Raw genomic sequence first — 487,587 nt, 5'->3', positions numbered from 1 at the left:
CTAATACACCACAGCAGCTGAAACTTCAATTGTGTGACTAGGGGCACTAGTGTTATTTCAGTAAACCATGGTAACTGGAATTTGTGCACAACTGAACCATGCAAAGCAAGGGCTGCCTGTTCTAAGTCCAGCTGAGAAGTCAAAAGGATGAGAAGATGCATGGGCCTGTGAATCCAGAGCCACCGCTGCGTAAAGGAAGGTAGAAATGTCTACACTCGTGTTTAGAGAAAACTCACAAGTGAACAGAATGAGCCCTCTCCTGTGTTGGGTCTCCAGGCCACCTGAATGTTGCCAGCATTAGAGCTCTTCTCCCTGAGAAACATGGTACAAGTGAACATGGAAAACACTCGAGAAGTAACGACATAGTCTCCCTCTTACCTATGCCATCTTCTACCTACACCCTCTCACCCCCCAGAAAACATGTCTGAGTAGATTATGCACTAACATGCAACTACTAGGAGTGTATTAGGTTTTGTTTATAAAGCAACTGTCTTTTTAAAAAATTCTGGTTAACGAACATAAAAGAGCTCTTCTGGTAACTAAGAATATAAGAACCATTTCCTACATGCGTAGACATTGTTGAACAAACTCAACAATGCAAACCCTACAATAAATAACTACGAACACAGATTTCTAATACTTTTAGATGAAACATAACTTAAAAAAACTGACCTGCTGACAAAGTTTCTTATAAATTCATTTTATTTCAACAGCAAAAAACATTATATACTTTTGACTGGAATCATAAATATCATCTCTCCAGTATGAGTATTCTCACCATGTCACAAACAGAAAGGGGCACTCAGAGACGGATATGGGGGTGTCTTCCTTCTCTGGCAGGATTAAATTAAACTGCAGTGTAAACATCTGATCTTGCAGGACAGGATACCTCTTGAAGAGGTGTAGCTTATTTTATAAAACCTCAGTATTGAAAATACATTCACTGTATGAATTGAGGAGGGAAAAGGAGAAGAAACACCATTTCATGAACGCCCATTCCTAGACTATATCCGTACCACGTCTACCACTTTACAGGATCCAGAATTTATTAGCCAATGCCGCTTACAGAGACTACTCTCGTAGTCTTACACTGATAGTGAAGAAAAATCACACACAAAGCCTAAGCCAAGGTGGCACAGGAGACACCAAAGCTCTATTTGCCTTGTGGCTCCTGCTGTGGTCTGCATCCCAAGTGTCTGTCCTTGGACAGAATGGAAATGCCCCTGGGGCAAGCATTCCATTCTCTTCAAGCTCGACCCAGACCAAAAGTGGGTCCAAAAGTGCTAAGTGCTAAGTGCATATTTCAATCATGCGTTCTGAACCTGTTTAGAGCCCCAAAGAACTGTAAAAGGCAATTTCATCCATACTCTTTGAGAGGAATATAATCATTGAGCTCATTATTTTGCCTCAAAACAGTTTCTTCACACTACAGAGATTAAAGTCTGATGTACATTTTGAAACTCTCACTAACGTTACTATTCCACATCCATCAAGACGTGAGAATTGGTTCCCCGGAAAGAGGTGAAAGGGTAATCTCTCTTCCTTGTGGTTGTACCTCCTCCAGGCTTCCCCGTGAGAACTTAGCCAGCCGTGCAACTACACATCCAAGTCCTTCAGGTCTCCCCAGCTCGCACCTATTTTCACCCTCACTTTTAGTTTCACAGAAAGTTCTATGGCCCTTTCCATTTCATTCTTGACAATATGAGCTACCTGAAGAAAAAAAAAAAAAAAGAGGTCAGCAAACTCTCCTCCCAAAGAATGTCTCCCAACCCACCCACAGGGGTGATAAGCCAGACTGGAGCTCCTCATCTCATGGTGCTTAAAACTTAAAAAAAAAGAGCCAGGCCTCTCAAACCGGACCACACTGATGAGCAGGAGCTCTGTTGGTTGCAGGGAGACTACTCGTCTTTTAAACCCTCAGGGCTAGGGATCCCTGGGTGGCGCAGGGGTTTAGCGCCTGCCTTTGGCCCAGGGCGCGATCCTAGAGACCTGGGATCGAATCCCACGTCGGGCTCCTGGTGCATGGAGCCTGCTTCTCCCTCTGCCTGTGTCTCTGCCTCTCTCTCTCTCACTGTGTGCCTATCATAAATAAATAAAAATTAAAAATAAAATAAATAAACCCTCAGGGCCAGACTCCAAACTCTCATCTAACTTCCCCCAAACAAAAACAGCCCTGCACCAAAGTTGCTTTAAAAAGAAGTACGGAACCGAGCATTCTTAGCTCTTTCTCTACCCTTAAGGACTCAACATGTCCCTAGCCATCCTGGGAATGAGGAAGGGTTCCAGAATCTCATGCATCTTAACCTGACCTACGGCGTCTTGGCGTTCTGTGGAACGGACCCAAACAGTGCAAGGATACCTGGACGACATCCTCTTGGGCCACTTCATAGAAGAGCTCATCGTGGAGTTGAAGGATGAGAAAGCCTCCTCTGACTGGATACAACACCCCTTGCTGTTTTCTCTTTGGTAACAATCCTACGCCATGAAAGAAGTAGCAAAACTGATCAGCGTGTCACTGTGCCACAGAAGAATAGGGTTTTTAGGGATTTTGAGAAACTCTGGAGAATTTTAATTAGATTAAAACACAGAAGATTTAGAATATTAGGAAATATTAGGAAAATAATATCTAATAACTGACTTCCCAACTCTTAGGTAAACTCAAAACTCTACCGACTTCCCCCCAGAAAGGAGGAGTCTAACAAACAAGTCAGTGAACGGAGTTTGAAGAACTCTGCTCCAAATGACGTCAAATTTAATTCTTATAAACAACCAGCATCTTCACTTTCCATGGCAGCCCCACCACCAACTTCTCTGAATAGCAGCACCAGCACAGGAGAGGGCCTCGCCCTACTCAGGGAAACTGAGCTGCTATTGTTACGCAGTGTTTCATGAGAAGGACACTCCAGGATATATTTTCACGGCCAGACGTGTCCCTGCGGTAGAACCGGTGCTTCCCATAGACAAGTTAATTTTAAACCCGGGCTCCAAATGAGGGCCTCAGAGACTATATGACTCCCCTGAAGCTCTATGTTAAGAGTCGGGATCTGTACATTTTTCCGTGAAGATGATCTCTCTGTAGATCCTCAAGGAGGCTGTAACTCCACCGTCCTAGACTCAGCTACGGTTTCAAGGCTGAGCTTAGCCGTACAGATTGTGCCCCGCTGATCAGGAAGATCAGCTTCAACTTTAACACCTTTGGAGTAACTGCCCTCAGTTATTTGCCCGGATCCACAGCAGCCCTTTCTTTCTGCCTCCAGGTTTCCGGCTGGTCCTTTGGGGCAGCACAGACACGGTCCTCCTCAGCCTGTGGTGCTTCCCTCAGCGAGGGCTCTCCGCTGTCACAACCCGCAGCCCGTTTCCTCGCAGGCGGCTCTGACAGGGTGCAGAGCAAAGGCAGGGGAGGCCGCGGCACGGGGCTTCCTTCCCAGGGCGGCAAAGGCTGTGCACCTATCCGTTGGCCAGCTGACCCAAGTCCGCTCTGGCCCACCGGGCCCCACTCATCTCCCATCACTGGAGATGCTCTTCTGCTTTCCACTCACTGTACCGTCATCCTCTTGATTTCCTGTTGGCTTTTTGGCTTCTGACTATGAATGCTATGGTCCTCCTGTTCCCTGTGTGGGCAGCTTCCTCAGGCTCAGACGACCTACCACCACCTTTAACCCGGCCCGAGCCCAGGAAGCGATCCACAGTGACATACCCACATTGCCTTCCTGCCGCTCTCAACTGCTATAGTCTATATGCTCATTCAGGCGCTGCACCACTCTGCTGTGAGCAGTTATGGAAATATTTCAGTCAAGAATCACATCTTTCCTTCCTTCCCTTTGATTTTATATTTAAAAGAGGTTGATAACTTTTACTTTCAAATCCTCTACAGCACAGTACAGAGCTATCCCCCAAATAAGTTTGATCATTTATTCTCTGTAAATAGAAAGAGAGAATGTGTGTGGGGTATGATACACAATACTGACCAAGAGATGGATGTGACAAGGAAGTCAACTCAGTGTATATTCCCAGACTTCCAAGAACATGGAAGGTGGTGAATAGGAAAATCAACATGTTGTTGTTATCTAAGGACCAGATGACCCCTAAGATTCCTTCAAAGTATCTGCAAAGTCAAAATTATTTTAATAATAACACTCAGAGTTTATTTTCCCTTTTTAGTCTCATTCTCTCCTAAGCACACAGCAAAGTAACCAACTATCCTCATTTAGCACTGAAAGTCCGATATCCTGGGAAGCACATCAACCTCCCACAGACTGGGACATCTATCAACATAGACTGTGGGGACGGCTTTCCAGAGGTTACAGGACAGAGATCGTAACAAAATGAATATAGAAATATATAAGAGAATCAAAATGTCTCCTCTTAAGCCAGACATTAAAGAGACTTGCAGTTCATTAAAACCACTCATCATCAACTTTCTCTTGTTCTAAAACATGTAGTTGGTTTTAAGAAAATGTTTATTTATGCTGACATATGTGAGTTTGTTATTATAAAGCATTAATACATGTTTTTGAATTTCCTGTTTAAACTTCTAATATGGTAAATATTAGTACACATAACCCACACAAACAAAAGTTCTTTGGGACCTTTAGTAATTCTAAGAGGGTAATGACATCATGAGAACAAAACATTTGAAAACTGCTGAGAAATAATATATAAAATGCTTCCTGTTTTCTTTTCTGATACAATTAATGTCACTACATGACATGGCAGGGGCCTTATTTATGAACAAACCTGTTCTTTCACTTTGGAGCATACCCTCCCGATGACCATGGGATTTGAAGGTTGAGTGGAGGGTCTCTAATTGCTTCTGAATGTTAACTGTGGCTATTTTGACAATATCAGCCGCCGAGCCTTGGACTGTTGTGTTGATGGCCTGACGCTCAGCCTATGAAAAAGAATAACAATTAACAGGCGCTCCATCAGATACACCAACATGGTTTCAGACCTGCTTTTAGTGTCCACACATCAGTGCTCACATCTGTAACCAAACTGAAAATCTGGACCGAGATGGGACCCAGTACATCAACTATTAAGCTCCACCCTAAGAATAACAACTAGAATAATCCAGGGCTCTAGATTCTGGGCTATCATTCACATGAGAAGAGTCTAAATAGAAAAAGGCCAGATTGCTTCAATTTAGAAATTTTCAACATTCAGGAATCAAAAACTACATTACACTTAAAATATATTTAGCAGCTCGAAATTGTTTCATAAACATATATCAATGTTCTAGTTGTTCTAAACTTGACTCTAAAAAAACCTATTGCTTAAAATACAACTCCTCTTAATCCTAAACAGGTATAAATAGATCATCATTCTTTGTGATGTGAGATAGAATATTCCAAGCACATCCCCCATATCAGTGGATTCTTGGTCCTATGTAGAGGTTGGCCCCAGTGGGTCTGGAGCCCTCTGGTATGAATCAGATATTTTGTGTGTGTGCTGCTGGGACTAATCATTGGCTACTAGTGAAAATGCAGACCCTAGATTCCTAAATATTAAGTTAGAACTTTGCCGAAGCTATTGCTGCCATGAACTTCTTAGCAGGCAACCATAGCTGTTAAAAGTGATCATCTTAAGGCAGCAGGGATGGGCAACTGGGTTAACATTCAAGGTAACCTACCCATGAATACCATGCCTACTGTCCCAAAAGGACTCAGAACATGGGATCTACAAACTGGAGTGATCTATGTATCATGAGACAAGTTCCATGTCACCTGGGCTACAATCAAATCCTAGTGTAGTAAGTACTTGTTAAAAAGATAGGCTTTTGAAAATGAAGATACAACTGTTCAAAATCTTTGGGATACAGCAAAAGCAGTCCTAAGAGGGGAAATACATCGCAATACAAGCATTCCTCAAAAAATTGGAAAAAAATCAAATACACAAGCTAACCTCGCACCTAAAGGAACTGGAGAAAGAACAGCAAATAAAACGTACACCTGGCAAAAGAAGAGAGATAATAAAGATTTGAGCAGAACTCAATGAAATAGAGACAAGAACTGTAGAACAGATCAACAAAACCAGGAGTTGGTTCCTTTTTTAAAATTATTTTGTCAGATGCAGGTGAATCCTCTCTAAACTCATTCAGTTGTCACTGTTTAAAGACTGATTGAATTTCAGTCTACCGACTCCTCTCCTTGAAACCGTGTGCCTCTGTGTAGTGAACTGTGTTACTGTTGCTCTTACTTGCTGCCCTCCCCTCCCCCCTGCCATGTAATTTCAAGTGTTGTTCACTCTAAAAAGTTGGCCTTGACTTGTTTTGGTGAATGGAATGTAAAACTGACACACAGGCTCATAAAATATTTTAAGAACTATCCAACACTGTCATAAAAAAAAAAAAAAAAGGCTTATCCCAGAGACTTTTCCTTCATTCTGAATTCCAGAATGAAGAAAATATGTCAACAGTCATACCAGAGCCACAGTCAACCCAGAGCCAAACTCTAACATGAATTAAAAATAAAGTTTCTTATTATAAGACACCGAAATTTTAGGGTAGTTTTTTTACTGTGACATAAGCAAGCATAAAAATAAAACTAAGATATGTACTTCACTCTCATGATATGGTACTTCCCTGATTCTTTTCCAAAATAAAATTTAAAAAAACTTGGCAGTCTTTGGGCTTTGTGTCTAACAATCTCTGTCCCTTTACAACCAGGGCTTTTTCATGTATATAAAAAAACATAGGTTTCTAGTAATGGGGGATTAGGCCATTAGGACCAACCATCCCACTGATAACAATGGGAAAAGCTGGACAGAGAATGCCTCCTTGAATCAGAAGGTTAAAAAGGAAATGAGAAATTATAGAACCTAGAGAGCTATGAGAGAATGAAAACCAAGGAGGTGACCTCGGCATTGGAGGCTACCATTTCTCCCAGAGACATCAACAGATTCCAGAAGAGGCAGCTGAGAGAAACTCTGAGCACAGCTGGATGGTTTTGAAGGGACTGGGGAACAAATGGAGCAAGAAGTAGAGGAGGGGTGGGAAACTATCAAGCTGCCATCCCAAAACTAACACCCTAGAAATAGACTGGACTTAACATCTTTGCTTCAAATCATTTCTACTCCTGAAATTGGATCAAAGTAATCCTAGATTGTTGGTCATTCTAGTCTCCTGCCAAAAGCACATGTAAATCTTCTGAACAAAGGTAGCATTACCATATAAGCTTCAGATTATGCCCATAATCTTTCATAAACAACATTTGACACCTGATAAAAAATTGCCAGGACAGCAAGGAGTTGAAACAATAGTTTTTGTAGAAAACTAAGAAAAAAACAAGGGCAATAGGAACAGACTACAGGGATACAAGTTTGAGATTTATTAATCTATAGACTATTATCCAATTTATTGACTAAAACAAAAGACAAAATTGAATATTTCAACAGAGAACCAAATACCCATAAAATAAGAGCAAAATGGAAACTCATGAATTGAAAAATAAAAAGAACTTACTACAGCTTTGAAGTGTATCTGGAAACCTGGGATTGTATCTCCAGCTTGGTTCTTCTTTTTATCAAGATTGTTTTAGCTATTCAGGATCTTTTGTTCCAAACAAAAGATCAAACAAAATTTGTTCCAAATAAATTTTAGGATTACTTATTCTAGTTCTGTGAAAAACACTGTTGGTATTTTGATAGGGATTGCATTAATCGGAAGATTGCTTTGAGTAGTATAGACATTGTAACAATAATTGTTCTTCTAATCCATAAGCATGTAATATCTCCAGTTTTTTGTGTCATCTTCAATTTCTTTCATCAACATTTTATAGTTTTGAGAGTAAAGGTCTTTGACTTCCTTGATTTAGTTTATTTTTAGGTATTTTATTATTTTTGGTGTAGTTATAAATGGGATTGTTTTCTTAATTTCTCTTTGTGCTACTTCATTATTAGTGTATAGAAATGCAACAGATTTCTGTATTTAAGTTTTGTATTTTGTCACTTCACTGAATTCACTTACCAGGTCTCATAGTTCTTTGGTAGAGTCTTTATAGCTTTCTATATATAATATCATGTCATCTGCAAATAATGAAAGTTTTACTTCTTTCTTACCAATTTGGATACCTTTTATTTATTTTTCTTGTCTGATTGCTGTGGCTAGAACTTCCAGTACTATGTTGAATAAAAGTAGTGAGAATGGACATACTTGTCTTGTTTCTGATCTTTAAGATAAGTTCTCAGTTTTTCACCATTTAGTGTGACACTAGAGGTGGGTTTTTCCACATATGGCCTTTATTATGTTCAGGTATATTCTCTCTAAGCCCACTTTGTTGAGAGTTTTTATTATGAATGGATGTTGTATTTTGTCAAAAAGACAAGAAATAATAAGTGTTGCTGCAGATGTGGATAAAAAGGAAAACTTGCGCACTGTTGGTGGGACTACAGATTGGTGCAGCCACTTTGGAACACAGTATGGCGATTCCTCAAAAAAAAAAAAAAAAAAAGAATTACCATATTCAGTAATTTCACTACTGGGTATTTACCCAATGAAAGCAAAAACACAAATTTGAAAAGATATATGTATCCCTATGTTTATGCAACATTATGATCGATAGCCAATATATGGAAGCAATCCAAGTGTCCATCCATAGACGAATGCATAAAAAACATGTGATATATTTATACAACGGAGTATTATTCAACCATAAAAAAAGAATGAAATCTTGCCATTTGCAACAACATGGATGGGCCTAGAGGGCATAATGCAAAGTGAAATAAGTCCATCAGAGAGAGACAAATGCCATATGATTTCATTCATATGTGGAATTTAAGAAACAAAACAAATGAACAAAGAAAAAAAGAGAACTGGTGGTTGCCAGCCAGAAGGGAGGGTGGGTAGGGGAATGAGATAAAACAGATAAGAGTACACTTATCTTGACCACTGAAGAATATATAGAATTGTTGAATTATATTGTACACCTAAAACTAATATAACATTGTATTTTAATTACACTCCAATAAAAAAAAAAAAAAGCAGAACTTAAAGCACCTAAATAGTACTTTCTCTGTAATTTGATGTGTGTGCACAAGGGGGATAGTATTGATACGGGGGGAGCATAAAGAAACCTTCTGGAGTTCTAGAAAAGTTCTGTATCATTTAGAACGTAAAAGCTCAACTGTTGGGCTCAGTAGGAAATTGAGCAAAATCAGTAAATTGAAAGATAAGTTAGAAGAAAATATCCAGAATTAAGCAGGATGAAATAAAAACATCGAAAATACCAAATAGAGGATATTAAACATAAAACATTTTTTTAAGTTTAAAAATTTTATAATAGGAGTCCCAGAAAGAGAGGAGAGAATGCAGTGAAGCAATAATTAAAGAAGAAATGACTAAGAATTTTCCAAAACCAACGAGCCACAGATTGGAAAAGTCCTAATACCATTAAAGCATCAATTAAACACACATAGTCACAGAGAGGCACACAAATTAAAAACATACACTGAGGTATATCATGAAAATCTGTTGGAAACAAGACAAAAAGAATAATACTATATGGAAAGCAACCTAAAGAAGAAAGGCAGATTACATTCAAAGAAGGGACAGTTGGACCAGAGGTGGGCAAACCTTCAGGCCAAATCTGGCTTAGCTCCTGTTTTTGTAAATAAGGTCTTATTGGAATACAGTCACAGTCATTTATGTATTGTCCATGACTGTGCTTGCCCTATAAGAACAGAATTAAGCAGGTATGACGGAAACTCTATACCCTACGTGCAAATATATACGCGAGCTTACTTTATCTGCCACAGGCACTATTAAAAACCTAAAGGGAAGTCCTACTTAGTAGTAAATGTTGAAAATTTCCCTCTGAGATCAGAAAAGAGGCACAGAGGGGATCCCTGGGTGGCTCAGCGGTTTAGCGCCTGCCTTTGGCCCAGGGCGCGATCCTGGAGTCCCGGGATCGAGTCCCACATCGGGCTCCCGGCATGGAGCCTGCTTCTCCCTCCTCCTGTGTCTCTGCCTCTCTCTCTCTCTATCATAAATAAATAAATAAATCTTTTAAAAAGAAAAAAAAAAAAAAAGAAAAGAGACATAGATGCACACTATCACTACTTATATGCAATACTGTCCTAGCTGGCAAGTCAAGCAAAAGTAATAAAAGGAATAAAGTTTGGAAAAGCAGTTATAAAACTACTTTGCAGGTAATTATTATGAAGTTAGAATATCTAAAAGTATCTACAGATCAAATTTTAGAATTAGTAATATTTGCAAGATTTTTAAACCAAAGAACAATAAAACCAATTATATTTCTATGTGCCAGCAGCTAAGAGTTAGAAAATGTAAAAAAAAAAAAAAAAGGAAAAGAGTTAAAAAAAAAAAAAGATACCACTGCAACAGCATCAAAACTTTTCAAACATCTAGCTATAAATGTAACAAAAAACATACAAGATTTCCTTCCCAAAATTATACATTGAGAGAATAATAACTACAGACCTAAATGAATGGATAGATACATCATGTTCATGGATTAGAAAACTCAAGCATATAAATATGTCCACTAATACCATCTTGATCTACAAATTCAAGGCAATCTCAAAAAAATCCCAACATGATTTTGTGTTTGTGCAGAAATTCACAAGCCGCTTCTACAACTTATATGGAAATGCAAAGAGCCAAGAATAGACAAATATTATTGAAAAACAAACAAAAGAAGGTAAAGAAGACTTACTTTACCATATATCAAGACATCTTACAAAGCTGCATCACTAAGGCAGTGTGGCACTGTCTTAAAGGATGAACTAATACAATGATGAAAATAATGTGTCCAGGGATCCCTGGGTGGCACAGTGGTTTAGCGCCTGCCTTTGGCCCAGGGCGCGATCCTGGAGACCCGGGATCGAATCCCACGTCGGGCTCCCAGTGCATGGAGCCTGCTTCTCCCTCTGCCTATGTCTCTGCCTCTCTCTCTCTCTCTGTGTGTGTGTGTGTGTGTGTGTGTGTGTGTGTGTGTGTGACTATCATAAATAAAAACTAAAAAAAAAAAAAAAAAAGGTTTATTTAAAAAAAAAGAAAGAAAGAAAATAATGTGTCCAAAAACAGATACATCTGAATTTGGAAATTTAATTTATGGCAAAGGTGGAACTGAAGAGTAATAGGGAGGAAAGCTCAAGCTTTTCAATAAATAGTTAGGAACAACTGTATGCCCTTGTATAGGGAGATGGAAGACCTTGACCCTCGGTCTCTCATAATATATAAAAACCAATTCCTGGTTGATTGTAGATAAAAATGTATATGGCAAAACCAAAAACTCCTAGAGAATATTTTCTTGATACTGGGGTACAGAAAACTTTGTTAAACAGATCAAGGAAAATACCACAATAACACAAAAGACTGATAAATCCATGTAAGCAAAGGGCTCATATCTAGAATATATAAAGGACTCTCATAAATCAGTTCAAAGACAGACAACTCAAAAAAAAAAAAAAAAAAAGATTTAAGTTGACCCTCTACAAAAGAAGATATCCAAATGGTCAATAAACAAAAAAAGAAGCTCAACATCACCAGTCATCAGGAAAAGGCAAACTAAAAGTAGAGTGAGGTACTTATCATTGCAAAGTTACCAAGAATGGCTATATTAAAAAGACCAATGATATCAAACAATGGCAAGAATGTAGATAAACAGAGTTGATGGCAATATTAACTGGGATAACCACTCTGTAAAGCTTTTAGGCAAAAGGTATAAATGTGCTTATTCTATGACTCACCAATTCCACTCTAAAGGTTATGAAATTGGATGCATATGTTCACCAAATGACACATATAAGAAAGTTCACAGAGCTTTATTAATGATAGCCAAAACCTGGAAATAGTCAAAATGTCTGCCAACATTAGAATGGATAAATAAATTGTTGGTAAGTTCCTACAAAGTCAGCTAAATAAAGACATGAACTACAGTTGCACATGACGCTAATGAATCTCACAGACCTAAATTTGAATGAAAAAAGTCAGATCCAAGAGCACAGATGGTATGACTGCACTTAAAATTCAAGTTCATACAAAACTAACCTATAGTTTTATGTATGTGAAGTGGGAAGTAGATAACATTGCTTTTGAGGGAACATGAAGAAGCCTTCTGGGGTGCTGGAAAAGTTCTATATCATGAATGGGATGGTGTTATATGTATATACACACGTAAAACTTCCAGCTTTATGCTTAAGATTTGTACTCTTTACTGCACATGTTATTTCTCAATAAAAATTTTAAGAATAAATCTAATTCATTCCCTCTCCTCATCTAAAGTTACTAATAAGAATGAAAAGGCCCAAACACAGTGAGGGAGAGAATGCTTTCCAAACATGCAATCAATAATGAGTTACTATATATAAGAAAAAGACAGAGGGGCCTGGGTGGCTCAGTTGGTTAAGTGTCTGCCTTAAGCTCAGGTCTTGATCCTACGGTCCTGGGATCATGCCCCACATCCAGCTCCCTGCTCAATGGGGAGTCTGCTTTTCCCTCTCCTTCTGCCCTATGCCCCTCCTCCTGCTTGTGCTCTCTCTCTCTCACACACATTCTCTTTCACGCTCTCTAATAAATAAAATCTTATTTAAAAAAAAAAAAAGATAACCCAACAACAAAAAAATGAACAAGAAAACTTGAAAAAGCACTTCCCCAAGAAAAAAATGATTACCGGCTAATAAATATTTGTTAAGTTGCTTTACCTCATTACTATTCAAAGAAAAGCAAAGTAAAACTAACAAGATACTACTTTTTTTTCCTTAAAGATTTGATTTGTTTATTTATTTGGGGGGGGGAGAGAGAGAGAGAGAGAGAACGAACAAGCAGGGGGAGAGGGAAAAGCAGACTCTCTATGGAGCAGGGAGCCCAATTCGGGCTCAATCCCAGGACTCTGAGATCATGACCTGAGGCAAAGGCAGATACTTAATAAACTGAGCCACATAGGCACCCAAACAAGCTACTACTTTAACCCCACCAGAATAGCTAAAATTATATGATCTTAATGGCAAGTGTTGGCAAGGATGCAGAGAATGAGATCTTGCACTCTCTTCTGATAGGAGGACAGACTGCTTCAATCACCATAAAAAATCGTTTGGCTTTATCTACTAGAAATGAAGAAGCAGCAATTTTATGACTAGGTCTTTACCAAACATAAAATGGAAATATGTGCACCAAGAACCTTGAACAAAAATTTTCAAACTTGCAAGATACACAATAACTCCAAACTGGATACCTAAATGCCCATCAATGGAAAAATGGATAAACTGTGATATAGTCATAGAATATCTACAATAGAGTAAAACAGCTACCTCAAATGAAACAACATGAATGACTTGCCTATGCAATTTTGAGTGAAAGAAGCTAGGCACAAGAATACATACACATGATATATAAAGAAGTGAAAAATAAAAAAAAAACAAAAACAAAGAGTTAGAAATGACGATAGCAATTATTTCTGAGAAGGCTGTGGGTAGTGATTAGGAATCATCAAGGGACTTTCTGATGTGCTGACTATATTCTATTTAACTTGAGTGATTGTTACACAGGTGTAGCTCTGTAATAATTTACTAAAATTTACATTTGTTTCCTGTAGTTTTCCTATGTATATTTTTTAATACAATAAAAGTTTAAACAAAAAGTAAAACCAAACCAAACGAAAAAATATTAAACCTGGCACTATATACTAAAGATATAAATGTGCTTATTCTATGACTCTCCAATTTCACTCTAAAGGTTTGGTGCATCTAAAAAACACACACAAGAATGTTCATAGCAGCTTTATTAATGATAGCCAAAACCCGGAAATAGTCAAAATATCTGCCAGCATTAGAATGGATAAATAAACTGTTGGTATGTTCCTACAATGTCAGCTAAATAAATGCATGAACTATATAGCTGCACATGACATTAATGAATCTCACAGATCCATATGTGAAATCTGGCTATGTTTATTCATAATTCAGAGATTTTTTTAATAATTCAGGGAATTTTTTTTTAATAATTCAGGGAATTTTTTTTTTTTAATAATTCAGGGAATTTTTTTTTTCTCAGCAACAACATAATGAATCAGTTAGAACTTTAACTCCTAAGGATTTGGCATGAAAAGTCTTATGCTCACATTTTTAGGTGCAAAAATTAATTTTCAAAAACTTATATGGTTTATTTACATTAATAACTCTATCTGCCACTTTTCATCACGTAAAGCCCAAGAAAAATAACTTCTTTTAGATCAAGTCTAAGTTTTTCAGCCTGCCATTAAAAGCCTTCCACTAGCTGGCTCCGTCTGACCAGTAGAAAATTATCCACAGTTAAGTGACAACTCATTTAGAGATATGATAAAAGCTTGATACATATTTGATGTCTGTATATTTGGGAGGCTACAGAGTGGAGAAATAACAAAAAGCCAACTATTCCTCCATGGTCCCTAAGAGCATTAGTACTCCAGACAGAAGTTCAGCAGTATTGGGCCGGGTATTTTTATGACATACAATGTTTATGGGTACTGACATGCAAAAGTATGGAAGAAGATAAGACACAACCAGTTAAAATAGGAAGATGTGGACTATAACAGAAATTTAACTGTTCAGATACATAGAATACTTCTGTGGATCCCAATGATTTTGGAGATTTTAATCATAATTTGAGCATATGCCATCAATAAAAACTTAAAGTGGTATTAAAATAGCCTTTTTTCAATTTTTTGGATATCCTTTAAAAAATCTTATTTTTATTTATTATATTTATTATATTTATTATATTTATTATATTTATATTATATAATTTATATATTATATATAAAATATATTTATAAAATATATTTTTATATATTTATAATACTTATTATTTTAAAATAATCTTATTTATTTATTCATGAGAGAAACAAAGAGAGAGAGAGGCAGAGACACAGGCAGAGGGAGAAACAGGCTCCATGGAAGGAGCCTGACGTGGGACTTGATCCCAGGTCTCCAGGATCATGTCCTGGATCATGCCCTGGGCTGAAGGCGGCGCTAAACCGCTGAGCCACCCGGGCTGCCCTAGATATCCTAATAACCTCTGTCAAGTCAGTGCTTTTAAAATAAATAAACTAGGGATCCCTGGGTGGCGCAGCGGTTCAGCGCCTGCCTTTGGCCCAGGGTGCGATCCTGGAGACCCGGGATCGAATCCCATGTTGGGCTCCTGGTGCATGGAGCCTGCTTCTCCCTCTGCCTGTGTCTCTGCCTCCCTCTCTGTGTGACTATCATAAATAAATAAAAATTTTAAAAATAAATAAATAATAAATAAATAAATAAATAAACAAACAAACAAACAAACAAACTAGTAGAATGAACCAAAAATGAACAAACCACAATTTAATGACTGGCTAATATCTGAAAACACCAGCAATTTGGTGTGATATGACAAACTGGTACATGATATCTGAAACAAAGAACAATTAGCAAATATAAAAATTAAATTTATAGCTTATTAGCAAAACTAATAAGTAACTGGCTTACTGAAACAGAACATCTTTAAAGTATTTAAAGTATTCTTAAGTGAACACATATTTACATCAGTCTCCTAAGGACTGTGTTCAGCAAATATAGGTAGATACCATCACTTCAAAGTCCTTAGTGAAACAGAAGATCCAATTAATGGGCTACTGATCCCTTAAAGGAAAGTTAGCAGTGTCTAGTCATTGTTGAAAAAGTATATGTCATTAAAATATTAAGTGAAAAATGCAGAGACATTTTAACATACGTGAGCTTTATGATAAGGGTTGTTGTCATTGATTCCTGGTAAATATCTACGCCTTCCCAAAATGGTCTGAACAAATCCATTTCTTTTACAATTCTTCACTGTCTCTCTCATGAAATGATTGATCCCTACAAAGAAAAAACAAAAATAATTACAACCAATGTCCATTCTTAATCTCATTCACTAGCTTCAATATAGTGAAATATACCAAAACCCTACCATGATTCTTAACACTTTATCACATCATCAAAACTTTGCATACAAACTTTCATTTACTTTTTGTCAACTCAGAAAGTTAAAAACAAAAGGGACTTCAGAAATGATATAATCTAACTATCACCAACAAAAATTATGAAACTAAACTCCAGAACAACAGAGCAGGTACTAAAACCTAGGATCTTAAGACTATTCCATGTTACTTTTCACAGGCTTCTTCTGCTCTTTATGTTAATCTTTTTACTCTTTGGTCTCATCACTTTCAGGCTTAAAAGATTCTAATAGCTCCTTATTAGCATCTAAACTACAATCTAAATAAAACCTAGTTGAAATTGATACATGAATAATAAATACTTCATTAGGAATCTATACAACTCATTTCTTAAAATTTAAAAAGACTATAGTATAGTATGCAAACACATTCATATTCCATATACTAGCATTCATCCTTTGCAATTATTGAATTATTTTATTATAATTATTGAATTATTGTTCATTATTATGCCTTACAGATCTTCAGGATGAATTTGTTACTCTAGGTGGGCCAATCAATGTCTTACTGCTCATTCCTGTCTGAGTTAGAAAGGTCTTCTCTCCTCAACACCCTTTTCCTATGCTATTTAAAACACAATCAGGTATAGAGACTGTCCTGACCTATCTTTATTCATATGTGCAATCTCTGCTTTCTCAGGGCTCTGTTCGTCCTAAATAATAAACACTAATGTCTCCTAACTAAAACCCCTCATTTGAGGATTTCTGTTATGTGGCTGGCACAGGAGCGACATTTGAGACTGTGGGTGAAAAGAAAGGGAGAAAACCCTCCCAACTGAAGCTGTTGATGATACTCAACCACCAGCATAAGAAGTTTAGAAAACAGTAAGACTCTCATTTTTTTTCTGTTTAAGAATTACTGCAATATTGTTGGGTAAAGAGCAAAGAAAACGATGAGATTGAAGAGACTGCACCTCTACAAATTCTCTTACCTGACTCCTGCTAGGGGCCCTCAAATATTCAGAGGTTAAAAGAACTACTTTAAAAAACCAAACAAGCAAAAGGAAAAAAAGAGGGAGAGAGAGAAGCAAGAGGCAACTATAGAAAACAAACTGATGGTTACCAGAGGAGCGGTGGGTGGGAGCTGGCTGAGATAGGTGATGGGGATTAAGGAGGCCATTTAAGATGAACACCAGATGATGTATGGAAGTGTTGAGTCACTGTATTGTACACCTGAAACTAATAACTAATATTATTAGTTATTACTAATATTACACTGTATGTTAACTAACTGGAATTTAAATAAAAACTTTAAAAAATCAATCCTTACGTATAGTTTTTACATACAGTACTTGAAGGAACTCACTTTAGGTGAACAGTTACATGCATTTTAATAAATGTACATTACAAGATATGAAACATTTTTATCACCTTTACAGTCAGCTCCCCATTTTCAGCAGATCATGCTTCATGACACTTTATACTGAATCTTTGTATTCTTAAAATTGATAACAATTTAATTATACTCTATGGTCTCATTTGAGTTTGCTTTCTTTTGCTAAGTAGTATTCCATTGCAGAGATCTACCAAAATTTGTTTGTCCATGATCCTTTTCTTTTCTTTTTTTATTTTTTTTATTTTTTTATTTTTTTTTATTTTTTTTTTCCCATGATCCTTTTCGTAGACATTTGGTTGTTAGGAATAACACCACATATAACATTCACATATAAGTCTTTCTTTGAATATGTTTTCATTTTTCTTGGATCAATACCGAATAATAAAATTGCAGGAACACATAATTAACTGTGTGTTTCATTCTATACGCAAGAGTCACAGTATTTTCCAAAGTGATTGTACTATTTAACAACCCTACCAGCAATGGAAAAGAAATATAATGTTCTTAATTTTAGCCATTCTACTGCTTTTGTAATGGTATCGTTTTGTGGTTTTAATTTGCTTTTCCCTGATGACTAATGATGATAATGGCTGATGTGGTCATTCATTTTTCTCTTTTTGTAGAGTGTTCAAATCTTTTGACCTTTATTTTATTTGATTGTTTGCCTTCTCAGCATTGGGTTGTAAGTTTTTTAGAGATTCCGGATGCAAGTTCATTAGATAATAGGAACTACAAATATTTTCTCTTTTGAGGCTTGCTTTAGATTTTCTTAATGGTCTCTTTTATCAATGTTTATCAATGTTTATCTTTTAGGTTTAATTCAGTGTAATTATCACCTAAGAAATCTTGCCTAACTCAATGTCCCAAAGCACTTTGCCCCAACTTTCTTCTGGAAAACTCACAGTTTTAGCTTTTACTTTTAAGTGTATGCTCTATATCAAGCTAATTTTTAATACAGTATTAGATAATAGTTGAAGTTAATTTTTTTCCCATATTGGTAGCCAGCTGTTCTAGAACCAATTATTGACAAGACCATCTTTCCTCCATTGAATTACCATGGCAACTCTGCTGAAAATCAATCTACCATATATGTTTAGGTCTATTTCTGAACGCTTTATGTGACCCATTGTTTTCCATATCTACGTTTATGCCTATCTTGATTATTGTAGTTTTACACTAAGTTTGGAACCCAGGGAGTGTTACTACTCAGCCCTGTACTTTCCCCCCTGCTAATTTTCCAGTTATTCCAGGCTCTTTGAATTTCCATATAAATTTAGAATCAGCTTGTCAAATTCTACACAAAAGTCTAATGGAATTTTGATTGATATTAAACTATTAAACTGAATCTATAGAACAGTTTATTGAGAAATGCTGTCACAATAATACTATGACTTCAAGTAAATCGACATAGTAAAACTCACATTTATCTAAGTATTCTTCAATTTCTCTCAAGATTGAGAGTTTTCAATAAAAGTCTTACACATACTGTTGAATTTATCCCATGTATTTCATGTATTTTGATGTTACTGTAATGGTTTTATTTTTAATCCATTCACTAATTACTATATACAACAATCCAACTGATGTTTACAAATTAACCTTGTACATGGTAGCGGGGCACCTCGGTAGCTCAGTGAGCTAAGCAGCTGACTTCGGCTCAGGTCATGATCTCAGGGTCCTGGGATCTAGCCCTGCATCAGGTTCCACATTTAGCAGGAAGTCTGCTTCTTCTTCTCCCTTTGCCCCTCCCCCCTGGCTCATGTGCTAATAAATAAATAAAATCTTTAAAAAAAATCATACAGTGGGGTATTTCTAAATTTAGTTATTTGTTCTAGTAGTTGTTTCTGAAGAATTCATCTGATTTTAGAATTCATATGATCTATGTACAAGATCATGTCATGTGTGAATAAAGTTTTCTTTCTGGGACTGAGGACAGGGCTGATTACAAAGGGATGGAAGAACTTTCTGGGGTAATACGATGATGATTCCGTATCTTGGTTGTGGTGCAGGCTAACTGACACTGTGCGTTTGCCAAAACTTATACAAGTATACATCTTAAAACGGTAAATTTTACTGTATGTAAACTGTACCTCAATAAATTGCCAAAAGAAAATATAATTTAAAACAATAATAAACTGCTCTATAACAACAATCCTTCTTTCATAGTTTCTGGTACATTTAATCAACGGTATAGTATTTTGAGTTAAAGCTATCTAAACCTACAGCATAGCACAATTTGAAGATTTTATGAGATATTCACAATGACACAGTAGCATATATATCACCTGGATTTTGTTATTCCATTTCTGTTCCTATTTTTATGAAAAAAAAAACTATCTTAGTAAACAATCATAAGGCTAATGTTATTTAACAATACCTGATGAAAACTTCTGAGTAATAGAAATGTTAACAGAAAATTTTGTAACACTAGTTTTTTCAATTAAGATGGCAAGATAGTTGAAAAGAATAGAATCTAAAAGATAATTGATATTCAAAGTTTGTTTACCTGTATATCTGGATTTGAAAGACTCAATATAGCAAGCAGCGTCATTTTCTTTAATGCCCATCTGCTCTCCCAAAGATTTAGCACCCATTCCATAAATGATTCCATAGCAAATCTGAAAAGAAATCATCACATTAAGTAAAGTTTGTAACTATATAAAATGCAAATAAATATACAAAGTCAGGTCAGGATTGAAATTTGGTAAACTTTTTTATTTTATAGTGAGGCAAAGAAATGATTAGATCTACTTTTGGTAGGTTAGATTCACAGAACCTGATACCCAGTGAACATCTTTTCTCTTTTCTGCTTTTTAGCAATACTTTGGGGCTGGGGAAAGAAGGAGAAGAACATGAATAAATGTGTGTTTTAAGAAACAAATCCTAGTGATTTAAAAAGGAAGATTCATTTCTGACTCTTTGTCATCTATCCATTAGTCTTCAGAGCAGCTTTCTGCTTCTGTAATACCACATTAACTTCTACGCTTAAAGAAATGCCCAGGAGTCAAGGAAGAGAAGAATTACATTCTTTTCCTGGCCCTTGAATATGACAGATCAGGAAGAGGAGGCTTCATGGTTGGATAATAAGGAATATTTCACTGGAAATAAATATGCTTTCCACCTCACCACCACCTACAAATTCTCACAACTGCAGAATTCAATTGGGTTAAACAAATTCCTGGGGAGATTTTGGGAGTAGTGGGGGGAAATGGTCTAACAAGATCTGTAAGAAACTGTAATTTAACTATTGCTTGTTTTAAATCCTAGTTGCAGCTTACAAGATTATCTTGCACAAGCTACCTAAAGTCTTGTACCTCGATTTATTCATCCATAAAATGAGGATAGTAATACCTGTATCATGGAATTGTGAAGAGTACGGAGTTATTACTTATAAGTATTCAGGAAACTGCCTGACATAAAGCAAGCTCCTATAAATGTCATTAAATATAAGTTTAATTTTAAGATTTTATTTATTTATTTGAGAGAGAAAGAGAGAGAGAGAGCACAAGCAGGAGGTGGGAAGGAGAAGCAGGTTCCCTGCTGAGCAGAGAACCCGATGTGGGGCTTGATCCCAGGACCCTCAGATCATGATCTGAGCTAAAGGCAAACGCTTAACTGACTGAGCCACCCAGGTACTCCAATTAAATATAATTTTAAAAGATAACTTGCAACAAATGATTATGAGAGTTTCAAATTACTTTTTAATGTGATAAAACAGCTAGAAGTTTTTGGCTTTTTTTTAATACATTAAGAAAGATTTCTTTCCTCCTTTTTGAGATCTCCGTCAGACCCAGGGAGTAGATCGTTCAGTGCATGGTGATTTAGTATAACATGAATACTATTAAATCATGTAAGAACTTATTAAATAAAGGCAGATATCATCAGTGGATGAGTGTTTAGGTTATAAAGTCAGAATGTCTAAATTCTGGCATTCTGAGCTTATCCTGGCTCCACCACTTATAGGTGTATGACCTTAAGCAAATTACTAACTTTTGGTGCCTCAGTTTTCTCCTATATAAAATAAGGATAATAATTACACCTATTTCATGGGTTTATTATGAAGATTAAATATTGGAACATTACCTATTTTACCTAAAGTTTAATTCTCGCTGAATGCAGGACCCCAGAGATTAATATTAGAGAGGGTAAAACTGGCTTTCTAAAGAGTAGAAAAAACAAGGGCTGGTGGTAAATGGGCAATGGTGAGAAGAAGGGTTTTATGCCTAATGAGCCAGTCAAGAATCACAGCCATGAGTAACTAGAAGTATAAATGTAAAACTAACACAGCAGGATCTTAAAGGTGGGAGTTATATTCCTTTGCCTCAGCCAGCAATCCTACTCTCTCAAAAATGGCATCAGATTTCCTATAGGCCACGAGGCAAAAAAAGTATGAGTATTAATCCAGGCAGGAAATGGTGTAATGTAAATGTGACCTTTGACATTCCCTGTGCCTGACAGTCATCCAGGAATAGGAACTAATATGGACCCACTTGAAGAGTCCAAGGCAGTATAAACTTTCAAATGTGGGTTAGCTAACCAATGGCCTCAAAAAACTAAAAGGCTATCAGTTACTATTTATAATCCACAGCTCAGTAATATTTATTTTTCAGTAAACATTTAGAGAGCACCCATAAAAATAAAAAGGTGAAAATATGTTTACAGACTAGAAAGACATTTTTAAAATACTCACACACACACAAATAACAACTACCACCACCACAATATCTACCACTAATGCAGGTGGCTTTCTTCACACTAAGTAGCCTCAGACTAAGTCTATCTGATTCCTTCTACTGACTATGAAGGAAAGTATAATGAATACCATGAGACAGACTCAGGTGAATGTGGTTTGAAAGATCCAAAGATGGAGAAGTCATTCCTCAACTGCAAATGATCAAGGCTATTTTTAAAATTTTTTAATCATGAAAATTCTCTTTTTATGCTAAGCATGTTCACTAAGATCACCTGCTTTGCTTGTTGCCTCAGATCATCCCCAACAGACTCTGGTTCAATCATCTTCCACTCAGCTGCAATACTCCTGAAAACATCAGCTCCAGTGTTTAATACTTGAATGAGACGACGATCGTGAGATAAATGAGCCAAGATCCTCAGTTCAAGTTGAGAGTAATCAGCAGCTAATATTAAACCACCTGAAATAGGAATGATTTTAGAAAAGCCAGTACAAAGACCAGTCTAGGTTTTATATAATTGAGCAGGATGATAGAAGTTTAGTTCTAACGTAGAACCATAAGACTATGTGTCCAAAAGTTAAAATCTTGCTCTTAACGTGATGCAATTCAGTTCTGTAACTTAGATCATTTTTTGTCTGTTTATATTTCAAGTATATGTAATACGTGTAAAGCCACCCCTAACGTCCACTCCTTAAACCACTGTGGGAGTGCTTTCCTTAGTGTTTCTATAGCACCTGACATATAATCTAAAATGGTTTTTTCATGCCTCTCCTACATAGCACAGAGCCATTAGGGATGGGTACTTAATTTTCCTTTGCATTCTGTGAAAAGCTTGCATAATTCTGGCACTTCATAGCCCCTTAAATTGTTGATGAATGAATGAATGAATGAGTCAAGAAACTGGTTTGCAATGTGTGCATATTTTAAGTGCGCTGGAGAGAAACGTGCTCTGCTCTAACAACAGAAACATTCAATGGAAACAATCAAGGGATTGATATGTGAAGAGTTACTTAGAGGATTTGGATAATTTACCTATGTAATAAAAATGACTAGATTCAATATACATGGCAAAAACAAAATTTAAATGATCCTGGCTAGAAAAAAGAAGGAAAAATATTTGCAACTGATATCACCAAGGATTCATTCCCATATTATAAAAAAGACATGCTACAAATCAAGAATAAGACAAAATATAAACAAGCGGTTCACAGAAATAATCAAAAGAACCTTAAACATACTAAAGAATGCTCAACTTCATTCACAATAAAGAAATACAAATTAAAACTACAGCAAGAAACAATTTTTCTCTACTTAAACTGCAAAAATTCAGAAGTTGGGCAGCACATTCTGTGGCAAGGCTGAGAAAGAAACATACTGTTATTGGGAACTAAATGGTTACTGCCCCCCATTACACTGTAATTTAACAACATCTATCAAAATTGAACAGGTTTACTGTTTACTGTGACTCAGCAAACCCACAGTTTGCTACAAAGATTACCTGCACAGAGATTAAACTGGTTTATGTTCAAATTTATTTAATGATAATCACAATTCTCCAGCATGAAAACATTAAATGAAAAATGGCACACAACAGTATATATGGAATCTTTATTTTTGTGTAAGAATAAGGGAAGAAAATATCAGATATTCATATTTGCTTATATTTGCATAAAAATGCTACAAGAATCTATAAGAAACTCATACATGAGTCATCTAGAAGAGCTGTATAAAATAGGATAGCTATGATAGGGAAGGAAGCAAAACTTCTCAATACATACCTTTTATATATTTTGATTTCTGAACTATGTGAATGAATAAACATTTCAAAAATATATAAGTAATAGTTTTAAACAAATGACCACAATTTTTATGGCCTTCCTGCCATAAGTAAGAAAAAACTGACAAAATATTAAGTTTTCATATGTTGGAACAGATAATGCAGGACTACAATCTTTAAGAATTGATGAGGAGAGAGGAGATGAGGTGAGCCATGTAACTGTTTCTGAAAGGAGGAACTGACCAGAATGCATTGCAGGGAAGGAGAGAGGAAACAAAGTACTAGGATCTGAACAAAGGAAGCAGAGACTAGAGTCTGTGCCTACTAAGGCAGGCTAGAATTTATGGAAATTTAGAGAAAGGAGCTGCACATAAAAGAGCACCACAAATATGCACAGTGATCCCTTTGGATTTTTGACCAAATACTAAAGGAGCAAGAAAATTCAGAGAACCAGGTAAAGAACTAATACTAAAGAAATAACTGTTACCAAAGAAACAGACAAAATGGCCAAGTTGTCAGCTGAACAACTACTTGAAAAACAATCTCTTGAATGTGAGAGATGTTCAAGCTGTGACAGGACTGGGTGTCTGGATCCTTTTATCACATCCTGGTCACTTAGTACAGATCCCCAGCAAGGCCACATCTTATAATTGGGGCTAATCTAGCCCTAGAGTAAAGGCTACTCTAAACATTTGCTAACAAAGCTTTTAAAATTATAAAATGATTGAGCTGAATGTGAAAGTAAATCAACTGTCTGCCAGAAGAGAATGTTATTAATTAATGAAGACTACAAAGTCCCAAGAGTCAATAATGTAGCAACTATAATGTCCAACACACAAAAGAAAAAATACTAGACATATGAAGAATCAGGAAAATATAACTGACCAGGAGAATATTTAATCAATAGAAAAATGACCCAAAAATTACAGATATGATGGAATTTTAAATACTACCATAGATAATGTTCAGGAATTTAAAGACACATGGGTATAATGATGTAATAAATAACAAATTGCAATAAGGTAATAAAAATTAGACAAATCAAGTGAAAATTCTAAATGTAAAATTCACTAGAAGAATGTGACAGTATTTAGACACTGTAGAAGAGAAATCCATGAACAGTAAACAGTCAATAGAAAGCACACATTGTAGCACAGAATAAGAATAAAACAAAAAACAGGGAGCAGAGAATAAAAAAGAAAAAAAAGTTTAGTGACCTGTGGGGCAATACCATGTAATACTGTATATGTATATTTGGGATAATAGGAAGAAAGGAGAGCGAGATGAACAAAAAATATTACAGGTGGGGTGCCTGGGTGGCTCAGTGGGTTAAATGTCTGACACTTGGTTTCGGCTCAGGTCATGGTCTCATCAGTCATAAGACCAAGTCCCACATGGGGCTCTGTCTCAGTAGGGGAGTCTACTTAAAGATTCGCTCCCTCAGCCCCTCCATCCAACTAACACTTGCACTCTCTTTCTCTCTCTCTCAAATAAATAAATCTTAAAAAAATTATAAGAAATAATGGTTGGAAATGTTCCAAATTTACTGAAAAATATAAGCACATAGATTAAAAACAACAACTAAGCCAACTCAGGATATTCAGCTAATTCAAAAGTCTCAGAAGCAAAGTATGAAAAACTACCCAAAGACTCTTGCCCAAATCAAATTGCTAAAACTGAGTAACAAAATTTAAAAAACACCCAGGGAAAATGTAGTTATATTATGTTTAGACAAGGAACAAGAAAAATGGTGTTGTACTTCTCATCAGAAATAAAGCAAACCAGAAGCTAATAGAAATATATATTTAAGGTGCTGAAAGAGAAGGACTGTATACCTAGAAAAAATCTATGTCTAATAAAATTATCAAAAAATAAAAAATAAAAATAAAAAAAAATAAAAAATAAATAAAATTATCTTTCAACTGTGAGGATAAAATAAAGAAATCTAGAGACAGGGGAATGATGGGATAAATCACTGTCAATAGAACAGCATTACAAGAAACCTTAAAGGAAGTACTCTGGAGGAAGTACTTTAAGATTCCTTAAATTACTCCAAGAAACAAAGTATCAGAAATGGTAAAAGGTAGACAGATAGAAAAGACACTTTTTTATTTTTTGATTTCTTTGAAAGATAATAGACTGTTTAAAGCAAAAATAATAATATACAGTAGCACTTATAAGTCATAGAAATGAAATCTATTATAAAAGAGGGTAAATGGAAAAAATTTTTACATTCCAGATGAAGTAGTATAAGATTGTATGAAGATACTCTGTGATAGGATACATATTGTAAACTCTAAAATATCTAAAATAGTTAAGAAAACAATAGAAGAAATAAAAATAAAAAATAGTAGAAGACTTTAAAAAAGAATAAAGAACAGATAGAATAAATAAAACACAAGATAGTAGACCTAAACCAACGGCCTGCCAATAATTACTTTAGATGTAAATGTACTAAACACTACATTTAAGTGACAGAAATTTTCAGATTTAATCCTTTACATTTAATTTCAATGAAGTTAAAAAATTTAAACAAAAGCAGTATAAAATATTGCCGTGTTAAACACAAATTTATTGTTTAGGTAAGAATAAATCGAGGGATGAACAGATAAACAAAATATATACATACAGACGATATTAGCCTTAAAAGGAAAGGAAATTCTGACACAGCCTAACATGGATGAATCTTGAAGACAGGACACTAAGTAAAATAAGCCAGACATAAAAAGACAAATACTGTATAATTCCACTTATATGAGATGCTTTGAGTATCAAAGTCACAGAGACAGGAAGTAGAATGGTGGCTGCCAGGGGCTGGGGAGTGAGGTGGCGGGAGAGTTACTGTTTAATATTATAGAGTTTCAGTTACGGAAGATGAAAAGCTTCTGGGGCTGGATGGTGGTGATGGCTGCACAACAATGCAAATGTACTTAATGCCACAGAACTGAATACTTAAAAATGGTTACAATGATAAAGTGCTGACAGTTCACACTTAAAAAGCAAAACTGAAAATTACCAACCTGGTGACACTGTCATAGACCTAAATTCCCCCTGAGAATATTAAGTTTCTGACAATTAAAAATCAAATCAGATGATGAGCTGCACTCTCACACAGACCTGCCAGCTGGCAGAGGAACAAATGCATATACAAATAGTAAGAATGATTTGGGAGAAGATCCTGATTTCCAAATGTCTCATGATTAGAGTTTATAGAGTTCAACCATTCATGTAAGGTGTGTGACTAGAGTACTGAGGAGAGGTCAGGCAGGAGGACGGCAGCCTTGGGAGGTTCTCCCTGCAATAGGAAACAGCAGAGCAGAGACAAGAGAAGAAGCAGAAGAGCAAAGTAAGTCAGAGAGACAAAAAAACTGTGCCCTTAGAGATCAAGGGAGAACAGAAACCGAGGAAAGTGAGGGTTAATTAACAGTACACATGCTACACAGAAGTCAGAGGACAAGGAAGTCCACTGGACTCTGCAAAAAGGTTTACAATCACCATGGAAAATATGGTTTCAGCAGACTGCTGCTGCCCACAGTGCAAATCATGAAGACAATGATGACAGACAACCTGGTAACACAAAAGGAAAAAACAGGCTATGCTGTAGAGCGCAAAGATGGAGGGACCAATGCATACTTCTGAGTCTTACTCATAATGCAGGCTTTTTCATTGCTTTGAAAACCACTCCCACGTCAAGGAAAAGTTCAAAAAACCACCAGCCACCTTACCTGAGAAAGGCACAAAGGCATGTCGCATACTGACTGAAAATGGCATTCCTTGGTCTGAGGCTCTCTCCTCCACCTGTGCCTGGTGTCCAGAGTTCGGGCCACAACTCCTCTTACCTCTTCCTCTGTCATGCAAACAATATCAGCAGCTGGACATGAAGCAGTCTCAAATATATGAAAAAGATCTCATTTTTTCAGTAAAGTCAATAGTTCCATCTAAGAAACTTAAAAACCTTATCATTTGAAACTCACTCTAAAGCTTAACAAAGACACTAGATTTTCTTTTTTAGCAAGCATTCAATTAAACAAGTAAGGCATTCCTCTAACAGCTCTGACCACAAACTGCTTCTGAAATAATTATTGACATCTAGCTCAAATCAACAAATTCTTTTGACCATATCGAATATAAATTCTCTATGCTTTTTCTTTCCATCATGTCTGTTTGTGGAGGACAGAATGGGGTGGGGAGGGGAGATGCTCCTAACATAGTTATAAACTCTTCCCTTTAGCATCTGAGTTAGAAAAGCCTATTGTGCTGATTGATTTATTTTTTAAAAATATTTTATTTATTTATTCATGAGAGACAGAGAGAGAGAGAGAGAGAGAGAGAGATGGAGGGGGCGGGGGGCAGAGACACAGGCAGAGGGAGAAGCAGGCTCCATGCAGGGAGCCTGATGTGGGACTCGATCAAAGGACTCCAGGATCATGCCCTGGGCCGAAAGTAGACACTAAACTGCTGAGCCACCCAGGGATCCCCATGCTGATTGATTTAATTAGTGTCCTAGGTTTTTAGTCTTTGACCATCAACTACCTTTCTTTATAGACAGACTCAGGATTTTAAACGGATAGTACCTAGAATAGAAATGTGTATGTCCAGAACGGAAAATGAAACTAACTTCATTATTTTGTCCAATAGGCTGTTTTTGAGCCATTCATACTCACAAAACTGTATTAATGCAAATATAGAGAAACAGCATCTACCTGCCGTAGACGGGAAGTAGGCCTTTGGCTAGGGCTTGGGAAGGTGGGCTTTCTCCTACTAGTATTGGCATTTTGATCTCAAAATCTCTTGGCACATTCTGAATATTTGGTTCCATAAAGGTTATTCGTCCTAAAATCAAACAGAATGAAGACATAAAATTGTGGGGGTTGGGGGATCTGCATTTCTGAATTATGCATGTTCTACCTTATTGCTAAACTGAATTTATATTTAAATATTTTTCATTATGTTCATGCATTTAACAATGATAAAATAAGTACAAGACTAATCCCACTGTAAGTGAACATATGAGTCAACTACAATAGAATATTTTACATTAACATTAACATTAAAATTAACATTAATATTAAAATTAACATTAATTAGAGAAATTAATTAGAGAAATTAACATTTCTCTAGAAAACAATCCAATGATCAGAAGCAATCTGATAAGTTGAACGAGTCCTATGCTACAATGAATACCAGCTATCAGTACTATACAACGTTAGCAGTGGTATTAATAAGATGAATCAAATGGATCCTAGGAGAAAATGACTATCAAAACCTTCAAAACCCAGGACTGCACAAGACACAGACAGCAGATATGAAGCAGAAGAGCAGCTGACTGCTGAAAAGAGACAACCTGGGCCCAAGGTGTTAGCTAATGTAGGAGATGAAGCAGTGAGAAGTGGCTACTGGAACATCAATTTCTCAACATCACCATTCTCACTCATCAAGAAAACTTTTGGTAGCACTGACAAAGCTGGACACTAGAATCAAGTGGTTAATGAACTTTCTAGAAAAGAGATAGCTATTTGTTTTAATGCTAATAGCCTTTGTTTCCCTGCAAATATTTTACATTTGTTTACTTATTGAGTTTTTCCAAAATACGGAAGCATTACTAAAAAAAGACTGCGTAATTGATCTTGTTATTGCAGCTTTTATAACACATATATAGTGACATAAACCCTTCTCTTTTATAATATAGTTTTTATTGTTACAGGTTCTCCATCAGCTAAGTATATAGGATTTCATCTTCTTTAGATAAGTCAGACATTTTAAGTACGTAAGATATTCTTTTTCTGAATAAATCTCTGATATGTCCTTGTTATTTAGCTTTTAAGAAAAATTAGTGCTCAATAAATGGCAGATATTAATGTACTTATTACCATGAAATAACCTGCTCAATGTTACAAAACTAGTCAATAGCAGAAGAAGGAATCCAAGTCTCTTGCTGCCTCAGCACACTATCTTCTTTTCCATAATAATACTTAATATTCAGGTCTATTGTTTGAATTAATGAGGCTGACACTGACAGACAAACAAGATGGCAAAAATAAATTATGAAGCAAAAATGTATCTTTATGGAGATGAATTCTAATAATGAAATGGCTTTGCTATGCTCAGGTAAGCTTGTACTCCTAAAATACTCTTTAAATGTAGGCATGGTATGGTGAAAACCCATTGGAAAAAAAAGGAATTGATTACTTTCTTTCTACTTTATAAGCAGAAAGTTCTGTATGTTCTATTTATAGTTCTAAATGTTAACACTTTTAGAAACTCTGGGCTGATTTTCGTTTTTCACCAAGGATTTATTTTACATTACAAGTTTACATTATTGGCTTATTGAAAATGAAATTTAAACACCAACACAGCCAAAAAATGGCCAGGGTGAACTAAAGTTAGCTAAATAGGAAAGAAAGAAAAGAATTTGTTTAGAACAGGGAGTAAAGGAGCACGGAAAAAAGCAGCTCCTTCTGGCACCTCCACCTGTAATAAAAGCAGCAGCTGGTGAGCAGCCATGCATGAAGTGTCCTGCACTATTCTAAACACTTGACAGGTATCAGTCTATTTAGTTATCAGCATGACCTGGTGAAGTAAGACTATAATACCCCTGTTTTACAAATAAGGACACTGAGGCATGAAGCAACCTTGAATAAAGATTCAAACCTTATAAAAGTCAGATATCAAAGCCCACATTCTATATCACCAATCTAATCTGTCTCCCCAATGAGAGTTAATGCTCCCCTTTCTTCCAATGTACATTGCATTTGGCAAATATTTAGTTTTGTGCTGCCTGAAGCAAGAATGCTTTTTTCCTTACTAGATTACTCATACCTATCATGAGAGTGCTATGAGACACCCAAAAGACTCTACAGCTCTTTTCTGATTAAGTATAATACGACACTCATCTATTATATAGATGCCCCCCAGCACTACTTAGATTCAACTTGGAGAGAATCTTAAGAGGTTCAGGAGAGGGCTAGAACTGAAACTAGATAAGATCACTGACTCATAAATACTAATCCAAAGCACAGACATTCCCGTTACTCTATATAGCACTTGAAAGTCGGAACAATACCAAGTCTCATCTGTCTATCCATCTATGCTTTGGATGTAGGTAGTATGTGTTTCTTAAATGTTTATGGAACTTCACAGAATCCAATGATCAACACTTGAATTCTTTGGTCATCATTAGAAAACATTATATATAAGAAGTTTTTCTTTCAAAATTGGATATTATCCATATTTAAGATTTCTCATTACCTGTAGCAGTGTGTGATTGTGATACAGGATAGATTCTTTCCATTCCAAGAAAAGGATTCAGACGCTTTTCCCGCTGCAGAGGAAAGACTACTTTGGTAATAGCATTAGTGATTCTTCTCCACTCTAATATCAAGCCTGGTAAAGGATGTAATGCCTTTAGTTTATTTAAAACATCCTGCCAAAGAAATATAATGAAGTAAGATCAGATACTTGTACAAATTCCATAGCTAACTAGACTCTCTAATAGGTAAATAATATAATCTCAAAATTAAATTTGTAAACTCCTGTATCTCAACTCAAAATAACTGTTTGGATTTCTTTTGCAATCACCATAATGATAAAACTATAGTAACTATAGATGGTAAAATGCAATCATGTTAATGCTGAGTAGTATCAATTTAAATCTACCTTAAAAAAAATTGTCATCTTAGCAAGGTACTATAACTGCCTTCGCTCACGCCACCCAAGAATCTATATCATGTCTTTCCTTTGTTTAGGTTTTCTTCCTCGATTCTCACGATTGGAAGTTTTGCATGTCTTTTCTTTTTGCCCTAATACTTTCAACATTTCCATATCAAGGAAGTCAGAAGACATCAATCTTCAAAACTGAATTTTCCATGCTACAGAGTTTTGGTGAACTGCTAAGAAATAGGAACTTGTGAGACTAGAAGGCCCGTGAGATAAAACAAAAAGTTTTGTGTCAGAATGAAACTGTGGAAACTTCCCTAGGGTAGGCAAGTCATAGTTAACAGTATTAGGGTCAAAATTCTACAGAATAGTAATTTGGACTGCTGTCTCTACGGTGGTTATGGTTGTACCTTCTACCCTTATTATTCCATTGAAAATTCATTCAGTAAAAATGCAACAATGAGCACTTTCTTCTCTCCTAAGCATACATTTTCCATGGATTGTGATTTGCGATTTTACTTTGAAGTTAGTAGATTAGATTCTTAAAACAAACTCATGGAAAACTTACTATTTTGCCCTAGAATTGAAAAAAGAAAAAATGTTTCATTTGTAATGGCTGGTATTTTTTCTTTTTTAATTCTTCCAAATCTTTATTCACGTTCCTATACTATACAAATTATATTATCTTGGAAGTCCAAGAGTAGAGGATGCCAATAATGAAATAATGTTTATAAGTCTGAGGTTATAAACCATTATACTATTTTAACGATAGGAAGGACACAACTGCTAAATCAGATTATGGTCCAGATATTCCATGATGGAGTATCTCTGCAGTTTTTGCTGGCAGCCAAAACACAAACCAATTTGTTTTTATCTGGATACGTTTCAAATGGCAAGCTATGTTGGATCTTGACTTCATCAGCATTCTTTCAAGACACCAAATTGATAAAGTAATTCAAATTCTGCCCTCTGACTGTCCCCAAAGAGCACCTTACTAGTGCTGAATTGTTTTCCCAGCCTTAGCTTGCGTCTACTGTCATTCCCTCTTCTGGTAGAACCCAAAGTTTTCTTGCTGGCTTGGTTTTTTATTTCTCCATTTGGTGGCAACTTCAATTCCAAAAATAAAACCTGCAAAAAATTAATGCTTTTTTAGCCAAGAATCAAATCATAAGCATTGACATTCACAAAACATTTTTAAAAGTTATTTGAGAAAATCCATCTAAGTCAACATGGGTTGGGAGAATTTTTTAATTGCACATTATTAAATTATCACATTTAATAAATAATGGCAATGAAAATTTGTATGTCAGGCAGGCTATCTATACCCTAATCTAGGCACTATTAGATTAATGCCAATAACAGGCATTTAAACAGTCAAGAATAAAGGAATGTATCCTCTGTGCCGAATGAGAGTGAACAATAAGCTATTGACATTAAGACTAGGTTGCTCTGAGAACTGTGAACTCTCCTAAACGAACATGGCTGCTCAATCATTTAAGCCTCATAGAGGGTCAACATGGCAGCCTTATGGCTATTATATGATCACAAAAATTGGAGAACACTGAGGCAGAAAGAGATCCAAAAAGCCATCTACTTCCACTAACATAAGGCTAGACCCTGAGAGTCCCTGGACACAAAAAGTCAGGAGAAAGTGGCCAACCCAATGTAGCAATAGTGACAGCTAGAGTGGCTAATAAGTTCCTACTGAAGAAACTAAGCCTACACAGGCCAGGGATCCAGGTTCTGGGGCAGAAGGAATATCCTAAGTATACCTAAAATCACTAACTCAATTTACAAAGTTTAAGATTCAGGCAATTCAGAATACTATCTACTATCTCCATTCATTCATGTACCTTGAGCGGGCTTTAGTGAATCTTGGATTATTTTCCCACAATAATCCTAAAAATTGAAATCATTTGTATTATCTAAGAATCTTTATTGGCCCCAAGTTGGGCAAGAGGTAGAAGGAAAGATAAGCCTGTGCTTCCGCAGAATAGCAGACCTGGTTCTAATTTTAAGTAGTGGGAATAATTGAAGCCATAGGTATAAAAGATACTGAGGCTTGCTATGGATGTTAGTAACTGCAACTAACAGTTGCAATTAAGTTATATAGATTTGCATGTATAGGGATCAGGGTTGTCATACATAACAAATAAAATTATAAAATGCCCAGTTAAATTTGAATTGCATGGGGTATACGTATATCAAAATATTCTCCACTGTTTATCTGAAATTCAAATTTAGCTAAATGTCCTGTATTTTATCAGGCAACTCTAGCACAGATATCAAAGAGTATATGAATGGCAGGAAAGAGAATCAAATAACTGAATAGGAAAATGAAATATTATTTTAAAATAACAGTAAGTCAATAATCCCAGAGACACCTACCATAATTAGGATATCTCAAAGACCTCAATTTATGTACTTAAAAGCTCTTTACCTTAAATTTCTGTTTTTCATGAAACCTTCAGAATTAATTGTGAAAACTTCATATCAATTACTCCTCCAGTTCTCAATTAATACATCTGTGAAATAAGGGGGTTGAACTGGATGAAGGGAAGAGGCACTAATATTTATTGAGCACCCACTGTGTCAGCCATCATACTAGATGCTTTAAGATGTGTCATCTCATGTAATACATATAACAATTCTGTGACACATCTGAAAAGGTTACATAAGTTGGAGAAACTTGGTTACAGTTACATGGCCAGAAAGTAGAAAAATTAAGAATTATAACTCATAGTCCTCTAACTCAAAAGTCCTTTTTCTTTCCTCTAACCCATGCTTCCCTCTAGACCAGGGATCAGCAAACTTTTCCCAAAAGGTGCCAGGTAACAGTTATTTTCAGCTTTGCAGGTTTTACTGTCACTTCTCAGCTGTGCCATTATAGACCAAAAGCAACCATAGACAATAACTAAATGAATAGGTATGGCTGTTCTCCACTACAATTTTATTTACAAAAACAGGTGGCAGGCCAGATCCGGCTCACAAGCTGTGGTTTGCTGATCCCCACACTCTAGGCTAGTGCCATCCAAAAGCAGTTCCTGCAATAATGAAAGTGTTCTTTTTTTTTTTTTTTAAAGATTTTATTTTTTTATTTGAGAGACAGAGTGAGTGAGAGAGCACATGAACAAGGGTAAAGGGGAGAGAGGAGCAGACTCCCTCCCAAGCAGGAAGTCTTATGTAGGGCTCAATTCTGGGATTCTGGGATCATGAATTGAGCCAAAGGCTCAACCAACTGAGCCACCACAGTGCTCCTAATGAAAGTATTCTATATTTGCACACCCCCCCACCCCATTATGGTAGCCACTTGCATAGGTGGCTATTGAACATCTGAAATGTGGCTAATATAACTAAGGAAGTGAAATATTTTATTTAATTTTAATTAATTTAAATTTCAATAGCCACAAGTGACTAATAGCTCCTGGATTGGACAACACAGCTCTAGATGATTAGTAATATCCTGCCCAGTTCAAAGATTCAACTTAAAATCACCAAGGTTTAAATAGTCAATGTGTGAAACTTAGATTACCTTAAATTCCCATCTTAAAATGAAGACCTAAGAACAAGCGGTTAAAATCAAAGTGATGCCTTTCATTCTGGCTTAGAGTTTGGTCTAGGCCTATGGGCTTAGTATCTGAATAACAAGGGCACAGATTCCTGCCTTTCCCCCACACTTACTTATACTGAAATCCAGAGATCCTATGTTTTTCATAAGGTCCCTAAGTAATTTTATGTACAGTCAGTTGGGTACTAGTTGGGGAGTTCTGAGCTAAAGAACTAAAAGAAATATATTAAACAAACAGCACCCTCTGATTAAGAGAAACAAAACTCATTTTTAAAAAACATATAACCCTGTGGCTTAAAAGGGGGGCGGGCATTATTATGAGTATATATAAAATGTATTGAGCATTTACTATGAGATGGGCCCTATTCCAAGTGTTTTACATCCAACATGTATTACTCACAACAAATCTATGAGGTATTTCTATCATAACCCTTTTTACTGATGTAGAAATTGAGATACAAAGACCTGATGTACTGGCTCAAGGTTACAGGGTTAATAAGTGGAGGAGATACGGTTTAAACCCAGGAAGTCTGACTTGAAAGCCTACGATCTTCACAACATACTATATTACTGAATTGCATCTATGAGACACCTGAACTTCAAAGCTCTCAAGTATAAACATCCACTCTGTATTTGTAAGCCTTCTAAAACAACCCAACCACCCTTTGTGAAGTGTGGGGAGAGGAAAGAATAGAATGTCAACTTTTGAAAATAAGAGTAAAGAGTGTGTCCAAATTTATGTTAAGTTTATAAAAATCTTTTTAGGTTTAAAAAAAACAATCCCCAAAATTCCTTTTTTCATTAACAACTGAGGAAAAAATATCTAATTTTATTTTCCAAAGAAGGATTTTGGGTAAGGAAGGAGTGAAAGTTCATGAAATTACTAACTTCATGGAGAAACAACTGCACTGTTATATAACAACCACTGTGGATCTTTTGTTCAACAAATATTTAACTTGATTGAGTACCTCCTTTGTTCTAGGCAAATCTCATGGAGTATACATTCTGGGAGGCTTCTTCACTACCTATTTCATAAACACAGATATAATTTATAAATTAGATGCTAGAATACTCTATCTCCAAAGTACTCTGATAACTAAATTTTTTTTTTAGCTGATCTTTGGTGTTTGGGCAAACACATTTAAGAAATACACACACACACACACACACACACACACAAATAATTTTTAACTCTAAAATTCCCCATTCCCATGATACAACCTCAGCGATGTCATCTGAACTGGTGAAGGAAAAACTGTGTCCAGCTAGTTGATAGGCCTGAATCTCAATTGCATCCAGCTTGGCTTGCATTATGTGTTTCTGACTTTCACATTCTGTAGTACTAAAGCCAATCCCATTTAGTTCTAGCAAGGCCAAGCAGTACTGAGAGGGCATTTCCACTTTGCAGAAAACATCTGGAAGAAAAAAGAAAACTAAAACATTAATCCATCAATCAAGTGACTAGATTAGCATCATCACCTAAACACTTTCTGGACTACTACCCTTGTCTACACAGAGAGAAGAAAAACTGGCAATCTGGTGAATGGTCTAGATTATAAGAGGCTGCATTTCTCCCAAGATAATGTTTCTGCTTCTACTCTTGGCAAGAGCCAGGGAGCCAATTTTATTTGCTAAACTGACTATAATGAGTTAATCTCTTGAAATTATTTCCAATATTCCTGGGGTCCATGATATGCATGCTTGCACAAAGAACTCAAAATGGAGGTTTCTTATTTTCCAACCAGAGAGTAAAGACTCCTGAAGTAAAAATTAGAGTATTTTTCTTTTCTTTCTTTTTTTTTTTTTAAAGATTTTTTATTTATTTAGGAGAGACAGAGAGGCAGAGACACAGGCAGAGGGAGAAGCAGGCTCCATGCAGGGAGCCCAACGTGGGACTCGATTCCGGATCTCCAGGATCATGCCCTGGGCTGCAGGCGGCGCTAAACCGCTAAGCCACCCAGGGATCCCCTTCTTTTCTTTTCTTAAAGATTTATTTATTTGAGAGAGAGAGAGAGAACGAGAGAGCACGAGAGAGCAAGCACAAGAAGGGGAAAGGGGCAAAGGCAGAGGGAGAAACAGGTTCCCAGCTGAGCAGGGCTCAATCTGAGGACCCTGAGATCATGACCTGAGCCAAAGGTAGACACTTAACCACCCAGGTGCCCCTCAGAGTATTTTTCTATCTGCTGACACTTCTTTTTTTTTTTTTTTTTAATTTTTTATTTATTTATGATAGTCACAGAGAGAGGGAGAGAAAGAGAGACAGGCAGAGGGAGAAGCAGGCTCCATGCACCGGGAGCCCAACGTGGGATTCGATCCCGGGTCTCCAGGATCGCGCCCTGGGCCAAAGGCAGGCGCCAAACTGCTGCGCCACCCAGGGATCCCTGCTGACACTTCTCAATAGAGTAGTCATGTTATATCAGTTTATCCAGGATGTTCATTGGAATATTAGTCTCAAAGATACTCTATGGAAAGGGTAGGGTTGAGAGACACTGTGTACTGCGATTTCTAGCACTTTATACTGCTTTTGGATAGTCATGATGCCTGTTAATTTAGTAAATGCTCTGAGAAGACCAAAAGCAAAGAGGACTATTTAATTTTGTATTAACTGGAAGTCTGAATTATTTGACCACAAACCCTCTGTTTTATATAAACACTTATTAACATCCTGAATAGTATATGTCCATAGAATGCACTATAGGAAATACTGTACTAAATCATTAAGAAAAAATCCATACCAAAGACCTCGGCTTCCAGTACTATGGATCACTAGGACTCTGAACAATCCTGGCCTGTCCTTCCTAGCTCCACACACACACATTTTTTGAGGCACTGCTGGTCTCAATCAGCAGGAGAAATGTCCAGGGACACCCATAACCCCTACCAAAAGCAAACAAACAAGTGATGGCCTCTAATTGTTAGGAGGAGTTTACAGGCAGTCAGAATCTGTTTTTAAGGACCTGGACCTAGAGCAGAAATTCTAGGATATGGGACCAGAGAAATCAGAAACTAGGGTCAGAACAAGAATAGTAAAAGCACCACAAAATCAGAGTGACAGGCAAAGTCAGAGGGACAGCCTAGATTCTTGGGCAGTAGGAAGGAGCAGTACTGTCATAGGAAATTCTATAGCCAAAAGATTTAGGGGATATATACCTTCGGAGAAGCTAATTCTCAGACTTCTGTTCTAAACCAAAACTCTCAAGGGAGGCTGGTGTGGTCCTTGGATGAGGTGTATGTGGTATGTGGCAGAGGCAAGAGCAAAACCTTTTTTAAGGAAAGAATTCCCCAAGCTAGGCCTACAGGGCTCCATTGATCAAACCTTGTATGAACTCACAAAGGATATGAAAAATACAAGATAGCAAAGAAATACAAATAATATTCAGCAGAAACAACAAAAGGCAGATTTAGACCTGTATGAATCACAGATATAGGATCTTAGAACAGAATACAGAAGACAGTTATGAGTGAATTATTTATAAAATAAAAAAGAGATGAATAGAAACAAAGTAAAACAGTAGGAAAGTATAGTATAAATATACCAATAATCACAATAAATTGGCAAAATTGCAAAAAAAATGGTTAAGTTTCAAAAATAAATTAATAAGCTATGCTTTGTTTATAACATACACCTAAAGCATAAGGACCTAGAAAGGTTAAAAGGGATAGAAAAAAATATGAAGCAAATATTAAGAGAAAGTTGATGTTGCTATATCCATTCCAGAGAATAAACTAAGATTAAAAATCATATTAGTGGTAGAGCTGCTCATACTGATAGGTTTAATTCATCAGGAAAATAAATCAATTTAAAACATGTATGCAGGAGGAGGGGCAAGATGGCAGAAGAGTAGGGTCCCCAAATCACCTGTCCCCACCAAATTACCTAGATAACCTTCAAATCATCCTGAAAATCTATGAATTCGGCCTGAGATTTAAAGAGAGAACAGCTGGAATGCTACAGTGAGAAGAGTTGGCGCTTCTATCAAGGTAGGAAGATGGGGAAAAAGAAATAAAGAAACAAAAGGCCTCCAAGGGGGAGGGGCCCCGCGAGGAGCCGGGCTGAGGCCGGGGCGAGTGTCCCCAGGACAGGAGAGCTCCGTCCCGGAGGAGCAGGAGCTGCACCAACCTTCCCCGGGCGGAAAGGGGCTCCAGGGAGGTGGAGCAGGACCCCAGGAGGGCGGGGGAGCCCTCGGGCTCCCTGGGACACTAATAGACACCTGCGCCCCGGGAGAGTGCGCCGAGCTCCCTAAGGGCTGCAGCGCGCACTGCGGGACCCGGAGCAGCTCGGAGGGGTCGGGCGGCGGCTCCGCGGAGGGGGCTGCGCGGCGGGAGCGCGAATCCAACAGCGCAGGCCCCGGAGCACAGGGCGCCGGGACACAGCCCGGATCCGGCCTCCCCCCGGGACAGGCAGAGGTCGGGAGGGCCCAGGACAGCAAGGACACTCCAGCTCCGCCCTGGAGCCTCCAGGCCCTGCATACGGAGTTATGCGGGGAGTTACCGCGGAGCTGACTCCAGGGCTCCAGAGCTGGCCTCACCACTGCAGTTGTTCCTCCTGGGGCCTCACGGGGTAAACAACCCCCACTGAGCCCTGCACCAGGCAGGGGGCAGAGCAGCTCCCCCAAGTGCTAACACCTGAAAATCAGCACAACAGGCCCCTCACCCAGAAGACCAACTAGACGGACAAGTTCCAGGGGAAGTCAAGGGACATAAAGTATACACAATCAGAAGATACTCCCCTGTGGATTCTTTTTTTTTTTTTTTGCTTTTTGATTTGTTCACTTCCCCCACCCCTTTTTCCTTTCTTTCTTTTTCTTTCTCTTTTTCTTTTTTCTTTTTCTCTTTTCTTTCCTTCTTTCTCTCCTCTCCTTTTCCCAATACAACTTGTTTTTGGCCACTGTGCACTGAGTAAAATGACTAGAAGGAAAACCTCACCTCAAAAGAAAGAATCAGAAACAGCCCTCTCTCCCACAGAGTTACAAAATCTGGATTAAAATTCAATGTCAGAAAGGCAATTCAGAAGCACTATTATACAGCTACTGGTGGCTCTAGAAAAAAGCATAAAGGACTCAAGAGACTTCATGACTGCAGAATTTAGAGCTAATCAGGCAGAAATTAAAAATCAATTGAATGAGATGCAATCCAAACTACAAGTACTAACGACAAGGGTTAACGAGGTGGAAGAACGAGTGAGTGACATAGAAGACAAGTTGATGGCAAGGAGGGAAACTGAGGAAAAAAGAGACAAACAATGAAAATACCATGAAGATAGATTAAGGGAAATAAACGACAGCCTGAGGAAGAAAAACCTACGTTTAATTGGGGTTCCCAAGGGCGCCAAAAGGGACAGAGGTCCAGAATATGTATATGAACAAATCATAGCTGAAAACTTTCCTAATCTGGGAAGGGAAACAGGCATTCAGATCCAGGAAATAGAGAGATCCCCCCCAAAAATCAATAAAAACCGTTCAACACCTCGACATTTAATAGTTAAGCTAGCAAATTCCAAAGACAAAGAGAAGATCCTTAAAGCAGCAAGAGACAAGAAGTCCCTGACTTTTATGGGGAGGAGTATTAGGGTAACAGCAGACCTCTCCACAGAGACCTGGCAGGCCAGAAAGGGCTGGCAGGATATATTCAGGGTCCTAAATGAGAAGAACATGCAACCAAGAATACTTTATCCAGCAAGGCTCTCATTCAGAATGGAAGGAGAGATAAAGAGCTTCCAAGACAGGCAGGAACTGAAGAATATGTGACCTCCAAACCAGTTGTGCAAAAAATTTTAAGGGGGACTCTTAAAATTCTCCTTTAAGAAGAAGTTCAGTGGAACAATCCACAAAAACAAGGACTGAATAGATATCATGGTGACACTAAACTCATATCTCTCAATAGTAACTCTGAACGTGAACGGGCTTAATGACCCCATCAAAAGGCACAGGGTTTCAGATTGGATAAAAAAGCAGGACCCATCTATTTGCTGTCCACAAGAGACTCATTTTAGACAGAAGGACACCTACAGCCTGAAAATAAAAGGTTGGAGAACCATTTACCATTCGAATGGTCCTCAAAAGAAAGCAGGGGTAGCCATCCTTATATCAGATAAACTAAAATTTACCCCGAAGACTGTAGTGAGAGATAAAGAGGGACACTATATCATACTTAAAGGATCTATCCAACAAGAGGACTTAACAATCCTCAATATATATGCCCCGAATGTGGGAGCTGCCAAATATATAAATCAATTAATAACCAAAGTGAAGAAATACTTAGATAATAATACACTTCTACTTGGTGACTTCAATCTAGCTCTTTCTATACTCGATAGGTCTTCTAAGCACAACATCTCCTAAGAAATGAGAGCTTTAAATGATACACTGGACCAGATGGATTTTACAGATATCTACAGAACTTTATATCCAAACTCAACTGAATACACATTCTTCTCAAGTGCACATGGAACTTTCTCCAGAATAGACCACATACTGGATCACAAATCGGGTCTGAACCGATACCAAAAGATTGGGATCGTCCCCTGCATATTCTCAGACCATAATGCCTTGAAATTAGAACTAAATCACAAGAAGTTTGGAAGGACCTCAAACACGTGGAGGTTAAGGACCATCCTGCTAAAAGATGAAAGGGTCAACCAGGAAATTAAGGAAGAATTAAAAAGATTCATGGAAACTAATGAGAATGAAGATACAACCCTTCAAAATCTTTGGGATGCAGCAAAGCAGTCCTAAGGGGGAAATACATCGCAATACAAGCATACATTCAAAAACTGGAAAAAACTCAAATACAAAAGCTAACCTTACACATAAAGGAGCTAGAGAAAAAACAGCAAATAGATCCTACACCCAGCAGAAGAAGAGAGTTAATAAAGATTCGAGCAGAACTCAACGAAATCGAGACCAGAAGAACTGTGGAACAGATCAACAGAACCAGGAGTTGGTTCTTTGAAAGAATTAATAAGATAGATAAACCATTACCCAGCCTTATTAAAAAGAAGAGAGAGAAGACTCATATTAATAAAATCATGAATGAGAAAGGAGAGATCACTACCAACACCAAGGAAATACAAACGATTTTAAAAACATATTATGAACAGCTATACGCCAATAAATTAGGCAATCTAGAAGAAATAGACGCATTCCTGGAAAGCCACAAACTACCAAAACTGGAACAGGAAGAAATAGAAAACCTGAACAGGCCAATAACCAGGGAGGAAATTGAAGCAGTCATCAAAAACCTCCCAAGACACAAAAGTCCAGGGCCAGATGGCTTCCCAGGGGAATTCTATCAAACGTTTAAAGAAGAAACCATACCTATTCTCCTAAAGCTGTTTGGAAAGATAGAAAGAGATGGAGTACTCCCAAATTCATTCTATGAGGCCAGCATCACCTTAATTCTAAAACCAGACAAAGACTCCACCGAAAAGGAGAATTACAGACCAATATCCCTGATGAACATGGATGCAAAAATTCTCAACAAGATACTAGCCAATAGGATCCAACAATACATTAAGAAAATTATTCACCATGACCAAGTAGGATTTATCCCCGGAACACAAGGCTGGTTCAACACCCGTAAAACAATCAGTGTGATTCATCATATCAGCAAGAGAAAAACCAAGAACCGTATGATCCTCTCATTAGATGCAGAGAAAGCATTTGACAAAATACAGCATCCATTCCTGATCAAAACTCTTCAGAGTGTAGGGATAGAGGGAACATTCCTCAACATCTTAAAAGCCATCTACGAAAAGCCCACAGCAAATATCATTCTCAATGGGGAAGCACTGGGAGCCTTTCCCCTAAGATCAGGAACAAGACAGGGATGTCCACTCTCACCACTGCTATTCAACATAGTACTGGAAGTCCTAGCCTCAGCAATCAGACAACAAAAAGACATTAAAGGCATTCAAATTGGCAAAGAAGAAGTCAAACTCTCCCTCTTCGCCGATGACATGATACTCTACATAGAAAACCCAAAAGCCTCCACCCCAAGATTGCTAGAACTCATACAGCAATTTGGTAGCGTGGCAGGATACAAAATCAATGCCCAGAAATCAGTGGCATTTCTATACACCAACAATGAGACTGAAAAAAGAGAAATTAAGGAGTCAATCCCATTTACAATTACACCCAAAAGCATAAGATACCTAGGAATAAACCTAACCAAAGATGTAAAGGATCTATACCCTAAAAACTATAGAACACTTCTGAAAGAAATTGAGGAAGACACAAAGAGATGGAAAAATATTCCATGCTCATGGATTGGCAGAATTAATATTGTGAAAATGTCAATGTTACCCATGGCAATTTACACGTTTAATGCAATCCCTATCAAAATACCATGGACTTTCTTCAGAGAGTTAGAACAAATTATTTTAAGATTTGTGTGGAATCAGAAAAGACCCCGAATAGCCAGGGGAATTTTATTTTATTTTTTTTAAACTTTTATTTATTTATGATAGGCACACAGTGAGAGAGAGAGAGAGAGGCAGAGACACAGGGAGAGGGAGAAGCAGGCTCCATGCACCTGGAGCCTGACGTGGGATTCGATCCCGGATATCCAGGACCACGCCCTGGGCCAAAGGCAGGTGCCAAACTGCTGCGCCACCCAGGGGAATTTTAAAAAAGAAAACCATAGCTGGGGGCATCACAATACCAGATTTCAGGTTGTACTACAAAGCTGTGGTCGTCAAGACAGTGTGGTACTGGCACAAAAACAGACACATAGATCAATGGAACAGAATAGAGAACCCAGAAGGGGACCCTCAACTTTATGGCCAACTAATATTCAACAAAGGAGGAAAGACTATCCACTGGAAGAAAGACAGTCTCTTCAATAAATGGTGCTGGGAAAATTGGACATCCACATGCAGAAGAATGAAACTAGACCACTTTCTTTCACCATACACAAAGATAAACTCAAAATGGATGAAAGATCTAAATGTGAGACAAGATTCCATCAAAATCCTAGAGGAGAACACAGGCAACACCCTTTTTGAACTCGGCCACAGTAACTTCTTGCAAGATACATCCACGAAGGCAAAAGAAACAAAAGCAAAAATGAACTATTGGGACTTCATCAAGATAAGCAGCTTTTGCACAGCAAAGGATACAGTCAACAAAACTAAAAGACAACCTACAGAATGGGAGAAGATATTTGCAAATGACGTATCAGATAAAGGGCTAGTTTCCAAGATCTATAAAGAACTTATTAAACTCAACACCAAAGAAACAAACAATCCAATCATGAAATGGGCAAAAGACATGAAGAGAAATCTCACAGAGGAAGACATAGACATGGCCAACATGCACATGAGAAAAATGCTCTGCATCACCTGTCATCAGGGAAATACAAATCAAAACCACAATGAGATACCACCTCACACCAGTGAGAATGGGGAAAATTTATAGCAGCAATGGCCACAATAGCCAAACTGTGGAAGGAGCCTCGGTGTCCATCGAAAGATGAATGGATAAAGAAGATGTGGTCTATGTATACAATGGAATATTACTCAGCTATTAGAAATGACAAATACCCACCATTTACTTCAACTTGGATGGAACTGGAGGGTATGATGCTGAGTGAAGTAACTCAATCGGAGAAGGACAAACATTATATGTTCTCATTCATTTGGGGAATATAAATAGTAGTGAAAGGGAATATAAGGGAAGGGAGAAGAAATGTGTGGGAAACATCAGAAAGGGAGACAGAACATAAAGACTCGTAACTCTGGGAAACGAACTAGGGGTGGTGGAAGGGGAGGAGGGCGGGGGGTGGGGGTAAATGGGTGACGGGCACTGAGGGGGGCACTTGATGGGATGAGCACTGGGTGTTATTCTGTATGTTGGTAAATTGAACACAAATAAAAAATAAATTTATTAAAAAAAACATGTATGCATCTAATAAAATGGTCTCAAAATATATACAGTTAAGCTATAGTTAAAACTGAACTACAGTGAAAATTAGATACAAGTTGGATTTTTTTTTTTAATTTTTTTTTTTTATTTATGATAGTCACACAGAGAGAGTGAGAGAGGCAGAGACACAGGCAGAGGGAGACGCAGGCTCCATTCCCCGGGAGCCCGACATGGGATTCGATCCTGGGTCTCCAGGATCGCGCCCTGGGCCAAAGGCAGGCACCAAACCACTGCGCCACCCAGGGTTCCCTTAGATACAAGTATTAAACAAAACTTGTTTAATAGATTTTTTTTAAAGATTTATTTATTTATTTATTTATTTATTTATTTATTTATTTATGAGAGTGAGAGAGAGAGAGAGAGAGAGAGAGAGAGAGGCAGAAGCACAGGAGGAGGGAGAAGCAGGCTCCATGCCAGGAGCCTGATGTGGGACTCAATCCCGGGACTCCAGGATTGCACCCTGGGCCAAAGGAAGGCGCTAAACCACTTAGGGATCCCCAACTTAATAGATTTTTATAAAATCTACATCCAGAAGCAAACAGGTGACTCAGTCGGCTAAGATTTGACTCTTGATTTCAGCTCAGGTCATGATTTCAGGGTCCTGGGACCAAGCCCCACATCAGACTCCCTGCTCAGTGGAGAGCTTATCTCTCTCTCTCTCTCTGCCCCTCCCCTTGCATTCTCTGTCTCTCTCTCAAATAAATCAATAAATATTTTTAAAATAATAATAAAATAAGGGCGCCTGGGTGGCTCAGTCAGTTAAGTATCTGCCTTCAGCTCAGGGCATGATCCCAGGTCCTGGAATGGAGTCCCCAATCACAATCCTTGCTCAGCTGGGAGCCTGCTTCTCCCTCTGTCTGCCACTTCCCGTTTGTGCTTGCTCTCTGTCAATTAAATGAATAAAATCTTAAAATAAAATAAAATATTCTGCATCTAGAACTAGAATATACATTCTCTTATGTACACATAGGACATTTACACATAGTTCAGGATTTAGGTCACAAAGCAACACCAAAAATTTTAAAGAATGAGTATTACATAGTTATGTTACTTAACCACAATACAATTAAGTTAGAATATTAAAAAATACAAATTAAAACATTTCCAAATATTTGGAAATTGAAAACCAACCTTCTAAGTAACATGAATCAAAGTGTCATAACAGAAAATGTTAATAAATATTTAAGATAAAATGAAAACATTACATTTCAAATTTGTGAGATATAATGAAAGTAGAGTCTTGAGGGAAGTTTATAGCTTTTAATACCTAAATTAGAAAAGGAAAAAATGATTTGAAAACCAAAGAGTTTAGTGTCATACTTATGAATTTAGAAAAAGGGCTGCAAAATAAAGTCAGGAGAACTAGAAGAAAAATAATGTTGGCAAAAATTCAAAAAATAGAAAATAATAATAGGAAAGATTAAAGGCAAAAGTTGGGTCTTTAAAAGACTGAAAAATTGAATCCTCAGTCAAACAGTGAGGCTTTAAGGAGCTTAGGGGTATTGCTCCTCAGCAGAAGCCCAGGGCAGAGAAGGGCTTATCTCAAAGAACTTTAGGAGTGTAGACTTCTCTATTAAAGAGAATCATAAGAAGATTCACAGAGGACCTACACAGTTTTAAAAGAAATCTATTGGGATCCCTGGGTGGCGCAGCAGTTTGGCGCCTGCCTTTGGCCCAGGGCGTGATCCTGGAGACCCGGGATCGAATCCCACGTCGGGCTCCCGGTGCATGGAGCCTGCTTCTCCCTCTGCCTGTGTCTCTGCCTCTCTCTCTCTCTCTCTGGGTGACTATCATAAATAAATAAAAAAAATTTAAAAAAATAAAAAAAAAAAATAAAAGAAATCTATTGATAGAAACACTGGATGTGAAAGAGAGGCTGAAAAGTAATACAAAATGTAAAGAGACCGTCAGTTCCGGGGACCCTGCATGTGGGAGCAGTCACTCCCCACTCCTTCCCCCTAACCCCTGGAAACTATGAAACTACCTTGTGTCTATGGAATTGCCTATTCTCAACATTTCATATAATCATACAATATGTGGCCTTTTATGTCTGGCTTTTTTCACTTAGCATAAAGTTTTCAAGGTTCATGTAGCATGTATCAATACTTCAATTCCTTTATATGGCTGAATAATATTCAGTAGTGAAGATGTACCACTTTTTGTTTATCCTTTCTTCAACTGATGAACACAGGTCATTTTTTTTTTTACTATTATGAATAATCCTGCCAAAATCATTTGTGTAAAAGTTTTTGTGTGGATATACGTTTTCTGGTTTGTTTTGTGGAAATTTCTAGGAGTGGAATAGCTGGGTCATGTGATATCACATGGGTTATCACATGACCCAGCTATTTTGTGGAACTGTTGGACTTACACAAAGCGGCTGCTGTACCATTTTACATTCCTACCAGCAATGAATGGTGATTTCAGTTTCTCCACATTCTTGTCAATACTTGGCCATCTTTTTGATTCTAGCCATCCTAATGGGTGTGAAGTGGCATCTTATGGTTTTGATTTGCAATTCCCTCATGACTAATGATATTGATCATTTTATGTGTTTACAGGTTTTTGCTTAAATTTTGATTACATCAATAAAAGTACTCATTATATGAATATCTCATTTAATTTATACGCTCCAAATACTTTGCTAGATTAAAAAAAAAGACTGAAAAATTGGATAAACTTCTAAGTAAGATTAAACAATATGATGAAAGAAAAAGATAACGGATAAACCGCAGATACATAAAAAAATTTTAAAAATGAGCAATAGTTTAATGATAATAAATTTAAAAATCTACATGGAAGGGGTAATTCCTAAAAATATAGTTTATTATAATAAAAATATAGTTCACCAAAACAAAATTAAAGATATAATGGAATAATCTTACAGTTATTAAAGAAATCAAAGTAATAGTTAAAAATATTTCCACAGGGATGCCTGAGTGGCACAGTGGTTGAGCATCTGCCTTTGGCTCGGGGTGTGATCCTGGGGTTCTGGGATTGAGTCATGCATCAGGCTCCCTGGAGGGAGCCTGATTCTCCCTCTGCCTATGTCTCTGCTTCTCTCTGTCTTTCATGAATAAATGAATAAAATCTTAAAAATATATATTTCCTATATATTTTATATATATATATATATATATATATATATATATTTATTTATTTCCACAAAGAAACAGTTTGTAGGCAAAACCTACCAAAATTTCAAGGAATACATCATTTCTATGATACAAAAACTCCTCCTCCAAAAAAAAAGAGGTTATATTTATCAACTCATTCCATGAAACTAGAGCAACTTTCTTATCAAAAACAAAACACAAGAAAGAAAAATTACATTTTATAACTGATGAATTGGCAAAGTTGAGAAATATGAATCAGCAAGATTTCTTTCACATTGCTATTTGAAGAGTAAACTTATACACTATTTTGGAAAACAATTTAGCATAATCTTATAAAGTTGAGTATTTCAATTCTCATGACAGAGTAATTTTACACTCAAAAGAAATTCTTGCTCACATGTACTAGGATATATGTATAAGAATGTGTATACAGAACTACTTGCTATCGCAAAACAAAATAAAAGTAGATACAACCCAAACATTCATCAACAGTAAAATAGATTAATTTTGGCACATTCACACAGTGATATATTACACAACAACGAAAATGAATAAATTATAGATTCTTGCAATAACATGCATGAATCTTATAAACATGATGCTGAGAAAGAAAAGCAAGTCCCAATGTGACAGGTGTTTTACAAAGTTCAAAAACAAGCAAAACCAAATAATATATTGTTTGGACCTATATATGTGCTAAAACTTTTTCTAATTAAAAAACAAAATTTAAAATAAAATAAAAAATAAGAGAATGATAAACATAAAAATTGGGATGTGCAAGAAAGGAGCATACAGGTAGAAAAATGTCTGTTACTAATAATGTGAGTTAACAGTTATTATATATTAAAATAATAATAAATAATAAAAAGACTATACATGGACCAATGATATTGTACATGAAAGAAAAATTATGACAAATACAAATCTGTACAGCTGGGATCCTTCAAAAAAGAGAGAAACCAACTCACTCTCGTCCCTAGAAAATCATCTATATTCAAACCACTCCAGAAAGGACTTAAATGATCCATGTGAAGAGAACAGGATATTTGGTCCTGAGTCACATCAAGCTAAGACACACTGTGATTAAAATTTAGTCAAACCCAAACAAAAATCAGCTTTCTAGTGGGAGAAGTCAGCTGTCAGAACATACCCATCTAAGAGGCAAGAGAATGAGAAAAGAAAAAGGATGAAGATTCTGGAGATCCTCAAGTACATCCTGAAATAATTATTTCCAAACAAAATTTGACAGCTGTTTACATTCTCTCCAAAAATTTTATCTCAATGTACTTCCTTCAATTCTACGGACTCTGAATAAGAAAGACTCTGCACTGTACAAGAATGCATTTAATATCTATTAGGCACCCACTTTTGAAAATATCGCCTACAGAAGGAACTTTCAAGGCATACTGAAATTGTAAAAGTTAAAAATAACAAGTCTATAGGGCTTCTTTTACTTTTCTGGAAAGGAAAACCAGTTTCCTTTTTCTATAAGTGAAAAATTGTCTTTAAGTAGTGGAAAGTTCCCTCCCAAAGATATTGAAAGCTTTTAGTTCTGATAATGGGCAACAAATGTTCATAAAAAGTTACAGACTAATCCACATCACCATCACCAAATTGTTAGTGTCTGGGAACTACACAGATTATCCAGGACACCTATCCTAAGGGCAGACCAGACTGACTGAGTAGGAAAGAGAGCTTCGTTCATTCAGCATTATCATCCATTAATGTAGAAGCAGTCCTGTGGCATATGTTGGCATACTCCAACTCCCTGGCCTGCCTATACTGGCTGAGAGAAATGGAGTTTGAAATATTTCAGCACAGGTTCAAGATCTGCTAATTAACATCGCTTAAGCAAGTCTCCTATGAACAAACAAGTCAGTCTGACCTTTATATTATTCTAACCCAGTGATGCAGGAGAGAACATTACTATTATAACACAGTAATGAGAACCTACTCTGGCAAACACTGTGTTACGTTTGCTCTCATTTAATATTTATAATATTATAAGCAACAGATTTAAAGAGTGTCAGTATGGACGCCTGAGTGGCTCAGCAGTTAAGTCTCTGCCTTCAGCCCAGGGCACGATCCTGGAGTCTAGGGATCAAGTCCCATATCAGGCTCCCCGTGTGCAGCCTGCTTCTCCCTCTGCCTGTGTCTCTGCCCCTCTCTCTCTCTGTGCCTCTCATGAATAAATAAAATCTTTTTAAAAAAATTAAAAACTTTAAAAAATAATAATAAATTAAAATTTAAAAAAATTTAAAAAGAGAGTATCAGTAACTTGCCCAAGGCTTCTCATTAATAAGTGATACAGCCTAGTTTCAAACCTGATCTATGTGAATTCATCAGTCTGCTGTTTCTAGTATTTATTAATCAGGCAATAAGTTCATGGTTTAAATCTTCTCCCAATGAAGTCAACTTTGTTCCACTTTATCATATGGTATGTTCTCTGAAGTCCAGGTACTCACTCTGGGCCAGCAGACTGCACAATAAATCCACGGTATTTATCATTACATAAAAAAAGATTAACATGAGTATCCTTTGCCAGAGAATTAACTATTTATAGTTCTAAAAAGAAAAAGTTCACTTTTTAAATTCCATGACAGATTAGATTTTAAGAGTGAATAAAAATCATTGAATAAATTTCAAATACAAAATTAGCAACAAATAATAAAATGTCACTAATTCTCTTCATTACAATAGAGTCTAAGGTCTCCAAACTATAGTCAAATCAGGGCCAGGTGCCTGTTTCCATAAATAAAGTTTTACTGGAATACTCATTTTCATAGTGTCTATGGTACTTGTGCTTTGATGGCAGAGTTGAATATTTATGATTGAGACAATATTTATGATTCTGCAAAGTCAAAAATGTTTAATGTCTGTCCTTTTACAGAAAGTGTGTTGACTTCTGTAGTAGACAATCCAAAAACAAGAGTTTACTTTAGAAGTGTGATAAAGAATAATAAAGACCGTGATAAAAAGAAACTAAATATAAAACCATGACCAGTCTGTAACAGCATAAAAATGTCAACAACACTGTTTTTACCTTGAAGGTTTTCCTTCTTCAACAAAGAATTGAGTTGATTCATGGCATTGAAGGCAAGAATCGACTCTACAGATGCTCTGTATCGCCCAGAATGCTCAGTGTTGACATTCAGCCCCAGGCTCTGAATTCCTTGTCCAGTCTCTATCCCTTCCAAGAGGAGAAGCTCATGAGGAAGAAAACTGGAAACAATGCTGTGAAGAGTTGGCTCCTTAGAATCTGGATCTAGCAACCAGCATGCCACCTGAATGGATTCAAAGACATTTGTGCACATTTAAATTAGAAGGGGAAATCTCACTCATTTTCACTTAATACTATTTCAGTGGTCTTCCTAAAAGAGGAGAAGGAAACAATAATCGTAAGTTGTATCAGGACTCATTTTTGGCACTAATAAGAGCAGTTTTCAAAGAAGGAAAACTTAAAACTTTTCCATTCCTACAACATTCCTGCTGATCTGGTTCTGAAATTGGCTTGAAAGTCAAGTGCCTCTCAGATAATTAAAACCGTATTTCTGAAAATGTAGATGGAATCTTTTCCACTAAGGCTGATTTTGGCTAAGCTACTATAATAACAATGGGCCTATATAAGTTTTAGGTTTTTAAAAATTTTTCAACATCATGAGAAGTGAAACATAAATGTTTTACCATTAAAAGTTTATACTCAAAGTTTCAGAAAGCCTCTAGGCTTTCCCCCCAGGATGAGGGCCTGCCAACAGGACCATGCAACAAATCATTTGATTGCTTTTTTTTAGCTCCCCTGCGAGACTAGAAGACTTGTACTGTCTAATACTAGGTGTATAGTGTCTAATACTAGGTGATCTAGCAGGTCAAAGCTAAATTAGAATAGGGAAATCTAAGCCCTCTTCATAATTCTGACAATTAAATGACTCATTACTTCTTCTGTAGGTTAAGAATGTAGTTTGATAGGGGAATGTGATATTGTAATTACAGTAAGAAATATGAACTTGGTCTTTGTCCCCATTTCTAGCACGGAACTTCTAAAACCCTGGAAACTTTCTAAACTGTGAGAGATAAAGGTATCTTTTGTTATGTTAATGAAGTTACTTAAGGCTGGGAGTTGGCTGCCAGAGGAACTAACCTTGTGATTGGAGGGCTAGAACTTCCAGTCTTGCCCCCTGACCTGTTGGGAGGAACCTGGAGGTTGAACTGATCAGGGATGGCCAATGATTGAATCAATTGTGCCAGGACAGGGTTTGGAGAGCTTCAAGGTTTGTGAACACGGAGGTGCTGGCAAGAGTGGTAATCCACTGAGTGCATCAGTATTATTAGATTCTTGAGGAACTTTTACTAAAATGGATTCCGAGAGGAATTTTGGAGGAGTGTTTGGTTTTGGATGCTGCAGAATGGAAGAGCACAGGGTTGATGTAGGACCCACATCTCACTACGGTACAATTGAAGTTGAGTGTATGTGATCCAGACACAAGGGAGTTTATTCCTATGGGAACAGCTAGCCTGGTGCCCTGGATAAAAGCCATTGTAGTCCGTTTATCTTGAGAAGATAACTATCCCTCTTTTATTCTTCATATGCAAGCCATATGGGACTGCTTTATGATAACTAGGGTATTTATCTGCTGAAATCTACCCATTACCCAGATCATAGTAAATGCTGTGGTTTAAAGTGGCTCCTTTCACACAGGTACCCCATATAATCCTAATGTTGCAAAACTGAGGGATAGTTTGGAAAGCCTCATTATATTGGTCTTCTAAACTTCCTCTCATTGGCCTTAGAGATGGTAATAAAAACATTAGGTGTATTAACAAGAGAATGGGAAGAGGCAGGGAGAGGTCAAGAGACTTCCCAACAAGGTAGAAATTTTTAAAAGGTTAAGAAATAAGGTGAATATGAAGAAAATATTGACAGGAGCAAGAAAAAGAGGAAATAGAAAGGGAAGAGTCTCAGGACTTACCCTAGCAGGGTGGACATCTTTAGATGGTTATTATGAAATGTGATGAATAAAATGGGTACTGATAGATTAAAAAAAGATTTTAATAAAGCACCACCAAAGGCTGGGTGGGTCAAAGCAACTCCCTTCTAGTCCCCCAACATTAAAGCGCCCCAAACAACACTGGTCAATTTACCATAATTCGGAGAAATTTCAAAATCTTGAAGACAGATCTCTTTACAATCTCTTTACAATGAGAAACCTGACCAGCAATCAGTGTTAGGCAGATTAATCAAGTTAAAGACTGATAAAAGGGATTGGGGGGGGGGGGGGTCCCTTGGCTCAACACTTACCTGGTGACTCCAAGCCTTTCAGACAAGAGTAGGTAAAACTTTCAGGAAGTGGAAAAGAAAAGTTTCCAGGACTCCTTGATGGGAGATACAGGAACTGAGATACCAAAACCCACTGAAGCCCTGACTTGGGCTACAAGGGTAAAAATGTAACAGTTGACAGGATTATATAAATTGGAATGTTTAAGCAGATATTATGTAAAGAAATTGTATCCACTTGGGGTACCTAGTTACCTCAGTTAAAGGGTCTGCCTTCGGCTCAAGTCATGACCTTGAGGTTCTGGGATTGAGCCCTGGCTCCCTGCTTAGCAGGGAGTCTGCTTCTCCCCCTGCCCTTCTTCCTGCTCATTCTCTCTCTCTCAAATAAATAAAATCTTTTTAAAAAGAAAGGAAGTTGTACCTCCTTTATCTGAATATTTTATGGTTATAAGTGTTATATCTGTCTGGGGAACACCTTCCTTACCTAGTTTCATAAAACCAAAACATGTTGATGAAATCCTAATGGAGGTTATAATTAGAAATATAAGGGTTGATAGAATTAAGGAAAAAGTCTGAGGAGAATCTCTGTTTGAACAGGCTTTAGATGAGGTGGTTGGGTCCCCACCTGACTGCATTATGTCTGACAGAGGAATATGCCCCGTAATTAGTATTATAAAACACAAAGCATATAAATCCTACCCCTTAAGCAATGTTAAATGGACATGCTCAGTATGAACCAATAAGACTGCCTGAGCCTGTACAGTGTAGAATGAAGCTCAAGCGCTGGTAGGCACAAATTCTTTGTGCAGTAGCCCTATGTGAGACTGGGGCTAATGACAAGAGTCTGTGAGCATCTCCCAACAGTGACTACTGGGGCTTTAAATAAGAGAATTTCCATTTGAGGGTATTTGTGGCCTTGTTATCTGACATGATTAATTGAAGCTATTCTATGACTAAAGGATGTAACATAGCCTTGAAACCTGAAATACCCACCCAACATGGGTGATATCTGAGAAATGCTCTAATGGAGATGGCAGTGCCCAGTAGAGTTCCATAATAAAATGGAAACACATTATACAGGATCATGCTGACTGGGGAATGCAAAGAAGAGATACTCAAGAGCAGGGAGCCTCTTTTCTCTTAGGCTTGACTCTGGAATTGTGTGAGGAGAAGCTGGTGGATTCTACTGTCACTTGGACAGTGCTCTATAAACAGCTCTTGACTGACTGAAAAGAGCTGCTAGGTTTGCAGATAGTAGTTCCAAAGTGAATGAACAATACCTTCTTTTGGAAGGTCATCCTTCTATTCAAAGAAGATAGAAACAGATCATCCTGGTGTGCTGAATTGCATGCTATTTTCCTAGCAGTGATGAAAGAATTGAATAGCTGGGAAAAGGCCCTATATATATGGATTTTCACTGGCTCATGAATAATGCCCAACAGCCTGCCCAAAATGTCAGTCAAGATGGCAACAGAGATCTGGCCTGCTAAAGGGATGCTCTTTTGGGACACAGTCCTATGGAAATTTGAAGGGGTGCATTAAAGTAGGGCACATTAATGCCTTTCACAAGAACTCCCTTCTAGATTTATAAGGTGACTAGAATCATCAAGCAGATGTCTCAGTATGCCCGTTTGAGATGGTTGCTTGGGTCCATGAAATGAGTGGACATGGTTTGCTGCATCAAAGCAGAGATGGGTAGAATCTAGGCATATACCTCTTGTACCCACTGAGGCACAGAATGCCAAAACAAACTTACTTTATAGGTCAACAAGAGAGAGACTACAGATTGTTATTTGGCAAATTCCCCAGTAGGAAGGCCAGGAATATAGCTGGCAGATGAGACTAATGCTAGCAGCCTTGGGGAGGTACAAATGCGTCCAGATAGGAACAGACATGGACACTGGACCATGCTTTGCTTATCTAATTGTAGGTGCAAATGCTCTGAGTCCTATAAAAGAACCAGAACAGAAAACACTGCACCAGTTTGGATGGTGGACCATCATTTCTTCAGACCAAAGCCCATAATGTTCAACAATGGGTAAAGAGATATCCTTCTCAAGTACTACTAGTTTGACAGAAAACTGGAATGGGCAATTAAAACACAGGCTGTCTAAAATGGGGGGGGATAAAGGCAGGAAGAGCTGGCTTATATACCTTCATGAGTATGTGCTCCCACTCAACATGAACATGAGTGGGGCTAAAGGAGTGTCCCACTGGATATAGTTCTCTGTCGGGTCTGGGTTCCTAAGGGTGGGGAAGGTGTTGATATACTTTCTTCCTCACATCACCTCAACTTTTTTCCTCTTAGCTGATGCAGGGGTCACAGGACCAGGACTACAAGTATTGGGCTGGAAATGGTTGTTTCCTAAGCAAGAAACTATAATCATGCCAGATGGGGTGAAGGCACACCCGGCCCCATCAGGCCCTTAGGAACTGTAACATAAAAGTTAAAAGTATAGAAGGAAAAATAGTAGCTATGAGTAAGAAATTAATAAATGGGTTATATAATGAAGAAAATCCAATAGTAACACCTCAAGAGAGGCTCTAAGCAAGAGATGATATTGTCTCTTAGCTCAGTTATGCCAGATACCTGAAAGAGTGAAGCTCTATATTGTGGACACTCCTCTTGCTTTTGGAACCTGGTAAAAATCAAATGGAAGCTTGCAAACCTGGGAGACATTTTCCATATGATAATGATGATAAACTGAATAGTTAATAACTGAATGGGATGTTAGTAATGTGCCAACTTCCTTTGATTTTTACTATTGTTTTGCTATAACAATCATGTTATAATAATCGTGTTTAAATACCAGGGGTGGACTGTGATACTGTGATTCATGATAAGAAATGTGTATTTGGTCTTCATCTTCATTTCTAAAATCCTTGAAATTTGCTAAAATGAGAGGGAGATGAAAGATGTCTGTTGTTATGTTAATGAGGTAGCTTTTTTTTTTTTTTTTTTTTTTTTATTCATGATAGGCACACAGTGAGAGAGAGAGAGGCAGAGACACAGGCAGAGGGAGAAGCAGGCTCCATGCACCGGGAGCCTGACGTGGGATTCGATCCCGGATCTCCAGGATCGCGCCCTGGGCCAAAGGCAGGCGCCAAACCGCTGCGCCACCCAGGGATCCCATGAGGTAGCTTTTGAATGACCCTAGGTCACATCACCTGAGAATGAAGAATGGCTGCCAGGAGAACCAATCCTGTGACTGGAGGGTTGGAACTTCTAGTCCTACCTCTCCTGGGATGAGGGAGGGGATGGAGACTGCACCACTGGCCAATGATTTAATCAATCATTCTAGTATATGAAGGCTCCATAAAAACCCAAAACACAAGATTTGGAGAGCTTCCAGGTTGGTGAACACATGGACATGCAGGGAGAATGATGTGTTTGAAGAAGGTATAGAAGCTGTGCTCCTTCTTACACTCCTGACCCTATGTATCTCTTCATCTGGCTGTTGATTCATATCCTTTAATATCTTTTTGTAAAAAAAACCTCAGTAATCTAGAGAATAAACTGGTTTTATGAGCTCTGTAAGCCCTTCTAGCAAATTAATTGAACTCAAGGAGGAGGGTGGTGGGAACCTTTGATTTATAGCTAATGGGTCAGAAGCACAGGTAATGACCTGGGCAGATAGTGTCAGAATGAGTTCAATTTTAGAATAATCAGCTGATACACAGAGAATTGTTGGAGCTACAGGGACCCACATTAGAAATTGGTCATCAGGAACCTTTTAGAGAAGATAGAATAAGGTAGTTTGATGTAAAAGTTGGTAAATGTTTCTTAGAAGAGATTTTTAAAATAAATAGTTTATCTTCTTATATCAAAAGTGTTGTGATTGGGCAGCCCCAGTGGCTCAGCGGTTTGGCAGCGCCTTCAGCCCAGGGCATGGTCCTGGAGGTGACCCAGCATCGGGTCCCACGTCAGGATCCCTGAATGGAGCCTGCTTTTCTCTCTGCCTGTGTCTCTGCCTCTCTCTCTGTGCCCCTCATGAATAAATAAATAAAAATCTTAAAAAAAAAAAAAAGTGTTGTGACTGATAAAACCAATTATGGGATATTTCAAGTAGTTTATGCAAAAAGTGCTATAGTTAATCTGAGATGGTATAGTGGTTTTAATAAGAAGCTCATATTACACATATTCTCATTTTGGACTCTGGAACATCAAAATTAAGTGATAACTTTTTTTTTATATTCAGTAAACGTCAGTTTAAAAACTACATAGAACTTAACCCTAGCTTGAAAAGGACAGTAGCTTCAGCTTTCTGAAAATGTCTTTGAAAATCTTCCCCAAAAAGCTCAAGAAACTAAGAAACCAAAATTTATCCCATTATTGATTATATTGCTAATAACAAACAAGTAGTATTATATCTCAATTCAAAATTAATATTTCATCCACAATAGCCAAACTGTGGAAGGAGCCTTGATGTCCATCGACAGATGAATAAATATGTGGTATACACACACACACACACACACACACACACACAATGGAATATTACTCAGTCATTAGAAAGGACAAATACCCACCATTTGCTTCGACATGGATGGAACTGGAGGATATTATGCTGAGTGATGTAAGTCAATCGAAGAAGGACAATCATTATATGGTTTCACTCATACAGAGAGTATAAGAAATAGTGAAAGGGATTATAGGGGAAAGGAGGGAAAATGAGTGGGAAAAATTAGAGGGTGACAAAACATAAGAGACTCCTAACTCTGGGAAATGAACAAGGGGTAGTGGAAGGGGAAGTGGGCAGGGGGATGGGGTGACTGGGTGACAGGCACTGAGGAGGGTACTTGATGGGATGAGTACTGGGTGTTATACTATATGCTGGCAAATCGAACTTTAATTAAAAAAAATATATATATAAAAAACAATAAAATTAATGTTTCATATGCCTCACGTATCCAGTATCCACAGGGGGAAAAATGATATCTCTTTGAGAACTATGATATTGTAAATAAATGTCTTGTGAAAATGTATTATACTACAAAATGTATGTTACAATAACATAAGTTACCCTTTGATTAATAACTCAGTCATCATCATGAGAAGTGTATAATGCTTTGCTATTATAATAGCGAAGATCTCATGGGCTAGTAATCTGTCCCTATGCTTAACGACCCTAACTACTATTTTTTTGGATGTCTTATATCTACACATTTTTCTTATTTTCTGCTTCTGTCTTCACGGATATTTGAAATATCTTGCTATCATATATTTAAATCTGACAGTTCTCATTTCATTTCTAATTTATTATGAGACAGAAAATTTAAAACACAACCAAAACAGAAAAATTTTAAATCTCTGAGGAAAGATATGAACTTTAGTGCTTGGAATTTTTGGAATCTATTTTTATCTACACAGACGTATTTGGTGCATAACATTCTGTTCTGAGTGAATGAGATTAACTGGATAGAGAAGTGACTACTCTAAATATCAAGTCATTTAAGAATTAACACTACATGTTAAAAAAATTTTTTTAAGTAAGGTAAAAGTTAAATAAGACATGAAACCTTAGGATCTTCATAACTTTGTTCCAGGGAGATACCACAAGACAGAAGAAGAATTTTATAGCTCTGGATGAAGTCATAGATGATAATAGAACGTTTTTTATCAGATTCCTCTTGAAAGCAGGATAGAAGGTACGACATTCTGTCTTTCACAGTCAGGCTTGGATCCAGAGACGGTGGGACCAAACTGGAACTAATTTCTTTAAAGAAACAAACAAAAAGTCTTTTAAGGCAAAAATTACATCTATTCATTTGAAGCAGCGTTTTTTTAATGAAAAGATTGAAAAAGACTCAGAAGCCTAAGGGTCTAGTTCCACGGAACCAATAATTGAGCATGACCTTATTCAAGTCATGTTGGCTATATAGATGAAGTACTTCGTATTGTAAAAATTAAGGCATGTGCCATGTAATTTATAATGCTCTACTTAATTAGGTGAAATTTTTAAATATCAAGATTTCTAAAATTAAATTTACATTTCTCAGAATAAGGAATTAAAAGCATAAAAGTTATTTTGAAAGGAATTTTTTTTTTGTTTTTTTTTGTTTTTTTTTGAAAGGAATTTTAAATGAACTCCTTTTTAAAAAGATTTAGAAAAAAATAAAAAATAAATAAAAAATAAAAAGATTTAGTATGAACAATAATGTTACATCTAAAAAAAATAAAACTTCAAGTATCTACTCAACACAACACATTCTCCCTCAAAACCACCGAAAATATTTCATGCTTATTCAGGAATAGACATTATATGGCATTCTTTAAAGTGTTTACTTATTTATTTTGCTCCTGTCTACAACCAATCTATCAGCTAGGTAATGCAACAACTGTAATCAGATCACAAGGCTTTTCCAGATCATATCCTCTAATTCCACAGACATCTGCAAAGGCTGTAGATGTTCAGCTCATTAATATTTCTAGGTAAGTTCCAGACCCAGTCAATAACACGAAAAAAGTCTGAGAAGAAACTCCTACGTTCCAGTCTTCAAAAGCAAACCCTCAAAGTGGCCGGGGAGTCCCTAAGTCTCCATTACCCCTAAGAAGAAAAAATAGTATTAGTAGCCCATGTAATAAGTAGAGAGGAGTAAAGGTGATCCTTTAGACATTCATTCTAGTTAATATATGAGATAATGTACACATATCCACTATCCACCCCCCCAATTTTTTAAGAGTAAAAATAAATTCTAGTTAAGTATCAGGAAATTAGGTCAACAAATTCTCAACAAATAGGTCACTATCCTAATAGAGATTATATTAAAATTATGTGATGATTAAGCCAAATAGTGATTACTTACCAGGATGCTTTTGTTCCTTCTGCAATGAAAAATAATAGGCATCTCTTCCACCCCAGCATACTGCCAGACCAACCAGCAGAATATCATCACAACCTTTAACAGGAATGCCATCATCTCTATTAGGGGTTTCCTGAGGTGAGCTAACTAAGTAAATCAAAAGTGAAATAGTTAAAAATCTCAAAACAAAGTCATTAAACTGAATGTTAAAAAAGCAATGATTATAATAAAAAACTATTTGGCAAAATTTCCAGATCCCTAAAATATGCATTATTTGGATGGTCATTTTTAGTTATATGTAAAATCTTTCTAGATTTTAAATGTAGTATTACATTTTTTTAAAGCTGCATTCTGAATTGCTATAACTCAAACAGGAATAAAGACCAAAGTATAAAAATTGTGCAGTGACCTCACAGCAATTCTTTTAAGACTATTTATTTATTTATTTAACAGAAAGAGAGAGAGAACAAGTAATGGGAACAGCAGAAGAAGAGGGAGAAGCAGGTTCCCTTCTGGGCAGGGAGCCTGATATGGGGTTTGATTCCAGGACCCTGGGAACATGACCTGGGCCAAAGGCAGGTGCTTAACCAACTGAGCCACCCAGGCACCCCAAAATCAGCCATTCTAAATACAAAGAAACTCCAAAAAATCAAACATCTTACTTCTTGGTGAAGAATCTGATATGAATTTGAATTTGGAGCCAACATATATTCTAAAATAAGGCATCTCCAACTTTAGAGATACAGGTCCAAAATCAATCTATCTTATTTACAATTATATCCCCAATACCTTGAAAATAAATGGCACATATTTGTTAAATTTAAGTGAACAATTTTATCCCTCTAACCCCACCACAATGTGCTCAATTTTATATATGTTGAATGAAAAATGGAAAGTACTAATCAATATAAAAGTATATAAAACTTGTCATTAATACATGTGCTCCATAACTTAAGTGTGCATTGACAGACAAATGAATAAGGAAGATGTGGTATACATATACAATGAAATATTACACTGCTAAAAAAAGGGATGAGAACTTGGCATGTGAGGTAACATGGACCTAAAGGGTATTATGCTAAGTGAAATAAATCAGACTGAGAAGACAACTAACAGATGATTTTACTTCAGATGTAGAATCTAAAACAAAAACACACAAATGAATAAACAAAAAGTAGAATCAGGCCCATAAATACAGAGAACAAACGGATGATGGTTGCAAGAGGGAATGTGAGGTGAGAGTTTGGGCAAAATGGGTGAAAGGGAGTGGGAGAGACAGGCCTCTGGTTACGGAATGAATAAGTCATGGGAATAAAAGACACAGCATAAAGAATATAGTCAATAATACTGTAATAGCAGTGTATGAGGACAGATGGTAGCTATATTCGTGGTAAACATAGTGCTATGTATAAACTTGTTGAATCACTATGTTGTACACATGAAGTTAATATAACATTGCATGTCAACTACACTCAAAAAAAAATTAAAAACAAAACACATGATCCATGAATTGAAGATCAAATACTCAAACTTTTTTTTTTGCTTTGACAGTTTGAAGAGTTTTCTTTTTTTAATTTTTTTATATGTGTATTTTTTATTGGAATTCGATTTGCCAACATAGAGTATAACACTCAAATTTTATGAAAAAGTTCATTCATAAATGCAGAGATTTAAGAAATCTGATCAAATCTTCAATTTCCACAGCATGTTGTCAAGCTGACTACAGCAATTCCCCATGAAACAGAATCCTTATTGTCATGAAACAAGATAGGAATATACATACATGGCATTATTTGACAAAAGGTTCAATTCTTTAAAACTTGGAGGGGCTCAGTAAGGCTTTGGGATCAACATTTTGGCATAGAATTCATGAACATTAGTGGAGATACAAGCCTACTTGAGAGAAGTACTGAAAAATGTAGCTAATGTACGTTGTTAAAAATATAGTGCCTATTTTCTATGTCCTTTTGTGATTATACAAGTGAATGTGGATATTATAATTTAATATAAAATAATTCATGAGCACTGATTATTAATAAAAACCATGATGCTATACTATTAAGATACCAAAAAGGTGATACTGGTTCAAAACATATATATTAGTTTTTACAAACTTATATTCTAACATTAACATATATATATATATGTATATATAATCATATATTTATATATGATTTTTCTTAAAAAGAAACATCATGTTTAGTGGTAAATCTTTAGTAAATCTTAGCATACTCTAGCACCAGATATGGCCTGGACTTGAGGAAGCAGGGACAGGTAAGTGACCTCTGTAGAGTCTCATAAAGTGAGAAGATAAGGAAGGCAACAATCAAAGAGCTCCATGGTCTGACACAGGGCAAAGTCCAGAATAGCACTGAACAAAGAGCTGCTGTTTGAGAGACAGACTGCTGATATACCCAAAGATTAAGTTGCCAAATGTTATTCCAGTGCTGGCCCCTAAACCAGCCACAACTGTGGTAGCCACAATAGCAATAAGGTTGGCTGCTAGGTCCTTGTCCTAAGATAAAAGAGTAGTCTGGAACTCCTTTTGGACCACCTAGTATGGACATCTACCATAGGAAGGCTATTCAGGTAGGATTCGTGGCTTATGAAGAAAGAGGCAGACACAGGCTTGATTAGACAACAGCTGTTAAAAGTAAATCAGAACCAGAGGAATGAGTAGTGCCTTGGTGGTCTGCATTAGTTCAGTATCCCAGCTTGAGCTTTTTTCTCAATGTTCAGCTCTCATATCCACACGTCCTAGAGTCACCCCTCCCTTATCAGATAGCAACTACTATTAATCTAGTTGTGCTCAATGAAAAGGCTGTTTTACAGGTAAACCCACATAGAAGAAACTTTAAATTCTGAGTAAATTTACACTTAATATCCAATACCAAAAAGGCTCACACCCATCCTAACCCACTATATTACATATAGATATGAAAATATGAAAAACTAAAAAAAAATCTTACCTTGCTTAAATCTACCACCGATAGCAGCACTTTTAGAAGACGTAAAATTACTGATCTTTTCACAAGCCAGTGAGATGGAAAATCGATTTTTGCACTGCCACTCCTTAATGAATGTTTGAAAGAGAGTTTGGTCACTTGCTACATCAATTATGGCCAAACTTTCTGGGCTGAATGAGGCTGGAGTTAATTGCAATCCATCCTGTGATAACTGCAGTGAAAAACTTGTATCTCTAATAGGACCATCGTCTTCTAAACCATTTCTACTCTCTGAACTTAAATCTTGGTTTTTAATATTTGAAGATGAGCCAAATGAGTAACTTTTACCAAGCTGTAAAACACTATGCGTATTCCGAAGTTTTACAGAGGTTTCAAGAGTACTTGGAAATACCAGCTTAGAAGCAGATCCTGGAATGGGTGTAGGAGGAATGAGTCCAATATCATCGACTATACAGTTTTCTTTACAAGGCAAAAGGGATGAGGTTTCACCATGAAGGGCATTATTCTCCAGTGTCCCAATCTTGCTTTTTACTTCAGTATTAGGGGAAAATGAGATTCCTTCCACTTGATTTGGCTCCAAATCTGAAATAACTTTTTGTTTGTCATTTAACTGAGTATTTTTTTCTAGTTTGAAAAAACTAGACAAGTTGGTAGTGGTTAATTTTTGCTTTTCATTTTCCAGAGGACTGGACACTTTGTCTAAAATTCTTTGCAGTCCTGGACTTAAATCAAATGATGCCCCTGACCACGTGAATGAATTATTTTCCCCTGTTTCAATTAACATGGGTTTTTGAAACCTTTCATCTTTATCTTCTCCAATTACTTCTCTTTGTGGATAACCATTGCCTATAGTTGCTGGATCACTTAGTTCCAATGCTCTAAGAGATACTGCAGTATTCAGTTTCTCTTGGACAGGACATATTTCTACATTGTCCAAAGCTTCAACCATCTGAGCAGAATCTATTTCTGAAAATAAAACAGACTCATCACTGAAACAAGTGAACTGATGCTGATTATCTTGATTCTCATTCGTATTTGATTTTCTAATTGGGCCTTCTGGTTGCAGACACATAGAATGACTAAAATGGTTTGATGTTAGTTCAGAAGAAAAGGGTTCTTTCACTTGTATGTTGGGTGGTTGTTCTTTTACTAGGTAGTCTTCACTAAAACTGTCAAACAGTAAATTATCACTCAAATTCAAACTTGTTTCAGGAACTGGCGAACATTCTACTTCTATACCAGTGGTAGCTCTCTTTTGAGGAACCAGAGGCATAACTGGTTTCACAGTTTCTTGTGTTTGATAACCTTGAAGAAAACTATTTAATTGAGAGTCAGTGACAGAAAGTTCACTCCCTTTAGAACAAGGGCCATTTTCCCTCAAGAGTATTGGAGAATGAAAAATTGAGCTTTCTGGAGTCAGGATACCAACTCCATGGGAATCAGTGTCTTGTTTCACAGTCTCTACAGTCTTAAGTTCCAAATGATCTGTATTTGTCACTCCTGGAGAATGTTGTTCACCAGGAAAAGTAATATGAATCTCATTCTGAAAAGAGCTTACCGAGCTCTGTTTGTCTAAGTTCTTTTGCATCGTCCCTATTGCCAGGTTGGCATCCTTTGCTCCTTGTTTGGCATTTTCAGTTGCCATCTGATGTATTATTTTCTCTGACTGAGTATCTAGGTAGAAACTATCTTCAAATTCACAAGGAGCTAAACCTAAGTCAGAAACACAATTATTCTTAGTTTTGTTTGCTGTATAAGCCTCTGTTTTTTCTTGTGTTCTACAGGTATTTAGAAAATTCTCATGCTGGCCTGATTTTCCAGTTGGGAGATGTATTCTGAGTATCTCATCACTGCTTATATTATCTCCTGATACCTGAAGATTATTTGTTTTATTTTCCTCACCATTAAACTTTGTACTTCCACACTTGATAATAACATTTGAGTCTCTATTCATATAACTACTACCTGTCTCACAGGGCATTTGTCCCTCTATTACTTTTTTCTGTTTGATATAAGTGTTTGTCTGTTTATCAGAATGTTTTTCTGGGCACTGGTTAATTGAATGGGTGTCATGTTTTATATAAACATTCTGGTTTTTTGAATCATTTTGTACCATTGGTTCTTTGTTTATTTTTTCTGACTCAACAACTAATCCTCTCCCATTTTCACTAACCATGCTAGTGGGTTGATAAGTTACTTTTTTACTTTGGGATCGTGTGATAAAATGTTCCACACGAATATCACTAGTTTTTGTTTTTTTCTTTGAACTTTGTTTTCTTCGTGATGAGAAGGATGCTTTGCTATATTTTCCGTCAGCAAAGAAAGTTACATTTTTAGCAAAAGGCTCTGGACTTCTAAATTCCATATTCTCTCCATCTAAGGTAAATGAGTCTTCACAATAAACAGAATTAGACATAGTCTGTTCCTGTAAATCAATTCTATCCATCCCAGTGTCTTTCACAGGGCTACTGTGTCTGGATCGTTTTACATGTTTACTATGTTTCCAAGATCCAGAGGCAGTACTGATCTTTTCTGAACTGAAATTCAGAGCTTCTTTTTTTGTTTTCTCAAATAAGAGAGTCTGAACTACTTTCTTAGTGTGTCTTCTTCCCTCGTTCAGAGAGGTTTTTAGCTTCTCTCTATTTATATTCAAAGAAACCTGTTTTCTTGCCCTGGAAATGGCATGTGCCTGGTGTTCTTGATTCCCATTCTGTAACTTACAATAAAAGGAATCTGTATGCTCTCCACTTTTCTCTAGATCTTGCACTGTATTTGGTGAATGCTTAGCAGAAGAATCACTAAACATTAAGTTACTTTTTTTCTTTAACGTTAGTCTTTTACAAGATCCGTTAGTTTGGGGTACAAATTTCTGTTCCTTTACTTCTGACTCACTGCTGGGTGATGACTGTGTATCAGAATTTAAAAGGGAATGTAGATTCCACTGCACTCCCATTTCAACTAAGTCCTGCTGCAGAATCATTTTGGCTTCTTCCACAATAAGGGCTGCTGCTTCTCTATCAGTTAAACATTTTCTGCCAGTCACCCAAATAGTTCGCATATGCCTACGTTCTTCAGCCGCTTCCTCTTCCTCATCCACTGCCTTTCGGGCACTATATAAGGAGGCAGGAAAAGAAAGAAATTAATGCACTGGATTCATTCATGCATGCCAAAATATTTAAGCATTAATCTAATCTATTCTAGGAATTAAAGAAATAGCACTGAACAGGAGGGAAATATTTTGTTTTAGAGCTTACATTCTAGTTGGGGAAATCAGAAAACAAACACACATTAAAATGCCTTCTATGTCAACAGATCACAAGAGTGTACAAAAAATAAAGCACAGGAAGGGATGGATAGTTCTGTAATTTTTAAACAGCATAATTAGAAAAGGCCTCACTAAGATCCATTAAGCAGAAACCTTTTATAATTGTGTCATAAAACTTTCATTGAAAACAAATCCTCCGATGTAATATGAACTCTGGACAAAATAGTTAAAGGAACTGGAGACCGACTAAAAAAAAAAAGGAAAGAGGGGTAACTAAAATCTCGGATAAAAACCTAGAGTTTAGGGCAGCCCTGGTGGCGCAGCGGTTTAGCGCCACCTGCAGCCCGGGGTTTGATCCTGGGGACCCTGGATCGAGTCCCACATCAGGCTACCTGCATGGAGCCTGCTTCTCCCTCTGCCTGTGCCTCTGCCTCTCTCTCTCTCTCTCTCTCTCTCTCTGTCTCTATGAATAAATAAAATCATTTTTTAAAAAAAACTAGAGTTTACTGATTAACAGAATTTGAAAAAAAGAGCAAGAGATAGAAAATAATCAGAGAAAGTCCAGAAATGAGAGATCCAGAGAACCCTAAATTCTTCATATAAATTCTGCCCAAATATCTGGCTGACCTCTAATCTATGCAAGTGTGGGCAGACTCCAAGCAGCCAGTTAAAAGTTTAAACAACTGAACAAAGATTTGAATTACTGTCCACTACAGGAAGACAAAGTTTAGAGTTTGAGTTCAGCGAAGCTGACTGATAAAATATCAATGTTCTTCGGGGTAAAGTAATAGATTCTACACCCTAAAAGCCCAAATATATAAAAAATTGAAGTACCATGAAGAGAAAAAAAAACCAGGATGAGACATAAAAATTATGAAAGAAATAACAGCCAAGAAACTTCTGTTTCCAACAAGGATGGTGTAATAGGACCAAGTTAGCCTCTCAGTCAAAACAACTAAAACTGAGGCTAGCTCTTAAAAAAAACACTGCAGCTTCCATTTTGCTCTCTTTTTGATTACTTATTCGAGGGGAAGTCAACTACCACAGTATGACAACAAGCAGCTCTATGGAGAAGCTCACATGGAGAACTGAGTGCCAGTTTGCCAGGATGTGTGCAAGTCATCTTAAAAGCAATCCTTCAGATAACTATAGTCCCAGCCAATAGCTTTACTAAACCTTAAACTAGACCACCAACAAGGATGCTCCCAAGTTTATGACTCACAGAAACTTTGAGTTAATATATATAAATATATATTTATATATATTATAAAATATATATTTATATATAAATATATATAAAATATAATATATATATATTAAATATATATTTACTGCTGCTTTTAGGCCATTAAGTTCTTTTAAGTTTTTTTTTTTAAGTTTATTTATTTCTTTTAAGTAATCTCTACACCCAAAGTGGGGCTCAAACTCATGACACTGAGAACAAGAGTAGCATGCTCTCCCGACTGAGTCAGCCAGGAACCCCTGAGCCACTAAGTTGTTTCATAGCATTAGCTAGCTAATTAGCCTAGTAAAACTATCAAATTTCAAAAATATAAAAAAGAAATTGCAAGGTCCACATATTTAGAAGGACAAAATAATTAAATTTCTATTAGAATTCTCAAAAACAGCATGCAAAACAGAGCATTTTCCTAAAACTCAGTAAAAGAAAGTGTGGACCAAAAGTTTATATCCAGCCAGGATGTGCCTCAATATTAAGGTTACAGGAAAAAAAAAAAAAAAAGTTTTAAACTTACAAGATATGGGGAATTCTATACCATATTAGCCTTCAAGAAGTCTATCAGTTAACAAGTTTCATTCAATCAACAGATGACTAGGAGTATTCCAGCAGTAAGACCAATGGTAACATTTTGAATAAATAAAAATGTAGATTATATTAGCCTTCCATCTCTACACCTTACAAGGATGGGGATAGGGTGGACAATTAATGTACAAATGTTATGTGTTGAGACAAAGTGGAAATAATGCACTTTTTAAATGGAAGGAAAAGGGCAGGGAAAAAGAAAAAGAAAAAGAAAAAGAAAAAGAAAAAGGAAAGTGAGCTCAATGGTTTTTTGTTGTTTTTTTTTTAAGATTTTATTTATTTATTCATGAGAGACAGAGAGAGAAAAAGGGAGAGACACAGGCAGAGGGAGAAGCAGGCTCCATTCAGGGTGGCCGACATGGGACTCAATTGTGGATCTCCAGGATCATGCCCTGGGCTGAAGGCAGGCACTAAACAGCTGAGCCACCCGGGCGTCCCTGAGCTTAATGTTAATGACTGTTGTTCAGGCAATACACAGGTATTACAGGATACTATTAAAATCTTGACAGATTTTCATACTCAATCTGGATTTTTAAAGAACTTAAAAAACAGATAAACCACTAGCTAACATGATCAAGAAAAAAACAGAAAGTAGAAATTTATAAAATAGAAAATGACAAGGAAGGAATAACTATTGAAATAAAAGAAATACTTAGAATTCCTAAGAAACTAATTTACAGGTCTCTATAAAAATATATTTGAAAATCCAGATGAAATGGATAATTTCCTAGGAAATACAAATTACTAAAATTGACCTCATTCTAGATAGAAAACTTACAGAGACTAATTTCTGAAAAAAATAAAATAGACAAAATGATGAGGAACTAACCAATAGAAAGGCACTATCCAAGATGCTTTCATATAGTAGTTCTATCAAACCTTTCTACCAGTCCCAAGATGCTACAAATTATTGCAAAGCATTGAAAACCAAAAACAGGGCAGCCCGGGTGGCTCAGCGGTCTAGTGCTGCCTTCAGCCCAGGGCCTGATCCTGGAGATCCGGGATCAAGTCCCACGTCAGGCTCCCTGCATGGAGCCTGCTTCTCCCTCTGCCTGTTTCTCTACCTCTCAGTCTCTCTGTTTCTCATGAATAAATAAATAAAATCTTAAAAAAAAGAAAGAAAGAAAACAAAAAACACCTCATAATTCTTTTTCATGAAACAAATCCATACCAAAACTTGAATATAGAGAATGCAAAAAATACAAAATGCAAGAAAACTATAACAATGCAAAAGTATACTATATTAGAAACTAGCAAATAGAATCTAAAATCTAACATCATGTGATAAAATAATATAAGATGACCAAATTTAATTTATTTTGGAACATACAATTGATTCGGTATTAGGAAATCTATTAAAATAATGCACTATGCAAATAGATGAAACAGGAGAGGAAAAACCCTATCAATATCTCCATAAATACTGAAAAATCCTTTGACAAAATTCAATACCCCATGATAAAAATATTCAAGGAAATTGCAATTAATGGACATTTTCTTAAAATGATAAAAAATACATACAAACCTATACACACACACACACACACACACACACACACATCATAGTCCCAAAGACAATATCCTACTAAAATAACACCAGAAGCATTTCCACTAAGATTACAAACAAAGCAAAAATGCCTACTGTCTATTACTACTATCCCTAATACTAAGACATATTAGAGATATCAGTTAATATAATTAAATAAGAGAAATCAATTAAAAGCATATGAATTCTTAAGGAAGAAATAAAATAGCTATTTGTGGATGATATGACAATATCCCTGGAAGATTCTAGAGAATCAATGATGAAAGTAATTCAAACAACAAAAGAATTCCAAAAACAGGATAAAAAATATACAAAAACAGCCTTCACATACTTAAATAATAACTACGTAGTAAAAGAAAGCCACCAATTAAAATAACAATAAAGATTATGTAGGAATAAGTTTTACTAGAAATGTATAAAACCTGTGTGAGCAAAACTTAAAACTTCTGAAAACCTGTATGAGGAAATCTTTTGAAAACTCTTGAAAATCATAAAGACTAGATCAAATTCAAGGTGCTACCTATCCTTCGATAGGTTGACAAAACAATATAAAGATGTCGATTCTAAGTTAAAGTTCAACCCAGGGCAGCGTAGGTGGCTCAGCTGGTTTAGCACCGCCTTCAGCAGGGCATGATCCTGGAAACCCAGAATCGAGTCCCATGTCAGGCTCTCTGCATGTAGCCTGCTTCTCCCTCTGCCTGTGTCTGTGCTTCTCTCTCTGTGTCTCTCATGAATAAATAAATCTTTAAAAAAAAAAAAAAAAGTTCAATCCAATCCCATTAAAATATCAAGAAGTACTTTAACTTTCGTATGGGCAAATACACAAGAATAGCCAGAAAAATACTGAAAAACTGGGCAAGAAAGTGCCCTACTAGAGATTAAAACATATGTAAAGTCTTTATAATTAAAAGTAGGATACTTGCTTGTGAATTGACAAAAGAATAAATAGAATAGAAAGTCTAGAAAATAGACCTAATTATTCAGGGATATTTAGTATATGATAAAAATGGCATCTCAGATCACTAAGCCAAAGATAGACATTTTTATAAGTGGGAGACATTGGATAAAAGATAAAATTAGATGCAGACTTCACAGCATTCACAAAATTAAACTCTAAATGCATCAGGAATCCAAATGCAAATCTACAAATACTGGAACAAAACATGAATGAATTCCTTTTTAACCTCAGTACAGAGAAAGTTTTCTAACTATGATAATTCAAAAGCAAAAAACAAAAAACAAAAAGATTGATAAAAGAAATAGTAAAATTAAATTCTGCGTGGCAAAAACAATGCAATAAAAGTCAAAAGACAATTTATAAATTTTGAGAAAATATTTACAATATACATATAAAATAAACAGCTAAGTACTCTAACCAATTTTGAAAAGAAAAGATTCTTTAAAAGGAGAGGGAAAAGACCATGCCCACAGAAACGTAAGGAAAAGACATAACCAGATAATTCACAAAGATAAAAAAAAAAAAAAAAAATCCTAAAACACATGAAAAGATATCTACCATCACTCAACAATTGGAGAATTGCACATTAAAACCAAATTGAGATACAATTTCTCATCCATCAGACTGGTAAAATGAAAACCTCTAACAAGAGATTGTGCTGGCAAGGCTGTGGGGTAATAGGTTAGTGAGAATGTAACCTGCAGAGCAATTTGTAATCTAATAAAGTGACATAAGCACTTAACTTTTGAAATCTCTTGTCCAGGAATTTACTCTGAAGAAGCATTACCAATAATATTAAAACACATATGCATAGGTAATTCATTGTGAATTGCTGTCAATGGCAAACTGAGACAATCAAAATGCTAACTAGGTTTTCTGGCTCTTAAGTACCAAGTACTAAAAGGAAACAGTAGCCAGGTACCAGATATCAGTTTCCGGTTCAGAAATTAACATTAATACAATGCTATACCCTTTTTTAACACATTTTTAAATTTAAATTCAATTTGCCAACATATAGTATAATACCCAGTGCTCATCCCATTAAGTGCTATATCTAAGCTACACACCTTATTCAAATTTCACCACTTGTTACACTTACATCCTTTTTCTAATCCAATCTAGAATAAGGTGGTGCATCTACTTGTCATGTCTCTTTATCTTCCTTTAATTAGAAACAGATCCTCAGTATTTGTTTTTCATGACTTTGATATTTTTGAAGAGTACTAGCCAACTGTTTTGTACAATGTCTCCCAATTTAAGTTTGTCTGATGTTTCCTTATAATTAAATTTATGTCAGACATTTTTAAAATGAATACTCGAGGAGTAATGCTGTACCTTTCTTACTGTGTCCCATGAGGAGGCATGTGATGTTGATTTGTCCTAATACTGAAATTAGTAATTTTGATCAATAAAGCTCTGGGCATTCAGAAGAGGCATAATCACAACAATAGTAGCTTTAGCAAAATACGTAAGTACAAACAGCAACTAAAACATAGAGACTCTAGACTTAGAACTTTGCCAAATGTTGGGGGAGCTGCTGGAACCCTTTTGTGGTGAGAGGGCCTGCAAGTGCCACAGTTTATGCTCCCCCCTCCACCTTGATAGCACAGACAGAAGCAGAGTCCAGCACTAGCTGTCTACCACCTTAATGAGCCCCAGACCCCTAGCCCACACCAGTGGACTAGCCCAGCCATTCTACCCAGATAGCACAAATGTGGGGCCCACCTGGACATCCCTGGTTATACTCACTATAGCTATAGCTGTTGCAGCAAAGTGGCACAGGAGCCAAGCATCCCAGACCCAGGCCCATACTACTTTGGCTCCAGACAGTTTGCTAATATTCCCTCAGCACAGAGTACTCCAAGAACTCCTGACCCACAGTCACCTTAGTTTCAGCCACCCTGTCTGGGGATTCCTTGTGTAGAGGTCCCCAGGACACCCAGCTTGCATCCACTTCAGCTTTAGCTGTCTCCTCAGAGAACCCTGCGGATGGAGAGCCCCTGCAAAGTCTTGGCTCATGCTCACTTCAGCTTCAGCTATCCTGCCAGGGTGCTTTCTGCATGGAGAGCCCAAGGACCGCCCTAGCCTGCAACAACTTCAGCTGGAGCTGTCCTGGCATACCTCCCTTTCCAGAGAGAACCTTGGGACCACCTGGCCCAAGCCCACTTCAACTCCAGTCATGCTACCAGGGCAGCCCCAACAAGGAGTGCCTGGGACTCCATGCCCATGGCAGCCACAGTTCCAGCCAGCCAGCCAAAGTTATCAGGCATACACAGGCTACACAGGAGATGACCATACATAATACCTTTCCTTCCCTCAAGTTTAGAAGTAGCTGTTCTACTCAATTCAAAGGAACAAACTCAGATAATCAAGCAAAATGGAAAGACAGGAATATGCTCCAAACACAAGAAAAAGACAAAATCTTAGAAAAAGAACTAAATGAGACAGAGAAAAGCAATATGCCTGACAAAGAGTTTAAAGTAATAATCTTAAAGATGCTCACTGGACTGCAAACAAGCATGGAAGAACTCATGAAAACTTCAACAAAGAGATGTGAAATTGAAGAAAGAACCAATTAAAGTTACAGATACAGTAAGAGATATGAAAAATACACTAGAGGGAATCAACAACAGATTAGGGGATGAGAAGAGATGATCAGCAATCTAGAAGACAAGGCAATGGAAAGCACCTAAGCTGAACAGCAAATTGAAAAAAAAAAATTTAATGAGGATAGATAAATAATCTCTAGGATGACATCAAATGAACAAACTTTCGCCTTATGGGGGTCCTGGAAAAGAAGAGAGAAAGAAAAGGGAAGAAAATTTATTTTAAGAAATCAGAGCTAAAAACTTCCTTAACCTGGGGGAAGAAAACAGATATCTAGGTTCAGGAAGGATACAGAATTCCAAACAAGATGAACCCAAGGAGTTCCACATAATGACATATATAATTAAAACATCAAAGGTTAAAGATAAAAAATTTTAAAAAGAGCAAGGAGCAGCAAAAGGTTACATACCAAGGAAACCACTTAAGGCTATCAGCAGATTTTTCAGCAGAAATGTTGCAGGCCAGAATAAAATGGTATGATACATTCAAAGAGCTGAAAGGGAAAAAAAAACTACAACCAAGAACACTCTCTGTGGCAAGGTTGCCATTCACAACCAAAGGAGAGATAGTTTCCCAGAAAAATAAAAGTTAAAAGAGTTCATCATTCCTAAGTTAGTCTTACTGACATGTTAAAGGGACCTCTTTAAGTGAAAAAAAAAAAAGGCCACAAACAGAAGTAAGAAATTATGAATAAAAAGATATAAAATATAACATACATAAAATGTGGGGGGAAAGGAGTGAAAAAAATTTTCTTTTAGAATGTGTTCAAACTTAAGTGACCATTGACTTAATACAGACTGCTATATATTTAAAATATTATATATAAAACTCATTATAAAAACAAACCCAAAATCTGTAATAGGTACACAAAAAATAAAGACAATCAACTTAATACAACAGAAAGTCATCAAAGGAAAGAGAACAAAAGAAGAAAGAAACAAAGAACTACAACAACAAATAGAAAACAATTAACAAAAGGCCAAGAAGTACATATCTATCAATAATTACTTGAAATGTACAAGTAGGTCTAATGCTCCCATCAAAAGACATAGAGTGGTAGTATAGATTTAAAAAAGTAAGATCCAGGGGAAGCCTGGGTAACTTAGTTAAGCATCTGCCTTCAGCTCAGGTAATGATTCTGAGGTCCTGGGATTGAGCCCCATGTCAGGCTCCTTGCTTGATGAGGAGTCGGCTTGTCCCTCGCCCTCTTCCCCCTCCAACCATTCAGGTTCTCTCTCTCTCTCAAATAAATAAAATCTTTAAAACAAAAATAAAACAAGACCCAGGGGCACTTAGGTGGCTCAGTCAGTTAGGCACCCGACTCTTGATCTCAGCTCAGGTCTTGATCTCAGGGTCCTGAGTTCAAGTCCTAAACTGGACTCCACGCTGGGTATGAAGCCTACTTAAAACAAAACAAGTCCCATTTGTATGCTGCCTACAAAAGGCTCACTTCAGACCTAAAAACAGAAACTGAAAGGATGGAAAAGGATATTCCATGCAAATAAAAGTGAAGAAAAAAAAGAAAAAGCCAGGGTAGTAATACTTATATCAAACAAAATACTTTAAACAAAGACTATAATAAGAAACAAAGAAGGGCATTATATGATGATAACATGATTAATCCAATAAGAGGATGTAACATTTGTAAATATCTATGCACCCAATATTAGAACATCTGAATTACACAAAGCAAATATTAACAAACATATATAGAGAAATTAATAGTAATACAATAATAGTAGATGGGTATAACACTCTACTTACATCAATGGATAGATCAGCCTGACAGAAAAAAAAAACAAAAAACAAGGAAACAGTGGCTTTGAATGACAAATTAGACCCGATGTACTTAACGGATACATGCAGAACATTCCATCCACAAACAACAGAATACACATTCAGTTCAAGTGCCCATGGAACATTCTTCAGGATAGATCACACATTAGACCATAAAACAAATCCCAGTAAATTTAAGATTAAAATCATATCAAGCATTTCTTCTAACCACAACAGTTTATCAATCGCAAGAAAAAAACTGAAACAAAACAAAAACACGTGGAGGCTAAACAACATGCTACTAAACATCCAATGGGCCAGTGAAGAAATCAGAGGAAATCAAAAGATACATGAAGACAAATGAAAACGAAGAGATAACAAACCAAAAATCTTTGGAATTCAATGAAAACAATTCTGAGAGAGAAATTCATAGTGATATAGGCCAACCTCAAGAAACAATAAAAATCTCAAATAAACAATCTAACCTTATACCAAAGGACATAGAAAAAGGAGAACAAAGGCCAAGGTTTGTAGAAGGAAGGAAATTAACATCAGAGAGGAAATAAATGAAATAGATTTAAAAAGCAATAGAAAAGATCAAGGAAACCAAGAGCTGGTTGTTTGAAAAAAATAAAATTGATAAAACTTTAGACAAACTCATCAAGAAAAAAAAAGAAGACACAAAATCAGAAATGAAAGAGAAATGAGTAACACCAAACAAATACAAAGAATTAGACATAAAATTATATGTTAACAAATTGGGCAACTTAGATGAAATAGATAATTCCTAGAAACATACAATCTTCCCAAACTGAATCAGAAAGAAACAGAGCAGCTGAAGATACAAATTACTAATAATGAAATTGAATTGGTAATCAAAGAAACTCCCAACAAACAAAAGTCCCAACCAAATGGCTTCACAGAGGAGTTCTACCAAACATTTAAAAAAGTTCATACCTATTCTCAAACTATTCCAAAAAATAGAAGAGAAAGGAAAACTTTGAAATATAGTGTACAAAGCCAGCATTACCCTGATACCAAAACCAAAGGTACTACAAAAAAAAAGAGAATTATAAGCCAATGCTCCTGATAAATACATGTAAAAACCCTCAACAAAGTATCAGCAAACAACATTCAACAATACATTAAAAGAATCATCCACCATGACTGAATGGGATTTACTATAGGGATGCAAGATTAATTCAATATTCACAAATCAATCAACACAATACACCAAATAATAAAACAAAGGACAAATATTATATGATCATCTCAACAGACACAGAAGAAGCATTTGACAAGATTCAATATACATGATAAAAACTCTCAATAAAGTGAGTTTAGAGAGAATATATCTCAACATAATAAAGGCCATATGTGAAAAATCCACAGCTAACATCATACTCAATGGTAAAAAACAGAGCTTTTCCCCTAACATGAGGAACAAGACAAAAATGTCTACTCTCCCTACTTTTATTCAACATAGTACAGGAAGCCTAGCCACAGCAATCAGACCTAAAAAGAAATAAAGACATCTAAACTGTTAAGAAAGAAGTAAACTAGTATTATTTGTAGATGATATGATACTATACATAGAAAGCCCTAAAGATCCACCAAAAAGCTATTCGAATAAATAAATTCAGTAAAGTTGCAGATTACAAAATTAATACAGAAATATGTTGTGTTTCTATACTAATAACAACGTAATAGAAACAGAAATTAAGAAAACAATACCATTTATAATTGTACCAAAAAAACTTGTACTCTGAAAACTACAAAACACTGATAAAAGAAATTGAAGATGGCAAAAACAAATGGAAAGATATTACCATGCTCATTGATTGGAATAATTAATATTGATTAAAATGTCCATACTACCCAAGCAATCTACAGATTCAATGCAATCTCTATCAAAATATCAATAGCAGTTTTCACAAAACTATAACAAATACTACTAAAACTTGAACAGAACCACAAAACACCCGAAATAGCCAAAGCAATCTTGAGAAAGAAAAACAAAGCTGAAGGTACCACAATCCTGGATTTCAAGATAAACTACAAAGCTGTAGTAATCAAAATAGTATGATACTGGCACAAAAACAAGAAATATAGACCAATGAAACAAAATACAGAGCCCAGAAATAAACCCATGCTAATATGGTCAATTACTCTATGACAAAGGAGACAAGAATATGCAATGGGAAAAAGCCTCTTCAATAAATGATGTGAGGGAAACTGGACATCTATGTGCAAAAGTATTAAAATGAATCACTTCTTACACCATACAAAAATAAACTCAAAATGGATTACAGACCTAAGTGCGAGACCCAAAACCATAAAACTCCTAGAAGAAAATTTAGGCAATAATTTCTTTGACACTGGCCTTGGTTTTCCAGATATGTCTCCTCTCACAAGAGAAATGAAAGCAAAAATAAACTTTTGGGACTACATCAAAATAACCAGCTTTTACACAGTGGGTGATACACTCAACAAAACAAAATGGTAACCTATTTTGAATGGAGGAAGATATTCACGAATTATATACCCAATAACAGGCTAACAGTGAAAATACATAAAGAATTCATATGACTCAACACCCAAAAAACCCAAATAATCCGATTAAAAATGGACAGAGTACCTAAATAGATTATTTTTCTAAAAAAGACATATAGATGGCAAATAGACCATGAAAAGTTACCCAACATCATCAATCATCAAGGAAACCAAATCAAACCCACAATGAGATATCACCTTACACCTGTTAGAACACCTAGAATAAAAAAAGACAAGAAATAAAAAGTGTTGGTGAGAATATGGAGAAAAAGGAACTCTTGTGCACTGGTGGTGGGAATGTAATTTGGGACCAGCCACTGTGGAAAACAGCATGGGTGTTTTTTAAAAAATTAAAATAAAAATACCATACAATCCAGTAATTCTGCTACTGGGTATTGACCTAAAGAAAACAAAAACACTAATTTGGAAAGATATATGCACCTCTATGTTTATTGCAGCATTATGTACATCAGCCAAGATATGGGAGCAACCCAAGTGTTTATGGATAGATGAAGGGATATAGATGTGATATATATATATATATATATATATATATATAACAAATATATATATGACAGAGGATAAATATGTATAGATCTATCTATCTATGATGGGATATTACTCAGCCATAAGAAAATATGATACCCTGCCATTTTTGACATGGAGAGACCAAGGGGGTATTATGCGAAGTAAAATAAGTCAGAATGAGGACAAATACCATACGATTTCACTTAAATGTGGAATCTAAAAAATAAAACAAATAAAAAGCAGAAATAGACCTTTAAATACAGAGAACACATTGATGGTTGTCAGAGGGGAAGGGTTGGAGGACAGGATAGAGAAGTGAGACAGAAGCTTTCAGTTATTGAATGATGAAGTCATGAGGATAAAATGTAGAATACAGGGAATACAGTCAATGGTATTTAATAGCATTTTAAAGATAGTAGCTATAGTAGTGGTAAGTGGAGCATAACATATGGACTCTTCAAATTACAATACTGAAAAAAATTAAAAAATAAAAAAAATAAAAAAAAACAAATTACCATACTGTAGAGCTGAAACTAATATATCATTGTGTACCACCTATAGTTCAATTTTTAAAATATCTATACATACATGCACAGGCACACATAAAATGACAATAATTTGAGGGGGCAGAAAGCAGCCTCATTTTCTTCTACTGACACCATGTATGTCATGATATTATCTAAGAAAATATATTTTAGTACATTTTCTATTATTTACAAATGGACATGATTTTTCATTTAATATCTACTAGTCAGGAGGACTTTCTTACCTTTTAAAGGGCACAGCATTTTTCAGAACAGCCTCCACCTCTGCAATATTTGCTCTGGCAAGATCTGCCACAGTAAGAAAGCCAGAAGCATAGAGGAACCTGGCTCGCTGTGCATTAAGTAAGGATACCCGGACCAGGTCACACAGCTCCCTCTGGATGCCAAATGTAAGACGCTTCTGAAATTGAGAAAGTAGTAGTTCCATGTTGTGCCAGCCCAGACGGTTGGAAAATACGGTAATCATCCCTAGAATAATCATAGAATATTTACTGAATTAAAAATTCTTTATAGATAATTCTCTATCTCTTTAGGCTTACTTTTGTTTTGCTATGTGTTTTTGTTTATTTTACCTGAAGAACTGTAAAGTTTAAGAGGCACAAAGTATAAGTTAACAGAATAGTAGACACCTTATAAGGACCTAGCTAATTGGTCAGTAAATGGGCTAAATATATTAAACATCATCTCATTTATTCTTAATCATGAACTTGATATTTGAAAAAACTGAGGCAGAGTATGTTAGCACAAAACATACAAAAAGCCCTCACTCTCCTTCATTCCTCTCTCTCATTCTCTCCTCCTTTCTTTCTTTTTTTTTTAAGGAAGAGAGAACTCAAAAGAAACAGATGAGGGACTCTTCAACTACAGAAAAATAAGAGAGCTAACTCACATATTCAAGTGCTGAGAGAAGTACAAAAAGTGAAGCTCCCGTTGATATTTTAAGGAAAGGTTGCCCAGCTCAATAGTTCTTCCCTCATGAAATAAGTCAGAAGAGCCAATGCCAAGGTATTAAGAAAAATCACTTCTCATTATATTAACCATACAGGCAATTTGAGATCTCTCATGCCAATGAGTTGAAGAGTTTGTCCCTTCTTACAACCCTCTCCTCCCACCTGTCACTCAATATGCTCACATATGCATATACCTTCACAGTGAAATCTCTTACAAATATAAATATATACACTCTCCATCCAGCAGCCCAGGGTTTCCTTCCTAAAGGTTTATAAGGATTTCTTGGTAAAATCAGACCCAGAACTTCTCTGTTTTCCTAGCTTAGAGATAGGAGTTTAATTTTATTAAGCGACCAGTGCTTCCCTAGAGAAGAGAATTTTAAAGAACCCAATAGAAATAGTGCCCCTTTTGCCATCCTCCTACTAAATAACAAATATTAATCAGTAACTTGATGAAAAAAGGGAAACCGTTGACAACTTTGTGTCTATTTCTTCTTCTAAGAGGGAAAACGAGGGGAAAAAAAAAAACAGAAAGGAGGATGATCAGCAGCTGCTAAGCCATAGAGGAGGACTAAGGTCCAGACACTCAGTTAGCTGCCAATCCTCTGGAGCAGAGTAACTGAAATCAGAGAAGCAATAGCTTTAGGTGTTCTGATAATGACAAAGACTACACACAACGATGGCTTCCCAAGATTCTCTCACTTTTAAGGAAGCCTAAAATAAAATGGAATTTGAAAAAAATGTAATCTTAATTTTTTTTTTTTTTTTAATTTATGATAGTCACACAGAGAGAGAGAGTGAGAGGCAGAGACACAGGCAGAGGGAGAAGCAGGCTCCATGCACCAGGAGCCCCACGTGGGATTCGATCCTGGGTCTCCAGGATCGCGCCTTGGGCCAAAGGCAGGCGCCAAACCGCTGCGCCACCCAGGGATCCCTGTAATCTTAATTTGACCTCAAACCAGAGTTTCAAATAAATGTGGAAACCCTTGTTTAACTGACCTGCATAAACAGCAGCTGACTGTTGTAAAGATTGAATCTGTCCACGACTGCATCCATATTTCTGATTAATCTCCTTTAAGGGAACTTCACTGATTAAATCTAATAGCACAAGACTGGTAAAAAACCTGGAAAGTAAATCACCATAAGTATAGTAAGAGATATCTACAATAAAGATATAACATATTCTGAAAAACAAGAAAGAAGAAAAATGTAAAAGAGGATTTATACACTCTTGAGAAGATTCCTAATAGGATATAAGATTAGTGGACAAAGACTGAGCTCAATATTTATCAAATAAATTCTGACATACATTAGTACCACAGCATAGCAAGAAACTAATATCTATATAACAAAAAGATCTCCATATTTCAATACTGCTAACTAACCTCAAGAAATAAGACTTGGTTCAAGAAATAGAATGGCACAAAAATTTAAAAGAACATTTGATACACAGTTATATGATCACCTATTCATGTATCAAAACAAAGAATTTGAAAATAAAAATCAATTTTGACTTGCTAGCATCACAAATAATCCAAGTATATAAATACTTACAAAGTTACACTTATGTTGTAAATAATTTATTAGAGATTAGCATTAAGAAAAATAATTTTATTATATTTTAAAGAAGAAAAATGATTCAATTTCCCCATCTAAACCTTTTAATTGGCTCTTCCCTGGTCATAATCAATCATTTTAATAATGATACAAAGCATACCCTCAAATGAAGCTACACTAAGTTGGCAGCTAGAATTCACATCTTTCAGTAAAGGAAATAAATTTCTACTTTATAATGGCTCCTAAACAAGTAGCAAGGGAGAAATGGAAATATTAGTAAATTCAGTAAATACAAGAAAGTGACAAGTTACCATACTCAGTCAAAACTTTGATTTTATTTATTTATTTTTTAAAATAAAATCTTATTTATTTGAGTACAAGCTTAGGAGAGAGGCACAGGGAAAGGGAGAAGCAGACTCCTTTTGAGCGGGCAGCCCAATATACGGGACTCAATTCCAGGGCTCTGGGATCATGACCTCAGCCAAAAACAGATGCTTAACCAACTGAGCCACCAAGGAGCCCCTAAAACTTTGATTTTAATGATAACAAAAATGACTATAATAAACTGAACTACTATATATTCAAAACTGTGTTAAATACCATATAGTTCAGGCTCCTTGATATTTACCTCTTATGGATGGCCATCTGGCGATGCTGTCTCTCAGTTCTCGCTACTACTTTTCCTTTCACACAGCGAGCCAAGAACCCTTCTTCAACTCCCACTAGCTCTGCCACTCGTTTCATAGAAGTTGGCAGTTTCTCCCATAAACAGAAAAATCGATACCAATCAATAGTAGCCCAATCCTCAAACATAGGTGTAACCTAAAGGGAAAAAGTATTATTCATTAGCTAAACTATTACATTACAAAAGGAACAAAACTACAAATGTAAACTTTATATTGAAAACAAAGGCATTTGGAAAAATTTCTAAATGTGATAACACTTCATTTATATGGAAATTTCATTTATTCACAAACAACTCATAACCAAAAGAAAAGAGATAATTGAGGATACAAACTGGATATTACAGATTCCAAGAATTTTGATCACATACACTTTTATTTTTTCAAAGATTTTATTTATTTGGCAGAGAGAGAAAGAAAGCACAAGCAGGGGGGAACAGCAGAGGGAGAGGGAGAAGGAAGATTCCCCACTGAGTCCAACCTGGGGCTTGATCCCAGGATGCTGGGATTATGACCTAAGCCAAAGATAGACACTTAACGACTGAGTCACCCAAGCGCCCCTACAGACACTTTCAATCTCAACATTCTGATGCTAAGTACAATCCTAAGTATATTCTATGATTTCCAAGAAAGAATCAGGAGAAAAGAAAGAGAAGGGAAGGGAAGGGAAGGGAAGGGAAGGGAAGGGAAGGGAAGGGAAGGGAAGGGAAGGGAAGGGAAGGGAAGGGAAGGGAAGGAAAGGAAAGGAAAGGAAAGGAAAGGAAAGGAAAGGAAAGGAAAGGAAAGGAAAGGAAAGGAAAGGAGGAATCAATATTCACAACTGCTATATTATCTAAAATATCCCAGGCTCAACAACAACAATAAAAACTATGAGACATGCAAACAGGAAAGTATGTCCCAAACAAAAGGGAAAAAGAATGTAAAAGAAATACCTTCAGCAGTTTCCAGATGTTGGGAATGTCAAAGACTTCAAAGTAGACAAACATGGTCAAAGCACAAAAGAAAATCATGCTAAATGAAGTAAAGTATGATGACAATGTCTCATCAAGTAGAGACTAAGAATAAAGAGAAAGAAATGAAAAAAAAAAAAAAAAGAGTGGAAACCCTGAAGGTAAAGAGTACAATAAAATAATTCACTATATAGAGCTCAACACTAGATGAAAGCTGACAGAAGAATTAGCAAACATGAAGATATATCAATAGAGGCTATGCAATCAGAGGGCAGAAAAAAAGGGAGAAGGAAAAATTAACAGAGCCTCAGAAAAACGTGGAAACTATTATGTGCAACAAAACATATCAAGAATACCAGAAGAAGATAGAAAATAACTGAAAATAACATTTGAAGAATGCTAAAACCTTGTCAAATTTGATGAAAAACATTAACTTGCACATGTGAGAGAGTAGGTGAACCCCAAATAGGATACACACAAAAAGATCAATACTCAGAGGCATCATACTCTAATTGTATAAAAACAAAAAAGAAATCTTGAAAGCCACAGCAGAAAAAAACATCATATACAAGGAAAACCCAATAAGATTAAGAGCTGACTTCTTATCAAAAACAATTAAGTCTAGAAGGCAGTAAAATGACATATTCTAACTGCTTAAAGAAAAAAAACTCTGGCAACCAATATTACCTAAAGGAAACTATCTTTTTAAAATAAAGGCACAATGAAACATTCTCAGATAAACAAAAACTAAAAAAATTCTTTTCTAGCAGATTAGCTTTTTAAGAAATACTAAAGAAAATTTTTCAGTTGAAAAAAAGTGACTCTAAACAGTATTTTAATTCCAAACACACACACAAAAAAACCAGTGCCAATAAAAGTAATTATGTAGATACTTATAAAGACAGTATTATTGCATATTTCTCCCTCTTTCTTCTCTTGACTGATTTAAAAAGCAACTGTATAAAACATGTATATAACATATAAAAGTGCAACACATTTGACAATAATGGACGAAAGGTGACAGGTGGGAGTTGTGAACATAAATAAAAAAGGAAACTTCCCTTTCACAGAGAAGGGAAGCCCTGAGGGAGAAGAGCTCATGCACACACCACTCTTTAGAGCCTACATAACCAGCAGGAAGAAGGAAGAATTATTTCAACACAGGAGAGCACGTTTCACATAGGAATTTTATCTCCTTCCTTTAAAAAAAGGAAAACCCTTCCCTGCTCTAGCAACAACACACTAAAAACTATTGGCAGCCAATAAGAATCCACCACAACCTTAAACTCTTATTCTTCACCAATAAACTTTTGTTCAAACAATGCTCCCGAATTTCTTCCTAAAATCTAATAAAAGCTGACTTTCCCTCTTTAGACTTGCTTATGGTTCACCACAGCTTCCTTGTCCCAAATTGTAATTCCTCTGCTATTCCTGAATAAATTCATTTTTTACTTAAAGTTCTCTCTCCTCTCTTTAGAGTTAATGGAGTAAAGCTGTGTTAGAGAAGGAAATGACAAGAGATAGTAACTAAAATCCAAGGAACAAATAAAGAAAAACACAAATCTTAAGAATTTTAATGTAACAAACTCTATAAATAAACATTTCTCTCTCCTCATCTTCTTTAAAGACATAAAATTACATAAATAATAACAATATACTATTAGGTTTTGTAACAAATATATGTACATGTATAACAATAATAGCACAAAAAAAGAATAGGACTATACAAAACTAATGTTTCTATATCTCACTGGAATTAAGTTAGTATAAATTTTAAGCTGTATTGTATCTCCTTGAGTAGCCACTGGGAATACTTCCAAAAAAATAGAGAAAAATTAAATAAAGAAATTAAAATGTTATAGTAGGGCATATTCACTTAACTTAAATCAGTAAAGGAAGTACAAGAGAAAAAGGACATAAGATATATAGAAAATAAAAAGACAAAACATAGATGTTACTCCAACTGTATTACTAACATTAAATGTGAATGGATTAAATAACCAAAGGTAGATTAACAGACTGCATAAAAAACCAGAATCCAATTATATGTTCTCTGTAGGAAATACAATATAGATACCCAAACCCAAAAAGGTCAAAAGGAAAAGGAAAATATGCAAAACACAACCATAATAAAGCTGGAGTGGCCATACTACTATCACATAAAATAGACTGTTAAAAAATGTTAATAAAAATAAAAGTAATACAATTCAAAAACAATAGTTGAAGATTTAAATACCCTAACTATCAAAAATGGATAGAACTAAGCAGAGCAACTTAGTCTTCTAAGACAACATTCTAAGTCAACTAGACCTAACAGACATCCATCCAACAGAAGAGTGCACATTCTTCTTAAATACACACAGAACATTCTCCAGCATAGACCCACCATATACCAGCCATAAAACAAGTCTCAGTATATAAAAGTATAAAGGTGTCTGGCTGGCTGAGTCAGCCTGGCTCGCTCAATCAGGAAATGTGCAACTCTTGATTTCAGGGTTGCAGGTTTAAGCCTCATATTTGGTATAGAGATTGCTTAATAAACACTTGTGTATACTTATATATACATGTACGTGTGTGTGTCTATAAGTATTGAAATTAAACAATGCATGTTTCCTGACAATGGAATGAAATTAGAAACAAATGACAAAAAATTTTGAAAATTCACAATGTGAGAATCAAACAAGAAACTGCTAAATAACAATGGGCCAAGGAAAAATCATAGTAGAAATTGCAAAATAGGGGATCCCTAGGTGGCTCAATGGTTTGGCACCTGCCTTCGGCCCAGGGCGTGATCCTGGAGACCCGGGATCGAGTCCTGCATCAGGCTTCTGGCATGGAGCCTGCTTCTCCCTCTGCCTGTGTCTCTGCCTGTGTGTGTGTGTGTGTGTGTGTGTGTGTGTGTGTGTGTGTCTTTCAGGAATAAATAAATAAAATCTTAAAAAGAAATTGCAAAATACCTTGAAATGAGTGACTGTAACAAATGAAAACATTATATACCAAATTTACAGGGTGCAGTGAAAGTATTTTGAGGAAAATGTACAAATGTCTATATTAAAAAAAAACATAAGGTCTCAAATCAATACCCTAATTTTCCATATTAAGACACTTGCAAGTAGAAGGACAAAGCAAAACCAAAGGAAGAAGGAAGTAAACAATAAAGCAGAAATTAATCTAGTAGAAAGTCAAAAATAATACAGAAAAATCAACTAAACAAAAATTGGTTCTACTAAAAGGCAAACTGAAGCACATAAAATTTTTAAGAGTTTGAGCATACAATGATTTGAATTGGGCAGTGCCAAACCAAGGGTGATTAGAAATCCTCCACTAACAGGAGATAGGAGCAAAATTTTTATAGAAAAGATACTGAACAAAGCAAAGCAATTTGATTGGTTACAGCATAAGCACTTGCCTCATCTGGCATGGATTCCAGTGCACTGCCTCTGGCTTAAGTATTGGTTTGCTTATGTAAACTATCAAGGCAGTAGAGCCACCTCAACCTAATGGCCTCCTTGTTTTAAAAGTGCTTTGAAAAGATCAACAAAACTGAAAAACCTTTAGCTAGATTGATCCAGAAATGAAGAGAAGACTTAAATTACTAAAGTCAGAAATGGAAGAAGGGACACCTCTACTTAAGGCGCAGAGGAAAAAAAGGGAGGACTACAAGGAAGTGATGTTAATTGAATACCAACAAATTAGCTAATCTAGATGAAATGAACACATTGCTGGAAATACACAAACTACCAAAATTGATTCAGGAAAAAACAGGAGATATGAATAGACCTATTATAAGTAAGGACGTTGAATTGGTAATAAATTTACTCCAAAAAGAAGTCCAGGCTCTAGTGGTTTGACTGGTGAAATCTAACAAATGTTTAAATAAGAAATAACAGCAATCTTTCATAAATTCTTTCTCAGAACCACACAAAGTCATCATGAGAAAAGAGAAATACAGACCAATATATTTAATAAACATATACAATAATCATCAGTAAAATACTAGCAAACCAAATCTAACAGATAAATAGTATTATACAAATGGTCAAGTGGGATTTACCCAGAAAATCCAAGATTCATATTTAAAAATCAATTAATGTAATAAACTGTACCAATAAAATGGACAAAACCACATGATCTCAACAGATGCAAAAAAAGCACTTGAAGAAATCTTGACAACCACTCATTATAAAAATATTCAATAAACTAGTAATAGAAAGGAACTTCCTCAACCTGATAAAGCCCGTCTGCAAAAAACTCACAACTAACATCAAGATTGACGGTGAAAGACTCAATACTTTTGAATAATGAAGTAAGGAACAAGACAAAGATGTCTGCTGTTGCTACCTCTATTCCATATTCTTTTTAAAGATTTTATTTATTTATTTATGAGAGACACAAAGAGAGTGGCAGAGACACAGAGGGAGAAGCAAGCTCCTCACAGGGAGCCTGATATGGCACTCGATCCTGGAATCGGGATCATGCCCTGACCCAAAGGCAGACACTCAACCACTGAGCCACCCAGGTGTCCCATCTACTCCATATTTTATTGGAGATTCTAACCAGGTCAATTAGGAAAAAGAAATTAATTATTAGGTCAATTAGGTCAATTAGGAAAAAGAAAAAAAATCAATAAAAGACATCCAGACTGGAAAGGAAGAAGCAAAACTGCATCTAGCATGATCCTGTATGCAGAAAATCCTGAGAACTCACAAAAATACTATTAAAATTGGTGAACAAGTTTAATAGGTTACAGGATACAAGATCAATATAAAAAATAAGTTTTTTCTATATACTTTAATAAACCCCTAAATGTGATTAAGAAAAAATTCCATTTATGATAGCATCAAAAAGAATAAAATGCTTAATAATAAGGTTAACAAAAAAACATAAAACTTGTACTCTGAAAACTAAAAATTGTTGAGATATTAAAGATCTAAATAAATGAAAAAGAAAGCCTATGTGCATCCACTAGAAGACTTAATATTGTTAGGATGACAATATTTCCCAAATTGACCTACCAATTGTGTACAATCCCTATCAAAATTCAGCTGGCTTCTTTGAAGAAATTGGGAAGATGATCCTAAAATTTATAAGCAGATGCAAGTGACCCAGAACAGCCAAAAATTTTTTCAAAGAAATCAAAGTGGGAGGGTTCACATTTCCTGATTTCAAAGCTTACTACCAAGCTATAGTTATCAAAACAGTACAGTATCAGAATAAGCATAAATACACTGAAAGCCCAGAAATAAACCCTCACATTTATGGTCAATTGATTTTCAACAAGGATGACAAGAAAATTGATGGATTTTCAACAACAACCTGGATATGTACATGCAAAGGAATGAAGTTAGATTTCCATCTTAAATCAGTCATAAAAGTCCAAGTGGATCATATGCATCAATGTAAGATAAAACTATAAAATTCTTAGAAGAAAACATGAGTGCATCCTTGTGACACTGAGTTACATAGCAGATTCAGAAAACCCACAACTAACATCAAAGGACATGAAAAGACAACCTACAGAAAATATTTCCAAATCCTATACAAGATTTGTATCCAAAATATATAAAGAACACTTAATTACTTTAATTAAAAAAAAAACTTGGGATCCCTGGGTGGCGCAGCGGTTTGGCGCCTGTCTTTGGCCCAGGGCGCGATCCTGGAGACCCGGGATCGAGTCCCACATCGGGCTCCCGGTGCATGGAGCCTGCTTCTCCCTCTGCCTGTGCCTCTGCCTCTCTCTCTCTGTGACTATCATAAATAAATAAATAAATAAATAAATAAATAAATAAATAAATAAATAAATAAATAAATAAAAAACTTAAATGGCAGAGGATCTGAATATTTTTCTAAGATAATCATATAACCAATAAACACATGAAAAGATGCTCAACATAATTAGCTATTAAGAAAATGCAAGTCCAGACTATAATGAGAAAGAGCTACATACTCATAAGGATATTTTCAAAAAGATAAATAAAAACAAGCATTGGAGATGTGAAGGATAGGAACCCATGTACATTGCTGGTGGGAATGTAAATATTATCCAGATGCTTTTGAGGAATTTGGAAACTCTCAAAATGTTAAAAATAAAGTTACCATATAATCCATCAATTCTACTCCTAGGGATATACCCAAGAGAATTTGAAACATATCTCCATGCAAAAACTTGGACATGAATGTTCACAGAAGCATTATTTAATTTTTTTTTTAATTTATTTATTCATGATAGTCACACGGAGAGAAAGAGAGAGGCAGAGACACAGGCAGAGGGAGAAGCAGGCTCCAAGCACCGGGAGCCTGATGTGGGATTCGATCCCAGGTCTCCAGGATCGCGCCCTGGGCCAAAGGCAGGCGCCAAACCGCTGCGCCACCCAGGGATCCCAGAAGCATTATTTATAATAGCCAAAAATAAAAAAACATACCAAATGTCCTTAATTGATGAATGGATGAATAGAGATGAAGTATATCCATACAATGGAGTATTATTCTGCAATATAAAGGACTTAAGAACTGATTCATGCTTTACTGCAGCACTTTTTTACAACAGTCAAGATACAGAAGTACCCCAAGTGTCTAGTAACAGATGAATGGATAAAGAAGATATGCTATAGATATACAATGAAATATTATGAAGAAAAAAAGTATGAGATCTTGCCATTTGTCACAACATGGACAGACCTAGACTGCATTACACTAAGTGAAATAAGTCAGAGAAAGATGAATACCCTACAATTTCATTTACATGAAGTGACAGATGGTGGCTACATGGTGACAGATGGTAGCTACATTTATGATGAGCATAGCAAAATATAGAGTTGTTAAATCACTATGTTGTATACCTGAAACTAATGTAACATCAACTATACTCAATTTTTTAAAGTTTTCCAAAATAGAAAAAAAAATACATGTTATGCCATAGACAAACCTGGAAAACATTATGCAAAGTGAAAGAAACTGGTCATAAAAGACCACAAATTATATGATACCATTTATATGAAATTTCCAGAATAGGAAAGTCTATAGAAACAGAAGGTACACTATGGCATTAGTGGTTGCTTAGAACTAAGGGATGATGAGGGGATTGGAGAAAATTTGAGAGTGACTGCTAATGCATACAGGGTTTCTTTCTGGGATGATGAAAATGTTCTGAAATTAGATATTGGTATTAATTGCACAGTTCTGTGGATATACTAAAAATCACTGACTTGCACTTTAAATGGGATGCTATATAAACCATATTGCAACAAAGATATTTTTAAAATATATATTCAAATTATGTATGGGAAAATTTTCAGAACACTCTTGGAGGCCCAAAAATAGACTTAAAGAAATAGAAAAATATCCCTTTTCATGAATAAGACCAATCAACTTAAAAAGGAGTGCCCTGGGTGGCTCAGTGGGTTGAGCTTCCAACTCTTGATTTCAGCTCCGGTTGTGATCTCAGGGTCATGGGATCGTGCTGGAATCAGGCTCTGTGCTCAGTGGAGTCGGCTTCCCTCTCTCCTCTGTCCCTCCCCTTTGCTTTCTCTCTAAAATAAATAAATCTTTTTTTCTTAATGGATAAAAAAGTAAAGATAAAAGCTGAAGAAAATTTTTCATTTGTTGTAAAAAAAAAAAAACCCTTGTAATAAATGAAACTGTGACTATAGACTGCTACTATGAAAAAAAGATAAAACTGAAAAATCATATAGAGTAGGTCCCCCTTGCCTCCAGCTTTTTTTTTTAATTTTTTTTATTTATTTATGATAGTCACACAGAGAGAGAGAGAGGCAGAGACACAGGCAGAGGGAGAAGCAGGCTCCATGCACCGGGAGCCCGACGTGGGATTCGATCCCGGGTCTCCAGGATCGCACCCTGGGCCAAAGGCAGGCGCCAAACCGCTGCGCCACCCAGGGATCCCTTGCCTCCAGCTTATCTGTGGTTTCACTTCCCACAGTTAACCATGGTCCAGAAGTAGATGATATATCATCAGAAGGTCAATAGTAGCTTCACACTACATCACAATGTCTATAGCATTCACCTCACTTCATCTCATTACATAGGCAATTTATCATCTTACATCATAGGAAGGGTGAGTAGAGTAAATAGCATATTTTGAGAGAAAGACAGCATTCACAAAACTTTTATTACATCATATTATAATTGTCTATTATTGTTAATCTCTTACTGTGCCTAATTTGTAAATTAAACTTTATCATAGGTATGTAGGTAATAGGAAAAAACAAAATATACACAGGGTTTGGTACTATCTGGGTGTCAAGCAACCACTGGTGGTCTTGGAATATATCCCCGTGGATAAGGAGTGACTACTGTACTAGAATAAACTCCAAAAGAAACACAGCTCAAAAGAAAGGAACCATACTCAGACAATTACTGAAGAGAATATGAGAGAATTCCTTTATCATCTTAGAGCAAGAAAAGCATTTCTCACCAATACAAAAGTTCACAAATTCAACTGCATTTTTAAAAATATGAGGTAAAATACACAATAAATACAGTCAAAGTCACATAAAAACTAGGAGAAAAACATTCAACTTATACCACCAAGCACTACTCTCTCTAACATATAAACAACCTTTAAGACTTAAGAAAAAGACCAAAACACAAAAATAAACAAAAGACATGGACAGCTCATGGGAAGAAAAAGCATACTGTCCTTTAACAAATGGAAAAAAAATGTTCAATTTTATGCATAATTTAAAAACATAAATTAAAACTACACTAAAAAGTATAAAAGCTTGACAATATACTCTATTCATCAGGTTGTGGAAAAATAAACAGTATCATATAGTGCTGTTAAAATTGGAAAATGATACAAATCTTATGGAAGATAATGTTGCAAAACCAAAATTATATATGCCTTTATAATTAACCCAGCAATTGTACTTTACGGAGTCTTTCCTAAAGATACACCTCCATCAAAACTAAACAATATATGCACCAAAGTTACTCACAGTAGCATCACTTGCCATAACAAAATATTGTAAATAACACAAATGTCCATCGATAAAGAATTGATTGAATAAATAATGGCATACACAAACAATGGAGCTATACAGATATTCTCAAAAGGAATTGAAAATTTCTGTGAACTGATACAGAGTGATTTCCAAGATATATTGTTAAGAAAAAAAGATGGTACAAAAAAAACGTACACAGCCTACTGCCTTCTGTATAAGAAAGAAGGTCGAATAAGAATGTATGTATTATGTGCTTACTGGTATTTATAAAACAAAACAGGAGATACAGGAATATCTTGTTTTAAATGTTTCACTTTACTGCACTTCACAGATATTGTCTCTAGGACAAATTAAAGGTTTGTGACAGCCCTACTTTGAGCAAGTCTATTGGTGCCATTTTCCAACAGCATTGGTTCACTTCATGTCTCTGGGTCACATTTGGTAATTCTCATGGCATTTCAAATTTTTTCATTATTATATTTGTTATGGTGATCTATGATCAGTGATCTTGATGTTAGTACTGTAACTGTTTTAAGGTATCAAACACACACATATAAAATAGTAAACTCGATAAACATTGTGTGACTGCTCTACTGACCAGCTGTTACTCTCTCTCTCTCTCTCTCTCTCTCATCTCCTAGGGTTTCCCTATTTCTCCGAGTCACAATGATATTTAAATTAGGCCAGTTACTAACCCTACAATAGCCTTGACATGTTCAAATGAAAGGAAGAGTTCCATATCTTTTACATCAAAGCTACAAATGATTAAGCTTAGTGAGGAAGGCATGTGTAAAGCTGAGACAGGCCAAAAACTAGGCTCTTCTGCCAGACAGCCCAGCTGTGACTGCAAAAGAAAAGTTCTTGAACCTTTAAATTAGAAGTACTACTCCACTGAACACACAAATGATAAGAAAGTGAAACAGCCTTTATTGCCGACGGGGAGTAAGTTTCAGTTCTGTGGACAGAAGATCAAACAGCCACAACACTCCCTTAAGCCAAAGCCTAATCTAGGGCAAGTCTCTAACTCTTCTATTCTATGAAGGCTGAGAGAGGTGAGGAAGCTATACAAGAAAAGTTGGAAGGTAGCTGAGGTTGGTTCATGAGGTTTAAGGGAAGAAGTTTAAACATAACATAAAAGTGTAAGATGAAGCAGCAACTGCTGATGTAGAGCTGCCCCAAGTTACCCAGAAGATCTAGCTAAAATCATTAATAAACATGGATATGCTAAACAACAGATTCTCAAGGTAGTCAAAATAGCCTTCTAGTAGAAGAAGATGCCAGTTAGGACTTTCATAGCTAGAAAGAAATCAATGCCTGGCTTCAAAGTTTCAAAAGACATGATGACTCTTGTTAAGAGATTATACAACTGGTGACTTGAAGTTGAAGCCGCCAATGGTCATTTACCATTCTAAAAATCCTAAAGTCCTTAAGAATTATGCTAAATCTACCCTGTCTGTGCTCTATAAATGGAACAGGAAAGCCTGGATGACGGCACATCTGTTTGCAGCATGATTTACTGAGTATTTTAAACCCACTGTTGAAACCTACTCAGAAAAAAGACCTACTTCTTTCCAATTACTGCAGACAATGCATCTGGTCACCTATAAGCTCTGACAGAGATGTACAAGATAAATGCTGTCTTCCTGCCTGCTATCAGAGTATCCATTCTGTAGTCCATGGATCATGGAGTACAGATGACACTTAAACAATGTGGGCTTAGGGCACTAACTGTTCATGTAGCTAAAAATCTATGCATTAGCTTCTGACTCCCCCAAAACTTAACGGCTCATAGCCTACTGCTGACAGAAAGCCTTACCAGTAACAGATACAGTTGATTAACACATATTTTCCACTATACATGTTATATATTGTATTCTTACAATACAGTTAGAGAAAATGTTAACAGAATCATAAGGAAGAGAAAATACACAGTACTGTGCTACATTTATTGAAAAAAAAAATCCATGTATAAGTGGGCCTGCAAAGTTCAAACCCATGTTGTTCAAGGGTCAACTGTAATTTTGACTTTTGAGTCTTACTATTTAAGAACTATATATTTCATAAGGCTATCACTGTCAAAGACAGTAATTCCTTGGATAGATCTGGGCTAAGTATATAGAGAACTTTCTAGGATGGATTCACCATTCTAGATGCCATAAGAACATTTATGATTCATGGGAAGAGATTAAAAATATCAACATTAACAGGAGTTTAGAGGAAGTCGTATCCAACCCTCATAGATGACTTTGAGGGCCCAAGACTCCAGGGGAGGAAGTAAGTGCAGATGTGAGGGGAATAGCAAGAGAATTAGAATTACAAGTAGAGTCTGAAGATGTAACTGGATTGCTGCAATCTCATGATAAAACTTGAATGGATAAGGAGTATCCATCCAATCTCTCTATTCTTATGGATGAGTAAAGAGTGGTTCTTAAGAAAGAAACTACTCCATTAAACAAACAAACAAACAAAAACAAAGAAACAAACATTCCTGGTGTAGATGTTGTGAAGACTGTTGAAATGACAACAATGGATTTAGACTATGAAATAAACTTAGTTGATAAAGCAGTGGCAGGGTTTGAGAGGATGACTACAATTTTGAAAGAATTTCTACTATGGGTAAAATGCTATCTAACAGCATCACATGCTACAGAGAAATCATCCATGAGTCAACTGACATGGCAACTTTCATCATTGTCTTAAGAAATTGCCACCATTATCTTAAAAACAAAAACAAAATGGGACCCTGGACAGCCCAGTCAGTTAAGCATCTGACTCTTCGTTTTGGCTCAGGTCATGATTTCAGGGTGGTAGGATCAAGCCCCCCATCAGGCTGAGCTCAGCAAGGAGCCCACTAAAGTTTCTCTCTCCTCTGCCCCTCTTCATGCTCACTCAAGTTTGCTCTCTCTAAAGTAAATAAATCTTTAAAAAAGAGAATCTTTATTTGTTCTTTTTTTTTTTTTTTTTTTGGTAGTTCCTTTTTAGGCATAAGGTTAGATTGTTTACTTGAGGTATTCTGTGTGTTTTTGTTTTTTGGGTTTGTTTGTTTTTTTTCTTTTTCTTCTTCTTGAGGTAGACCTGTATTGCTGTATACTTTCCTCTTAGAACTGCTATCAATGTCCCAGAGATTTGGGGCCATTGTGTTTTCATTTCCATTTGTCTCTATGTATTTTTTGGTTTCTTCTTTGATTGCTTCATTGACCCACTGGCTGTTTAGTATCATGTTGTTTAGTTTCCATGTGTTTGTGTTTTTTCCTTTTTTTCTCTTGTGATTTCTAGTTTCATACTGTTGTAGCCAGAAAAGATGCATGCTATGATTTCAATCTCCTTAAATTTATTGAGGCTTGTTTTATGGCCTAATAGGTGATCTATTCTGGAGAATGTTCCACATGCACTTGATAAAAACGTGTGTTCTTTTGTTTTAGGATGGAATGTTCTGTATATATGTTACGAACATCTGGTCCAATGTCTCATTCAAAGACACTTATTCATTTTCTGTCTGAAGTGGAAGTGGAGTATTAAAGTCCATTGATGCAAGTGGAGTATTAAGCCCCCTACTATTATTGTATTATTGTAATGTCTCTCTTCATGTCCACCAATATTTGCTTTATGTATTTAGGTGCTCCAGTATTTGGAGTATAGATATTTATAACTGTTATACTCTTTTGTTGGATTGATCCTTTTATCATTATGTAATGCCTTTCTTTGTCTCATTACAGTCTTTGTTTTAAAGTCTATTTTGTCTAAATATTGGTTTGCTGGGCTTTTTTTTCCTTCCATTTGCATGGTGAAAGTTTTGCCATCCCCTCACTTTCCCTTTATATGCATCTTTAAGTCTGAGGTAAGTCTTTTTTAGGAAGCACATAAATTGGTCTTGTTTTTTTAATCCATTCTACTGCTCTGTGTCTTTTTTTTTTTTTTTTTTTTTTTTTTTTTTGCTCTGTGTCTTTTGATTAGAGCAGTTAGGCCACTTACAAGTATTTTTTAGGCCATTTAAATTTAACGTAATTATTGATATGTATGTACTTGTTGTCATTGAAAAAGTTGGTTTTCTGGTTGTTTTTGTAATTCTTTGTTCTTCTCTTGCTCTCTTTTTTTTTCCTTTTCTCCTTCTCTTCCCTTCTCCACATTTCATGTATATGTCATATTTTACATCTCTTTTCCATATTTTTCTTATGTCTAAATATGGCATTTCTTTTTCACCTAAAGAAGTCCCTTTATTATTTCTTATAAGCCTTCTTTAAGTTTTGACAAACTCCTTTACCTCTTGTTTGTCTGGGAAACTACCTCTCCTTCAAATCTGAATGATAATCTTACCAGGTGGAGTACTCTTGTAGGATTTTCTTTTCAGTACTCTGAATATATCGTGACACTCCCTTCTGGTTTGTAGCTTCTGCTGAAAAATCAACTTATAGCTTTTCCCATGGAGGGAACTTTGTTTCTTCTTGCTGCGTTTAGGATTCTCTCTTTAACCTTTGACATCTTAATTATTATGTACTGTAATGTAGACCTCCTTGAGTTCATCTTGTTTGGACCTCTCTATGCATCTTGGACTAAGTATTCTAAATCTTTCTCTCTTCTTCTGGGACCCCTATAAGGTGAATGTTTGTTCTCTTGCTGTTGCTCAAAAAAATCTCTTAACATATCCTCATTTTTAAAAAATCTTTTCTCTTTTTGCTGTTCAACTTGTGTGCTTTCTATTACCCTGTCTTCTGGATCACTGATATGTTCTTCTGCATCCTCTAATCTACTATTGATTAACTCTAATATGTTTTTTATTTGTTATTGTCTTAATTCTGGTTCATTCTTTTTGATATTTTTCTATCACTTTATTGAAGGTCTCATTAAATTCTTTCATTCTTTTCTCCAGCCTAGTGAGCATCTTTACAATCATTACTTTAAATTCTTTATCAAACAAATTGCCTATCTCTGTTTCATTTAATTCTTTTACTGAGGTTTTTTTCTTGTTATTTCTTTTGGAGCATATACTCTTGTCTTCCCATTTTGCTTGACTTTCTATGTCTGTTTCTATGGATTAGATGAAATGGCTTGCTACTTTTCCTAAAGTTGAATGAATTGTCTCATGTATGGTGACCCCTATACAGACTGTGTGTGCTTGATGCCTTTGTTGGCTGGCTGAAACTGTGGATGTATATGCTAACTACTCCTTTAAATTCTGACTTTTTACAGAGAGAATAAAGAAACAAATGAAGTAAAAAAGAAAAAAAAATTTTTTTAAAGCAAAAAAACCCACAAAACTGCAACTTTTTTTCTGTGCCCAAGTACTACAGAACAGCTGGTATGGGCTTGTGGAGCCTGGATTCACTGAGGTTGCAAGCTCACCATAAGCCAGACCCTGCTCCAGTATGGACTTTTAAATTGGGAGGGGAAGAGTGTGCTTCCCCAGTTCCTCGGCCCTTTTAAACTGTAGCTTATCTTCTGTGCCCCAGTGCAACTGGGGCTGGTGTGGGCTTTAGGACCCTGGGCTTACTGAGGTCATAAAGTCCCTCTGATGATCTGACCCACAAGTTATGAAGTCAGAACCTTCCAAATATGGCACCTGAACCTGATCCTTATGATGGCCAGACCCTGCACTGGTCTGGACCATCAAGGCAGAAGAGGAGGGAGCATTCCCTCAATTCCCCCGCCCCTCTAAACGTGGCTTTTCTTCTGCATGCCATCTAAGGCTGGTGTAGGCCTGTGAATCCAGGACTCACTGAGGTCACAGCTCCACCAAGACCAACCAGACATGCCCACCACGGTGTCTGGATATTGTTCCAGTCCAGACTTCCAAGGAGAAGGTAAACGATGTGTTCTCTAGTCTCTCTGACCTGGAGAGCTTTCCCACAGCTCCTTCAACACTTGACAGAGTTTTAGCCATTATTTTTTAAAAAGACTTTCTGCCATCTTCTATCATCTCCATCTTGGACTTCAATATGTATACATTATTTTGCTTGATAGTGTTCCAATAAGTCTTAGAGGCTTTTTTCACTCTTTTTTTCATTGTTTTTTTGTTCCTCTGAATTCATAATTACAAATGACTTACCTTTGAGTTCACAAATCCTTCTCCTTGATTGAGTCTATTTTTGAAGGTATTGAATTTTTCAGATCACCCACTGTACTCTTCAGCTTTGGGATTTTATTTTATTTTTTTAATGGTTTCTCTCTTTGTTCAATTTCTCATTCTGCTCATATACAGTTTTCCTAATTTAGTTTGGCTGACTATCTGTGTTTTCTTGTGGTTCACTGAACTTCTTTAAGAGGATTATTCTGAATTCTTGGTCAGTCAGTTCACAGAATGTCCATTTCTTTAGGTTTGGTTATTAGAAGAGTTTTATTAGTTTCTTTGGTGATGCCATGTTTCCCTGACTTTTCGTTATTCTTGTATCGGTATCTGCGGATTTGAAGCAGCAGTCACCTCTTCTAGTCCTTATAGGTTTGCTTCAGCAGGTAAAGACCTTCACTAGTCAGCCCTGGCTATCTCACAGAGCCCACAGGAGGGTGGGTAGGGCTTAATGCCAGAGTCTCTGGTTGTGTGGGTCCACTGGTTCAGCTCTGCATTCAGGCAAGACCACTCTCTGAGCCATCTGGTCAGGTGGGACTGCTAGCTGGGCTCTGCAGACAGGCATGGCCAATGGCTGGACTCTCTGGTCAGAAAGGACCAGGGACTGGACTCCTTGGAAGGGTGGTGCCATTAGCTGGACTCTGTGTTCAAGTGTGGCCAGTAGTTGTACTCCACAGTTGGATGGGGCTGCAGGATGGACCCTGTGATCATGTAGGACTCTAGGCTGTGTTCTACAGTAAAAATCCCTGGTTAGGCAGGGCTACAGGCTGAGCTCTGACTTAGGAGTGGAGGGGACTGCTGGATTGGCTTCCTGCAAGAGCAGAGCGGTAGGCTGGGCTCTGCAGCCAGGTCGTTGCCTAAGGATCCCAGCTTGGCAGAACCACTCACTCTACTTTCTGGCCAAATGGGCAGCAATCTGTCATAACAGCCAGATGGTACCCTACTTGCTGGGCTCTCTGGGCAAGACGGCTAGGAGGGTTGCAGTGCTATCACTAATCCACACACAGATACCTGTGAGCCCTCCTCTGAGGTGGTCTAGCTTTGCATATTTCCCTAATGTTCCCTACAAGGTGAGATGGAAACGGGCTTCCCAGAGAACACTCCAGAATGCTGGGGAAATTGGATGTAGCCTCAAACTCTCTTTTTCTCACTGGAGAAACTGTAGGCCCAAGGGATTCCTCTCAGTGTGGCACTGTGCTGGCTTGGGGAAAAGGCAACACTGCCAAAGTGCTGCCACTCCTCTTAGCCTTCTAACATGGCTTTTCTCAATTTTAGCGCTCTAAGAATGTGATTTAGCCTAACCACTAGGTTCTGGGATTTTTAGAAATGCATTTTTGTCTGCAATTAGCTGCTCATCCACATTTTTGTGATGGAGACTAGAGCTAGGGACCTCTATCCTGACATTTTCCTTATGTTACTCCCCACATCTGCTTTTAATTGACAAAATGAAGTATTTTTTGCCAGGTTCTTGTCAGAGAATATAATCTCAAACTCTACATTATCCAATTGTTATCAAACTCTTTGTTATAAGAAATAATACTTATAAGACACTATCTAATGTATACAAACTACTAAAATTCCTTATTGCATCTGTTATGGAGACTTTATAAAAAATAAAGTTTCTGAGTATCTTTTTAGGATGGAATTTCTGTTAGGCAATAAAATGAAACACTTTCTCTAATTGTTTTTTAAAAGATTTTATTTTTTTAAGTAATCTCTACACTGAACATGGGGCTTGAACTTACAACCCTAAGATCAAGAGTCACATGCTTTATCGACTAAGCCAGCCAAGTGCCACTTTTCCTAATTTGTTTTGTTTTCTTTTTTATCCTATCAATATTAAGACTAATCAAGCTTTCTTTTTCACTCTAGTTTCTAGAAAACTCAAAACGAAAGTTGGCTACAGGAACTGTACATGACTTAAAGGAATTCATATTTATGTACCAACTTTTGCTTGAGTTGAACATTTTGATCTTATCTTCAATTTACTTATATTTCAATTGTCCTTTACTATTCTCTTGTACATTATAAAATATGTTTTTCATGAAGTTCCACAAATCCTTTTTAAAAGGAGGTTAGAGAAAAGTGATAAGTAGACAAATAAATTAAAAGGCCACTGCAAAATTTAGCTTATTACTTTAAAACAACTTTCTTCTTACCTATTTTCTATTCCCACCACTACTACCCTAGTCAAAGAAAACAAGTAAGATGTTCCCTTAGGGTATCTTTGATATTTAGGATTCGATATATTTTCTCTCCATTTTCACAAACATAATACTGAAGATAAAAGAACTTACCAGATAAACAATATGTAGATCATTCTCTAAAACAAAGCCCTTCATTGCTCTTTGAAGGTCAGCAAAAATATCTAAAGTATCAGTTGGAGAAAGTGAAGAAGAAAGAGTTGCTGAACCGAGATGTGTTGGATGATACACTTTTCCTGGTTGGGGGTAGGAACAGGGAAATAAAGAACCAAATGTTAAAAATAAAACATTGTCTTTCTGTATTCTGCAATTAACCTTTCGACCTCTGATAAATTTTACCCAATGCATGGATATTTACAAGCAGATTCTATGCTAATTCTCTGGTGTCGCTAAATAGAACACTGACTTACTAAAAATGAGTTCATATACCACTTGAAAAACCAGTTTCCTTTTATAGTGTTTGAAAAGTCAATTTCCTTTTACTAAGCAGTCTTAAGTCACTAAAGATGAAAAAGTAAGTAAACTGCAACTAAGAAGTCACATTTACCTTCTGTTCCATCACCAGTTTCAGTAATCTGGATGAATTCATTTTCTAGCAGCCACATCACACAGGCCTCAATTGCTCCAAGTTGAACAGAATCTTGATTCTTCTGACTTCCCAGCTTCCCTTCTTTCATACTTGCAGCCAAAAATGTGCAAGAGGCATAAGTCTGCATATCTTGTGATGTACTTGCCACTCCACCAACTATGATCTGATAAAAGAGGTTTGAAATTTTTTATAACTTCTTAATAAGACATGCAGGCCCTCAATGATATAAAAGAAGTGAGTTTGTCCTAAAATATTCTCAGCATCTTAATGCAGAGACTCTTTACTCAATTTGCCCATCATCACTCATTATACACGTAGATAACATCTACTGACAACATCATCAAAAGTTTCCATAAAAGTAGATACAACATTTTCTCATAAATGAATCACTATCTGACACGTAGGAACCAAAAACATTTCCCTCTGAAACATGTGGGCATATAAGAATGCTAGTATTGAATATTTCCCACCCAGAAAGGGGATGAGAATGCATGTAGAAAAAGTGAAGTCAGTCATGTCTTGTGGAAATCATATCCCTGTATTTTGTATATTAAATATACAAATTAATTAAATGCACTTATTTCTCCCTTGCCTTCTTCCATTTCATACATATTGAAACCTACCAAATCATCCTAAACAGAGCTATCTTACACTTTTTAATGGCCATAAAACAAAGTTTTACCAAGATTTACTTAGTTTTAACGGTATTTTGGTTGTTTCCAGTTTTTTCTTATTACCAATAGTGCTATAATAAACATTCTTGTACATTTAATTTGATGTAATTTCACAAATACATCCCTAGTAAAACTCTTAATTGTGAATCTACTGGTTAAATGGCTATGTGTTTTGTTTGGGGGCCTGTTTCTTTTTTAATCTTAGTAGGTATGTCCAAATTGCCTTCCCAAAAGAGTTTCAGCAGTATATGAGAATGCCTACTTTCTATATCCTTACAGTCCTATGCTATCAACTACTTTCCTTTTCTTTCAAATGGAGTGTAAAAGGTTGGAAAAAGAAGTATGAGCACAGGTACCAGTACCTCCAGTGCCAGTACTGAAACCAAGAGCAAGGCATACTAGTATATGAACAGACTTTTCTGGATGACACAAAAACACTTAAAAGGAGGTTGGTTACCTTTGAAAACGCAGAGGAGATTTTATTTTTTACTTTAGATCTTTGCATGTTGTTTGAAACTTCTAATCAGGTTTATTTGTAATTTGATTTTATTTTAATGCCAATAGGTAGTATCTGGATGGAAGAACTATGGTCCATTTTTGTCATCTTTTTTAAAAATTCAGAAAATAGGGGTGCCTGCGTGGCTCAGTTGGTTAACTGTTCAACTCTTGATTTCAGCTCAGGTCATGATGTTGGGGTCCTGAGATCAAGCCCCACGTTGGGCTCCCTGAGTATGGAGCCTGTTTGAGATTCTCTCTCTCCCTGTGCCTCTGCCTCTCTCTCTCTCTCCCTGCATGTGCACACATCCTCTCTCTCAAAAGAAAAGAAAATTAAAAATTAAAAAATAAAAATTCAGAAAATAATGAAGTATCTAAAAAGTAAAAAGAATCATCTGGCATTTGGGTTTTTTTTTTTAAGATTTTATTTATTTATTTGAGAGAGTGAGAGAGAGCACAAACAGGGAGCAGCAGGCAGAGGAAGAGGGAGAAGCAGGCTCCCAACTGAGCAGGGAGCCCGACACGGGGCTGGATCCCAGGACCCTGGGATCATGACCTGAGCCAAAAGTAGATGCTTAACCGACTAAGCTATCTGGGCACCCCTGGCATTTGGGTTTTATTCCACTGTTTTGAAATGTACTGATATAGCACTAGCTGTATTAAACTCCAGGAAGTAACTATAAAAAAATAGAAGAGATTCAGACTCAGCAAGACTATAAACAATCTCATAAAGAAACACAAAGCTAAGATTTTTCTTCACATACTTAAGTTCTACCATCATATTATAGGCGCAGGAGAGCAAACAGTAATTTAGTGACCTCTTTCTTACCTCCAGAATAGCTCTTATCATGCTCGCAGTTACTTCTTCTCCTTTCTGTCTTTGCAAACAGCTACGCACAGGTTTTAGAGATCCCTGAAGTAGGGCTATGCCTTTTGATTTCTCAGAGTTCTTACAAACTAAGATACTCTCACCTATAATCAAAAAACCATACATTGGCAAAATCCCAACATATTTCCTTAAGATATCTGCCAACAAGAATTTCAATTGTCTCATTTGAAAAGAAGATAATAGATGATAGCAGTTATTTTGGTCATAGAATTATTGCTGATGCTTTCATTTTCTGAACTTTGGATTGAAGGGGATCAGAATATGCCACACCAAAATATGCCACTTTCACATAGGATTATTTTGATCTGAAGACACTTAGGAAGCAATAAACATAGAAAGAGCTCTTTGGGGCAGCCCGGGTGGCTCAGCGGTTCAGCGCCGCCTTCAGCCCAAGCCCAGGGCCTGATCCTGGAGACCCGGGATCAAGTCCCACGTCGGGATCCCTGCATGAAGCCTGCTTCTCCCTTTGCCTGTGTCTCTGCCTCTTTCTCTCTCTAGGTGTGTGTCTCTCATGAATAAATAAATAAAATCTTAAAAAAAAAAAAAAAAAACAGAAAGAGCTCTTTGTCCTCACCCTGCGTGCCTAGAAGACATAAATTTCTCTTTGTGAAGATGTTCTCTTTATCACTTACCACTGTACACAGAAAGTGAGCACCAAGATGGATTTACATAAACCTTACTAAATAATCTTTAACCTCCATTAGATTCTGGTCTATTTACCTTCGCACAATTTACCACCCCTAGAAGCCCAAATCCCTTTTCCTTTGACTTGTCACTTCTCAATTCTGTCTCCTTTTATTAAAAGGGTGTAATATCCCTAACATCTAACTGCTTCTTTGGGTCTTCACTATTCTTCTATAAAGGCCTCTGTGTATGCAAAAAAATGAAAATATTAATAGTTAATAAAATATGTAGGCCTTGGGCAGCTCGGGTGGCTCAGCAGTTTAGTGCTGCCTTCAGCCCAGAGTGTGACCCTCAAGACCAGGGATCGAGTCCCACATTAGGCTCCCTGCGTGGAGCCTGCTTCTCCCTCTGCCTGTGTCTGTTCCTCTCTCTCTGTTCCTCTCTCTCTCTCTCTCTCTGTCTCTCATGAATAAATAAAATCTTAAAAAAAAAAATATGTAGGCCTTCTCTCCTATTAACCTGTTGTCAGTTTAATTTGTAGGTACTAGCCATAGAACCTAAGCAGGCACAGAAAATTTTTTTTCCTTCCATACAGAACTATTCTTACTTAATAATAATAATAATAATAATAATAGAGGTATTAATAATAATATAGGTATTTTGAAAGCTATAAAGGAAAATACAAATTACTATTAGCTGCACATGATAATATGAATTCAAAAATATTACAGAAACCTAGAAATTACATTATAACATTTACTAATCTAAACACTTCAGGTTATTGTCACAATCAAATGAATAAAAATATGTGATAGCACTTATACATTATAAACATATACAAATATACAATTTATACAAATATAAACTACTATTACAGCCACCACAATTAGAGAAAACCATATTTTTTCACAAGTGAATCTAATAGTAGGGGAAAGGAAGTAAGATGTTCCAGGGGCAAAAGGAAGGCCACTTGCATTAAATAAACTAAAAGTGGCCTTGTGGTGGAGTATACTAACCATTCTGGGCAGAGAGAAAATGCTGCTTTCCTAATACTGACTGCCAAATTGAGGACCAAGACAGGATAAAGATAAGGGACTATGATTTTGATGACTATTGATTATTTATCCCAGATATTATTACAAAAAGATAAGTGTCATCAAACAAAACAACAAAAAACAGGTGAATAAAATTTATCACCTGGCTCTTGGAAGCACTATAAATTATCCCAGCATAAGACAAAAAGTTATCTACAAAAATGTATCAACTAGCAAAGTAAACACCAGTTTGGGCTGTTCAAACCACTTTCAGGTTTTGATTCTTCAACAAAATGGACAACCCTTTTTCAGGATGAGCAAGGTTTATGAAAATCCCCAAATTAATGCCAATATATATATAGTCCAGGTTCCTGCTGCCACACGTCTGAGGTAATTGTATCCATACCACAATAGAGAAGTCAATTAAAATCAAATCAATTATTACTATTTAACTTGCAAATCACTATTTTTGCACAAAGCACCAACCTCTTATACTGGAAGGATCCAGGAATTCGATAGAAATATTAAAGTATCACCTAAATAAAACACCATTAACTGTCTAGAAAATATTAAGATCTTTTAAAAAATGCAGAAAGTTTACAAAGATGCTACACAATTCAAAAAGCATGACCAAGTACGCATATCTTTGTAATTGACATGAAACACTATATTCACATATTCCCTATTGTTGGAAGTTCTGAGCAAGCCATTTGCCATCCCGAAATGGAGCATTACCCAAAGTCAAAATCTCAGAAGTTTCTAAGACCTCAAAAACAAAGTTATTGTGGTATATTTTAGTTTTGTTTAAATGTTACCTGATTTGAAGCTCAATAATTTGGCTAGGGCACCAACCTTCCAATTATTCTTCCCCATGAGAAAGAGAAGTACAAGCTAAGAATGCAATGAGGCAAATAAAATGTCCCTATCTTCTACCTTAGAGACCCTCTGACCCTAAAAGAAAGGGAGCTGTGTGAAATGAACTTAGACGTCACTCTCCGAAGTTGCAAGTCTACTAGGAGATCAGAGTTGGGGGAAGGCCAGAGGGAAGTCAGAGGAAAGCAAGTAGGAATAGGGAGTGTTTTAGTCTCTTTCCCCAACCTTCCTTAAACGCATGTAACATGCATATTTTATAAGTAAAGTAAGAAAGGCAGGATAAACTTCTTTGATGCCAATAATAGGGGAAATCCAAGGCGTTGGGAGTTTTTTTTAATCATTAGAATTTTTAGGGCTTAAAAGAGAGGCAAACCAATGATTACAGATAGATGATTCATTCATCTGTTACTGGGGATGAGACAGCCAGCCATTCTTTCATTTTTCCTTTAATAAAACCTCTACATGTTAGTTGGACATATGGCCTTCCTTGCAATTGGAGAATGCAATTGTGTGATAAGTTCGGGCTGATTGTATATGAGGAGAAATATTTTGTGCAACTCCTGGGAAGTGCCCTTAAAGGGTAGGATGTGCCCTTTACTCCCTCATCTCCCCTTCCTAATGGCTGAAATGAAGTTATGATGACAGAGACAAGTTATTCTAAAAGTCACTTCCTCTGATACTATCCAGCTTTTTGTGCCCAGAACATCCCATTTATTTTCCCATTAAGATCTTCCCTTTTCTCCTAGTACCCTAATTTCTCTTCAGCAGCCACAGAATTGTTTATTTAGCATATAGTATAATATCGGAATCAATAAACTACATCCCAGAGAAGACAAAATGACAGAGAATGTTCCTCCATAAGTTCTTTCATGTTAAAAGACTTGTAACAATTTTGTCACACCCAGAATAATGTACCAGGTTAAAAACAGTATTTGCTGCTATCTTGATATTTAATTCAAACAAACCTCTTCCTCATTGCTTAAGATAAAACTGTCTGGTTTGTGGTAAGATTATCATTACTTGTTGACGCAAAAAACTAAAAAGAACCAGCACCAATATATAGAGAAAAGATGGTATGTAAAGTTCCTATTCTCAAACTGTGAGAGCACTTCCCAACTCTTAGCCTAAGACCCCCTATTTGAAATCTTAGACCAGGCACCTAAGCAGAACTAAAAATCCATGAAAATTACTCCCTTCATTAGCACTAAATAGATTATACTAAAAATTAAAAATCATCTTCTAGCTAATGTGTCATTTTGACTAGCATAATACTGAGTCATTTTACTGTATATAAAAGTACATCTTAATTCTACATTAGTAGAAAATCAATGGTTGATAATGTATGAAAATTATAACTTACATGCATTACAAATACTAAGTAAATCAAAAAGAAATGCAGCCTGTTAAGAAATGAATTGTGAGGTACTAGTCAAATTTCAAATAGATGCATACTGTCCTTCAGCAATGCTATTACAATTAAATTCAAACTCACTTACCTACTGTGTCTACCCCTTTTCTGCCAGCACGACCAACCATCTGCTTATAAGTAAGAATATCTAGAGGTTGACCACCGAAAATAGGAGTCCGAATAATTACACGACGTGCTGGTAGGTTCACCCCTGATGAAAGAGTAGAAGTTGCTGCCAAAACCCGAATCTGACCTTGACGGAAGGCTCCTTCAATGATATCCCTCTCCTCAAAAGTAAGACCTAACAAAAGGAAGTTACAATAACATACGTTTACTAATGAATATGTGAATTAATGAATATAGCAAAAATACTGTACTTGATCACTGTCAATCTACTATAAGCATATCTATTATAAGCCTCTAAAGATTTGTTCAAGCTATTGTTAGGACTATAAACAAAGAAGTCACCATGATCTATCTTTTTAAGAGTATAATCTGCCAATCTCTTATCTCATCTTCTAGACTAGGGGGTGACAAACGTTTTCTTAAATATTTTAGGCTTTGCTGGACAGATAGACTCTACTGCAACTATCAACCCTACCACTATCACATGAAAGCAGCCACAGGCATGATTGTGTTCCAGTACAACTTTATTCACAAAAATAGATGGTGTGCTGGATTTGACCAACAGATTGTAGTTTGCGGACTCCTGCTCTAGACGATTAAGTCACTGAGGGTAGAGACATACCTTATGCATCACACTGTCATCAGGGCCTATCCAACAGAGTGGTCAGGCAGTTCTGACACAAATAAATGCTGAAGAATAATTACATGAGTAAATGAGGAATAGCATATAGAATATATACTTTTCTGGCTTATTTTTATTTTATTTAAAAAATCAAAAGATCAAAAGGACTGAGGCTCTAGTTTGTAATTTAAGTGACAGGTCATCTTATTAGTATGGATCATAAGTTATACACCATATAAATATTCTTCTGTATGCTTGTATGTGTATACATACATATACTTATATTTTAAAATGTATTCATTGGGATCCCTGGGTGGCGCAGCGGTTTGGCGCCTGCCTTTGGCCCGGGGCGCGATCTTGGAGACCCAGGATCAAATCCCACATCGGGCTCCCTGCATGGAGCCTGCTTCTCTCTCTGCCTGTGTCTCTGCCTCTCTGTCTCTCTCTGTGTGACTATCATGAGTAAATAAATAAAATCTTTAAAAAACAATGTATTCATGTATACATAATAAAAATTTTAAATAAATTGAAAAGGTCAAATTCCTAATTTTAGAAACTATATTTTTTTTCTTTTCCAATTTTTATTTAAATCCTAGTTAGTTAACATATAGTATAATATTGGTTTCAAGCGCAGAATTTAGTGATTTATCACCCACATACAACATGCAGTGGTCATCATAACAAGCGCCCTCCTTAATGCCTATCACTCATCCAGCCCATCCCCACCCACCTCCATCCATCAACCTCCCTCCATCAACACTGTTGGTTCTCCATGTTTAATTAAGTCTCTTATGGTTTGCTTCCCTCTCTTTTTTTTTCCTTTCCCTATGTTCATCTGTTTTCCTTCTTAAATTCCACATATCAGTGATATCAAATAGTATTTGTCTTTCTCTATCTTATTTCGCTTAACATAATACACTCTAGCTCCAACTACATCATTGCAAGTGGTGAGATTTCATTATTTTTTATGGCTAAGTAATATTCCATTGTATATATACCATAACTTCTTGATCTTTTCATCAGTTGATTGACATCTGCATCTCTATCAACAATGCAAGAAGGTTCCCCTTCCTATGCATCCTCACCAACATCTGTTGTTTCCTGTGTTGTTAATTTTAGCCATTCTGATAGGTGTGACGTGGTATCTCACTGTGGTTTTCATTTGCATTTCCCTGATGTTGAGTGATGTTGAGCACCTTTTCAGGCGTCTGCTGGCCATCATCTGTATGCCTTCTCTGGAAAAATATCTATTCATGTCTTCTGTCCATTTCTTTACTATATTATTTGTTTTATTAGGTGTTAAGTCCTTTAGATTTTGGATACTAACCTCTTATCAGATATGTAATTTGCAAATATCTTCTACCATTCCAAGTTGCCTTTTAGTTTTGTTGATTGTTTCCTTCACTGTGCAGAAGCTTTTTATTTTGATGAAGTCCCAAAATTCATTTTTGCTTTTGTTTCCCTTGCCTCCAGAGACATGCCTAGTAAGAAGTTGCTATGGCCGAGATCAAAGAGGTTACTACCTATGTTCTTCCCTAGGATTTTGATGGCATTCTGTCTCACGTTTAGGTCTTTCAACTGTTTTGAGTTTATTTTTGTGTATGGTGCAAGAAAGTGATCCAGTAGAAACTATATATTCTTAATCATATCCCCAGCACATATGATCATGGACAGACCACTCTCCAAAAGAAGTTATCTAATTCAGTAACTACATAATCCTTGTAATTTTGACAATCAAATGATTTTTAAGCATTTTTAGCCTTCTCAAAATACAATTTGACAACTTCTAAAATTAATTTTTTATATATTTGATATATTTGTAAGTATATTTCAATACCCTGTAAGATAAAAAGAAAGTAGCATAGAATTACAGTAGCAAGTACCTGTCTAACCTAAATTTTAAGGAAACAAAGTATAGAAAGGTAACAATTTTAGGGTTCACTTCCTCAGTTGTACAAAAAAAAGGCTTCATCTAGTATACATATACTATACAGTTAAGTAAACCAAATGTGTTTTACTCTTATTTAATCTTAATCACACGCTTCTTAAAATGAAATTGAAGAGCATGAAGGGTGGTTGAGAAGATATTAAATGCACACAAATATAAAAATGAAATTATGAAGATGTCTGGAGGGGGCTTCTTAATAACAGATTATAAATATGGATACCTGCATGATGAAATGCTACTCCCCATGGTATAGTTTTTTGTAATACAGAGTCCAGTCCCGAAGGTGAACGTTTTAACTGATCCATCACTTCTAGGAGACCCTTTTGTTCCAATACCACCGGAGGAAGTTCAGATGATCTTACCAATCCTGTCACCAAAAAAATAACAGCACTATTTACCTCTGCCTGGACCTCTTTAAGTGCTATCTGCCTTAGTCATAATAGAGCTAAATATTAAGGCAATGGTTCTAAAACTACTATATATAATAATTAGCAGGACATCTTTTAAAAATATTTATGCCTGACTCTCATTCCTAGACATTATGGTGCAATAGGATGCAACCTGGACATAAGGAATTTTAAAATCTCCCCAGATGATTCTAACGTGCACCAAAGTTTAGGAAGACTCTGTTATGGTGAGACCAAACCCACAAGAGGGGATCAAAGGATACAGCTGAGGAAAGAGATTACAAATACTACTACTCAGAGCCTAAAAATCAAAATCCTTACTCAAAGTGTGTCCCACCAAGCAGCAGTGTCAGAACCACCTAGGAGCCTATTTCTTTATGACAGTTTTTCTAGCCCCCCTGCCATCCATGTGGTAATTAATTGCCCATTCATTACCTTCTGTTTTTGCCTCTCTGTGTAAACTGCCCCTCTAGTAAGAATTCAACTTTTTTAGATGCAAGAATTATGTTTTCTTTAAGGAATTCCCCAAACTCAGATTTTTGAACTAGTAAGCTTCTCATCAGATATATTTTTAAGAGATCTTATATATTTTTAAAAATACTTTAGGTAAACTTTTTAAAAAATTTTAAGGACCCACAGAGTTACCAATGTTTTATTATGCTAAGGACAATTTAAAATTTTTTAAAACCTCCATTTATCATTTATTTCAAAAGAAAAGTCATTTTAAAAAAAGTCATTTTAACATAAAAAAATTTGTAGGAATAATTTCAGAATTTATACTTCAGCTTTACAAAAAATGCACTGTCTTGTCTCTATTTTTCTGGTGAAAATTTCATCATAGCCCAGGATCCAGTCCAAGAACTAGGATTTGGGAACCCTTGCTATAAATCAGAATAACAGAATCTCTAACAAAGAAGATAAAAATAATGTTTCTGGTTATTAAAGGAATTTAACATATTATAGTACAATGTAAGGAATATAAATGGCACAGTATAGAAAACATCAATTAGGAGGGAAATAAAAAAGGTATTATAATGTTGGACTAGAACCTATTAAATATAAACCTCAAGCAAAGTTTATTTATTGGAGCTAAGCTTGGGGTATCTATCACTTGTCCTCAGGATTCCAGTAGCATAATGAAGTCATAAAATATTATTCCTTTTACCAGAACTGGTTGGTTTCTGTCTTCCCAACATTTATCTGGGACCCAAGGGACTGTAGACTAGCAAAAGTTGTGAGGGAACAGTGCTCATCCTAGAATCGGTAAAATATAAACTAACAGTTACAGCCATACACTACATCACTACTCAGCAATAAAAAACAAATTGATAAATATAACAACTTGGGTGAATCTTAAAAATACCAGGCTGAAAGAAGCCAAACATACAACATGTGTACATACTATATGATTTCATTTATATGAAATTCTTAGAAAAGGCACAACTAATCTAGAGTAACAGAAAACAGGTCAGTTGACCTGGGGCTCAGAATATAGAGATCGATAGCTAAAGAGCAAAGATCACATTTTAGAGTGATAGAAATGTTTTGTATGTTCATTATAGTGGGGGTTAAACAAGTGTACACAAATTACACACTTCAAATGGGTACATTTTACTATACATAAATTAAACCTCAATAAATGTGTTTATATACATACACATGTATATGTGTGTGATTTTTTTTTTAAGATTTTATTTATTTATTCATGAGAGACACAGAGAGTGAGAGAGAGGCAGAGACACAGGCAGAGGCAGAAGCAGGCTCCATGCAGGGAGCCCGACGTGGGACTCGATCCCGCATCTCCAGGATCACACCCTGGGCCGAAGGTGGTGCTAAACTGCTGAGCCACCCGGGCTGCCCTATGTATGTGATTCTTTTTCAGAGTTTGGAAATACAAAGAGAGATACATCCAATTTCTTCAGGAAAATGTATATGTGAAGCTTTATATACAATTTAGAGGCTTCAAAGATTAATCTCTCAAAAGCCCATCGATCCTAGATGAAGAATCTTAGTATGTACCTGTATAAATGCAGCATATTAGAAATCTTTTTTTTGTTTTTTAAAGATTTCACTTATTTATTCATGAGAGACAGAGAGAGAGAGAGAAGCAGAGACATAGGCAGAGGGAGAAGCAAGTTCTGATCCCTGGTTCTGGGGATCACACCCTGAGACAAAGGCAGACTCAATTGCTGAGCCACCCAGGTATCCCAGTATTTTAAAAATCTTCAGGTTAGCCTGAGTGTATGTATACACTGTCTATAATGAGAATAAAAAGAGAATTAGTCACAAAACCACAGTTTTGTAAAGGAGTGTCCAGTGGGCAGGTGGCACAATGATCAAAAAGAGCCATGCTTTATTTATGTAATCATTAACATCACTTTCAAGCAAATGTACTGAGTATAGAAGCTTTCATTTCCATCAGTAACTTACCCGTGGCTTGATGGTGTAGATTATAAAATTCACAGGCAATGATATCTGCCAACTTCTCACACCATTTCTTTGATGGACAGAAAATTAATACTGAATGGTTATCACAAATGGTCTCATAACATAAACTAACAACATGGTCCTCATCTCCCTAAAAAAGAAGGAGAAACAGTCACTCTACTGGTTCTTTTTTTTTTTTTTTAAGATTTTATTTATTTGACAGAGAGAGAGAGCACACAAGTAGGTGAAGTGGAAGGCAGAGGGAAAGGGAGAAGCAGACTCCCTGCTGAGCAAGGAGCCCTATGCGATGTGGTGCTCAACCCCAAGACCCTGAGATCATGACCTGAGCTGAAGGCAGATGCTCAACTGACTGTGCCACCCAGGTGCCCCCCTACTGGCCCTTTCAAAACATTTTCACATCAGTCACTCCTTTTGCTTCATGGGGAAGGTTTTTTCCTACCAAAAGGCATAATAAAAATCAGTTACAAAGTCAATAACAAAGAAAAAACGAGAAAAAAAGAAATAAACTTCCTTAAAATGCAAGGTGAAAAGGAAATATTTTCTATTCTCAACTAGTATTTATTGACTTCCATCCCTCAGCCAATGGGGATACAATGGTAAGCAAAAGAAAGTCAAGGTCCTATCTTTAAGGGGGTTAAGGTCTCACTAGAGAAACACACTAAAGTACAAAACAAATCAATGTAAAATACAATTATTAGAGGTACTATAAAAGAATTTTATGATGTGTCAAAGCCTCATACGTAACATCAACTTGACAGGAAAAACCAAAGAAAGGTTTCTCTGGAAAAATTAATCAGCTGAGATGTGAAGAAGAGGACGCATTATTTCTTTTTTTTTTTAATTTTTTAAATTTTTTAATATTTTTTTATTGGAGTTTGATTTATCAACATATAGCATAACACCCAGGGCTCATCCCGTCAAGTGTCCCCCTCAGTGCTCATCACCCAGTCACCCCCGCCCACTTCCCTTTCCACCACCCCTTGTTCGTTTCCCAGAGTTAGGGGTCTCAGGAGGCATTATTTCACTGAAAGGTAACTGGCAGACAGAGGAAAAACCTCAGGCGGAACAAAGCATATATAAATGCCCAGTGATAGTCCAGTGAGCTCTCAAAACTGGAAGAGGTGTTTAACTGGTTTAATTAATTCATCCATCCATTCATTCAATAAACAAACATTTACTATGTATCAGATATTGTCCCAGATACTGGGGATAAAGAATAAGAGTAGAAAAAAAAGCTCTGCCCTCAGAATGTTACTATGCTAGTAGGAAGGGATAGATAATAACAAAAACAAGTAAAACACAAAGAAATCTTTAAAAATAATAAAAAGAAAAAGAAAATGGAAAATAGGGGCCAGGAATGTGAGGACACTATAATTTAGATAAGGTGGCCAGGAAGGTCTCAGAAAAGGACTTTGAGTAAAGTTCCAAAGGTGAAAGATTAAACCATACTGATGCCTGGGGGGAAAGCATTCCAGAAAGAAAGAACCTGAAGTGGAAGATTCTTGGCATATTATGAAACAGCAAAGAAGCTGTGAAGGGAATGAGAAGGAAAGCAGTAGGTGAGGTCAGAGCACTAAGGGGGTGGGGACAGATCATGTAGGGTCTTATAGGCTACCAAAAAGAGGCTGGCTTTCAATCCAAATGCAACAAGGAACCATTTCAAGTGTGGGAAGATAATGGTTATGTGTTCTGATGTTCATGTTAAATAGATCACTAGCTCCTGATTTAAGCAAAGACTGAAAGGGAGAAGGTAGGAAGCAGAGAACTCAATTAAGAGACTATTTCAATACTCCAGGTAAGAACTGAAAGTGATACAAACAGGGTGGAGGCATAGACATAGCAACAGAAAAAGATTAACAGAAGAGTAAATCAATATGTTTACATATATATATGTAAAACATATATATATATGCATATATAACATATATATATCTCTCTACTGAGGTACCAAGGCACAGTATGGTGATATTTGGGGTACAGAGCAAAGCAATGGAATAAGATTCCATGCCAGACATACAGAGGCTACAAATGCCTATCTATGAGAGAACTGAAACACATGAATTTATTCCTGTTCCCAGCTCCAGCTGTTACCATATTCAGAGGCACAGCTCTACACAAAAGAGATGCCCCACTCCACAGATGAGTCAGTTTTTTAACATCAGCATTGAAGAATGAAACTTAAAAAATACTGTGAACTGAAATTTTTTAAGTGTATTTATGGGAGTGTGAGGGAATTTATCATTCATCAAGCACTTCCTAGATACCAGACAATTTTTTAAAACCATTCTTCATTCTTACAATAAGTATCACATCCCATTGTACAGATGAAGATAATATATTCAGACAGGTTTTGTGATTCAACTAACATTGGCCATATCAAGTATCCCTATTATATATCAGAGATAGCTCTGACTCCAAAAATGTTCTTCTCCTTTACTATATAGTATACCTACTACTTAACAAAGGTTAATTTTCCACATCAGTGTTTAGTGTAAACTAAGCCATAAGGAATCTTTTTCCAGTTAAAAAGAAAAATCTACAAAATTAGGTATTTTTTATTATTTATGTTATCTTTCAGTATACCTATTAGAAATGACAATCATTTAAATTGAAGGCACAACTACGTTTCTTTTCGCACCATCACCACCAATTATTTAAGATGAAACCATTACCTTAATATTAACAATCCTAATGGATACGTAAGGCATATTCAACTACTTTCCACCCCTAGTTTATGTAACTCAAAAAAAATATTAACTTGCTAGAAAATGCAATCAAATACAAAGTACTGGGAGTAGTGATGTAAAAATACCGACTTACCTTTACTTGCAGATTGGGCTGAAATTCCCTCACAAGTTTCATTGAAGAGTCATATATAGAATTTCCAATTTTTACGGACTCTAACAGTGGTACAGGACGAAAGTTGGTGTGGTAGAGTTCAGCATTCAACCAGGAAGCCACAATCTCCAAATTGGGAAGAGTAGCACTCATGCCAACGATCTGCACGGCATTAGATAGAGGACTGGCTAAATCTGCCTGGCTGTGAAAAACAAATGAAAATGATGTTCAAAGATATTTAGTATTAATTACAAATAGTGAGCTACCAATATTCTTGGTCATGTCCTTGGGAATATACACTCATACACTTTTAAGGTATACACTTAGAAGTAAGATTATTGGGTTATAGATCATCTTCAATTTTACTGACGTCAAGCTGTTTTCCAAAGAGATTGTACCAAAGTATCTCCATAATCCATAATGTGTTTTGTTGTTCCATATCTTGTTACCACTTAGTATTGCTAATCTTTTTAATGTCAGCCATTTTGGAGGGTGTATGGTACTATCTCTTTGAAGAAGTAGTTTACATTGCCTGGATTACTAATGGGATTAAGCATCATTTCATGTTTATGGACCATTTGGATACCATGTTATAAATGCCTGTTGAAGGTGCTTGCCAATTGATACTATGGGTTTTTTCTTCCTGATTTGTAGAATTATTTGAATGTTCCAGATAATAACTTTCCTCTTTCATTAATTTTTGCTCTTGTCTTTATTACTTCTTTCTTTCTACTTTCTGTGGCATTATTTTACTACTCTATGTTCTTGAGATGAATAATACATTGTCAGTCTCTCTTCTTCAGTAATATATGCATTTTATACTATTAATTCCCTTTCAAACCATACCTGCATTTCACAAGTTTTGTTACGAGATATACTTTCAATTCAAACTATCTTCCAATTTCTACTGCAATTACTTTTTTGACCCCAAAATGTAAAAATGTATTTCTCAATTCCCAGTGGACATTTTCTAGTTATGCCTCTCCTATATTTATTTCTAGTTTAATTCCATTTTTCAGAGACTATATTTTAAGTGACTTAAATCCTTTAAAATATATTGCTTTATGGCCCAGTGTGTAGTGAAGTTTTACTATGTTCAATGAAAAGAACATATATTCTGCTTCTATTTGATAATTCTCCTACGTACATCCATTAAGTCAAATTTGCTAGTTGCATCAATCATATTTTCTATATTGCTACTGATTTGGTATATAAACAATTATCTCCATGCTTTCACATATACTGAAAAAGATATGTTAAATCTCCCTAAAGCGAAATGTAAGAGCTTCCAGATTGAAAGAATCCATTGAGCAATCAGCATAATGAAGGAAAATAGAACACCAAGACACATCAGTGTGAAATTTCACAACACTGAGAAAGAAAAGGAGCCCCTAAAAACTCCGAGAGAATTAAAAAATTTTATATGGGTAAAGGATAAGCAAAGTGCTGGATTTCTCAATAGTAACAAGAGAATGAAGTAATGTCTTAAAAACTTTAAAGAAGAAAGATATAAAATCTTGACTTCTATATCTGAACAATATGAAATAATTATAAGACATTTCAGGCATGCAAACTTTCAAAAATTATGCATAATAGACTATATACTAAAATGAAGTGGAACTTCCTGGAAGATTTCACCACCAAAATGAGGAAGTAAATCAAGAAAAAAGCATACTATTCAAAAAAGGGGGACTCTGACTCAGGTAAAAAGCAATAGAAATGAATGATAATGATAAAGATCCTAAAATAAGTGCTGTGCAGCACATGCATGCAGTTCATGCACCTATCCCAATTAGAAAAACTCAGAAGGCTTTTAGAGAAATTTCAAGATCAATTTGGTAAAACAGCAAATGTGTTAGAACATACTGGATGGAGATTTACGTAAGTGGGATCAATCAGTGAAAAGGACATAAAAAAAATCAAGCCATCAAACAAAGACATTTATTAATTTCAGAGAAAACAAAAGCTATTCAGAAAGTAAAAGTAATCATAATATACTACATGGCTCAGCTGGCAAAGGCATTTTATAGTTATAACAGTATAACACTAAATATTGATCTGAACAAAGTCACGACATAACAGTATTTGAAGAAGCGATGATGGTGAGAGGACAAAGAGAGATTATGGAGTCAGGTGGGTAAGTAAAGTTGGATGAGTAAAGAATTTTAAAAAGAGCTAGACCTTCATCTTTCATAGTAAGTAATCAAATATGTGTAAAAGTAAAAACTCAAGTGGCTATATTCAGAGATAACACTGTAAATAAATTTTTTTAAAAGCTGTAAGAGTTTATTTATTTATTTATTTATTTATATTTTTTTGTAAGAGTTTAAAGTAGTTGCCTCTGGGAAGGGGGTGATGAAGAACTGCTATTTTTCAAAATTATCCTTGACTGCTGCAATAGAATGATGTATAATTGACAAAAACTCAATTTTTAAAATTTTATCATAAAAGTAGTGATCAGAAATTTTAAAATGTTTACAAAATCATCTAAAATCACTCTCAGCCTTAAGTGCTTCTTTCAGAACAAAAATGAACTGCTGTACATGCATTTGTTCTAAGTAAGTATTACTCTTCTTCTTTAATTCATATTTACTTTTCATATGCATTTTTGCTAAGGTTTTAACACAAGTTAGAATCTCAGGGACTCAGGAACTTATTTCAGGTACTCACCAAGATGCTGACTTGTGAGTAATATAGCAAATCTTAGTGAGCAAAAGTTCCAGCAGGTACCCTCGGTGAGAGTCTCCCAGCATATGCAATTCATCCACAACCACCATTCCTAAAGAGATTGTCCAGATACTAGGTTTTACAAAATTTCACAATTTCAAGAAATTTTTTTTTTAACTCAGTATCTTATATAGTAAGAAGCTATCATTACTACAATATATTGCAAGTGGTAGAAATTTCTAACCATAAAACAAGAATCAGATTTCACATAACAGACAATCCTTTTTCAAGACATTTCAGGCACCATACGTGGTCCTACTATAAGGTAGTCTGGATCTAAAAATCCATGATTAGCTAACTTAGAGGAAACTGCCTCTCATTAATATCTGAGTAATGGCAACCTTGTAGAAATATAGTACAATGAGATATCAAACACATCTATGATAGTTATTCAGTGTACTGACTTTTCTATGAGGGAAAAAGCCAGGGTAACCATACTGATCCTTTGCTTAGAAAAACAAAATCAAATCAACAAGAAAGAAATGATTTTAAGAGATGTTTTTGTTTGATGATGATAGGCTAGTGAGTCACCCTACGACAAAACAGGAGTATGTTTTGTATACCAGATTCCCCTTTCCACTACTTGGGAGACTCAAACTAGTCTGTGCACTTGGAATAGTGCCCAAGAATTACTGAAAATTTAATGCCAACCAATGTCTTCTTCAAACACAGTCATAAGATCATGGTTTTTACAGGCACTGGTATCCCCCCGACAAATCGTCCCCACCTAAATCAAGGTCTTTCAGACCTATATCCTAATGGCACATGATGCTCCTTTTCCTCATCAGTAAGCTCAAAATCATATGGCATGATAAGTTATTTCAGAGTTTATTCACCCAGTCATTCAAAAAAATTCTGTGCAGGTACTGTGCTAGGTATATTGAATATCACCCTTAATAAGATTTTATTGCAATCCTCAAGATATTTGAAATCCAACAGGGTCACAGGTAGTAAGAAAATTCTGATTTGAACTGATGAATGTGATTTCTCTAAGTTTTAGAGAGCAAAGCCATGTCTTACTAATCTTTGGTTTCATTCCCTACTCCTACCCTACCCAACTTTACCATTTAAGCCCACCAGATTCCAGTAAGTAGCTAACTGATATTCTTGCTGCTTCTGTTGTTGCTACAACCATTCTCTTCCTGTTGCTACCTCTACATAGACTTTCCTAAGTAGTAAAAAATAAATAAATAAAGCATTAAGATAGAAAATCTTCCTACAGTCTCAAACTCAAATGTCAGCTTCTATAGCTCCATACCATTTCCCTGATAAATGGTAACCTCCTAGGAAAGGCCAAATCTACATACTAGCACCAGAATATGATAACGAACACACAAACATACTAACTGCATGTGGCAGAACCAGCCCCAGCATTCTTCCCTCTATTCTTGGTAGTTTAGACAGAAAAGAAGCAATGAGAGATGACTTGAGGGCTCAAGGATATCCTCTGTGTTTTGTAAAGTGTAAACATATAGGGAAATAGTAACAGGAAGTAGGACATAAAACTTTTTTTAAAAATACAGAGTTCCTAACATTACAGATGCCAATTCTCAACGCATAAGTATATGACAGACACTAAGAAAAAAAAAATGGGACATATAGAAATTATAACAGCTCCACTCCATGAAAAAATAGCAACAGAAAATATCTGTTTGCTTCCTACTTTTCTTACCCAATAGATCCATCTTATTTTCCTCAATGAGGCGATTGATCAGACCATTGGCTCTCTCAATTGTGCAGACAGCAATATCCAAAGAAGAGAAATGCCCTGTTGGAGAGGTACTGCCCAAATAACCATCCACATTTATTCCTATTTCCTGAAACAGACTCTGAATTGAGTAAAAAGGAAAAATTTTGAAATTCATAAATTGTAGATTGGTTCTATCCCAGAACACAGACATAAGTTTCTAAAGATATTTATTAGATTACTGTTGGTTGTTCCTAGCAACCCTAAAAGGTAACCCTAAAAGAACCCCCTGGTTCTTTTTAGAATCATATACTAAAAATATGAAGTTTAGAACTGACAAAACTCAGGACAGAGATTTTCTGTTAAGACAGAGTCAAATACAAGTATGCCATTTTAACAATAGCACTAATAAAGCAGTTTCAAGAGTTATAGAAATTAAAATTGGAAAAAACTACCATAAACACTAAATTTTTAATCTAATAAACATGCAGGAAATTAGTTCCTTTTTCAAACACAAAAATAACACTTTAAGAAACAAATTTATATTTCATGAAAAAAATTTCTCATTATCCCCACAATTTTTTTTATACAGTGGAAGTTTTCATAAGTCAAATGCAGTGGGACCTTGATTTTAATTTTCCTTTTTTTTTTTTTTTTTTAGTTTAACTTGTAACTAACATACCTTCTCAATAAAAAGGATCCTTTCATCATTACTTTGGTCTAAGTTGAGAGGATGTTACCATGTAGGACCAGCTTTGTTGGCTATTTGGCCTCTGAAATAACTGTTAAAAAGATTTATAGAACCATAGAACTTTAGAGCTGTTCATTCAATAAAATGTTTCTGAGTGTTATTGAGTTAACCCAAAGTATTAGGGTTAAAATCCTCATTTTTACCAATGAAAATACTGAGGTCCAGGAGATTATGTGCCTGGTCTGAAGACATAGTTAATGGCAAAACTGGGACTAGAACCCAGATTTTTTTGGACTATCAGTACAATTGTTTTGCCATTCCAACACACTTTTTCACTGCAGAAATCACAATGGTAAATGTATTCTATTTAATGAAACACTGTATTTGTAAAAATGCTTTAAAAACCAGCGAGTATCACACAAATGAAAAATGTTATTATTCATCTTTGCAGAAAAATAGGCCATAGGCCTTAAGCTTTACCTAAGCACCAATGGATCTTATTCTTCCCTTAACTACTCCCAAATAGCCCTCACTTAGAATAGGATGTTTCCTTAAATACTCTCTCCTTTCCATGCTTACTCTAACCCTACTATTCAGTTAAAACGCTGATTCTTAATGTATATGTTTATATACTAATTGAAGTATTCTGTTTGCTTCCTAAGGAAAAGTTCATAAACTTTAACACAATTTTCAATTACTCGTTTGATTTGATGACTCTTTCTCCTTTACACGATAATAAAGTTTCCCTTCATAAATGGTCAACTTTTAAAGCTACTTCGGGATGCAAGAGAAGAAACTTTTGCTAACACAGCTGCCAATAATAGGTACTATCACAACAATGTTCTTAGTATGAAAACATTACCTGAAGATAGTATTTCTTCTCTTTAGCCACAGAGACAAAGGGCAAAATAAACAAAGCTTTCTTCCGCATTTCTAAAACCCGCTTCAACATAAGTAATTCAGCAACGAGAGTCTTCCCAGCACTTGTAGGAGCTAAAACATGTTATTCCACAAGGTTACCACAAGAAGTAATATTTGACACACTGCATTAATAAATGTTTTAAACTATATCCAGTAACCACAGAGCCTTCAAGTAACCTATCATTAAGGCCCCTACTAGCATCTGAAAACTTTATTCACTTAAACGCCCGACTTCAAACCAGCGCTATAGATAGCCTCCCACTGAAAACAGAGAATAAACAAATCCTTTCATGAACAATAAATAATGAATACTAAGTCCCTAGCTTGTATCTAACAATTAAATACTGAATGTTTAAAAGCCCTGCTTTGAGGAAGGAGATAAACAAGCTTAATATATTGTGGTAGGAACTATGATAAAAGTTGAGGCAGAGGAGCTATAACGTAGTTTATGGAAAGGAAACACAATTTACAAGAAGGGAAGGGGAAGGAATGCCAAGCAAAAGTATCAGCATGTGCAAAGGCCTGGAGGAAAGCCTGGTACATTCAAAGGCCAGTAATTTAGAAAGCTTGAAATAAAACCAGGGGGAGTTAAGAAATGTGAACATGTCACCTGAAAAAGAATTTTATAATTCCATGACATAAGGAGTTTAGAATTTAGCCTGAAAGCAGTGTAGAGTGACTAGTGAGTTTTATGAAAAGGAGTGGCAAGATCATATTTGTACTTCATAAAGACAACTCTGCGTGCAGGGGCAGAACAAAACCAGAGAGAAAATATAAACTATATATAAGGGACGCCTGGGTGGCTCAGTGGTTGAGCGTCTGCCTTTGGCTGAGGTTGTGATCCCGGGGTCCTGGGATCAAGTCCCACATTGGACTCCCCACAGGGAACCTGCTTTTCTCCCTCTGCCTGTGACTCTATGTCTCTCATGAATAAATAAATACAATCTTAAAAATTAAATAAATAAAATAGTTATAAGGCTGTTGCATAATCTAGAAGATATTGATATAACCCACAAGAAAAAAGGAGGGAATGATAATCTAGGCAGTGCACCTAAAAAGATATTTGTGTGGCTCAGTCAGTGAGGCCTCCAATTCTTGATGTCTGCTCAGGTAATGAGCTCTAGGTCGTGAGACTGAGCCCCCGTCAGACTCTACACTCAAAGAGGAATCTGCTTCTCTCTCCCTCTTCCTCTGCTCCTACCCCTGCTCCCAAGCATGTGCTCTTTCTCTCTCAAATGAAAAATCTTAAGAAAAAAAAAAAAAAAAAACAAGATATCTGGGATAATACACATTGGACTTAGTGAGTAATGTAAGCCGGTGACCAGAGGATGAATGGCGCTCAGGTTCTGGTTTAAGCAGTTGAAAAGGTCAGGCCATTCTACCACTGACACCAGTTAGCACCTACTATGTACTTTCTACATGCCAAGAACTGTTCTAAGCACTCTCCCATGCTTTCTATTAATACGCTCTCTATGAATTACCACAGGCAGCAAGTGTTACAGTTTTCAAACCCAAGCAATCTGACTTCACAGCCTGAACCCTTATACCTAAGGATAACTGTCTATTTGCTGAGCCATAACGAAAAATCTGGATGACTCACAACTTCAGAAAAAACTGATGAAAAGTGCATCTTATCAAAAGATAAGTTCCAAAGTCAGTACAGTAAAAAGGTTAAAAAGTATGAATTTTGTTAGAGTTGACCTCGAAAGCCTATAGAAGTCTTCTCTAAGGTAAATTATGGTTTCATGTATACAACCCTGTATAAGCAGGTCAATGTATAAATATATAACGTAGAATGTTCAAATATTGTAAAGCACAACTAAGATCAATTGGAAGAAGAGCAGATTTCTATCTCCCTTGCAACTTCATCCTGGGACATGTCTGTTGAGAGGAATGGCAAGCAGAACAGCTCTCTTTAAATTGTGTTTGGGCAGCGGTTTAGCCCTGCCTTCGGCCCAGGGTGTGGTCCTGAAGACCTGGGATCGAGTCCCACGTCGGGCTCCCTGCATGGAGCCTGCTTCTCCCCCTGCCTGTGTCTGCTTCTCTCTCTTTCTCTGTCTCTCATGAATAAGTAAAATAAATAAAATAATAAATTTCGTTTTTGCTCCTCACTCCCACCAATATAATGGAATTTTGCATAATCTTAACATGCATACGATGAGACTCTATTTTTCAGATTTTAAGACTTTCTCTAGTTATAAAGTACTGTTTCATCCGCTTTTTAAAACCACCTCCTAACTACTACCTTTTAAACTACTTAACTGGGATCCCTGGGTGGCGCAGCGGTTTGGCGCCTGCCTTTGGCCCAGGGCGCGATCCTGAAGATTCAGGATCGAATCCCACGTCGGGCTCCCGGTGCATGGAGCCTGCTTCTCCCTCTGCCTGTGTCTCTGCCTCTCTCTCTCTCACTGTGTGCCTATCATAAGTAAATAAAAAGTAAAAAAATAAAAAAATAAAAAAAATAAACTACTTAACTACCTCCAGAGTATCAATATTCATGCCTTTAAAAATAGTACAGAAATTAATCTGCACAAACTTGAATACCTGAATAGACCAAATTCTTTCCTTCCAGCACTTGTCCAAGCAAAAGGCACTCTGCCTGCCACTCAAACATCCTTTTTACGCCGTAACTGTGATACTTCTCCAGCACCGCTACGGGCAGTCCCCAGTTGGCCAACAGCAGCTGGTCTGTTCCATCGTCAGCAACCGTCTGCCTGCATTCCCCTTTCAGGAAAGGAAAAGGTAATTAATAGTTGAACCTGGCAGCCCGGGTGGCCCAGCGGTTTGGCGCCGCCTTCAGCCCGGGGTGTGATCCTGGAGACCCGGAATCGAGTCCCACGTCGGGCTCCCTGCATGGAGCTTGCTTCTCCCTCTGCCTGTGTCTCTGCCTCTGTGCGTGTGTGTATGTGTCTGTCATGAATAAATAAAATAATAAAATCTTAAAAAAAAAAAAAAACTAAAAAAGAAAATAGTTGAACCTAATTCTAATATAGGACTTCGGCGGTCAGTCTTCCACTGTATTCTGAAATACCTCCGTGTGGGGCCGAGGCCAGATAACGCAGATGGTGACATAAAGCACTTCCAATGGAGGGATCTGCAAGGAGCACCGGGCGCCATTAGGCGGGAGCCTCCCCGGCACACACACACAGGTGATGAGAGTTGGCCAACTAGGAAGTCGTCTCCGTAGAGCTCCAAAGACCCACACGACGCTTGAATAGCATCACCGGGCTGTCGCCCACTACGCACGTCCATAGCCTAACTTAGAGACCGGCCGCAGTAGGCCAGTCACAAGCCGGGAACGGGGGTAGACGCCCAGGGGGCTGTGCAATCACGCAAGCCGCGGACGGTAACCGCTAGCCCTGCGGCCCGCGGCCCCCGGAGGGCCCGGGAGTACCTGCAGCGGCGGCCAGCCGCCCGCGGTCCCCGCAGCGGCGTCCCAGGCCCGGGGGTGGGCTGAGCACCGGTCCGCGGGGGGCCAGGAGGCCGTCACTGCCGTCACCGCCGCTCCCAGACACGGAGTCCGAGCCTGAGGCTGAACGCCGCCGCTTCCCACTCCGGCGCGGAGGGTTCATCGCGAAGTCTTCTTGGCGATTCAGGGAAAGCGACAGCCGCAGCGTCCTCCCGCTCCGGAGCAACCCGGCCCCGCGGCAGGTGCGGCCGCCATCTTCCCGCCACGGCTTTCAAACTCCGGCCTCCCAGCCCACGCCGGAACCATAGAGCGCTCGGGGCTGAGAGTCCCCTGAGAACCATAGAGTCGTGGGGAAGGAGCGGCCCTCGCCGGCGTCTCGGACCTCCCGCCTGTCGCCTTGTTGGCAGGTGGGCCCGAGAGAGGGGCCGGGATGCGCCTAGAACGAGGGACGCGGACCGAGCCGGGGGGCGGACGGCTCTGTAGGTATGGCCCGAACTTGTCATCAGCCTGGCCTAAGCACCTTCTTTTTTGTCCATTTCTGGTTTGAATAGCAAGATTTGCTGACTCCATACAATGCGTTGCCCGTAATAGGTAGCTCAGGGATGTGACTCTTCTTAACGTATTGGTATTTAAAAAAAATATATATATATATATATTGCAGATTATGGTGCAAATCCCCACAGCACAAGTCTGGGAGATAGCATTTGGGAATTAATTCTGCGAAAAAACGAGGGTCTTCATTTTTAAAATGTTTTCGAATGGCAATGTTCTAAAAATTCCACAAGATGGAGACATTGCTCCGTGAAGGAAACATTTTTCCTCGTCCTCTTTTATGCGGTTTTCCTGCGTTCTTCGACCATTTATTGAGCACCTTCTGTGTACTGGCCATCAGGGTAGATGGAAGGGAAATGGCATGAAATGGGTCCTGCCCTCAAAGGGAAAGAATAGGGACGCCCGGGTGGCTCAGTGGTTGGCGCACCTGCCTTTGGCCCAGGGCGTGACCCCGGGGTCCCGGGATCGAGGCCCACGTCGGGCTCCCTGCATGGAGCCTGCTTCTCCCTCTGCCTGTGTCTCTGCCTCTCTCTGTGTGTCTCTCATGAATAAATAAATAAAATCTTTAATTTTTTTTTTAAAAAAAGAGAAAGAATATAGAGAAGGAGACACATTAATAATTTTAAATTGTACTAGTAGTGTTCAGGCAGAAATGAACACTGAGATCAAGGGAGAGTGAGGACTCCTAATTTACATTGTAGTCGTGCAAGAACTTTCTGAGATGCAGTACAGCATACAAGTCAAGAGTGCAAATCTGGAGCCAACAGGCCGGGTTTGAAGACTTAATAGCTGTATGATTTTGGGCAACTTGCTTAAGCCCTTTGTGCTTCCTTTCTTGTGTGTATATGATAGGCATAATATAGTAAACCACGTAGTTATTAATAATATTAATAATAACAGTGAGCCATGTGACTTACTAAATAAGTCATTATGTATAGAGTGCATTAGAACAGTGCCCTCCACATAATAATTACTATTGGAAGGAAGTGATATTTAAACGTTCTGATATTGCTTCCCATGTAAATCTTGCATCTTAAGGGAAAATAAACTAAAAAAAAAATCTCACAGATCTCACACTATTTTTTTTTATGATAGTCACAGAGAGAAAGAGGCAGAGACATAGGCAGAGGGAGAAGCAGGCTCCATGCAGGGAGCCTGACGTGGGATTCGATCCCGGGTCTCCAGGATCGCACCCTGGGCCAAAGGCAGGCGCCAAAGCGCTGCTCCACCCAGGGATCCCTCACACTATTTTTATTAGGTGAACTATGATCAAATGAGGAACATAATTAGGAATAAAATGTAAGGAATAGTTACTGTCATCCCAGTAAGAAGTCTAGAGAATATTTTCAAATTTACAGTTTATTTCAAACATGCAACATCTGTTTCTAATTAAAAAAAAAAAACTCAGAAAAGTAGAGAAAAGAAAGCTACTTTTCCAAAATATTTTAAAATTTTGTTATGGTAACAGATATTGTAATAATCAATGCTACTATGCCAGAAGTATTCCCCATCTTTTAATTGTGTCTGAGCTTGTGTTCCTTGGGATTTTATTTTTATTTGTAATTCTTCAAGATCTGAGTTAAAATCTTCCAGAGGGGATGCCTGGCTGACATAGTTGGTGGAACATGTGACTCTTGATCTCCCAGTCATGAGTTTGAGCCCCACTGTGTTTACTTAAAAATAAGGGTTTATTTAAAATAAATAAATAAAGTCTTCCAGAAAAAAAAATATTTGCACATATTTCTGCCAGTTACCTGGGAGACGTACCAATTCTGGGCCACTTTAATCTCTGAGTTGATGTTTTGTAAAGATAAAGAAGTAGTAAAATGACCTGAGACACTCAGAGCCATATTTGGATGGGCTTCCAGCCTTATCACTTCAATCTGCAGACCAGATATTTCTCTGCTTTACTTACTAAGGGTGCTGCCCTTCTTGAGTTTTGGTTTTTTATAGTTTTTTTTTAAAGATTTTATTTATTTATTCATAGAGACACTGAGAGAGAGAGAGAGAGACAGAGAGAGACAGAGAGAGACAGAGAGAGAGGCAGAGACACAGGCAGAGGGAGAAGAGGCAGAGGGAGAAGCAGGCTCCATGCAGGAAGCCCAACATGGGACTCGATTCCAGGACTCCAGGATCACACCCTGGGCTGAAGGTGGTGCTAAACCGCTGAGCCATCCAGGGCTGCCCGCTTTTTATAGTTTAGATCTTACCTCTCACCTGTTAGGAGTCCCAGACTCCTATCCCCCAGAATACATAATCCATTAAAGTCCGCACTCTAGACTACCAGGGATCCGAAGATATCACTATGGTAAACTTTGGTTCCAGTGCTTCACTTACTCTTTTACAATGTTTAATTATTTGATTGACATTTCTGCCCTACAAGGAATTCTTTGATTTTACCAGTCTAGTCATGAATTTTTTAAGTATATTTTTTACATAACATCCAGCATTTTAAGAAAAGTGTGCTGTACTAGAAGTGGTTTCTTGTTCAGTCTAATATTGCTGCAAACAGAAGCAAAGGAAACTCAAATAACAATAGATGTACATTCAAATTTGTCGCTGGATTATTTTAATATGTTTGCACAGATAATAGTGATTTTTTTCCATTGAAATTGCAGAGGTTATACAGAAAAATAAAATTTATGGAAACTACATTTGTCAATTGACTAAAACAAAATCATCTACCCAAACTAAATAAATTCTATGCTTCTCACATAAATGGAGGTAATTTGAAAAAAAGAAAAAGAAAAAAAGAAAAAGAAATAACTAGAAAATATACAAGCTCAGAAATGAGATGTAAATGGTGCTAATTGGAGCTAATGTGCTCAGAATAAAGGAGATACTAATTAAGAGGATTTTCTGTTTGAAGTTCGGTGGTTCTAAACTGAACAAGTTCAGTGGCTACACATTAGAATATCCTGGAAAACTTTAAAACTACTGTCCTACACCTAGAAATTCTGATGTAATTGGTCTGGGATAGGCCCTAGGCACTGGTAGGTCTTAAAACTCCCCAAGTGTTCCTAAAATGTTGCTGGAATTGAGAACCTTTGGTTATCCAAGGGGTGCTGCAGACTTTGAATTCAGTGGCTTCAATTAGAAAGTTTTAATAAAAGGCTTAAATCAATAAGAAACTCTGGAAAAGACCTACTTCTCCACAGTGTCCCAAAGAACTAGTCGAAATAGCTTGCTATGGATGGGGATGGAAGCAAAATTGAAATAACCTCAAAGGTCTAGGTTAACACATGAGAAAGCCAACTTAAAGGTGGTAAAACTAAATTGTGAATACCTGAGACAAAATTACTAGGATATGTAAGAACACAAACCTGTAACTTCCAAATTTATATATAGGCGATGCTCCCACTCCTCTCATGGCAATACTGTTGCTGGCTTGTGTAGTAAACACCAAGTGGGGGATCCCTGGGTGGCGCAGCGGTTTAGCGCCTGCCTTTGGCCCAGGGCGCGATCCTGGAGATCCGGGATCGAATCCCACGTCAGGCTCCCAGTGCATGGAGCCTGCTTCTCCCTCTGCCTTGTGTCTCTGCCTCTCTCTCTCTCTCTCTCTCTCTCTCTCTCACTGTGTGCCTATCATAAATAAATAAAAAAAAAAAAAATTAAAAAAAAAAAAAAAAAAACACCAAGTGGACGCTATGAGGAAGAGTTGGACAAGCAGTAAAACTGGAAATTCTAAGGAAGTGATTTTTGGAGTAGAAATAGTATTTGATTAGACAGGGAAATGGGTGAGTGATCTGCTGGAGAAAAGTTATCAAAAGAAGCCTGGTGAAACAATATCCTGATTGGTTTGGTAGGGATGGGGGCAGGGAGTCAGGTCACACCCAAGCAAGAACTCCAGGTCTGCCATCTCAGTCTTGGAGTGTACAGTTTTTAAATCAGCCCATGTAGATTCTCAGGACTTCCCTAGTTGCTACTTTGTTTTTTCTTTCATACCCTCAACCCTACTCCTGTTCTTATTTAAATGAAATCTTTGCCAAATCAACAGCAGCAAATAGGAAAGATGAGTGTAGATTGACTTATGACCAACTGCTCTGGTGTAGGGGAGAGGATGCAGGCCTCACAGGGGTGAATTTCTTCTCCTGTCTTCTTTTTGCATTTCCCCATGGCCTCTTTCCCTAATTCTCTCTCCTCATTTTTACTGTATTTGCTTTTCTCCTCTTCCCTTTCTTTTTTTTTTAATTTTTCCCTCTTCCCTTTCTGTTTACATTAAATCACTATGAAAGTAGTATACACCTGTGCATAATACAATGTAAAATTTATTTTTAATAAACTGAGAATCCTCCATGGAAAGACTTCTATGATAAAGGGGACCTTACACTTCCCTGTAGTTCTTAGGTTAATAAAATGGCTATTAAAATGATTCATAGGTGTACTTACGTGTATTTTTTATTATATATTATACAATATTTTAAGCATGAATTGTTAAATAAATATATTTCTGATTCCATCTCATTCTTTCCCAAAGTGGGACCAATTTACAAAGATCACATCTACACTGCATATTTTGATGGTGTGCACATCCTGGATTATATCGATGGCAACTGGAAAGGACAAAGACACACAGATATTCCTCTCCTGTATCACCTCACCTGCAAGGGCAAAGCAAGGGTGGGTTTTTTTTGGTTTGTGTCATGAGTCTCTCATTTTCTGCCAGACTCAGAACATGATGGAAAATCTCTGAAGGATATGACTTGGATTGGACCATTTTCTAAGGCAAGTGACATATTGTCGAGGTGGAGATGTTTTAGTTCAGGCTGCTATAACAAAATACAGAGATAACAGAAATTTTTTTTCCCACAGTTCTGGATACTGGAAGTCCAAGGCCAGAGTACCAGCATGTTTGGGTTCTGATGAGAGTCTCTTCTGGATGACAGAGTGCTAATTTCTTGTATCCTCACATAGCAGAAAGTAAGAGGGGGGGGGGAGGGAGAGAGAAACGCTCTGGGCCCCCCTTTTTAAAGGCATTCATCCCATTCATGACAGTTCCATCCTCATGATCTAATTTCCTCCCAAAGGCCCACACCCCCACCTCCAAATACCATCACATTGAAGGTTAGGATTTCAACATATGAGTTTGGAGTGGACACATTCAGTCTATAACAGAAAATAACATGTCCCATATTCAATATGAAAATGATATAGCTCAGCCCAACACAGCAGGCCAGCAGCTAAACTGCCCTGAAGTCCAGTTCGCCAAGCTAGAGGCACTATAGATAGAAGCTTTAGGTTTGAACCCCAGAACCAACATTTTCTAGCATCTTGACCTTAGGCAAAACTAAATTTTTTTCAACCTCAGTTTTTCCTTTTCTAAAATTGAATTCATAAAAATGTCTCTATCACAGCTTTTGGTAAGAATTATGTAACATATGAAGGTGCTTAGCATCACACTTGGCATGTAATAAGCATCCAATAATTGATAGATATCATTAATCTTCCTCTGAGGTATATTTAACATAGAAAAATCCTAGAATCAATGGGAAGTCTAGCTGTTTGAGACAAAGACAAGTTGCAATATTTTAAAGATTTTATTTATTAATTCATGAGAGACACACAGAGAGAGGCAGAGACACAGGCAGAGGGAGAAGCAGGCTCCCTGAAGGGAGCTTGACGTGGGACTTGATCTTGGAACCCTGGGATCACACCCTGAGCCAAAGGCAGATGCTCAACTGCTGAGCCACCCAGGCGTCCCAAGAATCACTGTTATTTTTGATGAGCAAGTTTTCTCAAATCTTGGATAGCTGAATGCGGTTCCCTCTCCCTAAAGCACTTTTACCCATTTCTTCACTTGCAGAGTTTATACTTTCTCTCCAGAGGTTGGCTTAAATGATGATTCCTCAGAAAGAATCCTTTTCTGACTCCAATAGGACCCTGAATTTTCTTTTTTTTTTCTTTTTTTTAAGATTTTATTTATTTATTCATGAAAGACACACAGAGAGAGAGAGAGAGACAGACAGACAGAGGGCCCTGAATTTTCTTATTACTCCACTTAACTACACTTGAGCATGACTGTAATTACCTGTCTTCCCCACTGGAGATAAGCTCCATGGAGTTAGAGATCATGTCTGTTATGACCGACTTGGCATATCCTGATGGTGATGATTGAAGGCTTCTCAGGCATTCCTTCCCCAAATTTTTACTGCAATTTTTGAGGGAATTAATCATCTTATTTAGTTCTATCAATCACTGGTGGAGAGATGTTCAAGTCTCCAAATATAATTGTGGTTTTGTCTATTTTTCCTTTTAGTTCTATCCGTTTTTGCTTCACATTTCTGTTCTCTGGTGCATACACATTTAGGATGACTAGCTCTTAGACAATTGACCCTTATATCTTTATGTAATGTCCTTCTCTGTCCTTGGTAATTTGCTTTGCTCTGTACTTTGTCTAATATTAAGATAGGCATACCAGTGTTCTTTTAATGTTTGCATTTCATCTTTTTCATCCTTTTATTTTCAACTTAAATAATTACATTTGAAGTTACTTTATTGTATTATATTATCATATTATACATTTATATATTATCTATAAAGATATTTTATAATATATAATTATTATAATTAGATGCATTATATAATCTCTTAATATATTATTATATAATATATATTTATCAAAGTCAACTGGTATTGATAGTTTGAGTGAATTGTAGAAGCTTCATCTCCTTTACACCCCTTTACCCTTCCCTAATTATAATATAATCATGCTAAATATTTTCTCTATATTCATTGAGAACCACGCAAAAGAGCATTTTAATTTTTCTTCAACCATCAAACAAAACTCAAGAGGAGAAGGAAACGTATTGTGTTTATCCATATTTTTATCTATGTGTTCTTTCTGACTTCTTGGTCTTCCAAGAGTCCTTCTTTTTCCATTTTCTATTTGTTTCAAGAACTTCCATTAGCCATTCTTTTAGGTTAGGTCTGCCAGTAACAAATTCTCTTAGTTTCCCTTCATCTGTGAATGTCTTTAATTCCCCTTCAATAATGTGTCATTCTGTCTGACTGCTTTCAAGATCAAATCTGTCTTTGGTTTTCAGAAGACTGACTATGATATGTCTTTGCATGAATTTCTTTGGGCTTGATCCATTTGAGTTTTTTGGGTTTTTTTTTTTTTTTTTTGATCCATTTGCGTTTTGATGAGTTTTTTCAACCCGTAGATTTATGGTTTTTGCCAAATGCTGGAAAGTTTTAGTCATTTTTAAAAAAATACTTTTCAGCCCTCCCTCCAACTCCGCTTCTGAGACTCAGATGACACAAATGTTAGATCTCTTTTCGTCCCACAGGTCCTTAAGGTTCTATTTATTTTTTCCAGGCTATTTTCTCTTTGTTGTTGAGATTGCATAGCTTTTATTGTTCAAGTTCACCAATTCTTCCCTCTGTCTCCCCCATTTTGCTGTTGAGCCTATCCATTGAGTTTTCTTTCTTTTGGTTGTATTTTTTGGTTCTAAATTTTTCATTTAGTTCTTCTTTATATCTTTATTGCTTTTTTTAGTCTTCCTATTGCTTTCCTGAAACTTCATGTTTTTCATTTTTTAAGAGTAAAAATTTGTAAATTTAAAATTTAAATTTAAAACTCTTGTCAGGGGATCCCTGGGTGGCGCAGCGGTTTGGCGCCTGGGATCGAATCCCACATCGGGCTCCCGGTGCATGGAGCCTGCTTCTCCCTCTGCCTGTGTCTCTGCCTCTCTCTCTTTCCCTCTCTGTGACTATCATAAATAAATAAAAATTAAAAAAAAAAAAAAAAAAAAAAACCTCTTGTCAGGGATCCCTGGGTGGCGCAGCGGTTTAGCGCCTGCCTTTGGCCCAGGGCGCGATCCTGGAGACCCGGGATCGAATCCCACGTCAGGCTCCCGGTGCATGGAGCCAGCTTCTCCCTCTGCCTATGTCTCTGCCTCTCTCTCTCTCTCTCTCTCTCTCTCTCTATGTGACTATCATAAATAAATAAAAATTAAAAAATAAAAATAAAACTCTTGTCAGATAATTTGCACCTGTGTCATCTCAGTGTTGGCATTTATTAATTGTCTCAGTATGAGATCTCCTTGGTTCTTAGTAAGACATGATTTTCACTTAAAGCTTGGACATTTTGTTCATTGTGTTATAAGACTCAGAATCTTATTAAATCTTGTATTTTGGAGACACCTGGGTGGCTCAGCAGTCGAGCGTCTGTCTGCCTTTGGCTCAGGTCATGATTCCGCAGTCCTGGGATCGAGTCCCACATCGGGCTCCCTGCATGGAGCCTGCTTCTCCCTCAGTCTCTGTCTCTGCCACTCTCTCTCTCTCTCTCTGTCTCTCATGAATAAATAAATAAAATATTTTTTTTAAATCTTGTATTTTAGGGGATCCCTGGGTGGCGCAGCGGTTTGGCGCCTGCCTTTGGCCTAGGGCGCGATCCTGGAGACCCGGGATCGAATCCCACATCGGGCTCCCGGTGCATGGAGCCTGCTTCTCCCTCTGCCTGTGTCTCTGCCTCTCTCTCTCTCTGTGACTATCATAAATAAATAAAAATTGAAAAAAAAATTTTAAAAAATTTATGACAGTGAATTTTGGGGGTATCCTTGGCTTATCTGCCTTCTCTCCACCTTAGAGAGTCTTCTTATGATTGTTTATATGTAATATTCAGATATTTTATTTTAGTTAGCAGAGAGAATAGGGAAAATACATCTACTTCATCTTCCCAGAAGTAGAAGCCTCACTGCACTCTTTTTAGTGGTATTTTTACAAACAGACATGTATAGTGTTTTTTGTCATTGCTCTACCCAGATCCCTTTAACTAGGTAATATACCCAATTCCCAGGTACCCAGATAGTTCAAAGCTGCCTCTTTCTCCGAGGAATTGCCCTGGGGCAAATGAGAGCTGTCCAAGTCTGCCTTGTACACCCCTACCGTGCTTCCTGCCAGGTCCAGAGCTCTGCCAATGCTGCAAAATTGTGCTCTAAGGCTTCCCCATGAGACTACAGCTAGTCTGTAGCTGAGACCACACTCAATATGTTTATGCTTTCTGATTTGTCCATCTTTTCTTTTACGGTTAATGCTGTTTGAATACTTGTTATCTCCTAACCCTCCTCTCACCTCCCCACAAACTTTTTCTGAGTTAATCATCTGATTCTTATGTTTTACTCCTTCCATTTTTACTTTTTTTTTTAAGATTGTATTTATTCATTAATGAGAGACAGAGAGAGAGAGAGAGAGAGACACAGGCAGAGGGAGAAGCAGGCTCCACGCAGAGAGCCTGATGTGTGACTCTATCCAGGGACTCCAGGATCACGCCCTGAGCCAAAGGCAGACACTCAACCACTGAGCCACCCAGGCATCCCACTCCTTCCATTTTTAAAATTTGTTACTGTGATGTCAAGGTAGACAGAGCTAATCTCAACCTACTTTAACTCCCTGAGCCTCAATGACTTCATCAGCAAAGTGGGAGTCATGTACCTGGCTCACATATCAGTGGAGGTCTATAAGGACAAACACTTATAGACACTGGCACAGGGTTTGGAATCTATTGAGAAGCAATGGATAGGAGCAATTTTTTATATGTATTTCCAGAAAGGAGGTGGGCGGGAATGAGTAAAATAGATGAAGGAGATTAAGAGTACATTTATCATGATAAGCACTGAATAATGTATAGAATTGTTGAATCACTATAATGTACACCTGAAACTAATGTATGCTAATTGTACTGGAATTGAAAAAAAATAAATAAATAAATAAATAAATAAATAAATAAATAAATAAATTTTTGACATTATACATCATTTTCTCTGTCTAAATACTACTTAAAACACAGCCAGGAATTGTCGTTTGTTCCCTTGTGCCTCCATCTTACTCCTTTCCTCTTGGCCTGGCTCAGGTCAGAGCACATCTCACTCCTTTCAACTACACTCTCCATGTCTCTTCCTCACCTTTCTCTGCCACACCTTGGTTGTGATCTTAGGCAAGATCATAGATCACATATGAATTAGAAAATAGAGAGAGGGTTGAGGGGGACATGCAGAGAATAGTGAAAGCTCTTGTGGAATATAAGTCTATGGGTTGGACAAAGACACTTGGAGAGAGAAAGAAAGGGACTCTACGGACAAATTATTTTTAGCATTTCTACAATGTATAAGCCTCTAAACAAAGAGTAAAGATATATAAAACAAAATTGACAGAATTAAAAGGAAAAACAAAAATATCTACCAACAAACTAAGAGACTTTATTATAACTCTCTAAGGAACTGATAGATCAAACAGACAAGGTCATCAGGATATAAAATGAACAAGCTTCACTTAAATATATATGATATGTAATTCAAATAATAAGAAAAACACTTCTTTGTTTCAAGTTTTCATTTAAATGCTAGTTAGTTAACATATGTATAATACTAGTTTAAAGAGTAGAATTTAGTGATTCATCACTTACATACAGCACCCAATGCTCATGACAAGTGCCTCCCTTAATACCCATAACCCCTTTAGCCCATCTCCTACCAACCTCCCTCCATCAATCCTCAGTTTGTTCTCTATAGTTAAGAGTCTGTTTTATGGTTTGCCTCTCTCTCCCCCCCCCCTCGATGTTCATCTGTTTTGTTTCTTAAATCCCACTTATGAGTGAAATCATATGGTTACTTGTCTTTCTCTGACTAAGCATAATACATTCTAGTTCCATCCACATCATTGCAAATGGCAAGATTTTGTTATTTTTTATGGCTGAGGAATAGTCCATTTTGTGTGTGTGTGTGTGTGTGTGTGTGTGTGTATGTGTATCACAACCTCTTTATCCATTCATTAGTCAATGAAGATTTGGGCTTTTTCCATAATTTGGCTATTGTTGATAATGCTATGAACATTGGGGTGCATGTGTCCCTTCAAATCAGTATTTTTGTATACTTTGGGTAATATCTAGCAGTGCACTTGGACTTCGTTCATATAACAATGTAACATTTATGATAATTATCTATAAGCTAAGCCAGAATGGAAGCTCAACAAATACCGAAGAAAACATACCCACTGACCTCATTCCCTGACTGTAATGTTATAAAGTAAGAAGTAAAGGGGAAAACATTTTTTTCTTTCTCCTCCCAAAAATCTCATTTTTTGGAAAGTAAAACCATACTTCTAAGCAATTTCATGGCTTAAAGAAAAAGCCACAATGGAAAATACAAAACACTTATATTTAAAATGTTGATCTATACTGAAAGCAAAGTGTGTGGAATGAGGCTAAAATGGTACCCAAATTAAAGATTTAGCCAGCCATTAGAAATGACAAATACCCACTATTTGCTTTGACATGGAGGGACCTGGAGGGTATTATGCTGAGTGAAATAAGTCAATCGGAAAAGGACAAACATTATATGGTCTCATTCATTTGGGGAATATAAAAATTAGTGAAAGGGAATAAATGGATAGGAGAGAAAATGAGTGAAAATATCAGTGAGGGTCACAAAACATGAGAGACACCTAACTCTGGGAAATGAACAAGGGGATAGTGGAAGGGGAAGTGGGCGGGAGGTTGGGGTGACTAGGTAATGGGCACTGAGGGGGGTACTTGGTGGGATGAGCACTGGGTGTTATGCTATATGTTGGCAAATTGAACACCAATAAAAAATAAATTTATAAAAATAATAATAAAAAAATAAAATAAAATAAATTTTAAAAAAAGATTTAGCCTTAAACATAAATCATAGAAAAAGAAAGAAGGTTCTAATTCTAGATGACCAACTTAAGATTTAGAGAAAAAATAGCAAAATAAATGCAAAGAAATAGTAAGAAGTCATGGTAAAGATGAGGAGAAATTGAAAAAGCAAAAAACAAAGAAACAACAGAGATCAATCAAAAAACAGTTCGAGAAGAACAATAAACAAGGTTTTCAAGAAAAAAGAATAAAAAAAACCATTTTGAGTAATTAAAAGAGAGAATACTTACAGAGTTTGTTAGTAATATATTTTTTTTTCTATTTAAAGAAAAAGAAGCTACATTTCAGAGAAGTTCTGGAACTTGCTCAAGTAAGTATCTTTGAGATTCAAACACTGGGCATAGTTTTGTGAGACCATTTGGGATGCGATGCTGAACTTGCATGTACTTAGAGTCCTGAGGTTTTCTCTAAGCAATATCCAAACTTAAGTAATAGAGAATAGAGCTGGTGTTATCTGAGAAAGACCTTTGGAGGTGGGGCAGTAACCTTGACTAAAAATGCTTACACATAACTCTTGAGGACTTTCTGTGGGAGGTTCTGTGCTTAGTACTTCACTGCTATAACTCCTGCCTTGTTTGTTTTCTTCCACTCTAGCTCTCCACTAGAACATAAGTTCCAAAAGGACAAAGTCTTTGTGTATTTTGTTCATTGATGTACTCCCATTGCCTAGAATAGTTTTTAGCAAATAGTAGGTGCTCTATGAATATTTGTTTAATGAATGAATATAGATTACTCTGGGGCTGTTATTATCGTAGTTTTACTTGAGCCTTAATTAGCTGACATGACTTGTTCAGAGTCACTCCTCAAGGAGGCGACTGAATCTACTTCCAGTCCAGAGATTTTAACTATGTATATATGAAGGAAAGAGAGGAGAATAAATTTGAGGTTGGAAGAGACAACCCTCCCCTATTTCCTGACCTTTTCAGGCATCCTTATATAAGAGTTGTCACTCAGTGGTACATATGGTGATTCCGGGATCTCCTCAATCTGACTCATGATGATCCAAAGTAGTTTCATGGTTATTCCAACATGATTCATAGTTGATGGTCCATGGAAACCGGTTACTGGTGGTTGCACCATGATCCATTGTAACCCATGGTTATCATTGATCCATTGGGATCTATGATGATTCACTGTTATCTGATTAAAGGTGTTCCATGACAGCAATGAAAATGTCACTTTCTACCTTTGCACTTTATCCTGGGACAGACAGGTGCAATTTTTAAATTCATGATATCAGTTACATGATGTCATGGTGAAAAAGATAATGCATTTGCCTGTTTTCAATAAGAGGAATAATTCTCATGCTTAATTCTGTTTGCCCTGGGTGTTCTGTGGTAGAGATGGAAATGGTATGTGCAGATGGTGTGTATCTCTTTTGTGTTAGAGGAGTTAGAGGGTGGAAAGTTGGAGCTAGACTGATTAGCAATTAACTTCAAAATATAGCAAAATTTCTCAGATTTGATATTAAAGTGAACAAAGTGGCCTGCAAAATTTAATAGGAACTATGATAAAAATTTTGTGGGAAAACAAAAACACATAGACACACTCCACAGGCATAAGTCATTCAGAAAAAATATATGTTTTGTGTTTGGAAAGAAGAATATACACACAGACACACATAAACAAAGCAGTTGTTTTCCATTGTGCATAAGGAAAGTTTAGAGTTATATATATGAGTGCATATAACAGAGAAACCCATCAGGAAAGGCTCCTGTGATGAAGTATTTGAACTGAAACCTGAAAGATTAGTATAAATTAATTAGGAGAAATTGAAAGAGAAAAGAACATTCCAGGCAAAGGACCAACATGAGCAAAGGCTCTTGTTTTAACAGAACCTTGAAGAATTCTAGAAACTTAAGCAAGGTCAACATGCTGGAGAGTAGTAGGAGAAGTTGGCAAAAGATGATGGTGAGAGGTAGAAAAGGGCTTGATCATGCACAGCCTTACAAGCCCTGATGTTGGAGTTCTATTCTTTGGGCATTGAAAAAACACTGTAGAATTGAAGAAAAACACATTTCAGTTTGTTTTTAAAAGATGGCCCTGGGTCTTATGAGAGGAGAAAAAAGAAAGGAATGTAAAGGAGCAAAAGGAAGGAAATGGGTTGTACAACTATTGGCATCCTCCATTCAAGAAATATTGGTGACTTTTGGTAACAGTGGAAATGGTGAAAATTATTCATCTGTGTAGTACATCTATATTGAAGGCAAATTGCTTATGGAGCCAATAAAGGGTGCAAGGGAAAGAGGTTGAAGATAAATCCAAAAGCCCTGGAGCCCTTAGCATAATTCAGCTGTGCATGCCGTTTTGATCTTACCATGTCTGCCAAGCTTTTACATTGTTTTAAAGATTTGTTTGTTTGTTTGTTTGTTTGAAGGGGGAGGAAGGGCAGATGGAGAGAGAATCTCAAGTAGACTCAACACTGAGCAAAGAGCCTGACTTGGGGCTCCATCTCAGGACCCTGAGATCATGACCTGAGCTGAAACCAAGAGTCAGACGCTTAACCAACTGAACCATCCAGGCACCCCTGACCTGTTATATTTTACATTAATTTGCTTAAATTTAAACATTTCTATGCCTACAAAGGCCAGAAAAATAGCATAAATGAGTAAAGTGCAATGAGTAGAGATGATGAAAACTCTTTATAGTTTTCTCCCTTGGATATTGCAATCAATTGTTAACCCCTAATAGCTACTCAGATCTTCTGGTATAGTGACAAAATTCCAAAATTTTATCTAGTCCTATGGCCATCCAAAACACAGACTAACAATTAGAGTTTGATCAAGAAGACAGAATGGTATGAATGATGAAGAACGAGAGATTTATTACAGATATTGGACTTTATTGTGGGATATGGTGAAGGCTGCTTTTACCTCTGCTTCAGTGGTGGGTTTGAAGTCACTACAAGTCAGCAGGTCTGGCAGTTGGGAAAGGAGACTGCATGTGAAACAGGGAAAATCGAGGATAAATAGGAACCTGCCAAGACACAATGGAGCCCATAAGTCAAACAAAAAATCTTATCTGTTTCTTACTGCCTCCTCCCGATGGGAAAACTAGCAAAAGAAAAGAAAACAAAACAAAACCTGGACCCATTTTAACCCACCATTTAGACTATATATCTTTTCATTCTTTGCAGTTATGTACAGCATGTGATAGCCAACAAGCTCTTTGATGTTCATAATGCATCCACATGAGGATTTTCCCCCTATCTTCTCTTGAGGTTTCACAGCTTCCAGAATCTAAGTATTGAATTAATCCATTCTGGAAAATTCTTAGATATTATATTTAAAATACTGCCCAACTATACTTGTCTCTCTCCTTCAGAGCTCCAATTAGAAGTATATTATACTTTACTGCTCTATTCCTCCTGTCTCTTAATCCCTCCTCTCACCCTTCCTCCCTGGGAAAAACAGGATATTTCCAGCACCTTGGATGACACAGTAGGATCTTGGAATTATCTCTTCCCATAAAGTATATTATGTTCTTTAAGACAAATTTTCAATAAACTATTTGGACTTGAAAATTTTGAGTCATTCAGTTATTCAGGGTCATCTTTAAACAGTGATTTAAGGCTTTCTTAAAGTATTTTGTTGTCCATAAAAGTTTTCATTGATGGAAGCCCATCCATCTTTTTCATAAATGAGAGAAAAGAAAAAGACTACGTTAATCTCTACAGTTATTCAACAAATTGTCTCCTTTCAAAGTTACCTTCTCAGAGCCTTCCTTAACCATCCTTTCTAAATTTCATCCACTAGCTCAGTAATCTCTTTTTCATCCTCAGCTCTATTTCTTTCATAACACTTATAACTCTCTGAAATTGTTACCTGAAACTAGATTTGCTTCTTGGTGATGTCAAGCTAAAAGACACAACAAAGCCAAAGAATAGGAAAAGGAAGGATTTTACTTGCAACAAGTAAAAGAGAACTATTGCCCAAAGCAGTGTCTCCCTGAATGACAGAATTGGGGAAGGTTTTTTATTCTTCTTTTTCCCCCCATCTTTATAAAAGTATTTATTTATTTATTTATTTATTTATTTATTTATTTATTTCATTTAAATTCAGTTAATTGATATATAGTGTATTATTAGTTTTAGAGGTAGAGTTCAGTGATTCATCATATAATATCCAGTGCTCATTATATCACGTGGTCTCCTTAATGCCCATCACCCAGTTACCCCACCTCCCCACCCGCCTTCCCTCTAGCAGCCCTCAGTTTGTTTCCTATGATTAAGAGTCTCTGTGACTATCATAAATAAATAAAGAAAAAAATATTTTTAAAAAAAAGAGTCTCTTATGATCGTCTCCCTCTCTCATTTTGTCTTATTTTATTTTTCCCTCCCTTCCCCTATGATCCTCTGTTTTGTTTCTTAAATTCCATACAACTGAAATCATATCATATTTGTCTTCCTCTAATCAGAGGAAGACTTATTTTGCTTAGCATAATACCCTGTAGTTCCATCCACATTGTTGCAAATGGCAAGATTTCATTTTTTTTAAGATTTCATTTTTTGATGGCTGAATGATATTCCATTGTGTGTGTGTGTGTGTGTGTGTGTGTGTGTTACATCTTCTTTATCCATTCATCTGTCAATGGACATCTGGGCTTTTTCCTTAGTTGGGCATTGCACATTGCTGCTATAAACATTGGGATACAGGTGCTCCTTTGGATGACTATGTTTACATCCTTTAGGTAAATACCCACCAGTGTAATTGCTGCGTCATAGCGTAGCTCTATTTTTAGCTTTATGAGGAAACTCCATGCTGTTTTCCAGAGTGGTTGTACCAGCTTGCCTTCCCACCAGCAGTGTAAGAGGGTTCCCCTTTCTCCACATCCTCACCAACATTTATTTCATAACTTGTTAATTTTCACCATTCTGATTAGTGTGAAGTGGTATCTCATTGTGTTTTTGGTTTGTATTTCCCTAATGCTGAGTAATGTTGAACATTTTTTCATGCATCTCTTAGTCATTTGTATATCTTCTTTGGAGAAATGTCTATTCATGTCTTCTACCCATTTCTTGACTGAATTGTTTGTTTTTGGGTGTTGAGTTTGATAAGTTCTTTATAGATCTTGGATACTAGCCCTTTATCTGATAAGACATTTGCAAAATCCTCTCTCATTTTGTAGGTTGTCTTTTGGGTTTGTTGACTACTTCCTTTGCTGTGCAAAAGTTTTTTGTCTTGTTGAATTCTAGAATTGGGGAGGTTTTAAGCCAAAGGTGCATGCATATTCATGAAGGGCTTAGCAAAGGAGAGATCAGTATAGAATTGGGGCAAAAGTTGACCAGAGTCCATGTCCTAGTTGGTTGAAGTCACATGGGCCAGCAAGGGTCGGCATCAATTCTCGATCTGCAAGGATTTAAATCCTGAAGAAACAACTCAAGGATGTGTGTTAAATCAATCTTCACCTTAAAAAAAATTTTTTTAGTTAACATACATGCAATATTGGTTCCAGGAGTAGAATTTAGTGTTTTATCACTTACATACAGCACCCAGTGCTCATCACAAGTGCCCTTCTTAATACCCATCACCCATATAGCTCATTCCCCACCCTCCATCAACCCTCAGTTTGTTCTCTATCATGAAGAATCTCTTATGTCTTGTTTCCCTCTTCTTTTTCTTCCCCCCCTCCCATATGTTTATGGTTTTTTTTCTTAAATTTCACATATGTGTGAAATCAAATAAGTATTTGTCTTTCTCCACCTGACTTATTTCACTTAACATAATACATTCTAGCTCCATTCATGTCATTGCAAATGGCAAATTTTCATTTTTTGTTGGCTGAGTAATATTCCATTGTATATACATACCACCCCTTTATCCATTCATCAGTTGGTGGACATTTGGGCTCTATCTTTACTTTTGAAATAGCATTGAGAGTTTTACCATCAATTTACTATCTCTGATATGGTTAGGCTGTATCTCTCAGCCTGGTAGAGAAACGATAATTTTTGCATTCCTCTTGCTTCCTTAAATATTCAACTACTGGAGTTTTTGCGTTTCTTTGCAATTCTAACACCTTCTAGGAAGTTCAGCAAGAAGTGTGCTTGGGCAAGGAGAGACTAGGGCACAGATCATGAAAATAGCTGGGGACCTAAAATGACTTCTCCAGTCCCTAAATCTATGTCTTGTCTTTCTTTTTCCTAAGACCCTTAACTCATTCCATTTACAAAATGTATTATTTGTTTACATTTGTATAGATTGATTTCCTTACCAGAATGTAAGCTTCATGAGGACAGCAACTTGGACATCTTCTCTGTTTATTCCAACATTTTGTACTATGTGTGACACATAGCAGACACTCACAATATTTGTGGAATGGATGAGTGACAACTATGTCAAGCATTTTGCTGGGTTCTGGAATATCATGATGAAGGAAAGACAAAATCTCCTCTTTCAGATCTTAATTGAAACCATCTGTCCCTCTTCTCTGAAATTTTTCAGTTTTGTTATTGGCTTTGAAAAATAGAAGTTTAGTCTCAGGAAGCCTTTTTTTGAATGTGCCATGTTCTGTTCTCTGAGAGGTAAATATTAACTGCTCATAGAAGAGACATCAATTGTGAGCATTTGAGAAGGATTCCTAAACTTTGAATCTCCTGGAGTTTGATATGTGGGTCCTACTCTCTTCAGTCTGATTTGTCCTTTTTCTTCCTCTTGGGGTGATGGAAGAATGACTATGAAAACCTTTAAGAAGGATACTTTTATCCATCAAGGGAGAATGATGCAACCAATCAATCAATTAATAAAGGCTTTTATTTATTATTTCATCAGTCTCCTTCCAGACCTACTGTCTTCATGGGGCTACTTTGAGGTAGCCACTATTTTAATCATTTTCTTTAATTATTTAGTGACATTAATTGCTTTTTTTAAAAAAAAATTTTTTATTTAAATTTAATTAACATACACTGTATTATTAGTTCCAGAAGTAGAATTCAGTGATTCATCAGTTGCATACTTTAACCTCACAACTACCCTAAGAAGTAAGCAACTTGCCCGATGGAGCTTAGATGTGTACATTCTGGCCCTTTTTCACACTTTCATTTTCCTTTTCCTTCTATTCCTGCCCCCCTCACCAACTTTCTGGGTAATCTCAATTCCTGGAGGAATTGCCAGGAATTTACTATACTTGAACAAGGATCCTGTCAAGCAAGACTTGGGGGGAGTCTTAGATCTCTGCTCAGCCCAAGAAGAGAAGAGCAGGAAGAAAGCCATGTTGGGGTTGAAGAAAAATGAGTCAATTAGATTTTCCAAAACAGGACCTACTCAGGGGATAAGGTTGTGTCCCTAGGGTACCAGACAATTGCCTGCCCTCTCAACAGATGCTTTGTGCTACCACCCCAGTCAACAATTTTCCTCTTGCTAACTTCTGAAACTGGGAATTTTTGCCATCATGCTGTAGGGCATCATTACCCAGTACATTCTCTTCCCTCATACAGCACAACCCTAAAGTCCTACTTCTTCATAGATTGGCCTCTGTCTGCAGTGGAGAAATCTGCATTTTCACAACTGGCCAGGAAGGGGTATGAGCAAAGGAAAGAGGAGCTGCCTGAAGGCAGAGCTGGAATGACCTCTGCTCTGGGTCCACTCAAGACTAGGAAGACTGGAAATGGGAGAGAGATGGAAAAAATGTGATTTTTTTTAACTTTCATTTTTTTCTCTTTATTGGAAAAATGAAAAATGACTCATACAGATAATGAAGAAAGTGAATGATCAATGGAATCCCAACCCCTTAAAATAACCCCTATTAACAGTTTGCTTCTTTCTATTATTTTTTCGTTATTGGTCTTTATGCTCAAATGTAATATATGTTCTTGTCAAAAAAAAAATGCCAATGAATCTTCCCATCTCAGTAACTATTAACTCATCCATCATCTATTCAAGTGTTCACTCATAAAACAACTATTGTTTTTTTTTTAATTTGTTCCAAACTGAGTACTTAGCTCTGGGGAGATAGCAATAAACAAAAATAGTACATGTAAGAGGCTTGAATTCACTTGAAGGAGATAAACATAAATACATTAATTTATTGTATTTTTAAATAGGTTTCCAAATTCATTTTTATTGCCACAGAGTAATTAATATAAATAAATATATCATAATTTATTTACCTATTCTCCTATTGACAGACATCTAGGTTTATTCTAGAATCTTGACAATAAAATATAATGAATAGCATTGCATAGTTAGATATTTTTTTATAGCATCTTTTCATATTTTAATAAATTCTTTCAAATATAAAGAATGGACTAAAAGTTAGCCCATTAAAAGTTTAGTCCATTTAACTAAAAGTTAAATATTTAAATATAAATATTTAAAATTTTAATGTTTAAAATTTTTTTTAATTTTTTAAAAATTTTAATGTTTTAATGTTTAAAAGTTAGTCCATTAAAAGTTAGTCCATTTAACTAAAAGTTAAATATTTAAATATAAATATTTAAAATTTTAATGACAGTCACCTAAAATAGTTCCCAAAAGATCAAAGAATCATAACATTCCCCAAGTGAAGGAGAGTGTCAGTGCTTACTCCTGCACCATCAATCCTGGGCTTTATTCATGTTTTAAGCAAAAAACAAAAGAGGATTAATTCCTGGATTAAATTCCATTTCCTTTTAAATTACCTTTAATGGCCAAGCAAATAGGTAGATTACAAATTTCTTTTGGGCAGAAACTTTTTTCATTCTTGCCTGTCATTGTGTTCCCAGCCTTCAACACATGCTACACAACATAGGGCATGATAAAAATGTATAGAAAATAAATGTGAACTAAATTATGGTCCAGCTGAATTTTTTAGATACTGAATGGATATATTTCTGGGATACTAGACTCAAATAAATCAAACTTGAGACCCTGAAATGTAAATAGCCAGTCAACTTGTCATTTAGTGCTTGCCATCCCTGGGTTCTCTGGTAGCCCTGGGGGAATGGAATATGTGCTCATTCAGGATTAGGAGATGCGATAGGGCAGAGACACCAGAGAGGAAGCTACTATCCAGGGAACAGATGATAGCTTGAGTCAGTCTGTGTTTTAACCTTTGAGCTATAGAAGCTTTGGGTTTTGAGATTCTGCATTAAATATATCAACATTTTACCTTTATGATTTTGAGACTTTTTCTATCTTTTGTTTTTTTTTTTTTTCTTTTTCTATCTTTTGTGAAAAAGAAAAGAGAGAGTGTGAATAAGAGTTTGAGTAAGATACTTTGGAGAAAAAAAGTTTCTGAGAAAGATTGAAGGATCAAGAACATTAAGACATTAAAAGTACTAAAAGAAATGTAGAAATACCAAGAAAGAGAGAGAGCAAGTGAGTGACAGAGAAAAACTGGGTAGCCAGAATGAGTAAGAAAGATGAAAAAGAGAGATTTAAAAAGACTGACAGAGATGGACAGAAAATGAGTTCATTTTGAGAAAAATGTTGAGAAATGGAGATTCCAGAGACTTAGATATTGTCAAAATTTGAGTGGGAGTTAATGACAGAGTCTGACTAAGAGAAAAATTGAGAGAATAAAAGTCAATATAAGAGAAAGAAATTGAGTTTTTGAAAGAGATTCAGAGAGAGGAAGGAGGAAAGAAGAGGAACAGGGGAGAGGGAGAGGAATGGAGAAAGAGAAGACCAATAGGTAAGGAAGAGAATGACAGAAATAACAAATAAGTAGTCATGGATAACTAAGAGACATTTAAAAAGCGAATGAGATACCAAGAGGGAATAAAAAAAAGTTAAGAGCAGTGTTGGGGTAAATTACAAGATTTCTCTGTACTGTGTTCGTTTTGGAACACCTGTCAATTATTGTCCCACTTCCTAAATCTTTTCCTTCCTATTGTCCATTGTCTTGTGTTTGTGCTTTACTTAGGGTACATTTCCTTTGTTATGTGGTGAATATCCTTCTTTCTTTGGTAGGATGCAGAGTGTGCATCTGGTATTTTGTTTCTAGATGTATATGGCTTAGTCAAGACCTATGCTCTCTGGGCTAGCTGATGGGAGGGATGGGAAAGACCAAGGTCAATAACACTATATTACATATTTAAAAGTTGCTAAGAATGTAAATCTTAAAAGTTGTCATCACAAGAACAAAATTGTAACTATTTGTGGTGACAGATACTAACTAGACTTACTTTGCAATATATACAAATATCAAATCATTATTTTGTAAACCTGAAACTAATATAATGTTATAGGTCAATTATAACTCAATAAACAAACAAATTTGGGGGGAAAATAAGTGATGGATGGGTGAATAAAAGAATAAATGAATGAATGAATGAATAAGACTTTAGTCCACTTAAGGAAGATGGTGGCATGAGTGGGTGGGCAAAGCACCACAGAGAAAACAAATTAAGGGTCAACAAAAAGCATCAGCCAGAGTGATTAAATACATATATAAGCTTTTAGCATTATGGCTATATAAGCTGTAGTTCAGAAAGTTATGGACGATAACAGCAGTTTAAAAATGTGAAGAACAAGGAGCCTGGGTGGCTCAGTCAGTTAAGCACCTGCCTTCAATTCAGTTCATGATTCCAGGGTCCTGGAATAGAGTTCCACATCAGGCTCCCTTCTCCCTCTCCTTCTGCTTCCTGCTCCCCCTGCTTGTGCTCTCCCTCTCTCTGTCAAATAAATAAAGTCATTAAAAAATATGAATAACGGAATGAGGTCTAATATAAATCTAATGAAAATTCCCAAAGCTAGTAGAGATAATGAAGAAAGACAACACACAAAGAGATACTGGCTCAGAAATGCCCATACTTGAAGAAATTCAATGTGTTTAGATTGAAAACATATAGCAAGACATACACAATATAAATAAAAACAAATCTTACCTAAACACTTAGAGGTAAACACATAGATGATGGACAAAGCACAAACCTTTCTAAAGTGACTAGAGAATAAAGAAAGATCACCTATAAAGGAATAGAAGTTTGACTATCAGCAGACTTCTCAAATAAGTCTTATACTCATCTAACCTGTCATAGAGGATTGACAATGATATTTTCAGCCCAAGAACATTTGAAAATGTTTGCAATTAACAGACCATCACTAAAAGAATTACTAATGATTCTACTTCAGAAGGAATAAAACTGTTCCCAAGAGGGAAAAAAAGGAGGATGAGAAGCAACCAGTGACCAAAGAACATGATAAACATGTGGTTAAGTCTAAATAAATATTTATGACAGAAAATAACAATGAATACTTTCAAGAACATAAAAGCAAGTTTGATCTAAAAGGGTAGACAAAAAAAAACATGAAAACCTGAAGGCACGGGAGTCGTCAACAATCCAAAGAGCATTATATTTGAAAGAAGTACTGAGAAACCGATTAATTTTGAATTTTTTAAAGCAAGTATGAATGTGAAAAATTAATGCTAACTTTAAATCTTGCATGTGATTACATACTATTGTAAGAAGGGGGGAAGGAATAAAATGTAACCATTTCAACAGAAGGCAGGAAAAATGAAAAAGCACAAGAACGAAAAAACACAAAGATAAGGAAGTAGAAATTAGCCCAAATATATTACTCATCATGATCCTATCAAGTGTAAACATATGTGGTCCACATTAAAATTCTTAGATTAGATTGCTATTTTAAGGAGACACAACTACAGCTATAAACAAAGCAAGAATAAAAGTAAAGAGATGGTGGTATCGAAAGAATACAGCAATCAACTTCACGAGGTCAGTCAAAAGTAGAGAATTTGAGTATAAAAAGAATAATGATTATTTCCAGCAGCAGTTATAGTAGTCTCTAAGTTACATTGGTCTCTAAGCACACTATTATTGCGTGAATAAATGACTGAATGAAAGAACGGTGGGACATTAGGGTATATATGGGTGGTGCAAGGATCTGATTGCTTCAAAAACATTTAATTTCACCATGAGAGGGAGGCCTGGGTGGCTCAGCGGTTGAATGTCTGCCTTCGGCTTGGGGCGTGATCTCGGAGTCCCAGGATTGAGTCCCACGTCAGGCTCCCTGCGTGGAGCCTGTTTCTCCCTCTGCCTATGTTTCTGCCTCTCTCTGTGTGTCTCTCATGAATAAATAAGTAAATTCACCATGAGGACACACAAAAAAAAATTCAATTTCCAGAGACAGCATCATCAAGTAGGCTTGAAAATGGTCTCTCCAAAGGGGTTCATAATAGGTAAGTAAGCAGGGGAGTGGAAGGAAGAATGATGGGGTCCAGAACGTGGAATTTAAGTGGTCCAAAAGGATTAAAAGATCAAAGGAGAAAGATTAAAGGATGCAAATCACTCAGCTCCATTTCCATTGGAGGAAAATAACAAAGAGAAGGTTGTAAATTGAGAACGGAAGTTAGACCAGAAGGTCTGATTGCCTCATGAAGTCAGGGGGGCGGATATAAGATTCCTCTATCTGCTTTTGCAGGGCTCTCATCCTTTCCCAATCTAGACCAGCCTGGCTTTTGCAAATCCTCCTGAGAATATCCATCACAACAAGCTCCATTAGGGTAGCAATTCTGGTGTGTTCTGTTCATTGTGGAATCACCAGACCCAGATAAGTGACCACTTGTGGGAGGCAGGTAATAAATACTTGCCGAGCATATGCAGTGTCCTGCTGGCAATTGTTTTGTGCTCTCCATAGCGCTGACCTGGGAATACACCTGAGTCGGGTTGAAATAGGAGCTTCTTTGTTTAAATGCTAGTTTAAGCCGTAGATTCTCAATGCCAGGCAGGGGTTTAGATGGTGCATAGGGCAGTAGGGAAGACCTGATTCCTTCCCCGTTATGCTACTCTATCTGACAAAACGTTAAGACCCTACTTCTCTTCATCTATAAGAAGATATTAACAATTGTACTTTACCCCCATGTGTTTTTTAGAATTCAATGAATCACGCACATGAAGCACTTAAACGTCTGGTACATAGGAAACATCTCCAAATGTTATCATCATTTTTGACTATTATTATGTTGAATAACATTCTAATGTTATTATTGTATGTTATTGCATAATTGTATTACTGCATTTACTCTGAAGATTATATTGAAGAACAGAAGCTTAGCTAAGTTTAATTTTCCTTCAGTTAAATGTCAGTCCCTGGCCCATCGTCTATTATTGCTTTTCAAACATTTTGGTCCCAACTTCTTTAATTCTTAAAAATTGTTAGGGACTCCAAAGAGCTTTAGTTGCTGTAGGTTATACCTTCAGACATTTACATTAGAAATTAAAATTGAAAAATAAAAAAATATTTGTTCACATCAGCATAAAATGATCAATGCATTACAAGTTAACTAATTTTCCCACAAAAAAAGTAAGAAGAATGTCGTTGTTTTACATTAGAGTAACTTTATTTGGCTTAGTAAAAGATAATTCTCTTCTGCTTTTCTTCTTTTTTGAAATATAGTTGACATATGATATTATATTAGGTTCAGGTATACAACATAGTGATTCAACAATTCTATACATTAATGAATGCTCACCACAATGAGTGTATTTATCATACAATGTTACTACAATATTATTGACTATTTTCCCTATGCTGTACTTCTCATGTCCATGACTTACTTATTTTAAAACTGGAAGTTTATACTTAATTTCCTTCACCTGTCTTGCCCACCACCTCACCCACTTCCCCTCTGACAATCACCAATTTTCTTCTACTTTTCCATTTGCCTTTTATGACATATTATTTTTGCTGAAACTAGCCTATGCACATCATGTTGAAATCTGGCTTTATGTGGTTATGGTGTTAGGAAGGAAGGGAGTATTCTAGTAGTCTTTGTGATAATTGTGGATATTCTTTGAAACTACAAAACAATCTCAACAAGTGGTAATTTTTAAAAAAAAAAACAGTTGCTATGTGATTGAAATTATATCAGTGAACTTTGCATAACCTATGACATGAAAATCCATTGGTCTGCATTGCCCTTTGAGAGGATCTTTTACTACAGTTATGCATGTGTTTGTAATGGCACATACTGGTTATTTGTAAAATATCGGTTTACAATAATCAGTTGGAGTTATGAAGTTCTTCAATTTTTAAATTTTTTTTTTGAGAGAGAGAGAGTGCACATATGTGCACATGTGCGGGAGCAGGAAGAGGGACAGAGCAAGATGGAGAGAATCTTAAGCAAGCTTTCCACCCAGCACAGAGCTTCATGCAGGACTCCATCTCAGGACCCTAAGATCATGACCTGAGCCAGATCAAGAGTCAGACACTTAAACGACTGAGCCACCCAGGCAACCCAAATATAAAGTTCTTTTTTGGTTTTTATTTTAGAGAGGTGGGGGAGGGGCAGAGGGAGAGAGAGAATCTGAAGCAGGCTCCAGGCCCAGCTTGGAGTCCACTGCAAGGCTTGATCTCACAACCCTGAGGTCATGACCTGAGCTGAAATCAAGTCAGATGCTTAACTGACTGAGCCACCCACGGGCCCCATGAAGTTCTTCTAAATGTATTCCGCTATACATTTGTGATAAAATGGCAGTTAAAAAGTAAACATCTTAATATTATTATGTATATATTATTATATTATTTGACCTTGGGAACCTCCTGAAAAAGTCTCAGGGACCCATATGAGCCTTCAGAACACACTGAGAACTGCTGCCCTATGTTATCCAAACGTTCTTAGTAATTGCCTTTCCCTTTTACCTGTCTCTCCCCTCCCTCCTCCTTCCCTCTCTTGCTGTGAGCCTTCCTTCCAGCCTGACCCCCTCTCCTGGGGGCCCACAGCACTCCTTGAAGGAGGGACAGTTATAACAGTCAAATGAATCCCAAATGTAAGAGGTAAAACTGTAAGAAAACATAGGGGAAAAGCTTCATGACTTTGGATCTGCAATGACTTCTGAGCTATGACACCACAAGCAGAGGCAACAAAAGTATAAATTAAAAAATTGGATGACATCAAAATAAATTGTGCACCAAAGGACAGAATCAACAGTAAAATAGCAACATATATAAGGGGAAGAAATATTTGCAAATTATTTCTCTGATCAGAGGTTAATATCCAGATATATATAACTGGACAACAATAACTCAACAACAATAGCAATAACAGCAAAATCTTATAATAAAAGGACATTTCTCCAAGAAGATCTACTAAAGGCCAACAAGCAAGTGAAAATATTCTCAACATAGCTAATCATTAGGCAAATGCAAATCAAAACCGCAAGACCACTTCATACCAATTAGGATGGCAACTATCAAAAAACAAAGAGAAAATAACAACTGCTGACAAGGATGTGGAGAAATTGGAAGCTTTGTGCACTGTTGGTGGGAATGTAAAATGGTGCAGCCATTATAGAAAACAGTATGGTGGTATCTTAAAAATTAAAAATAGAATTACTATATGATCTGGAAATTCTACCCTAAGGAATTGAAAACAGGGTTACAAAGACCTATTTGTACCCCCGTGTTCATAGCAACATTATTCACAATAGCCAAAAGGTAGATAGTTGGCAACCCAAGTATCCATCAGCAGGTACATGGATAAAAAACAAACAAACAAAATGTGTTATATACATAGAAAGGAATATTATTGAGTCTTAAAAAGGAAGGAAATTCTGGTACATGCTACAATGTGGAAGAAACATGAGGACATTTTGCTACATGAAATAAGCCAGTCAGAAAAATACAAATAATATATGATTCTAAATACATGAAGTCTCTAGATTAGTCAGATTCATACAATCAGAATATAGAATGGTGGCTGTCAAGAGCTCGGGGAGAGGATTGTGGGGAGTTGTTATTTCACGAGTATAGAGTTTCAGTTTTGCAAGATGGAAGCAGTCTGGAGATTAGTTTTACTACAATGTGAATGTACTCGACACTGCTGAACTGCACACTAAGATAGTAAATGATTAAAATAGAAAAATTTATACTGTGTGTATTTCACCACAATTTTTAAAATGTAAATGATTGGGTCCTATTTGAAGCTATGGATATACAGAAGATTATTTCACCAGCATTCTATAGAACATTTTAAATTCCTGGTGGTAAAAATTCTGGGTTCAATGGTATGAAGTCTATTAAACTGAAAGCTATTAATCAATTTCTTTTCAAATTTTGTACCACTTTACACCTCCACTAATAATAAATAATGGTATGTATTCCCCTACTTACAATAAAGCTTCATTTATAGTTAAATTTTTGCCAGTCTTTTGGGAGAAAAATTAATTCATTTCTGTGTTAATTCACACATTATGAATCACTAGTGAAGGTGAGCATTTTTCACCACTTTAAACATTTTTACCTTCTTTTCTAGACATTATTTTTTCATACTTTTGATGCAATTTTATGATGGAATTTGTTTTTTTTCTCAGTATTTTTTAATGATTTTTTTTAGAGTGGGATGGGGAGGGGCAGAGGGAGAGAGAGAATCTTAAGCAGGCTCCATACCCAATGAGGAGCTCAACACAGGGCTTGATCTCATGACCCTGAGGTCATGATCTGAGCCAAAATTAAGAGTATGGCACTTCAACCACTGAGCCACCCAGACGCCCTAACAATTTTTTTTTTATAAAATAGGTATATGAATCCTTTCATATATATTACAACTCATTCTAGTCTGATGCAACTTGTTTTAACCATTTAAGGTTTTTGTTCTATTATTTCAATATAAATGTTAAGAAATAAACTTAAATCTATCTGTAATTGCTTTTTAGTTTTGTGAATTAGAATGTAACTTAATTGCTTGTACACTAATGGCCACTTGTTCTATTCCTACAGCCTGGAAATGCTACCTTCCAACTACATTAGTGTTTTTTCTATATTCTATACTAAATTAACCTTTGTGGCACCAATAATGCTGCATTCCATATGTTACCTATTTAGAGTATGCTAGAGGTCAGTCTGGCCCATTCTGCTTCCTTTTAAAATTAAAAATTAAAAAAAATTCTCAGATATCTTTAGATAATTTCTTCTCTCAATTTTGGAAACAACTTGTAGGGTCCCTAAAAATTTCTACTTAGATGTTGATTAAGGGGCACCTGGGTGGGCTCAGTCAGTTAAAGGACTGACTCTTGATTTAGGCTCAGGTTTGTGACCCCAGGGTCATGGGATCCAGCACATGTGAGGCCCTACACTCTGTAAGGAATCTGCCTGAGATTCTCTGTCTCTCTCTCCCTTTACCCCTCCCCTTGCTCTGTCTGTCTCTCTAAAATAAATAAATATATTTTTTAAAAGATGCCGATTAGGGACTTTGCCTGCACCCACCCCAAGCCAGAGATTCTCCACTCACCCTGGCATCCAGTGAGGTGTGCTAGGCACCAGTGCCAGTGGAGTGGACCTGGGCAGAGTGATAGTGACCAGACTGGGACTGGGGCTGCTGCTTCTGGTGCTGCTCCTACCCACACAGATTTATTCAAAGCAAACAACTATTGTCAATACTTTCAAGTAACACCTCCCAGAATACCTGGACTTTCCCCAAATTCAGTTAATACCACTACCACAGCTACTGATGGTACTTTGCAGTAAACAGCCAGTCTCTTTGTGATCTCATTCTCCCTTCTATAGCTCTACCCTTAAGAGACTCAGGCCAACATCTATATTTCCCCATCTTCTCAACCCAATCCAAATGGCATCTAGATATCCAGTGTGACAAGGAAAAAACAAGTCTTCACTGACACTTGCTAATTCCACACCTTATTTTATTGACTCAGAAAATGTTGCACATCCCAAATTTGATTGGTCTGAAAAATATGTGACGGTCTATTGTCTAGATGATGAATGTCTATTAAATCTACTGGAGTTTCATGCACAAGATGAAATTAGAACCTAGTCCTAAGCCTAAAACGGGCTTGATTCAGGAAAGTAAGTCTTTTCACAACTGCCTAGATGCACAGAAAGCTTTTTTAAAAATAGACATTCTAGGGACACCTTGGTGGCTCAGCGGTTGAGCATCTGCCTTTGGCTCAGGGCGTGACCCCGGGGTTCCGGGATTGAGTCCCACATCGGGCTCCCGGCATGGAGCCTGCTTCTCCCTCTGCCTGTGTCTCTGCCTCTCTGTGTGTCTCTCATGAATAAATAAATTAAGATCTTTAAAAAAAAATAGACATTCTAACGTCTTTTGTTCACGTGGTCATACACTGATGCTTAGATGCTCCAGTATCTAATATAGCCACGATAGTCTTGATAATCAAAGGCATTTTTTCCCATCTTTAGGAACCTATACTCCATATGAACAACCATATTCAACAGAACTCTAGCTATGGTGTGTGTGAATGAACATTCCATTTAGTTTCATATCTAAACGCTGTACATCTATTTTGGATTATATATTGTGTTTGTGTATTTATGCTTTGATTCTTAGTAATTTCTCATGTTTGGGAATTGATTTGCATTGAACACAAACTGTAAATAAAAAGAAATAGTTCAAAGAACAAAAAAAGATTTTGATTAGGATTAAACTGTAGTTATGCAGTTATTTGGAAGGAGAGATTAATGTTTTTCTAATATTTATAGTCATTTATCTCAAGAACATAATATGCTGTTTTTAGTTTCAATTTTTAAAGTTTTAGTTAACATATAGTGTAATATCAGTTGCAGAAGTAGAATTTAGTGACTCATCACTTATATATAACACCTAACACTCATCACAAGTGCCCCCTCTTAATCTCATCACCCGTTTAACCCATACCCCTGCCCACCTCCCCTCCAACAATCCTCAATCTGTTCTCTTTAGTTAAGAGCCTGTTTTATCCCTGTCTCTTATTTTTCCCCACTATGTTCATCTGTTTCATTTCTTAAATTCCACATGAGTGAAATGATCATTTATGCCCTTTAGTACACTTTTATAATTTATTTCATATAGTTTTACATGTCATGTAGATATATTCCTAAGCATTCTGTATATTTTGAGGATCTTATATATAGGAGCAATTAAAACATAATATTAACATTACATTTCTTATTTGCTTTATTTTTTTACTTTTTTATAAAGGATTTTATTTATTTATTCATGAGAGACACAGAGAGAGAAAGAGGCAGAGACACAGGCAGAGGGAGCCCGACATGGGACTCGATCCCAGGTGTCCAGGATCACACCCTGGGCTAAAGGCGGTGCTAAACCGCTGAGCCACCTAGGCTGCCTTCTTATTTGCTTTAAAACACTTATTTGTTGCATCTTAATCTTACATTTTTCCAGCATGTTGAAATAATTTATACAATATTATTTTTCCAGTGGATTTTTCAAAATGTACTTTTTATTTTTTTTACAAATAATGACACATTTGCTTTTTTGTTATACTACTTATTTCTTTTTCATATTTTGTTGCATTTGCTAGGTACACCAGTACAAGGCTGCATGGTGCCTATGTTAGAGGACATTTTTACCTTTATTTACATTAATAGCCATGCTTTTTTTTAATGTCTTTTCATTAAGTATATATCCTTATTGATGTAGAGCTCTGTAGGTCACAGAAGGTATTTACCTTCTATTTATACCTTGACCAAAGTTTTATCAGAAATCACTTTAATATATTTTTTAATTTTCTATCATCTTTTGATATGATCATGAAAATTTTCTGTTAATATAACTGGTTGTCTTAATAAAATCTATTCTTTAAAATACAGAAAAGAACAATGAATACTATAAGAAATACCCATCATGTCACCACCAAAAAGAAAAAAAAAATTAACACATTGTTTTCAGTTGTTTTTTCCAGCTGTATGCTCTAAGTAAATCACACAAGAAATATATAACTTGGTCTCATTTATTTAAAAAAAAAATGATACTCAACCTGTAGGTGTCTCTGGGTCTAAAATGAAAAAAAAAATTATAGTGATTAAGCCAAGTACTTACTTAACGATCATTCCTGACAGTTCTACCTCCACCTTCTTTGTTCTCTGAAGGAGTCACTAAAAATAGGTTTGGTATAATTTTTGTATAGTTTACTCTGTACATATTATATATAAACTATAATTTTGTGAGTTTTTCTTAAAAGTATATTTCCTATATCACATTATATAGGAAAATAATAAGAATTAGTAATATGGTTTTTAAATTTGTTTTCTACAAAACTAACTATTGTAATTGGTAATATTTTCCTAACTTACACTTGATATGATGAGGTAGTTAATTATTCTAAGATCTGTAGGTTCAGAGGCAGTGATTTGATTATTAGAAATGTGATGAAGTTGTTATATAGCCTATGTTAAATACAGTTTACAACTTCAAGTAAACAGACTTCATTTTCAATGACAAATATTCTAAAATAATAAAATTTTAAAAAGAAAACATTTATGTTGTATATATGATGTGCCATACATTCTAGCGTTTTGTGTGTATTGATGCCTGACATTAGTACATTTGTGTAACACATTTATAAACTTTATTAGAAAACAGCATTATTAGCATCATCTATTTATGGTTTATGAAACTCGGGGGAAGAAGTTAATCCATTCCTATCATATTTCTAGAAAATCACATTTCTGAACAAAATTTCTACCATTAATAAGCGATTCAGAGGTTATGGAATCTCCACTCCACTTCTTCCACCTACTCATCTTGGAAAACATAGTCCCTGCTCATAACAGTTCTCTCTCAGGGTGTATCTGTCTCCTTTTGGAGAAAATCATTGCTAAAGATACATTGTATTTACTTATTTTTGATGTTATATAAGAAATTACAAATATAAATTAAAACAGAATAGTATAATGAGTTCCCATGAGTCTATGATGCAATCTCAACATATATATACCTCAGTTAACATAGCATATTTTTGAGGTTCATCCATGCTGTAAAATGTATCAGTAATCCATTCCTTTTTATTGCTGAATGTTATTCCATTGTAAGGATATACCATATTTGTATAGCCATTCAACAAGATTTGGATTGTTATCAGGTTTTGGCAATTATGAACAATGATGCCAGAAATTGTTGTGCACACATCTGTGAATGGATAAATGTTCTCATTTCTCTTGGGTAGATACCTAAGAATAGAATTACTGGTTTATATGCTAAGTTTATATTAAATGAGTAATTTTTTAAAAGAGCTTATTTGAGAAAGAGAGAGGAGTGTGTGAGCACCAGGGTGGAGGGAAGAAGGGGCAGAGGGAGAGAGAGAAACTCAAGCAGACTCCACATAAGTGCTGTACCCTACTTGGGGCTCAATCTCACAACACTGAGATCAGACCTGGGCCGAAACCAAGAGTTGGCGGTTTAGTCAACTGCTGTTAAACTCTCTTTTTAAGAAAATGCTAGGGACTCTTGTGTGACTCGGTCAGTTAAGCATTTGCCTTCAGTTTAGGACACAATCCCAGAGTCCTGGGATTAAGCCCCACATTGGGCTCCCTGCTCAGTGAGGAGTCTGCTTCTCCTGCTCCCTCTGTGCACTCTCTCTCCCAAATAGATAAATAAAATCTTAAAAAAAGAAAATGCCAAACTGTTTTCCAAAGTGACTATATCATTTTATAGTCGCACTAGTGATCTCCAATTGGTATATGAGAATTCCAATTTCTCCATAGTCCTTCACATGACCATTTATATATCTTCTTTGGTGAAATGCTTATTCAAGTCTTTTAATTATTAAAAGATTTTTAATTGGACTTTTTCTTATTTTTGAGATGTAAGAGTTTGTTACGTATTCCAGGTGCAAGTCCTTAATCAGATACGTGACATTTTCCTTCTGCCTGACAGATGGCCTTTAACATACCCTATAGTGAAGCTATGCTAGTGATGGATTCTTTCAGCTTTTGTATGAAAATATCTTTTCTCAGAATAGTCTTCTGAACTTTCCAATGTATATGTGTTAATATTTTGAGGGTTCTCCTCTTCACAAGCCCTGATGATTCTCTGCTGTCTTTCTTCTGCATCTTTGTGCACAGATAATTAGGAAGACACAATCAATAGCTCCAAGACCCATTTAAAAAACACAAGGAATAGATATTAGAAGAGACTGGTTATTACACCAAGATATGGGCATAAAGCTTAGATGCAAAAAATTGCTATGGTTTTACTAAAAGGAATATTTCAAATAAACACATAAGCAAGTCAATAATGATTAAAGAGTATATAAAAAGCTAAAAACATATACAAAGGGGCACCTGGGTGGCTCAGTCAGTTAAGCACCCAATTCTTTTTTTTTTTTTTTTGATTTTTTTAAATTTATTTATGATAGTCACAGAGAGAGAAAGAGAGAGAGGCAGAGACACAGGCAGAGGGAGAAGCAGGCTCCATGCACCGGAAGCCCGATGTGGGATTCGATCCCGGGTCTCCAGGATCGCGCCCTGGGCCAAAGACAGGCGCCAAACCGCTGCGCCACCCAAGGATCCCTAAGCACCCAATTCTTGATTTCACCTCAGGTTTATGGGATCGGTCCTGTGTCAGGCTCCCCACGTAGCATGGAGTCTGCTTGGGATTCTCTCTCTACTCAACCTCTGCCCCTTCCCCCACTCATTGTGCTCTCTCAATAAATAAATAAATAAATAAAATCTTTAAAATATATACACACAAAGGTCAATCTTTTCCTTATTTTTATCACCTATAAGTTTTTTCTTTAATTACTTTTATATGTATGTTTCAGCATACACAAATAGTTAACAAATTTAAAGCCTTTACCTTTACTTTTAATACATAATTAAATCAAACGATGTATATGTAATATAGAATTTAAAATCTTAAACTGTAACACTTTGCTAAACAGACACATACAGTCCAACGAGATAGTTTATATTCTTTTGCTTATATTAAGACTTTGAAATCCAATGAATACTTTATACTTAATAGTGTATCTCAATCTAGATGCTAAATTTTCATCATAAATACTTTATATGCTTTTAGAGTTCATAAAATTTAATTGAAAAAGAAGACCCAAATTGTTCCGAGTGTACTAAAAAAGTTTATCAGTAGCTGGATTATCTGTTTTTAAATTAAAATTAAAATTTAATAAGGTTGAAAATTCAATAACTCAGTGGAATGAGTCACACCTCATATGCTTTACAGCCATGCTGAATAGTGGCTACCTTATTGAACAAAACAGCTTGAGAGATTAATTGGGTGGCTGAGGAACAAAGATATTTTCAATTTTGTAGTGTATCCATAACATGATTTATCCAAATAAATGAATAAACTATTTTCTTGTTTTAAAGCCAACTAGGGGATCCCTGGGTGGCGCAGCGGTTTGGCGCCTGCCTTTGGCCCAGGGCGCGATCCTGGAGACGCGGGATCAAATCCCACATCGGGCTCCCGGTTCATGGAGCCTGCTTCTCCCTCTGCCTATGTCTCTGCCTCTCTCTCTCTGTGACTATCATAAATAAATAAAAAAAAAAAATTTAAAGCCAACTAGAAGGTTTTAGAGATCATAAACACTCAGGGTGTTGATGAAGATATCAAATATCTAAGTTTGAATAGAACAATTTAATAAAATATAGATAGAAAAAGATCAATATTTATAAATTAATATTTTATACATTTTATTTCAAATACATACATATATATGAACCTCAAAATAGATACTGTAAGTTTAGAAATATATACATTTAAATATATGATTTTATTTTTCCCTCCCTTCCACTGTGTTCATCTGTTTTGTTTCTTAAATTCCACATATGATATTTGTCTTTCTCTGACTGACTTATTTCACTTAGCATAATACCCTCTGGTTCCACCCACTGTTGCAAATGGTAAGATTTCATTTTTGATGGTTGAGTAATATTTCACTGTATATGTGTATATATGTATATATATACGTATATATGTATAGATATATACATACATACATATGTATATATGCATGCATCCCTTTGGATCATTATGTTTGTATCCTTTGGATAAATACTTAGTAGTGCAATTGCTGGGACATAGGGTAGTTCTATTTTTAACTTTTTGAGGAACCACCATACTGTTTTCCAGGGTGGCTGCACTAGTTTCCATTCCTACCAACAGTGCAAGAGGCTTCCCCTTTCTCTGCATCTTCACCAATACCTGTTGTTTTTTGTGTTGATTTTAGCCATTCTGACAGGTGTGAGGTAATATCTCATTGTAGTTATGATTTGTATTTCCCTGATGATGAGTGACGTTGAACTTCTTGCATGTGTCCATTGACCATCTGTATGTCTTCTTTGGAAAAGTATCTATTCATGTCTTCTGCCCACTTTTTTAATTGGATTATTCATTTTTTTTTTTTGGTGGTGAGTTTTATAAATTCTTTATATGATAAAGGATTAATATCCAAAGTATATATCAATTGCAAATATCTTCTCCCATTAAGTGGATTGCCTTTTAGTTTTATTGATTTCTTCCTTTACTGGACAGAAGCTTTTTATTTTGATGAAGACCTAATAGTTTATTTTTGCTTTTGTTTTCCTTGCCTCAAGAGACATCTAGAAAGAAGTTGCTATGCCACTGTCAAAAAGATTACTACCTGTGTTCTCTACCAAAAAATCGCTACAATTGATACACAGATTCAGTTAGGTCAGTGCAGGACACAAAAACAAGCTGCAGAAACCTGTGGCATTTCTATACACCAACAATGAAACAGCAGAAAGAGAATGTAAGAAATCAATCCCATTTACAATTGCACCAGAAATAATAAGATACCTAGGAATAACCTAGCCAAAGAGATGAAAGACCTGTACTTTGAAAATTATAAAACACTAATGAAAGAAATTGAAGATGACACAAGGAAATGGAAATATATTCCATGCTCATGGATTAAAAGAACAAATATTGTTTAAATGTCTATACTACGCAAAGCAATCAACATATTTAATGCATTTCCTATCAGGCACCTGAATGGCTCAGTAGGTTAAGCATCTGCCTTCTGCTCCAGTCGTGATCCCGGGGTCCTGGGATTGAGTCCCACTTGGCCGCTGTGTTCTGTGGGGAGCCTGCTTCCCCTCTGCCTATGTCTCTGTGTCTCTCATGAATAAATATATAAAATCTTTAAAAAAATAATGCAATCCCTATCAAAATACCAACTGTAATTTTCACAGAGCTAGAACACATAATCTTGAAATTTATATGGAACCACAAATAGCCAAAGCAAATTTGAAAAGAAGAGCAAAGCTGGAAACATCACAATTCCAGACTTCAAGTTATATGATGAGCTGTAGTGATCAAGACAGTCTGGTACTGGCACAAAAATAGATATGTAGAATAGAAAACCCAGAAATGAACTCACAACTATAAGTTCAATTAATCTTCAACAGGGCAGGAAAGAATATCCTATAGGAAAAAGATAGTGTCTTCAAAAAATGGTGATGGGAAAACTGGACAGTAATATGCAGAAGAATGAAAGTGGACCACTCTCTTACACCATATACAAAAAGAAATTTGAAATACATTAAAGACTTAAATGTGAGACATGAAACCATAAAAATCTTAGAGGAGAATACTTCAAGTTTTTATTTTAATTCTAGTTAGTTAACATACAGTGTTATATTTGTTTCAGGTGTACAATATAGTAATTTAACAGTTCCATACATCACCCTGTGCTCTTCACCACAAATGCACTCCTTAATCTCCATCATCTATTTAACCCATTCCCCCTCCCTCTGGTAACCATCAGGTTGTTCTCTGGAATTAAGAATCAGCCTCTTGCTTTCCCTCTCTCTCTCTCTCTCTCTCTCTCATTATTTTCCCTTTGATTGTTTCTTAAATTTCACATAGGCATGAAACCATATGGTATTTGTCTTTCTCTGTCTTATTTCACCCAGCATTATACTCTCTAGGTCCATCCATGTTGATACAAATGGCAAGATTTCATTCTTTTTTATAGCTGAATAGTATTCCTATCTTAGACTTTTAAAAGAGAGTCAGCATCAGGGGTAGGAACTGGCCATCCACCTTTAATGGGAACAGGATAAAAACTCATTTTGTTTCTAATCTTTAGGAACTGGGGTTTTCTAAAAGATATTTTTACTCAAAATTTAAAGGAAAATCACCATTAGTTTTAATATAGTATTAGTCCATAAGTACTAAGAAATGTAAGAACTGGCATAGAAAGAAATAAAACACTTTTTGAAGATGAGATGATCATCTAGGTAAATCGACAAAATCAACATTTAGAATTACTTTTAGAATTACTGTTCTGCAAATTTTCCAGGACATGATCAACCTCTAAAATTAATAGCATTTCTCAAATCAATAATAAAATAAAACATAATAAATAAATACCTCTCAATGAAAAATACATAAGTATCTAAGAATTGAATAAAGGACATAGGAGATGTTGTGGATAAAAGGCTTTTGAGGCCACAAAATAATAAATTTAAGAGGGCTGAAATCATAAATTATGTTCTCTAAACTCAATAGAATGAAAATAAAAATCAATAGCAGAAAATTCAGGAAATTCATAAAATCCCCAAATACATGGATGTTAAAAAGCACACTCCTAAATAACCTATAGGTAAAGACAAAATCACAAGGAAAATCAGGAAATAATCAGATGAATGAAAACAAAAACACAACATACCAAAACTTATGAGATGAAATTAAGTCAGTACTTAGAAAGAAATTTATAATTGCAAAAGGTTATGTTTTTTAAAAAATGGATTGTCAAGTCAATAACCATTTTTTAAGTAGAAAGGAAGCTGGCATAATTACATTAATATCTATCAGGTTAAACTTTAAGGCAAAACACTTTGTTAGAAGTAAAAGTATATCAAACAAGGACAAAAGGAACAATTAACCTGAAAAACATAATAATTCTGAATTTGTTTTTTTAAAGATTTTATTTATTTATTCATGAGAGACACAGAGAGAGAGAGGCAGAGACACAGGCAGAGAGAGAAGCAGGCTCCATGCAGGGAGCCCGGTGTGGGACTCGATCCCAGGACTCCAGGATCATGCCCTGGGCCCAAGGCAGACGCTCAACCGCTGAGCCACCTAGGCATCCCATAATTCTGAATTTGTATGTATTTAACAACATATTCTCAAGACATAAAGAAAATTTAGCAAAATTCTTGGGGAAATGAAACCAACATATAATCATAATGTAGTATTTTAATACAACACTTAATTGCTAAGTCAAACATTAAAATTCAGCATGCATAGGAAAGGTGTTTACACAGTTAATAAGCTTGACTTACGAGAAGTAAGTAAATATCTTCATCCAACTGGTAGAGAATACACATTATTTTCAAGCACATAATGATCATGTACTAGACCACAAAACATATCTTAACAAGCTCTGATGAATCAACATATAAGCATTTTATAAATCATAAGGCAATTTAATTAGAAGTAACTTCAACTTATCTCTCCATTTAGAAATTAAAGAGTACCTTTCTTTTTTTTTAATTTTTTTTTATGTATTTATGATAGTCACAGAGAGAGAGAGAGAGAGAGAGAGAGAGAGGCAGAGACACAGGCAGAGGGAGAAGCACCGGGAGCCTGATGTGGGATTCGATCCCGGGTCTCCAGGATCTCGCCCTGGGCCAAAGGCAGGCGCCAAACCGCTGCACCACCCAGGGATCCCAAAGAGTACCTTTCTAAGTAATTAATAAATCATGGAAGAAATTAGGTGAATAACCTGGTAGTGCATTGTACAACAATAATAATAACTGGATCAATATTTACTGGGGAAAATTAACAAAGCTGGTAGCAGTAGCAGGTTTGCCCATCTCTGTTACCCATCACATTCTGGGTCATTGCAGAGGGATTTTTCAGGGCAAGACTACAGACCTACGAGAGACACGTTGGCCTTTAGACCAGGATTTTTTTTTTTTTTTGTCTCTTTTTTCTACTTTTGATTTTTTAAATATTATTTTTTAGAGCAGTTTTAGGCTCACAGCAAAATTGAGTAGAAAGTATAGAGATCTCCAATATACTTGCTGCACCCACAGATATGTAGCCTCCCCCACTATCAAGAGGAGTACATTTTCTACAATTGATGAACCTACATTGACACATCATCACCTAAAGTCCATAGCTTACATTAGGGCTTACTCCTGGTGTTGTACATTATATGAATTTTGACAAATGTATAATGACATGTATCCCTCATTATAGTATCATACAGGATAATTTCACTTCCCTAAAAACTCTGTGTTCTACCCACTTATCCCTATCTCTCCCCAACTCCTAGTAACCACTGATCCTTTTACAGTCTCCATAGATTTGCCCTCAAACGGGGCAGCCCGGGTGGCTCAGGGGTTTAGCGCCACCTTCAGCCCAGGGTCTGATCTTTGCCTCCCTCTCTGTGTCTCTCATGAATAAATAAATAAAATCTTAAAAAAAAAATGATTTGCCCTCAAACCAATAAATTTATACCTTTAGAAACTAGAAAAAAAAAAGCGGACCAAGTCCAAGGCAAGCAGAAAGAAGAAAATGAAATCTAGAGCAGAAATAAATAAGAGAATAGAAAAACAACACAGTAAATCAATGAAATCAGAAGCTTGTTCGTTCTCAGTCTGACATTTCCTTTAGCATAATACCCTTTAGGCTCATCCATGTTATCACAAAAGACAAATACTACACGATTTCATTTATATGTAGGATCTTAAAAAACCAAACAAATGAATAAATAAACAAAAAGCAAATAAGACCTATAGATACAAGAACAAGCTGATGATTGCCAGAGGGGAGGGGGGAGGGATACAAGCAAAATGAGTGAAGGAGAGTGGGCGATACAAGCTGACAGTTACAGAAAGAGAAGTCCTGGGATAATCACTATGGTGTACACCTGAAATCAATGTAACATTATGTGTCAACTATACCCAAATAAAAAATATTTAAATAAGTAAAAGGAAAAAAAAGCTAGTTCTTTGAAAAGATCAACAAAATGATAAACTGACAAGAAAAAGGAGATGAAAACTCAAATTACTAGAATAAATCAAAGATGAGATATAATGACTAACCTTACAGAAATAAAAAGCACTATGAAGGAATACTATGAATAATTGTGTAATTCTTTTAAAGACTTATTTATCTTATTCATGAGAGACACAGATTGAGAGAGAGTGAGGCAGAGACATAGGCAGAGGGAGAAGCAGGCTCCTCACAGGGAGGAGGCAGGCACCTAACTGTTGAGCCACCCAGGTGTCCCTACTTGTGTGATTTTTATAATTTGTAAAACAAATTAGATAACAGATTAAACAAATTCCTAGGAAGATACAAAATGCCAAATTTGACTCAACAAGAAATAGAAATGTTGTGAATAGATAATGAATAAATAAATAGAATAAAGAAGTAAAGACATTCTTTAAGATTCTTTAAGAAGTAAAGAGATTGAGTTAACTAATCAAAAACTTCCCACAAAGAGGGGCACCTGGGTGGCTCAGTGCCTCTCTCTATATATCTCTCGTGAATAAATAAAATCTTTAGAACAAAAGTTCCCACAAAGAAAAGTCTAGGCCTAGATGGCCTCACTGCTAAATTCTGCCAAATATTTAAATAATTAACAGTAATCTTTCACAAACTCTCCAAAAAACCTGGAAGAGAACACTTCCTGAGTCTATGAGACTACATTTCCCTGATACCAAAACTGAGTGAAGACATCATAAAGAAAATTGTAGGGTAATAGCCCTTAAGAATAAGGATGCAAAATTCCTCCACAAAATACTTGAATACCAAATCTAGCACATATAAAAAGGATTATATACCAGACCACGTGGGGTTGATCCAGGAACGCAAAGTGGATTCAACATACAAAAATAATTAAGGTAATATACTATATTAATAGAATAAAGGACAAAAATCACAGGATCATCTTAACAGGCACGGAAAAGCACTTGACAAAATTCCTCACCCTTTCATGAGACGGGCACTTAACAAATCAGGATGAGCTCTCCAACGTCTTCAACTTGATACAGGCCATCTACAAAAAATCCACGGGTAACAGCACACCTAATGGCAAAAGACAGAAGGCTTCTCCCCTAAAGATCAAACACAGGAAACAAATTTGGGACGGCCACTCTCACAACGCTTGTTCGACATGGTGCTGAAAATTCTAGGCAGTGCAATCAGGCAAGAAAAGGAAATAAAAGGCATCTGAATTAGAAAGGAAGAAGTAAAGATACCTCTCGTCACAGATGGCATGGTTTTGTACATAGAAAATCCTACGGAATCCATTAGAAGACTCTTGGAACTAATAAACAAGTCCAGCAATGTTTCCAGATAGAAGATCAATATGTAAAATTTTTATAATTTTCCACTGCTAATTGTTCACCCCAAATGAGCTTATCCACATAGACACATATGCATAGAAGAATCTAGAGGAAAGAGGTAATTCAGCGTCTGTTAATTGCACCAGAATTCAGTCCATACATTCAAATAGCAGCATTGGTGAATCCTTGGTACGTGCTGGGCATCACTCATGTGCTCTACATAGGAATGCATCCGTGTGTTAGCTTATTAACACAGTCACACCAAGTATTTTCATCCCCTTTCCACAACTGAGAAAACTGAGGTCGAGAGTGGTTAAGTAACTCGGTCACACACGGATCAGCAAAGCTAGGATTATATATTCTCTGTCTTCAGGAGATAGCTGAATTTGAAGAGGAGGTAAAGACTCAGAGTTAAAAGTTGGAAAGTCTTGGGGTGCCTGGGTGGCACAGTCGGTTAAGCGGTGGACTGTTGGTTTTGGCTCAGGTCATGACGTCAAGCTCGTGAGATGGAGCCTGGTGTTGGCCCTGTGCTGGGGGTGGGCGATGGAGTCTGCTTAGGATTCTCTCGCTCCCTGTCCCTCTAACCCCCTTCCCACTCTCTCACCCTCTCTCTCCCCATCTCTCTCTCAACAATCTTTAAAAAGAAAGAAAGAAAAAAAAAAAAGAACTGAGTCTTTCCTCTGGCTCCCGCACTAGCCAGCTGTGTGACCTTGGATGGACAGTGTATTTCTCTAAACCTCTAGCCCCTCCTCTAAAAAAAAAGGAGGTTGGACTATGTGAAAGCTAAGTCCTACTCCTCTAATTCCCTCACACGGGACTTCCTCTGTGCCTGACTTCTGATTACAAACCCTCCCTTCCCCAGCCCCGGGGGGAGAGGAGAGGGCCAGGAGAGGACAGCCACTTACTTGTCATGACAAGAAATAGGAGAAACAGAAACAGGACCGCATGTCACTTGCACAAGTTGCTGCTTCAGCCAGTGATGGGTTTAGGTGAAAAGCATGGTTATAATTAGAGCAGCCGCCTGGCCCGAGGGCTGCACCGGCCACAGTGAGCACAGCTGGATCTGCTGACCGCACGCACAAGATCCTGGCCTTGAAAGTGATCCTTCTTGAATGGATTTTCCCCCCTTCCTCAAGGGAAGGAAAGCCTATTGATATAAAAGCTCACTTCCCTTCCGGCTCCCCCTGCTAAATGCTACTGCAGTAGAGACCAAGTGTTGATAAAGACGGGGGAAAGAAAAAATCGTAAGCTGAGCCTGGTCACATTGCCCCTTGTGATATAGTTTTATTTTTAACTTCGAAACACTTGAACTATTTCTGTTGAAGTTTTCTCTGCTTCCCCTGCCTCCTCAACAGAACTCTGTCCTCTGCTGCAGCTGATGCCCCCCAGCCTCTTCCTGCGATCTGCTTGCTCACAATCCAGGGACACAGGTGCAGCAGATGCTGACTCAGCCCGGGCCCTTAAGGTAAGCTTTTCAAACGAGAGCCGGTGCGGTGCACCGAGGGGACGGGAGTGGCGAACACGGAGGTGGAGGCTGAGCTGAGCATCACCTTTTTGCCCTGAGCAAGAAGATTGTTAAGCAAATTAGTCACATGTGGTGGAGAAAGCCCTTGGCTCTGAGAATGAGACCCAGCCATATGTAAACTCTTGTTTTAAATCTAAAATCTTGGAGCAGGAGGAAATTACCTGCTTTCGGACAGCTTACGTTCTTTCTTTACAACCAACTGCAGTGGCTATGTGAGATCTCTAAAGTTACACAGTAGGGATGGGGCGGGGGGGTCTTGGGGAGGGGTTGGTGAGAAAATAGGTGGAAGGGCTAGAAGCCAGGATTTCTATTTTTTAATGTCCAAATGCTGTGATCTTTTCAACAATCAGCATTTGCTGTGTAACTGCAAGTCATTCTTGCATACATACAATTTTATGTACCTTCAATTCCATCCCGTGTCACACTACCGGTTAACGTAGCATGGTTGTATTTACTGCATGTACTATTTAAACTGTCTGTAGAGCTTAAGACCTGTTTTTTTTTTTTTTTTTTTCCTAACAGTATTCCCTAAATGTGGTTCTCTCCTCCCCAAATCCCTTGAATCCAAAATGCACCCATGGAATAGAAGTGAAAGTATTTTACAAGTTGAAAAACGTATACAGGCTTTTGCATGCAAACCAAAAATTATTACAGACTTGAAGCTTGCACATCCAGAGGGACGACAGGAAAATGATTAATGATACTTGAAGTGTCGAAAGCTTTAAAATGTAGATCTCTAATTTTTGAAATAACTGCATAGTGTTGCATGCACAAATTGACAGGGATAAGGGGGGGAGGCAGTGTTTATTTTCTTGTTTCCCTCTGGGCCTTGCTTTAATGTTCATAGTTCAGCTAAGGACACCCTAGGAAGTGGCCTATGCAGCAAAAGGCATTCTGTACAGTCTGAACTTTGCGGTGTACAGGCTAAAGCCACCAATGCCAAGTAAAAGGAGACCTACCCAGATACCCTAACTCCTGGATTCCTTCCTTCCTGCCTCTGTAACCTCCAGACATATCCCATAACTGTGCTGTTGATGGCTAGGTTCTATTTATGCTGGTTTGCTAGGCATAATGCATTGTGTATAATTGCCTAACTTCATTCCATTTTGTCAGGGTTTCCACAGCATCTTCAAGGTATATGCTGGGATGCTGTCCTAGTGAGACTGGGGCGTGTTGGTTTAGGATAACCAAACAGATGGGCTGACTCACAGCTACCCCTAGATAATCTGGCTAATTAGCACTTGGCCAATACAAAACAGTAATCTAAAATACTGATACTAGTAACAGAAGCACCAGATATGAGAATTAACTAGGGTATAATGAAAATACTGGAATAACAGCCCAGAAGCCCAGGATTATGGACCCAGATGTGGGAATTATCATCAGCCAGCTGGTTGTGTTAAAATCTCAAGGCAAAGGGATTACTTAAGTATTTAACTTTATACGTTTTCTTTCCTTGGAATTAAATACGGCCATAGCAAGGGAACAACTTAACAATATGTCATTAAAATAACGAATTAAGGCTAGGTAACAGATGAAGAGTTAAAGAATATCTCTGAACTTTACCTCTTGACCTTGTCACTTCCACTGAAGTTAAAGTTCAGAAATAAATAATTATCACCAGGGCCAGCGGCATGAGGAGGCAAAATAGTTAGTTGCTGACATCATGTGAGGGGTGCTGAAAGGGCCCCTTGCCTAAAAATATCTCCCTGACATCAACCCTGTTTGCCTACTAATTTTAAAATTATAGTAAAGAATGTTAAAGCTATTATCTGTTAATCCCATTCTCTTCTGCTTGTGTCAGTGATTTAAATATACCTGCTATATGCCTTCTCATGACCTTGCTGGCCGGTGACACTCAGACTCCACCTCTTCCTCATGCTCCCAGGCTCTGTCCTATTTTGCCCTTGGTACCATCTATGCTGCCCACATGCCCTTGGCCACCACCACTACACAGGTAGCTCTGTGTGGCGTTGTGGTTTCCACAGATATCTCACTATTACATCAAGGTGAGAAGCAGGGGCAAGACACTTCACTTCTCTGGGCCTCAGTTTCTCTTGTAGGAAATGAGGAGATTAAACTAGACATTTTTCTTTCAAAGGGGGGGGTCATTGGACCATCAACATTGTCTGGAGCTTGTATTATATGGGAAGACTCTTGGGCCCCACCCCAGTCCTACCAGATCAGAATCCACGTTTTAAAAAGATTGCCCAGGTGATTCCTACATATGTTGAAGATTCAGAAGCTCCAGGGCAGAGGATTTATGGTTATGTACTTGGTCCAGATTTTTGATTTATGACTGCAAGGATTTAGGATAAATAATATAACCTCCTGAAAACAATTCCGGCAGCAGAGTATCTATTATAACTCCAGCCTGCAGAAGTCTTCTCCATTCAGTGAAAGGCTACATTCACCTAATAACATTTCTCTTTCTTCCTTAAAAAAAAAAAAAAAAAAAAAGCCCCAGTGGGGCGCCCAGGTGGTTCAGTCAGTTAGGCTTTGGACTCTTGATTTCTACTCAGGTCATGGTCTCAGGGTCCCAGGATTGAGCCCCACATCAGGCTCGTGATGAGTGTAGAGTCTGCTTGGGGTTTTCTCACTCCCTCTCCCTTTGCCACCTAACCACATCCACGTGTGTGTGCACTATCTATCTCTAAAAAGAAAAAAAAGTCCTAAATTAGCATACATTTGACATTATTACACTTTTCTCCTAAATTTGTTTCAAATTGCTCTCACAGCTCTTTCAAAACGCTGCTTTCTTTGGGATTCTATTCAGTTGCATTCCATTCAATCCGGTGAGTAAACATTGAATGCTAGTAGCACATTAGCTGTACTCAGTCTCTCAGTCTCCAAGAAACTATTTTGTACATTCCTTGGGGAGCATTTTTGTTCTTTCTTGATATTCCAGTCAGAGTTCCTTTCCTGCCTGAACACACTCCCCTGGCCACATAACTCTTGCTCCATTGATGGCCTTCGTGCCCAAGCACACCATCCCAGCAACTTCCCCTAGGGCGTACCAACTCTGCAGCACATCACAAGAGAGAAGCCAATCTCAACTGACACCTTTCTTCCCTTAATGAACAGAATAATGTATGTAGGTTAACAATAAACATGACAAACCTGTGCATAGAAAACCAAGATGCAGGGATCCCTGGGTGGCTCAGCAGTTTGGTGCCTGCCTTTGGCCCAGGGCCCTATCCTGGGGTCCTGGAATCGAGTCCCACGTCGGGCTCCCTGCATGGAGCCTGCTTCTCCTTCCGCCTGTGTCTCTGCCTCTCTCTCTCTCTCTCTCTCTATATATATATATATATGTATATATATATATATATATATATATATATCATTAATAAATCTTTAAAAAAAAAAAAGAAAAGAAAACCAAGATGTCTCGATCTGCCTTTATGGCATTTGAAAGGTCCTCCAGCCTGGGTGCAGTGCTGTTTGAATTCCTAAGAGCTTAAGGAATGAATGTGGTGAATACAAGGTGCCATGGTGGGGCTATTTCAGGGGGACTCACATTCTTAAAGGAGTAAGGTAAGACTTTTTTCTTAAATGGGCTTTGAAGATTATTAAGCTGGCAGTGGAATATAAGATACATTGGAGTGAGGGGGAAACTGAACACTGAAAGGCCAGTCAAGAGTTGCAGGAGTGATACTATGGGAAGACATAAACACCCAGACATGGAAGTGACCATGGCAGGACCTTCCTCATGGGGGAAGGGCTAACAATTGAGTGACCCTTTCCCTACTTTATCTCATTTGTCATAATTGTATCGGTTATTATGAGTTCCACTTTATGGGTGAATAAATTAGCTTTAGGGAGATTAACTTGTCAAAAATTACTTCGCTAACATATGAGAGTGTTCATTAATTTACTTTATATTAGGGGGTGTCAGATAAGGCCTCTTTGTGGTGGTAACAAAGAAGCTGGAATCTAAACAGCAAGAAGGAGCCCATAACACAGAGTGAGGGGAGAATTTTGATAGAACAAGTGCAAAGGCCCTACACAGGAATAAGTGACAGTGCTAGAGCTAAGTGCTCAAGGGAAAGGTGAGATAAAGGAGGCCAGCAGAGGACACTCATGCAGGGCTTTGTGGCCACGAGATAAGGATGTCAGAGTTTATGCTTTGTGATGGGAATCCAATGGAGATTCTAAGTGGGAATAGAGACCTAGTGTTAAAAGTTGTTGAAATCTTTATAAATTCCACATGTGAGTGAGATCATATGGTATTTATTTGTCTTTTCTCTGATTGACTTGCTTTGCATAGCATAAAGTTCTCTAGCTCCATCCACATCATGGCAAATGGCAAGATTTCATTTTTGGATGGCTAATATTCCTGTGAGTGTGTGCATGTATAGCATCTTCTTTATCCATTCATCAGTTGATGGACATTTGGGCTCAAAAAAAAAAAAAAAAAGGAGAGAGGGAAACAAGCCATAAGAGACTTTTTTTTTTAATTTATTTATGATAGTCACACAGAGAGAGAGGGGCAGAGACATAGGCAGAGGGAGAAGCAGGCTCCATGCACCGGGAGCCTGACGTGGGACTCGATCCAGGGTCTCCAGGATCGCGCCCTGGGCCAAAGGCAGGCACTAAACCGCTGCGCTATCCAGGGATCCCGAGACTCTTAATAACAGAGAACAAACTGAGGGTTGATGGAGGGACCTGGGTGAGGAATGAGCTAGATGGGTGATGGGGATTAAGGAGGGCACTTGCTGTGATGAGCACTTATGTACGTGGTGATCATTGAATTCTACTCCTGAAACCAATATGTTATTGTAACTATGTTAACTAACTAAAATTTTTAAAAAGTCGTTGAAATCACTCTTTCTGCTAGTGAATATAGATTACAGAGCATCCAATGGAGGGGTGAGACTGATTTTTTTTTTAAGAACATTCTTTTTTTTTTTTTTTTTTATTTATGATAGTCACACACACAGAGAGAGAGAGAGAGAGAGAGAGAGAGAGGCAGAGACACAGGCAGAGGGAGAAGTAGGCTCCATGCACCAGGAGCCCGACGTGGGATTCGATCTCAGGTCTCCAGGATCACGCCCTGAGCCAAAGGCAGGAGCTAAACCACTGCACCACCCAGGGATCCCGAGACTGATTATATAGTCTTTTGCACCAGACTGGATGAGTGGTGATGGTGCTGTAGTGGGGATGGAAAGAAATGGATAAAAGTGCTCACTGCCCTTTCAGGCCTTTCCTCAAGGCCTTCCTAACTGGGTAGTAGTTCCTTTGTGACTGGGAGCACAAAATCAACCAGCTTCTAGCTCGGTGGTTCTTAAACTTAAGTGTACAACAAAATCAGCTGGATACAGTAGTTCTGATTCAGTAGGTTTGATTTGGTACAGTCCAATAGTTTACTTTTTTAACCAGTTCCTAGGTAACACTGACATTGTGGGTCAGGGTATCACACTTTACGGGCCATTGTTCTAGCTGACTTGCCTTTTCTTACTGACTTACTCCTTTCTGAGTGAAAAGATACATAGCACCACAACCTGCATCCAATGTTTCTCCCTTGCTAGGTTCTAAATCATCCTCTATTTCAGTAAAGAAATATCTATCCCTTAAACTCATGTACCTGGTCCTTCCATCTACTTATATTCCACTTAAACTGCATCCAGTACAATCTAGTTCTGTGTAGATTTTTAAAACTATTGAAGTCTAAATTATAGTAGTTTGACTGCAGTCTCCTCTATCCAGGAAACTTTTAAAATACATTTTGGGGAGAGTGTTTTGACCATAGACTCAATTGAAGTTCATTCTTTTTTAAATATTTTATTTATTTATTCATGAGATACAGAGAGAGAGAGAGGCAGAAACAGACTCCATGCAGGGAGCCCGACGTGGGCCTTGATCCCGGGTCTCCAGGATCATGCCCTGCTAAACCGCTGAGCCACCAGGGCTGCCCCCAATTGAAGTTCATTTTTAAGAGAAGGGAGTATACTGCCTTTTTCAGACAGGAAGTAAGAATTTAAAGGTGAACTTAGAAGCATAGAAACTAAAGGAAGAAATGGCACCTGGATAAATATACATTGTTTCAGGCATAGAGTTTTGTCAAGTTTCTCCACAGTGAAGAGTTTCTATAATGTACATGCTTTAATTTAGTTGGTTTTCCATTTAAATCTCATAATTTGTATTATATTACAGATTTTAACCCTAAAAAATTACTTTCATATTTGTACTACCTCAAATGCAAAACCATGGGGCCTGGATACTTTTCATATTTCCTCTATTCATATGGGGCACAGTATGGGATGTGGCCCAGAGGAGGACCAAAAAAAAAAAAAATCATCATGGGGACAAAGGTGCTTCTTATGAACTTCCTATGAATGAAGAACGTCCAGCTCCTCTACCATCTGGAAAGATTATTGGTATAGTCTGTGCCCCAACTGGAGAAAGAGAGGCTCTCCCCTGATGGGTTCTAGTCATGGGCATGATTTGTTCCACATGTCTCTGTGGGTCTCTGAGGGACACAGCATGATATTGCAGAGTACAGCTTGAAACCAGACAAACTTAGGCCTCTTTGTGTTCCACTGAAAGTGGAAAGGGCAATACCCACATCACATGGCCTTTGTGAGGATTAAGTGAGATGTCACATAAAAACATAGTAGGCACTAAAATCTTATTCTTTCTTCCTGACATTCAAAATGTATAAAAGTCACTCAGTCTAGGAAAGTCAGACAAATGCTGTGAAGGATAAAGATCCAGTCACTGCACTAGAGCAGAGATTAGGAGAACGAGGCATCTTATGTCATAAGATAACCAGTGAGATATATATATATATATATAATATTTTATATAAAATCTATATTATATTATATATAATTATATATAATTTATATATATAAATATATATAATTTGATCATCTTAAGGCAAGACCAACTAGCTACAACCTAAGATGACCAATCAAGTATCCAAGTTTGTCTGCAACAAAGAGGTTTCCCAGGATCTAGAACTTTCAGAACTAAAACCAAGAGAGTCCCAGGCAAACCAGGACAATTGTCACACTGCTTACCCAGCAATAACAGACAATCAAGAATTTGGGGGATGTCCCTTTATCTCAGTGGGAACAATTTCCCCTAGATATACAACAAAAGGTTCAGATGTGATTTTTTATGACCGTAGGATATATTTATCTTTCTTCTCCCCTCTACTGCCAAATTCCTCCAAAGAGTGGTCTCCACCTACTGTGTCTTTCTGCTCAGTACATGTCCTCTCTCAAAGTCACTTAATTGGGGTGGCTCCAGAGCTTGGCAAAAGATCTTTAAATAGCATCATTAAAAAACAAACAAACAAACAAACAAAAGAAATAGCATCTTTGTTGCCTGTGTGCATTGTTTTTGTTTTCTCTTAAAGGGATACCATCAAATAACTTCAAAGCCCTGGAGAGCAATAGGGCTCTACCGCAAATGTTTCAGCTTCAAGAGCGCTGTTCCTAAGAACCATTCTTTATGATGCTGAAGGATAAGAAATGATTGGGCTTAGAATCCATCACTACTGTCCCAGACATATCCCTGGGGCTGGGGCAGAGTTCTCACTACACACAGAACACACAGAACTAGCTAGACCTGCTTTTCCCTTCCCAGAAACTAGTCTCAACTTTGTGACGGAACCAGGCTGGTAAATACGAAGTTGGCCATTGCTGCTGGTAGCTTCTTTCGCATAGCCTTATTCCATTTGCGATCTGCCTCTTCTTTCCCACCTAGAAACCAGTAGGGGACTCTGAGTCATCCAGACTCCATCTTTATTCATGAGTGTTGTTTATGAATAGAAAGCACATGAGCATACTCCCCCGGCCAGGGCACAGGCCCTGCTAATATTGGAATGTGTTTAATGGCTTCCCCCGCCCCTCGAAGCAAATACCACATTTTGAATGGCAAGGGTCCCACTGCACAGCTGAAATGCCACATTTGCTCTGGCAAGAGCTCTTTGGGGGACCTGCCATGAGAAGTGGCATTGTTTTTAATTTTCAGGCAGCATTCAAGACTATTGCTCGCACTTTGCCTCACATCAGGCCATAGTTCTGACTCTTAGCTCTCTAGTCTCTCCTTCTCTGCAGTGATCAATCCAGAACATAGCCGGAGCCTAACTGAATGTTCAACTGTATGTTAAGAGGTCCAATAGCTGGACTCTTGCATCTGAAAGATGTCCTCTTGCCTGTTCCTATTCTGTTCCATCTCAGTCCTGCCCTCACAGTCCTTCCCTCTGCTCAATTCCCCCTCTGGCTTTGACACCTTCATTTATCTTCTCCCGGACCCTGAATCTCCTTGATATTCTCACCTGCAACTTCTTACCTGCCTCCTGATTCAGGCTATTAAGGGTATAGAGCTCTCTGCCATGATCCCTCTTTCGCACTCAATAATCCCAGTACGTAAGAATCAGATGGGTGATGTGTTAAGGGTGTGAATTCCAGACACACCCCTCACTTAAGTCAGATGTGCAGCAGCCAGTATAGCAATGCTCCCGGATAGAACTTTCTATGCAGATGGAAATGTTCTCTGCCGTGTTGTCCAATAGGGTAGCTACTAACCATATGTGACTACTGAGCACTTGAAATGTAGCTAATGGGACTGAAGAACTGAATTATTAATTTTATTCTATTTTGATTAAATTTAAATAGCCACATGTGGCTGGTGGCTGCCATTCTTATAGTGCAGATTTACAGATTTAACAGCCATCACAGCTTATTCTACTGAGCAAAATGTTTAAGAACTATTTAAATAAGTGGTCCAGGTGATGCTTAAGCTCCCTTGCTGGCAAATTGTGCATAATCAACAAATGCTTATTGAAGAAATGGACGAACAAATGAATACATGAACAAATCAGAATATAATTTCCTTGAGATTTAAGACTGTCTTCCAAAAGACAAAGTTGAGAGGACTTTTCCAAATTAAAAGAGTGTAAAAGGACTTACCAACCAAAATAACAAATTGACCTTAAAGGGATCCTGGTACAAAAGTTAAAAATTTACATATAATACCTAGCAGGAACAAAAGTTAAAAAACATTTTTTTTAATAGAAGACATTTTGGGGACAATTGGATAAATTTGAACACAAAAAGCATATTACATGGTATCAGAAAATTTTTTTTGTTTTCTCAGGTGAGATAATGTTATTGCAGTTACAAAGGAAAATGTTTTTAGTTTTACGAAATACATGCTGAAGTACTTAGGGACGAGGTGTCGTGATAACAGCAACTTATTTTCAGGTGGTTTGGCAAAAATGTGTGTGCATGTGTGTATATGTGTGTGCATGCATGTGGAGAGAGGGGGAGAGAGAAAAGTGGAAAAATGTTAACTTTTGAATCTAGGTAGAGTACATTTGGGTGTTCATTATATATGTCCTTTCACCTTTCCTATATATTTGAAATTTTTTTAATAGTTGAAGGAAAACTCCCCCACAATGAATTGACAAATCCTAGAGTAAAATAAAATTTCAAAACACTAGATTTTCTGACTTTTGGCTGCTAACTCCACCCCACTCACCTCACCCCAGACTAACATAGTGCTAACGTTATGATACAGATTCTGTAGACCAGGTGCTGCAAACTGGCCAGCTACAGACCCTATGTGGCTTGCCAACACGTTTTTCCTTGGCCCAAATAGAGGTTTGTTTGTTTGTTTGTTTGTTTGTTTGTTAGAAAAATTAAATTGGTTGCTAACTTCAAAATTACAAGGATTTTAATCTTGATACATTATGTAACAAAAACTTTGCAATATAATTAAATATAAAACACTTTATAAGAGCAAACGTGTAGATAATGTCCTATGAGATAAGGACCATTCTAAGAATTTCAGGCATTTAACTCATTTACTCACCACAACAGTACTATGAGATTGGTATTATTATCATTCTTCCTTTACAGATGAAGAAAACAATGAACAAAGTGATAAGTAACTTTTTCAAAGCTTCACAACTACTGACTGCTAGTGCTGGTAGTGCTGGGTTGAATCTTGTACAGTCTGCCTCCTAAACATGCCACCACTCGCAAAAATCTGCATCCCCAGTTTCTCTGGAAAAATCAGATAATCTGGCAACGTATTCCCACAAGGGACCAATTGACCAGAGCCAAGGAGCTAGATTCTCCTGAAGGCAGGACATCTTCTCTTCTGCTTGCTAGAGTCCCCACTCAGCCTGTTTCTGGGTCCTTGGGGTCTGACCCCTGCTCTAGCCAGGGCACAGCTGAATTCACCATAGTGAAGGACAGATGGTAGATATATCACGGACACTTTTACACTGCCCTGAGCAACCTGGATATCAGATTGTGGACAAGAAGCTCTAGGTGGGAGAGGAAACTAGAAGGTTAACTTGGGCCAGAAGTGTATATGGCAGTGATAAAGAGGCATGGATGGATGGAATGGCAGGATGGTAGACAATGAAGAAAAGTTACACCAAAAAGAAGGTAACATGGCTGATAAGATGCCCCATCAGAGGGCAGTGTGGGTCAGTGAGAAGACTGTGGGCTAGCAAGACCCATGATTCTGTCGCTTAGCAGGTCTATCACCTTGGACAAGTTAGTTAACATCTTCAGCTTCCATTTCCTGGACTATAAAATGGAGGCAATGACATTTACCTCCAGGATGGTAAAAGGATTTAAATCAGAGTATGCAAAGTCTCTTTGACTCCTATTCATATACATAACCAAAATACTTTTCTTACTAACCATTCATATTCATATTTTCATGTTTTCCCCTAGATTTACAAAGCAAGAAGAAATTAGGAAGCTATGGTAAGTACCAGGCGCTTATTGGATCTTCATCTTTCAGGGGTCCAGATCTGGCTTCATTTAGCCTGTAGCCCAAGCAGCTGGCACACTTGCCTCTATGGTTTGATGATATTTGTTGACTTCAGGCCAAACTAGAGACACTAGAGAAGAATCAAGAAGAAATTGACATGGGTTAGGGGAAAAGCAGAGAGCTGAGTAAGATTTGTGAGCAAAGATGTTTAGTAAAACTTTAAAAATGAAAAACAAAACCATCCAGCATTATACTAAATGGCTGACAATTCCTTCATTCAGCAAATTGAGTACCTATGATGGTCCCAGTGGTAGGGATGCAGATGTGAACAAAACTAGACATGGCCCCTGTCCTACGAGCACTGGGTCGATAGTTGGTTAAGTGTATGACAGCACAGACACTCTGGAATGTCACGCTACCATTATGAAGACAATTTGCAAAGAATCACTAATAAAACAGCCTAGTCTCGTGCTATAACAGCGAGTTAAAGAACAGGATGCAGAACTGTATGCATAGTATTAACAGGGTAATAGAAATCACCCATAACCCACAACTCAAAACAATTACCAACAGTGTAGTCCATCACATTCAGCTTTCTCTTTTTCTATTCTAAACACATCTACTATATAAAATGAAGAAAGGCGGGTTGGTAGTTGTTATTTCTGGGTTGTAGGGTTATGAGTGATTTTTGCTTTCACCTCTATGATTTCCTAGATTGTAGAGATTCCTATAATAAGCCTGTAAAAACAGGAAATAAGTCAAAACACAGTCACAGACATGCATAGAACTTCTCTCCCCTGTCCTCTCTCTCTCCTTGCTGTTGGTGTCTCTAGGGCAGGGCGCGCAGGCCTCTGCCTGGGCGGCACAGGCACTGTGAGAAATGCTTCAACCGTCACTGCCACGTGCCTGTGGAGCCTGATGTCTCCTGTCTGGTGATAAACTGCCACCTGTCCTGTGGCGCTACCTTCCACATGTGCAAGGAGGCAGAGCATGAGCTCCTTTGCCCTCTAGAGGAGGTTCCGTGCCTCAACTCTGAATACGGCTGCCCCCTTTCCATGTCCCGCCACAAGCTGGCCAAGCACTTGCAAGTGTGCCCTGCCAGCGTGGTGTGCTGCTCCATGGAGTGGAACCGCTGGCCAAATGTGGACTCTGAAACAACCCTGCACGAGAACATCATGAAGGAGGCCCCCAGTGAGGAGTGTTTGGACACAGCTCTGGCCCTCCAGGACCAGAAGGTCCTTTTCAGATCTTTGAAAATGGTAGACCTTTTCCCGGAAACTAGAGAGCCCACCGAGGAGGGACCTCCCGTGAACGGGGAGGCCGGCCGGGAGGAGCCGGGAGGAGCGGTGGGTGGGCCCCATGCCGGCTTGGTCCCGCGGGGACCTCTGTCAGCCGCTGGTGGACAGACGGCAGAACTGAGTCAAGAAGAACGAGAGGCCTTAGCCAAAACCAAAGAAGGGATGGACCTGGCCAAGTTTGACAAGTGGGAAAATATATTCAGCAAAGAACACGCAGCCTCTGCTTTAACAGGCTCATCAGCCAACTGTGAGGGCAGGGGCGGGGATGGCCCCGAGAAAGAGCAGTCTCCCAGCCACAGTAACGGGGTCGGGGCCGGCGAGAACACTCTCCGAGAGACAGAGGCACGGGGGGAGCAGAGGCAGCGGGACGTGCCTGCGGCCCTGGAAACAACGGGGCTCGCCCCTTGGCAGGATGGGGTCCTGGAGAGACTGAAGACAGCTGTGGATGCAAAAGACTACAATATGTACCTGGTGCACAACGGGAGGATGCTCATTCACTTTGGTCAGATGCCCGCTTGTACGCCTAAGGAGAGAGACTTCGTTTATGGCAACCTCGAGGCTCAGGAAGTGAAGACTGTTTACACCTTCAAAGTTCCCGTGAGCTACTGTGGGAAGCGGGCTCGCATTGGAGATGCCATGCTGAGTTGTAAACCAAGTGAACACAAGGCCGTAGACACTTCGGATTTGGGGATCACAGTGGAGGACCTTCCCAAATCAGATCTCATCAAGACCACCCTCCTGTGCGCCTTAGAAAGAGAACTTAAGGGTCATGTCATCTCTGAATCCAGGAGCATTGACGGGCTGTTCATGGATTTTGCTACACAGACCTACAGTTTTGAGCCAGAACAGTTTTCCTCCGGGACGGTGCTGGCTGACCTCCTAACTACTGCCAACCCGGGGGGGCTCCATGTGGAACTCCACAGTGAGTGTGTGACCAGGAGACACAACAAGAGTAGCTCTGCTTTCACTTTCACTTGCAACAAATTCTTCAGGAGGGATGAATTCCCCCTACATTTCAAGAATGTCCACACAGACATCCAGTCATGCCTCAATGGCTGGTTCCAGCATCGATGTCCTCTCGCCTACTTGGGATGTACATTTATTCAAAACCATTTCCGTCCCCCAGGGCAAAAGGCAAAAGTGATCTATAGTCAGGAGCTCAAGACCTTTGCCATCAAGCCAGAGGTTGCTTCCGAGCTGAGTGAGAGAAAGAAGAACAGCCATCTTTCAGGTCATGGAGGGAAAAACCAGAATTCTCTAACCAGCTTGCCCCTGGAGGTTTTGCAGTACATCGCTGGGTTCTTGGACAGCATCAGCCTGTCCCAGCTTTCCCAGGTGTCTGTGCTGATGAGAAATATCTGCGCTACTTTGTTACAAGAAAGAGGGATGGTCCTCCTGCAGTGGAAGAAGAAAAGGTATTCTCATGGAGGCACCTCCTGGAAAGTCCACAGAGAGGCAAGTAAACCCTCATTCATTCATTCATTCATTCAACAACTATGTAGCAAGAACTTTCTATGTGCCAAGCGCTGTACCAGGCACTGACATCATACTAGGTTCCTGGGAATAAGACATAATCCCGGAACTCGAGGAGGTCAGTCTAGTAGGGAAGACAGAGCTATAGATACACAAATGACGATACAGATGGTGATACCTGCTTATCTCTGTGGATGTGCCTGCATGTCTTCTGTTTGCTCACATGGTTTACTCTCCAACCCTGGCCACTGGGACTAGTCCTCCAGGAGGCTAATCTCTACAGGCTGCCTCAGTCAGCAGCCTTGCCCTCCAGCTTCCAGTTGGGCTAATTTAGTGGGAGGGTGTCAGTGGGAAATGGAAGGGAGGAAGAGTGAGTTGACATATCCATTCTCTGGCCCCCTCCCTGCGTGCATTCTCCCTTCCATGACACTTAGCACTGGCCATGATACTGAAGGTGACTGTATCAGGTGACCCTATCCACACAATTACTCATTCTTGGTTCCAGTGACCTCCCTTCTTCTTCCCTTTCAGGACCAGAGTATTAACATTCTAGATTGTTACTAGCCTGGGTACTGAATCTTATCTTGTGGCTTTCCTACCCCCTGCCCACACATCTGTATATCATTTTTTTAAATTTTCTTCAAATTACCCAATTTAAGTGTGCCATCTGTTTCCTGCCTGGAGTCTGATACAGTATGCTAACAAATTCTTCTCAGTCCCCTATCAACTAATTTAAAAAACAACAAAACAGTTTTTGTCCTTATTAAGGACATTTTGAAATTCTAAAATAATTCGGTCCACTGATCTCTTCAGGTTCAAATATCTATTTATTTTCTCAAAAAATTCTGCCGTATAAATCAAATAATCTTTCTCTGTGGAAAAATCTTATTCCTTTTTCCCAATCAAGTTATGTTTGCTGAACTGCATCATAACTTCTATCAGTTCATACCATATAAAAGTGGAACTCCTAATTCATTATATACGGGATATCCATAGCATCTTTTTCCATGGAAAATATGTTGGTAATAAGAACCACAAATTGATGATACCCATTTAGGTCAATAATTCCATAATCTCACTGTTAAATTTCTTCCCCAAATGTGTGTGCAAACTGGCACTGAGGAGTTAGAGTTGTTTACACCTATTTTCACTGATTATGTCTAAAATATCTTGTATGTTTTCCATTATTTATTCCCTGAGCAGTCTTCATCAAAAAATAATTATGAGACCCCCCCACTTCATGTATCCAGGCCTGCATCCATGTGTTACATAAACACTGACTGCCACCCATCCACATATTAGGGATTAAACATGAATAAGACTGGGATCTGGCTCCCAGGAACTCTATGCTCTAGAACTGTCCAATATCTTTCTCTTTACAATCAGATGCAAATAATATAATTTACATATTAGAAATTCCATTATGTTTTGGCTCATGTTTGCTCCCAATTCAGTGATTGCTGACCACTCTTGAATATCATTTGAGACAAACTAATTTCCTTTTAGAAAGGATAAAAAAGAATTTAGTTAGAGCTAAAGGATGCTTATATTAAAATGGCTTTTTAAAGTAAAAACAGAAATAGTTCTAAGATCCCAGGAAACACTTTTATTACATAGGAACAATGATAAGAAACTGAGGGTGAAGTCAGGTTGAAAGGGTATCAGGCTATGCCCATACTCATAGCCAGATTTTAAAACTAGTGACTTTGCCACCACATCGTAGGTGGAAAGGCCAAAAGAGGTTTGGGTACCAAACACTTAGATTTCTCCTGAGGTTTCTGTTCTAGTGTGACTCTTCTCAGTTAGGATACTTTTAGCTTCAAGCTGAAAGCAACAGAAAACCAACTTAAAATGGCATGAATAGTAAAAGGAGCTTTGGCCCAAAGGTAATGGGTCAGGTACAGTTTGATCTAGCAGCTCAAAAATGCCCCAGAATGATCTTTTTACTTTCTATTTCTTACCACTACTTCCTCTCTAGTGGTTCCATTCTAAGACACAGTTCTCCCTCGGTGGTCCCTGGTAGCTGCCAGTGGCAAGTAAGACTAAGGCTGACATTTCCCAGTTCAAGTACAGAGGGAAAAAGAGAATCTGCTTCTTGATATCTCAAGCAAAAGTCCTAGGGTAGAGTCTCATTGGCACTAATTGTCCTGATTTGAACCATGTGTCTTTCTAGAACTGATCACTGTTGCTGGTGGGAGGTGGTGGGTGTGTGTCAATATGCAGATTGCTGTAGTCATTTCTACACAATTGCGTGGCTGGCTGGGAAGATGATCAATTGGAAGGGTGAACTAGGAATTGGATGCTGGAGAAAGAGCTAACAAATGCCTGCCTGCAGCAGCCACTACACACTCTCTGAAAGCTAAGAATGTGAAGAACAAAAAGGTTATTTCCTTATACTCTTTGAATAAAGCTGGCCTGAGGATATTGTTCCAATGTTCACTTTTGAACTTCCATGTTTTCCTAACAGATCTGGCAATTCAGCAGCCTCTTCTCCAAAATCAAGAGCTGGGAGTTTAATGAAGTTGCCTCCATGTCTGAACACCTGAAGGCCTGTCCTTTCAATGTTGTAGAGCATAAGACTGACCCAATTCTTTTGACCAGCATGTGTCAGCTCCAGGAGCAGCCCCGAGAGAGCTTAGTCACCACCTTTAGAGCCAGACCACGAGGAAGACATGTCTGCTAAAGATTCAGGTGCCACCATTCTTGGATTCACCCTCTGAGTTACTGAAAGTAGGACTGAGTGTGATTTTGAGGACTTTCTTCTGTAAACCGCATATGTGCTTACCTAAGTGTATTGGAGCATGCACTGCCCCAAATCTGAGCAGTTGCACAAAGTCTAAGAATCTCCTAAGTGATGGCTTGTACACTTGCTTGAAGGGCCATACTGATAACTTATTTCCTTCCCTCCATCCCCTCATTTGTTTCCTAAAAGAAAAAGTCTGAGGAGAAAATAGGTAACTTGAGGCCATTTGAAAGATGAGCCCAAGTCTTATGAGAGACCAGTGAAATTCTATAACCAGCACAGGCCTGTGCTTTTGTGGAGAGCATTTGAGTTGATGAGCACTTTCAAATTTATGGGGCAGGAAGTGCCCGAGTGGGGACGGAGGTGTGTTCCAGGGTACCCAGGGTGAAGGGCACACAGTTTGATGGTTCTGGAGCTGGGGTTGTCTCCACGGTTAAATCCAGGTTTTCTTTTAGTCACTCCACTGCCTATAAGCCCAGGAAGGCCAGGCACAGCCCAATAAAATGGAGACCTTGGCCAAGCACAGCAGCCTCAAGGGCACTGCAGGCCAAAGAACAAGAGGCAGAAATGAGGTCACAGAGTTTGTTGTGGAGAATCTTGGCAAACAACATGCAGAAGGACAACCTTGCAAAATGAGGAAGAGTCCAAAGGAGACATTGTATTAATGAAGAAAATTAGTACCCAAAGCCACAAACCACTTTTAAACATGTCAAAAATGACTTAAGAGTCAAGGTTTCTTTCTTCTTAAAATTATATTCTAGGTCTGGGTTAGAGATAGCATAGGTACCAGCCTGAGCTAGCTGAGACGATCTCAAGACCCTAACACCAACTTCGGTGTCATGCAAGAATGCACAGGGTAGCCCAGAGAGACCACACACTTGGCCAAGTCCAGGCAAGCCTCACTGCAGTTCCTGTGGCACCAGCAACCAGGTCCCAGATACCACTTGAGTACCCTGTTGGGGGACCATGGGAAGGAACACACCTGAACATAGTTGTTCCCTGTAACTGCTCCTACCTGTTGCTGTCATGATTCCAGTCTGTCAGAAATGGGGGATATTGTTGGGTTTTGGTAACAGTGAATACTCATGAAAGCAAGAGTAAAATACTTGGTAGAAACTTCCATCCTCTAAAGCAGGGTTTCTCAGAACTACTGACATTTTAAACTGAATAATTCTTTATCATAAGAAACTGTGTCCGGTGTGTTATATTTAGCAGCATGCTTGGCCTCTATCCAATAGATACCAGTAGCACCCACCCCCCGCCCACACACACACACACACACACACACACACACACACACACACACACACAGCTGCAGCAACCAAAAATGTCTCCAAACATTGCTAAATATCCTCTGGGAGTGAAATCATTCTGGGTTGAGAACCACCCTACACAATGTGATACCAGTGACAGTACCTTAGGATAAGATTTTTAGTGCAGTAAAATCCTACATAATGATCAACAATGGTTATGATGTTATGTAGTTCTTCTTTATTTACTAGATAAGTTTTAGACAGATGTCATTTTAAGTTGGGAACCAGATGGAGCTGATTGCTTGGTGTGGCTTTACGTCCTTAAGTCATGTGCAAAAAATATATATCCTTTCAGCTCTCTCCAGATGTAGCAGAAGCCAAACACATTGAACTATTTCTCTTGTGTTTCTTTCCCTCTCACTTTACTCAGTGCCATTTTCCCATCAGTCCTCAAAGCAAGTAAGAAGGGAAAAGGAGGACAGGTATTATGGGGAAGCAGAGAACAAAGAATTCAGCCAACAAAAAGAAAAAGAGTTTAGTCAATCTGGATGCTTATTGTTGCATGGGTCTTTCTCTGAACATGGTCCAGAGCTGGTATAGATGAAGTAGCTGACACTTGTAAGAGGAAACAAGGAGGCATTAGAGCAAGTCCCAGAGTAGAAACATGCTCATCTTTTCATTATAGTACACTACTTGGTACTAGTAGGTAATATCACTTTGTTTCTTAATCCTTTTTGCTTGGTTTATATTTCACATTTGTATATAAGGCACCATTTTCTAAAAATACAACTAGAGTGTGAGCTGTGATTTTATTCAGTGAAGATGAGTAACTGGAAATAACTAAGGGAGAAAAAAGGAAAAGCCCTCCAGGTAGGTATCAGTTCCATTTGTTTTGAATCTAGTTCCCTCCTATCTGGAGAAAGAAAGCTCCTGAAGTCCGTTCTATGTTTCTTTTTTTACTAGAAAAAGAGAGAAAGGGAAGCTATTGACTAAGAGAGATTAAAATCAGGGGCTGCTGTTAAGTGGATGAGAAATAATAGAAAAAGCAAGAGAACAGAGGATTTTCCTTCACAACCTGGGCAGTGCAGGGTCTGGGAGAGCAGCCAGGAAACTGCCTGTACAACTCTGTGCAGTCAATCTTTATTTTCCTAGTTGCTGCCTTTGGAGCAATATTGAATTGATCAACATCATCAATTTTATGAGATATCTAATTGGAGATGTTCCAGGAAACCAGGTACTACCGGTATCCACTGGTCTACACAAATAAGCACATTTTACGGTGAGAGGGTATTTGGAGCAAAAAGGAAGCCTTCTAGAGAGACTGCGGATCTCACAGAAAAATGACTGGATTCATGGGCTGAGGCTGCGGTGAGTAGTGTGAGCAGCAGAATTACCTGACAGGCAAGACAGCTAGACATGGCTTCAGATTAAGAAGCAGCTGAGGGGAGTGGACAGGGAGGTGTCTATGAACAGACACTTTAATGAGTATCAGCACCAGGAAAGTCAATCCGGAGTAGAGACCAGCCAGACTTGGGGGGTGAAGTCTGTAGAACTGAAGCAGAAAGGAAGTTTCCGTCTTATAATGAAGCGAAAAGTGAGAAGCAATGTGGAACTTGGAAATGTAACAGGAAAACCACCGTGAGAGTCTGATTTTTGTGTGATATCAAGTCAAAGTGAAGTGAAGAAAGATTGTGTATATCTGTGGTGACTTACCTCTGTATGCTGGAAATCCCAATGTCTCTAGAAGCAGAAATAAAAGCTGTTTTGCACTCTGGAAGGCTACCTGGGTGAATCTTGTTAAGTTAGGTCTAAAGACAGATTTATGATTCACTGGCACAGAAGTCATTGTGTAAACAAAGGAGTGTGTGTCTTAAAGAAAAACCAAGGAACCAGATGAGGGATGTAGTGCTCTAGGCACTTGAGGAGCTCACCGATTTTATGAAGTCCTAGAGCAACTATGGATTTCAGTCACTAATCCTCCTTCATCCCATTGCTCCTCCTTCATCCCATTGTTTTCTTCATCTTTTCCCCAAATCCCTGACTTCTACTTTGATGTTGCCTATAGGATGTCCTATTAGACCTTGCTAAACACGATGGCCTGGGGCTGGAATAAACATAGGACACCCTGGCCTCTCATTCTTTCTCATCCCCATAATTTGCTTGGTGATTTGCTTTTTTGCCCACCACTAGCTGTCCAAATGTACTCACCTCTTTTTCTATCAGCCTTGGCCCTGGACCACACAGAATGTTCACGAGTTTCTTCTTATCTGTCTTCTACTTGGCCATCAATAACAGTCATCCAGCTACAAAGAAGCCTGAACTTTCACTTGTAGAGGCCACTGTCTCTGACCCTCAATCCTCGTAACACCTTATTGGAGTATGTGGTCCTTTAGCTTTAGTCTTTTTTTCTATTCTTTTTCTTTTTTCTTTTTTAATTGACAAAATCTCCCTGTGCCTCCTTTCAATCCCCTGATTTGTGTTTATTCCTCAAGATCATGTCCTAAAAGAGTGTAGTCATTATTCTCAGGCAGAAGGTGACTGGCCTCTCACAACTGCTGAAGCCAGTAGAAGTTTAACTGCCTTACTGTGAACCCTTCCTTGTCCCCTGGCCCCTCACCTTACTGCTATTTTCCAGGTCAACCTGTTTTGGACTGGGTCTAAGTACAGTCTAAGGAAAAGGCCCACCCCTTGATATCCAGGGTGCAGGGCAATGGGCAGTGGCAGGAAGGAGTCCTCTAGATATGCCTGAAAGAGGAAAGGAGAATTGGAGCCATGAGAGTAGGGCCATTGAGGGCTGTGTAAAAAGTACTATTTACCTCAGCATGGAGATGAATCATAGTCCCATTTTATTTCTGATTTAAGACTGGACAGAGAGAAGACTTAAAAAATATCTCCGTGGAAAAGGAAAGGCAAGCTAGATATACCTTCCCATGTAAGCAAACCAGGATGTTCAGAGCTCACAAACAGAGCAAGGCAGAACTTGGGGTACTTGAGGGAGCATTCACAGGGAAGGAGGAAGGACCACAAGAGAAACATCATGAGTTCATCTAGGGTCGAGAGGACACTGAGGGGAAGGCCACCCCTTTCTCATGCTGTCTCTGCCTCAACCCCTAGTGGAGAAGGAGAGGAAAGTCTGTTTAGAATATCAGGCAACTCATGATATTTGCAGCAGGAATGGGACACAGGCGGATGCAGAACCACTCTGGACATGGGAAGTCACAGTGCAGAAGACAAGGAGGGCCCGTTACTGGAGAAGCTTGACATAATTTGCAGGAAAGAGTCCAAAGTGGCCATGGCAACGTCCCCGCCACCAGCCCTCATCCACCATCTCGATGTCAGTGATGATGTCATCAGGATCAAAGGAAATTTCATCACTTCCCTCTGGGGAGGCAATTTATGGAGTATTAGGATGGTCAGACAATAATCCTTCCACTTCTGTGCCCATGGTAAACCTCAGGGAGGGAAATGGGCTATTCTTGATGCCAAGGCTAGTCCTTCCCTGACCCTCAGAATCCACCTTCCTTTCTTGTAGTAAGGGCCTCCAGGCACTAGACCCCTCAGGCCACTCCAAACCTACCTCCTTGGTAATCATACAGGGCTATCGCTGAGATCCCTGCTCCAGTCCCAGCTGGGTAGCCAGATGATTCTGCATAATGAGAGATATAAACATGGTCTCACCAACATGGAGAAGGATAGCAGGTCCTTTTGGGTAATGGGGGAATTCTTCCTCTTACTCACCCCTGGACTAGACCCAGTTCAGGAGCTGTTTCTCCCCCACCACTCACCAGCCGGAGTAGGACAAGAGGGACTCTGAACTTCGAGCACATCCTCATAGTCCCCATCTGCTTCACCATCCTCTTCACGTATGTCTATGTCTCCAACATCCTCATAGTCATTCTCAGGCTCAGCCGTGGGCTCAGGCTCAGGCTCAGGCTTAGGCTCAGGCTCAGGCTCAGGCTCTGCTTCATACACTGGCTCTTCCTCCAGCTGTAGGCCTTCCAGAGTCCTAGGAGGCAAAGCCGGGGGCTCCTCATCCTGGGAAGAGATGGTGTGGATCAGAGGGATTTCTACAACAGGAGCTGCCTCTCTAAAACCTCCCTATGGAGGACTGCTAATACCCCACCCATCACCGTCCTACCACTTCTACCCTCTATCCTTGCCTCCATCAAACATCCTCTCCTAGGGAACCTAGTCTTTTATCCATCTTCATTCCTCAACTTCCTCCCATACCCACCCACTCAAAACGCCTGCCAAGAGGCAATAGGAGGGAAATGTGAAATGTGTGAGAAGAGGGAAATGGAAAGCAAGTCTGATTCACTGAGTGACCAGGAAAGCACTGAAGCAAACTCGCATCTTTGGGAATCCCACAGCTAGAATTGACCGACTGTCCTGGTCTGCCCAGGACCAGGCGATCCCCAGAATGCAAGACTTTCAGTGCTAAGACCAGGACAGTACCAGACAAACCAGGATGGTTGGTCACTTTATAGGGCCCACCTTCCTAGGATATGAGATGAGGAAGGGGCAGAGAATCTTTGAGGCTCTGCTTACCTCTGGGGGATTCTGAAGCAAGGGCAGGGCAGGCACTGGGCGTTCTGCACTGGTTCTCACAGGCTCAGGCTCAGATGATGGAGAGCTCCCTGCCGGAGGCCAGGCCTGGGGAGAATAAAGCATCTCTCTGGTAAGTATGCAGACCTCAGTCTTCTCACTTATACTGACCCGGAATACCCCTTGCTGTCTCTTCCAATCCAAATCAATCACCTCTCAAGATGGGCTCCCACCTGAAGTGATAGCTCCTTCCCCCTTGTTCCTGCAGCAGTGACTGGCTTCACAGCCAAATACGCAATCTTGGTATATGTAAATCTGGGATTTTCCCCCCCTAACATTTTGGTATATATGAGGCCCAATCACTCAGACTGAAATCATCCTAAAGAAGAGATAGCAGTTATAGACTTTGCCTAAAACCAGGGAGGCCCATGCCTTATTTTCTATCAATGATTTGGACTTCTTAGGCTCCTATCTGGGCAAGGAATCTTGGATGTGAATCCCAGAAGGCCAAGCACTCACATCTGAGGAGATTTTCTTGGGCAATGGGGCTGGCACCTCCGGCTCTCGCACAGTGTTCACTGGCTGCTGAGCCTCATGGCTCATCTTTTTCAGAGCCTTTCTCTCCTGTTGCTGCCTGGCTATCTGCTGTGCCTTTTCTTCTTCCTCTCGCTTCCTCTTCTCCTCAGCCATAGACTCAAATTTTGCCTTCAAGCCACGGGCACCACTGGAAGCTGCAGATACAAGCAAGAAGAATTAGTATTGTCTTGGCTCAGGGGTGGGGGATGGCACTAAAGGAAGAAAAGGAATTGGTTAAATATCCAGGCAGAGAGCAGATGGAGAGAGACTCATGGGAAGAAAAGTAAAGAGGTATTAATGGAGGAACTAGGGGATTATAGGAGGATGATGTAGCCCTAAAGCCCAGATTTCCATATAGCCAGGCCATGCAATCTCAGACTTTTGTCCTTTCTAAATTATAAGCCTTGCTCCCCTAATCAACATCCTTCTCTATCCACATTCCTTAAATCTGTATGCCCTCTGACCACCACCCACCTTCTCTTCCCTCATTGCAAGCTCTTATCCTTCTGTATTCTTCCCAAATGACTCCTTATCCCTCCTTCCCTGTGTTCTCTGCTTATAGTTCCTTTCCAATGTCACTCTATATCTCTATCCACTTAACCTAGTTTTTTTGTTTGTTTGTTTTTGTTTTTTTTAGGAGAGAGGATCTGGAAATATCAAGTCTATCTCAGCTAGTCTAGGTAGTTAAAGGTATGGAAGAGGTATCTAGGCATAAGAAAGAATGAGAAGGGAGAGGTGGTTGAGGAACATAAAGAAAAGGAATTAAGACTCACCAGCCTCTATGGGTGTCGTCTTTTTATAAGCTGTGGTTGGGGCCTCCATTTCGTTGAAGCCAACAGCGCTCTACAGAGAGAAGAGTATATGCAGTGTGAAGAGGAGAAGGGAATGATAATGACCCAAAGTCAGTATTGAGGATCGGGGCCCTCGTAGGAGGTATCTCTGACCATTTGATGGTCAATAGTTAAACAGGGTATTTCAATATTGTTATTTTGCAGCAGAGAGAGGGATAAAGAAGTTCTAACTTGGTGGGCTCAGCTCTCCCTTTTGAAAGCCCAGAGTACTTAGCATCTCACATCTCTAAGTCCAGTTGCCTAGAATGCAGCATGGCCCCAGCCAATACATGAAGGAGAACTGATGTGAATGGAGTGGGAAGAGATTATAGATTGAATTAAGCAATGCCTAGTAATCAATGAAATTTCAAACACCACCTTTCCCTAAAACGTGTCTGCATTTCTCTCTCTGGCTCCATTTTCCTTAGTTAAAGCTCAGGCTGCAGAAGACTTGCCCATTAAATGCTGAAAGCAGTCAAAGGGGAGTGTAGGATGACAGCTCGGGACACTTAGCTTTTCCTATCTCAAGGTACTTTAGGAGCAGTTTAGGGACTTCTTCCCAAGATATTGAGTGTGCTGGGCAGGCCTGGTGGCTCAGCGGTTTAGCGCCGCCTTCAGCCCAGGGTGTGATCCTGGGGACCCAGGGTCAAGTCCCACATCAGGCTCCCTGCATGGAGCCTGCTTCTCCCTCTGCCTGTGTCTCTGCCTCTCTCTCTCTCTGTCTCTCATGAATAAATAAATAAAAATCTTTATTTAAAAAAAAAGATGTTGGTGTGCTGATGCTTTACCTTATCCACTCGGTCCTTCTGGATTCCATATTGCCCACCAAAGCCCTTGGCATAATCTGCAGAACACAAAGGTTTGAGAGTCATAAGAAGAGTTAAAATGCTAGGAATATGTAGGTAGAGGATTTTATAGGAAGAAAGACCAGAAGACAGGAATGTGGAAAACAGAGATGGATGAGGAAGTATGAGAATCAGAGGATAGAGAGAAGCATGGATGGGAATAGGCAGAAAAGGACTGAGAGAGAAAGGACAGGAGAGAGATGTGAATAGGGGAAGATAAAAAAGAGAGAAGTGAGAGAAAAGGAAGGAATACAAAGAAGAAATGAGAAAAAATAAGGAGAGCCATCCAGCCATCTCTTATATGTCCCATCCCTTATGTGTCCGAGAGAGACCTCTCTGTCCTTGTGAGGCATGGGGGCCTGTGAGACTCATAACCAAACCACCCACTTGTCATCACCCAGCCCGTCTGAGTTTACCCTTTCCTCAGTGACCCTTTCTCTTTGGTCTCCTCCATCCTGCTCCTAATCTTGCTATTTTCTTCTCTGTCCTCCTGGTGTCTACCCCAACCCCTACATACATACGTACACTTACCCTTCTGGGTCCTCTATGTCAGCTTCCAGAAAGGAAGTAAGGCAGACTTTATGCTACTCTGAGACCTTCTTCCTCTCCAACCCAACTTACCTCTTTGGGACTCGTGTTTCTCTGTTTCTCCCTTGTAGTCATATCCCAGAGCTGCCTTGTCCCGTTTATCCTTCTCTATACCATAGCGGCCTCCAAAGCCATGAGAGTAATCTATGGTGGAAGGAGGAGTCATGAGAGCCTGCTCTAAGCCCACAGGAATGTGCTGTGGGAGAGAAGTCAGGAGGAACGGGTACAGAGGGATAAGGGCCTGGGAAAAGAGCAGGGCTAGGATCTAGGTAGATTAACAAGAAACAAGTATCCTAAGTCATCTTTTGTAAGCGGTAATTCAACACTGTTCACTCCTTTCCTCTCCTCCTTTACCTCCATCCTAAAATAAGAAGATCGTTTCAATTTTCTCCCTTCTTCAGGGAAGGGGAAAGTATAGAGAATGTAAAGAGAGACTTTTAGGAGAAAAAAGGCAGATACATATGAAAACAGGCATATGAAATTTATGCCTGTTCCTATTCCCATATAAACACTTAGAAATGTCTGCTCAAATATAACAGTTTTTTTTTTTTTTTGTAGGGAAGCTCAAGAAAAAAGAAAAAAAATATCCTGGCTCCAGAAGCAAATAGATGAATCAAAGCCATAAATATGAAGGCAATTATGAGCTAACTCAGAAAGCCCAAGGGTGTTTTAAATCCCAAATTTAGTCCCTAGGGATTAGGATAAGAACAGCAGGCTGGGGAACAAGAAATGGAAGTCTGCCCACTTCTATAAAAGAGTTCTAGAAAAATTCTATTCATTTGTTCAGGGAAATGGTGAAGGGGGTTGTAGTTTGTTCAGCATTTGGTAGGGGGAAATTTTACCTATGGAACTTGGAAACTCCAGGCCTACCCTGAGTATGTAGAATGCAAATATCCAGTTTTATACTATTTATATTACACAGGAATTCTAAGCTGGGAAATTAATGCTGACCTAGAAAAATATATACTAAAGAAAGAATATGCATCAGAAAGATGGCAAGAATATCAGACAAAGTAGACCTCAATACAAAATGCATTATAAGAGATAAGAGAAATATAACACAAAAATAAGAGAACAAATCATCATTAATGAGGAATATGTATGCTGGTATAATCTATTAACAGAATCAAAACTCATGAAGCAAAAACTGACAGAAACAAAGAAAAATAGAAAAATATGTGATCTTAGACGAAAATTTTAACACTCTTCTTACGTTATTTGAAAGAATGTTTAGACAAAAATAATCTAAAATTATAGAAGGCCCAAACAACATTAACAACTAACAAAACCTAATTAACATTTACAGAACATTATATCCCCAAACTGCAGAATATAGTTTTTTCATGCACATAGAATATTCACCAAGGTAGACCATATGGTTGGAGTACCTGGATGGCTTAGGAAAGTAAGCATCTGACTCTTGATTTCAGCTCAGGTTATGATCTCAGGATCATGAGATCAAGCCCTGCATCGAGTTCTGTACTGGGCATGGAACCTGCTTAAGATTCTCCCCCTCACCACTGCACTTAAAAAATAAAATAAAAATAAAAAAGAGAGAGACAATCAAATGAGAATGAAAATCTTCAATATTCATCAATATGAGTTCCAGAAGAAGGGATAAAAGAGAAAAGAGAAGAAACACTATCCCAAGACAACAGGCCTGAGAACTTTCTATAATGAAAGTTATTTCTCAGGTTGAAGAGAATCGGTTAGTCTCATGTAGGATAAGAGAAATAGATCCAACACCTAGATATATCTGAGGGTATCAGAGAGAAAAAAAAAAAAACTTTTCATGAAAAAAAAAAAAAACAAACAGAACAGAGAGACAAGACATGTTACCTACAAAGGAACAAGAGTTAGACTCCACAAGAGAGATGCCAAAAAGTATGAAATAATATACTCAAAGTTATGATGGGGAAAATAGCAATGAAGAATGAAACAAAATGTATATTTTAGACAAAGCCTGGGAGTTTTTTCATAGGCTCTCACTGGAAGAATTATCAAAGGATATACTTTAGTAAGAAGGAAATAGAAGAAAAGAGGAAACAGATACAATAAACAGTGATGCACCAGATACTTGGTAAATATGTTGGTCAATTTAAATAAATATTCACTAAATAATAATAATGATTCATTTTTGTGGGGTTTAAAAACACAAAATCCTTATACTGAGCAACAACAATTGGCCAGTTGGCACTAAGAATGTAGGATGTAGAAGGAATGTAATTAACTTATTCTATATTTCCTTTATTACTAGGAAGAGATAGTGATTAATTTTAAACTTAAGTCAAAGATGAATGTTAAACTCTAGGGACTACTTCCTAAAATAAAGTAGTAGAATACCTTATTTTCGATCCATTAGAGGGAAGGGGGACTAAAGAAAACTTGATCAATCTCCTAGAAGAAGGTAAATAAGAAAGAAGCAAGTACATGCTTGGATTTAAAAAAATAAAATAGTGGGGAACTGTGCCTGCAACTAAAGGGAGTTGATGACAGCTGTTGGGAGGTGAAGTCTGAGTAGAACAGGTCAATCAGGTTGCTAAGGCTGGAGCGCAGGGTCCTTGCCTTTCTGAGATGCGTGCTTCTCCACTTCTCCTTTGTAATCAAAGCCAACTGCAGACTACAGAGAAAAGGAGAGTGGATTAGTTAGAATTGGAACTGACAGTTTTTCCCCTCCCTCACACACTCATACCCCTAGCTCAGGCCAGAAGCTAGTTTACAAGAGCTCAAGGCTGAGAATGGGGGTTTAACCTAGAAACAGACAAGAACCCTGACCCGGCAGGCTGGTGTAGTGGCTGTATGCTACAGAGCAATGAACTTGCGCTCCGTAGGTTCATCAACTCTAGATTCAAAACCCAACCCCACCTTCCCTCTTTATAGTTGTTTAACTTAAGCATATCCTTTATATCACTGAGCCTCAGTCACCTCAAATATGAAATAAAAATAGGCAAACCTGACTTATTTGCCTCAACTATAAAATGGGAGAAATGATATTGTGGGTACTAAGTGGGGCAAGGTATATAAAAAGTATTTGTATTGTGTCATTCAGTAAATTAGTGCTTTTCTTCCTAATTCTCATGAAACTAAAATAATAGCTAGAAAAGTGCCTTGTAAACTATAAAGCACTATGCACATGTAAGAAATATTATCCCATTCCTAATGGATTATATATACCACACCTCTTCTCTTTCCCTAAGTGGCAGGGGAAACCCAGAGATGTATTTTGGTGGGATGAGAGGCAACTGGGAGAACTTGGGCCCTAACTGCTTCAGGACTGGATATGTTAGCTAATACCTAACATCATCACATAGCTGCATCCCCATCTAGCTCAGGACCTTGGGTCTCTAAGCAAGACTAGATTTTCCATCTCAAGGGCTATTAGTATGTATGGTTTCTTAATTTACACGACACACTGATTGTTTAGGTGATTCCCTGTGTGGTGCATGAGGCAGATGAAAGAAAGAACAATGAGAGATCAGGCAAAGGTGAGATGGAAGGGAAATCCCATCCTCATTAGAGAAGAACATTCCATGCTCCATATTCCATTATGCCTTAAAAAATCACCTTCTATGTTTTTCCTTTTCATTACAGTAATTTTGAACTTTTCTGCCCAAACCCTACAATGCAAATATTCTAACACTTAGCTTTAAGGATTCAGGCCCACCTAATTAACAACTGCAGGTAAAAAGAAAGTCTCAGCTAGCTGTGAAGGAAATATCCTCCCTGTATGCAGCTACAAGGGAAGAGACACTATTCTACCCATAAAAAATATGACCAGAGAGTCTGAACTCAGGCACTTGGGGTGGTGCTGGGGGGTGGGCATCTGACCCTTGGTTTTTGCTTAAGTCATGACCTCAGGGTCATTAGGTCGAGCTCTACCTCAGGCTCCATACTCAGTGCAGTCTGTTTGAGACTCTCTCTCTCTCTTATCTTCCTTCTACTCTCTCTCAAATAAATAAATCCTTAAAAAAAAAAGAGTCTGATCTACTCAGGTGTGAAATGAGAACATTAATGAGTTATCAATGGTACTCTCCTGACCACTCCATAATTTTAATTGTACTGTGCCTTTTCTCCTCTTTTTTAAACTACTTTTTTGTACAGAGGCATCTTTAAAACCCCTGGACTTCAAGGATTTGGTGATAAATCTTGTGAAAAGTAACCTCTACCTTCTAAAAACATTATAACCCTAATTAGCTGTTGTACTCAATTATTTGCTGCTGTGGTATTAATACTTAAGCTAACATCTATGTTCTCCTGAAAGGTAGAAATAATTATAACATTTTAATATTTGACCAAAAGAGGACTTTTGAAATTTCCCTCCTTTTTCTTCATACGTACAAGCATAATAAAAATCAATGATTTGATGGATTTCTTTTCTAAACAGAGTTTGAGACTCTTTTTCTCATTTAAATTAACACTATTCAGTTCAGCATGTGGCTTCCCAGAGTGGCACCAAGGAATTTGCTAAGGAAGGTTATGGGAGCTATCATCATGATGAACCCACCTAAGTCCACTGCCCTCTCCTTCTTTAGGAGAAACATAGGCCCACATTAATGGTGAGTGTTGATAAATCCCACATGATGTGAGCTAGGTAGCATTGGGAGAGACTTACCTTGTCTGCCCTGTCCTTCTCAACTCCATATTTGCCACCAAAGCCTCTGGCAGCATCAGTCTGAGAAGAGTGCTTCTCCACCTCAGCGACATATTCATGGCCCACAGCACTCTAAAAAAAGTCAGATGGAATGAGTGAAAGACGTAAGAGACTCTTAAATATAGGGAACAAACTGAGGGCTCTGGAGGAGAGATAGGTGGAGGGACAGGGTAACTGGGTGATGGGCATTAAGGAGGGTATTTGATGGAATGAGTACTGGGTGAATCACTGCAAATGATGAATCACTACATTCTACCCCTGAAACCAATACAACACTGTATGTAATCTAACTTGAATTTAAATAAAAATTTGAAGGAAAAAAAAGAAATAATGCAGACATGGTTGGAAAGTGAGAATAGAACAAATTCAATTCTGGGTCACTCTCATAGCCTCCATGGGTTTATCACACAGAGAATAGGTGAGGAGAGAACAAGTTTACTTTTTCTGGAAGCTTGCACATCCTAAGTCTTCCTTAATACCATTAGGAACTCATCATTCAGGAAACTCCTATCGGACGGACTGGCAATCCCAAGGATAGAGACAAAGTAGACAGAACAGTGTTTAAACAAAAAACAAAAAGAAAGCTAATGACAAGGGACATATGGGTCAAAATAGAATGAGGTAGTTATCGAAGAGAGATCAAGGGGGACTGACTTAATTAATGCTCCAACTGAGATTGCGTATTTCATGAAAACAGCCAGGCGCTTTTGTTCTGGATCTTTGTTCCTGGGTGTCCATCAAATTTCAGAAGAGCCAACTGAGCCCTGATATTTAACAGTGACTGACTCGACACCAAAGGGGGTTGGCAGACAATACTGCAAGTAGTCCAAGAGGGCATATAACTTTCCTATTTCCCCCCACTTTTTACTCCATCTATTGTTTTATTTTCTATTTGGTTTTGAAAGGTATATCTCTTCTAATATTTAGATATGGATACTTTTAAAATTTGGAACTTGGAAAAAAAAATTTGGAACTTGGGTAGTACCTCAAACCAAATAATGATACCTTGCAGAGTCCCAACCAAAAAGAAATTAAAAAGCTTTTCCTTCCTCCTGTTCCAAGCTCATGCTGGGATAAACATTATCAACAGAGACTGATATGAAACACTGCCCTGTATGAGCTCCTGGGAACATCTTTTGCAGTATTTTTAGGTTTGTGTAGGTCAGATTTGCTTGTGAATTTAAGAATGAATGAATGCTTATCTATCTTAGTTTTTTTCCTAGGAATTTTGTAAAGAATATAAGCCTATGTTGCATTATACAATGACAAAACAAAATACTTCTTGAGGGTGAACTAAAGGCTTTCACTGGATAGTTTTTTTTTTCTCCTTGGAGATAAAATGTTTTTTTTTTTGTTATAGGCATATATATCTCTATCTTTGAGGTTAGGAAAATCAATGGAAACTGATTTATAATATAAGTACTTTTATCATACTTTTATAGTAGTTAATGGATAAAGGAAAACAATATTCATATTTGAAGGTATCTAAAAATTAAATTAACATCAATATTTTTCACATGTGCACATCATATAAAGTATAATATATATACAAAAATAACACTAAGAACACAGTAAAGAAAATAATGATAAGTTGCAACATCAGCATAACACACAAGCATTTACAAGCAGTAAATGATTTTAAAACAGATTTTTTTCTTTCCCTAATTGTGACCCTATCTCCTTAGCCTAGGAGTTACAGTATGGCTGGGCCTACCATGGGCCACTCTTTTTTAAATTTTTGAATCCTGTTTTCCACCATTTATATTTTATGTGTTGGAATCAGGAAAAAATGAAACAAATAATATGGGGACATTCTATTTTAAAGCCCAAATGAAAACTGTACTTTTGAATAAGTTTTGAACCATAATACCAATAAACGAATCAATCTATCTTTTGTCTTTAAGCAAAGATCTTCCTTTCAACTTACCTTGTCCATTCGGTCTCTTTCCACCCCAAATCGACCTCCATACCCATGGGATGCTTTGGGCCCTGATTCCATCTCCTTCTTCTTGAGAATATCATGTTCCTCTGATACTTTGTTCCTCAGCTGGTGGATGCTGGAAGTAACCACATGACAGAGACTCATCTAGCACTGAAAGTCAATGAATTATCCTTCCCAGAAAAATGGAAATCTTAAGAGGTGTTGCTTATTTTTACCAAAAATCTGAGCCCCCAAAGTATATCAATACTGGGTTTGGGAGTAAGAGATTAGTGTGGCCTACATACTATATAGTGTGATTTAAACTTTTCATAAGCCAATAATACTTTCTCCAATCTGTTATTTTGCCCACTAAATCAATCTTCTGATATTTGTTGCATTTTTCATCCTCCTAAATATTAGAGGACAGTGATGCCAATTATATTCTAGTAACTAGGAAGTTATTTTCCTTCTAAATGGGTATGCTTTATAGCTTTAGATATTCTCTCTCAAAAAGCACAGAAATATTTATATACCCTTTTACCCATACATTCTAGTCCTGAGAGTCTACCCCAAGGAAATAATTTTAAACATGGCAAGGCTTAATGTCTGATACTGTGCACTGAAACACTGTATATAATAGCAAAACTAAGAAACAATTTGCATGGACAATACTTGGAGAATATATATATTATATTATGTATATAATATATATTATGGAATATTACTCAGCCATCACAAAGAAGGAAATTTTGCCATTTGCAACAACATGGATAGAACTAGAGGGTATTATGCTAAACAAAATAAGTCAGAGAAAGACAAAAAGCATATCATTTCACTCATATATGGAATTTAAAAAACAAAACAGAGAACATAGGGGATGGGAAGGAAAAATAAAATAAGATAAAAACAGAGTGGGAGGCAAACCTAAGAGACTCTTAACTATAGGGAACAAGCTGAGAGTTGCTGGAAGGGTGGAAGGAGTGGAGTAACTGGGTGTTGGGCAGTAAGAAGGGCATTGGATGGAATGAGCACTGGGTGTTACATGCAGTTGCATTCATCAGTTATGAATCACTACATTCTACCCCTGAAACTAATAATACACTATATGTTAACTAAGTTGAATTAAAATAAAAAATCTACCTGCATGAAGAATAATTTAAAAATAAAGTCATTATCAGGGACTTTTAAAAAACTAATAAATTTCACTCATCACTAATTATTGTGATATGTTAAGGCTCAAATAACCTTGATTTGGGACACCTCTATCTCTACGAGACTGTAACACCAAAAGGAGGCATTCATTCTCCTTCTTACTTCACTTTCATCTTCACCATGAGGATAGAGAGCACCTCTGCGTATCTGTTTGCCTTGAGGATATGAAGTAATAGTTCAGCACCAGCACTAGCATCAATGAGTGACAATCAGGACTGATATCTGAACACATATAAGCATCTCTGGGGATTCTTAGAAACATTTGGGTAAGAGAACCCTTAATAAAAAATTTTGACTTCCTGCAGCAAGAAACAGAGGTTTATAGAATTGAGACAGTAATGTTACTGGGACTTCACCTGCTCCAGGAAACCAGGTACATTGGTTATAGGTAGAATGGCCACTCCACAGCAGAAATTCTCTTCTTTCATGGGAGAATAGATCCATCTGGTGGCCTCGTAGTATAAGCCCACCAAAAGTCTTTTTTAAAAGCCTTCTACGCTTTAGTCATAGTTAATTTTAGAAAGCTGGCTTGGAACCAGATGAAATAAGCTAAGTGCTGGAAGAACCATCTGTTCCGTGCCTGCTCTAAACCCTCTGGCAGCAGTGGAGGCAGAGATCCTGTGTTGCTAGTTCAACAACACTGACACTTTAGAAATGTCTGTGTCAAAAAAGCAATTGGTTCCAAGAACATGTAAATAACTGTTATTTCCCAACCAAAATATTCAGATGAAGAATGAAGAAAATGGGGCTTAAAAATTACTTTCAAATGAGGAAAATGTGCAAAGTTTTAATGAACCCAATGATTGCCACATGAATCATAAGTATATTATAATTAAAACAAGTTTTTAAAAGGGATTTAAAAATGAGATTCAGGAATTTCCACCTTATGGATTGACCGCAAGGCTAATCAGAAGATCATGCCAATAGATAATACAATTTAAATAAAAATTTTGGGGCCAAAGAAGACGGACTTCTATATATTAAAATATATATATATGTACATATATATATGTATATATGTGTGTGTGTATATATATATATATATATATAATATAGCCACTCTAAATAGGTCTTAATTGTATTACTCCTTCACTCAATAAACTTTTGAGTATAAGGCACTGTTAGGCTCTGAGGATACAAAGATGCTTAATGTATATGGAGATAGTGGTCAGTTGGAAGAAATATAAAAAGTTACAATTCAATGTGCTAAGTGGCATACATAAGAAACTTTTGACACACTGATGCTCAGATGCCTATTTTAAGTTTTAAAATACCTTGGATTTGGCAAAGCAACGTAGTTTATGGAACCAAGGGAAACCCAGGAACTTAAAGATGAATTAGGGGAAGGAACTGATCTTTTTTGTTTTTGTTACAAAAGTAAAAGCACAAAGGTGAGTCACACAGATTAAGATTTTACCCACAGATGATATGATCATAGATGTAGAAAATCCTAAAGAATCTACCAAATGTGCTACTAGAACTATTAAGTACAGTTGGCAAGTTCATAGGATATAAGGTCACTATCAAAATCAATTCCATTTCTACATACAGGCATAACTTTGCAGATATTGTGTTTTTAACCCACTGAAAATTTGTGGCAACCCTACATTAAGTGAGTCCATTGGTACCATTTTTCCAACACCATTTGCTCACTTCATGTATCTCTGTCACTTTTTGGTAATTTGTACAATATTTCATAGTTTTTCATTATTATTATATATTATTATAATTGCTATGGTGATCCGTGATCAGTGATCTCTGATGTTACTATTGTAATTGTTTTGGGGGCATCATGGACCATACCAATATAAGATGGTAAACTTAATTCATAAATGTTGGGTATGTTCTGACTGTTTCACCAATGAGCCTTTTTTTTTTTTTTTAATCTCTCTCTCTCTCCTCAGGCCTCCCTAATCCCTGAGACACAACAACATTGAAATCAGGCCAATTAATAAGCCTACAATAGCCTCTAAGTGTTTGAGTAAAAGGAAGATTCACATGTCTCTCACTCTAAATCAAAAGCTAGAAATGATTAAACTTCATGAGGAAGGCATGTCAAAAGCCAGCATAGGCCCAGAGCTAGGCCACTTGCACCAAACAATTAGCCAAGTTGTGAATAAAAAGGAAGAGTTCTTAAAGGAAATTAAAAGCACTACTCCAGTGAAAATATGAGTGATAAGATAGTGAACCAGCCTTATTGCTGATTTGGAGAACATTTGAGAGATATGGATACAAGATCAAACCAACCACAACACTCCCTTAAGCCAAACCCTAATTCAGAGCAAGGCCCTAACTCTCTTTAATTCTATGAAGGCTGAGAGAGGTGAGGAAGCTGCAGAAGAAAAGTTGGAAACTAGCAGAGGTTGGCTCATGAGGTTTAAGGGAAGAAGCCATCTCCATAAAAGTACAAGGGGAAGCAGCAAGTGCTGATGTAGAATCTGCAGCAAGTTGTCCAGAAGACCTAGCTCAGATCAATCATGAAGGTGGCTACACTAAACAATAGATTTTCAGTGTGGATAACAAAGCCTTATTTTGAAAGAAGTTGGCATCTAGGACTCTCACAGCTCGAGAGTAGAAGTCAGCGCAGCTTCAAAGTTTCAAACGAGAGTTTGATTCTCTTGTTAAGGGCTAAGGCGGCTGATGATTTTAAGCTGAAACCAATGCTTATTTACCATTCTGAAAATCCTGGAGCCCTTAAGAATTATGCTAAATCTATTCTGCTGTGCTCTACAAATGGAAGAACAACCCTGGATGATAGCATGTGTTTACAACATGGTTTACTGAATATTTTAGGTCCACTGTTGAGACCTACAGCTCAGAAAGATTCCTTTCAAAATATCACTGCTCAATGACAATGTACCTGGTCATCCAAGAGCTTTGATGGAGATGCACATGATTAATATCACTTTCATGCCTGCTGACACAAGTCCATTCTGCTGCCCATAGATCAAGGAGTAAATTTCATCTTTCAAGTCTTATTATCTAGTCTTATTATCTAATAAATACATCTTGTGAGGCTATCGCTGCCCTGATAGTGCTTTCTCTGATGGATCTGGGCAAAGTACACTGAAAACCTTCTGGAACAGATTCATCCTTCTATGTGCCATTAAGAACATTCATAATTCGCAGGGAGAGATCAAAATATCAACATTAATAGGAGTTTAGAGGAAGTTGCATCCAACCATCATGGATGACTTTGAGGGGTTCAAGACTTCAGTGGAGGAATTAACTGCAAATGTAGGGCAAGCAGCAAGAGAACTAGAATTAGAAGTGGAGCCTGAGGATGTGACTGAACTACTGTTATCTCATGATAGAACTTTAATGGATGAACAATTGCTTCTTATAGACAAGCAAAGAAAGTGGTTTCTTGAGATGAAATGTACTCCTGGTGAAGATGCTGTGAAAACTATTGAAATGATACCAAAGGATTTAGAATATTATATAAACTTACATGATAAAGCAAGTGGCAGGTTTTGAGAGGATTGATTCCAATTTTGAAAGAAGTTCTACTGTGGGTAAAATGCTATCAAACAGTGTTGCATGCTACAGGGAAATCATTGATGAAAGGAAGTGTCAATCAATGTAGCAATCTTCCAATTTTGGCACAAAATTTTGCCATAGAAATTACCACAGTCACCCCAACGTTAGCAACTATCACCTTGATCAGTTAGAAGCCATCAACATGAAGGCAAGATCCTCCACCAGCAAAAAGATTATGACTCACAGAATGTTCAGAAAGCTCTTAGCATTATTTTTTTAGCAATAAAGTGTTTTTAAATTAAGGTATGTACATATTTTAGACATAATGCTATATACACTTAGTAGACTACAATATAATGTAACCATAAATTTTATATGCACTGAATGAATAAAAACATTCATCTGACTTGCTTTATTACAATATTTACTTTATTGTGACGATCTGGAGCCAAACCTGCAATATCATTGAGGTATGACTATACTAGCCGTGGACATTTGGAATCAATTAAAAGTTAAAAATAAATACCATTTATCATCACATGAAATATTTTAGCATCAGTGTAACAAAATATGTCCAAGACCTGAACACTGAAAAATATTTCTAAAAAATTAAAGAAGACCTAGATAAATACATGTTCATGGACAGGAAAATTCAAAATCATTAAGCTATCAATTTTCTCTAAAATAATCTACAGATTCGATGAATTTCAACCAAAATATGAACAGGCATTTTTATAGGAATTGACTTTTTATTCTAAAACGAATGGGAAAAATTACAGGAAAACAAACCATGAGAGACTCCTAACTCTGGGAAACAAAGGGTTGCAGAAAAGGAGGTGGGTGGGGGGATGTGGTGACTGGATGATGGGCACTAAGGAGGGCACATGATGAAATGAGCACTGGGTGTTATACTATATGTTGGCAAACTGAATTTAAATAAAATATTTTTAAAAATAAATAAATAAAATGTAAAGTTCTGGGTTAGTATAGTTTTTTTTAAGAGAGGCAAATTTAGAGGATATGACTTTATGACATATCATAAAGCTACAATAATCAGTGCAGTATGGTATAGTTCAAGGTTGACAAAAAGATTTTTTAAAAATACTATGGAAATAGACCTGTATGTATATGGTCAAAGATACTATGTAAGTAAATGGAGAAAGAACAGACTTTTTTGAGATATGGGGAGGGGTAGGGTAAGAGGGAGAGAATCTTATGCAGTCTCCATGCCCAGCACAAGCCCTAAATGGGGCTCTATCTCATGACCCTAAGATCATTATCTGAACTGAAATCAAGAGTCAGATGTGTAACCAACTGAGCCACCCATATGCCCCAATGAACGAACATCTTATGATGTTGGAATAATAAAATATCCATTCAAAAAAGGTGAACCTCAATCTTTGCCTCACACTGTACACAAAAGCAACTTTGAAATAGGTCATAGATTTAAATGTAAATGTAAAAGCTAAACCTATAAATCTTTTAGAACAAAATATAAGAGAAAACCTTCACAATTTGAAGGAGTAGATGGAAGTTCATCAGATATATAAAGTGTTAGTCAAAATATTGTTTGAAAAAATAGACTTCATTAGAATCAATATCTTCTGATCCTCAAAAGATGCCATTAAGAAAAAGAAAAGACAAGTTTAACCTGGAAGGAAATATTTGTATAACACATATCTCACAAAAGACTATAAAAAGAATATATAAAAAGCCCTTAAAACTCAATAACAATACAAATGATCTACTTTGAAAGTGAGGAAAAGATTTGAACAGATACTTTAAATGAAGATACATGAAGATACATGAATGACACATAGCAAGATGCTCAATAAAATTAGACATCAAAAAATACAAGTCAAAATCACCACATACCCACAAGAATGGTAAAAATTAAAAATACTAACAATATCAAGTGTAGACAAGGATGTGGAGCAATTGAAATCCATACATTATTGGTAGGAATAAAAAATGGTAAATTCCTTTCAGAAAACAGTGGTAATTTTTAAAAAAATAAATACACACTATATGACTTAACAATTCTATTCCAAGGTATTTCACAAGAGAAACAAAAATATGTGTCAACAAAAAGATTTGGACCCAAACGTTCATGACAGCTTTATTTGCAATAGTCCCAAATGGTCAACAACCCAGATGTCCATCAGTAAGGTAATGGATAAAATAAACTATGGTATATCCATACAATGGGAAACTACTTGACAGTTAAAAAGAACAAAAGTCTAATACACAGAGAAGAAGGCAAACCATAAGAGATTCTTAACTTTAGGGAACAAACTGAGGGTGATATGGTGATGGGGTAATTGGGTGATGGGCATTAAGGAGGGCACATGATGTAATGAGTACTGGGTATTATATTTAACTGATGAATCACTAAATTCTAACCCTGATACTAATACTATACTGTATGTTAACTAAATTGAATTTAAATAAAATCTTTTTAAAAAGGGACTGGTATGCAAAGACCATGGATAGATCTCAAAAAATTGTGTTGAATGAAAGAAAACAGACATAAAAGAATGCATTCGGTATTATTGCAGTTACATAAAATTCTGGAACAGGCAAGACTAATGTATAGTGACAAGAAAGAGCTCAGTGTTTACACCCAGCCAGGGATGGACATGGGATATACTGACATGCGCATGATAGAGCAAGAGTGGCAGAAGCTGGAGGAAGGGACACTTGGGTGGCTCAGTGGTTGAGCATCTGCCGCGAGATCCCTGGGTCCTGGGATCAAGTCCCGCATTAGGGTCCCAGCAGGGAGCCTGCTTCCCCTCTGCCTATGTCTCTCTCTCTCTCTCTGTTTCTCATGAATAAATAAACAAAATCACCAGAAAAAAAAGAAGCAGCAGCAGGAGGAAAGGGTCAGAGTCCTTGGAACACTAGGTTGCCTGGAGCTGCCCGGCCCATATGCCTCTATATGAGAGATGAGGGATGGAAACTATCATATGAGCTATTCACTGAATTACCAAGCCACTCCCCAAACTAAATATACTTTAGGCAGACTTTAAAAAGAAAGATTATGATGTAGGGGAAGGTAGTGAGATTAGTGAGAACCACAATCACTTCCTTTTCCTGCTCTGAGTGATCTCAACTCTGCTGCTACTGTTCTCTCCAATTTCCCCCTCCTTTCTAAAGCCCTTAGTGATTCCCACTTGACCTTAAAAATTGGCTTAGCCCACACTAGCTAGAGAAGATCCCAGAATATTAGAAACTTACACTAATGGAAGGTCCTCTTGATCCCAGAGGTCTTTTTGATCCCAGCAGGAAAACCAAAAATCAGAGAGAAAAATGACTTGTCCATTGGTCACCTGGCTAGCTACTAGCAGAGATGGGGCTTTACACATTGGTAGCTTTGGTAAACGGGGGAGGGGAGTGGGTTTTTGTGTAAATGTTTCCATCATTTATGCTATCATATAGTGATCCAGTTAGGCTAACAAGGTAACATCCAAGGTCGCTACACTTTATGATTCCAAGAGTTAACAGACAGGGTAATGGATATACAGAATTATGTAACACAACAATCCGGGTAAACACCACTTAGGAAGGAAAAAGACTGTCATTTTTTTTACAAGCTTATGCTAGGTTTTTAGAAAGAAAAACTGATTTAAACTAATCTACATTGAGAAGCAAGAGAAATATTATTGAAACGCTTAAGAGGTGCTAAATACTGCATTAGAAAGTTGATACATGTTAGCCCACTGAATTCTAACCATATTCTGCAGGGTAGACATTATTATCTTCATTTGATAAATAAGCTGAGATTCGGATGTGTTCTATATCTAAATTCACATCACTTGTAGCTGCAGGGCTGTCAGTTGAACCTAAATCTATCTGATACCCAAACTCAAGCTGTTTCTCTAAGATCATGGCAAAGATTTGGGAGTCCTCCTTAAAATGCTCTGCTCCTACTATGCATGAGACGGGCACTGGTTAGGGAAAGGTATAAGGAGCATTTGTATCTTCCTCTTAACAGTTCTCAGGATGCTAGGGCTGAGTAGCCTTTACTCAGGACAGCTTAGGAAAGGATCCTTTTAATTTTTTTTAAATCTATGAGTCTGCAAATGAGCATCAAGAAACTTCCTGCAAGACCCTATTCCATTTTTTTTTTCATTTTTCCAACTGCTTCCAGTATTGTTTGGTTTGTTTAAAAACAATATTCATTACATTTACTTAAGATAAACTATTATGTCTGGTCAAACAACAATGCATAGTTTTGAATATTATCAAATTATATAAACACATGCCAAATTTTCATAGTGTGTTGTTTGTGCAACGTGGCCATCCACTGACATTTTTTTAAAACTAGGGGGAAAAGAGATAAAAACACTGTTGTTACAGTGTGGGTGGGTAGTTAAAATGGGATTTTAAGCTGTATTAATTTTGCCAATTTGCATGTAATTGTTAATTTTTGCTTTTGTTATTTATTATGTCTACCTTGCTACTCATATTCAACATTCTGACACAATAGCAGAAGCCAAAGCAGATGGCCATGGTTAGATGATTCTGAACAATCCATGGAGAGAAGGAATCTTCCAATTCAAATATATAATATATACCACAGAAACCTTTGGCTATGTAAGTTCCTTTTCTCTTACAGTGTACGTGTTTTATTGTTTTGCCTTTGTTTCTGATAAAATATTGGGCTATAATCTTTAAGACCCCTAAATACCATTACTAAAATAGTTTTAACCAACTGGTTTCCCTATGTTACATTTCTTCATATTACCATTCATGGTTTCCAACTTCTGCCAAGTAGCCAAATTCAAATTTTTATTTTAAAAATCATCTAGGCCAGATACAACCTAATATTGTCCTCTGCTTACAATATTCTGAGTTGTTTACCAATGTTTTACTGAATCCTTTCTGGTCCATCTGAAGTTACCTACCTTCTAGACACACACTTATCTTTATCTGAATATAAAGTGACACAACCTCAGTATTTGAGCTACATCCTCTCCAAATCCTTTATAATAGACCCACTGAGGGAAATAGCATAGTTTTTAGAAATAAGAGAATAAAATTGGGGGGGGGCGGTAAGAGGAGAGACATGAAACAGAAATATACAAAGATACACATAGGGACAGATTTGAGAAATAGACACATAGACGTTTTCTCCCTCCTTCCTTCTTCCCTCACCTTCCCCTGAGTTTTCTAGTTTTTTCAAGTCTCTTCCCACATCCTTTTCCTGCACCTTAGTCCTTTTGGCACCTACTTGATATGCTCTGTGCGTCCAGAGCCCTCAATGGTCTTGGCTCCCCACCGTTGCTCCTTCTCAGAGATGTCATTCTGCAAAAGACAGCATTCAGCAATAAGTGATGGCAAGAGATGTGCCACACTGAGAGAGGCCATGCAGCTGACACACATGCCCCCCAGGTCCTGTATCTACTGCCTCCTCTTTACTTCTTATAAAAGTAAAGTCAGGATCTTTACTGAGGATCTTTATTCAGACTCTTCCCTATATTTACTCAGCAGGGTCTTTACTCAGACTCTTCCTTACATTTACCTGACCTTACCACCCCCCTGCTATGTTTAAATTAAACTGGTGGACCCTGAAACCTCCCCTTCTGCTCCACATCCCTCTTACTTTCCTCTTCAGGTCTTCCACAATTACTGAATCCCATAAATTACAGAGGTCTAACTCATATCCTGGCTCACAGGCCCAAGGAGAGCCAGGTTAACCTGCACCTCACCTTTACCAGAGGTTGTCACAGTCTCTCAATCACAATGTCAAACTCTTCTACACCTGTTCCCTTCCATCCTTAACATTAACTATCATGCATGCCCCACTCAGGGCAGCCAACTGTCCTACTAGTCAGTTCCACCATTAGGGCTATTTCAGTCCCAGATTGTCCTTTTTAAGTCCCCTTGAAGGTGACAGAGTGGCCCAGATGCCTCTGCCTCATCCTCCCCACCTCTACCTTTTATTGATTTTCCAAGCAAAGCTATTCCCAAACTCACCACAAAATCAGGGTCTGTGTCCCAATCATCACCCTGGGTCTCCACGGAGACAGATACATCATGCCCTACTACAGACTTCCACATCTGAGGGTGACAGGGGAATAATTAGGGAGAGAAAATCAAGAAGAGGGAAAACAAGAATGCTGAAGTCAATGGTATAGCAGTCCAATGGTTTTGCTATTTTTTCTTAGAATAAAATAGAAGTTGAGGCAAAGCAAATGGAAGTTTTAGGAAAATACTTTTGCTATTTGCTCCGTTACAGGAGCAGGGAGGATTTAGTCAAGGCAAACTAATGTGGCCTAGGCCTAATGAGTGAAGTTATGGGTGTAGGTAATGTTAAATAACCTGCGTGTTGGGGATCCCTGGGTGGCTCAGCAGTTTAGCACCTGTCTTTGGCCCAGGGTGCGATCCTGGAGTCCTGGGATCGAGTCCCATGTCGGGCTCCCGGCATGGAGCCTGCTTCTCCCTCCTCCTGTGTCCCTGCCTCTCTCTCTGTCTCTCATAAATAAATACATAAATCTTAAAAAGAAAATAACCTGCATGTCAAAACTACTGGAATCATTCGAGTCACAAGGCTAGCTGCGAAGTAGCTTGAAGTGGCAATCAATGAGGGGCACTAGAAGTACAGCACCATCCCACTCAGGTTTCCACATATGACTCCTGTTATAGCTGTTGAAATGTTATCGGTCCAGTTCCTAATAAAGTGAACATCTATACTCCTCTCTACAACCTGCAAAATTCTATAGAGAAAATCCCAACTCTAGTGCAAGTTCCTGTCCCTTCTCCATTTTAAGAGCAGCTACTGAACAGGTGCATGAAGTCAGTAGAGCAGTTGGCTGAAATTCCTACCCTGAATGACGTTAGAGAAACATCATTTGCTGGAAATGAATCACCTATTCTTTAATTTTTAAAAAAGGTTCAGTTCTATTTCTAAGGAAGATAGCTGGTTCAAAAACTAACATGTAATAAATCCCTTATTTTGAACATTAAGAGTTATTAGATTGTTATTAACTAAGTAAATAATTAAGAAATATTTTGAGAACACTAGTATGAAGGGGAGCCAAACTGCTTTTCCACTGTGGCATTCCCCCGTGTTTCCACTGGCCCTGCCAATTATGCATGAGGAGCAGCAAGTTGCTCTGTATCTATGGGATCCTGGATCTCCATGTGAAGAGGAAACCATGAACAATGCTTATCTGCTCTGGGGAACACTGAGACCTCTCGACCCTGGTACCACTAGCTAGCTGGCAACTCCCTTGCCCATCCTTCCTTGGATTCCTCATTCCACTGCTGTTTTTTCCTATGTTCTTCACTGTCTCCCAAATGAGCCCCTCTTACAACTGCTCCTAGGACTCCATAGTGTCTCCACGCAGGCCATCAGAGTCTCTGATTTTCCTTTCCACTTCAAAACTCCACTTTCTCCACGTTCTTTGAAAATCTCCTTGGAAACCAACTAGCCCAAGGAAATTTGGGGGAAAGTTGGTTAAAGAGATGCAAAGAGGACAGTGGAGAAGTATTGGCTGAATCAGCTATACCTCGGGATGAGCCCCTGCCCAAAAAACTGCCTTCTCCTACAGGGCAACAATTATGGATGGGGGGAAGGTGGAGAAGTTTCTGGTCCTGGCTCCTGAGCTTCTTTTTGATAAAATAACTTTATACAGAAAATGGAAAGGACAAGTCTCTGAAATATTCATGATCAAAAAGGAACCAACAAGGACTGATGGTCCTCTCCTCTTTCGTGCTGTACCTCTGAGACCTGAGCCTAACACCCAAAAACCTCTTATCCCCATGTATTTTTGAAACAAAGGGAAGTTTCTGATACAGAGACTATTTGGTGTCCTTGAGTTACTGGCCAGAAATAGGAAAGTGAGAGGTGCCATTAGAGGTATGGGAGTGGGGATTAACTTGGTGAGGACTGATTCCCAGGATTGCGCACAATCAAGGGCCTTATCACAAGGCTGCCTTGTAGCATCAGTAAAGTACATGGACCTTGATTCAGAAGATCACCCCAGCTCTGCTACTAAGCACCTGTGGGAACAGGGGTAAGGGAATCAGCATAGGATATGTACTTACTTGTCAGGGACCATGGTATGCAATTTTAAATATTAGTTTGGTAAATCATCCAACATCTTTGATACTGTTTTCCCCAGTGGAAAATAAATGAAGAGATTAACCTAGCTAATTCATCCAGTCCCCTTCATTTCTGACATTCTGGAATTACGTGATCCTACACACAGAAACCAGCCCTAGTCAAACCATCATGCCTTCATCGGGCCTCCATCTGCACTTGTGCTCAGCACTGGCATACAGGAGCAACTACTTCCTGCTCTGTCACAATGTCTCTGATGTGAGTTCTGTTTCTCTGCTAGACCATATGCGTGCTCTCCAAGGACAGAGACTTTGTCTTCATCTCCTGTGGCCCTCCTCCCACCTCAGTGCCTAGGAGCAACAGGCCTTAGGAGGGAGTTGTAGATTGTCAGTAGAAATTAGGGAGTCCCAGCTGCTGCTGAATCCTGTGCCCTGGGCTCCTGACCCCCATTTCTGTTTCTATCCCCAGATGCTCATTACCCACAACTACTCACCCCCAGGCCTCTAGCCATAAAAGGTCAAGAGCCTACTAGCAATGACTTCGTCTCTCACCGAGGACTAAGAGCCAGGTAGGTTCCCCTTAATTCAGCTCTTGCCCAGTGCTCCCCAACTTTCCCATTGCTCAGAGTACCCACCTCCAATAGTGCGAGTGTCTGCTCTAAGCCCCCAGCTTTTCACGTCGTCACTGGGCTCCCTCTCTGTGCTGCCACTTCAGAGCAAGAAGCTCTGAGCTGCTGCTTCAGTTCCGTATTCAGGTTTTCTGTCATTTCCTGACACCCTGTCCTCATAGCTACTTCCTGAAGTTTGAGTCAGTTCCTTCTGCTTAGGCACTTAAAAAAAAAAAAAAAAAAAAAAAGGATTAAATGCCTCTGCCTCCGTGCCTAGTCTTTTGCAAGGTTCTGAGAGTCACAGGGAAGTTATGAAAAATGCTGGTCTTACTCTTAAGAGTTTATATCTCATCAGGGATGCAACACATTCAACCAGAAAATACAGAAAAGAAGCCTGTAGAGCAGCATTCATGTCCTAAATGGGTGGGCAGTTACATCTGTTATAAGGAATTTGTGGTAAAAGTAATTGGTGTGAAATAATCAAGAAAGGCTAAGTGGGAAAAAGTGATTTTTATGTGGATTTTGAAGGGTAAGATTTAAAAAGAAACTCAATTCTACATTACCCATAGCACTTAGAACTGGGATTTGCATACAGATATTCAAATAAACACTGATCGGTTGAATTAGAAGACAGTAAGTCACAGGGGAAAGGCAAGACATGGAGGGGGAAAGTTTCAGAGATTATTTAGGGGATAATGAGGAGTCTGAGCTAATAACTAGTTGAAAGATTTGGTTCTAGTTAGCAGGAAGTCTGAAAGAACTAGATAGTACCAGATGGGGGAAGGTTTTGTGGCATCTTGTATTACTGCTCAAGATTTGCAGCCCCTCCCTTCCCTCTTGAAGTCAGACTTGCTCAGGTGACTTATTCTGGCCAATTAAATGTGAAAAGTGAAATACATCACTTTCCAGTGGAGACTTTAAGACAGTGCAAGCTTTGTTGTGCTCTTCTGCCCACTGCTCAGCAAGGCAAACTGCAGCTCTCGAACAGCTCCTCTGGCAGCCTGGGTCACCAAGTGAGAGGGTCTCCCAACCGAGAATGATGACAACACAAGTAACTAAATAGTAATCTTTGCTGTTTTAGCTACTAAAACTTGGGAGTGTTTGTTACTATATCTGACCTGGTCTCTCCTAACCCTGCCGAGGTGGAGTTCCGATCTGATTTGCTCAGTTTTGAGTTCCTCAGTGGACTCAAGCAGACTAGATGAGAGTGGTCTGAGATACAGCGGAGGTGATTTCTGCATTGGAAATACTAAGACTTCAGTCACTTCTTAAGGATTCTCTGCCAGTTTAGTGGGGGCGGTGGTAGTGTATTCTTCTTCCCTACTTCATGACCTACTTATTGTGGCGGCACTAAAATTATTTTAAGGAACAGCAAATTTTGTAGAGGGGGAAAAGATCTTTTAGATCACTTGGAATCTGAATTCAGTATCAAAAAGGGGAATGATCAGACCAGATATTGTGACACACCAACCAGACAGTTCTTTAGAGAAACCATAGAATTTCATCAGAGAGGACACCAAGAAACCTTCTTTCTCCTTCGCAAATGTCCCACATCCATTTCTAATGAGACAGCGAAATTACAGCACATGGAAACAGCATGGGCTTTGGGGCCAGAAAACCTTAGTGCAATTCACTTACTGTACTTTGATAAAGTTAGCTTTTCCTAGCCAGCAACTTAATATAAAAATTACAGTACTGCTTATTCTGCTATACCCTATTAGACTTCCCTCCCCCGCCCCAGGCCCACCCACACGGATTCTTAGGGGTCTGATGTTTCAGTATACATCAGATAAGCATTCTCTCAGGCCCAGGCCCCAACGGCATGAATCTCAGGCCTTAAGGCCAGTTTGTTTGGCTCAGTACTAGAATGAATTTCCTCATTCCACTTCATTACCCTGGGGTCTAATGACACATGCCGCCATTAACTGGTGCGGGCAGGCAGAAGGAAGCCTGAATAGGTAGAGGTCACTACCCTGAATCCATCCCTGGCTGCCCTGCCCCCCTCCCCCTATGTACCTTCCTTCCCCAGCATGGCACACAGGCACTTGTACAAAGACCCCTGTGTATACATACACTCATACACATGTACACGCTGCCACAATTTTTGATTCTGAAAATAATTTTATTATTTTACAGTTGTTCAGGAAAGTTCCTGGATTGCTCTGACCAAGATTTGGTCACCACATAACAAAGAATCACAGCAGATCAATCAGTCCACCGGTTTTCTCTCTTCTTTGGGTGGGAAGAGCAGGCAGGGACACACTATGTGCATAATGAGAAAATAACCAGCAGCTAAGGGTGGGGCAAGGGGAGGCAGGGAACAGGCACAAACGGAATTCAACCCTGGCTGCCATTCTCAGGCTTAGATTCAGATATTTTGTCTTCTCTGTATCACTCTCCACTTTCCTCAGCCCTGTTACCATAGAGGGCAGATGACTCTGGGCTGAGAAACTGGAGTAACTGTCACCAATAGCAGAACAGCTTAGAACATCCACAAGCTAGGAGTGGTCATCAGACCAGTCAGGCACCTCACCTTGGACTAGACCCTAGTGAGCGCTTTAGGGCCCACATTCAAGGCATACCCAGCCAACACAGGAATGACATGAATCTGATTCCCACTGTCCAGAGCCAGCTCTTCCTTTCAGTGAAGGGAGAGGCATGGGCCATTTACTATCTTAGCATACTTGTGATCAGGGCATACACAATAGGCTCCTGTCCTCATAGTCCACGACCACAAATCTAACTCCAGTTATGTCTGAACAGCCAGGGAAGGAGATGCTGTCCTACCCTGTGATCTGACAGCCAAAGCCCCTGGAGAGTTCTTTAGCTCCCATCCTATTTTGCAAGAGACCTAATCAGCTATTCTGTGAGATACTGTCCCCCAGAATTTTGTTTATGGCAGGCCCACCTTCCTTCTGAAGCAGGAGAAAATAGAAGGTAAATGAGGCAAAGAAAGTATCAGTTGAAATGATACTGGACTACAGATTATTAGGTTTATTTGAACCATCTTCTAAGCTGAGAGGCATTCCTCAGCATTTTTCACAGGACCACAAAAAATCAGGGCCCTGCAAAATCTGAACAAATCCTGGGCTCAATGACCAACTGTGCGGCTTCCCCAGATTATGCAGAAGTGTTCAGGCCCTGAGCAGTAAAAGAAAGCAGACTCGCTGGTCCCTGCAGCTCTGCCCTGGGCTCACATCCACCTCTGTTTGTGCAGGCACTTTCTGTGGAGAGTTGGAGAGAGGACCTGTAAGTGGGAAGACTATTCCACTAGAATTGATGATTTTGATGTTAGTTGTAAGGGAATTCCAGGTTCTGAGGGGGTAGTCAAAAAGGTGAGAATTCAGTTTATAGATGGCCTGTGAAACATAGAATGAGCAGGACGTGAACCATCAGGAAGTAGATGGCTGCTAGCAGTGGCACTCGGGTCCGGGAATGACAGAGTGAACGCAGGACTCGCTTCCATCCAGCACCACTCCGGGTCTGAAAGAAAAATCTGAAAGTCAGAGAGTTTTACACGACGGGGTATGTCCCTTTCCCTTTGCCTAACACTGCAGGAAAGAGGTATCCCGAGAGCAAGTCCCCTCAGGGTCACTTGGCCAACTCTACTAGGTTCCTCCAACCTTCCACACCCTTCTACTCTGAGATCCTCAGTGCCTGGACTTCTATCTTTCTCTTCCTTGACCCTTTGCCCTCAATGCAGCCAGGCCCATGATACAGTATAGTACCCTCTCTTTGCACTTCCCCTCCTTCTTACCCTTCGACAAGTGCTGCTTGTAAGATCTATCAACAGTGCCTGCTCCTGAGTGCCGCAGGAGCCAATGATGGGAGACCGGGCGGAGTCCCATTCACTGTGCTCCAACCTGGGGTGAGAAAAAAAAGAGGCATGGCTTGGTTCATGGCACGAGCAGCTGATCAGGTGAAGTCTTCCCAGTCATCTTGCCACGTGCTGTGGCATAAGAGACTTGCGGCAAAGGCTGCTCACAGAGGTCCTACCCCCATTCGGGCAGTGTGCAGGTGGAGAAGTTTCTTTCAGCAGCAGCAAAAGGGGACGATAACTACTAGGAATTAATGCCTATTATGTAGCAGATGCTGGATTGGGTGCTGTACATACATTTCATCCTCAGGTTTGAGGTTGGTGTTAATATCTTCAAAGGAAGGCTTAAAGAAGTAAAATGTCTTACCCATGGTGGCACGGCCAGTAAGAGGTAGAGCCAGAATTAAAAACTCAGGTTTGTCTCTAAATCCCATGTTCTTTTTATCCAATACACCAGAGAAACTCAATAAATTCTTTTTTCATTTACTAAAGGCTAACAGGCAAAAGCATCCAAAAAAGGTATTTGTGGGGTTCTTAGAATTAAACTGAACTGGCTGCCTCTACTGCTTCCTTCTTCATTTTTTGCTGATTTGTTTAATATTGAAACTTCTCCATTTAATGAAGAAGTTGCCTTTATCCACTCAATGGTTTCTCACGAAAACATGAACTGCATTAAAGGGGCTGCAGGTAACACAGCATGTCTGAACAAACATTTGCCTATAGGGATGTACTTTTTAATCATGTTGGAAAGGATGGAACTCTTCACTCCTCCAAATGAAGGGACGTCTGTTAGCCTAACACTCCTGGCCTCTTTTTGCAGGTCACAGAGTTTTCTCCCAGAGAGAAAGAACACTTTAAGTTGATTTGTGAGTCTGAGAGGAGAAGCTGAGTGAGCACAGCCTAGCTCCATCCTGCCAGTTTTCCTCTGAGAGCCAAGCTGACTGCACAGTACACCTTCTGTGTCTGTTCCTCCAGAAGATAAGCTTTTCTGGGGCCACCTTGGCCTGGGGACAGCACAGTCTGGCACTACGAGGGTCAGTCTGACAACTTCTGTAGGTTAGGCCGAGGAAAAATGAAACGTCTGTAAATACTGGAAAACCAAACAGCATTGGCTACTTTTAAATAACAAGTCCAAATAAATAAATAAATAAATAAATAAATAAATAATCCACTGAGTTCCACATACACCACAGAGTACAGGTGAATGAAGCTCTAACATGAGAATGGCAGTATGGGGCCTAGGCAGGCAGCATGTGATCAGCTACCTAAATTTGCTTTCTGCACCAGACCCAAAGAGGACACCGTGGAGGGGCTAAGCTTGGATTAATATGGCTTGTCTTGACCCCAAACTCCCTGTAGCACCCAACTCAAGATGGGAACTAGATCCTGATGACTCCCAAGTCTGGCCGCTGAAATGTGCACAGTGTAATCAGAAAGACTCAGAAGTGAACAGAGGCTATCTCCCACAGTCCTTTACCGCCGGATATGCTCCTCGGCCACGGAGAGGGCAGTCTCAGCAGCCACTCTTTGGTCCCGTTCTTCTTCTAGCAGCTTCCTCAGTTCGTTCATCTCCTGTTTAGTGTTGCACAGCTGCTGCTGGGCTTCTGAAAAGCTTCAAAATAAAAGGACAATAAACAGCATCAGCAGATGCAGAACAAGTTGCTGATACAAGCGATCTGAAGTCTTCACAAGGTGATAAAGCAGGAAAATGTCTAGAAGTTTGTACAAACACAAAAAAAAACAGAAAAAGGAAAGGATTTTAAAAAGAGAACATTTTAAAATCATAGTTGTCAAAATAAGCTGCAGAAAATGCCTTAAGAGATTTTAGGGACTGACTGTGTTAGCTTTCATTTGAGCATCACAGGATTAGTGGGGTATGCATGTGTGTGTACAGGTGGGCACACGTGTGCACTGCTGTGCTTGCTTTTGTTCTACAAACTTTTCAACTTTACCGATTTACTAAATTGTTACTATTTAATCCTCACATCAATCCTGTGAGGCCAATAAGAAGACATTAAATACATTCACTGGGCTCCGGGTCCATCTAGATGACTGCCCATTTGTGTACACACAGTGCAAGTGCTACAGTTGTGGGCTGTTCCTCTACCTTAGCTGTGGCTCCTTCAGTTCTTCAGGATCACTCTTCCTGTGAGCTCCATTCTTTTCCTGGGGAGCTCCTGGAGCAACATCTATATTCAGTGGCCCCTAGAAGAGTAAGTTTAGTAATTCAGTGATGAAAGAGCTTAAGAAACTGCATGGGCAAAATGAGAACTCATGGAACACCAAAGAGAATGAGACACCTTAGAGAGGAAATACCCACTTGCCACCCTCTTCCAAGTGCAGAGTCAGAAATGAGAATCTTCTGCTCTATGAGATGAATCTCTTACCTAAAACTCTTTATTAGATTTTCTCCTGATTCTCATTTTTGAATCTCTCCTCTTAAAAGTTGAAAGGCTTACCACTCAAAAGTGTAAAAGCTTATTTGCTTTCTTCTAGCAGAGGCTCATAGGTTTTCCAGCGGCTACTTGGATCTTTCCCTTGTTCAACTGTTCCTCCAAAACCTCTTCTTTCCCTGTCCTATTCATCTCAACACTAATTCTCACTCCCCACCTCTGCTTCAGCAGTGCACTCCTGCTCCACTGTGTCAACAGTCCCACCTATTTTGCTTCTCAGTGCCAAATCTTTCTACAGCTTTCTAATTTCTTGAAGCAAAATCCACAGTCTGAATGTCAGACTTCCAAAAGCCTTAGTCATCACTGTTTCCCGTTCACTTTTTTATTTCTCTCCCACTATTTCAGTGATGTTTTTCCTTCTAATTCCTTCCCGCCTTGATTTTTCTAGGCCTTATTCCAATTCAGGAAACATTCTTCTCTGACTTTCCTCCATCACACATAGTTAATCTTCAGCCTACGGCACCAGCCTCTTCCATGATGCTCTTTCTGTTTTACCATTTGCACTCTACTTCTGACACTTTTCCCAGCCTTCTTGCTCACCGCTTGAAGCTCCTGGACCTGCTTCTCCAAGACTGCGCAGTGATTAAAAAGGTCAGTGTAGTGCTGCTGGTTCTCACGAAGGCTCTGACTGGTATCGCAGAGCTGAATTGAAAGGGTATTTTTCTCTTCAAGTAGCTGAGAAAACTGAAACAGAGCAGAAGTTGAGCACCACCCCTTTGGACTGTTTCACAGCAAGCAGTGCTTAGGAAGACTCTCCTGAGTTTGAAAGTTCTAATTTTTTTTTTTAATGCAGGATCTTTATTTCAATAATGGTAACAACAGTATTGTGTGTGTTTCCTTCAAAGTGAGGAAACTCAGAATTTTTCAACTGAAAAGGAAAATAATTCTGGAGTAGTAGGAAACTTTATTTGTGGTTCCTAGTACACTAACTGGGAAACCACAAAGAATCCCACAAGCAATCTGAGAGCATAAACTATCCTAACTATGTAAGAGGAGAAAGCTTGAGTCCAAGATGAAATTACTAAGAAACGGCTATGATCCTTAGAACTCAATATGAGATAGAGCTGTCACCTAGAAATTCATACAACCATACTACTGGGGAGACTCTTCAGTGCTATAGAGAGTTACAAGTCACCAAGAAATTTCTGTAGAAAAAGAAATTGTAATGTGTGGTAGGGGAAAGAAACAGAAGAAATCCTAAATTGCCTGTATACATGTAAAAAACTACACTCGGTGCAGTGCAAACTCACAGGTGGAAAAATGTTAGTTGCTCAAAGCAGGATCTTCTTCTACTACCTGAGCAACAGTTAGCTATTCAGTCTTTCCTTAAACATGTCCAGCATCAGAGGTGCTCACCTCTTGACAAAGCACTCCAAGCATTTTTCACCATGTCAAAAACAGAAGATTATTTTTTATATTGAGTGAAAAATTTACCCACCATAACTCCTAGCCAGTGATTTTAATTCAGTTCCCTGGAACTAGAAATCTAATTCCTTACTTGCAGGCTGTCAAGTTTCAAGTTCTAGTTATGATTAACATCCAGAAACATCAACAATCATAAAGATATCTCTCCAAAGTACCTACTGTAGGATTGTATGCATGAGGTAAAGGGAAACTGCTGTAACTGGATGCATGTTCAATCTTTTCCCAAGTATTCTTTTTGTAAGTATTCTGGGTTAATATTTGTGTAAAAAAAGTTGATGAAAGTTGCTGGAGGGGAGATGGGTGAAGGGATGGGGTAACTGGGTGATGGGCATTAAGGAGGGCACTTGATGTAGTGCACATGGGTGTCATGTGCAACTGATAAATCGCTAAATTCTACCTCTGAAACTAAAATATATTGTAGGTTCACTAACTTGAATTCTTTTTTAAAAGATTTTATTTACTTATTTGAGAGAGAGATATAGAGATAGCGACCAAGATAGTACAAGCAGGGAGGAGAGACAGAAACAGGCTCCCTGCTGAGTAGGGAGCTAATGCAGGGCTCAATCCCGGGACCAGATCCTGGGACCATGACCTAAGCCAGAGGCAGATACTCAACCAACTGAGCTGAGGCACCCTACTAACTTGAATTTAAATTAAAAAAAAAAAAAGTTGACTCAATGTTCAGAGAAGATAAATCTTTCTAGAGATACTCTGACAGACTGGGAAGGACATTTGATGCATACAGAAAACTAAAATAAGAATCTACATGGCATAACAAAAATATTTTCATAGATAGAATGAAAATCACAATGAATAACCTTACCTCTGAAGAATAATTTTCAGTTTACAAAGCATTTTTTAAAGTATCATCTTATTTGAGAGAGGTAGATGTTTGATTTCTGTCCCCATTCACAAATGACAAACAAAAAAAGAAATGAGCAGTGACTTGCCCAATATCATGTGGCTCATAGATGACAGACCAGGACTCAACTATGGTTCTTGGTTCCAAGTCTAGAGCTCTGCCTACTACTGATGGCATCCCATCTGAGGGTTCAGTAAGGGAAGTGAAGCAGGTTATGGGTTTTAGGGGGAGCAGGAGCAGTTGGTAAAGAAAAGAATATAAATGTTTGAGAAGCAATACTAATTTGAAGACAGGGGTAGACATGACAATTACTGGGTATAATGACAACTCTGAGAGATGAAAGTTAATTTTCCTGGCCGCAATGAACAGTCCAAAGGCTACCAAAAAAACCTCCCAAAACAAAAACCAAAAAATTCCTCAGTATTGAAAATACAATACTTTTTTTCCTATACAAATTTAAAGGAGAAAGGATAGATATGTAAAAATCATTGGAAGCAAAAACCCCCTTAACTGGAGAGGTCTAATTGTTTATAAGCTGCCCTCCTATAAACCACCTTTTATACTGTTCACATTATTCTATTTAGGATTAGATAAAGATCCCTATAGTTTAGGTGTTAGCAAACTATGATCCAGGGTTTAGTCTTTTTTCTTTTCTTTTCTTTTCTTTTTTTTTTTTTTTTTGTAAATTGGTTTTATTAGAATATGACTGCTCTGTTTGTTTACATACCATCTGTGGCTGCTTTTGAGACAGAACGGCAGAGCTGAATAGCTGTAACAGGAGGCATAGCCTACAGACCTAAAATATTCACCATCGGGCCTTTAAGGAAGAGTTTGTCTGTTTTAGCTCATAAACTGTTGTACTTCAGAATAGAAGGGAATAATCTAGACTACATTATCCTAATAGTCATTCCTCTCCTGTTTTTAAGTTTTAGGTTACAAGTTTTTAAGTTTGCATTACATACAAACATCCAACCACGCTGGAAGAAATATAAATAAAGTCTGAGTATCCATGGAAAGAAACAGGGCAGTGGCTTGATGAGTATTCTATGCCTAGACCATTTACTATAATCCCATTTGGACCCAAGAAGCAAGTCTGTTAGTTAGCTAGCACCCATTTAGAGTGAGGCTCTAAGCTCATCAGATGCTATGCTCCGTGAGGGGCCACTGTGTATCCTAACATATGGCCAGCCTCATAGAAGGTAAATAATAGTTATTTGTTTGGTGAATGAGTGAATGAATGAATGAATGAATGGAGTGAGTGAATGAATGACATTATGCATAAAGATGCCTCTTTGCAGTTTATTTCTAAAGGAAGAACTCTTTCTCACCCAGAAGGACAGTGACCCAAAGTAGTGTCTCTTGTATTTTAAGCAATATATGCAGTATATATCTCAATAAAGCTGTTAAAGAAAACATAACATTGATTATGATCCAGAACTTAGTATATAAGTATATGTAATTAAAACTAAAGTTTCTCTAAACAAGATAGACTCTTTATATTATATAATACCTACTTGTTTGTAATCTCTTTTATTTTGTTCTGTAAAAAACACTATTTGCACTACTTTTAATAGCTCCAAACTGGAAAAATCCTAACGTCCTTTAAGAGCATAAGAGAGAAACTATGGTATGTGCTTACAATCCAATGCTATATAGCCTGAGAATGGAAAAATCACACCATCTAAAACAACATGGATGAATCTCACAAAATAAATGAAGTCACATAAGAGAATATATGATTCCATGTATCTGTAGTTCTAAGGTGACTAGAAAAGGAGACAAGAGACTTTCTGAAGTTCTGGTATATTCTGATTCTTGATCTGGGTACTCGTTATTGGGTGTCTTCACTTTGTGAAAATATGCTGTGCTATATTTATGATTTGTATGCTTTTTATATATTTTATTTCAATAAAATATTTACATTAAAAGTTTTTTAGTTGCTACCCACTAAAAGGACCTCATCATCTACTAAGGGTCCTAAATTTCATTTTAAAATACTGTCCTAGGGGATCCCTGGGTGGCTCAGCGGTTTAGCGCCTGCCTTTGGCCCAGAGCGCGATCCTGGAGTCCTGGGATTGAGTCCCACATCAGGCTCCCGGCATGGAGCCTGCTTCTCCCTCCTCCTTTGTCTCTGCCTCTCTCTCTCTCTCTCTCTCTCTCATAAATAAATAAATCTTTAAAATAAATAAAATAAAATAAATAAAATAAAATAAAATAAAATACTGTCCTAGAAAGACAAACGCCCAGAGTAATTTACAGTGGTTTTCAGGAGAGCAAATGTAAAATGAAATGGGATCTAGTCTATGGCAAGAAGGAGAAGTGGATAGGAGCTGCTCTGGAGTCCCCTTGAAAACTCCCAGACAATTACCCCAATAAAGGGCCTATAGTTATACCCATTAATTTGAATCAACAAACTATTTTTTAAATGCAAATTTTCTGCCAAAGTTAATAGCATTATCAGCCTCTGATACTTCAATTCAATTAGTTGAATTTGACATTTAATAAATACCTCCTACATAAGCTAGGTACTGTGCTTTTCCACATAGGTTATCATATTTATCTCAGAATGACCTCCTTCTAACACCTTAGGCAAATTCCTTAATACCTTAGCTTCCCTATCTGTTGTACAGCCTACCTATCTTTACCATTTTTTAAAAAAAGATTTTGTTATTTATTCACAAGAGACAGAGAGAGAGAGAGAGAGAGAGAGGCAGAGACATAGGGAGAGGGAGAAGCAGGCTCTTCACAGGAAGAAGCCTAATGAGTGACTCGATCCCAGGATCACGACCTAAGCCAAAGGCAAATGCTCAACCACTGAGCCACCCACATGTCCATCTTTACCATTTCTGGATCATAGATCCCTTGATGAATTGACAGGTTCTCATGATGAGAGATTCAGACATGCACACACCTATACAAACACTAATTTGTATATAATTTTTGGACATTCACAACTCTTCAAAGACAATCTTTGTATTCTGGAGTCTAAATGACCTCTTAAATCCCTTCTAGTTCTAACAGAAACTACCTAGCTGGATTCCTCTGAAGAAGGCAGAACTAGGGAGGTGACACTCAAGAATACTCTGAATAGTCAGAGAGCAACAGGAGTATAATGATTCATAAGTGGGTGGGGAGGAGAGGCAGATGAAGGAGGAAGAGAAGCCAGAGAACAGATGAAGAGAGAGAACAGAGATGTGAGAAGGTATCCAAGAATAATTTTCTTTAATCTTGCCTTGGTGAGATTGGCTCTAGAGACCAGATGGCAAAATGGCTCTTCCCTACAGAAATATATCCCATCTTTCCTGGTATGCTTCCTTAGAGTATTTGGACTGGCATGGCTGGGGTTTGGGATAAAGCTGGCTTCTTTAGTTCCAGAATATTAGACACCAATGAGAAAGGCTACAAATGGAGTGGAATGAAGAGCAGACTTCTCATCTCTATTTCTAATATCACAACTGAAAAGCTTCCTTATTCCTTCCTGAAACATTTTCCTGTTGCACACTGGGGGGAATCAGAGAGGAAGGTGTTGAAGCATTTGTGGGGAGTTACTTCAATATTACTAACAAGGGGTACAGATAGGGAGACAATGCTGGGGAACAAGGCTTCCTAAAAGAGTTGGATTTTTTTATTCTTACTAAATAGATTTCTCCAAATCACTTCCAAGGACACTCCAAGGATAAGGAAAAGGAAATGGCCCTGTGTCCAGTACTTTGGGGTGAGCAATCCAGACCCCAAGAAAAGTAAATCTGTATCCAAAGATATGTGATAGCTAGAACCTAGACTTAATCAGCTTCTACTTATTTCCTTGCTTCTCTGGTCATGGAAATAAGAAACTGAATTCAAGTCTACCAGGAAACACTTACCTTGCTGTTTAGTTGCTGAATTCTTAATTCCTTTTGGTGAATTTCCTTTAGGCTGTCATTGAGCTGAGTCCTAAGAAGTTCTGTCTCATAAACTAGATTTTGTGATCCATCTAGGGATGCCGATGTCTCTGGGGATGCCTGCCAGGGTACAAACACTAATGAAATATCCTCCTGATGCTGTTCATGCTTAATTCCTTCCCTCCATGAACTCTGTCTACCTCACAGGAGGTCACAAGACAACTTGCCTAAGAGTGGTAGATGGGCACTTGGCTTGCAGGAAGCTAATGCTTCCTAGGTGGTGGTTACCTCTGAGTAGCAATCAGCATGGGGATTACTCACCTGTCTTTGGTACTGTACTTTGAGGGCCTCAGTCCGAGAGGAAGGAGATCTCAATTCCCTCATAAGATTCTGCAGATGACTGAGCTGCTGATCTTTATCTGAGATAGCCATAAGGTACTGCTCCTTGATTCTCCTCTCCTGGGCTTCCCAGGAGCTCTTTTCCATCCTAGAAAACACATGAAATAATCACAGGCAAAAAAATACTTGTGAGACATGGATGAATAATTACAAATTCAAAACAGTATTATGGGCTGTAGAGACATAGTAAAGAAAATGTATCACAGAGCAAAATTTATATTATAAATTGAACTGCACAGCAAGATGATGAAGCTGAACTAATAAAAAGAATTTCAACTGGCAGGACTGAGGATGATTGCAGGGGAAAGCATTCCAGGTTCTGTGAACTTATTGAACAGTAGGCACAAAAACGAATACACACACACACACACACACACACACACACAAGGAATTCTGGAATTGTAGCAGATAGCATGTAAAGCAGATAGGGTAGGAAACGAAGATGGAGAAGTGAGTTTCGATCATGTGAGGCACTGAGTAGCATGCTAAATAAACCACATTCTGTAAGCAATGGGAAGCCACTCTAATTCTTCAGAAAGGTAGTGCCAGTTGCAGTCTAACATCATGGTTACAAAAATGCAATGCTACCCAGAGCAACTGTAGAGTTTTGAAAGAGCTGGGTTCAAATGCTGGCTCTATCATAAACTAGGCATCAGACCTGAATAAATTTTCTTAATCTCTTTAAGCCTCGTTGGTAAAATGGGAATAAACTATTGATTCCTTAGGATTATTCTAAGGATTAAATGAGACACTGTATGTCAGGCACCAAACACAAAGCCTGGCACATCACAATCACCCAACAAATATGAGCTGCTTTCTATTTATTCCTCAAATTTGGCCAAGACTGGAGGCTGCTGTCTGACCAGCTCATTTATTGTAGTGCTAGCAAAAACTGTGTCTCTGCCACATTCTTTAGTTCTACTTCTCTCTATACTGTCTAAAAGAACTCAGTAGGATTGTCATCAAATTTCTGCAGCATCTCTTTACTACCTGTGTCTCTATTTTTTCCAATAATACTAGGTTTTATTTGAATTGCATCTGACTCTTTTGTCTTTCACTCTAGAAATAAAGTAAAACGGTCCCTTCTTCTCTAAATGGCTTATAACTGTTATGAAATAATCTTGCTTTGCTAAGAAGTGAATTGGATTACAGTTAAATTTTTTTCAAAAAGGGAGAGCCCAAACTTAGAAATTAAAATAAAATTTTATTACAAGGCCACTACATGTAAAAGGCACAGGATTTTCAATACTTCCTTTGAGATGTGTCTGTGAAAAATGAAAGAGAAAATTTTAAGAGTAGAAGACCAAAGAAAGATCATAATCTTCCATAAAAAGCTTCAAGCTGCCATTTTTCTGGAAGTTTGTCATAGTGTGGAAAGAGATGCTCAATAGAGAATAGGACCTAAGGAACAAAGCTGATCACTTCACAGAACTTGGCTGTAATAGGGATATAGCATACTTACCCCTTATGTAAGAGAGCACAGGAATCAGGACAGAATAAGCAAATCAGTAGACATGAGGGGAAGAGAAAGGTTATGGCATAAATCCAGGCTCTCCTAATAAGCCAATCCCAAAGCTAACAGAAGCTGAACAGGATGTTCCAGTTTTTTCATGTTTGAAAAGCTAATTTCCCCCATGCAGATCAAGAGCAGAAGACAGAGGTCCTGAAGTTATGCAGCTAAAGAACCTGGTCCTAAAGTCAGGGAATCAAACTTGTGTCCTCACTTTCTTCTTCCTTCTAAATGTGAAAATATCTTCCTTTCCTTTCACTAATGTACTCACATTCACTTGAGATATAATTTTACTTTTTTTCAAAATTGCTCAAATGTGGAGGTAATGAGAGAAAACCTAAGAGAAAAGTAAATGGGCAGCAAAGGAGGGGGAAAAAAAATCATTAGACCAGAAATCACTTTGTTCTTTTCTCTAAGAGTTAACTCTATACAGAAAGTATCCTTTCAGAATGCCTTTTGAGAAAATTTAAAGAGGAAGAGGTGCCCACAGAAAATGCAGCTCTTCTTAGGTTTACACTGGTAACTGGAGACTTAATATATTTATAGTTCCAGACGACCTGGAGATAATATGGGAGACATCAGGTGATGCTCCCATGTGGTTCTAATCATCTCTGGAGGTCCCTAAATTCAATGCATCTGGAGGGAGATAAACTGAAACTGTGATCTCTTGATGATGAACTGATTCTAAAAGATTCTAACAGAATAAAATTGGGGTAGCTATTCCCTGGCAGGGGAAAAATTAAGCTGAAAGAGAACAATTCATCTTTTCTCTTGAAGTTCAATTCCAGAAAGAATAAACAGAAGAAATTTGCATTTCCAGAGAGCAAAAATTCAGTTTTTTATCTTCCCTTCAATCATCATTTGATTAAAAATATGTATGTACTTGTATTTATCTGGGGAAGCTGTCAACTCTATGGAATAGGTTTGACATATATTCACTTACTAGAAAGTCCATAAATATGTTAAATATGAAAAAATTTTTAATGTAATTTTACTACACAAAATTTAAATCACCAAATTCAAAAAAGCATTTTGCTCTATAAACTTGGCTTAAACTTTATTTTGAAAAGCCATGTTAGTAAAATGCATGCCATCTAGGATCAATGAAGGAACAAATCTCTTATGTCTGTACATCAAGAGGTGTCTTAGGAATGTTACAATAATTATTATATTGATATCTGCCATCATGGTAGCCCCTCTGTAAGCGGGACAGGAATCTAGACTCCACCTGTATTCTATGTATGCATTTGCCTGTGGTTCCTGTAGCAGTAGGTGAGACAAAGCAGATGCTGCTTGGTCAGCAGCACTTTCCAACATTCTTTCCTTTTTGTACTAAACTTTGAAAGCTTTGGGTTTGAAACAGCAATGAAGTCCCAATAGTAAGGCTACAACAACAGCACTTGTTTTTACATACTGTTAAGCATTTATTCTTTACCTTTTCTCTTTGGCTCAAATTTGTTAGAAACACTGAATTAAAAAAACATCAAATGAGAGACCAGGTGGCAGAGAGCATTAAGGTCTACTTCAAACACTCATACTCATTCTCCCATCCCCTTTTTTTTTTTTTTTAAAAGGCTTTATTTATTTATTCATGAGACACACGCAGAGAGAGAGGCAGAAACATAGGCAGAGGGTGAAGCAGGCTCCCTAAAGGGAGCCTGATGCAGGACTCAATCCTAGGACCCAAGGATCAAAACCTGAGCCACCCAGGTGCTCCTCCCCTCCTCCTTAATAACAGAACCTTGGTTTTTACCTGGGCACACTGTATTTCTATATAAAGACACATTTCTTAGCCTCCCCAAAAGCTAGATGTATGTGACTAAGTTCTTCTAATGAGATCTAAGTGTGATTGTATCCTAAATGGAAACTTCTAGTAAGTCTTAAAAGTAAAGGGTTGTGCCTTTCTCCTATGTTTCTTTCCTTCTGTGTAGAATGTCCATTTAACAGCTTAAGTTCCAGCAGTCATCTTGGACCAAGAGGTGAAAGCAGCATGCTGACAGTGGAGCAGAAAGAGTTGCTGTGGAGCTGTTATACCATTTTCCTCCAGACTATCTTCCTCCAGACTTTCTTATATGAGAGGAAAATAAACTTCAATTTTATTTGAGAAATAAAAAATTTTAAACTGACAAGAATTATAGTCCTTTTTAAATTTTTTTCTGCTTTAATAATATCATATAGCACTATTACTCATCTTTAAAAGAAAAGGGCTTGGATTTGTGGATCCGGACCAGATGGAAGACATGGATATCTTCTTATTTCTCCCACTAAGTAGAGATGAAAACTCTGGGGATTATGCATAAAAACAAACACAGAAAACTTAGAAAGATGGAAAGAAGTTGGACCAACTAGTGGCCCTAGGACATGAGAAAGGACAAGGCAGTAAATTTACTGGTTTTTCTTTTTTGAATTTTATATATCCCAAATTGGGTGAAGAAGAATCCAACTACCTGGAAACACCAATGAGTGCCAAGAAAAGTCTGCTCTCTCTTGCCAAAAGATCAGGAATAGGCGGCCTGATGAGACAGAAATACTAATGACAATAATCACTCTATTCTAGGTGAACATCATGGAAAAACCACAGCCCAATCAACAAAATCCTAGTGGAAAAGCTAGACTTCTATCCTGGCCCAAAGATAACTAGGTGTTCCATAGTTGGAGTGGTGTCAGAAAAGGCCAAGAGTGTTCCCTGGATTGTCACCACGACTCAATGGAAAAGAGGTGACTCTGATCAGTCCCATCCACAACCCGCTGTGGTGACATCTACCTCTACCTATAACAAGGTAACAAAACATTCTTCCCTGTCCCTGCAGAGGTAGTATCAGAAGAGGCCAAGAGGGAAGTTTGGACTTTGGGCACGATCCACGAGTAACAAGGTGCTCCTCCTCAACCACCCTCCTGCAGTGTCTGTAAGGACTGAGTGGGGCACCTGGACTTTCACCACTGCCCTGTGATAATGGCTTTCTTCACAACCCCCCAAAGGTATCAATGGAGTGCATGTATGGAACTTGGACTTCTACTCTCACCTAATAGTAATGAGGTACTCCCGTCTCAACTGTAGTGTCAAAGGAGTACAGGTAGGGAGCCTGGGCTTCTGCCTCTTCCTGGCAGTATCAAGGAACTTCCTCTCCTGTGGTATCAATGAAGGCTGAGTAGGGAGTCCACTGGACTTCACCCATCATCTAGCAGTAAAGTATCAGTGGAAGCCTACTAAAGCAGAGGATTTAAATAATATTTAAAGTCTTATAATCTCCAAAATGTTCAGGATACAACTAAAAATCACTCATCATACTAAGAACCAGGGAAGTCATGACTTGATTGAGAAAAGACTGAAATGATATAGATGTTGAATTATATATTATAGAATTATACTAGGATTTTAAAGCAGCCACTGCAAAAATGCTTCAACAAGCAATTACTAACATACTGAAAACCAATGAAAACACATTTCTCCAAAGAAGATAAACAGATAATAGACACATGAAAATATGTTCATATTATAGTCTTCAGAGAAATGCAAATCAAAAGCACAGCAAGTTATCACCTCATAGGAGTCAGAATCATAAAGATAAGAAATAGTGTTGATGAGGATGTAGAGAAAAAGGAACTCTCATGCACTGTTGCTGAGAATGTAAATTGGTATGGTCACTATGGAAAATAGTATGAAGGTTCCTCAAAAAATTAAAAATAGAATACCATACAACCCAGTAATTCCACTTCTGAGTATTTTCCCAAAGAAAATCAAATACTAATTAAAAAACATATATGCATTCCTTAGGTTCAATGCAGCATTATTTACAATAGCCAAGATATAGAAGCAACTCAAGTGTACAGCAATAGATAAATGGATAAAGATCTGGGGTGTGCACATACACATAAATATTACTCAACTAAGAAAATCTGCTGTCCACAACAACATGGATGGACTAGAGGGTATTATCCTAAGTTAAATACATCAGAAAAAGATAAATACCATATGATTTCACTTACATGTAAAATCTGAAAAACAAAGAAATGGACTCCTACATACAAAAAATTGGTGATTGCCAGAGGAGAGGGAGGTGGGGGATGGGCAAAACAAGGTGCAAACTTTCAGTTATAAAATAAATCACAAGAATGAGAAGTTCACCATAGAAAATATAATCAATAATATTTTAATTACTTTGTATCATGACAGATGGTAACTACATTTGTTGTGGTGAGCACTGCATAATACATACAATTGTTAAATCACTATGTCATACAGATGAAACTTATGTAACACTGTATGTTAACTATTCTTTGATTAAAAAAAGCACTAGGTGTTATGCTATATGTTGGCAAATTGAATTTAAATGAAACAAAATTTTAAAAATAGAGAAAACCTCAGAGAAGAAATAGAAGATATAAAGAACTGAATAGAAATTTTAGAACTAAAAAATACAATATCCAAGATAAAAAGCTAACTCAATGGGCTCAATAGCAGAATGGAAGTGATGAAGGAATGAATCAAGAATCAGTGAATATGAAGACAGAACAACAGAAACTACTGAATCTGCATGAAGAGAAAAATAATCATTAAGAGTTCATCAAAATTAAAAACACCTTATTGGAAAAAATGAAAAGATAAACTGTAGACTGGGAGAAGATACTTGCAAGCCATCTATCTGACTAGGAACTTGTACCTAGGATATATAAAGAGCCCTCAAAACTCGATAGTAAAAAATTAACAACCCAAATAACAAAATGAATAAAACACACAAACCAATACCTCATCAAAAAGGACATACAGATATCAAATAAACAATAAAAAAAGTTCAACTTTATTAGCCGTTATGCAAATTAAAACCACACTGGGATAGCATGACATACATATTTGAAAATTAAAATACTGTTATAATATTAAATGCTGACAAGGATATAGCATTTGATACTGAAACTGGATCACTCCTATATTGCTGGTAAGAATACAAAATGGTATGGTTATTCTGGAACATAATCTTAGTTTCTTAAAAAACTGAACACTTACCATACAACCTAGCATTTGTATTCCTGGACAAATACTTCGGAGAAATGAAAATTTATGGTCCACATAAAAACCTATACACAAATGTTTAACAGCAGCTTTGTTAATAACTAAAAATCAGAAACAACACTCATGGGTAAATAGTTAAAGCAGTACATTCATACCATGGAATCCTATTCATCAATAAAAAAGAATGAACTATTGATACATGAACAAATATTGATGGACCTCAAGGGCATTATAATGTGTGAATAAAGCTAATTTCAAAAGGCTACATACTGTAGGATTCCACTTAAAACACTGTATGTTAAATGGAATTTAAATAAAAACTTTAAAAAAAAACCCACCATTCTCAAAATGGCAAAATGATAGAGATGGAGAATAAATTAGTTGTTGCCAGAGTTAAGGATGTTGACATAGGTTGTTGGGGGAGAAGATTATGGCTATAAATTAGTAGTAAAAGGGACATTATTTGTGGTAATGGAGCACTTGTATAGCTTGGTAGTGGTAATGATTACATATATTTACATATATGATAAAGTTGCACAGAACTATACACCACCCCCCCCCACACACACACACACACACTTGAATACAAAATTGATGAAATCTGAGAAGGGTCTTTGAATTGTACTCATTGTCATTTCCCGATTTTGGTATACTACAGGAATGTAAGATGTTACCATTGCTGGAAACTGCATGAAAAGTACACAGGAGCTCTCTATATTATTTTTGCAACTTCTTATAAAACTAAACTTTATAATAAAAAGTTAAAAAAAAAGTGTCAAAAAAGCAGGGATTATCATACCTGAGCTGATGCAGCTCATGCTGCCAGGAGATATTTTCTTGCCTTAGCTCTTCTTGCATAATCTGAAAATTTTTTGTCTTATCTTGATACTCCTGAAGTCGAGCCTTCAGTGGACGTAACTCTGTGACTTCTTGGTTGATCTGTAAGTACTGCTGCTGCAGATTCTTCAATTCCTTCAGCTTTAACCAAAGAGAAAGTAAAAGGGTAATTCAGCACATCTCATTTACCCAGCTGTAAGTCATCAGCAGCTCCCTACTGAGTCAGACACCACAACAGATTGTCAGCACCTAACAAGTTCATTAACATATTTCCAACAAGAATCTCTAAAATGGTGAAATACAGGTAGCCAGGATGGTAGGAATCACCCCCATAGAGCCACCATCAAGGCTACAAGGCCTGACCATTCTTGGAACTGCTGAAGTCCTAAGTTGACTCTAGATCTAAAGCTCAGATATAGGACAGACTTAAAGGACCTACAGTTTCTTTGTGGATGGTAACTCCCCAGAACAAGAAATGTAAATATAGACTGACTTTCTATTTAGCTTTGTGCCCTACTTAGGCTTTTAAACTTTCTTATATGGGTATCAACCTTAATTTTAGCTTAGCTGATGTTGACTATAAAAAGAAGGCAGTGATGCCCAGGCCCAGTGGGTTTAAGAGCACTTAGGCTTTGGGGTCCAACATCCTGCCCACATAGGTTGTGTAACTCTATGCATATTCCCTTACATCCTGCCCCAAGCTTTAATTTCCCATACATATACAATTTCCCTTATCTTAATTTCCCTCACCTCCCTTATGGTATTTCTTGTTAGATTATAAGAATTAAATGAGAAAACTAATGGTAATGGTAGTAATGGTGACGGTAATAACAATGAGGATGGTACAAGGATGATGGACTAGCCTTTAATTAACAAAACTGTCTATCTACATTCCAGGTGCATCTTCAAATTCTTTATCCCCAGTACTCATTAAAAGCTTGGCAGTACAAAATGTTAGGACATCTGGATTAAAAAGGGATCTTGAACACACGTCTCTTTCACCCACTCTTGAAACATCAATAAAGCTACAAAAAAGGCATCATTTTATAAGCACAAAACACAAGAACAGGAAGAACAAGAGAGGAGTCAGCAGCAACAAAATTAATTTTGAAAGCTGAAAAGCAGATGCATAAGTGGTATCTGACTTAAAAGATCTGTGAAAGCCAAATCTTAAGCTGGCAATAAGGAAAGCTAAGAACCAATAGAACTTACTCTGCAGAATCTTCAAAAGGCTCAGGAATTAACAGCACCAGGTACCTCTGGAGAAGATGGTGATGGGGGTAGGGAGAAGGTGGTAGCTGAAATAAGGAGGATTAGATGAAAGCTGCTTAAAAAATAATTGCATCCCTAAATACTCTCCTCAGTTCCGCACCTTTGGTTAACTCTGACAACTAGTTTTATTATTTGGAGAAGGTAAAAGAAGTGTCTCCAGACCATGAAATACCAGGCACAGGTACTGCTCTAAAACAAGGGTTATCAGGTCAATATCTGCCTTCTGAAACCTTTCCCCTACTCAGCTTGGACAGCGATGGCATCCAGGCCTTTACCATCCATACAGGAAATGCGAAGTCTTCCCTAGAAAATCTGACCAGCCCAAGCAGAACTAAAGATACCAACACAGGCACTAACCACAAAACGCTTGGCAAGATCACCTTGCAATCACCAAACTCACAGCTGGTAAGCTCCATTCACAAACTTTTTAGACCTTACACTTAAACATGAAGAGTGAATCAAGGATTAACCCTCACCTGAAGAATGGCTATCATTAAGGATAGGAAGAAAGAACTAAAAAAAAAAGTAATTCAAAAGAGTTTAGCAGGGGAAAAAATATAATACACTTGAAGATTTAAGAGAGAATATTAGAAATTAGAAACACTGTTGCAGAAAATATATTAAAGAAAAATTCATTACAAGAAAACATCAAAGAATGAAATTACCACCACTATTATTGGAGAGATAAGAACATACATCCATGTGACAAGAAAGAGAAAAAAAAGAAATCCTTATAAATTAGGAACATGATAGCAAAAATGAAAACCTCAACAAGGGTTTCTAAAAATAAAGGTGAGAAAATTTTCCCAAAGTATAGGAAAAAAAATAGAAAAGGTTAGAAATTATAGATCCAATCCAGAATGTCCCATATCTAAATAACAGGCTTTCAAAAAATAAATAATAAAAGACAACAGAGAAAAAGGACAGGGAAAATGGTAAAACATAATTCACAAGAATCTCCCAAAATTGATGAATATGACTTCTTAGACCCAAAGAAACAGACACAATGAAGAATGAAAATACACCCACATCAAAGTATATTGTCACGAAACTTCAGAATACACAGGACTAAAAAATTCTAGACATTTCAAGAAAGAAGTGAGAAATAGAAAAGGAAACATCATATTTAAAGGATTAGGAAACAGAATAGCTTTAGACTTCTGATTACAATGTAAAATAAAAGGCAAAAGATCAATGTCTTCACAATTTTAAAGGGCAATTATTTTCAGCCTAGAATTCTATACCCAGCCAAACTATCAAGCAAATATGAGTGACAAAAAGACATTTCCAATGAATTTACCACCCCTGTATCTTTTCTTAGGAAGCTACCAAAAGAGTTCTTCCAACAAAATGATGACACAAAACCAAGACACGGAAGACCTGGAATATAAGAAACAGGAGAGTGGTGAAGGGAGATATCCTACGATGAAAACAGTATCCTGGTTCATGTAACAAGAAAGAGACTCAAAATTTTATTCATAAATACAAAATTGATAGGGATAAACATCCTAAGAGGAGATGTGGTTACATGGCACTAAATCTGGAGTTAAATTACATTGATAAATACAAAGAAAACTAAGTAACAACAACAAAAACACAGTTAACTCTAAGACGAAAAATGATGCTGAGGAAAATAAAAGCAACACATCTCAGCTATCATCGCAGTCATAAAAATGTAAACACTGATGTAAACAAAAATCGTGAATTAACCAAAATTTAAATTCCATGAGGCAAATGAGGAAGGGGGTGTATATTGAATATGTGCATATGTACTGCAAAAGCAGAGGGAGGAAAAAGAACTAAACCCTGTTAGCATAAAAGAAAGTTAATAGCTAATCCAAAGAACGAAAACCCAAGATGCATTGTAAATATGATATGTAGATACTGAAAAAACACCAAAATAATAAATTAAGAAAGTTAAAAGCAAATTGCCTTGGGAGAAAGAGAAACAGAGTTGGAGTAGAGATGCTGTTTGTTTTTCTCATCAAACATACAGAACTGAGTGACAGAATTTAAGTGACATATATATGCATTTAACTTTATTTTTTAAACAAAAAATAAGACAATTTTGTTTTGTTTTAAAGCAAAAATATATTTTTTATGCACTAAATATATTCTTTATTCACTCCTCTAATCCAGATATCTAATTGTTAATCTTGAAATAGACCAGATCATCAGAAAGCTGTGTGTCTGGGACTCTATTTTAGACATCTATATAAGGAAATTATACAAAACTATTTTGCTATACAGTTACAGCAAGGAACAGCTAAACTAAACCCTATAAAACAATTATATTTACTATAAAGAAGTAAAAGATGTTTTACAACTTCATACAGTCTTGTCTACGGAAACACAGAAGAAATTTCTTGCAGGCCTCAATAAAGAATAACTATTAAGCTAACTATAAGCTAAGAATAACTATTAAGCTTATCTTTCTTCCTTTTCCCTAAAATATGGACATTGAAATTCATGTATATGGTTTTTTAATTCCTTATTTCTGATGGCTTCCAGAAAACTGGAGAAAAAATTGATGACCAATCTTTCTAAAAAGATATTGTGATACCTCCTAGGGACACTAAATTTACTGCTAGGTCTAATTTTTTTCTCTCTTATCCTCATTTTCTCTCCCTTCCCAGTTACTTGTATTATGAAAACAACTGTTCATATTTTTATATGCTTCTTCAAGTCATTTTCAGAATAGAATGAGTATAGGGGACTTCCAAGAAAGATGGCAGAGTCAGAAGATCCTAAGCTCACTTCATCTGATGGATACAACTAGATAACACCCACATCAGTGTGAATAACCCAGCAAATGACCCAAAGACTGGCAGAACAGACTCTCCATAGCTAAACTTAGAAAAGAGACCACATCAAAAATGGTAGGAAGGGGGTTTCCCTGGGTGGCTCAGCAGTTTAGCACCTGCCTTTGGCCCAGGGTGCGATCCTGGAGTCCCGGGATCAAGTCCAACGTCAGGCTTCTGGCATGGAGCCTGCTTCTCCCTCCTCCTGTGTCTCTGCCTCTCTCTCTCTCTCTCTCTCTCTCTCTTTCTCTATGTCTATCATAAATAAATAAGTAAATCTTTAAAAAAAAAAAAAAAGGCAAAGGCTTGGGGTAAACTTTAAAAAAAGAAAATGGTAGGAAGGATGGAAATACAGTTGGGAACCAAGCTGATCTATTAGACTGTCAATGGGAGGGAGGGACATTACAAGCACAGAGAAGGAGCAGGAGCAGACTCCACACCAAGGCCCCAAGTCACAGAGACCTGCACTGGGAAGACAAATCCCCATAACATTTGGCATTGAGCACCAGACGGTATTAATATCTAGAGTTTTAGATCTGGATCTTTAAAAATGAGCGGCTTGGCTCTGGGAGAGCTGGGGGGCAAGAGGAAACGGAGTCCCTATCAATAAACAGACAGCACAACAAACAGTCCTCCTGAGATGTACCATAAAAGAAGCATTTTGGAAAATGCCTGGGGTACACAGGAAGGAGATTTATTTATTAATCTCAGAGTGTGTGCTGGAGGGTCAGGGATTTTTGGGAGACTTCTTCAAGAACAAAAGAGCTGCTGGGCACCATTTCCCTCCTGCCCCTCAGCCTAAATATGCAGACACCTGCAGGTACAAGGAGAGGACAAATACTCTCCACGGGGATTGCTAACAGTCCACCCCCCTGCTGGGTTCTTCTCCAGACTCACCCCCTCCAACCTGGTCTTACCAGGTGTATATTCAAAGTGGTGCCACAGGTGTGGCATTGTGCAAGCAGCCCCAACAGGGGCCAGTACCACTCCAAAGTGACTCCTGTCCAAGGGAGAGGGGGAAGACAACTACACACAGTAGTTTGCAGCCTTACCAGTGGGCTGGGAGCAGACATCTGGTCTGACTGTAGGCCCTACCCAACAAAAGCCTTCAGTGGGATAACACAGTGAGAGCACCCTGCAGCTTGGTGCAACCAGAGATCCAAGAAATACTTGGTCTTACCTAATTCAAGCCCAAGGCAGCCCCAAAGTAGCCCATTAACAAAACATGGACTGAATTCTGCATACAAAGGGCAAAGGGAGCCCCTGCTGATGACCGAACTACAGGCAAACACAGCTTAGCCAAAACAGGAGGGTGCAACAACACAAATAAGATACTTCTGAAGTGCCGGGTTCTGGTTAACAAGGGAGACTGCACTACAGAGAACCACAGGACCTCTTCTTTATAAGGCTGCTACTTGCAACAGCTGAATTGATGTTGCTGACTTTCCTAACATATACACATGAAATTAAAAATACACTAGAGAGAATAAATCATACAACAGAGATAAGAGAAGTACAGATTAGTAACCTGGAGGACAGAGTAATGGAAAACAATCAAGCTGAACAGGAAGAAGAAAAAAGATTAATAAAGAATAAGAACAGATTAAGGGAACTCAGCAACATCTTCAAAAGTAACATTTGCATTATACAAATCCCAGAAGAAGAGAGAGAAAGGGGGCAGAAAATTTATTTGAAGAAATAATAGTGGGTTCCTCAAAGAGTTAAAAATAAGGCTACCCTACAATCCAGCAATTGCATTACTGGGTATTTACCCCAAAGATACAGATGCAGTGAAATGCCGGGACACCTGCTCCTCAATGTTTATAGCAGCAATGTCCATAATAGGCAAACTGGAAGGAGTCTCAATGTCCTTCCACAGATGAATGGATAAAGAAGATGTGGTCTATATATTCAATGGAATATTACTCAGCCATTAGAAAGGACGAATACCCACCATTTGCTTTGACGTGGATGGAACTGGAGGGCATTATGCTGAGTGAACTAAGTCAAACAGAGGACAATCATCATATGGTTTCACTCATATGGGGAATATAAGAAATAGTGAAAGGGATTATAAGGGAAAGGAGGGAAAATGAGTGGGGAAAATTAGGGAGACAAACCATGAGACTCCTAACTCTGGGAAATAAACAAAGGGTTGCGGAAGGGGAGGTGGTGGGGGGTTGGAGTAACTGGGGGACAATCACTAAGGAGGGCACTTGATGGGATGAGCACTGGTGTTATACTATATGTTGGCAAATCAAACTTCAATAAAAACAAAAAACAAAACAAAAACTCACACTTTCCAGGAAAGGACAAAAATAGATTTTAGTGAATAGAAAGATACCCTGTTTTTGGATAAGTAATGCCATGAAGGTATCAGTTTTCCCTAAGTTAATTTATGAATTTAGCATAGTCCTAATAAGAGAATATGCTTTTGGGACCTGGGTGGCTCAGTGGTTGAGCATCTGCCTTTGGCTCAGGGCGTGATCCCAGGAAGCAGGGAGCCTGCTTCCCCCTCTATGTCACTGCCTCTCTCTTGGTGTCTCTCATGAATGAAAAAATAAATCTTTTAAAAAAATGATAGTGGAAATTTTCCCTAATCTGGGGAAAGATACATAAATCTAGATCCAGGAAGCACAGAGAGCCCTCCAAAAAACTGACCCAGGGAGGTGCACATCAAGACACATAGTAATTAAAATGGCAAAAAGTAATGGTAAAGCATTTTAAAAGCAGCAAGAGAAAAGAACACAGTACATACAAGAAAGCCCACAAAGAAATCAGCTGATTTTTCAGCAGAAAGTTTGCAGGCATGATATACTCAAAGTGCTGAAAGAAAAAAAAAATGCAATCAAAATATATCCAGCAAGGTTGTCATTCAGAATAGAAGACATAAAGAGTTTCCCAAATGAATACATTGTTTGGGAACACATACAAATGAATGTATTCCCAAATACCACCATTAAAATAGCCTTACAAGAAATTTTAAAGGGGATTCTTCCAGTGGCAAGGAAAGACCATAAGCAGGAATAAGAAAAGTAGGAACCACAAAAGCAGGAAAATTAAGTATCTCTAGAATAACTAGTCAAGGGTTTCGCAAAATAAAAATATGTGAAGTATGACACTATACCTAAAACATGGAGGTGAGAGGAGTAAATTTTGGTTCTTTTAGAATGGGTTCAAACTTAAGCAACATTCGACTTAATACAGATTGTTATACCCATAGGATGTTATATACAAGCCCAAAGGTAACCACAAATCAAGAAACTGGCACTAGATATACAAAAGATAAAGGAGTCCAAGCACATCACTAAAGAAAGCCAGCAAACCATGAGAGAAGAGATAGAGAAGGAACAGAGAAAATTTACAAGACAACTGTAAAATGAGTAACAAAAGAGCAATACATACATACCTATCAATATTTACTTTGAATGTAAACGAACTAAACCCTCCAATCCAAAAACATAGGGTGACAGAAAAGCAAGACCCATCTATATACTGTATGCAAGACTCATTTCAGACCTAAAGACACTTGCAGATTGAAAATGAGGGGGATGGAGAAACATTTATCATGCAAATGGATTTCAAGAGAAAGCTAGGGTAGCAATAAAGATAGTAATTTTAGAAACAAAAGACACTACATAATCATAAAGGGAACAACCCAACAACATGTAACAACTGTAAATATTTATGCACCCAATATGGAAGCACCCAAACAGACAAAGCAGCTCACAACAAACATAAAACAAGTAACTGAGAGTAATACAGTAATAGTAAGGGACTAACACTCCACTGAAAGCAATGGAGGGATCATCCAAACATAAAATCAACAAGGAAACAGTGGCTTTGAATGACACACTAGACCAGATGTATCTAACAGGTATATTCAGAACATTCCAACCTAAAACAGTGGAACACACACATTCTTTTCAAGTGCACATGGAAAATTCTCCCGAAAGGACTACTAATGTTGACTAGAAAACCAGTCTCAACAAATTCAAAATGACAGAAGTCATATCTTGCATCTTTTCTGATAATGCTATACAATTAGAAATCAATCCCAAGAAAAAAATTTGGAAAGAACACAAATACACGGAGATGATATAACATGCTACTAATGAGTTGGTCAACCAAGAAATCAAACAGCAAATCAAATAATACAGAGACAAATGAAAATGAAAACACAACAACCTAAAATCTTTGGAAGGCAGCAAAAGTGGTTCTAAGAGGGAAGGTTACAGCAATACAGGCCTACCTCAAGAAGCAATAAAAATCTCAAATAAACAACTTAATCTTACACCCAAAGGAGCCAGAAAGAGAACAAACAAAACCCAAAACTAGTAGGAGGGAAATAATAGATTAGAGCAGAAAGAAACAAAAGGGAAACTAAAAATACAACAGGACAGATCAATGAAACCAGGGACCAGTTCCCAGAAAATATCAATAAAATGGATAAAATGTTGGCTAGACTCATCAAAAAGAGAGGCAGGGAGGGAGGGAGGGACAGAGGGCATGCAAGTGAGCCTTTGAGAACTCAAAATCAGAAATGAAAGAGGAGAAATAACAACTGATACCACAGAAATACAAAGAGATTATTATGAAAAATTATATGTCTACAAATTGGACAACCTGGAAGAAATGGATAAATTCCTAGAAACATTTAATCTACCAAAACTAAAGCAGGAAATATAGAAAATGTGAATAGCCTGATAATCGGCAAAGAAACTGAATCAGTAATCAACAAACTCCCAAGAAACAAGACGGTTTCACAAGTGAATTCTATCAAACATGTGAAGAAGAATTAATCCTGTTCTTCTTAAACTATTCCAAAGAGTAGATGTGGAAGGAAGCTTCCAAATTCACTGTATGAGGTTAGCATTCCTGATTCCAAAACCAGATAAAGACACCACTAAAAAAGAGAATTAAAGGTCAACAACTCTGAAGTATGTAGATGCAAAAATCCTCATCAAAGTATTAGCAACTGGGATCCCTGGGTGGCGCAGCGGTTTGGCGCCTGCCTTTGGCCCAGGGCGCGATCCTGGAGACCCGGGATCGAATCCCACATCAGGCTCCCGGTGCATGGAGCCTGCTTCTCCCTCTGCCTGTGTCTCTGCCTCTCTCTCTCTCTCTCTCTGTGACTATCATAAATAAATAAATAAATAAAAATTAAAAAAAAAAATAAAGTATTAGCAACTAAATCCAACAAGACATAAAAAAAAAAAAAATCATTTATCATGATCCAGTAGAACTTACTCCTGGGATGCAGGGTGCTTCAATATGCACAAATAAATAAACACCACATCAATAAGAGAAAGGATAAGAAGTATATGACCTTTTCAATAAAGTAAGAAAAAGCAGGACACCTGGGTGGCTCAGTGTGTGATCTTGGGGTCCTGGGATCCAGTCCCACATCGGGCTCCCTGCGTGAAGTCTGCTTCTCCCTCTGCCTGTGTCTCTGCCTCTCTTTCTCTCTGTCTCTCATGAATAAATAAATAAAATCTTTAAAAGTAAAAAAGAAAATAAAAAGCATCTGACAAAAAAAATCCATTCGTGATTAAAAAAAAAAAACCTCTCAACAAAATAGGTGTAGAGGGAACATATCTCAACATAATAAAGGCCTTATATGAAAAACCCACAGCTAACATCATAGTCAGAGGAAAAAACTGAGAGCTTTCCCCCTGAGGTCAGGAACAACACAAGGATTTCCTCTCACCACTTTTCTTCACATTGTACTGGAAGTCCTAGCCACAGCAATCAGATAAGAAAAAAAATAAATAAATGGCATCCAAACTGGTAAGAAAGAAGACTTTCATTACTTGCAGATGACATGATATTATATATAGAAAACCATAAAGACACCACCAAAACCACCACCACTACTAAAACTGATAAATGAATTCAATAAGGTCGCAGGATAGAAGATCAATACATAGAAATCTGTTGCATGCCTCTATAATGAACCAACAGAAAGAGAAATTAATAAAACAGTCCCACTTAAAATTGCAACCAAAAATAATAAAAGACGTAGTAATAAGGTTAACCAAAGAGGTGAAAGACCTGTACTCTGAAAACTATAAAACATTGATGAAAGAAATTAAAGATGACACAATCAAATGGAAAGATATTCCATATTCATGGATTGGGAGAGTAAATATTGTTAAAATGTCAATATACCCAAAGCAATCCATAATCAAATGCAATCCCTATCAAAATACCAACATTGTTTTCCACAAAACTAGAAAAAATACTAAAATTTGTATGGAACCACTAAAGACCCTGAATAGCCAAAGCAATCTTGAAAAAGAACAAAATTAGAGGTATCACTATCCCAGATTTCAAGCTATACTACAAAGCTGTACTAGTCAAAACAGTCTGGTATTGACACAAAAACAGACTATACATATAGATCATTGGAACAGAACAGAGAGCCCAGAAACAAACTTGTGATTATTAGTCAATTAATGTATGAAAAATAAGACAAGAATATGTAATGGAAAAAAGACAGTCTCTTCAACAAATGGTGAAATGGGAATGGAATGGAAAACTGGACAGCTACATGCAAAAAATGAAACTTTCTTACACTACATACAAAAATAAATCCTAAATGGATTAAAGACTTAATTGTGAGACCTGAAACCATAAAAATCCTAGAAGAGAGCACAGGCAGTAATTTCTTTGGTATTGGCCCTAGCAACATCTTTCTTGATACATCTCCTGAGGCAAGGGAGACAAAAGAAATAATAAATTATTGGAACTACATCAAAATAAAAAGCTTCTGTACAACAAAGGAAACAATCAACAAAAAAGGAAAATATACTGAATGGCAGAAGGTATTTGTAAATGATATATCCACTAAAGGTTTAGTATCCAAAATATAAAAAGAACTTTTGTTAAAAAAAACTCTATACACACACACACACACAAAATCCAATTTAAAAATGGGCAGAAGACAGGAACATTTTTCCAAAAAAGACATACAGATGGCCAAAAGACACAGGATAAGATAGATACTCAACATCACTAATCATCAAAGAAAAATGAACATCAAAACCACAATGATGTATGACCTCACACCTGTCAGCATGGCTAAAAGAAAAAACGTGAGAAACAAGTGTTGACAAGGATACAGAAGAAAAGAACTCTCTTGCACTATTGATGAGAATGCAACTAGATGCAACTGGTGCATCTACTGTGGAAAACAGTATGGGGTTTCCTCAAAAAATTAAAAATAGAATTACCATATGATTAAGTAATTCCACTATTTGGTATTTACCAAAAAAATACAAAAATATTGATTGGAAAAGATACGAATTTTATGTTTATAGCAGCATTATTTACAATAGCTAACCTACAGAAGTAATCCAAGTGTCCATCCACGGATGAATGGTTAAAGATGTGGTGTATATATATAGTGGATTATTACTCAGAAAAGAATGAAATCTATCTGCAATAACTCGGATGGATCTAAAATGGGTCTAGATACTAAGTGTAGTAAGTCAGAGAAAGACAAGTACGATATCATTTTATTCATATGTGGAATTTAAGAAACAAACGATCAAAGAAAAAAAGAGGCAAAAAGCAGATTTTAAATACAGAGAACAAACTGATGGTTACCAGAGGGGACATGGGGGTGGGTGGGTAGGTGAAACAGGTAAAGGAGATTAAGAGTACACTTATCCTGATGAGCACTGAATAATGTATAGAATTCCTGAATCACTATATTGTATACCTGAAACTAATATAACACTGTACATTAATTAAACTGCTTTTAAAAACAATTTAAAAAGAAAAAACGAAATGAGTGTAAATACATGCAGCTCTGGAGATTTGCTTTCTACTCTTTAGGTAGAAATTGCCTAAGTCCCTATTTGATTATGGGAAAGTCCTTAGGAAGTTCAAACAGATATGAAAATTCCAGAATGTTTTCAGAGTTGTTTGTGACACTATTGTAGAATCCCCAGGGCTAATTCTCTGCCACTTGGACTCTCAGACTTTGAGAAACTTCCTCTTGAATAATGAAGAAGAGAACCAAAGTAAGCTAAATCTCTTTCAGATCTAAATCATTTCTGGGGGTGGTCCTGAGGGGAAAGGAGTGTAGTGTTGGGCAGAGGTGATAAACTGCTGGCCTAAGCTGAATGTTTAAACTGATAGTGGTTGATGTAAGGATAGCTCCCATATTTATCATACATGTAGCCAGTAACAGACTATAAACTTCAATGCCCATGACACAGACTGAGAACAAGATATGCGGAAAAGGGTTGATGGACAGTTAATGATATATTCTGAAAGTATGCAGAAGGGCCTCAGCAGATTGCAGTGGACTTCATAAGTAGTATCACCAAGACAGACTGTCAGGCCTTCACATGATTTATAACTCTGCCTTGGATTTCATTTATGGCAGGTAGAAAAGCTTCAGTCACAAATGTTTCCAGAACCCCCCTACATGACAGTTTTACAAAATGGAAAAAAGAGTGTTCTCAGTAACAACCACAAAAATAGAGAATGACCACCGATTGTTGATTACCTAACATATAAATTACTCCTATGCTAACACAGGAAATACAAACAAGTATAAGACATGACACTTAAAAACATAGACATATATACATATACACCTCAAGACAATATGGTACTAGAGAAGTACAGAGGGTACTAGAAAGTACTAGAGAAAGTACCTAGAGCAATCAAGTGATCTGGAAATGTAACCAGAGAATTTGAGCTCAAGGATGATGTTTAAATAGTGGGAAATATTTGCCCAAAAAAAGGAAAATCAAGAGGACATTTTGGTTCAGAGGATGGTAATATGGAAGTACGAGACAGGATTACTACATAATGAGCAGATAAGTTCAGCTGCAATGAAGAATATGAGTTAGGGAGCAGTAAAAAGGAAGGCTGGAAAGAAGGACCTGGACAAATTAAGGGTCTCAAAAGCCAGACTAAGAAGTTTGAATCTAAGCCTATTCCAGAGATAATACAACTTTTAAAGGTTTTTGAGCAGTACTGTAATAAGAAAGCAGAACTTCAGATTTATTCAGTGATAGTGTATAAAATATACTGGAAAGGTGACAAACTAGAAGCCATATCACAACAGTTAAGCATACAGTGTTAAGAACTTACGCTAAGATGTCGATGATGGAATGGAAAAGAGAGAGTTGAGGCTCATTATGAATAAAGTAACAGACCTTGATGATAAATGAAATAAAGTCATAGATAGTTATGAGCCTTCGGGAATAGAACAACATTACTATAGGTTTAGAAATACAAAAATAAAAACATGCTGACTTGTCTTATAACTATCCAGCGGACAAAAATGAGGAATGGGGACTGAGAGATAGAAAGGGTTGAGAGATAGCAAGTTTTGCCCCAGTGTTTATAATAGATAAGAAAAGAAAAGCAATTCACTAGATGAAACCTTGTCAATTCAAAATCTAACCTAATAACTTCCAGGAAAAAGATTCTGACTTTGAAAATAATCAAATCCTGGATGCTATAAACTACAGCTTTGACATACATACTGTCCTGATGAAAACCTTTTGTATTTACATTCTGAAAGCAACAACAACAAAAAAGGTTTAGCTTCTAGGACAAAGTCTCCTGAACTAGAACTATTTTTAAGATATAAACAAATATGTATACATTGTATTGCTGCCAAAACCATTGTATTGCTGAAAAAGTGGGGCTCTGTTCAGATTACAAAAGTGAAAAAATTTTCTATAAATACTGGATATTAAGTGTAATGAATGAATACATTGCCTATAAAGAAAAAGAAAAATTAGAACAAGACTTTTTAGTTAGGGGCAATGATCTTTTTATTCAGGCTAATCTTAACTAGAATTTTCATATTCTGGACACTGGTCACTTTTTAATGGAAAATCCAGCCTTTTGAAGCTCAATTTATTTCTTATTTCACCTAAGTACATGGCCTTAACAGAGTTAAGAACTGTCATGAAAAACAGTAATTTCACGAAGTGGGACCTGGCGGTTTACAATGTTCCAGTTTTTGTTTCTGAATCTTGATAACCTGGAAGTTCTTAGAAAAAAAACCTGGATTAAATGACTACATCCTACTAAAAGCAAAATTTTAGCATAAGAGATCCTTCTTATCTTTCTCTCAGACTGAAAACAAGTTGGGTATTAAACTTTTTAAAATTAACCCTTTTTACATTTATTCTTTTTTGTGACAAATTAGGGTTGAGTTATACATGAGATAAGCTGAGTCCTCTCTACCCTTAATTCTACCAGATGACCTAAAGGCTAAACTGTCACTGTGAATCACCCCAATACCTTCAACTAAACTAAGACAAATTCTAGAAATATTTACATGTGTGGATAAAATATATAAAACAGCCTCCACCTCTTAGTCCTTTCATGACCAATGGAGAGTTTTGTGCAAAGAAAATTCATTATTGTTTTTAAATGGTAATGGCAGATTTAAAGTAATTTAAACAACGTCTGTGTGTTTCTCTAAGACCAAACAAACTGTGGGATGTATAACACTGACCTCAAATGCCCAGGTGATATGTGTGAGAATGTGCTCATCCTTTTCTATAGAAACGAACATTTTTAAAGAAAGGCTCATGGGACACCTGGGTGACTCAGCGGTTGTGCATCTGCCCTTGGCCCAGAGCATGACCCTGGGATCCTGGATGGAGTTCCACATCGGGCTCCCTGTGGCAGGCCTGCTTCTTCCTCTGCCTGTGTCTCTGCCTCTCTCTCTTTCTGTCTCTCATAAATAAATAAATCTTTTAAAAAAATAAATAAAGGTTCAAAAACCCTCAAACAAAGATCGGAAAGAGAACCAGACACTCACTAATCGGTCTCTGTCATTTTGGAGTGATGACATAGCTTTCTTTAAACTCTGGACTTCAGCTAGGCTGGTTGCAGGCTGGGCTGCAGACCTCTGCTTCCCCTCCTCTGACTTGCGGAATTTCTCCAGTTCATTCAACAGGTGATCTCTCTCATTCTGTAGACTGGCCATAGCCTTGGAAAAGGACTGCACTTGGTTGTAAGAATCTTCTAGTTGTGAGGACAAGTGAAGTAGTTGCTCATCTTTGGACAGAAGCTGTTGGTTAAGTTTCTCAAGGTGAGGCAAGCTGTTATCCTCAGTGGAGTTCACTGAAAGGGCAACTTTAGAGACAAGAGTGTCTTTCTCTGTGCTTAAGAGGCCCTGTTCTCTCAGCTGTGCCAGCTCCTTCAGACTGGCATCATATTTCCTTTTCAGTTCATCAAGCTCCTCCTTGGCATGATCTCTGCTATTTTGTAGAGAACTCATAGACCTCCCAAAAGACTGGATTTGTGCGGTGAGATCTTTATTTTCTTTGGTGACTGAGAGTAATTTCTGTTCCATCTCCACCAGATCTCTTGCCAGCTCTGCCACTCTTTCTTCTGCAGTTTCTGTTTCATTTCGCATTATCCCTGCATCATGATGAAGATGCTTCAATTCTTTCTTCAGTTTATCTTCAATTTCACCCACCTTCTTGGCAGCCTCCTTCTGAACATGAACCAATTCCTCTTCCAGTTCTGTAATTCTCTTCTGAGAGGAAGAAAGGGTAGTACTTAACTTCTGTACTTCTTCTTCTTTTACTTTTAACTGGGTCTGAAATATTCCTAAAGTTCCTTCTTCTTGCAAGGCTGTCAACTGTCTCTTTAGTTGGGATACAGATACATTTAAGCTCTCAATCTCTTTAGACAAACCTTGTTTCTCCTCCTCTAGAGCAAGAGAGGACCTCCAAAGATCCTCCTTTGCTTCCTCAGCCTCCTTCAGCTTTCCTTCCAATTTGGCACATTCACTTTTCAGCTCCTTATTCTGCTGAAGTTGAGCTTCAAGGAGTTGTTTTTGCTGGCAGTCCTTTCTTGATATCACTTGGTTCAGGTCTTCTCTATATTGGATTAGTTCTGCATCTAATTTGGCATTCTCAGAATTGAGATCATCCATATGACTTCGCAAGCATCGAATTTCTTCTTTAAGTTTGTTATTCTCAGCAGCAGCGTCTTGGATGAGTTGATCTTTTTCCAAGATGACAGAGAGATGTCGCTCTTCCAGCTGTTGGTAGTCACCTACGATGCGATCTCGGTCATCCTGGAGGGAAGACATGGATTTAACGAAGGAATTCAACTGAGCCTTCTGCTGCAAATTTTCCTTTTTGATGGCTTTCAGTGTTTCCATAAGCTGGTTGGTTTTATCAACAGCTTTTTTGTTCTCCTCTTCTAAGACAACATTCTCCTCTTCCTCCTGGGATAACAGGTTTTCCAATTCTTTAATTTCTTTATTATGTTGCTGATGCAGTTCAGCAACAGCTACTTGGATTGCCTGTTCCTTGGCAGAAAGCAGGCTTATAATCTTCTGCTCCTTCATGTTTAATTCTTCATGCAGCTTGCTGGTCAGTTCCCTGGAGGCCTGAAGATCCGTCTCTAGCTTTTCATAATTGAACTTACAATTCTGGATATCAGCCTCTTGCCGCTTTATAATCCCTTCCAAATTTTCTTTATTTTCTTTACATTTTTCTAAAGAGTTATTTAAATCCATTGACTGGTCTCTGAGATTCTTAAGTTCTGATTCCAACTTAGCTAATTCATTCTGAGAACTGTGGTACAGTTGTCGAGTCTCTTCTAGCTGGGACAAAAGTGCTTTGTTTTCCCCTTGCAGAGTATCACAGACCTTCTGTTGAAGCTGAACCTCTGTCTGGGCCTTGGACTCCCAAATCTGCTTGTCATGTTCAAGCCTGGAAAAAAAGAGACAATTATTAATTAGATAACAAGGAAAAACTACTTGGTGCCTAAGGAATATATACAACATTACTGAGACCTACAGACAAATCAGTATTCATAATTAAAGGTACTTATCCTTTTAATGAAAAGAGGTTAGTTCTACTGGATGTTCTGTATTGAAAGTATAGTGCATCTAAGGGTATTTAAGTCATAAAACTCCAAAGTATGTTGTTTATTTTAGTAACATGACTCTGTATCACTCTAAAAAGCAGTTTTTTTCTCCTGTTTTACTTTACTTTGCACCAGACAAGCTCATGTCTAGCTCCTTAAAGGAATAATCTTGGAATTACAGACCTTGAGGAAACCAGAGGAGAAAAATCCTATTAAAAGTGGAGGAGTACCCAGTATTGGGGGCAATGTTAGTTCCTGAGCTTGAAAAGTAATGTAAAATTGAAGTTAGAAGACAATAACTCTCATGCAGTATGAATTGGTATCAAATACAGGGAAAAGAGGAGATCATTTAAGAGGCTAAAGCAAGGATGCCTGGGTGGCTCAGCGGTTCAGTGGTTGAGCGTCTGCCTTCGGCTCATCCTGAGATCGAGTCCCACATCAGGCTCCTTGAATGGAGCCTGCTTCTCCCTCGGCCTGTGTGTCTACCTCTCTCTGTCTCTCATAAATAAATAAAATCCATAAATGAACGAATGAATGAAAGAGTCTAAAGCAATCACTTGGGAGTACCACAATAAAAATCCAGACAAAGATAGTGGAAATGAAAATGAAAAGAAAGGGAGAAAGCAAACAGATCTCTCAATGAAAAGATGGGAAGAGAAGCAGACATGGATTTTTCCCCTTCATACTAGCCAAAAGTCAGTGCCAAAAAAAAAAAAAATTCCAGAGTCAGGAGTGAAAGAGAATATAGCTTCTAGGGAAATTTAAGACAAAATTAGTCCCTTTATAGTAAAAGGAATAAAACATAGAGACTTTCTTTGCCTTCAGTTACTTTTAGAAGAGCTAAAAAGTTACCCATTTACCTGGAAATGTTGATCTTCAATTCTTCCATGTGGATAGACATCTGCCGAAGTTGATCCTTTAGAACACTGCAATTCTCCTCTTTGAGTCTAATTTCTTCTTCTTTGGTTTGAATAGCATCACTGAATTTCCTCTCCCATTTCTTGGCTTCATCTATCACCCTGTCTCGATCATCCTGGAGGGAAGACATGCTCTTCGTGAAAGCTGCAAGCTGGGCCACAGTACTATCCAAGTTTTCCTGAAGTTGCTTAACTTCCCTGTCTTTGTTGTTCAAAGTAATCTGAATCTCCCCAAACGTCTCTTCCAAGTGGACTTTTTCTCTCCGCAAAGCATCCAGTTTCTCTTGCATGTTCTTCTTCTCTTTCAGGTGTTTCTCCTCTACCTGCTCCAGTCTTCGCTCCAGATCTTCATCCTTTTGTTTCATTTGGCTTTTTACTGATTCTTTGTTTGACTGAAGTTCCTTTTTCAATTTGAAATTGTCTGCTAGGACCCTTGCCGCTTCACTCTGAGTGTCATCTAGCAGTACTTTGAAGCTAGCCAATTCTGCTTCTGCCTTCTTGCGGTGTTCAGTGGCTTGAGCCAGATTTTCTTTGGTTATTTCCAAATCTTTTTGGGACTCAGTCTGAACAAATTCTAGGGCCTTAACAGTTCTCTCCAGAGCACTAATTTTCTCTTGGTACCTGATGCAGTCCTTCTGCAGTTGCTTTACTTCTTGTTGTTTTTCTTTTAAGAGCTCCTGAAGTTCCTTTGCATGACTTTTATTGCCAGGTCCCTTCTGAGCACCTTGTATCTTCTCCAAATATTCCTTTCGGATTTCTGATTCCACCTTAGTTTTCTCTTTGACTAGCTGCTGCTTTTCTTCTTCCAATTCACTCACACACTTTTTAAGGTTCTGCATTTCAGATTCTAGTAGCTCATTTTTAATTTGGGCATCTGTAACATCCTGATAGTAATTCCCAATGCTTCCATTAAGTTCTGCTAATTGATTCATAAGCCTCTCTTCCAAATCATCTTTCTCTTCTTCTGCTGTCTCCTTTAGCTTGGTAACTCTGGCAAGTTCTTCTTGTATTTGCTGATTTGATAGGTTTATTTTGGTTACTTCTTCCTGAAGCACTTTTAGTTCATTGTCCTTTGCTGATATTTGACTCAGTAAACCACTTCTCTCACTTTCTAAAGTCTGGCTAAATTCCCTTTCTTTCTGCTTCTCTTCCTCTAACTTATCAATTCTTTCTTTGAGCTGATCAATCTGCTGAAGGTAGTTATTAATTTCATCACGTGGGCTGACATTCTCACTTTCAAGCTTCTTGGCACTATTTTCTGATAGAACAGATTCTGAATCTTCAGGCCTTGTGCTCGTGTTCTGAGAGTCTTGCTCATTAGATTCACCTGGGACAGACTGTGTTGCTCCTTCAATGACATCCCTTTGGTTATCATGTTTCTCAGTGGCTTCTAGGCTACCTTGTTTGATTACATTACTTTCTACCTGATGCTTTAAATCTTGAACCTCTTCACTTAGAGAGTTCTTCTCGGTCATTAAAGCCTCAAACTCTTGAGAAAGGGTTTTATACTCTGTTTTGATCCTTTCTAGTTCCTCTTTCAAGTTGGAATTGGAAGAAAGAAGTGCTTCCATACCATCATTAGATGTACCGCCTGTGGAGTGTACCTCTGCTCTAAGCCGGTCATTCTCTTCTTCCAGTTCTAGGATTTTCTGTTGTTTAGATTTAGCAAACTTTCTCATTTTTTCTTTCATTTCTTCCATTTCCTGTTCAGCTTCCTGCAATTGCTTTTCTGCCTCTTTCTTGTTTGCTTCTGTGCTTCTTAACTTGCCATACAGTTCTTGCTTCTCTTGCCTCACAGTTTCCACGACATGCTGAATCCTTTCTGCCTCATTACTGACATTCTCATAGGACTGCAGAAGAATTTCATATTCTTTTTGTAACTCCTTGTGTTTCTCTTGCCACTCAGTGCTTTCTGCAATCTTAGAACATTTCAAAGATTCAATTTCCTTCACTAAATTTTCCTTGTCTTCAGTAAGATCCTCCAGAGCTAATTTCAGACTTTCACAAGAGCCATTGAGACTTTGATTTTCCATTAAAGATCTGTCCACTTCTGTAATGAGCTTGTCTCTTTCTTCCTGAAGAAGAGCTAGCTTTCCTAAGAACATATCTTTTTCTTTATTTTGAGTAGAAACTTGACTTTCCACATCTGCCAGAGACTTAGTGAGATGTTCAATAGTATCTCTGGCCAAAGACAACTCTTCTTGGAGACCTTTGTTTTCTTTTAGTGCTTCTTTTCGGGATATAAGGGCAGCTTGTAGTTTCCTCTGTATTTGTTGCTTTGCTTTACTTTCTTCTCCAGTCTCTTCTGGTTTTTGCTTTATTTCACAAAGTTCCACTTGTAACTGCTTTATCTTCTCATCATGTTCTTTAGCTTGCATTTCCAGCTGTGTACGCAGAGCCTTGATTAAATCCTCTTGTTCCATTATCTCTGTCTGTACTTTCATAAGGGCCTCTTCTTTCTCATTAAGCTGTCCAGAAAGGTATCTAACTTCTTCTTCCTTTTTGCTTATGAGTTTTTGCAGTTCATCTAGTTCAGGCTGTAATTCTCTTAAATGTTCTAATCCAGCAATTTCTAGCTGGCTGCTTTCCAATTTTTGTCTCAGGCTTTCTGCATGGGCTTCAGCTTCATGGGATGCTGTCCTCAGACTTTGGATTTCCAAACCTTGTTTATTTATCTGCTCTTGTAACTGAAATACCTCTTCGGATTTTTTAGTAAGCTCACTTGTTGCAGAACTAACCTTCCATTCCAACTCCTCTTTCTCAGCCTCTATCTCTTTCAGCTGGGTCTTAATCTGGGCAACAGAAGTACTGCCTTGCAGAGAATCTGCATCTCTAGGATGAGAAACCAAGTCAGATTCTGAAACAAGTTGAGCAGGTTGCTGCTCTGCGGTTTTGAATAAAGGTTCTTTTAAACTTTGAGTGCAAGAGTCTGGATCCTGCTGGTCAATGCCCAGGAGTTTTCTGTCTACAGACTCCTTTACTTGAATCTGGAGTTGTCTTAGCTGGTCTCCAATGTTCTCATTTTCCTTGCTCTGCTCATCAAACTGTTCTTGTAAGCGATTATACTCCTCTTTCTGTTGCTTGAGCTCCTCCCTAAGATGTCTTTCTTTCTCCTGTGCCTTCTGTAGAATCGCCTTTCGAGAGGTTAACACTTCCTGTAGCTTCTTTTGAAGTTGCTCTCTTTCTTTTTCAAGGTCCAGTATCTTTTCTTCCAGTTCTGGTTTCCAGCGTTCTCCACTACCTGCACCAGGTGGGCTGATCGCCACTGTTTCTTTTACAGGCACTGCTGAGTCTCCATCACCTACGTCCTTGTTACCTGTGGTTAACTTTTGGATAACTGCTTGGTTTTCAATGATTTCCGCTTGCAGCAAGTCTATTTGGTTTGTCTTTTCTTGCAAGTTCTGATTCATCTGTTTGATCACAGCCTGTAACTCTTCTTCAGTGGCTACCTTTTCTTCTAAATCCTTCCTTACATGTTCTAATTCCACCTCTTTCTCAGATATGGTCTGTTTTAAAGAAATTTCTATTTCTTGGCACTTAGCAGTCACACATTTTTCTGAGCCTTTTTTGCTTTCTTTATCTTCCTCCATTTCCTTCTTCTCACGCTCATTGAACAGGATCTCTTTTGTAGATTCATCTTTCACTTTGGCCAATTCCTCTTCTAATCTACTGACTCTCTGCAGAAGTTCCTTTCTGTTAATAAGAGCTGCCTGGAGCTTTCTCTTTCTCTGTTCACTTTCTTTCTTTACAAGATCTAATTCATGCTGAAGTTCTTCTTTACTTAGGAGCCCTGCTGGGCTTAGCTCATCATAATTCTGTTTAAGGCCAGAAACAACTTCTTTATCTTCTTCTACCTGCTCTTTTTTTGCCTCTTCAGCTCTGGATAATAAATTCAGCTGTTCTTTAAGAGTCTTAATTTCAACCCCAAGAGAAAACTTCTCTTCATTAAGCTGAACCATTTTCTCAGTCATACTAAAGCTGATTTCTGTCACTTGCTGATCCTTCTCCAGGATAGTTTGTTGGAGGGTTTCCACATCTCTTTTTTTCTCTAATAAGAGTTGATCCATTTTTGCTATTTCAAGTTCCTTTTGTGAAAGAGCTTGGGAAAGTTCTTCCATCTTATTTGAGATATCCTTCACACGTTCTGCTCCTTCCAGCACTTCATTCTCCTTCTTCTGCAGCTGGCTTTGCAGGCTTTTTATCAGTGTACTCTGTTCAGAAAACTGAAGCTGTATATCATCCAGTTCATTCTGTAAAACTTCAATTTTCACATCTTTAGATTTTGCTTCTATGCTGAGACTGTGGATCTGTTCAGTAAGCAAGTTGTGATGAGTCGTTTGACTTTCATAGTCAAATCTTCTCTGCCTTTCTGCTTCTGCAAGGTTCACTTCCAGTTGTTTTACCTGAGCCCTCAGTTCTGTCACCACACTAAGTTCCTTCACTTGAGAAAGAAGCTGGTCTCTTTCTTCAGACAAAGCAGTGAATGCACTGTTGGTGTTTTCAGCATTTTCCCTCAATTCTTCAATCAACTGGTTTAGGTTGCTGATTTCCTTAGCTTTCTCATCTAAACTTTCCTCGTAGATTTCTTCTGCTTTACGAAAGCTTATCTCAAGCTCTGAAATTTGCCTTTTTAGCCTTTCCAACTCATCCTGATGACACTGACAAATTCCTGGTACAGCAGCAGGGGGTTTGTCAACACCATCTTCCTTCGTTGATTTTAATTCCATCCCGGTGTCATTTAAAGGTATTTCCTCAGATGTTCTATTTTGATGTTTAGTACTCATCTGCTCTTCTTTTTCAACTGTTGGAAGACTGCTTTCTTCATGTGGCATTGAAGGAAAATGTTGCCCTGTATCTTCAGGCAATATTTTCGTGCTAACTGTAGGTATTCCTTCACTCTCTGTCTGCTTCATTTCTTTCTGGTCAGGGACCTCAGGGTCCCCCTCGGCCTTTTTCCCCTGGAGCTGCAACTTAAGAAATGCAATCTCTTCTTGAGCTTCTTTCATTTCCAACAGTAAAACTGACAGTTCTTTATGTTTCTGAGAAAATGTGTTGTCTAGGACATCCTGTCCACTTTCTTCAGCAGAAGAGCTGCTCCTGTCGAGCCTGGTAACATCAACAACACTGGTCTATTTTTTAAAAAAAGAAAGAAAAGCCTCAGTCAGATGTCTTGTAAGAAAAACTTGGATTTCATGCATTTTTCAAAACCTGCAACTTTCTAGTTCAAACTTCCTACCATAAAACTGCTAAATACTTTTAAAATCAGTTTTTATTTCCCAAATTGGACTTCTGAGTGTACCCTGTCAATCCTACTGAGGTCAAGCCACATTCATAACACCTATGGTAACCTAGAACTCCTTTTCTGGATATCCCTTACTTGATAAACTTTTTTTTTTCTTTGGATTAAAATTCCTATGTGTTTCTTTTAAGAACTACTTAAAAGAGAAGCAGGAAATGGATTAAATTTTGTTTCATCTCATACCAAAAAGGAAGTTATAACATTCTTTTTCCTAAGCTATCCACTGAGATGGAACTAGTAAATAAGATAGCCATTACCAGATAGGAGATTATCAAACAAGTAGGTTAAGATAAATTAGCACCATCAGATAATCAAAAAAGGAGCTCTGCTGAGGCTTGGGTAAGAAATTACAGATTTGTTTGACAAAATAATTACATTATTACAAAAACAACTGTGTTACACTGCTCAATCCATATACATTATTTCAATGATGATGAATTTCATTAGAATTTTACTAAATGAGTTTGGGGATAGTGTACACAATAAAATCTCCACCTTTGCCAACAGCATCATTTTTTTCCCAGAAAAAATCCAATTTTATAGGAAGAAAAAAAAAAACATAGGATTGTCAAATAATGTAGTGGCCAAGAGTACAAGCTCTATAGCTCAATTGCCTAAATTCACATCTGAGTTCCGCCATTTACTAGCAAAAACTGGCATATAGCAAGTATTCAATGAGTATATGCTATTATGTTGGTAACATTTTCAGCCACTGAATAAGAAAAAAATATTCATCATTTCAAAATTATTTAAAGAAAGGTGATCATTTTCATAAGCATCATTTTTAATCATTCAAAATTCTTTGCTCTCTGCATTCATACTCAAATTTCTGGAGACTAAAACTAAACACAGAATTTAAGCACAAAAAAAATTTCCTTTATAACTTCTTCATATCACATTCTTATTTTATCCATCTCTGTATACGTTAAAGACCTAATATAGTCAAGGTATCACTTCTGCCAGAAGACTTCTATGTAATTCCTTTTTTGTTCTCGTTCTCTCTCTCTCTCTCTCTCTCTCTCTCTCTCTCTCGCCTTAAGTATACTTATTTCCTCTTTTCTGTCATGCTACTTCATTCACTCTCCTCCTTCCTTTGGTCACACCCTCTGTTACTCCCTACAATACCTATAGAATTCAATCAACTTTTTGGTTCAAGTGAAAAATCAAAGTTACCCACTATAAGACAGAGAACCAGAGTACTTTTTTTTTTTTGCCACTCTCATTACTTTTTTCTAATACTAGTCTTCCCCTTTTGGCTGAGCTTACACATTCTATGAACTTTTTCTACTCATTTTCTCTTATCTCGAAGGATTATCTTAGGCACCTTTCCTTTTGCAATTTCTGTATATTTTTTTTTCCCATTCATTCATTATTCTCTGTTTATTTGTTCTCCTTTTTGGTATTGTTTTTCTTTTTCTTAAGAGATTACCATCTTTCTTATCTGTTCCTCTTTTCGATCTACGTTATCTTGTTTTCATTAGACACTAGAGCTCTAAGCCCCACATTAAGTACCTGAGTGGTCAAACAAGATTCATTTTTATTCTGCCAGTATCCATATAATGCTACAACTTTCAAAATTTAGTTTCCTTTTGCCAATTTTGTGAACAGAGTCAGTAGCCCCATGAAAAGATACTGAATACAAAAGTAGTGGTTAATTTAATTGTCAAGTTGGCTAAGGCACAGTACCCAGATACTTGGTCAAATATTATTCTAGATGCTTCTCTGAAGGTATTTTTTTTTAGCTGAGATTAACATTTAAATCAGTAGACTTTGAGTAGATTACCCTCCATAAAAATAGGTGGGCCTCATCCAATCAGCTATAAGCCTTAACCAAAAAAAAAAAAAAAGACTGACCACCTCCAAACAGAGGGAATTTTGCCAGCAGACTGCCTTCAGACTTGAAACTGTAACTCTTCCTTGGGTCTCTAGCCTGCTGGCCTACCTACCCTTTAGATTTTGGATTTGCCAGCTTCTACAATTGCATGAGCCAATTCCCTTAAAATCAATCTCTCTACATATATACATACTTCCTATTTGGTTTCTTTTAAGAATTCTAATATAATAATTAAGCAGATACCTTTTTTAGCGATACTTCTGTTAAAAAAAGTTATATTATTCCTCCAGTCCACTTATGACTCTATCACTGACTTCTTGATTGGAAGAATAAAGGTACTTAAACATAATACAGCTAACAATAATCTTAAATCAACAGAATATTAAAGAACCACATTTCTTGTGGTAATTTTCAGGTTATAAAAAGCACCATTCTTCAAAAATTCCCTTTTTAATAGAATCTAAAATGAACCTATACCAATTTAATGGAGGGGAACTAGAGATTTTGTCTAATCTTACTGCGAAACTTTTCTGAGATGGGCAAAGAATTTGAGATAAATAATGCACTATGAGAAAGGGATTCTCAAATCCCAAATAAGTGGCTACTGTACTTGCATTCTGGTTCAAGACAAATTTAAAAAATCCAAATATTCAGAAATGAGGAAGACTAAATGGGAAATAATAACCATTATGACTTTCTTAAATAGATCTCACTTTCTAGGTAATGTAATGCTCAGTCAACATCAGAAAATTGCAGAAACATTTAGGTTTGAAGCTAATTCCTCTTGATCTAGTTCACATTTTGGTTATTTTAAGAACATATCACTTACCTCACTGACTTCTCTATCTGCCTCTTCACTTCTATTCTGAGCCTCCAAGAGAGTAATCTGAGAAGATAGTTTTTCTGAAAGTCACAAAATAAATATCCTTAGATGATTTATGTAGAGTATTTGAGAAAACAGAGGCATGATTGTGTATGAGGCTATCTGAGATGCATGAAATAATCAAGAGGAAAGAAATATAATTTTGTGAAGATAAAAGGTTTATGTTATTAAAAAAAAGTGGCAAGAGAAGATGAGATATAAGATAGAATGGTAAAAAAAAAGAATGGTGCTAGGTAATAATTAATCTGAGTGAAGTATATAAATAGTGGAGGGTTTTAAAGGAGAAGGACACCAGAAGTAGCAGCTATTTTTGTGGTATAATTTGGGACTTCTAGGGTGATAAGTCTGCTTTGGTTTATCAATAATGCTACTGTATTCATAATATACATCTTACATTAGGATTAGAAGCATCTGGGGGTCTCAGTCAGTTAAGCGGCCAACTCTTGATTTCCACTCAGGTCATGATCTCAGGGTCCTAGAATTGAGCCCTGCACTGGGCTCTGCATTCAGCGGGGAGTCTGGTTGAGATTCTCTCTCCCTCTCCCTTCACCCTTCTGCCTGCTCACATGCACACTCTATCTTTCCCAAAAATAAGTAAATCTTAAAAAAAAATATATATATATATATATATATGTGTGTGTGTGTGTGTATGTTTTACATTAATATAGCACATAAATGTCTTCAATATTCTTTCATAAAGATGTCAAATTTTGCACTAGAGGCACCTGGGTGGCACAGTTGGTTAAGCATCTGCCTTGCATTCAGGTCATGATCCCGGGGTCCTGGGATCGAGCCCCACATCAGGCTCCTGACTCGGTGGGGAGCCTGTTTCTCCCTCTGCCTTTCCCCCTGCTTGTGTTCTCTTTCACTCACTTTCTCTGTCAAATAGATAAATAAAATCTTAAAAAAAAAAAAAAAAAGTTTAGCACTAGAACAGAGCTATCCATCTCCTCAGTGAAAATATAAGGAAACAAAGAATGACATGACCTAAAGCTATTTCACAGAGAGGTGGGATCATAATCCAGTCTCCCAAGTTCTATCCCATGTTCTATTTTAATGCATACATTTAAAAAGGGTAGTAGGTGGGTGGGGGGCCGGGCTAATTAGGGGATGGGCATTAAGGAGGGCACATAATGTGATGAGTACTGGATGTTATATGCAACTGATGAATTACTGAAAACTACATCTGAAACTAATGACGTACTATATGTTGGCTAACTGAATTTAATAATTAAAAAAAAAAGTATACCTTGGAGAACAAAAATACTGATTATTAATATGCCCCCAAGAAGTTTATACTCTCTTGAGAAGCTAAGATAGATATATTAAAGGAAAATAAGCACATATTTTTTACACTACATCTAGGTGTCTTAACATGACCTACATGGGCTCTCATGAGTTTACCCCACTTACTCTACAATCTCCTCTTCTGCACTTCCCCTTTTTGTTCACTCAACTCCCAAAATACTGGTCTTACTTCTGTCTGCAAACATATCAAATTTATTCAGATCTCATGATAATCTGCATTGCTCTTTTCTCTGCTTGGAATGTTCCTTGCTCAGCCTCTTTGCATGGCTGTCCCCTTTCCAGCATTCAGGTTTCAAGTTAACAGAGAGGGCTACTGTGATCACTCTAATGCTGCTTTCCTCTTCCCCCATGCATACTTGCACTTACCTATTTTATTTTTATCCTAATAGTTATATACTTATTTATGGCCTATCTTCCTCTCTTCCTCTCTAGTATATTCAGGGCAGCATCTGCAGCAACTAGATTACTTCCTGGCACAAAGAACAGGTACCCCAGAAATCTGTTAAATGAATGAATGACAACTCAAGAAACAAATGAATTCAAAATGGTATATGATGTGTTCAAACACCTCACAAGATTATTTGGGGAAGAGGTACAGTGGCAGAAATGGAAGTACAAAAGGTGAGTTGAACAAAGTATGACACACAAAGCACAAGTAACCTGACACCAAACACAAAAACCAATACAGAAAATCTTAAGGCCAGTGATCCCTGCAGGAAAAAGCAAAGAGAATGGAACTTGTAACACCTCTAAACTATAACAAGCTACATGACAGTGATAAGCATTGTTTGCAAAACTGCAAAATAAGCATCATGGATAAGGTCTCAAAAAAGTGCTTTAAGTGGGTTGAATAATGAGCTGAATTTGCGGCGTTATGTATCAACAATGGTGAGAATATCTTTGTCTAACAAAGATACATAATCCCCAGTGTTTTGAGCTAAGTAGAATTGAAAAGTGGTTAAGGTGGAAATACTGTCTTTACAAACTTTATTTGGTATTCATTCTCACTCTTCGAAGATAAAGCTGTACAGTAGTGTAGTTTATCATGGATAAAATAGATCATTAATGCACTATTAACTACATGTTACTATAACCATTAAGGTTCTTGTGAAGTAAGTGATGAGTAAAAGGAAGTTATGTCTTTTTTCTTTATTATTCACACATAGTCTACCAGAACAAAATGCTGTTTTTGTAGTTCAATCCAACAAAATTTTATTTGGCAGCCACTATTTGCCAAGGACTGCACTAGTTCTTGGTAAAAGGTAAATCAAAGGTGAAAAAGAAAAATGGTTCCTACCCTTGAAAGGCTTATACTTTATCTCTGAAGAGTTTATAAAATATAAACATAAACAGATGATTTTAATACAATGTTAAAGGAAAGTCAAGAATGTTAGTGAGGCGCAAAAATTTAATCCAACTGACAAGGATCACAGGGTCAACTTCTGAAAAACATAATATCCTAGTTGAGGCCTAAAAGATGATTAAGAATTAGCCTGGCTCAGGGAAAGGGATAGGGCTCTAAGTAGTATATTAGTATTAGCAAAATCCAAAATGTTTTCTACTTTTGGACCTTTATTTATAGTGATCTCTGTTATCTCATCCCCAAAATTTATTACCAGGAATGTCCTTTCTTTCTTCATTTTGCTATTTAAAAATTCACCCTCTTATTAGTTCCATTAGTTCCTATTCAAGCCATGCTCCTGAAAAGATCCCTTGACCACTCCGAAGTAAATATAATACAGACATCCTGCAGCATATCCCATAATATAAAATGTTATACTTACATAAACACGGACATGGTGCTTTGTTTATTGTGTATTAATGCTATCTTCAATAACTACCATCTGTGCTAAGATCTTTATTGTCATAGAATCCAGAAATCTATATGTTATATATGTATAGTGATAAAAGCAGAGGTACATGTGAGCTAAGAAGACAGAGAATTACAGTTGTCATTTATACATACCATTCTCAGCTTTCAGCTCTTCCAGCTCTATAGAACTAAGAAGCAAAGCTTTCTTTTCATTCTCTAGTTCTACCACTTTCTTCTTCAAAAAGGCAATATTCTCCTCATTGACGGCCTAAATTGTAGAAAGACAACAAATTAATGATTCTTAGTGAAAACTCTCACATTAATGCCAAGACAGGCCCTGCATTTTTGTCTTCTAAAAGTTCTCCAGCTATGAAAATACTTTTAAAATGGCATCTGCTTATCTGCATCTTTAAAGTAATGTTTTTTTTACCAGAAGACAGAAAATCTTTCACACAAACTTCTAGTTCATTGGCTTTCAAATTTAAAAATGGACTCTGGATTACAAAGAATCTCAAGTCTGTTGCATAAGAAAAAAGATTTTCAGGTCCATAAACTTTGATTAATGCCACTGGATAATAAGGTCAGTCTCTTATAGGAAACTAAATATGAAGGGAGACTCCCAAAGAACAGGAACAAAAGTTAACATGTAACCTTTAGGAAAAGAAGAGCCATAACTGTTTTTGTTTTTTCCAAGAATAATAAAAATTATCTTGTGCTTCATTAATGCATCCATATTGATTTGGTTTTCCTAGTAAGGAAATGGAAAACCATTTATCTAATTATGACACATCCTTAGTTGTATGTCGTTTCATATGTTGTTCTTCTCCAAGGGGATTATTCTATACGATTCTTCATAAAAGTGTAGAATTTTTGAGCCTTGAGGGTCTTTTCAGTTCACTCAGTCCTAAATTGTCATTTGATGTTTAAAGAAATGGCAAGACATGAGTTAAAGGATCCTATGATTTTTATCCTGAGGGAAGTTCCCAGTTTACATTACAAGCTATTTACAGCAAGTAAAATACGGGTAGAAAAGCTGCAGAATGAGAGCCTGAAAAACTAGAAAGACTGGGACAACCGCAGCTGCTAGACTGTAAGAGGGGAAATCAAAGAAGGAGAAAAAAATCACCATGAAGGAGCCCTAAATTCTAGGCATAAACTTAGCCCAATCACTGGCTAAACAATTAACTATGCATTTGTAAGGCTGACTCAAAACAGAAGAGCTAGGGCAAAAATAACTGAGTTTTGAATGGCTGCCCACCATAGGCCAGAGCCGATGGTGTGAATACAAATTATTGTTCTTTAAAAAAAAAAAAAAAAAAGATTCTATTTATTTGACTGAAAGAGAATGAGACAGGAAGAGAGTACAAGTGGGGAGGGGAGGAGGAGCAGAAGGAGAAGCTGGATTCCAGCTGGACAGGGAGCTTGATGCAGGGCATGATCCCAGGACCCTGAGATCATGACCTGAGACAAAAGCAGATGCTTAACTGACCCAGGCACCAAATTACTGGCTTTTAAAAAGTAATAAAAACTCCTGAGAGTTTTAGAAATAAAAAAAGAGAATATTATGAACAAAACTTTCACAATATTCAGGTTAGAATACAAAATCACTCACCACACAAACAGGGAACGTCACACCTATTCTCAAGAGAAAACATAATCAACAAAGATGAAGCACAAAATGATACAGATTTTAGAACTAGAAAAAAAAAAGAATTTTAATAAAGCTATTACACGTATGCTCACAATGTAAAGGAAAGTATCCTCATAATGAACAAAAAGATAGGGAATTGTAGTAATACAAAGAAACTATAAAATAATGAACTACTCAGAAGTTCTAGAACTAAAAAGCAGAAGACCTGAAATGAAAAATTTTTAAGTAGAACCTATATGAAAGAAGAAAGTCTTGGTGAACTTGAAGACAGATCAACAGAAATTATCCAATCTGAAGTTTGAAAAAAAGAAAAAAAAAGAAAAGTGAACAGAGCCCTCAGGAACTTATGAGAAAAATAAAAGGTTCAATATATTTGTAATTGGAGTGCCATAGGAGAGCAAGGACATAATGGAGGAAAAAACTTATTTGAAGAAATAATGGCAAAAATTTTCCCAAATATAAATTTATTAAAAAGTTCAACAGGGATGCCTGGGCAGCTCAATGGTTGAGCATCTGCCTTCAGCTCAGAGCATGATCCCAGGGTCCTGGGATCAAGTCCCACATCAGACTCCCTGTGGGGAGTCTGCTTCTCCATCTGTGTCTCTGCCTCTCTCTGTGTGTCTCTCATAAATAAATAAAATCTTAAAAAAAGGGACACCTGGGTGGCTCAGCGGTTGAGTGTCTTCCTTTGGCTCAGGGCACGATCCCCGGGGTTCTGGGATCGGGTCCCGCGTCAGGCTCCCTGTATGAAGCCTGCTTCTCCCTCTGCCTGTGTCTCTGCCTCTCTCTGTGTCTCTCGTGAATAAATAAATAAATAATATTTTTAAAAAAATCTTAAAAAAAAAAGTTCAACAAGAGCTAAGTGAGAAAATTACAGAAGAAAACCACAACTAAGTATGTCACAAAGATAAAATCTTAAAATCATCCAAGAAAAAAATGGTACTTTACATAGAGAATAATAATTTGAGTAATTTGACCAATTGTTGGAAGAAAATTATAGGCCAGAAAATAATAAAACACAATCTTTAAAGTCCTGAATTCTGTCGATCCAGAATTACATAACCAGTACAAAATACCTTTCAGGAATAAAAGCAAAATAAAAACATTTTTAGATAAGTGTCAGTGGGTTCTGGAAAAACTTCAAGTAATCTACTATATGTGTGAATGGAATCCCCAAAAGAGGCGAGAGAATCAGAAAAAAATAGTTTACTAATTAATGGCAGAAAATTTTCCAACCTGATGAAAACTATAAACACAAAGATTCAAAAGGCTCCAAGAACTCCAAGCACAAGAAACAAAAAACTACACCAAGGTACTATCTAATCTAAGTATTCAAAACCAGTCATAAGATCCTAAAAGCTGCCAGGGGGGCAGGGGAGATAAGGATGATAGTAGATTTCTTCTCAAAAACTAAAATGCAAGAAAGAAAGAGTAGAGTAACAAGCTTAAAGCATTGAAATAAAAAAAAAAAACATCAATGTAGAATTCTGTAGTCAGCAAGAATATCTTTCAACAACAATGGAGAAATAAAGATGTCTTCAGACAAATAAGAACTTTAAGAACTCATCACCAGCAGACCTGCACAATCGTGTATATACACACACACCGACATACATGCACAAGTTAAAGGAAGTTCTTCAGACAGAAAGAAAACAATACCAGATGGAAATAAGAAACTATACCAGAGTTCAGCAACTTTTGAGGCCTTCTACCTGTTTTCGTAAGTAAAGCTGAACTGAAAATCAGTCACAATCATTTATCTTTGTTCTATATCCGCTCTTGCTCTATAATGGCAGAGTAACTACAAAAAAAGATTATACGACCCACAACACCTAAAATATTTACTATTTGTCCCTTTTCAGAAACACTGCCAATCCCTGATCTACCCTAAAGAATAAAAAGTATCCGAAATGGTAACTGCAATGATAAATATTTTATTATTTGACTGTCTTTAAATAATAATTGAATAAATAACAATTTAATTAACAATTTGTTTATGAGTAAAACAATAACATAAAAACCAGAAATGAAGAAATGCATGTATATAAGTTCTTATTCTATACATGAAGCAGCATAATATTATGTGAAGGTAAACTGCAATAACGACAGAGACTATAACCCATAATGTGGCCACTAGAATAACAAAACAAAGAATTATAGCTAATAATCTGCAAGGAGAGAAAAATAGAATCATAAAAAATACTTAGTAAAAAAAAAAGATAAGAAAACAGTTGGTAAAATAGAAAATAACAAGGTCAGAGACTTTTACAATTATATCAATAACATTTTTTAAAATTTATTGATGATAGTCACACAGAGAGAGAGAGAGAGAGAGAGGCAGAGACACAGGCAGAGGGAGAGAAGCAGGCTCCATGCACCGGGAGCCCGACATGGGATTCAATCCCGGGGCTCCAGGATCGCACCCTGGGCCAAAGGCAGGCGCTAAACCGCTGTGCCACCCAGGGATCCCTATATCAATAACATTAATGTAAACAGTCTGAACACTCCAACTTACAGCAGAGACAGGATAAGAAGTAGGCTCAAATTCTGTGCTGGATACAAGCAATGAACTTTAAATACAAAGATACAAACAAGTTAAAAGTAACAGAATGAAAAAAAGATGTATGTTTTGAACCATTAAAAGAAAAGTCCAGTAGCTCTATTAATATCAAACAAAAGTACATTTCAAAGCAAAAAGAATGTCATCAACGTCATCCAGAATAAAGAAAGCCATTTCATAATAAAAAATGGGTCACTTAATTAAGACCTAAAAATCCTAAATGTTTAAGCCCATAGTAACAGCTTGAAAATAAATGATGCAAAAATTGATAGAAGAGGGAGAAATAGATAAATCCACAACTATAATCTGAGATTTTAATACTCCTGTTGATAATTAAGAAAACAAGCAGAAAAGCAAATGATACAGTATATTTGAATAACATAATCAACCAGCCTTACATGATTGACATTTATACGACACTCCAGTCAATAACAGCAATTATTTTCAAGTACAAATGGAAGATTTGCCAAAATAGACAATATTCTGGGCCATAAAGGTCTGAATCAATTCCAGAAGATTCAAGTTATACAAAGTATGTTTTGACCACAATAGAATTAAAATAAAAATCAGTAATAGAAACAGCTCCTGGAACATCATCCCCAAATATCTAAAAACTAAGTAATCCAAGAAGCAAAGAAGAAATCAAACAGGAAATTAGTATTTTGAACTAAGTGAAAAAGGAACACAACAGAATTTGTGGATATGCCAAAGAAGATGGTAGGGAGAAATTTATAGTGCAAAACACCTACATTAGAAATAAGAAAGTTGGGGATCCCTGGGTGGCGCAGCGGTTTGGCGCCTGCCTTTGGCCCAGGGCGCGATCCTGGAGACCCGGGATCGAATCCCACATCGGGCTCCCGGTGCATGGAGCCTGCTTCTCCCTCTGCCTGTGTCTCTGCCTCTCTCTCTCTCTCTCTCTGTGACTATCATAAATAAATAAAAATTTAAAAAAAAAAAAAAAAAAAGAAAGAAATAAGAAAGTTCTCAAACCAGTGGCCTCAGCCTCTACCTTAAGAAGCTAAGAAGAGGAAATCAAATCCAAAGCAAACAAAAGAAAGTAAATAATAAAGATTAAAGTAGATATCAACAAAACAGAAAACAACAGAGCATCAATGAAACCAAAGCTGGTTTTCCTGAGATCAATAAAGTCGGTAAACCTTTGGGCAGTATAAGTATGTATAAGTAGGTATAAGAAAGAAAACGCAAATTACAAATATCAGGAAGAGGGGTGACATCACTATAGCTCTACAGATATTAAAAGGGATAATTAGGGACTATTGCAAACAACTTTATGGTTTTAAATCTGACACTTTAGATGAAATGGTCCAATTCCCTAAAAGATACAAAATACCAAAGTACAATAAAAAAGAAACCAATAACCTGAATAGCCATATAGCTACAAATGGAATTGGTAGGAAAAAAAATGCACCCAAAAGACAACTCCAGGACTAGATGGCTTCATTGGTGAATTTCCAAAAAACATTTAAGGAAAAAATAATACCCAGCCTACACAAAATCTTCCCCAAAAAACTAAAGAGGTAAGAATACTTCCCAATTCATTCTAAAAGGCTAGCTTTACTCATACAGCAAAATCAGATAAAGAAATTACAAAAAAACAATAGACAAAAATTCCTCATCACACAGATGCAAAACTTTAAAACAAAATTTTAACAAATGTAATTTAACAAAATAGAAGGGTCATATATCATTACCAAGTGAGGCTTATCCCTGGAACTCTCATACATTGCTGATGGGAATGGAAAATGGTACAACCACTTTGCAAACAGCCTGGAAGCATCTTAAAACCTCTCAAATACCTAGGTGATCCAGGCATTCTACTTCCAGGTATTTTCTGAGAGTAAAGAGAGCATAGGTCCAAACAAATATTTCTAAAAGAATATTCATAGAAGCTTTATTTCTAACAGCCAAAAACTGTCACAATCCAAATAAACCTTGACCCTTCCCTTATACCACACACAAAAATTTATGTGAGGTTCAGAGACTGAAATGGGAAAGTTAAAACCATAAAGGTTGTGGGGAAAAAAACAAAAATCTTCATGACTTGGCATTATTAAGCAAAAATTTCATAGTTAGAACACAGAAAATTATATCCATAAAAAATGATAAATAATAGATTTTATCAAAATTATAAAATGTCTGCTAATTAAAAGATACCATGAAGGATATGAGTAGGAGGTATGCCATAGCATGAGAGAAAATAGTCACCAACCATCTGAAAATAAACCAGTATTCAGGATATATAAAGAATCCCCTCCACTCAATAATAAAAAAAAAAAGAATTTGATTTCTTAAGTGGAGAAATGACTTGAAAGGGCACTTCATCAAAAGAAGATATACAAATGGCCAAGAATCTCAAGAGAAAACATTCAACATCATTTATCGGGGAAATGCAAATTAAAACCATGAGACACCACCATGCACCCATTAGAATGGCTAAAATTTTTTAAACTGACAATATCAAATCATATACTTTAGGTGGGAATATAAAATAATACAGCCACTTTGGGAAATGATCTGCCAGTTTCTTAGAAAGCTAAATACAGGGAAGCCCGGGTAGCTCCGTGGTTTAGTGCCACCTTCAGCCCGGAGCGTGATCCTGGCGACCCAGGATCGGGTCCCACATCGGGCTCCATGCATGGAACCTGCTTCTCCCTCTGCTTGTGTCTCTGCCTTTCTCTCTCTCTCTCTCTCTCTCTCTCTGTGTGTGTGTGTCTCTCATGAATAAATAAATAAATAAAATCTTTCTTCTAAAAAAAAAAAAAAGAAAGCTAAATACATACTCTATAGCCCAGTGATCTCAACTAGGATCCACTGGAGACAAATGAAAACATGTCCACGCAAATACTTGTACAAGAATATTTATAGCAGCTTAATTCATAATGGCCAAAACATGAAAACGCCCAGGTATTCATCAACAGGAAATTATAGCACAGTCATGCAAAAAGAAAATGCAGAATATTCACAAAATGGAGTACTTCTCAGCAATATAAAAGAATACATTATGATATATGCAACAATATGGATGAATCTCAAAACATGCTGGGTGTTAGGAAGCTTTACACAAAAGAGTATATATATTGCATGATTACATTTACATTATGTTGTAAAACAGGCAAAATTAATCTATGGTGACAAAACAGAACACTGGTCAGCTCTAGAAGGTTAGGATGTGACTGGCTGTGAAAGGGTATGAGGATACTTTGTAGGGTAATAAGAATATATCTTGATAGGGATTTGGGTAACACGGGTGTATGCATCTGTCAAAAATCAATGAATAATACACTCAATGTTTATACATTTCATGTTTATAAATCTTAATTCAAAAGAAAAAACTATTAATATTAAAAATCAGTCAATGACATGCATGCTGAAAAACATTCTCATTTCTGCAATTTGCTGTGAAACACATAAAAAATGAACTGGTGAATGGATAAATGGATCTTTGATAAAACAAATATAGTAAAATGTTGATAGAATCTAGATAGTGTCTATATACATGTTTTGTATCAAATTCTTTCAATTTCTTTGCAATTACTGAAAATATGTTCTTAAACATTCAAGGAAAAAGTTGTGATTTTGAGAATAGAGGAGATTGGAATGCCTAGAAGCTAGAAACCAAGAAGCAAAAATTCTAGAAGTACTAGAAACCAGTACTGCTACACAGTACTGCCCAGGAACCATGGTACTCTGCTGGTCAGTAAGTCTGTCAGTTCAGAAGGGTATGATTTTATAATGGAGATGAATAAATCCAGTTATCCTAGCTTGACACTAGCCAATAAAAATCATCAAACTCACTCTGTTTTGATAATCATGGTCTATAAGCAATCTTCTGGTGATTATAATCTAGCTTCCCATAGAGATTTTTAGAGGAGAAAAAGAGAATATACTGACCAAACAACAGCTAATTGGCAGTTAAAGTTTTTACTGTTAATTAATTAATGGGAGGATTATGATTTATATAATAAACTTTTAAGTCTGGTTAGACTGAATTGTATACATTAAAGGTGGTGAAATTTCAATCTACCAAAAACAAAATTGACTTCTCAGCTGAGAAAATGGATTATAAGATCAAAAACAATGATTTACTTTCAATATGGAATTCTAAGACCTTAGAATCAGAGAGGTTCCTGAGATCATGGTGCTTGTTATCTATTATATTCTCATTAACCATTTTTGAGACACTAAATTAATGGTTTTCATGATTCCTTTCAACTGGAATCGCCTCCAAAAAAGCATCTTATCAGGCAGAAAAGACTTATATTACTTTCTGGCTAAAAGAAAGCTTTTATTACTTTCTGGTGTAAATTCTCATTAGAGCACCTAAGTATGATACAGCAAAGACAGATCACATTCATTAGAAGTATACATTTCATTACCTGTGTATCCTCAGTATAAACATCTGGGAGAGAAGCTTGAGATGCTGTTTCATGTTTAGGCAAGGTTGGTCTGCTTAGAAACTGAGTAATTTCTTTGGATTTTTGCTGGAGTTGATCTAAGGAAAACAAAGTAAGTAAATAGAAATGATCTCTACTACAAGTCTAAAAACGTGGTAAGCTATTACCTCCTAGAGATACAGCACATGCTGTTCACTCTAGGTCAGTTATGTTAACTAAAATGAGGATGCCAATGACAACATGTTTTTATGACATGTTTTAAATGCTCTGAGGGACCGAAGGGCATTTCAGTAAACCACTTCCTTAAAACGTAAAATAAAAAAGGCTTAGAATCATTCACAAAGTCATTCTTCCTTGAAAATGCCTTTAGTATTTTTAAATTCTATTTTCTTCACTCCTCATCGAATCCCATTGAGACAATATAGCACAACTCTAAACAGGTACACAGTCCACTCAAGAGGACAGTGTGCTAATGTAACACACTGTTCCTATATAATGCCCCTCAAGGCTTTCTGGTTAAAGTTCGGTTCCTCAATATAGATCTTTAACTTAAATCTTCCCTAAAATCTTTCCTTTAAATATATGTCAATGTATTAGAATTAAATTAGTGGCATGTATTACTTTATTTACTTTTTTTAAAGATTTACTTTTTTTTTTTCTTTTTTATTCTTAGAGACAGAGATAGAGAGAGAGAGAGAGGCAGAGACACAGGCAGAGGGAGAAGCAGGCACCATACAGAGAGCCTGACGTGGGACTCAATCCCGGGTCTCCAGGATCACGCCCTGGGTTGCAGGAGGCACTAAACCGCTGTGCCACCGGGGCTGCCCAGATTTACTTTTTTTTTTTTAAGATTTATTTATTTATTTGAGAGAGAGAGAAAGAGAGAGCATGTGCATTCTAGTGGGGGAGGGTCAGAGGGAGAGGAAAGAGAAAATCCCAAGCAACTCAACACTGAGCATAGCAGCCTAATGTGGGGCTCAATCCCATGACTCATGAGATCAGAACCTGAGCTGAAACCAAGAGTAAGATTAACCAACTAAGCTACTCAATGTCCCTGCATTACTTTAATAACATTAAAAAAAAAAAAAAAGTTTTCATTAAATCTTAAAGGATAAAATTTTTCCTTGAAAAAAAAAAGATCATCTATAAGTATTCAGATTCACCTTTAGAAGTAAAAACGGAAAAAAAAAAGAAAAGTAAAAATGGCTCCATGCAATCAATCTCCCTACCTATGCATCTAGATCTAGCCTGAGTTTTCCAAAAATTGATTCAAACCCTACTCATTTCAGTCACTGAATCCTAGAGACTGCACTCATGTTTCACACATTATTCTTTTTAACATATGACACATCATTATCAATAGTTTCTATATACTATAATGATAATCATAATATATTTTTTAAGATTTTATTTATTTATTCATGAGAGACACAGAGAGAGGCAGAGACAAAGCCAGAGGGAGAGGCAGGCTGCCTGCAGAGAGGCTGATGCAGGACCCAATCCCAGGACCCCAGGACCCCAACCCAAGACAAAGGTAGACACTCAACCACTGAGCCACCCTGGTGCCCAATAATCATAATATTAATCCAGATTGTAATTTCGGCCAGAGACAGGAGAAATGACAAAGAGCTCAGAAGAGATGCCTTTCTTAATTCTTCTATTGATTCAATTGCTTTCAATTGAATTTGCTTTCATTTGAATGATGTCATTCACAGATCCCAGAAATTTGGAAGTAGAAGCCACTCAGGTGCTAGACAGTGGACTTGAAAGACAATCAAATACTGACCTTCCAGTTGTTGAATGACCTGAGCTGAATGAAATGCCTGTTCACTCTTATCTTGGACAAGCTTTGAATTTTCCTCTTTCAGAGCATCACAGGCAGAGTGTAGTTCTTGCTCAGTCTTTTGAAGATTCAAAATGTGAGAGATCTTTTCTTCCATTTCTGCTTTGTGTTTCTGTTCCAAAGCACAGTACCGGGACTGTAGCTCAGCCTGAGCTTGACCTGCTTGCTCAAGCTGTTCCAGAAGATGATGCATTTCTTCCTGCAGGTTATGGAAGGATAATTTTCTCTCTGACACCTCAAGTTTCATCTTTTCCATCAGAATCCTGGACTCCTGTCTTTCTGTTTCTACAGTGTTCCTTAAAGTATTATGCTCAGTTTCCATCTGCTGTAACTGCTGAGAGAGAACCTAAGAAAAAAAGACAAAGCCTCATGAGCCATAAGTTCATTCTTTCTTTTCAATAAGCATAGTGAAGTGCCTCTTCTAGGTAAAGCAAGGGATTTGACACTCAGGACCTAACCTACAACTGCATAAGACCCTGTTTTTGCTTCTTGATACTTTTAACAATTTATATTCATACGTATTTATTTGTACCATTATCTCTTACTTTCTCTCTCATTATAAAATAAGTTCAATAAGGGAAGGGATTTTGTTTTATCACCACTGTTCTTTAGCACCTAGCACAGTACATGTCGTATTGAGGACCTAGTGATCAATAAATGCTGAATGAATGAATGCAGTCTCTGCCCTTGTGGAACTCAAGAGTTCAGTGGGGCAGTCACATTTAACCAGATAATTATAATACAAAAATGGCAGAGGCCATGAGAGAGATACTTATATTAACAAGAGCAGAGAAGAAGGGAAATTTGCCAAAAGTCACAGAGCTGTAACTCTATAGTAAATAGTTAAGAGGCACAACTGAGACTTGAACCCAGCTGCCTGATGACAGTGAGACCAGAGGCCTTGGGATCAGGATATAGGTTTTATTAGGATGGGAGATATGGGAAAATGTTTCAATGCAAGAAAGTCCTCTTCAAGGAGAGTTGAAAATTGAGGAGATGACTTTCTCCAACAGCATGAAGCACCCAGATGAACAAGCAGAGAATGTGGACTTCTCACCAGTGCCACATTAGTATTTGGCTACTTGATGTGATAAGACCAGGTCACGGGAATCCAAGGGCTGATAAAAGAGTAGTCCAAATGGTCAAACATGGGTCAATAGCAGACAGGGAAAGGAGGGAGGCCAGGAAAGAACTAATATACCAGAGGAACAAAGTGAAAAGATTGGGTGATTTCAATAAGAATGAAGGTCAGGCCAGTCTGAGAAAGGGAATGACAGTATGGGATGGGATACTTGAGCTTAAGATTTTAAAACTTTAATTTTTCTTTGTATATTTTTTTATTGGAGTTCAATTTGCCAACATATAGTATAACACCCAGTGCTCATCCCGTCAAGTGTCCCCCTCAGTGCCCATCACCCAGTCAACCCATCCCCCCCCACCTTCCCTTCCACTACCCCTGTTTGTTTCCCAGAGTTACGAGTCTCTCATGTTTTGTCACCCTCTCTGATTTTCAATTTCACTCATATGGGGAATATAAAAAATAGGGAAAGGGATCATAGAGGAGAGGAGAGAAAATTAGTGGGAAAAATTTAAAAAATTAAGATTTTAAAACATCGTGTTTGATCACTTTAGATTCAGGGAATTTTGCATGATGAATTATTTTTTTTTAAATTATTTAATTTATTTATTTATGATAGTCACACAGAGAGAGAGAGAGAGAGGCAGAGACATAGGCAGAGGGAGAAGCAGGTTCCATGCACCGGGAGCCCGACGTGGGATTCGATCCCGGGTCTCCAGGATCGCGCCCTGGGCCAAAGGCAGGCGCCAAACCACTGCGCCACCCAGGGATCCCCATGATGAATTATTTCAAGCCAACAGAGAATCAACCAAAACAAACAAGGGATAGTACATCAAGCACAAGAACCATCTGAGATAGCAAAAGAGCAATATGACAGAAAGGAAACTGACTAGAGGACAGTAGGACATTCTAGAGAAGTTAGGACCCTAGACCTAAAAGCACAAAGAAAAACAGCCACAATGAAAGATGTGGAATGCACGCTTAATCAGGGAAGGAACTATACCTGTTTTGCTCATCACTGTATCACCACCATTTAAGCACAGAGTATTTGTTGAAAAAATGAATAAATGGCATCAATTCTCAGAAGGCTTACCATTTTATCCATGCTGCCTAGGAAACTGAAGTGGAAGTGGGGACGTCTGGGTGGTTTGGTCAGACTCTGCCCTGGGCATGGAGCCTGCTTAAGATTCTCTCTCTCTCTCTCTCTCTCTCTCTCTCTGCTCCTTCCCACCTCCCTTTCTCCCTCTCTAAAAAATAAATAAATAAATAAAAATAAAGCAGGAACGAATACTCCACTCCCAAGGCAGGCAGTAAAGATCACAAGGCAGTACCTGGTTTTTCTGTTCAGCAGTAGTTAGCTCCTGTTGCAGCAAGCCCACAACCTGAGCACGGCCCAGTAAAGCTTCTTCATGCTCCTCAAGTTTCCTCTGCAGCACTCTTAATTTCTGAGAATGAAATGTTTTAGATACAATATGCTAAACCAGTGAGAACCATTTACTGATTACCTTTCAAAATATCATGTAGATGTGTGCGTAAGGTCTTTGGATGTTGAAGATGACAGATTAAAGAATGGGACACCAGCATGCCATGCTTCCCATCGAGCAGCAAAAAAGAATCTCCAAAAATACCTTCTCCAGTACACTGACAACAACTAAACTGAGACACAAGCAAGCCCCTGAATTAGGGAGTCTTTGTAATTAGAGAAAACAAAATGTCCACCTTTCAAATTATAAAGTCAATGTCCTATGCCTAAGTAAAAGTACATGTATATCTCACTCACCGAAGAGAACATTCTCTGCAGGCAAGAACCATTTCTCTTCTAGCTTCATGCATAGGACATGCACTCGATAAACAATTGTTGGATAAATAAATCAATGATATATGCATATATTAATATTCTACTTCAAAAAGTGCTGTATTCTGAAACTTTATTTAGTGGTATATTCTAAAGGATTACTTAGAACTTGGAAGAAGTTTTCACTCAAAAACAATTAAATGAATCAACCATGAAATACCACTGGAGCACTTCTGGTTACCACACTAAATAAAAACACACTAAATAAAAACAAATACCTTCAAGTTAGTAGATGATAAACTTAAAAACAATGAAGCCAATTTCCAAAATATACTCAATTAATTTTGTAAGAATATTAATATAAATAAAAGACTTTATGATTTCAAAATCACTCCTTTTCAACTTTAATTTTTTCAAAGTTTACTCTGGCTTCATTGATTTGAAGCTTTGGATCACGTCTTTAATGTAGCTACAATTGGCAAACTGAAGAGAAACCGATTTCTGACTACCACATACATTTGCCAATTAAATTCAGCTTTTGAGTACCAACAACCTGGTTAGAGGCATAAAAGGCAAGGTAAGGACAAGGAAAAATAATTAATATGCAATGGAAGATACGATCACCAAAAAGAAGCCAATTAAGGAGCACGCTAAGACCAAGTGGAGAACAATATGTAAGGGTAGAAAAGTGGCTGTGATCAGTTAATTAAATGTTAACCAAATGACAGTCATTCTACTAAGTTTTAGCAACACACCTGTTGCATCTCTGTTTCCACATCTGCCTGGGTTACTAACTGAAGAAGCTCATCTTCATGAAGACGAACTTGTGTTTCAAAGCGGGCATCTTTCTCTCGGACCACCTGCTGCATGGAACTCAACTAAAGACACACACCAGAGAAACTATACACGTTACACTCCCCGAATATTGCACAAACATAACTCACACACTATTCTCCAAAGATAGACTCTGAGAACTGATAGAGAATAGGTTTTTTTAAATTAAATTTTTAATGTCAAGGATGAGAATGTTGGAAGAGAGATAGGCCTGACAGTAACTTCCAAATGTAAGAGAAATCCTATTATCAAACTCAGAAATCAGCCTAAATATAAATTTTGATTAAAAAATACATTTGCATGGTTACTAGAAATGTTTACATAAAAAAGAGGTATATTTTTTTAAAGTTCGCAGATTACAATATTAAGCCTACAAAATGAAATTAGATTTCTGTTAAGTCTTAGGTATGTCAATAGCACATGCATGCTCTAAAACCTTCAGTGAAATTGTCATGCTCTTTAAGTCAAACTTCAAACTAATGTATCTTTTATTCAAAATTCTCTACAACTGGAATAAATCCCACTTGATTGTGGTTAATGATTTTTTTAATGTATTGTTGGATTCGGTTTGCTAGTACTTTACTGAGAATTTTTACATCTATGTTCATCAGGGATATTGGCTAGTCTTATCTGCAAAGAACTGTTTCTACCAAAGAACCTGGTTTATTTCCAAACACACACCACCTCCCCAGATAGTTATTTTCAGCTGTCATTACTTGCAGGCTTCTAGATCACCCTCATCTGTAACTGGCTCTTAACAGAATAAAATGGAAATAAATTGAGAGCTGTTTAATATCAGCATTTTTGTTTTGTTTTGTTTTGAGGGTGTGTGTATATTGCACGCAGCCATCTGCAGATGAACACCTGCTTATTCATTTCCTTAAGATCAGTAGTTGAGCATGCTGACCTGGTCTTAGCTTGCCCATTTTGTATTGGTGCTTCAACTACTGCTAACTTCTCAATTTGTGATACCTTGAATTGACCTCAGCTCTCTTTCTAGGTAGGAAGAAAATCATAATTTGTTTTGATTATCTGAATTCTGACATTGCTATGAATCTGCAATTTGGTGTTGCAAGTATACAGGCACTGGCATCCTTCATTAGCCAAATGCATCTACACATCCTTTCCTGTAAATGTATTCTTTTTTTTCCTCTGTTATTTTGCTCAGACCACTCCCCACAAATGGAATACTTTCAACCATCGTGTTGAGATTATTATCTATCCATCACAGTTTTGCCTAAACTCTAATTTTTCCATGTATCTTTCTTGGATGTCACACTCATGGTAACCTCTTTCATCTCTCAAAATAACTTTCCATTTGTGTTGATGTTTGCTATTCACTTATTCAGAATGGCTTGCATTACGATGGATTTGTTAGTATGTTTATATTTTAGATTTCCATGATTTAAGCCACTCAGTAAAAAGCACATTTTGTATTTCTCCATCATACACTGTATATAGTGCTTTACATAAAAAGGACACAATAGAAGCTGAGAGGTGAAAGGATTTCAAAATATACAATTTTCACTGAATACACAGCAGCAGGCTTCCCAGGATAGAAAACATCATTAATACTATAAGCTGTCAAAAAATGAAATACCCAATGGGAAATATTAGCTATCATGCAAAGATACTTCAGAGAAAAAAAGTTTCCCAAGTCAAAAGCACTCTCAAAGGAAAAATACAAAGGTGGGTGGTCAAACTGGAAATTTAGAAAAACAGAGAGAAGGAGTTGAAAATGCCAGTCCAAACAGTCTGGTCCTGGTATCAGAAATAAATATGAAGCATATCACATACCAGTGCCATTTAACATTGAATCATGTAACCTATACCACTTTCTCATTATATACTAAGTAATCTTCGGATTATAATTTAACTTCCTATTAAGGTTTTACTATAGGGAAAGAATGGACCTACGCATTTGTATTTCTTTTGTTTTATCTACCAATCTCCTTCAAACAACAGGAGTCTATTACTAAGACTGAATTTCTGTGTGCTATTAAAACCAAATTTGGGGCCTACAGAACTAAGATACAGCTACAAAACAAGCTATGGCAAATTCATCAAGGTAAATAACACTTCTGGGCAGCCCAGGTGGCTCAGCGATTTACTGCTGTCTTCAGGCCAGGGCCTGATCCTGGAGACCCGGGATCAAGTCCCATGTTGGGCTCCCTGTGTGGGGCCTGCTTCTCCCTCTGCCTGTGTCTCTGCCTCTCTCTCTCTCTCATGAATAAATAAATAAAATCTTAAAAAAAATAAATAAATAACATTTCTAAGTTTTTCTATTACTCCATCCTTCTCTCTTTTTTCTTTTTTTTTATACATTTTATTTATTTATTCATGAGAGACACGGGACTCAGGATCATGCCCTGAGCCGAAGGCGGCGCTAAATGGCTGAGCCACCCAGACTGCCCTACTCCACCCTTCTAATTTCTACTCTAACATTCTAGCTACTATACTTTTATACACTAAAGTTTTTAAAAATTACCATCTAAATTGGCTTGTCACCATTAGACTTTTGTGATTCTTTAATGATGATGAGGTACCTTCGACCCTACCTGAGCAGCTTGCTCTGCTTGTGTCTGGCTGAGCTCGGCTTTCAGAGTGCTGATGAGTTCCTCCTTCTCTTGGAGCTGCTGCTTCATCATTAAATATTCTTCCATCTCTGTTGAACTCTTATCAGACTGAAGACATAGAAGGAAAAAAAAAATTTAAACAAAAGAACTAGCACTCAATTTTTTGACCTCCCTTTCTTAATTGCCAAAAATACCTATTCATATCCTTCTAATTTGCACTCAATACAAAAGGGAACTTCATGTACTGGGATTTTAAAAAGTAATTATCAGAATTATTTGTCAGAGGAAGACAGAATAGCAGTGGTTTTTCCATGAATCTTCACAAAGAAACAGATAGTACAACTAAATAGTAAAACCAAAAACCCATGGACAATATTTCCAATAAAATTAGGAAGGTAGATCCACAAACCCCAAAATACAAGCAGGTACAACAAACCACCAAAAGCCACAAGACCTGCATGGTATTAGAGTCTATGCAAGAGGAAGCCAAGGCAGCAGCAGAGCAACATTAATGGCCTTAAGAACAAGAAAATCCCCAAAGAGCCAACAGGTTCTTACTGGAAAGCACAGTTGGCCAATCTTAGAACAGCGGCTTAAATTGGCAGGGCTTCTTTATTCCCCAATATTGGGCAAATTCAAGGGGTCCACAGAAAGGAGGACTAAAAGGTTAGAACAACCTAGTTCTCTGAATTCTCAGAACTGACTCATCAGGGCTGCCTTCTAAGACATGGACCAGAAATAAGAAGAAACTTATGAGTGAAATAAAAATTATGCAGAATAGAGATAACAGAAACAGAACAAAAAGGTCTATACACATGCTGTATAATTCATTATCAACTAGCCAAATGTGGCTCCAGAGGGCTTGGGACACGTCTAAATGCATGAGGAGTTTAACTATTAATATTATTTAATTTTAATTAAAATAGAAATTATTTTCCCATTAAAAATAACTATATTTTACTTTATTGCATAATGTCAAATACTCTTAAATTGTCACGTAAGTAACAAGTGTGCCTGCTGTTCCTAGTATGACAATAAACACATTGCCTATCAGTGGATTCATTCAGTTTGAATGATTTTTTTCCTGTACACTCATCTAATATTGTAATATATTTCTCTGAATACTTTATGGAGACAGCATCAGTCAGAGTTGATACTTATGTAGATCATAAGAAAAAATGATGTTTCACCCTCAATTCAGTTACTGGAAAGCTTTTAAGTATGTCTGGAAAAACTTGAGCATAGGAATCTATTTTCTCAACTGGAAATTTTATGAAATCTAAACAGAGAAGAAGTATTTCCAATGAGAATTTAACAATCCAAATGGAGATACAATGTTAAAAACACACATCAAATTCCAGACAATGCAAAAAAAAAAAAAAAAAAAGGAAAAAGGAAAATAACACAAAAATAATTATTAATTTCAAAAGTATATTTTGAATATATTGGACTACATGAAATACAGGGTAAAATTAATTTTACCCATTTCTGCAATAAAATTTTAAATTATGCATGTGGCATGTGGCTTACATATTACTATTGGACTATGTTGGTATAGGCCAAAGTGAAGGGCAGGAGGAAGAAAACCAGGAAATCCCAGAAATTCAGCTGCCAGATCTTTGGACACAATACAAAAAAAAAAAAATAACAACAAAAGAGAGAGGCCTGGTAAGTAAAGTTTTCCTGAACCAAGCCTCCTTCCAAAAGTTTAGAAAAACTAATTGCTCACAAAAATAAGGAACAAACAAGGATCAAGGTCAAGTTTCATACAAAGTTACTACAAAAAAAAAGCTAAGGAGCAAAACATACTTAAAGGTGATAATAACAGACTAGAGGCATGTTCAAAAACAAACTAAAACTGCAAAAAGTGTTAAAAATTTTAAGAAAACTATACAAGACATAGAAAATAGCATAATCAGAAAAACTCAGAAATGAGGTGACTGAAATTAGGAAAAATTTTATATATAAGAAAAAAATTTCAAAAAGGAAGTCTAAATAAGAAGGAACACAGAAGTAAACAAACTCAAAACAGAATACCTTAAGTGAAGGGGAAAAAAAGAAAATTTAAAATGAAGAAAGAAATAAAAGAGAATCAAAAGTGACAAATATTAAAGAGATTCAAAGGAACATTCAGATAATAGAAGTCCCTAGAGAAAAAACCAGACCAAATGCCACAAGCTGTATTATTCAAGAAAAATTATTTTGAAATAAAAACGTGAAACTATATATTAAAAGAGCACACTGGGTATCCACAAACATCAACCAAGAATGGCAAACACAAATTGCTAGATGCAGGCAGGAAGGAAGGGAAGTCGGTGAGGGAAGGAAAGGGAAGAAGAAAGAAAATTGACAGATGCATAGATAAGTATCTGTTGGCCATCTAGAAAAATGTATTTGTCATCCATTGGGCCCTAACCCAATGACTAGGAGGTGACTTAACACCCTACCTGTGCACTTTGTTCTGCATGTGCCTGGGAAAGTTGGGCTTGCAAACAGCTTATTAGTTCCTCCTTCTCCTGGAGTTTCTGCTTTATCTTTTCTACTTCCATCTCTTCCTCTGTAGAACTCTTATCATGCTGAAAATGAAGGCAATAAAGTCATTGATTTAAAAGAATTATAATAATTAACACGTATCTGATCTTTTGCTCTAACTTGCCCTATATAACCATTTGATTATAGTTTTATAAATGGGAGCAAGAAATAACACCTGACTTAACAACCAGGAAGGAATCTTAGAGTTTTCCCCCCATTTTAGTATGGCCCAGTTAGCTACTTACTAGTAGATTCATTCTCCCTCAGATAACAGCTCTCAACTCTGGACAATATAGAAAAACAGCTACTTGAAAATGCTAGAAGGCAACCAAAAGCAGGAAGATACAGAAAAGGAGTCAATACCTGGAAGAAACAACACCAAGTTTCCCGTTTTTATGGTTTTTTAGTCTCAGGACAAAACTAGTCAGCACCACACAGGACTAAAACTTAATAGAAAACTTAGTCTCACTGCCTTGAAGAACCAGAGGACAGAATTCAGAAAAGCATAGGTGCTGTTAGATGAGGGGCAAAACATCATACAAGACCTTGTAAGGGAAATCCGAATCTTTCAAGTCTATTTTTCTTCCCCAAGAGCTATCTCCCTGAGATTGAACAAGATTCTCCCTCCCTACTGAATTCATCACCCTCAAATGAACCAAGTCTACTTATTAGAACTACACAAAATAATTTTACACTTTCTCCTACATAATAGTCAATCAAGCATCTGAGGATTGCCCTCATCTCTTCAACTACATTTGTCAGAGAATTTGTATACATTTGTCTAGCTCTGTAATGGGTAACAAGAGTATAAACCTGTAACAATTGATTGCTAGAACTTAGAAATCATTTGATTTGACCCTCTTATTTAACAGAGTGAGGAAATGAAGCTTCCAAGTGTTGATTTGGACCTTAAAATCAAATCAAATCAAAACAAAACAAAACAAAAAAGCAGAGGACAAAATAGATAATTTAAAAATCTAACAACATAGTAGGGGGACCGTTAGATGAAACAAAGTAACATGGGAGAGACATCAAGATAAACAAGCTATTTTAGAAGAATAAGTAAAGCTTCTAAAATAAGCTTTGAGAAGTTAAATAAAGCTATTGATGCAGGAAAAGTAATGTCTTCTGAGCATTAGACCCAAAAGGAAAGACTAATCAGGGTACTAGGAATTAACCAGTTACTCCAGGGTTGTACCTAAAAAATCAGTTACAACCTCATTTCCCAAGAACTAAAAACATTGAGATAAGAATACTACTGAATGAAGGAGTAAAATAAGGTGAAATTAGGAAAATAAAAATAAAATCAAAAACAGATTTCTTATGTAGAGTTAAGTCTAGGCCAACTGCAGTGTGCACATGTGATATGCCAGCCTCTATCTATTCTACACCAAACTCCAAAAAAACTGAAGATTCTTGTTCACTAAATGGCTGACTTAATGTGAATATTTGGGATTTAACTATATAGAAAAGTAATAAAAATGAATATTGGGACAATAGTCTATTTTTCAAAAGGTACCACTTCCCTTACTCCTCTAACCCTGACCTTAAATTGTTTTATTGGTGTCATAAACATAGAAAGCATCCCTTACAGGGAGCCCAAAGCAATCTAGTTGATTCAGTTACAATGCATGAAACTTTAATCTGCTACAGTGTGGCCATATGAGGACATATTCTTTGTCCAGTCACTGAATTAAAGAATTCAGAACTCACAGAAATTTTCTTACAGACCACGTAGTTTAATCTAACCGAAGATGAAATTCCTCCAAAACTATGTGCCTCTCCTATATAAATGCTTCATTGTGGTATTTACTCGTCTTGTTGGCCTTTTTTAATTCTCTAAAAGTCTAGGTCACATTTCATTTCTGTATTTTCTGTTGGCCTTTTATTCAGTGTGTGGCCCAGAGCTCAGCTAGACTGCAAGCTCAAATAGAAAGGATAGCATCTATGGCTGTACTACTTTAGCTTCATAAGTTTTTGTGACTAGTGAAGATCTGCTATAATGGGAGGCTTTTCCACTCAGAAAATGTGTAGTATATCTAGTTACCATACCTTGGAGAGTTGCTCCTCTGAATGAGATTCTGTAGGCAGAACAGTCCCTCCTTGTGCCTTCATTTCTTCTATGTGTTTATTCAAAGAAGTTAATTTGGCCTTAGCATGAAGTTTTAGTTTTTTTATTTTGTTATCAGCAGCTTTTCTTTCTTCCTGTCACAGAACAATGACAATAGATATGTAAATGGTTTTTCATCACGTATCTAGTATATAATAAAAGTTATTCTTGGGTACGTATCATCTTACAGTATTAGGGAAATAAGAGTCACTCTCCAATAATCTAAGTGAAGAGAAAAATCTAAGTAAACGTTGTGTCTGTCATATCAAATGCTGGCAAGAAAAGAGTAAAAAACCATGGTACCTGTAGAACTTCATCTTTTTGCTGCAATTGAATGTCCTTCTGCCTGATGATTTCTTTGAGCTCTACCACCAACTGCTCAGCATAAGTCAGGCGCTCCAGAACATCCTCTTGTGTTCTATCGTTAAATTCCATGTCAGATTCTTGGGGTAATGCCTAGTATTTAAACAAAAAGTTGCCAATGCACCAGGGAAAAGATATTAGTGTCCAAAAGAGTACCTTCAATCCAACTTCATCTTAACTCTTGCCTAACTCACCTCCATACTTAAGAAATCTTTCCAACTCTGATCCAATACTAATGATCATCATAGCCATTAAAATATGTTGAGTATTTTGGAAATGTTAAGTACTTCACAAGCAAAACATTATCTGATTTATGGTATTATCCTAATTCTACCAAAAAGAAAAATAAAGAGAAGCAAAGATGATAAACTATCAAGTGGAAGAGCCCAAAGCTTAAATTTAAGAGAGCAGTTGAGTAAAATTCTCTTAACTATTAGGCAATCTTGCTTGTCTTTCAGAAAACTAAAGGACTTCTTTTGATTCCCCATGTGGTTATCAAAAAATAAACTATAAGAGAAGTGTTAGATAAATTTATAATAGCAAACATATTTTGAGACCTGAAAGGTGCCCCAAGTTCTGCCACTTATACAAAACTTTGCTAGGGAACAGGATATATACCGGAAGAGAATTTACAACAATCTAGCACTAAGCAAGGCTCAGGGAACAAATAAAAAAAAAAAAAAATCTTTCCAATCTCATCCAGGACTTGATTCCCAGCACTATGGCTCACAGGCTACAAACTTACAGAAGGATTATTTATAAAGAATCAATATTTTTTCTTAATCCTCTCTTCTACCTACCTAGCAAAATAGAGGCTGCTCAAAACTCTCTATCTTAAATTCTTTCCCCGGAAGAGCATGGAATACACACACACACACACACACACACACACAAACGTATCATCAGTTTCATTCAGAATAGAGCTACTCACAGGGTCTAGGGAAGCCCTCATATTCTCATCAGTGTCATCTCCTGATAGTTCATGCAACACAACATTTGCTAATCCTGACAATCGGCTCAGCATTTCTGCAGAAAAAGAAAACATAAGAATCAGTAAAATGGATATAGGCTTCTCTTGTACTGGTTGGTAACTATATCATCTACAAGTGAAATAAAAACTGTACAGGTGATATATATTAGACATAGACTATAGAGGATGATATCTTTAAAAATGCATTTACAGTGTATGTACAGTGTAGTTGCACAGTGCTCTTTTCAGGGCAACTGCACTGCACTTTAATAACCACCATTAATGTTTTCTAAGTCAAATACAGACATAATTGTTTAGTGGCAAATAATATTTCTTAGTTATTTAATCTCTTTTCTTTCATCATAATTTCATTTACAAACATGAACTTCTAACAGTACTTCGCCTGCCAGAATGTTATTCTCTCCTACTTTGTCAAATAAGCCCATGATGCAGTGCCCCCATGAGCCCCATTCTTTCCGTAGGGTTTCCTAAAAAAAAAAAATCATGTAGTTTTGCTAAAATTTGAATATAATCTTTGTTCAAATGTATGGCAATAAATTCATATATTAGAAAAGAAGGAAAAGAGATTTACATTAGCAAACTATGCTGCTTCTGTAGCAAACTAGAAAAAGAAGAGCAAATTAAAACAAATATAAGCAGACAAAAAAGATACTAAGAAGAGAAATTAATAAAATTAAAATAGAAAAGCAGAGAAAACCAGTAAAACCAAAAGTTGGTTCTTAGAAAATGGGTTCAAATTTAAACAACCTAGAATTTAACATAGATTATTATATGCAGGAGATTATATACAAACCTAAGGGTAACCTTATGTCAAAAATCACTAATAAATATGTAAAGAATAAAGAAAAAGAAATCCAAACATATCACTAAAGAAAATCAGGGGATCCCTGGGTGGCGCAGCGGGGATCCCTGGGTGGCGCAGCGGGGATCCCTGGGTGGCGCAGCGGTTTGGCGCCTGCCTTTGGCCCAGGGCGCGATCCTGGAGACCTGGGTCGAATCTCACATCAGGCTCCCGGTGCATGGAGCCTGCTTCTCCCTCTGCTTGTGTCTCTGCCTCTCTCTCTCTCTCTCTCTCTGTGACTATCATAAATAAATAAAAATTAAAAAAAAAAAAAAAAGAAAATCAGTAAACCATGAAAGAGAGAAAGACAAGGAAGGATCAGAGAAAAGCTCCAAAAACAACCACAAAACAAGTAATAAAATGGCAATAAATACATATCTATCAACAATTAATCTGAATGTAAATGAACTAAACATTACAATCAAAAGACAAAAGGTGACTGAATGGATAAAATAAATAAATAAAATCCATCTACATGCTGCCTACAAGAGACTCATTTCAGACCTAAAGACACATGCAGATTGAAAGTGAGGGAACAAAGAAATATTTATCATGCAAACACATGTCAAAAGAAACCTGGAGGGCAGCCTGGGTGGCTCAGCGGTTTAGCACCGCCTTCAACCCAGGGCCTGATCCTGGAGATCCAGGATGGAGTCCCACGTTGGGCTCCCTGCATGGAGCCTGCTTCTCCCTCTGCCTGTGTCTCTGCCTCTCTCTCTGTGTCTCTCATGAATAAATAAATAAATAAAATCTTAAAAAAAAGAAAGAAAGAAAGAAAGAAAGAAAGAAAGAAAGAAAGAAAGAAAGAAAGAAAGAAAGAAAGAGAAAGAAAGGAACGAACGAACCTGGAGTAGCAATAGTTATACCAGACAAGGTGGATTTTAAAACAAAGACTGTAGCAAGACACAATGAATGATACTATATTATAATAAAAGAGAATCCAACAAGAAGATAGAACGATTGCAAATATTTATGCACCCAACCTGGGAGCACCCAAATACATAAAACAGTTAATAATGAACATAAAGGAACTAATCAACAATAATACAATAGCAAGGGCCCTTAACCCCTCACTTGCATCAATGGATAGATCATCAAAACAGAAAATCAACAAAGAAACAATGGCTTTGAATGACACACCAGAATAGTGTGTGTGTAAATGGGTGATGGGAATTAAGGAGGGCACTTGTAAGGAGTACTGGGTGTTTTTTTGTTTTTGTTTTTGTTTTTTAGTACTGGGTGTTATATGCAAGTGATGAATCATTAAATTCCACCCCTGAAACTAATACAACACGCTATATTAACTAACCTGAATTTAAATAAAATCTGGAAAGGAAAAAAATCTTGAAAAAGAAAATTAGCCACTTTTTTACACCTTACTCAAAAATAAATTCAAAGTGGATTAGAGACCTAATGTGAGACCTAAAACCATAAAAATCCTTGGTCACAGGCAATAGCCTCTTTGACATTGGCCACAGCAACTTTTTTCTAGATATGTCTCCTGAGACAAGGGGAAAAAATTAAAAATAAACTATTGGGACTATATCAAAATAAAATGCTTCTGCACAGCAAAAGAAACATCAACAAAATTAAAAGGGAACTTGCAGAATGGGAGAAGGTATCTGTAAATGACATATCCAATAAAAAGTTAGTATCTAGAATCTATAAAGAACTTATCAAATTCAACACCCGGAAAACAAATAATCTGATTAAATAATGGGCAGAAGACATGAACAGACATTTCTCCCAAGAATACATACAGATGTCCAACAGACACATGAAGAGATGTTCACCATCACTGATCATAAGGGAAATGCAAACCACAATGAAATATCACTTGTACTTGTCAGAATGTTAAAATTAATAACACAAGAAACAACAGGTGTTCCCAAGGATGTGAAGAAAAAGGAAATTTCTTGCACTGTTGGTAGAATGCTAACTGGTGCACTCACTCTGGAAAAATAGTATGGAGATTCCTCAAAAAGTTAAAAATGGAACTACCCTATGATCCAGCAATTGCACTATTACGTATTTACCTAAAGGATACAAAAACACTAATTCAAAGAGATACATGCACCTCTATGTTTATTTACAATAGCTAAGATATGAAAGCAGTCCAAGTGTCCATCCATTGATAAGTGGATGAAGATGTGGTGTGTACACACACACACACACACACACACACACACTAGAATATTATTCAGCCATGAAAATAGAACAGAATCTTGCCATATGCAATGACAAGGATGGAGCTAGAGAATATAATGCTAAGTGAAGTAAGTCAGAAAAAGACAAATACTATGTAATATTACTCATATGTAGAATTTAAGAGACAAAATAAATGAGCAAGGCGAGGAAAAAGAGACACACAAATAAACAGAGTCCTAATCACAGAGAACTGGTGGTTATCAGAGGGGAGGTGGGGGGTGATAGGTTAATTAGGTGATGGGGATTAAGGAGTACACTTATGGAACTGCTGAATCCCTATACTGTACACCTGAAATCAACCAACTAATGGGACTCTGAGAAGATAGGAGTAGGAGACGGCATGGATTGTGGATCTTCCTGAATTCCCACACAAAAACTGACAAAGCAACTAGATAACAAAAACCTATACAGCCTTTACAAAAGAAACACAAAACTATGTGACAAAGTTTCCCACAAACTCTAAAATAAGCATGGATATAGAAAATCACCAATAGCCACAAGATCTGTATGTAATTGTCCATGTGGAAGGAAGGGAGAAGTAAAAGGAAGGTGGCAGAACGTTCCACCCTAAATCTTTCACTTTGGCATAAAGATTATTTTGAGCTAAAGGCACTTGAAAAACAAGTACGAGAAGGATGCTCTGACCTCCCCTTTTTCTTCCTGGAAACTAGATATAAAACACCATATGGAAGATGTCCTGCCTATATAAGGAGGAAAGTAACATTCTTATCTCCAGGGATGGGGAGAGGAGGCCAAGAGGAATTTGTACAAACACACTTTGTATGTGAATCCTTATCTTCCTAGTCACTTCTCCATGATAAACTCTACCCTTTGCCTTGTATCATTATCACAATTTACTGCTCTCTGTCCAACTCAGTATATAAATGTTCTACTCCAACTGCTTCTTTTGGTCACCATTTTCTACAAGGGATCCAGTGTCACTTAAAATTCGTAACAAATAAATCTGTATGTCTTCCCTGCTAATCTGTCCTATGTAAATTTAATTCTCAGGCCCAGTGAAAAACCTTAAGAGGATAGAGGTAAAATAATGCTTCCCTACCAAAGCTGTGAGAATGTGACAGACATGATACAAAGAGAACCACAAAAGAGCCCTTGGGTATTCACTGGAAAATGTGCTGAACCAATTAAAGAACAGCAACTGAAAAAGGGAGGTATATTCTTACTCCAACAGCACCTAAATGCAAGGAGCATGCAAGGTCTGAAATGGCTAGAGTCTGGGCCCCCTGAACTCTCAAAACTAAAGTGTCAGGGCTCTCTTTCAGAACAGGGCCTCTATTGAGAGTACAATAAAAATTCATCAAGACAGTCAACAGAGAACAAAGGAAGACCCAGATAAAGAATGAACTGAGGATAACAGAAAAAGAGTCAGGAAATTTCAGAAATCCAATGGCCACATTTTGAACCAATATTGGAAAACAACATTAATATAAAAATGAACACCTGAAAAGCAAGAGAGTCAATTTTCATACAAAGTTATTATAAGGAGCAAAATAATATCCATAAAGAAAATGGAAGCATGTCAAAGAGCCATGCTCAAAATAACTCAGAACTACAACCTACTAAATCAATCAAAAGGACTTAAAGGCATTAAAAATGACATAAGACATGAAAACCCATACATCAGAAACTGAAAAACCCAGGAAGACAGCAAAAGAAGAAAGGAACAAAGGAACCACAGAATAGAAAACTATAACAAAATGTCTATAGTCAGTCCATTCAATAATTTAAATTCAAATGGATTAAATTATCCAATCAAAAGACATGAAGTGGCAAATGGATTGAAAAACAAGATCTAACTATATGTTGCCTACGAGAGACTCATGTTGGGTCTAATGTTACAGACAGGCTGAGACTAAAGGAATGGAAAAATATATTCCACACAAATATTTATAAAAAACAAACAGATTATTAGTCAAAAACTGTCATGAGAGACAAAGAAGATCATTACATAATGATAACGGAGTCAATTTATCAAGAGGATATAAAACTTATAAATAAATATATATGCTCCCAATATCAGAACAGCTAAATATATTAAGCAAATGTTCACAGAACTGAAGAGAAAAGTAGACAGCAATACAATTCAATATAATTCAATTCTCCCACTTTCGACAATGGATCCAGAGAGAAAGCAATAAGAAAACACTGAACTTGAACTACCCATTAAATGAAATGGGCCGGGAATCCCTGGGTGGGTCAGTGGTTTAACTCCTGCCTTTGGCCCAGGGCATGATCCTGGAGTCTCAGAATCGAGTCTCACATTGGGCTCCCTGTGTGGAGCCTGCTTCTCCCTTTGCCTGTGTGTCTGCCTCTCTCTCTGTCTCTCTCTCTCTCTGTGTCTCTCATGAATCAATAAATAAAATCTTTAAAAAAAAAAATGAAATGGGCCTAACAGACATATATGTCCATCCAAAAGCAGCAGAATACAGTCATTTCAGTGTACGTGGGACATTCTCCTGGATACAGATCATATGTTGGGCCACAACATAAGTCTTTTTTTTTTTCTTAAAGATTTTATTCATTTATTTATTTATTCATGAGAGACACACAGAGAGAGTGGCAGAGACACAGGCAGAGGGAAAAGCAGGCTCCATGCAGGGAGCCCGATATGGGACTCGATCCCAGATCCCCAGGATCATGCCCTGGGCTGAAGGCAGGCACTAAACTGCTGAGCCACCCAGGCTGCCCACTGAGCCACCCAGGCTGCCCCACAACATAAGTCTTAATAAATTTAAGAAAATTGGAAGTATATTGAATATCATTTCTGATGATAATAGTATAAACTAACAAATCAAAAAGAGGGAGGAAGATAAATTAAGAAACAACTTTTTTTTTTAAAGATTTTATTTACTTATTCATGAGAAACTCACAGAGAGGCAGAGATACAGACAGAGGGAGAAGCAGGCTCCTCACAGGGAGCCTGATGTGGGACTCAATCCCAGGACTCAGGATCACGCACTGAGAAGGCAGACACTCAACCACTGAGCCATCCAGGCGTCCCAAGAAAACAACTCTTAACTATAAAGAATAAATTGGTTACCAGAGGGGAGATGAGGGGGTGGCTTAAATTGGTGATGGGGAATAAGGAATACACTTGTGTGATGTATGGAATTGCTGAATCACAATATTGTACACATGAAACTAATACAACACTGTATGATCACTAACTGGCATTAAACTTTTTTTAATCTCAAATGAGAAGAACATAAAAGAAGAAATAAAATTACTATTAATATGCAAAAGAAAAACAAGAAGAAAATTGGAAAATTCACAAATTTGTGGAAATTGAACAATATGCCCCTGAACAAAGGGTCAAAGAAAAAACCAAAATGGAAATCATAAATTACATTGAGACAAATGAAATGAAAACATGACATATCTATGGAAACTTAATGAGATGCAGCAAAAGCAGTTCTAAGAGGGAAACTTACGCAGATAGGCCTACATTAAAAAAAACAAAAGATCTCAAATAAACAACCTGTCTTGACACGTTACGAAACTAGGAAAAAAAGAACAAACTAAGGTGAAAGCAGAAGGAAGAAAATAATATCAGAAGATAAATAAAAGAAATGGATATTAGAAAAATAGTAAAGATTAACAAAACTAATTTTTTCAACAAAACTAGGTTTTTTTGAAAATATAAACAAAATTGACAAACCTTTAGCTAGACTGAGAGAAGATTCAAATGAATAAATTTTACAAGTGAAGGAGACACTGTAACTGATAACACAAAAATACAAGGAATCATTAAAGACTACCATGAATAATTATATGCCAACAAATTGGATAATCTGGAAGAAATGAATTCCTAGAAACATACAATGTACCCAGACTGAATCACAAGAAACAGAAAATCTGAACAAACCAATAACATAAGAAGACTGAATCAGTAACCAAAAACCTCTCAAGAAAGAAATGCCCTGAACTTGATGGCTTCACTAGTGAATTCTAAAAAATGTTTAAAGAAGAATTAATGCCTATCCTTCTCCAACTATTCTAAAAAAACTGAAGAAGAGGAAACTCTTTCAAATTCATTTTTCGAGGACAGCATCATCTGGATACTGAATCTGAAAGGCACTACAAGAAAATTATAGGCCAGTATCTCTGATGAAATAGATGCAAAAATCCTCAACAAAATACTAGCATATCCAATTCAGCATCACATTAAAGGAATCCAGGGGATCCCTGGGTGGCTCAGTGGTTTAGCACCTGCCTTTGGCCCAGGGCATGATCCTGGAGTTCCGGGATCGAGTCCCACATCAGGCTTTCTGCATGCAGATTGCTTCTCCCTCTGCCTATGTCTCTGCATATCTCTCTCTCTGTGTCTCTAATGAATAAATAAATAAATAAAATCTTAAAAAAAAAAAACATTAAAAGGATCCATACACCACATCAAGTAGGATTTATTCCTAAGATGCAAGGATGGTTCAATATCCACAAATCAATAAATGTGATGCACTACATTAACATAATGAACGATAAATAACACATAATCATCTCAGTAGATGCAGACAAAGCATTTAAAAAATTCAGCATCCTTTCATGATAAAAACTTTCAACCAATTAAGTACAGAAGGAATGTACCTCAATATAATCAAGGCCATATATAACAAACCCACACGTAACATCATACTCAATGACAAAAAGCTAAAAGCTTTTCCTCTAAAATCAGAAATAAGGATGCCCATTCTTACCACTTCTATTCAATATAGGACTAGAAGTCCTAGCCAGATCAATTACGCAAGGAAAAGAAATAAAAGGACTCCAAATCAGAAAGAAGTATAATTGTCTCTGTTTGCAGATAACATGATCTTACTTATAAGAAACTCTAAAGACTTCACCAAAAATTACTACAACTAGAGGCGCTTGGTGATCCAATCAGTTGGGAGTCTGACTCTTGATTTTGGCTCACTTCATGTTCTTGGGGGCATGGGATCAAGCCTCAGATCAGGCTCCATGCTCAGCATGGACTCTCCTTCTTGAGTTTCTCTCACTCTGCCCCTCCCCTTGCTTGTGTCTTTTCTCTCTCCCTCTCTCTTTCAAATAAATAAATTTTAAAAAAATATTACAATAAATGAATTCAATAAAGTTGCAGGACCAAAATCAATGTACAGAAATTATTATGTTTCTATATATTAACAACAAACTATTCCCCCAAAGTTAAGAAAATAATCCCACTTATAATAACATTTTAAAAAATAAAATACTTAGGAATAAACTTAACCAATGAGATAAAAGATTTATACACTGAAAATTATAACATTAATGAAAGGAATTCAGAAGACATATAAATGGAAAGATATCCATGCTCACAGACATGAAGAATATTATTACAAGTCCATTATCACTCAAAGCAATCTACAGATTCAATGCAATCCCTATCAAAATTCCAGTGCTTTTTCCCACAAAAATTTTTTAAAAATTAAAATCATTTGGAACCACAAAAGACCCAGAATGGACAAAGCAATCTTGAGCAAGAACAAAGCTGGAGGCATCACATTTTTTATTTCAAAATATACTACAGCTAGACAAGTGATGGGTATTAAGAAGGGCACTTGTTAAGATGAGCACTGGATATTATATGTAAATGATGAATCTGAATTCCCCTCCAGAAACCAATCTGCACTGTACATTAACTACTAAAAATTCAAATTAAAAAATGTTTTTAATTAAAAAAAACTTTTTTTTAAAATACACAAATTAAATGGGAAAATATATGCCATAAAGCTATGGTAACCAAAACATTAAGATATTTGTATAAAATAGACCAAGGTAATAGTAATAAATAGCCCAGAAATAAATTATACATTTACAGCAACTGATCTTCAAAAAAGCTGCAAAGAATACACAATGAGGGAAGGATAGTCCCTTTAATAAACGGTGCTGAGAAAATTGGTATCCACATGCAGAAGAATGAAACTGGACCCTTATCTCACAGCACATAAGAAAATCAACTCAAACTGTATTAAAGACTTAAATGCAAGACTTAAAACTGCAAAACCAGTAGAAGAAAGCATAGGGAAAAAAGCTTCTTGACATTGGTCTTGACAATAATTTCTTGGATATAACCTCAAAAGCACACATAACAAAAGCAAAAACAGACAAATGAAACTGCATCAAACTCAAAAGCCACATAGCAAATGAAACAATGGAATAGAGATAACCTACAGAATGGGAGAAAATATTTGTAAACCATACATCGGATAAAGGATTAATATGCAAAATAGATGAGAAACTCAATTCAACAGTAAGAAAATCTGATTTTATTTTTTTAAGATTTTATTTATTTGAGACAGAGAAAGAGAGAACATGAGTGGAGGGAGAGGAGCAAAGGAAGAGGAAGAGTGAGAAGCAGACTCCCCACTGAACAGGAAGCCTAACATGGGGCTCAATACCAGGACCCTAGGATCACAACCTGAGCCAAAGGCAGACCCTTAACCAACTGAGCCACCCAGGTGCCCTGAAAACAATGATTTTAAAATGGGCAAGGGAACCAGACAGACATTTCTCCAAAGAACATATACAAATGCCTACAAGGTATATGAAGAAATGTTCAACACCAAAAATCATCAGGAAAATACAAATCAAAACCACAATATCGCATCATTATCTGTTAGAATGGCTACAATCAAATGGACAAAAGGTAACAAGCGTTGGCCAGGAATGTAGAGAAAAAGAAACCCTTGTACACTGTTGGTGGGAATATAAATTGATATAGCTATTAGAGAAAACAATCTGGAGGTTCCTCAAAAATTTAAAAGTAGAATTATCCGTGTGATCCAACAATCCCACTTTTGGGTATATGTCCAAAGAAAATCAAAGCAGTATCTTAAAGAGATATTTGCAATCCCATCCTCATTGCAGCATTACTCACAATAGCTAAAATATAGAATCACCTAAATGTCCATTGGTAAACAAATAAATAAAATGTGTCACATATACATACATAATGGAGTATCATTCAACGCCCCCCCCCCAAAAATGAACTCCTGTCATTTATGAGAACATGGATGAACTCTAATGCTAAGTGAAATAAAGCCAGATATAGAAAGACAAATACTGCATGATCTCACTTAAGCTGGAATCTAAAAAAGTCAAACTTGGAGACGCAGACAGTAAAATGGTGGTTGCCTGGGAAAAGTGGGTAAGGGAAATAAAGAGAGGTTTGTCAAAGGATACAAACTTTCAGTTATGCAGGATAAATAAATTCTGGAGGCCTAATGTATAACATGGTGACTACAGTTATTAGTGTTGTAATATGCCTGAAATTTGTTAATAGAGTACATCTTAAATGTTCTTACCACATACACAAAAGGGCAATTATGTGAGGTGATAGGTATTTTCCATTTTTTAATTAGCTTGAGATAAAGCTCAAAAATAATAATGACCTCAATAAAGCTCAAAAATAATGACAATAAAAAAATAATGACAATATCCACTTCCAATATAAATGTATTCATAACAAAAATAGCTATCTATAAATTGCTAAATTTTTATACACCATTTAACAGCATAGTAGAGCACAACAGTAAGTATATGATGGAGATATGTATCATATTTACTTGCAAACTTTGCTGAATGCAGGCATGTTTTCTTTGATTTGAAAGAAAACAAATACCTCTGTTCACCTCCCCCCCAGTAGAAAAACCCAGAAATGAAGGGGAAATTCAAGAAATAACTGAAAAGTTTTAAAAATCATTTTGGAAATGAAGACAAAACTAAAAAATTTAAAAAATAGGAAAATGAATAGTCATAACAAATCATACATAAGGAAAAAAAACAAAGTAAAGATAATTTTACAAATCAAAAAGAAATTATCCATAAGCTAAGCATGCAACTACCTTATGACCCAGCAATTTGACTTCAGAGAAAAGAAGTCTTAAGTTCACACAATAACCTATACATAAATGCTCACAGTAGCTTCGGTTGTAAGAACCCAAAACTGTAATCAGCATAGAAGTCCTTTCAACAAGAAAATGATTAAACAAACTATGGTAACATATATACCACAGAATACTACACAGCAAAAGCAAGCAATAAAAAAGAAATCAGGAGAAAGTGATAAAGATTGATGATGAGCAATGTGGACAGTCGAATTCCCTGAAGAAGAAAAGCAAAGTTACAGGAAAAAAAGAAAAACACACACACACACACAAAAAGCATAATTGGAGAACACTTAACTAAAATTTTAAATTTCTGAAGTTTGAAGCTACATATTGAAAAAGGCTGCTATGTAACAGAGAATATCAACCCAGAACAACCAACAAGACATTCCAGTAAAATTAATGGACTTAAAAATTATCCATTAAGGGGATCCCTGGGTGGCTCAGCGGTTTAGCACCTGCCTTCGGTCCAAGGCATGATCCTGGAGTCCCGGGATCAAGTCCCACATCAGGCTTCTGCATGGAGCCTGCTTCTCCCTCTGCCTGTGTCTCTGCCTCGCTCTCTCTCTCTGTGTCTCTCATGAATAAATAAATAAAATCTTTAAAAAAAAAATTTTATCCATTAAGATTTAGGCCAAAAGATCATGTCACGTAAATTTTTAAAAAAGGAAATAAGACTACCCTCAGACTTTTCAACTGAAATATTTTTGCCAGAAAAAAACTGGAGTTACAGATTTGAGATATTCAAGGAAAGAAAATGTGAGCCAAGGATTTTATTTTCAGCAAAAATGACCTTCAGATATAAAAAGCACAGAAAGCATGCAAGAAAATTCATGCAAAATTTTCCCATGAGCCTTTCCTAAGGCATCTATTAAAGAGAAAGCTTGAGACAATTAAAATGACTAAAGAACCATCATCATAAAAACTGGTGGTAAGCACTAAATATATAGTTACTTGTAGAACTAAGACTAATTAATACTATTAATACTTAATAATTACATACTCTGACCATATATGGGACTACCATAAAGAAAAATGGAAGATGTAAGTAACATATGCAAAAAATACTTTTTAGAACTGTTTTTCAATAACCAAAATCACTGGTGGTTGTATCAGTATTGTTATTCCTTCACAATTGTGTGTCACGTGGAATTAAAGTAAATGAGCTGTATGGAACCAGAAAAGACCCTGGATAGCCAGAGGAAAGTTGAAAAAGAAAACCAAAACTGGTGGCATCACAATTCTGGACTTCAAGCTCTATTACAAAGCAGTAATCACCAAGACACTATGGTACTGTTACAAAAACAGACACAAAGATCAATGGAAGAGAATAAAGAACCCAGAAATGGATCCTCAGCTCTATGGTCAACTTATCTTTGACAAAGCCGGAAAGAATACCTGATGGGAAAAAGAGTCTCTTCAACAAATGATGTTGACAAAATTGGACAGCCACATGCAAAAGAATCAAAATGGACCATTTGATCACACCATATACAAAAAGGTTCAAAATGGATAAAAGACCTAACTGTGAGACAGGAATCCATCGAAATCCTACAGAACACAGGCAGCAATCTCTGTGACTTCAGCCGCAGTAACTTCTTACTAACCACATCTCCAAAAGCAAGGGACACAAAGGCAAAAATGAACTATTGGGACTTCATCAAGATAAAAAGCTTTTGCACAGCAAAGGAAACAGTGGACCAAACCAAAAGACAACCTACAGAATGAGAGAAAATTATTTGCAAATGACTTATCAGATAGAGGGCTAGTATCCAAAATCTATAAAGAACTTATCAAACTCAACACTCAAAGAACAAATAATCCAAGAAATGGGCATAAGATATGAACAGACATTTCTCCAAAGAAGACATACAATGGCCAACAGACACATGAAAAAATGCTTAACATCACTTTGTATCTGGGAAATACAAATCAAAACCACAATGAAATAAATACCACCTCATACCACTCAGAATGGTGAAAATTAACAAGTCAGGAAACGACAGGTGTTGGCAAGCACATAGAGAAAGGGGAACCCTTGTACACTGTTGGTGGACATGCAAGCTGGTACAGCCATTCTGGAAAACAGTATGGAGGTGTCTCAAAAAGTTGAAAATAGAGCTACCGTATGACCCAGCAATTGCACTACCGAGTATTTACCCCAAAGATACAACTGTAGTGATCCGAAGGGGCAACTGCACCCCAATGTTATAGCAGCAATGCCAACAATACCCAAACTATAGAAAGAGCCCAGATGTCCATCAACAGATGAATGGATAAAGAAGATGTGTGTGTGTGTGTGTGTGTATACACACACACAGACACACACACAAAATGGAATACCACTCAGCCATCAAAAAAAATGAAATCTTGCCATTTGCAATGATGTGGATAGAACTAGGGAATATTATGCTAAGTGAAATAAGTCAATCAGAGAAAGACAGCTTTCATATGATCTCATTCATATGTGGAATTCAGGAAACAAAGGATCATAGGGGAAGAGAGGAAAAATAAAACAAGATGAAATCAGAGAGGGAGACAAACCATAAGAGACTCTTAATCATAGGAAACAACTAAGGGTTGCTGGGCGGGGAGTGGAGGGATGAGGTAACTGGGTGATAGACATTAAGGAGGCACGTTATGCAATGGGTATTATATAAGACTGATGAATCACTGACGTCTACCTGTGAAACTAATAATGCATTGTTAATTAATTGAATTTAAATACAATTTTAAAACTTTAAAATAAATTTAATGAAATTCTAAAAAGATTTTTGTTGATTACTCTCTATGTTATATAATTGATTTATTCTAGAATATGCATTAGATGAAAAAAAAGAACATGTATTAAAAGTATTACACTTAGGGATCCCTGGGTGGCGCAGCGGTTTGGCGCCTGCCTTTGGCCCAGGGCGCAATCCTGAAGACCTGGTATCAAATCCCACGTCGGGCTCCCGGTGCATGGAGCCTGATTCTCCCTCTGCCTATGTCTCTGCCTCTCTCTCTCTCTGTGTGTGTGTGTGACTATCATAAATAAATAAAAATTTAAAAAAAATCACTACTGTTAAAAAAAAAAAGTATTACACTTAATATGTATCAAATATATACTGATTGCCTAATAAACTTTTACTCAGACTAGGAACAACAGCAAAAAAATATGATAATAAAAAAATAAAGTGAGCAATTAACAGGCATAGTAATTCTATCAGATTTTCAGTATAAAATAAGGAAATACAGGTATAAAACAAGAAATTAAGAACCTCAAGATAAAACCTGACCTTGAATTTGAATTGAAAGTATCAGTATGAACTTACAAGGTATTTTACCTTAGTACATCGATTTTCTTAGCTCTGTCCACTGAAAAGGCTTAAAAATAATGACAAACTGAGAAGCAGTGAACATCCCTAATGCTATACTGAGGTATTTCAATACTATTTCTCATTAAAAAAATTTTTTTTTAATTGAGGAGGTTCTCTGGACCAAAGGATCAAGTGAGTTTCCAAGAAGAATTTGAATTGCAATGTATTGAAACCAATGAAAAATATTTAAATTCCAAGTTCATAATATTAAACTAGTCATCATCTAAGTATCTTGAAAACTAGCCAAGTCAAGGATTTATCTGGTCTTTTCTATTTGAACTTTATCATTCAGGAACCAAATAGCAGATATGGGGATCCATCTCCTCATAAATTATTCAGCTAATAAATGAAAACAAGATGGTAGACTTGGAATATTTAGTCTACTATTTTGCATCTCCTTCTGAAATCATGGATGTAGACACTGAGTATCAACAGCTGATAACAACAAAAAGAACAAACCCAGACATTATGAATCCTCTGATGAAAGAATATAACACCACCTATAATCTTGGCAGAGATCAAACCTCAGTGAGAGGAAGTCTCTGAATCCAGCTGCCAATTTTCAGGAAATGCAAAGGACACAGGAATATGCTGAATTGCCCCATGATAGTAAAATTCTGAGAGTGTCAAAAAGTCTAGGGTCTTCCACAGAAATTGAAAGGAAAAGACTTAAGAGATACCAAGTTTAAAAACGGGAGGTGGGAGAGGAAAAGATTCATATTGGGTGATAAAACCAGAGAGAAACCACAGGGAAGTGATAACAATGAAAAGAAGGAAAGCAGGTGGAGGAATTTCTCAGATGACTAACTAACAAAGGCAGATTTCTTGACCTCATGGTTACTGTAAGAATGCTCACCTCCTAACAATTCATTAAACTATGTATTTTTGGTGTGCTTTTTTGTACTTGAGTTTTCTTTTACACTAAAAAGGTTTTTTAAAAAATCAATTACTAGCTAGAGGGAGTTATTGGACTTAACTCTTGGATTGATCACATACCATGACCTATAAATATCTTAATCACTGGCTATTTTCCACGATTTTCACTTCAGATTCTCCAACCAACCTCCAACCCTCCTCTATCATAGCCCTGCTGTTTGCACCCACACTTTCTCCTCTAAGTAGTTAGTTTGGATCCTAGTAGCTACTGCTACTATCTTTAGGGCTAAATAGAAAAGTACTGGGATTTCAGACATTCTGGCAATGTTCTCAATTTTAAAACCACAGACCCTTTAGAGAAATGTACAACTTATCATGTGTAGGCAAACATATGCACATATGTACATAACCAAGGTGGTATGTCCTAAATAAAATCTTTTGTATATCACCATTAGCCAAGAATATTGTAATGGTTATGTAATGTCTATTGGGAAAGTATTTTTTTCATTTTCAATTAAATATACAATTAAAATCCTGGATGTTTTCTCAAACGAAGACTCCATCTTCCTCTCTCCCCACCACTGGAATCCAACACTACCATGCGTGAGATTCTGATTCATCGTCCCTAGGAAGGTATGTCTCCACCAGCATCCTACTGAAAATTACAGCACATGAAGGACACATACAAATGAACATAGGACAATGATAATATTAATGGTAACAATTGTTGAGCAATATGTACCACTTTATATACATTTTTCTATAATCCTCACAAAATCTGCAAGATCAATGTTACCATCATCACCATTTTAAGATAAGGAAAACGGACACTCAGAGCAATTAATACATTTCAAAGTCTGTCCACTAAATGAGCATTACGGAGTAAGATAAAAAGCTCCTCAAATGAAAAGTGGGTTACTTTTCTCACACAACTGTTTAAAAATAAGTATATTTGGGGATCCCTGGGTGGCGCAGCGGTTTGGCGCCTGCCTTTGGCCCAGGGCGCGATCCTGGAGACCCGGGATCGAATCCCACGTCGGGCTCCCGGTGCATGGAGCCTGCTTCTCCCTCTGCCTATGTCTCTGCCTCTCTCTCTCTCTCTGTGACTATCATAAAATAAATAAAAAAATAAATAAAATTAAAAAAAAAAATAAGTATATTTGAAAAAAAGAAAAAAGATTCGTATTCAGGATGTACCATTTCAGGTAAAAGTAAAGGAGTTTCTCATAGATTGATTCAATAATCCAAGAGGTCCATGAGAGAGTAAGTACTATAGTGGAAAGAACAGCAAATCAGGAACCAGAAACTGAGATTTCAGTTCTGGCTCCCAAAAAAGAGGCTGTACTCTGCTAAGTAAGTTAATTTACAGTTTCCTCATCTTCAAATGAAGAAGGGTGACAAGAAGCACTCTAATGACCAGTATTATGACTCCATGATTCAAGAGTGATTTGTATAGCTGTTGACATAAAAGAAATAATATGGAAATGTAATTGGAAAGGGCATCTCAGGCACATTTAAGTGCCTTAGGTAGTTCAAAGGTTGAGAACTTGAGAACAAAAGAGACACTAAGTTGTCATGCTTAAGCTAAATGAAAAAGGATGGATATCCCTGTCGAGGCTCACTGTAGGACAGAAATGGGCAAATGTATATATAAAAATTAATAAAGGGAAAATACTTATGTTCACAGTAATAAATTCACGTCAGAAATATATGTAACTCTTGGACAAAATGCTCTTACTACTGTTTCATAAAGCACCAGAATCATGAGTAGCAACATGGAAAAAGAAAAAAATAAAAGGTTCCATGCCAAGGCCAACCTTCAATAAAACACTTAGGCAAATAAAACAATCTTCCAAAGTCAATGCTGGCTCCACCTTCCACAAACGCTGCCACAGGATCTCGACATTAGTATGCTGAGGTGGCACCTGGAATTTTAGAAGTATTATTTTCTCATAGTCTTCACTGCTTGCTATAAATAATTATCTTGAAAATACCTACTTGGCATGAAGCATAATGCTGGGAGACACAAAAATGTAAAAAAAAAAAAAAAAAAGCATGTCCCTAGCCACAGAGAATTTAGTACAAAGGAAATAACTGAAGACACTGAAGACAGTGCATGCCTGGGTGCACATCTGTTTGCTTTGCGATTTAAATCACATCTTCCCACAAAAACAACACAAAATGGTGAGCTCTCCAAGCCACTCCTCAAATTTATTTAATGTATACTTGGTTGAGCCTCAGTAGTTTTCTTTAATTCTCAATCAATTTAAAAACAGAGCTGAGAGAGAATGGTACTATATAGTGGGGAAAAAGCATATCTAATATTATGACATATTTTATAATTATGAAATTAAAAGATAATTTTCATGACAAAAACAATTTTCATTAAAAAATTTAGAAGTAAATGGTAGCTATAATTTATATAAGCACCACTATACACTAAGTTCTGTTTCAACAGCTTTGCATATAAAAATTTAATCTATCCTCATTACTTTTTTTTATTATTAAAACAACCCCAACGAGGAGGCACTATCAATATCCTCAGTTTTAGGATGAGTAAACTGCAGCATAAGGGAGATCCTATAATTTGACTAGTCACAGAGCTCCACAAAGCTTCTTGGCCAGTGGAGATATACAAAAAAGATAATCCATTTTCTCAGTAACCTCATCACATTCTTCATTGGGGCGGAAAGCAGAGCTGGGGTCATGAGAGCACTCATATACTTATACATACTTACAGTTCTAGAAGTACTCTTTTTTGACTACAGAAACTAAAATAAAATGATTCAGGGTGATATGGCCCAAGAATCCCACGTTTATACCACAGACAGGTTCGCACAAGGACACAAGGATATAAGTACATGGATGTACAGCAGTGGTTGTGATGGCCAATAATTGAATACAATCCAATGTCCACCAATAGGGGACACACTAAATACATTTTAATATTTCTATGAGGTAGTTTAATACTCATGGATAGAGAAAAAATATCTTATAGTATTAAGAGAGAAAGAAAAGTAGAGAATGGTTAAGTGTATCATGATTCCACTTGAGGGAGAGAAAAAGGAAGAGGATATATAAGTGCTTGAGTATCATCAGAAAGTTTCTTACAAAGAAATAAATTCTCTACAGTGCTTTACTTCTGGGAAGTGGGAAATGGGGGAAAAAAGGAGAAAGATATATTTTTTTATATTATATCCTTTTGTATTGAATTTCATTTTACCAAACGTATTGCTGATTTTTACGTGGCTTAATTAAAAGTATAGCATTACAGAGCCTAACCTTTTATATACTGGTTCCTAACAACAGACTGGCATATAATGATCGGAGGTGCGATGCATTCCAAATAATTTATTCTTGGTATTTAACCAAGAGAAGTTTATGAATGATTTATTATTTTTATGAGTAAAATCAATATCCCTTTAACTAATCCATTAATGCAAAAAGGGGAAAGGGAGGGGGCCTCTAAGAGTCAAGCAGAAAGGGGGAAAAAATTATCTCTTAAAGATGATTTTTAGGAGGTTCTATCCCAGAAGAACCTCAAAAAAAGAAAAAAAAAAAGTTCACCCATCCAGCCTGAAGGTCCTTAGAAATGTAAACAGCCTTCTTGTAAATTAAGTAAACGACTTTATGTGGTCCCCAAATTGGGTTGGGAGTGTCTAGAGTGTAGGCAGGAATTTTTTTTTCATCTTTTTAAATACGATCTTGTAGGGCAGCCTGGGTGGCTTAGCGGTTTAGCGCCGCCTTCGGCCCAGGGCATCATCCTGCAGATTCCAGTTCGAGTCCCACGTCGGACTCCCTGCCTGGAGCCTGCTTCTCCCTCTGCCTGTGTCTCTGCCTCTCTCTCTCTCTCTCTCTCTCTGTGTCTCTCATGAATAAATAAATAAAATCATAAAAAATATGATCTTGTATATAACATTTACTGTGCTATGTACACCGTTATCCATAACTAAATATATTTGGGATATGCTTGCTCAAAAATGTTTTACTAATAGCTTTTGCAAAAAAAAAAAAAAAAAAAAAATGTTTGGGAACTACAGATGTGGTCACATGTCACGCAGGGAAGACAGGCGCATTATTTAGATGTTCATCCCCCGGTCATAAGGGATGAAAACGGAAAAGCCCTGAAACGATCGGTGTATAAGATTTGCAACTTTTTAGGCCTCTTCAACTTTTCCTGTGTCTATTCCACGACCAAAGCTTGCCATTTCCAACTTAACCTGGGTCTGACTCTTCATAGTCATTCTGAACCGCAGAGATTTAGTTACTTTATGTTTCTGGAAAGGCCTTCTTGGGCCTTTCTCTGAGGAGTTCTCCACTGCCATCTCTCAAAGAACTGTAAGGCTCTTTTATTTTTTTTTAACCTTTTTTTTTTTTTTTTGAAAGATTTTATCTATTTGTTCACGAGAGAAAGAAAGAGAGAGAGAGACAGGCGGACGGAGAAGCAGGCTCCATGCAGGGAGCCCGATGGGGGGGACTCGATCCCGGGACCCCGGGGTCATGCCCTGGGCCGAAGGCAGATGCTCAGCCGCTGAGCCACCGGGCTGCCCTCTAAGATTCTTCAAAAGCTCAGAAAGCTTCCAACTACCGCCACAGGCCCAAGGACTGACCCAGTGACTCTAAATATCCCTGCCCCTCACCTAAGCCGTCCTGTCACCACAGACCAACTGGAACTCCTTAAATAAGTCAGACAACTACATTCCTCTTTGGTCAGGGGACTCAGCCTCCCGTCTCCCCGACACAGCCCTCCCCTTCAGCAGAGGGGCATCCTCCACACCACCAAATCCACTGCTCTTTCCTCCAGAACTTTCTTCGGGGTTTGGTTTCTTCTAACGGCCCGCCCACCTCTGATTCCTGGGAGGGTCGTGCGGATGGCACCGCCGAGCTCGTTCCGGTCTCCGAATCTCGCCAGCACGTCCTTACGCAGGATCGTCTGACAGGCCCCCTGTGGTGTTCTATCCGTCGTCACCGTTTTCTGTCATCTCCGCCTTCCAGAGCTTGGACTCCTTTGGGTCCCGCCTCCCTTTCCGGAAACTAAGTTTGTTTAGGGCCTGAGCGCCGCGGGGGGTGGGGGTGGGGGTGGGGGAGGGGGAGGGGCGGGCAGGTTCTCCCCGACGTCAGCCTGCTGCGTACCCGCGGCGGCCTCAGCGAGGCCGAACTGACAGGACTGACCAGACGGCCGTCTCCGTCGCTCCCGGAGAAGAAACGTCCTGGGCAAGGGGCGGGCCGCGCGGGGAGAGCCCACGAAGCCCTGCGACGGGGCCCGCTTGCTTGTGAGCAGCCAGAACTAGGCCTGGTGGGTTGAAGGGAGGCGTGTGTAGGGCCGGATCCCGGACGGAATCGGAAAGAGGAGCGGGCAGGGAGGGGACCCGAGAGTGGCCGCTTCGGCGGCGGCCCCCGCGGACGGGGGTGACCGTTAAAGGACTCAAGGAAGGGAGGACTCACCTGGGAGAGCGTGCGGCCGGAGGCACCGGGGGCCCCCTCCCAAACGCGAGCCACGTCAGCTCGGGAATCCCGTGCGCGGCACCTACCGCCGCCGCGCCCCGTCAGGGGGGACTCAACCACTCGCAGTCGGGACGGAAGACGGGATTAGGCCCGCGACCAATCAGGGCTATCGGCACGGCGTTACCACGGAGACCAGGCACGCCTTGTTTGTAACTAACCCATCAACAATGACGGAAGCCAATCAGCGCCGGGAAATTCTCGGCTTCCTCAAAGAAAGAGCCAATCAATGGCCTCTAAACAGCGGCGGAGGGGCGGCGCAGACGCGAGCGAGTGCCCCGGAAGAAGATCCGCGGAGTAACCGGAAATGCCTGGAGGGCGTGCGTGCGTGCAGCGGCGGGGGTCAGGTGTTAAGCCGTGGGAAGGGGAAGCGACTGGGCTGCTGGGGGGGCGGGGATCCGGTCTCCCTGCAGTGTGGACGGTCCTTGAGCCGGGTTACGGCGGGCTTGGACTTTAGTGGATCCCCCGTACTGCGGGTACCAGGTGTTACAGGATTGGATGAGCTGTTGCAGAAGGGAGTGGGGGTAGGGGGCTTGCTCTTAGAATCAGCGAGGAAGGAGGTCGTCTAATGCGATCTTTCCATTTTTACTATGAAAAATGAGAACCGGGTTAACAAATTTGTTTTTAAATTTATTTTTCATGAGAGACAGAGAGAGAGAGAGAGAGAGGGGCAGAGACACAGGCAGAGGGAGAAGCAGGCTCCAAGCAGGGAGCCCGACGGGGGACTTGACCCCGGGTCTCCAGGGTCACGCCCTGGGCCTAAGGCAGGCGCTAAACCGCTGAGCCACCCGGGCTGCCCACTTTGCCACCTTTTGAATCTTTGTTTTCTCCCCACTACATTATTATGTCCAAAAGACAGGAATTTTTATCTTTTGGTCTCAGCTGTATTTATTTACAGGTCCAAGAATAGTACGCGGTAGGCCACTCAGTATCTTTAGAATCTAGGAAGTACATACGATTATCACCATTTTATACTGGATAGAGTAAGGTTTGAAAAGATTAAAGAATTTGCACAAATTCACATAATGAGGGGCAGAGCCAGGATTTGAAGTAACTATCAAGGGGTGTCTGGGTGGCTCAGGGATTTAGCGCCTGCCTTTCACCCAGGGTGTGATCCTGGAGGCCCCAGATCAAGTCCACATCGGGCTCCCTGCATGGAGCCTGCTTCTCCCTCTGCCTCTCTCTCTGTGTCTCATGAATAAATAAATAAAATAAAATAAAAATGAAGTAACTATCAAATGCCAAAGCTGCAGTACTGCATCAGTACATCATATTCTCACATTGCTGACTACCAGTACCCAGCAAAGCCTGGATCAGTGCAACCACCAGTCTTCACTTGTACCTTCAAAGTGCAGCATGTTGCAGGAGAAAATTTAACGTATTTTACATACTCAGTTTCCAACTTCATCCTCAGCATACTCCAAATCTTTTGTGTGTACTCAGCTTCCTCCCCCATTTCCCACAACAGTTATTCAAACTTGGGACGGCCTAGGTGGCTCAGTGGTTGAGTGCCTGCCTTTGGCCCAGGGCATGATCCTGGGGTCCCAGGATCAAGTCCCACATCAGGCTCCCTGCGTGGAGCCTGCTCCTCCCTCTGCCTATGTCTCTGCCTCTCTCTCTCTCTCTCATGAATAAATAAAATCTTTAAAAAAAAATAAAACAGTTATTCAAACCTTTAACACCCTCCTCACATTCGGAGCAGATAGATGAACTTCTGTCTCAGAGAAAATCAAAACCATCTGCTTGGGGTCCTATTGAAATAGTTACTCCCTTACACAAACATTGTCTTTCTCCTTACTTCCTTGTTTCCACATTCAGCCTTAGAACAGATCTAGTTTTAACATAATGAAATCTTCTTAGAGGAGAAGAGATTAGAAAATTGTATCGTAAGTAGATCTTAGGGCCCTGCATTTCATTCTTGGGTCAGCACAGACTGGGTCATTCAGTGAGAACTACAGTGAACACTAGGAAAATGAAGGTATAATACTGGGTGGAGGTTAAAGAGCTAAACAGGTTTTTTTTTTAAAGAGCACTGAAAGACTGGAAATAATTTAGAATGCAATTTAATGGAAGCAGTTTAGGCCCTGAGAGAGTATTCAAGAAAATAAAAGATAATTAGGAGTTGACCCATCAGATAAGAGGGAAAAGAGCAGTGGAGGCAAATGGAGCAGCATATGCATGGACTAGGGAATGACATGAATAATTTGAACTGGTGGACAAGAAGTGGATCACGAAGTAGTGTGTGATTTTTTTTTTTTTTTTTTTTTTTGTGGAAGGGGTTTGGATATTCTGAACACTAGAAGCTGCAGAAATCCCAGATGCCTACCATCATTCAGTTATTTATCCCTTATGGAGTGACCATTCCTCAATTAAGAGTGCAATGAAAACAAGTTGGGAGATGGAAATATCACATCCTCTCTGATTTACTGTTGCCCAATTCCCTCTTGGTCTTCTTTTTTCCAGTTCTTTCTTCCTCATTCTCACCTTCCCTTATGCCAAATACAAACTTACCCTAAAACTTTCATACAGCCTCATTTATTAATGTATTCTCCAACCTGAGGGTAATATCTTCCACAGAGTACATGTTCAATAAATAATTGTTAAATGAACAAATGTTTAAATTCATAAGAATCTGATGTATGACTATACAAATAAATGTTAAAATCTGAGAGATAAAAACAATTTCTTGAGAAATATAAACTTTAGGATATATAAATATATACACAAAAAATATAAAATCAATTACATCAATCAACGCAGAAAAAAATTGACAAAATTCAACAGCCATTCATTCCAAAAAAAAAAAAAGTCTCAGAAAACTAGGCATAGAAAGGAACTGACTCATCTTGATAAAGAGCATTACAAAAACCCACAGCTAACATCATTCTTACTGGTTAAAAATTTTTTTTCTTTATTTTTCCCCCTAAGATTGGGAACAAGGCAAGGGGGTCTTCTCTCAGCACTCCTATTCAACATTTTACTGTAATTTCTCTCTACTATAAAACAAGATATACAGATTGGGAAGAAATAAAACTATTTGCAGAACATGAGTGTACATATAGAAAAATCTCTAATAAACTACAAAACAAAAAATATAAAGCAACAACAGAAAAAAATCCACATCTGGAACTAATAAATAATTACAGTAAGGTTGTAGGATAAAGGGTTAATGTACAAAAATCAATTGCTTTTGTGTATGCTAGCAATCAACAATTGGAATTTGAAATAAAAAAACAATGGTATTTAGCACTGAAAGAAGGAAAGACTTAGGCATAAATCAAATAAAACATGTACAGGATCTATATGAGAGAAGCCCTAAACTGATGAAAGAAATGAAACACCTAAATAAATAGAAACATTTCATGTTCATGGATAAGAAAAGTAAAATTGATCTATAGATTCAACATCCAAATTGAAAGCCCAGCAAGTTATTTTGTGACTATAAAAAAAAAAAAATCCCACAACTAATTCTAAGGTTTATAGGGGAAGAAAAATCTGGAGTAACCAACACAATACAGAATAAAGGAGAAGAAGTTGAAGGAGATGTGGGGGTAGAAAGAGGAAGACAAAACTGGAGGACTGACTCTAGCTGACTTCAAGACCTACTATAAAGCTATAGTAATCAAGACAGTGATAATGGAGAAAGAAGAGATCAACAGAATAGAGAGCCCCAAAATAGACCCACACAAATACAGCAACTGAGCTCTGATGAAGGAGCAAAAGCAATTCAATGGAGAAGTATCTTTTCAGCAAATGGGGCTGGAACAAATTAGATACCCATATGCAAAAAAAAAAAAAAAAAAAAAAAAAAGGATATAGACACAGACACCTTTCACAAAAATTAACCCAAATGGATCACGTACCTAAATGTAAAACGCAAAGCTGTAAAAATTTTAGAATATAAGAGAAAATCTAGATGACCTTGGATTTGGCAATGACTTTTTAGATACAACACCAAAAGCATGGTCCATGGGAGCCTGAACTGGGGTAGGGGGTGGTGACCTGATAAGTTAGACTTGATTAAAATGAAAATCTTTTGGAAAACTGGGCTAAGAGAATGAAAAGACAAACCACATACTGAGAGAAAATACTTGCAGAACACATACCTGATAAAGGACTAGTATTCAAAATATACAAAGAACTAGTAAAATTCAACAATAAGAAAACAATCCAATTAAAAAGTAAGCAAAACTTCTAAACAGACACCTCACCAAAGAAGATATACAGATGGAAAATATGCATATAAAAAGATGCTGAATATCATACGTCACTAGGAAACTGCAAATTAAAATGGCAATGAGATCACCACATCCTTACTAGAAAGGCAAAAATTCAAAACACTGGCAACATCAAATGCAGACAAGGATCACTGCTGGTGGGAATGCAAAATGGCACAGCCAGTTTGGAAGACAACTTGGCAGTTTCTTATAAAGCTAAACATAGACTTACCATACTATTCAGCAAACATGCTTCTAGATATTTACTCGTATTCGGTGAAAACTTACATCTACACAAAAACTTTCACGTAAATGTTTATAGAAGCTTTATTTATAATTTCCAAAACCTAGAAATAACTAGGATATTCTTCAATAGGTGAGTGGATAAACTATGGTACATCCATACAATGCCATATCATTCTGTGATAAGCAGAAATGAGCATTTAAGCCACAAAAAAGACATGAGGAAACTTAAATGTGTATTACTAAATGAGAGAAGTCAGTCTAAAACAGCTATATACTGGATGATCCGACAATATGACAATCTAAAAAGGCAACACTAGAGATAGTAAAAAGATCAGTGGTTGGCCAAGGGTTTGGGGGGACAGGAAGGAATTAACAGGTGGAGCACAGGGGGGATTTTTTTAAGGCAGTGAAAATATTCTGTATGATACCATAATGGTGGATACATGACAATTTGGATACATGACAATTTTCAAAACCTGTAGAATTATATAACACAAAGAGTTAACTTTAATGTAAACTATGAATTGTAGTTAATAATGTATTGGTATTTGTTCATCAATTGCAATAAAGGTACCACACTAAGGCAAGATGTTAATAAAAGGAGAAATTACTGGGTGATGAGAAGATGGGGGGGCAAGTATGTGAAACTATATCTGTTGATTTTTTTATACATCTAAAATTACTAAAAGAATAAGGAGGGTGTGTGTGAAATTTGAATTTAAAAAATAGAAAAAAACTGACAGGCCATTACCATAGAGAAAAAATTGAGAAGTTATTCATTTTTCTTGAAATAAGTATACTTTTCAGCCCAGATAGTTTTACAGGGAAATGCTTTTGGGATTTTCAATGAACAGATACTTCCTACGCTAGATAATCTACATAGATTGTAGAAATGGGATGCTTCCTAGCTAATTTTTTAAAACTAGCATAATTCATACAAATACAGTGTATATATATATATATATATATATATATATATATATACACACATACATATATATGGAATATATAATGGAATGTTACTCAACTTTAAAAAAGAATGTGATCTTGCCATTTGTGACATGGATGGACCTAAAGGGTATCATGATAAGTGAAATAAATCAGAGAAAGATAAATACCATATGCATTCACTTGTATATGGAATCTAAAAAACAAATGAATAAACAGAAAGCAGAAACAGACCCAACAATACAGAGAACAAAATGGATGAAAGGGAGTAGGAGGTACAGGCTTCCAGTTATGGGATGAATAATTCATGAGGACAAAAGGTCCAGCATAGGGAATATAGTCAATGGTATTGTAATAGTGTTGTATGGTGACAGATGGTGCCTACACCTGTGGTAAGCATAGCATAACATAGTTGTTGAAGCACTATGTTGAACACCTGAAACTAATGTAACATTTTGTGTCAACTATACATCAAGTAAAAAAACCTAATTAAGGTTTTTAAAAAGTCTTTAATTATGATTATCTTTGTTATTACTACTTCTCTTCCTCCATATTTATTATAGCTGAAGCTACTATTTACAAAAATAAAAGTACTAGATGATAGGCTATTTTCAAAGGAGCTTCATGGGGACTAGGAGAGAAGGAGGGTCAAAGCCACAGTGGGCAAATCAAGTGTTGGTTCAATAGCAAGGCCACTGGAACTAAGAGTCGAGTTAGAGCCGTGGAACCAGGACAGCCTTTCCAGAGTCCAACATGAGCCAGTGTTTAGAACACTTTCTGCAGTCTCTTCCTTCTAATCGAGGCCAGTTAGCAAAAGAATGTTGCTGAGTACCAACTGCAGCTGTTTAGGGCGGAGGCATTCAGCAGCCTGCATCAACAGCTGAAACTGCTTGATGATGTACAGACCTATCATACAGCTGGTCTCTGTGGGTTATATTTAAATACGGTCATCAAATAAAATCCTCATTAATCAGGATTCCCTAGGGATGAAGTAAAGTATAAATTATGAGATTTGAATTTTGTATGAAAATATCTGTTTATACTTGCCCCAACAGAGCACTGGGTCCTTATGGATTATGTTCCCCTACATTAGCAAAAATTCCAGAAGGATCCCGAGTATACCAAACACCCATACTCAAAACCTAAGAAAAGATAATTCCTCTGTATTTCCTGGCACTCATAGGTAATGAGTCATGAGTGTCTTCTTTGGGAAGTACAGTATACCTGTCTATGCTTCAGTGTCCATCTTTTAAGTAGGACTGGCCTGCCTACAGACTGCATCTGCAGACTGGTGTCCCACCTATGCTGAGGACACAGGGTTGCTCCTCTGTGAATTGTTTGGGATCGAGACACCTGGGTGGCTCAGTGGTTCGGTGAACGTCTGCCTTTGGCACAGATCGTGATCCTGGGGTCCTGGGATCGAGTCCCGCATCAGGCTCCCTACAGAGAGCCTGCTTCTCCCTCTGCCTATGTCTCCGTGTCTCTCTGTCTCTCAATAATAAAGAAATAATGGGCAGCCCCGGGTGGCTCAGCGGTTTTGCGCTGCCTTTAGCCCAGGCCCTGATCCTGGAAACCTGGGATGGAGTCCCACGTCGGGCTCCGTGCTCGGAGCCTGCTTCTCCCTCTGCCTGCGTCTCTACCTCTCTCTGTGTGTGTCTCTCATGAATAAGTAAATAAAATCTTTTAAAAATAATAATAAAGAAATAAAATCTTAAAAAAGAAATAAGAATAAAAAAGAAAGAAAATCTTAAAAAAAATTGCTTGGGATCTGTTCTTGTATGCCAAGGAGACCAATAAGACATGGAGTACAGGGCAGCCCGGGTGGCTCAGCAGTTTAACGTGGCCTTCAGCCCAGGGCCTGATCCTAGAGACCCAGGATAGAGTCCCACGTCGGGCTCCCTGCATGGAGCCTGCTTCTCCCTCTGCCTGTGTCTCTGCCTCTCTCTGTCTCTCTCTGTGTGTCTGTCATGAATAAATAAATAAAATCTTTAAAAATTTTTCTTAAAAAAGACATGGGGTACATTTTCTTAAAAAAGACATGGGGTACCATTTGTCAATAGTCATTCTTTACGCAACTTCACACAAATTGATTCCTAGCAACAGATGTCAGAGATGGCTCTCTATGGGAATCAGAACTTTTGTTCTTCTGACATTCCTCCTGGGAGTGTTGGCACTCCTGATTAGGCACTAGACCCTGGACAGACTGAACTGGCTTTAGGAAAACTGAGACCAGATCTGATGACTTTTGTTGCATCCTTTTGTATTCCTTAAAACTCAGAATGTACAGAAGCCCTTAATGTGTATTTTCTTGCCCAGCTCCAGGCTCTGGTCTCTACAGGTCCTTGCATATCATCTATCTTTGAGGATGAATGAGATTAAGATTTGGGGACCTATTCTATCTGCAGAGCTGCAGGTGCCTCCTTGTTCCTGCTGGATAAGCTCTGAGATGGAGAGCAAGGATGGCAGGTTGGTCTTAGAAGGGCTGTAAATGTGGAATGAACTGATGTTCTGGTTCCAGAGACATCAGAGATAACTGAGGGATGCAGAAGCTGGCCAGTTTCTTTTCCTATCCTGATGTTTAGGTCCCAATGCCTTTCAGCTCTAGCTAAGCATCTTCAGCCAGTATCAGTTTGCCCAAAATTGAGCAGGAATAAGCAGGAACCTTGCAGGAACCCTGGCACATGGAAGAGCAGGAGAGCTAAAGAGGCCAGGCATCCTTACCTTGGAGATGGCAAAGGTTGGGTGGGAGCTGCTCCTTGGACAGCTGAGGAAGTGATCACTATTAGAATTCCCATTGTGTCTGTAGGTTCTAGAGATACTAGGGCTAATTGACTCAAAGGTCTGCAATAGGCCAGGCTCCAAGAGACCTGATTGAGGCTTCTTTTAACTTTAAGAGTATTCCTCCACAGAATCAGCAGGTTCTGGGTACTTCGTGGAACATGTGGTGCCAGGCAGAAACCTTGGAAGACATGGTAAGGCAAAGGGTGGGGACTATTCTATATGAATCATTATTGAGCATTCATTAATGTATGAGGAAGTCCTATAGGGGGAAATGGTGACTTTCTCATCCTGAGACACCTAGAGCCAAGGGCAGGAGGAATCTGAAATCAAAGGGTGGAAAATTCTTAGGAGGTACAACTACAAAGCTCTTATTCAATACTCATTCAACAAATATTTACTAAGTACAAACCATGTGCCAAGCACTGATGTAGCTTATTTTTGATCTAGGATCTAAAAATAAATTCCAGGCCTCTAAGCAAGCTTTGTGATGTGGACTTTTCCAGACCATCAGTTTGAAGAATTTTCTTATCATGTTATCTTAGGGCATGTAGCAGGGCTCTGTCTCTTAAAAAAAAAAAAAAAGAAGAAGAAAAAATTTTGGGACGCCTGGGTGGCTTAGTGGTTGAGCATCCGCCTTCGGGTCAGGGCATGACCCCAGGGTGCAGGATTGAGTCCCAGCTTGCATGGGGCTCCCTGCGGGGAGCCTGCTTCTCCCTCTGCCTGTCCCTGCCTTTCTCTCTTTCATGAACAAATAAAATATTTAAAAAAAAATATATATATATATATATTGTTCATGAGAGAGAGACAGAGAGAGGCAGAGACACAGGCAGAGGGAGAAGCAGGCTCCATGCAGGGAGCCTGATGTGGGAGTCAATCCTGGGTCTCCAGGATCACACCCTGGACTGAAGGTGGTGCTGAACTGCTGAGCCACCTGGGCTGCCCCCCTTTAAAATATTTTTTAAAGACTTTATTTATTCATGAGAGACACAGGAAGAGGCAGAGACAGAGGGAGAAGTAGGCTCCCTATGGGGAGCCTCATACTGGACTCGATTCTAGGATCCCGGGATCATGACCTGAGCCAAAGGCAGACACTCAACCACTGAGCCACCCAGGTGCCCTAGCATCCTCTTTTGAAGAACTGCCAAATACTGGGCAGCCCCTGTGGCACAGCAGTTTAGCGCTGCCTGCAGCCCGGGGTGGGATCCTGGAGACCCGGGATCGAGTCCCACATCAGGTTCCCTGCATGGAGCCTGCTTCTCCCTCTGCCTGTGTCTCTGCCTCTCTCTTTCTCTCTCTCTCTCTCTCTCTCTCTAAATAAATAAATCTTAAAAAAAAAAAAAAGAACTGCCAAATACTATAATATGGCCTCAGGATACAGCTATTAATTAATCAATCAATTAATATTTAATATATAATGAATTACTATGTTAGCACAAAGAAGCCACTAGAACTCAAGTCATATATCAAACTGACATCTCAGATGTTTCCTATGTACTTTCAAGGATTCTATCACTAAAGTATCAGCAAGCTTAACAAAGTCACCCCACCATGCTGATATGACTAATAAATGTGAAGATTTGCTATAGATCAATATCATAAGAAAGTTTATGGACTTACTAATTATCTCTAAATCCCAGATGTGTCCTCCTCAATAAACTCCCCTTGAGTTTTATCAGAATATTTATTTAACAATTAAGAGATTTTATCCATTTACTGCTTCACAGTACTAAGCACACCATTTAGGAAGGTGTATTCAATCTGGAGCCAAAACGAAGTTAAGAAGGTTGGTATAAAGAGCAATTACAGCCTCCCTTCTGATCCCTGAAAGATATGCAGCTCTAGCCTCTGTCTCCTGCTTTATTTCTCTCAACCCTCAAGATTATCAATCTTCTCATTCACTTTCCTTGCATACATTTTAATTAGGCTGTAAGACAAAAGAAATACAGACTGATTAATATGAATGAAGAATTTGGCTGCATAATTTATAGACCTAGTAATAAGATAACTTACAGGACTCCTATAGAGACACTGGTGTTGGGTCTCTGCTCCCTGGGAAACTCTTTCCATTAAGATATTGACTTCCTCTTTATGCCTGTGTGGTACTGAGAGTTACACATTCTAGAGAGCTTGCCCCAATTCTCTTATCTTCTCTGTGTTGTATGGGCATTCTTTGGAACTAACTTATTCATTCCATATTTATTATTTTAATTTTATTTATTTTTATTAGTCTTTCTATTCTGCTTATTATTTATTCTTGAGAATGTATTACATGAAAACCCAGGGCACCTAAAATTGCTTGGATCTTCTAATGGCAAGGTAAGCCCATGTGTGCTAAATAAGTCTACACTCAACAAATTGTTACTGAGTACCTTCTTCATAATAAATTTGTTGAATAGATGGTACTTTTTTCATTCCCTCTACTTAGAACACTCCCTTTATACTCCAGCTGGTCAGTTCATTCTCCAATTCACTTTGAGAGACATCTTTTGGTGATCTCCCAGACTAAGTTAGTGACTCTCATGTACACATCATTCTCTGCAAAACAATCATCCTCGTACTTTAAATGATTTACTTGTTTAATGTTATCTCTACAAAAGCTTCATTACCAGAGACCGTATCTGTCTTTTGCATTTAGCACAGCCTCTTTTATATCATAAATGTTTAAAGGTATTCATTGAATTAATAACTGCATCTTAGGGTTAAACATCTGATGTAATAGACATTTAGCTAAATACTGAGAACTCAATTATTTGTCAATTACTAATTGAGCACCTCCCAGGGCATAATGCATAGTGGAGAGACTAAAAAAATGTATAGGGCACCATCCTAGCTCTCAAGAGGGCTTCCATAAAGTGGATGGGCCATTTTCATGCATAGTTGCTTTTGAATGTCCTAGTTTTTAATGTCTGGCTTCTGAAAGGGGGAAAAGAAAAAATGGGAGAAGGTAAAAAGGGGCACCATCCCTTTAAATCCCCTGTAAGTCACTTCAGCCAAAGGGAGAGTGACTTGCAACAATGGGGGTAGGTACAACAACAATGGCTACCCTGATTTTTGCCTAAATTTCTGCAGCAATCATTGACCAAAACACGGATCACCAGTATTTGGAGGACAGAGTCCTTTTTGCTCACCCTGGTTCAAAGCGTATGCAAGCTGCTCCAGAAACATGCAAAGAAAGCTACCTGCCAGGGTGCGAGGGTGGAGAGCAGAGGTGGAGGGGAAGGGTAGCTCCTCTTGTACTTAGAGCTGAAATTGACTAAAATTAACTGCAATTTATCTTCCAAAACTCCCCCTAGATGTTGCAAACATTCCATAGACTGGAGTTCCAAGAGTTACATTACACATATTTTGCCAGTACAATTGTTGTCTTGGTAAGGGGACAGATTCCTGGTGCTTACTACTCCACCACCTTTGAATCCTCTAGAATTTGTTCTTATGGTACAACTAGTTCACAATATTCCTGAAAAATTTAACAATCAGCTTTGGTAAAAACCAGTTAAAAGAAGGCTCCTGCAAGCTACTATTTATTTCTCTTGATGTTTATTTACCATATTAGAATTAACCATAAATATTAAAAATAATTATTTAATGATGCATGAAAAATAATAATACATTATTACATTAAAAACATTTTTATGAAAATAAGTACTTTCCCAGCAAAAATTCTGAAGAAATGAAGAGGTACTTTTTTACATTTTTGCAAAGCTTTTTCATATCCATTTTAAGAGAAGAAAATTAGATTCTCTTATCTTCTTCTGTATTTAATCTGTTGTGATACATTGTTTTGCTCAATGTATTTGTAATAAATACAGCCTCAGACAGATCACTAAAAAATAGAGGAACATTTTAATAGCCTTTTCAAAAAATTGTGGATATTCTTCTTTCTATACCAAAACTCAACAAGTAGAAGTTTCTCAACTTTGGCTGCAAATTAGAATTACTCAAAGGGCTTTTAAAATACACTGATGGTTGGTACCCACCCTAGGGTAATTACATAAGAGGTGGGCCACAATAATTGAATTTTAAAAGCAGCCTAGGTCAGTACTTCTTAAAATTTAATATAAATATGAATTACCTAATGATTTTTGTTCAAACGCAAATTCTGATTTAGTAGATCTAGAGTAGCATCTGTAATTTTGCCTTCTGACAGCCCCCACATGCCAATGCTGGCCCATGGACCACACTTTGACTTGTAAGAAAATGCAAAACAATCAAGAAGAGAAAACTTGAGCCCTCACAGCAATCTGGAACTGTCATTATTACTGGAGAGTGAGGAGTAGAGTCTATTTTATAATTAACATGAGTTAATAAAAGCAAAGTGTTCTTTCTAAAATGTTTGTGTTAAAAACTTGGAATCTCTCTCAACAAAACTTGGAATCTCTCTCAACAATACTGTGGTTGTGTCATAGTTAGCTATGACATATGTGGGCCCATATGCCATATGAGGGCAGAACCAGATTTTGAGTCTAAGGACCAAATAGAATATAAGATCATTTTAAAGACTATAAAGAGAATACTGGATTGAATTCACCAGAATTTAACATTTCAAATCCAAGAAGACATCTTTTTGTCAAATTCAGAATTAAATACTTAAGTATCACAAAACTTTTTCACCCATTGAATTCTTAACTCTGAGTAACTTCTGATCAAACTTTTGGTAAATCCATAGGTTTTTCTTGGTCTAACCTACTTTTTTCTCCACTCTTCACATCTTACTAACATTCTTAGGCCAAGCTCCCAATTTTCCAATCCCTTTACTTACAGAGAGTTAATCATGCTTCCTTTCTCCTGCCTCTGAATCTGAAACACTTTTTCTTATACTATTATCACGCGGTGTCATCATTCTTTCATATCTCTTTCTCCAAAGAGCCCTTGAGAGAACTTTCTTTCTTTGAATCTCCAGCATGTGGCACAGTTACTGGGAAAAACAGGTATGTAAGGAATTATACTGACATTAAGAAATCTTAGAGAATCTAAAAAAAAAAAAATGAAAGAAAAAAGAAATATTGGAGAATCTATAGAGAATAGCCAATAAAAATGAAAACAGTTTATGAGAAAAGGAAAAGAGAGGTAGCATTGCATAACCTAAAGAAGAAAAATTAATGATGCATTAACTCATTTTCCAATACAGTCTATAATGAATTATAAGCAAAAGATACCTTAAAGGAATTTATTTGGGTTTTCTTAACACATGTAAAATTCCACCAAATTGTACATTATTAATAAACTTTGTAAATGCTATCTCTTAATATGAAAGGGAAGGAAAGAGGGAGGGAGGGAGAGAAGGAAAGGAGGAAAGCAGGAAGGCAGGAGAAAGAAGGAAAATCCAACCAACCAAGAGGTGAATGAAAATACTAATTGATACATAATGGTTAAACACTGGTAGCCTGTCATTGAATCTATTTCAACATAAAATGGAAGTTGAAAAATACGGAGGCTAAAGTAATAGAACAGAACATAAGAATTTAAAAATAAGTAAAACTAACAAAAGTTTAAAGGATAGTAAGAAACTGTAAAAGTGTGCCAATTTCTTTATCTTCTATAGCAGAATCAGTAGATACTGTCAAAACTGAACAATGTAATTAAAGATTCCAGGAAAAGTTGCTGTCCTGTTGTTTCGTCTCTTACCCAAAGAATGAAATCAGATAATAGATTTTGAATGCTATTGAGTTCAATTAGATGTTAAGAACTACTTTCCTGAAATCAGTATTATTTGAAGACTATTTTTTCTATAAAATTAAGATTGTAGATAATTTCCACATTAGATGTTTTAAAGGTTGGATAACTGAAGTTTAAAAATGAGATCAGCTTTGGGGATCCCTGGGTGGCTCAGCAGTTTAGCGCCTGCCTTTGGCCCAGGGCGCGGTCCTGGAGTCTCGGGATCGAGTCCTGCATCGGGCTCCCAGCATGAGCCTGCTTCTCCCTCTGCCTGTGTCTCTGCCTCTCTCTCTCTCTCTGTGTGTGTATGTGTCACGAATAAATAAAATATTTTAAAAAAAATGAGATCAGCTTTAAGACAGACCATTATAAGCTGTTTGTGTGTCAGAAATGAGAGTAACTGAAACTCAGGCCCTCTCAGTCGTTCTACAGCCCACCTTCTATCCTTAGGCTCTAGTATTTACCCCACTATCATCAAACCACTTCTAAGATCAAATTAAATGGAAAAGAGTAGAACTGGCCTGCCAGGGTAGCCCCCATCTCCAGACCCTCAGGGTTAAGATCAAGAGAGAGAGAGACAGAGAAATTCTGGGGAGAGGACAGTGGTCTTTATAGATAATGGCCCTACTGGTTGAGGAAGGAAGTACAGGGATCTGAATAGAAATTTCTGAGCTAGTTCCACATGTGTTGTCTGGCAGCAAAGGAGACATTGAACACAACAAAGCAAGATGAAAAAATGAGAATATAGTCTTCTCACATGTACTCCCACAATCCCTTTGTCAACTTACAGCCACAATCACAGACTCCTTAAGTACCCCACACCATTTGCCTCCATGTTTAAGGACCCCCACTTACAAATCTACTACCTGCCATTCATTCTCTTCCTCCCTGTTTCTGGTTCTGTTACTCTATCATCTCTGCTCACAGAAGAGCAGAACCCCTCTATCCCGCCTCTGGTCATCAATAGGTAACCCCTGGCTTTGCTGTCATCCTAGAAACTTTGGGGCACTGAAAAGTACTAGTACGAGAGAGAGTGAGATAGGCTTTGACTGGTTACTGATTGTCAAAGCTTGAGGCAGAAAACCCAGCTGCAAAGAGTTAGGAAACACAAAGGGTACAAGACAGGAAAAGATATACTTTCCATGCACATTTATTTGACTGGAGAATGTGTCAGAAAGAGATTGGAAATCTGAGCCTGTCACTTGTCATTGCCCTGTCACATAGGATTGATTCCTAGCCCAAGTGTCTGAGCATTCCAGTGTCTTTCCATTATAACATTAAAGTGACTGTAGTGACTGAAATAAAGTCACCATGTCTCAGTATCTCAGTTTCTCCATGAGTATAAAGGTCATAATCATAGCTAACAGGAGAATACATGAAATGACAATCAAGCTTTTTAAAACATTCTAGGAAAAAAAACATTCTAGAAAGATGCATGGAACCACAATATTGTATGTGAAGTCCCTTCCTCTCTGAACAGATGAACAGAATTTTTCTGTTATGCCAGCAAATTACTCTAGGAATATGAAAGAAAAGTGAGATGGAGGACATCTGTATGTGAGTGTAGGAAATGAGATGGAAGGCAGAAGCTGGGAAGGACACATCCATGACATTAAGCTATGCCAATCATCGAGTTCACATCATTTGTTTCCTATAGACTTTCCCTCATTGCTGATGTTGTGGCCTCAAACCTGTTGTTGCGTACATTATTTTTGTATTTTCCAGGGTGGGGGTGAATATGTCACTCAATCTTGGATGGAACGGTTATTACTTTAACTTACTAAATTTTGGGATAGTGTGTGATATAGTAATGAATAATAATGAAATTGATAGCTAGACACAGGATAATACCATGAAAAAGCCTACAATATGTGGCACTAGCTGTGTGACTACACAGCAGGGGTAGGCTGGAAAAATTGCAAGGATTCTGAAAACTGGCAACTTATATTATGTAGTAGTGAAACTATTTATTTATAAACCTATCACCTGCAAAAACCTGACAGAGTGAAAATTTATTTAACAAACTTTTGAACTTAGATAAATGAATTTATCTAAATAAAACTTTCAGGAAAAAAATATCCCGTGAGGTGAGGATATAAGAAAATAATAAGCTAATGAAAGAATAGGCCAGTTTATAAGCATAATTTAAAGGAATCCTAGAGGGACAAAGACAGGTTTAGAAAACAGCATTTCTCATGTCCCATATACCCTTTTGGTAAGACTCTTAAAGTCAAAACCTAGATGATTTATATTTAATATATTATTGATACAGTTAGGTTTAAATCTATTATTCTGCTGGGCATTTTATGATTCGTTTTTTTTTTTAATGATCATGTTTTATTAACACTTATCTATAGTTTGTAATCTTAATCCTGTAAGTAGATTTTGACCCTTTAATTTTACTAATTTATTGAAGTTTGATTTGCCAACATATAGAACACTCAGTGCTCATCCCATCAAGTACCCTCCTCAGTGCCCTGTCACCCAGTTACCCCATTCCCCTGCCCGCCTCCCCTTCCACTACCCTTTCTTTGTTTCCCAGTTAGGAATCTCTCATGTTTTGTCACCCTAATTTTTCCCACTCAGTTCCCCTCCTTTCCCTTATAATCCCTTTCATTATTTCTTATATTCCACGTAGGAGTGAAACCATATGATGATTGACTTACTTCACTCAGCATAATACCCTCCAGTTCCATCCACATCAAAGTAAATGGTGGGTATTCGTTGTTTCTAATGCCCGAGTAATATTCCATTGTATACATAGACCACATCTTTTTTATCCATTCATCTTTCGATGGACACTACGGCTCCTTCCACAGTTTGGCTATTGTGGACATTGCTGCTATAAACATTGGGATGCAGGTGTCTGTTCCAGCATTTTGCTACATCTGTATCTTTGGGGTAAATACCCAGTAGTGCAATCGCTGGGTCATAGGATAGCTCTATTTTTAACTCTTTGAGGAACCTCCACACAGTTTTCCAGAGTGGCTGTACCAGTTTGCATTCCCACCAACAGTGCAAGAGGGCTCCCCTTTCTCCACATCCTCTCCAACATTTGTTGTTTCCTGTCTTGTTAATTTTCGCCATTCTCACTGGGGTGAGGTGGGATCTCATTGTGGTTTTGATTTGTATTTCCCTGATGGCATTTTAACTGCACTATTATCTTATAAGGGATACCTCTTCTTTTATGGTTTCTCTGGTTGCTTCAGGGTTTGCAATGCATATACATAACTTATCACAGTCTACCTAAAAATATTCTCTTCACTTACAATTTTAAAACATTAACAATTATATTTACTTCAACTTTTTTTGGCCTATTACTATCCTACAATTTACTTCTACATGTTACAACACAAAATACATAGTTATTAATTTGAAAACTTTTACATTGATTAAAAATAACATTTTATATTTTACTTTCATTTTTACCATTTCCCTTACTCTTTAATGAAAATCTAATTTCTATCTTATGTCTTATTCCTTCTGTCTGAAGAATTTCCTTCAATACTTCTTACAGTACAGGTCTACTATCATTGAGTATATTCAGCTTTGTTTTTCTGGAAAAAACATTTTGCCTTCAGTTTTTAAAGATATTCTTGCTGTATATGGAACCATCGGCTGATAATTTTTTCTTTCAGCATTCTAAAAATGTCATTCCATTGTCTTTTGGCTTATATGGTTTCTGCTAAGTTTATTGAAAGTCTTACCTTTGTTCCTTGGCACATGATTTTTCTTTTTTCTACATGTTTTTTCTCTTTCTTTCTTTCTTTTTTTTTTTTTAAAGATTTTATTTATTTATTCATGAGAGACACAGAAAGAGAGAGAGGCAGAGACACAGGCAGAGGGAGAAGCAGGCTCCATGCAGGGAGCCTGACGTGGGACTCGATCCCAGGTCTCCAGGATCACACCCTGGGCTGAAGGTGGCGCTAAACCGGTGAGCCACCCGGGCTGCCCTGTTATTTCTCTGTTTTCATAATTTTCTCTTTATTTTTGATTTGCAGCAATGTGAGGTTTTTAAATTTTTTATATATTTTTTTTTTTGTTATTTATTCTGCTTAGGTTTCTCTAGGATTCTTGGATCTGTGGTTTCATTAATCTGAAAAAAAATTCTTGGCCATTTTTACTTCAACTATTTCTGCCTCATTTCTCTTCTATTTCTGGTACTCCAGTTATCCATGCTACGCCATTTGATATTGTTTCACAATTCTTGCAGGCTGTTCTCTTCCTTTATCTTTTTTTTTTTTTTAATTTTTATTTATTTATGATAGTCACACACACAGAGAGAGAGAGGCAGAGACACAGGCAGAGGGAGAAGCAGGCTCCATGCACCGGGAGCCTGACGTGGGATCGCGCCCTGGGCCAAAGGCAGGCGCCAAACCGCTGCGCCACCCAGGGATCCCTCTCTTCCTTTATCAATCCCTTCTTTATTCTTTTTGTCTTCATGTTTCCATTTGGAAAATTTCTATTTATCTATTGTCAAATTCATTTATTCTTTGCTTAATTCTAGTCTGCTAATGAACTTCTTTCTCTCTCTCTCTCTCTCTTTTAAAAGATTTTATTTATTTATTCATGAGAAAGAGGGAGGCAGAGACACAGGCAGAGGGAGAAGCAGGCTTCATGCAAGAAGCCTGATGTGGGACTCAATCCTGGGACTCCAGGGGCAGCCCTGATAGCCCAGCGGTTTGGCGCCGCCTTCAGCCCAGTGCCAGATCCTGGAGACCCGGGATCAAGTCCCACGTCAAGCTCCCTGCAGGGAGCCTGCTTCTCCCTCTGCCTGTGTCTCTGCCTCTCTCTCTCTGTGTCTCTCATGAATCAATAAATAAAATCTTTAAAAAAAAAAAAAAATCCTGGGACTCCAGGATCACACCCTGAGCCAAAGACAGACATTCAACCACTGAGCCACCCAGGTGTCCCTGCTAATGAAATCCTCAAAGAAATTCTTAACTGCTAATACTGTGCTTTTTCCAGCATTTCCACTGATCTCTTTTTAAAATAGTTTCTATCTCTGTGAAACTCACCATCTGTTTACACATGTTGTCAACTTTTGAGTTATATCTTTTAACATATTAACAGTAGTTATTGTGTGAGTCCTAATATCTGAGTCATCTCTGAATCGTAGTTATCTCTTGAAAAAAGGTTATTTTCTTCCCTAGATTTTTGTGTGCCCCAATTTTTGACTTAATGTCAGATATGTATAAAATAGAAAAGACTAAGGGTGATACTACTTATGCCCAGACAAAGGTACAACTCTTTTTAGATCAGACAGTAAGTTTGGGGATGTTTTATAAAGATTTGTTTGCTCTTTGCCCCATGTTGTGGGATGGGGCTTCTAAACCCCTGGAATTTGAGTAATAGGGGCATTTTGTTCTTTATGTTAGACCACTGGACTACATGTGAGTTTATGCTAAATAAAGGAATCAAAACAGGGGGTGAATCATGACAGAAAGGCCAACTATGTGATTAGAGGGTTGAGGATTTGAGCCACATAATATCAGCCTGACCTCCCAACCTCTGAGGAGGTGAGGGAGGGCTGGAGATTGACTTCAGTCACATGCTCAATGATTCAAACAATCACCCTATGTTATGAAACCACAATAAAAACTCAGAACATTATTAGACTTCTGAGGAAGATGGTGGAGTAGGAGCCCCCTAAACTTGCCTTGTCCCATAGATACATCTAAGTAACACTCACTTTAGTGTAAATAACCCAGAAAACAACCCAAAGACTGGCAGAACAAACTCCACAACTAGATGTAGAGAAGGGGTCACACTGAAGTGGGTAGTAAGGGTAGAGATATGGTAGGGAGCTAAACTCTGTAGGTCCAGCTGCAGGAGGGAGGGAGCTGTGGGTGCAGAGAAGGCAAAAAACAGACTATCACACCAGCAGTCCTGCACAGGGAAAACAAATCCCCATACCATTTGGTTTTGAAAATTAGAAGGGCCGAATTTCATGAGTTCTTACAACCCGGGAGACTTAAAGCATGGAACATTAAAAAGTCAGCTCAGTTCTGAGAGAGCCCAGAGGGCGATAGAAGGCTGAGTCCCCATCTTTAAAGAGACAGCAAGGGATCCCTGGGTGGCGCAGCGGTTTAGCGCCTGCCTTTGGCCCAGGGCGCGATCCAGGAGACCCGGGATCGAATCCCACGTCGGACTCCCGGTGCATGGAGCCTGCTTCTCCCTCTGCCTGTGTCTCTGCCTCTCTCTCTCTCTCTCTCTATCATAAATAAATAAAAATTAAAAATAAATAAACAAACAAACAAACAAACAAACAAACAAGCAGACAGCAAACAGCCCATGGAGATTAAGCATAGAAGCAGTAGTTTGAAAAACGCCTGGGGCATATGGGAGGGAGAGTTACTTACCAATCTCAGAGTTCACAAAGAAACTGGCAGGTTCATTTTCCCTCAAGCTCCCTCCCTCCTATCACCAGCATAACCACAGGGCCACCTTCAGGAACCAACATGGTTTTCCTTTTTATCTTCTATATACCACAGACTTCAAATTATTTTTGAAACCTGTTGTTACCTTGTGCTTAGAGAGGGGTCTGGGAAGCTTGAAGGTTTTTTAGTATTCTGGCTCCACTCTCCACTTTCAAGGATGCCTGTATGCCTTTGCCACAGGGGTTTCTCTCCATGCTGGTGATAAATTGCCATGGCACATTACTTGGTGCTAGGCTAGCTGTTGGGACATGGGTGTTGTGTTGTCCTGATCCGGCCTAAATCTTAGGCAGATCTCTTCTTCCAGTGATTGGAGGTAAGGCTTTCTCAGTGTTCCTATTCTTCTCCCTCTTGGCAGTCATTATCTATGGTGGTCTTGGCAGTTTCCTTTCTAGCATTGGCAGACATCTGCTTTGTGTTACATGGGATTTCTGGGGCTAAGATGATTTCTTGTCTCTCAGGAGAGGAATTTGGTTTCCATCTCTCCCTCAGCAATGCTGGATTTCGTTTGGTGTCTAGGTCTAGAGTGTTTCCTATCCTGCCCCCAGAAACAGATAGTTTTTATTTCTATTTCCTCCTTAACATGCAATGGAATTTTCTCTGATCCTTGGGGTTAAGAGGGCTTACTGCCCCTGCTCCAGCAGTCTAAGGCTTTTAAGAGAAGGGTTTGGGAATGCAGACAGGACTTAGATCATGTCACCCAGTAGCAGCCTATCACGTTTGCCTACACCACGAAGGGCATCTCTTCAGGCCTGCTGCCCTGCTCCCAACCTTTCCTGAATTAGGTGAAGGTCTGAATTCTCCTGTCTGAGGCTCCTAGATGTTCTAAACTGACATGCTACCCCATTACTGGCCTTTAAGAATTCATTGAAATTTTAGCCATCTTTGTCTCCTGTACTCTACTAAAGATGAAATAGCTCATTTCACAGATACTGAGTCCCATCTCAATTTACTTGGTTGTCCCTAGGGCCTCAGCAATCAAATAGGCTCAAGAAAAATTATTTTTGCAGATTATCTGGCATGTTTTTAACCCGAGAGCAACATTTTCACATAGCTTTCTACATTCTCACTGAAACCAGAACTTCCATCTGATTATCACAGATGAAGTATATACATTTATTTCCCAATTATGAATAATAATTACATTAGGATACTAACTAGAACTTTACTAAACTTAATTTTAGAGGACTGGATGTTATAAAATTTGGTCTTATCATCCAGAAATATTGGTATTTTCACTCATTTATATAAGAAGTACCCTCCAGATTCCTTACCTTATTGAGTCCATGGTTTGTTAATTGTTTTTAACTTAAACTCCGTATTGTTACAAATACAAATAGAAGTAGGTCTGAAAAAAAAAAAAGCTTCTAGTATTAAAATACAATTAAAGATAAATAGGAAAATCAGAAAATATTAGGTTGGAACCAAATAAGTATATAGCTACGTAGGATCATATAAAAGTTAAGCATTATATTTAGCTCTGAGATTCACAGTAGATAAGACAAAGGGAACCAATGAGTTACATAATTCTCATAGTTAAAACAGAATTTTATCTGAAAGAATTTTTTCCTGTGCTGAATCCTAGGATTTTTAAAAAAGCAGTTCTTTTAGAAATAAGATAGAAAATGAATTCAACAAATGTTTGGTAGAAAAGAGTGAAGTACCCTTCAAATGACCATTTGTTCTCTCACCTTAATAAAGTCCAAGAGCACCCTTCTTATATTAGAGAAATATGAAATTAAATAATAAATGTGAAAAGTTGAAGTAATCTTGACAAGTTTTTGAGAATAATGTTGAAAATATTTATTTAGAAGACACCTTTGGTAGGAAAACAGCAAAACAACAGAAAATTTCACATAAACAGAATGTCGTGCTGAGGTTAGTTCCACATAAAAGCCACATTCTTAATTTGTATGTGTGGCCACGGATGGTCGTGTGGAAAAAGGAAAATAGAACTGCAAAAAGTGGGAAGACAACTCTTTGCTTACTGCCTGAAAATCTTATTTGGAGAGGAATCTCTGGAAAGCCATGAGTAAAAGATAGCTCTAGTCTACTAGCATGCCAGAGGCAGAACCAAAATAATCTAAAATAAAGGATTTGTGTCATTTCTCTGGATAGCTTCCTAAGGGGGTTTGGTTCCACCAATGAATAAAGTTCCTAATTCTAAACTAAACTCATCCTTTGGAACATCAATCTCATCTCCTGCTTCTTCCCCAAGCTTCTTCCACCAAGGTGCCTGTATATGCTTCAGGGCAGTAAGATGGGCCTGCTTGGCCTTAGCTGCCACAGGCCTGGATCTACTTAGGAAGAGTTCAGGTTCTTTCCCTTCTGCCTCCTTCAGACTCGGTGCCTCTGTAATAAACAGAAAATAAATAGGTGAGTAGAAGAGTTCTGTACCAAACAAGTAGGAACTTGGAAACTATAGAGTTGGAACTCTGCTATAAAGCAGGGACAGGGTTCCAACTCTGAATCTTCACCATTGCTAGCTATAGATGGTATATGACTATTCACAAGTTGTAGGTGTGGCTGATAGCAACTGCCCACCCCCCACTGTGTTTAAAAGAATAAAAAAAAAAGATGTAGCTTTTTAAAGATGATTTAAAAAACATGAATTCTTTAAATATAGTAGAACCCCATCCTATATATGAGAGGCTCAATTACACCCCTCTATCTATTAAAAAATACAAAATTCGAAAGTAATGGCACTAAATAGAGAACTCTGGCCTTCTCTGCTCCATATATATTAAAAGTGTTTCACAGGTGGATTCAAACACTGTGGCTTCATGGATGAGATCTCTCACTAAATGTCCCTGTGAGCAGATGAATTAACTTTTGTGAAAGCACTTCATTAAAAATTATACAATGGCATTGTAACTACGGTCATCACCAACTCCTAAAATATGATCAAAAGCTTTTGAGATTACACAAAAGAACCTAGCTAGTAGGGCTCAGCACCTTTATAATTAGTAACTACTGTCTGAGTTGATACCCCTGAAGGATAGCAAGGCTCGGAAGAGCAGCCAAAAAGGAGCTTATGGGATTTGTATTTGAAAAGATCACGGGCTGGCATGTTCTGGATCTAGAAATTTCTCAGGACAAGAGACAGTCTAAACCATTAAGTGGTATTTTCCTTCTGAAGATTTTAGATGTCACAAAATCTTGCATAGGGTGTTCATTTTAGGAAACAAAAATGGAACAAGCACATACTCATTAACTGTTCAATGTTGGTGCTGATCTGAGCCATCAGAGCCTCCCTGTGCTGCTGGGCTCTCTCTTCTAGGGCCCTGCCCATAAGGTAGTGTTGCAGTTGTTCTTGAGCTTGGGAATGGAGCTCTCTGCTAGTCATATCTGACATTTGAGAGCTCTGGGAAGAAAGAACAGAAATATTATTACAGGAGATACACATACACCCACACCCATGTTTTGCTCAACCACTTAGAAGAGGTTTCAGCATGTTTAGCTGCCTCTCATCCTATCAGTTGAATCTCATCTAGCTTGTTCTCTTGTGCAAGCATTAAATAGCCTTTTAAAAGCAGCTTCAGATAAAAATTCAGGGGGTAGTTTCTTTCTGGTGTGCTCCTGTGGAATTCTGGGAGAAGAGTTAAGATTGAGAGACCACAGGGAAAACTACAAATGGTTTGGTAAAAATACTGGCCTGGAACAGGAGTAACAAGGAAACCTCTTGTTCCAGACCCCACCTGACAGACTCCATCACCCTAAACTTAAATAAGTTTAGGACCTGTCCTCGGTCCTAAACTTATTTAAACCATAATGTTAGAATTGCTTCTGGTTTCACAGATTAAGGTACAAAATCTAAAGGACCATATTCCTTTGGCTATGCAATTACTTTGAAGACAATTAGTTCAGAGAAGTATCAGAAAATCTTAACTCTGAAGCTGATAAAGCTTTTGATTATCACAACTTCTCAAATATTCCAGTTCCTGGCTCTGGTCTGGGATGCAGTCCCTCTCCAGCTACCACCATACTTTTCAGTCACAGAATCTTAAACAGCAGCACTAGAATATGACTAAGGCACTACTTCTTTTTTAAACAAGAGCATGCATCAAAATCATACATAATGCATTAAAAAAGGAAAGAGAGAGAGAGAAAGAGAAATCAAAGACCTCAATGTAAGAGATAAAACTATAAAACTCTTAGAAGAAAAGATAGAGGGAAAGCTTCATGACATTAGGCCTGGCCATTTCCCAAATATAACACTGAAGATAGTTATAACAAAAGGTAAAATAGACAAGTTGAACTTCCATCAAAATTAAAAATTTCTGCGCAGCAAAGGATACTATAAACTGAGTAAAAAGGTAACACACAGAATAGGAGAAAATATTTGTGAATCACATACCTGATAAAATATTAATATCCAGAACATATAGATAACTCCTAAAGCTCAATACCCCCCCCCCAAAAAAAAACCAAACAACCTGATTAAAAAATGGGCAAAGAACTTGAATGGACATTGTTAACTAAACTGAATTTAAATTAAAAAAGAAGATATTCCAATGGCCAATAAAAGATGCTCAAAATCAGTAATCATTAGGGAAATCCAAATCCATTCACAATGATATACCACCTCATACTCCTTAGGATGTGAAAGTAACAATAGGCGAGGATATGGAGAAACTGGAACCCCTATGCACTGCCAGTGGGAAAGTAAAATGGATCAGTGCATTGGAAAATAGTACGGAGGTTTCTCAAAAAAACAGAAATAAAACTACCGTAAGATTTAGCTATTCTGCTCCTGGGCATATGCCCCCCAAAATTCAGAGCAGTGATATGAATAGATATTTGTATATACATGTTCAAGGCAACACTATTCACAATAGCCAAAAGGTGGAAGTAATCCAAGTGTCCATCAATAGCTGAATGGATAAACAAAATGGGGTATATACTTATAATGGAATATTATTCAACCTTAAAAAATTCTTTAAAAAATAAAAAAGCTATGATGTGGATGAACCTTAAAGACATTGGACTAAATGAAATAAGTCAGTCACAAATGGATAAATACTGCATGATTCCACTCATAGCAGATACTCAGCATACTCTAATTTATAAATATGGGGGAGTGGCAGAGGGAGAGGGAGGAGCAGGCCCTGAGCAGGGAGCCCGATGGGGGGGGCTTGATCCCAGGACCCTGGGATCATGATTTGAGCTGAAGGCAGCCACTTAACCAACTGAGCCACCCATTTGTCCCAACACATCCCTTTAAAAATATGAATGTATGAACAATGTCCTTCTCTTTTTTTTTTTTTTTAAGATTTTTGTTTATTTATTCATGAGAGAGATGGAGAGAGAGAGAGAGAGAGAGAGAGAGAGGCAGAGACACAGGCGGAAGGAGAAGCAGGCTCCATGCAGGGAGCCCAATGTGGGACTTGATCCTGGACCCCAGGATCACGCCCTGGGCTGAAGACAGGCACTGAACTGCTGAGCCACCCACAATGTCCTTCTCTGCTAAGTCTAACATCTGTGTAATCTCTAAACTGGTTGGATTACATATCCACCTCATTATGAGTCATGTCTTCTTACCTCTATATATGCCTGTTACTCTGATTGGATGCCAGACATTGTAACTTGTACTTTGTTGAATGCTGGATATATATATATTGGTATTTCTAAAAATCTTGAGGTTTTTTTTTTTCTGAGATGTGGTTAAATTACATTAAAAAACTTTTGATCTTTTTGGCTCCTGCTTTTATGACTTGTCTAGCAGAATGCATCAGTCTACACTATTTACTTTCTACTACTAAGGCAAGACTCCTAATCATTCTTTCTGATGTCCTGTGAATTAAGCTTTTCCGGTCTATTTGATGGGAGTATGTACTATTCTTGCGCCAGTGTTGAGTATCAGGCACTGTTCTCTCTTTGAAGATGACTGTTTCCTTGGCCCTGGGTAGTTTCCTTACATACATATGCTAATCAGATTCCTGAAATATACTCAAGGGGTAATATTCTGCAGATATCTGATGTGCTCTTTGTCTATCTTTTTGCTCTGTACTCTGTCCTATGAAATCTAGCTGCCTTGTTCTCTGTAGACTCTCAGTTTCAGCTCCTCAGCATGGGGATTCCAAAGAGCTCCTCCTCTTTCCTCCTCCTTGTGCTGTGACCTAGAAACTCTCTCAGGGCAATAAGCTAGCGCCCACTTTGTTCCCTCTCAATAATTATAACCTTCTTTGTTTGATGTCCATGGTCTTGAAAACCACTGTTTCATGTATTTTATCTTTTTTGTTTCCCAGTGGTTTCAGGAAGGAAGTAAATCCAGTCCCTTTTACTCCATCTTGCCTCTCAGGAATTACTAACCTTCACTGTCTAATGTCCATGGTCTTGAAAACCATTTTTTCAGATGGGAAGTAAATTCAGTCTCTGTTACTCCATTTTGGCTAGAAGTCAGAACTTTTTTCTGTCAACCTGACATTAGAAATGGCAATGACCATGTCTTACTGATATACTATAGGAAATAATCAATTTGAAGCAGTCTCCTTCCCTACTGACTATACTATGGCCCATATAATTAAAAGGCCCCAAATCCCTTAACTCTATGGTAAAGCCACCGTATTACCTTATACCAATAGTAAATGCACAAATACATACAATACAATGTTTTATTGGTGAATATCATGCACTGAAAAAATGTAACACTAATATGGCACAGAAGCCTGCATACCGGATGTCTTCTGAGATAGTCATCCACTTGTTGCTTTAATTCAACTCTCCGTGCATCGGTGAGATCTTGAAGTCCTCGCCAAGGAGCAAATAGTTTCTTTTTCTTACGGCACTTTGCTAGGAATTTAAGAGTCTGGGGCAAAAAAAGATTTGTGATTTTTCATTCCTGACTAACAGAATTATTTTATTCTACAACATATGGTAACAACATTATAACAGTTGTTAACTGAGTATGCATGGGGAGAGGGATGGGATTGTGACTAAAGTGAGGGAGGACAATGACTTTTTAATGATATTCTTTTGTTGTGTTTTAATATTTTACAAGTATATATTCATGTATTATCTGTATGTAAGCAAAAGAGAGGAAAAAATAGGAAGTGAGTTCTTAGTTCTAGTCCCTTATAAATTCTGACTTGGGGCATAGTATAGTAAGCAATTAGGAGGAAAAAACTGGAAATAAGTTCTTGTCTCAATACTAGTCACTTATAGACTGTGTCTGATTTTGGGCAAGTCACTTGATCTCCACAAGATGGGTTCTGTGTCTATAGAAAACACAAACCCCAATTCTACTTAGACTACAAAAATGTGAGGACCAAAGGGACAGTATATAAGAAAAAACTTGGTAAAGGGACAGTATATAAAAAAAAACTCGGTAAATGAGAAAATATTGTAAAATTGTAAAGTATGGGCCAAATAATGAAAGCACTTTCTGAATGTTCTTCCTTGTGTCCTTCAAAAAGAACTCCCAGTAAATCTAGAAGTCTTGAACAGGCAAGATTTGGAGAAAATTTGAAATTATTCTGCCCAATTTTTTTTTCACTCTTCCTTGTAGTTTTTATTTTCATCAAAGTTATATTTCACATTGCTTTAAGGGAAAGGTTGGCAAATTATGGCCCCCATACCAAATTCAGCCTGCTGCTTGTTTTTGTATGGCTTAAGAGTTCAGAACGGTTTTGTACTTTTGTATGGTTAAAAAGTTCAAAAAGGAATATACTGTGACGAGAAAATTACGAAATTCCAAATTCAGTGGCTACAAATAACATATTAACATTTCATGCTTGTGTTTTGACTACAGCTTCCTTTGTGCTACAATTGTAGAGATGAATACTTAAAACAGACTGCATGGCTCACAAAGTATAAATAAAATATTTTACTATTTAGTGCTTTCCAGGAGAAAACTCGTTGATGTAACAATCTATTGTTTAAAATGTCAGTTTTATATGAATTCTTACTCACCACCCACCCAAAAAAAAACCCCTGCAGTTCTCTGCCCCTTCTCTCAAAGATAACAACTTTAACACTTTCAGGTTTTTTTTTTGATGTTTATGTCCATCTACTTTTCTGTCAGTTTTCAGGTATAGGTATTATCTATGGACTTTCTTGTATGGAAGATAAGGATTTAGCTTAGGTCTCTTTCACTGCTTGCTCTCCCACATACTTTCCATATCCCTAAACATCCAATATTATGATAAATTTAGTTACATCAATGCCCAGTGTTTACATAATTATGACTACATCAAGGTCATTCAATTTTGATCCACATAGTATATAATTTACTTTCCCTTTTTTGCACATTTTAAAATTTTCTCTAGAATTAGTGTTTTCCTGTGCTTACTTTTCTATTTTCTACATACTTATCACTGATTATGTATCTAAACTCTGTCTTAATGCTTAATACATTAAAACATATCAGACATTCTGTCAAATTTATTTTGCTGGACATATATTTATTCTGGAGCTTTGTGACTCACTCCAACCTAAACTGACTACTCTCTATGCCTGGTATCTCCATTCACCATCATCTTGGTGACTCCTTTTCATCTTTCTTTTCATTTTCCTATATTCTACATTGTCTTTTTTCTTGGGTAACTTCTTTGTTTTAAAGACTTTGTGGGCAGCCCCGGTGGCGCAGCGGTTTAGCGCCGCCTGCAGCCCCGGGCGTGATCCTGGAGAACCTGGATCGAGTCCCACGTCGGGCTCTCTGCATGGAGCCTGCTTCTCCCTCTGCCTGTGTCTCTGCCTCTCTCTCTCTCTGTCTCTATGAAGAATAAATAAATAAAATCTTAAAAAAAAAAAGACTTTGTGATGCATGAAAATGTCTTTAGTCTACCCTTACCTTAAATTGATGGTGTGGGTGGAAATCATTTTCCCTCAAATATATAACAGCCTTAATCTAATACATTTTAGCTACCAGGTTTTGTTCTGTTCTTTCTTTCAAATGTTTGAATGTTTGACCTCTTGGACTGGTTATCTTTTTTTTTTCCCTGCTCTATAGATTTCCCAAACTTTTCCCTAGCCCTTTTGTCTTTTATTTTTTCTTCTGCTGATTTTGATTCTATTTGTTCCCTTTTATATAGCATCTCGGTTTTGTTTCATGCATTATCCTCTCTTAGCTCTGAGGAAATAATAGATTTTTAAAAAGTTTTCTTATCCGTGCAATGCCTCTATTTCCATCAAGTACTTTTATTGTGTTTGTTTTGGCCTCAGCTTTTCTCAGATACCCAATGACATTTTGAGCTATTTTTAAGAGTGAGCCCTAAGAAGGTGTTTAGAAATTCTGGATAGGTAGGTAGGGCTTAACCACCATACTTCAATACAGAAAGACCGAAATGAGCTGTTTCTTTGAAGTATACCATTGTGAGTATACTTGTAACTTTTCTCAGATTTCCTGAAGAAAATATTCTCCATCTACTCTTTTTAAGAGATAAGCCTGGCTGACAGCACACTGGAACCTAAGGGGAGAAAAAAAAAAGGGCTGGAGGTCTTCTCACTCAGTATATAAAATTTCCGTAATATCTCTGTTTTAGTATGTTATTGGAGCCTTCAACTGTGCTTACAGCCTCCTGTTGAGAGACCCTCTCCTTTCCTTGGATTCTTTCCTTTACTTGATGATTCTTCTTTGCCTCTCCTTCTCTCTCCTCTACCTCCTGCTTTTAGTACCACTCTAGGCTTAACATGTTATGCTGGGAACCTTAGAATTAAGGTACCAGAACAGAAGAATCTCTGTTCCTAGATCAAAAAAGGCCACCTTGACCATTTCTTCATTCTTTATTTCAGGACTCTCTGAAATTATATTTCTCTCCTTGTTTTTTATTTTCTCAACTGCTAATGGTTTGTTTTACTAAGTGTTTTTGTGGTCAGTCTGTAATGGATATGTATAATAGTGCTGTAATACTTTTCTGCTATAATCAAGTGGCAAAAATTACCCTCATTCTGGCCCTAAAGACCAGACACCAGCAACCAGCATCTTCCTTCTTAGCCTAAGAGATAAGAAAGCAAGAGAAGAAAATCCTGAGGAATTAAAAGGGAAAATGCAGTGAACTCTTCAAATTTAATTTCAACACTATGCCACTACGGAGAAGTCCAAGTTGCCTATGTTAAACGTGTATAATTTGAAATTAGCAGTTTTACACAGGGTTTTTCAATTTCTAGCTACATGAGAATGCCTTTGCTTTTGCACAAAATAAGGGAGGGAGAAAGGTAAATAATGGTTTTGGTCTTTCTTCCAGTTCTGGCCTTTTCCTGCCCAAAACACTAAAAACCAGTTCCTTCTAAGGGACAAGTTCAATGAAATGATACTCCTACTACTTTCAGTGAAACTAGTGAATTATTCCTTTTTCTTTCTTACTAAGATCAGTTGCTGCACTAACAGAAATATAATAGAAGTCATATATGTAATTTTAAATTTTCTTTATTTATTTATTTTTATTTTTTTTTAAGATTTTATTTATTTATTCATGATAGACATAGAGAGAGGCAGAGGGAGAAGCAGGCTCCATGCCAAGAGCCTGACGTGGGACTCGATCCCGAGACCCCAGGATCGCGCCCTGGGCCAAAGGCTGGCACCAAACCTCTGAGCCACCCAGGGATCCCCTGTAATTTTAAATTTTCTAGTAGCCATATAAAAAAAGAAAAAAATTTGGTGAAATTAATATATTGTATATACTAAGTTATTAAACATATTAGAACTCAATATATGTAAATTATTGGCACTTCCACATGTATTCACTGTAAAAATTATTAATGAAGTATTTTATATTTTACACTCTCATACTAAGTTTTCAAAATATGGGGGCAATTTACACTTACAGCACATTTCAATTTCAACTAGCTATCTGTCAAGTACTGAGGTAGTCACATATGGTTAGTAGGTATTGTATTGGACCCAGTATATATACAAGTCTATAGTATGTCTTAGAAAAAGATACTTCAAAATGTAGCAAAATGCATCATTTACTGATCACTGATTGCCCTATTTGAATTTTCTCAACTACTTTCATTTTTCTTCCCTCTCTATACTTCATAATTTTTCATTCTTTTTCCTCTTTGAAAGGAATCCTCTTCTCATCTATTTTTTGGCTAGCTTTGCTTTGACTTCACCATTATTTTTAGTAATGAGTTGCAAACACTAAAAACATGACCTAACCCATCCTTTTTTATTCTTACCATGGAGATCCATATTCCTTTTGGGTGGGGGAGATATGAAGCAGATGTGACTAATCTTTTTCCTCTTATGCCAAAGAAAAGTGTGAAAGCCAAACCAACTTTGCATTCATAGACCTCAGATATTCTCCAATAAGGACCTCTATGCTTCTTTCTCTAAGGAATGGTGGACAAACTGGGGTATCTCACTTTAGAGTGTAGGACCCTTTTATAAAATTTTGGGCTCATCTAAATAGGCAAGGCAGTAATTCAATTTAATAAGGGCCCAGTTGATTCTTTGATAGAGAAGAGTTTTAAAAAGGAAGTAGGCATGAGGTAAAGGTATTAGAAAGGACCCAAAGGTTCCTCTAAAAGAAGTATGTCTAATACCAATATCCATGGGTTCTTAGATGGGCCTGTTTAACAGAGGGTGAAACAGAGATGTAGGTGTGGTTTGGTGAAGGTATAGGATTATTTGTTGCAGATAGACCTTGACATCACCAGAAAAGTCTGAGGAAGAAGGATGCAGCAGATAAATACCTTCATATTTCTGTAATACTTACTCTATCCTATTTTTTTAGTTTTAAATAATCTTTGTAAAACGTTAATCACAGAGAATTAAGAAAGAAACTATACAAAATCTATCACTCTGAAAAACTGAAATTAACCCAAACTTCAGCAATAAAGAACTATAAAATGCTATAGGACCTGATATCCTAAAATGAAAGTTAACAGGTATAACTGAATAACAGATGTTAGGAAAATTGGTCATTAAATGAAATAAATAGCCTTGTGTGCCATGCTTTTCCAAGGCAATAAAATATTACTAAATCTGAGGAATATTATCATTTAAGAAAGTGATTCTATAATTCAAGAATTATATTGATCCAGTTATATCCGATACATTTTATGTACATTAAAAAAATAAACTATGATGGGCTGAACTAGTACAGGCTTTGCAATTCACAAAATACCTTCCCATAAATTGGGTCATCTCTATTCACATAACAGCTGAGTGAAAAGGGTAGGGTAAATATCCATTCATACATCAAGCACATACTGAGAGCTGACAACAATAGATAAGACTTAGTTCTTTACCTCTGAGGAAGTCACAGCCAAGGAAAGAAAGAAAAATTAACAAATAACACTGCAGTATGATAAATGGTGTACAAAGTTCTATGTAAGTAGTAAGGACTGAGTGTCTAAATCAGTTTGTCCAATGGTAAAGAGGTTCTTATTTTATAGAAACTAAGACTCAGAAAAGCTAAGTGACTAGACCAATAGTTTACAGCAGGTATATACAAAGTCAGCTTTGAATTCATGTTTTTGCCTCCTAATCCAGTAGTCTTTTTGCTACGTTAGACTCACTGCTCTTTGAAGTATGACAGCTGCTTTATATTCCGTGAGAGATGGCCTCTGTTGGCGAAAATTTTTCCTTTCCCTGTACCCTCTCCAGTGTTTCTGGATAATCAATGCTGATTTCTCTTCTATTTCCCGATTATATTTTTCCACCTGACCTAAAAAGATGACAGACACTATTACAACATACTCAACTGCTATGCTTTCTCAATTTCTGGAATCAGGATAATGATAACAACACTCCTACAGTTTTTTTGTTTCTTTAAATATTGTTCATTAATTTCCCCAATTTTATTATTTTACAATGATTCTAACATAGCCGGAAAAAAAGTCCAAAAATTTTCTCAGATTATGCATGTTCTTTAGGGAAAAGATTCATATACTTTTTGTGGCAAAGGAATGAAAAAGGGTTAAAAATCCAGGAGCAAGAATATTTAGAAAAAAGAATACAAGTATGTGGCTAGGAATTCAATCCATACCATCAGAGGGAAAAGGCAAAATGCATGTATGTTAACTACTCTGTGTACTTCCAAATTTCTCTTAAGTCTACAGATGACTACAGGTGACTCTCTTTTTACCTTCTGGGAGGTGCTATATGTGAGAGAAAGAAAGAACTCTAGGATGTCTCACAAATGGGAAATTGAGTACACTGCTGGTGCTATTACCTGAGATGGTATTCAGGGAGGGGAAATGGGTAGAGCGAGGGGGGAGATAATAACCAGTTTTTGGGATGCCTGTAGATATCTAACTAAAGGTATCCAACAGGGAGCTGGCTACAGAGTTGTGCTGTCCAACCGCAAATGGTTACTTTAAATAAGGTTAAAAATTCATGTGCTTGTGTGCACTAGCCACGTTTCAAGTACTCAATGGCCATGTCTAACCAGTAGGAACTATATTCAACAGTGCTGATAAAGAACATTTCATTTGTAAAAAGTTCTATTAGGAAGTGCTGGTTTAGGGGCACTTGAGTGGTTTAGTCGGTTAAGCATCTGCCTTCGGTTCAGGTTGTGCTTCCAGGGTCCTGGGATTGAGCTCCGTGCAGGGCTCCCTGCTAGGAAGAGAGTCTGCTTCTCCCTCTTCCTCTACCCCTCACCCCTACTTGCGTTCACTTTCTCTCTCTCTCAAATAAATAAATAAAATCTTTATTTTTTTTTTAAAAAAAAGGAAGTGCTGGTTTAGAGCTTGAGAAGATGAAGATGCAAACAAGATTTGAGTGTGCTAAGCACTCAGTAGTTGAAGCTATAATTATGGATAGGATACCACAGGAAGAGCAACATGAGAATAAGAAGTGAAGATGGAAACCTGGGAAACATCTATATTTAAGGAAAAAGGAAAAATAAGAGGTTAGCAAAGAACACTGGGAATAAGTGGTAGGAAGGGAAGAGGAAGAACAAAAAAAAAATCTTGAAACCATTCAGATTCCCATACTATAATATTAATTTCAGCTTAGTGTGTAAAAAATGTCAAGATGTGATGGAACTGGAGGATATTATGCTGAGTGAAGTCAATCGGAGAAGGACAATCATTATATGGTTTCACTCATATGGGGAATATAAGAAATAGTGAAAGGGATTATAGGGAAAATGAGTGGGAAAAATTAGAGAAAGTGACAAAACATGAGAAACTCCTAACATTTTCCTGGGAAATGAACAAGGGGTAGTGGAAGGGGAGGCAGGCTGGGGGGGATAGAGTGACTGGGTGATGGGCACTGAGGGGGGCACCTGACAGGATGAGCACTATATGTTGGCAAATTGAACTTCAATAAACAAAAATATATAAACAAAAACAAAAGCAAACAAAAATGGCAAGATGTCACAAGGTTTATACTGCGATATGAGTAAAGTTCTGATTCCAGAATGTAGCAGTATTCTAACTCCTTACGTAAAATCAAGGGGATTGTTTCTGAAAGCTAACTTTAAGCACATCTTTTTATGTTTCACTAATTTATTTGAAAGATAAGAAAACTTGTGGAGAGATCACTCATCATCAACTAATAGGCTTTAATAAAAAAAAAAAGTAACTTTTTTTTTCTGACTCGAGATTTAACTGAGAAAGGTTTACCTGAGAAAGGAGAAACAAGAAAAAGGTACAAATTAAAAGAAAAAATCATCAGGTAGCAGGAAATCTGGTTCATTAAAAGACACTTATAAAACTGACATCGCCACCTACCTGGATGAACTATTTCGAGCATACTCAGCCGTAATTCTCGGGACAATCTCATGGCTCTCTGTCTTTGAAGTTGCAACTGTAATCTGCAGTTCTCTTCTTCTTTCTGCTTATTTAGCTTTAGTAATATCTTGGTTCGTTTAGATCTGTGATAGAAACATTAAGTACCTTATACACGATTTTTTCATAAATGATATACCCATTCAAAGATGTGAAAAAATGTTTAACCTCACTAATAATTATATACATGCAGTTTGTTATATGCAGTAACAAATTGAAAACAAACTGTATATCCCACAATAGGGAATTGGATAAATAAATTACTGGTTCATTCACTAGACAGGATTCTATGAACCATAAAAATATAAAAATTTCAAAAAATATTTAGCAAATTGGGAGAGTACCTAAATCTAATGTCAAGTGAAAATAAAATCAGGATATAGAAAACATCCAAAACATGTTATAAACATGTATTACATACATAAAAAAACCCCCAAAGGATTGAAAAACAAAATTTCAAGAGTGATTTTTATTTTTGCTGCATGGAATGATTATGAATGATTTTTTTCTTCTTCATGTTCACCTATTTCTCAACTACGGACTAATAATCATTATTATTAGAATCAATTATGAAAATTTTCATGTGGATACAAATAGTTTAACTGGCATTTGTATATTAGCTTTTCTTATTCACCAAAATTTCTCCTTAGCCATTCTACCTAGTTTTGATTGCTTCTTAATTACTTATGTAAGGAGATCACAAATATTAGTCTATAGTGAATATACTCAAAATGCTTTCAGATATCCATAGAAAAAGAAACCAGAAAGGGTAAGAAGAGAATACATTATTCATGTCTATAGACTTGATTTGCTTGTGTCTCACTCAAGAGCATTTGCTCTTATATTCTTTTTCAGAATTAAACTGCCAGCAAATGAGGTTCTTCTCTATAGCTTTGTAGACAGGTAGACTTCAAAATAGTTATGGTTATAATGATTTTTAATTCAGTTCTTTTGGAAAAGGAAAAACAAGCATAAAGCAATTTAAAAAATCTTTTAAAACCAAAAAACCTCACAAAATTATTTTGATAAAATTTTTTGTAAGGTTTTCGTTTATTTTATTAGTATTTAACTGCTACTAATTACAATTTAAGTGTTTTCTTAGCTTTACACTTTGTCAAGAGTCAGAGGCTTGTTTCAAAATATCTTTATCATTCTGAAAGGCAGAGAAGACCTCAAAGTGCACATGTACCAAAAAGATAAGGGCTAGCTGAATAGTTTCTAAGTGTCTCTTCCTCTTCCAAAGAGTTGGAAAAGATGTAAGGGGCCTTTATGTTCTCAAAGAATTCCTATAGAACTCTCCCTGCAAAATTCTAGATTGTCTACAACATATAGGTAAGGACATTTTACCCTTTAACTATTTATGGAAGGTAAAAGACAACTGCTGGCCCTAAACAAAACCTCCTTTTAAATTACCTCATTGGTAGATTATGTCTAATATTTCATTATCATTATTTTAAATTTACTACTAGTAAAAGAAACAGTAATAATTAAAATTGTATTGCTAGGGCATTTAATCTGTCAGAAAAATGCGTCTGAGAAAAGCCTGTAAGTAATAAAATACAGTAAAAATGAAAGGACTATGGAACATGGAGGTAGAAGTAAAATTTTTAAATTTTTTTTATTTATTTTTTATTTTATTTATTTATTTTTTTATTGGTGTTCAATTTACTAACATACAGAATAACACCCAGTGCCCGTCACCCATTTAAATTTTTTTTAGAAGTAAAATTTAAGAAATAGAAATATAGTAGAAAAGTAAAGTTCAAAGACTGAAATGACTATAAATTATAAATATGTATGTTTCTGGATTCATGCTTTAATTTCATATTTGAAAATATTTATTAAGAATTAATGTGATTTTGAATTTGAACGTTTTCCTCCCACTTAGGAACATTCTAGTTAGTTACTAGTAGTTAGTTACTCTGTAGTTCTAGTTAGAGAGTTTCTTAAATCACTAAAAAATGAAAAGAATATTCATTTAACTGGTCTCCTTATAAGAAAGACTACGCATTTGACCATCTGGCATCTGTGTGCACTTCTGAAAAGGAAAAGAGTGATCAGATATATTCCCAAAATAGTTCATATAAGTATATTCCATGAGTTACATTTAATCAACATGAATCTTTACCATCAAAGAGGGAGCTAGCCCAACTATGTATTACTAAGACATCAGAAGTCTCTCAGAATTCCTTTGCCAGAGAATAGTAAGTAGAAACTGGGGAGTCCCATATGAGCTGATTGCCAAAATAGTTGAGTTCATTAACTCAACAAACATTTATCTGAGTGACTGCTGCCTGCTTGGTACCATCAACTCAGGGAAACAGAGAAGAAACATAGTTCTGCCCTTCAGAGCTCAATTTCAAGGAGAAGTCGAAGGGTAGCAGAATATGCATTTTGGCATAAGGATTATTTTGAGCTGGAGGCAAATGAGAATCCACAAATGTAGAAAGAGCTTTTCAGAGCTTCCCCATAGGATTAAAAGCAGAAACGTCTCACAAACGAACACTAATAAATCCTCCCTCCCAAAGAAGTTTTATGGCCATGAAGAAGATGGAAAGTTGGTGCCAAGATGGACCTAGACAACCCACATATTTCATTAGATTCCAAAATATATTTACCTTTCCAGAATTTCCTTACTTTGGAGGTCTAAAATCCTTTTCTTTTTACCTATCACTTCGCTATGAATTTATTATTCTTTGTTAAGATGCTATATATGCCCAAGTTCTAACTACTCATTTGACTTAATGGTCATGTGAGGTTTCTTCTGCATCATGGGCACTGTACACGTTAATAAATTGTTTTTCTTTTGTTAATGGTCCCCCCCCCCCATTTTTGTTGTCAGTCTGATGTCCAGGGAATGAACCTAAAATAGGTAAAGGGAAATATTTTTCTTCCCCTACAAAGTGAAACAAGTACAATTAAGACACCAAAACATGAGGGAAGCCTGGGTGGCTCAGCGGTTGAGCATCTGCTTTCGGCTCAGGTCATGATCCTAGAGTCCTAGGATCGAGTCCCACATCGGGCTCCCTGCATGGAGCCTGTTTCTCTCTCTGCCTATGTCTCTGCCTCTCTCTCTCATGAATAAATAAAATCTTTTTAAAAATGTATCAGCAGTATGATAAAGGTAGGTAAGTTGGGAGGTTTCCCAAACATAACTGGTGTTAGCTGTTAGCTGTGTCTGAAAATTTTGCTGAGCACCTAATAGAAAATAACGTTTCTGACCATAAAAGATGATTCAGTAAAAAAGAAACCCCCAAGTGGTAAGAGGATGGGCAAAATGGGTAAAGGGGAGTGGGAAGCACAGGCTTCTAGTTATGGCATGAGCAAGTAATGTGGATGAAAGGTATGGAATATGGAATACAGTTAATGGTATTGTAATAGCATTATATGGTGACAGATAGTAGTTATGCTTGTGGTAGCACAGCATAAGTGTAGATCCATCTACATATCACTAAGTTGTATACCTGAAACTAATGTAACTATACATTAGTCTAAAAAAAAAGGCAGCTCAAATGGTATCTTATACATCATGAAAAATAAAAAAATAAACCCCCCTCACGAGAGTGCATTATTATTAAAGGTGTGACTACACAAGAGTGCCTCTTGCTGGAATTTAAAAATTCTGATCAATTTGGGCCCATAATTATGAGTGGTAGGCAGTCCCTTCCCCCAACAAAAAAACACAGGAGGGAAAAGTTATTCTGAGATAGCAAGTTGACCACAAAGAGACAGAAATAACCTTTGCAGAAAGCCCAGTTATAAAAAAAAAAGAAAAATTTGCATAAACTATTTCAACTTGAAAAGATGCTGAAGCCTGAGCAAACTTGAAATTAAAAAGTAATAAATAAATAGAACCCAAAGATTAAAACTATACTTCAATCTGTCCCAAAACTTCAAACTCAAAATACTGGAAAAAAACAAATTACAATGTGAGATTTTTTTTAAAGATTTTAATTATTTATTCATGAGAGAAGCAGAGACATAGGCAGAGGAAGAAACAGGCTCCCTGCAGCGAGCATGATGCAGGACTCAATCCCAAAACCCCAGGGTCATGACCTGAGCCAAAGACAGATGCTCGACCACTGAGCCACCCAGGTGTCTCATAATGTGAGATTTAAATAATTCTGGTTTCACAGCTAATCTCTTCTAATGGAAATACTTATAACTGGACTGGTTTTGTTATTCAATGGAATTTCTATTTTAAAATAGTGGAACATTAATTAGATTCTATAGATACACTTTTTTTTTTTTAAGATTTTATTTATTTATTCATGAGAATACACAGGGATGAGAGAGAGAGAGGCAGAGACCCAGGCAGAGGGAGAAGCAGGCTCCATGCAGGGAGCCCGACGTGGACTCGATCCCGGGTCTCCAAAATCACGCCCTGGGAGGAAGGTGGCGCTAAACCGCTGAGCCACTCCGGCTGCCCTAGATACACTTTTAAGTGGAGAAAATCTGTAATCCTGGGATACTTTTAAATAGATTTTAATATTACAAGAGAAAGTAAACTGGCAGATTTGACAACTACTATGAGAGTAAAAATTAATTAATTAATTAATTAATTCATCACCATGAGTCCATGGTATAGATGTACCTTTAAATGTAAGAGGGCAGAGAGCTGAGAATGATAGCAAGTAGAATCCATAAGTAATAAATACTCTACCTAAGTTCACCATGGAAGGCAAGGCTATACCAAGAACATCTCAGATTTTTGAAGAGAATAATATACGTTGTGACTCTCAAAGTATTAATCATTTCCCAAATTTATTTGACCACAGAAATCCTTTTAAAAATGTTTTTAAACAAATACATTGCAGGTTCCACAATAAACTTTGAGCAATGCTGTAATGGATTTTAACTGCCTCTCACAAGTATTATTTATTTAACATATCTATTTGTCTAACTGGATCTGAAAACACTAAAAGGCAAAAATGTACCATATGCATTTTTCCCACTATAATTTTTTCTAAGTTCGAGGTAATATGCTAAAAAAAAAAAAAACCCTTTATATTATTATAATCTTAGGAGGGACACAAACAATTATCCCCATTAAATAGATGGGAAGGGCACCTGGTTGAGCATCTGCCTTTGGCTCAGGTCATGAACCCGGGGTCCTGGGATTGAGTTCCGCATCAGGCTTCCCCTTGGGAGTTTGCTTCTCCCTCTGCCTAGGTCTCTGTCTTTCCCTGTGTCTCTTATGAATAAATAAATAAAATCTTTAAAAATAAATTAAATAGATGGGAAACTTGGGGCTGAGAGGTTGCGCATCTTGTCTATGGTCATTCAGCCCAAAGTTGCTGAGGTGAAATACAAAATCAAGTCTGTTTAACTCTCCCAATACCCAGATAGCCTCTTGCATATATTTGGCAATTTTAAAAATTCATGCTTTTTAAAAAACAAACAAAACTCATGCCAATATTAATAATCTATCTCTAACTTCTTTAAAGGCGATTTTCATCAATGACTTAAATCTAAATTTTAGTTCACTATTTTATTTATTTTATTTATTTTTTGTTTTTTTTAATTTTTATTTATTTATGATAGTCACAGAGAGAGAGAGAGAGAGAGAGGCAGAGACACAGGCAGAGGGAGAAGCAGACTCCATGCACCGGGAGCCCGACGTGGGATTTGATCCCGGGTCTCCAGGATCGCGCCCTGGGCCAAAGGCAGGCGCCAAACCGCTGTGCCACCCAGGGATCCCTAGTTCACTATTTTAAAACATTTTTATAACTGAGAAATTCATTTGCAGTTATTAAAAGACTAGTTTTAGTTCTCTTAAAAAACTGACTTCTAGAATATGCAAGTTTCACTACAGTGAATGAAAATTTAGCTTTAAGTTTAAGGCTGCTTGAAAAATCACCTCTAAGATGGCTCTATTTCATCGTAAATGACTAGGAAGGAGCTAAGTCATGTAGTTGTGTGGATGTATGTATATGTTATTCTTTCCACTGCCTCTAAGAATCTGGATGAGTCAGTCATATAAAAAAGTGGGCCATGTCTTCAGGATTTCATTTTTTGGTCCACTTCAAACAGATAAATGATAAACTGTGTTATATCTAAATGACTGTATCTACCCATTCCATATTTACTGACAAAACTCAGGTGAACATACTAAAACTTTTATGAACTCATACATGTTTTTACCATAATTATATATGAAGGCAATTTTTTTACTTTAAGGGTTAATAATTGACTATCACTGCCTCTCTCTGTAGGCCTGGTCCATGAAAAAGTCTTATCAGGTGAATAGGATTGTGTATTTGTTCCAGCAGATGTTTGTCTTATATTATGTCCTGTGCTTTGAAAGTACGTACATCTAGTTACTGGAGTACTGAAATGTGTTTCAGAATAAGAATGAAAGCAAGAGTAAAAGAAACAGCTGGAGAAGCAAGTGGTTCGAAAGGAGGATCCTGAACTCACTCCTTCCCCCAGATAAACAAGGCTTCAACTAAATATAGAGCAACTCTTTCTGGGAACAACCTAAAGATTAGCTATCCCACAGCGAAAGATATAAAGAAAAAGTCACACAGGGAAGAGTAGAAGGGACAGAGATGCAATCTAGTTCGGATTCATACTACTAGTGCAGTGATCCACAGGGGGAAAGATACCACAGGCACAGAGGTTCAAAACCCCATCAGGCAACCCTGCCCTGAGGACATGCACCTGAAGAAGTGCTCATAATGTCCAGCTTTGAAAATCAGTGGGGGCTTAACTCTGAGACAGTAGGAAGGCTATAGGAAACCAAGATTCTACTCTTTAAGGTCCCATGCACAAATTTGCTTGCTCTGAGACCTAGCACAGAAGCAGTTAAAAAAGTGCCTTAGCCATATATATAGGAAATTTACTATTTACTATTTCCTATGATTTTAGGCTGTGTGTGCCAGAGGACCAGGGATCTGTAGGTACTTTCTCTAGGAAGAGAAGTACTGGTGTGTTCCATTTCTGACATTATCTATCTACTCTGCTAGCACCACATGTCTCTCTCCAGTGTTGCCCTATGGACTCACCACACCAACTGGCAGGTACCAATGGCTGGAATGAGCACCTTCTAAAAGCATCTCCTGCCTCACTGCATTCAGTGAAAAGCATTGGCCTGGACTGGCACCCACCCAAATTGGCTGACAGGGGCAGTTGTAGATAGCCCCACCTCCCAGTGTGCCCACAAGAGTTGCAGCCCAATCATAAAAGGAGAGAGCGTGAAGCCCACACAGGGAGCACCCCCACAGCACCTGGTTCTGGTGACATAGGGAAGACTGTGCTTCTGGGCCCTCCAGGACACCTTCTATATAAAGCTACTTCTTCAAGACCAGGAATTGATTAACCTAATACATAGAAACAAATATAGAAAGTCAGGCAAAATGAGGAGACAGAGGAATATGGTCCAAATGAAAGAACAAGAAAAAATTTCAGAACTACATGAAATGGAGATGAACAATCTACCAGATAAAGAGTTCAAAGAAATGGTTATGAAGATGCTCACTAAACTTGGGAGAAGAATAGATGAACACAGTGAGAACTTCAACAAATATTTAAAAAAAAAATCAGAGCTAAAGAATAAACAAAATGAAAAATAAACTAGAAGGAAATCAATAGATTAGACAACACAGAGGAGCCAATCAGCAATCTAGAAGACAGTAGAGTGGAAATTATTCAAGCTGAACAGCAAAAAGAATGAAAAACTTGAAAAAATTAGAATAAAGAACTTCTAGGACAAAATCTAATGTACTAACATATGTGTATCAGGGGTCTCAGATGAGTAGAGTCCCAGAAAGGGGTAGAAAACTTATTTGACAAAATAGTAGCTGAAAATTTCCCTAACCTGAGGAAGGAAACAGACATCCACGTCCACAAAGCAAAGAAACTCCAAACAATATTAACCCAAGGAAGTCTACATCAAGATACACAATAATTAAAATATTAAAAATTAAAAGAGAGCATCTTAAAAGCAGCAAGAGATAAACAACTAGTTATGTAACAAGGGAACACCTTCAAGGTTGATTTCTAGCAGAAATTTTGCAGACTAGAAGTTGCATGATATATTCAAGTTCTGAATAGAAAAATCTATACCGGGATCCCTGGGTGGCGCAGCGGTTTAGCGCCTGCCTTTGGCCCAGGGCATGATCCTGGAGACCTGGGATTGAATCCCATGTCGGGCTCCCAGTGCATGGAGCCTGCTTCTCTCTCTGCCTATGTCTCTGCCTCTCTCTCTCTCTCTCTCTCTGTGTGTGACTATCATAAATAAATAAAAATTAAAAAAAAAAAAAAGAAAAATCTATACCCAAGAGTACCCAGCAAGATTACCAATCAGAATAGGAGATAAAGTTCCTCAGACAAACAAAAGTTAAAGGAGTTCATCACCACTAAAACCAGACTTACAAGAAATATTAAAGGGACTTCTTTAAGTAGCTAAAGGCTATAACTAGAAGAAAGAAATTTATGAAAAAAAAAATCTCATTGGTAAAAGCAAACATATAAAGACAATGGATGAACCATTTATCAAGCTAGTAAGAACGTTAAAAGACAAAAGTAGTAAAGTGAACTGTACTTAATACAATATATGTCAAAAACAAAAAACATGGTGATGGGGGAATGTTTTAGAATGTGTTCAAACTTAAGCGACTATTAACTTAATATAGTCTACCATAATTAGAATGTTATATATGAACCTTATGGTAACCACAAACCCAAAATCTATGATAGGTACACAAAAAATAAAAAGCCAACCATAACACTAATGAAAGTCATTAAATCACAGAAGAGAGAGCAAGAGAAGAAAAAAACAGAACTACACTCAACCACTGAGCCACCCAGGCGGCCCCAAAAAACAGAACTACAAAAACAACCAGAAAACCAACAAAATGGCAATAAGTACATACCTGTCATAATTACTTTAAATATAAATGGACAATACAAAAGACAGAGAGCAACTGAATGGATTTAAAAAAGACCCATATACATGCTGCCTACTAGACTCACTTCAGATCTAAGACACATATAGGCTGAAAATAAAGGGATGGAAAAAAGATATTCCATGCAAATAAAACAGTTATAAATAAATATTTATATTTATATGTTTATGTTTATATTAATAAAACAGTTATAAATATATATAAGCACCCAATCAATGTAGAAGCACTTAAATCTACAAAGCAAATATTAATAAATATGAAAGGAGAAAATAACAGTAATACAATAATAGCAAGAACATTAATAAACTACTTAAATCAAAGAATAGATCATCCAGACAGAAAATCAGTAAGGAAAAAGTGAACTTAAACAACATATTAGACCAGATGGATTTAACATATATATATATATACAGATCACTCCATCCCAAAACAGCAAACTACATAATCTTTTCAATTGTATGTGGAATATTCTTGAGGATAAACCACATGATAGGCCACAAAACAAGTCTCAACATATTTAAGACTGAAACATATCAAGCATCTTTTCCAACTACAATGGTATAAAACTCAAAATCAATTACAAGAAAAAAAAAAACCTGAAGAACACAAACACATGGAGGTTAAACATGGTACTAAATAACCAATGGTTCAACAAAGAAATCAAAGAGGAAATAAAAAATTAAGACAAATAAAAATGAAACACAACATTCTAAAATCTATGGGATACAGCAAAAGCAATTCCAAAAGGAAAGTTTAGAGCAATAGAGGCCTACCTCAAAAAACAGAAAAATCTAAAATAATCTAATCTTATACAAAAGAACTAGAAAAAGAAAAACAAAGCCCTTAGTTAACAGAAGAAAAAAGTAATAAAGACTAAGCAGAAATACAATAGTAAAAAAATAAATAAAAATAGAAAAGACCAATGAAACCGCTTCTCTGAAAATATAAACAAAATTAATAAACTTTTAGCAAATTCATCAAGGAAAAAAGAGAGGGCCCAAATAAAATCAGAGATGAAAGAGAGGTTACAAGTAACACCACAGAAATAAGTTGGACAATCTAGAAAAATGAAATACGCAATCTTACAAGAATGTATCAGGAAGAAATGAAATCTTATCAGACCAATTACTAGTAATGATACTGAATCAGTAATCAAAAAAGCTCTCAACAAACAAAAGTCCAGGATCAACAGGCTCCCATGTGAATTCTACCATTTAGAGAAGAGTTAATATCTACTCAAACTACTGCAAAAAATTTAAAATTTAGAACACTTCCAAATTCATTCTACAAAGCCAACATTACCTTGATACCAAAAACAAAGACACTACAAAAATTATAGGCCAATAACCCTGACATACATAGATGCAAAATTCCTCAATAAATGTATTCAACAATACATTAAAAATACATTAAAAAATCAAATTCATCAATACATACCTCAAGTGGGATTTATTTCACAGATGCAAGGATGGTTCAATATTCACAAATCAAATACATGATACACTACTTTAACAAAGGAAAAAATCATATGATCATCTCAATAGATGCAGAAAAAGCACCTGACAAAATTCAACAGGCATTTAAGGACAAAAAAACTCTCAATAAAGTATGTATAGATGGAAGATACCTCAAAATAATACAGGACATATCTGACAAACTCATAGCTAACATCAGAAAAGCTTAGAGAGCTTTTCCTCTAAGATTAGGAACTAGTCATGGATGTCCACTCTTACCACTTTTATTCAACATAGTTCTAGAAGTCTTAGTCACAGCAATCAAACAAAGAAAAAGAAATAAAAGGAATCCAAATTGGGAAGGAAGAAATAAACTGTCACTGTTTCCACATGATGTGGAGTAAGGGATAGGGAGAGATAGGTAGGGGGCCATGAAATCAGGCTCACAAAACAAATCCAAAAATGCTGAGATATAAGGAAACCAGAGATAAGGAAATAGACCAGATCATCTGGCCCGGGATGTTAGGGAGTAGGGAGTATTTTTCTTTGGCAGCTACAGTGTAATCACAGAAAATGACCAGACCACAAAGACAGAAGTCATTAAGTAAGTCATTATCAATAGTCCTTGCTCAAACTAAGAATCTCAAGGCCACAAGAATCTCAAGGCCACAAGCTCCCTGGATAAGTGTTCAATAAAAGACTGGCCTAAAAACCTTCAATGGCACAACCCTGTAGGGACCCTTCTCACGCCTGAGAGCTCATTCTGTATCCTTGCTTAATGAACTTCTATTGCTTTACTCAGTCTCTTTTGCGAGATTTATTCTTTAATTCCATGAGATAAGAACATAACTCTCCTGCTTGAATATAATACTACATATAGAAAACCCTAAAGATTCTACAAAAAAAAACCCTATTAGAATGAATGATTTCAGTAAATTTGCAGGATATAAAATTAATTTATAGATATGTTGTGTTTTTATATACTAATAACAAAGCAGCAGAAAGAGAAATTAAGAAAACGATCTCATTTAAAATTGTATCAAAAGAATAAAATACCGAGGAATAAACCTTAACCAAGGAGGTAAAAGACCTGTATTCTGAAAACTGTTAAGACACTAATGAAAAAAACTGAAGATGACACAAATTAAGTGTAAAAATATACTGTGCTCATGGATTGGAAAAATAAATATTGTTAAAATGTCCATACTAAAAGTAATGTACAGATTCAATATAGTCTCTACATTGGCATTTTTCACAAAACTAGTACAAATGAATACTAAAACTTGTATGGAACCATATAAGACCCTCAATACTGAATAGCCAAAGCAATCTTCAGAAAGAACAATAAAGCTGGAGGTATCATGTTTCCAGATTTTAAACTATACTACAAAGCTACAGTAATCAAAACAGTATAGTACTGGCACATAAACATATAGATGAATGGAACAGAAGAGAGCCCAAAAATGAACTCACACTCCTATGGTCAATTATCTATGACAAAGGAGGCAAGAATATACAATAATAGTCTCTTCAACAAATATTGTTGGGGGAAATTGGAAAACTACACGCAAATGAATAAACTTGACCACTGTCTTTTATGCAAAAATAAACACCAAATGGATTAAAGGCCTAAATGTAACACATGAAATTATAAAACTCCTAAAACAAAACACTGGCAATAAACTCTTAGACATCAGTCTCAGTAATATTTTTTATTTTTTGTGTATATTTTTTATTGGAGTTCAATTTGCCAACATCTAGCATAACACCCAGCGCTCATCCCGTCAAGTGGCCCCTCAGTGCCCGTCACCCAGTCACCCCAACCCACCCACCTCCTTTTCCACCATCCCTTGTTTGTTTCCCAGAGTTAGGGATCTCTCATGTTTTGTCACGCTCACTGATATTTCCCACTCATTTTCTCTTCTTTCCCCTTCATTCCCTTTCACTATTTTTTATATCCCCCAAATGAATGAGACCATATAATGTTTGTCCTTCTCTGATTGACTTACTTCACTCAGCATAATAACCCTCCAGTTCCATCCATGTTGAAGCAAATGGTGGGTATTCGTTGTTTCTAATGCCTGAGTAATATTCCATTGTATACATATATCACAGCTTCTTTATCCATTCATCTTAAGACGGACACTGAGGCTCCTTCCACAGTTTGGCTATTGTGGACATTGCTGCTAGAAACATTGGGGTGCAGGTGTCCCAGTGTTTCACTGCATCTGTATCCTTGGGGTAAATCGCCAGCAGTGCAATTGCTGAGTCATAGGGCAGTTCTATTTTTAACTCTTTGAGGAACCTTCACACGGTGTTCCAGAGTGGCTGCACCAGTTCCCATTCCCACCAACAGTGCAGGAAGGTTCCCCTTTCTCCATATCCTCTCCAACATTTGTTGTTTCCTGTCTTGTTAATTTTCCCCATTCTCACTGGTGTGAGGTGGGATCTCATTGTAGTTTTGATTTATATTTCCCTGATGGCAAGTGATGCAGAGCATCTTTTCATGTGCTTGTTGGCCATGTCTATGTCTTCCTCGGTGAGACTTCTCTTCATGTCTTTTGCCCATTTCATGATTGGATTGTTTCTTTGCCGTTGAGTTTAATAAGTTCTTTATAGATCTTGGATACTAGCCCTTTATCTGATACGTCATTTGCAAATATCTTCTCCCATTCTGTAGGTTGTCTTTTAGTTTTGTTAACTGTTTCTTTTGCTGTGCAGAAGCTTTTTCTCTAAAGTCCCAATAATTCATTTTTGCTTTTGTTTCCCTTGCCTTCATAGATGTATCTTGCAAGAAGTTGGTGTGGCCAAGTTCAAAAAGGGTGTTGCCTGTGTTCTCCTCTAAGATTTTGATGGGCTCTTGTCTCACATTTAGATCTTTCATCCATTTTGAGTTTATCTTTGTGTATGGTGTAGGAGAATGGTACAGTTTCATTCTTCTGCATGTGGCTGTCCAATTTTGCCAGCACCATTTATTGAAGAGACTGTCCTTTTTCCAGTGGATAGTCCTTCCTGCTTTGTTCCAACTCTCTGAAGAAAGTCCATGGTATTTTGATAGAGATTGCATTAAACGCGTAAATTGCCCTGGATAACATTGACATTTTCACAATATTCATTCTTCCAATCCATGAGCATGGAATATCTTTCCATCTCTTTGTGTCTTCCTCAATTTCTTTCAGAAGTGTTCTGTAGTTTTTAGGGTATAGATCCTTTACCTCTTTGTTTAGGTTTATTCCTAGGTATCTCATGCTTTTGGGTGCAATTGTAAATGGGATTGACTCCTTAATTTCTCTTTCTTCAGTCTCATTGTTAGTGTATAGAAATGCCACTGACTTCTGGGCATTGATTTTGTATCCTGCCACACTGCCAAATTGCTGTATGAGTTCTAGCAATCTTGGGGTGGAGGCTTTTGGGTTTTCTATGTAGAGTATCATGTCATCGGCGAAGAGGGAGAGTTTGACGACTTCTTTGCCAATTTGAATGCCTTTTATTTCTTTTTGTTGTCTGATTGCTGAGGCTAGGACTTCCAGTACTATGTTGAATAGCAGTGGTGAGAGTGGACATCCCTGTCTTGTTCCTGATCTTAGGGGAAAGGCTCCCAGTGTTTCCCCATTGAGAACGATATTTGCCGTGAGCTTTTTGTAGATGGCTTTTAAGATGTTGAGGAATGTTCCCTCTATCCCTATACTCTGAAGAGTTTTGATCAGGAATGGATGCTCTATTTTGTCAAATGCTTTCTCTGCATCTATTGAGAGGATCATATGGTTCTTGGTTTTTCTCTTGCTGATATGGTCAATCACATTGATTGCTTTACGAGTGTTGAACCAGCCTTGCATCCCGGGGACAAATCCCACTTGGTAATGGTGAATAATCTTAATGTACTGTTGGATCCTATTGGCTACTATCTTGTTGAGAAGGTTTGCATCTGTGTTCATCAGGGATATTGGTCTCTAATTCTCCTTTTTGGTGGGGTCTTTGGTTTTGGAATTAAGGTGAGGCTAGCCTCATAGAACGAGTTTGGAAGTGTTCCATCCCTTTCTATCTTTTGGAATAGCTTTAGTAGAATAGGTATGGTTTCTTCTTTAAACGTTTGATAGAATTCCCTTGGGAAGCCATCTGGCCCTGGACTTTTGTGTTTTGGGAGGTTTTTGATGACTGCTTCAATTTCCTCCCTGGTTATTGGCCTGTTCAGGTTTTCTATTTCTTCCTGTTCCAGTTTTGGTAGTTTGTGGTTTTCCAGAAATGCATCCATTTCTTCTAGATTGCCTAATTTATTGGTGTATAGCTGCTCATAATATGTTTTTAAAAGCATTTGTATTTCCTTGGTATTGGTTGTGATCTCTCCTTTTTCATGATTTTATTAATTGGAGTCTTTTCTCTTTTGTTTTTAATAAGGCTGGCTAATGGTTTATCTATGTTATTAATTCTTTCCAAGAACCAACTCCTGGTTTTGTTGATCTGTTCCACAGTTCTTCTGGTCTCTATTTCATTGAATTCTGCTCGAATCTTTATTAACTCTCTTCTTCTGCTGGGTATAGGTTTTATTTGCTATTCTTTCTCCAGTTCCTTTAGGTGCAAGTCAGCTTGTGTATTTGAGTTTTTTCCAGTTTTTTTCCAAGATTTTGAATGGTTGTATCTTCATTCTCATTAGTTTCCATAAATCTTTTTAATTCTTCTCTAATTTCCTGGTTGACCCTTTGATCTTTTAGCAGGATGGTCTTTAACCTCTACATGTTTGAAATCTTTCCAAATTTCTTCTTGTGATTGAGTTCAAGTTTCAAAGCATTATGGTCTGAAAATATGCAGGGGACAATCCCAATCTTTTGGTATAGGTTAAGCCCTGATTTGTGACCCAGTATGTGGTCCATTCTGGAGAAAGTTCCATGTGCACTTGAGAAGAATGTGTATTCAGTTGCGTCTGGATGTAAAGTTCTGTAAATATTTGTGAAATCCATCTGGTCCAGTGTATCATTTAAAGCTCCTATTTCTTTGGAGATGTTGTACTTAGAAAATCTGTCATTTGTAGAAAGTGCTGTGTTGAAGTCTCCCAGAAATAGTGTGTTATTATCTAAGTATGTCTTTGGTTATTAATTGATATACGTGGCAACTCCCATATTAGGGGAATAAATATTCATGATTCTTAGGTCCTCTTGTTGGATACATCCTTTAAGTATGATATAGTGTCCCTCTTCATCTCTTACTACAGTTTTTGGGATGAACTTTAATTTATCTGATATGAGGATTGCTACCCCTGCTTTCTTTCGAGGACCATTTGAATGGTAAATGGTTCTCCAATCTTTCAGTTTCAGGCTGTAGGTGTCCTTAGGTCTAAAATGGGTCTCTTGTAGACAGCCAATGGATGGGTCTTGCTTTTTTTATCCAGTCTGAAACCCTGCGTCTTTTGATGGGATCATTAAGCCCATTCATGTTCAGAGCTGCTATTGAAAGATATGAATTTTGTGTCCTCATAATACCTATTTAGTCCCTGTTTTTGTGGATTATTTCTTTGGACTTCCTTTTTCTTTTACAGAGTCCCCCTTAATATTTCTTGCAGAGCTGGTTTGGGGGTCACATATTCTTTCAGTTTCTGCCTATCTTAGAAACTCTTTATCTCTCCTTCTATTCTGAATGAGAGCCTTGCTGGATAGAGTATTCGTGGCTGCATGTTCTTTTTTTTTTTTTTTTTAAAGATTTTATTTTTTTTTTTAATTTTTATTTACTTATGATAGGCACACAGTGAGAGAGAGAGAGGCAGAGACACAGGCAGAGGGAAAAGCAGGCTCCATGCACCAGGAGCCCGATGTGGGATTCGATCCTGGGTCTCCAGGATCGCGCCCTGGGCCAAAGGCAGGCGCTAAACTGCTACGTTACCCAGGGATCCCCGTGGCTGCATGTTCTTCTCATTTAGGACCCTGAATATAGGGATCCCTGGGTGGTGCAGCGGTTTGGCGCCTGCCTTTGGCCCAGGGCGCAATCCTGGAGACCCAGGATCGAATCCCACATCAGGCTCTCGGTGCATGGAGCCTGCTGACCTTCACAGCTTGGGGGCGCCAGGAGGCAGGAGCTTCCTCGCTGTCCTGTGCCCTCCCCGCCTCTGCCTGTCCTGGGGGAGCACAGGATCCTGGGCTGTGTCCCCCGTTTCCCGGGGATCTGGGGCCTGTGCTGCTGGAATCACGCACCCGGGCCGAAGCTCTCGAAGGCAGCAGGGCGCAGCCCCCTCAGCCCGGAGCCGCGGCCTGAGTTTCTCCTGAGGCCCTTCAGGGCGCGCGCTCCAGCCCTTTATGGAACTCGGCCCACGGTCTGTGTGGTGCTCTCCCTGGGGCGCACCTCCTCTGTTAGTGACTCTGGGAGACTGTGGAGACTCCACTGCCCCTCCTGCGGTTCTGCCGGAGTTCCCGGCTAAGCGCCTTTCTGTCTGGGAAGAATCTGGTGCGGATTTTTAAATTTCCTGCTTCTCTGGGGCTGGGCTTCCTGTCCCGGAGGCTCTCCCGGTGGGCCTTAGCCCAGCTCCTCGCAGGGGCCCCTCCCCACTTGATTCTTTTTTATTTATTTTTCCATCTCCCTACCTTTCTAAATTTTTATTTATTTATTTATCTATTTATTTATTTATGATAGTCACACACAGAGAGAGAGAGAGAGAGGCAGAGACACAGGCAGAGGGAGAAGCAGGCTCCATGCACCGGGAGCCCAACGTGGGACTCGATCCCGGGTCTCCAGGATCGCGCCCTGGGCCAAAGGCAGGTGCCAAACCGCTGCACCACCCAGGGATCCCCTCCCTACCTTTCTAGAAGCGAAAACCCTTCTCTCTGTAGCATTCCAGCTGTTCTCTCTTTAAATCTCAGGTCGAACCGTAGGTTTTCAGGATGATTTGAAAGTGATCTAGGTAAGTTGGTGGGGACAGGTGACTTGGGGACCCTACTTCACCATCTTGCCCTCCCCCCCACCCCCGAGTAATACTTTTTTGGATGTGCATCCTCAGACAGGGCAACAAAAGCAATAATGAACTATAAGGACTATGTCAAACTAAAAAGGTTTCATACAATGATATAACAGCCACAAAACAAAAAGGCTATCTACTGAATGGGGAAGATGTCTGCAAATGATATATCCAATAAGGGGTTAATATCCAAACTCAACACCAAATATGACCCCCAAACAATTCAATTAAAAAATGGGTAGAGAACCTGAATACACATTTTTCCAAGGAACATATAGATGGCCAAAAGATACATGAAAAATGTTCAACATCATTTATCATCAGAGAAATGCAAATCAAAACCACAATGAGAAATCACCTCACATCTGTCAGAATGGCTAATATAAAAAGGACAAGAAATAAGTTTTGGCAAGGATGTGAAGAAAAGGGAACCCCAGTAGCAATTGCTGGTGCGAATGTAAATTGGTGTAGCCACTATGGAAAACAGTATGGAAGTTCCTTAAAAAAATAAAACTAGAAATACCTTACAACCCAGCAAATCCATTAAGTATAATTATCCAAAGAAAATGAAAATACGAATTCAAAAAGATATATGCATGCTGTCTTCACTCCAGCATTATTTACAATAGTCAAGATATGGAAGTAAAAAAAAAAAGAAAAAAGAAAAAAAAAGATATGGAAGTAACCTAAGTGTCCATCAATAGATGGATAAAGAAGATGTGGTATATAAATACAATGGAATGTTACTCGGCCATAAAAAAGAATGAAATCTTAACCATTTATGATAACATAGCTGGACTTAGAAGGAATTATGCTAAGTGAAATTAAGTCAGAGAAAACCAAATGCCTTATGATTCCACACTTATACGTAGAATCTAAAAAAACAAAACAAAGGGGTGCCTGGGTGACAAAGTCAGTTAAGTGTCTGACTGTAGTTTTCAGCTCAGGTTGTGATCTCAGGGTTGTGAGATCAAGCCCCACACTCAGTGTGAAGTCTATTTGACATTCTCTCTCCCCCTCCTTCTCCTGCTCATGCTCACTCTCTAAGTGGATAAATCTTTTTTTTTTTAAGTAAACAAAACAAACAAATCTATAAAAACAGATATAAACTGGTGGTTGCCAGAGGGGAGAGGAGTAGGGGAATGGACAAAATAGGTGAAAAGAGGTACAAACTTCCAGTTATAAAATAAGTCACAAGGATGTAAAGTACATCATACGGAATACAGTAAAAAATATTGTAATACATTTATGTGGTGACAGTTGATAATTAGACTTACCGTGATATGATGATTATTTCACAATGTGTATATAAATGTTGAATCACTGTACAACTGACACATAATATTGTATATGAACTATACTTCAATTTAAAAAAAGAGCAAAAGAAACATAAAAAAAAAAAATCAGAGGGAAAAAGCACCCTAAGTTTTTACTAAGATATAGCTGTCCTCTGAGATCATCATTCCTCTCACCAAAACTTTTTACCTGAAACTCCTCTGCAAAGTAATCACAGCAGATGGAAGCTTCTTTAATCTTTTTCTAGTTTGGAAACCCTTCCAATAAGCTTGAATCAAGCAAGCTGCTTGATGTAGTTTCTGAAATTAAAGGCCAGAATTAATTTAGAGACATCTCCACGAAAGTCTTTTTTAGCAATTAACCTCTTAATAAAATATGAGGCCTGGGCAAGTATTAATCTCTAACTCTAATAAGCTGGGCAGGAGGCAACAATTTCATAGATCCAGGACAGGTAAGCTCTAAGAATATTAAACCTGGTCTCCCAAAGGAGGTACATTAGACAAGATCCACAATGTATTCAAGATATAGTTGATAAGCTCTGCATTCTCCTTAATTAACATTATGTCTATTCCTTCTATTCCTTTTATAAGGATTTTATAATTCTGCTTCTTTAATGCTTTACCGACTTTGCTTGACTCATGCTGGGCCTCACTTATTCAAGCATTCAAGAGGATAAAGAACTTTTGGAACAGGATAAAAAAAAAAAAAGCTGTACGGTTAAAAATTTGGTCCATAAAGGCTCCTTCACTCATCACACATCAGAACACCAACTGCTCTGAACACTGGGGGGGGGAGGGGGGAGATAAGAAAAGAGAAAAGACAGCAAATAAAAGATTTAAGAGGCTACCACTCTCCAGTATTTTGAAACTAAAATGTTTTACTGAAATGTCAGCAAATATTCAAATTAATTTTATAATTTATTACCTGATCTTCTACTTCCTGATAGACCTTAGGGGTTAAAAGGGCAATAAGCTGTCCAAGTTCTTGACTAAACTCTGTCCCAGGCTCATGTTTGTTTAATAGACTTCTGAGTCCTGAAATGGAATAACAAAGGCACAACACTTAATAATAAAATATGATTTGTTATCTAATCAGTATTAATTAGAGGTTAAAAAGTCTGGTTTAGAAACGAATACAACAGCAAGATTAATCACCTGATTTTTCTTTTTCTTTTCTCAAAGATTTCAAGATTGAGATCTTTAGGATATTTCTCTAAGAGTTTTTATGTGCTCATCTGATGCAAAGGCTGTCTACTCAATATCTTTAATTAAAAAAAGGTAAGTGGGATCATTGTGGTAAGTCAAAGAGTAGAGATTTTTTTTTCCTGTTGGAACATAAATATCTTAAACAGAAACATTTTTAACATACTGAGTAAATGCCTATATTGTGGAAGTATTTAAACAGGTTATTATTAGTCATTCTTAAAGAAAATACTACTAAATTAAAATATACAGTATTATACGTAATTTGGGGCAAATCAATAGGTTACTGAGCAATTATTATACGAGACATGCTATAAATACTGCATTTACTATATTATGTTTTATTTTGGGATAAGTACTATTTCTAAGCACACTGGAATGGTGTATTACAATGTGTGTATTCAAAATAAAGTAAAATGCCCTTGGGTGTATAAGGGGGGAAGCCACCATATGGATCTGTCCATGTCTTTATGCTCTCTTCAAAACTCAAGTTCTCAGCAGTATTAACAATTGTAAAATATCTTGAGGAAACTGAGTAAGTTCTACTGAGAATAGGAGATGAACTGTTCAAGTGAAATTCCTTTATAATGAAGTCTGTTAGACATTCACATTTTTTTCATTTTAATTTAAATTCAATTTGCCAACATATAGAATAACTAACACCCAGTGCTCATCCCATCAAGTGCCTTCCTCATTGCCCATCACCCAGTTACCCCATCCCTCCACCCACCTCCCGTTCTGCAACCCTTTGATTGTTTCCCAGAGTTAGGAGTCTCTCATGGTTTGTCTAATTTTTCCCACTCAGTTCCCCTCCTTTCCCTTTTAATCCCTTTCACTATTTTGTATATTATCCATGAGTGAAACCATATGATGATTGTCTTTCTCCAAGTGACTTATTTCACTCAGCATAATACCCTTCAGTTCTATCCATGTTGAAGCAAATGATGGTCACATTTCTATAGAAGAAATCTAATTACAGAATTTAAAAATGTGTATCTGGCAAGTATCAATTAAAGAGCTCTGTTATTGGCACCTTTTCCCCCTCTCTATTCCTATAACATAAAATAATTAAAATGTTCATATAGTAATGACTGATGGAAGGTAAGTTAATCAGGCATGATTTGAGACCCTCTGTAAGTCTGAATACTAAATACATCATAATGTAATGTTCTACCCTTTAAAAATTTCCACATGATATGGCCTTGCATTAGTGAGTATATGCATTTGATTTTAGAGGTGAGGAAGATTTTTTGTTTGCTTTGAGAAACAGCAGTGAGAGATCTGATGAGTAAATATTAACTGATGTTAAGATCAAAAGGGCTGTCAGTCTCTCAAGCACAGCTCTATTTTCTCTGGTAAAGTTCATCTTGTTAAGGTCACCAGTCTTTATGGTCATTATTTTACTATACTATATGGTATACTTCATACACAACTTTTTTTGTTTGCTTTTGTTAGAGAAGGAGTAAGTATCCATTGTAACCTCATCAACAAAGTACCATAAACATCTCTGAGACATGGAGCTAGCCTGATTATATACAAAGACCTTTCCCTGAATTAGTATCTGTTGTAATAGGGTTTTATCTGCACACTTTATTGACTTTTTTCAAAATACAAGAATTTTAGTGATTGAATACTTCTATAACAACAAGGGGTACACTGTTTAATCCCCATCACTATTTAACCACTAAATTGTATACCTGAAATTAATATTACACTGCTTGTGAACAACTAGAATTTAAATAAAAACTTTAAAACTATATAGGAATTTTATTTTCCATAAACCATCAATAAAAATGTCTTTTTGATACTCTCCAATAAAGAAAGAATATATGCACTACCTTTGTAGCAGGCACTTAGTCTCAGTAAAATCAAAATTTCCTGATGGGATTCAGTCATCAGCAGTAGGAGCTTTGTAGCAGTACTTCTTATGACTGGGTTAGGAGTTGATAAAAGCTTGAAAACAACTTCATCTAAAATTGAATGTAGGATTTTTCCTTCTATTCTGAGTAAATCACCACTAATAGAAAAAAAAAGATAAAGAATATACCATTACTAATGGATGCATAGGTATCATTAAAAAATTAAAGTTTTAGCAACTAGATGCCTAACTGTGCTGAAATGCAAGAAGATAACCCATTTTTTAAATAGATAGCTAAGTTCCAAGAATACATCACATTCAATCAATTACTGTTAATTGAATTTCTACTGTGTGCAATACACTATGCTAGGTAAAACAGGGAATACAAGTAGCTAGAATGGCTTCTCTTCTGAAAAACCTGCAATCAAATTGCAGAGGAAAGATAAATGTACAGAATATTAAATAGATGATTCAAAAACTTCAAAGCAACAGTAAGAGGAAAATCACAAAACAGTACATGGGTCATTGCTTAATGATGTATGAAGACAAAAATGCTATAGGAATTCAATTATCATGGATTTAATATAGGAGAAATTTACCTTTCCTTTAGTATCTTCTTCATTAACACTAACAACTATCATCTTGTATTACAGATATGATGAAAACTTATCTGGAACTTAGAAATAGTCAAAAGAGATCACTGGGTATCTTTTACTTCCCCTTCCCAAAGGAATATGTGATTTTCTAGGGATGTGTACCTTTGCTTGATTACGTATTTATTGTTGATTAGATTTTACAATTCTGTAAAAGTAGAGATTGGCTTATAGAAAACAAGTAACAATGATTCTTATCTGAGAGTAATGCAAATAGATTGTTATTCAACAATACAAGGGGATTTTATCCAGTAGGAAAAATAACTATAAAGGTTACTATTTATTGTTCTATAACACATCAATCAGATTTTTTAACTATTAGCAAATTCATTTCAGTATTCCTTTGACAAACCAATCTATAAATCTCCCCTCCTCAAATTCTCCTTTGAACCTATTTAACATCTTACTGGTTCCTTCATTAGTAAGTGAGTAGAATAAAATTTTTGTTTTCACACGTCTTACCACCAGTATCATGATAATGAACATCTGTTGTGTCACAAAGTTTCCTTGTGTTTTATTGTAGCCCCCCCCCCCTTCTCCATCTCTCTGGTAGACTATCCCAGACAATAATTGATTTGCTTTCTGTCACTATAAATTGGTTTACATTTTCTAGAATTTTATACAAATTGCATCATATATATATTCATCTAGATTGTCACATGTATGAGTAGTCATTCTGAGTAGTAGTCTATTGTATGGACATACCATATATTTTATTCACCTGTAATGGACAATTGTTTCTAGTCATTGGCTATTACAGATAAAATTGCTATGAACATTTATGTACAAGTCCTTGTATGGATATATGCTTTCATTTTTCTTTGGCAAATACCTAGAAGTAGAACGGATGGAAAATATGGTATGTACACATTTGTTAATAAAATGTCAAACTAAAAAAAGATAAAATAAAATAAAATAAAATGTCAAACTATTTTCCAAAATGATTATACTATTTTATCACACCCACTAGCAGTGTTTGATTCCTCCGTATTCTTGTCAACACTTGGGTCAGTGTATTAAATTTTAGTCATTTAACAAGTGTATAATGATATTTCTCTAATGACTAATGTTGCTGAACATCTTTTTGTGTGCTTATTTGTCATCCATGTATCTTCTTCATGAAGTGTCTGTTCAGGTCTTCTGCTCATTTTTCACACTGGGCCTTTTGAAAAAATTTTTGACAGCCTTTATATATTCCAGATACAAACACTTAAGATATATGCTTTGCAAGTATTTTCTGCCAGTCTGTTTTGTCTTTTTTCATTTCCTAGGCAGTGTCTTTTAAAGAGCGGACTTAAAATTTTGATGAAGTCTAACCAATTTCTTCTTTTGTGGATTTTACTTTTGGTGTCCCAGTGAGACAACAAAGGTTGTCTTTGTTGCAACTCAAGGTTATAAAGGCTATTTTTCTTCAAGAAGTTTTGTTGTTTAAATTTTACATTTAGGTCTATTATACATTTTGAATTAATTTTTGTAGTGGCTAAGAGGTATAGATCAAAATTCTTTTTCTCAAATATTGATAGCCAACTGTTCTATCACTCTGAAAAAGACTATCCCACTGAATGATGGTCACACCTCTTGAAAATCAATTGTTCATAAATGTGTAAGTCTATTTCTGGGTTCCATTCTGTTCCATAGATATATTTGTGTATCTTTGCATCAACACCTCATTGTCTTAATTATGCTAGCTTTATAAAGTCTTAAAATTGGGTAATGTTAGCTCTCCAACTTAGTTCATTTTCAAAGTTGGTAAAGTTATTTTATATCTTTAAGTCCTTTGATTTTCATATGAATTGTAGAAATCAGTTTGCCAATTTCTACAAAAACGAGATTTGAGTGGGATTGTATTTAAAATATGTATCAATTTGGAGAAAACGGAGATTTTAATATTGCATTCACATCTATCAACATGAAGTATATTTCCATATTCTTTAATTCCTCTTAGCAATGTCTTTTTATAGTTTTAAGTGAGTAGGTCTTCGCCACTTTTTGTCAGGCTTAACCCTACATATTTCATATTTTTTATTGTATTTTAAGTTGCAGTATCTTAAAATTTCAATTTCTGAATATCAAACGATGGGTATAAAACTTCAATTATTTATCTATTCATGATGGAAAGAGAGAGAGAGAGAGAGAGGCAGAGACACAGGCAGAGGGAGAAGCAGGCTCCCTGCCAGGAGCCTGACATGGGACTCAATCCCGGGTCCCCAGGATCACGCCCTGGGCTGAAGGCGGTGCTAAACCGCCGAGCCACCCGGGCTGCCCTCAATTTATATTTTTATACTGATTTTATATCCCACTACCCTTGCTACATTCACTTATTAGTTTTAGTGGCTTCTTTGCACATTCCATTGTTTTTTCTACATAGATGACAATGCTGACTCCAAATATAGAGAGAGCCCTGTTTCTTCCTGTCTGTACAAATAATTTCTTTTTCTTGCTTAACTGTATAGGTTAGGAACTCCAATACAATGTTGAATAGAAGTGATGGCAATGGAGATCCTTGTCTTGTCCATGATCATATAAGGAAAGCATTTAGCATTTTACCATTAAGTAGCTTTTTCCTAGATGCCTTTCATCAGACTAAGAAAGTTCTATCTTCTACTAGTACCACGCTGAAAGTTTTTCTTTTGAAATATCAGGAATGGATAATAGATTTTTCAAATGCTTTTCTGTGTCTATTGATATGTTTTTCCTTTTATTAATAAGATGAATTACACTGTTTGACTTTAGAATACTATACCAGCCCTGAATTCCTAGAATAAACCCAACTTATTAAAAATATATTAACTTTTTAATATATTGCTAGATTTTAATATAATATCTTTCATTTGTTATCAAGTAATGCTGACCTCATATTATGAATTGGGAAGTATTTCCTCCTCTTTAATTTTCTGGAAGAACTTGTTTATGATTATTTCTTCATTAAATATTTAGTAGAATTTACCAGTGAAAAAGCTGTCTAGTCATGGAGTGTTCTTTGTAGGAAGTGTTTTAGATACAAATTCAATTTCTTCATAGTTATAGGCTATTCAGATTATCTACTGCTTCTTGTTTTTTCTGTTGCTTCTTAAATTTTGGTAGTTCGTGTCCTTCAAAGAACTTGTCCATCTCACATTAACAACCATAAAGTTGATCACATTATTTCCTTGTAATTTTTAATACCTATAACTTTATTGTAATTTTTAATACCTAAAACTTTATTGTATTGTTTCCTAATTCCTAACATTGGTAGGTTGTATTCTCTTCTTTTTTTTCCCTGATCAATCGTGTTACAGGTTTATTAATTTCATTGATCTTCTCAAAGAACCAGCTTATGGTTTCATTGATTTTCTCTATTGTTTTTGTTTACTATTTTACTGATTTCTGCTTTGATCTTTATCATTTTCTTTCTTCTAAGATTTTATTTTTTTAAGTAATTTCCACATCCAACATGGGGCTTAAACTTGTGAACCTGAGATCAAGAGCTGCACACTCTACCAACTGAGCCAGCCAGCATCCCTATTATTTTCTTTCTTTTCATTGAATTTAATTCCCTCTTCTTAGTTTTTTAAAGTGGAAGCTAAGGTCAGTGATCTGACACTTCTCTTTTCTAATACAGGTATCCCCTGCTTTTCAAAAGTTTGCATTACAACACTTGCTTTCTATGAAATACTTACATTAGAACTCAGCTTTTTTGCTAACTAAAAGAAATCAGAAGATTGTTGCTTTTACAAAAAAGGTGAAAAAAGTAAAAATAGCATTCAGCATTTGTTATAGAAGCAGTGTGCATCCCAAGAAGCCAGAGTGGTACCACCGAACTCCTTCCCTGGGAACTGCACTCAGTATCTCAGCATCAAGCTGCCATCACTTTGAACTGCCTGTATCTGTGCTTTATCTCAATTTATTCTGTGCATCCTTTAGCAAGATGTGTCTTAAGGTATCAGCCTGGGAGGCTATTTTTTTGGGTCTTAAAAAGCTCAAAACTTTTCTCCATATAAATTAATGCTGTTTCTTTGCTTTATGCCATTTTGGCTTAGGAAAGGTTTTACAGGAATGCTTTACTTTCAAATAGTGGGGGAAATCTGTGTTGGTATTTAGTGATAAAAAATTCTTATTAAGGGTCGCCTACGTAGCTCAGTTAGTTAAGTGTCTGCCTTCAGCTCAGGTTGTGATTCCAGGGTCCTAGGATTGAACCACGTGTCGGGCTCCCTGCTCACCTGAGTCTGTTTCTCCCTCTGGCCTATTTGTCCTCACTCTCTAATAAATAAATAAAAATCTTTAAAAAGTTTTCCTATTAAGTATTGCTTTAATTTAGATTCATCCCAGAAATCTGCATATGCTGTTTTCATTTCTATCAATGTAAAAACAAATTCTAACTTAAATTTTTATTTCTTCTCTGTCCTTTGGGTTATTTAGATATGTATTACCTTCCACACATTTGAGGATTTTTCAGAGGTCTTCTTGGTATTTTTAATTTAATTCCATTGAGGTTAGAGAACATACCTTGTATGACTTAAATCCTTTTACATTACACTAATTTATAAATAATACATTTATTTTCTTATTTTATGGCCCCAGAAATGGCCTATCTTTGTAAATGTTCCATTTGCATTTGAAAATAATGTGCATCCCAGCTGTTTGGTAGAGTGTTCTAAAAATGTCAATCAGGTCAAGTAGGTTGATATTGTTCAAATCTTCTACAGTCATAATTTTTTGTGTACTTATTCCATCAATTATCAAGAGAAGGGTATTAACATATTTCACTTTAATTGCATATTTGTCTATTTCTCCTTGCAAGTCTATCAATTTTTTCTTTGTATCTTGAAGCTCTGTTGTTAGATCAACAAATATGTTTTTTTTTTTTTAGATTTATTTTATTTATTCATGAGAGATATACAGAGAGAGGCAGACATAGGCAGGGGGAGAAGCATGCTCCCTATGGTCAGTCTGATGCTGGACTCGATCCAAGACTCTGGGATCACAACCTGAGCCAAAGGCAGATGCTCAATAACTGAACCACCCAGGCATCCCCAATAAATGTTTTCTTGATGAACTGATTCTTTATTATTATGAAATAGCTGTCACTGGTATTAATACTTTGCTCTGAAATTTACCTTTTCTGACATTAATATAGACACTCCAGCTTATTTTTGACTAGGTTTAGCATGGTTTATCTTTTTTCAACCTTTTACTTTTAACTTATTTATGTGTTTCTATATTTAAGGTGAATTTCTAGAAGAATGCATATTGTTAGTTCCTACTTTTTTACTCAATCTCTCACTCTCTTCCTTTTAACTGGGGGGTTTTCCAACCAGTTATATCTAATATAGATAGGTTTAAATCTGTTTCTTGGTGACTACCTGTTCCATTGTCCTTTATTCACTTTCTCCTTTTTTTTTTTCTTTTACTGCCTTACTTTGGGATAAATACTACTTTATGATTTGTTTTTACTGCCTTTCTTGGCTTATTAGCTATAACCGCTTGTCTTGTTATTTTATTGGTTCATTAGGGTTCACAGCATATTACCTTCAACAGAGTCTACCTTCAAGTGATATACTATTTCATGTACAGGTTTTCCTAGAGTGTTCTTATGAAACCTTTTATAAGTCAAAACTGCATAAAGTGAAAAAAGCAATTACCATCTTGTAGAAGTGAAAATCAGCTTTGAATTTCTTTTGGTTAGCAAAAACAGGTACTAATGTAGGTGTTTTGTAAAAGCAGAGGCACAAAGCAAACTTTCAGATAATAGGGAAACCTATTTATAGTGTAAGAGCTTATAACATTATGCTTCCATTTCTTTCCTCATAGCCTTTATGTTATTGTTATAATACAATTTACTAACATATACGTGTAAACTCCTAAATACATTATTTTTGTATAAGCAAATATGATTATATTACATTACCATAAGAAAAATATCTTTTATAGTTAGCTATATGATTATCATTTCTGATATTCTTCAATACTTTGTGCAAATCTACTTTCCTTCTGATTGAAGGACTTCCTTCAACATTTCTGGTACTGAGTCTCCTGGTGATTTCTGAAAAAGTATTTGCCTTTGTTTTTGAAATATATTTCCACTGGGTATAAAACTCTAGGTTTGATGGTTGCTCTCTTTCAGTATTTTAAAGATACTGTTCAACTCTTTCTCTTTGCATTGTTTTTGACAAGAAAGTTGCCATCATTTTTATCTTCATACCTCTGTATATAATGTCTTTTTTCCCCTCTGCCTGCTTTTAAGATTTTCTCTTGCTTTACTGCTTTGATTTCTATGTATTTGGTGTCATATTTTACTGTCCTTGGGGTTTGATGAGCTTTTGGAATGTGCAAGATCATAGTTTTCATCAAATCTGGAAAAATTTTAGACACTATTTCTCCAAATATTTTCTTCTGACTCCAATACCTCCTGTAGGTGCTCTAATTATGCCTATATAAAGGTGTTTAAAATAGTCCTACAGATCTCTAATTCACTGATGTGTTTTTCTTTTTTGGTTCCTTTTGTTTCATTTTTTAAAAAGTTTTATTTATTTACTCATGAGAGACAGAGAGAGAGGCAGAGACATAGGCAGAGGGAGAAGCAGGCTCCATGCAGGTAGCCTGATGGGGAACATTGATCTTGGGACTTGATCCCGGGACTCCAGGATCACGCCCTGGGCAGAAGGCAGGTGCTAAACTGCTGACAACTCCCCCCCCACCCCCACCCCCAGGGATCCCCTCTTTTGTTTAATTTTGGATTGTTTCTATGGCAATGTCTTCAAGTTCGCTAATCTCCTATGTTAATTTGCTGTCAATCCTATCCAGTGTATTTTTCATATCTAGTTTGTAGTTTTCTTATCTACAAGTTCACTCTGGGTCTTATATAGGTCTCTATTCAACTTTTTGATAATATGGAATACAGTCATAGTAACTATCCTAATGTCCTATTAATTCTAACATATATGTCAGTCTGGGTCAACTGATTCTTCTCATAATTGGTCCTGTTTTCCTGCATATTTACATGCCTGATACTTGCATGAATTTCATCTTGTTGGATGCTAGGTATATGTATATTCCTAAAAATATTTCTGAGTTTTCTTCTGGTTAGAAATTTTCAAATTCCATATACAAATCACATGCAACCAATGATTTCATAAAATTGGTATCAGATTGGTAATGGTTCTGACCAAAACTAAAATATCAGTAACTTTTTACAAAACCAAGCCACCTATTAATCTGTGGTATGTTCTAGAGCATCACTGCGATTGTAGTGACTCTAGATGTTTAGACTCCTATCTAAACATTTTTAGTTTGTGATAACTGTAAGAAATCATCACTTTATATTACTACAGGAAGAAGAAAAAAAAGGGATCAAAACAAAGATGGCACAAGTGGGATTTTCTCATCCTTTTAAAGCCCAAACAAAACATAACCACTTCTGCTAAACTTCCGCCTTTGTATACCTATTAATAAATATTTTTAAGACAAAGCCAGTTTTAGAAACCAGAGCAGTTACTTGGAAATAATTTGCTCCTTTTGGGTTCTGCTTTTATTTTGTTTGGATGGTCCAAAATAGCAGTCAATCTAGTGCTAATTATCCCCCAGTACTGAGATGAAACCTTCCTGAGTACTCTATCCAACGTTCCACTATTCATGAGGTTTTCCACTTCAGCTGTTGGGAGTCTGGCAATATTCTTGGCTCTGTGTGAACTTCTGGTACTGTTCCTTTTCACTGTTTTTGGATTATTATTTTCTCTAACATTGAGTAGTTTCCTTATATCCATGTGCCAATCAGTACTCTATCAAATAACTGAAAGAGATTTTCTGACCTCTGGGGCTCTCTCTCTTAGCATGTAGCTCTTTCTTTGATGGTTTGTCTTGTGAACTCTAGCTGTTTTGTTCTCCCCAGACTCTCATCTCTACCTCTTCAACTCAGCCTGGCTAGGATACTCCTCTCTGAGCCACCGTCTGGAACCCTTTCAATGTTACGAGTGAGAAAAATTGTTAAGCTCACCTTATTCATTCCTTTTCCCTATGACTCACTTTCTTTCATTAACTTAAGTCCAGTTTCCTAAAAACTGGCTGCTTATTGTTTTCTAAGGTGGAAGGGTAAATCCATTTCTATTATTCCATCTCAAACACAAGTGGAAGTGAAATCTTGATAATTTTAATTCAGTTTTTAAGATCCATTTGTTTTAAAATCTATTTGGTACCAGTGCCCAAGGCCAAGATTTTATTACTTCACTTGGATTACTGTAGTTGCTTCCTCTAATTGTCTTCTTTGTCTAGACTTTTGTTCCCCCTTAAATTCTTCCTCCACATAGTGAACTGAGTAATACAAGTGAAATATACATATTTTTATTCACTTTAAAAATCCTTCTGTGTTCCCACTACCTACAGATAAGATTTAATTTCCTCAACACAGCATATGAGCTCTTCATGACTTAAGTCTGCAGAACTTGGCAGCCACCTCCACATGCCATACTTTAAATGCTAGCAACGATGACTTGTACCCACTTTTTATCCTCAGCACATTTTTCCTTATTTCTGTGCATTTGCTTATATTGTTAGCTCTGCCTAGAAATATTGCTTTATCTTCTTCCTCTCTGGCTAATTTTTCATCCTTAAAGTTTCACCTCAGATGTTACCTTCTTCAGGAAGCATCATCCTTCAGTGTAGGATAGGAGCTCCTCTAATACTTGTGCACACTTTTACAAATGCAACTTGATATGTTACATATAATTATGTTCATGGGTTGATCTTTTACACTTTACCATAAACTACTTAAAGGCAAGTTTTATATCCTAATCAACTTTGGGAACTCAATGACAGACACATAGTTCGCACACAGTAGATGCTTAATAGATCCATATGGAACTGGAAGAGTCAATTATTACAACTATGTATACCCTCTTTTCCATTTTAACCTGGAAAAACTGCCTGTTAGTTAGTTCTTTTATGCCATTCTGAAGTACCTGGCATAATAGTAAGCTTGCGGTTTGCTAAATAAAATATGAGTAGGCATTTTTTATTGTGATTTCAATACTTTTCTTCACGTATCACCATATTTCTCCTCTAAGCCTGAGAATGGTCTAAAATCTTCTTAAGCTCTGAGATACCAATTCAACAATATACTTCCAGTCTTTGATGGTATTTTATATTCTCTTTTTCTGAATGATAATGATAATACAGAGCTCTTGAAGTATCACTTACAAGTCATATGTAATTGATAATTTTGGCAAAACTAGAAAAAAACTGGTAATGCTTCTGGACCAAAAGTTAAAAATTGTAAGTACTCTGATAAATACTTTGTAAAATCAAATCACCTGTTGATCTGTAGTATGTTCTGTAGCATAGTCATGACTGTAGATCCTATTTGAACATTGTCAGTTTGCAGTAAGTGCAAGAAATGATCACTTTGTAGTACTAAAAGAAGAGAAAAATAAATTTAAGGATTCTATGATACAGTTGGGATTCATTTGTCCTTTCAAAACCAAATCCAAGTATTACCATTTCTACTAACACTCCTGCTTTTGTATACTTTACAATAAAGATTTTAAGACGAGTGGTTTTTAAGTTACCATAAAAAAGTCATTCCATTTTACGAAAAATGTAAATAGAAAACATCCACAAATACTAAGCTAAGACTCTGTTATCTCTCATTAAATTAGAAACAAAATAAAACAAATCCTAAATTTGAATTTCTTTCTAGCTATAAATTTCAGTGAATAAAATGAAATTTCTCTTAAAGAAGAGACGATATGAAGGAATGAAAATGATATATATGACTGCAAACAGTGGCTTACATCCTTAAAACATTGGATTATTTTACATACTGTACCATGTCTTCTAATATTTTATCTTAAATCATAATGAAATTATTACTTGCAAAAAAACATTTGTTTTTTATTTGTTTATAATTTTTAGGCCCTGAGCAGCCAATTATAAAGATCTGACATTAGATGTTTATGCAAGTTACTTAACCTCTCAGAACACTTATATCTTCATCTATAAAGCTAGAATAGCTCTCTCAGACTACTGCAGAATGTCCTAGAACAGGGTAGGTTTCCACTAAATGTCAGTTTCTTGTTCCTTCTCCATTAACTGATCAGAATTTTAATTAAAGTGGGATCAAGTGTGCAGGCAAGGCACACCTGTGAGTACTATTGTAGCTTCCATGAAACAACTTTACTCTTTTCCTCTCCTGAGAGAACATATTTGATTTCTTTCACATATTAATTACTGTTCTTCTATTTATAGAGTCCAATACTTCAATATTTTACTAAACATCACTTTTTAAACATTTAACAACTGCAAGAAAAGTCAATTCCACTACTATTAAATATTTCTATGGCTTCTTATTTCTTTACTCCAATAATAAAAAAATTCTTTTGGATAAGTGTATGATTTCATTTTTGTCTACTTATAGATGTTTTATTAACTCCTTTTAACTGAATTCACTGAACTCATGTAGTATGTAGTATATGATCTTTTTCTATATTGGAAAAAATTATACTAAAATAATTTATTAAACAGTCATTCCATTTTATTTTTACAATGTTTGTATTGTTATACAATTTATTTTTGGAGTCCCTACTGTTTTTTTTTAAGTGTAGTTGTTTCATTGAGTGTCAAATAACTATACAGTCCCAGAAATAAAAACTGATACTTTTGCCCATTTAAATTTTTTATAATGAAAACTTTAAACCTACCAGAGAGAATAATATCATGACTCTGCATGTACCAGTCATTCAACCTTAACAATGATCAACTTATGGCCAATCTTATTTCACCTGGCCCATCTACTTTTAGCCTCCCATTTTCTTTTGAAGCAAATCTAAGATATCAAATTATTTTATCCACAAGTATTTCAATACATACTCCCAAAAGATTTCAATTATTAATAAATAAAACATAACTATTATCTAAACTATATAATCATAATTCCTTAATTTCATCAAATATTCCACCAATGCTCCAACTTCCAATTGTTTTGTGTTTGTGTTTAAGTCTGTTTATTTTTATTTATTATTATTTTTAAAGATTTTATTTATCTACTCATGACAGAGAGAGAGAGAGAGAGAGAGAGGCAGAGACACAGGTAGAGGGAGAAGCAGGCTTCATGTAGGGAGCCCGAAGCGGGACTTGATCCTGGATCTCCAGGATCACACCCGGGGGCCAAAGGTGGCACTAAACGGCTGGGCCCCTGGGGCTGCCCTTTAAGTCTGTTTAAATCAAGCTCCAAATAAGATCCACACATTGCGTACATTATACATTGTAATTGGTTATCTTTCAAATTTCTTTTATTTATTTATTATTTTTAAAATTTTTTTAAAGATTTCATTTATATATTCATGAGAGACAGAGAGAGAGAGAGGTAGAGACATAGGCAGAGAGAGGCAGGCTCCATGCAGGGAGCCCGATGTGGAACTCCATCCTGGGACTACAGACCATGCCCTGGGCTGAAGGCAGGCACTAAACCACTGAGCCATCCAGGGATCCCCCTCAAATTTTTTAATCCATGGACTCCTCCTCTACTTTTTTTTTTCCTTACAATTTATTTGTTGACAAAATTGTCAATTGTCCTATGAGCCTCCCACTATCTAGTTTTGCTAATTGCATTCCTGGGTGGTAATATAATGTTTCTTTGACCTTCTATAAATTGATCATTGGAGCTGGGGGCCAAAATGATTCAGGTTTGAATTTTTGACATCTACATTTCATATGTGAGGTTATGATGAGCCATTAAGTAGTACTTCTGAAATTTTGACAGTGATGGATGATTAATTCCTTTTTTTTTTTTTTTTAATTTTTATTTATTTATGATAGTCACAGAGAGAGAGAGAGAGAGGCAGAGACATAGGCAGAGGGAGAAGCAGGCTCCATGCACCGGGAGCCCGACGTGGGATTCGATCCCGGGTCTCCAGGATCGCGCCCTGGGCCAAAGGCAGGCGCTAAACCGCTGCGCCACCCAGGGATCCCGGATGATTAATTCCTAAATTTGTTCTTTCATTAATAGTTGGACAATGGTGATATTCTATCCTACCTTTTTCACCTACAAGTTGGAATTCTTCTATAAAAAGGAATTTCTCCTCATCAATACATAAGAAAAGGCAAGATAAATACTGGATTCTTCATTTACCAGTTTTCAAAATGAACTGGCTCCCTATAATGGTAATTTTTAATAGTCTCACTATATCTGATGTGTTTCAATCCTCAGTAGTTATTATCCTTATTAGAAACCTCTTTACTCGGCTCCCGAGTGCTTTTCACAGAATGCCAAATAAACTTTGACTGCATTCTTTCTATCTACTATTCAAAATATTTCAGGTTTACCTTGCATATTTTGTATCCCAGACATAGCCATTTCTTCAAAAAGCTAATTCTTTTTAGAGAAAGGTTTATTGGAGACCCCAATTTTGTATCCATTTACTTTTGTATATGAATTTCACAAGCATTTAGTTTTAAAACATTGATATTTTTAAAAAAGATTTTATCTATTTGAGAGAGAGAGCATGCATGCACAGAAGCAGAGGGAGCAGCATGCAGAGTGAGAGGGAGAAGCAGACAGCCAGATGTGGGCTTGATCCCAGGATCCTGGGATCATGATCTGAGCCAAAGGCAGACGCTTAACCAATTGAGCCACCCAGGAGTCCCATTATTGATATTTTAAATCTACAGATTGACCTGAGGAATACTGTCACTTTTATTATAGTTATTATTTTTTAAAAAAGTATTCAGGTACCCTCGCTCCTGTTGTCTCTTTTTTTACTAGGTCTTTTGCATTCCACTATAGTATAACTAAATATATTTTTGGTAAAAGTTGTTTAAATTGGGAACTTGGTAATAATATTTGTTTAATATTGGGAAACTAATAGGTAATGCCGTAAAAGAAAAGGAAGTGTCTAAGTATTAAAAGAGAGAGAGAAAAGAGAGAGGGATTATTCTTTGGGGAATCACAGGACCTGGTTTCTGCATCTACTTAGCTTCAAATGGATATAATTACCAATTAGTTATACTAATTGAAAGTTGTTGCCTTTGGAAAATGGGAAATGAAGTGAGGTACAGGGGTCAGGGATTGTGTTTTTAATAATCCTTATAGAAATATTTGATTCTTTATGTGCATTCATAATTCTGAGAAAAATATTAAGTTAAAATTAAAAATTCAATTACTTTCTAAAAAAAGTCAATGTTCTTATATAATTATATTTATCTTAGATTGACTCTTTCAAGAAGATACAAATGTTGCCACAATTATCAATATAGATTACTTTCCCAGTCTTAAGACTGTGAAAAACATAATGTAAAACATTATGTAAAACTAACACATATTTATATTTCTCAATATAATGTAGAAATACCCTATAAAAGAACTTTTAAATTCAGTAAAAATGTCAATACATAAAAGCTTACTCTTACATGAACAGTTAGGCTGTGAATTAAATCATATCTACTCTGTATATAATAAGGATTTTTCTCACAGTAAATCTAAAACACAGGCATAATCTTTGGAACTTAGAAAACTTTTTCCCCTAAATTGTTAAAATTATCATTAATCCTTAACTTGGATTTGCTAAATAGATAAAACTAAGAAGAAAATTATATTTAAGCAATGTTCTCCTTAATAGTCCCATTGTCAACATTGGCTATTTAAAGCTGGAATGTCCAAATGGGCTTTTATTTTTGTGTGTGGAGTTATTTCAGGGTAGTTTCATTTAACTGTGGTTATCTGTATAGTTAATGATGTATTTATTTTTAAAGACAAAAATCAACTTAGCAAGTACTTTACAATTATCAGTTATCTTTTTTAAAAAATATTTTATTTATTTATTTGTGTGAGAGAGAGAGCACGCATGAGCACAAGCAGGGAGAGAAGTAGAGGGCCTGAGAGAAGCAGGCAACTTGCTGAGTGGGGAGTCCAACACAGGTTTTGATCCCAGGACCCCAGGATCATGACCTGAGCCGAAGGCAGACGCTTAACCAACTGAGCCACCCAGGTGCCCCTATTATCAGTTACCATAAAAATCTTTTCTCTTACCATTTTGGATGAGTTGAACATGGCCTCCTAAGAGCCAGAAGAGAGAATCGGTCACAATTTGGAACGAGTGTAGTAATTCATCTTTTTCTTCACCCTTAATACACACATAAACCCAATTTACTTTTCTGTAATTGCTTTATTTAAAAAAAAAAAAAAAAAGAAGGGAAACTTCTCTCTGGAGAGTCTGAGGACCTGGTTCCTCATCTTACTTAGTTATTCATGATCTTATAGCCTTTAGTTTTTCAATTTATAAAACTTGTGTTACAGTCTAGTAATACCTACTCTACTTACTAAAGAAATGGTTGTTACCCAGAGGTGAAATGAGACAACATGGTTTAAGAACTACAAGTTGATATACTAGGATTTCTCAACATTGGCTATGCATCAAAATCACTGTGGAGCTTTTTTTTTCTTTTCCTTTTTTAACAATATACCCAGGTACAGGCTTTAACCCAAACATACTGAATTTGAATCTCTATAGTCAAAGCCGGACATCTGTATTTTTACAAAGTTGGGTAGGTGATTTGGTTATGCAGTCAGGTTGAAAATCACTGCTCAATGCAAATGTGTCAGCATGGAAAGCATTATTATTAGTGCATTTCAGTTGTAGCTTCTAACCTATGACTCCATGAGAGCAGAGACCATATTACTTAGCTCTCCACTAAACATTCAATGTCTGAAACAGTTCTGACATCATAAATGTTCAATCTGTATTTACTCAACAAATAAGTGACAATTATTTTCTACTTCTTCCTTTCTGGAAAGTAGGGTGAGAAATTATTCTAGATTAGAATATGTGTCACAGTGGCAAATAAGAAGCAGATTTCATTAATAATTCTGTCATTTGCTGGCCATGTAACTTCAGTGGAAAGTTGTAAAAAGGCCACTAATTTTATCCATGTCTTACATGTTTGTACTAGCACAAAACTAACGATGACAGCATTATGATTGCATTGATTATTCTTTGTAATAATACAAGTATTTTCTTCCTGTTATTTTAGCACAGGGTTAGATAGGTGCTTACACAGACATATGCTAACTTAAATACAACAATCAAAAAATTCAAAAAACAAAAAAGAAAGAAATGTCACATTACTAAATGTCCTTTAGTCCCAGAAAGTGCCTTTGCCAGCTTCACCAAAAGACACAGCAGAAAGAGCATGGTAATTGTCACTGTTGTCAATCTCAGAAGATAATGTTGGGCTCCTAGACTTCCTATTTTCCTTAAAAAAATCCATTAGATAATGCCACCCATAAATTCATGGTTTTTAAGACTGATTAAGAAAACTTATCCTTAAATCATTTCAAAATTTTTGGATAGATTATTTTTCTTATGGCATATAAGAATGTAAATATACACATGTGTACCTATATATGCATATATATGTATGTGTGTGTATTATTTTAACCTGTCTGCATCACCATGTGACCTACTATCCATATGCTAGCTAATTAAATTTTTTTTTTTGATTGGGAAACACCTAGGTAGATATAACTAGTAAGTTCTCTTGTAATCTCCAACCCTATTTTAATTTTATCTTGTGGTAAGGTGGCCCTCAGCCCTCTTCTGTAGGTGGTTTACCCCCTTTGATGTATTACTAAAAAAGTTTTTTTTTTTTTTTTTTTAAGATTTTATTTGTTTACTCATGAGAGACACAGAGAGAGAGAGAGAGAGAGGCAGAGACACAGGCAGAGGGAGAAGCAGGCTGAATGCAGGGAGCCTGATGTGGGACTCGATTTTGGCACTCCAGGATCATACCCTGAGCCGAAGGCAGACGCTCAACCACTGAGCCACCCAGGCGTCCCCTAAAGAAGTTTTTAGTCTCTATACAAATAACATAATAAAGAATAGGAAGATATTATGAAAAGTATCAATGACTATATAAGTGAAAAGAATGTAATTACTATTGCTCCTTATGTTCAATACAAGTACTCTGAAGAAAATATAAAGCTGTCTTAATAGTCTGAGCTATTCATGAGATAGAAATCATTTTACAAAGGAGGAAACTGAGGTATGGTGAAATCAAGTAATCTGCCTAAGATTAGTTTGTGGCATAGCCAGGAAGAGAAATGAAGTCTCACACAAATTCCCATAGTTTGTGGCACTTTAATTAACTTGAATTAATTAAATCTAGCAAATATGCAAAATTTATTTAATGCTAACATCCCTCAAAACGCCAATGGAGATGCTGGAAGAATTTGTGACCTATTACATAGAAAGCATATACTCTAAGTTTAATTCTCTGCCAATAATACTTCATATACTCAAATCACTATCTTATCCATGTTATATGTCTCATTCAATTTCACTCATAATTTTTTAACTGGTTGGGTTTTTTTAATTAAAAATACATGTCTTAGGTTTTCTATAAGGAATATCTAAATATCCTGTCTATTAGCCTAGGCATTAAGTACAAGACTGTGTCTATTCATTATATACTTAAAATACTCTAAATGGAATTTAATATCCTATGATGACTTAGTTATTTCTCTTCATAATTCACAAAGTTGTGAATTGGCTCAATCTTTAATATAGCGGTAGGCCCAAATGTATTCATAGCCAAGAACTACTACAAGATAAGAGTTTCAGCCTTGTAAACTTATGATTCCAATAGATACTATAACCGGATTGACCTGACATTCACAGAACAACAAATGCAGAGTTCACATTCAAGTATACAGGCAGTCCTTGCTTTTTGCATGGTACCCTGTTAAATGAAACTTGTGCATATCAAAATCTTTACATGGTTCTGATATGCATGAGATTCAATTAAGATGGCACAGTGCAAAGCAAGGACTTACAATGAAACATTCACCAAGATAAAAGGGCCATAAAACAAGTCTGGATTGAAATGATAAAGTATGTTATCTGACCACAGGAAAATTAAGGTAGAAACTGGTAACAATAAAATATCAAGAAAATTCACTCTTATGTGGAATTTAAGAAACAAAATAAACCAGCATAGAGGAAAAAAGAAAGGTAAACCAAAAAACAGACTCTTAACTACAGAGCACAAAATGATGGTTACCAGAGGGGAGGTTGTTAGGGGGATGGGTTAAATTCGTAATGGAGACTAAGGAATGCACTTGTGATGAGCAACAGGTACTGTATGGAACTGTGGAATTACTAAATTGTACACCTGAAAGTAATATTACACTGCATGTTAACTAGCTGGAATTCAAATAAAAACAAAATATTTCTCAAATATTTGGAAATTAAGCAACATACTTGTAAGTAACCCATGGGTTAAAAAAAAAAAAATACATATAGCATTTAGCATAACTGATCCAAGAAATACTTGTTGGATTGAACAAGCCCTATGCTTAGGTTGAAATATTTCAACTATAGAAAGTCTGAAGAAATAAATAACCTTTATTGTTCTTTGCCACTGAAGCTATTAGAAAAGTGCTAGGCCACAGAACAATACTTTCCTCTACTGCTAATTTAAGTAGAAGATGTTTTTGGAAGATGCTATGGAAATAAATGTCTATGGGTGCTGTGCTGTTCAACATTACGCAGAAGGCAGATCCTTCAAAAAGTCATACAGAATGCATTAGCCAGCAGTTTAAAATTTCACATATAGAGATTACTTTTTGTTGTAATTTTTAAATGTTTGAATCTACTATGCTAATTGTACTTTCAGGCAAATACTGCACATGTGAACATCTCAAGAATTTTGGCTATTAAAACACTAAATAGGAAGAGTAGGAAGATGGCGGAAGAGTGGGAAGATGGCGGAAGAGTAGGGTCCCCAAGTCACCTGTCCCCACCAAATTACCTAGATAACTTTCAAATCATCCTGAAAACCTATGGCTTGAGATTTAAAGAGAGAAGAGCTGGAATGCTACAGTGAGAAGAGTTAGCGCTTCTATCAAGGTAGGAAGACGGGGCTGGGGGGGGAACAAAAGGCATCCAAGGGGGAGGGGCCCCGTGAGGAGCTGGGCTAAGGCCCATCGGCAAGTGCCCCAAGGACAGGAAAGCCCCGACCCCAGAGAAGCAGGAGCTTCACCAATCTTCCCAGACTCGCAGGGAGTTGGAGCAGGATCTCAAGAGGGGCAGGGATGCCCTCAGGCTCCGGGGAGAGCGCGCCACACCTCGCGTCGGAGCTCCCTAAAGGGCTGCAGCGTGCATCCAGCTGGACCCTGGGAGCAGCTCGGAGGCGGCTTGGGCAGAGGCTCCGCTCAGAGGGGGCTGCGCGGGAGACAGCACAATTCCAACAGCGTAGGCCGGTAGCCCAGGGCGCCGGGGATACAGCCCAAGATCCGCACCCCCCACCCCCGGAGCATCCAAGCCCCTGTGGACTGAGAGCTCCGGTAGCTACTGCGGGAGCTGACTCCAGGGCTGGAGAGCTGGCCACCACAGTTGTTGTTCCTCCTGGGGCCTCACAGGATAAACAACCCCCACAGAGCTTCATAGTGGCCTCACAGGATAAACAGGTTAAACAACTTTCACTGAGCCCTGCACCAGGCAGGTGGCTCAGCAGCTGCCCCAAGTGCTCACACCTGAGAATCAGCACAGCAGGCCCCTCCCACAGAAGACCAGCTACACGGACAGGGGAAAAATAAACTATTGACCAAGCAGCACTGGAAAGTTCCAGGAGAAGTCAAGGGATTTACAGTATATAGAATCAGAGGATACTCCCCCTGTTTTTTGTTTTCTGTTTGCTTCCCCCCCTTTTTTCCTTTTCTTCTCTTTTTTCCTTCTTTTTTTTTTCTTTTTCTTTTCTTTCTCTTCTCTCTGTTTCTCCCTTTCCCAATACAACTTGTTTTTGGCCACTCTGCACTGAGCAAAATGACTAGAAGGAAAAACTCACCTCAAAAGAAAGAATCAGAAACAGTCCTGTCTCCCACAGAGTTACAAAATTTGGATTACAATTCAATGTCAGAAAGCCAATTCAGAAGCACAATTATAAAGCTACTGGTGGCTCTAAAAAAAGCATAAAGGACTCAAGAGACTTCATGACTGCAGAATTTAGATCTAATCAAGCAGAAATTAAAAATCAATTAAATGAGATGCAATCCAAACTAGACTTCCTAACGACAAGGATTAATGAGGTAGAAGAACAAGTGAGTGACACAGACAAGTTGATGACAAACAGGGAAACTGAGGAAAAAGAGGAAAACAAAAGATCATGAGGATAGATTAAGGGAAATAAATGACAGCCCCAGGAAGAAAAATCTATGTTTAATTGCGGTTCCTGAGGGCGCCAAAAGGGACAGAGGTCCAGAATATGTATTTGAAAAATCATAGCTGAAAACTTTCCTAATCTGGGAAGGAAAACAGGCATTCAGATCCAGGAAATAGAGAGATCCCCCCTAAAATCAATAAAAACCGCTCAACACCTCAACATTTAATAGTGAGGCTTGCAAATTCCAAAGATAAAGAGAAGATCCTTAAAGCAGCAAGAGACAAGAAATCTCTAACTTTTATGGGGAGAAATATTAGATTAACAGCAGACCTCTCCACAGAGACCTGGCGGCCAGAAAGGGCTGGCAGGATATATTCAGGGTCCTAAATGAGAAGAACATGCAGCCAAGAATACTTTATCTAGCAAGACTCTCATTCAGAATAGGAGGAGAGATAAAGAGCTTCCAAGATAGGCAGAAACTGAAAGAATATGTGACCACCAAACCAGTTCTCCAAGAAATATTAAGAGGGACTCTGTAATAGGAAGAGGAAGCCCAAGGGAACAATCCACAAAAACAGGGACTGAATAGGTATCATGACACTAAATTCATATCTTTCAATAGTAACTCTGAACATGAACGGGTTTAATGACCCCATCAAAAGGCGCAGGGTTTCAGACTGGATAAAAAAGCAGGACCCATCTATTTACTGTCTACAAGAGACTCATTTTAGACCTAAGGACACCTACAGCTTGAAAATAAAAGGTTGGAGAACCATTACCATTCAAATGGTCCTCAAAAGAAAGCAGGGGTAGCCATCCTTATATCAGATAAACTAAAGTTTATCCCGAAGACTGTAGTGAGAGATGAAGAGGGACACTATATTATACTTAAAGGATCTATCCAACAAGAGGACTTAACAATCCTCAATATATATGCCGCGAATGCAGGAGCTGCCAAGTATATCAATCAATTAATAACCAAAGTTAAGACATACTTAGATAATAATACATATACTTGGGGACTTCAATGTACCACTTTCTACAATTGACAGGTCTTCTAAGCACAACATCTCCAAAGAAACAAGAGCTTTATTTATTTTTTTTTAATTTTTTTTAAATTTATTTATGATAGTCACACACAGAGAAAGAGAAGCAGAGACACAGGTAGAGGGAGAAGCAGGCTCCATGCACCGGGAGCCCAACGTGGGACTCAATCCCGGGTCTCCAGGATCGTGCCCTGGGCCAAAGGCAGGTGCCAAACCGCTGCGCCACCCAGGGATCCCTAAACAAGAGCTTTAAATGATACACTGGACCAGATGGATTTCACAGATATTTACAAAACTTTACATCCAAACGCAACTGAATACACATTCTTCTCAAGTGCACATGGAACTTTCTCCAGAATAGACCACATACTGGGTCACAAATCAGGGCTTAACCCAAACCAAAAGACTGGGATTGTCCTCTACGTATTTTCAGACCATAATGCTTTGAAATTAGAACTAAATCACAAGAAGAAGTTTAGAAGGATTTCAAACATGTGGAGATTAAGGACCATCCTGCTAAAAGATCAAAGGGTCAACCAGGAAATTAGAGAAGAACTAAAAAGATTCATGGAAACTAATGAGAATGAAGATACAACCATTCAAAATCTTTGGGATACAGCAAAAGCAGTCCTGAGGGGGAAATACATCGCAATACAAGCATCCATCCAAAAACTGGAAAGAACTCAAATACAAAAGCTAACCTTACACCTAAAGGAGCTAGAGGAAAAACAGCAAATAGATCCTACACCCAGCAGAAGAAGAGAGTTAATAAAGATTCGAGCAGAACTCAACAAAATAGAGACCAGAAGAACTGTGGAACAGATCAACAAAACCAGGAGTTGGTTCTTGGAAAGAATTAATAACATAGATAAACCATTACCCAGCCTTATTAAAAACAAAAGAGAAAAGACTCCAATTAATAAAATCATGAATGAGAAAGGAGAGATCACTACCAACACCAAGGAAATGCAAAAGATTTAAAAAACATATTATGAGCAGCTATACGCCAATAAACTAGGCAATCTTGAAGAAATGGATGCATTTCTGGAAAACCACAAACTACCAAAACTGGAACAGGAATAAATAGAAAACTTGAACAAGCCGATAACCAGGGAGGAAATTGAAGCAGTCATCAAAAACCTCCCAAAACACAAAAGTCCAGGGCCAGATGGCTTCCCAAGGAATTCTATCAAACGTTTAAAGAAGAAACCATACCTATTCTACTAAAGCTATTCCAAAAGATAGAAAGGGATGGAACACTTCCAAACTCGTTCTATGAGGCTAGCATCACCTTAATTCCAAAACCAGACAAAGACCCCACCAAAAAGGAGAATTATAGACCAATATCCCTGATGAACACAGATGCAAAAATTCTCAACAGGATACTAGCCAGTACAATCCAACAATACATTAAGATTATTCACCATGACCAAATGGGATTTATTCCCAGGATATTCAGCTGGTAGAACCAGCTGGTTCAACACTCGTAAAGCAATCAACCTGATAGATCATATCAGCAAGAGAAAAACCAAGAACCATATGATCCTCTCAATAGATGCAGAGAAAGCATTTGACAAAATAGAGCATCCATTCCTGATCAAAACTCTTCAGAGTATAGGGATAGAGGGAACATTCCTCAACATCTTAAAAGCCATCTACAAAAAGCTCACGGCAAATATCGTTCTCAATGGGGAAACACTGGGAGCCTTTCCCCTAAGATCAGGAACAAGACAGGGATGTCCACTCTCACCACTGCTATTCAACATAGTACTGGAAGTCCTAGCCTCAGCAATCAGACAACAAAAAGGCATTAAAGGCATTCAAATTGGCAAAGAAGTCGTCAAACTCTCCCTCTTCGCCGATGACATGATACTCTACATAGAAAACCCAAAAGCCTCCACCCCAAGATTGCTAGAACTCATACAGCAATTTGGCAGTGTGGCAGGATACAAAATCAATGCCCAGAAGTCAGTGGCATTTCTATACACTAACAATGAGACTGAAGAAAGAGAAATTAAGGAGTCAATCCCATTTACAATTGCACCCAAAAGCATAAGATACCTAGGAATAATCCTAACCAAAGAAGTAAAGGATCTATACCCTAAAAACTATAGAACGTTTCTGAAAGAAATTGAGGAAGACACAAAGAGATGGAAAAATATTCCATGCTCATGGATTGGAAGAATTAATATTGTGAAAATGTCAATGTTACTCAGGGCAATTTACATGTTTAATGCAATCCCTATCAAAATACCATGGACTTTCTTCAGAGAGTGGATTTGTGTGGAACCAGAAAAGACCTGGAATAGCCAGGGGAATATTAAAAAAAAAATCATAGCTGGGGGCATCACAATGCCAGATTTCAGGTTGTACTACAAAGCTGTGATCATCACAAAGCTGTGTACTGGCACAAAAACAGACACATAGATCAATGGAATAGAATAGAGAATACAGAAGGGCACCCTCAACTTTATGGTCAACTAATATTTTACAAAGAAGGAAAGACTATCCACTGGAAAAAAGTCTTTTCAATAAATGATGCTGGGAAAATTGGACATCCTCATGCTGAAGAATGAAACTGGACCAGTCTCTTACACCATACACAAAAATAAACTCAAAATGGATGAAAGATCTTAATGTGAGACAAGGCTCTATCGAAATCCTAGAGGAGAACACAGGCAACACCCTTTTTGAACTTGGCCACAGCAACTTCTTGCAAGATACATCCATGAAGGCAAGAGAAACAAAAGTAAAATGAACTATTGGGACTTCATCAAGATAAGAAGCTTTCGCACAGCAAAAGAAACAGTCAACAAAACTAAAAGACAACCTACAGAATGGGAGAAGATATTTGCAAATGACGTATCAGATAAAGGACTAGTATCCAAGATCTATAAAGAAGTTATTAAACTCAACAGCAAAGAAACAAACAATCCAATTATGAAATGACTAGAGACATGAACAGAAATTTCAGAGAAAGACATACACATGGCCAACAAGCACATGAGAAAATGCTCCGCATCACTTGTCATCAGGCAAATACAAATCAAAACCACAATGAGATCCCACCTCACACCAGTGAGAATGGGGAAAATTAACAAGGCAGGAAACAACAAATGTTGGAGAGGATGTGGAGAAAGGGGAACCCTCTTGCGCTGTTGGTGGGAATGGGAACTTGTGCAGCCACTCTGGACAACTGTGTGGAGGTTCCTCAAAGAGTTAAAAATAGATCTGCCCTACCACCCAGCAATTGCACTGTTGGGGATTTGCCCCAAAGATACAGATGCAGTGAAACGCCAGGACACCTGCACCTAGATGTTTATAGAAGCAATGTCCACAATAGCCAAACTGTGGAAGGAACCTTGGTGTCCATCCAAATATGAATGGATAAAGAAGCTGTGATATATGTATACAATGGAATATTACTCAGGCATTAGAAACAACAAACACCCACCATTCGCTTCAACATGGATGGAACTGGAGGGTATTATGCTGAGTGAAATGAGTCAATCGGAGGACAAACATTATATGGTCTCATTCATTTGGGGAATATAAAAAATAGTGAAAGGGAATAAAGGGGAAAGGAGAAAAAATGAGTGGGAAATATCAGAAAGGGAGACAAAACATGAGAGACTCCTAACTCTGGGAAACAAAGAAGGGATGGTAGAAAAGGAGGTGGGAGGGGGGTGGGGGTGACTGGGTGACGGGCACTGAGGGGGGCACTTGATGGGATGAGCACTGGGTGTTATTCTACATGTTGGCCAATTGAACACCAATAAAAAATAAATAAATAAAAAACACTAAATAAATACATATACCTTAGCTGAATTGATGAAACATGTTTGCAATCGTCTCCCCAAAACCAGAAAATTTTCTGCAGCTGATGGGAGTAATTCATTGTAAAATTCCTCTGCATCTTCTCCTGGCTCCAAGCCCACACAGCAGTGGCTGAAATAAGAGCACAAGTCTGTGACTCAGTTTGTGTTAATTATAAATTTCAATTAGATGTCAGAGCTTCTCCAGACAACATTGTGTGAGAATTTTTAGTTATCGCTTTTGTTGCCAACTCAAAAAAGAACTTCTGCTGAAAAATTAACATTACAACTTTCTAGAAAAGTAAGTGATGTGGACTTTGCCTATACTTAGAGCCAGGACTCTTATGTCCTAAAAACCTACTTGCCAATCTTTTTTTTTTTTTTTTTAAGATTTTATTTATTTATTCATAAGAATACACAGAGAGGAGAGAGAGAGAGAGAGAGAGAGAGAGAGGCAGAGACACAAGCAGAAGGAGAAGCAGGCTCTATGCAGGGAGCCCGACGCGGGACTTGATCCTGGTCTCCAGGATCAGGCCCTGGGCTGAAGGCGGTGCTAAACCACTGAGCCACCCAGGCTGCCCGCTACTTGTCAATCTTTTGGAAAACAAAATACACTTGACTCACAATAAAGAGAAATGAGGCAAGTTTTCAGTGAATGAAAAGCATTCACTTTAAAAGCAATATAATACCTTGGGAGTCTAATTCATGAAAATTATTTGTGCTAATTGCTAAAAAATACCTTGGGTAGGATTAGTCTGCAAGGGACTGATTAAGAGATCAAACACTCTAATACCAATTCTACTCTCCAACAGATCTAAGAAGTCTACAAAATATCTGACTACATATTCCTTATAGCAGAAGAGTAAACAGTAAAAATCTAACTCTATTAGGAACACTGTCATCTACATTAAAGGAGAAAGTCATTTAGAGAAATGAGTCCTTTGAAACTGCACATAAAAGTCACTCCCTGGATATAAAATGGGTATATTCAAACCCCTCGATAATAAAATGTATTTGTGTAGACTAAAACTAACAAGAGTCCCCCCAACCCAAGAATGATCTCTAATGAGTAAATATTGCTGTCAGAGGCTATTCAACATAAGTGAAGACACTGATAATCAAAAGTGATTACATAGGAGTATGCTAAAAACTGGCTAATGCTCAATGTATTTATTTTTTATTTTTTTATTTTTATTTTATTTTTTATTTTTTTTGCACATCAGTCCTAAAGTTAATGGACAAATGCTCACATATGTCAATTCCTCTCATTTTTTTTAAAGATTTTATTTATTCATGAGAGACACACAGAGGCAGAAACATAGGCAAGGGAGAAGCAGGCTTCCTGTGGGGAGCCCGATGCAGGATTCAATCCCAGCATCCTGGGATCATGACCTGAGCCAAAGGCAAATGCTCAACCACTAAGCCACCCAGGTGCCCTGTCAGTTTCTCTTCTTACTTTGGTTCCAAAAGTTAATTATTCAAGAGTATCTATTTTGATTGTGAACATTAATAAATGAAAAGTATGTTTTTGTAGATTCAGAAACATGGGGATTTCCTAAGACTCGGGTTCCACCCCAGAGAGCCTTTCTCAATAAATATTTTCATAAGCTAACATATCTAATCAAAACAAAGGCTTTATTTACTTAAGAAAATAATCTTTAAAAAGTATATAAAAAAAGAACATTATATACACTTGTTAATTATTTTTTCTAACTATACACCTTGAACCTGGCCTTTATGTAGTAGTAACAAATTAGGAACAGCAGCTGTGAAAGGTAAGATCCAATTAATAATGCATACTTTTAGTTACTTAATTAGGAGTAGCTTAGGCACTGTGAACAACTGGTTTATTTTTTGCCTCTTTTAAAAACAAACAATTTTGGTATTTTCTCTCAATTTCTAGCATGGCAGTAGGTCAGTAAATGCTGCTTTTGAATTTTATCGACAGAATTTGGGCTACTTAATGAAATATACAATTGAGATAACTAAATCAATTCATCTCATCTCTACTGTAAGTTTTTCCAGTATAGAGCCAGTGCCTTAGTATCTTCATTTCTTCATATAGTCTTTAGTCAATAAAAAGTCTGTTAGGTTCTTGAAACTGAGTGGTGAGCAAAAGACATGATCACCGTCTTTCTAGGACTTATGCAGCAAAATTTTAGATGGTGAAATACTAACAAATATAGTTACAAACAATAATATATGGTATGAAGGTAAAGTACAACAACCTACCACACAGAAAGTTGCCAGTGCTATTAATCAGAAGAATAAAAAGAAGCAAATGGCAAATAAGAATCTACTACTATATCCCTCAAGAACAAATGGACTTATTGCTTCATTTTTACCTTAATATCTGTGTAAGTTGGGATATTGTAGTCCAACCTCCCTGGATTCGAGAACAATCTTGACTGAGCACCAAAAGGCAATACTGAATGAGGTCATAACAATATATATCTTGTTTGATTTTCTTCAACTCTGAGCTTCCTAAAGGTGTGTTGTTTATTATTTCTAAGGGAAAAGGAAATAAATATACTTATTTTTGCTCAATAAATCCAAGAGCTTTATGTATTTTATAGTCTGAATAACAACCAAAAATATTTTTAAAAGGAAAAAAAAGTTACTGCTTTGTCACAATGCTAAAATTTCTCTGAACAAATTAGAAACCAATGCCAAAACTATATCCATGATAGAATTATTTTGTTAAACAATGTTAGCCAATCACAAAAAGATTTTCTTAGTTTTTTTTTTTTTTTTAAGATTTATTTATTTATTTATTTGGGGCAGGGGGAGCAGAGAGAGAGACAGAAAGTCTTAAGCAGATTATGTGCTGAGTCAGCCCAACACAGGGCTTGATCTCACAGTCCTGAGACCACGACCTGAGTCAAAATCAAGAGTCAAATGTTTAACTGAATGCACCCTCAGGTGCTCCAAGATTCTCTTACCTTTTAACTTCAATAGTATAACAGGGACATTTTGCTCAGGACTTTTTGCAACTTCAGCAGCTAGAGATAAGATCCTTGGGTCTGTACCTGTTGGCTTCATTTCTTACATCACCTATATTTTGACAGACAGAAAGGTAAAGGTCAAACAGCCCTAAAATATTTGCTCCCTAAATAATGTTTGAAAAAGTTTCAATACAAATAAAACTTTAGCTTTGCTTGCTTTGAGAAGTAAAAGGTAGATTTTTCAATTTCTTCCTTATAGTAGATTCTGGTTTTTCTAACTAGAATACTTTTAAAAGAGCTAGAAACTCCTATAACTTACTGTGACAGCTACGGTACATATTATCTATTGTGCACCAAGAGTCAGGAAGTACTAGGTGCTCCACATTCACTCTCTCTGATCTGCACAATAATCCAGGGATATAAACTGCTTTCTTTTATCATAAAAGAGACACTGGATGCAGAAAAGAGCTAACATAGACCCGAGACAAGATTGGCCCTGCTGGTGCCTAGGAACTTGGATTTCAGAGGGTTTCCATGATTCCCGAGTCAGAGTGGCTCACTGTGCCCAAAGTGTGTGAAAACAATGTGGTTTATGCAGAATGTCTGTTTCCTTCCAGAAATTTGGAATTCTGGTACTAGGTAGTAGAGGATACCTACATGATCATATTTCAATAAATACCTCTGTCACTGAATCTCCAGTGAGCTTCTCTGGTAGACAATACTTCAAACTGTCACAACTCATTATAGAAGAATTAAGTGTGTCAAATGTGAATTCATGGGGAGAAGATTCCTGGAAGTTTACACCAGTTTTCCTTGGGATTTTGCCTCATTTGCCTTTTCTCTGTGTTGATTTTGCTTTGTATCCTTTCACTGTAGTAAATCATAGCCATGGGACTCTTAGGTGGCTCGGCGGTTGAGCGGTCTGCCTTTGGTTTCAGGGCATGATCCTGGAGTCCGGAGATCGGGTCCCACATCGGGCCCCCGCAGGAGTCTACTTCTTCCTCTGCCTGTCTCTCTGCCTCTCTCTCTCTCATGAATAAATAAATAAATCTTGAAAAAAATCATAGTTATGAATCTGATTATATCTTAAGAACTGTGAGCCTTCCCAATGAATCACTGAACCTGGCGTTGGTCTTGTTGTGTGTTCATCTCCAACACACAACTTGGAAATGAGATGTTAATTATAACATAAATAGAAGCTTGTCTATAAACAGAAGAGTATATAAAATCCATTATTTTAAAGTCAAAAAACGCATCCCAATTTTATTTGCTAAAACTTTTCTGTATGAAAAAGTTTAATATATGTTATACAAATGTATGTTGAAAGAAGGGATAAATGCACAAACTTTGGGCATTTCAAAGCTTAATTTCTTGACTCTCTGCTTTCTTCCTTATTACAATATGGAAACCTCAGATTTCTAATTAGTAGTCTTTTTTAAGTAAAATAGGCTTAAAACACAGCTCTTGCCCTCTGGTTAACATACTAAAACACCCGTGAAACATTATCATCATCACCAAACACATGCGTAGGGCACAATGTTGGATGCATGGGTCACAAGAATTTTATATGGGACCAAAGTCCCTGATATTCATGTTCTGTTTGGGAAAGAAAAAAGTATACATGCACATATATACATATATGTGATATAAAATAATTATATAAACTACTTTAAGTGCCAAATAGATAACACAAATGATAAGAAAACAGACCGCATAGTCAGAAAACTGGGCTTCTCTGAATCAGTTTTCTTATCTGTAAACAAATTAGCAATTCCTACTTTCTAGAATAACTAAAGGTTTTGAAAAGAAAGTAGAAACCAAGGATGGTTCTAAAATGTTACCAGAGGGACGCCTGCGTAGCTCAGAGGTTGAGCCTCTGCCTTTGGCTCAGGGCGTGATCCTGGGGTCCCGGGATCGGGTCCCAGGACCGGCTCCCTGCATGAAGCCTGCTTCTCCCTCTGCCTGTGTCCCTGCCTGTCTCTCTGTGTCACTCATGAATAAATAAATAAAATCTTCAAGAAATAAAAAATAAAATAAAAAAATGTTGTCGGACAGTAGGGTTACACATCAATAATGGTAACCATTTGAAGAGCTTTTCCTGTGTGCTGTGAATGGTTTTAAATCCTTTCATGTATTAATTCACTTAACCCTCTCAACAACTCTAAGGAGTAAACACTATTATCCACCCCCCACCCCCCAATTTTAACGATGAGCATACTTTAGTTGGCATGAAGTCACACTGTAAAGTATGAAGCTGCGGTTCAAATACAAAAATTCTGGCTCCAGGGGCAGCCCAGGGGGCCCAGTGGGTTAGCCCCGGAAGGCCGGGGGTGTGATCCTGGGGTCCTGGGATCGAGTCCCATGTCGGGCTCCCTGCATGCAGCCTGCTTCTCCCTCTGCCTGCGTCTCTGCCTCTGTGTCTCATGAATAAATAAATAAAATCTTAAAAAAAAAAAAATTTGAAAAGGGGAGAAATCCCTGTGTGGCTCAGCAGTTTAGTGCCTGCCTTCAGCCCAGGGCATGATCCTGGAGACCCGGGGTCGAGTCCCACGTCAGGATCCCTGCGTGAAGCCTGCTTCTCTCCCTCTGCCTCTCTCTCTCTCTCTCCCTCTCTCATGGGTAAATAAATAAAATCTTAAAAAAAAAAAAAATTCTGGCTCCAGCACCTGAGCGCTTAATTACAACACTACACAGCCTTCCTAAGTCCTTTCAAGAGTAAAACTGAGACAAGCAGACAGATTGAGGAGCCCTAGTCACCTACTCGCCCAGAAAAATAAATCTGCAAATTTGGCTACGGTACAGGTCAAGTAAGGGAGCAGAGCGTAATTACACACTTACCCTGAAAAGCCACCACCCGTTCCGGCAACCGTCTGTAAACTTTCTCCTCACACAACCCTTCCCTCCTCATCTTTATCCTGACACTCATGAACTTTTGACAGAAAAAAAAAAAGGCAATTATTTTTCAATTATTAATGCTATTTACCCTGTTGTCACAGCACGAGCTGGGGCCTGAGGCTTGGGGAAGTCGTCTTCCTGGGCCTGCCGTTACTGCCTCCAAAGATCCCTGGGAAGGAAATAAATAAAAGGCTACTTGATGCAACGTGGCTGCCGCTGATCCTAAACGCCGCCGCAGTTCCTAACTCCGAATCTTTTTTTTTTTTTTTTTTCCCTTCTCCTTCCTCCCCGTCCCCGGTCGGGACCCTCACAGCACCGGGGTCTTTCTCTGAACAGGAGGCGATCCCGAGGTAACGGCGTCGCCGCCGGTGAGGTCCCAGGTCCCAGGTCCGAGGCTCCGAGGCAGCGAGCTCCTTCGCTCCGGATTCTCCACCTGCTCCGGCGCCACCAGGCCGCGGGCAACACGCACCGCGGGCCCCCGCTCCCGCCCCTCCCCGGGCCTCAGTTTCCACCACAGATCTCCACAGAAACGGGGCAGACTCTCCCGTTGGGAGCTCCCCGGTGCCGGGACGCTGGGCCCAGGCCTCCCTCTCGCTCCCCGGCCGCCGCCCCGGCCGGCTTACCTCAGCCTCTCTCGGCGTTCCCCCGCCGCAGCTCCCGACTCCCACCACGCACCTCCGCCGCGCGGCCTCCCCGGGACGCCGTGCGTCGCGACGCGGGAAAGGTACCCGGAGGCGGGAGCGGGATCCTGGAGCGGGATCCTGGAGCGGGGCGGGGCGCCCTTCCGGGCAGCCAATCAGCACTCGAGGGGCGCCGGGGGGCGGGGCGGGGGAGGGCGCGCGCGTCCGGCGGGGGGCGGAGTCTGCAGGCCGCCCTGGCGGCCGCAGGTGCAGCTGTTCCGGGACCAGGTGGCGGCTGGAAGCGAGCGCAGGTGGCCGCGGCGAAGCTGCAGCCGGAGAGTCAAGATGAATGCAGCAGCGGGACCGGCGTCCAGGGACCGGCGCGAGCGGGTTCTCAAGTTAGGCGAGAGTTTTGAGAAGCATCCGCGCTGCGCCTTCCACACCGTACGCTGTGAGTGAGGACGGTCCCCGGGAGGAAGGGGGGACTCTGGCCGTGTGGGGAAGTGGAGGCACAAACCTCTCCGGAGTCGTGTTGCCACAGACACCCCCCCCCTTGCTCTGCTGGGAAATGGGGTGCCCGGCGCTATCCGCTGCCCTGCCTGGAGTCCCGGGCGGTTCGTGGAAGGAGCCGGAGTTGAGCAGCTGTGCGTAAACCCTGTGCAGACAGATTCCAGGGGATCGGGAAGCAGAGAGGGAAACTTTGCGGAGCTGTCCCGGGGTGCTGCCGATGAACGCGCAAATAGTAAGGTGACAGCTGGAAGGGCGCAAAGGACCCACCTTTGTGGAGGGGGGGAGCCAATGCCCTGAGGCTGATAGGGAAATATTCCCTCCGCAGTTCACTTTTACTGTCTCTGGCTGATGAGAGGTCTTGTTTAGTCTTTTCCTTGGGTAGATATTCTTTTTCTTTCTTTCTTTTTTTCGGGGGGCGGGGGTAGATATTCTGAACCATCTCAGTAAACTGCATCTCTTTTGAACCTTTGATTTCATTCAATGATCAGAAACTGATTATCATAAGTACTGGAGGGTGTGTTATTCGTTTTTTTGTTGTTGTTTGTTGTTTGTTTTCTTTTTAAAGAAAGGCATATTTTAAAAAATTAAAAAATAAAGATATTTACTTCCCTTTGTTTTCTCCTTTTGATTGTCCTCTGGAACTAATTTTGATCAATCACGCTCTGTTATGTTGTTGAGGTAGGAAAAGGAGCTCTTTTATTTTGACAGTTGGCTGGTATAGCTTACAGGAGGGAAAATATAGCATATTGTGACTTGGTATGTAAAACATTTCATTATTTGCATAGTAGCCCTCAGAATTACAGAGCGGAAAGGAAACTTTGAGATCTTTGAACCATGACCTCTTATTTTTCTGTGGCAAAATTGTGAAGTAGGTCTTTTTTCACTTCCTTTCCCTAGCTGTGTTCCTCCTCAGTGTCTCATCATTCCACCTTTCCCTGTCGTCTTGTCCTTAGACTGTCCAGAGATCTTTTTTTTTTTTAAGATTTTATTTATTTATTCATGAGAGACACACAGAGAGAGAGGCAGAGACACAGGCAGAGGGAGAAGCAGGCTCCATGCAGGGAGCCCAACATGGGACTGGATCCCGGGGCTCCAGGATCAGCTCTGGGCCAAAGGCGGTGCTAAACCACTGAGCCACCTGGGCTGCCCTGTCCAGAGATCTTCATGGCTTTTACTCTGAACTTTTCCAAGTGCCAAATACCCAATTACAACTCAACATTCTCCAAAAATTTAGTTAAGTTGTAGATAATCTAATTATAGTAACTCAGAGTAAAGGTATAAAGACCAATAAATAGGTTTAACTCTCCACGTATGTATTTGCATTTTACAAAAGCGTCCTTTGTTTTTTCTTTTTCTTTTCTTTCTTTTCTTTCTTTCTCTTTTTTTTTTTTTTTTTTTGATGACTCTGAGATCAAGACCAGAGCTGAGATATGCCCAACCCACTGAGCCATCAGGCACTCCATCCTTAGTGTTTTTCTTCTTTGCCATACTCTGTCCTCCAACGTTAACCACGGTGAGACAGCTAGTACTGACTATGCAGTTTCCTTCCTTTCTTTCTTTCTTTCTTTCTTTCTTTCTTTCTTTCTTTCTTTCTTTCTTTCTTTCCTTATTTATTTATTTATTTATTATTTTAGTTTCCCTCCTTTAGTCCCATTTTCCAAAAGTGTTATATAGCTTTTACCTGGTTTCTCCATGCCTTTCTCACAAAGAGTATCTTCTCTCCTCTTCTTTCTCAGATTTGCAGTGGCCTTTTAGTAATTTTTGAAATCATAAGGTTTAAAAGTATAAAAATTTGCTCATTTGTTTGTTATATTTTCATATAACTTGGGTATATATTCTTTTTAAGGGTATGAACCCCAAATGAAGAAAAACAAAAATAGCCTTTGAAAAGCTTTTTGCAGGTGCTTCAAAGCTTTTCCTTCATAAAAGTTCTCAACATGCTGGAATTATGCCTTTAGAGATCAAAAATCAGTTGATCTACCTATAAGAATAAAAGCAAACAAAACCAAAAATAGACAAAACAACCATAGGAATAATAATCACAATAAACCCAGATGTTTGAATACACTTTTAGGGCTGTGAAAGACATTAAAAGGGTTTCCAGCCTCAGTTTTATTCTTGTTGAAGCAGGCAGAGCCTGGGATTTATTTCTAGATTTATTTGAATAAAACCAATCATTATGCTCAAGGATAGGTTCATTTACCATATGCTCTGCACTCTTAAGGTCTCAGAATAACGGATGAAACTCTAGAACAGGAAATCCTACTTTCGTTCAGGTGGACCTAATTTATAACAAACACTCAATTGAGTCAGTGTCATCTGGGAGAAAGTAATATTCTGTGTTTATGTACAGGGGTAATTATGCCTGTCCAATATACTGAGGCTTTGGACAAAACTGGATGTGAATTCTAGCCTCCACCACCTTTATATGTAATGTAACTTTTGGAACATTCTGTAAACACTCAGTCTCAGTTTTTTTATATGTAAATGGCAATAATCATAATATCTACATTTCAGACATTTTTAAGATTTTATTTTTTCTGACACCCCTTGAAAGAAATTTTTTTTTAAAGATTTTATTCATGTCTCTCTCATGAGAGACAGAGAGAGAAAGAGAGAGAGGCAGGGACACAGGCAGAGGGAGAAGCAGGCTCCATGCAGGGAGCCGGTCATGGGACTCCATTCCAGGTCTCCAGGATCACATCCTGGGCTGAAGGTGGCGCTAAACCACTGAGCTACCCAGGGATCCCCCATTTTTAAGATTTTAAATAAGGTTGCCTAAGCAACCTACCACTGGTAGAGAATAAAGAGTAGTCGCTATTATTTTTGAAGGATTATATTTAATGTGTGTATGAGGAATACAGATGAATATAATTAACTTAGACTTTCAAAAGCAGTTATCAGGGCTTAGCAATAAAACCTATCAAAAACAATCTGGCAGGGATCCCTGGGTGGCGCAGCTGTTTGGCGCCTGCCTTTGGCCCAGGGCGTGATCCTGGAGACTCGGGATCGAGTCCCACATCGGGCTCCAGGTGCTTGGAGCCTGCTTCTCCCTCTGCCTGTGTCTCTGCCTCTCTCTCTCTCCGTGTGACTATCATGAATAAATAAATTTTAAAAAAACAAAAAACAATCTGGCATGTGGTAGGGAAGACATGGGATATTCTGTAAGTGATAAGCTAAATGTTTAGTAGCAGATACTTCAGTGGGTGGAAGACTTTGAGTAATTGGATGCACTAGAATAAATTTTGAATTTAGGCTAGTGCCAATTTTTCAACTTATATCTAGATAAGGGACTAGACATTGAAGTTCTCAAATTTGTAAATGACATGATTTTTTGCTGACACTAAATGATGAACTCATGGGCAGTGATTATAGGAAGATTGTTTGAGGCTTCAAGTGGAGCCACATCCCAAAAAGTGGTTGTTAAGCTTTGGTGTGAGCAAACATTAGAAGGTACACTAATGAAAAATGGATTTAAAATTATATTTACATTGAATGTTCTCTGATCAATGTGGTATACTGGAAAGGGTGTGGGTTTTGGACTTAGTTGAATTAGTTCCTATCCCAGGAAGTAAATTTATTATAGTAATTGTGATTCTTTTATGATGATATAGATATTATGTGACACTATAGCTGAAATAGAGAAGTAATCAGCATTGACTGAAAAAGCATTAAGTGCAAAGTAGGAAATATTTTTCAACTCTATATGTAATATAAGTAATTGTACTGTCACGAAGAAATAACATAGAGGCTCCTGGTGGCTCAGTCAATTAAGCATCGTACTCTTGATATCAGCTCAGGTCATGATTTCAAGGTCATGAGGTTAAACCCTGTAGTCTGCTCCACGCTCAGCAGGGAGTCTGCTGGAGATTTTCTTTCTCTCCCTCGCCCCCTCCCCCTACTCTTTTCTCTCTCTCTCTCTCTCTCTCTGAAATAGATAAGCAAATAAAATTTTAAAAAGGAAGAAGAAATAACATAGATGAAGGAAATCCACAGAAAATATATAAATGGTAAAAGTGGTGGTGAGTTTTCCAAACCAAGAACTGAAAGAAACTATGCAGTTTGGAATCATAGCAACTTTGAAAAAACATTTGACATTTGGAAGCATATAGAAAACATGAGATTACTCAACAAATTCTATAATTCTAGATCTATACTTAATTTCCTTGCAACTCAAAAGCTGTATACTTAGAAAAACTTGTTTGACGGTAAATAAGAGAAATTTCATATAACAGGTAATAAAAAGTAGAATTTATTCTAACAGCAGAATCATTAGAAATGTAAATAGGTTCAGAATAGTTTTGATAGTTTTATTGATTACAAATTCATTCTTATCACTAAAGCAACAGCTATTTTGAGTACATTTCTGTCTCTTATTCTTGTCTCATAGACGTCTATGGGTAAGCTTCAGGGACTTGTAAATCTCGTGAAATTATACAGTATTCGATATGTACGTTCATCCATGCATTTTTTTTTCCTGTGGAGAGGATCTCTAGCTGGTCTATAATTTTCATTAGACTCCCATAGGGACTTTCGACTATTCCTCATCTCCTACCAACCGCGCCCCCCCATACATGCAAAAGTTAAGAACTATAAATATAAGACAAAAAGGCTATATGTTATGAGTGAATAGAGTATGTGGCTTGAGTTCCTGACTTGATTTTTTTACTGGCTTCATTACTTTAGAGGATTTCCTATTGGTAAAATGTGGGTGAGAATCCTTAATTCAAAGAGTTTTTGTGAAGATCAAAAGTGATGATATAAAGAAAAAAATAATCAGTTTTTAAACACTAAAACAAAGGTTATAGAATAACAGCTTTTTGGCTGAGTTTGACCCACATAGTTGTTTATGTTTTAGCATAAATTAGTTGTAAATGTGTAAAAATCAAGATCTTTTATACAGAAATCTGGATTACCAGCTTCTCTTTAGAAAATTAGAAGATAACCTGGCCACAACAAACCCATATTTCTCTAGGCAGGAGTTGATTGGATCCACGTTCTGATTGTCTTCTTGAGATTGGGTTTATTCCCTGTGGTTCCTCCTCGGTCTGCTTCACTGCCTTGGGCTACCTTTCTGGCCTCTTCTCTGAAGCAGTAGTAGCTATAGTTAAATGACAGTCGTATCTCCTAGTATTGTCCTTTGTGTCACTGTCAGAAAAATATGGGAGGATAGAGACCAATGGTTTTACTCTAGGATGTCAATTCTGTTTTACCTATTTATCTACAGAATTCTTTATTGTCAAATATTAAGAGATGGGTGCCCTCTAGGGGAACAGAAATGTACTAGTGAAAAGTACAAAAGGAATATGGCAGTGTCTACCCTAAAGACATGAGAGTCTTGAAATACAGAAGAGTCTGATCTTTAGGTAACAACTAGAAAACAGGGCAGCCCGGGTGGCTCAGTGGTTTGGCACTGCCTTCAGCCCAGGGTGTGGTCTGGAGACCCGGGATCGGGTCCCAGGTCGGGCTCCCTGCATGGAACCTGCTGCTCCCTCTGCCTGTGTCTCTGCCTCTCTCACTGTCTCTCATGAATAAATAAATAAAATTAAAAAAAAAAAAAACAATTAGAAAACAAATGTTTTGCCCACAATTTAGCTGAAATAAGCTTATACTTAAATTTGGAGATAGTTCAGAGAAGGATAAAAATATGAACCAGTCAGTTACAAAGATCTCATGTGTGCTCATTATATTAAAGGAATGCTAGGAGCCATAATTCAGGAGGAATTAAAAAAGGAGACATTATGCTTTAAAAAATTACAATCCAAAAGGGCATGTACAGAAATAGGTAAATAATGCCCCGTCATTTATGTTAGGTTTTGATGAGTAGTATGGTAAATGCTACTGAAGTAGACAAAAAAATTGAGATTTTTGGAGAAAGGAAATGGCTTCACCCAATGACTACTTTAGGGAAGAAGAGACTTTAAAATAGGATTCAGGGATCCCTGGGTGGCGCAGAGGTTTGGCGCCTGCCTTTGGCCCAGGGCCCGATCCTGGAGACCCAGGATCGAATCCCACGTCGGGCTCCCTGCATGGAGCCTGCTTCTCCCTCTGCCTGTGTCTCTGCCCCCCCACCTTCTCTCTCTCTATCTTGAATAAATAAATAAAATTTAAAAAATAAAATAGGATTCACATTCTAAGAGCAAAAACAGAGAAAAGTAGATGGGCAAGCTGTAGGTACTTTGAAGTTTAGTTTTTTGTTGATTGAAATGTAGTTTGTCCTCAGCAGGAATAGAAGGAGATGGCTCAGAAAGATATTATGGAAAAAGACGTAGTGTTTAGAAGTGAATGATGAAAAAAATTGAGGAATATTTACAATGATGAGCAGAAGTTTGAAAGATAAAATGTTTCAGACACTTTAAGACCAACAAAATCTGTTACTAGGGATACCTCCATGGGCCATGATAATAAATTACTTATATTGAAATTTTTAAAGGATTATTTATTTATTTATTCATGAGAGACACAGGGAGAGGGGCAGCGAACATAGGCCTAGGAAGAAGCAGGCTCCCTGCAGGGAGCTTGATGCAGGGCTTGATCCCAGGACCCAGGGCCTGAGCCAAAGGCAGACGCTCAACCTGTGAGCCACCCAGGTGCCCCAGTTATATTAAAATATTTAAAGTAGTATTTACTTCATTTTTTCTGTATACATCCTTATAAAATGAAGTTCTTACTTTAGGGTTTCAAATGATACTAGCTCAAATTGAACGTATCTTCTTTCTCCATCAATGTTGATATCAGTAAGACTGATATGAGGAGCACCTGGGTGGCTCAGTTGGTTAAGTGTCTGCCTTCTGCTCAGGTCATGATCCCGGGGTCCATGGGGATTGAGCCCCATGTCAAGCTCCCCACTCAGGGTGAAGTCTGCTTCTCCCTCTGCACCTCCCCCATTATCTCCCCTTCCACCTGCTCGTGTTCTTTCTCTCAAATAAATAAATTAAATATTTTTTAAAAATAAGACTGACATCAAAGATTGTTGGTCAACTTCTTTTTAGTCTAGCTAAATTTGGTGGTTCCTTATTCTAGCTTTAGCAAATATTAATTGTGTGATTTTGGGCAAGGGACTTAATTCTACCACCATCATTTGCCTTATCTGTAAGATAAGGATAATCAGTACTTTACAGAATTTTTGTGAGGCTTTGAGATAAAAATAATATGGAAAGATTTTAAAATAATTAGCATATAAGTAATAGCTGTGATCATTGTTTTGTTTTGTACCTTTGTTTATTCTCTTGGATTTTTGTCTTCTGCTTTCTACTTTCTCCTTATTTCTGTGATACTCAAGATACTTTATTTCAGTTCTGATTTGTTTTCTTCAATAGTGTTGTCTCTTCATCAAATGATATTAATTAACACTTAATTCCCTAGAACATCTTTTAAGCATCTAAAACTTAACACCTTAATTATTTTTTATCTTTCCATTACCTTACTGCCACTAATAAATTCCTCAATTTATTTTCAGTCTAATTTATCTTCAGTGGTACTACCTAGGGATACGCTGTAAATCAAATTCTTTCACATTTTTTGTATCACTTATGTTTTTTTTTTTTATGTTTCTTAAAATCTAGAAATAAGCATCAAGGTTTTAAGAGACATTGCATGCATTCAGTTTTGAATTAAAGCAGCATGAAGAATAAATCATATTATAAAGAATACTTAGTGTGAATTGTTTATATCCATATGTGCTTAAGGAATTTAAGAATGGATTTCATTTATTTTCATAGAGCTGTTATACAAATTAAATATGAAATGCTAAGCAAGACATCTGGTAGGAAATAAGTGTTCCATAAATGTTAGCCATTATAATTATCACTGGGAAGCAGGGCCAGCTTTTGTTTATTGACAGCACTTTCATGAGTGCTGGAAGATTCTCCTTTCCCAGGATCTATCTATTATAGTTCCCTAAATTCTAATAAATGTTCAGTGCTTTGGATTTAGACATTTTGTCTTTGGGGCTTCCCTGTGAATATAAAGATCAGTCTCATGAGGTAGGGGTAATTAGGAGAGGCCTTTCAGAGGCTGATGATGATCTATTTCTTGATCTAGCTGCTGTTCACATTGTCACTTTGTGAAAATTCATTAAGCTTGATTCATGTTCTAGTTTGCAATGTATGCTATATATATTTTTTAAAGATGTTATTTATTTATTTATTCACAAGTGACACAGAGGGAGAGGCAGAGACATAGGCAGAGGGAGAAGCAGGCTCCATGCAGGGACCCCAATGTGGGACTCGATCCCGGGACTCCAGGATCACACCCTGCATCGAAGGCAGATGCTTAACCACTGAGCCACCCCGGCATCCCAATGTATGCTATATTTTAATAAAGAGTTAGCCTAGAAAAACATATATATATTACCCAGGGAATTCTATATCAGAATTATTAGTCATTCGAATAAATTGATGTAAATTATTTTTAAGGGGCTTTCCTATCTTGGAGGTTTTTAAACTTGTTCAGCATGTGAGATATCTGAGCACCCTAAACTCCTTCTGGGTGATATATTTTGATATCGTTTGAACTATGATTTAACTCAAAATGAAAATATGTCTTAAGTTCTTCTGAAGTTGCATATTTGGTTAAATTTGCATATTCTTTAAGGTATATTTGTGAAAAATTCAAACTGTTAAACTCAGTGATTGCTTTTTCTTAAGTTTTCCCATGAATAGGTATTTGCCATGTATTCATTAATTATGTATTCTGCTAGGACAGCTGGCAAGTGATAGTAAGCCCCCAAGGTGGTTTAAGAAAAATATGAGAGAAAGACTGAAAATCGAAAACATTCTACTTATACCAGTTTTTATCCAATTGTGGAAACACTGACACTATGTAGTTTTTAGCAGTGGAACATCTTAGTCTAGTCTATCTTGACCTAAACAGGATTCAGAAGGAGCATTGTTTGAGGAATACTGTTTTAGAGTTTAGCTGTTTCTTTTTCTTTTCTTTTTTTTCAGAATTATACATATAGAAATAAACTGGATTGGATTTTATTTATATTATGAAGACTCTTCTAAACCATTTTAATTACTGGCTGTTGCAAAATGATTTATCATTCTGAAACATGCTCATATTTTTAATATCCAGGTACCCAGGTATTGTTCCATTTTATAAAAACCTGTATCTGTCTCTATTTTTAGATGACTTCAAACCTGCTTCTATTGACACTTCCTGTGAAGGAGAGCTTGAAGTCGGCAAAGGTGAACAGGTGACAATAACTCTCCCAAATATAGAAGTGAGTATTTCTATATATTTAGACTGAAAGTATTCTTTTGCAGGATTTTTACTAAATTTAAATAAAAATAATTGCACAATTCATATAGTGATAAAGTAATTAACAAATACACCAAAGCAAAAACACCTATTTTAAGCTATTTTAGGTAAAACAATCTGAAAATACTTTAAAAAAATACTTTGATCTATTTCATAAGTTTCGAGAACTATCATTTCAAATGATTTGAAACACTTGGAGGTCTAAACATTTACTTATTATGAGCCAGATTTTGTACTCTAAACTGGGAATAATAGCATATCCCTGGCCTTCTAGTCCCAATCTGGTATAGCAGAAAGACACACAAATGTCTAATGCTATACATTAGAGCATGTACAAAATTCTTTGCAAGCACATAAGTAGAATCAAATACTCTGCCTGGTGGAATCTTGAAAGGCTTCACAGGCAGATGCTATTTGAGCTAAGCCTTGAAGAACAAGTAGAATTTCATTAGGCAGAAAGAGAGTAGACTATTCCAGTCAGAAAGAATAGTATGTGAATGCCTCTAGACAATAGAGAAAGAAGAAAAGTTTGTGGAATAAATGAATTAATGTAGTAAATAAATAACAGAATTATGAAAAATAATTGATAGGAGTAGAGGCTGGAAAGGTAGATTGGGATCAGACTATGAAAAATATTTTATGTTCTAATGGACAATTTAGACTTTATCCCATAGGTATTAAAGTACCATTAGAGGTTTTTAAGCAGAATAGTAACATGATTAGATTTGTGCTTTTAGAGTGATTTTAGCAATAGTTTGGGGGAATGGGTTAGAAAAGAAAGAGGCTAGGTCAGGAGGCTTTAACCAAAGTTTTGTCTATTTAAAAGATTTCCAAATGTTTCCAAGTGACAGTGTCAAATACTATTTACATAAATAGACAAATTATTTGCTGCTTTAGTTTTCTCAGTCTTTGAGTTAGATATTTCTTAGCATTCAACTTGTTTCTTTTTTTTTCTTTTACACTGACTTGATCTATTCTCAGAGAGCACAAGTATGGTAACTTTGTATTTTAACATATAGAGAAAGCACTGGGCTGAGATTTTTTTGTTTAATTTTTTAAAGGAAATGGTTTTGTGCCAGTTCATCTACATTCCCTTATATGTATTTATGAGATGATTTGTGATTAGAGGTAGAGCAAGGAAATGCTCTATCCTCTAGTCTTCTATCTTTTCTTATTTTTATCAGTCAACACTTTTATTGAGACCCCTCTATTATATCAGACTGTATCATTTATGGCCTCTGGAAGTTTTCCTAAGGTTGGTTAAATTTGTGGGGGAGACTTCTTCACATTTGCTCCCTTATAAACTGAAGGAAATGAAAAACCAATTCAGTGTAAGACATATGGATGAATAAACCTTTGTATTACTCTGTTATGGAAAAACTGGCATTTCTAAAACAGTTTAGAAATTTAGTTCCCTGGCAGCCCGGGTGGCTCAGCGGTTTAGCGCCACCTTCAGCCCAGGGCGTGATCCTGGAGACCCAGGATCGAGTCCCATGTCGGGCTCCCTGCAGGGAACCTGCTTCTCCCTTTGCCTGTGTCTCTGCGTCTCTGCCTCTCTCTCTCTCTCTTTCTCTCTCTCATGAACAAATAAATAAAACCTTTAAAAAAAAAAAGAAATTTAGTTCCCATAAATCTAAGCCTTTTTTGCTTTATGAACCTCTTTAAAGAAAAACCTAAGCCATCCTCTGACTTCTAAAAGTTATTGAAAAGTCCTCAGTTGATAACAGGTACCCCTAGCCTGGTGTCAAGTCATAGGATTATTGATCAGTGATGATTGGTTTGCAAAAAAAACTTTAGCTAAGTTCTTCTTTCCCATGTAGAATATTCTTTTCTTAAATTACAATCCTTCCAACCTCATTCCTTGCACTGCTTTTCTATTACAAGCAGGGGGGAATTCTTACATTTATTAATTAACCTTTCTTAATTGCATATATCCTTTAAGCAAGGGTTACCATCTACCTTGTATATGATTATGATCTCAATTGAAATATCTCTTTAGAGTGGGGCCTGGGTGGCTCAGTTGTTTAAGCATCTGTCTTCAGCTCAGGTTATGATCCCAGGGTCCTGGGATCAAGCCCCATGCTGGGCTTTCCGCTCAGTGGGGAGCCTGCTTTTTTCTCTCCCTCTGCCTGCCACTCCACCTGCTTGCGCTCTCGCTCTCTCTCTTTCTCTCTCTAATAAATAAATAAAATCTTTTTATTAAAAAAAAGAAATACCTCTTTAGGGAATGACAGTTCTAGAAGGAAGTTTTCAAGCCTTCAAATTGTAAATTTCTGAAACAGCAAAAAAAGTAATTTGGGAAGAAGTAATACCCCTGCACCCCATTCCACCAGAGATATACAAAAAGAATATGTCTCAATATTTGTGTGTGTATATATTATGCATGAGAAAGAGAAACAGATGGACTATATATACATATGCCTTCTGTGTGATAACTCCTGTGCCATGTGGTTATTGACTAAACATAGTCATTGTCCTGAAAAATATTACCATTTAATGAGGAAGACAGGAAATAAATGATGAAAATATAGAAATGTAAGGATTGTCACAGAGTATCCTGTGTACACAGGATATTATGGAAATGCAGAAGAGAACTCAGTTAACAGAAAAAGAAGAGATGCCAAGGTATGCTGTCTTGAAGAAGAGTTGAAATTCGGTAAAGAAAAGAGGGAAGACATTTTAGAGAAAAGAAAAAGACATGGGCTAAGACAAGGCAACAAGAGTCTGTTACATTTGAAGAACTACATATAAACCACTGTCACTAGACCAGAAGGAGTCTACTAGGGACATTGTGGGAGATGGAAAGGTATTTAGGAATCAGATAAAAAAGGGCTTAATCTGTAATGCAAAAGAATTTAAACTTTATCCTATAACTCTTTTAGATAGTTGAAAGAAAATAGTTAAAATTACCACCTGTAGAAAGCCAATATTTTTTTTTCTGCTGGCCATACAGTCCTAGAACAATTGTGAATAAGAATAGAAATTACATTCTCATATACACTTTGTGGATTTTCTTCCCATAGTTAAAGAACTTCTTTAAACAAGTAAGAGGTTTACATTTCTTCAGAGTTCTTAATTTTGTGGAAATGTAATGATTGTTAGTTTAAAGTGTTTAGATTCTGTTTTCTTTATGAACTTGCTTTTCATTATCTGAGTAAAAATGACTAGAAACTAGAAGCCATCCTATAAAGTGGAACTTTTATTATACTATACATTTAAGATAGTATAAATGTATAGTATAATAGTTCTATATTATAGAAGGAACGGCAGTTCCTTCATAGGGTAGATTTTTCTAATTTTCATTCCTCTAGATTTTCTTTGGTAGTATCAAATAGAAGAAACTAATGAAAATGAAAGCTGATAATCTGGTTAATATTGGGCATTTACAAATCTCTCTTCCTTACAAATAATTCTCTATGGGGACGCCTGGGTGGCTTAGTGGTTGAGCATCTGCCTTTGGCTCAGGGCATGGTCCCAGAGTCCCAGAATTGAGTTCCACATTGGGCTGCCCTCGAGAAGCCTGCTTCTCCCTCTGCCTATGTCACTGCCTCTCTCTCTGTGTCTCTCATGAATAAATACATAAAATCTTTAAAAAAAAAAACAAAAACAATTTTCTATGGTTGACTACTATAAAATTTCAAAATGTTAAATTTTGAAGGGAAAAAAACTGAATTAACTGTTATGATTTGTCATTGGTGCTGTCCAATGGTGCTGACAAGTTTGGCATTCTTTAGTGCTGATCCTATCTTGAGGATATTTTTGTGAGCCTCAATGAAATAGTCCACTCCTTCCATCTGCACTTCCTATTATGTAGCAAATGTATCTCTAATGGTTGCTTATGACCCCAAATGCTGGACTTATGAAAGTTCTGTATGTCAGATGCACTACTATGTTACTCTAAACCAAACTGTTGGGCAACATCCCTCCCAAGATGAACTTGGTTTGGTTCCATCCACCGAGTATTTAGCTCAAATGAGAGAATAGCCCACCACACTCGGACCTCAGTCTATTTTAGGACTGGTTCTATTTTAACATCCTATTACAGTTATATTTTTTAATGAATTGTATCTTTTTTATTATATATATATCTTTTAATCCTGTTCTTGTGATTTTAAACTTAAGTACTTTCTTGTCTGATATTAATATTGCCACCCTGGCTTTCTTTTGATTTGCATGTTCATGGAATTTCTGTGTCTCTTTTATTTAGCTGACACTTTGTTTTCAGTATATCTTTTGTTAAGAGAATATTCTGTTTCACTTTTTTAAGTTTATTTTTTAGAGAAAAAGAGAGAGCACTTGAGCAGAGATAAGAGCAGAAGGAGAGGGAGAGAGAGAATCCCAAGCAGACTCTGCACTGAGCATAGGGCCTAATGTGGGGCTCAGTCTTACAACCCTGAGATCATGACTCTGAGATCATGACCTGAGACAAAATCAAGAGTCTGGCACTGAACCGACTGAGCCACCCAGGTACCCCTATGCTATTTTATTTTTAAGCCCAGTTCAACACTTTCTGTTTTTATTAGGAGAACTTAACTTTATCTCCATTTAGTTAAAAGCTAATGTACTAGATTTTTATATCTATCACCTTATAGTATGTTTATTAGTTATTTTAATTTTTCTCTCATTTGTTTTATTAGTTTCATTAAGTATCTCTTCTTTTTTCCCCCCTCTATTTGGGAGTATGGTTGTAATTTTCCCTGCCATTACTGGTTAATTTCCTTTCCTGGTATTCATAATCAGGCATGATCAGATTTTTCCTGTCAGCAAATGGGGGACAAAACTGGAAGGAGGGTAGAGAGAAGGATTAATAGTAACCTAGGTGAGATGATGACTGGGTTCTAAAGTTGTGTAATAGCAGTAAATATAGAGATAATTGGTAGTATTCAGTAGTTTGGGTTTTCTTGAAGGTTGAATGAGTTTAATATTACACACACAAAATACTTGGAACAGTGTTTAGCACTCTGTAGAAGTTCACATATGTTTTTACAAGGTGGTCTTTTTATATTTATTTATTTATTTATTTATTTATTTATTTATTTATTTATTTATTTATTTAAAAGACTTTATTTACTTACTCATGAGAGACACAGAAAGAGAGGCAGAGGGAGAAGCAGGCTCCATGCAGGGAGCCCGATGTGGGACTTGATACCAGGTCTCCAGGATCATGCCCTGGGCCGAAGGCGGCGCTAAACCACTGAGCCACTGGGGCTGCCCAAGGTGGTCTTTTTAAAAGGTAATTCTAAGTGCACCTGGGTGGCTCAGTTGGTTAAGCATCAGACTCTTGATTTCAGCTCAGGTCACAATCTCAAGGTCCTGAGATCCAGCCACACACCAGCCTACACACTAAGCATGAAGCCTGCTTAGGATTCGCTCTCTTCCTCTCCTTCTGCCCTACCCCCTACTTGCATGTGTTCTCCCATGCTATGTATGAATGAATGAATGGTCATTCTTCAGCTTAGAGGCCTCCAAATGCTTCTCATGACTCTCAAAAAAAAAATCTCAAACCCTCCCCGTGGCCAGAAAGACCCTTCAGGATCTAGCACTCATCCATCCACCCAAGCTCTCCCACACCCTTTGCCCCTCACTTCATCTTTCTGGCCTCAGATCCTTTGCACTTGCTATGCCCTTTCCCCCTCTTCCCCCAGTTCTCACAGTGAGAACTAGAGCCCTCTTCCCCCAGTTCTCACAGTGGCTAAGTCCTTATCTTTCAGGCTGCCTCTGATTTAAATTTCATTTGCTCACAAAATAATTATTTAGAGGCAAAGATAGTTTATATGCTTAGGCGTTTCCTGGCACTTTAATACTTTAATACCCCTTTCTTGAGATGTGGGATAAGGGAATGGGCAGTAATTCAAGTTTAAAAAAGGAATGGTGCTCAATTTAATAAGGAAAAGAACTTTACTTTTTAAAAACTTGAACAAGTTGTGGAAGGCAGTTATAGAGAAGGCAGTTATTTAACTTGTTACTTAGGATCAAAATGTTCATACTGTTCATATTCAGCATCCATTTAGTATCTGTGAAGGGTTTGTACTTTAGGTGCTAGGAGCAATAAAAGAAATTATGTTCCAGTCCTTTATTTTTCAGGAACTCAAAGTACAATAAGTATTATATTTTTAAGATCTATTCTAAGTAGGAATACAAATATCTTTAAAAGGAATGTTGCACATATCTCTTATCAACTGTAATTTGAGGCTTGGATTATTATTCAGAGGTATCTTACTCATCTGCTCCTCTATTCCTTTTATTTCCTATAAATGGATAGTTATCTCTAAAGGCTTGATAAGAGTTAGATTCTGTGTGTGTGTGTGTGTGTGTGTGTGTGTGCGCGCGCTTAGGCAAGAATACTTGATAGGTGATGCTGCTTTTATATCACATCATGAAGCATATAATATCTGATTGTCCCACTTTTAATGATGCTAAAATTAATCAGTGGGTTTAATATAACAGGTGATCTGCATAGGGAAGCACCACTTTAAGAAAATACCAGATTTTAAAAACTTATGAAGGAAGAAGAGGGTGGGTAGGCAATATGATTCAGGGCTTTTGTTCCCTTATCCATAAAATGTATTGGTTGCATTAAAATTGAATCCCAATTGCCTGTTGTAGGCCCAATGTAACAAATCTTTAATGACTCAGGGCAAGTGCTTCCTCTTCCCTTTCCTCAAAAATAGCAGGTTTGAGACCTTAGCCTTGCTTTATCTCTATCTTTTTTACTATGAATCCTTGTTGTTAGAGTAATAAACTTAGGTAGTTAGGTGACATGAGGTATAACATAAATTGAGAAACACAGAAGATCCCAAAGGCCCTCCCAACTAAATTTATGTGATAAATTTCAAGTAATTATAATTAACTTTTTAAACAGGGGTCAACTCCACCAGTAACTGTTTTCAAGGGTTCAAAGAAACCTTACTTAAAGGAATGCATTTTAATTATTAACCATGACACTGGAGAATGTCGGCTAGAAAAACTCAGCAGCAACATCACTGTAAAAAAAACAAGGTATGTCATTAATTAAATTATTTTATCAACATATAAATTGCAAAGGAAATGTCAGTGAAAAGAATTATTGTACTAAGTCACATTATTTTATAAGGATTGTTTCTGCGTGGCACAAAAATGTTTTAATCTTTTTCCAAGTTTAAATTTGGTAGAGACCCTTAGTCAAAAGCTTTTACCACCTCTTCCTATGATATATAAAAGCCTTTTTGTTTCTGAATATTTTCTATACGTATAGGTATACCTTTTATTTTATTGTAGATGCTGCCATAGAATTAAACTGAGCCATTATAAACTCTCCAAAATCATTCCATCTTCATTAGTGAAAATTTATTTAGCACCTAGAATATGTAAGGCACTAGGAAAATGAAACTTTCCTATACAAATACAAATACTAACCCTGCATTTTAATTGGATTAACAGATCATTCCATTTAAAAAGTAAGAATATATCCATCTGAAATTCTTATTTGCAGATAGGTGGTACATTATCGTGTAATATAAAGGAAGTACACTAAAAGCCATAAAAATGGCATAGACAAAAGTTGTTCTAGGACCTAAAGGAAGGGGAAAGGTATCATTGATTGGAGGTTTTAGGGAGTCCTTACTGATGCCTCGAGGTTAAGAATTTGAAGGGATACATGTACTCTGATGTTTATAGCAGCATTATCAACAGATAGCCAAAATATGGAAAGAGCCCAAAAACCCACTGAGCTGATGAATGGTCAATGGTGGTCAAGATCGATCGATCGATCTATCTATCTATCTATCTATCTATCTATCTATCTCTATATCTATATTACCCAGCCATAAAAAAGAATGAAATCTTGCCACTTGCAATAACACGGATGGAGCTAGAGAGTGTTATGCTAAGTGAATTAAGTCAGAGAAAGACAAATATCATATGATTTCACTCATATGTGGAATTTAAGAAACAAAACAAACAATCATGGGAAAAAAAGAGAAGAAAACCAAGTTTCAGACTCTTAACTATAGAGGACAAACTGATGGGGGGAGGTGAGGGAGGGATGGGTTAAATGGGTGATGGGGATTTAGGAGAGCACTTGTAATGAGCACTGGGTGTAGTATGTATGTGATAAATCACTAAATTCTATACTTGGAAACTAGTATTACACTGTTCATCTAACTAGAATTTAAATAAAAACTTTAAAGGAAAAGAAAAAAAGATTTGGGTTTTTTTTCCCACCAAATATACTTGGTGATAAGAATTACCATGGGTGCTTGTTAAATATGAGTTCCCAGATCTAACTTCGGATCAAAGAAGGACCCTGGGAAGCTCTATTTTTATTATCCCCTCCCTGTGCTAGTAATTTCTATTAGTAGGAAAGTTTGGAAAATATCACAGAGAAGATGAAGTTGTAGGCAAGGTTTGAATGCAGGAATATATTTGACTTATTTGAAGCCAGTGAGTAAGACCTCTTTGAATAGAGCAGAGATTTCTGTGCCCATGAAAAGAAGATTGACACACTTATAAACAATCTACCAAACAAGTTGAGTAAAATGAAACAATGAAACAATGTGGGAAACAAAAAAATGCATAAACCATGATTTTTGAAAGTAGGATTGAAAATAACAATGAGGTTCTAAATACTCTTCGAAGGTAAAAATGACAGGATTTGGTAACTGGAAATGGAAGAGACAGAAGTCAAGCATAACTACATTTTATACTCTTAAAAGTATTCAAAAGAAAGTATGTGAATCACCTTTAGTAACATGTCTTAAAGTTAGGAATGAAAAATGAAAATGAATGCCTGGGTGGCTCAGTCATTTAAGCATCCGCCTTCCACTTAGGTCATGATCCTGGGGTCCCAGGATTGAGCCCATATCGGGGCTCCCTGCTCAGCGGGGAGCCTACTTCTCCCTATCCCCCTGCCCTTCATCACTGTGCTTTCTCTTGCTATCTCTCTCTCAAATAAATAAATAAAATCTTTAAAGAAAAAAAAAGAAAAATGTGAAAGTGATTTGACTTTAACAGAAATGATAATTTTAGAATTTAGGGAATATGTTATATTTGTTATATACGTATGTATCATTTCAGTTTATTTAATAATTTGTGTGTCTCATCTCTTCAGTTTTGAACAGTATTGTTTTTGTTACATTTGTATCCCTTATTGGATCTGTGTATATGTCATGTATATAATAGGATTCAATAAGTATTTGTTTTTGTTTTTGTTTTTTTAAGTATTTGTTAAATACATATTTGTTGGTCAGCCCAGGTGGCTCAGCAGTTTAGCACCGCCTTCAGCCCAGGGTGTGATCCTGGAGACCCAGGATCAAGTTCCACATCAGGCTCCCTGTGTGGAGTCTGCTTTTTCCTCTGCTTGTGTCTCTGCCTCTCTCTCTCCCCTCTCTGTGTTTCTCATGAATAAATAAATAAAATCCTTTTTAAAAAAACATATTTGTTAAATAATGAGCTAAATTAATTAATTTAATTAATTAAAATAATTTTTCGTTAATTTTTGGATTTCATTTTAAGGATCTCTAGGGAAACAAGTGGTCAATTTTAGTAACTTTGTAAGTTGCAGTTGTTAAATTTCAATCACCCCTGTTTTGACCTTTTATATTCTTAATTGCAGATTTGAAGGAAGTAGTAAAATTCAGTATCGCATAGAGCAACACCAGCAACAAATGCGGAATTCAGCTAGGACTCCGAATCTTGTGAAACATTCTCCATCTGAAGACAAACTGTCCCCAGCGTCTCCAATGGATGATATTGAAAGAGGTAAAATCTAAGTGTGTATAATACCCGTTGTAAGACATTACTAAGAAATGTTAGGTGAAATTTTTCATTTTAATTAACAACGGGTCTAACTTTGACACTTTTTGACATCAAAAGTGTCCTCACTTCAATAGTGAAGTGAGGAGATGTAATAAGATACAGTAAGTTCTTCTGAATTACTGCTCACTTCTCAGCAGGAAGGTGTTTCTAGGGAGATACAGTCACTTTGAAAGTAAGGAAACTTAAATCTCCATTTTTTTCTAGGTTCAAGTTGGATGTTGGTGGTATAGCAGTTGTGGGAGGAGTAGAACTCTGGTCACCTGGTCACAGTGTATTTGCTTCTGTACTCTTCCTTCATAATTTGCGTGTAGTTCTCCAATTGTATACACACACACACATACACCGTATCATCTTTATCCATTTATCGGTTGATGGACATTTGGACTGATTCCATGATTTGGCAGTTGCTGATAATGCTATAAACATCGGGATGCATGTGCCCCTTCAAATCAGTATTTTTGTTCCTTTTGGTAAATACCTAGTAATGTAATTGCTGGATCTAGGGTAGCTCTATTTTTAACTTCTTGAGGAACCTCCATACTGTTTTCCAGAGTGGCTGCACCAGTTTGCATTCCCACCAACAGTGTAAGAGAGTTCCCCTTTCTCCACATCCTTACCAATAACTGTTGTTTCCTGTGGTGTTAATTTTAGCCATTCTGACAGGTATTGAGGTCTCACTGTAGTTTTGATTTGTATTTCCCTGATGATGAATGATGTTGAATATCTTTTCATGGGTCTGTTAGCCATCTGCATGTCTTCTTTAGAAAAATGTCTATTCATGTCTTCTGCCTGATATTTAATTGGATTATTTGTTTTGGGGGTGTTGAGTTTAATAAGTTCTTTATATATTTTGGATACTAACCCTTTATCAGATATGTTATTTGCAACTATCTTCTCTGATTCCACAGGTTGCCTTTCAGTTTTATTGTTTCCTTTGCTGTGCAGAAGCTTTTTATTTTGATGAAGTCCTAATAGTTTATTTTTGCTTTTGTTTCCCTTCCCTTAGGAGACATATCTAGTAAGAAGTTGCTATGGCCAATGTCAAAGAGGTTACTGCCTGTGTTCTCCTCTCAGATTTTAATGGTTTCATGTCTCATGCTTAGGTCTTTAATCTACTTAACATTTATTTTTGTGTATGGTGTAAGAAAGTGGTCCAGTTTCATTTTTCTGCATGTTGCTGTCCAATTTTTCCAACACTGTTGAAGAGACTGTCTTTTTTCCCACTGGATACTATTTCATGCTTTGTCGACGTTATGAGTTCATTTCTGGGTTTTCTATTCTGTTCTATTGATCTATGTGTCTATTTTTGTGCCAGTAATACGGTGTCTAAATTTGCTAAAAGAGCAGATCTTATGTATTCCCATCACACACACACACACACACACACACACATACACATACATAAATGGAAACTATGAGATGATGTTAATTAACATGATTGTCATGGGATGCCTGGGTGGCTCAGCGGTTGAGCGTCTGCCTTTGGCTTAGGGTGTGATCCTGGGGTCCTGGGATCTAGTCCCACACTGGGCTCCCTGTGTGGAGTCTGCTGGTCCCTCTGCCAATGTCTCTGCCTCTCTCTGTGTCTCTCATGAATAAATAAATAAAATCTAAAGAAAAACATGATTATCACAATAATTTCACAATGTATATCAGAGCATTAAGTTGTACATTTTGGATTTGTTTCTTCCTGCGAAAAATAAAAAAATATTTAATAATTATAAAATGTCTAAAATTTTCTCCCAGAAGTCAGTTGGTCTGAGTGTTTCTCTTCAGTTAAAGCTAGGACACACAGAGTGAGAACCCTAAGAGCAGTCAGTTACCTGCGGGGTAGGGCCTGTCAGGAGAGCTTCAGAAGCTGGGGCAGTAGGAATGAACTTCAGAGATGAACTTCAGGCTTGGCACACGATTCTCTGTCTCTTTCATCCAGTAGATGGCGTATAGGACTAGCTGTTCCAGTAGTCGTTGCCTGAAGTCCTGCTTATACAGGCTGAGGTTGGCCAGCAGGAGCAAGGTCAGGCTGCTGTGGCCACTGTTGGTCATGTCGCATTCCCCCAGCCAGGGCACTCCCAGTATGGTGCCAGGCTAGCACAGGCCCTGGCGGAGTCCCTGGACTCTAGAATCCCCCAGCTTGTTGTTGCTCATCTGCAGCTCAAGAGATCCTGTTTTGGATCAACATGGTACCAGAGTGGTGATAGCAGATGGCCATAAGCTGCAGGACTTTACCCATGGGTACTGCAGCTGGCAGCCAGTCTCCCAAAGACTCTCACATGGCAGCCAGGCACTCTCGCCCCCCAGGACATTGCCCCACTAGGCTCTCCTTGGCCCTAAGGATGCAGCAAAGGTCTCTGCAACTTCTAGCTGTGATGTTACAGTCTCAGAACCACAGGTGCCTGTGTCAGGAGCTGGGGTATAGCAGTTTGGGGCACAGCTTGTCACCCAGGCCCAGCACCTGCCGTGAAACATTGGAGGTCACAATACCACACAGGTCCTTATCGTGGGCCCATGTGAGGCAGCAGTTCTCCAGCTTGACCATCTCCACTGGCAGGCAGAGTCTGCCAGGCCCTGGTATCGCACTCAGACACCAGCCTGGCAGATGTCGCTGTTGTTCAGCATGAGTTCCTTGAATGCTGCTTGGCCTTTGAACACCACAGCTAAGGGCTCACACTGGCAGCTGTCAGGTTGCAGTACTCCAGCTGAAGTAGCAGCAGGAGTCCAGGAGATCTTTGCAGAACAGCTACAAGCCAGCACCTACCAGCAGATTGTCACTCGCTGAGATGCAGTTCATGCAGGATGGGCACTTAGTGCAGCATAAAGGGCAGGGCCCCACAGCCAGCCTTCATCAGACAGCAGTTCTGGAGATTGAGCTTCTGTATCTCGCAGGTTGGGCTCTGCAGGCCCTGGAGCACCAGGTACATACTGGCATCACCCTGCTCTTTGGTGCAAAGGCTGAACTCTGTCAGGGAAGGGTTGGCCCAGAGAGCAGAGCTGCTATCCTTGCAGCATACTTCTATGAGGCCTCCATTGTCCAGCCTGACCACCTTGAACTGCTAAATCAGAGATGGGACCTCTCTCCATCCAAGGTCTCTCAACTGCTCACATTGAATGTCCAGATTCTTGGTTCAAGAGGAAGTATATTCTCAGGTTGAGCCACTTATACTGGGGCCAGGAGCCTGTTGGTACACTGTAAATATAAACACTTATGTCAATTGCAGGTCAAAAAAGCCGGGGGAAAAAAAAAAAAGAAATTCATCTGTACATATTGCATTGCCTTTTATGAATTGGGAGAGTAAGAGGAATTGGAGGATGGTTTCTACATAAATAGATTTTAATTTTTACAGTTTCAATTTTTTACATTCTTTATTTTATTTGAAATATATAAATATTTAAGTATAATGATATAATAAATGTAGTATTTAGATTTAGGCACTGCCTATGTCTTTTAATGGTAGGGGAGCTTTTTTTTCTTAAAGATTTTATTTATTTATTTGAGAGAGAGAGAGGGTGTGGGTACACACAAGTTAGAGGGAAAGGGACAGAGAGAAAGGAAGAAGCAGGCTCCCCACTGAGCAGGGAGTCCCACGTGGGGCTCAACCCCAGGACCCCTGGGATCATGAACTGAGCCAAAGGCAGACGCTTAACTGACTGAGCCACCCACAGGTGCCCCGTAAGAAGCTCTTTAAATAAAATGATTTAAATGCTCTAAATGTATGTTTAATCTCATTCATTCCTCAACAGTTAGAAGCTAACACATTCCAATTTTATTTATTATTTATATTTGATATTATTTAACCTATCAGTTAATTTCTGATTTATTTTCAGAACTGAAGGCAGAAGCTAGCCTAATGGACCAGATGAGTAGTTGTGATAGTTCATCGGATTCCAGAAGTTCATCATCTTCAAGCAGTGAGGATAGTTCCAGTGACTCAGATAATGAGGAATGCAGATCCTCTCCTTCTGATCCAGGGAATTATGTCTCGGGACATCCTGCCCTGTCTGCCATGCCACAGTGTAGGTTTCCTTATATGGATGACAGCCAGAATAGATCTCATGACCACAGTGGCCTTCTGATGAATACTTTAAGTAAGTATATAAAAACATGAGTAATTATGGGATCCCTGGGTGGCGCAGCGGTTTGGCGCCTGCCTTTGCCCAGGGCGCGATCCTGGAGACCCGGGATCGAATCCCACGTCAGGCTCCCGGTGCATGGAGCCTGCTTCTCCCTCTGCCTATGTCTCTGCCTCTCTTTCTCTCTCTCTCTCTGTGTGTGACTATCATAAATAAATAAAAATTTAAAAAAGAAACATGAGTAATTAGAAAAGTAAGAACTCACAGTGGCATCGTAGCAATTATGATCTAAAATTTGGATAAAGAGAAAAACTCTTATTCATTTGATACTATGATTAATCATTACCTTTTTGTTGAATTACTCCTTTTCTTTTGACTCTGTGACATAACGTCTTACTGGTTTTTCTCCTATCTCTCTAGATACTTTTCTCTCTATCCTTTGGCAGTTTAGAATATTCTACTCAGTCATTAGAGGTGGAGTTCATCAAGCCTTAATTCTAGGTCTTTTTTTCTTTTTACTCCACATTCTTTCCCTAGAGAATCTCCTCCATATTTCTGCTGTAATTAATACTTACGTATAGATAGCTTATAAATCTGCATCTCCCAACCCAGACCTCTGAGCTCTGGAAACAGGTAGGTCCAACATCATCTTTTAATAAAGGCATCCCAAGTTCACTTTGCCCAAAACCAACTTATAATCATTAGCTCACTGTTTCCTCTTAGAGAAAGGTAGGACTCATCTAATGATGCAATCTAGAAGCCTAATGGTATACAAAGATTTATTTCATCTTCATTTTTACAGTGTAGTCAATCCTTCATCAAGTTCTGTTTATTTTACCTCCTTAATATTTCTCAAATTCATCTACTTCTCTGCATCTCCACTACTATCACTTTAGTTCAACTTGCTGTTATTTCTTGCTTTTAACTCTGCAGTGGTTTCTAACTGGTTTACCACTTACCTACTCAAACCCATTTTTGATCCTTTATGTACATTGCAGCCATATTGATCTTTTCATAACTAAAATATAATTTTATATGTATGTGTATATATATATGTGTGTGTGTATATGTATGTGTATATATGTATATGTATATACATATATACATACCACGTCATCTTTATCCACTCATCAGTTGATAGGCATTTGGGCTCTTCCCATGTTTTGGCTATCGTACGTAGTTCTGTTATAAAATTGGGGTGCATGTGCCTCTTTGAATAACTATTTTTGTATCCTTTGGATAAATAACTAGTAGTGCAATTGCTGGGTTGTAGGTAGTTCTAATTTTAACTTTTTGAGGAACCGCCATATAGTTTTTCCAGAGTGGCTGCATCAGTTTGCATTGCCACCAACACTGTAAGACAGTTCCCCTTTCTCCACATCCTTGCCAACATCTACTGTTTCCTGAGTTGCAAATTTTAGCCATTCTAACAGGTGTAAGGTGGTTTTGATTTGTATTTCCCTGATGATGAATGATGTTGAGCATTTTTTCATGTGTCTGTTAGTCATTTTTATGTCTTCTTAAGAGAAGTATCTATTCTGTCTTCTGCCCATTTCTTTTTTTTTTAAGATTTTATTTATTCATGAGAGACACAGAAAGAGAGACAGAGAGAGAGAGAGAGAGAGAGAGAGAGAGGCAGAGACACAGGCAGAGGGAGAAGCAGGCTTCATGCAGGGAACCTGATGCGGGACTCGATCCCGGGACTCCAGGTTCACGCCCTGGGCCGAAGGCAGGTGCTAAACCACTGAGCCATCCAGGGGTCCCCTTCTGCCCATTTCTTAACTGGACTTTTAAATTTTGGGGTTATTAAGTTTTATAAGTTCTTTATAGATTTTGGATACTAACCCTTTATTATGTCATTTCCAAATATCTTTTCCCATTTCATAGGCTTTTAGTTTTGTTATTTCCTTCGCTGTGTAAAAGCTTTTTTTTTTTATTGATGAAGTCCCAATAGTTCATTTTTGCTTGTGTTTTCCTTACCTCTGGAAATTTCTTTGGTCAAAGAAATTGATGCCTGTGTTCTTCTCTAGGATTTTGATGGATTCCGGTCTCACATTTAGGTCTTTAATCCATTTAGAATCTATTTTTGTGTATGGTGTTAGAAAGTGGTCCAGTTTCATTCTTCTGCATGTGGCTGTCCAATTTTCCCAGCACCATTTGAGAGACAGTCTTTTTTCCATTGGATATTCATTCCTGCTTTGTTGAAGATTAGTTGACTATATAGTTATGAGTTCATTTCTGTGTTTTCTGCTCTGTTCCATTGATCTGTATGTCTGTTTTTGTGGAAATACCATGCTGTCTTGATTATTACAGCTTTGTAATAGAGCTTGAAGTCCAGAATTGTGATGCCTCCCACTTTGCTCTTCTTTTTTTTTAATTTAAATTTTGTTAGGGGCACCTGGGTGACTCAGATGGTCAAGTTTCTGCCTTTGGCTCAGGTCACAATCTCCAGTCCTGGGATCGAGCCCCACATTAGGCTCCCAGCTCAGCAGAGTCTGCTTCTTCCTCTCCCTCTCCCCCTGCTTGTGCTCTTTCTGTGTGTCTCTCTCTCAAATGAGTTTTTTAAAAATCTTTTTAAAAAATTAAATAAATAAATGTTGTCAGTTAACATGTAGTGAAATATTGGTTTCAGGAATAGAATTAAGTGATTCATCACTCACATGCAACACTCAGTACTCATCACAAGTGCCCTCTTTAATACCCACCACCCATTTAGCCTATCCCCCACCAGCTCCCTCCATCAACCCTATTTGTTCTCTGTCATTAAGAGTCACTTATGGCTTGTTTAAAGACAAATGTTGGGCAGCCCAGATGGCTCAGTGGTTTAGCGCCACCTTCAGCCCAGGGCCTGATCCTGGAGACCCCGGATTGAGTCCCACATCAGGCTCCTGCATGGAGCCTGCTTCTCCCTCTGCCTGTGTCTCTGCCTCTATCTCTCCCTCTCTGTGTCTCAAATAAATAAATAAATGAATGAATAAATAAATAAATAAATATCTTTAAAATAAAAAAGAAATGTCATATGATACCACTTACGTGGAATTTAAGAAAGAAAACAGATAAACATATGGAAAGGGAGAAAATAAAAGAAGAGAGGGAAACAAGCTCTTCTTTTTCAACATTACTTTGGCTATTCAGAGTCTTTTCTGGTTCCATACAGATTTTAGAATTGTTTGTTCTAGCTCTGTGAAAAATGCTGGTGTCATTTTGATAGGTATTACATTGAATGTATAGATTCCTTTGGGAACTATAGGCATTTTAACAATATTTGTTCTTCCAATCCATGAGTGTGGGATGTTTTCCCATTTCTTTGTGTCTTCCTCAATTTCTTTCATAAGTGTTCTGTAGTTTTCAGACTACAGATCTTTTACCTTTTTTGGTTAGGTTTTTTGGTTACCTTACCTGCTCCAAGGGTCCCCTTTAATATTTCTTGCAGAGCTGGTTTAGTGTTCACAAACTCCTTTAGTTTTGCTTGTCTTGGAAACTCTTTATTTTTCCTTCTATTCTGTATAATAGCCTTGCTAGATAAAGTATTCTCAGCTGCATATTTGCATAAGATACCTAGGTATCTTACGGTTTTGGGTACAATTGTAAATGAGATCAATTCCTTGATTTCTCTTTCTGCTACTTCATTATTGGTGTATAGAAATGCAACAGACTTCTTTCTATGTGTTGATTTTATATCCTGCAACTTTGCTGAATTCCTATATCAGTTCTAGCAGTTTTTTGTTGGGGTCTTTTGGGTTTTCTACATAGAGTATCATGTTGTATGCAAAGAGTGAAAGTTTGACTTCTTCCTTGCCAGTTTGTATGCCTTTTATTTCTTTTTGTTCTCTGAATGCTGAGGCTAGGACTTCTAAAACAGTGTTGAACAACAGTGGTGAGAGTGGCCATTCCCGTCTTGTTCCTGACCTTAGGGGGAAAGCTCTGTTTTGCTTCATAGAGCATGATATTATTTTTTTTTAAGATTTTTTTTTTATTTATGTATTCATCAGAGAGAGAGAGAGAGGCAGAGACATAGGCAGAGGAAGAAGGAGGCTCCATGCAGGGACCCTGACATGGGACTCGATCTCGGGTCTCCAGGATCACACCTGGGCTGAAGGCAGCACTAAACTGCTGAGCCGCCCGGGCTGCCCACAGAGCATGATATTAGCTGTGTGTGAGTCTTTCATATATGGCATTTATGATGTTGAGGTATGTTCCTTCTATCTTCTAGGATGTTCCTTAACCTCCATTTGTGGTCTTCCCAAATGTTTTCTTACGGTTGACTTCAAGCTTCATAGCATTCATAGCATTGTGGTCTGAAACTATGAGTGGTATGATCCCAGTCTTTTGGTGCTGGTTGAGGCCTGATTTGTGACCCACTATGTGGTCTATTCTGGAGAAAGTTCCATATGTACTCAAAAATAGTGGGTATTCTGCTGCTCTAGGATGAAATGCTCTGAATATATCTTTTAAGTCCATCTGGTCCATTGTGTCATTAAAAGCCTTTGTTCCTTATATGATCTGTCCATTGCTTTGAGTGAGATGTTAAAGTTCCCTACTTTTATTATATTATTATCAATGAGTTTCTTTAAGTTTATTATTAATTGGTTTATATTTTTGGCTGCTCCTAAGTTAGGGGCATAAATATTTACAATTGTTAGATAGACCCTTTTATTATGATATAGTGCCCTTCTTCACCTACAGTCTTTGGTTTAAAATCTAATTTGGCTAGATTGGCTAGATGGCTACTCCAGCTTTCTTTTGATGTCCATTAGCATGATAAATCGTTTTCTATTCTCTTAGTTTCAATCTGGAAGTGTCTTTAGGTATAAAACGAGTCTCTTGTAAGCAGCATATATCAATGGGTCTTTTTTTTAAATCCATTCTCCTGAACCTGTGTCTTTTGATTGGAGCATTTAGTCCATTTACATTCAAAGTAATTATTGAAAGATATGAATTTAGTGCCATTGTATTACCTATAAAGTCACTGTTCCTGTAGATTGTTTCTGTTCTTTTCTAGTCTTTGTTGCTCTTGGTCTCTCCTGCTCCAAGGGTCCCCTTTAATATTTCTTGCAGAGCTGGTTTAGTGTTCACAAACTCCTTTAGTTTTGCTTGTCTTGGAAACTCTTTATTTTTCCTTCTATTCTGAATAATAGCCTTGCTAGATAAAGTATTCTCACCTGCACATTTGTCCCATTTAGCACACTGAGTATATCAGGTCTGTCCTTTGTGGCCTGCCTGGTCTTTGTGGACAGATCTGCCACCATTCTTATGTATAAGAATAAGGTCTCAAATACCTTGTAGGATAAGAACTTTCTCTCTCTCTTTTTTAAGATTTTATTTATTCATGAGCGACACAGAAAGAGAGGCAGAGACACAGGCAGAGAGAGGAGGCAGGCTCCATGCAAGGAGCCCAACACGGGACTCAATCCTGGGAATCCAAGATCTCACCCTGAGCCAAAGGCAGATGCTCAACCACTGAGCCACCCAGGCATCCCAGGACTTTCTTGAGGTGCTTTCAGAATTATGTTTTTATCTTTGTATTTTATAAGTTTCACTAGATAGGTTGTGGTGTTAACTTGTTTTATTTATTTTTTTTTTTTTTTGAGGGAATTCTCTGTGTCTCCTGGACCAAAATGCCTGTTTCCTTCCTCAGATTAGTTCTCAGCTATAATCTGTTTAAATAAACCTTTTGCCCTTTTTTCCTGCTCTTCTTCTGGGATTCCTATGATATAGATATTATTTGGCTTTATGGAATTGCTGAGTTCCCTAAGTCTACCTTCATGATCTAATAGTTTTATTTTCTTCTTCTTTTTCAGCTTCATTATTTTCCTTAGTTTTATTTTTTATATCATCTAGTCATTCCTCTGTTTCTTCCATCCTTGTTGTAATTACATATAGCCTGTTTTGTATCTCAGTTATAACATTTTTAACTTCAGCTTGATTTGTCTTAGGTCCTTTTATCTGTGCAGCAGGGTCTCTCTGGCATCTTCTATGCATTTTTCAAGTCCAGCTAGTAATCTTATAACTCTTGATTTAAATTCTTGTTCAGATACATTGCTTAAATCTGCCTTGAGCAAGTCCCAGGCTGTGTGTGATACCTTCCTGACCTTTCTTTTGGGGAGAATTCTTCCATCTTGTCATTTTGGCTAAATTTCTGTCTTTTGCATGTTATAAAAGTTTGTTATGTTTTTCTGCACCTGCGAGTAATGCTGTATTAAAAAGGAGTCATAGACTGTCCAGGGCCTGGTACTTCAGGAAGTGTTTCTGGTATATGCTGTGTGCTCTCTGCTGTTGTGTTTTGGCTGCTCTTTCGTACTGGTCAGCCCTCTGCAGAGTTCCTTCTTGTTTGCAGTAGGGAGTGTTTGGAGCTTTAACCGGGTGTGCTTTGTTTGTTAAAATAAGCCTGGGGAAAAAAAAAAGAAAGAGAAAAAACTTAAAAAGAATCCCTTATTCAAAAACAAAGAAAAGGAAAAGGAACAAAAAAACCCCCAAAGAGACAACCAAGAAACTATAAGCCTGATTCCAAAGGAAAAGAAAGGAGAGGGAAGAACAAGAAAAGTGAAAAAGAAACCTGATCCAAAAAAAAAAAAAAAAAGAGAGAGAGAGAGAGAGAGAGAAGAAATGAAATAAAACTAACAAAAAAGCCTGATTCCAAAGGGGAAAAGAAAAAAGAAGAAAAAAACTACAGCCTGGTCCTATTAATACCAGAACTGAAGATGATGCTTTGAAGCACTGTCTAATCAGTAGACTTGATGCATGTAGGATGCTGGCTGTGCTGGTCTTCAGCGGGAGAGGCCTACTCTACTGGCTCATAATCAGTCCTGCTCCAGTACATAGACACTTGCTAGGCACAGGGAACCAGGGTTTGGTGTAAGTGGCTCCTACCTCTACTGGCTCTGCCCACTTTTTTATCTAATTGTTTGGTTTTTGGTAATAAGTCATATAAATTCTTTATATATTTTAGATATTAACCCCTTATTGAATATACCATTTGCAAATATCTTCTCCCATTCAGTAGATTGTCTTTTTGTTTTGTTGATGGGTCCTTCATCGTGCAAAATCTTTTTATTTTGTTGTAGTCCCAATAGTTTATTTTTGCTTTTGTTTTGCTTGTTTTAAGAGACATATCTAGAAAAATGTTGCAACGACTGATGTCAAAGAAATTGCTTCTATGCTCTCTTCTAGGATTTGTATGGTTTTAGGCCTCACATTTAGGTCTTAATCCATCTTAAGTTTATTTTTGTGCATGATGTTAGACAGTGGTCCAGTTTCATTCTTTTGCATATATTCGTCCAATTTTCCCAGCACCATTTATTATACATTCCTACCTCCTTTGTCATATATATAAACATGGGTTTATTTCTGAGCCATCTACTATATTCCATTGATATATATGTCTATTTTTGAACCACTACCATACTGTTTTGATTACTACAGCTTCGTAGTATAGCTTGAAATCTTTAATGACTCAATTTAGAATTAACCAAGGTAACATACCACTCATAATATTAACAGTTTTTCTTTTTATTTAATTTGTTGAATTAAGAATTAGAAAAGCATCAGTATCACTAATATATTTTCCAAAACAATTAAAGAAAACCTTTGTAAAGTTCTGGGAAAATAAAGTCTTCTTTCAGTTTACATGATAGTTCCATCCTTGTAAGTTTCAGTGAATTTTAAATCTATGCAAAAGAGTAGTTTACAAACAGGCCTTCTAAGTAAATGAATATACCACTGGACTTTCAAAAGTTTTGCAGAACATAGTAGAGTTCTTTATTGTGCAAGACTGGTCCCTGCATTGTAATACATTTACCTTTCCTAAATTCCCCTTCTACTAACTGCCACTAGCAATCTGCAAATTATTTGGACAAGTAACATTTCACATAAATTTCTGTAACATCTCTGTGGGAACACTATTTTTCTCACTGAGAACCTTTGGCTTAAGAGTCTGAGTGCATTTGCTATGGGTTAACTCTTTATTCCATTTTGATTGGAAATGTTTCCTTTAGTAGCATGTCATGGTCACAGGCTAACCTGATAAATTAAAAATCAACCAAACATGTCAACAGCATGGTAATACCATGCATATAACCTGTACAGCATGAAGTCTGTTAACAAAAGTGGAACTTAGGACATTCGGGTTTGACCTAAGAAACTCAGATTATGGGTATCATACCAAGTTGAACATTCTTATGGCATTGAACAGTTGTGTAATAAATAGAAACTTAATCCTTGAAAAGTATAAAATGGTCATGGGAACCAGATACACAAAAGAAGCTTTAGCAGATTTCTTTATCAAATAATGTAATAGTTCTGGAGTTCATCCAGTGGCCTGAGCTCTCTTACAACAATTTATTTATGGCCAGAAACTACTCCTCTTAAATTGGGAATTAGCTTCAAATTATGCCACTTTTTGTTGATTTTGGAGTAGTTCAAAAATACAAGAATGTTTTTAACCATTCTAATTTACTATTCAAATGATATTATCCAATCCCATATCTTCAAATAAACCCCTGCAGCTGGTGACTCCCAAATCTTTATTTCTAGGAGTAACCTCTACTTTGAGCTCCAGACTTATATATCCAATTGCCTATAATATATTTACTTGAATATTTACTGTGTGTCTCAAATGTGTCATGCTGAAAATTGAACTTGTGATTTTTCTCACACAATCTTGTTCCACTGGTATTTCTTATATCAGTAAATGATACCACCATCCAGTTATTTAGATCAGAAATGCTAGGGATCTTTCTTCACTTTTCTTTCTCTCATACCCTAAATTCAGTACTTTTGATGATCCTGGAAGTTCTATCATTATATTATAATCCCCACTGCTTAGCACTACTTCTCCGAGCCACGTGAGGAAAAGCCAGTATTATTTCTTATGTGAGAAGCTGGAATACAATTATAGTATATCACAGAGTGTGTATATATATATATATTCACTGTAAAACATTTCAAATCAATTGCTTGCCTAAGCAAGTATATATAGTATATTCACTGTAGAGTATATTATAGTTTATTCACTATAAAACATTTCAGGGATCCCTGGGTGGCGCAGCGGTTTGGCGCCTGCCTTTGGCCCAGGGCGCGATCCTGGAGACCCCGGATCGAATCCCACGTCGGGCTCCCGGTGCATGGAGCCTGCTTCTCCCTCTGCCTGTGTCTCTGCCTCTCTCTCTCTCTCTCTCTCTCTGTGGCTATCATAAATAAATAAAAATTAAAAAAAAAAAAAAAAAACATTTCAAGTCAGTTGCTTGCTTAAAATTTTCTGATGAATTCCCATTACATTTCAAACAAAATCCAAAGTTTTTATGATAACCTAGAAATCATGGTCTTCTGGATATCTTTCTGACCTCATTTCTTATCATCTCTTCCTCATTCATTCCACTCAAGCCTCAGGGCCTTCCTACAGTCAGAGAACACAGCAAGCATGCTTCTGCCTTGGGACATTTGTATTTGCTGTTCCCTGAGCCTGGACAGTACCTGCCTTCCATCCACATTTTCATAACTTTCTACATTTGGATCTCTGTTCAAATGTCATCCTTCAAGGAAGCCTTCCCAACTATCCTATCTAGAATAGCACCTTTCATCACTCTTCCCATACCCATCTTCATTTTCTCATAGTATTTATCCCTGTTTGGCATCATATTATATATTTGTTTATTTACTATCTCCCTCCACTGGAATGTAAGTTCCATTTCTGTAAGCACTTCAATGAATTACAAAAAGAACCAATGATGAGTTACTCTTAACATATATTATTTAATATTTTGACTGAATTTTAAGTATGAATTAGTTTTAAGTAGGTTTTTTTTTTTTATTCTTCAAAATGATTTAGGCTGATCTTCTAAACCACATTTTACTCATCACCTGATATAATTTAATCAGTAGGAGTAACAAAGAAAGGTGGTGTTGGTGTGTGAAAAAAGACTGACATAGTTGCCAGATGATACTAAAACTATGCTGAAGATTGATGATGTATGTTTTTATGAGGAGTATTAATTTTTGGAATTATTAATGATATGACTAAATTATAGGACAAGCAATCTAATTATTTTGTCATTACAAAATGCTGGTTCAAACGGAATCACTGTTGGTATTATATTTTGCATGATATTTATGTTATCCAAAAATAAGTATGGTAAATATGAAAATATTAAATAATTGCTACAGTTCTATTTTTTTATTTTAGGAAATGATTTGCAGCTGAGTGAATCAGGAAGTGACAGTGATGATTGAAGAAACATCCAGCTATAAATATAAAATTTGTAAGATGTGATAATTTACTTTATATTAAGACTAGAGATTCCTAAGACTGAAGAAAATGTATCTTAACTTTTGATGATTAAAGAAGTTAAATGTGATTCAGAATTTTCAGTTGATATTATATTTTTGACCTTTTTTAAGTGTAGCATTTTCATGTGCTTTCCATTTATTAGGTTTTACAGATGAGAAAACAGAGGTTAGGTAACTTGCCCACATATTGTTAACAAGTGTCAGATCAGGTGTTCTAAAGAGTTCAAGTTCACAGTGTTTTACCACACTACTGCTTTCCGATTGTGAAATGTCAAAATAATTGATTTATAATAAATGTCCATGGTTTTAATTACATCTCTGAGCCTTTTATATCTGATAGTCCTTAAATTTTGGTTAAGAATACTTTAATTCTTGACAAAATTAAGCTATAAGTTAAGGTAAAAGTAAAGCTACATAATTGTTTTATTTTATTGTTTTTTAAGATTTTATTTCTTCATGACAGACACAGAGAGAGAGGCAGAGACACCGGCAGAGGGAGAAGCAGGCTCCATGCAGGGAGCCTGACAAGGGACTCGATTCTGGGTCTCCAGGATCACACCCTGGGCGGTGTTAAACTGCTCAGCCACCCGGGCTGCCCTACATAATTGTTTTAATGAAAAAACTGTTTTTGTATCTCTTATCTTTTGTCATTTTAAAGTTTTGCTTTTGAGAAAACATAAGCAGTTAAGTGTTAAGTAGATAAATAATTAGTATTTACATCTACAGTATTTTTGAATTTGGGGAAAATGATAAATATTAATATTAGATTATAGTTGAGAGCCACTGATCAGCAGCAAGTTCTTTTTCTTCTTTTTTTCTTTTTTAAGTTTCTTTTTTTTTTTTTTTAATAAAACTTCACTTTTTAGAGCAGTTTTAGGTTCATGGCAAAATTGAGCAGAAACTACAGAGAATTCTCACATATTCCCTGTTCCCCTCTATACACAGACTGCCCCACTATAAACATCCTGCAGCAGAGTGATACATTTTTACAATTGATGAATCTTAACATTGACACGCCATCACCTACAGTCCATATTTGCATTAGAGTCCACTCTTTGTATTGTACATTCTGTGGGTTTTGACGATTGTGCAGTTATACGTATCCATCATTGTAGCATCAAACAGAATAGTTTCACTGTCCTAAAAATCCTGTGCTCTTCCTCTTCCCTCCACCCCCAACTGCTGGTAGCCACTGATCTTTCACTATCTCCCTAGTTTTGCCTTTTCCAGCACGTCATATTATTAGAATCATACAGTACGCTGCCTTTTCAGACTGGCTTCTTTCACTTAAATTTGTACTTCAGTTTTTTCCATGTCTTTTTCATGACTTCGTAGCTCATTCCTTTTTAGCACTGAAAAACACTATATTGTCTGGATGTACTGAAGTTTACTTATTCTCTAACCTACTGAAAAAATTTTGGCTTCTTCCAAGTTATGGCAGTGGAGTTGAATAAAAAATGTTGTCATAATTGCCTTTTACCATAGGAATTTATATAGTTTGGAATTTTTTTTAATCCCTAAAGTTTTAGTTTTAATCTCTCTTACTTTCTTCTCTCTTTCTCCTTCCCTTTCTTTGGCCTACTTTCAGCTAACTAATCTATTTGTATCTTCATTTTTATATATATTTTATTCGTCAGCACTTATCTGAGAACCACAGCTATGTCATTTATTACTTAACTAAAACAAGCTTAAACAAATATTTATAGTAGCTAGTAAAACATGCTTGTCATTTTAACATAGTAATACAAATTATAATGGTTTTTACTAAAAGTTGTTCTGCTAAAATTTCTTTGAGTAGTGATTACTGTACCAGAAAAGAGTACGTGGTGGTCTGAGCTGATAATGCCAGCTACGTAACATTATGTTCTTAAACTATACCTCTTACAATCAAAACAGCTCATCCTTTTCCTCATCATTTCCCGCATAAATGAAACATACTCTTAAAGACATGTTCTTTTTTATGGTCTGAATACTTAGAGTATCATTCTCTATACTGATAAAGGATGAATGTAAGTGTATATCATTTTACTTTACCTGTTATGAATGGTTTGATGAAAATGATGATGATATATATTTACAAGTAGGAAAAGTAAGTTGCTATAAAGGAACAAAAACCAATGGGATCGAACCATTCCATAACACTACAAAAGCAATAAAGTTAGGAAAGCTGCATCTGTACAAGGATATAAGTGTGACCTATAATGTATACATTAAATGTCATCTGTAGTTTGATAAGACATTCTTAAACATGTCAGAATTCAGGAATTATATAATTCACATATCATTCCTATAATAATTTCTTTAGTACTTTCCAATTTATTGAGATGAGTCAAGATTAAGAACTCAAGAATAGGAAAAATATCATAAAAATGTATCCTAAAAAGGTTGATAGTTTTCCTACTCTGCCTTCAAGAAGGAGACTCACTCAATTTGTAGGAGTAATCCTACTTCTAAAATGCCCTACAACATTTTACATGGAAATGATCTCTCAGATGCTGACCAGTAGAGAAGAGCCAAGAACTTAGCCCTAGTAGCCTGAGGTTGCAATCCTTGTTGGGGAAATGACAATTGAGCTGAAGCTAGACAAATACACAGCAGGAACCAGAGATTCCCCAAGCTGTTCATACACTCCTAACTAACCCTGGAGCTAAGTGCTTGTGCACAGGGCACTGAAAAAGGGCCTGACAAAAAGTAAAATCTGGGAAGACAAAAACAGCCTAACCTTTGAACTCTCTCCTCTACACACACGGATTTATCAACAAAGGACAAAGCCTTGGTGGTTCAAGATATTTGGTCTTTGACTACTCCAGTAATATGTATTGCTTCACTTCCACTTCTAAATCTCACTCAAGTTTTTCTAGCCTACACCCATCCAGAGAAGATGATTCCTGGAAATAGTTCTTAGCTTAAACCCAGCTGACAATAAACAACCCTGAAACTGGAAACAACTCAAATGTCCATCAACAAAAGAATGGGGAAATAAATTGTGGCATATTTACATAGTGAATTCTACTGAACAACAGGGGGAATAAAAGTCTTGTTACAGACAATAAAATAGATGAATCTCACAGACATAGTGTTGAGCAAAAAAAACAAACACAAAGAATACGAACAATATTATTCCATTTATTTTAAATTCATAACAAAACAAATCTATGGTGATAGTAGTCATAAAAGTGATTACCTTGAGGGATACAGTTTGGGAGACAAAGGGAAGCAGCAAGTATTATTCTCTGAAGGATTTCAGCACTGAGGTGCTAGAAATATATTACATATATTTTATCTTATCTGGGTGATGGTTGTGTGAATTGCACAAGTAATAAAATGGAGTTTTACACTTAAGATTTGTGCATTTTAAGTTATATTTAATTTTAAAAGTCCAAATACAAGGTCATTGAAAAAATATTTGCAGTGCAATGACAGCATTAATATCAATAATACAGATTTTATAAACTTACAAGAAGGGGAGAAACAACTCACTAAGAAAATGAACAAAGGAAAAAAATGAACAAAGGAAATGTATAAGCAGTTCTAAAAATTCTAAAAACATATGCTTTTGTCTTGGCAATCTCAATTCTAGATATTTATCCTTCTGATATATTTGACTTATATACAAAATTATTAGGACTATATTATTTATAACAGGAAACTCTCAACAACCTGGAAATGCATCTTTTTGTTACTGATATTTTGAAATTATTTGTCTGGCCACAAACCCTTTGACAGATGTTTGTAATATGAATATTTTCTCCCACTCTGTAATTTGTCTTTTCACTCTTAACATATATTTTGGTGAATGGAAGTTCTTAATTTTAATACTGTCCAAAATATCAATTGGTTTTCTTTTATAGTAACCATATTTTATGTCTTATTTGAGAAATCTTGGCATACTCCACGGAGAACATAAAGATGTTTTCCTCTAAAAGCTTTATTTAAAAAAAAAAAAAAACAGATCCTTAAACTATACAGAATTGTTTTTTATGTATGGTGTAAGATATGTAACATAAGAGTTTTAAGATACTTAACATAAGGGTTAAAATTAATTTTTTTCCCATATGGATATCCAGATGTGGTGTTTATTGAAAATGCCATCATTTCCCCTGCTGCACTGCATTGTCAACTTTGTCATTAATGATGTCTCAGCAGGTACTCTGTTTTGTTCCATTTGTTGCCATATTGTGTTGATTCGACTCTAATTACAAGTTTTATAATAGGTTTTATATTGGGTTGTGCAAGTCCTCCACTATTATTCTTCAAGATTGCCTTTGCTATTCTTGGCTTTTTATTTTTTTTGTTTTGTTTTTAAAGATTTTGTCTATTTATTCAGAAGAGACACAGAGAGAGGCAGATACATAGGCAGAGGGGGAAACAGACCCCATGCAGGGAGCCCAATGTAGGACTTGATCCAGGATCCCAGGATCATGCCCTGAGCCAAAGGCAGAGGCTCAACCACTGAGCCACCCGGGCATCCTGCTATTCTTGGCGTTTTGCATCTCCATATGAATTTTAAAAATCAACTTGTCATTTTCTACAATCACAAAACCTATTGAGATATTGTAATGAAACAACAGGTTGATTTAGAATATTGACATCTTTATAATCTGAAATTTCTAACCCATGAGCATGCAATGTCTATTTATTTAGATTTTTTTCAATTTCTTTCAATAATATATCATAGTGTTTAACATTAACATTGAGGTCTTAGACATCTTTTATTAGATTTATTTCTAGGTATTTTTATAACAATTATAGCTGGTATCACTTTTAAAATTCCCTTTTCTATTTGTTTTTGCTGATATTTAAGTATAATTTATTTTTGTGTGCTGATTCTTTTTAATTTCTTTTTTTTTTTTTTTGAGAGAGAGAGAGAGAGAGAGCATAAGTAAGTGGAGGGGCTGAGGGAGAGGGAGAAGTAGACTCCTCACTGAGTAGGGAGCCTGACCGAGGCTTGATCCCAGGATGCTGGGATCTTGACCTGAGCCAAAGGAAGACATTTAACCAACTAAGCCACCCAGGTGCCCCTTATGTGCTGATTCTATATTCATATACCTTGTTAAACATGTTCTCTTTTGATTTATTTCTCTTTGACTATATTAGTGTCTATCATTTTAGAGCTTCAGTCAACTTTCTGAATATGAGTATAAGATAATCACTCTATTAACATAACCACCAAGGCCATAGTATTTTTTTACTCTTATCACCGATATTTTACATTCTTCCACTTTTATTACCTCTTTTGTCTCTGAAGAGTTTATGCTCATTTCTATCTAGGACTTGCTTTTCTCTTTGATTTCTTCCTTTTTATTCTTCTGTCTGGTTTCAACTGAGCAAAAATGATAGGGTGTAAGAGACACCATGATTTATGATAGAAAGGGCTATAGAATAGGCTACAGGTGGCTAGAGTTCTAGTACTTGCTCTGTCCCTCTGAGCTCTCCTCTACTACTCTGTAAGCTAGATTAGGAGAGGGATTTCAAACCAGTGTTCTCTAAATTCCTGTCATAAGAATCAACAGAGGTGCTTCTTAAAAAACAGAGATTCTTGGATCACTACTTAAATCTATTGAATAAGAATTTTCAAGAAAAAGGCCTGCAAGTCTGTGTAGGTGTATACATGTATGTGCACATACATATGCATACATACATATATATGTGTATGAATTATTCTGGAATATATATATATACATTACATATATATGAAGAAATAAATATATATGTGAATGGATTACCCTACATCACTCTCACCATAAGGGAACTTTAGTTTACATAGGACAAAATTAACTTTCCATCTCTGATATTATTTGATTCTGTGATTGCTAGTATTATATTACCATAATCAAAAGTAGAGCTTCATCTAAAAAAGGAATATCAGAGAACCAATACTCTAAAGTTTGGTATTTGGGGTACTTTTGAGCAAAATGAGTTGGTGCATTGTATCTGTAGGTGCATTGTATCTATAGGTTCTCTGCGAAGTCAAATGCTATTCTAGAGGTAAAAGGCCAGAGCAGAGGGAGCCATTGATATAATTAGATCTTCAAGGCATTTCAGGTTAACTTGACTAGTAAATTATGACTATTTATTTGTTTTGTATTCAAAGTTATAACCAAACTAGGTCAGAAGGAGTAATGCTTTTTGAAAGAATAACTTTTTTTGAAAGCTTAATCATTAATGCCACAGTCAGAAATGAAGCTGGACTCTTCTTTGGTTAAAGGTTGGTGGGGGAGAGTAGTGATGAGTGAAAAGATACGGTCAAAGTCTGAGGTAGAGTTTGCTCTGAGTTTGTTCATCTACAAATTACTCAAATAGATAATGTAAGAATCTTGCAAAGCATAGAGTTATAGGTTGTCTCTCATATTCTCAAATAAAATAATTCTCTTGTTTTCTGATCTCCTTGTTGATTTAGCCCTCATTTTTCTTATAGCTCTCTGGTGATTCTTTTTCTTTTCACTAACAACTGGAGGGGCATCATACTCTTTTGTTCTTCTTTTACTCCACTGACTTACTGCATAAAATGCATCTATCATCATCATACCTGTTCTTGTTCTTCCTCTGATAAGGGCTAAATATTCTATTCTGGAGTCATTTGGGATTCTATCTACTAAGTATTAAGGAAAATCATGTTTGCAATAATACCTAGAAAGTAACTAGTTCATGGGGTACCTGAGTGGCTTAGTCAGTTAGTGTCATGATCTTAGGGTCATGGGATCAAGCCCTGCATAGGGTTCTGTGCTCAGCACAGAGTCTGCTTGAGATTCTCTCTCCCTCTACCCCTTCCCCCAACTTGTATGCATGCATGCTCTCTAAATAAATTAATATAATTTAATATTTTTAAAGGAAAGTATCTGTTTCATAATTTTTGCTCAAATTGAATTTTATTTATTAATGAATTCATCTTGAAGTGATGAAAACACAAGGAATGAATTTAGTAAAGAAGAATGATTCGCAAATGTACATCACCATAACTTTTCTCTCATTTTCTTTAGCTCCATCTCTTTAACTTTTTATAGGATATTTCTAGTTGAACTTCATTATGTTGAAAACCAAAATCAGTATCCTTTCTGTCTTTGCAAATTCCATTTTGTGATGACTTTCCCTTCTCATTGCATTTCAATTCCCCTATATTCCTACATTTCTATTTCCATACCCTCCACTCCTGAATAATGACCACAGGCATTACTGACACAAATCTCCCATCTCTCATGACAGTTAAAATTCCAGACCTGCCTCATGTCTTTGGACAAATTACTCAAACTCTTGGGAGATTAGTTCCTATAAAGTGGGAATTGTGCTAAGAATTAGAGACAGATAGAGATGATAGATATATTATTGTTGGCTAGAATAGATGTTCAATAAATGGCAGCTACTGTGACCCTGAAATCAGGTTTTTTTTTTTTCTGAAATCGGTTTTTAAATATATACTTGAGGCATTCTTAGCTGTTTTACACTCTTGCAATTCCCTAGCACTATCTTGCCCCATCTTGTGATATGTTATTCTTACTTCCTCATGCTTGACCTTTTACTTAATCATTATTTTGAACTGGTCTTGGAGACCCAGCCCTTTCTTTCCCTATAGCTTTGTGCTTTGCTTTGGGCCAGGCAGTTACTGAAAGCTGACACGCATAGGGTTAAACCTAGTCCACTCCCAGTGTCCGGTTTTACAGTAGGCTGGCAGCTGTCCCAACTGCCTACCAAAGCCAAATGCTTGAGGAGAGCAAGAGTAAGGAGCCAGCTATGAATCCTTTCCAGAAAAATGAATCCAAGGAAACTCTTTTTTCACCTGTCTCCACTGAAGAGGTACCATCCCGACCCCTCAGCCTTCCAAAGACGCCACCTCCGGTGAGTCCCCAGATTCAGTTCTGCTTCTGACAGGAACAGAATTGTTCTTTTGGTTCTACTTCTTGGCCTCTGGAGCGTCAGGCTGAGCTGTATTAGGGTATCAAAAACTATTCTCACTTGGAGTTAGAATTAACCTGAAAACCAAATCTAAACAGAAGTTTCCTTTACTTAGGAGAAGCAGCAGGAAGAGTAGTTAGGAGTTCTTCAGTTGGGATCCAGGACTTTGCTGTATCTCATTGTATATTCTGAGTTTCTCTGGGGTGAAAAAAAAGAAGCAATTTGAATATCCAGGGAAACTTGGCAAGCATTCTTGCCTGGAGAACTGTGTGTGATTGTTCTTTCTTCACCAATATAAAAACTCAGCCCTTAGTTCCCCCTGTATTCAGAATCTTATGCTGGACACCAAAGTTTTAGAATACATCCAATTTCTGTTATGATGTGTGCCAGTTTATAGTGGAGGACAGGACAGAGAAACAAAGAATAGTAATGTTGGTATTATATAGTTGTTAAACACTTCCAAATTCACGATGTCATTAAATCTTCGTATCAAAATCCTGTAAGTGGAGAGAATATAGCAATAATAGTCAATATTTGCTGAGTTCTTACTATGGGCCAAGTGGTAGTAGAATTCTCATTTCTTTGGAATAACAGAATTGAACATAAAGACAGGTTTAGTGGCATGGCCAGCGTCAGTATGTTAATACAGCCGTTGCCAGTAGTAAAGTGTGTTAATTAAACTCCAGGTTATATAATTCTCAAACTGTGATCTGGGAAGGTGAGAAGCCAGTTTATTGTGTCTTTCAAATAAGTTAATATATTAACATGTATTAATATTTAGGAGGATTCTTCATATCTATCTGTAAGGTAAAAAATGAAAATAATTTATTACTTTATTATTTATTTAGTTAATTATATATCTTCTGGTCCTAAACAATTTAAGGCTGCTTACAAAGATGCATATATTTCTTATGAAATAAGAGGCAATATACATTTCATGATGAGATTTGACTGTCCCAAGTACAGATATCCATCCCCACCTCAGATAGCTATCTTAGGTAGGGATCTGAAATAAGCATAACATTCATTATATACTGACTGATATGGTACATGCTATAGCATAGTCCTTTTAATGTCCAATAAGATTAAAAAGAAAATGTTACAGAATGTCTTTCATAGGAAGAGTGGACATTTAATGTTACATGATTTAAGAACTCTCTGCCCAAGTTTAAGATGATCAATCAGCTTACTTTTAGGAATCTAATTGGGTTCTGAGGCTGGCTCTAGTAGGCTCTGAATGGGAAGCTTATCATATTGCCAGGATTCCTCTCAGCATGATGAATAGGGCAGGTGGGGACAAGAGAGGTTAGTTCAGAACAGTAGAGCTAAGGAGGTTATTGACCTGTAAATGTAACTGCTTGGACAGCAAATGCTCCATAGGCTGATTCTTTGTTCTTTTCTTAGAAATAAGTATGATTTTTCATTATCCTGCCCAGAGCCCCAGGCTTTTCAGTTAGTAGTTGTAGGAAGATGAGCAGGTCCTTGTGTCTAGGATCAAGGAAATGTCTGAGCACTTCCATATCAAATAAATGAAGAGCAAAGGAATATTCAGAATAGCTTCTATCACTCCCAAGTCAGCAACGCAAGCACTTTCAGTGTGCTAATAGCTGTTTCATGAGGAGTCGGAGCCATTGCTTCACATTACCTATCATGGTGATTTAAAATAAATAAAATTTTCTGTTTAGAGCAATCTAAACAAAAAGGGAGTAGGAAAGCAATCTAAAAAGGGGGTAGGAAAGCTCATGCTTGAACCATTGTCTTTTTGTTTCATAGAAAATCTGTGGCTCCAACTATCCACTGAGCATTGCCTTCATTGTGGTAAATGAATTCTGTGAGCGCTTTTCCTATTATGGCATGAAAGGTAATTTTCAAGGTCTGCCTTTACTCCACTCATCCTCATCCACATCCCAAAGAATGCAGTCTTCGTTATGCACTTATTTCCCTTGTCCACCCTTCTCACCTTCATTCAAATTGGTCTTTTCCTTTGGCCAGCACTGCCAATAAATACCTCATGGGATTTCACCTAATAACTCATACAAGCCAAAAAACAGACAGACCTAACAGAAACCAGAACACAGTCTGTAATAATAAAAATGTGAAAACTTCCATTTTCGCATTTATTTCTCAAGTCTATGAACTATATCATTGTTGGGAGGGAGAAGGTAGGGACATTGGAAGCACCATATGATCTTTGTGATTGGCTTAAATGCTGCTATGTTTGCATATGAACTGAAGGGAGAAGGATTGCATTTGTGCAGGAAGCATAGCCCCATTCTCTCTCATAGTTCCCATGGGCCTGCTGCTACTGCCTGGCAGTCACTCCTCAGTCACTTCACTAATATGAGTGTTGAAGCTCGAGATCACCTTCAAAGACAAGAGATGAAATGCACTTCTGCATAAATTACTTTAATGCATCTATCTTTTTTTTTGTTTTCCCTATTCCACCTCAGCTGTGCTGACCCTGTATTTCCTGTATTTCCTGCACTGGAGCGAAGATACTTCCACATCTATATACCATGCCTTCAGCAGCCTCTGTTATTTCACTCCCATCCTGGGAGCAGCCATTGCTGACTCATGGCTGGGAAAATTCAAGTAAGGAAGATGGGTGGGTACATGGCAGATGCATTGTACAGAGATTTTGCCACTTCTAACCTCTTGCTTCCAAACAAGAAGATACTTACATCATCTATGACAAATAAGCATCTCTCTAAGACTAACAACACAGAAAGACTATTTCTCTTCATTATCAGTTTTTCCAATTTTTTACACCCTTTCCAGTCCGGAATTGTTTTTATTTTTATTTTTCCTAAATCTGATTTTAATCTTCCATTCTGTAGTTTAAGATCAATTCTTGTTTTGATCTCAGGGATGATAAATTTCTTACCCACCGGGAAATTTATAATTTTAGAGACCTCAATGTAGTTAGTTATTTTAAATACTCTCCATCTCTTCTCTGGATTAAGTCATCCTTTAGTATAGTCTTAGGAGTTCCTCTTCTCAGCTGTTTTACTGTTTCTTTTTTTTTTTTTTAATTTTTATTTATTTATGATAGTCACAGAGAGAGAGAGAGAGGCGCAGAGACACAGGCAGAGGGAGAAGCAGGCTCCATGCACCAGGAGCCCGACGTGGGATTCGATCCCGGGTCTCCAGGATCGCGCCCTGGGCCAAAGGCAGGCGCCAAACCTCTGCGCCACCCAGGGATCCCTGTTTTACTGTTTCTTATCTCTAGCCTCTTTCTGTGTTTTCCTTCTTAAGAATATAATAAATATTTTCATGAGTTAGGCTGATGGTCTATTCAGTTCCATATCTTTTAAGTCTCTCAAAATAGCACCAAGAGACATTTATGGGATAATGTTTTAGTTGTCTCCTATAGTATTATTCTCATAGGCTAAAGATGGATCTTGGCTATCCATCACCAAATTATTTCCTATAGTCTTGTCATCTGTGGATTTGTTTTAATTAGTATTTCACAAAGTGCATTTTGTTGAAATTGGTTGATAGGATACAGTGAGTGTAACATAGGAAGATAAAGCTCTCATGGTCAAGTAAGTTTTGAAAATACTGGGCTGCATAAAGTTAAAAAGATTTCTTTACTGCATGACTTCTTAAATAGACTTTAACATGCTAATAAACATGGTACGATCTGTAAGAGAAGGTTATGGTATGTAGTGATTCCTATAATTATTGACCATGGAATAGTTTTTCAGAATATTTTGTGGACCTAGTGTTCCAAGGAATCCTCTTTAGTAAACCTTGGTTTATATTTGCTTGGGATATATATATATATTCATTGTTCTAAAGTGTTTAATCAGCATTTAATTAATATATAGCTACAACCATACCACAGTAGTAAACACAGTTTCTTGACTTGAGAGAAGGGTGGTGGGAAGGTGTCTAAGATTTGCGTGTCATCCTTGCTCAGGGGCCATGCTGATCTCTGTATCATTCCAATTTTAGTATATGTGCTGCCGAAGCGAGCACGGAAGGTGTCTAAGATTTATGTTTGCTATTATAGGATGACCAAGTCCATCCAGATAGGAGATTGACACTATATGAAGAATAAAAAGTGTAAGCCAGGGTCTTTATTCAATAAATAAATTTTATAGAATAAAAGACTCTCATACATGACATAGTACTTTCATTCATTTTTAAAAAGACTTTCTTCAAAATTGAAGCATACTGAGAGGCTTAACTGCATGCTAGAATACTATTTTTTATGTCAAGTTGCTTTTAAAAAGAGCCAGATGTTTTTAGTAATAATCTCTAGTGTGGTTTTATACCCTGTAGCCCATGCCTATGGATTCAGGCTTACAATCATTCTCTTAAATGTGTTTATTGCCAAATATGCTTTTGGATGTCATCTCTACAACTCTCTTTTCTTTCTCTGAGTAGGTCTAGAGCATGTCCTTTCCATCTCCTCCTTTTTTTTTTTTTTTTTGTCTCATCAGAGCTGACCCTTTTCATGCTAGGTCTCTTTCTCTGCCATCATTTCACATACTCTTTCTCAGTTCCTAAGCTCTAATTAACCGTGGCTTTGGTGGTGAAATAAAACTTAAAACTTCCTCCTCTTGACTTTCCTTTGTCACATTAACCTGTCTACAATAAAACTAAAGGAACAGTAGGCCATAAGTTAAACAGTAGAAGCTCTAGACCTAACCCTAATACTAATTAATTAGAACATCACTTTACTTATTTATTTTTTTCTTTTTAAGAGAGAATGAGAGAGAGAGAGAGAGAGAGAGAGCCAGAGAGAAAGCACCTGAGCAGGGAGGGGCAGAGGGAGGAGAGAGGGAAACTCTAAGCATGCTCCACATTCAGCTCTGACATGGCACAGGTCTCCATTCCACATGTCCAAGATCACAACCTGAGCTGAAATCAAGAGTCAAATGCTCAACCAACCTGGCCACCCGGGCACCCCAAGAATGTCACTTTAGGAATGTCCTTTCTAGACTTCACATTCCTCATTTGCAATTGGAAGATTGGTCAAGTCTATCCAGAAGGGTTCTATTTCCTATGCTTAGCATTTCAATGACCTCCTTTCAAATGCAGAATGTCCCAACTATCTTGACTTCTTTCTCTTTCTGTTAAAGTTAAAGTTTCCTGCCATTAGCTTCCTCTCTTATATTCTTCCTATCTTAGACTAATTCCCTGAGCTTTTCACCTAAAAGGTTGCTTAGACTCTACTACTCTAACTCACACTCCTTTTTTTCTCTCTGATGATCTACCAGAAATCATCGTGTTTGGGTTCATGATAGCTGGCCTTTTCTCAATCTCTCTCTCTTTTTTTTTTTTAAGATTATTTATTTATTTATTCATGAGAGACACACAGAGAGAGGCAGAGACAGGCTGAAGGAGAATCAGACTCCCTGCAGGGAGCCCTATGCAGGACTCGATCCCAGGACCCCAGGATCATGCCCTGAGTCAAAAGCAGATGCTCAACCACCGAGCCACCCAGGTGCCCCTCAATCCTTTTTATTCCCATTCTACTTATTCTTTTTGTTCCAACAAAGAAAACTTTTCTCTAGAAGATGCTACAAGGCCTTTTGGGAAAGCCTGCCCCCTCCCTCTGATGTTAATTGCCTTAATCAATTAATGCCTTAGATTAGTCACTCAACCTCTGATATCCTACTTGCCATTATAAACCCCCTAAAGTCCCTTCCCTGGAGAGCCAACCTAGAGAGATTAGGCATTTAGAACAAGAAAGCCACAACTTGAGACTGTTGGCATCTCCAGCCTCTCTCTGATACCTTCATTTCATTCTTTATATCCCAGCATATAACACTTTAAAATCACAGATGTAAACCATATAATTTCCAAAGTTCCTTCTAGTACTACTACTTATACTACTTATTCTACGTATATATAAAGAGAATGCTGATGTAGTAATGCACATAAGGAATATATTGTATATGTGGTATAATGGCATATTTCAATGTGTAAATCTCTATATATGTTCTTCCTGGAATTCCTCACTGTTCTACTTCCTATTTGCCATTCATATTTTTTGGGCAAATAATACAGCAAGAAGTTCCTGCTTAGTTATCTCTGGGCAGTCTATTCATAGTCTCTGACTCCTTTTTTACCCTTGGGAACTTGAATATGAGGTAACTGTGGTGGGGATTACAATTAACCCAAGTGTTCAAGTGACCAGGCTAAACCTGAGAGCCCTTTATCTTTCTATATATCCCAGTGGTTGGGCTTAGAGAAAGTTCTTTGTGTTAGCCATCCCTTTTTCCTGTTTATCTGGAGGTTTTTCTAGACCTCTATTGGTTCCTAGAGTCAAAGACATTCTTTGATAAAAACACCTCAGGTCAAAGTATCTTGTTGTCCTAGTTCTCCTAGTTTAAAAAAATCATTGGCTGCAAATCCATCATGTGGATACTGTGTATGTGTGGGGGTAAGTGAGGGACAGGTCAAAAATGAAAAAGGAGCTTGACGGGAATACCCATTACCTCTAACACTACAGGGTAAAGAGTTGCTCTCTCTTTTTCTGGTCTGTTTACTTCATTGACCATTACTATTTCTATGTACATTTCTCAGGCAGTTCTTTCCTCCTCCACCCCTTCCTCCTCCTACTCCATTTATCCTGGCATTGAGATCAGTATGAACTCTGAGTCTATTACTCAAGTCTCTCAAATATTTTTTTTTTTTTAGTTTTTATTTAAATTTTTGTTAGTTAACATACAGTACAATATTGGTTTCCAGGGATCCCTGGGTGGCTCAGCAGTTTAGCGCCTGCCTTTGGCCCAGGGCGCAATCCTGGAGTCCCAGGATCGAGTCCCACGTTGGACTCCTGGCTTGGAGCCTGCTTCTCCCTCCTCCTTGTCTCTGCCTCTCTCTCTCTCTCTCTGCCTATCATAAATAAATAAATAAATAAATAAATAAATAAATAAATAAATAAATCTTTTAAAAAAATATATTGGTTTCAGAAGTAGAATTCAGTGATTCATCACTTACTTACAACACCCAGTGCTTATCACAGTGCCCTCTTTAATATCTATCACCCATCCAGCCCATCCCCCACCCACCTCCCTCCAACAAACAGAGTTTGTTCTCTGTCATTAAGAGTCTCTTACAGTTTGTTCCCCGCCCCTTTCCCGTATGTTCATCTGTTTTGTTTCTTAAATTCTACACATGAGTGAAATAGGGTATTTGTCTTTTTCTGACTGACTTATTTCACTTAGCATAATATACTCTAGCTCCATCCAACCCATTGCAAATGGCAAGATCTCATTCTTTTTGGTAGCTGAGTAATATTCCATTGTATATACACACCACATCTTCTTTATCCATTCATCATTTGATGGACATTTGGGCTTTCTCCATAATTTGGCTATTGTTGATACTGCTGCTATAAACATCAGGGTGCATGTACCCCTTCGAATCTGTATTTTGTATCCTTTGTGTAAATACCTCGTAGTGAAATTGTGGGACCATAGGGTAGTTCTATTTTGAACTTGTTGAGGGACCTCCTTACTGTTTTTTAGAGTGGATGCACCAGTTGGCATTCCCACCAACAGTGTTAGAGGGTTTTCCTTTCTCTGCATCCTCGCCAATAACTGTTGTTTCTTGTGTTGTTAATTTTAGTCATTCTGACAGGTGTGAGTTGGTATCTCATTGTGGTTTCAATTTGTATTTCCCTGCTGATGAGTGATGTTGAGCATCTTTTCATGTGTCTGGATGTCTTCTTTGGAAAAAGTGTCTACTCATGTCTTCTGCCCATTTCTTAACTGTTTATAGACTGACTGATTTAACTCTCTCAACAGGACAATCATCTACCTCTCCTTGGTGTATGTGCTTGGCCATGTGGTCAAGTCCTTGGGTGCCTTACCAATAATAGGTGGACAAACAGTACACACGTGAGTAAAATCATGGAATAAACTGAACCACAGTTCTATTGGACAGATAAATGTCTCACACATTCATTACAGGTGATTTTCTGTTTTCTTACCAGAGATGTCCCTTTATTTTCCAACCTGTTGTTTTATTACCAAAGTGGATAGAAAAAAAAGTACTTTATGACCAGTTGGACTCTTTCCTACTTTATCTGTCCTCATTTGTTTTTATTAAACATTTGGAGACTTGTAGAATGCCTAGCTAGTATCCTTTTCATAAAAAATCATATGCTTAAAGACAATTATTAGAATCATATCCCCCATATTTCCTCACCAATTTACATACCCACACATCTGTATGCTAGGATTAAAAAATGTGCATAATATTTCTTTTAATACATCATAGAAGTCCTATTCAAAGCTTAGATTATTTCCATCTATGTGTAGTTCCATATATTCCAGTTGCTCTGTCCCTTTTTACTTAAGCTATTGATGTTTATTGGGCCAGAGGCATTTGATACATTCTGATAGTCAGTTGATTCAGTAAGTAGATAGGATTACAGTTGCTCAAGAAGTAGATCATAGGTATTCATGTTTATAATGTGGCTATATATGTATTTATCCAATGAGTTCAGATTTTTAAATTTTAATAAATATTAGATGCCTCCTTCTCTGTGTTCCATCAAAAATCAGTAACAATTCTTCTATTAATTATAATGAATTTTAACATTTTGTTTTGTGGTTAGTAAGGATATGTGGGATAGGTGTTTATAAGATCCTTCTATTGGTGTATCCCTTCAATTAAGATGAGAATGAGAACCAGTGAATTAACTTTGAAGTTCCTTCAGTATCTGCCTCTGCCTATTGCACCCAAAGGATAAATGGGAGTATCCAGGGACAAAACCTTCCTATGCAATGCATACTTTCTAGCAAAGACTCAAGGATCATAAAGATTCTAAGTGTCCCTGGGTCTCTCTGAGGAGTGTAGGTAGATGGAAAGTGCCCACAGAAATTGAAGAAATGTGAAGGGGGTCTTTGCCCTTTTATAACTTTTTTTCTCTTTTATCTCTATATTCAATTTCTGCAGTTGTGTTTAGTATCAATATGGTTAGTATCCTTGCCTCTCCATTTCAGAGTCCTATCATTGGTTGGCCTGAGTCTAATAGCTTTGGGAACAGGAGGTATCAAGCCCTGCGTGGCAGCTTTTGGTGGAGACCAGTTTGAAGAAAAACATGTAAGAATCCTGTTATTTCTGTGATTTCAAGAATGTAGAGCAGGCATTAAAGATGTACCTGGCAGGTAGCTATTTACCAAGATTAAAGTAAGTCACAGGTCAAGAGTTCTGTTCAAAAATAAAAAAAAAAAAAAAAAAAAAGAGTTCTGTTCAGTGGTGGGTACTGGTCATTAATAGAGAGAAACATTGGAACATGTTCAAAGGAAAGTGACCAGGGTGCTGAATGGACTGAAACACATCTTATGAAGAAAGGTTGAAGGAATTAGGAATTCAGCCTGGATAAGATAAGAATTAAAGAAAATATTATAGCTATCTATAGATATTGGAAGGATGTCAGTAATTAAACCAGAACTAGTGGGTGAAAGCTATAAGAAGTGTTTTCCTCAATGGAAGGAAAATTTCAAATAGAGTTTAAAGTAGTGAGTTTACTCTCACTTCAGGTATTTTAAAAGAAACTTAGTAGGTGCTTCGGGAATGGGAGGTGATGAGCAGTGTAGGTAGGATCACGTAAGCATCTCTGGCTGAGATCCCATGAAAAGGGAAAATGATCATTCAGAATAAAACAGAATGAGATTTTATAGATGAACTTGTCTGGATGATCATTCCCTCTTTCCTAAATATTTTCCACTATTAGTTGGGTGGGTGGGTGGGACCAGTATGAATAAGCTAAAAATGGGCCCAAATGAGGAAGCTGTCAGAAGTAAGCAAGGCAAATAGTCTATTCTTAAATAGGCAACATTTCTGGCTTCCTCTCTTAGCCCTCAGTTTTCTTTTTTGCCTGTCTTCATGTATTATTCCCTCATCTATAGCTATGTCTCATATTTCTGGTTTTTCTCTCTCTGTTCTTTCTCTGTGTCCTGCTTCTTGTGTTTCTCCTACCCTTCAGACCATTTGAGCTATTATTTTATATTATTTATCTGTCCGGGGTACCATAGATCATAATTGCTTGCTGACTGGAGAAATACCGACCTTTGGCAGCCTTTGGGATTCTATGCACAATGAACTGTACAAATAGGTGAGTGGAATAGGTTTAAAAGGGGACCAGAAGAGGAAGCAAACACACTATGAATACTACATTAGGGAAGGACAGATTATGCTATTGTGTCAGGAAAAGACCGGTGGTGCCAGAATGAGGCATAATGAATAAAGCATCAGCAACTTTATTTTAAAGTTGCTTCATTTGGTAACTGCTGCACAAAGGCATTTCAGTAATAAGACAAATCCACCTCCAAGTTTCCACTAACCACTTCTAAGCCCACGGATTTCCTTTCATATTCTCTGGCAGACTTCCCATAAGCACTAGGGGAACTACCTTGCTTAATCAACAACTTAATCTACTGTCCTGTGTTCTAGTGCGATTCTTACCACACATTCCACAACATCTATTACTTAACCCAGTTAATCATTCACTTAACTAATTCAGTCTAAAAATATGTTGAGTCTGTAATATATGTCAGGTGCTATGCTAGGTAGTGGGGATTACAGAAATGAGTAAGATATGATTTCTGCTTTAAAGGAACTTTCAGCCTGCTGAAGGAAACAGACATTTAATGCAAAGAATCAGTATTAGAATAGACAAGTGGCTTAGTGTATAGGATGATCATTTTTGCCTAGGAGGGGTATAAGAGTGTTAAAATGTTGGTACGGGGGTTTGAAAAATGAGTAAATGTTTGATTTATGTCTTAAAATATCAGATATGATTTTCAGATATCATGGAGACAATATCTGAATCTATTTCTGTGTATGTACCTCCAGCTTAGTCTGAATATGGGGTGGATATGAAGCTAGAAGACACATTGCGCTGATGATTTGTCCTGTTTTTTTTCAGGCAGAGGAACGGACTAGATACTTCTCAGTCTTCTACCTCTCCATCAATGCAGGGAGCTTGATTTCTACATTTATCACACCCATGCTGAGAGGTTAGGATCTTTTCTGAGGGACCTTGTATAAGGTTTTCCTTTAGCCAGTCAAAAATCTTTTCAGGGCTTCCTGATGTCTATCTTCTCCTTTTACAAGGGCTTAAAAATCTGAAGGGATTTTTTAAAAAGGATTTATTTATTTATTTATGATAGACGTAGAAAGAGAGGCAGAGACACAGTAGGAGGGAGAAGCAGGCCATGCTAGGAGCCCGACGCAGGACTCGATCTCAGGACTCTAGGATTGCACTCTGGGCCAAAGGCAGGTGCTAAACCGCTGAGCCACCCAGGGATCCCCGGGAATTTTTTTTTTTAATCTTGATTTGTCTGCCTCAAAAGAAGGATTATGGATTAGGTGATGAGAAGAAAGAGGATGGCTCTGCCTAGGACCTCACAAACCTGAGCTTGTAGAATAGAAAATCAAAGACTCAAGATTCAGAGTAATTTTTTTTTTTTTTTTTTTTTTTTTAGGAGATGTGCAGTGTTTTGGGGAAGACTGCTATGCATTGGCTTTTGGCGTTCCAGGATTACTTATGGTGATAGCTCTTGGTAAGTGCACTGGGACAGGGAAAATTAATAACTGATGCCTGCTACATCAGAAATACCATGCAAGCACTTTACACAAACCATTTTATTCAATCCTCACACTAACCCTATTAGGTAAATATTATTGTAGGAACTTTCTCTAGATAAATTAACTGAATGAAGTCAGAAACTTTAAAAAGCAGGGAATAAAGGAAAGAAAAGGAAGGAAGGAAGGAAGGAAGGAAGGAAGGAAGGAAGGAAGGAAGGAAGGAAGGAAGGAGAAGAGAGGAGAAAAGAAAAGAAAAAGGAAGGGAAGGGATGGGGAAAAAAAAGAAAAGAGAAAAGAAAAGAAAAAGATACCCAAGGTTATATAACTAGGAATTTCCTGGAGATCTTTTTAAAAAGACTGATCTCTGTCCCCCATATGAGAGCAGTTAAGTCAGTATCTCTGCACATTGGGGCCTAGGTATCTATAATTTTTAAAATATCTAGATGATTTTAATGTGTATTCAAGGTTTAGATCCACTGCTCTACACTACTATATGTAAGGAAGCAAGGAAGGTAATGAATCCTTTCTCTCAAACTAGCTTATTTATCTGGTAATTAGAAGGCATTTTAAATTCTTCTAAAGTAGCTTCTAGGTTTAGCTGTTTCTGCTCTGCTGGCAAGGAGTTTTCTCTTGATCAAAGAGAATAAAGTGGATTGGATAAGTAGGTGGAAACTGGTGCAGCTTAGATCAAGTACATTCTCTTTACCACTGACAACTCAGTAATGGAAGAGTTGCTTAGTTTACACAGTCTAAAGGGAATCTTGGACGTGATTGTTCCTAATCATTGACCTGGAAACCTGTTCTCACTCTGAACCTTTGAGTGATACACCCCCCATCCCCCCCACCCCCCCACCCCTCCACCCCTCCACCCTGGAAGATATCCAGTCCAAGCACATAAAGAGCTCAATAGAGGAAGAAAGAAGGCAGAAACTCAATGTTCAGTCCTGATTATTTTCTAACCAGGGGGTGGTTAATAGTAATAGTCAGATTCTAATTCTAATTTCAAGTTAGTTTATGTGTTATTCCAGGAGAGCTGTGATAATACATTCCTTGCTTCCTTCTTCTGTTAAAGCCAAACATTTTCCCAAATATTGTCCAGGTTTTCCACTTATTAGTGCTATGTCTCCTCTGGATCATGGCATAATAGTAATATTAACATATTGGAGTAATTATGAAGATCAAAAGAATAAAGTGAAATGTTTTATAAATTATGAAATGTTAAATAAGTACTGTTTGCTGTCCGTACTCAGCAGTTCAGTTTCCTGGGTACCAATAAATAACTCAATTCTCTGGCCTTTCATTATAATTTAATTAATTTATTTTTTCATTCACTGATTCAACACACACTTATTTAATGAACTTTTATGTGTCAGATCCTTTGCTATCTATTGGAGTCACACTGGTGAATTAGAGAGCCACAGAGCTTATGCTTTGAAAAAACTAACATAGTCCAGCAGGAAAAAGGAGACAGACATAGTAGAAATTTACAATATAGTCAATGTCACAACTGGGGAAGTATAGAGAAAGCTATGGGATCACATGGAAGGGATGTCTGACTACAACTCTGAATGTAGATCAGGGGCAGCCCTGGTGGCGCAGCGGTTTAGCGCCGCCTGCAGCCTGGGGTGTGATCCTGGGGACCCGGCATTGAGTCCCACATCAGGGTCCCTGCATGGAGTTTGCTTTTCCCTCTGCCTGTGTCTCTGCCTCTCTCTCTCTGTCTTTCTCTCTCTGTGTCTCTATGAATAAATAAACAAAATCTTAAAAAAAAAAAAAAAGATCAGAAAAAGTTTGCCTAAAGAAATGGTATCTAAGGTGAGACCTAAAGGATTAGCAGCAATTAATCAAAGAAGACAGAATATCTGTAGGACAAGGAGGTGAGACATAATTGTGACATATCTGAAGGCATTAAAGGAATTCAGACTGCCCCAGGTATAAATGAAAAAGATAAAGAGGAGAAACTTAACAGAAATGAAGATAATGAAGAGCCTTTTAAATCATTAAGGAATTAGAACTTTATCTGGAGAATAGAGTAGGAAGCTACAAAAGGATTCTGAATAAAGAAGTGATTGTTAGATCACAGTCCCTGACTGTAATGTGGAAAAAGAATTGGTTAAAGGTGAGGCAAGGATATTATTTATCTTGATTACTGAATTTTTGGCATTCTTTAAGATTTTGTGCTCAGGGTAAGTGATTCACTCAGCTCAGACTAGTATCAGCCCTGGTAGAATTGACAAAACTTGATGATTGGATGAAGTGATGGAGAAAATAAGTCAACACTGAATGTAGGTTTCTGACTTGAACAACTAGGTAGTAGTGGGATCATCATACTAATGAATTTAGTTTTGGACATGTTACATATTAGATGTCCTTGAAACATCTAATTGGAGTTATCAGTTATCTGGAAATACAGTTTTAGAGCTCAGAAGAAATATTTGGACTACAGGTAAAGATCTAGAGCTATTAGTGTGTGGATAGCAATTAAGCCATGATAATAGATGAAAGGGTGATGGGCACTGGGGGGGGGGGCACTTGACGGGATGAGCACTGGGTATAATACTATATGTTGGCAAATCGAACTCCAATAAAAATATACAAAAGAAAAAAATAGATGAAATAACTAAAAGATAATAAGATTAAAGTAAAAAGAGGGCTAGGATAGAACTCTGAGGAATACCAGCATTAAAAGATAGGTAAAGAGTAGGGCACCTAGGTGGCTCAGTCAGTTAAACATCCAGCTCTTCATCTCAGGGTTGTGAGTTCAAGCCCCAAATTGGGCTCCACACTGGGCATGGAGACTACTTTAAAAAAAAAAAAAAAGAGAGATAGGCAAAGAGGAAAAGCCAACAAAGGAAACTAAGAAGGAGTGGCCAAAGTGGTAGCAGTTTTAAGGGAATTGTTCAGGGTTGTGAGTTCAAGCCCCAAATTGGGCTCCAGACTGGGCATGGAGACTACTTAAAAAAAAAAAAAAAAAAAAGATAGGCAAAGAGAAAAAGCCAACAAACGAAACTAAGGAGTGGCCAAAGTGGTAGCAGTTTTAAAGGAATTGTTCAGAGTAACAAATGTTACTGAATGGGCAAGTGAGATCAGAGAGAAAAATGCCCATTGAATAGAGCAACAAGAAGGTATAGTTGAACGTCAGTTATGGTAGATTGGTGAAGATCCAAAACTGTTTAGAGTGGGAAGTGAATAAGAGGTGAGAAAGGGAAAATGGTATATATAACTGAATGTGACATGGAGTCAAGAGAGGATGTCAGGCATGCTTGATTATTATTAGGGAGACTCTAGTAGAGAAAGACATTAAAGATGTAAGGAAAAGATAATATAATTAGTACGAAAGCACACATGGCAGGATTACCTTTGTAATGATGAGGAACATCAGAACATCATCTTCAACTAACTGGAGGGAGGAGAGGATAGGTGTGGGGATACAGGAATTAATAGGTTCGGTGGCAGGAAGTTAAGATAATTTCCATTTGATGGCTTCTGTTTCCTTTGTGAAGTGGGAGGCAATGAGGCAATATCCTCTACAGCAAGGAAGAACTAGAAGAGAAACTTAAAGTTCCTACTCTTCTTTAGTTAAGTGGCCTTGATGTTCAAATGTGGTCTTACCCAGTTTATCACCTGGCCTTCCTTTTGTTACCCCACTGTCCCCTACACTATTGAAATTTTTAGCCTCTTTTTAGGATCATTCTTAGTTTCAGGAGCAATCTTTTTTCCCCTCCAGAATCTTCCTCTTGTCTAGATACTTCTTTATCTGCCCACTTGTCTCCCAGGATTAGCATCCTTTCTCTTAACCACTTTTTTTTCTGTCAGCAATAAGAAGGCTGTGGTAGATAAAGGGTAATATTTGGAGAAGCTTTGGAGAAACCAAGAGAATGATTTAAAAAAAAAAGTGGTCAAGTGAATATGAGAGGAATAGAGAGTTTAGAAAGTTAAAGTAAGGAAAAGTAAGGGGATGCAGGCATTCTGGTGCATAAAGATACTGGAAAGTGCTACTGGTCACTGACAAAGACATCTTGGTAGACGATCTACTAGAGGGACATGTTGCTGGAGTTGAGAAATCTATTAAGGAGGAAAGTACATCTGGGATGGTACCAAGATAGAGTCTTCCTGCTGATTTTAGTTAATAAACTTGAAAAAAATATATTTACTATTTAATAATTATAAAAATAATATCGTCTAATTTCTGGTCATTTGGAAAAAAGAAAGAAAAATGAGAAAATAAAATTAGCTTATAATTACCTGTGGAGATGTGGTTAAAGAACATGGGGTAGGGATGCCTGGGTGGCTCAGCAGTTGAGCATCTGCCTCCCTGCAAGGAGCTTTCTTCTCCCTCTGCCTATGTCTCTGCCTCTCTATGTCTGTCATGAATAAATAAATAAAGTCTTAAAAAAAAAAAAAGGGATCCCTGGGTGGCGCAGCGGTTTGGCGCCTGCCTTTGGCCCAGGGCGCGATCCTGGAGACCCGGGATCGAATCCCACATCGGGCTCCCGGTGCATGGAGCCTGCTTCTCCCTCTGCCTGTGTCTCTGCCTCTCTCTCTCTCTGTGAGACTATCATAAATAAATAAAAATTAAAAAAAAAAAAAGAACATGGGGTAAGGAAAAGAGAATAAGCTCAAGTACAATAGTACAGAAGAGAATTTTTTTGTAGGAATGATGAATAGTGGTTAGAATGTAGAGTACTTAAGAGAAAATAATGAAGCATAATGTGGGAAATCGTAGATTGAGGTGAGCTCTACAGAGGCCATATCTTTTTTATCTTTAGTACCAGGAGTGCCTAGCACAGTGTATAGTGCAAGAATGGGTGGATGAGATGCTTTATGGTGATTAAGAGCATAAATTTTTGAGTCAGGCAGGCCTCAGGTCAAAAATGCAATTTCTGGCATTTTCTAGCTATGTAATTTGTACAAATTGCCTAATTTCTTTTATCTTCAATTTCTTTAATAAAATGGAGAGAGTAGTACATATTTCTTTTTTCAGGTTAAATCAGTTAATGTATGTAAAATGCTTAACATTTTACATATAATAATAAACTTTAAAGATGGTTAGTGATAATAATAACCATCAGGATAATAATGAAGTTGGGAAGGGCTTTCATGCCAGGAGTTTGGGCTTTTTAGGTAGGTCCTGGAAAGAAGGATTTAATTTGGCATCAGATAAGAGAAGGAAGAAACCAGGGATTGAGAAACTAGTCGGTAGCCATTTTTCTTTTAAAGGTTTTATTTATTTATTCATGAGAGAGAGAGAAAGGCAGAGACACAGGCAGAGGGAGAAGCAGGCTCCATGCAGGGAGCCCCGCGTGGGACTCGATCCGAGGTCTCCAGGATCACATCCCGGGCTGAAGGTGGTGCTTAAACCGCTGAGCCACCCAGGCTGCGCTAGCCATTTTAATAATCCAGGGCAGAGGTTGTGAGGTCCTACACAAGAGTTGTGGCAGTAGTCATGCAAAAGAAGAGCAGACAGGAAATACATTGATGAAAGAATCTCAATGAAAAGTTGATAAAATATCAGATGTAGAGTTAGAGAAGACAGATTTCAGAGATGATTTCTATTTCTGTGATACAACAAAATCTCAACAGATTACTTCCCTTAAGAACTGACCTTTTTAGGGATGCCTGGGTGGCTCAGCAGTTGAGTGTCCGCCTTCAGCTCAGGGCGTGATCCTGGAGACCCAGGATCAAGTCCCACGTTGGGCTCCCTGCATTGAGCCTGCTTCTCCCTCTGCATGTGTCTCTGCCTCTCTCTCTCGGCGTGTCTCTCATGAATATATAAATCTTTTTTAAAAAAAGAACTGACCATTTTATTCTTCTCTTGGCTTCCATAATTTGTGTAATTCCAAAGTCAGGAAATTTAATCAGTCCCCTCCCATGAAAAGATTTGCCGGTCACTCCTACACTTTGGCAGCCTTTACTTAGCACTGACATACCAAATATGTTAAGCAAGAAGCTAAGAACCTTTTTTGTGTATCAACTGCAGTTGTGTTTACAATGGGAAGCAAAATATACAGAAAACCACCTCCTGAAGGAAACATAGTGACTCAAGTTGTCAAATGTATCTGGGTAAGTCTAAATTGTTTACCTGCCTTTTTCAATCAATGGGAAAGAGATGCTATGCTGAGCATAAAGACCTTCAAAAATAGGTATTCATTTTTCCCAAAGACCTCTGTTCTACCTCTGTACCTTTTGCCAAACTGAGATTAATCCATCTTCCTCTGTGCCTCTACTCAACCATTAAGTAAATAATAATAATAATGTAACCGTTTTTTTTTTAATTGGCAAATACCTTCTGTAATGTGTATGTGTTATATATGTTGCCAAAAGGACATAAGAATAGATAAAATTATATCTGAAATATTCTGAAATTCAACGTCTGATGAAATCAAAGAGTTGGAGTAAGTTACTTAAAGTATGTGTGTCTGAGGGAAGGGATAATGAATTGGAAAAGGCAGGGGTGGTTTCATTTGTCTCTCCTCTCTCTACCATAGTTTGCTATTTCCAACCGTTTCAACAACCGCTCTGGGGATATTCCAAAGCGACAACACTGGCTGGACTGGGCAGCTGAGAAATACCCTGTAAGTTGGAACTGCAGAAATATCTTATGGTTCCATGGAGATTTTCCTAAGTCCAAACTGATTCCCTTTTGCTTCATTTGACCTCTTCTCTTACTGTTCTAGCACATTTCTACTCTTAGCAAGAAAACCAAGTCTAGCAATTTAGCCTGTTCCTTCTTTTTGCAGAAGCAGCTCATTATGGATGTGAAGGCACTGACCAGGGTACTATTCCTTTATATCCCATTGCCTATGTTCTGGGCTCTTCTGGATCAGCAGGTAAAAGTAGTTCTTTTGAAAACTACCCCTTCTTTCAGCCCTTTTTCCCTAACAGGAAAAAGATTTCTAATAATAACATTTGTCTGCTCTAGGGTTCACGATGGACGTTGCAAGCCACCAGGATGAATGGGAATTTGGTGAGAAAAGATTTCCTAGAGAAATTTACTATTTTCTTCATAATAAATAAATTTCCTTTTTTTTTTTAAGGAAAAATTATTTCTTTGTGTTTTTGCCTGAAAACTGACTTAAGATCAGAAGAAAGGTGCCTTTAACATCAAGGTACTGAGTAGGCAAAATTTAAAAAGCTACTCTAGAAATAAAAAATAGAATCTTATCTTGAGAAACCAGGACTATAAGGATGGAAAGGTTTAAATGTATACAAGGAAGTACTGAGAAGATAGTAAATGAAGTGATACAGGCTTGGCATAGAGATTGTTTGCTCTCATCTAAGCCTTCCTGGGGCACAGCAGGCACAGGCTTGATTTTGGATCTACTACACATTTAGCCCCATTTTCAGGCAGGGATCATGTAGAGGACCTGGAAGGGCAGTATTTTGTACATGGGTAAGGAATGGGAAAGTTGTAAACAGTATTTTCTGTTTTTCTTTCTTTTTTTTTTTTTTTTTTTCAGATTTTATTTATTTATTCATAGAGACACAGAGAGAGAGGCAGAGACACAGGCAGAGGGAGAAGCAGGCTCCATGCAGGGAGCCGGATGTGGGACTTGATCCAGGGTCTCCAGGATCACGCCCTGGGCTGCAGGCGGCGCTACACCGCTGCACCACCGGGGCTGCCCCAGTATTTTCTGTTTTTCTAATCTCCATTCTTTGGCAAATTCCAAGTTTCATCTCTGCTTTCAATTGTACTGTTTAGATTATTATATTGTTTTTCTACCATCTTAGTTGCGAAGAAGGCAGGGTAGAATGATGCCATTATTTTATCAACCAGTCTATTTGGAGTCTGCCAAATACAAGTTTACTTTTTCCCTTTCTCTTGTCGTCCAGAATTTACTATGGTTGTTCTCTTGTTGACCCCCTGGAGAACAACTTTGGAAACACTATGTATTGGTGGAAGTTTTCATCTTAACCATGTCTGGTATCACACATTACCACCTACAATTGCAGTGACTAAAATTAACAAAACACACTGACTCTATCTATTCTCTCTCAAGAAAAAGAGTATTCTCTCTTAGGCCTCCCTGTCTTTAGCAAATATAGCCTGAAGCCATTCCCAGTCTGTTTCCCCAAATACCCTTAAAAGCACAATGTGGCCCTGAACCAAAGACCTGGTAGATTTTATCTTTTGTGTCTCAACTGCCAAAGAGCAATTTTTTTAAGACAGAGATAGCACAAATGATGGGAAGGGGCAGAGGGAGAAGGACAGAGAGAAACTCAAGCAGGCTCCACACTCATCGCAGGTAACTAGCAGTATTTTTGATCTAAGCTTTACTTGTCTTTAGCCACCATATAATTGTAATTCATTATAATGTTTCAGGGTTTTTTTGTGCTCCAGCCGGACCAGATGCAGGTAGGAGATTTCTCCATACTCATGGGGATATATGGCTTTCCTCATCTATACGTCTATCTGAAGTATTAGGATTACCAACCATAATTGGGTGTTTGTGTCCTTGTATGTTGAGAAGGGTTAAAAGGACAGGGATGAAGATATTCTCCTTCAGCCCCACACTTCTCTTTCACATCCTCTTTTAAGTAAGCAGCTCCTGCCGAACTCCAAGGAGAGTGACTTTTGAGCTCACAGGAAAAGTATAAGCATTGGATTTTTTTTTCCATGTTAAGGTAGGATCTTGGAAATATTGTCTAACAAAGTGTAAAGCTTTGTTGTATGAGTAATGAAGTCAGAATCTCTGTTTATTGGTAACTCCCAGTTCTTTTTTTAACTCTTGTTTAATCACCAATTCTTCCTTCTCTCCTTTTCTCCATGACATTTTCCCTTGGGCTGGGAAACAAGAGAAGTGAAAGTAGGAGGGATGTACTACTAACTGATTGCCAGAAAAAACAATTGAGAATGAAATTGGTTCTGTAGGATATTGATTGATTGATTGATTGATTGATTTTATTCATGAGAGACAGGAAAGAGAGGCAGAGACTTAGAGGGAGAAGTAGACTCCCTATGAGGAGCTTGTTGTGAGATTTGATCCCAGGACCCAGGGATCATGACCTGAGCCAAAGGCAGACACGCTCAACCACCGAGCCACCCAGGCACCCTAGTTCTGTAGGATATTTAGAGGCTGAGGTACTATGCAGGGGAAATTAGAGTCCTGGGTGTAAAGGGACTGAGAGATATGGAATCATTCTGTACTTAGTATGATGAAAGTATGTTTGAATGTTAGAGAGAGTGCACATAAGCAAATGAGAGCACATGCTTACATTCAAGATAGAAAAACACTTATAACTAATCCTTTTTACCATGGTATTACAGGTACTAAATCCTCTTCTGGTTCTTATCTTCATCCCGCTGTTTGACCTTGTCATTTATCGTCTGGTTTCCAAATGTGGAATTAGCTTCTCGTAAGTGCTCACTATGCCTTTGTGGCTCAGATTGACTTAATATTTGCTCAGCTTGATAAGATTCAATGTCAGTACTTTTCTACTTCGTTGATTTGTTTTTGCCTTCTCATGTTTCTGCTTCAATGTATCCAACTTAATTAAATGCTTATTGGTACTGGAGAATGGGAATTGAATGTAACTAATTCTCATTATGGAGAGTCCAAGCCATTACTACAGATTTAACTGTGTGATGCTGAAGGGGTAAATCTAAGTTTCATGGAAAGTCAAAAGTATGTGAGAATAGGCTCCTAAATCCACTTGCTGCTTTGTTCATGAAATGTTGCCTCTTCAAAGAAGTATAAAGCCTCTGATGACAACTAATCCCCTTAAATCTTTTATTGTCCATGTAAAACAAAGCAAATACGTGGTAAGAGTGAAAATAGAGTTGTCTCTACTGCTTTTCTCCCATTCTAAATAGAAGCACTGGGTGTTGTATGGAACTGTTGAATCACTATATTGTACACCTGAAACTAATATTAAATTATCTTAACTAACCGGAATGTAAAAACTTAAAAAAAAAATGTTATGCTTTGAAAACTTGACAGAGGAGGGTTTCAAGCCTCCTCTAATTCTTGATTTAATAGCAATTTTTTTGATGGCCATATTAGCATATTCAAATGACCTTTTGTCATTTACTCATTAGTTGAGCAGATTATTACTGAGATTAGCACCAACGCCATGCAAATACAACAGCACAAATATTGCCCTGAAGGAGTTCACTGTTTAGTAAAGGAAGTAGAACACATGCAAGGATAATTATTACACAATGTGAAATATATCCAGTGCAGTAAGAAGGGAATTAAAATGTTAGGGAATTATAGAGAAAGAAGAAAGTCTTTCCTGCTGCCAGAGTCAAGAAAGACTTATGAAGGAGAAGAAAATGGGGTAATAACTAATGTATAGTACCTGGCATATGGTAAAGTGTCCAAAAAATCTGGCTGAATTACTATTATTTTCTGGTATGATGACAATGGAAAGAAAGACCATCATAAACAAAAGTTGAGGTAGGAAAATGTTCAGCATGATGAGTAGAGGAAGAAAGGATATATGAAGGGAAGTTCTAGGAAATACTTTGAAAAGTAGCTAGGACCAACTCAGGAAAGGTCTTTAATGGTAGGCTTAGAGGGTTTTGATTTTATCCTTTAGAGTCTAAAGTTTAGACATAATTGTCTCTCCCTTTCCTCTGTAGATCACTTAGGAAAATGGCTGTTGGTATGATCCTAGCAAGTTTGGCATTTGCAGTTGCAGCGGCTGTAGAGATAAAAATTAATGTGAGTTCAATAAATCTTAAGCTCCATGAGGGCAAGACCATATCTTGTGTTCTCTCTTCTGACTCGTTCAATCTTGATTGCCTGGGACCTAGAACAGTACCTGTTTTGAAGAGGATGCGTCATAACTATCTGTGGTAAATAAGTAGATAAGGGATTGAACAGCAATGTAAAATGAGGCCCACCTCCCACCTGAATGATTCAGAGTATATTGTCAAGGAATTCCCAAACACTAATCCAAGCTCTCATCTCTTTGGGAAGACAGGTTTTTGAATATTTGGTAGATCAAGTAGCCATTATTGGGGAATGAGGTATGAGGTCACAACTGAGTCGAAAATCATGGAGTTTGTCATGTAGTATCTGTGCTTGCTGCACTGAGCTGGTGTTTCCCCCTCCAAACTGCCTTCAGAGTTTTCTAAGCCAAATGGCCTTCAGAGAGAGAAAACTATGTCCTCCCGACCAGATGGACTAGACTGTCAGAGACAGGACTGAGAGATATGTTCTCATTGTATGGGAAAAGTTGTTGGTAATTCTGACATGTGATCTCCGTCCTAAGAAAATGACGCCACCGCAGCCTGGTCCCAAAGAGATTTTCCTGCAAGCCTTGAATCTGGCAGATGAGGAAGTAAAGGTGACAGTACTGGGAGATGAAAACAATATTCTGTTGGAAGAGTCCATCAGATCCTTTCAGGTGAGATATGGACTTGAATAAATTAGAAACACATTCAGATTATGCAACAAGATGACAGCATAATATAGTGGTTAGAAGTATACCCTTGTCAAACAGTCAAACGGTCTCCAGTCCAATTCCTGGTTCCACCATTCCCTAGCTATAAGACTCTGAACAAATTTTATTTTATCTCTAAACCTCAGTTTCAGCCTCTGTAAAATGGCAATAATTTTTATGCCATGAGCTGTTGGAAGGATAACTATTATATGTAAAGAGTTTAGCATAGTGTCAGGGACATTGTAAGGTCTCAGTAGGTTTTAATTTGTATTGTTATTTCAAACTGCCTCCTAATATCACATGCTCTGGAAAGATTTGGCTTGCATATTTTCAGATTACCATACATATTCTGAAATATTTATTTATTTATTTTTTTATTTTTTATTTTTTTAATTTTTATTTATTTATGATAGTCACAGAGAGAGAGAGAGAGGCAGAGACACAGGCAGAGGGAGAAGCAGGCTCCATGCACCGGGAGCCCGACGTGGGATTCGATCCCGGGTCTCCAGGATCGCGCCCTGGGCCAAAGGCAGGCGCCAAACCGCTGCGCCACCCAGGGATCCCCAATATTTATATTTTTTAAAGATTTATTTATTTATATTTTTTAAAGATTTATTTATTTATTTATTTATTTATTTATTTATTTATTTATTTATTTTAGAGAGAGAGAGAGTGTATGAGTGGGAGGGGGAGAGGGAGAGGGAGAGAGAATCTCATGTAGACTCCTTGCCAAGTGCAGACCCTGAGATAGGGCTCAATCTCACAACCTGAGCTAAAACCAAGAGTCAGATGCTTAGCTGATGGTGCCACCCAGTCGCCCCTGAAATATTTACTTTAAAATATTATCTTTTAATGATGAAAATAATATATATCTATTGTTGAAAATTGGAGACTATATAGAAAGACCTAAAAACCACTTAAAATTCCATCATCCAGAGATGATCAATTACCACTTTTGTATACATGAATAATTTCTAAAAAGCAGTCACACTCTACATGCTATGTTGAACTTTGATTTTTTTTCTTAACATTGAGTCATAAGTATATTTCTTATGCATAAGACATTAGATAATTTGAGAACATGATTTAATGGATAAATGATATTCCATTTTATGGATATATCATGGTTTATTGAAGTATTTCCTTATAGGTATTTAAGTTTTTATTATTAATATGCATAATCCTATAATAAGCATCCTTACTCATAAATCCTTATGCATGCCTCTGATTACTCTCATATGACATATTCCTAAAAATAGAATTAGTAGGTTAAAGGGTAAAGTTGAAAGTATCTGATTAGCTTACCCATCCTGGGATGCTATGAGATAGTGACAGGGTAGAAAGTGAATGTGACAATTTCTTCATTCTACAGAAGATGCCACACTATGCCCAGCTCCACCTAAAGACAAGAAGCCAGGATTTCCACTTCTACCTAAAATATCACAATATGTCTGTCTATACTAAGCATTCTGTGGAGGAGAAGAACTGGTACAGTCTGATCATTCGAGAAGATGGAAAAAATATTTATAGCATGATGGTAAGTTAAAGAGTAGCTTAGGTTCCAAATTGTTATCTGAGAATATTTTGATCAGCTCATCAATCAATACCTTACCAAAGATATGCTTGATGATCAGATTTTCTGATTATAAGTTCCTTGTCATCAGCTGTAACTGATTTTTACTTTCCTCCATTATAGGTGAAGGATGAAGAAAACAAAACAACCAGTGGGATGACAGCCTTAAGGTTCGGTTGTCAAGGAGACCCAAGGCCACTCTGTTTTGAATACTAGTCTCTTCTGATCTGTGGGGCTTCAGATAAAGCAGCTTTACATTCTACTTGTCTTGTACAGGGATTCTGTCTCCTAAATATCAAGGGCATTGGTGTCAGAAGCATATTCCAGAACAATGAGAGGCAGATAGGCTTGCTTTCCCATATGGTATTAAAAAGATGACCCTGTATCTGTATATGCCCTCTGTGCTCTGATGCATACATCCCTTTCTGTTGAATTTTATCCCCTTATTTTTCTCTCAGGAAAATAATTGAGTACTTTCCTCTCTGTGATCACCAGAGAAAAATTTAGAAGTGACCAAATAATCCTCCCTTCATGGTTGCTAGTTGAATATCTCTTATTGTTACAGTGTTTTTAAAGTATAGTTTTATTATAAACCTGTAGAGGCACCATGGTGTTGTAAAGGTACACCTTTGGAGTCAAAAGACTTGATTTCAAATCCAGATAAGGCTGAAAGTCATGTCAGATGGCCAAGGAAAGTTATGGAGATGGAGCACCCAAGAGGTCACTTGCTCTCTGTAGCAGGAAATCTAGCATGAAATAGATACACATGCCTATGGCCACCAAGATCACATGGTTGCTGTTGAGATTAGCACTTTGGAGGAGAACTTCTAATGGGATGTCTGAACTTTGCTGAAGGGTGGAACAATCATTATAATTTGCTTTTGTATATGCTTTAGAAAAAGTATACAGCTCAAAATAAGTAAGGCAATAGTGAGGATAGGACTTCCCTGGGTTGGAGAGCCATGGGAACCATTGGAACCTACAGAAAGGGAAAAAGGAAATTTCTAGATCAGTGCAGGGTTATCTAAAGTTCAGGAATCAACATTAGGGGTTCTAGAGGAAATGCCCTTCTTAACTTAAGAGAGATTAGTACAAAAGCTATCAAAATACCAAAACCCATACTGAGGAAACAGTTTAGGGAAACAGGTCCAGGTGACTAAAAAGATCATTCTAGAAGAGTCCAGGATTGTCTGCAGATTCCAAAATGAGCCTACTAAGGACTGGGAGTCTAAGTTTTATATAAGTCAAATCAGACTTCATTTATAAGAGGATACAGTATCATTTTTAGGTAAATACTGGTATATATTTTTTGTTTGTATACATAATTATTTTTCTTAGTGGAGTCTCCATTGATGAATCCCACCATTATAAGAGGGAAAGAAATTGGATGCACCTAAGCCGGATTAGCGAGAAAACAGACTTCCATGGGTGATCATGATAATGTCCATCCTAGCTAGAGATGATGCGAGGGTGTGGCAGATGGAAAACTAATACCTCGGGAAAGATAAAGTGAAGGATAACTAAGACTACTGATTATTTCTTACATTTGAGTTCATTTATTCATCCACTTAACAATATATATCATATACATTTTGCGTGCCCAAAACCATTCTAGTTACTGGGGATATAGGGGTAAACAGGTGTCCCTATTTGTGAGGGTTTGTCTGATATGTAACAATGTCTCTACCCTTAGGTTTGTTAATACTTTACATAAGGAGATCAACATCTCCCTGGGTACAGATGTCTCCCTCAGTGTTGGTGAAGACTATGGTGTGTCTGCTTACACAACTGTACAAAGTGGAGAGTAAGAGCATTATCCTGGTGGAGATTTTATTTTTATCAACAATTGTTCTTAAATGTTTTCTCTCCATATAGATAGGGGGATTAGGTATATCTCAGCTAATTTTGAGTATACTCAGGTTCACTGTTTTGTACTGTTCTACTAATTCATAAGACTTGGAGGAGAAAATTTTTTATGAGTTAAATAAGAAAACTTATGGCCTGAAATCCACAAAAGACGATGATTTGTGCCTATTTTATTTAGATTTAAAGTGTAAAAAAATACTAATAGGTAATGAAGAACTCAGATCAGTGGCAGAAAAACCTGGCATAAAAATAATCCACTCCTAGAGACTTCTCTTTAAAGAGAAATGTTGGCTTTGATGCTTGACTCACCCTGAGTAGAAAGATGAGATCAGCTTTCCCCCTGGAGATGGGAGTGCTTTTCTAGGTTGTGGTGTTTATTCTAATTAAAATTGTCCTGTTCCAGATACCCTGCGGTACATTGTAGAACAGAAGATAAGGACTTTTCACTGAATATGGGTCTACTAGAGTCTGGTGCAGCATATCTGTTTGTTATTATTAATGTAAGTAGCTCATGGCCACCCCTGCTCTCTCCTTCCATATAACTATATTTATATCTATGTATCTATATCTGCATCCGAATTTATCCTATAATCACATACTTATTTCTAGTGTAAAGTGGTAAGTTCTATCATGACTTTAGAAAGCCTACTAAGGTCTCTAGAAGGGACGTTAAAATACGTAACATTGGCAGTAGGCATATAATAGAAATATAGAATGATATAATATGTGGCCTTTTGTGTCTGGATTCTTTCATTTGGTATATTTTTCAAGGTTCATTCATATTGTAGCATGTATCAGTGCTTTTATTGATATTGGTACTACCAAAAAATATTCTGTTTCTTGGCACTACCAAATAATACTCTACTGTATACATGTAACATGTTTTATTTGTCGATTCATCACTTAATGGACATTTGGGTTGTTTCTGCCTTTTCACTATTATAAATAATGTTGTTAAGAACATTCGAGTACAAGTTTTTGTGTGGCCATGTGTTTTCACCTCTCTTGGACATATACCTAAGGAGTGGAATTGCCGGGTCACATGGTAATTCTATGTTTAAACATTTGAGGAACCATTAGAAACTTTTCCAAAATGAATTCCATTTTACATTCCCATCAATAGTATATGAAAGTTACAGTTTCTCCACATCTTCACCAATGCTTGTTTTTTTGTTTTTTTTTCATCCTAGTAGGTATGAAATGGTAGCTCAATGTAGTCTTGACATGTATTTTCCTAACAGCTTCTGATGTTGAACATCTTTTCATGTACTTATTGGCCATTAGCATACCTGCTTTGGAGAAATGTCTATTCAGGTCCTTCACCAAATTTCTAATTGGATTCTTTATTATTGAGTTATAAGCATTCTTTGTATTTTTTAGATATGATTTAAAAATATTTCCCCATTCAGTAGGTTATTTTTTTAACTTTCTTGATGGTGTCCATTGAAGCACAAACATTTTTAATTTTTATGATATTCAGTTTATTTTTCTTTGGTGCTTGTGCTTTTGATGTCATATCTAAGAAACTGTTGCCGAATCCAAAGTCATGAGGATTTATACCTATGTTTTCTTCTAAGATCTTCATAGTTTTAGCACCTATTTTTAGGTCTTTAATCCATTTTGAGTTAATTTTTGCATATGGTATGAATTAGGGAGTTAACTTTTTTCTTTTGTATGTGAATATTCAGTTGTCCCAGCACATTTTGTTGAAAAGACTGTTTTTCTCCCATTAAATGGCCTTGGTGCTCTTGTCAAAAATCAGTTGACCATAAATGTGAGGGCTTATTTCTAGACTCTATTCTATTTCATTGATCTATATGTCTGTTCTTGTGCTAGTACCATACTGTCTTAATTGTTGTTACTTTGCAGAAAATTTCAAAATCAGGAAATACAGGTCCTTCAACTTTATTCTTCATTTTCAAGATTGGTTTGGCTACTATGGGCCCCATGGATTTCCATTTTTGGGTCAGCTTAGAATCAGAAACCAGCTGGGATTTTGGTAGAGATTGCATTAGATATGTAGGTGATTTTGATGAATATTGCTATCTTAACAATATTAAGTCTTCTGATCAGTGAATATGAGATTTCTTCCCATTTATTTAGATCTTCTTTAAGACTTAATTTTTTTCAATAATGTTTGTAGTTTTTAGACTATAGATTTTACATTTACTTTGTTAAAATTTATGCATAAGCATTTTATTCTTTATGATCCTATTGGGGTTTTTTGTTGTTTTTGTTTTAGACAGATAGGAGTGGGGAGGGGCAGAGGGAGAATCTCAAACAGGCTCCACACCCAGTCCGGTGCAGAGCCTGACATGGGGCTGAATCTCACAACCCTGAGATCATGACCTGAGCCAAAATGAGAGTGGGACACTTAACCAACTGAGCCACCTAAGTGCCTCATGATGCTATGGTTAATGGAATCATTTCTCTAATTTCATTTTTGGATTATTCATTGCAAGTATATAGAGAAACAATTGATTTTGTATGTTGATCTTATATCTTGCAAACTTACTGAATTCATTTATTGGTTTTTTTAGTTTGTATTAGTTTTATAGTTTTTTTAGTGGACCCCTTGGGACTTTCTGCATACAAGACCATATCATCGGTATAGAGATAGCTTTACTTCTTCCTTTTCTTTTTTTATATTTTATTTAAATTCAATTTACCAACGTATGGTATAACACCCAGTGCTCATGTCATCATGTACTCTCCTTAATGCCTGTCACCCAGTTACCCTATCCCCCCACCCACTTCCCATTCTGCAACCCTTTGTTTGTTTCCCAGAGTTAGGAGCCTCTCATGATTTATCTTCCTCTCTAATTTTTTGCCACTCAGTTTCCCCCCTTCCCTTATGGTCCCTTTCACTATTTCTTACATGCAGCCTTTATCATTAGGTATGTTAGTTTGGGGTTTTTCATAGATATCATTTATTTTTATCTTATTTTATTTAAATTCAATTAATTAACATATAATATATCATTAGTTTCCAATGTAGAGTTCAGTTATTTATCAATTGCATATAACACCCAATGCTTGTTACATCATGCCCCCTGCTTAATGCCCATAGACATAATTCAGTAGGCTAAGTTCCCTTCTATTTCTAGTTTGTTGAGGTTTTTGTTTGTTTGTTTTTTACCATGAAAAGGGGCTGAGTTTTGTTAAATGCTTTTTCTATGTATGTCTATTGAGATAATTATGTGGTTTTTGTCCTTTATTCTATTGATATGGTATATTACCTTAATTAATGTTCAGATGATGAAACAATCCAGTAGTAGTTTTCCAGTGCTGCTATAACAAGGTGCCACAGATGGGGTGGCTTAAAAATAGAAGTTTATTGTTTCACAGTCATGAAAGCAAGAAGTCTAAGACAAAGGTGTTGGTAGGACTGATTCCTTCTGAGGGCTGTGAAGAAGAATTTTTTCCACGCTTTTCCCTTAGCTGTGAAGAAGAATCTTTTCCATGCTTTTCCCCTAGCTTCTAGTGGCTTTTTGGCAACATTTGGTATTCTTTAATGTATAGAAGAATCACCATAGTCTCACCTTCATCATCATATGGAATTCTTCTTGTATGCTTGCTGTGTCCAATTTGCTGCTTTTTTACCAAGATATCAATTATATTGGATTAAGGCCCACCCAAATGCCCCCATTTTAACATGACTAATTATATCTGCAACAACCTTATATCCAAATAAGGTCACATTCTCAGTTAGAACTAAGAGTTAGGACTTGAACATGTGAATCTTAAGGGGACGCAATTCAACCCATAATACTTGTATTCCTGGTGTTTTTCCACTTTTCATTTATTCTGTCTTTTGTAAGCTACTCCAGATAGAAGTCCTATATATTGTTTCTGAATACCAGTATCTAATAAGCATTTAGAGTAGAGATCATCAGTTGGAGTCCAGGGTCCAGTGTTTTCCATAGTCCTGTTTTGTTTGGCCTGGACACTACTGAAAAAAGTAATAATAATCACCATTATTTGACAATACTTAAAATTCAGGAGATATCACCTAAGAAGCTGAATTCTTAACATTCCTTAAAAACAAAATCAGAAGATTTAATAACAGATATTACCATGTCAATTGACTGGTGCTGTAGTGGCTTTTCACTTTAGATGGGGCCTGTGCTATCCACTTTACCACAGCCCCCATCATTCCCATTCAGCCTGCTTCATTTACCTAATTATCTGCCTGTGAGCATTTGAGTATTTGACCTTGATTTAGAAGTTCAAGTCATGGTCTCCCCTTAGCCTAAGAAAATGCAAACATACACCTGTGTATTATTCACAATATCATCTGAAGCAAAATTTACCTTCCTATTTTGAACCCAATGTCCCTTTGACTCAGAGGATCAAGAACATTTGGATATCAAAGAGTTTTGATTTCAAGGACTTCTGATCTTGAAGCTTTAACTACCATTTTAATTACATTATATTTTAGATATTACACCTACTACCTAATAATAGTTTCATTCCAATAAATATATATAATTTTAGAATTTTTATCCTATTTATAACAAATGTTAGTAGACATAGCCTATATAAAATAAAGCCAACTATAGCTAAAAACCTGCATAGCAAAAGTACTTCTAGAAAAACCAATAAAGGTTTTAGAATCATGTATATTTGGTAACATTAGTAACAACAAAAAAAAATTGATCCTGAAAAAATCCTTTTGACTAAAATTCTGCGGAAAAAATTGCCTCTTTTTGATATAATTTTAATGTGTAAGATCTGAGTTAAAAAATAATGGCCAGTAAATAGAATTAAAAATAGCAGGCAGTATTTGATATGGATTTTTCAAAACTGATCAACAAAATCTTTAATGTACCCTGATGAACACGGATGCAAAAATTCTCAACAAGATACTAGCCTATAGGATCCAACAGTACATTAAGAAAATTATTCACCATGACCAAGTAGGATTTATTCCCGGGACACAAGGCAGTTCAACACTCGTAAAACAATGTGATTCATCATATCAGCAAAAGAAAAACCAAGATCCATATGATCCTCTCATTAGATGCAGAGAAAGCATTTGACAAAATACAGTATCCATTCCTGATCAAAACTCTTCAGAGTGTAGGGATGGAACATTCCTCAACATCTTAAAAGCCATCTATGAAAAGTCCACAGCAAATATAATTCTCAATGGGGAAGCACTGGGAGCCTTTCCCCTAAGATCAGGAACAAGACAGGGATGTCCACTCTCACCACTGCTATTCAACATAGTACTGGAAGTCCTAGCCTCAGCAATCAGACAACAAAAGACATTAAAGGCATTCAAATTGGCAAAGAAGAAGTCAAACTCTCCCTCTTCGCGGATGACATGATACTCTACATAGAAAACCCAAAAGCCTCCACCCCAAGATTGCTAGAACTCATACAGCAATTTGGCAGTGTGGCAGGATACAAAATCAATGCCCAGAAGTCAGTGGCATTTCTATACACTAACAATGAGACTGAAGAAAGAGAAATTAAGGAGTCAATCCCATTTACAATTGCACCCAAAAGCATAAGATACCTAGGAATAAACCTAACCAAAGAGGTAAAGGATCTATACCCTCAAAACTATAGAACACTTCTGAAAGAAATTGAGGAAGACACAAAGAGATGGAAAAATATCCCATGCTCATGGATTGGCAGAATTAATATTGTGAAAATGTCAATGTTACCCAGGGCAATTTACACGTTTAATGCAATCCCTATCAAAATACCATGGACTTTCTTCAGAGAGCTAGAACAAATTATTTTAAGATTTGTGTGGAATCAGAAAAGACCCCGAATAGCCAGGGGAATTTTAAAAAAGAAAACCATAGCTGGGGGCATCACAATGCCAGATTTCAGGTTGTACTACAAAGCTGTGGTCATCAAGACAGTGTGGTACTGGCACAAAAACAGACACAGATCAATGGAACAGAATAGAGAATGCAGAAGGGCACCCTCAACTTTATGGTCAACTAATATTTGATAATGGAGGAAAGACTATCCACTGGAAGAAAGACAGTCTCTTCAATAAATGGTGCTGGGAAAATTGGACATCCACATGCAGAAGAATGAAACTAGACCACTCTCTTTCACCACACACAGAGATAAACTCAAAATGGATGAAAGATCTAAATGTGACACAAGATTCCATCAAAATCCTAGAGGAGAACACAGGCAACACCCTTTTTGAACTCGGCCACAGTAACTTCTTGCAAGATACGTCCATGAAGGCAAAAGAAACAAAAGCAAAAATGAACTATTGGGACTTCATCAAGATAAGAAGCTTTTGCACAGCAAAGGATACAGTCAAAAAAAACTAAAAGACAACCTACAGAATGGGAGAAGATATTTGCAAATGACGTATCAGATAAGGGGCTAGTTTCCAAGATCTATAAAGAACTTATTAAACTCAACACCAAAGAAACAAACAATCCAATCATGAAATGGGCAAAAGACATGAACAGAAATCTCACAGAGGAAGACATAGACGTGGCCAACACGCACATGAGAAAATGCTCTGCATCACTTGCCATCCGGGAAATACAAATCAAAACCACAATGAGATCCCACCTCACACCATTGAGAATGGGGAAAATTAACAGGCAGGAAACCACAAATGTTGGAGAGGATGCGGAGAAAAGGGAATCCTCTTACACTGTTGGTGGGAATATGAACTGGTGCAGCCACTCTGGAAAACTGTGTGGAGGTTCCTCAAAGAGTTAAAAATAGACCTGCCCTACGACCCAGCAATTGCACTGTTGGCGATTTACCCCAAAGACACAGATGCAATGAAACGCCAGGACACCTGCACCCCGATGTTTCTAGCAGCAATGTCCACAATAGCCAAACTGTGGAAGGAGCCTGGGTGTCCATCGAAAGATGAATGGATAAAGAAGATGTGGTCTATGTATACAATGGAATATTACTCAGCCATTAGAAATGACAAATACCCACCATTTGCTTCAACATGGATGGAATGGAGGGTATTATGCTGAGTGAAATGAGTCAATCGGAGAAGGACAAACATTATATGTTCTCATTCATTTGGGGAATATAAATAATAGTGAAAGGGAATAGAAGGGAAGGGAGAAGAAATGGGTAGGAAATATCAGAAAGGGAGACAGAACATAAAGACTCCTAACTCTGGGAAATGAACTAGGGGTGGTGGAAGGGGAGGAGGGCGGGGGGTGGGGGTGAATGGGTGACGGGCACTGAGGGGGGCACTTGACAGGATGAGCACTGGGTGCTATTCTGTATGTTGGCAAATTGAACACCAATAAAAAATAAATTTATTATTAAAAAAATCTTTAATGTAAAGTTTACCAAGAAAATAATTCATTTTGAAAAAAGTAATTTTAGTAAAATAAAAATTTTAATAGAAAATGTTAAAAATAGTTAAATTGTACTTACATTGAAAATTAAGCAAGGAATTAAACTTTTCTCAAGAATGTGCTTCCTGAAAATTCATTATGTTTATGTAATTCAGAAGTCATTTTAGATTTAAAATGTTGGCCAGGTTCAAAATACCTATGGATCAAAAGGTGGAAATCCCAACTACAATATCAAAATATTCTGGTCTGCCATTTAAGAACTGTGTCAATAATGGTATCTGATTGACTGAAGCCAGTTGGTGAGTGCAAGTTTTACCAAAAGGAATTTCAAAAACTGAAATTGTATAGAATTTTCTCAATCTCTTAAAGGATGCAAATACAAAGAGAGGATGGGTATAAGATTATAGAATGCTGTAGGTCAGAAATATTTACTTGAGACTACTAATAAGCCCTTCTTCTTTTCCTCACTAAGAGTACCAACCAGGATCCTCAGGCCTGGAAGATGGAAGACATTCCAGCCAACAAACTGTCCATTGCATGGCAGCTACCACAATATGCCCTGGTTACAGCTGGGGAGGTCATGTTCTCTGTCACAGGACTTGAGTTTTCTTATTCCCAGGTAGGTTTTTGCAAGTGAAAAGTGGATGTGAATATATTTCTCAGAGAAAGATGAGTTTTAAGCCTAGCAATGCCTTAGATAGATATGTGATCCTGGCCAAGACCTCTATATTTTTTGGCCTTGGATTCCTTGTATATGACCCTGAACCAAGAGTCATCTTGAATCCCAGGATCATGGCAGTACAGCATAGTAGCTGATGCTGTTTGGGACCTAGGAAAGGGTTACTTTAAGAATAAGGACTGTGGAGTTAAACTGCCCATGTTCAAATTTTGATGGTACAACTTACTGTGTAAACTTGAGCAAGTTAATTATCTCTCCAATGCTATTTTTCTTCATGTGTAAAGTAAGAATACTGATGCACTTTATCTCTTAGGGTATAATGAAGATTACATAATGAATTAAAATATTCAATTAAGAGGTCCACCTTATTATTGCTGTTAACATTATTATCTCCCCTTGAATCAACATGATAGCTAAAGTTAGGGGTGGGGGGAGTTCAAATTTGGAAACTTTTGTGGGAGAAGTTTTCTGGATAGATGCATGGGTTATAGTGTTAGGGAGTTTGTTTACTCACAAACCTATGTCCTCTTTAGGCTCCCTCTAGCATGAAATCTGTACTACAGGCAGCCTGGTTGTTGACAGTTGCAGTTGGGAATATTATCGTGCTTGTTGTGGCACAGTTCAGTGGCCTGGTACAGGTATGGATCTGATGGAATCAGGAGTTTGTGTCTACCTAAGATTTCCCCTCCAATTTCCTTTCCTCCATCTTCCCCCCATCTCTTTGCACCCCACATTCCCCACTCAGTGCTGTGGTGTGAGATGAGTTAGATAAATATAGACTTTGCCAAGTATATATATATAAGAGTGACAATAATGACCACCATAGGCCCATATGAGGAGAGGCCAGTCAAGTCATTCTTCTTTTAACAAACCTCTGCCTACATTGGCGACCCTGAGTCAGTCTACTCCCTAGTCCTCATCCTATGAAGATCCATTTAGTTTCAGATTTCTTCATATTCTTCTCTTATATTTATTTCTTCCTGCAGTGGGCTGAATTCATTTTGTTCTCCTGTCTCCTGCTGGTCGTCTGCCTGGTCTTCTCCATCATGGGCTACTACTATGTTCCTATACAGCCGCAGGATTTACAGGAGCCAGCAGATAAGCAGATTCCCCACATCCAAGGGAATATAATCAACTTGGAGACCAAGAAGACAAAACTATAATAGCTCCCTGGACTCTTCCAAAACCCCAGTTCCTGGCTTTGGTCTTGGTCATCACCCATCCTAAGGCATTTTTTTCTCCTACTTGGTTAGGGAAGAGAAGTAGCATCATATCTGAGCCGATATCCCCCACTTTTCTCTCATGATAGAGGCAGTTCTAGGCCTGGATATTCCAGTACATTAATAAGCAAGTCCCCTGAGACTCTATGTCTTCCCAACAATTACTAAACTCTGCAAATGTTGTGTAGTATTGCTGAAGCAGGCCTAGCATCTCTAAATGGCCATTAAAAACACAAAAAGTAAAATTGAAATTAGTCTCTGGGGTTATGCAAAGTTATGTGGGAATCCCTTTACTTGCCATTTAGAACTAATGAGTCCACTTTTTGAGGGGTTTAGGGGAAAAATTGCAGAATAACAGAAATGGTTTCTTCATAAATAACATATTTGTATTATTCACTAGGACCTCAAGAATTGGTATGTATGGCGTGATCTGGTTCAGAGCCTGGCCTGTCAGCTATATACGTTTCATAAAACCATAGAAATTTTTTCAGTACTGATGGTAGAAAACAAATGACATTTTATTAATACACAGAAGAAATATATCTTTCTGATAATTACAGTATTTTATCTACTAACCCAACACCCCTTTCTTCACACTGATAGATCTTTGGAAACCAAATTAAATGTAGTATGCATGGTTCTGGAAAACAAAAACAGGTATAAGTTGGAGAAATCTTGTTGAGTCTTCTTTAGTGCACATTCTTCTTAGGGACTACAGTGTTTCAGCTGGATTATGCCTTCCTGTGGACAGTTGTATGGACACTAATTATAATTTGCCAGCCATGCCTTTTCAATGTTGTTGGGCCAGCCTTTTCTAATTATGACATCATTTCTTACTTATTGTAACTGATATTTAATAACAACAATATTTTTATGAATCCAATTTCCTTTTTTTATTATTACGCTCGTCAGCCTCAAAGTAGTGGGTCTGCCTTGATAAATTTTTCCTGTTTTACTCTTACCATAACTGTAATTTCTTTTTCCAAGTTTTTATTTTACTTCCAATTAGTTTATATACAGTATAATACTAGTTTCCAGTATAGAAATTTAGTGATTCATCACTTACATACAATACCCAGTGCTCATCACAAGTGCACTCCTTAATCCCCATCACCTATTTAACCCATCCTCCTGCTCACCTTTCCTCTGGTAACCATCAGTTTGTTCTTTTTTTTTTTTTTAATTTTTTTTAATTTTTATTTATTTATGATAGTCACAGAGAGAGAAAGAGAGAGAGGCAGAGACATAGGCAGAGGGAGAAGCAGGCTCCATGCACCGGGAGCCCGATGTGGGATTCGATCCCGGGTCTCCAGGATCGCACCCTGGGCCAAAGGCGGGCGCCAAACCGCTGCGCCACCCAGGGATCCCCAGTTTGTTCTTTATAGTTAATTGTATGCTTCTTGGATTGCCTCTCTTCCCCCACCCCACCCATCATGTTCATCTGTTTTATTTCTTAAATTCCACATGAGTGAAATCCTATGGTATTTGTCTTTTTCTTAAAGATTTATTTCATTTACCATAACACATTCTAGCTCCATTCATGCTGTTTCAAATGGCAATATTTAGTTCTTTTTATGGCTGAATAATATTCCATTATATAGGGCAGCCTGGGTGGCTCAGTAGTATAGTGCTGCCTTCAGCCCAGGGTGTGATCCTGGGGACCCGGGATCGAGTCCCATGTCAGGCTCCCTGCATGGGGCCTGCTTCTGCCTCTGCCTGTGTCTCTGCCTCTCTCTCTGTGTGTCTCTCATGAATAAATAAATGATTTTAAAAAGATATTCCATTAAATATATACATATACCACATCTTCTTTATCCATTCATCAGTCGTGTCATTTTTAAATGCCATTTCTTCATTTAGGACTGAGAATTCCCTGTTTACTAAAAAAAGGTTATAACATTCTAGGTTTAAGCTTATAAATGGTTATGTTTGGTGGAGAGGCTTGGTCCCAAATAAAGATCCCAGCAAAATCACAGGGGAGGACAAGAGTAGTAGAACATGAGGTTTTTGTTTTTGTTTCTGTGTTAATGAAAAAGGTGAAAAACATTACCTTGCATGCAGTGAATGAACCAGTGGACAGACTTGGAGATGTCATTATACTACTGTGTATTTCTAGGGAAAAAAATTCAGAACCACTATACCATAGAGTTTCATTTCCTTTGGCTTTTCCCTATTATCTCATCTAGAACTGTATTGAGTCTCACATAGTAAATGAACAAACAAGAGAAGTTGCTTCAGTTTCCTAAGTGTTATATACTTAAGTCTTAATGGCTATGGTTTCAGAAATACCAAAGTGACAGCAACACCATTCACTTTTCCCAGATATCTTGCTGTGAACTTGACCCTACTTCTTCAGAAGATATTCTATTTATTTTTGAGCAGTCTTAACTCCATCTGTTCTATGAGGTATTGTTTCAAGAGAAGTTAACAGTGTTCTGTGAATAAAAGTTTCTATGCACAAATAAGTTTTGGGAATAAGGCATATTATATCCTCTTCCACAGTAAGATTCTGAGAAATCCTGCAGTAAAGACACAGGATACCTTGTTTAGCCTAAAGTGGGAAAAACTGAGGTAAGCAAGTCTTCCCTATGCTGAACTAAAACCTTCCTCTCTGAAACCTCCTACCTTTGATCCTTTCCTTTATAGCTAACAAGAATAAGCATAATCCCCTCTCATGTGGCAGACTTTTTGCTATTTGGTGAGACCTTTTATGTCTCCTCAGTCATGAAGTTTCTTTAATGGACCTTCACAGGGCTCAGTTGAGCCCTTTCAATACTCTGTTTTACCTCTTCTGAAAAATATATCAACCACTCTGGAAAACAGTATGATGGCTTTCCAAAAAGTTATCCTAGGACCCAGCAATTGCACTACTAGGTATTTATCCAAAGGATACAAACAATGATTTGAAGGGGCACATGCACCCCAATGTTTATAGCAGCAACGTCCACAGTAACCAAAATATGGAAAGAGCCCAGATGTCCATTGACAGATGAATAGATAAAGATGGTGTGGTATATACGTACAGTGGAATATTATTCAGCCACTCAAAAGAATGAAATCTTAACATTTGCAATGACATGGATGGAACTAGAGGGTATTATGCTAAGCAAAATAAGTCAGAGAAAGACAAACCATGATTTCACTCATATGTAGAATTTAAAAAACAAAACAGATGAGCATAGGGGAAAGGAAGGAAAAATAAAATAAGATGAAAATAGAGAGGGAGGCAAGTCATTAGAGACTCTTAATTCTAGGAAACAAACAGAGGGTTGCTGGAGAAGTGGGAGGAATTGGGTGATGGGTATTAAGGGGGTATTTGTAATGAACACAGGGTATTATATGCAACCACTAAATTCTACCCCTGAAACTAATAATACAATATATTATGTTAACTAAATTGAATTGAGGGACAGCCCCGGTGGCTCAGTGGTTTAGTGCCACCTTCAGCCCAGGGCATAATCCTGGAGACCCAGGATCAAGTCCCACATCAGGCTCCCTGCATGGAGCCTGCTTCTCCCTGCCTGTGTCTCTGCCTCTCTCTCTCTCTCTCTCTCTCTCTCTCTCTGTGTGTGTGTCTCATGAATAAATAAATAAATAAAATCTTAAAAAAAAACTAAATTGAAATGAAATAAAAAATTTTAAAAATGTAGCAGTGGCTCAGAATCCCTCTTAATATGTGAGATCTAGAGTCAAATATACTTCCAGATGTGGTCTGACTAGAAGAACTAAGACTTGCCTCTCTTTAAACGATATAATTCTGTAAACACAGCCTTAGGTAACATCAAATGTTTTTTGGCAACTATATCATAATATAGGCTTATATTCCAACCAGATGGTTGGCTAAAATTTCCAGTTTCTTAAGAAAGCTATTTGCTTATCCAAATACATCTTTGGGTTCTACTATGTGCCATTCACTAAATTAGGTATTAGAAAAACAAAAATGAATAATGTTACTATACCTGTGTGGGAGGTTACATCACTTCACTGATTGTCAAGATCCTAGGAAGTACAGAGGCCTTGAGGAAGTTATGGTATATTGAGGAAGAACAAGGACAGTATTATAGGGCTGCAATAAGGTGTAAAGAGCTAAAGGACGCAGTTAATGGAAGCTAGGAACCAGATGATGTGGGCCTTGAGACCATGGTAAGACATTTTCTGTTTATTCTAAGTGCGATATGAAATCACTGGAGGTTTAGAACATGGTAACAACATAATCTGATCCTATATTTAGGGTAACTCTGGCAGCTGAGAAAATTGTCTGAGGCAGGAAGGAATGGAAAAGGGATTCCAAGTAGAAGACTTTTGTAATAGTCTAGGCAAAAAACAAAAACAAAACCAAAACAAAAACCAAACAATTGCTACTTGGACAAAGTGGTAGCAGCGGAGGTAGGAAGAAATGGTTTGACTTGGAACTTAGCATTAGGAAGGACTGACATGATTTGAGTATGGTTTACATCTGTGGTTTGAAAGAAAAAAGCCAATGTGACTCTTAGCTTTGGGGTCTTGGGTAATGAGGATGAATGATGGTACAATTTTGGAGGAGTAGGAAAACTAGGGTTAACAGTAGGTGTGGGGCATAAAGTAACTAAGAATTTTGTTTTGTGTATGTTGAACTTCAGATGCCAATTTGGTATCCAATTGGAGATGTTAAACTGGCAGTTTCATGAGTCTGAAGTTTAGTTAAGAGGCTGGAGCTGGTGGGATGCCTGGATGGCTCAATGGTTAAGCATCTGCCTTTGGCCCAGGGCATGATCCTGGAGTCCTGGGATCGAGTTCCACATCGGGCTCCCTGCATGGAGCCTGCTTCTCTCTCTGCCTATGTCTCTGCCCCTCTGTCTCTGTGTCTCTCAAAAATAAATAAAATCTTTAAAAAAAAAGAGGCTTGAGCTGGAAATGTGAACTTGAGAGTTATCAATATATAAGTGGGATTTAAAGGCATGAGATATCCCAGGAAAATGAATGTATGTATACAGGGGAAGAGTTCAAGGACTAGCCCCAGGATTTTCCAATATTAGAGATCAAGAGGAGTCTGGATTTCCAATTATACTACAAAGCTGTAGTAATCAAAACAGTATGGTACTGACACAAAAATAGATTCATGGGATCAAGAATAGAAAATCCAGAAATAGCAATTATATGGTCAACTAATTTTCAACAAAGCAGGAAAGAAAAATCCAGTGGGAAAAAGTCTTCTCAACAAATGGTATTGGGAAAACTGGACAGCAACATGCAAAAGAATGAAACTAGACCACTTTCTTATACTATACACAAAAATAAACTCAAAATGAAGTAAAGACCTAAACGTAATCCTAGAAAAGAGCACAGGCAGTAATTGCATTACTAGATATTTACCCAAAGGACACAAAAACACTTATTCAAAGGGATACGTGCCACCCCAATATTTATAGTGATATTATCAACCATAACCAAAGTATGCAAAGAGCCCAAATATTCATTGACCGTTGAAGAGCTAAAGACGATTGTATATATACTAATGGAATATTACTCAGCCATCAAAAGAATGAAATGTTGCCATGTGCAATGACGTGGATAGAGCTAGAGAGTATAACACTGAGCAAAATAAATCAGAAAAAGACAAATACCATATGATTTCACTTGTCTGTGGAATTTAAAAAATAAACCAAAACAGAGGAAAAAAAGAGAAAAACCAAGAAAGACTCTTAACTGTAAGGAACAAACTGATGGTTACTGGAGGGGAGGTCACTAGGGAGATGGGTTAAATAGGTGATGGGTATTAAGGAGGGATGGGCACCAGGTGTTATACATAAGTATTGAATCACTAAATTCTACACCAGAAACTAAATTTATACTGTATGTTAATTGGAAATTAAATAAAAACTTGAAAAGAAAAAAAAAGACACATATTTAGACACACATAAAAAAATAAAAGAAAAATGAAAAAAAAAACCACTTCATTGGTCTTACTCTAAAGATAAACTTCTAATTCCTCAACAAGGCCATCTGACCTGGCCCTTGTTATAGAGTTTATTATAATAGCAACTGGCTTCCTGCTATGATTGTTGATTTGTCTACTTCTACTATCTGGGCTCCTCCCTGCCCCTGGCCCTTAGCAAGTTGCCTACCCCCACCCCCTACAAAGATCCACTGGGATCTTAATCAGGATTTTATTGAAGGTGTAGATCAGTTTGGGGGAGAGGCAAATTGACCATAATTGAGTCTTCCAAACATTGAATATTTTTTTCTAATGCCCTTACTTTTACTTTCTTTAGATTTAATTTTGCTTTTCCCTTTCTAATTTCTTGAGATAAAGAGTTAGATTATCTATTCTCATTCTCTCTTCATTTTCTAATTTATGTATTTAGGATAGTAATGCCTTTTAACTTCATTAACTTCTTCTAATTACAATTTGAGCTGCAACCTGTTAGTTTTGTTTTTTGTTTTGCCTCTATTCTGTACCTCTCCATTTTCACCATGTGTGTTCTTTAAAATCCCATTCAAATGTTACTACTTTTATGAAGCCTTCTCTGATATATCACTGAGGTACACATGATTATTGCAACCTCTCAGGCTCAGTAGTGGTCTATTTGTTACTTGGTGGCAGACATTCTCATCATTTTCTGTCTTTTAGCACAGGTATGCTGTGTTGTTTTATTTCCTCAGCTTAACTGCAGGATCCTATAAGTTTTTATATGTTGTATTTTCATTATAATCAAGTTTAAAATACCTTCTAATTTCTTTTGTGATTTCTTCCTTGACCTATAGGTTATGAGTGTATTACTTAATTTTAAAGCATTTGAAGATAGTCTATATTATCCTTTTGTTATTAACCTCTACTCTATTTCCACTCTGGTCAGAGAATATAACAAAATGAAATTCTACAAAATTGTTGAGTCATGTTTTATAAGCTAGCATATAGTCCAGGTCAATTTTGGTAAATAATGCATACACACTTAAAAAAAAATACATTCTGTCATTGTCAGAGGCAATGTTCCTATTTGTCACAACAAATGGCTCCTGCTATGATTGTAGGTGTGTCTACTTCTGCCTAATTTGCTTTATATATTTTGAAACTATGTTGTGGGGGCATATAGACTTAAAAGTTTTATATCATCTATGGTGAATTGGTTTTTTTTTTTTTGATTGGTTAATTGGTTTTATTATTATTACATCATGTTCCTCTTTATTTCTACTAAAGCTTATTGCCTTAAAATGTACTGTACTGAATATTAATATAGCTAGCTCTGTTTTCTTCTAGTTAATACTTGCATGGGATAATTTTTTCCACCCTTTTACTTTCCATCTTTCTTTGGTTTTATCCTCATGGTGTGTCCCTTACAGGCACCATATGTTTAAAAAAGAAATCCAGTGTAAGTCTTTCAGTTGGAATTTTTAGTCTATTTATATTTAATGCAATTATTGGTATATTTAAGTTTTATCTACCATCTTTTTTCCTATTTTTTTTGTATTTTTCTATTCAACTAGCCTGTGCTATATCTTTTTTGCTTTCCCTTTCTGCTTTTTAAAAAATTAATCAAATATTTTTTGTTCCATTTTCCCCACTATTAGCTTTCACTGGTTATACATTCTTTTATTTTTTTTAATCTAGTGATTATTATATATACCCTGGGCTACTTTAAGAAAATATACATGATTAATGTACCACTACCATGGCAATTCTTGTATTTTAAAGCACTGTAATTTCATTTACTCTCTTCTACCTTTTGTGTTGTTTTTATACATTTTAGTTCTACACATATGTTGGATTCAACAAGACAATATTATTGTTTTATATATTCAATATTAATTTACATTTATTCACATATTCATTCTTTCTATTTTCATTCCTTCCTGCATTTCTGTGTTTTTATCTAGGATTATTTCCCTTCTTCCTGAAGAATTATCTTTAGTTGTTCTTTAGTGTAACTCTTCTGCTAATATATTCTCAGTTTTTGCTAGTTTGAAAAAATTCTCTATTTTTGAAGAATATTTTTGCTATGTGTGTGTTTTGAGGGTTCACATTTCTAGATTAGTGGTTATTTTCTTTCATATTTCATATTCTGGCTTCCATTATTCTGTTAAAAAGTCAGCACCAAATTAATTAAGAATTGAAGGGATTATTTTCTCCCCCTCAACTGCTATATATATATTTTTTTACTTTGGCTTACTTCTTTCACCAAATTTGGAAATTTTACAGCCTTTGAATATTTCTTTGAATATTTTTTCCAGTCTCTTTCTCTTGTGTTTCTGGGACTCTGATGTCATAAATGTTACATATTTTGTTATTATGCCACAGGCCCCTGATGCTCGGGGCCTGTCATTTGTTGTTATTCCGATTGGATAGCTTCTATTAATCTGTTCCTTCATTAATCTTCTTTCCTCAGTCATGTATAATCTATTGAGCACATCCAGAGAGTTTTATTTCATTTATTATAATTTTCAATTTTACTATTTCTCTTTGTTTCTTTTTTCATAGCTTTATTTCTTTGCTGAGACTTTCTAGGTGTTTTTTTTTTTTTCCCATTTGTTTCAAGAGTGTAATTGCTAGTTGACACATTCTTATGATTGCTTTACAGTCCTTTTCAGATAATTCCTGAGTCATCCCGCTGGCATCTGCTAGTTGTCTTTTTTCATTCAAGTTGTAATTGGTTGAGGAATGAAAGTTGAACTTCCTGCTCAGTTCCACAGACACTGTAGTGGAGGAGACAGTTTTTCCATTGGTGTTTGGCTGGAGTCAGGTGGGTATTGTCAAATGTTTCATGTTCTGCTATGTTGCTCTTTTTCCAGTTCTTTGGCTACAGAGGACAGCCATTATGGAGTACAGTTTTTGGGTGCTCCTGTTGGTAGTTTCAGCTACAGGCTTCTCCACCCCCATACCAGATACATATTAAAAAAAAAAAAAAAGCCTAGGGAATTACCAAGTTAAATCCAGAGCAAGAGTCCTGCGTGGCAAAAAAAAAAAAAAAAAAAGTTACAAAATTGCACTAATATTTATTACTAAAAACCTGGGGGAATATACATGGAACTGAATTATGAGGATACTACATCAGAGGTGGAGGAAAATAAATTTCAGTTAGGCTGAAATTATTATACAGGTGCACTTACCAGAGATTCTGGATTCATTATGCTATCACACACAGTTCACAGAGTTCTATTTTCTCTTTTTGTTGTTGGTAGACTGAAAATTTGATTCATTTCTGGCTTATGATGAATTGAGATGCCAGAAATCCTCTGTAGAGGAAGGAATAAAAAGATTTAGAGAGTGGGATGCCTGGGTAACTCAGTCAGTTGGGCATCTGACTCTTGGCTTCAGTTCAGGTTGTGGTCTCAGGGTTGTGGGATCAAGCTCTTTATCAGGCTCCCTGCTCAGTGGGGGGATCTGCTAGAGATTCTCTCCCTCTTCATCTGCCCTTCCCCAAGCTCTCTCTCGCATGCTCTCTCTCTCTCTCTTTCTCTGAGGTAACTGAATGAATCTTTAAAAGAAAAAAAAAAAAAAGATTTAGAGAGATAAGAATGTTAGAGTGGATCTGTCATGTATTACCTACCCAGCCATCCCAGCCCTGAGGACAGGCCTGTTGCAATAATATTGAGAAATGCATTAATGAAAGTAGTACCAACATATTTGAAAAGCACCATATTGACTCTCTTCTGTAGGTCAGATACAAAGGTGGCAAATACTGATATTGAAATGGGTTTTATGATTTCAATAAGGAATATGATATCTCAGGGTGGCAGAGACTAGTAAGTAGTACCAAATTATCAGAGATAGCTTGGGATTATTTTAGTAGACAGAAATGCTGGTAGGGCAATCATAATGGTTTGACTCACAGGAATATTTGGAATTAAATAACTGATCATAGGGTCCCTCGTGCTGAAATAGGAAGTTCATCATGTTTGCATAGTAAAGCAAACTCTATGGAGTAAAGGCCGTTTGGTGAGCATTTACACAGGACACAAACATTCTAATACTCTGAGTTCATTCTGAAAGATCCCTTCACATAACCTTTTTCTCCAGACCAACTTGCTATCAATTTTCCTATCATTCCTTTCATGTCCCTGACGGTCCTGCCAAATTATTAGCTTCTATCCACGTATTACTATACAGCTGCTCTTTAGGCCAGCTTTGCTTTAGGCAAAATGGGCAATGAGATGTCATGTTTAGGATTCTGCCCACTGGATGGAATTACCCCTTTCCTTTTACTGCAGGGCCATAAATTTGGTGGGGCTGCTGCATTGCAGAAGGCATCACCAACTGTCATGCAAAACCATCTACAAAAAAGGCTCAGATTTTTTCCTTTTCAGTCAACTGGCCACAGAGAACACCGCATGTGGCTTAAACAAAGAATGAGAGCAGGGTGGCAGTGCAATGGGCATAGGCACACCAGGCAGGAGTAAGAGCCACCTGCTCATCCAGTGTACAATTACTCAAGCCCAGTCCCAAATATACCACATGACAAAGGAGTATTGCTGGACATAGCTGATTCCATGGCTCAGTAGATAAAACACTCAATTTATGTGGGGCAACTGGTGTTCCATAGTCCAATGAGTGTTCAGTCTCTGCCACAGCCTAATCGTAAGCCAAGAGCTATCTCTCAAAATGAGGATAATTACTTTTCAAAGCAGGCATGATTTTGCCCCCAAACCCTGTGGACCTCTATGCTGAATCTCCTCTCAGAGCATAGAATCCATACCACATCTTGATCATAGATATTTTGCAAACCACTGGGCTCACTGGTCATAAATAGGGTGACCATATAATCTATCATCCAAACTAGGACAGTCTTGAAAATGAAAGGAGGCACTAATAATAAATACACTGGAACAATATGCATAAACTAAAACTATCCTGAGATGTGTAGTCATTTAATCATAGCAACCAAGTGATTAATTTGTTTGCTTTGCATCCTCGACCAGCCAGAGTGCACACTGAAAGGAATTCAGGAAATTTTGACAGAGAGCTCTCAATTCTAAAATATCCTAGATTAGGACATTGAATTTCAAGGTAAGAGATCTTCAAGTATTCAGGCAAAAAAAAAGTAAATATTTAGTCAGTTCTCAAACATTAGTATGCATGAGAAACATCTGGATGGTTTGTTAAAACATTTCTACACACAAAGTACTACACAAAGTTCCTAATTCAGTAGCCATAAGATGGGATCTGATAATTTGCATTTTAACAAATTCCCATGTGATGTTGATGCTATTGATCCAGGACCATATTTTAAGAACCATTGATCTAGAGAGAAGAGAAAAAATATCCCCACAGACTGTCCTCAGTCTTTTCCACATCAAAATTCAATATCAAAAGATAATGGGGCAACTGCTACAATATTCTAAAGAAAATTATATCAAGTTGTAGTTGAAATTGTAGCGGCACTGACAGCTTTCTTTCTTTCTTTTTTTTATTTTTACTGACAGCTTTCATAAACATGAACAACCTCAAGTAAAATTGCCTTTATGAGAGCCTCTTGCAAAAGCTATGCAATGATGAAGTCCTCATAAGAAAAGATAAATAAAAATAACTTGGGAATGGAGAAGTTGCATTAAATATGAAACCAATACTAATTATGAGAATTATGATGGTAAAATAAGTGTTATCATAAAATATATATCTATGTAAACTAATATATCTCATCTATAAGAAACAAAATATGTAAATTTGAGGTTCCTTTTTTTTTAAAGATTTTATTTATTAGAGAGAGAGAGGAGAAGCAGGTGAGAGATGGGGCGGGAGCAAGGGCGGAGGAGGGAGTAGGAGAAGCAGGCTCCTTGCTCAGCAGGTTGCTGAATGCAGGGCTTGGTTCCAGGATGCTGGGATCTTGATCTGAGCTGAAGGCAGATACTTAATTGACTGAGCCACCCAGGAGCCCCCTGAAGCTCCCTTTAAGAAGGGCTTCAACATTAACTTAAAAGGAAACTGAACAAAATTAATAGATTTTTAAAGTACTCTTTAAATTCAGATGGTATGTTGTAAATTACTTTTTTTTTCTGATAATAGGCTCTAGAAGGCACAGTATATTTATGACCTGAGTATCTAAGAGAAATTATATTTACTAATTCAGGTTCAGAGGTCTCCAGTAATACAAAACTCAACCATGCTCTATTTTACCTATAATTTCTCTGCCATATTTTCCTGCTATTTAAGGTAAAGAAATTAAGACTTGTGTGCTGTCAAACTGGCTAATGACTCATCTGAAATGTAAATCTTTGTTAAGAATCATGAAATATGTTTGAGATAGTGTAAAGAAGTCCAAAAGCCTGGCTAATTCATATCTTGATGTAGCTGAACTTAAAATGAACTCTGTCCTCCGCAAAATTACTTCCTCAAAAGCACAGCATTTTACTCTGCAGAATTATGAGACCAGAACAGCTTTTAATTTTTAAGAATCCTGTCAGAATTCTTTGTATCCTTTTTTGTAGAAGTTGAAAAATAACCTGGAAAAAAATTACCTCTTTTTCAAGTTTTAAAAAATAAATATAACTGGGAATTTTGTTTACTTTGACAACAAAACTAAACCAAGAGGTGAGCAGAGATTACAGGAAATGTGAGAGTGGCTGGCATTTGAAACCTGGCCTTTCAAAGCACAATGACTCCAACTACCAACATTTTCCTTTGTCTTTTTTCATAATCTGGCAGGACTTTTGAAACCTGGGGCTTTAAAGCACAATGACTCCCAACTGCTCAACATTTTCCTTTGTCTTTTTTTCATAATCCAGGAGGATTCTTTTCAAAGATAAAATCTCTGCAAAGTGAAATATTTGAAGTTTAACAGTTCTTCAGTTTTGCTTTAATTTCCCTTTCGCTGTTAGTGAATATTTTTAAAAATTAAAACTAGCATTCTATATGAACACATTTTAAAAGGATTTCTAACACTCATTATATATTGGAGAACACATTTTGGAATGATGTTTGACCTACTCAAGATTTTTATTAAGGTATGGTACATATCAGAATCCACCCATATGGGTGATCCCCTGATCACTTATTTTTGGTGGATTATAAGCATACGGTTTCATGATTTTTAGTAAGTTTATAAAGTTGTGCAACCATCTTCATAATCCAATTTTACATTTCCATCATTCCAAAAAGAAACCTCTTGTCCACTTGCAGTCAATTCCTGTTCCAACCCCAGTCCTAGGCAACCACTAACTTACTTGCTGTCTCTACAGATTTGCCTTTTTTGGACACCTAATATGAATGGAATCATAGGATCTGTGGTCTTTTGTATCTGGCTTCTTTCACTTAGCATAATGTTTAAGTTCATCCATGTTGTAGTATAGTATCAGTAATTTGTTTTTCTTTATTACTGAATAGAATTCCACTGTATGGCTATACCACATTTTTTTCATCTGTTCACCAGTTAATGGAAATTTTTTTTCTACTTTTTTTAGTTATAAATAAAGCTTCTATGAACATTCATATATACTTTTTTTAAGATTTATTTATTTATTTATTTATTTATTTATTTATTTATTTATTTATTTATTTATGAGAGAGAGAGAGAGAGGCAGAGGCACAGGCAGAGGGAGAATCAGGCTCCATGCAGGGAGCTGATGGGGGACTCGATCTCAGGTCTCTGGGATCACGCCCTAGGCTGAAGGAGGCCCTAAACCTCTGAGCCACCCGGGCTGCCCCCATATATAAGTTTTTATGTAGATAATTCTCTTGGGTAATACCAGGGAGTGAAATTTCTGGGTTATATGGTAATTTATGTCTAATATACATTTTTTAATTACCAAAGGCTTTCAAAGCAGCTGCATCATTTCACATTTCTTCAACAACTATGAAGATTTCCATTTCTCTACATCTACGCTACCACTTATTATTGTCTGTCTCGTTTATTATCATTATTCTAGTGGGTATGACGTGGTGTCTCATTGTGATTTTAATTTGTGTTTTCCTAATGATAGTAATAGGATATAGAACATCTTTTCATGTGCTCACTAGACATCTTTATGTTTTCCTTTGTGAAATCTCTATTCAAATCTTGTCTATTTTAAAAAATTCTGTTGTGTCTTACTGAGTTGTAAGATTTCTTTATAGAAATCCTTAATGGTGTTTTTTAAAGTACAAAAGTTTTAAATTTTAATGAAGTTCAATTTATATTTTTTTTCTTTTAAGGATTATGCTATTGGTGTCATATCTAAAAACTCTTTATCTAATCCAAGGACACAGAGGTTTTCTTCTATCTTTTTCTCTAAATGTTTTACAGTTTTAACTCTTACATTAGACCTAGTATCCACTTGGAATTAATTATTTGCATATGTGTGAAAGATCTAAATCTATCTTCTTACATTTGGCCATCCAAAAGACCTAGACCATTTACATTTAAGCTCACTATTGGTATGTTACCACTTTAGCATGCTATTTTATTACTTATTTGTTTCCTCTGCTTTTTGTTGCTCCTTTCCTCTTTCTTACCTTTTTGTAAGTTACTTGAACATGTTTTAGGATTCCATCCTGATTTATTTATAACACTTTTAAGTTTGTTTCTCTGTATAATCTTCGTAGTGGTTTCTCTGGGTGCTACTTATAACTGTGTACTGGTATCAACATTTAACCACTTCAAATGAAATACAGAAACTTCACTTCCATTTAGGTCCTTTTACTTTTCCCACCTTTAAATATCATTGTTTTAAGTATTAGTATTATAATTTTTGTTTCAATCATCAAATATGATTTATAAAACTCATAAGGAAAAGAACTGTCTATTGTATGGACCCATATTTCTGTCCTTTCTATTGTTTCTTCTTGATTCCTGATGCTGTAAGTTTCCTTCTTTTATCATTTCCTTTCTTTTTGAAGAATTTCCAGTCTTTTCAGGATAGGTCAGCTAGTAACAGAATCTTAGCTTTTGCTCATCTATGAATGTCCTTATTTTCCCTTCATTTCTGAAAAATAGTTTTTCTAGATAGAGAATTATGGTTAACAGTTCTTTTTTCCAGCACTTAAAAAATATTTTGCCATTTCCTTCTTCATGGTTTTACGTAAGAAATCTACTTAAATTGGTGTTTCCTTACAGAGAATGCCTTCTCTCTGGCTGCTTTCGGGAGTTTTTGTCCTCTTTTAAACGTTTAATTATGATGTATCTTGGCATGGATCCTCTAGGTTTATCCTGTTTGGGTTCATTCGGCTTCTAGGTTCATTCAATCTCTAGGCTGGTGTCTTTCATCAAATATGGGCAGTTCTCAGCCATTATTTCTTCAAATACCCATTCATCCCTACTTTTCTCCTCTACTTTTCTGGGACTCCAATGATATGACTATTAGACATTTTGTCATAGTTTCACAGGTCCCTAAGACACTGTTCATTTTTTCCAGTTTATTTTCTATTTGAGTGAATTCTGTCTGTTGAAATTGTTCTGTCCTCATGTTCACTGAATCTGACCTCCATCATCGAGTTTAATTTGTTGTATCTTTCAGTTTTATAATTTCCTTTTCTTTTATGCATAACTTTTTTGAGATTTTTCTATTTTTAAGAGAATTTATAATTGTAGTATCTGTATAATGTTTGCCTTCAAAATCTTTTTTTAAAATTTTTTTTAAGATTTTATTTATTTATTCATAGAGATGCAGAGACAGAGAGAGAGACAGAGAGAGCCAGAGACACAGGCAGAGGGAGAAGCAGGCTCCTCATGGGGAGCCTGATGCGGGACTGGATCCCAAGAGTCGGGGATCAAGCTCTGAGCTGAAGGCAGACGCTCAACCGCTGAGCCACCCAGGTGTCCCTGCCTTCAAATTCTTATCACATAATTCCACCTTCTGATTCATATCAGGTTGGCATCAGGTGATTTTTTTTCCCATTCAAGTTGTGATTTTCTTGGGTCTTGGTTTGTATCCTGGTCATTTTGTCTATTATGTTAGGATACTCTAGGTCATATTTTAATATTTTATTTTACAGAGAAGTTACCCTATTAGGTTTAACATACAAGTTTTAGCCTCTGTTTGCAGGCCATGATCCCAATGGCAGTTTAATTTTCAGAATCTTTGTGATGTTATGTTGGTCTACATGGTGTATTTGGTGCTACTGGGGCCCACTCTGGTCTCTGTTGATGCTACCTGAGAGGATGGAAGAAACTTCCTCTGGCTGGGTTGCCAGATATCTCTTGGTGAGGGAGGGGTATGTAGAAAGCCTTCTTTTAGTGTTCCCCTGCTACCCCAGTTAATCTGGGCCAGGGAGGAGAGAGTCTCAGTTTCATGGAGACAAAGTGGCTTCCAGGCACAGGCTGCTAACTGTGACAGGTCTTTTTCTTGGTTCCATAGTCAGCCCTACTATCTCTGGCCAGGGGAGGAGAGTCTCTGTCCCTTGAGAACAAAGAGGCTTTCTCAGCTGGGTGGTCTGCTTTACCTGAGTCTCTCTTACTGGTTCTTCCTACTCACCAGTCTCTCTCTATGGAAGAGTCTCCGGCCCAGCTGGGAAGAAGCATACTTCCCCTGATCACTTATTTTTGGTAGGGCCCCTAGTCCATTCCCATTGCCGAGGTTGCCAGAGGAACTCCCGCTAAATCCAGGGGGAAGAATGAGCTATTACTTTCTACTGCTAGGTGGGAAGTTGGAAAATGCCAGCTCTGGGTGGCTCGCTTTTTTTGGTTGGGGGGTTCAAGATACCCTGATTCTGTGTTATTCCTCAGGCCCTGGATTCCCAAATCACCTTGCCTTCTTCTTAGCATCCTTTAGAGTTCTCCTTGGCCTATTTCTTGTGGCATTTCCAGGGTTTATAAAGTTATGTCTTCTTTTTTTTTTTAATTTTTATTTATTTTATGATAGTCACAGAGAGAGAGAGAGAGAGAGAGAGAGAGAGGCAGAGACACAGGCAGAGGGAG

General features: G+C 37.3%; 7 protein-coding genes, 3 long non-coding RNA genes and 1 other non-coding gene across 29 annotated transcripts; 6 read left to right on the top strand and 5 right to left on the bottom strand.

The window, feature by feature from the left end:
* Nucleotides 1-684: 684 nt before the first annotated feature.
* Nucleotides 685-124,725, bottom strand: POLQ (DNA polymerase theta). 6 transcript variants are annotated; one of them, XM_077884440.1, is made up of 30 exons: nt 124,428-124,725; nt 123,578-123,757; nt 120,975-121,105; nt 119,407-119,563; nt 117,678-117,786; nt 114,990-115,209; nt 112,152-112,299; nt 109,535-109,681; nt 106,707-106,919; nt 102,620-102,762; nt 100,580-100,784; nt 100,126-100,268; nt 81,803-81,996; nt 80,617-80,741; nt 78,892-79,135; nt 63,071-66,177; nt 60,105-60,248; nt 58,818-59,014; nt 51,069-51,309; nt 36,208-36,401; nt 32,409-32,546; nt 31,011-31,185; nt 28,466-28,595; nt 27,488-27,609; nt 22,260-22,444; nt 19,801-19,912; nt 15,695-15,819; nt 4,738-4,891; nt 2,360-2,475; nt 685-1,710 (listed from the first exon to the last, which is right to left on the bottom strand). In XM_077884440.1, exons 1-30 carry the CDS (start codon nt 124,603-124,605, stop codon nt 1,597-1,599), a joined length of 7,791 nt encoding a protein of 2,596 aa, XP_077740566.1. In that variant the 5' UTR covers nt 124,606-124,725; the 3' UTR covers nt 685-1,596. The 6 variants fall into 6 exon arrangements, 5 of the variants coding, with proteins under 5 accessions (XP_077740566.1, XP_077740565.1, XP_077740567.1 ...); XM_077884439.1 differs by lacking the exon at nt 685-1,710 and adding an exon at nt 1,764-2,079; XM_077884441.1 differs by lacking the exon at nt 685-1,710 and having other exon boundaries at nt 2,382-2,515.
* Nucleotides 97,219-100,319, top strand: LOC144305539 (uncharacterized). The gene is made up of 2 exons (XR_013372537.1): nt 97,219-97,565; nt 100,183-100,319. It is a non-coding gene; the product is annotated as an uncharacterized LOC144305539 (long non-coding RNA).
* Nucleotides 124,726-129,830: 5,105 nt separating the features above from the next.
* Nucleotides 129,831-187,464, top strand: FBXO40 (F-box protein 40). Of its 3 annotated transcripts, XM_077884450.1 has the most exons (6): nt 129,831-129,914; nt 136,940-136,981; nt 168,008-168,117; nt 178,881-178,913; nt 179,754-181,673; nt 184,159-187,464. In XM_077884450.1, exons 4-6 carry the CDS (start codon nt 178,911-178,913, stop codon nt 184,372-184,374), a joined length of 2,139 nt encoding a protein of 712 aa, XP_077740576.1. In that variant the 5' UTR covers nt 129,831-129,914; nt 136,940-136,981; nt 168,008-168,117; nt 178,881-178,910; the 3' UTR covers nt 184,375-187,464. The 3 variants fall into 3 exon arrangements, with proteins under 3 accessions (XP_077740576.1, XP_077740577.1, XP_077740578.1); XM_077884451.1 differs by lacking the exons at nt 129,831-129,914; nt 136,940-136,981 and adding an exon at nt 148,510-148,794; XM_077884452.1 differs by lacking the exons at nt 129,831-129,914; nt 136,940-136,981 and adding an exon at nt 167,488-167,896.
* A 1,046-nt stretch (nt 187,465-188,510) lies between these two features.
* On the bottom strand, nt 188,511-213,196 carry HCLS1 (hematopoietic cell-specific Lyn substrate 1). Its single transcript, XM_077884453.1, has 14 exons — nt 213,038-213,196; nt 210,315-210,398; nt 209,569-209,642; nt 199,650-199,779; nt 197,684-197,794; nt 195,637-195,691; nt 193,105-193,215; nt 192,427-192,482; nt 191,582-191,651; nt 190,752-190,963; nt 190,236-190,340; nt 189,473-189,722; nt 189,265-189,333; nt 188,511-189,068 (listed from the first exon to the last, which is right to left on the bottom strand). Exons 2-14 carry the CDS (start codon nt 210,396-210,398, stop codon nt 188,932-188,934), a joined length of 1,464 nt encoding a protein of 487 aa, XP_077740579.1. The 5' UTR covers nt 213,038-213,196; the 3' UTR covers nt 188,511-188,931.
* Nucleotides 213,197-215,111: 1,915 nt separating this feature from the next.
* On the bottom strand, nt 215,112-305,745 carry GOLGB1 (golgin B1). 8 transcript variants are annotated; one of them, XM_077884318.1, is made up of 23 exons: nt 305,590-305,728; nt 304,990-305,167; nt 284,897-284,991; nt 283,906-284,058; nt 283,545-283,697; nt 281,408-281,536; nt 278,943-279,068; nt 276,306-276,428; nt 275,087-275,200; nt 272,621-273,023; nt 270,817-270,932; nt 262,362-262,476; nt 259,034-259,107; nt 251,015-256,200; nt 248,086-249,997; nt 233,168-233,346; nt 225,770-225,935; nt 225,431-225,568; nt 219,821-219,964; nt 218,935-219,032; nt 218,305-218,439; nt 216,768-216,873; nt 215,112-216,493 (listed from the first exon to the last, which is right to left on the bottom strand). In XM_077884318.1, the coding sequence occupies exons 3-23, from the start codon at nt 284,987-284,989 to the stop codon at nt 216,359-216,361; spliced, it is 9,798 nt and encodes a 3,265-aa protein (XP_077740444.1). In that variant the 5' UTR covers nt 284,990-284,991; nt 304,990-305,167; nt 305,590-305,728; the 3' UTR covers nt 215,112-216,358. The 8 variants fall into 8 exon arrangements, with proteins under 8 accessions (XP_077740444.1, XP_077740445.1, XP_077740443.1 ...); XM_077884319.1 differs by having other exon boundaries at nt 304,990-305,163; nt 305,590-305,715; XM_077884317.1 differs by lacking the exon at nt 304,990-305,167 and having other exon boundaries at nt 305,590-305,744.
* Nucleotides 245,217-275,886, top strand: LOC144305482 (uncharacterized). Of its 3 annotated transcripts, none has more exons than XR_013372481.1 (4): nt 245,217-245,308; nt 249,922-250,110; nt 260,828-261,016; nt 275,280-275,886. It is a non-coding gene; the product is annotated as an uncharacterized LOC144305482 (long non-coding RNA). The 3 variants fall into 3 exon arrangements; XR_013372482.1 differs by lacking the exon at nt 275,280-275,886 and adding an exon at nt 272,550-273,418; XR_013372483.1 differs by lacking the exons at nt 260,828-261,016; nt 275,280-275,886 and having other exon boundaries at nt 249,922-250,132.
* A 21,973-nt stretch (nt 305,746-327,718) lies between the features above and the next one.
* On the bottom strand, nt 327,719-393,525 carry IQCB1 (IQ motif containing B1). Of its 2 annotated transcripts, none has more exons than XM_077884326.1 (15): nt 393,371-393,525; nt 392,836-392,916; nt 389,850-389,961; nt 389,253-389,415; nt 386,911-387,040; nt 376,918-377,011; nt 372,206-372,305; nt 362,249-362,427; nt 360,133-360,242; nt 359,398-359,507; nt 340,556-340,698; nt 338,396-338,544; nt 332,607-332,738; nt 329,138-329,294; nt 327,719-328,282 (listed from the first exon to the last, which is right to left on the bottom strand). In XM_077884326.1, the coding sequence occupies exons 3-15, from the start codon at nt 389,947-389,949 to the stop codon at nt 328,053-328,055; spliced, it is 1,797 nt and encodes a 598-aa protein (XP_077740452.1). In that variant the 5' UTR covers nt 389,950-389,961; nt 392,836-392,916; nt 393,371-393,525; the 3' UTR covers nt 327,719-328,052. The 2 variants fall into 2 exon arrangements, with proteins under 2 accessions (XP_077740452.1, XP_077740453.1); XM_077884327.1 differs by lacking the exon at nt 393,371-393,525 and adding an exon at nt 393,064-393,195.
* On the top strand, nt 341,927-375,769 carry LOC144305483 (uncharacterized). The gene is made up of 3 exons (XR_013372484.1): nt 341,927-341,944; nt 360,390-360,485; nt 374,899-375,769. It is a non-coding gene; the product is annotated as an uncharacterized LOC144305483 (long non-coding RNA).
* Nucleotides 393,526-393,602: 77 nt separating the features above from the next.
* On the top strand, nt 393,603-427,603 carry EAF2 (ELL associated factor 2). The gene is made up of 6 exons (XM_077884328.1): nt 393,603-393,818; nt 403,009-403,103; nt 410,004-410,140; nt 412,734-412,879; nt 416,759-417,019; nt 427,185-427,603. Exons 1-6 carry the CDS (start codon nt 393,713-393,715, stop codon nt 427,229-427,231), a joined length of 792 nt encoding a protein of 263 aa, XP_077740454.1. The 5' UTR covers nt 393,603-393,712; the 3' UTR covers nt 427,232-427,603.
* Nucleotides 427,604-434,897: 7,294 nt separating this feature from the next.
* Nucleotides 434,898-471,668, top strand: SLC15A2 (solute carrier family 15 member 2). 2 transcript variants are annotated; one of them, XM_077884466.1, is made up of 22 exons: nt 434,898-435,121; nt 436,952-437,039; nt 437,629-437,770; nt 442,945-443,037; nt 444,148-444,247; nt 446,076-446,166; nt 446,635-446,712; nt 452,718-452,800; nt 453,226-453,312; nt 453,478-453,567; nt 453,660-453,704; nt 455,061-455,093; nt 456,006-456,094; nt 457,323-457,404; nt 457,958-458,092; nt 459,501-459,665; nt 459,825-459,871; nt 461,395-461,505; nt 461,971-462,067; nt 469,359-469,505; nt 470,099-470,203; nt 470,552-471,668. In XM_077884466.1, exons 1-22 carry the CDS (start codon nt 434,984-434,986, stop codon nt 470,726-470,728), a joined length of 2,223 nt encoding a protein of 740 aa, XP_077740592.1. In that variant the 5' UTR covers nt 434,898-434,983; the 3' UTR covers nt 470,729-471,668. The 2 variants fall into 2 exon arrangements, with proteins under 2 accessions (XP_077740592.1, XP_077740593.1); XM_077884467.1 differs by lacking the exon at nt 434,898-435,121 and having other exon boundaries at nt 437,629-437,783.
* LOC144305647 (U6 spliceosomal RNA) lies at nt 439,052-439,159 on the bottom strand. The gene has a single exon (XR_013372665.1). It is a non-coding gene; the product is annotated as a U6 spliceosomal RNA (small nuclear RNA).
* Nucleotides 471,669-487,587: the final 15,919 nt, after the last annotated feature.

The sequence above is a fragment of the Canis aureus genome, chromosome 35 (genome assembly GCF_053574225.1).
Source record: "Canis aureus isolate CA01 chromosome 35, VMU_Caureus_v.1.0, whole genome shotgun sequence".
NCBI lineage: Eukaryota > Metazoa > Chordata > Mammalia > Carnivora > Canidae > Canis > Canis aureus.
This window is presented reverse-complemented; position numbering and strand designations above follow the sequence as displayed.

Excerpts from the sequence above, each read along its gene's own strand:
- POLQ (XM_077884439.1), bottom strand. The coding sequence starts at position 124,605 with ATGAACCCTCCGCGCCGGAGTGGGAAGCGGCGGCGTTCAGCCTCAGGC. Across the intron at positions 117,787-119,406 it reads AAATAAGATGGATCTATTGG|GAATGGTGGTTGTGGATGAA; the intron begins GTAAGAAAAGTA and ends CAATCTCTTTAG. Across the intron at positions 15,820-19,800 it reads TTTCAAATCCAGATATACAG|GGATCAATCATTTCATGAGA; the intron begins GTAAACAAACTT and ends TTTTCTTTGTAG.
- FBXO40 (XM_077884450.1), top strand. Across the intron at positions 181,674-184,158 it reads CCTGGAAAGTCCACAGAGAG|ATCTGGCAATTCAGCAGCCT; the intron begins GCAAGTAAACCC and ends TTTTCCTAACAG.
- HCLS1 (XM_077884453.1), bottom strand. The coding sequence starts at position 210,398 with ATGTGGAAGTCTGTAGTAGGGCATGATGTATCTGTCTCCGTGGAGACC. Across the intron at positions 195,692-197,683 it reads AGAAGGACAGGGCAGACAAG|TCTGCAGTTGGCTTTGATTA; the intron begins GTAAGTCTCTCC and ends TTTTCTCTGTAG. Across the intron at positions 193,216-195,636 it reads GAAGCACGCATCTCAGAAAG|ATTACTCTCATGGCTTTGGA; the intron begins GCAAGGACCCTG and ends CTTCCACCATAG.
- GOLGB1 (XM_077884317.1), bottom strand. The coding sequence starts at position 284,989 with ATGCTGAGCCGATTGTCAGGATTAGCAAATGTTGTGTTGCATGAACTA. Across the intron at positions 259,108-262,361 it reads AGAGCTGAAAGCTGAGAATG|AAAAACTATCTTCTCAGATT; the intron begins GTATGTATAAAT and ends TGTGACTTTCAG. Across the intron at positions 256,201-259,033 it reads CAGATAGAGAAGTCAGTGAG|ACCAGTGTTGTTGATGTTAC; the intron begins GTAAGTGATATG and ends TTTAAAAAATAG.
- IQCB1 (XM_077884326.1), bottom strand. The coding sequence starts at position 389,949 with ATGAAGCCAACAGGTACAGACCCAAGGATCTTATCTCTAGCTGCTGAA. Across the intron at positions 359,508-360,132 it reads ATCAGGAAGTAGAAGATCAG|AAACTACATCAAGCAGCTTG; the intron begins GTAATAAATTAT and ends CTTTAATTTCAG. Across the intron at positions 340,699-359,397 it reads ACTTTGCAGAGGAGTTTCAG|ATCTAAACGAACCAAGATAT; the intron begins GTAAAAAGTTTT and ends TTTCTATCACAG.
- EAF2 (XM_077884328.1), top strand. The coding sequence starts at position 393,713 with ATGAATGCAGCAGCGGGACCGGCGTCCAGGGACCGGCGCGAGCGGGTT. Across the intron at positions 403,104-410,003 it reads TAACTCTCCCAAATATAGAA|GGGTCAACTCCACCAGTAAC; the intron begins GTGAGTATTTCT and ends CTTTTTAAACAG. Across the intron at positions 410,141-412,733 it reads ATCACTGTAAAAAAAACAAG|ATTTGAAGGAAGTAGTAAAA; the intron begins GTATGTCATTAA and ends TCTTAATTGCAG.
- SLC15A2 (XM_077884466.1), top strand. The coding sequence starts at position 434,984 with ATGCTTGAGGAGAGCAAGAGTAAGGAGCCAGCTATGAATCCTTTCCAG. Across the intron at positions 437,040-437,628 it reads TTCCTATTATGGCATGAAAG|CTGTGCTGACCCTGTATTTC; the intron begins GTAATTTTCAAG and ends ATTCCACCTCAG. Across the intron at positions 453,568-453,659 it reads GGGCTCTTCTGGATCAGCAG|GGTTCACGATGGACGTTGCA; the intron begins GTAAAAGTAGTT and ends TGTCTGCTCTAG.